We start from the raw sequence: 539,996 nt of genomic DNA, 5'->3' as shown, positions 1-539,996 counted from the left end.
TCTTGATGCTGCAGGCAACGGGCCTCTACCTTTGGAAGCCCAGGCGGAAATCTCAAAGCAACAGAAACTGCTCAACACCAATATCGCCCAGCTCCGCGGTCTACACCGGTCTGCTCATTTCAAGGCGCGTGAGACGAAAGGTCAAACAGCAGAGGTACGCCACGAGGTCGACGTGCTCCATCTTCAACTACAAAATCTCTACTACGAACAAAGACATCTGGAGGGAGAAATCGCAGCTTGCGAGTCCTTTGAGTTAGTACCCTCTGAACATTGTTGGTTGTCGTTCTGCGTAACAGTAATTCGCTAACAAAAGCTTCTTTCAGGCATACCTATCAAAAGCTTCCTCTGATTCCTGTCGAGGAGTTCCTAGCTCTACATCCCGAGCATGCTGATGATGATGAAAACGACCTCATGGTGGCGCGTATCAATCATGAGAGAACCGAGCGAGAAGCGCTTGAGCAGCAAAGGGTCGAGTTGCAGAAGCGCAAACAGAAACTGATTGCCGATAACAAAAAGCGACGCGACGATCTGGCCAATCTGGACAAGGATTTAGAGAAATTCATCGATGTGAGTAGCTTGAATCTGGTCTCGATCTGTGGATTTGTGACGTGAAAGCTTGACTAACCCAAGTCTAGGCCGCGAAACCCATCCAAAAGCTCTTCGAGAAGGTTGTGTGAGGCGGCAATCCATCATGCATTGCACCTCACTGCTGTGCACGAGTTACATGGCTGTTTCACTCAGCATCTCCTTGCCATTCGCAGGATATGCGTGACACACCGAGGTTTATACCCGCAAAGACGCCTTCAAAGCAGCTAAAACTCGCTAAAAACCGCCACACAAGACGATGGCCATCGAGTATTGCATGAGATGCAAGCTCTAGTGTTTAACGCCAGATCCGCATTGCCACAAGGTTGCCAGCCTTACTATGGTTTGTTCCTCGCCCACCGGTTTCGAGGGAGAAACATGGCTGGGTTGTTTGTTGGGACCGGGCACGCCTTGAGTCTAAGATATGACTAGGCCTGATGTTGCCATGGAGATTGCCCGTTCGGTAGGCCCTTCTATCAATGTCGAAGAAGGATGTCTTCTGAAAGATTACGTCGACATTGAAATCGTGCCTACACAGAATGATGAAGCTCATACTTGTCAATCCTGTCGTCAGGGAAAATATGGAGTAAAGCCACGACGGTCATCGCACCGGTGCTCGCTAACCTTGCGAGCTACGTGGATTATGGGAGGAATGGACAAGAAGCGCGCCCATCATTATAAGCGCGCCGGTGCAGGTATCGATAAGGTTCCAACTGCAAGGATATGGTCGGGTACAGTGGAACATAACATCTGGATGATGTCTGCACCGTGAGCTGGGTTTCAGTCTGGTATGCGGAATCAAGCGGAAGAGGACAGGAACTGGACTGAACTTTGCCTATAAACATTTCGGTTTACAACATGACGCTTGACCCATATGAGAGATTTGTTCTCGAACTCCTCATTGAATTTTATCCCCTCTAATCTTCCAGGGCTGTGATCTCTACCAGTACCTGCATATATGGTTTGACAACCGCTTTACGCGGTATAGCATGTTTTCTGCAAGCTCGCGATTTCTCCGCGATAGAGATTACTACACCTTGGGACATGTGTGGTAGCCCAGACCATCATTGTGTGCCAAGTACCTGGTTCTCAGTAAAATTCTGAAGGCGCAGAGGATTGACCCGAAATCATCCGCGGTTTCCCCCGACTAGGCGGACTGTTAAGTTGACCATGACTTACTATGCACTTTCCTCGCTCGTCAAGTCGACTTGTTGGGTTTTCTTTTGTCATTTTGCCCGTTGTGTTCGATCAGAACATCGTCAAGTCTCAAAGAGCCTGTGATTGAGGAACAACAGCCCACGTGCATCCAAAAGCCACTATCGCCAAGCAGAAGCAATCAGTACAGATGTAACCTGCCCGATTCTGTGGTTACAGCGTTACGTACCTGCATTCTCGACCGACTACCATGGCACAGTGAGAGTTGATCTCATGAAAAAGCACAATGGTATCACAATGCGTTAGACCATTATGAGTACGTAATCACAGCTGGTGAACATCTGGACCATGCTGTATCCTTTCCCATCATCTATCCTAGGTGTGTTTTCTTCCTCTATTACAATCCATCTCGATCACCAACAGCGAAATCAAAATCACAACCCAAGGCCCAGATATGCCAACAAAAGAGACCTTTAGTTGAGGACTCTTCGGCCACGTCCTTGGTACAATGAATGCTTCAGCCCGAGCAACAGTCTGCGAGGCAATGTATGGAGACTTTAACCGTCTCCAAGGCCCTACATTGTACAACACATTTGAGGAAGTCGTGTACACTGTGTAGATGTGGTGCAACAGTTGGGCACAAACCGACATGGTCTGGGCCTGGCAGAGAAAGGGACCCAGGGCATCACGGATCGCAATGTGGTCTTCAACCAAATACGAGTGACACGACAATCTAACCCTGGTTTGTTTGTTGGTTTGGTACAAGAAACGCCCATTTCCACTCTCGTACTACTGGAATGGAAAAGTATTCCGGGTTTGAGCGGACGGGTGCCGTCGGGGACTGCTGTCTTATATCTTTTCGGGGTTTGAAGACCTTGATTGGAGATGAAGAGAGGCATAAGAAGGCTTTTGTGGCGTTTTCAACCCTGGCTAGTGTGAGAGTTCCAGATTTCCCCTGTTCAACCTATGGCTGAAGAACCAAACTAACAAACAAACCAGTATCGAATTGTAGTACCGTGGCCTCAATCTCACCAGCTACCCAAGCCCTTGACGGATCTGCCCCAGGACCACAGGGAAAGACGGTCTACAGTACACAGGTACTATGGAACATGTATGGTAAAGGCATGTCGGAGGGCTCGCCGATCGGCCAAGCATCAAGAAATGATGTTCAAGCGGCAAGACATTAGACATGGGAACTCCCGACCGAGAGATACCCAATCCTTATCCATAACTTGTCTTCACGCATCCGAACCGAACTGAACCGACGGACGGCATACCGCTTCTTTCTCTCTCTCTCTCTTTCTTCGTTTTTTTTTTTTTTTTTCCCTCTTAACTTACATGATGTGGTTTCATTCACATCACGATGATAGATACCACTAAAATCTCACTCATCCCTTTGTCGGCGCAGATGTAACTTCACATCCACACATGCTGTGGCCAATCAATCATTTCAATTTCATGCAGAGTACTGCTTGGCGCCGCGGCATGATGCTACCTCTGCAGTGGCTCAAGAGCTCGAATGAAGCCGGATAAAACGAATGTGCGTGATTCCAAAGGGCCTGCCTGTGTGGATCCAAGGTCAAAGTCACCTCTACCACAGTACACTACAGTAGTGGTTAAGGTTGCAGTTAGGGTTAGTTTTTTGGGGGGCAGGGGGCCGGCGAGAGGCTCCCGCGTGTGAAACAAGAGTTCAACGCCTTCTTGAACTCGGGTCTCGTTGTCGTGCCTTAGCTGCTTAGTTCAAGATGATATAATTCTCCATTACTGTGTAGTACTTACGCTAATGAATTCCTGCGGTCGCGAAGTTGGCGCGAACTTAATAGTGTACAGACGGGTCCCCTGTTCCAACAACCCCAAAAATCTGGCTAAAGGGGTTGTTCGAACAGGGGGGTTTGCTGGAAGTGGTGTCGTGCACAGACCACTTTCCTTCCAGGCCGCCTAAAAAAATGCACCAAAACTGGCATGCCAAGCCAAATTTCCCTTATTGCGGACCCCGTTTTCCCGATTCACCATACAAATTAACAGCAAATCTGTCTCTCCGGGGTTGCTAGTTGTCCGGTTGCGCTTACCAGGCAAAATATGCCAGATTTCGCTATGGGGGTTGCTACAACAGGGGGGGTTGCTCGTACTGGGGGTTGCTTGAACAGGGGACCTGTCTGTATAAGCTTCAGTTAAGGTCTTGGCTGAGCTTGGCTCTCAGCTCGTATGGCCCCACACAGGTGGTTCCTGAGCTGTTGGATACAGCCGGCGCTTTATCCGGGTTGGCTCGAATTGTACTGTTAGCGTTGGCAACTACAGTCTTGACGAGCTCCTTACCTTAGCTGGCGAGCTAGGGCGCTGAATACCTGCTGCGTATCTATGTAGTGGGGACGCTAAAAACTTTTGCAGTGACCGTTAGGTAAACGGATAGAGGTAACGGAGATGCTCTGTCGGAAAGGAAACGGACGCTCTACACAGAAATACTACCTCTAGTATGTGAGAGGCTTGAGCTTTCTAACTTCGTATACAGTACACCTCTGCTGAGATATAGCGTAGCTTGTTGGCGTTGTTTCCTCGGGGTGCCAAAGTTGAATCTTGGTACAAGAAACAGCCAGTCTGTTGTCAGTCTCTTCCCTAGTTGTCAAGTTACTTTACTGAGATGGAAGAACTACATCCCAGCAGAAGTCACGGTGTAAATCAGTTGTGTGGAGCTCACGCAAACTGCTCACAGTAGAGGCGGCCAAAACCCAAAGCTTGCATTTTAGGCATCACTCTGGCACAGCAACCATCACCAAGTCCTCACCAAAGGACACAGTTTACACTCCGACAGTGATAGCTCAAAACTACCATTTTTCAGAACGCTGAGCTCTCGTTCGCATCACACCATGCACCCGGAACTAGCCCTATTACCAAACCTTAACCGCTAACGCTCAAACTACCTACTATGTAACCTTGGGACAAGCCCGCCAAAAAATCACACAGTTGATTTGTCAAGACAGACAATTGATTTGCCCATCTCTTATCTGTAAATGCAACATCTTGCCAGCTGGATTGGATCATTGTCCTGGCACGATCTACCTACTGCGTGAGAAGCATCTCCGTTATGAGTGAGATTTTGTGGTATCGGAGCTAAGTCTACTTATTAAAATCTGCACCGTGCAAGTCCCGCCGAGTGGAGTTCGTCGCTGCTTCTTGGATGAAGGTTTCTCCTTCCCGCCCTTGGCGAAGCTTGTTTTTCCTGGGGCAAAGCTTGATTTGTCTGATTCAAACTGTACCTGTAGGTACTTGGCGCCCTGCAACCTCCAAATGAACTATAGCGCGACAATTTCTGGCTCCGACCAGTCCACTTCTTGCAAGTTCATGCAGTTACAAGATTCATTAAAAAGGATCCAGTAACAAGAGTGGATGAGCAAGATCACATTGAGTGAAGAAAGTGGAAGCAGTGCCAGAGTGCTAGTGTAGAAGATCTAGACTGCCAAGGCTTTCCATACGCAGGGACCAAAAAGGGGGTTACTTAGTAGGGGTTGGGTGACGGCCTTTCAGCCCCCCCTCTTTAGCAAAAGAAACCGAATGTGGAAGGATCAACACCTAGGGTCAATGAGATCTCAAGGGTCCATGAGCAGAAAACATCAGGATGCTCGCAGGCTAGTAACCGTCAAGATAATTTCCCACTCATACCGCGCAGAACGCATAGGGACATGATCTGTGAAACAAGAACATCAAACACAACCGACATTCTCATCACCTGAAGAGATCTCATACCAACATAAAGCCCGGTCAAGTCTGACCATCCAAAGTATCCACAGTATTGAACAGAGGCGCAGTCGGGTGCTTGCTGTGGGCTAGGAGTACGTATGTAGACAGACGTGTTGGGATAAACCAACCATTGTGATCAATTCGGCGTTGGATGCAACGGTCGATTAAATGACTCAGCATGCTGGATCAAGATCCTTTGGTCCGGTCTTGCGAGGTGACGGAAGGATTCCTTCTGAACGTGTCCTTCAAAGAGCGACCAAATTTGACGAAATTTCAGGGGGAGGTCCTAGCTTCGAGATGAGGTTTCTGAAACTGGGGGTAAAGGCTCCATCCAAGCCATCGCTTAACCCCCATGTCTACCTACTTAGCGCCGTCAGCTTGCAGTGTATCAAGTGCGCACCGCGAGACATTTATTAACAGAGGCATCCGGTCGTCTGATCTTTCCTGTACATCGCAAGAGCGGTACAAATTCCTCACCGTCGAAATGGTTCACCGTTATGAGTCAGATCGGCCAGGTACAACGAACCGTTCAGTCGGCCGCCGCTACCATCCACCCAACCACCTTCGGCGCCGTTGCAGCCAGCAGCACAACCAACTGCACCGCCTCCCGAACCGCCACTCCCTTTCTTCTCCCCGAGGGTCTTCCCAGTCGTTAGACGTCGATTATCCTTGAAGCTCCCCATCATTCCCACAGCTTCCTATTCCCGTGCTCCTTCCACGTGTACCTTTTGACCGGGCACCAATCCCCGTTGAATGATTTGGAACGTGTCCGAGGAAATTCCGCTCAAGTCCCGCTATGTCCAGGCAGAACCGTTGTGTCCTGAGCCACAAATGAGCCGTGGTTCGTTATCGGCGGTGAGGTACCGTATAGAATCTCAGCCTCAGGGACAGCGACAGAGCACCCGGGCACTTGCCCAAGGAATTTTACCAAATCAAAAGAAGGGACGACAGAGGCCAAGAGATCCCAGCGTGGTGTGGTCCGATTCCAAGTGGAAGTCTCCCAAGAAGTATTCGACGAGGGGCAGACCGGCAATGCTCCCTTCCAGTCGTGTCCGTACGTAACGTAGAAGAAATACATGATGATACTCGTGCAAAGTAAAATTCTAGGGTTAGTCCTGTTGCAAGGGTCGCGCTTGTTTGAACATCTTCCATTTCAAAATCACTTTCCGGACCATCCACGTTTGCCTGTTGCCGCGGCTGATCCTGACTGGATTTTTGGGCTTTCCTTCGACCTTTTCCCTTTGTCTTGCTCGCCGGCCACCACAACGGCACACCCTTCAGTCCTGGTTCGACTGCACCACTTCATTTTCTTACGACACTTATTGTTTCTTTTCTTTACCTGGAAACATTTGTCGCCTCTACTCATATCCAGATGTTCCTCATTACGTGGTGTTCCCGGCGCGCCGGCGGCCTGGCTATGGCCGGTACGATATGGTTAACATACTGGGTTATCTCTGGAGAACGCGGGCATCAACTACATGGCTACAAACAACATGAATCAATCGACAGTCTTGCCTCTAATGCGCCTACCAACAACCTCGTCGGCCCCAGTAACCGGGTCCGCGTGTTCGCCTACTACTGTCTTCTCATCCACTTGCTCGTCGCCATATTCCCACTTCGTTCGAACTGGGCCCTTTTCACTATCACCAAGAGCCTTCAGAAGATGGTGCACATTGCGACCGCCAGCAGAGACCTTGATTTGGCCCATCAGCGCCGCGGTTCTTCGACCTCATTATCCAGCGCCGAAACTCTGACCTCCTCCAGGGAGTTGACCTCAAGCTCGTGCAGCGAAGCTGGAGAATCCGACATCGAGCTCAGCGTTGACTCCGAAATGACGCCCAACATGATCATCCATGCCATCGTCATTCCCAATTATAAAGAAGAAAACGACACGCTAAGGGAAACACTCGAGGTTTTGGCATCGCACCCTCAAGCACGAGCCACCTACGATGTGAGTTTCCCATCTCAGATCCGTACCTAACTCGAGTCTCTCCCGGCGATGGCATAATTCCCTGGGGCTCCGTTAGTAGGGCTTTAAGGAGCGAAGCGAAAAGAGTGAAGTTATGGACTCTGACTGACGGCTCTTTACCAGGTCTACCTAGCCATGGAACAGCGGGAAACCGATGTGGAGAACAAAGCCATGTTGCTCGTAAACGAGTTTATGAGACGATTTCGGTCCATCAGCTTTACCGTGCACCCGTCAAACATCCCGGGAGAATTGGCTGGAAAAGGCAGCAACCTTGCGTGGGCAGCGAGACAGCTCAGCCAGAGATATACACCTGCTCAACGGAAAGATGTAATTGTGACTGGAATCGATGGTAAGTGCCGCGGCGTCGCGATTGGAGGGTGGCTTCCCACACCTAAATCCCACGCCTTCCGCTCTTGGCTTCTTGCAAGCTTGATTGCGCATCATGATTCGCTAACCAGCCACGCCTACAATGCAGCCGACAGCCATCTCTTGGCCAATTATTTCACGCTAGTCACTACAATGCACGTGGCACATCCCCAAACGGCGACGACCACCTTGTATTCTGCGCCGATTATCTTCGACCGTAATGCTCACAACGTGCCTGCTATAGTCCGGGTTGCGGACATCATGTGGTCCGCCGCCGGTATGTCGGGATTACATGAAGGGTCGTATGTTGCGCCCCCTACATCAGTGTACTCTCTGCCACTCGAATTGGTCGACAGGGTTGGGGGTTGGGATTGCGATTCAGAGGCCATTGGAGAGGACCTTCACATGTATTTGAAGTGCTTCTTCGCTCTCAACGGAAACCTTACCGTCCGAACGGTCTTGAGCCCCGTCAGCCAGACCAACGTTACCGGCGGCGGGCGCGACAAGGGCCTCAGAGGAATCGGCATGGACATGAAGGCCCGGTATAAACAAGCGCTACGTCACATGTGGGGCGCTTTGGATACGGGCTACGCATTGAGGAAGATGGCTGAGGTTTGGAGGGAAAGGAAGCACACATCGCGCGCATTCCGCCCGCTTCATACTTCTCCGTGAGTACTATCTGCATCCATTCTTGTACGTGGAAAGGATACGCTAACATAAGTCCGATCTAACTAGAGACGGCTCCGATGGCTACATCCCCCAAGCCCAACTCGATATATCCAACCGTACTGGCTTCTTCTCGGATATCGTCACCGATACGTTAGAAGGGCCCGACTACACCCGTATCTTTGTTTTGTTTCATCGACTATTCGAAGCCCATTTCTTGCCGGTGCAGATGACTATCCTGGTGATCGGCTCTACGCTGTACCTGTGGCTGGTAGACGGGGCGGCTGATGCGCCTGGCATAGGATGGATATTTGGTGTTTGCAACGTCCTACGCACTCTTGGATTCATAGAGGTTGGCCTATACCTCTTCCTCTACGAAAAGTTCCACAAGATTTGCGTCGAAACTCGCGAGAAGGAGATGAGCGACGCCGGCCTCACCAAGGGCATGCATTTCTCGCACCGAGCGCCCAAGAAGAACTGGATCGATTATTTCATGGTCCCACTAGTTGCAACGGCATACGGCTCCATTCCTTGCGCTCAAGCTCTGATCTGGCACTTTTGGACGTTGGACCTGGTCTATACCGTGAGCAAAAAGGTAACCCGACAGAGAGGGAAATCAGTGTCATCAACACCAGAAAAGAAGGTTGAGACAATGGTATGACGAGAAGGGAAATGTTGTGGTGTCGTTCAATTCATCGGGGGTTTTCCTCTTCATCTCTTCCGATTCCTGGCGTTGTCACCTGACAGCCCCGTGGATGACGAAGCAGTAAGTCATACTCTTACTTTATTTACTTAATGACTGCTTGAGCCTCAGATCAGCTGCCTCTGTTCAGTGCGTTCAACAATCACGCCATGATGCTTTTTCTTATACACTTTTCCGGTGGCAGCTTTCTGCTCCAAGGGGTTATGGGGCGGCTTAATGTACATAGAGGTCACGTTTTGGTTTTGCTCTGCATGGCTGGGAGCTGGAAGTTCGCATCTAGATTCGAAATTCGGGTTTCGGTATCGATCTGGTGAGGTAATTGGGAAACGAAGCGACTTACCTTGAGGCAAGCTAAATGATAATGTTAATATTACTCTTCCAGATTTGGTCTCTTGCCATAAAGGAGGGAACATGAGGAGTACGGAAGGTCATCATCTGGCGTGAGAATCGAATTGGACCTTGCACTGAACAAAAGGGGGACCTTGACCTCAGTCACCACGATGCGGCTGGAAGCTTGGACAAATTTGCAAGTTGACAAGGGCTTATCTATTACGAGTAGCTTACACTCAAAACTGCATCTATACTCAGCATTGAGAACCACTTCTGGAACAGACCGCATCTGGTACTTCTCCCATAGTTAAAAATCGAAGCATGCGTTCATCGCTTATAGAAGACTGTTAGACAGTCGAGCCCGCGAATGTCATGATTGATGTGCATACTCGCACCAACATCGGACATGTAGTGCGACAGTAACAGGAGGAAGAGACCGGATCAAGTCGGGGCAGCGAATTGTACAACCATGACACATTCGCATCGCATGCCTGTTCGAGCCGTAACTGGGGACAAGGTACACAGACTTCAGAAATGAACAAGTTTCCTCCTGTTCCAGCATGAGAATTGTCATATTCAAGCTTACTCGACCCCATTGAATCTCAATTCTGGGCGTGCTCGGAGGTTGTAAAACCACTCAGCCATCCAGTGGCTGATACGACTCTTTGCGTCGCTAAGACCTTGGGCTGGTTGATGGAGCTGAATTGACTATCAGTGTGTCCAGCTGTGTAATAATGTCGAATGGCTCTAAGTGCCGCATTGGTTCGGAGGGGGGTAATCGAGAAGAAGATGGTTATGATCGCGTGTAGTATCGATGCTTGATCAGAGACACAGCAGTGACCGAAAGAACACCAGAAGCATACATCCGGTAGTATAGAACACACGACACAGCCGGTGTAATGTCCAGCTGTGATAATCACAATATAGAGAACTCACCTTCAACACAACCACAACTCGATTAGTCTCTTCCGGTCGATACAGCGCTGTGATAAGATGAACAACAACCCTTCAGCTGCAAGCGACTGTAAGTGGTGCGCATAGGCGTCTTCACCCCCAAAAGCGCCCAACTGGTCGACACAGCAAGTATCGACATCTTTGCCTCCATGAGCGGAGAGTACTTAGAAATGGTAGGGGAGGAGATGGTACCCCTGCCTATTTCCATGTTGGCGCGTAGTGTGGAGATCTTTTATTACATAGTTTAGTGCGATACTCAATGGTTCCATTTGATGATCCGCGGTCAACAAACCTACCGCTAGAGGCAATGATAATGATATGTAGCTCACTGCCCAAAAAAAATCGAAAAAAAAAATCAGCAGAGTCCAACTATTTATCACCCAATCCCTCTGATAGCCCCCATAAACATCCTCTTTGAAGTGGCACCAGGAAAGCTTGACATCATCTTGATTCCGGGACCGGAATCCTTAGCTTGATCTCGAAGAGGACCCAGCCGCTCTGTCGTGGCTGGCAGGGCATGCGAACAACACCAGTAATGCCCAGACGAAAATGATAGACATTCTAAGCATCTGCTCAGCCATCTACCTCTACAGTGCGGCCGGGATCCTCAAAAGCAAGAAAGCCTGTGGACCGTGAGGGTTGCAGGGAGATCTGCGGACGAGATTCGAGGACCAGGACGTTATTCGGGTGGCGGAGAAGTTGAGGTGGGTGGGGGATGGAAATCTCTGGCTTAGTGGTTTGTTTTCATCCCTTCCTGACTAGCCCCAGAAGACTGGGCTGACATTCGATGAATCCTATAGAAGGCGTAACCAACGACAATGATCTCGTTGCGGCTTACGCGAGGTAGAGCTGTCACTTCCCGGGCCCAGTGGCTAAGTCGGAATTGAAGCTCGTTAAGGTGGATGAGAGGCCGCAGAGACATGAAGATCGAGACAAGCTCTAGAGACTATTGCGTTGATGATGGGATGACTGTGGCATGCTGGGTTATCAAGGTGTGCCTGAAGGTTCAGTCAGAGTTTTACCTAATCTTGCTTTGAATCCCTTTTAATGCTTTCGTTGATGAATCCTTTCACTCAGGTGGAGTGAACCGTGAGCCTGGGGGACCGATGTGATGTCGGATGGCAACGCCGGGAGACTCCAGACAAGTACCTGTGGTGCATGGTGTTCATTCTTATACCTCGCACCTGATGCACTTTGCTCTGGCACCAATCAATCCTGCAGATGGCAAAAGATGGCAGTCCCGCGGCGACCACCTTCAAACCTCGAGTCGGTGATGACGAGTTGCAGTTTGAAATTCCCGTCGTCGCAAGGTTCCCATGCCAGCTCTAGGCACATCAAGCGTCCGCGCACGACGTTAGCGCGGAGCTTGTCGAGCTTTTCCCCGCTTTTGTTAGCAGACCGGCCTGCATTGACCGACATACCCTTGCTAGCTTGGCCTGGGGAGCGGGAGAGTGGCAGTAATCCGATAAGGAAGTCTTATCGCTAACAGACGGTACAGACGGTGGGGTGCCGAAATTTTTCTGGATTCCAAGTGCAGTTCGCCTGAACTTTTCCTGTCGACTGCCCTCGTCCTCGATCGCATTCTCTGCTTTTCCCAACTCAAACTGGTCGCATCCATCTTCAGACTTTTTCTACCCAGCCCATTCATCTTCTTTCAATCTTAGAAGTGTATACTTCCGACGACGACTTCGAGTTCCTGTCCCTTTAGTTTTCTTTAAAATCTAGACTTTTTGATACCCCGGCGCAAAGCACCACCCAATCTTCACAATGGCCCCCCTTATGCCTGTCGCCGTTTTTGGCTTGGAGGTTCCTCCTGGCGAGATCCTCATTCCCGCCGCCTCTGAGTTCCCTGCTATCGTAAGTGCACACTTTTCGGAGCCTTTGGCCTCTCGGTCGCAGGCAATGGCGCTCCACTGGACTGGGTTACACGGAGCTAACGACATGAATTCCAGATTCACATCACCATGGCTGCCCTCGATCCCACCAAGGCTCCTGAGGCTGACGGCCAAGGCAACATTCCCGCGCTTCCCCGCTCGACCCTGAAGATCATCAAGGCCACTGGCCACGACCATGACGACGATGATGAGGAGGAGGATGAGTACCTCCAGTCCCTCCTCGGCGGCGGCGACTCTGACGACGAGGCCAACGGTGGTCCCAGCGACCCTTCCAAGTCCAAGAAGGCCAAGCAGGAGGCTGCCATCAAGAAGCTTATGGCTGCTACCCAGGAGGAGTCTGATGAGGAGATGGAGGATGCCAAGCCCAACGGCAAGAAGGGCAAGGGCAAGGGCAAGGCCAGCGAGTCCGACGAGGAGGAGAGCGACGAGGAGAGCGACTGCTGCGGCGATGATGACCTCCAGCTTGAGGACTACGTTGTCTGCACCCTTGACACTGAGCGCGTAAGAAGCCCCTTCCACTCGGTGAACGCATTTTTGAGTTCTTGGAGCTAACCTGATTTTCCATATACAGAACTACCAGCAGCCCATCAACATCACCATCGGCGAGGGCGAGAAGGTCTTTTTCTGCGTCCAGGGTACCCACTCTGTCTATCTCACCGGTAACTTCGTTGTTCCCGAGGATGACGAGGAGGACAGCGAGGATGATGAGGATGAGTCCGACGACGAGGATTACGACTTTCCCCTTGGTGGCGAGGATGACGATTCCGACGATATGAGCGACGAGCTCGACGAGCTCGACGGCACCCCCCGTGTCAAGGAGATCACCTCGGAAGATGAGGAGGAGGAGGCTCCCAAGCTTGTCGACACCAGCAAGAAGGGCAAGAAGCGCCCCGCCGAGGACGATGCCGAGGGTCTCGATGCCATGATCTCCAAGGACGACAAGAAGCTCAGCAAGAAGCAACAGAAGAAGCAGAAGGTTGAGGAGGCCAAGAAGGAGGAGCCTAAGAAGGAGACCAAGTCCGACAAGAAGGTCCAGTTCGCCAAGAATCTCGAGCAGGGCCCTACTGGCCCTGCCAAGGACAAGCTTGAGAACAAGAAGCCTACCTCTACCGTCAAGGTTGTCCAGGGCGTCACCATTGATGACAGGAAGGTTGGTTCCGGCCGTGCCGCCAAGAACGGTGACCGTGTTGGCATGCGCTACATCGGAAAGCTCCAGAACGGCAAGGTCTTCGATTGTAAGTCTCACTTTTCCATATCATCACTCCCACAGTATCGACTAGAGACTAATATTCAATACAGCCAACAAGAAGGGTGCCCCGTTCTCCTTCAAGCTCGGCAAGGGTGAGGTGATCAAGGGTTGGGACATCGGTGTTGCTGGCATGGCTGTTGGTGGTGAGCGTCGTCTCACCATCCCCGCGCACCTTGCCTACGGCAGCCGTGCCCTTCCCGGCATCCCCCCCAACAGCACTTTGATCTTCGACGTCAAGCTCCTTGAGATCAAGTAGATTGTGACCTTTCGAAGCGTGGGGTAGGAAGGCTTTGGCTAGCGTCGCGATTTCTATGGCGGTTGTCATTCACAACCTTTCGTGTTCTATGGCTAGCAAGTCTTGGGATTTCTTTGGTCAGCACATATTTCCTTGCGCTCATGTTGGGTTTGGTCAAGGAAATGGGAATGTCATTTCAACAGCATAATGTCAAAAGTATTGGGTCTGGATTTTTTTTTGTACTTTGGGTTGTACATCGTTCATGGGGCACGATATACTCTATACTGCGTCTATCAATTGCAAAGGCGCAACATTTCTGCGTTACCTACACTCGACTCGGACTCAGCAAACTTGGATGTTTCAAGATGTCGAGGAAAATGTCTTTGATTGACGGACGGTAACAACTTTCAGGAAAGCGTGACAGTTGGCTACAAACACTGAGGCTTTCTTCAGAATCGTAGTCGTACCTGCCCTGTCTGTGCCTCAAGAGGTAAGTGTTGTTGACTTGGGGCAAGGGAGGCGCATCTAATGGGTAGTTCAGGTGATGCATAGGTATGGATGGAGCTGCCTTACTCCGAGTTGTCCTCTCTCTCACTGCACCTTGTCGTATTTCAACACCAAGACAAAATCCATCCACATCTTCCCACCTCCCCGCTCTGTTTCCATCTCTCCCACTAGGTATCATCATTGTATCTTTCAATATCATCATACCCGCCGCGACTCCCGACTGCCGCCAAACTAGGCCTCGTGCGTTACGATCGACCAACTTAGACGCCGTAACGGTTTCTACCATTCAATGGACGGGACCGAGCTTGAGACATGAAGAGGAGCTCTTCTCAGACATCAAGTCATTTGGGTACCACCATCCCGGTTTATCATCCAACTAGGCCTGGCGACTGCTCGCATAGGTCGTCTCTCGCTTCTTCTTCACCCAGTCAAGGTGCCCATCGCCCATCGAGATCTCACTGGCACAGGTCAAGGCTTGGTCTGGCTTTAAAAGCACTCACCCACAACGGTCAGTTGAATGAGAATGTATCATTGCTATCTGTTTGCCCCGATACAGAAGAAAATACTGATCAGTCTCTGAAACAGAAAAAGCAGTCTCCAATAACGAGATTAGGTCACTGACCTTCGACCTATCAAGACCCAGGACGACGACCCTTTCACGGCGCATAGGCAAAATGTCCGGAGCACTTTTTCGTGCAGTAGCAGAACCGACAATCATTCATCGAAAACATTCGAAGGGACGAATCCCAGTAAACCACGCATTCCAATCAGCAGACGACAACAGGACCACTTTGCTACAGTTTCCTCAGTCCCCGCCGGCATCACCAATTACAGGAGACGTGGATACTGAATCCAGCAAGAACAGTTATACGAATAGCAACAGCAACCCAAGTATGTCTCCCGAGATCTCGACCGCTCAGAGCTCCTTAGATTCCAGATTCTATTCATCACCCCCCGGCAATTCTTGCCTTAAAAGTGTTAGTACAAGGGCTTCTGAGAAGAAGCATCTACAACGTCATCAGCACCCTGTCCTGAATTGTGCGCATGCCAACCGCCGCGGCGTCAATACACTCTCTAGTCCTGAAAGCAATCTCACTACGATTCAAGAGACTGCTCTAGATCAAGCGTCTCCTAGCGTACTGACTGTCGAGCGGGCAGCCGCGGCCAAGATTTACCTTGAAACTTACTTCGATGAGCTGCTGAATCCCGGGCCCAGCCCGCGGTCTATCCGTCTTCATTTGCTTGAGACACATCTGATCAACTGCGGTGCGTTGGATGGTAAAGTGAGCCCTTCGGAGATAAAAGCTGTGCGTGCGGATTTTTTCCGTCGAGAAAGCGAGCATCTACGCAAGACTCGCGTACTGAAAGCCCGCAGTACCCTCGCACTCGCAGCGCAACGGGGTGCCCCTGAAGCCAGCCTTGAACAGGATTGGGATGTTTTGAAGATTCTGGGTAAAGGCAGCTTTGGGGTGGTACGACTCGTTCGGGAAAAATCCCAATATCGTGATGAAGGTCCCAATGGCCGCTCTGAAAGTTGGTCCGAAGCTAGCAGTAAGCAGGTATACGCCATGAAGGTTATACGAAAGTCAGACATGCTTCGGACTAGCCAAGAGGGTCATCTGAAAGCCGAAAGGGACTTTCTTGTTGCATCTGAAGGCTCAAAATGGTTTGTGCTTCAAGTAGCATCCTGAAATTTCAGCCGATACTGACTAGGCCGTAGGATTGTACCACTCATCGCAAGCTTCCAGGACGCTGCCAATCTCTATCTTGTCATGGAGTATATGCCGGGTGGTGATTTTCTCGGACTTTTGATTCGGGAGAACATCCTACACGAGTCTGTAGCACGATTCTACGTTGCCGAAATGATACTATGTGTCGAGGCGGCACATGCGCTCAAGATCATTCATCGAGATATCAAGCCGGACAATTTTCTCATCTCTGCCTCAGGTCATCTGAAGATCAGTGACTTCGGGCTGGCATTCGACGGTCACTGGTCGCATGACGCCTCATACTTCAACTGTCACCGATATAGCTTGCTCAACAAGTTGGGCATCCACATCGAGGGTGATGACCAAGACAAGGCCGAAGGTCGCAGTCTGCAGGCCACAATGAAATGGGCAAGCGGTATTATGACGGGGATCGACAAGCACGAGAAAAAAATTACAGATGATGGAGAGCCCCTTCTAAGCTGGCGTAATCGATGCGGCAACCGCACTTCTGCTATGAGTGTTGTCGGCACTAGCCAGTATATGGCGCCAGAAGTCATTGAAGGGAAGAAGTACGATGCTCGGTGTGATTAGTGGAGTATCGGCATTATTCTTTTCGAATGTCTCTACGGTCGTACGCCGTTTATTTCCGATGCCGGTAGACATATGACGAAGCAGAACATTCTCGTAAGTTATTTGGAACCCCCCATATCCTCCGTACAGGTACCCAGCGTGGCAAAGTTGCAATCACTGACTGCATTTCACCTTAAAAGAGATACAAGGAGACATTCCATTTTCCACGTCAACCTGCTGTCTCTGCTAGATGTCAGCAATTGATCACGTCGCTTATAGACAACAGAGAGAACAGGCTCTGCTCTAAACGCTATCGCTTCAAAGATCTCATCAACATGTCTATGACCGCCCAATCAGCCAATCTAGGAACCACAGGAGGACCCAGTATAGGGACGAGTTCTTATGGCCATCACCGGAAGCAGCAGCCCGAGTCGGCAGCTCCACGAGACTTCGCCGGCCGTTATGTATTTCCTTACGATGCTGAAGACATCAAGGCGCACAGGTGGTTCAGGGGAGTTCCTTGGGAAAGGCTGCATGAGATTGATCCCCCATACATACCGCATCTACGAGGCCCTGATGATACTCATTATTTCGACGACGAGGATCCTATCAGCGATTGGAGCAACAGCAGCGAGGAATCAGAGCCTGAGGATCCCTCACCGACAAATCTTAGCTCTCCGGTCATTTCAGACCCATACGGAAGCTCAAGTCCCATCAGTCCAACAACACCCTCTATGCTTGGATCTCTCAAGGACCTTAGTATAGGCAGCCGTCCCCCCAACCCCAAACATAAAACGACTTCTGTGGCTAAGCAAGCTCTTCAAGGCTTCAGACGTGATGTTGAGAAGTGGGCTCTCACGGCCATTGCAACCCCGTATGACAGAAATCGCCTACACAATCTTGACTCGCAAATTGATGAAAGGTTTGCCGATCTGGCTTCGGAAGATCGGGAGATGTTGAAACAGTATGTGCGGGTCTATGGAAAGAAAGATCGAAAGAGGCCCAGGGACAAGCTGTTGAGGGACAAGAACACCAAGGCAGTGGTCATGGATGTGAGGAAGAGGACCGCCTTTATGGGCTACACTTGGCGACGGATGAACCACGACGGTAACGGGGCCGTGAGAAAGGGCTTGGAACGGATTTGGCCCAACGTTGGTTCCTTTGCGAGCGATGGGAATCCCAGGGGCGAAGATGGCACATTCGATGCTGACGGTGTTGCATTTGGCGGTAGCGGTGGTTATACCGAAAGTGTCCATGTGAATCATGTTGGCTATGAGTGGGAAGAGGATCGCGCCGCTGCTGTGAAAGCTTTGCGCAAAGGAAGACTGAGCTGGCTCTAGCTTGGATGACGATTTGTTCAGAAGACTGAGTGATCAGCCGGGGGAGAGTGGGAGATGTAGAGTTGGTGAACGCGAGTATCAGACGCCATGGTAGGTTTTGCTTTTTTAGTAACACTGCGTAACTGAATATCCAATAGAAGTGCGAAGTCAGAGAAATAGAAATACAGAGTATTAGCATTAGTAGTTATTCTAACTTGCTTGCTGGGGAGCCGCTTGCTTTCTGCTCCCCTAGTGATTGACGTTCAATGAAGATGCTCGAACTCATCCATTGGGAGTTGTTGGTAGCCAGCATTGCCGCACCGGCTCAGAAACCGTCACCATTGCTTGCCGGCATCAATATCTTCCCCAGTGCCAGCCTGCTGTACGACAGGCGTCTTGCCCTCCGCCAGCGCCTTGGCCGTCAAAATCTCGAACTCATACTCCTTCAGCGCCCGCAACTCGCTCCTGAAAAACAAAAGCGACATCAGACCGTCTAGCGTACCGCCCACCAAGCCCAGCGTGCTGACGAGCATGAGGATGAAGGCAACAAAGTTGCGTGGGACGAACCATACCGCGATGAGACACCCGATCGAAACTCCCAGCCATGAAAAGAAGTGGTACGCTCGCCACTTGAGCTGCGACTGCTCGCGGGCTACGTACTTGTGGATTAGACTGAGAATTTGGTCGTAGCCGCTGGGCGGTAGGCGAGGTGGTGGGGAGTTGAAGGCAAGGAGCTGTTTTGTGTAGGTGGGGTTGTCGTCGGTGTCGGTGTCGGCATCGGCCTCGGCGATACTGGTACCTTGAGATGATGGTTCCTGGAGGCAGGTGCCCGTTTGAATGAGATGGTTGTCGGCGTCATTAAGGAGGGTGGTGGTTGGTTTGATGGTTTGATGACTGTTGCTAAAAGGGCTGTTGTTGTTGTTTTCATCACGCTGCTGTTTTAAAGGAACAAACTTGAGCGTCGCCTCAACAGCAAAGTGATCACTCAACGAACACCCCAGCTCTGGATGCCGCATCATCATCCCAACCGCCGCACGCTTGACCACCCATCCCCCGCCATTAGCCGCCACGTCCCCAGCCCCAGCAAAGATGTAATCTAGCCGTTTTCCGCGCAGGTCCGGCGTGCTCGGGTCGACAGTCACCACCGGCTTGCCGATACCTAGCCGCTTCTGCTGCTTGGGCAGCCAGCGCCACGTGTTGAACGGCCCGTCGGAGGTGGCGCAGTTCTCGAGGATGTTGAACTCGGCTGTGGGGACGGCCCGCCCCCGAGCCTTTTCAGCATGGTGGTAGGCTGGGCCGACGGAACTGTCAGGATGGAGAACGCGCCAGACGTCCTGCACAGGCGCATGAGAGGTGACGATTTGGTGCTCGAGGGACAGGGGAAGCATGTTAAAATCGCCCAGGCCGAGGACGAGGTGGCCCCGCTCGGCGGCGCCGCGGAGGAGTTTGGAGATCTCCCAGGACTGAGAGGTGCGGTGGCAGATGTATGAGTCTTTGGGGCCGGATTCGTAAGGGGCGTGAGTGTGTGTGTTGAAGACCTCGATAATGTGTTTTGGCCCCGGGCCGTACCGGATCTTTGCACACGCAACGCCCTTTCCAACATACCAGTCGCCGCGCCAAAAAGCTGTGGGTCGTCCGTTTAACGGGTAGCGGAACATGGTGCTCTCCTCAATCGGCCACTTGGACAAGATGGCCAGACCGCCGCCAAAGGCGCCGGCAAAGTAGAACTTGCCATATGGCAGGATGTAGCGGGTTTCGCGCCGGATGGTTAGGTAGTCCTCGTGGCAGAAACACTCCTGAAGCGCAACTATCTGGGGCTGCGGGTCAGCGATGGCGAGCTGGCGGCCGATTTCTGTAAGACGCTCGCGACGAAGCTTGGATATGTATTTCAAGCCCCAGCAGTTGAGCGTCACGATGGAGATTTCGGTGGGCAACTCGGCCATCGTGACTGAGGGTTCGTATGGTTCTTGATGAGCAAAGTCGTCGTCTGATGTGGTTGATGTGTTCTTATCAGTAGAGGAGGTGTCAGATGGCATGTCAAATGAGGAGCCGCAACTTCATCATACGCCCACACGGATGCACCACAAGGAATGAGTGAAAGTCAGCAAAGCTCTTCAATAATGATACAGAGTGTTAGTTAGACTGGACCCGGAAAACAATCAAAGTGCACTCGCCTTCCAAGTTACGGTCACGGCGGCTATCTCTCGATCCTCGAACACGCCCAACTAAACCCTTCTAGGTTTGGCGTACATATTGCCGAGTTGGTGTGGAGGCTCTCCACAATCTTTGAGAGATCAAGACCGGCCCGGGAACTTCAACGACGGCTCCAGCCGACGGATTGACCAATTATGTACACAGATGACCTTATTAGTGTACCTGTGATACGGACTCATGCGTAAAAGAACATCCAGACTTTGGTGGATCTCAGAGCAGAGGACATGAAAGAAACAGAAACTTCGAACTTGCAATCTGGGCAAAGAAACATGCTCCTCTCATCAAGTTGTACCTAGCAAATTTAATAACTTTTCATTCATGGTTATGAATGGTAACAAAGGCCCCGCCGTTGGCTTTGGTTTGCATATGGACTCTGATAACAAGTGAACTTGTGGCCCGCCCCACGCCCCTACACCTCCAAAACAGTCGGGTAAGGTACCTTGGCGTGCGCGCGCATCCACTTCCACTTTCAGCTTTCTTCCACTCTCCGACTGATGCCAACAGAACCCGACAAACGAATCTATAACCACATATTCTATCTTTTACTATTACCTTGGCGTTCCCACGAGCTCAGACTTCCATCATCTATCAATAGCTAGGTCCGCGTCCTTCGCCCTTAGACAGCACGGCATCTTTCCAAGCAAAGCTTCCCCACGACATGCCCAAAGCCCGGGCTTCCCCCGCAGGCACAGCTGCTGAGCCGCCTCACCCCAAACGCCGTAGACTTCCAGACGACGACGCCAATTCGATGCCGCGATATAGTTCACCCGCCGAAGACATGAACCGCGACGAAGACACAACAGAATACCAAGGTCGATCTCGTGCCCACAGGCCGTTGGCGCACCGCGACCGTCTCCCTACAAGCCCAAACCGGACCAGGGATGCAAGCGCAAGTCGAAGCAGAAGCAGAAGTGGGAGGAGTAGAACCAGAAGCACCAGTCCCCGTTCTGACGAAGACGAACAACAACGGCGATACCGCTCCAGGTCATCAACTAGCTCTCGCGAATCGCGGTCCAGAACCTCATCGCGCTCGAGGAGCCGCTCGTACTCGCGCTCTATAACCCGATCCCGATCTCCTCGCTCTCGATCGCGCACGCGGTCACGGTCCCGATCAAGCTCGATACGCGACCGCTCTCGTTCCGAATCGCCTTCTCGCTTCCAAGGCCGCCGTCCCTCCAAGTCACATGCCGAACAGCTTCGACCAAATTATCGACCCCGCTTAGAGCTGAGCGGCCATACTGCTGCCATCAGCCAGGTTCGAATATCCCCAGACGGAAAATGGATCGCCTCCGCCTCCGCCGACGGTAGCGTCAAGATCTGGGACGCCACCACGGGCAACAACCTCGATACCCTCATAGGTCACATGGCCGGAGTCTCATGCCTGGCATGGGCACCGGACAGCAACACTTTGGCTACCGGTTCAGATGACAAGGCCATCCGCCTCTGGGACCGGGTGACCGCCAGTCCCGCCCACGCTTGTGGGGATGAAAGCAACCGTGGCCAAGGACCACGAGAGTACATTAGAGGCGGCAGCCAGCTTGCTAGGACAGCACGCGGAGGTAGAACAGGAATGGGCCCGCTACTGGGACATCACAACTATGTTTACTGCCTCGCCTTTTCGCCAAAAGGGAATATTCTGGCCAGCGGGAGTTATGACGAGGCCGTATTTCTGTGGGATGTGCGAGCTGGTCGGTTGATGCGAAGCTTGCCCGCTCACAGTGACCCAGTGAGCGGCATCGGCTTTTGCTGTGATGGGACACTGGTTGTCAGTTGCTCTACGGATGGACTCATGTATGCTTTCCCCTACCCGAAACAAAAAACAAAAAAAAAAACAGGCTTCATGGTGTATGGTTACTAATTTTTCTGTGTTCACAGTCGCATATGGGATACCTCCACCGGCCAATGTCTCCGAACGCTCGTCCACGAGGACAATCCCGCCGTCACCAATGTTTGTTTCAGCCCGAACGGCCGCTTCGTACTCGCCTTCAACCTCGATAACAGCATTCGTCTTTGGGACTATGTATCCGGAACTGTCAAGAAGACATACCAAGGCCACAAAAACAGCGGCTTTTCGATAGGCGGAGGTTTTGGCGTGGTGATCGACAACAAGGATACACAGGATGACTACCGGCATGGTAATATGGGCAAGCCATTTGTCGTGTCAGCCAGTGAAGACGGAGATATTGTAATGTGGGATGTGGTGACCAAGCAAATCGTACAGCGTATCGAGAAGGCCCACGAGGGGGTCTGTTTCTGGGTGGATGTCAACGGCGACACCATGGTGAGTTCTGGGCAGGATTGCACCATCAAGGTTTACAAGAATGTGCGGAGGAAAAAGCATGACCGCCGATTAAAATTTGACAAGCCGAACGGCATCAGCGCGATCGATGGGACAAATGGTCATGGCAATGGCAGAGGAATTGAGATCAACGAGGCCATGGGTGACGATGACCTATAGCATCGCGCACAGGTTGACTGATACCTGACCACTGTTTCAAGGAAAGTAAGAGCACACTCAAAACCAGATACCCCATTTACCTAGCTTTATTCCATGATTCGAACGCTGCTAAGGGTTGAATGCAGGGATAGATATGTCTTTGAAACTTTTTTACGTTGTTTTGGTGACTATCTTGATTCGTATCTTTACCTGCCTGTCTATGAACAGAGGACACGCCTACTCGAAGCAGGTGCGGATTGTCATGTGATGCTCAGAGACAGCAAGTCCAAATGGCAGGTCCCGACAAACCGTCGTAGGAACACCCCATACCCGAGGAGATAGGCATACGTACAGACAGTGATCAACCACCATTGTTGCCTCTACCTGCTAACCGCTCAGTGTCCGGAGGCATGGCGCCATGTCTGTCGCGTCATCTATGGCCTCAGATGAGAGTGGGCGGAGAGTGGGCGAATTGAGTCTGCTGTAGCAGGAATAAACCCGCAAGAGTCTCGACACAAGCAGCCCTCAGATGCTGGCTTTCTCAGACTCAATGACATCCACATCCATCTCCTCCTGCACCTCCAACACCAACGACAGGCTGTCCATGAAGGAATTCACGGCAACGCGGAGCATGCGGTTTGTGGTCGCCTTGTAGTCGACTTGCAGGACCGTCTCCCCAGCGTCTTCGCTGCCAGGAGACGCAACGGTCGAGAGTTCCCGCTTCACGAGGCCGGAGAGCTCCTTGTCCACTCTCAAAGCCTGGAGGGCAACAGAAGCTAACCGAGCATCAGGGAAGGGCACTCGAAGTGTTCTTGTCGGTTGCTGTGTTAGTGTCGATTATCTTGAAAGGTATGCAGAGTTTGAGTGAAGCAAGGATGTGACGATAATGTTATGAGACGAATGGTACAAACTGAAAAATTGAAATAAAATAAAAATAAAAATAAAATGTGAATAGAAAATTAGATAAACGCTCAAAACAGATCAAGCAAGGAATGAGATAACAATCTAAAACCAATGACCTACAGCGAGCAGGGGAAGTTATCGTCGGTTGCCATGGTTGCGGTCTTTAATAACCCCGTAGTAAACACTTGCAAAAAATATGTTGTCGCGAACCAAAGGGTTTCAAACTGGCACTCGTTTAACGGTTGTCAGGGGAGTTTGTGTGGTAAGCGCTACCCGATGACGAATGTCGAATTCCAACCGCCGCGAGTGTGCCTGGGCTGTGATGACCGATAACAGGCCCTTGTAGGGAACTCTGTAGGAACCTCAAACTGTATCTCACACTGGCAATTCCGCAGTGATGTTACTATCGTCCACAGTTATCGCAAGGTCGTAGGCGGCAGGCTGGCTGAGTGAACAGGGAGCGAATTTCGATATTCGGTTGTTGCCGTGTGCTGGGCGCAAAGGCATCATGGCGGCTTTACAGAAAAAGGACAAGCTCCGGCAACACCTCCCTCTCTACCTCAGCTGGAAAGTGGAGCTCTGGGGGGGATCTCCCGTCAGAGCGAAGTGATTGGATGTTACTGGTCCAGGCGCGACTGCGGATGCCAAGAGAGAAGGTTGTCAGGACAACGGCGGGTGAGATGGAGCTTTAAACGCGCTTATTGGGCGGTGAATTGTTTTGGAAGATACCAAGCCCCCCGAATTCTTCGCTGGCCCACGCTAAACCCCGGGCGCAGGCAGAGCGGTCGGGCAAGATCAGTTGCGACTTCGAGGCGGTCTCTGCATGGAAGGTGAGGTGAAGGTCTCGCTATTCTCCAGTTCGCCAGGGTCCCTGCCAATGACAATACACACACGACATACAACCTTGCCAGCAAAAACACCGCTCTTGGTAAGTACCGGTAAAGGCCGTACCTGCTACAAAACCTGTTCTCCGCAACCAGCTCATACCCACCGGTCTTTTCTGACCTCCTCTCGCACATCATCATCGAGTTGCCCACTCCTTTGTTTCTTCAATTCTCCTGCCTCCGGTGCCTTCGTTCTTTACAAGAATTGCATTCTCGCAGCCGGTGTCCTCTTGTCCTTCTTTGGAGGCTTTAGCTCTTGCTTTTGGCCCTTTCATCCCACCCCGCACCTGCAGTGCAGTACACAGTCCCTTGCCTCGCGGTATACCTACCTAGCCCAGCTTGGCTGCTTGGTTTTCCCTTGTTGGCACACAATCGCTCGCAAACGATCTGCGATCTCGACCTCACCTTCTTCCCGTCAATCAATCCGACCATAATTTTGGCCGACCTAAAGTGCAGCCCTCAAACGACAAAACATCGAATTGGAGTTTAACATCCTTCGCTCCCGCCGCCCTATAGCTCACTGCATTGCACAGCATCACTAAGTATCCCCGTACATGCCCGCGCCTGCGCATTGTCGCAACGCCAATCGCTCTCTCGACATAAACAGTCGACTTTGAGCCTCCCAGGCCACGACGCCATGGCTCCTTCCTCCAGACACTCCAGCAATCTGGGGCAAATCATCGAGTACATTCCCGGTACGTGTAAATTATTTGTGCGCCGCTCCGGTCCTCTTAGTCGAAGTTACACTTTTTTGTCTTGCTTCTGGCTCCGTTGTCCGAAAACTCCATGTTTATGATCCACCCGCATCCCATGTTCACCGCTCCGCAACGGAGCTGCCCGTCCCAATATGTGCACCTTTGAATATCCTCTACAATATCAGCAATTGCCTTACAGTATACTAACCTTTACAGACCGATTGTACCTCGCATCTTACTCTGAACCTCCTACCGAGCATACCTTGTTTCCCTACCCAGATCCTGAACCACGGTCCCCGCGCAAGCGCTCTCAACGAACAATCGACCAGGTCGCGGAGCGTAAGAAGCCATACTACTTCACTGTCGACGATACTCTTCTATATAATGCCTTCCACCACGATTTTGGCCCGTTCCACATCGGCCACCTTTACCGCTTCGCCCTGCAGTTCCACGAAATTCTTGGGGCCAAGGAAAACAAAGACAGGCCGGTAGTGTTCTGGAGCAGGGCCGACCCACGCAGTAGGTCACCTAAGTCCGCCTCCTCGAGATTAGCAATGATCGCTGACCAATGTTACCTCAGGTCGTGCCAATGCCTCTTGTCTACTAGCTTGCTACATGGTTTTGATCCAATCGTGGCCTCCGCATCTGGCTCTGGCGCCGGTCGCCCAGGTCGACCCCCCTCTAATGCCGTTCAGAGACGCCGGCTACAGCCAGGCCGACTACGGCATCACGGTTCAGGACGTTGTGTACGGCGTTTGGAAGGCCAAGGAGGAAGGCTGCTGCGTGTTGGAGACATTCGACCTTGACGAGTACGAAAAGTTTGAGAGAGTTGAGCACGGCGACTTCAACTGGATTACACCCAACTTCCTGGCATTTGCCTCTCCTCAGCATACCCCGGTTGCTCCCACCCCCGAGGGGACCGAGCAGTGGTCACTTCTGCCAAAGACCCTAGCCGCCGTCGACGCACATCCTACGCTGCCGCAGCCCTTCAAAAATGTTCTCAGGCATTTCTCGGAGCGAGACATCGGCCTTGTCGTCAGGCTGAACTCGCAGCTCTACAATCCCTCGTACTTCGAAGCCCTAGGAATCAACCACATCGACATGATCTTTGAGGACGGAACATGTCCTACCCTTTCGACCGTACGGAAATTCATCCGCATGGCCCATGAAACCATCTCTAGGAAGAAGGGCATTGCTGTTCATTGCAAAGCTGGTCTCGGCCGAACAGGCTGCCTCATCGGCGCCTACCTGATCTACCGACATGGATTTACAGCAAACGAGGTCATTGCCTACATGCGCTTCATGCGCCCAGGCATGGTCGTAGGGCCTCAGCAGCATTGGTTACATCTGAACCAGGGCATCTTCCGGGAGTGGTGGATCGAGGAGCGGGTTGAGCGGAGGCTGCGCAAAGAAATCGCAGCCGCCGCCGCCGCCGCCGCTCAGGCTAACGGGACAGCGCATCCCAGCACCCCTATCCGTGCCGTGTCGAAGACGAGTCTTGGTCGTAGCTCTAGCAAAAATGGCGTGTCCACACCCTCTAACAGAGGATCAGTTCGGACACCGCTAGGCGAGATCGATCGGGACTCGGCGCGTGACAATCATATCGGCGTACAAGAGGATTACCTCCCCGCACCTACGCCAGGACAGCCAAGGAAGACGCAGCGGGGCGCAGTAGATCGCCAGAAAGGATATGGCCGGGGACCTATTCAGACCACTGTGGAGGAAGAACCCGTTCCCATGACAGAAGTGACAACCGAGGTGATTACAGTTCACAAGAGCTCCAGAGGGCCGAGTTCAGAGGAGGAATGGAATCTTCGAAGATCTCGGCGAAGACAGTCTGCCGCTCCAACTTCACCAGGACAACCCCCCGAACGGTCTGTCACCCACCAAACCGCTACCACGAAAACGACTGTTTATCAAGTCATGGATAATGATGCATCGAACGATATCGAGAACATTGGTACTGCCGCAGCACGAATCAAGGCCCACGACCACGCTCCACGCACTAGTTCCGCGTCTGGAGTTTTGACCAAGATACGAGGCAACACTAGTGCGAAACGCCATCCACCTGGGAGCGTCAGAGAAGCTGGTGTTCGAAAGACGAGTGGACGAGTTGGGAGTATAGGGAACTCGACAACCAGTCCGGCCGCTGTATCGGCAATGCGTAAAATAAGTGGGATGTGACCCCATTCTCATGAGTCAAGAGACTATACTTCACTTGATGAGTTACAAACGAAAGCTCCGATTCACTGGCTTCATGATTCATTTGAGATACAAAAAGAAAAGGTGCGTTCAAGAGCATAGGGTTATGCTTTTGGGAGTCTTGGGTTTCTCAGTGGCAGCAAGCAAACTTGGAGCATTCAGCGAGCGAGATGCAGCATACTGTTTTCACCATCACGTTTGCATGATCAGCACTTCATTTTTTTCACGCATGACGGCCTCTCTGGCATAGAGGTTTTGTCTTTGGAGGCGTTTTCTTCTGGTTTGCAAGGTCATACTTGGGTTGTGAAGGATACTACGATATATATCGCATGGGTATGAGCATGGAAATGAGGGCGAGGAGACAAAGGTGATTTCCTTTTTTTTTTCTAAGCCGGGTCGTATCCTGGCATGACTTCTCTGGTGCACTTGGGATTTGGACTACTTTTTCGATTCGTCGTCGATGGATGATGAAGTTTCTGTGTTCGAGTACTGCTGTACGGAGTCATGGATAAGATCAGATCGGTTAGACGCCTGGCACTCGAACAATATCACGGCTTTTCAGTTGCAATTCTGGCTTCCAGTGAAATCCGAGCCTGATGATACTTAGGTTGATGTTCACTCCCAGCCATCATTGCAGTGCAGCACCATGGTCCCGACTAAGTACTCTTCCCCCTCTCCTTACTGTGCAGAATAGCCGAGAAGCCCCATGCCGCCTCCGGAGATGTCGTCCTCAGCTGGAGATCCTTATCCAGGGTCGGAAGTCTGCGGCGAGTGACCTTCTGACCCGTGCAGTCAGGTGAGTGTACTGCATACAATATTGAGTCCAGTTCTCCACGCGCGGTCTACGGTAGCTGTCTCACGAAGGACAACTGAAGAAGGCGATGGTGATAAATGGGGTAGCGATTTTTCGGTTGCATGCCCGCAGCGTACCTCCACAATACATGTTAGCTCTACTTATGGTTGCCGGACGGTCAGGGTAAGGATAGGTAAGTACTATTGACATCATCATCTCAGCAACCCCAAATCCCCCAGGCACTGCAGCATCAAGCGACGGAATACTGAATTGGTAGGAGCTTTTCCATGACATCCATGAGTGCACACCTGCACCGGAGAATCAACAGCTAAGCCCAGCTCCTTTCGAGTCGGAGCCGAGGAGTGCATCGCGGCTCCCTTTGCCTCCTCCCACCCCAGACTACTGCACGCCAATCCCGCTAACCCAGGGCTGCAAGTCTGTATGGGTAGTAGGACTGAGACCTTGTAATCTTCAGTTTCTCTCAGAAACTGTTGTGAGCTATCAACGGTGGAGCAAACGGTTTATTCCCTGCAACGATCGTTACTTCCTAACCGTCGAGCAACCACTCGACAACTGTGAGTCCAGTTCCCACATGGTATTATCCCAGCTAGTATTAGAGTTCGTTAGGGAAGGAACGAAGGAGCAAAGATCCAGAAAACCTGAAGCAGATGTACATCTGTTAGTGAGACTCGACCTTAATTATGTAAAATTTCATCGCTCTACTACCCCTTCTAACAGATATCCCTCCGGTGCAGTGTACTTACATTGCGTGCACTCATGGTCATCGGAATGATGAAGAAGTTCCTGCCACTTTGGTATTCGGGCAAGTTCCCTCTTCTGAGTTGTCACGCTAAGAAGGACGGCGGATGACAGAGATACCGTGACCATAATGCAAGTGACATGAATCTGCGGATTCAGTTGATACATGAGGTTGCCTCTCAAAAGATTTTCTCCTGTCTTGCAAGCCTCCGACGGAGCTCGAGTGCTTGGCGATTCCGTCTCCCCCGTGAACTACGAGCTGTAACTACTAGCTCTGTTTGCCTGTATGGCTTTTCTTATGCGTGCATCTATGGTTTTTACTTTTTCTTTTTTTAAGCAAAAGAGGTAAGGCGCATTCTGCTAAAGAGCGAGAAGCATGCTACCGACCTGCGTGGCGTGTAATAGTAGTCTGTATAAGAACGAAGTATGTGTGTAGCGCGGACAACTGGGAAAGAGATTGAGTGATAACCTCTGCCTCAAGTTGCAGCATGTAGTCATCCACACAAGCATCATGTCCATGAAGCGGGCTTCATGTTGAGCGTCAGGGACCGGATCTATCTAATTTGCCACGACGTGCGTAGTAGTATTTCTACGTAAAGGTGTTTCCATGTTTGAGAGTCGCGGCATACATCGGCCCTCAGTACTCGATCCTAGAGGGCGAAAAAAGAAATAGACCTGTCCCTCTTTATTAACTGAAAGACAGACACTTGATTCACTCAACATAAAACGCATCGAGCCTCGCCATCCGCCCGCCGCAGCTGGTCTTCAGCGGGAGCTTTCTTCATCAAAGACAGGATACAGCTATGTACGCGGGAATCGACGAAGACTGCACTGTACGTAACTTGACCAAGACTGGAGACAAAAAAATAAACGGGGCAGTTTCCCACGTATGTAACCCTCGTGAGCCATGTGTGAACCGTCAACGTGTCAGAAAATCCGGCCACCGGAGAGCCGAATACTTGCATCAATGGTTAATGCACCTGAGTTGCGTTCGCCTGGAGTTCCTTGCCTAGCCGAGGTATTATTCGTTCTGCATGTAGCTGCTGTTCTCCAGATTACCCTAACCAAGTGCTGCGACATACAATGGACCACTGCAATAAGAAGCTCAGAAAATGTTGAAGTCCTTACTGTGATAATTACTACTACTATACTGCGATAGGCCCTGTGGTCTTTTGCTACTAGACTCATAAATGTACGCAGCAGGAGTACAGCTGCTGACTACCTAGGTAGGGAGGTATACACAGTAAGGGAGGCTTCCTCCTACTGTAATATCGCGGATCCGAACTGGACCGCAGAGTCTGCCAGTGGTCATAGGTCAGAGGTCGTCTCAAGTCCAGGCTGGCGGGCAATGACCCGGGAGTGCATACCCATTAGAGTACCTCTAGCCTAGGTAATTGTCATAACCACTTACAAGAATCACTTGATCATTATTTGTTACCTAACTATCAGCGCCTAGCAAAGGACGGTGTTAGAAAACATTTTATCAGGTACTCATATAGTGCATCTAATCTAATATCGATATAATGATGTCCGCGCGCATCAAAGAAGGGCTCAATGCACTCAGTGTTTAACAAGCAATGGAAGTACTAAAGTCTGTACAATGACACTCTCTACCTCACATCCAGCCATCAGACCACTTGCTTTGCTTCTTCTTGATACTACATTCTATCCTATGCCGTACAAAGCCTCTGGCAATCTTAAGCGCTTAGAATGATAGGGAAAACGTATATTTGTGTAACTATCCTTCGAAGTCGAGCTACTTGTTTGTACCTGGAGGCAAAAGAACATTAGGTTCATAAGAAATCGAACTTGCAGGAAGAATAGACTAGCATCTTTACTTCTTCCCTCCACCATCAAGCCACTTTTAGTCTCGCTGCGACAACCAGGCAATTGCACACAAAGTCATTAAGTTTGGGAGGATTCAAAGACGTACTCATTTCCCCAGACGATTGGCCTTGCAGTGCACTAGCAACTTTAGCCATGGCCCGGGGATCCATCTGTGTTGAAACATGAACTCGACACCGGCAAACAACTGAATGACTATCTCGTTGGTCCCCGACGTTACCTCATTTCCGTATAACACCGTCCAGCGTAAGAGAGATATATGAAGTGTGTAAAATGTGCGTGTCGAAACACTGTAGGATTAGCACGCCGTGGATTGCCGGACACTAAGAGAACTGTTACCCGTTCCTACTCACGCATCATCCTGGCGCTATCAAAACCGAACTTGCCTCTATGCATGCATGCTCATTGCGCTGCACTGTGTAGATGCCCTTCTGCGTGTCACTAACCCTGGAGCCCAATCCCCTGGTCATCGATCATTCTCGGTACCTCTACCGTTGCGGGTGATCGTCCCGTCCATGCCCTATCAAAGTGCTGCGTCTGATCTCGGCTTGAGATCGGATCTCTTTTGTAGTATAAATTCTAAGACACGAACTACAAAATAGCGTTATTGCCGCCAAGCGGATATCGAGCGTGGCACCATCAAATACGTTCGTGGTCGTAGTGAAGATCTGAGATGGGAAACCACGATTGCTCAACTGTTGTATTCTCTAACCATGCATATGAGCTGTATAGCAGTGGCACCTGTAATGATACCCGAACCTGCTCGTCCGAGACACCCTTTTGGCGTTCAACACTCCAAGGAATAAAGCTCGCCCAATACTATGCCGAAGGTAGCTCTAGTATCTGTAAGAGATTTGCCAAAGGCACTAGCTAAGAAGAATGAAGAATGAGGGGATCCCATTGGCCTGATTTCTCACGTACAGCTAATCCCGCCGTGCATATGTATGCTTCTTTCGCACCGAAACTGCCAGGTTCAGTGGGAAAAAGCGGTATGCTAAGGCTAGTAACACAGATCATTGCCAAGATTCCCTAATCCACAACAAAAAGAGGTACTGTAGTGTGAACAATGGTTCGTGCCTAAGAAAACCCATGGCCGATACTTGTCAGGTCCTAAAACCGACCCTCGGACTAGTGCTATGCTCCGCGCCCGTAGACCGATAAGCTTTTTTTTGTTATTTTGTTTCTTTGCAGAAATGATGAAGGAAACGCGTCCACTTGATACCGTGGAATCGTATACGCTCTCGTCAAGATCACCGTGACTCAGTTGGGCTGGCTTCGGAGGGGGAAATAGTACGCTGGCATGGGCTCCAGATGCCAGCGCTTGATGCCCTTGTTCTTGAAAGCCTCGTCCCACTCTTGAGTTAGTTCCTGAGGAATAGGCCAACCATGCTCGGTGCTTCGAAGGCGCATGCGAACCAGATGGCGCTGAGTAGATGCATCCTCTCCGTTCACGAAGCCCTCCCGACGGTGCAGAACAGCCAGATTGTTGATGAAGTGTATGTCTCCAGCCTGGGTTTGGATCTCCATCTGAGACGCCTTCGCGATGGCCTCAATTGCATCCAAAGCCTCCACTTGACGAGCAGTCAAGGATGGCAGATGCTGAGGACGGGGATGGGCCTGGTTCCCAAGAAGAGCCGCTCGGCCAAAGTTCATGATGAGCTTCGAATCTTCGTAAAATATCACCGGACGGCATTGAAAGCGGGGCCTGAGTAGGGAATGTTAGATGGAGTCTTGATAACATGAGATAAGTTTGTGTGACGGTAATCACTTACATGGAGAAGGGCCAGTCGCTGCGCGCCAAAGTCCGAATGATGTCGGGTCGAGTGGCAGCCAAGACATTGTAGATGGTGTACGCAGAAGCAATGATACACTTGCCCCCAGTTGCAGCTGTGCTCCTCGTCAACCAGCTGACAATATCGCCAGCCTCCTCATTGTGGAAAGTCTGCAACAAAGGGTTAGTCAAATTTACAATGGCCTGCCACTATTGCGTTGTCCACTCACGATGGACTTGTTTGAGTGGCGATGATGCTCAGCAGCCTGTTTGGTGCTGTCATCCACAACAATGTGCACTATTCGAGATGTCAGCCACAGAGCATGATGAATGCCACCACAACGTTTGACTAACCGAGCATGTTACCGCGCTTGTCTTGTCGACCGCGTTGCTCCGCGATGTACGATTGGAGGCCCATGTAGGCCAATGTCAGGTCCTCAACAGAGAAAGCTGCGCGATCAAGGCCCCGAATTACGCTAAAACCCTTGCCGAAATGGACATCCTGTCCAAGTGCTCTGAGCTTCAAACCGAGCGTGGGAAGCTGGAAGGTATTCGGCTCGACGAGATAACCATCCTGGTCAAGAGCTGTACGCGGTCAGTGTGATGACCAAGGAACCTAATGGGGAGCAACCTACATTTGTATTCGGCAATAGCCTGCTTGACTTCGGCCAAGTCAGTGCCGGTCAAACACAAGATGTACTTGGATTCATCGGCAAAGTCAGACCCAGTCCAAGCCAACTTGGATCTCAGTTCAGACGGAAAGCCGCTAGGAAGAGCCGGGGCCTCGGCATTGGTTGCGGCGGCAAAGGGGAAATCGTTGTTGCCAACGATTGGAGCAATAGCCGCGGCGAGAACGGGCCCAGAATTGACTGAAGACATCGTGCAGGTAGTCGTCTGATAGGTGGGGTGCTTCGTGTATAGCTGCGCGGTAAATGTTAGCTTCAGGGGTGCCCTTGCAAACATTCCCAAAGAATGCCACTCACCTCAGCGAGCCAATGTCTATTTCAATAAGGCAGGAGGAAGACTTGCGACTCACGGTTCCCAAGGCAGGAATATGGCACACACTTGGTGGTCTGGTGGACGCTGGGTTGTTGAATGTATGAACTGAAGCAAGGACTCGGATTGTCGAGACCTTGGAAAGCTGGAAAGTCACTTTTAAGTTGAGGTGAGATCGGCTGGTTGACAAGATCACGAACAAAAGATTGAGGAGATGTCTGGCCTTTTAACTAAAAGCCGGACTGGCTTTGGATATACGTAACACATACCTAGGCAGCTCCTGGTCAAGCTTGAAGTCCTCTTACCAGGTCAATGAAAAGGAAACAAGCCTCGACTCGGTCGACCGCGCTAGCACTTAGGAGCTTGACAGGAGGATTTTCTGAACTCGAATACGGAAAGAGACACGAGTCTCGTCATGGCTTCCGTCGACGATGGTGCAGGTACGGACGGTACCGTTGATCACCGCGATGCTTCTTGCCGACGACATGTTGTGAACCAGAAGGGTAAGTGCAGGCCGGTGAAGCTGTCAAGGTCGAGTTCATGCCACAAGCACAGTATATGAGTTGGTGTCGAAGTCAAATTTGCCGGAATTGGAGACAGCAGTGGATCTCTGAGCTGCCGCTAAGAAACGAAAGAGAAAGAAGTCGCTGACAGGGATGCGGGTAGGCCCTATAAGGTGTACAGTTTCCCCTGCAAGAGGGTCGTGCAAGGTACCTACCTAATGACCATGTTGATGTCAGTGAGCTGGGCATGGGTGGCCGATAGGTTAGGTAACCTGGGGGAAGTAGATAGTACACAACAACATGGAGCCTACCTAGATAGGACAGAAGCCTGAATGTAACTTCTTGTTTAGACATCAAACCCAGAGCCATGGTTGGGGACATTGCGGGACAAGGAAAGCCCTACGGGTTGATGTCGAAAGTGGCGTCCCATCCCTGGTCCGGGGCCACCACAGGACATGGTCGGTGGTGACATGGCACCTTCACGCACACTTGGGCCACCGTAACCTTCCTGGCATCCGCGGTGACGGAAGGGCTAGGCTCAGCTGGAAAGGACATGCAGCGCCAGATAGGAATTGCATGGGTTTGAGGTTAGTTGTAGCTCAGGTGTAGCAAACATTCCCAAAAAGTCGAAAAGAAGAAAAGGAGAGCAATACATGTCGGCATGAGGTGACTAGAGCACTCTAGGCTACATGGTAATGTGTAGCCCGGAACCGGGGACCGTGCAGGAACCGGCCATGGCGGCTCTCTCCCGAGGCGATACACTAGGTATAGGAGTACCCGGTAAAGACGGGGCCGGGCTTCATGTCCCCAACAAAGTAGCGTAAGTGACATGCGAGAACAGGCATTGTAAAGGTGATCATCACATCAAACATTGCTAGGAAGAGTTTGCCGGGGACCGGATGAGAGTTTCCACTTGCCAGCTGTACCTACCTTAGCATACTTAGGAAAGTAGGTAGTCAATGGTGGCGAGCCGGAAGTAGAACCTCACATCACAGGGCCGGCGCAAACCGTGATGGACCTTCGAAAAAGAGCCGAGAACGAACTCGACCAGCAGGCACGATGCACACGACCGCCGAATATCTGCGGTCGTTGCGCTAGCCCGAGCGACAAGCTGAACACACAATTATACGATGCACACTTGCTGCCGTGATTCGCAAGTCCGACTACTCAGAGTTGCCACATCGCCAAACTTGAAGCAAGAGAGACCCAGCTGGGTGCAGATTAACGTTCGGTGAGAAACAAAGACAAGGAAAGAATGAGGACGAAAACTGTGTGTCCCGACAACCAGTGGTCGAACCTGTCGGTTTGACTCGGCGTCAGTCCCGAAGGAGGGACAGAAAATGAAGGGACCATGGAGGGGACTTGATGGCCATTGCCTTCCCGCCATGTTGTGTGACTTGTGTGACCCGAAATACAGCTGAGCGAGACTGAGCCAACTTCAACTAGGGCTGTAATATGTGAGATAGTTGAAAGCAAAGGCTCAACGAAGGTGACAGGTTAAGAATGATACCCCGGACGATGCTGGTGCCTCAGCTTGGGGCTGTCCAGTGGCCAAGTGGAATTGAGGACGACGACTGAAAGACGAAATGAAAGAAATCAAATTGAGGATGATTTGTACCATATCCTCCTGCATCGTACAGAAAGAAAGGATGTGCAAGTGTTGGTGTGTGATCGTTTGTTTGAGATGAGCAGCAACCGGTCCTGGTGTTACTCACGGTGCCTGTCTGGTCAACCTGTGCCAACCGGTGACCAAAATCTGTTTCATGGCTAACAAAAAGAGGACGTCATTGCAGTTCAGAATCTGGATAATCCACGCCAATCTTCGTTGGTCTTCAGCCTCCATGGGTGTGAAAACGGCAGGACCAAGTTGTCCACACTCGCCCTTTCCGAAAACCAGCAAACACACAGTAGGCGAGAGTATGGTGTGAGTGGTTGGCCTAACAACTGACCGAGTGACGACTAGGTTTGAGCAGTTAGTACAGGGTGCGATCACAGATCAACGGGTCACTGCAGGGGCCCGTTGAAGACAGCCGATGACACGAGTTATGCCTCATTGCTCGCATCTCATAGGTTTTCGCAAAGAGTAGTCGGCAATGAACAACGGATGAGAGACGACTCGCTCGGGGGCATGTCCGAACAATCGGTGCCTGATTGATCGTGTCGTTTTGGATTCAGCACCCAATTTTACCCATGAAAGTTGGTGAGATCCATGGCGTAAGAGGCCGGGTTGTTTTTCGTTGAACATATTGAAACTTGTTGGGCTAGCAGCTCACCATGCGCAGCCAGTCTAGGAGCAGCAGGAAAGAGTGAGTGTCCAATGTAGGTGCCCGTCTTGCTACCTAGCCCAATCTGGGCCAATCTTGCGTGGAGCCGTATTGAAGCATACACAGTGGTGACAGCGGTACGGTGCTTTTGCCATGTTAAAGGAATCGGCCGACTGCGTGGCCATGCCGCGGCGGACCGGCTTCTGCTCACACCATCAAGAAACAGGAGACACTTTTCCCCCCCTAGTTCGCTTACCTAGTTCCCGAGGTAGAAAAAAAGGGGTAAGGTAACCGGCGAGATCGTACCAGCTGGTGAGTTGACTTTGTCAGTGAAAGTTGCTCTCTAGCAACTTGAAATAGTGATACTCAGGTTGCTGGGATCATGTTTTCGAGGATTTGAACTGAATTGAGAGCAGCCAGGTCTCAGGATAGTTTGAGAGATGTGGCAGGCGTACAGCAGATAAGACTGCAGACGCAGAATTGCAGCTCACAGGATGGTGTTTAAAGTCCAGCTGAGATATGTCCCTATCTACTTGAAGAGTCGGCTTCATTGGATGGGCAGGATCTCGGGGCAAGATCCGAGTGAGGTGGAATTTGGGGATGGTGTACATGTAGAAATGGTCGCTGGGATTCAGTTGGAGGCCACAAAATGATTCCTTCAATCTTACCTGGCCGGATGCTGGAGCTTGGAGAGACCAGAGGAATGTGCAAACAAGGCATGGGTAGTACCTACCATGATATGTGGTGACGGTAGGTAGGTAGGTAGGTAGGTACCTCTAGGTAGTCGTCAAAGCCTGGATGGCATCGCGCATCAAAAGGCAGGGATGGAAGTTACCTCTAGGATGGAAGGACCCACTGGAGGTCTGAGAAACGACCCGCCCCCGCCCGGCCGCTCCGCCCCGCCCCGCCCCGCCCGCCCCGTGCACCCACACCACCCCAGACCCGCCGCCTTGCTGGGGTAGAGTAAGACATGCGATGAACGTCGCCGCGAGGAGCCGCACTGAAGGTGAGACATGTAGCAAACAACCTCGACAAACATTTGCAACTTACTTACCTAGTCCTGTATCTGGCTTGATGTACGTAGAGGTGCTTTAGCTTGACAGCTTCATCGGGAGAATGCATGAGTGCTTGGTGCTTGCTTGCGCTCACTTGAGACGGTAATCCATCCTTCCTTCTTGATTGAAGCAGATGCCATCTGTTCCGTTCATCCCGGCTCCATTGTTGTTCGATCCGGAGCACATGTAGACAGCTAGCAAACTATTGGTATTGTAGAGCGGCAAAAGAGAAGACACCAGCCTATCATTTGGGTAGAACATTTTCTGTGTAGTTCTGAAAAGTGGTTCTCTTGCCGTTTTGAGCTGTGATGAAGTGACCCCAGCGAGCCGGGGTTACCACCAAGGTGGAACGTTATGGATCATGTTGACGGGGATGTTCACAGCGACAGCCGACGATCCTCGCCGCATTCCCCGTCATCCTACAGCGGGCCCACGGGCCCACCCACCTGGTTCGCCTGATGTCGGGTTGTTCAGCCGACTGACCACCTCTGCCCCCCTTTCCTATATCCAGGCACTTGGTATGTAAACTACTTGACCGGCTTCATGCATTTCTCTTCACTGTAATCGTGGGTGGCAGGCCTCGAATGGCACCCACAAAGTCTGATACATACCTCCAGAAATATATCCGCCGTCATCGCGCAATCATCCGTCTTTGGACAAGTGGTGACACACATCACAGATGCGCCTGCATTCGCTGAAGCTCACAGCGGCAAGGAAGGTGCCAGGTTGCAGACCGAGTCCTGCGAGCAACCAATAGCAAAGGACGAATCACCTTCCGTCATTACTGACTGGATTGAACATTTGTGTAGACAGAGCAAGTATTTCTTTAAACCAGGCATGTAACTTCCACTTCTGTTTTCTACAGCATGCCGACACGATTGGACGGAGAGTCTCGAGTCATGCAAAGAAACGAATCTTCCAAAGTGAATTATTAAACCACTCAACCTCATATGCTTCCATATGGACAAACACCAAATTGAACGAATCATGCGAATCCATACCTATTTACACACTCATTCATTCGCCCTATTCCCTGCTTCCACTCTCAGCAAAAGAGCCAAAATCCAGCGTTCTATCGTCCTCTTCCTGGCCAAGGTACCTAGCTTGTTGCTCTTATCCATCCCTTACACACACCAAGCAGCTTAACAGCACGCAACACGCCCCCATCCGGGTGCGTCGTTTGGCCGAGAGAGGGGGAAACTTGGCCGGGATGTGCCAGGACAGGACAATCCAAACGCTGCCCTGTCCCACCTCTTTCCTTCTTTTACTTTCGATGCGCCTCATTTTCATCCCTCTAACACACTCACACGGGGGTGTCCGCAACGACCGCCAGTCCTACTCCTGCTTCTGCGGCATGCGATTGTAATGTAGGCTGCGTGCTTTCCCTGCGTTCGTCTCTTTCTGGTATTGGCCAAGCCCCAGGCTGCAACAAATATCCAGTTATCCAGCCATGGCATCGAGACAGCCTCCTCAATTTTCTACTTCCGCTCAGTTGCAGACGACACGACCTGTAAACTTGGAACCAACTCGTCGACGGACCGTGATAGCACACGACAACATATGGACCACCACTCGTTCGTTGGGTCAGTTACCAACCAGCATAGCCAAGAGCCCCATCACCACCAGCATCCATCCAGAGTCTAGGTCATGACTCGAGGTTGCCAGTTTGGCTCATAAAGCTGACTGACATAGTAGTACTGGTCCTCGTACTCTTCTCTCGCCAACACTTGTTCCCAATCTGATTCTATTCCAGGAAAAGAGGAAAAACAAAAGTTAGCCTCCAACTCGCATCCGCCATGTGTCCTATGTTTGAGATTTGGGGCAAGGTATGTATAAATGTATCTGCAGCATTGTAAGAGTACAACTCACTGTGTTCAGCTACTAAGTTCCGTGTCTCGCGCACGAATCGCATGGCGTCTCCGTCAAGCTCCGCCATGCTTTGGAGGTCTGGATCCTTGCATTCCGCAGAGAATGGGTAGATCGCGCGGTTGCAATAGTGGAAGTAGGCGAGAAGTGTATTTGCTCCTGTTTTTGTTTCATCAGTCAATGACGTGCCTGTCAAATATGCATCACATGGTCACATGGCCCAATAACCACGAACAAGGAAACCCGGAACAGTTGGTGGGCGGCGGCGGCCGCCCAAAATAACCAAACAGCATCGTGACACTCTGCTTCTAGATTTGCCCCGCTCCGGGGGAGAGGGAAATTTGGGCAAGTCAAGTCGGTAGGCAGCCAAGTAACTCACCAATGTTGTACTCTCTGACGCTGTCTTCCCTGGCAAATCGCCTCCCCAGGTTGTGTTTTTTGGCGTAATCTGCGTCGTGTTTGGTGATGAGGGCGATGTTGTGTAACAGGATAAACGTCACCAGATACGTGGTAAGCCATGTTCTCTGCTTCTTCTCCTGAGTCATCTTCTGCAGCTCCTCCAGCGTGTCTCGGCGAAGTTGGGGCTGGACCTGATGGATCAGGATGGAATCAATCTGCGCTCCCATAACCGGAGGCAGCGGGATCTTGCCGCACAAAGGACTGTCCGGGTCATCGATAATATTTTGCGGCATGCCCAGCCTCTCCTCCCCGACGATCTCGAACGACTTGGTTGTCAGCCTTACTGACATCCAGAGATCGAGAGTGCTCTTGATCAGCCTGCGTTCGGTTTCGTGCGTGGATGAGTGCTTCATAATCTTAATGGCAAGAGAGTATGTACGTTGGAGGAGCTTTTCCTTGCGCAGCAGGTAGGTGCAGCAGTTTCCCAGGGCCCGCTTGATGTACTCGTTGAACGAGGTCTTGGCGGATTCCATGTCGACGATAGCAAAGGCCGGGACTTCGGCTCGCTTAACCTCGCCGTTCTTGGAAACCCACTTTCTGTATAGGCTGTCGCCAGGCTGCGGTTCGAACTGACGGACCTGGAGCTCGATCCATTTACCGGTATACCCTTCAGTGACTCTGATTGTCCTCACTTCCGAAGAGGCCCAGTTTCCAATGTCATCTACCACGCTGTCTTTCCAGCGCTCGGTCCATTTGTGGTCCTTGACTTGACCAGGCTTGAATAGCTTGATGTCCATGATCTTCCAACGCAGGCAGTTCAACCGGTAGATCTTGGTGGTGTTTGCCGCAATCTTCTTGCATCCCAGGCAGGGTCCTTTTTCATTTTCAGGATCGAGGTTGCACTACGTAGAGCAGAATTGCATTAATGAGGGATGGTCCAATGACCGATGCGACAAAAAGTACTACTGACCCGAATTCGCTGCATTCGGCACCTGATACAGCTTCCAATTTTCCTGGTGTGAGCTGTCTGTTCACGCTGGTCGTGGTTCTTGAAGGGGCCACGTCTGGCTGAGATGGTTCTTGACTGGGGAAACATGTCAAATGCTGAGGACCGCTGTTTCATTTCGTATCTGATCGTATCATTCTTCACGCCAAAAGCTTGCTCGGTCATGTTATAACCTTGATGTGTGCCCGGCATACTTCCCGTCCGTCCATACACTGAAGGGTCAAGTTCAGCTAGATAGCTGCTTGAGATGAGTGATGTAACTGTGGGACTCCCAAGATGCGGCTGGGGCGGCCGAACACCAGCATTTTTCACTGCTGCACGAGAGCTGTCAGGCGAACCATCGTAGTTAGCGATTGGCGAAGTGGTGGGATAAATCATCTCTTCTCTGGCTGTCAAAGGCTGCATTCCAGTTAGTGGAGTAGGCTGAAGTGGCGGGTAACTGGCCAAGAAAGGATCCCTAATTTCTGGATCACCACCATTCCCAAATAGGTTTATCGGATCTGATGGTACAGATGTCGAGCTCATGGAGACTGGGGTGGTAGGCTGAAAGGATGCCACGCCATCAACCATAGCTGGTCTGACACCGCCATACTCATGCTGTGTGGTAGGTGGGAGGGGTGAGTATTCTGCAGCCACAGTCAGAATTGCGGGTTTACCATATCTGCCAACACCTGTGAACTTACCTGAAGGGCCGATAAAGCTTGAGAATGGCGGGCACAAGTAATCTCCGAGGCAGCTTGCTAATGGCCCGCCACTCCAACCTGGCGGGAAACAGCCAGGCTCAGCAGCAAAGGCAATAGAAGGTTTGCGGAACTCGTTGTTGGGATCATGATTTGATCGCCCTCTGGGTGGCGACTTCTCCTGGCTCTTCTCATGCCCAGATGCATCGTCCGTATATGATGTTGACATGGGGAGGGGTGGATTGAGACGTGGCCTCTTTTGGGAGTACGACTGCAGCTTGGTGAGTTCCAGAAGAGTGCCAACTGGGACCTCGAGACTCGGTGCGGCTTTCTCAAGCAACAACTGTCGCTGTTCTGGACGATGCAAGTTCAACAGATCGTAAAGAGACACTGTGATAGTCACCTCGATGTCGGGGGCCTGCCTAAGTATATACTGATTGTTGAGCGGCAGGTAGTTGTTGAGCGGCAGGGGTGGGGTCTCAAAACATCCGGGCGATGATCGATGAGGGAAGTCCTGAAGTACTGGCTCGGCAGGCGATTGCTCGGGACAGTAAGCCCGGCGCTTCCTTAAATTGGGGTTCTATACAAGCAACATCAATTCACCGCACATCGGATGAACAAGAAGGGCAGATGAGAGAGTGGGCGCTCAAAGAAGTGGTGCGTCAGAACCGGTGAGGCGGGCCATGGCAAACATGGGAATCGGGGAGGAGGGCTAGTGTAGGGGTATGGGTAGGATGACCCGGAAGAAGGGAAGAGTGTGAAGGCGTATGTATGTATGTAAGTATGTATGTGTGTGCGAATGTGATGGGGGAGTGTAAGTTTGGGAAACACTCGACGGTCTAGCTAGCAGGCACAGAAGAGGATCAGATATGGAGATCTTCATTCTGGGGTCATGCAGCCTACCGCGACCGGAAAGAAAGAAATTGGGTTTCTTACCATGGCGGATGGAATAAGACTGTGGAGGTATGTCTGACAGGGCGAGAAACACGGGCAAACGGGAATGGGTGGGTGTACTTTGTCGAAAGGTACCGCCAGGTGTGCCGTATTAGGTAAGGTAGGGTAGTAGGTGGAATAGAAGCACGGTGGAAACAAATGACATCCAGCACTATAGCACCCCGGTACCGCTGTGTAGACTGCAAGTAAGCAAGGAGAGGGCCGTTTCAGTACCAAGGTGTACCTAGGGGACGTTGGGGACTGAAGTGAGGTTGTTGCGGAGACCGGGCATCCTCACAGGAGCGCCATCGCCCCGGAGAGAGCAGGTCGTAACGATGAATCAATGGAGAGCTGCAGACAGCGTGACAAAGAGGAGCGAAGAGTGCAGCTGTGGGTGTCAGGACTGTAAACCGTTGAGATAGAATGAGGGAGGGGTGAGAGGAAAGAGGAAGGCCGATGGTGAGGAGTGGAGGTGCCGGTGAGGAACCGGAAGGGTAAGGCAACCTTGAAGCGAGCTGTCTGTGGACGGTAGCACAGATTTCTCGCTCGAGTGCCGCCAACCCAACGCCTAATTTGCCCGAGTAACAAAATGCTCTTCTTCTCCGACTTGATTTGGCCTACCACCAAGAGGCCAGGTGCCGTCGCAAAGAGGCCAATGTCTGCAGAGCTCACACAGATAGATGGCGGGCGAGTGGCCAAGCCTGTGAGCCGACGATATCCAGACAATGGAGACGTCCAACAGACAAAAACAGATTTCGACAGCAAAATATGCAGCTAAAATCAAGCCGAACTGCTCTGCTGTCCAGTTCCAGAAGTGATTTGAGCGACGATGAAGGCGGAAGCAAAATCCCGGAGTGAGCAGACGGGGTAGATCAGTCACCCCGCAGGCAGGTTGATCGATCTGACGACAGTAGATGGAGACAATGTGTGCGGTGGCCGTGAGGTAAATTGGCCGGTGAAGGCGCTATGCTGTGGTGTTCAACCCAGAAACGGCTTGGCCGCAGGACGGTGAAGAACAAACGGGGACCTCAGAGGGGAGGAGTCGCCAACTGAGTTTCGGGTGTTATCTCTACTGTGTCAGGCAGTAGGTAGCAGACAGTGGTAGATGGGAGGAAAGGTACTTGGGAGGAACTTTTTTGGCGCCTAGGTCGGCTTGTCCCACGGGCGTCGGCCAAGCTGAATCCCCAAACTTGTTGCAATGTCGTCCGGTGGAGAACCAAGAGTCGACGGCGGGGGTTTTCCAGGTTGAATGGACGCCTTTGTCTCGTAGTGGCAGTGAGGGATGAAATCGGTGAAGGTTTGTAGGAGATGAGGGGGGAGAAGAGAGATTCACCGGTCGCGGGGAAGACACGAGTTGACCACGTTTTCTGGCGCTCGGCAGAACCAACCAGCTTCCCGGCACGACCTACGTATGGCACGGGATAGGCAAGATCGGTGGACAGCTTAGATGACGCTGGAGGCTGGGCTGGAGCCTATCTACAGTAAAATGAGAGAAAGTCGGTAATTGGGACGTGAAGGAAAGGGAAACCGGAGTCGAGCGGAAAAACGCCCTCCGTAGAAGGCAAGCCGGCGCCCATAATCCAGGTTGCGCAAGGCCGTTGGATGTTGCAAAGAGTAAGGTTTATATGGGGTAAGGCACCATGGGCACCGACAGTCCAACGCTACCTCTGGGTAGCAACAAGCCCAGGTAGACCGGCGTAGACCAGGGTCCTGGACTTGACGATGTGGCTCAGACACTTTGTTCCCCCATCCAGTCTAATCTCACCACTCACTCCAACAGAAGCCGGCCCATCCTCTAGCCTCCTGCACGTCTGTCGCACAAATTAGGATCGCCTCCCGGTTCCAGGACGACCATTTTCCGAAGGCCGTCTCCGATGGCTGTAGCCGTTTGAGTCTCAGTCTTGCACACTTCTCCGAACACCAAATGCCCACAAGGACTGGACGCTGAGACGCTATATGGAATCCGCCATATGCCTCATCTTTGCAACGTCCATCTGACAGATGCACAAGAAGCATGTGGTTTTGGTACCCAGTCGCGAAAGAGCCCCGAGATAACTTTTTCGCAGACGATCAACGGGTGTGGCATGGCACCCTGAGAAGCCAAGGGTGGTTGCTGGACACCTCAACACTAGCTTGATGCAGGAAGCAGGGCGTATTGCACCAGAATCTTTGGCACAGGAATGTTCCCTTCCAGGCTTTTCTAGCCAGGAGCCAGGGCATAGCGGACCCTGATTGAGGATTCAGTAACGTGTAGTCTTCAGAATGTTTTTGTACGTCCGAGCATGATGCAAAGCTATCGGTCATATATTCCAGGCGTTGTCAACGACGAGGATAAGATGATAGCGGTTGACATTGGAGGTGACATGGTAAACAATGCTTACCGGAACAGCTGACTGACCACTTGGAAATCGGTTGTGAATAGCATCCTCGATCTGTCATTCGTCACCACACAACGCGAGTCGCATCGCATCACCTGCATAACCAGTCGTCGTCACCCAAATATCTGAGCACCGGCAGGCAACTCCGTATCGCCGTGAAATAGTATGTCGTGCTTACTAGTATATAGGACAAGGTTGTCAAACGGGAGGCGGTGGGCATGGATAAATTGGGGAGCCACAAACCCGTCAATGCCGAGTCCTTGAATACACTCGCTCACATTACCATTTGTGGAAATTGTTGCCTTTGGAGTCATAGATGGGTTGCTGCTATCGTCGCCACTTCGTCGGTGGTGGGATACGGGCATACGGCATACTGGCTCGTGAGTTGGCAATGGGATGAAAGTCGAAGCCGGCCAACATGCCACAATCCCGTGCTGTTGCCACTTTGTCATCGAAGGAGACAGGTAAAAGGTATCGGATCACTGAATGCGGGGGTGTAGCCAGGTGGTATCATCGAGCCTCAGGCTGGCTTGACATATACGTCTGGCAGGAGATGAATCTGTTATCGATCACACACGAATGGCAGATGGTGTTTTCGTGATATTAATGAAATGCTTGGTAGGAACCTTGATGGCTGAGCCCAGCAAGGCGGCCGTCCGGCCTTTGCTCAATTTCTATCCACGCGTTTGGTGGAGTCGAGATAGTCAACATCGATCCACTTTTTGCCAGCTCCCTAAAACCCCCCCTGAGCCTACAAGGCAACCGTAGACAGAGTGCATACTGTACAGTAGTTGCCTGCCCAGAGCACTGTCAGCTGCGAGGTACATTGCGGGGAGAGAACAGGGGCCACCTCAGAGAACAGGCTCGAGACAGGGCAGGCAGTATCCGATGCCTCACTCACGTGGTAGGCCGGACGCCGGACCCCGACCCCCGACCCGACTACATACTCTGCTGTCCCAAGATTGGGAGGGATTATTTCCTGCTCACTTCCTTCAAGCCGCCAGAACCGCCTCCAACAACAGGAGGAGTCCATCGACCCCCTCGCACTGATTGATCAACACAAAAGTCGCGTGAATTGCGGTTGCAAGGTGAAAGTGTCCCTCCTCGTTGAACCAGCATCTCGGGTTTCCTACCGAGTTCCCGCAGTCTTCTCCTTGATTCGACATCAGACCCCCAACAACCTATCTATTTCCGATAACCGCAGCTTGCGGTCTCGCCCGGACGACATTCCCCTTTTTTTGTTTATCTTGGCCCTTCTTTTGACAAGTATTCGCAATGATCTCTATCAAACGACCACATCGCATTGTCCACGGTCAACATATCGTTCGTTGTCACGCTGTCCAGGACAGTTGGAAGTCTGAACTATTTTCGGATCAGGCAACGAAGTCATCATATATAAAACACACCGTTGGCAAATGAGTGCACGTGCAGTCCTATTCGCCAACGCATCTCATTCTGTTTTCGTCTCTTTCAAGGTCCGTCCGCTCGACGCATTGGCTCGTTGTTCCCACCCCAATACTTAGACTCGTTTCACCAGCCTCCGGTCTGTCTTGGTCGATCCTACCGTCAGACCGGTTTGGCCTTGAAGGAGAGTGGAAGCTCGTATGTGGATATGTTCCAGTGGTGTTCGTTGTGTGGGGTCCATTGACTCTGTCTCGATAAGCTGTTGGCAGCTACACATCGGGTACCTCGATATGTGACAGGTCGATTCTTACCACCAAGGGCATATGAAACGATATCACGGATCGAGTCTCGTGATACGCTCATGAGAGAGCATGCTGGATAATATTGGCCAGTTGCGATCGCGGTTTTCGTCGATGCCAGACACATCCAATGGGAGATAGCTTGAACGGTGCGGCGTAGATCATCGCAGCATTGACGCGGCGATAAACGTCTTCCAGAACCCATGTTAAAAATATATTACACTACATGGAAACGAGGTCACACATCTCACACTCACAAAGCGACTGAGCCAAGTGTTGCCAGAGCAGCAATTGAGACCGCTGCAATACCACCAAGCTCCCAAGCCCACGTGTTTGTCAGGGCGGACTAGAGCCTCCAGCTGAAAAAGCTTCCATGTATGCGGAAAACCTACTGTTTGATCAAGTTGAATGTACGTAGATATCGGATTCAGCTACATTTCGCTCGAGCTCATCGGCTGTGGGAGACCACCACCGGACAGTGACGACAGATGCGGTAGCTTCCTGCCACTTGGTGGACATTGTTCGTGAAAGGCCGGCCATAAATCATTGTCAAGACAACGCTCGACAGTAATTCGATCTTTTCCTGCAGCGTGGTCTGGTTACGAGTTTCAGAAATGTCGCTAACAGCTGGTAACATAGGCCTTTGTCCTTAGACAACACTCACGTCGTTCATTCTTCTCCAGACCAGGGGCCTGGATTTCCCATGACGACACTGAACTACTCTTGTTCTTGGAGTGTTGTGTAGAAGATCTTGAAAGGTCATTTAACTGCTTTCAAGAATCAAACAGTGGCTATGACTGAGGGAATGTCCAATAGGTAGCTCAGGAAGAAAACTTCTAACGCCTTTCACGCAGTATGGGACATGTGTCGATTCCCAAGTCAGGTCTACTCTAACATGCTTTCGAATCAACCGGATCTCAGCGAGCCGTACGGCCTCTACGGCCTCAAGGACGAAACGTAGATATCATCAACTGCAGTGATGCTATACTCATGAACCGCACTTGATCAGGATACTCCCCTCTTTCCTCGACTCAAGCGAAACTGATACTGGTCTCTAGAAGGATCTCTCAGTCACGAAGAGTTGAAGATCATGAAGACACAACGTGGGGAGTGCCAATTACTGTATGTACGCTGAAGTATGAGAGATATCATGATCTAGGCCTTGGGACATGAGCATTATCCCACATCTAGGAAGAACCGCAGCACGCGTACTAACACGGTCTGTTGCTCTCATTCAACGAGCTATGACACTGGCTCTTTGGATGGCTTCATGAAACGAACCTCAGATGAGGATAGAGGTCGAGTGTAGCAATCCCTGTGTGCCAAGCACCCATTTTGGTGTTTGTTGCTCAATTCGCCAAGTGCCATATTGCTTTGTTGGTTCAGTACGATTGCCCATTGCGCGTCATCACTAGGTGAGTTGAAAGTATGTCCATGTCAACCGCCAATGGAAACGAATGGCCGCAAGGACATTGGTATCCGAAGGCCAGCTTGATCCGCGAGCAAACTGTCAACATGAGGGCCAACAGCACAATCAGCGACAACAGTTCTGCCATTTTTGTCCATTCTGGGATACTCCTGCATGGTTTCCACTGTAGCAAACACTCGGTGAGAGTTCGGGCGGGTCGAGACCCTGCCACGATGGTCCACATCACGTACCGGCCATGCAGCAAGTGGACTATTGACGGATATGAGCCTCGCCGCGATGTTGAGATTGACAGCAACTAAGGAGACTGGCCCTTCGAATATACCGTGCTGGATTAAGTACCAAAGGAGGCATACTCACATGTTGAAGTATTTACACCTTACGACTCCAGCGTCGTTGACAGTCCTCAGTCAATCGGGCCAGCTCAATACAACTCCGACTCGACCTGCAGTGCCAAATCCCGGCCGCACCCTCCTCTGACGGCCAGATCCGAATCTGATACCCACAATTGCAAAAGAAATAGGCAAGAGCTTTCTTTTCGTTCTCCAACCCAACGTTCTTTCTTTTTTTCCCACTCTCGGGTGACGACGACGTCGGGTGTTTGGCTCTTTCCTTTTCTTTTTTTTTTTCCTTCTCCGGGAGAGGGGAAGGGGCCAGCCTTGAGACGGCCAAATGGCTCTTTCCTGCTCGGGTGCCATCATCTCTTGATCTTGACATTCTGTTGGCATGTACTGTCATGTCAAATGAAAATCGAAAACATTGAATATGGGCTAACTAGCTGAAATAAGCTCCCTTTTCCAGCATCTTCGTGTCATCCTTGTATTCTTGCAGATTGGCGTTGAGTCACTTCTGCATCGATAACTGTGGCTGTCCATTGCGATCACCTTAGCCACTTTCTCGCATTTCTTGCGTTGTCAGAGTCCAAAGTGGTCGCGATCCACTACCTGTATTTGGACAGTCAGCCCCAGTTGTTGATGAGAAGGACATCCTGAGACAACTGCTCGTTGCCAGCAAAACCCTTACTGTTAGTATCTCCATCGGGTGCTTTGTCCGCGTTTTGCTAACGCAATTCTCGAGTCATAGTGTTCACGGCCACCATACCTCAAGCAGTGTATATTCCACCCTTCGGCGAGACTTCTTCGGAAGTCAGTAAGACACAATGAAGCTCACTTCAGCCTCCATCCGTAACGTTATCCACCCGACAGCTGCCTTTGTACCGAGCGTTCCAAATTCCTCAAGCCCTCATTCCACCGAGCCAGAATCTCAGTCGTGGCTCCACTCCCAACTGAACCCCAAGAACCGAATCGATAGTCTCGAGTTACTGGAAAACCCCCTTTGGAGAATCGATGGGTGTACCGGCCAAGGAACTCAGTTTTGTGCACTGCCTCTGTTCTTAGGAAACCATATCCCGCCCCTTCGATTTGATGTGTTCCTCCCTCAGGAAGCGGGCAGCTGCCAACGGCTACGGGACCTCCTCGACCTAGATGCCGCTTTCCACACGAAGGATACCGTCCGAGTACAGAGGCTCGGCATTTCGCGTCATATCCTGCGAACACTGCAAGCGTGGACTCAATCAAGTCAACAGGGCGACAACAAACATAGCTTTGCTGAGATGTATAGCAGGAACTTGCCCTTTGGATCCCGAATCATCTTTGAGAATCTTGAGTTTGATATCCGTAACATCAAAATTACTATTGCCCAAACGTTCCACCTCGAGGGACAGCTCCTTGGACTTTCGAAGCTCGGAGCCCACCTTGGTCTGCCTCAGGATAATCTTCCGGAGCCGATAGACATCTTCAAGCTCCACATCGTGCGTCAACTTACCGAGAGTGTGTGCCTTGTTTGCATAGAAGATGATGATAGTGATCGTGGGATGGCCATGGCCACAGACGACACCGCCAACGGAACAAGGGCGAAGAAGAGGAAGCTCTGGATCTTGAAGGCCTTGACCAGCGGCACCAAATACCTCTACACCGAACTGCGTAATCTGCTGCAGATGCCACCCCACCCCCATGTCATCTCACGTCCGGTACGTCTTGTGACCAAGCAGTGTCAATTTGGAGGCAAGAACGCAGTCGTCGGGTTCATTATACCCTATCATCCAGGTGGAGGCCTCAGAGACACCCTACCGCTCCTTCGCATCCATGGGCAGCCTGCGCTCAAAGACCAACTTAAATGGGCTATCCAGCTGGCTCAGGGTCTGTTACACATTCATGACAAAGGCCAGATGTACTATCCCGATCTCCGTCTTGACAACATCCTCCTTTCCGAGGCCGGAGACATAGTCATGGTAGACTTCGAGCAGCGCGGGCTGTGGTGCGAGTTTGGCGCGCCTGAGGTGAACGCCCTGGATTACGTACGCATCCTAGCCAGTGACAGCTTGCTCGAAGACAATGATCTGGGCCTCTGCATACCCGAGGACATCATAGCGAGATACGCCGCTCTGCTCACGCGGGAGTTGCCAGACTGGGAAGCCCTAGAAACCTGTGAAAACTACAGCCAACGGCCGGAAGGTCACACCAGCTTCAACATCGCATGGCTATGCCTCTCAAAGGTGGAACAGGAGGCAGCGGTAGTATATATGTTGGGAAAACTACTCTGGTGCATCTTCGAAGGCCAGAGTGGCCCGGACAAGGCCGCTTTCTGGCAGTCCTATGCTCGCGAGCCTGATTTGCAGTTCCCAGCGATGAGACAAACCCCTACTGGGCTGCGAGACTTGGTGGATCAGTGTACCAGGGGTCGAAGGGGGGTTTTGTCGAGCCTGATCACGCGGCGGGGCAGTAAATTGGTCTTGGTGCACGAGAAAGACACTCACCAAGGGTCTTGTTTACTTGATGGTACTGTCACTGATAGGGAGGAAGACGAAGAAGAAGGAGAGGTTCTTCAAGTCGCGAAGAACTGGTGGATCACAGAGGTCAAAGCTGCAGAAGACTTTTTGCAGATGCGACATGAGATGAAAGAGCGTGGTGAGTGGAACGAGAACTACTTTGACCGACCGAGTCTCAAGGAGGTCATCAACCGTCTTGAGGATTTTCAGAAACGAAGTTCGCAATTTGGTGAGTAGTACGATGCACTCGATCAAGGGGAAATCTGGTTTCTGATTTGTTTTCGCATCTGCACAAGTTCGCCGGTTCCATTCGTAAGTATTCCATCCTTTCTGTGCTGTTATATAGTTAGTTTCATTCTTTACTTCGGGAGTCTATATAGAAAATCAAATATAAGCGTTCGCACCCTGTCGTCCCTACGAGAATAAGTCGTTGTTTATGGTAAGCGCTTCCTGTTAAGAGTCAATGTTTAGTTATCAAAGTGTTCTCTCTGTCCGACTGGCTTGTGGCAAACAACCAGCAGTATGGCACTTCCCCCTTATTCGTCCACTTTTTTTTTCATTATCTACTTTTGCTAGTACCCAAAAATTATGTATCAGAAGTTTCCAACATTTGATAACAAGATACATCCTTTCTTGATTCGATAGTGTCTCTCTTTGACTTTGCTCTTTTTCTGCTTCACGTGGATCGTGTTTTTTTTCTACACATTAGTGCCTTCCCTCCAACTTTCCCCGTTAACTTGCTTTTTGGAGTTTCCACTTCGGCCTAAGACCATTATACCATAGATTGTGCATTTGCATTCACTGTTGGTGGCGTTCAATGCGCAATTGGCTCAACTTGGCTCGTTTAGTTGCGAGTATATGGAAGAGCATTCAAATAATAGACACACACACAAACACACCAAATGGAAAGAAAAAAAAAAGCTTGTAATGGTCAGATGCCAGCTAGAATTGTGAAACAGAAGCTGCCTATACATGTAGAGAAACAACTTCGAAACCATGGGAATGTTGGGGAAGAAATCTGAATCTCGGCCTCTTTTCGTGCGTGGTGTGTGGATGGGCGAAGCGGTTTCACTTGTCAAAAGATATTCTTACTATGATTCTCTGCCACTGCTGAGAGAGTTAGGGTTCATAATGCTGTAGTGTCCCCGATATGTATTGATGCCACATGACTCTCACATTAAATTAGTGTAGTGTGATCGAAATCTTGTGAGGAGTCCGTAACACTGCTGTTGCTGCTCGTAGTGAGACTGAGAGAGACTGAGATGATGTTGGTCAGGTGAATGGCATATTCAGAGAGAGAGGGGGGAATCCATTCATCATTTGCATATCTTCACAACTCCCCAGACTGTTCCCTACAGACAAAGCCATACTCCTTTCATCTTGAGCTCACTCCCACTCCAGATTTCCTTTTTCGCGATGTGCGTAAAAGTGGCGTACGATACCCACAGAACTCCGAATTATCATCCGCTTGTTGTCTAGACCGACCATCGATCGGGATGAGTAACTGAAAGTCCCCGTGGGGTAGAGCCACGGCCGGTGGGAACAAATGATTGAAAAACGGCTGGTGGAGAAAAGGGTCCAGAAACATGCCTACATCAAGACAAAATGGTCTTCGCCAAATAAACGAGGACAACCGACTCGGCCAATCCAGTATGACTTCGTGATAGTGTGCCTAGCTATTCTTGGAGGTTTGGGAACTCTTGAAAAGACTTCACGGGGTTTTCTAAGGCACGTTCCTTTAGTTGGGCTTCTGCCTAGCGATTTCGGTCCGGTTTTCATGATGTCTTGCGATTTCCATTACAGCACTTGCCTCTTGTGTCGATTGACAAAGGAACTGAATCGGCGGGGGCCCCGTAGGTAGGTAGCCTTTCGAAAACATACAGTAAAAACTTTTGTTTTTGCAAGCCCCCTTATACTAAAATCCCCCCTTTTTCCAAGGATTTTAACTGTCCGCGAACCCTCCAAATAGCTGGGAATACAGTCCGATACTACTCTCTTTTGCAGGACCCCCACCCTTTTGCAAGAATCTTGGCTGTCGGATTCGTTTGCAAAAGCAAGAGGTTTTTACTGTATCGGCCTAATCTTCTGCCTGTTCTTTGAACTATCATCTTGACGGCATGCCACTACGCGGTACCTTGAAACTTTTTCTGGTTATTGAGGTAGCCACTCGTGTGCCTACGCTAGCCGGTGCGCCCGCCCCACCTCCCTCTTTCCCCCGTTGAGCCCGTGCCCGCCTTTCATAGAAACTACGTGTACTGCAGTCGGAGAGTACTAAGACCGGACCATGACGGGTTCGGTGATAGCGTCGTTGTATCATGCAGGAACACAATTCTTTCTACTAGGATCATGCATGCGTGCAGCACGAACACCTGCCATGTGCACTGTGTAGCGTGAGGTGTGCCCCTGAAGAGACGTGGTCAGAGCACTTGGTCGTGTGCTCAGGCATAGAGCGCACGAATAGCCAACATATGTTGATGAACTTGATGCAAATTCAGCCAGAAACAGAGATGGTGTTTTCGGTGAATAATGAGGTGTGACCTGGAAGAGATCGATCATCAGGTGAACAACCTTCCATAGTCTGATTCCTTGAATAACTTGGGGTATGATAGGTGAATAAGCTGTTCCAGTGTTGTACACCACCGAGTAACGCTCAAGAGTTGGTTCTCATTGACTTGCCATTCCCCGAATCATGGTCTTCGAAGTTGATTAATTGAGTAGCCATGTGGTAGCTTTTGGCATGCCAGTGGCGCACCGAGATTTTGCTGGACTCTTCATTTCTTCTCAACATGCTCCTCGTGTTCTAGCCGTTCGCTCGGGCCTTTCTGTTACATCGAGTCCGCTGAAACGATACTAGTCTTAGCTTGCGGGTTGCAATCTCGTGTGTCAACGATTATCTTATCCTAGCATTTATCCATGGCCACAAGCCTCGTGAGATGTGCGAAGGAAAGATCGAATACTATCTGGTATGTTTTAGTTAGTAAGTGTGTTCGGGCTATTTTTTCGCACACCTCGCCTCGCACTGCGGGCTGAATCAGTGACAAACCACCAAAACAGCTTTCCGTTGAAGGACGACAGCTGTAGATCTGGCCCAGACAAAGGGTTTCCACCATTCCGGCACCAGAAACTTCAAATCCGTCCATCATCCGGTACTAGTAGCAGTTGTCCCATCGTTATGCTGTGTACCATCATCCGCTTTTGTCCAACAAAAGCCACTTCACCGCTCTCTGAGGTCCTCCCTCCAATCCGTCCCAGCGAAACCTATACGAAGCCCTTTCTACAAGGGAAGAACCTCGAGGCGAGATGATGGATTTGAGCTGAGTTGGAAAAAAACCAACCACCAACAGTGTCCCGAAAACGGCTCCCAGTCGTCCCTTGGACATTATCAGGGTACATTTATGTTGTTGTTAGGGCTGCCCTGTCTTCGAAAATCAAGAATACACTAGATGTTCTTCAAGGTAACGGCCTCGTCAGGCCCACCGGAAGATCGCAATGGGAAGTGTTTGCCCTTTCGTATCCAGATTATTGGAGGGCCAAGCTGATTCGGGGACAACCCTCCAACAAGAATACACTCCCAGAGGGACCACCGTAGCCCAGGATATTCGAACAGTCAGAGGATAGGAAAGAGAGCCGCAAACGTCAAGGTCTTCCGAAACAGAGGAGAGGGTTCGGGGAGATAGGGGGAGAACAACAACTGAATCACATATACGTAATCAAACCCTAAGCCCATCAAGGAAAGTCGGACATGGTGCCGAAAGCCGTTGGAGAGCGTCACCCCACCCAAGGTCCAATCCATGTGGCACGGCGCCTTGTTCTAGGCCAAAAACGGCTTCGTGATGGTTTGGAGATTGTTGGGTTGGCGCCGGGACACCGGAACCAGAATTGCGCACTAACGTGTGCTGAGCGAGCATTGGCTCTTCCAAGACGCCGTTACCAACATAACAATGTGAAGCCACGCTGCCACAGCGGGTGCACACTTGAGTACGAGATCTTGGGGAGGAGGGTGCAGTAGCGAAATTGGATGGTTGTGGCTTGGGACTTGAAGCTTGGCATTGGATGGAACTTGTGGTTCCAGAAGCTCGAATGGTGCAGTGGCGTTCTCGAGCCGCTTCAAATTTCGGAATCGTGACCATTCTTCTGGGGAGGTGCCACCCAAGAGAATACTGATTAACAAAGCCAGCAAAGCGAGGGAACAGATAAGATGCCAGCGGGAAGTGACCGCGCGATGGGCCACATGGTCAGGGTGTCCCAGCTAGCCTAGAGGGAAGACTCTTCAAAAACTACAAAGCCGGGCAGTTAAAACCGAAAAGAGCAGAACAGAGCGGTTCCAAATCCCGGTGTTCGAGGTCTGTGGGTGTTCAGAGTGAAAGAACGAATATGCGGTACCGAGAAAAGGGGGTGCCTATGTAGGAGGGCGAGGAAAATTTAGTAGGGTTACATTACCTGCCGCACTGGAAGCAGCAAAAACTGTGTGATAGCCATGTTGGTTGGGTATCTCTCCCACTCAACATGTCGCTATGGTGATGACAGTGTGCGGTGGATGAGACAGACGGCCAAACTCCAAACATTTTGGAATGTCGAGCCGTCGCAGATGGAGAGACCGGGAGCGGCAGTTGTCGAGATCCGTGTCGCTTAAGGACATCTGACATCAACACCGTGACTCCGTGACTGGAGGTGATGGCGCAGTACGGACACCCACGGATATCGTACAATTGGGATTCATGTACGGGGAGTTTCAAATTCAGTGACGGATTGCATGAGAACGTCGCGTCCGTAAAATGCAACATCTAAAGCTCGAGTGGCGGGCCGATTACGGTATCTTGCTGTTGTACTGATAAGGTTGGTATGTCAGTATTTAGCAAAACTTTGTGGGAGCTGGGCGTTGTCGTTGCACTGCGTACACCGTCACAGCTGTGTGATGACCGAGCGGATCGGGCAATGCGTTTATTTGACAACCGATGAATGAGATCCTAGGTGTTCATGTGTGACAGAGGCTGCTTGGTCCAAGGAATGTGCCGCTGCCTTTGAAAGACCAATACAAATCCCGTCCTGGGTAGTCTCTCTTGGATGGAAAATGTGAGACAGAAAGCCAGTGCTGGAAACTAAAGGCAATGCTCAGGAAATATGGTGTTGGTAATCCATGTTGCTGTCGGATGGAAAAATGGACAGGGCAGGAAAAGAAGAGTGCCCCTGTTGGCCGAGTCAAAATTAACCCCGCGTCCAATTTGGGGATGAGGTCGTCGATCGACTGCACAGGCCACCTGCCGTCTACATGCTACCTATGTCATGTACTGCGTACCTTCCACCTTATTAGCACACCACCAAACTAGGTAGTAGGGATAGACGATACTGCGTAGCCCCTAGTGCCAGTAGGGCATGCACCTCTTCGCACCATGGATAGAGGTAGCGTAAAGAAGCCTGGGCTTCCAGTCCCGGTCAACAACAGTGGACTGAAATCCAATGCCATTATTCCTCCAACAGCCAGCTTCCGATGCGAAAAGCACCGAACATATGGAAGCCCAGCTATTTGGTAATTTCGGACCGTCACCTGAGCATGAGATGATTGAAGAGCCATGGGATGATGTTGGACTGTCAGCCAGTCACTACTAGGTGGTGTACGTACTGCGTTCTTGGACGTTTTCGTCGAGTGTCAGCACTTTCTTCCAACTCGGATGTCGCTATTGCAAGTTCTCCCTCCCTAGCATCCATGCCATCCATGTTGTGGTGATAATGTTGTACAGTCCTGCTTCATTCTATACCTACAGTCATGCCCCTGGCGTAGGGCAGTCGCAACCGGTATGGAGCACGGCGGGTAGGTATCTCTAGTGCAGAAAGGCAGCCGAGCAACGGAAGGATGTGCTGACTGTCAATTTCGCTTGCAGACCTTTTGACACCATCATGGCCATCCACGATCCCTTCTCAAAGCAGCTTGGGGTAGCCGTTACCTACATTTGTTGCGCGACCGATCGGTTTTTTATGTCAACAAAACGCCTGTCTGGTTTCTCTTCCAAGGCTGCCAGGCGGGAGCGGGTCTAGACCTACCCCATATACATGTGGGCCTCACGGAGCACGAACCGAACTGTCTGCCAGCTGAGACACTGTCGGCCATCATCGTCATGAGCATCATCTGATGGCGTTTTTGGAAAAGAAGAAAGAAGAGATTACCGGCGCTTCGGGAGACTAGAGGAAGCCATTCAGTGAGTCTTCTTCGCCTTTGAGATGATCTCCTTGTATACTTCCTGACTGGCTCGAATGAGATGTGACGGCACTGGTTTAGTGGTTTCATGACCAATGGATGGGCAATCTTCACAGTGTGAAAAATTGTCGTCCCAACTCGTCAATTCCCGTGGCTGCTCTGGTCACGCCCCTGAACCGTCCCTTCAGCAAACCACACAGTCAGGAACATGGATGCGATATCGTCAACACTTGGCGTTCCTCAGGGCACCCGTCGTTGCACCCCCGGTCGGTCCCCACTGTGACTGGACCCGGCCTCCTGGGGGCCTGGGCCTGGTCCCATCCATAGGAAACATTGCCTTCTTACGGGATCACAAGCGAACCAAGGGACCCCGAATCAGATGGTCCCGAATGCGCTTGGACTGCCATCAGCCCTCGCTTTCCATGCTGATACTACCTCAGGCGGCGTGCAATCTGGGACATGTCCCCGCAGCACTTAGCACTCTTGGTAACAGTGGTCCTCAATGCTTCGCCATGGTTGGTTAAGATCGCCAACGAAAGAGACTGGATGCAACCGCATGGTACAACACTGCACGCTGAATGGGCATGGCCGTACCAATTGGCTCAGTTCCCAAAGATGAAGGCCCCCCGTTTCCATGTTTTCCGCTCCACTCCGATTCTGGTCACAAAGCCCAGAAAGCTTTCTGTCTTGCCTTACTGAGCAGGGCGTGCGGGCTTGGTGGTGTTCTACAGAAGAGAGGACCACATACAACACTACCTCAGAAACCCCAAGGAGGGCCGAAAGGCAAAACAGAAAAGAAAGGGCACACCATCTCGGCCCAGTTGCCTGTACATATGGGTGCCACCACCCGCTGCCCTCCACATGGTGCTCGTTTTCCGGAAGTTCTTTTTTTGGTCCCTTTCTCCCCGTTCCCTCTTTGGCACATCATGAGTGCTTGATCGCTCATGCTGATACACTCCCTATCTTGCAGTCGAGTGATATCATCTTTTCAGTGTATTGTATTTCCTTCTATACCCACCATACCCTGTGTCAAGTATTCGATTTAGCTTTGCGGGTAGACCACGTCCCCGAACACTCCTTTCTATCAACCTATCATTTGCCATTGTCTCCACCCTATTCCATCTGGGCCTAGGGTCTTGATTTGACGACTAATACTTCTTTCCTACGCCACGACGACGACGACGACGACAACTTTAACTTCGTGCGCCTTTTGTTAGCGATTGTCTGGGTCACGCGTCGACTATTGAGACCTCAAAGCCGACGTATCTGGTCAGTACCAGAGCGCGGCCTTTTCTTGGAGGGAGCTGAAGCACATCAGCGGGTAGCGGCCGATCCCCAGAGCCAGGAGGGTTCACAAGTCGTTCTACAGTAAAGTTCAAAGACGCAGCTTCGAAAGACTACACGATGGCCAACGCGACGAACCCTTGTCCTGCGCCCTTTCTGAGCGAGGCGCTTTTTAACGATGGGGGGTGTAAGTTACCGGAACCGAAACCTCGTCATCACGAGCGTTGCTGCTAACTAACATACGACCAGTTGTGGATGGAAGGTTATGTCAGGAGGTAGGCAAAGGGCTTAGGTGCTGCCTGCCTTGCCCCATGACCGATTGGGCCTATCCCGACGAATTCAATACCCTGGGAGAGGTGGCACAATGGGTCGCAGTTGCTGGCACTGCCTGTTGTGTCTTTCTTCTATTGTCCTGGATCATTCTGCCCGTCGAAAAGACTCACAGACATTACTTGAGTCTGTGCTTGACCACGGCAGTTTTGTTTATGAATGTAAGTACTTGGCCGCTTATTCCCTGCTGCCAAGTGGAATTTCGAAGCGTTGACATGCTTTACAGCTCGGTTTCGTGATACCTCTTGCCGCTCAGCCAGATGAATGCTACGATGCGATCACGCCCAATTCGATGCAAACCAACTCACCTTGCGCAGTATCTGGCGCATTCTTGATCTTTGGAGGTTGGGGAGGAGTGATGTGGGTGTTTTTGCGCTCCCTATCATTGCATCTGCAAATCTGTTGGCAGGTTGTTGTCGGACGTAACTTTATGTGGTTCTCCCAAGCTACCGGCTGGGGAATTCCCATTATCGGCATCATCATGGCCCTTGTTTTTAGTGGCGTTTCTTTCCGCTTTGGGTCGACGTGTCATATCAACCACGAGAACAGCTTGGCTGACCTTTGGGTCCCTTTGCTGATCTTTGCCGGACTCACCATCTTCATTCAGTTTGCGACGTTTGGTTATTGCATCAAGGTCTACCTTGCATCGCTTGCCGACAACAGCGCCTCCACCGAAAACTCGAACTTGCCTTCCTACACCAACAGCATCCGAACCATGACGCCCAAACAGGCATACAGACGTGTACGCCGAGTCATCCAGCTTCAATGGAGGGGGATTGCGATTGTTCTGATTATCGTTACCGACGTCGTCCTTTTCTCAGTCGTCTTTGTTTTCCAGGACAACACGGTGGAGGCCGTTAGGAGAGACCCGAGCACTGCCCTGGAATGGGTTGCGTGCCTTGCGATGATGGCTGGTGACAAGCACAAGTGCTTGGACAAGGCCGGTCCACTGGTGGTCGACATGCCCACTGTTGGCGCAGTTCTACTGCTTCTCTCGGTAAAGCTTCCAACCACCATGTTTTATTACCAAACAATTACATAACGTTCTAACCTGATAAACTATGTGCTAGATAAACGGCTTGTGGCTTTTGCTCCTCCTCGGTCGATGGTCGATGGTGACGGGATGGCGCGACCTCCTAATGACGGTTCCTCAGCGGAACAAGCGAGAATTCGTCTCCGTCGACGCACGGATGGACGATCTCAAGAAAGACACACGTTCGTACGAGATGCTGTCCCGGGAAAACTCCGGGAAAAAAATGGACGACTCAGTAACACCCTCCGTAGTGACTCCGATTTCGCCCACGTACAGCGCGTACAACACGTACAGCATGAGGTCGCCCATCAATGGCAGCGGCGGCGACGGCGGCTACCGAAGCCCTTCGCTGTCCAGGAATAATGCCCCTGGTGAGGGCACAACTTCGCCGGGGCCTCGCAACTACCACGACTCCGGCAACCGCTCAGGTCGCCGAACCCCCGATTACTTCGGCAGCACAGCACGCTACCACGTGCCAACAAGGTCTTTTTCGAGCCCTCGCCCACCACGGTCACCGCCACCAACGGTAACATGGGACGCAAGAGATACATACGCTAGAGCTTCTCCGCTGCCGGAGGAAAGCCCGTATGGGCAGGTACAAGGAGCGTATGGTCAACAACCTATGGGAATGAACAGGATATGAGATGAATGATGACAGGTGTATAATACGCAAAGTTGAGGGAAGGAAAAAGATTAATATTTCCCTGAAATGAATTTTGACGAAAGTAAAATAACTCCACCAATCCATACCCACACGCATGTTTACGTACCTTCTATCCCCAACCACGTGAGCTTTTCATCTCATCCCTATGGACATGCATAATACTTTGGTCCTCATATCAGCTCTCAATGGCCCAAGAACCCTCGGATTTCGCCACGACGCCAGGGTCGTGCAAAGACGGCGAGGTAATCTTTCAGAGCTTACGTCCTGCATGCTTGCATGCAACAAAGTCCGGTAATGGACCAATGGCAAGCTCATTTGCGTGGATGGAACTCCCGGTACGGGTGATATAACTTCGTCACCGTCTTGATGACAGCAGACGAAGCGCATTGATCTAGTTCGACCTTTTTCTCCTGTCATACCAACGTCCTGTATTCCGAAGCTTACCAAATGCTGGTTGAGAAGCCATGCATGAATTTGAGGATATATCGATAAAAGCATTGAAAGCTAGTCCCGGTAATCAATGCTCACATTGAGACTCTCCATGGGCCAAGACAAATTTTCCCGGTAGAGCAAGATAAACTTCGGCGGAAGATGGGAAGAACGAAGACGGAACGGGACGTGCGGAGTCCCCGGAAGTGGTTGGGTCAGCGGGTCATCGGCGGGCCGGACACCGGAAGGGATTCCGGTAGAGGTATGGTTGGGATGTGTAAGGCGAGTTGACTTACACTACCTTAGTGTATGTAGTGTACTTGACAAACGGAAAACCCCAAAGTCCGAAGATGCCGTTGAGTGATGGATTCGGAAGACAGCGGTCAGATATACACCTACCAACTCGTTCATTCCCATCGTATGCATAGTTCCCAACCTGGAAGTTGGTCGCGCGAGTCACCCGCCCCTTCAGTTGCGTCCGGATGAAGAGGAGTTCCATGATGCTTTCTACATGCCGCAAACTCGATGATCTCCCTTGGCAACTTCGACAAAGGGGGAAGGAGGGCATGAGTAGAGGAAGGAATGTCCGGTCACAGACGCCCTAAGCCGGGATTGGCTTGCTTCGTCTCCGGTTCATCCGGAATCCGGAGGTTTGGATGACTGCGACGCAGAGTGAATCTGAATCTGTTCAGCTCTTCGCCCGGGCTTTCAGTTGTGTCCGAATTTAGTGGATTAATGCCGGTTTGGTGCCGTTCGTTTGTTTGGGCCAATCAAGCGTGTTGATATTCACTTGGCAGTATTCATTAACAAGTTTTCCATACCTTGTCTTGTCAGCATCGCCCATAGTCGGACACTTTTGTCAGAAAAAGAAACCGGATGAGACTGTCCTTCGCTATATCAGTTGGATGTACGATTTCCATAACTATCGGCTTAGCCCTTCGTTTGGTCTACGGATAGGAGGCAAACATGGCCAGGGACCCAACGTTTGTCGGCTCAAATCCAAATCTGCGGCAGAGATAGCAAACTGATCAGATGATGCCGAAACAACCCGAACCCGAACCCGGAAATGATGGCACCGGTATTGGTACCGATGGCTGGCACCGCGGTCGCCGCCTTGTGCTTCCACTCTCCAACCAAACCTCATCCACTTACACCGCTCTCACCAGTCCCATCTCTTGCGCCCGCCGGCGCCGACTTATATCACTTCCACCAAACACAAAAGCTGGTCGCATGATTCTCCTGATTTTAGCTCTGCTGCTGGGCTTCTTCCTCCACTACATGTGGAAAGCCGAAGCGGCCTTAAGCAAGCCCTGGAAACCTGACGACAGCTCCCTCGCCTTCAGCAAAAGACCACTCCCCCCGCCATCCAACGAGACCTTCCTGTCCTCGGCCGGATATAAGCTTCCATTACGAACCAAAGGGCGGGACATCGTGGACCAAAATGGCAAGCGCTTCAAGCTCTCGTCAGTCAACTGGTACGGCGCCAGCGACGAGCTTTTTATTCCGGGTGGGCTTGACGTGCAACACCGCGACGTCATCGCCAGCACGATCCGTTCGCTTGGCTTTAACAGCGTGCGCATGCCGTACAGCGACGAAATGGTCATTTCGAACCCGGAAGTCCCGCTGCGCCTGTTGGCGGCGAATCAGGATCTCGTGGGCAAGCGCGCCCTGGATGTGTTTGAAGCGACGGTAACCGCCTTGACGGACGCCGGGTTAGCCGTTATCGTCAACAATCACATCACCACGGCGACGTGGTGCTGCGGCGCTGACCCGTGCGATGCCGGCTGGGCAAACGATTTCCTCCCTGGCTCGCTGTGCCGGGTACGACAGACGGAGGCGGAGTGGATTGACCACTGGGTGACGGTGATGACCCGCTTCGTCGACAATCCGCTGGTGATTGGGGCCGACTTGCGCAATGAGGTGCGCGGGCTTTGGGGCACCATGCCGTGGGAGAGATGGGCTGCGGCGGCAGAACGAGCAGGCAACGCCTTGCTGAGGATAAACCCGGACTGGCTGATCATTGTGGGTGGGACCGAGTCCGGTAACGACTTGACGGGCGTGAGACGTCGGCCGGTCGAGCTTGACGTAGCAAACAGACTGGTGTATTCGGCACATGTCTATTCATGGAGCGGTTGGGGAAGCATGGGAGGGCGGTATTCGAAGCGCACATATGCATCCTTCGTGAAGGCCATGCGTCAGAATTGGGGATACCTGGTGGAAGAAAATCTGGCGCCTGTTTGGATTGGAGAGTTTGGCGCGCCCGACCGTCCTGGCATCGGTGATGCGAACTACTGGCAGAATCTCCTGAGATATCTTAAGGCGATCGACGCCGACTTTGGATACTGGGCCATTAACCCGCGCAAGCCAAAGGACAACGAGAAAGAGTCATACTCGCTCGTTGAGGATGATTGGGTTACGCCGGTGCTGGATTATCGTATGAAGGACATGACGGAGCTTATGAGACAGTGAGTGATGCTGGTGTCTTTTGGCGTGATAGCATTTCTAGGATATGGTATCTGCTCGGATGTGCGAGCCAGCTTTCCGAAGGTAGTTTGCCGGGCTCACTCGGTTAGAACTAGTTGACGGGTTTGCTGATATGATTTGGGAGTATTTATCATGGCGTTAGGGGGGAAGCGTAAAAGATGCAATATAGCCGACCGGGAAAAGCGAATATATTTGCAGTTACTTTTGGGCCATATGTTTTGTAAATTTACTGCCTCGTTCCGAAGACTACCTACTATTATGTTTTCCTGGCTGTCACGAGAGCGCCGGAGGACAGGTCCCGGGTTGTCGGTGTCTGGGCCGTGAGATGCGGCGTAAGACGGGAGCCTGGAGGATCGCAGGACTACAGGCAGGCCAACCCCGCTTTGCCCACCTACACAGGTACCTATCCAGCAAACCATACAGGGAGTGCCCGCTAGCATACAGCTCACTGAAACAGGCATGCAGGTTGCACCAGAGGTACGTCTTTGTGCCTTGTGTAGGAGCCTCCCGCTGTTAGCGCGCTTCGTACCCGACTCTCCACTGATCCCTTTGCCAAATCACGTTTTCATCTTCCGTCCCGTCCCTCACTGCACCCGACATCTTCACCCACACCGGTGACGACAATCCGCACTCATTTAGCTCAGGCTCTTGCTTTTGGGAAGGTGCGCTGTGCGCTTAGCCAGGAAGGTATAAAGACTTGGAGTCTGCACAATCAAGCTGCGATTCCAGCTTCGGACATCCAAATTGCAGCAACGAAGCTCTTGGTAGATTCCCCCCCCCCCCCTTCTCCTGCATCGAACCTCAACGGCTTGATTACCCTTTTGAGTGTGCCTCCACTATCTATCGCCCGAGTGCTTTTTATTTTGCCTTGCGGGCTACGCGATGTCCACCTCAGTCCGTGCCGGCCTCTACAACTGAAGCCCTTACAACGTGGCTGCCATGTGCTTTCCTGCCGAATATCATCGCCCTCTCAAATTCTATTTTCATTCAGTCAAAGACAGCCATTTACCACCTCTCCTATCAATTTCTTCCTCATCATCAACACGAACTGTTGATGCTTAATGGATCCGCCACACATCAGAAGCATCAGCTTTGACATTGGCCCATGATGGAGCCGTATACGCATATTGACACTCCACGGCCATATTTTAGCTCGGACATGAGCGAAGACGATAGCGAGGCCGACGACGCCTTTCGTTCTGGGATAGACTTCCTCAGCGTCAGTCGCTTTTGTCATGTCCAGACCGCAGAAAGCAGAGTAAGCTGTGAACAACCCTCCTGAGACTCTTGCGTAACGGCACGGGCGCCGGGACTTTCTTCGAGGTTTTGCCATCTCTGTGCTAATTTCAGACATTGGACAGTTCGGTGCAGACGTCGGCCCAGAGATCAAAAGCTTTGTTTACGAGCCGTGGCATAGTTTCGATATAGATGACGACGTCTCTGACGACAACACGGATGATGAATTATCTGATGAGATTGATAGTATCGAACTCAATGAACACGACTGGGCTATAGGGGTGACTCCTGATATGGTCGCTACCTGGGGGCCATTTGCAGCGGCACCACTTTCCCAGTCTGCGGCTACCATGCCTCCAACACTACTACCACAAATACCGACATGGCTGCAGGCGCCGGGGGTAGCTGATGATCTCTTGCCCCAGTTACAATTGCCGCAACAGCAAAACCAGCTCCAGCAGCTTCAGCAACAGGAGGAAATGGGGTGGGAGCAGAGGCGGCAGAGGTTTCCACGAGCTCAGAGGTTGCGGTTGAATTTGACTGCTCTGTCACAAAAATACAACGTGCGTATATCGGCTGCTTGGTGATAGTTTGAATGCGCTCGCTGACAGGAGACGCAGCTTTATTTTGCATCTTATCAGAATAAGATACACGTGTTCATCCCCCGGAAGGGCCCGAACTTTCTTCCCCGGCCCTGCTTGGTACTGAAACCTAAAAAACTGAAGACTGACTGGCCCGTCAGACCAGCTATCGATCAGTCGTTCGGCCACCAGATCAACCACCTTATGATCGGTAATTTGGGCCACCTGGAAGTTCTCTTTTTTGCCTTTGATGACGGCGATGTCGGAGCCTACTACACGCACACAATTGCCCACTACATTGTATCAGCGAGTCGACAAAGGGAAGCGAATGGCAGACCTCCTCCCCGCTCATTGATACCCAGAGAATTTTTTCATGAAAATGTGGGCGAGTCTGCTTGGGGAATTGCGATCCATCAAGAATCACGTCTACTGGCTGTCAGCTCCAACAGGGCTGAAGTCACGGTGTTTGCTTTTGCGCTCCGCCAGCATCGACATCATAAACCGAAAGATGATCTTACATCTTATTTAGATCCATCTCCCCAGATCTGGCCCGGCCAGACAGCTCTTGGCCTGGAGAGAGACGTCCGGACTCGAACTAGGACGTGGAAGATCATCCTACCTCTCGATTCCCGTGGAAGCAACATTCCGAACATATCTTTCTGTGATGACGAGCAAGGTTGTGCGGAGTACGTGGTCGCTCAAGATATAAAGCAGCGGACATGGTTCCTTGACATATGGCGACTGGGATATCCTCCAGTTGATATCATGCATGAGACGTCCAAGATGAACTACGTTACGCCGTCACAGTGAGTATGCATTTACGTTCCCATGGTTCCTTGTTCTTGTCCTCGTCAGATGAATTGTTTTGACTGACTTCAAGGATCTCAGTATCGGTTGGGGCGTCATGGTTTTGCCTGATAGATCTTTCAAGCAAACAGCATCCTTACACGAGTGCTTAGGTCTTCCGCCTTCGGAGTTTTCAGGTGGAACATTGCGTAGTGCGCAATTATGGCTGGACACAACCAATAGCCTTTCCTATGTGAGGGATCTGGCAAATCCTCTCTCATATCTCATTCCCGCGCCCCATAATTCTTCATTCATCGGCCCGGAAAGAATCGCTGGGTTCCTTATTGAGGAAGACTTGGACGAAGAAAGCGGGGCGGAGGAAGAGACGGAGATTTTGGATGCGGCTAGGCCATGGACCAACGTTGATTTTGGGCTTACCGACCGGCGGTCCATAATCTTGAGCGGTGAACATCCCAGGCCTCGTCAGGCTCCTCGGGCGTACCTGGATGATACCCACGACGGCATCCATATGGCTCAGTTCATCGTACCGAGATTTGCGCATGTTCCAGACTCATCAAGCCTAAGACGCGAACGATATTCGCGCTGGCGCACCCCTGCGGTCCCGTTCAGTAAATGCGATTTCTTTTCGCGCTATGCGACGAAGAATATGTCCATACTCTTGACCTCTTCGACAGATGTCTGCTTGATACATATGGATCCCCAGGGCACACCTGTGCTTTGCAGGCAAGTTCTTCCGTATCACAACCACCTTAACCGGCATCAGTCACCATATGACCTCCACCGAGACTATTCGCAGCGAATCGGTATGCTCCTCCACGTACCAGAGCTCAGCCTCGTAGTCCTCGGATCACTCTGTGGCCGTGTTGCCTTAGTGCGTCTGACAAAGACGGCAAAGCTTTTCTACGGTGCACCAGTACGCCGTGGATTCCGCGTGGAAATGGTTTTGCCGCGTCGGTCAGAAGAGGACAAACGGATGCGCCCGTGGTGTACTCTCCATGGCATTGCCATTTCCCCTATGCCTGACCCAAAAACGGACGGTATCTCGTTGCACAAAGAGGGCGATGAAGGCCAAGAACCGGCGTTGAAGAAATGGAGGCTGGTACTACATTATCTGGACCATACGATTTTAACATATATCATTATGAAAACAAAGGACGACGAAGACCTACTCGTTGTCTGAAGAGAAGCGGGTGTAGAAACCTTCAAAACTGATAATAAGAGCGGTTGCGCATTGCAAAGCGTCTATGAAGTTCAAGCGTGGGTGCAGGGGTGGATATGCTCACACAAAGTTGTTGCATGTCACAAAGCGACAATATATTCTATCTATAGCCTAAAAGATATTGATATTGTGAGCCTCTACAATCCAGCCCTGGCTTTGTCTGTTGGTCTGGTACAAAAAGCACCCGTTTTGACTGAAAGCGGGGAGGCTTTCGGGCTCCCAACGGATGGGTGCCATAGACTGGTATCTTGCAGTTTCAGGGATCTTGAAGAAGACGGAGAGGGGGGCATAAAGAGGCTTCTGTAGCGTATTACGCCCTGGTCACTGTCCGTTGCTTCAAACGAAGAGCGTGATTGAGGCTAATAGGACCTCACTGCTCTACCCTGTTCAACCCATCGCCAAAGAACCAGACTAACAAACGAACCGATGTTGTGTTGGATTGCTCAACTTCTTTTACTCTCTAAAAACAACGTAGCGTACAATTCCGACTGTTAGTCTATTGGATTTTTTTTTTTTTTTTTTTTTTCCAAATCATGTATGAGATCATCTCTGGGGAAAGCGCCGTCTCCTGGTGCCCCAACCTTTTTTGAGGCTCATGCGAGGCTCTTGGTCCAACCATCTTACAAACGTGGAAGCCAGTGTCCAACGGTAGGTACTATGAAGATGGCTGGCAATCCGGCGATTCGGCACTTTGCAGGACCGTGATCGTCCAGGCCCGGTGCGGGGTTGGCGTATGTGTGATACGATTGGCTCGCGACCGTAGGGTATGTAACACTACTTCCCGTTTATAGTTAGCGCTTGGCAACCGCCTGCCGGCAAGCTCAACCTTAATTCCACCTCTGCAGCTCCGTCGGCACGAATTTGTCCCCGATCGTCCCATTTCACTTCAACAGACCAACCTCCTCCACCGTCATCCCAATTGCCGTCGTATCGCCTATCATCGGACCTCACCACCTTCCCTTTGTTTACTGCAATCCTCTAGTGTACCGCTAAGCGACTAGCTGAGGTAACATGGTCACGGTGCGACTATATGCCGTCCCCTCGTGGTCGGGTACTACGTAGCCGGTCAACTTCCTGTACACGTCACCACCGTACATTTTCCGGGCATATTTTCCGTCAAACAAGCCAGGATCTTGTTTCCAGCCATGCCATTCAAAATGCTGACCCTCCTTCGCCGCGTAAACCATGATTCAACAATCCTCGGTCGTCCGCAGTTCGAACCACCAAGGGGCGCATAGACAACCGTCAAGATGCGTTCGCCCATCAATCCTCAAGCGCCAGGCTACAGTCCCGTTGGCCTAGCTGAGAAGGAAGAGCTGGTGTTACGCCCGCTTCTTGCTCATGACACGCAACCCAGTCCTGGGCAGCGTCTGAAGCGCAAACTGTCTATCCTCCTGGCTTCTGGCGCCGTCTCGCTCGCCGTCCTCTTCGCGTTCAACATACTTGCGTGCAACGGCACCCTGTTCGGTATCAAGCCGCGTCCATCTGAGCTCGCCAGCCCGACACCGCTTCAAGCCCGAGATGATCAGAGATCTTCGGGCGAGGAGGACTGCCCATGCAAGCCCACATCCACGGTACCCGATTACTTCAACACCAGCCCAGGCCCCTGGATTGGAAAGACGGCCACAGGCAAAGCGCCTTTCATGGCCCAGACCAGAACCTTTGACCATGCTGCTACCTACGTACCTAATGCGCCGCTGCAGACACAGGTGCCGATTCAGGGCTGGCACCCAGGCAATCTGAGCATTTTCGGCATGATGGGATTTCTGACGCCTTATACGCCCTCGACAGGGTTTGGCGTGGACGAGTGGCCGCTGCCTGATGGTGCCGAGATTATTTGGCTTCAGGTAGGCGCACTGAGATCTAGAGAGTAATGCGGCACTAGGAGTACCGCGATCAATGCTGACCATTTTTGTCGTGCTTTAGATGGTCTCTCGTCATGGCTCTCGCTATCCCACTGGAGGCTCTAACGTGGAGTCTTTCGGTGCCCGTCTTGCCAATGCGACTGGCAAGTTCAACGCTACGGGCGAACTCGAGTTCCTGAACAACTGGAAGTATCAGATGGGCACTGAGATTCTCGTCCCCAGAGGTCGCCAGGAACTGTTCGACTCTGGTGTCCTGCACGCTTACATGTATTCGTCGCTCTATGACCCCAACACCAAGATTATCGCTCGTACGACGGTATGCAGCTGGCTGTCCGTAAAGATCAGTTTTGGAGTTGGGTGCTAACTAGAGAAACATAGACCCAAGACCGCATGCTGAGATCTGCGGAGAACTTCTTGGCTGGTATGTTCGGCCTGGAATGGTAAGTTCTTTCCCCTCCACGCCCCACCCCCATGTGATATTACGAACGGTTGAATTTGGATATTGATCTTGTAAAGGCCCAACAACGTCACCCTCGAAGTCATCATCGAAGGCTCCAATCTCAACAACTCCTTGGCAGGCTATATGAACTGCCCCAACGAAAGGGAAGACGGCCTTGGCTCTGCGGCCCGCGATATCTGGGTCGGCCACTACTTGCAGAATGGTACGCGGATTCTGGATGATAAATGGCCTGAGTGAAATCAGTTGCACACAGCTAACTTCATCAACTCCAGCAACTGAGCGTTTCTCCAAGCTCGTTACGGGTTATAACTGGACGCTCGATGACACTTATGCCGCCCAGACCTTATGCGCCTACGACACAGTAAGTCAAGCGCCACCTCGCTCCTACCACTTGTTTCATATCAAACTCACATTTTCTGTAGGTCGCAAGCGGCTACAGCCGCTTCTGCTCCCTTTTCACCTATGAAGAATGGATCGGCTTTGGCTACTCCCACGACCTCCAATTCTACGGCAACAACGCCTTCGGCTCCGAGACCGGCCGCGCCATCGGCATCGGTTTTCAGCAGGAAGTCCTCGCCCGCCTCCAAAACCACACCATCCCCTACTCCGAGACCCAAGTCAACGTGACCCTCGACAACAATACCGTCACCTTTCCGCTCAACCAGTCTCTGTATCTCGACTTCTCACATGACACCAACATTGTCTCCATCCTTGCGGCTTTTGGATTAACCCAGTTCGAAGAGGACCTTCCCGCCGATAAATACCCGGGCGAACACAACTTCACGGTGTCGCACATGACGCCCTTTGGCGCGAGACTCGATATCGAGATTATCAAGACGCCAAAGCCGTTGAAGGCTGATCGGTCGGGCTATGAGGATGAGGGAGAGGAGACGAAGTATGTCCATTTTGTGCTAAATCAACGGACGGTCCCGTTGGGGTGGAGCCATCCGGAGTGTGATGCGGAAAGGGTGGATGGGTGGTGTGAGTTTGAGACATTTTTGAAGGTGCAGGAGAAGATGCCCGGGCTGGCGAGGTACAAGGAGGTGTGCTTTGCTGATGGTGGGAGTCCGTAGGGGAGTTTGTAGGTGGGGGGGGGGGTCCTATGAGAAATTCGTAAAAGTACGGTTTTTTGGAAGCACGCCTGTTTGGGATAGGTGGTGGACTTTCACGAGTAATGATGATGAGCGGACAGGCTGGAGGAGAAATGAGTGACGTGAAGAGAAGAAAAATCGAGATGAGGTCATTTGTATCTGGCGAAAGGGCCAAAAGCTTACTAGGTCTTTCTGCTGCCAACTCGAAGCTTTTGTTCGCAACAATATTTCGATGCCAAAGCTTGATGAATTCATGTTCAAATCTTGACGAGCTTGGTTCTGATGGTCCAAGACAGCCATATACCTCGATGCATTTGCGGAAGCATCTACATCATACGTTCCGTCTGCACCCAGAATGCGCTTCCAGTAACATGGCCGTCCCTGAAAGTGAACATAGTTTCCGATGTTTTTTTTTGTTTTCTTCTGGTGTTTTTTTTGGTTCTAAATAAAAAGAGAAAATCATTGCTTCAATCTTCACGTATCTTTGCTGACAATAACTTGTAATATAGACTCTACGTCGGTAGGTGTGTGACACATGCCGGTCTGTCTATTCTACATTCAAATAGGGGTAAGAGTGTCAATTATTGACATCGTCGTAACTGATATGTTGGAAGAGAGCCTACCTAGACTCCGGTACATTACCGACCGTCTCTAACTAACAAAGTCGTCATCAAATTGCGGTGGCATCTCGCTCCTTGTCTTTTCTTGGAACTAAGGAGTAGCGTCACGGTCCATGGTCGTGCTAGACTAGGTGCTCACTAGTGTAGATGTAAATGTGGAGGCTCACAACACCTGTCTTGTGATGTTTTCGGTGTGTGTTCTCAGGATTCCGGTATGTGCTACACAAGAACAAGGCATCACCGCCATTGTTCAACTACACTACTGATAATAAGTGGGCGCTTTCCCCGACTTCAGTTGGAGCCGTTGCATGGTCTCCTTTTGCACTTGGTGAGGCTCGTCGGTTTATTTTGTGATTGAAGCTCGGCGGCCCCCATTTCGGTGGTTTGGAACATGTCTGGTCCCTGTTGTGGTCTAGTCCTCGGAGGTAGTACTTTCACGAGGTACCTCATCCCGCCCTTCCTTATGGGAAGTTTGGAGTCTAGAGGTACCTACACCACTACATAGTAGAATTCGCATCTTCCATTGCCGGTAAATGTGTACGCTACGTACCTTACTACCTTCTGAATTTCTCAGCTGCCTTTGCAGATAAGGCTGACGTCGACTTTCATTAACGAGGGTCCTTACATCAGAGAGCCATCGAAGTGGACTTTTCACTCAATGCTTCTTGGCAACTTTGCTTTTTGGGCTGCCAAGATGACTGATGCAACTTTGACTCCCAGTCCCGGCCGCGGACGCGGGTGCGGTACTGTACACTACTTCAAGTAGCTCGGCGGGCAAGATTGGCAGCCGATGGGGTCTCGGCAGTGGTTTTGACAGTCGTTAGTCAACGTCATCGGCGGCGTTGACAATAATAGGCATCATGTGCCGTGTTTCCTCTCTTGTGCATCACCTATCTACCTGTTTGACCGATGAAATTGGGTATCCATTTTGGCGTCTCCCCACCAAGAAAAAAAATCAAAAAAAAATCGGAGCGACTAGTAGTCACTGCAGTCATTTCCCCTGAAAGTGCATCATGCAACTGAAAATCCATAACATCCCTAAAATGCCTACAGCTAGCCATCCGTAATAAGGAATTTACAGTATAGGCATTTGTATGATTACTACCTATTTGCATACTAACTCGCTGGCCAAATTGGCACATGTACATCTATTGGCGCACTTTTATAGGGACCTGCAAGCTCAACCTTGCAGGGAAATGGGGGTCTGAAAACAGACCCGGGAAAGACTGTTGACTTCGCGACCTTCGTATGGGGGTTGGAAGGTAAAAAGCCTATGACTTCAAACAGGGGTTTTTGCCTTTTTAGACAGTTTTGGATGTTCGTTATCTCAAAAACTCAACTTCTTTATCGTCAACACCAAAAGAAAATAAATCGAATTATTGGATTTTTCTTGTAATTTTAGTCAAATGATAACGGCCAATACTCAAGGTTAGAATGGTGTTGTTAACAACCATGTCTCAAAGTTGATATTTGGCTAAAATGCACTTTATTTTTGGTCTGATATAGCCTCTTTTTCCCTGTTCGAACCAAAAGTTCTAAAGCTCTCTTTAGACTTTTTATCGAAAACAGCTATTTTAGGCCTTCTACCAGTCTTTTTTGCGCCCGACCCCCATACGAAGGTCGCGTGCAGAAAAGACTGCCGCACCCTCGAAAACCTCACTGGACGCTTACTGGGACCTGTTTTCAGACCCCCATTTCCCTGCAAGGAACCTTGACGTAAACTACAGGGTAGCTGATAAGGGAATTGCTAGGTAGCACTATTCCGATTTGACAATTGGCTGAACCTTTGTTGACGCTAAAATGGGGATTTCGATCGGTCAAAAAGATGTCGAATACTCACCCGGACTCACAATGGCAATATGAGGACCGCCCCCCCCACCCTGGTGAAAAAAATTAGGTTTCGATGCCCCTGGACCTGCACCCCAGTTTCCTTTCAGTCACCACCGATCCAGGCGGCTTACAGCGGCCCGAATGCCGCGAGTCGAGACTCGGCCGCACCTTTTTGTTGATGACTGGCCTCGGCTTTCCGCTCGTAAGTGCGGGCGTCCCAGAATTGAGCCTATCGCCGACGCAGTTTTCTTTCTCTTTTGGTTTTTTTTTTCCTTCTTTAACCCAAAGAGCCTGTGGGGTTTTGCCTTCTCGAAGTGGACTAAAGATGTGGACGACGAGTGGATAGGAGGGATCGCCGCCAGGCCGTGGAGGAGGTCTCGTGCCGTGGGGACTGCAAACTGCAAAGAGGTGTAGCGGCTGCGGCTGCGGCTGGAGATGAGATGAGGGTATCAGTGTCGCGGAAGATGGAGGTATCGAAAAAAGTGTCGAGGTTCGAGATCCAAGTCAAACTGAAACCATGCAACCGAGCTGGTGAAATTGAACAGGCATCCGGCCATCGTGTAAAACCGGAAGAGGGAGGCGGGGCCTGCCGCAATGGCGGAGCCCGAAGGAGGCTGACCGTCGCCGAATCTGTCCGAACCTGGAAGCGTTGACAGAAACCTTTGTCCAACACTCGGGCTTCTCATTGGTCCCCAAGTCCTGATAACCTATCTCTTGGCGTACTTGGCTGCGGCCTGCAACCCCTGCAGTCTAGGAGCGCAGGGGCTGCCCGGTAATGGAGCTGTCGAGTTCTGGACCCAAGTACAGGGATGCAGAATGGGCGTGGCCACCCAAGAGGGGGGTGGCCTGTGAAAACCTCCCAACGTCGTGCCTTCTTTTGTTCGCAAGTTCCGTCATCTGGGGTGCAGCACGCCGCTCGTTCCCACGGAAGAAAACCAAAATCGACGCCACAGAAACCCCAGGAACACACGACGGAAGCTGGGGGAAGTCGTATTATATCCCATTGCACCCAATTGGCGTTCAAGTGAACCCAGAACTACCCCTGTTGTCTATAACGATGGATGTTCGGTTTGGCGGGGTGTTAACTTGTGCGCGTGGGGGAATGCGCCTGGTCGGAGTTTGCGTTCGGTACCAAGGCCACCCAATATTTTCCATCATACCCACCGTGTCAGACGAGTAGACGTTCGGGTCTCGGTCGATACTAAACTCGGCTTCAGGTGCTACTTGGGATCATTTACGTGAGTTGGCTTTGTCTCGATTCGGCCGCGTATGCTTTAGCCCAGAGGCACCAGCATAGAGGGCTATGAGGAGGAGAATTGTCTCCAGATACGAACCTCTTGGAGGACATCGACGCCCTTTTCTATATAACTCTACCTATCTGGGTCCGTTAGAACTCAGGGGGATCTTGGTGATATCACCAATTATAGGAGCTTCCAATAGTGCATGCACGGAATGTAACTGGAAGCAAGCGGAGCAAGCACACGTGTACGCGCAAGGTCCTACTGAAAGATCGTGAAGTTGGTTGACGAGTTCGGTGCAGCTGTGTCTAGTGTAATGTCTTGGTTCTTGGCAGCCCGGAATTGGGAGGCCCTGGAATCGACAAGATAACGCCACATTGGAACTGGAGATGCGTGAAGATCACAGGAAAGCATATGGGCCACTGCTCTGCCTGATGTTCACTCCGTTGTCGGGCGAGAGCGTCCCATCACATCGACGGGCATTGGCTGTCTACTGTAATTGACAGTGTCCCTGCATTCATCGGGCACCTTTGAGTATACTGTGTATACATCGAGTAGTTTGGGGTTTCAAGGTTATGTGAATTGCAAAATGAGTACGTACAGTACCTCTTGAAACCCAATCCCCATACGACGAACCGCACGTAAATCGCGAGACAACGCAAGTCGGCCCACAAGTCAAAGAGTCACAAAAAAAGAGACATTGAATTCACAGGCTCATGTTCCCCAATGTGCCGCCCCAGAATGGGTTCGGGACAGCGGACCTAGGTAACGGCAAAGCATGGAGGGCGGAGGCATGCTGGTAGCACAGCACCGCACATTCCCGGAGTCGGGCCCTTGTCCCCTTGTACTACATCTGCATTATCATTGGCTGAGTTGGGATGACAATTCCGTAAGCTTTTTGGAAGCAGGCTCTACCTGGCCAGGAACAAAGTTCTTTTATGATTTCAAACGAACTCCCGAGTTCCCTATCAGTGGATTGTGTATCAGATTGTCTGCAAATCACGGCCGAAAGATAAGGTAAAATCACGGGGCCACTCAATCTTTTCAACCCTCGGAGCACATGTAGCGAGCTTGAAATAAGATTGTTGATCAGCTAAAAAAATTCGTGCGTTGACGGATATGCAAATGTACATATCAAGCCATTGAAAGTGAATGCAAGGCAAGGCGGTTCGGTTCTAACATGAAGAGATAAGGTAGTGTACAATGCAAGTCCGTTAAGCACGCCACGGCTGTACACTATGCAATGTCCCAAAACTTACAGGCTGTACCCTCTCTGCCCACGCGTGCACGGAATACAAAACAACCCTGATGGTATTTGACATATTTGTTCAGGTAAGTGAATGTGGAACGCCTTGTGAATCAGCCAATCTTCTATTCGCTCCACGCCTGAAGAGAGTTTAGCCACCTCTGAAGCTGGGCTGAAGCCCTCCACATGTTCAAAACCTTGTGTGCGCATTTGCCTGTATCCATTCTTTGCCTCAAAATACCGTCCCGCCCGAAGTTAAAGTTGTTGGTACCTGTGTCGTCTGATGGTTGCTTTTGAGCCTCTCCGGGCAGCTGGCCATGACTGTATAATCGACAGCCGGCATCCCCCATTTCTGTTCTCAACCCCCTTTCTGGCGTCCATAGGCATTGGCAACCTCAAGCAAAGACATCCTAGGTTCGCGAACGGCATCTCGCCACATTTTTTTGTCCCATCCATGCAAATAGAGTGGGAGTGGGAAGAGAAGAGCAGGGATAACCCACACCACAAATTGAGGGACAGCCGCGGATTGGTAAAGCCAGCCATGGCAGCCATTATGGCTCCCACTAGCTGTTTGGGGCGGCGTGGGCATTCCCATTTGTCTGGCATGGAACCCCCATCCCACGTACTGCGTATTACCGACAGGTCGATGGGAATCGGACCAGTGTATACGGCGCGAATTGGGACGAACTGGTTTTTGAAGGCGCTCTCACGGACGGGTTAGTAGACGATAGTATACAAGTGGGCTGTAAGAGAGATGGACTTCACAGATGCGCATCAAGCTCACGCGACTCGGAGGAACCTCCTAGGTATTGATTCCAGACACCGTCTGTCTGTAATGGTTTTCACGGGCCCAATTGAGGGAATCCTCCAAAAACATCCTTGCTCCGTTCCTGATCGCGGTAGCAGAATAAGGTAACAGAGCTAAACAGACAAGAGGAGTGCTGAGTGTGCGCTAGGCAAGTCCGCCTTCGGCGTGCAGAGGCAGACTTGTGGGTGCCTGCCGTCGTTCCAAGGGCGCACTAACTTGGACAAGTTCCTGCGATCCGTACCCTGCGCGGGCTGCGTCAGATGGGACTCGATGGACCTTCGGGTCGCTCCTCCCCACTCTGCTGGTACATAGTATCGACATGCTGCGATGCTGCACCCAGATGGATCCCACTTCTTTGCCCACACGCCCATCACTTTTTATCAACCTTCCGCCTCTTGACTCTTATATAGACCATGCCTCGTCCCGCCCTCCTTCTTCGGCCATGACTCTCTGGCCCACCTAACTACCGGCTTTGCTCCTCAAGTCCTGTTCTCTCAGTAAAGGAGTCTGAGATTAAAGAAAAACAAAATCTACTCTTCAACTTGCGACGGACCTTCTTTCCACACACGGCCCGTCCCTTAATACCAATATCTATTACCGAAGCGCCGTGGTCCGAGTCTCTCTCCTATTACGCACAGTTTCCTGTAGTATAATACATCCCGGATTCACCGCCTACCGCCGTCATCTACCGTTCCGACTCCCGACTCCGACCCCGACTACGCGATCGTCGTCGTCTCCTCATCCCTTCCGCCCCCGTAGCCTCCGGCAGGCACTCCACCAGCCTGCCGCAGCCATGTCGTATTCATGGTTCGGGGCCCCTACCCCTTTCAATGGCACGACGCCCAACGGCGGTGATTCCGGTGAGTCCTTTCGGAAGCTCGACGACATCCACCCAATGCCTCCGACACTCACTGACAAGATCATCGCCAACAGCCTCCGAAAACCTCAACCAATGGTACCAATCAGGCGACCAGGCTTTTATTTTAGTTGCATCATGCATGGTCCTCATCATGATTCCCGGCATCGCCTTCCTCTACTCCGGCCTTGCCCGTAGAAAGTCAGCTCTATCACTCATTTGGGTGTGCATGATGTCTTCCAGTGTTGTCATGTTTCAATGGTACTTCTGGGGCTACTCATTGGCGCTCAGCAGCACAGCGACCAACGGCTTTATTGGCAACCTTCGACACTTTGGTCTCATGAACACACTCGGTGCACCTTCTCCCGGCTCTCAACTCATTCCTGAGCTACTCTATGCTTTCTACCAGGTAAGATGACTATCGATTTTTATCAGACCCTTCAGCCAAGGGCCTGGTCTTCCCGATTCAGGGGTATGTTTATCTAACCCCGACGTGACAGATGCAATTCGTCGGCGTCACCGCAGCCCTTGTTGTTGGGGCTACCGCTGAACGCGGTCGCGTTGTCCCAGCAATGGTCTTCATCTTTATCTGGGCAACACTGGTCTACTGCCCTCTCTGTTGCTGGGCTTGGAACGTCAACGGTTGGGCCTTCAAGTACGGAGTGATGGATTATGCTGGTGGTGGTCCCGTCGAAATTGGATCCGGTGTCTCGGCTCTGGCTTATTCTTGGGTTCTCGGCCGACGTAACGAGAAGATGATGCTCAACTTTCGTCCACACAACATCTCCCTGATCACCATTGGTACGGTTTTTCTCTGGTTCGGCTGGCTCGGCTTCAACGGCGGATCTGCTTTTGGCGCCAACCTTCGTGCCGCCATGGCGTGCTGGAACTCGTGTCTCACAGCCATGTTTGCGGCCATGACCTGGACCCTTCTCGATTACCGCCTGGCCAAGAAGTGGTCGCTCGTCGGCTGGTGTTCCGGTACCATCTCGGGTCTCGTCGCCGCTACTCCTGCTTCCGGTTATATCCCTCCTTGGGCCAGCATCATTCTCGGAGTCGTTACTGGAGTTGTTTGCAACTTCGGCACTAAGATCAAGTTCATGATCGGCATCGACGACGCTCTCGATATATTCGCTGAACACGCTCTTGGGGGCGTTGTGGGTCTGATCTTCAACGGTTTCTTTGCTGCCGATTACATCATTGGCTTGGATGGCGTCAACCAGGAAATCCCCGGCGGCTTCCTCAACCACAACTATAAGCAGTTGTACATTCAGATCGCCTATGTTTGCGCCACAATGGGATATTCTTTCGTCATGTCTGCTATCCTCGCCAAGGGCGTCGACATGATCCCAGGTCTACACCTCCGCGCTTCCGAAGAAGCCGAGCTCCTCGGCATGGATGATGACCAGCATGGCGAGTTTGCTTACGACTACGTTGAGGTACGTTTAACTCGGATCGTTTTTTATTCACCTCCATGGGCTAACAATGTTTTCAACAGGTTCGCCGCGATTACCTGGCATGGACACCAGCAGAGAAAGAGCAGAGGCAAGACGGCGACATCATCGTCCCTCAGCACGGCATCGAAGGGCATCAGGAGCTGTTGAACAGCTCTCGCCACGGACCCACCATGTCCGAACTCCCACACCATGAAGAGGAGGACCCGCGAGAGAAGGCGGGCTCGACCTCGGAATAATCTTACAAAAGATGTCGACGTCGAATTATGCGACCACGCAACGAAATTATCTTCACAAGCGACTTTTGGGTTTCTGTTTTTGTTTTTGGGAATGCATAGAACTCTGAGTTTACGGGGCCTTGGATGAGAGAATGTGGAAAACTGAGGAAATCAAGCGCGGGAGGGAAAGGGTTGCCTGCGCGCGCGCCTGGGTAGATTTGGGCTTCCAACAATACCTCCTTCTTAGGCGTTTTCACTCCTATGTTTGTTTATTTCAACGGATGTTACCGTCACACAGTGTTTGATGGACATCGAGTTTATCCCCCGGATGATGAAACCCGGGCTGGCATGTTAATTTTTTGTATAATACCCCATTTAACTGGCGATGTGAAAGCAGGCATGTTTCTGCCATATTCAGCGTTCAAAGTCCTTGGTCTTCCGACCTTTGTTCTTGGTCTTCGGATCTGCTCCGTTGTGCTTGTTTGCATTTCCCGTTGGTTGCCAGCCTAGATTGGGTGATAGTTTTGTACCACCTCTGTACACACCATGTTCGTTATCTAGTTTTCGATTTCCATATTTTATTTTTAATAGCCTCACTTGTTGATGCCCGCAATTTCCGAGCCACCAGTAACGAACCTATGAGCCCAACTCTCTTTTTCTGTTACTTGCAGTTTTGCAGCCCAACGAGTCATGTGCTGATCCAAATCAGAGAACTAACAATAAAAAAAAAATAATAAAAAAATGGCGGTCAACAATCCGAGCCTGGTCAGATCGTAAACTGCCAGGTTTCGTCCTTTCCCAACTCCCGGGTCTAGGGATTCAATTTTTCCAGTATGTGGGAGTGTTGTACTGGTCACTTACTAGAGTGTTCGCATTTTCGCGCACTTGAGCAAACCATATCATGTGGTCCGAGGCTGTAACATGGATACATTAAGCAAAAATGGGCGTATTTACAATGTTAGCCAAATGGATCGTAGGTACTTTATGTATACATGGTATTTTGTGATATATTGCTAAATAGTTTATTGAAATCAGTATCTCAATCTCTGTCTCGCAGTGCAGCTTCCAAAAGTTTCTTTGCGAGCTTACTATTCTCTCTGCGAACTGCATCAGGCTTTCGGTCAGACTTTTGTCCCCTCACTGTATGTATAAATCATCAAATTATCGACGAGATTGGAGTGAGACTTGAACACCATTACTCTCTCCTGTTCAAGTTAAATTAAGCCCCAACTTACCTGTACGGCCAAATCTGAACCAAGCAAAACATAACCTTGATGGTAAACGACTCAACAATTATTCACGCAACATGCAGTCTCGTCTATCACAGACCAGAGAGAGGCCCGGAACAAAGTGATGTTGTACGACTCTCACAAGCTTTATCTTTGGTGTTTGGTGTCATCGTCCGAATGCGAGTGCGAAGTGCGAGGTAAGTCCAAGTATGAAAGTATAACTTGTTCTCGCACTTCGTCCATGTCCAGATCAATATGTTCAGATCACGACATGACATTTTGTGTCATCATCTCAGTGTCAAACTCAGCTCAGTTTAAAAATCCTCCCCCCCCCCCCCCCCCTCCTCTCCATCTCTCCGGAATTATAGTATGTTTCAAGTTCGACACTAGCATATCACTCAATTTAGCACTGTCATGCCATTGTGTTGATGATGTGTTGGTGTGATTTGAAGGTCTTTCTCGTCAAGGCCGTCCGTCTGGACCACCGGCTGGGGGCATATCCCAATTTGATAAGATACCTCAGATAGGATAAGTAGCCTCTTTGTCACATCCCAAGTTTCGCTTTCGAAATCCATCCACGTAATACATGTACATAGGTACATACCTACACTACTTTAACTCGCTCGGTTAACTCGGCTGATGGGTGAACCATGGCTCCGCGATCGATCTTCCAATAGAATCACAAAGGTCACGCTTAGTCATTCACCACCTCGGCGACTTACACTACAAGTACACTACACGCCCCCCCGGCCACGACATCCCATGCCAGTTGTGAACTTGGGGTTTCCGATTACACTACACTACATAGGAAAGCTCAGTGCCAGGTTCACAGCGAGCCAGGGTGTTTGAGGGTTAGCCGATTGGGCAACGCCGCGCGCGCACAACGTGGTTTGATAAAGTTGGAATAAGTTGGGATAAGTTGGTCTTTTAGCAGGTTGTTGTCCGTCTTGTTGTCCGTCTTGGTATACACCTGCTGGGATGTAACTTGTTAGTAGCTCGGTACGGTGAGCTCGACAAGAAACATGGGACGGGTTGACGACGAACTGGCCATTTCTTGAGCCAAGATTTAAGATTCCTTGCCATCCCGAAAAAAACGACGCTAACAAGTTATATCCCAGCAGAGCCATGAGTTTTTTGGAGTTTTTTTTTTCTTGGCGGGTATTGGCAAACTGAACGAAGTTGAGGTCTCGGACACTCCCAAGTCTGTTTCAAGGTTACAGCGTGGGGGGAGGGGTGTGTGTTTGGTTGCGGCTGCGGTTACGATGTGGGACAAGGCTTTAGGAACAGCGAGCTGGGAAATGCTTGGCGGCTCGGTTGGACAAAGGAAGAATGGCGTGCCAGGTTATGTCTAAATATCCGAGGATGGAAAATCAAGGTGGGGTGCTTTTCCGGGTGCTTCTTCCATACGTTGCGGGGAGCCCGGCCGTCCGGCCTGTCGGGGGGTTAATGGCTAATAGTACTCGTCTGGGCTAGAAACGCCCTCCAGACCCAATGAGTAGCACTTTGAGACACACACCAACAGAACAATGTTGCAGTGTCAGTGTTGCTCCAGTCGGAGGTTTGTGCCGAGGAAAGAAGATGATGACCGCAGGTTCGGGATCGGACAGACGGGTGGTACGGCCGAAACGGAATCTGGACGGCGCCGGTAAAGTTAATCCCGCCGGACCGGGATTGGTGAGCCCCGGCATATCCAGTTGCACTATTGTTCCCTCAAAGAATTGTCCTTTTCACATCTATTTTATGCTCGACGTACCGATTCTGACAGTGAAAAAGTTAAGGCCCGGTGGCGTCAGCGTCTCGCATCAATCACAAAACGAAAATCTAGGTGCCGATAGGTATCCGAACTTGTTGGGCGAAACGCAGATTCAATCACCTCATAGTCACTTCTCCATTTGTACACGATACTGAAGAGCAAGTGGCATTGATTCTCTTCTTCCGCATCATGATTGGCAACAGGTAATTCCGGAACTTGGTGACCAAGTCGGTGTTATCCTCAGTGTCAGGGCAGAGGTAGGATTATACGGACCTATATATGACCTCATGGGTGACCCAGACACTCGCCATTTCGAAAAGGGGGAAAAGCAGATATGCAAATGATCAGAGGTATCTTAGATAAAATTACACGTTTGTCCCACAGCATGACCAGTAATATGTCGGTTGGTATTCATGCGAACTGACAGACCTTTAGTTCTGTGCATCCACAAACTCGTCATGCGAATCGTCCGTGTCGACCTTCTTGATAGGAGGCAAATCTTTAGCCATGTCTTCGTGGAAATCGATCAGAGGTCCCTCTTTAGCGACGGCACCCGTAGCGACAAGCAGCTTTTGAATCTCCGTGGTGCTTTCATGGGAAGGTTCCAACGGCGGATGCACCTTTGGTGCCGTATCTACCGGCTCTGACCCCGCAGCAGCTTCCTTGTGATCCAGCTTTTCGTGGTCTATCGTTGGGACGGGAGGATGGGCTTCTTTACTGGGACTCGCTACGGGAGTTCGAGGGGGGATGGTGTTCTTCTCAACGAACCGCTGACCTTTCAAAATGGGATAAATCGCCATGATCTGCTCAGCCTGCTTCTCTGGAGTATCCCCATCTCTGTGTTTTGTTAGCCTTCGCCAAAAGCAATTTCATGATATCGCTCACTGACATTGTTGCATTGATGATCCACTCGAGGTCCTCTTCGCCCTCTTCAGAGCCGCCAGGGCCTCCCCTGACCATCCGGAAAAGGCGCGGATGCCATTCTACGCCGTCATTGATTCGCTTGGCGGCCTCCTCGCGCTGTTGGTCTTCGATTTTGGTTTTCTCGATAGTGGCCAGTTCGTGGTTTCGTTCCTTGACCGCCTTGGCTGTCGCAGCCCAAATCTTTTGTGATTCCCGTTCTTCTTGCTCTTCAATCGGGCGTGCAATCGGAGGGCTAGATTTTGCGTGCAAAGCGTTGAAGAACATCTCTTTGTGCCCAGTCTGTTTCTTCTGTTAGCTCGCTGCCGGCATGGGCTCCGTATGTATAACCTACCTTTACATCTCGCAAGTACATCTCTTCGCTCCATAGACCCGACAGCTCGTAGAGGATTTCGCCGGTACTTTCCCTCCGAATAGTTCCACCGATGGCGTTGTAGGTACCGCTGACCCAGCCCTTTGTCTTGAACTCGACATCGGCCACAAGGTCGAGTTCGGGGCATCGCACATAACTGTGGTCTCCCAATTCATATTTCATCTTGCCAAACAATATTCCTCTTGCGTACATGTTGGGCTGAGTGAGAATGCTGAAGCGCACGCGATGAGTAAGTGAATCGGAACACTCCTGGGGTGGGTGTACTCACTATCGCTCTCCCCTCTGAGGATCCTTGCCTCGATTCAGAAGACTCAAGATTGCGATACCCTCCATCATACTCGCGGCAGAGTTGCCCAAGAATTTGCTTCGAGGCTTGAGTGTGCCATCAACTCTGATGTTATGGCCAGGAACCATGTAGAAGTAGCTCGACTTGGGAGGATGGTGTGATGTTTGCTCGGAGATGTAGTAGCCTCGCGTCTTGTCGGGGAAGTCCCAGTAGCAGGTAAAAATCTCGCCAAGGACGGGGTTCAGCGGCTTCTTGACACCCCTAGAGGAAATATCAGCAAACATGGCCACAAGCTACGGCGCAAGCTGCCGCTATGCTGGGATCAGATCTCTTACGGAGGGCGGATATGCCAGCCACTTAGGTAGAACTTAACTACCGCCACGAATCTCTGTACCGGGTCATCGATTTCGGGGATGGGTAGGAGCATCTCGGGATGGCACATGAAACTGTAGCAGTCGGTCAACAGGTATATTCCGTCCGCTGCCCATGGGAGCCAAGATTGACCAAACCCTACTTTGTTATCCGTTCCAACATGCTGCGAGGTTCGAGGATGAAGGTTGGCAAGACAACTCTGCTAAGATCGGCGCCGGGTCTGAGCTGCGAGATGATATGCGACAGGACTGGCGACAAGGTCAGCAACAGTTGACGGGATGGCGGTCGCTTGTCAGGTTAGAGGGTCGACGGACCGTTTCCCTGGTCGGGCTCAACAACGAGTGTATCGTCCTCGGCGACATCCTGGGTGGCATCACCAGAAGATTTGCTGCCTGGACGGGAAGACAAGCGCATGTTAGCAACAGACAAGGACGATTCGCGCCCGGGGGCGATGCGTTCAGCGCAGCATCTCAGCAACTCACTAGCAGTAGATGTAGCCCTACGGCGACCAGTTACAAGGCCCATCATCTTGTTGAAGCTCTACTACGGGTTCGGTGCCGTGGCAGAGTGGAGGCGACAAAGAAGAGGCGCGTTTTGCGGCGGCAGAGGTATCACGGGCGGGTAGACTAAGGTATGTTTAGATCGTAGAGGTCGACGCTGGGTCCGTAGGTCGGAAGGGAGATGCGACTGACGTGCAAGTGCAAATGCAAATGCGGGTGCTCTTGTCCAGGAACTTTTTAGGCAGGGTGGTATCGGGTATGTATCAAAACCTTAGGGGTCGGGAATTCCCACTCACGTCCCCTTCTTCCCACGAGTTGCGGCGGGACTGTTGGGACCTGGAGAAATGAGATGCCTGCGTGGATCGATGACGGCCCGGGGCTGACGGATGTGGGATTTGGGAAGCTCCAGGCGACGATGGGGGACACCGGCAGATGGCGGGATTCGTAGGGTTCCCCAAGCGCGAAGCCGGCTTGCTGAACGAGGCGGGGCAGCCTGACATGGAGGGCGGAGGACGATGGAGGGGACCTGAATAAATGACGTGGGTGACCCAACCCCAGCCCAGCCCAGCCCAGATCCTCTCTTCTCCAGGGACTGGCCATTCAGCGAATAGTAGAGGGACTCTAGAGAGATATGCTTCACGACAACCAGATTTGATGGCGGCCCATCTTTCATGATGATGAGGACCAACAATACTTCAGCCTGGCATCATTAACGACCCTCAAAGATCCAAGTCTGATAATACCATGAGCAACAATCGCCTTACCTTCCGCCGGTGTCGCTCTCCGGCAAAGGTATGGTGTAGCTTGTGTGTCTGTCACTAACTGGTCGTACGTGTGTCATATAGGCCACAACGCAATACTACTACTGACGATTCCATGTCCCTACTTCATCTTTACATAGTCACTGTCATGCATACGCGACCCATATTTGGCTGCAAATTGGAGTTCGAGTGATCAAAAAAATCCAATGACCGCGACCGCAATGGCTTCACGATGCCCCCCAGCCTCGTGAGTTTCCTAATTGGTAAATAGGTGATATTGTGGCTTAGACATTCTTGGCGATCCCGTTCCTCATCGTCTTCAATCCATCACCTTGGCAACTGACAGTAGCCAGTATCATTCATCGTTGTTGGGGCTCTCTGAAAGCCGCTGGCAGCGACCTTTGCTGTGGAGTCGCTTTTTCCTCAACAACACAAGGAAAGGCTGCCCGGTTTTGAAGACCCGGTGCATGGGGTCATTCATGCTCAGGCTGAGTCGCGTTGCAGAATCGAGGTAGGTATTTCGGGCATCTGGACGCGTCAATGTGGCTCTGGCTCCTTGAATGCGGATACAAGAGGGTTTGAGCAAAGAGTATCAACGACAGGAGACAACATCCATCCACTTGCCTTGGGTATCTGTACAGAGACGCCGGCGGCCTTCAGTTTTTGTGATATGAATAGACTTTCCAGGTTCATTCGACCCAGGCTAGAAGACCATATGGTGGCCGACACGTGCTACCTCTGAGCGGGTATGGTACCACGCAATGGAAGCACCAGCACAAGAGGCCATATAAGTTGACTACCACCCTTTTGGTCCGGCCCTTAGAAACTCTAGACGGGCTGTCATGCCGACTTGAAGGGGGGGATCACTTGTCTCCGGGCCGGGACCGCAGCCATGGACGACGTTGCACGGATCATGTTGCTGGTTCTACGGCCGAAGAGGCTGGCGATTGGAAAAGATTGCTCCAGCCTTCAAATCCCCTTCCATACCTTATTCAAGAACAACTCCAAGTGGAAGAGGGCACTTGACGGAAATCTGCAACCTCGGCCGGCGCAGATGTGATGGCCGGCTGCTTGGGAACACGAACCTGGGTCTGCCCCTGGAATAGCGAAACTGGCAGTGGCCCTCTAGGGCGGGTTGCTGCTGCCAGCGTGCCAAGCTCAGAAACCGTGACCCTTGAAGCGCAGAGTGGAGACACATTGCTCCTCACGGGCACTGGAGACCTGAGGGAGTCTCGGAGTATCGATCCGCGACCATTCGCGACCCTTCGCGAACCCTGAAACACGAAAGAAAATCGACTATCGAGAATGCTGCACCTCGAGGCCCATTGCCTGTTGAGGAAGGTGATGCGTGACGCCATCAGGGGAGATGGGACGGATCCGTGCCTGAAAATACGAGTTTAGCTAAGGAGCAGCCCGGTCCTGCTAGCACGGCACTATGATAACCAACACCGGTGCAAATGCGAGGTCGCCCGGGCGATATCCATTTCAGGTTCAATTCCTCCATGAACGGCCATTTGTCTGTCCGAAACACCTATCCGCATGTTCGCTCGGTCCAATTCTGTTCGATCCCGTCTCCCGTCCCTTGCGTTAAACTTGAGCTTTCTCTCAACTGTTCAATCCTTACAACAAACGGTTTCCGCGGCCATATCGGACTGGCTGTCTTGTGACACGTTGGCCTACAGAGACAGTGTTAACAGTCCCGTCGTTGGAACCTCTTTACAAGACGAGCTATTGTTACATTACGAGCTTACTTCGTACTTTGCAGCTGGAGGTCAGTCATCCCGGGCCGGGCCCGCCGTCTCCCTCCATTATAATTCAGGCGCAGACCTGTCCACCGAACATCTGCAACCGGCAGCGCTCCAGCCAAGGCACTGCCGCAATCCAGGACTCCAGTTTGTCCTTGCTTGATCCACGAATGTGAGACGATCACAGCTCTCTTGTCGGTCCTCCAGTCTGCTGGCAAGCAGATTGCCCTGCTTGACTCCCGATTCCCCTGACTGATCTGCCCCCGCCTCTCCTGCCTGCTGCGGGCAGCAGCGCCAGGTTGCAGGGAGGTTGCAGCACTTAGCCTGTCCGGCGACCTGTCATCTCAACGACCGCACCGGGCGTTACGACAACATCCTCGGGGCCACCGCAGTGGCTGTCTGCGTACCTACCTACCGTACCTACATAGCTGGAATTCAGTTTTGAACACCACCACCTTTACGGCCACCAACAACAATACCCATCCACCCTTCCAGCATTTACCGTCCTGCCATCTTGCTTACTTTCTACTTCCATTCAGTTACCCGGGTCTCCTCCGAACATCACCACTGCCTATCTACCTACCTTGCTGCACCCTGTCTCGGCAACCCGAACCCTCAGTTGTTCCTTCGCCATATCACGTTGTCGAGGTCCATGCCCGCCGGTTCCTTGGTCGTACTACGGCGTTGGGTGTGCATGACCACAAAGTTCCCATACTCGACCCTGAACGGGCTCGGTCCGCGCCTACTGTCGCTATAACGTCTATACTAAGGAAGCTCGGGGCCCCATGACGCGCATCGAACACACAGCTATACACGACAATCGATTCACACAATGGAGAACGAACCGCCAATTATCTCGGTACAGGAGGATGGCCGGGGTACCAAAAGGGGCCGGATAATGGGGAAGCTCTTCGGCCGGGTGAAGGAAGACCGCGAACGCGACCGGAAGCCTTCTCACGACAACACGGGAGCGTCTGGAGACCTGAATGATTTCTTCCACGGCTCATCAGACAAGTTGCAAGTGGCCCATCCAGGGCCTCCCACGCTTGCAAAGCTCGACACAAAAACTGCCGGCAGTACACGATATCCCAACTCTCTGAATGTGCAGAGTCCCACCGACCCTCGACATGATTTGGCTATCCGGGCACGCTCATACAGCCCACGGATCCGCAAAAACAAAGGCCTGAGCGTAAAGTTTACCGACGCGTACCCCGAAGTTATTGGGCATGGCGGCGACGAGTGCGATGTGCCCACGGTCGAGATCTCGAAAAGGAAGCAAGTCAGGTCACCCATGCCTCCGACCACAACTGCGCCTGCTTGGTCCCTGGATGGGGGTGGAAGACCTACTGGGTCACCGGGTGCAGCACAAAAGAACGATCCATCCTTTACACCAGGACCATTGCGACGTACACAAACTGGGTTTGCGAATATACCCGGTACTGGGGAACAAGAGCTAGCAGAAAACCACAGTCCCCAGCCCAGGCCAAGAGGCAGCCCAGCAACCAATCCAGACGAGAAGCGCCGTTCGTTCATCGAGCTGCATCAAGCTGAGATGCGGGAAGCAGAAGGACAGGCCTTTGCCAATGCAGTCCGCTCGGCAAGCATATCCTCGCAAGCTACTCGAACTTCCGAGCGGCCACCCCTTTCGGCCACTAATTCAACGAGTCGAGGACAATATACCGAGTCTCCAAGAGATGTTAACCTTCCTCAACTGTACCAGCCATCACAATCGGACTCTCTTAGTCAGCCCACAATTCCAACTTCACCCCGGTCCAGGCTCGGGCCTTCTCCCATACCCGCCCAGGCTCCTCGCTCTCCTCAGACATACACTGTTGACTCACCTCGGACTTTGCAACTGCCACGGAATGGGGCTCTAGCGTCAGAGACACAACACTCGCCGCTGCATATGCAACCGCAGCCGAGCCCGCTACCGACATCCGGTCTGACACCTGGTTTGGAACAAAGTCCACCCACCAGCTTCATCAACCAGTTTGGATCATTTAGATCGTCGGGACGGTCCCTGGAGGGGGAGAATTTTTCACCAAATGCAGCGCAGCAACCACCTACCCCAGCATGGAACCATGACCAGAGTGCATTAGACGATGCCCTGAGTACTTTTGCTACCCGGAGTACCCATCTCTTCGAGCTATTTCGTCTACACTCCGAGAGTGTGCGACCCTTGCTGTCATCGACACCCGAACAACTCGTAAGGGCAGCGTTATGGTGGTTCCTCACCGGCCGAATGGCCCTGGAAAATGCTGTTCGCGAACGGCCGGCGGGTCTCGAAGCTGAGCAGAGAAATAGCTTGGCTAAACAACAAGCTCATGCTGACCTTGCCAAAGCGTATTGGTTATCAGAAAAGATGGTTCCGGAGATATCTAACAGCACATCCGCCCTAGTAGATGCGGAGGTAGAAGAGGTGCGAAAGGTTCTTGCGTCCAACCTGCGAAAATTGGCCGGATCGATGCAGAGGAACGGTTTCATGCCACCCGAGGAAGCACTCCTGCCTCAAGCGATAGACAGGTCGATATGGATAGAATATCCTTCCTTGACTCAGGATATCATCTCCCTTCTTTGGGGGTCTTCGAGTTCAGCGCTCGCTTCAACGCAGCAGCACCAGCCTGGGATTGGGATGCTAGACGCACTTCCATTGGGTGACTCCGACAACTTCTTCTCCTTTGGGCGTTTCCGCATCGAGGCATTCTTAATGGAACAAGGGAGAGAATCGCAGAGACTTCACTTTCCATGTTTCTTATCCATATTGAGGCCACAGAAACAAGCGGATATCATGTTCGTCATCGCAAGCCAAAATGATTCTGTTCAGCTTAGAATATCTGGTGATAAAAGCCTGGGTCCCGTGTGGGAGGACGTACGGTGGCGCCCAGAAACACTCACCCTCGATGTAAGATTACCCAGAGGGTTTGCTCTGGTTCTCCAATGCTCGCAGGGTAGCTTCAAAACGCTGCGAAGCATGTACGAGTTCAGCGCAAAGGTCCATGCAAGCCTTTACGCGAAGCCAGACGAGAGGTGCCTATTCAGATCCACTCTTCGTGCTTTTCAGTACGTCGACAATGACCCACAGGCCAGACAGTTTCCGAGGGAAGCGACGCCTGGATGCGAGCTTGCCCTGTTTGAGCGCCTTAAGAAAGAAGGCGCGGCAACGGGGCCTCGAACCTATCATCGCGGATATCGAATTGCGGTTGTTACAGGACCAAAGGTCAAGACACTAAGCGGCGTCAATCAAGTGTACACTCCGCAAACACTCATCCAGCTCGGCTCCTGTCGCAATGAGGCAAACGACCCTGCCCTTTCCCTGAAATTTGAGAATGGCCGACTTAAGGGAAGCATGGTGTTGTCCTTCAAGGATGAGCAAGAAAGGTCGCAAATGCACAGCCTCCTCATTGGGTCAGCACTACAAAAGGATGAAGAGGTCTTTTGTGAGGTGCCGCTGAAGGTCGTCTGGTTCTCGGAAAGATACGGCGATTCGGCACACAACGGTCTCAAGCAGATGGCTGGGTTGAGTTGGCAAAGAGTCAAGGTGATCAATGACGACAATGATGGTGACCGGCCACCATGTGTTCTTGCTGATAAGCTTCGTGCGGTGTACGACTTCCAGGACGGCACATTTACTGACAGGATCAACGTCGCGCCCGGCGAACTGCGTCTAAGACTGGACGTACGTAACCCAAGTTGCATTATGGTGTTCCGCCAGCCCCAGGCAGACGCAACTCTGGCAGTTACGGATCCAAAGATTCCGCGTGAACTATCCGAAGGAATGGCCGAATGCCTGGAAGTCCTGCAACAATCTCCCACCATCAGAACCTACATGTTCCCTAGTGTCGGGGAACTCCATGCCTTTGAATCAGCTATCACCGGCTTCAAAATTCTCTTTGATGGGATTGCTAGCGCATTTGCAATTTCTCGTCGCCGTATGGTGGTTCCGATTCACAAGAAATGGGAGGCAGGGTCAACCCGGATCCAGATCGTGCAGCAAGACGGGGTTACGCAGATGTTGACTTTCTTCGAGAACTTCACCCATGGCCAGTGCATGGGATTCACTCTAAAAGGAACTGACATCTTTGAGGCGTTCAACAGAGGCGGCAAGGCCGGGCTCAAGATTGCCGATGCCAAGTTTCCCTTACCCAAAGTCTTGCCCCAGAATGTCACCGACGCACAGGCGGCTGCGGACACGGCATTCTTGTGTCTAGATCTACCTGAGCTCCCGGGAGAACATGATGACATTACCATATTGTTTGATAGTGAAGCGGGTAAGTTCAGACGCTATCTTTCCCTATCCCCCTCTCAGAAGCACTTTCTTCTACTTATCACAGCGTGCTAACGTGATACACAGAGCGTGACAAGCTCGGCTTGTGTCTCCCGGCACCTGTGAAGGGCTCTAGATTACCAAAGAAATAGGAGACGACGGGAGAGCTGGATAACGTTGGGAGACTGTGCGCGAAAGATCTGGAGGATAAGCTTCAAGCTGTTCTCGATCGGAGTTTGAAGCATGAGATACCCTCTATCATATCTATTTACAGTAACAGCAGTCGTTAGCGTTGAGCATTATGACGGATCCGTAGAACAGAGCACTCGGAGCATGGATTTGGATGATCGGGTTGGGACGTGGATAATCGGGGCCAAAGTTCACTATATTATGCGGTCACTATTTTCAAAGCCCATAATAAGGACTTGGTTGACAAAGTAAGGATCAGAGCAGAGCACATAAACTCATTCACTCTGCAAACATGCCCGTGATGAGGGGGGAAGGTTTTGGAGAACCTTTATTAAACTGTTAATATACATATAACACAACCAGGTATGAGGCTCGTGATGTATAGCCGAGGCCATAACTTCAACATTCCAGTAGTAATCGAGAACGCCCCTACTCCAAGACTAACTTGATGACCTTGGCCCGGCTATGCAAATTGGGACAGACCGAGCCTTTCTTGTAATTGATATCCCCATATTCTCATTCATAAACCATTTCTTCATTCCACCGCTGTCCCCGCGCGAAATGTGCAACCTGCCTCTTGACGTTGACTTCCGGTCACTGAGCCAGAACCGACCTCTGTCTCCTCTTTTCGTTTCTCTGGTTCGTGGAAAAAAAAACTACGACACCCCCATGTCTGTTTCGCATGGCCGTCCGTCCTCCACCGTCAACTCTGTCCAGCATGAAACACCGCAACTCCTAATACCGTCTCCTAGTCGGTTCCGGGCTGGGCGAGCGCGTCGGGCTGCGGCTCCGCGGTCTCATCTTGAGCCACTTCTTGGTGCTGAGCTCGAGCTCCCTCTCCAGCTCCGGGCTGGGGTTCTTGCGGTGTATAAAGTTACAAAACCCTCCACGGACACAACCCTCGCCAGAGTTCAAACGGCAGCAGGCCTCGCGGAAATCCGTCACGGGGCTGAGTTCGCAATAAATCGGCCTAGCAGCGTACCAGCGAGAGTTCAGATCGTCGCACGCTTTTTGGGCTGAGTCCTCGTACTTGAAGCGCGCGTACACGTTGCCGATCAGGTGGTCGTTGTTGTTGTCGCACACCACCAGCTCCTCCAGCTCGCCGTACTTGCACATCTCGCACCAGATGTCCTCGTAGAAGGCGTCGAAGTGGTTCTGCAGCTGCGACGCGTTCATCCGGTTCTTGGGGTCGAAGGCGGGGTTGTGGTACAGGTTCGGCATCAGGATCGTTTGCGAGTAGCTGGGTTTGACGTGTTTGCGGGAGCACCGGTCGCCGTGGCGGCAGGCGCCGATCTTGTAATAGAACGAGCAGTTGACTTTGTCTTGCTCAGTGCCGAAGATGGAGGCGAGAAAGTTGGCCATTTTGTCGACTTGTTTTTATCTCGCTGCGATGGCGAGGCTGCGTATGGGGGATGTGATGGATTGTGTGCCGGGTAGGCTTAAGAGAACTCTGAATGCAATAGTCCGTTGTCAGAAGGAGGAAGATGGCGAAAAGTCGAGTCGGTCGTTCAGTCTGCTCGGTTTGATAATGTCGAGGGTATTCTTCCGTCGTTCGTGAGCAAGACCGTTGGGTTGCGTATGCGAAAAAAAGGTTTTCGAAAAATATCGTTGATCGAATCGCAGTTTTCGAGAAGTGCTGGATAGTCCCGGTCGCCTGGTTGCTACGACGTTGGTGAATTTGGGAATTGGCGTTGTCGCACATGAAATCAATCTGTCGTGGAAAACTGAACCCAGCCGCGTCGCCTCAGTCGCGTCTAGCTTTCGCCACATGGGTGTGGCTGGCTAAAGTTTTGACCAATGGTATTGCCTTTGGCTGCGAGGCTGACAAAGTGAATGGGGCTGGTCGTCGAACACGCACATGGCATCGTCCAGAAGTTGCTACGGGTAATGTGGCCGTAAAAGTCGCCATATTGCATATGTCATCCGCGAATTTCACTGTTTAAGCTCTACAGTATTCATGGACAACTATATCGCAAGTCTTTCAACATATACTTTGACGTCGTCAGATTGCTGCGCAATCCCGTCATGCAGTAATGCCTAGGTAAAATCCCCATACATACTCGGATGTCATCCTACGTTCCTGCCCAATCAGCGGTTGCCATCGAGAAACTCATCGGCGCCGGAATATCATAGCAGACCCGGCGAACGGCAAGCTCGAGACACGACATCGGTTGTTGACATCAGCGATGCTTCCGTGGGACGGCCAGGCCGGTCGTCAGTCAAGTCACAGCGAACCGAAAGCCAGTGAACCCCGACGAAAATATATGGAGCCCGGCACTCGATCCGTTATCGTCGGGTGCGGGTAGGAGATTGTGGGTATGACACAAGATCCGGACACGAAACATTGTAACAACGACACACCTGTGCATTCGGTCAAGAACATACGTAGGTGTTAAGTCTCAAGTCTCAGTGGGAAATGAATTGCTTTCCCGTTTCGACCAGACGAGTTGCTCAATGACAGTCAGTCAAAGGGAGTTGCCATCTCCGGTTATCCTCGAGGCCTGATTGTTGATCCAGGGAGCGCAAATTGTACTGTTGAAATCTGAAAACTAAAGAGACGTGGCTCGGTTGCGGGCAACCACTGGTGAGCGTTTGTCCAACCTCACACGTGGAGTGATTGCGTTTCTGTGCATCACGGCTGAACCTTCCTGCGTTTAACTTTGTTGAATATGTGAACGTGGCCTACCAGCCATGAGGTTGTCGTCCAATTACCTTTTTCTGTGACGGGGTCCCGGTTTTGTCATGTTGTAGTTGTTTGGACTTTGGCTACCGGACAGCCAACACCGATCTTGACGGTCCCAACGATGGCTGAATGGTCTTTGTGTGGCCAGACCCTTGGTTGCAGGCCAGTCTCAAAGTCTTGATATCAAGTCGGGTGATAGGCCCGGAGATGATTTGTCAATTGTCGCGTGAGGTTCGTTGTAGTGGTGGCCTTCGTTGGGTGAGATGATGTCGCTTTATCCTTGTTCACATGTTGGCAACCCAGAAAGGGGAATTCTTCGTCTATCTCTGGCACTTTCGAGACCCCTGCGTTGGGAGATTTGCGACAGGGATCTGTTTATTAGTGAACAGCCGATTTGTCGATGCGGTGGCCTCCTGAGGCGTAAAGGTCTTAGATGGCCGTGGATTATCGCACGCTGGAATGAAGAAATCAGAATTCAAACTTTGATGAAGTGCGAGCGTGATCTGCTTGAAGAAGCAAATCGAGAGACCGCATAGCCTTGGTTGTCGGCGGTTTCATGGTCGTGGACTTGAAATTAACTTTGATGTAGATGCGATGACCGAATCAAGTCGGCATCAGATTCGGGGCGTCAGGATTCGATAGTGGTGAGATGTAATACCTACGCATGATACTCTGTGGCCGGTAAGGGGTCTCGGAAACATGACATACGCATCTTGAGGACGATGCTACAGCAGCACACACTTTTTGTGGAAATCGACAAAGCATACTTGTCCGCATTATATCTCTGTTCTCTTCCTTTTGCCCGCCGAACTTTCATCTCTGACCTGTCAGCGCTTCGCTGTTCCCTGTGATCGCTTTGGCGATCCTGTTGACTCGGAGCAAGTCACGGCCTAAAGCATGCACATTTCAGCCGGCAAGTGCAAGCGCGGCGATAAGTGGACTGGGAACTGCGGGGCACGTAGGTACCTTCATCACTGACTGGAAGCTCTTGGGTTAGCACCGCCGTTAAGCTCCCATGTTTTGGCCATTAATGCCAAGACCTCAATGTTATAACACTTTACCTAGCTGGCACAACTGCCGGTAAAATACCTCGTGGATATTGGTGATTCTAGAGGAGAAATGAGAGTATATAATATGGGCTAATTGCCACTTGGGCTACCTCTAGGCTCTAGCTAGGTGCACGACAATGAAGCCACGCAAGCGAGACAAGCTGGGAGTCTTGGAGCGCATCTCCAAATTTTGAGCGTTGCACTCTTCCCCCCAGGCACAACCCGCCGTCCAGGCCGCTTCCAAGGATCACACCTTAAGCTCACACTTCGGTACCATTGCTTGTGGACCGCCATTCATTCGATGGGAGCGGAGCTCGACCTTCTGACGTACTGTGTCCCTACTAGCGTTCGATCCGTCGTTTCCCAACTGGCTGGGTGGCTGGCTACCACATCTCCATATCGATTCGAAGCAGTGTGAATCGCGAGGCAAAGCGTGAATGGAAGCTCTCCTTAGAAGGTGGTACTGTGCTTGCGAGCCAAAGTAAAACCCCTTCATCAAGTACCGAGCACGAACCGCCATAGGGTAGCTCGGCAAGCGAAGCCCCTTCGTGGCTTTGTATAGGGCACTGTGAGGTCAGCGATCGTCAGCGACCTGGCCCACGGGTTTTACTTGGCCATCTCACCACACGTAGGTAGGTACCTCTACTATGTAGACAGAGCGCCCGGGATGTCCACGGGTGCCCCTTGAGGTTTCTAGCTGGCAGGCATCTCCAGTTCCAGAACGCCAGGACCCGGCCAATAGGAGTGTTGGGAGGCTGCGTGGAGAGGCCGTGGAGAGCAACAATAGCAGCTTGCACCAGCACGAGCAGCAAGCTGAAAGAGGCTTGGACGCCTCCACACTTGAGCTGCGTGGGACCCTTTTTAGCCATTTCCCAGCTGGGGGGCTGCGCGGCTTCCATCCTCAAAAGCATTCCGTCTCGTCACTTCGTCCGCTAGTGTTTTATTTTTTTTTTATTGTTGTTTTTATTCCCTCTCTTTCGTCTCCGGTCTCTCGTCTCCGTTCTGTTCTTTTCCCAAACATCCAGTTACGTGAACGGAAGCACAGGTCCAACTTCTGTGTACCTTTGCTGTAACACCTTCCAAGGAGACCGGTTCGGTTTCCTTGTTTCCTCCCCCCCGCTCTCTCTTCTAACCAACACCTTTCTGCGATTTCTCCCGCTCTCTACACCCTATTATAGGTTCCATTATTTGAATATTACTTTGGCTGCCCTGCCACTGCACCTGCAGCCACTCGATTACTCTAGCGCCAATCGCCCTCGACCAGTGACGCCATCTGTTCTGAATAGCACGGTTCGTTGCGCCTTTCTGACCGGACCTCCAGCTTTATATCGACAACACCTCTTCGATAGCTCAGATATATTCACGACACAAACCGACTTTCGAGCGAATACGTTGACAGCGACGCTACAAGTCCGGCTGCTGACGTGGCTTCCTCGTCAGACACAATGGCAACGCAGCAAGCAGCAGAGGAGCTGAAGCAGCAGGGCGCAATTGAAGCTGCACAGGATCCCAACAGCAGTGTCACGGCCGAAAACGCCGAGAAGAAGATCGTTGATGAGAGCCAGCAGCTTGGCATCACTGCCTTCACCTTCGACCCTAACGCTAGCGCGGCGGAGAAGGCAGCACAAGCCAGAGAGGTACGTTCCCAGCCCTCAAGCAACATCACTGCTGCTCCGACCTGACACCGTTGCAGGCAATTCCAGATGGCCTTCGGCGACCGAAAGGATTAGCTATTGCTTCCGATCTCGATGATGGAACCAAGGCCGATATCGATCTCCCCCCACCCTCAAAGGCCGGCGCCCTAGATCTCCCAACCACTGCCGATGGAAATGTCATTGAGGATGGCCGTACCCCTGAACAAATCGAGGCCGATTTGATCAAGAAGGTCGGCTGGGCCCCAAGATTCGGCTGGCCCAAAGACCCCGAAGAAGAACAGGATCTGCTGGACCACGCAACATGGGTAGAATCTAACCTCTCCGAAAACTATTTTGGCGGTACGTACGAGCTTCAAGTGGTATCCTTTCAAAAATTCTGGCTTTCTAATGTGTAATCTCACAGAATGGTACCATAACGTGGCCGTCATTGTTTTTGCCTGTCTCTCATCTTGGCTAGTAGCAGTGTTGGGAGGCGGCCTTGCCTGGGTCTTCATAATCATGGCTTGCTGTTCGACTTATTATAGAACCTCGATTCGCCGGGTGCGCCGAAACTTCCGAGACGATATCACGCGGGAGCTAGGCCTCAAGAAACTGGAAACTGATAATGAATCCGTCGAATGGATTAACTCATTCCTCGTCAAGTTCTGGCCCATCTACCAGCCCGTCCTCGCTCAGACCGTGATCAACTCTGTCGACCAGGTTCTCAGCATGTCTACCCCTGCTTTCCTCGACAGCTTGAAGTTGAAGACCTTCACTTTGGGCTCCAAACCACCTCGTATGGAGCACGTCAAGACCTATCCTAAAGCTGAAGATGAGGTTGTCATTATGGATTGGATGTTCAGCTTCACCCCCAATGATACCGCCGACATGACTGCACGCCAACTTCAGAACAAGGTTAACCCCAAGGTTGTCCTGGAGATCCGAGTTGGAAAAGCCATGATTAGCAAGGGTCTCGATGTTATCGTTGAGGACATGTCCTTTTCTGGTTTGATGCGCCTCAAAATCAAGTTCCAGATGGCGTTCCCTCACATTGAAAAGGTGGAGATGTGCTTCCTGGAGAGACCCAAAATCGATTACGTTTGCAAGCCTCTCGGAGGCGAGACCTTCGGTTTTGACATCAACTTCATCCCCGGCCTTGAGAGTTTCATTCAGGAGATGATTCACGCTACGTTGGCGCCAATGATGTATGCGCCCAATGTCTTCCCTATCGAGGTTGCAAAGATGCTCGCTGGCACACCCGTCGACAGAGCCATTGGTGTGGTTGCTATCACTTTGCATGGTGCGCAAGGCCTCAAGAACCCCGACAAGTTTTCTGGAACCCCCGATCCCTATGCTAGCCTTTCTCTCAGCAAGAGGCAGCCTCTTGCGCAAACCAAGGTCATCAAGGAGAACGACAATCCTCGCTGGAACGAAACGCATTATATCATTATCTCCTCTTTCAATGACTCCCTCGACATTGATGTTTTCGACTTCAATGAGATCAGAAAAGACAAGAAACTTGGTACCGCCTCCTTCCCTCTTGAGAATCTGGAAGAGATCAACGAATTTGAGAACGAGAGACTCGAGCTTAAGTACGATGGCAAGGCTCGTGGCGTTGTGTCCTGTGATATCCGTTTCTTCCCCGTGCTTGAGGAGACTAAGCTTTCCGATGGCACTGTGGAACCTCCCCCAGAGTCAAACACTGGTATTCTGAGCTTCACTGTTGAACAAGCCAAGGAACTGGACGCATCAAAGAGCATGGTTGGCCAGCTCAACCCCTACGGAATCCTTCTACTCAACGGCAAGGAGGTGCACAAGACGAAGACGATGAAGCGCACAAACCAACCTATCTGGCCTAACGGCTCCAAGGAGATTTTGATTACGGACCGCAAGAACGCTAAGCTTGGTGTTGCCCTGAAGGATGATCGCGATATTGCCGGAGATCAACTTCTGGGCACATACCAGATCAAGCTAGATGATATGCTCGAGCTCATGGCCAAGGGCCAGGACTGGTACAACCTCGCTGGTGCCAAGACTGGTCGGGTGAAGATGATGGCCCAGTGGAGGCCGGTTGCCATTTCTGGTGCTGCTGCAAGCACTGGAGGCTACACCACGCCGGCCGGTGTCTTGCGCTTGCACTTCATCAATGCCAGGTCCCTACGCAACGTGGAAGCGCTCGGCAAGTCTGATCCATATGTTCGAGTTCTGCTCTCTGGTATTGAACGTGGTCGCACTGTCACTCACAAGAATAATCTGAACCCCGACTTTGACGAAGTTCTCTACATTCCTGTTCATTCTGCGAAGGAGCGCCTCCAGCTCGACGTTATGGATGCCGAGAACATGGGCAGAGACAGGAGTCTAGGCCTTACCGAGATCTTCGCCGGTGATTACATGCACAAGGACCCCGAGACTGGTGAATGGTTGGTTCACGAGAAGAAGGAACTTCACCAAGATGGTCTACGCATGCACGGAAAGGGCGTTGCCAAGGGTGTTCTCTCCTACACGGTTGCCTTCTACCCTTGCCTCAACGTTGCTGACCCAGAGGATGATGAAAAGGACGAACAAAGCGACCAGTCCTCTGAGCCTAAGCAGTCCTTGGATGTTCCGAGATCCTCCGACGCTGGCCAGTTTTCCTCCACTCTGGAGAGAACCAACAGCATCAAGCCAGAGAACGGCGGAACTTCGAGGCCTATTACACCCAAGACGCCGGTCACTCCCACTTCTATCGCGCCTTCGAGGAAATCCAGGGATGAGAAGGAGCCGCCCAAGCTTCACCTCAACCCACAGGAACTGCTGCAGTATGAATCCGGTCTGGTTATTTTCAAGCTCATGGAGGCAGAACTCCCGAAGAGCCAGTGCCGCGTTGAGGTTTGCGTTGATGATTATGCTTTCCCGTCTTATGTCTCCTCGACTTCAAGGACGAAGACCCACACTTTTGATGAGATTGGCGATTGCTTTATTCGTGAGCTAGAATTCTCGAAGCTGACAATCAAGATCAACGAGCGGTCCGAAAAGCAGGAGGAAGGTGGCAAGGAGAACACGCTTGCTCGTCTGTCAGGAAACACCCTCGATACACTCAAACAATGTCTCGTAAGTCTCATCGCAAGTGGGTAAATGCAAATATTTCAGACCATGGCTAACAGTCACATCACAGAACAACCCAACCACCCTGAAACTCAAGAACGAGGATGGCAAGGTCTACTCGATCAAGGTTAGCCTTAAGTACGTTCCAGTCCGGATGCAGCTCGACCCCAGTGAGAGCATCAACAACATGGGCCATCTTCGTGTCGATGTCCTGGATGCCCAGAACCTTCCGTCCGCCGACTCCAACGGCAAGAGCGACCCCTATGTCAAGTTCGATTTCAACGGCCAGGAGGTGTTCAAGTCCAAGACCGTGAAGAAGACATTGAATCCCACCTGGAACGAGTTCTTCGAAGTGCCGGTTCCAAGTCGTACCGCAGCTTCCTTCAAGGCTACTGTGTGGGATTGGGACTTTGCCGATAAGCCCGACTTCCTCGGTGCTGCGGACATCAACCTCGGTCAGCTCGAGCCCTTTAGAGCACAAGAAGTACGGCTTACTCTCGATGGCAAGTCGGGCGTGCTCCGCCTTCGCCTCCTTTTCCGCCCCGACTATGTCACCAGAACCAGACAAGGAACGTCAACACTGGTTGGTACATTTTCTGTTCCCGGGAAAATCGTTACAGGTGTCGCAGGCGTTCCTCTAAAGGGTGGCGCCGCGGTTGCTGGTGCCGTTGGGCACGGTGTTGGCAAGGGCGCGTCCTTCATCAAGCGTGGCTTCCGCAGTCACACCAAGAGGGATGATGATTCGGATAGCATGACCAGTAGTTCGGTCGAGCTTCCTACTATCGTCACTAATGCGCCAGAGGCTGCTTCGGGCCTGAAGCGATCGGCAGTTATTACCGAAGGTGATGGCTCATCGCCCAACGAGCTCCGTCATGCGCGGACAAGGAGTGTGGGTGCATCCTCTGTTCGTAGCGCCATGTTACCTGGAGCATCATCTGGAACGGCTTCTTTTACGGTTGTGTCTGCTTCTGGATATCCTCCTTCAACAGATGTGTACGTCACGATTACACAAATGAAGGATGGGAAGTCAAAGGCGGTTGGCAAGACCAAGCATCGCAAGTCTTCGAGCGGCACTGTCAAATTTGACGAAACCTTCAATATTCAGTGCACGCCTGACTCGCAGTTCAAGATTGAGGCGAAGGAGCATCACACCTTTGGAAGCGATGATCACTTGGGGGAGAGCGTCTACTTTGTTGACGAATCAAACTCCGGACAGGAAAAGGCGCTGAAGGTTGGAAGCGGAACAGTGTACATCAAGAGCGGGTTCGCTCCGTCTGAGAGTGCCCAGGACGCATCCAGCGCACTTAGCCCCGATCAGAGCCCCAAGTCTTCTAGTATGAGGAGGAGCTTCCTGAGCAAGGGTGCTCGATCCCCTAGCCGCGATGGTCCTTGATCTGGTTTTGTACGTCTCTTGTGTCGTTTGGAAGGAGTTCACGTTGATTATACGGTGGCTTAGTTTGGCTAGGTCTGAAGGGATGATTGGGGATAATTAGGGCGTATCGAGTAACGTAGGATACTTTGGCCAGCAATGATACCTTTTTTGCAGTACAATCTCCCTTGACGATGTATAAGTGCTACGACCTCAGAATCAAGGACTTCTGACGGTCTTTGATCACATACAACACAAATCACTACTGGTTTGTTCGTTAGCTTGGTTCTTCTTTTATGGAAGAACAGGGGCAGGATAAGAGGCAACCTATTTGATAGTCCTTATTGGCCTTGGAAAGAGAGTCACTCGCCTCCATTTGTCAAGTTTCGACAATGACCAGGGCTTTCAACGTCGTAGAAGCATCTCTCCGTCCTCTTCAAAACGTCAAAATACAAATTGACAGCATCTATTCTCGAGAATCGCGGTCGCTTTACCAAGTCTACCTAAGCTCTAGCTTTTTTGTACCGAAGAACATAACAAACGGACCAGGTCGGTATTGTAGTCAGCTTCGTTGGGGAAATCTGATTGCAGTCCGGCGGTACTTACAACGCTTCGTCTGAAGAGAGATCTTAGCGGCCAGCCGGGTCTGGGAGGAAGTACCGTTTGCCGCCAAATCACACGTGGGTTTTGTGACGCTAGTTCTTGCGGAAATTGCGTCTGGAGCATATGATGCAAACGGCAGGCGTATGGACAGCATGGAGGCAGGAAGGAATTGGGAAGTAAAAAAATATGCCAAAAGTTTCTTTCATCCTACAATTCTGTTCTGTTTTTGGTTGTCTCGGTCCGGTTTATTGTCCTTTTCGACGTTTAATCAACGCTAAACAGACGAGATGTATAAGAAACCTAATGGAAATGCCAAGCGATGCCATGTCGCTGTTAGTGTTTAGTCCCGTCTTCTTCAGGGGGTGACAGGGTAGGTGACATGGTAGGTTACTTCCAACCCAAGGGAAGTTGCCGTGGTTGGTGGTCGATCCACATGCTCCCGTCCCGCAGGAGGGGTCTCCCCTAAAAGGGTGCAGTTCCTTAGCGCCCCTTGCAGAAGTGGCTCCCAGGCATTACCGATCACCCACCCGACCCACAGGGGCACTCCGCTGTAACGTCCTGAACAATCCCGAGTAGCAAAGGCCATTCCCAGCCAACATCGCAACCAGCAACCTCAAGACTCCAGTTCCAGCTGGATTGTGAAAGTGTTCAAGAAGAACTGGAGCTTCATCCCAGTCCGGTAAACATGACCTCTTCATGACCTTGCCCTCTTCTAACGTTTGGATCAGAGCCTGGCACGTCGCGCCCTGTCTATCACCTCTGTTTTCGTCCGGATCGAGAAACGGCACCACGACTCACAGCATCGGCATCGAAGCCCTCGAGTATTCCTAACGTACCAGTGTTCCACGACATCGTGAAGCCGATCGCAATCGATACAAACGCCAATCGCCTGCACTGAACCATTCGCGGTTACCGCCGATATCAAACAACTTGTATTGCCTAGGATGGATCAGGCCGATATACCGGCGCTGCTCTCGCGCCTCGCTAGTGACGAGGATGCAGCGCGCAAGATGGCAGTGTTCAAACTCCAGTCGTCCATCAACGACCCGGCTTTCGCCGATGTCTTCATCGCCTCGGGCGGCCTCGTCGTTCTACGCCGCCTCATAATGACCACTGGCGGAAACACGCTGGCATATTCGTTACAAAGCTTGAGTCGACTGCTTGAAGTCGACATGGGCTGGGATATCTTTGAGGGCCCCAATGCGGGAGAGCTTGTCGAGCGTGTGGTCGAGCTTATTGTTACCAACCCGCTCGTCAATATTCTACGGGGCGCCATGTCCATCTTGGTCGGCCTTGTCAGCCATTCGCAATCGACGGCCCGCGGGGGCACGCCACGTACGCCAGGCACCTTTGGTTTCAGGGCGCTCAAGCCTGCGGTCGCGGTGTACCCGCAATTCTTCGAACTGGTCATCATGCAGTTGCAATCGGCAGACCACGCCCTTTGCGCCAATGCCTTGATGCTAATCAACGCGCTCATACGGGATGCGGTATCCAACGACAGTGGGCCTACCTTGCTCGTGTCAAGCGCAAAGGGGACAGTGCCTCCTGGTGAGGAGTGGTCCAAATTTATCAAGAAGCTTCAGGATCTGGGACTGATCAAGGCGGTGTACAACCTCATGCAAAGTTCATCGTTGCAGGACCTCGCGCACTCGTTACTCGAATTTCAGACACTCACAAAGATCCTGCTTCAAAAATGGAGGGCGGTCCGGGTGGACTTGGAGCGGCCAGAGCACAGGAGAGCGCTGAAGGGTTTACATCTTGCGAGCGCACCGGAAAGACGGCAGACTAACGGAGGCTTGACGACCTTGTCCCCCACAGGAAGACCATCAACGGCCGCGACAGTTGTGGCCAGGGAAGAGGGAGAAAAGGAAACCGGCGGTGAGACTGCAGCAGGGAGGAAATCAAGCCGACGACATAACCCCGAGAAGTGGAGGAGATTAGGCTTCGAAACAGAATCACCCGCATCCGAGTTCGAAGTGGCCGGCTTCCTAGGCATGATGGACCTGACAGACTACGTGCGCAAAAACGAGGATGGCTTCCAGAAGCTGCTGCTCGAGCAGTCCAGCAGGCCACTCAACGAACGATGCCCCGTGGCGCGGGCTAGTTTGGCCGTGACGATGATATTGTATGAGCACTTCGAGATTGAGAAATGCGATCTGGACGATATCAGAAACGGCGGCTACTACCAGCTTATCGACGGAGGCGGCAAAGCCCATGACAAACTCTTCCGCCCACTGTTGCTTCAATGGTCACGACTACACACCGCGGGACTACATGCCTTCTTCCGGATGTGGAAGGCGACTGGGGCGACTCGATATGATTTCGACAAGGTAGCAGAGCTCGTTCGGATCTTGATCGATCAAGTGGTCGGGCAAGCCAGCAGGAGCAAGGACGTGCTGGAGGTTGAAGATGAACTGCATGAGTATGATTCCGGAAGGCTACGAGAGCTGCAGATGGATCTGCTAGAGCTCTCATTCGAGGATCAATGGGGTTCCCATCTCTTCCAGGTTCGTGAAGAACTTAAGCACGAAGCACTGCAGTTCGTCAAAGAGCAGCGTATTCGTTGTCTTTTGCAAGGTTCGTGGTTCTCCAAGCCTCAGCCACATCGATCAGAACACTCTAGGTCAGAAAGCCTCAAACCCGGCCAAGAAAAGGGTAGCCGACTGTACCAGCCTTGGCGTTTCGCAAAGCTTTCGCACAACAGGCGATATCTTCATTACGCCGACTTTGCCGAACAGACAGCACACGATCCTGGTCTAGAAGCTTTGACGGAGAAGATTGATTTGCTCTCCACCAGCTCGGTGGTATCGAACGTCTCCAACGCGGATGATGCCGCAGCAGCAGGAGAGAACGGAAACCAGGCGTCGTCAAGCTTAACGAGTCTCACCAAGGACGCCAATTCCGCGTCTGCAGCGGCTAAATCGACAACGAAGATCACCATCTACAGCCTTTCCGAGAATGTCGCACCAGAGCTGGCCAGCCTCGCCGCAGCAGGCAAGACCAAGGAGCAGCCGATCCTGACGCTCCATCCCCTCAACCACAGTTTGGCATCGGAGTGGCTCGATGGTCTGCTTATGCTCCTCAACCAGGCGCCCATTACGGCCGAGACCAACAAGCTCGTCACGCTGGTCAGCGATTACGGCCTCAAAATACGTCTTCTCAATGTTAGGGCTGAGGCGGTGGATAATGGACCGGTCCCGGGCGGTGGTCAGGTGCCTAGTCGGGAGGGGCTGGATGAGGATTATTACTATGAGATCTGAGGCTGATGGTTGGACCTTGTCGACGGTCTCCGTTTCCTACAAAGTCCCCCTTCATGTCTTTTCCAGATTCGGCCTATCTGATGTTGGACTGGAGGGATGTCATTTCCATTCTCGTCCACAGGCATCTCCGCTGGAACTCAAACGCGCTCCATTTTGTTCCACCTTCTTTCTTCACGCTTACATCACCTTTGTTACTATACCCAAGATCCCGTTATTCTATCATCTTGTTCTATCTACGTTATTCTACCTTGCGTCTCACTCTACGCGGAGCTTTCGGTTTATTTAAGGGTTGATCATACTGTATTATATCATAGAAGTATTTGCTAAAAGATAATTTCCTGGATCATAATGCCTCCCTACGCCAGTGCATTCTTGCAGATGATGATCGTGGGAGATTTGCATCAGGCATATACAGTTTACTGTCAAAGGTCTCATCTAGATCGAAGGAGAAACATAAGCTGGAAGACGGGAACGGTGGGGCTTGCCCCTGATTTCCGTCAGCTCTAACAGGCACACGTGCCCCTGCACTGTACACAGAGGTACTTTATCCTGCGGCGGGAGCTTATGAGCGCGGATAGACCTGTTAGTGCAAAGCAACCGCTAACACCAACCACTCTGCGTGAGCTACGCCTGTACCTACCTGACAGCTAACTGGCCAGAAAGCGAAGAGGTTGCTCTTTGATGCGGCTCATATGCACATGCCAGCCGATCTTTCAGTAGCGTCACCGTGACCTCAGCTCATCCCGACAACCTTTGATTGATCGTTTCAGGCTACCGGGAACGAAAGATGGGCCATCTTAGCTACATTCAAACATCGCTATATTCTGCCCTCTGAATCATTGCGACTTAACCTCTGAACATTACTCACAGCCCAGCGAGGTATTTTCGCCAGGGAGACGACCTTAAGGGGCGAGGTTCGTCGGGAGACCTGAGCACACTGAGAACAAATATCTGGGGGCATCCAGCCCCCCACCTGGGAGATATTACCTGTGTAGTGTCCCTTAACCATGGGCAGAGGTAACGGATTCTTCAAGAATCCTCATCCCGGATTCTATAATCGAGAGCAAGGAAGATGGTACTGTGAGTGTTTGAATCCCAGCCAAGTACGGCCGGTAGGTCAGGTTGACAGACGATGTTTGCTCACAACTCGCGTTGCACACAATAGGCAGCTGTATAAATGGGCCGCAGTTGGCAGTTCGACTTCAAGTCAAGAAGGAAGGGCCTAATCAGGGCAGGTTTTTCTACACGTGTCGAGAGCCCCGGGACCTTGGAGCGATTCCGGGCCAGTGTGGGTTCTTTCTTTGGGAGGAGGCAGCGCAGGAGCGGGAGAAGAAGGCGGAATCGAGGCCGGTGGTACAGCATTCGGAGTACGTGCCGGACTTTGCAAGTAGAGAGCGGATGCCGAGACTTCCTTGGTTTCCCCCTTACGGCGAAGGTTTGCATTTTGTCGATGAACCTTATTTCGGGTGCTACGAAGTGGAAGACTACGGCTGGGCTCCGGATACTACGGTTGATGACGATTTGGACAGTGTGAAGGTGAAGAAAGAAGACATGGATGACAGTGCAAGCGGGTTATCAGCGATCAAGCCTTCCAAGAGGAAGCGTCCGGCGGCGGCGGCGGCGGCGGCGACGATGCGTGAAGAGAAGGAGTACGGCGACCTTGAGTCGGACGAGGAAAGGCAGCTGGTTCAAATTTTGGAATCAAATCCTCCCCATCCGAGTCAAGAACAGCAACGCAGGGGGACCAACGTCCCAGCGCCGGTCTTATCCCAAGCCCGAACAACGAGCAACACAACGGGGACGGCGATGCCACACCCCGGCACTCGCACCCCGAACCCACAGCGGACATATGATGCCTCTGCCTCTATGCTCACCCCAACTTCACGAGGGAACACCACAACCTCAGCATCTGAACCAGGTGCAACAAAACGCGTCAAGCTCTCCTCCGATACCAGAGGGCCATCACCATCACGACCACCATCAACAACAACAACAAAACTGACAACATCTACAAACCCGAGCCAAACCCAAGGCCGCTCTTACCAAACCACCCCCACAGGCGGCGGTATCGGTAGACCCACCACGACGACGACGACGGGGCCAGGGTCATGCGACGACTATGAAATCACCACCTCAATCCTCAGCCTCCTTTCGAGCGAAAGAGGAGTTTCAGACGCAACCCGCCAAGCCATCCGCGACAAGCTTAACACGTATGCACTGCGCATGCGCGGCGTCGAGCGGGGGCGCGACATGACGAGGGCAGCGCTCAAGGCTAAGGAAGCCAAGGAGGTGGAGCTGAAGGCGAGGATCGAAGAGCTTGAGAGGGAACGGAAAGTCGCTGCTGATAGAGTCAGGGCGCTGAGGGATGGGTTGGGGGAGTTGTTTGGTGATGTTGATGGTTGTGTTGATGGTGGTGGTGAGGGTAGAGCCTAGGAAGGGTCAGGTGGGAAATTGGGAGTGGAAAGGCGGCAGGTTGCAATTTCACAGAGGATGGAATGGTTGCTTGCCGTGGCGGAGGTTTCTACTGCCGCTGGTGTTGGGACTTGGTTAGGTTTTGATCATGGGGGAGATATGAGCACGTATTGTAGGTGTCTGGGAAGTTATATGTATATTTTTTCTTTGCTGTCCTTTTTTTTCCCTTTTTTTTTCCTTTTTTTTTCTTCTCTTTTCTGTACCTGGTTGGGATACCATCTTCCGATTAGTTGAGGTTCTAGTTGGGACAAGTGACGGATGCTGGGTTTGACAAAGAGCATCACTGCTCACTGGCTTTATTGGTGTACGTGTATTGGAATTAATGCTGTGTTTGGGGTTCGCGATACTGCCAGCTACAAGGTATTCAATGCACAATGGGAATTCGAGTTTTGCACTTCAGGAACAACTTCGTCGTAAGGTCTGATGTAAAAGGGCAAAGGACATACTGAACCGGACAACGGACATTGGGGAAAGGCGCGTCGAATCAAAAAGGCCGCGTTAAAATGGTCCAGGATGGGGCAAATTTGATTTGGTATGCACTTTACACTACAGCTAGCGCCGAAGTCCCCTTGCGTGAAGCGCGAAATCGGGGGGAAAAAATAAACGGCTTAGCGACTAAGGTGCGCTTCTGGTCGAGGGATAACCCTAACCCCCATCTCACTTAATTTCCTATTTCGGATGACTACACGACATGCCGCGTTGAAGACGCGGTGCGGTTCGTTAAAGATTCCCCATAACCGTTTCCCTCTACGTCAAGTACCTACTATTGCATGTCTTTAATCACCATCCTCCAACCCCCCTACGCACCGCCATTGCCCGCCTTCTTGCGCCTTTAGCTGCATTCTACTTACCTTTGCAGTTTTCCAACTTTCTCAAACTTTTACTTTTTGGTCTATACCCTTTCTTGGGTACACGTCTTCTTGTCTTATACCCAGTAGGGGACTATTGTGTTACTCTTGACGTCGGTTCGTTGTTTTGGGAGCACATACCTATACCGACGCCATTGATCCCAACAGATACCATACGAAGTCACCGACGTGACGCAGACCGACGAACAGTTTCCCAGCAGGAGTATGCATTGATCGGTTCACCATATCCTGTTTTGGCCTGCACTCGCCAACCGAAATGGACACTCTCGCCCCAACACCCTCCACGCCCTCTCCTCAGCTTTCCTCCGCTGTGCCTGGCCTCGCTCACGAGGTGGAACATGAAGAGCTCTCCCAGAGTACCAGTCAAAACCAAGTCTTTGAATCCCCATTGCTGAGGGAATCGCAAACTCCAGCACCGCAGCTCTCGTCACAGCCGTCCGGAGAGGTGGAGAGACATCCAAAGGGGAAGAGAAAACGAACTACGTAAGTTTAGGTCCAACCGGCTTCGGGGCCGGCTGCCGAGCTCTTCCATCCCATCTTTGCGACAACACGTGGGACTAACCGGACTGCGATTCGCAGAGCAAAAGACAAAGCCATACTCGAGGCAGCATACAATGCGAACCCCAAACCCGACAAGGCAGCGCGTCAAGACATCGTGAACCGCGTCTCCTTGAATGAAAAAGAAGTTCAGGTTAGCCATAACGTCACCACCAATAGGTTCACCGCGCGCAACAGAGCTAAGCTAACGCGCATGCCAGATTTGGTTCCAAAATCGCCGACAAAACGATCGCAGGAAATCACGTCCCTTGTCCCCTCAGGAGATAGCCGCGCTTCGATACGGCGGTATGCAAATACTGTCCTCAGACAACACCCTTCCCGTGTACACCTCCGAGCCGGAGAATACCTCGCCCATTCAGGTTGTTTCAAGTTTAGAACAGGAATACTCCTCGCCTCGGGAGGTTGCCTCGCCTAGCAAACCCGACGACCACGAGACCGAGCAGAACCACGAAGACACGCTCCAGGAGGACACTCTCCCTCTACCAGAACCGCAAATCCAACCTCCAGAGGAGCAACAAAGCTTGCCTCACCCTGTATACGCGACTCCTGCCCAAAAGCAAAGACACGCCATTGACGACGACTCCCTCCTAATGTCTCAGCATTTGCCGAGCTCGGTTGGCTATCTGTCCAGCCGATGGAACTACCCAGCCCACTCCCACGTTCTGTCAACGCCTATCAGCTTTGACCGAGGAGACGATTCCTTCAACACCTTCCCTCCTTCATCATGTTCGTCTTCGACCTCTGCGCTCCGTCCGCGCCTGTCGACGGGTCTGGACGGCAAGGCAGAAGTTATCACCTCCCCGCCACAGAATCCTGCCAGCCTCCCACCATCAGAGCTGCAATCATTTGACTCGGCATGCCGGCCCAGCTATCAACGTGGCCCCAGTGAATCTCCAGTTACTCTACCACCCATCTCCACCATTACTAGTAGTCTTCCTTCATCTCAAAATGCTGCCCCATTGCTGCCTCGCCTTGCACGCGGAAGGTCTCGCGACGTTCATGCCTGGGAGTTCGCTTGTGACGCGGAAAACTGCGAAGACGCGCTGACAGTGCAAGCCAAGCACGAGAGTCGTGGCTCAGCAATTGCAGCCATCAGTCTGCTGCGGTCGACGACTTCCAGTACCGCCGGTGGCAGCCCATTGCAACTGAGCAGGAGCAACAAGCGTAACGCCAGCATTAGCCGGATGACTCCCCGAGCGGACAGTTCGGCCAAGAAGCCCCGACTGACGAAAGGGCTGGATGCCATCGGAAGGCTAGAGACGCCCAACAAGAACAACACTTGGGCGGGAAAGAGACAGTCTTTTACAGCAGACACGCCGGCGGATTTCAGTCACAACACCAAACCCAAGTCCTCATCCCTGTTCATCTCCCCACAAGGCAACGAGTCCGACAAGGAGAACTGGAGCCCAGACGAGAACGGAAACCCTCGCTTTTCCTACCACCCACCTTCATCCGCCATTCGACCAACAAACCGGCGACTCCTCCCTTCCGGTCCCTTGTCGTCATCATTTCACGATAAGGCGACGAATCCCCGCCGAACACCGGCCCGCCACGCTCTAATAGAGTCCAGCCCATCGTTTTCATTATCCGGCAACCGTACTAACACCGGCCCTCTTGACGGTGGTGGTAGGGGGCAGCACTACCGTGGAGGAGATAAACGTGGCGGAGGAGGTTCTGAGCTGAGGATTTACGAAGACTTTGCTGCGACGACGGACCATAACACTCCCACCGCTTCCCGTCGTGCTCCTCCTTTCGAGGATGATGGCTCGGACGAGGTCGAGCGGTTTATGCGTGGCGAAATTAGTCCGAGTAAGAAGGGGGATGCGGATGCTGTTGCTGGACTGCTTTCGTTGAGTCAGGGGAACTGGCGATGATTCCGGCCTGTCTGGAGATCTGCCGAACTTCATTATATCTTCCAGTCGACGCTTCAATGCGGATTTGCTTCGGGCGGCTAAACGAAGTTGCTATTGGCGGTTTTATCTGGCTCCTTTGTGCTATATTACATGTCGAGTTCGTGTCAACAACACCTTTTGCAAGTTCCCAGTCGCCCGGCGTTCAGATGCCATAACACAATAACAGGAATGGGAGTGGAGGACGCTGCTCTTTCGTCGTTGTAATCATACGCACCATATTTGAGCCGGCGCTTATCTGTATATACTCGGTCCTGTATAAGAGTAAACGGACGAGGAAGGGAAACCCTATGTGAATATTTTTGTAAACCAATCAGATATACCAGAGATATGCTTGATAATGCGACCCCTGACGATGTACACTAGTGTACGGTGAGGATCGACAGAATGAAGCAAATGGTGAATATGCGCGCGCGCGTACATCATGCCTAACCGATCGCTTCCTGACGTATGGCTTGCATGAGTAAAACGTAAAGAGGGTTTCATCGATACCAGGCGTGGCGCGCCGAAATGCGTACCTATTTAGCTACATGATCTGGCTATTAAAGCACCAGAAATTCAGAGATCACTGGAATCTTTCGTTGGGGTTCATTGTTCAGGGAATCTTGTTGTTCTGTCCACTCCTTTTGTATAGTCAAAAAAAAAAAAAAAAAAAAAAAAAAAAGAAATGATCTAGAAAACTCCGTATACGCCAGTTGTATATCCAGTGCCTTCCAAAGATTTATAATCAAAGGGCATGTACAGCTAGCTGTTGGGCGCTGTGTACTGTATAACAGCTCAAGAACTTCAACCCAATCCCTTAGTACGTGCGTTGATGTGCCTCTATCCTCTCCATGCCTTATCTCTTCTTTCCTGCTTCATTATTCTTGTTGTCTTTCCTCAGCCAGAATATCTCGGTCCCCCAATGATGAGATATGGAAAAGGGGGGAATAAAAAGAACCTGAAAAATTCCGTCGCTTATGCCTTCTCGAAACACATTGCTTCTTTCCAAAAGAATCCAACGTCCCTTTCACTCTTTTGTATACAAAGAAAAAAAATCATGTGCTTCACATGCCCAAAAGACTCATCTGCCTCCTTAACGGACTCGCACTCACGCTCCCTTCCTCGCTCGCATAACAAGCCGAATCAGTATCAATATCCCACCCTTCCTCCTCCTGTTCCCCACCTGCATCGCTTCCAGTCCCTCCTGAGGAAGCGTCAAAGGCCTTTTGCATCGCGCCGCGCGTGTTCCACCGCAATGTTCTAGAGACGCTGTCGAACCACTCGGCGTCGGTGCGGACGACTGTAGGGAAAGGGTATTGGGAGGCAGTAATGGTGACGCTATCACCCTGGCGGAGCTCGACGCGGCCCTTGCCATCGAAGGCACAGTAGGCGGTTGCACGGCTGCTGCGCGGGATGGTGACGCGGAGGAGCATGGTGTCCGAGAGGACCATGGGTCGGAAGGAGAGCGTGTGTGGGCAGATAGGCGTGAGAAGGATGGCGGGGATGTCGGGGTGGACGAGGGAGCCGCCGGCGGAGAGGGAGTATGCTGTTGAGCCTAGGTTAAAGAAGAATCACGTTAGCGCCCAGATCTGCTTTGATTGTGCTCATAGATGTGGTTGGACTTACCAGTTGGAGTGGAAAAGATGCAACCGTCCGCCTGGACGACGGTCAACAGCTCGTTGTCACCGTACAGTTCGAGGTTGGACACATAAGGCGACGGTCCTCGGTCAATGACCAACTCGTTGAGAACTTCGAACTGCTCCCCTTCCTCCATTTCTTGTCCGAGGGGCCCATCCCGGTATACCGTGCATGTGAAGCGCATGCGCAGGTTGACGCGCATACCTTCGTCACCCATGATGCGATTTAGGTGATCCTTGTATCTCTCGAATTCGAAATTGGTCAGGAAGCCCAAGCTCCCCAAGCTGAATGATAATACTGGCGGGACAATGCGCTGGAATAACCAAGATGTGAAGAGCACGGTGCCATCACCGCCCAAAGTGAGCACCAGATCGAACTTTTCGGGCTGACTCCAGCAAAGGTCTGGTGACCAATATTTGAGCATGGTTTGAAAGCGTGGATTCTCGTCGGTAATGCTCGTAGCGTTGAAGCGTTTCGAGTTTCGAAGCTTGGCGTCAACGTAGACGTTTACTCCCAGATCAGAGCCATAACGGGGGGTTCGGAGAAGCCAGAGGGCTAGTTCACGGGTGAGGACAACCAGCTGGTTGTCGCGGGCCTTGGTGACAATCATAACATTCTTGACGGCTCGTCGAATGGGCCGTCGCTGAAGCTGCTTGGACACTTCTCGTACACCAGTGGCCGTCTGAACAAGACGGGAATGCGACATCCACTCATCGTTCTTGATCTCCTCCAGCACCTTGTCGATGTCGACCGCGTCGTCGAAGCGGTTGTGGTAGAAGCATGGTGACTGTAGCGAAGTGCTGCCGGAGAGAGCGATGCCGTTGAGGGCATCGCACAGCTTCTGCGACGACGAAGTGGAGGGACGGTTGTCACCGTCCTGAGGCATGTTGTGTGCGGACAGCATGCCGGAAAGAGAGAGAGGCTCAGGTCTGTTGTTGCGGGCCACCGATGCCAATGCTTTCATAATAGTCTGCCGGGGCACAGACTCAATCGACAGGGCGTTCTTCTTATGTCCGGGAACGTGGGGTGGTGGTTGCGAGTGAGCGAAGGTGGAGGCTGACGCTGAAGCGGGAGAGAGCGCGGTTCGCACCGGGTTGTAGTCCGTCTGCACGGGGGTATCTAGCGAGATAAAGGGAGAAGCGAATGCAGGTTTGGGAGTCTGTCTGGGTGTCACAGAGTCAAGGCCTTCATGTCGGAGATTGGGGGTTCCAGCTGCGGTATCTGCGTCGGAGATGGCGCAATCCAAAGTTGATGCGCGTCCTAGAGTTGCATATGAACTCTTTGGGCGGTCAGCATCATCGGAGAAGCGTGCCTGGGGAACTCCATCGGAGGCACACTGATCCAAGGATGCGAACGACGGGCGGGTGCGTGGGAGCGGAAGGAGGAGCGGGTGTGGGTAAGATGGTGGGTGAGGAGAGTCAGAGGAATGGTTCTGGGCGTTGGGATGAGAGGTCCCAGCACTCCCACTCCCAGGCGCAGGCGAGGTGGCCGAATCGCTCAGCGCGGGGTGGATCGCTGTGGGTGACAGGATTGGGGCCGGCAGCGGCATGTTGACAGGTTCTCTGCTAGAGAACGGCATTGTGTTAGGTGGGTGGATCGATCGATATCGGTGGGAGCTGTCTCTGGTGCAGGTGCTACCGTAGTGGAAGATGCCGTTGTCTATTTTCGGCAGATCGTCCGCTTTGCTTTGCCGCAGCCCAAGTTTAGCCAGTTCTTTGTGCGGGCCAGGTACGAAATGCGCCGGCTCAGCTCACTGCTGGAAAAAAAGTCCGGTCGAGTTGGTGAGTGATTCGAGATCGCAAGTAGCCGGTGGAAGGCCGCACTGGGAAAACGCCCCCCTTCGATTGTAGGGTTGAGTATGGGGTAAAGTCACCGTTGGAGTGAGTAGTCCGTACAGTGTGTGATTAGTGCAAGGGCCGTTCCGATTGACTTATCGGATCGCACGGAACCAGGACAAAGGCGAAGGTCTGTGTGAGATGCGACCTGCTGCAACGCAATCTTATCGGTGCAACGGTGAATGCAACGCGGCGAAATCGGGCGCTGGAACGAATTGCGACGTTCCCAAGATAGTTTAGCTGCTTATGTTCCAAGCGAGATGTCTGTGCCTGGACGCAAACACGAGCAAGTACAAAGTGTCTGGGAAACAGATCAAACAACGGCGGCGGTTGTCTTGCGTCTCGAGATTCGCTGCAAGCTTGGCTTTGTAATCAATTCCAACGTGATGGCGCTGTCAATTTACACAATGGGCCAAAGAAGGGTCAAAGACAGAGGCAAATCTGGTAAGTTGTGAACGAGCAGTTAGCGGGTCCGTTGGTTTTCGGGGTATCCTGGTCGAGACTCGCCCAGACTCTCTATCATCTCCAAGTTGTAGCCAACATGGCGCTTGATGTGAGAGAAAGGCCGAGACTGCAGAGAAGGTGAAAGGGCAAACGTACCTGGGTTTGATATGCAGCTGTCAATAGTCTTAGTTGGGTGCGGGAATGCGAATAGAAGTTCCAAGATTAATCGATAGTCTTGTGCCGTGGTAGTTCTTCGACGTGATTAGGACAGTAAGTGGACCGTCAAATGACTCGAACTCGTCTGGGAATCCAACGGAGAACTGTGAACAGAAGAAATATTAAAAGAAGTGATAGAGATAGGACAGTGAGAACTACCAGAGTTCTGACAATGTAGCTGCATCCAGATGCAGAGAGAATGGAAGTCCTCGAATCAAGGGTATAGACAGCGAAAGTAGCAAATATGCACACGAATGAAGAGCAGACGATGAAGGCAGTATAACTAACATCAGCCGTGCTTGTGATTTAATACCACGAGACAAATCCGGGAGAGAAGTGGGGCGCCGGTGATAGGTACACTAGTAGTAGACGTTTCGGCGGGTCGCAATCTGTGAGATCAGGACGGAGCTGTTCGATGTATTCCGGATGCGGCACAGGGGTGGAGTTGGAGCTCCTAGGCTACCCCGGAATGTGTACACCAAACACTTATGTGTACACTATTACATATGTATAGTTGTTCTATTTTGGGACTCAAGTTTGGGGGCGTTCTTGTGCGGTTTCCTTTGGGTTACAGCATTATACAAAGAGCTGCAATGGCGGGTATCGAAACGCGGAAGCAGGTGTGTCAAGATGGGTGTATCTGCAGGAGAATATGGATACAGCACGCTGTATGTACGTACTAGTGCCTTCAGCTTCTCCAATCTCTTGGATGGTCCTAGTGCTTGTGACAGAGGCGTCCTCAGGGATTTCTGGCGTAACTCGAAGCTTCTCATCAGTCCTCCCACCCCTTTCCCCAATGTGATGCGAGGAGGGGTCCAGAGCATGGTAGACTGAAATTCAAGGTGTTAAGTTACGTCTCATGTATCCTGGTACTGCTGGGGTTTTGGAGGCGAACGTCCGGGGTACAGGCGCTAGCTCAGCCGCTCAGACAGCATCTCCCGGCACAGGTTGCCGAAGGACGCCGATAGTCCGTCTCCGGCCAGGGCGCAGGCAAGGCAGGGTACCAAAGCTCGATTCTGCATCAATCAATATGCCTTTGCGGTATTCAGCATCTGCATCACAACACAAGCGCTTTCGTTTCGCTATTCTCACTGCACAAACTTACACTGCACATCTTCATGACAGCCCCATGTGGTGTTCCGTGAAGCTCTGTTTGACCCGCTCGAATCAGACAAAGGCCGTTGTGCATTGATGCCGTCACAAGCCGCGTAGACAGCTAAAAAGATGGCGAACACGACCAATAGTCAAGGAGTCGGAATGGGACTAAGAATTGCGTGTTGCATAAGATCAAGCCTGACACATAGGGAGGCGAAGAATAGACGCTTTCGAAAAGCCCAACGCAGGGGCACCAAACCATCAGCTCGAGGCTCACAGCTGCGTGGCTCCATCATCCGGATTAGATAACTCCCACAACCCCAGTGCCTTATCGAAAGCACTCATAATATCCGTTCTAATCTTGTCGATTGGTTCTTCAGTCACACCCGGGACACCAAGACCGTAATGCCCCGTGACATCAGTGCCTGGGAAAGGCGACATGAAACAGGGGTCTGGCCCTGGCCTGGAATATTCAAACATACCCCCTATGTCGGACCCACCTCTTGTGCGTTTGAAGTGGCGATGTTTTGTCAAAGGAACCCGTGCATAGTCCACGTAAAATCTCGCTCGAGATAGTTATCCACTCCGTTGCGCTGATTGATATCCAACGCGATCACAATCTCCACTTTGCCGAGTGATGTGTGATTGTGCCGAGAGGGTAGCGGTTATCTTTGCAATGTGTCTGGTTCGTATCCGTCCAGACTGGCTTTTTGCCACGGATACAGGATTATCGAGTCGCATTGCAAGTTGCACTTGTCCCGTCAACCGGCGAAAAGGCCTATGAGTTCTCATTTCAGAAACATCATGAGCCGACTGTTCAACCCTTCGGCTTTTGAAACGCACGAGATACGAGCAGACAGTCCGGTCCGAATGTATCTTCACTTCCAGTGGAGGTCGGATGCTACTTTGGTCTCCAGCGTCGACCGAAGGAAATGGCGCATATCTGGGCTGGACGCGTCATCGTCAAGCACCATATCGATACCGTCCTGCTTTGAGGCAGTCTGACAGCAAATCTTCTGGGCATTTTCGTAAACGCCATCCCATTCCTTGACGGTGAAGTCACCTTCGCTTTCTGAAAGAAGCAGTTCATCGTGCGAGGTAAAAGCAAGGACGTGTAGCGAGGTTGCCTCTTTGATATCCTTGGGGGAGGGATCAGCCACGATCTTCTTCGAACCGTCGTCGGATACCACCGCCACCACTGTGGATGTAGCGGTTGCCTTCATTGGCACAGCAGCCGATAGAAGAGCGAGAACGGCAGTCTGGAGCAAGGCCGGTATGATGGGGAGGTTCTGTTGCCAGGATTAGTTATAGCCTACCAACAGAGGGAGAAAGGGTTCAAATTCTCTTACCAAACTGGCCTGGACCAGTTTTGTGTTGACGTAAGCATTTTCAGGCGTGCTCTCAACTTGAAGAACAATTTGGATGACAGAACGGGGAAAGTTCTTGACAAGGATGATTTGAGAAAGAGAGGACTGCAAAATTGATTCCAGATGGCGCTCTCGTGTTCCTATATAGAAAAGTAAAGTAGGTGAGATGTAGTCCTTTGCCTGGGTGGTGGTGGTGCCATTATGATGTTCTCACCTCCTACCCCGGCAGAGGGTCGTACGATTACATCAACGTGAGCCTCGTAAGCATGTTCGTCCCGACGCTGAGCCTCAATGGGTCCATTGACAGATGCCGTGACCGTGTACCCAGCATATGAGTATCTGGCCGATCCATCCGCCCGGGGAAGGGCGTTGAGAGACGCTTCAGGTGCCACGGTGGCCATGATGTGAGTAGTATTTGGGTCGGTGTGAGGGTAGGTGGGGCTTAGAATTTGGTTGACGGACGGCGGTTGAAATCAAGTGATGAGCGAGCTTGTTTCTGAGGCGCGAGTGAAGATTTGAAGGCGGGATGTTGAAGGCGGGATGTTGAAGGCGGGTCGTTCCTCCACGACGGGATCTGCAGCCCGGGCGCTAGCTTTTGAGGTGACCCCACTCCGTTCTTTCCCAGCGGCGGGCCCGCAGTGCCTGCCAAGCTTTCAGAAAGCTGCAGCCCAGCCAGCCAGTGGAACGAACTCACGAACGGCCGCGGGCCCGCCAAAGAACGCCATTACGCTTTCTGCCGTCAGCACTTTGCCTGCCCCACGATGGCTCTACGGCGGGGTAGACTAGAATGCTCACAGCGTCCAGGGGATTGCCCGTCACTACCTTGGGGTAGGTAGGTAAACTTCCCTTCCACCATCCACACTCGTACCCTTCCACCTACATCACGGAACCACTCTCCCCAGCTTGTTCCATCAGTCATCTTATCTAAAATAACGAGTACGGTCAACTGCAATACCGACCACGGAGAAGCCTACCTTCACACTGCTCAGAACATCCAGCTTTCATCCATCATGGACTCATCGGCGACAACAGGAAGGTCAGGCATAGGCACCGGCCAAGGATCGCCAGCAGCCTCAGGACAACCCATCTCCAAAGCCGGCCAGGCCATCCCGAATCTACGAGACCGTATCCCCAAGCTAGAGCCCAGGCGACGGAAGCAGGAACCATCGAACCCGACTCCGGTTCCAGAAACCCCCGCCCTACCTCCGCGCCCCGACCCATCCACTCTGGTGTTCCAGACGCCCGTCCGGCGGATTCTTCTCCGAAAAGACCACGAGCTCTTCCTGGCCTCTCCCTCTTTCAATCTCATCCTCTCTTTCGTCTTCTCCCTCTCTGAATCCGTAGCCGACACGCCCATCTCGGCTATCAAGGACTCTGACCTGAGCGAGCCCGTGAAGGCCATCCTTCGCATCCTTGACGAGACCGAAGCGTTGTGCAAAGAGTCGCCACCAAACGACCAAGGCGGCTCCCGCTTCGGCAACAAGACCTTCCGTCTCTTTCTCGACAAGGTCAAGCAGCGCGGACATCAATGGCACGCCGCCTTTCTGGGAGGCAAACTTCCCGACGCTGCCGTCACTGAGGCCTCAGCCTACCTCAACCAGTCCTTCGGCAACCGCACGCGCATCGACTACGGCTCGGGTCACGAGCTTAACTTCATCATGTGGCTGCTGTGCCTGTACCAGCTCTCGGTCCTCGAACAATCCGACTTCAAAGCCGTCGTGCTCCGCATCTTCGCCCGCTACCTAGAAGTTATGCGCCTGATTCAGATGACGTACTATCTCGAGCCAGCAGGCTCGCACGGCGTGTGGGGGCTGGACGATTACCAGTTCTTGCCATTTCTGTTTGGTGCCAGCCAGCTGTTGCATCACCACTTTATCACGCCACGGGCGATCCATCAGGAGCTGACGCTGGAGGAGTTCGGGCATGACTTTTTGTACCTGGGCCAGGTGGCGTTCGTCAATAGCACCAAGACGGTGAAAGGTTTAGGGTGGTATAGTCCGATGCTGGATGATATCAGTAACGCCAAGAATTGGGAGAAAATTGAGGGCGGGATGAGGAGGATGTTTGTGTCGGAGGTGCTGAAGAAGTTACCGGTTATGCAGCATTTCTTGTTCGGATCGCTAATTCCTGCCGCGGAGGGTATGAGCGAACAAGATCCCAATGCCTTGGGTAGCGAGGAAAATGAAGAGGAGGGTGGCGAGGTGGAGGTGTACGACGATAGTGATGGCAAGAGGCATGTTCATCAGCCGACTGGCTGGGGCGATTGCTGCGGTATCAAGGTACCGAGTAGTCTGGCGGCGGCGGAGGAAATGCGGAAGAGGGGACAGGTGGAGAGTTTGAGAAGAATACCTTTTGACTGAGGTCGATGTTATATCTTAGTGTAATGTTGATCTTGTTCCTGTCTTAGTGTATTGTTTATCGTGTTCCTGTTATATCTGCTCGACGTCACTCTATACATCAAGAGTAATAATCAAGCCGCAAAGACTACAAAGGTCATACTAACATGCTCACGAACTATCCTGTATCGCTAAAGGTCTAGCGGTGGTATAATAGCGTTATCAAAGCCAGACAAAGTTCACTAGGGTCTGACACTTTCACGTAACTGCGCCTTCACAGGCTGTCATTAGGTTGGGCCGGGTATTCGATTTCTTCGACGATGAATCGGGTAGCAGAATTGTGGAGAAATGACGGACTGCGTTATGTTGAGTAAACAGAGGCTGATGGAATAGCAAGAGTGAATGGGCGAAGTACGACATCATGTTCCTTTCAAATGCGCTGTGCCTACGATGTAAGCTTGTCTGTATCTTCGGCATGTCCAACGTACCCGTACAAGATTGCTATCGATGCGTCAAGCTGTCGAGCGTGGATGAGCAAGCATAGTACGCTAGGAAAGCCACAACAGAGCAAAGAGCACATTCCACAACAAATCACAATCCAATTTTTTGATGATATGAAGAGGGCTAGGCGAATCCTTTAGAGCGCTTATGACTAACTTATTCAAGCCGTAGGGAAATCCGATGGTAACATACAGTCCAACTCCATTCCAAGGCCCCAACCAATAGTCGCTAAACGAAACGAGCGAAGGAAAAGGAAGAAGGCCGCGAAAAAAAACGACAGATTGACCTCATTCATGATGATGGCTGAAAAACGAAACCCACACCACATTCATCGCAAAGTGCTTTGCTTTACCCAACGCACAAGAACGGCTGCTGCCATCGGCGTCCTTCGACTGTCGGACACCCATGCAGAGAGGGTATCGAAGGGAATAATTCCATCCCCACCAAACGCCGCCAATATTTCCCAATGGTTGAAAGAGTTCGATGCCGATATGCTTCGTAAAAAAAAGGAGAAAAGACTGGAAAAAAGCCGCCGCCCAGTATGCAAACAAGATAAACCTCGTCCTCGTACCCAGATCGGGAACACCGGGCGCATCTGCCTGTCTGGGTGTCGCTACTGTGACGGACGTCGTTCCTTGGTACTGTACCGGACCAAGAGAAACACACCACTGACAGGTCCGAAAGGTTTAATCCTCCCAAATAGTCTCCAAATCGAGATCCTGTCTCCTCTCCGCACCGCAGACACTCCACCGCTTCCGCTTGTCTCTGGAAACAAACCCTAACGTCCTGCCTCGCGACAAAGCATCCGCATTCGCTTTGCTTTTGGTATCACCGCCACCTTCCGCCGCCTCCGCTTCGGCCTTAAGCTGCGCGATTCTCTCGGCTTCTAGAGCGGCCTCCTCGGCATCTGGGGTGTCTGGGATGGTTTCAAGACTGGAAATACTGGGGCTCCTGGATCTCATGGAAGTAGGTGTTGAAGGCATGGAGGTTGTATAATAGTTGCTGGAAAATGAGTCGTAAGCTCGGTAGGATGGCGACGATGCGACTGAAGTAGGAGTTGATGGTACGGATGACAACGATGTGGTGCTGGCATGATGAACAAGCCGTAAAGGTGAAGAAGGTCTTCGTAGTCGGGCCGTTGAAGTTACTGTAGATGTTGACCCAAGGGTTAGGTTTGGCGAGCTGTTTCTCTCGGAAAGCTGCCTTTCAAGGTCATGGACCGAGACACGAGTTGGCGAGGAAGGGAAAACTTCGTCGACTGGTTTGCGCAAAGGACGGACCCGGCTCGGCGACTGAGCAGGGCTTTGTGGCCGGATATGTGGTGAGAAGAGAAGATGACCGGACCCGTTTACGCCGGGCATAGACTGAGTGCGCGCCATGGGTGGTGCTAAGTTTACTGCAGACCTCGACCTGACATGAAGCGTAGACAGCGGGGATGAGGCGCGAGGGCGATATGGAAGAGTGGGAGTCGACCAAGATGGCGAGGTGGGGGACGCTGGAGAGGGGTCGGTTGATCGGCGAAGGGTGGGCGGCTTGCGCAAGTAGTCGAACTCGGGTGCGTTGACTCTCAGACTGGGAAGAGGAGAGGGGCGGAACTCCTCCATTCGCTCGGTCTCTGGGACGGGTTCCATGGTGATGGGCGTGGCAGTCGATGCTCTCTTAAAACCCGACCTGTAATTACCTCGACACAGAAATCATGGACTGGCGCAGAAAAGGATGGAATACGGAAGACGCGAGCGAAATGCAACAGGTATTTCTGTGATTTCTAAATCCGGGAGGCTGTCGCAAAACACTGCACTGGGCGCAGCAAACAAGATATCCTTGTCTTTTCCCCCGAGACAACAATGCTTGGGAATCGGGTCAGGGTCAGGTCGGATTCGAGGGTGTGGTTTTCTTTCTTGGCCTGGACTGAGGTACCGGGCGGGCTAGGTGACCTGGATCTGGTCTCGGTCACTGGGATGGGGATGGGACATCCAGTCTCCAGTCTCCAGTATCCGGCGATGTATCCGGTACCCGTCGATGGAAAGCCCTGGCGGTAGGTGCCGTGCCCGCGACAATGCCTGCGAGCGAGCTTTGAGACGGTGAATCCACGCCTGCGTCGCACACAGGACGGGGGGATGATTCTGTTGACGTGATGGTAAGAAACTGTTTCTGTGCTCAGCGAGAAAAAGAAAATGGAAACCCTTTGGGGGAAAAAAAAAGGCGGTGGGCGGAGGTGGTTTATTTGCTGCGGCACGGTAACCCGCAATGACCTGGAACCTACCTCTACCTAAGTATTCAAGGGACAGGCACCTGCAGCTGCGACTGGCAGAGCGGATGGCAAATGGAGACGACAGGATGAGAACCTGAAAAAGGACAGGGCCGATTCCTGCAGCTGAGAGACCGAGAGAGCTGGGACGGTTCTGGAAGCTAGCCCGCAAAGTGGGCAAATCCAATGGCCAGGGCAATGCACTGCAAGTGACGGGCAAGACTGGACTTTAATGCTGGTCGATGCGTCGAGTGCAGTGCGCTCAGTGGGCAAGGAAACGATGGCCACTGGGGTAAACCCGTGAATGTGAATGGCCAGCTTCCACTTCCTTGGTTAAGATGAACCTAAAGGTTTGAATCGTGAAGGAGGAATGGCGCAGCGATGCCCGTGCTTGTACGGCAGCAAATCGATGGCATGAACGGGCCACAAAAACCTAGAGGCAGCCTGGTATTGTAGCTGAGTGAGTGATGGAACTACACCACTTGTCTGATCTGACAGTCTGACAATGCCCGGGCCGGTACGTACACTAGCAACTTAGCAAGAGGAGGAGTCCCCAGGCCGGCGAACCAGAGTGGAGGGGTGGAGGAGGCGGGGTCTTTTACCCGGTAGCGACACGTCGTATGCACCAATCAAATGGCCTAGCACTGGCCCATGATGGCTCAGTGGAGCGCACCATCCTCCCATCAAAGCAAAACCCATGAACATCCGGACAGTCGCACACCACCTTCCAATTCCTCCTCTGCCGCCGCCGTCGCTCTTGCGCGCCCTCGTAGTCCAAAAGCCGGAAGCCGCAACTGGACCAACTGAAAGCCGTCAATGTGAAAACCCTGGAGGACGGAGATCCCGATTGACGCTCCCTTGGGCCTAGCGCCGGTACCGGTACGGCGTAAGCGAACCAAGCCTGCCACGCCCCGGCCTAAGTGTCCCGAGGTGTTAGCGCGCTGTCGACAGAATGACTGGCAGCATGATTTCTCCGTAGGGGTCTGTTGACCCCTAGCAGGACCCAGTTGAAAACGCTCGACCTTGTTCGCACATTCCATTCGGCCTCCCGAAACCGCAGCTCTCGGGGTTTGGCTTTTCATTTGAAGGTGACGGATCTTCAACTCTCACGGTCGTCGGTTGGAGCCGTTTTCCGGTTCAAAGGACCATCGCCTCTCAATCAGGCTTGATCATCACTTTGAGAGACGGGTCTAACGGGTCAGGCGGCTTTCACGTTGAACGCAGCACTTGACCCCAGAAGGATGCCAATAACAGCCTGAAATGCAGACCGTATTTGCTACCCCAACCAGCCTTGAGTACTATGTACGTACTTACTTTGATAGTAGAGAATGAGAGGAGACACGGCTGAAAAGGCTCACATGCACATTACCTTTGAAATCTTTTAGTGTACTGACTTTTATTGATAGGAGGACACGCCGGTATCCCGAAAGTTGTGGGGCGACATGGTATCAGACAGCACTTTTTGTAGTGCACACCTTTCACCAACACCCCTTTTGGATGGCAAGTTCGATATCACATTCCAGGTGCAATCAATCAGGTCCGACGGTGCGTAAGGTGGTCCGTACGGTATTGTTCTATTGTTCCTGTCCGGGTTGCCATCAATGTCTTCGATCTGGGGCATTTTATCAATTAATTACCCAGCCACTGCTGGTCTGTTTGCTTATTGTCGTCGGTCTAACCAGTTGATGTGGAAACCACTCAACCGTCGAGGCAAGGGGAGAAAACGTGCGTCTACTTGTCCCATCAACCAATCCATCACCATTATGGATTATCGGCTTGTGACGAGTCCCTACAATATGCACGTGCAAAATCCGTACATCCACTCAATACCTGTCCTCCCCATCACGCTTTCCAAGCAAGCATATTGTCCCCTGAAGGTCGAGCGGTGAAAGCATAGTAACACATGCTGGGAATATGGAGGGACAGATGACCATGGCACCTGGCACCAGTCAAATGGACTGAATCATGCGCGCCACTACTTGTGTTGACAAACCAGGTAAGCCATTCAGGCCTTTGCCTCCCCAAACCTCCAAATCCGATAGCCTCGATGCACAATTGGTCCCCCCCTGTATCGCTGTGCTTGCTCTTTACACTGCTGGGAAGGAGGGGAAAAGGGGGGAGGGGGTTAGCATGTTACTTGCAGCCTACACGAAACTAAAATTTCTTGCTGTAGTGTATAACTGCTATTCTTCTGTAAACACCTGCTTTTTGCCACCGCTCTACACTAACGGTAAATTCACAAGATCCAAATATCCCCCTCGCCCGGGCGCCGGGCAGAGGTGTACTATGTAGTGTATACTACACACAATTGTGTACATCGTCTGCGCCGTCCAATTATATGACTGGCAAGAACCGGAAAGTCATGCACGACGGATGATGATGAACCTGCCATTATGCCAGGGCAGCGATGACCGCGCATGGAGTGCGGCACTTGTCAGTGGTTCAGATTAGTTTACTCTGTGCCTAGAGGTATGCCTCCGTGATGAAAGTATCTCGTTGGCCGGTGATCACACATGTTAAAAATGCAGAACGGGGATTCTCCTGATTGGTGCATATAGGCCCACACGCCCTCCGATTCCCCGCCCGAGTGGATGTCCGTTCCGAAAGGGACAATGCTACGGGGCCGGGCCGAGATGCGGGTGTCGAACCCGGGGCCCACTCCGAATATGCTGAGCCTGAATGACCGCGAGTACGGAGCTTCATAGTGTACATATTCAATGCCGGAATCCCCTTCCAGTGGCAAGGGTAAGGAGCGAGAAGAAAGGCAAGACTGCGCATTCCCAGATGCTTCATGATAAATGATTGCCCTATGTCAATGGCATAAAATTTGTTGACAGGCGGTTGCATGTCGATTTTGGCCATTTACATCCACTCCGTAGAAATCCAATGCCGTGTACAGTCGAGCCGCCTGACTGTATCCTAGCGTTGAGCAAGTTGCAAGGCGAAAATTGATAAGGCAGTTCTGCCTGGTTTAGACGGTACACGAACATAAAAGTGAAAGGTGGATGATTCTGGTATGATTAATCGTGACTCACAGTGGCGACAGGAGCTCCTCCCTGCTTGGCCTGCTTGGGCCGTGGAAACTGAATTTGACATTTCTCGCAGCCCTCTTTTAGTGGGGCCGGGCAGCAACGACAGGCGGAGAATGCCCGGAAACGCCACCAACTTACCCTCCTGGAGCCATTTCAGTCCCCGTTAGTAATCTTACCGTACCCGTCCACGCCTTCTCTTCAAAACTTCAAAGGCTTCACTCCAGTCCAGGCTCACCAAGTGGAGGTTCTTATTCCGGCTGCGGCTTGCTTAAAAAGCGCGACATTGCTCTCTCAAAATCGTACCTACTGAAGTATTCTTCTCACTTCGGAATCCGTTGTCTGTTTGCACTTTTGCGAGTTCATCTTGAGCTTGTACTTTGGGTGCACTTGAGCCCAGTGTTCATTTTTCTTTCTTTCACTATCTGAAGACGCTGTATTTCAAAAAGCGCATTCAACGATACGATACGGATCATATCTTGGCCAGCTCATCGCCACCTAGCAAACAGTCGCAACGAGTCTTCCAACATCGCAGTGGCGTCAAATATTCAAGGACTGACGAATTCAAACATCACCATGGCGGACGTTCAACCCGCTACCCATCAAGGCGGTTCTGACAGGGGAGGCAGGGGAGGCAGAGGCAGAGGCAGAGGCAGAGGACGTGGAGGCAGGCCACGGAGAGGTCATCATGGTTCCGAGCGACCAAACACCGGTGGCGATGCCAGTCAACCAGTGCAATCCGCCGAATCCTCAAGGAACCTCTTAGAAACGGCGAATGTAAACGTACCCCCACCATCGGTGCTTACGCCGGATGCGCCCTCAGGACATTCAAGGGAAGAAGGAGAAGGACGAAGGAGGCGAGGAGGTGGAGGAGGTGGACCTCGGCGCGGGAGAGGAGTCTCATCTGCTCAACGATCGATCGTGGTATCCCATCGAGGACGGGCACCACCTCCAGGGACAGCGGCGGCTCCGTCCACTGCTGAAGAGCACGACACTGCATCAGGCGCCGGATTAAGCGCGGATGCTCCCGCTTTTGTCCCCGGCCAACCACTTGCAGTCCCAACCCAACAACCTAGAGCTGCCGCTGCGAAACGTCAAAAGGAGCATCGTCCTGCGCCATCCAATACCTCCAAGTCTTCGGCGCCTGACTTGACCACCCGAATCCACGAGGATATTGCTTCAGGACTTTACGAATGCGTAATATGCACCAACGAGCTAACGCGCAATACTCGAATCTGGTCATGCTCCGTCTGCTGGACTGTCACTCACCTTTCGTGCGTCAAGAAATGGCATGCCAACCAAGAGAAAAATGCGGAGCAGCAGGAGCAAAGTGCTGACCAGCCATTGTCTTGGAGGTGTCCAGGCTGCAACTCGCAACTTGTCGAGAAGCCCGGACCGGATCGCTGTTGGTGCAAAAAGGAGATTGATCCGAAACCTATCCCCGGACTGCCTCCTCATACCTGTGGACAAACATGTTCTAAGCCTCGGGCTACTTGCCCCCATCCGTGTTCATCGATGTGTCATGCGGGACCCTGTCCGCCATGTACATTGATGGGGCCTTCTCAGACTTGCTATTGCGGCAAGCATACCTCGACGAGACGGTGCATTGAGACCGAGTATGGCAAAGGTTTCAGCTGCGACGCGGTTTGCGGCGATCTACTCCCATGTGGAGAGCACTTCTGCTCTCAAATTTGTCACCCTGGGCTGTGCGGAGCTTGCGAGATTCCTCTCTTGTCGACATGCTATTGCGGAAAGGAGCAGAAGGAAATAGCATGCGATCAACGCGATGAGATCATGGATTCTTTCAATTACGGACAGCTACAGAATTCCTCAGAGACAGCTGATTCGGACTCCTGGTTTGAAGGCTTATTCCGGTGCAGCAACATCTGTGGCAGAACTTACGACTGTGGACATCACACGTGCCAGAAGCCTTGCCATCCACAAGATGAAGATTCGACACACTGCCCGTTCTCTCCCGATGTGGTCACTCATTGCCCATGCGGCAAAACCCCACTAACGTCGTTGCCAGTACCTCCGCGGCAATCATGCGAGGACGCGATACCTCACTGCGATAAACCTTGCCAGAAGGTTCTTCCTTGCGGCCATTTGTGTGAGATGAAATGCCACATTGGCCCCTGTGGGATGTGTTCGAAGGTCGTCGAGATCTCGTGCCGTTGCGGCAGGACAGAGACCCAGTCAGCCTGTCACCAGGGCACGATCGAACATCCAATGTGCTTCAGGGTTTGCAGGGTTCAACTCAACTGCGGCAGGCATGAGTGCGGCGAGCGTTGTTGTCCGGGCGAGAAGAAGGCCGCAGAACGACGCAAGAAGAAGAATCGGGGTCCGAATGAGAATTATGAAGCGGAACACATCTGTCTTCAGGTTTGTGGCCGCACACTAAAGTGTGGTCAACACACATGTCAGCAACTCTGCCACAAGGGTCAATGCCCGTCATGTGTGGAAGCTGTTTTCGACGAGATTAGCTGCAGTTGCGGGCGCACTGTCCTCTACCCTCCTCAGCCCTGCGGAACGAGGCCGCCCGAGTGTCGATTCCCGTGTAGACGGCGCCAGCCATGTGGTCACCCTACTGTTCCTCATTCCTGTCATCCAGATGACACTCCTTGTCCGAAGTGTCCATCATTGATGGACAAGCTTTGCATCTGTGGAAAGGAGATCATGAAGAATCGGCCGTGCTGGAACAACGAAGTTCACTGTGGACTGCCTTGTGGAAAGAAGCTTAAGTGCGGATCACATGTGGGCAAGAAGACATGCCACAAGCCAGGCGATTGCGAAGATGCCGGTATCCCTGGCTCCCACTGCACCCAGGCTTGCGGCAAAGTACGCAAGTCTTGCGAACATACTTGCGCAGAGCAGTGCCACGCTCCGTATCCTTGCAAGGAGGACAAGCCTTGCCAGTCCAAGACCTTCATCACCTGTCCATGCCAGAATCGCAAGCAGGAAGTCCGTTGCATGGCCACGATGCTGAGCCCGTCGTCGGCGCGGGAGTCTTCGCTGAAATGTGACGACGAATGTCTCCGACTGCAGCGGAACCGCAAGCTAGCCAATGCCCTCAAGATCGACGACACCCACACGGACGACCACATCCCTTACTCCGACAAGACCCTCAAGATGTTCAAGGAGAACGTCAACTGGTCCCAAACTCAGGAGCGGGAGTTCCGCGTCTTCGCCTCCTCGCCCGACGAGAAGCGTCTCAGATTTAAGCCCATGCCCTCCTCCCAACGCGCCTTCCTGCACAGTCTAGCCGAGGACTTCGGCCTCGACTCCGAGAGTCAAGACCCCGAGCCTCACCGGCACGTCTGCATCTTCAAGACCCCGCGGTTCGTCGCTGCGCCCTCCAAGACACTTGCGCAGTGCGCCCGTATTGCCAAGGCCACCGCCAGTCTCCTCAAGCCCGCAGCAGCTGCCCCGGTCGTCGCTCCCCCCAAGCAGGAAGCCTTCAACGCACTGCTCCTCAAGGAGCCCCGGTTCGGCCTCACCATCGAGGAATTAGACCAGGCCCTTGCCGCCGATATCAAGAGCGTGGCCAAATCCGGCTTGACAGCCGTCGGTTTCACCACCAACTTCCTCCCCACGGAGGAAATCCTGATCAAAGCCGTGCCTGCTTCTACAGCAGCGGCCATCGCCAACTCCCCCATCGCGCCAACACCGCAAGCCATCGAGTCCGCTCTCATGACGCTCAAGTCCGCCGTGACTAAAACAGTGTCTCTTTCCAAGTTGGCCACCGGCGGTGTGGTGCTCTGCCACGCTGATGACTCGTTGAACGTGGTCCGGAGAGAAGCCGAGAGTGGAAGAGGAGGCGTGGGTGGCTGGAATGCGGTTGCCAGTCGCGGGTCTTGGGGACGGCTTGGAGGTGGTTCCAAGACGTCGACAGCCGAGCCCGAGAAGGCGGCAGCTCCGTTGACGAGGTCATTTGTTACGCTCAGGAAGATTATGGAGAAGAAGCCTGTGGTGGAGGTGAAGAAGAGGCCGGAAGTTGTGGAGGAGGATTGGGAGGCTGCTGCAGAGAAGGAGGAGGAACAGGAACAGGAGAAGGAGAAGAGCGGTACATCGGGATCTGATTCTGAAGGGGAAGCGGAAGGACAGTCCAAGATTGTCAGTGTAGATGGTGATGTCCAGGAAGGGAATGGGGTGACATCGGATACAGAACGGAGTGTTGACACTGCTGCGCATGAAGAAAAGGAACCCGACCAGTCGTTGGTGGATGGAAGAAGTTCGTCTGCCTCCGGAGAACAGGTGGAGATCGAAACTGAAATGGTGGCGGCTACGATGAATGCTTAGAAGTTATACACTGGAGCCACCTGCTTGTATTGTGTAGGATTATATGAATTATTTAGTGAAGGATGATTTAGCGAAGGACACGCGCAAAATAACATTTCGACCAATGTCGATAACAGGCTTGATCTTCGTTTCGAACTTCTCCGTCAGATTTACTTGTACATTGCTTTGGCTTTTGCTTTTTTTTATTTTTTTTATTTTATATTTTTTTTTTTTTTATTTCCTTCTGGTAGGTTACCCTTGCCGGAACCCGTCATGTATTTATCCAATATCAAAAAGCCAGGTGCAAAAGCAAAAGGAAGGGACATCTCCTATCAGCAAGTACCACCAGTACAAGAAACATCCACTTGGTCCTCAAGCAAAGCGCCAAAATGATATCGCACAGGTAAATGGGTACGAAGAAGATAAACATAAATCTCTACAGTATCCGACCACAGTTTTCGCGCAAGGATGGTCGGTCGTTGCACACTGATGATGAACCCAGATATAATCCACCGTTCGACAAAGGAACAGACACAGTATACTTAACACGCTAATCAACGCCAAGATCTGGTGATAGCTTCATCATCGTCGTCATCCGTTCCTTCTTTTCTCTTAGCATACATACATATAGACCAAACAAAAAACTTCGCAATTAACTCATCATCTCACACCACCACCACAAAATTAAGTGCCAAAAAAAAAAAAAAAAAAATGGGAGACAATGGTAGGAATCCAACGGCTGACGTCTTGCCTAGGTGGAAGCGAGTAAGTAGAAGAGCCCTATTGCGCGTAGCCCGAAGACGCCACCTTAGGTACAGTTGACTTCCAGGGAAGTACTCCCCCCCCGCCGCACAAAAGGCGTTTAGGCTCCCGTCCGTCGCCTACCTAGGTGCCCTACGTGCGGCGGCGGGGGTGGTACTCCTGTCCTGCCTGGCGTGTGGTAGGTAGCGCAACCCTCTGGGGAGCTGGAAGTGCAGTGCAATGAGAGCTCACTCGGCGCTCCACACCGCTCGACCACAATGCCCACTTGTCAGTTGATGAATACTTGGGTGAGTGAGTTGGGGTCATTTATGAACCACACGCATCGAGGGGGATCGTTTGGTGTTGGACATTGTACACCCGGCCGAGGGGGGGTAATGAGGAAGATGAGCTCCAAGATGCATATCTGTTGGTTGTTCCAGTATTTGCGACTTTTCGAAATGTAAACAGAATAAAGTAGTAACACATGGTATGGGTATGGTATAATTCCAACACAAGAAGAATAGACAGGTGTGCCCCTCAAACGCCGTGGCACACCATCTTCGTTCCTTCTTTTTTGTTACATTGTTGTCCGTGTTTTATATTTCTCGTGCTTTTTTCCCCACCCCAAGCATCTACTTACTTAAACACAGAACAATACAATTTCCCCCCTATCGTTCCTCCTCATCCTCAACGACCGCCACAGCTCCTTCTCTTCCGCCAGCTTGCTCACACTAGTTCCCGACGCGCTGCGCTCGCGGTGATAGCGCTTCAGTGCCTTGTTGAGGCTTACACCCTTATCGCTCTCGGGGCCCTTGTTGACGAAGCTCAGGAAGCGCTCGGCGCGAGGCTGGAAGATGACGACCTGGTTATCCTTGTCCTTTTCGACGGCGCCGTCCTTGGAACCGGGCGTGTACTCAATCATCTTTTGCTCCTTGGGTACCTCGAGCGACTTGCTGTGGCTATGCTTGTGCTTCTTGGACGACGGCGACGCAGACGATGACTTCTTCTCCTTCCCTTCCTTGGTGTCCTTCGATTCCTTCGTCTTCGAGGACTTGCTCTTCTTGAGCTTCGAACCAGCAATCATGGCCATCAGACTGTTTCCAAGACTCTCTGATTTGTGGTGCTTCGCGTGCTTGGACTTCTTGAGTGGGCTAGCCGGTGTCTCCGCGGACTCTGGCGAGGGAGGGAAGACATCGGGTCTGCTCATCATGCGGCTGATTCCTCCAGTCAATCCGGAATGCAAAACGGGGGGCGCGTCGGTCATCGGATGGTCTGTCTCGATGTGAAGTTCCCTCTTCCTCTTCTTGTCCTTCTTAACCTCCTTCTCTCCACCTTTAGACTTCTTCTTTGGCGCCGGGGTTTCGTGGTGAACAACAGCGTTCTCTGTGGTCTCTTTGGTCTTGGACTCGTAGCGTACCATTTCGTTGCTCTCCTTCTGCTCAGGCTGCTCTTCCGCAACGGAAACGCGCGAGGTCGTTGGCGTAGGGTTGACCATGTAGTCGAAAACGTTAACAGGAGCCTCAGTTGCTGAAGGAGGAGTGGGTGCCTGGGCAGGCGCATTGCCGTTATTGTCGTACTGGCGCCATGTGTCAAAGTCCTCCGCAACCTCCTCGACATACGCGGGTTGCGCCATGGCTTGGACGTTATTCTGGTTCCTGTTCTGGTTTGGATTCTGATTCTGATTTTGTGCGCCTTTTCCTTTCTTGGGTCGATACAAAGCACCCTGATATTTTTGCTCTTCCGTCATACAACTCTAAAGAACAGTCAGCGGGGATCAAGTCCAAAACGTCAACCGTTGGGCATTGCGCGACTTGAGCTAGATGGGATCCTACCGTATGGGAGCGATATTCAGTACCCGGGAAGTGGGTCATACAATCAATGCAGGTGAAGTTTGCACCCCAGCAGCGTTGGCGATGCGGGTCGAGCTTCTTTTTGGTCAAGACGTCGCCGCAAACCTGTGATAACCCAAGAAATGAGTGGTTAGATAACAATACGTGTAACTGGGAATTGAAGTTTGAGAGAGAAAGCAAGAAGATATGAGCTAAGTTTGAGTCAAGGCAGGCCAAACAAGTAGCCGACAGAAGATGTGAAGGGGTGAGAGAGCCAAGGACGGGTAGGGAGACCAGCCGGATCAGCTCTAGATAACGAGGGGCGTGCGGAAAGGTGAAGAGGGGTGGTTGTTAGTGGTGCACAGGGACACCCTTTCGTTGGTGGTTACCCGGGGAGATGGTGGGCGGGAATGTGTGTGATGTCAGTTTAGATTGCCCTTCTCGGACAGCAAGGGGATGAGAAGGGGCGAGATGTCTGACAGGGAGAAGAGAGTTGGGGCATTGGGGTGTACTATGTACTTTGTGTCAAACCTGGAGGCAGGTCAAGGATTGATGGAGGGGTGATAGACCGAGAACCATAAGTAGGTGGTATAACCACCATTATATGGGATGTTCCGAATGATGAAGGAGGGAAGCGTGCCATGGACAGATGTCATACAAATGCATCTGCGCTAATCGACGAGGACACATGATTACCACGCTAGGATTGTGATGGTTTGCGACTTACTTCACAAGAAAAGGACACCATGATTGCAGTCTGGTGTGTTGTCTCGAACGGTGAAACAAAGTTTAATTCCAATTGGCGAAGAGTGAGCAGAGGTTAGGACGACTTGCTCAGGTCAGCGAGTCACAGTGTGGTCCGGCGTCGAAGTGCTCTATTGCGGGCGGCTGAGTAGGATGATCCGCCAGGAGTTGGTCTGACGGCTGGTTGAGTGCTCAAGCGAACCTAGCGATGCGTCTTTGGTGTTGATTGTCGACGATAAGATGTTGGGCCGCAGAGTCTCAACAGGCCGATTGCGACTTCACGCAACCTTGACTATGCTTTCTGGTGCAGATCTTGCCAGAAACGAACAGCACTCAGATGGGGGCGCAAGTGAGCTGTAAGACTGCAGGAGGCTGAGTGCGTCTTTAGCAGAAGGCAAACGGGCTGAGAAGACAACAGTCAATGAGAGTGGACTGGACGGTGGCTCGGTGCGCCGAATCAGACGAACAGGTCCAAAGCTGAGATGAAGCACAGAATCTGACAGACGGAACGGACCTCTAGGGCAGGACTAACACTTTGAGAACTCCCGCCAATGCCGACATGTACGAGTGGGTGGCCTTTGCGTCTGACAACTTTTAGTTGGGATTCTGCGCTTGCTTGGCTGGTGTTGCGATTTGTCGGAATTTTTGTGTGCCGATAAGAACTGGAGAAAAAAAAAAAAGAGTTTCCCGAATGCCCCAGATAGGTGGTGGTGAGGATTGGCTGCAGTTTAGTCTAGGCGTTGATGCATTTTAGCGCGAGCGGGTCCGTTGCTGCAGGAATTTAGGCCCCACCCGCGAATCCACAGTGTAGCCCACCTGTCCCGCCCGGGCCCGTCTTTAGCTCGTGGCTCCCCTTCCACTTTCACCTTGTTGGCGTTACTAATCCCCTGCCGATTCGCGTTCCAAGCTGAGACCCAAATGCCAACTCAACCTGAATACTTCAAGGCCAGTAACCTCACCGTCAAGCCTTGCGCGTTCCTTTACAGACGGGACATTCTCTTTACCTATCAGTGCTTCTGTAAAGCGAAAGCCTGACGGATGGCCTGACCTGGGGGTCCATCTCACTTAGCCACAACATACCTCGAATCGAAAGACTTTCCGAATCATGCCAGCCGCATTGGGCAACCAAGGGAACCAGCTGACAAGGGCCAGACAGCCGCTGAGCGGAGGCGTAGAGGCTGTAGCGCCTACCAGCATCTCGACACACAATACACGGATGAGGCGCGCTACTGGTTGGTTGATGCACCCCAAGCGCGTTTCAATTCATATAAAAAAAAGAAAGTCAAAGCGGCCTTCTTAACTACAACAACGCCTGGGGTAGGGGGAAAATCAGATGTAACCTAACCCCATCGGCCAAGACGAGTGATCAGACTCTGATATTGTGAAACAGGTTTCTTCATCTTGAACTGATGGAGCTACCCAAGACGAAAGACCGAAAACACATATGTCAAGGCTTACAATGACCCTCTTGGACCAGAAGCAGGCGACGTGATCGTAGGCATGATCTCTCCTGTGTGGTCAGGCTCAGAGCCGGAGGGGTCTCGAGACTTGAAGAGAGCCGCTCACCTGACATGCCAAGAAACTGCGCAGTGTAAGTACTAACTACATAACAGTTACGGGATATATCATCTGCCACAGTAACGGAGAGTTCGAAAGTGCGGACACGGTCGCTGACCGCACACGCCTCCCCTCCGAAATCAACTGAAACGCAGATGGGTATAGTCACGTCGAACCACAGCATGATTGACGCCGGTCTTGTTCCGAAGGAATGTGGTAAGTATTTTTGGTGTGATAGAGAACCCGCCCTGCATAAAGTTGGTCCTTCAGGTAGAAGTATGTAACCATCTTCCCGTCTAAGCTGACTCCGCCGATTCAGGGGCATGAACCTGGTTGATCAGGGGTGCATCTATGTTTTGCATACCAACACCCAAGTATTGACGAGTTCAACAGCCGTTCGTCTCATGCGTAGATCATGGGTGGTTCCTTTCTCGAGTTGTACCTACGCCATCAAGTTTGCATCTGGACAGAGAGGTATGCGGATTGAAGTTGCAGTCCATGCATGGTGTTTCATCAATGGATATGAGTGGAGAAGGAGAGAAAATACATTACCAACTTATGGGATGTTTACAGTGTTGGAAGACACTGCCGCTTTAGGCCCAGCTCAAGAAATGTCGGACGGCACTTATCCTCCATGCTCATGCATCATGGTGTCAAATTGATGTCTGTTGGTCCTCGATGCGTTCTGTCCATGGGGTTCCATGTGTCCCATCTGTGTTGCGCATGGCAACCCGCCGCTTGGACTGTGTCATCTTTCAACTGTTTCAAGGCCACTATTTGGGACATTCTAGCCGGCTGGTTCTTGCCGCAGCCGATGCTCGATTGTTATACTCAGAAAGTCCCAAACTCAGCTAGTGGGTTAAGGGGTAAGCCTCTGCTTAGACGAACAGGAAATCAGACGTGGCCGTACAGGGACGAGATGGCTTATTTCTCTTCTCTCTATTTGCGCAATGTGTTTTCCCTGAGATTGGTCAGGATGAGCATTGAGGGACACACATGTAGGTTAGTACTAGTAGTCCAAAGGGGAAGCTGGTCATCGAGAATGACATTCCAAACAGCTATCCTGGGTCGACTTGATGGAGCTTGGCAATACGGATCCGCATAAGCGCCAGGTAGTCTACATAGTGTAGTATGTACGAGTGGTACCTGGGAGCCTGGTTTAGCACGTCGCCATCTGACGAGGTCCTTGTCGGCGATCCTTGTCGGCGATCCTTCTCTTACTGGATTTCAAAGGTGAAATGAGGTAAACAGGACCTAGGACCCAACATTGGATATACACTGCAAGGAAAGGATAGTTTGAAAATATCGTCAGTCTCTATGAACTGCCGGGGCATACAGAAGTACGGCATAGGTTGTCTCATTGGCCTTCGTGAAAAGTCGTGATGATAGTCCCGGAAGCTTATCCCAACTCGACCGTCGGTTACGCTGCGAGAAATGAACTAGCCTAATCTAGCATGGCTCGAGGTTTTTCACGACGGGACTTGCGCACCTTCTTCGCCGACATTGACAGCGAGTTGCCACTAATGGAGTATGTGGGCTGTAGGCGCTCATTAGCAGCACGTCAACATGAAGCTTGAACCCTGCAGCGCAATTACAATAAAGCCCGTCTTGAAGTCCCTAACCTGTGGACAGGAATTGTGAAGTCTCAACTCAATGGCGATGAGTAGAGGAACTTGGTGGTGATAGAAGTTATTCAACAAAGCAGACACCATGGATAAGGAGTCTTTATCCAAGTTGAGGTTGACATTTTTTGTCTTTTTGTAGTGTATACTTTGATAGGTACGCTGTCTTTGGCGCCCTGCCGCCGCAGGTCCCGTCTCCCTGGGACACTAGTTTTAGGAGCTTGGACTCCCCTTTGTTGGCCCCGTCACTCTCATCCACATCTCCATTCCGTACGGGTAGAAGGGGGGTGCAGCTTCTGGTCAATCAACAGATCGACACACCCGGGCGTTCAAGGCAGCTCTTACGATATAAGTCCAGTCAAATAACTGTATAGCTATAGGAAACCTTACAAAATGTAACTGAAACGTCCGAAAGCGTTCTACTGTCAACTACGAGGTTCGGAAACGTCGAAAAGTTACAACGTTGGAAAGAATGACCATTTATTGATCATGAACAGTCTAAACTCCGTTCGTAAGATAATGGACGGGTCAATAGACCGGATGTTGCACCCCCCCTCCTTTCCGTACTGTCATTTTCCCTGTCGGCGTCGTGGCGTCCATACTATACCCTGTAAAAGCAAGCATTGAGGGTTGGCGACCATCCTGGAGCTTCCCACTTCCACGAGTTCTTTTGGCTTGGGTCTCTTTTAGCCGTCCGTACCTTGCAGACCGCGTCGAGCCAAAGAGGTCCCCGAGCTGAGCTTCCCTGCAGACTTGTTTCCCTACCGCCATTTGCTCCAGGTTGCCCTGTCTCGCCTGTCTGTAGCCCCGTCACGCCGTCACTCCGTCACTCCGTTGGACGTGGTACCTAACGTCAATCAATCAATCTGCGCAGACTTGCAGCCCGGAAGCCAACAGAGCCAAAGAAGTCCACTCAAAGCCGGCACCCGATCGGTCAGGCGTCCACCCACGGCCCTCAACCCTCGCTCGCCTCGGCAAGCATGTCATCTCCAACTGTCACGCCTCCGGCTCCCGATGGCAATTCTTTCCTGGTGCAGATAGTGTCTCTGCTGAGCAGCGCCGCAAGCCACTTGCGCCTGCCGGTGATAGCCTCTACTGTATGAGCCGGCATTCCTGTTTCTCCCGCCCTGTGCCTGAATGGCTGTTGAGCCGTCCGCGTCGACTGGCCAAGGGGGCAAGTCCAATGCTTTCTCCCTCCCCGTCTCTATCAAGTGACCTCTACCGGGGAGACGTCGTGCTAATCTTCATGTTCATGCGCTGACCTTGGCTTTTGCCTATCTAGGGAGTCGCCGCCATCCTCACTGGGCTGCTCTACTTCAAGCAAAAGTATGTGGTCCCCAATCTGACATCTCCCATCCCAATTGCGTCACCTGTATTAATGCGCTACCTTATTGCAGAGCTCTAATCTATCCCTCTCACATGCCCCCCGGCTCCCGAACGGACATACCTCGACCCAGCTTCTACCGCATCAAAGACTACGAAGAACTTATTATCCCGACCAAAGATGGCGAGAAGCTTTCTGCCTTTTACATTCGGGGCCCCAAGGGCGGGTCCAACTCTAAGGTGACCGTGATCATGTTCCACGGAAACGCTGGTAATATTGGCCACCGTCTACCCATCGCACGCATGTTGCTCCAAGCTGCGGGCTGCAACATCTTTATGCTCGAATACCGTGGCTACGGAATCTCCACCGGCCACCCTGACGAATCTGGGCTCAACATTGACGCCCAAACCGCCCTCGACTATCTCCGCGATCGTGCCGAAACGCGGGACCACAAGTATATCGTCTACGGCCAGAGTCTTGGTGGGGCCGTCAGTGTTAAGCTCGTGTCCAAGAACCAAGGCAGGGGCGACATTGTCGGCTTGATTCTAGAAAATACCTTTCTCAGCATGCGCAAGCTGATACCCAGCATCATCCCTCCTGCTCGGTACCTTGCATCCCTATGCCATCAGGTCTGGGCTACCGACACCTTGATCGGCAATGTCAAGGTACCTACTTTGTTTTTGAGTGGACTCCAGGACGAGATTGTGCCGTAAGTTTTTGCCCTGGCCTTTCTCATTGTGACCCCACAACATAGTACACTGAGCCACGGTCTGTGTTTGTGACCAGTTGGGTTGCATGAGAGCTGTCCGCTAATTCCATCACCCGCATCTTAGACCCACTCATATGAAGCAGCTTTATCATCTCTCCAACGCCCCGATAAAGATCTGGAAGCCTCTTCCCAACGGCGACCACAACTCGAGTGTCCTCGAAGAGGGCTACTTTGAGGCCATTGCAGAATTCATCCAAAGGGTTTCCTCAGAAGACCCCGAAAAGAAATAGCTCGATTCGACAACGAAATCCGCGCCGTCGCTCTCTCCTCATTCCATGCGGTAGTTGGGTCTTTCTGTTGAAGGGGAGGCATATGATGTGCCAACGATCTTGATAACGCGAAAGCGTCCATGATTACGAGCTGTTGGGGGGCAGCGAAGCACAAGTACGACAACCACGACCTTCGTGGCTTGATGTTTGAAGATGGGTCGGAACTTGAGGCTTCCATTGAGGTGTCATATTTTCTCTTTCGCACCTCATGTATGTATTTCATGACCCTTTGGACATATGTCGAGGTTGCTCAGGGCTTTGATTAAGACCCAACGGGACGAGGCTCGATAATTCAAACAAGGAAGTGAAGTTTTCGTAGAATAAATACCAAATATTAATATCGGACAAGGATTAATTCAATTTCATATTTGAACATATGGGCATTAGCTTGTCAAAAGTTCCTGACCTGTTGAGAATATGTCGGATCATTCAATCATTAGGCTATGTACTAAAACAGGCTCTCTCTCCTGGCAACATGCTTGCTGCATATACAATTATCTCTAAACCGCAGTTGTTGACTGTTCGCTCCTTGTCATGGGCAAACACTACCCAAAATCTGTTCTCGAGAGGACGTGGTAAGACTGCTGCTTTTTGTCATATCTCCCGTATATTAAGTATTTTGTCCCCCCGACCGCCATACAAGGACTGCTCTAAGCAACCCTCAATGGCAGAATATGCTGTACCATCGTCTCACGTCTGCACAACGGACACTCAGGCTTCTCGCGCACCCAGTCTCCAATACACGACCAGCAGAAGACATGTCCGCACTGAGTCGCCGCCGGGTCCTTTAGCTCTTCCAAGCAAAGCGTGCACATCCTCTGCTGTCTCCCCTTGATCCAGCCCATGACCTCCTCATTCGCCGCCAAGTCGTAGTTCGCCCTCCCGCCCTTGGGCACAGGGGTGTGCGTCGTCCGTCCAATATCCGCCAAACTACGCTGGTTGCCCGACTTGCCGCCAGACGTGCCCGTCTCCACCAGCAGCTCGTTATTGCTGCTATAGGCATTCTCATCTAACGACACATCCAGTGTGCCCGCAGCGCCCGGCCCAAAAGCGCGCTCCCGAATGCTTGCCTCGGTACTGGCCTCCTCGGCACTAAGCGGCGAAGTTGACGAGAGCTGCGCCGTCACATGCAGGTATCCCCGGACGAGCATCTGCACCACCAGCAGCACGCCGAGCACTTCATAGCCCGCGGGACCGCCTTGACCCTCCTCGATGCGCCGCGTGAACACATATCGCAGCCCGAAGAGGCGCTTGGAGAAAGAGTAGTAAGCACCCGAAAAGTAGAATACAGCCAGCGTCAAGGCGTGCAGGTGCGCGCCGCTGGTGATGGAAGTCAGGTGTGTGAGCAGGTAGCGCTTCACGCGGTACTCAAGCGTTGACACTGTGGAGAAACCACCGCCCTTGTTGATGGAGGTAGATGGGGTGGCGCCCTTGGTGTCACCGCGGCCCTGGCGGGCAAGCACGGTGAGACGGTCCTGGAGGCGCTTGCGCAGCGCGGCGCGGATGGAGGGCAGCAGGCGGCTGAAGAGGTAGGGGACAAGAACGCTGCTGACGATGTAGCCGGCTCGTCGCTGGAGCGAGGGTAGACGGGGGCCGCCGGCTTCGCTGCTGGGTTCGATGGGGCTTTGGGTGTCTGGTATCCTGCCGTTGCCGCCCGTACTCGGCTCTTCGACTTGGACTAGGTCGCAGTACTCCTCGCCTAGGGTGCGGTTGCCGAGGAGGGTGGTGAGGCATAGGTAGAGCAGGTCGGCAGCCGTGCGGGTTTCGGTGGCCCAGGAGTGGGCGGAGCGGGCACCGCGAACGCGCCGGTGAAGGTCGGTCAGCTGGTTAGTGAGGACGCCCTGGAAATAGGCATCTTTTTGATGCGCGCGGATAATGTCGGGGGCTGCAGCGAATGGATATGGCGAACTCGTGAGCGGCGGAGGTGGCTTCTTGGTGGCCGTCAATGACATGGTGATTGATGTCGTCGTTTTGATTCGGGTCGGGTGGGCTCGAAATCGGGGGTCAAAAGCAGTGTTTACACGGGCGACGTATTCAGGGGGAACTATCGAATCCTAGGAGAGCTCGTATGCCCACAGTCGAATCGTCGAAGCTGTGGCAGTAGATGGACCAAATCTTTTCGGTCTGAAATTATCTGAGTTGTTGTTTGATGTTTCGAGATCGACAGGCGGCAGTTGAAGCTGAGATGAAAGTGGTAGTCGGGAACGGATGGACCTCGGTCCTTGGGGTTAATGGGGGCAGCACGCCCGGCGCCGCCCCAGGCCGCCAGGCGTGGTTCCTCTCCAAGGAGCTGGTGAGGAATTGGCAGGGGGGCGCCCAGAACGTCGTAGCCCAGGCTTTAGCGGCAGGGATGATGCAGCGGGTTGTCACAGGACGGGGCCGCGACCAGGGGGTTGACGTCGGGTCTTCTCCCAAAGCCAAAAAGAGTGCACGCGACAGGGGCTTGGCAACTCCGGCCTATTTGCGACAGCTACCGCAATACAGATGAAATTAAAATTTCCATCTTGACACTTGACAAACTCCAAACGCGTTACTGCTAGGAATTTGATTCCAAGCTTATCAACTCTTCTTCGCGTCTATCTGTTACTTCTTCCTCTCCCCATTCCATGACGGACAGCAAATTGACCGCTGCCTGGCGCAATGGACGGTGATCCCGTGGTTGAGCCGGAGCTCGACTCCTTCAGCTTGACCTTTCCCCTTCCCTACCGGGTTGCCTTCATCGTGATCATAGGTATGTATTTACAAATTTCCTGCCGTATGTTTGCTTTTTGGATTCACAGTTGTAAACTGACAATCTCTGGTTGATTAGCTGTTTGGGGCTGGGGCCTCAACCTTCAGTTCCTCCATAATCGCAAGATTGACGTCCCCTCCTTAATCCGGTACCCAGGAAGATCGAGCCCAACCCAGCTCCCTCACCACCACTCGACATACCGTCTTGCGACTCTTCTTTCGCTTAGCTCCGCTGTTTCGATCTTTACATTTTGGTCGTTTACCAGGCGCGATCCAAAACGCGTCATCGACTATGACTGGATTCCCATGACCAACTTGGCAGTGACCGCAGCCCTCTTCGTGCTACCCCTGCGAAGACTGTCTGTCTCGCACTCCGGTCGACGTCGACTACTCGCAACTCTGCGCCGCGTCAGTGTGGGAGGTTTGGCTGAGGCCAAGGATGGAAAGTTTGGGGATATCTTGCTAGCTGATGTTCTCACCAGCTACGCCAAGGTCCTTGGGGACCTGTTCATATGTCTCTGCATGTTCTTCACGCGGAATGGGTCTGCTACTGACCGACCGGATCGCAGCTGCGGCGGCACCTATCTCGTACCACTTCTCCTGACGATACCAAGCGCTATTCGGCTGCGCCAGTGTCTTATTGAATATCTGCGGGTGCGAAATTCTCCTTTCAAGGAGTCCACGGGCTGGGGTGGACAACATCTCGCCAACGCGGCCAAGTACTCGACCGCGTTTCCTGTTATCATTTTGAACGCCATGTTGCGTAACGCAAACACCAACGGCACCCCAACTACGAGCCTGTACCGTGCATGGATTGTTGCGTGTCTGCTCAACTCACTCTACAGCTTTTACTGGGACGTTGCCAAGGATTGGGATCTCACCCTCTTTGCTGGGGTACAGGAACGCAATTCTCCCGATCATCCGTTTGGCCTGCGGCGCCGCTTGCTGATCCATAAGCCCGTGGTGTACTACTTTGTCATCGCACTGGATCTGGCACTACGGTGCACATGGATGATCAAGCTGCACCCCCATCTCAATACCATCAGCGACTTCGAGAGTTCGATCTTTTTGATCGAGTTTTGCGAAGTGTTCCGGCGGTGGGTGTGGATCTTCTTCCGAGTTGAGACCGAATGGATCAGGAACACTTCAACCGGGCTCGGCGTTGACGACATTTTGATGAGCAACTTCAATACTAGGAACGAGGACGAGGAGTACGTGGACTAAGTCCCACTTGCCATACCTCTGCGGCACTAACCATCAGAACATGGATATCCGCGTGTTGCCGCTACGGACGTTTGCTTTGTTTTGAATGGAGAACGGAATGCTGGAAAATCCGAGTATTACACGCCGTCACACGGTTGGTTTACAACATCGGCGTTCGGGTCGTTTTTTGGTTCACCCACCCCAGTGATATAGATGTACTCGCCAAAGGAAGCTCACATAAATCTACGACTAATAGTGATTCGGATCCTCGAACACGTTGCTTTTTTCTTCGGTGTTCCAATCCTACCCTTGTCCCCATCGGGGTTGCTTCCGAGGCTACACAACTCTTCATACACCCGTTGGTACCGGACCTATCACGGCAATCCCGCCCTTCAAGAGGCTGCCCGAAATGCTTACTTAGTGTGTCTGTATGACAGCCCAGCATCTGGAAGAGACGTTTCCCAATAGGATGGACGGCGCGTAATTCCAGCGTATCACTTGTAATCCATTCCAATTGTCACAAGACACAGGATAACGAATACCGCAAAAAGTCCTCGTGTGGTCGTTACACCAGTATGATTCAGTCCTCCTTCTATCCGACATCTAGAAACCTTGAAGTGGTATTGCGGAGCAAAGGCCCCGTTGTCCTCTAGACAAAAGCTGCCGTCTTCCTCAAGCCATTAGATTTTGTTGAGGAGTGGCTTTTGATTCATTTCTGACGTTTCCCTTTAAATCCCTAACATGTGCTCTCTCGCCTTTGTCCCTGTCCGTTATACTATTTCAACAAAGGAAAAGCCAACCTCATGATGGTGACACGGTAAGTATAAAGTTGAAAGAAAGCTCGCTTACTTCCCATGAAAATCTTCACTCAAAAGGGACGAAATCCTTTGTCTGCTGGGACCTAACCTTCTTATCCCGGAAGAACGCGGGAGTGATATCAAAGTCGTGGAGTTGTGGAAATGCTTATAATTCAACACTCGAGGTCTCGAACATCGATTTGCTCGTGCATGATAACCACAGGCTGGGAAGGCCCTACTTTTGAGGAAAAGGTTGCTGTTTCAGGTTGGCGGAGTCGTATGTATTCCAGAAGAAAAGAAGCGGTCAGTAGATAACAAAAAGATGGACGAGACGACGACAACCCCCCAACGACCCTCCTGTCGGGCCGATACTCCACGTCCATCTTCTGCTGATGAGGCCAACATCACGTCGTCATCACCCCCAGGGTCTCGTTTCAGACCCCCAAAGCCGAAAGATGTAGCAGTCTACGAGAAGAAACCCCTGCCGCCCATTCCGCCAAAGCGGAGGCCAGCAGCCTCTACATTAAGCCAGAAGGACCCGAACAGCATAAAGAGCGTTTACACGTTGGCGAATATCACAGGAGCCGGTCCTCCTGAGAAGATCAACAATCGTCAAAACTTGGGGGACATCGACTGGGAAAAGGAGGAGGCCGAGATAAACTCCATCATCGCGAAGCAGTTGACCCCCAGGGGCGGAACACCAATATCAACGTCAGCGTTTCCGGCACCGCGAACACCCAAGCCTTTACATATCTCTCCAGCAGACTCAGAACGCACTCTGAAGTCGAATTTGTCACAAGAAATCATTTCACCGCAACCGCGATCACCAGTATCGAATATCCTCCAGCTCGGCAGTTTCGGATCCAACAAGTCGCATCCAGACTCTCCACCGCTATCACCTACCGGGCAGATTCATAATCTAAAGGTTAAACAGCTCTCGGGGCCGGTTTCTCTTCCCGAACGAGAAGATCGTTTCAGCAACAGCGAGAACAACGCCACGGAAAAACATACGACAGGTTACATATCTCCCGTCAGTAGCCGCAGTAGTTTCTACAGCCAATATCGAGACAGCACTGTATCCGAGGCGGGTTCAGCAAGCCTAGCCGGAAGCAGCCCACCTCGCAGGTACGACAGCCCCGTATTGAAAGAATACTTCCCCAGGGGAAAACCACATCCAACTATCAAGAATCGACTGATGGTAAGAAAAGCACCATCGCCTATCCCACGACCTTTACAGCCACGTAAGATCAGAGGCAGTCTCAAAGGAAGAAGCAACAAGACAGCAAGAACCATGTCGCCAGATCCCCCAACAGACAGTGATCACAGCGGCGTCAGCAATACTGAAGCCCGTGAGCTCTACCACGAGACAACCGCACAAATTGCTCGTTACACAGCAGCTAGAGGAGGAGGATCTTGGGCATATCCGAATGCCTTGAGTCATCCCCCCCACCCAGGAAGCAGTGTTGGGATCCCATCATCTCAGACTGCCGGAGGCCCGGGTCATGCCCGCTTTCTCGGCGAGGACGGCACGCCACAGACAACTGGTGATAGTAAAAGGGAAAGTCGGCAGCCACCACCCGTGCGACCGCCGAGGGAGGACGAGCTCCCACTGGCCCTGCCTCGTTGGGACTCGGCGGCTGATACATTGGTGACTCCAGATCTAGATCGTACGGAGGAAGGGGAACCAAAAGCCCGATCCAGTTCGCAACTCTCGCAGGTATCCCATCAATCTCACGCAGGCTCTTCTTCACCATCACCCTTCTTGGCAACATCTCAAAACGCCGCCCTCAAGACGCGGCCCCGAAACAGGGCGCAAACCATCAGCGTGAGCACCTTTGGCCACCACAACGAACTGCGCAGGCAATGGGACTCGGGCTCGCCGCAGCTGGAGATAGGCGCTCCGCTTCCGCTTGCACTGGAAGATAACTTGGCTTCGATTACCAAATTCGCGAAGCACGGCAGTCATCACATCCGTAACCACAGCGACGGCAATTACAGCCCCGGTGGCGGCGATGGTGAGAATCACACATCTCTATTTCGACGCTCTTTGGTTTCCAAGGTGTTTAGACGCGTCTCGGGATCAACACCAGGAGGAGGAGGAGGAGCATCACCCTCAGTTCCGACACCTACGTCCACACCCGCCACCATATCGACGGCCACGGCCACCGAACGGGGCCCCATACGATATCAAACAGCTGCAGAGAGATACCACGATCAGAGTTGCAAGACTATTGCCGCCGTCGGCACAACATCATCAGTCCATCGGCCACGCACAGCCGATGGCCGCGGCGCTGCGGGGCCATCGTCCTTCTCTTTTTCGACCGCCCCCTCCACCTCATCTGCCATCGGGTTTCTGCTCCCTCAGACTCTGAAGAAGAGCGCGTTGGCGCAGAAGACGAATGAGCTGTTTGTCGGCGGGCGGTTGGCGCGGAAAACCAAGCCGGGGAGAAAGAGGGAGGATTTGAAGAATAGCATTAGGGTGCTGGGTGATGGGGCCAGGGTGGAAGCGCCGGTTGAGTTCGTTACGGGGATGGATTTGTTGTCGCTGTCGGAGAAGCCGGCGCGGCAAGAGGGACACGATTGGTTATGAAGTGATCTTGTGTGAAGGGTGCAGTAAGGCTGACTTAAGAATATGCGAAAGTCAAAGGGTGGCTGGATCCCAAGTGATGACGCATGGAAATCGAACAATTAGGGGCCTTCTCCTGTAGAATAAATGGCGTTATTTTGCACAAATGAGCTAACTTGAGCGTCGCGGAATCTGTGATGATGCTCAACGCTAAAATAACAGAATCCCTCTGTTTGGTGGTGCAATGCAATCGGTCTCTCGTGTTCCTGTCCACAGGGTGTTTGCATCGTGATTTTGTTGTCAAGGAAGTTCGGCTGCGAGTTTGGTATAGTAGGGCACCGGGAAGCCCTGGCATAGGTAGGTAGGTTGGCGCTTCAAGCATGACACAGGGCGAGGCCGTCGGGACAAGGAAGGATGAACCGCTGTTGCAATGTGAAACTGTCATTTCAGCACACTGGAGTATGTAGTGGAACTGACTGACGCGCGTATTGGGAGCTATTATCTACACATGAAAGTGAAGAATACACCCAGTTCACATTAATTAGGTAGAGAATAGCCCGAGTATTGGAGATGGAGAGACAGAATTGCAAGTGCCCCTGCACTCGAGGAAATAGGTAACCTCAACCTCATTGACGTCAGTAGATCTCCCCAAAAAGACCCCCACTGAATTACTCCGGCTTCCATCGGTACCGCTCCTCCTTCCCCGCTATTTCCCCGCACAACATCCCCAAAGGAAGGTACCTCTAGTGTGCTTATACGTAGACTGTGTCATAGAGGTACCGTACAGTAACTTGAGGTTGTTCTGCTAGTTCCAGTCACAGTTCTGCCTACCCTCTTCTTTTGCGTCCAACCTCCGTCCAAACAGCCGCGGTTCTCGAGTCCCGTCCTATCTCTCGTATCTACCTATTTCTTTACGGCACATCCTGGTTGATATCATGAGCGCTTCGAATGAAGTGGGCGCGCACACCACCGGCGACTTCCCTCAAGACCACGAAGAGTTCCAGACCATTGCTCAGAGTATTCAGGGTGTACAGGATCCTGAGATCTTATTTCCGACGTCAACAAGAACGGGTGAATTGCCAACGGAGGGACAGGAGGAGAATAGTAAAGAAGACGGGGAAACCGCAAAGGATCAGGAGGAAGAGAAGGCTATCGACAGCGAGGCTTCCCATTATTGGGATGCTTCGACCATGAAACCGCTTAGTCCAGCCTCGGCGGTTAGTACTTATACCTCATTTTTTGACTCCGTGTCGGTTGTTTGCTCCCGTGGAAGACCGCTTGGCTCCGGCGCCGTGTGTCCGGTTTCGCACTCCGACTCCGGCCCGGGCTTGCGTGGTGCCCTGAGGTAGAAATCGGGTCAGCCCCTTGCATGACTTCCGAGTTCACATGAATCATTATTCTATCATGAAAACGTTCATGTCACTTAACATAATTCTACCTTGCAGGCTGCCATTGCCCGGTTAAGAGCCTTTAAGCCCCCTCCCTTTCCGCTATGGGACCGCCTACCAATCAGTCGCCGCGCCGCGGTGCTGTTGCTCCTTTTCGCAGATAAGCGCGGTGATCTCCGTGTCGTCATCACCATGCGCGCCGCGAGCATGCGCAGCTTCTCTGGGCATGCCGCGCTACCCGGCGGGAAGGCAGATAGTGTAGAGGAAACACCATGTATGAAGTCTCGCTATCACGTTCACATAAACTACCAGTAACGAGAGACCAAAGACCACTAACTTTGGACTGTTTCACACAGATCAAATCGCCCGCCGCGAAGCCTGGGAAGAAATCGGTCTTCCCATGGACGACAACAAGCTCCCCTCGCCCTTCCGCATCGAACACCTCTGCTATCTGCCCATGAACCTCGCGCGCACCGAGCTAGTCGTCCGTCCCTGTGTTGCCTTTTTGCACGCCGATAACAAGGTCGCGCCAGCGGCAGACGAATCCCTGATTCCGCGCCTCAATGCCAAGGAAGTCGCCGCCGTCTTCTCCGCGCCCTTCCACAACTTTTTGCGAGCCAATGATGATCTTCCGAAAAGCGACGATGACGGCTCGCAAGAAAAGCCGCCGCCAGGCAAGTGGTACGAGGGCAGCTGGACGAACTGGCACGAGGAGCGGTGGCGGTTGCACTTCTTTTACGTGCCCGTCAACAACCAGCAGGTAGCCAAGCCGGGGTCACGGAAGCAGCTAAAGGCCGCCGAAGAAAAGTCGTCCAACAAAAGCGCAATCATCAACCCGGAAGACGACGAGGACTTGCCGCCACCGACAGCAGCGCTCGCCCGTGGGGACGAGGAGGAAAGCGAACGATACAAGGTCTGGGGAATGACGGCAAGGATACTGGTGGACGCGGCGACGGTGGCATATGGGGAGGAGCCCGAGTTCGAGCATAACAGCCATTTTGGAGACGAGAGGATGATCATGGGGTTGGATAAGTTGGGCATGCTGGGGGAGAAGACGAAGAAGGAGAGTGTGTTCACGCAGGAGGATCTAAAGAAGGCGAGTGAGGCGGCGAAGAAGGCTAGCGAGGCGTCAAAGATGTAGATAGAGGAGGACCTGGAGGTAATGTGGTTCAATGTGGGTGAACAAGGTGTTGGAATAGACGTCTTGTTGTCGATTCATAGGCACTTGTCATGCAATAATTGAAATATCAACGCCACAAAGCGCCAGTGGTTTAGTGGTAAAATCCATCGTTGCCATCGATGGGCCCCGCGTTCGATTCGCGGCTGGCGCAACTGATTTTTTTTTCCCCTTCATCGTTTCAAAGCCATGCACATCCATTCGTCAGTTATTATATATAATACGGTAAAAAACTGTCAACTAGATCCTATCTCATGGGGATATACATACATACCCCATACGTCCCATCGTATTAACCGCCGATTACATCTAGGAACACTCTGATGGCACTTTTCGGACCCTTCTAGCCGCTCTTCTCACCAGCCGCTATGCAAAGTGGCCATAACACCTCGCCGCTCAAGCCATATGATTTTCTCCTCACGTTTGAGAATTGTGCACTCATGAGCACGTCAATGACACCTCCTAATGGCAAGCAGTTTCCTTGGTAGCAGTAGTACGGGACCCAAAAACGAAGTATCCCAACGCAGCTCCCAAAGAGCAAGCCAGCATGACCCAGCCGTTGTACGTCATGAAGATGAGCCTTTTGTGTGTGTGTGTGTGTGGTCAGAAATAGAAAACATTCAAGCTTTGGAAACAAAATTGGAAAGCAAAAGGTGGAAGGGGAGAAGGAAATCTCTTACATGATCATGAACGCATAAAAGTTCTGGATCCCATACAAGACCGACTTGATGGCGTGGGCCCGCTTGGTGACTGCAGCCACATTTTGCCCTAGTAACCACGGCATGGTAGTCTCAGCAAGACGTTCTTCATCTTCAAGTTGTGGTTCAACGTCATCATCATCGCGATACTGTTCTCGAGGGTCTCCAAGACAGATAGATGGTCATCTTAGCAATACGATACGACACCAAACGCATGGTAGATGTAGTAGGCATTCGGTGTGTGTGTGTGTTTAATGCCATGTAACCTTGTGACATATTGATATGAGATGCTATGGCAAAGCCAAGGCAAAGATAGCAATATGTATCGGATTAAAGAGAAGCAAAGTGGTTTCAGAGGGCCCGAGACACAAAAAGGGGAAGTGAGGATGAACAACTTACGAGGCGTAGTCTCCACCCTCTTATTAGTCCATGCCTCATACTGTCTAATGCCCTCGCGAAGTGCCTCGTATCCGGCCGCCAACGCGACAATGGCGAGAAGGGAGACTACAAGACTGAAGGTCGACTGGATGTGCCATTGGCGGAAGACGATGCAGAGGTTCTCCGTATTCCAGGTGAAGAGCATGTTCATGCTACACCTCGGCGCTCCTTCGCCCATCCCAGGATGACCCGAGTGCATGTCGCCGTGGCCGGAGTGGTCCATGTGGGTGCTGTGGTCGTGGCCGGAGTGATCCATGGTTCGTTTTGCTGCTCCTTGAGATGTTTGTTGCTTCGGTTATAGGAGAGATAAAAAAAAGGAGGGAGTTGAAGTGAGAGTGGCAGAGTCGTTGATTGGGGATCTCGACTTATAAGGTAGAGGTGGCTGTGAGTGAGCGCCTCGTGTCCCATCAGTTGAAAGAGGAACTGAAGTGTTCCGTTGGTGGAACCTCGAGGTCGGAGCTGGAGTTTCGCACGTTGTGTTCAATTCACGGCCAGAGGAGACATGAAGCACCTGAGAATACGCCTACAACGCCCTGCAGCTGAATGGTACGAATCTCGCGAGCTCGCTATCAAGCTAGTTTGAGCAAGATAAACAGGGGTCTGGCATCCGAACAACAACACTCCCTGAGGGGGAAACAGACTTGTCTAGAGTTCGTTTGGCAGGCCCTGGTATCCCCTCCGTCTGACAGCAGGCATCATCTGGCGGGGCATCAAACGGACAAGTGGGGTACTACTACTGTTGGGATACTGTACCTGCCGGAATTTAGTTCATGGTTTCCAGCGCTCCATGTTGTTCGAAACTTCCATTACCTGCGTAGTAGACATTTCTGGATTTGTACTTCTATGTATGGTCTTGTACAAGCCCATTTTACAGTCAACACTGAAAGTTCGAGTACAGTTAACTGGGTATGCGTTTTTCCCGGCCCCTGCCTATATCGTTAAAAGTGCCGGGAAAAGCTGACAAAGCAGTCAGCTGTTCGCAGTTTGAATCATCCCATCGTCAGCGTCATAACTTGAGGATCTTGGAGGTTGATTCTGGGAGAAAAGAACGGTAAAAGAAAGAAGAAGACCGAGTCATAGTGATCACAAACACAAATTCGGTCTTAAAAAATGCTTTCCTCACCAGTAAACCTGCCGAAATGGTATGCATCACCATCAGCCACATGTAACCCCTCAGCGTATCAGCTTGCGCTCACAGCTTCACAGGCTCGAAGAAAACTCTCACCTTCTGAAGCCGCCCATCAACAACTACTGCGTTTACAATGATGACTTTACCGTCATGGTAAGTAGCAACTCGACTACAGGTACTTCTGATTCCATTCGTGACTAAAAACCCGCCCACAGATCGTTGGTGGCCCCAACGCCCGCACGGATTACCACATCAACCAAACCCCCGAGTGGTTCTACCAGTACAAGGGCGCCATGATGCTCAAGGTGGTCGACGACGGAAACTTCAGAGATATCATCATCCGCGAGGGCGAGATGTTCCTCCTGCCAGGCAACACCCCGCACAACCCGGTGCGGTTCGCCGACACGGTCGGTATCGTGCTGGAACAGAAGCGTCCCGCCGACACCATCGACCGCATGAGGTGGTACTGCCAGAACTGCAAGGAGATTGTCCACGAGGCGAGCTTCCACTGCACCGATTTGGGAACGCAGATCAAGGCGGCCGTGGAAGCCTTTAAGGAGAATGAGCAGCTGAGGACTTGTAAGAAGTGTGATGAGCTGGCCGATTGGTGCCCCAAGCCTGGATCGATCCAGGATCCGAATGTGCAGTGAATGGAAGGGTCTGCATCATGGCTTGGGGGTTCTGCGCGGTGGAAATGATGGCCTTGTCAGATGTCCGCCCTGCGAGCGTATGTGAAATAGAATCTATGTACATCGAACTACACTAGGTTGTATGAGGGTGGGCTATCATCTATGTTCGTTCGGTGTTTACGTCTCAGCATACTCGTACGAGCGAGTAGACTCCTCGACCGCGATCTCGATCTTGGCCTCCTCAATCTCCTTGCCATCCACACGGATACCGGCGCGCATCACATCACCGGGGACAACTGGGCCAACGCCCTTGGGAGTGCCAGTCAGGACGATGTCACCGGCCTCGAGCGTCATAACCTTGGAGATATCGCTAAGGATGCGGGGAATCTGGAAGAGCATCAAGTTGGTGGAGTCGTTCTGACGAACCTCGTCGTTGACCTTGAGATAGAGCTCGATGTTGTGAGGGTCCTGAATACGGGACTTCTCAATGAGCTTGCTCATGGGCAGGAACGTGTCGAATCCCTTGGCAATGTCCCAGGGGAGGCCCTTCTTCTTGGCCTCATTCTGGACATTGCGTGCCGTCATGTCGATGCTGAGAGCATAGCCTGAAAAAGAAAGATCAGTATTTTGACTATGATATTGGAATATGGAAAACTCACTATTAATGGCGTCCAGAGCTCCCTGCAAGTCCGAAGCGTCATGGTCTCTGACACGCTTGCCGAGGATAAGAGCAAGCTCAACCTCGTAGTGCATATCAACACCACGGGGCCGGATGACGGGTCCTTCTCCGGGAAGGATAATGGACGAAGGAGGCTTGAGGAAGAAGAAAGGCTGCTTGGGCTTTGCGCTGTTCAGCTCCGTGATGTGGTCCCTATTGAAAATGAGTCAACTATGTTCAGATGCGTTTATGGCGTACTTATGCACACATACGCATAGTTGCGGCCAATGCAGACAACCTTGGAGGCCTTCTTGAGCGAGGCCATGGTGGTCAATCCTCTCCTGAATGTGAGACTCATGTTGCGACCAGTTTTTGGCTGGTTAGAGGTGTATAGAGCTTATGAGACTTTCTAGACTTTGCTTATCAGTATCAGGCTTTGGGGGGGTTCCATTGCGTGCTGAACTCCACGCAGGCAGTTTGCGGCCATCTTGACTGTGACGCTGGAAAAGATGTCCCGTACAAAACCGATCAACCTCCTTCTTGCCCTGCTATTGGCTGGGACTCACCTCCTTGCTCTAAATGCTGACAGCCAAGGGCCTCTCTAGATTAAAGCTCTGCGTAACGCCGAGAGGGTTTAGGACACGTACGACGGGTTTATCGAGACAAGCACAACGACCGCTGAGACGAAAGCTTAGTGCGCTGAATACTAACTCTTGCTACTTACAGTACCAGCCAAGGAATCGTCTTGGCAGCAATAGCCTGAGGATACCTAGTGGAGGCCGGGGATCGGCCGGCTCACACAAGGGTCTCGGCCCCGAGCACGGAGGACATGCATCGTTCAAATGTACCTCTCTAGTTGTTTATCATACGCTTTCCTAACCCATTATCCTTAGTGAAACTGTAAGGGCGGGAAGTGGGGAGCGCTACTGAAAGTGTGGGGAAGCCCGCTCGAATCGGTGGTTTACCGGCAATGCCAGGGATGTCTAGAACGCCCACGCGACTACCCCAAGCCGCATCCTGCCTCTACCTGGCTAGCACCGCGTTGGGATGTCTCCAGCAAAGGAAGAGACGTCCCTCCCCGTCGGGCATCCCTTTATGAAAAGACCTCCCAGTTGCAAACCGACAGTCCGTTCCTCCGCTACTTCCTTCTCCCCACCGGACACTCATTTCAAGGTCGTACCTTATATCATCCGCGCGCTCGCACCCCGCCACCACACACCATCTGCGCTCGCTGGATCCTTTCCATCCATTCGGTCAGACGGTCTGCAACCAGGCTGGTGACAAAGCGGAATCGAACAATCTGGGCGTGGGTTACCAGTATGACGTGAACTTGAAAGCGGCTTTCATATTGCAACACTCCCGCTCATCTGCGACCACTTTAGGTCACCCGGCCGCTTCCTCTTCGTCTCTTTCCTGGATCTCCCGATTTCTGCCGCCTTTACCTGCAACAAAAGAAAAGACACCTCCTGCACACCGTCCACTTGTTCCAGATTCATACATACATTCTCGACCCTGATCCATTCGTCTTGAGGGCGACTAAAACTCCCAGGTGTCCTTATTTCGGAGTCACATCCCATTCTACAACTTTAGACACGTATTCATTGGATGGTCGCAAATCGACCCGCATTCGTTAATTGAGTTCAAGGAGTGCATACGAGACAATGGAGAGCATCCAACTTGCCCAGATGTTGGCCGATCTTAGCGATCTAAATGCGGCTGTATGTCTCCTTTCCCGTCCCCACAGAACTTGACGAACAAGTCCCCCCCTATCGGCGTCGCGCGCATGGCACTGCTGTTGGGATCCGCTCATGTTGGATCATTACTCTCTGACACTCTCGCCACAGCAAGAATCACAGGCCGCACTTGCGGTCGTCAACGCAAACAAGAGCGCCAGCCAGCCCGCTCCGGAACTGTCCCATCATCTGAAACCATCAACCGAGCAGCCTCCCATCCACCCTAATCAACATCAACTCCATCACCAACGTGTCGCTTCCGCAACCTCCCTACTCTCTAGGACGGCCTCGCCCGCCAGGTATGACAAATACGGCCGTCCCCTTACGACTCCCCCCATGACCCGTACGCACTCGAACCATGGGTCCATTCCCGGCACTCCACGAAGAGAATCTGAGGTCAGGTTTCATGTCCGATGTGTGGTTCCATCGGAGGACTGGGTTACTAACAGCTTCACAGCCCGAAGATGACGTTGACCGAGCGCATTCCCTGATGGCATTATACGAGATTCGTACAAAGTTGAAGCAGCAAGACACCACAAGCATCGATAAACTCAGAGACAAGATAACCGCATTGCAATCCCGCTACCAAACGGAGAAGAAAGATGGCGCAGATGCCAAAATAAGTCGTTTCATCTATCCCAAGGCCCAATCGCCGCCACCCTCGTGAACACACCATGTAGCAAGGTTCCCTTCCGCAAACTCATCTTTCTTCTTCTTCTTCTTCTTTTTTCTTTTTTTTCTCTTTTTTTTCTTTTTTTTTTTTTTTTTCCTGTCCTAAAAGTTCAAGATCGTTGCATTTCTCATGACCCATATACAGTCACGATGGCAATCCAGGAGAACAAGCTCAGATGGTTTTGCTTGGGTATGGCTTTGGTTTTTCTCGTCTTCTCAGCCTGCTGATAGATTCACTCATTGTGGTATGTGAACGTGCCTCTCCCCATGAATCCGTCTTTGGCGTTTGGGCAGGATGAATTATTACGACGGCTCGGATGGCAAACGGCAATGTCTATTCCGCAAAATCTATTCGGCGTTCTGAAAAGCACAGGGGAATGTCGGTCCTTTGTGGAGGGTATATGAACATACACTGAGCATTGAATTATGATTTGCTTACGCCTTGACATCCACTCATTCTGGCAAAAACCTGCCACACCCTGCCGTCACTACTGCAATGTCTCCGTGAGTATCTCATATATTATGCAGGGAAAGCTTAACATCGGCTGGACGAATTGCTTAAATTCCACCAAAAAAAAATATGTGATCTCGTTGTCCCTCCGGTCTTGTGCCATCGATATCCAACAGCTGTTGATATCATAGTGAAATGTGAACATGGACAGTCTCTTTGGAACGAATGCTTGCCCACGGTTACCGAGTGTAATATCGCCCTTCTTGACTACCAATTTCCAGGACAATTCCAGTCATATGATATTATACTAGTCACAATTAGTTTCCATCCAGATCGTATAATTTAGTTGCCAGAAGGACGATATGCGTGATTGGCTTGCGGTTTCTAGAATGTGTTATGCAGCCCCAACCGTCCGTCCATCCACTTCAACCCCGACCCCCGGCCCTGGAGCGGGCCCTTGCAAGTGGACTTCCGACAGCGCGCGTGTATTTGGCTCCACAGTAAGTTAGTGGGGGATCCACCACAAAACGTCGCGCCCGACGATATCATCTTCTGTTAACTTGTTGCTCGCAGTCTGGTGCAACCAATTCAACATCCACATCCTTTCTCTCCTCCGCCGTTTCGACGTTGATCGACTCCCCATCTCACCCACGTATTGCAGCAGTATTCTCGAAACATACTGCCCACAATGGCGACCGGAGTGGACGCCAAGCTCTTGAAGAGCACCAAATTTCCTCCCGAATTCAATCAGAAGGTGGACATGCAAAAGGTCAACATTCAGGTCATGAAGAAGTAAGTGCACCCAGTCACTGTTAAGTTAACAAGCTCGCATCGCTGTGATACACTGGGGACTTGATTGCCAGGGGAGGATGACTACAAGGCAATTGCTAACACGTCGCGTCTTTGATCAGATGGATTGCCAGCAAGGTCACCGAGATCCTAGCCAACGAGGATGATGTCGTTATCGAGCTGGTTTTCAACCTACTTGAGAGTGGCCGCTATGTAAGTCGCCGACCGTCTTTAAAACTACCCCGTTCCTTGCCGCAACATGATACTGACAACACGGTGATGGCAGCCCGACATCAAGTCCATGCAGATCCAACTCACAGGCTTTCTCGACAAAGATACCCCGACATTCTGCAGGGACCTGTGGAAGCTTCTACTTAGTGCGCAGACTAGTCCTCAAGGTGTGCCAAAGGAGCTTCTGGAGGCCAAGAAGATGGAATTGATTCAGGAGAAGGTACGCACCTCCATTCCCTTTTCGACCTGGCGACCTTTGGTGAGCGTTGGTTGACAGTGCTTCCGACAGCTGGAAGCGGACAAAGCCGCAGAAGAGGCACGACAGAAACGTCGAGAATTCGAAGGTCGGCCTGAAAGGGGCCGCGGCGGCCGAGGAGGCGGTATGGGTGGTGGCCGTGGCGACTCCTGGCGTGGAGGACGCCGTGACGACCGCGACCCCCGAGGGAACATAGGCCGAGGTGGCGGTGGTCGATCTCGCTCACCACCGCGTTTCCGTGATCAAAAGGACCGTGGCCCACCAAGAGGAGGACTCAGAGATTCATATGTTCCCCGAGGAAGTCCGACATTCAGACGTGGCGGAGGACGACGGGACGACAGGAGACGGCGATCTCGAACTAGGTCGCCGTCTGTGCGGTCGAGGTCCCGCTCTCGTTCGCGGACACCCAGCGTTGACGGAAGCCGGCGATCTGTTACTCGATCCCCTAGCCCTCCTCCAAGACGGGGACGGGTAAGATCACGTACTCGTTCTCGCTCTCCGATCCCCCACAGGGGACCGCATAAGCGCGTCAGGTCACCATCACCACGGCGCGGACCCAGATACCGGGGGCGCTCCCGATCTCGGACTGGCTCGGTTTCATCCGATCGTGGCTCTCGCTCCCCCAAGCGCCGCCGTTACTCCACTTCCCCTAGTCGGAGCCGTAGCCGCACCCGGAGCCGCAGCCCAAGTCGGAGCCGGAGCATCACCCGAAGCCTCAGTAGAAGCCTGACTCGGAGTCTTAGTCGCAGTCGAACCCAGAGCCGGAGTCGGAGCCGGAGCCTGTCGAGGGCTCGAAGCAAGCGCTACAGTCGGTCCGTATCGTCTACTGGATCTTCTCGCCTTTCCCGATCGCGAAGCCGCACCCCGGTTAGGCGAACGCGTCGTAGTAGCCGCAGCATTTATCCCGATCACCGTTCTTCTAGACGTCGATCACGCAGCAGAAGCGGAAGCCGCAGTATTAGCCCTCGCCGCTCACGGAGCCCTCACAGACGCTCTCGTAGAAGGGATGAACGAGACAGCAGCGTAGATGCTACGCCCAGGCCCGGCAGTAGAAGCCGCAGGGCCTCTTCTGTGGCTGCAAAATCTTCTGCGCATGACAGATTGGCTGATGATTCAGGCGCTCAAGACAGAATCCGCTCTCCCCGAGACACTAGAGCAGCTGCCGAAGCTACCTAACGAGGTACGTCAGACCACCTAAATGAGGCTCTAAGCTTGGGGTGGCTGGCACTGACCGGCGCTCCAGAATCTCAAAGCCTCTTGCGAACAGCGCCAGAAAGAGCCAAAAGGGAAAAAAAAAAAAAAAAAATCAAGCAGATGAGGTCCTCTAGAAGCGCAGAAGGGAATCATGAAGGCTAACCAGTCGTTTTGAAGATATGAACACAGCTGCTGAGCATCGCTGTTTTGTCGGCGCAAGCACAAGCGCACTATCATTAGAGCCTTCCGCGTCCTTTTAACCTTGGTGGATTGGTCAGCCGAGGTGTTGTGAGGTCCTTCCCTTAAAATCCCCTCGTTGATGGCTCCAAGTGTCTGAAATCATATCCTCTAGTCTTCAGGTCCGCATGTAGATTAAATACCTTGTATGGCATGAGCACTGATACAACACACACATACAGATGCATAGTATTTTCATGATGTTCATCAGCAGTGAGTTTGGTCTGGTCAAATCGTTTTGGTGTTTGAGGCCATCCGAGTGAATGCTACGAAGCATCCCTACAATACTCAGATCCTACAGGCGAACTGCGTCAACTCCAGAGTTTCTGCCCTCATCGCGCTGACGATATTTTGAGAGCGATTGCCCACCTAAGTTAGGCCCTACATACACAATATAGTTTCAAGCGAACTTGTTATAACTAGAAGGTAGGCCTAGTACCACAAATGAGCCTTCACTTCAAGGCAATTCCACAGGATCTGGAGCAAACGCCACACCTGACAGTTCCTGCGGTTCCCCCTCATTGATTGCCATCTGGTTATGGTTATGGCGATGATGATAGCACTGGTAATTATGGTGGTGTGTATGTTGATTATAGATAAGCGTGTTGCTAGTGGCAGCAGCCAAAGGCCCAGGTAGCTCCGACCGTGGTGTTGACGTTGATGTCAGGGACGACGATTTTGTGTGACCATGGCCATCGCCGTAGAGCAATCCCACTCCGACTGTGTCAAATACCATTGTTGATGACAACGACTTGTGTAGGGCATTTGGCTTTGGCCTGGTGTGTGCATTGGCAGAGACAGTTTGACTTGTCGGGGCTGGAAGCTCTTGGAACCCCGCTCCCATATCCCATAGAGTCGTGCTCGAGGCATTAGTTGCTTTGAATCCTGGCGTGCCCGAATATGGCGGTGGTAGTACTAAGTAGCTCCCGCCGGATCCGGACCTGGGGTTGTTAGGATATGTTTGTTGCTGTGGCTGCCGTTGTTCTGTTGTCCGATTGCATTTTCCCCTTCCGCCTCCGCCTATAATCTCGTCCAGAAGACCCATGTTCTCCCATGCGGTCGTTTCGGAACGCCGGCCGCTACCGCCGTGATAATTCGAGTTTGACTGTCCCTCTTGTTGTGCTAGTCCTGGCCCTGGTCCTTTGACAATAGTAGGAGCGATAAGCAACATCTGCCTTATGAAATTCAACTCGGAAACCACAGCACCATGCTCTTTCGCCACGAGTGGTTGTTCGTGGTTGACCAAGTTGCGAGCATCGGCGATTAGCCATCCCCAGCGGTTTCTAAAAGAGATCTGAATCTGGCCGCATCCATGGTCATGATGCCCCCGCGCTTCGGCAAAAGACCCAGAAGACTCAGGCCGCCCGGAAGTCGTCAATCTCTCCAGCAATTGACATACTCGGGCTATCTTCCCTCTTGCGCTCTCGATGATGTTGATGGTCCGCTGAAAGATGGCCGGTTTTGTCCTCAGAAGAGGCAGGTTTTCGTTACACAGCTTGATCAAGTCCTCGAGGTCGACAACACAGGTTCGTGCCAGCTCGAGACAGGGACGGACTGCGGTTACGGTGGAGGTGTGGTCGAGGGGGATATTGAAGAGGAGAGCTTTGTGAGAGGATGTGATGCCGGGGGGTATTTCCATTGCTTCCATGCTGGTGAGGAGAGAAAATCACCTAACCTTTAGGCTGGCGGGAAGTGGTGAGAGTGACGCCGGGGGCTGATTTGGGATTGCCTAGGTACCTCTGGCAAGCAACAAAGAAAGAGGTTCGGCGCAGCAAGTTAATTAGGATTGGACCCTGGAAATGAAGCGAGAGTCAAATTAAACATGCTCGGATCTTGGACCAGCTGTGTCGTGTGAGGAAATGAGAACGAGACAGCGGGGAAACCTGGAAGAACGGTTGGCCAGGTTGGCCCGAGACAACTTCAGCTGCAAGTCCAAGCTCAAAGCTGGGTGGTTCAGAACCCGTCTTTGACTATCGACCTGAGACGGTGGTAGCCAGACTGGTAACAACGAATGCCAATGAGCTCCTTTAGCGTACTGATTGGCCCATTCTGAGGGTGTTGACCTGAGAGCCTGATCTAACCTGGCTAGGAATTTCTAGTCGAGAGCAGCTGAGAAAGGATAGTAACACAGGGGGTGACACATAGGTAATAAAGGCATTCGTGGAAGCGTCTACGCAGATAGCTACCAAAATCTTTGATAAGCCTCGGGTTGAGGAGGCGAATAGTCATAAGAATAGACCGAACATGTTGCGATCAGTACATTACACCTTGGGTAAACACTTGGGACGCTTCCAAGCGTCTTATATATACCTTGCTTTTAAGCCTGATTTTGAGGCAGTTCTTGAATGGCATTATCTCTGGATGATTTTAGCCGATATGTTTCCAAATCATTGTGATCCCTATCACAGGTTTTTAACGGTCTTTCCTAGTCAAAGCGAGCCGTGCTGAACTGTCCATGTTCGGTTTATTTTTATGACGACTTCAGGAGGGGGTGGACATCCTCAAGGCGTTCTTGGTATTGAATGAGAAAATTGTGTGACGATGTGACAAAGTCTGGAACCTATTATAAAAGCCACAGCCGGCGTCTAATGGCTGCCTTCCTCCAATTTGGAGGTCTCACACTCAAATCAATGCAAGGCCCCTGCACGTCTGCGGCCACGCAGTGTTTACTACCTATGTACATGGGAAAGGGGTACAGTGTCGATGACAGCTAGTTCGCACATGTGAGAGCCTCGCCCGTTAGATGCGATGAGGAGGATCGCAGTAACTTTAGCCGGAACAAGATAGAGGAATTTGTGATCGCCCCTTGTTGGTTTAGAGATTGCCTAACGTTCAAATATGAAGGTGGAAACCAAAGGACACAGGGACTTTGGATGCGGTCGGCAAGTTGACCATCAGATGTTGTTGTAGAGGTTGGCCAACGATAGAACCCCATTTGCCTGCTTGAAAACTGCCAGTTTCTCGATATCCGAGCAGATGTATTACGCACCCAGTGAAATGTCCCTTATCCTCGTATGTGTACTCACTGCCTTTCCAAATTCCCACAACCTAAGCCGAACTGCCTCCCATCGATGAACGCGTGACAAGCTCACTCAGTCCGCTACCCAACCACAGGCGGAACAACCAACGTCCCACTCGTCTGCGCACTTCCACCCAGCCGCCTTCCATCCTTATCCGTACGCTTGACCAGACCAGCAGCGCACACTATCCCTTCTCGATAGCTGCGAACTGTGCCGGCCACTTGCTCGTGCCCAGCAACGTGCAACATACACCAGTCACTCGGCTGTGAAAACAGCAGGTACCCAAACTTGGCGCACTCGACAATGACCTCCCGCAAATGGCTTTCCTGCTGGAACCGAGCTGTGTCCGAGTCCTCGACAAAGTACCTCAGGAAGCTATTCAGCGCTTGCGCCATGGCAGCAGCTTGGGGCGCGAGCGCCGCGTCTGTTGGAGTCAAGGCTGTCCGCTGGCTGCGTTGAGGGTGCAACAAGAAGGCGGAGAGCACACGCCACCAGTGAAGGGCTAGGGTGGAAGCTATTCGGATTTCTGTTATCAAGATGGTTTCGAAAAAAGCGGATTGTGGGCGGTGATAATGCTGGAAGCACATAGGGGAACACGAACCTTGGGAATGCACCTGTCTTCTTACTCCGTGCTCTTCATCCATGGGAACAGACTGCAGAAACGCCGCAACGGGCGGGGGAAGCATGGACAGCGGGCTTCGGGCGCTGGGATCAATGCTCGTGAATATGACCGTGGATAAGACGTGCTGGAGAGCTATCTGCCTTGTGTTCGGATCCAAGGCAAATGAGACGATCGTTTCGGCTGAGGGGCCTTCAGTACTAGCTTCGCCCAAGCCTAGTTGGGAGAGGGCCGCAACAAGGCTCTGGCGATTTACACGTGTAGCATCCAAGGGGTGGAAGTGATAGTGGTTCTCGACGTGTTGCTGGATGAGGTGGTGTCGGTCGCGAAGCTCGGCGGCGAGCTCCTGATCGGAGAGGGAATCGAGGAGAAAGTTCTTCAGTTGGGGCATAACGTCGTCGTCCTGCTTTTGCATCCCTGGCCCAACCTGTGCGTAGGACGCATCTTTGGAGGGTGTCATAGCAACTTCGGTAACATCACCATGACCTCTGTGTCTTTGCCTTCTCCTCGAGAAGAAGCAAAAGGCGGCGGCGATACCGAGAAAAATACCGGCGATGAGGCAGCCGATAGCTATGCCGCCCGCTGCACCAGATGCCACTCCGCCTCGTCTTTCAGCCGGTGCTGGTGTAGTTTGGCATTGAGAATCACGATCGGGGCTGTTTCCACTGACAGCGGGACTGCAGGTTGGCGAAGAGCTAGCGTTGGATTCGGCCTCTAATACTACTACCGGTGCCGGTGTCAATTTCGATAGGAATGTGATCCCCTGGCTCTTGTCCGTGAGAGTGGTTGTGACAATTACCGTAGTAACTAAAGGCTGTGCCATGGTGAAAGATGAACAGGACAATGTCCAGAAGAACTCCGAGGAGTGACTGATTCTTTGCAACTGGTATGACCGGGCGGAGGATGGATTCCTTTCAATAAGATAGGAAATCATCAGGAAGAAACACCAGCCCAGGACCTCGTCGACGCAGGAGAAAATCCACACACTGTGTGATACACCTGCATAGTATTGTCCAGTGCATTTCAGCTGGACAGCCACAAAGCTGACTGATAATATTCGTGCCACATCTTCCCCATGTTCAAGAAGGGAGACATGGCAATAGGTAGAGCAGACCCTCGTGAACGGTCAGTCGCATCTATTCATCCAGCGATTGGCGGCCTTGTCTCTGTCGGATACGTGCAGGACAATCCCTGCCCGGGCAACCACTCCCAACAGCCGGTCATGATGTCGGAAACGAATCTAGACCACTGTTGGCCGCCCAACCTTTCATGTTCTGTTGTCTTCAAGGAGACATACAGGGTTAAGCTCCTGCTGGTTCCGTTACGTCTGGAACTTTGCCTCCGTGATGCATGTACCCTCGGACTTTTGGGTCTCCTCCCATATCAGGTAGTGAACTACGTGCTAGCTCAGGCCGTCTTCCACGCACTTAAGTTCAAGAGCCGAACGTTAACCCAAGTTCAACGGAAAAGGTACATTTACCTCAATAATCAGTCTTCAGCATAGCTTGCCTTGACATACACCAAGCAGTCCACCATACCGATCTCAACATGTACCCAGGTAGCCCGGATATTGTTGTCTCCGTCGACCTGGGCACAACATATACGGGCGTGGCATGGATGACCCCCAAGACCCCCATCCAAGTGATCAGTGACTGGCCCGGTAGCGGTGACCGAGGCGAACGCAAGGTGCCAACGACGCTGGTCTACAACGCCAACGGCACTCTCTCGTCATGGGGTTTCATGTGTGCCGACGACGAGCTTGAAGCTGGGGTTCCTGGTGGCGCGAAACAACGCCGGGAATTCTTCAAAATCTTCATGGACGCGGATACGCTAGCAGACGCGCAGCAGCAAGGCCTCACCAGCGCACCGCAAAGTGTCTACGAAGCGCAACAGTTCGTGACCGACTTTCTCCAGCAGGTCTATGTCCACGTCAGGGAGTCCATCGAGACGCAGATTGGACGACGTGGGATAGGAAACGGCTGGACAGACCTGGCAGTCGAGTTCCTGTTTAGCGTTCCCACCACCTGGACGAGTCAAAGTATCGTCAACTCATTTAAGAAGGTGATCAGAGAGGCAGGGTTTGGGGTTGAAGGCCCGAAGCACTCTGCCCAGGTCGACCTGACCGAAGCCGAGGCGGCGGCTGTGGCCACGCTCAAAACGAGTGCCGTTAGCTTCAGCATGGGGAGTGTCTTTCTCACTGTTGATGCCGGTGGCGGAACAACGGATTTGGCTCTGATGCAGGTTACCTCCTTGAATATGGCAGTCCCGCAGATGGCTTCCTTGCATGCCGTCAACGGTGTAGGGATAGGAGCTACACTGATCGACCGGTTGTTTATGCGCTTGGTACAACGGAGGCTGGAAGCCTGTTCGGATGCTGCGGCTCATATACCTCCTGATTTGCCCTTGCGCCTGGCGAGAAGCCACCAGTTTCGGACAGTGAAGCACAAGTTTGGCGAAAGGGCATACATGCAAGAGCTGTTCAGAATTCCAATCGAAGGGTTGGCTTATAACTTTAGCCACGCCGGGCTGGGGATTGAGAACGGGAGGATGGTTTTCACGCTGTGAGTATCTCTTGTCAGGCAAAGCCGTCTCGTGATTCCAAGGATGACCGGCTAACCTCGGAACAGTCAAGAAATGCAATCATTGTTTGACCCCCAAATTGAGGGCATCGTGAACCGAATCATGGGCGAGCTAGAATGGCTCAGAACCATGGGACACTTGCACCAGGTTCAATACATGGTCCTTTCGGGCGGACTGGGCAGCTCAGCTTACGTCCGTGACCAGCTCCAGCAGCGGTTCCTCGTCCACCAACATCCCAACGCGAGCGACCAAGTGGCAGTCATCCCATGCAATGACCCTCAGTTGGTGGTGGTGAGAGGCCTTCTCCTTGACCGGCAACAGAGATGGGAATCGGGAGGAGCCACCTCGGTGTTGTCAACCCGCATTGCTCGAGCAAGTTACGGCGTCATTGTCCAGCAGATTTATGTGCCCGCCATGCATTACAACGAAGACGTCCGCCCCGACCCATTTGAGCCGGGCAAGAGATGGGCTTTGAACCAAATCCAGTGGCTCATCAAAAAGGGCGACCAAGTAAACCCCAACGCGTTCTTGGTGAAATCCTTTCAGATCCGGCTTGCCGAAACGGAGACGACCAGGGCATGGAATTCTCAAATCGTCGTCTCCCACAATGCTCCGTCACAGTTACCCAGTAGCATGAAGCAAGGTTGGTATCCGGCACCCACCACGGTCATGTAGTCAATCCCTGGCTGACAATTATTTCAGATGGAGCGTATAAGCTTTGCGAGGTGAAAAGCAATCTGAACGGAGTCCAGCAAGACCAGCTTGTCAAAGTCAACAAGAGAGGAACTTGCTGGTCACGCGGGGTCACTTTCTACATCTGTCAATTTGATGTCAGAGTGATTGTAGCGCCGGCTGATTTGAGGTTCGAACTGTGGTTTGGTGGCCAGAAGTTCTCGGGTAACCACGAACCTATATCTGTCGACTGGGATCAAGGAGGGTCCAAGGTGAAAGGGATGTGATTGAGATGGCAAGTTTTGTGGTGAATCACGGGGGTGGACGTGGTTGCTTTGTTTGCATAAGAGTGGTTGCTGTGCCAAGATGGAGAGTTGGATACAAAAAAAAACACTGCAGCTTCGTCGCGACTCGTGCAGGTGGTGCCAGTAGTGGTGGTGGTATGCACGACCTCTAGAGAGTTAATAACTTGTCTCCGCGTATCCTGTATGTGAGTCTGTTAGTGGCTGTTAGCGTATACCTCGGTATTACCTCTTCATCTGCCTTTTCGGGATGGATCTCGCCTGCCACCAATGCCACCACCAAACATGAACCTGAACCACCTCAACTTCTCCGATAGGTCATGATGTTACCAAGCAATCTTTACAGTACATATCGCCAATACAAGCACGACACTGATGTCGTGGCCTCGTGGCTAGCCCAGACCGGAAAGACGCTGGGCTGCGCCGCCGAACTCATCGCTTCCAACTCGGCCTCTCCCGCAAATCCCAACCTCAAAAGCGCTCGCCTCAAGGGCAAAGCCCGAAAATCGGCAAAGCCTCATGCTGCTGCAGAAGCGCACGGGCAGGCCAAAGGCCTCTCGGAGAGGCAGAAGTATGTGCTTGCGCTCAAAAACTTTGTGCCGCTCGCCGAATTCATCGGTACCAAGTTGAGTGAGGCAAGGGTTGTTGAGATTCCGTCCGTTGTTCCAGTTGCTATCGAGCGCGCCATCACGGTGCGCAAAGGTTTTGCCCGGCTCCTCCAGGATCATGGCCGCGCCCTGGAGCTTGAGTCCAATGAAAACCACTCCTACTTCGTCTCAGTCTTAGAGAAGGTTCGACATATCCTCGAGCCTCTGTTCAGAGACTCTTGGGTCAGGAGGGCTCTCCCCAAGCTACCCAAGACAACAGCTAGCACCAATCCGTTTGATCTTCTCGAATTTTATGATGCTCCCGATTTTGACCTCGCAGGAGACTCTACAGGTAACTCGAAGGAAGCGGCCAAGGGCAAGGAAACCGTCGATGAGGGCGTCATTGTTGATTATGAAGCTGAAGACTCTGCGTCCTCTCTCGTCGCCTTTGCTACCCTCTTCCGCGATGTCCGCGCTCTCCGGATGCAGGTCAGAAGTCTATGGGCTGCCTATGCCAAGGGCGAGCTCTCTTTGCCTTCCGTGGCCGTTGCTACAAACACGGCCATCAATATTGCCCGATTTATGGAGGAAGATGCTGCTGATAGCGTCCGCTTAAACAGAGACAAAAAGAACCCCAAGGACTGGGCACTGTTTTACTGTCAAATGGCTACCAGTAGTCAGGGCATTGATATTACCGAGCGCACTCCAGGCTGTGACATAAATCTCAGCGCCTTTCCCATGCTGGACGAGTCCATGACCATCGCCTTCATTCTTCTCGAAGCATGGATCAGCCAGGCACGGGCGTCAAGCGAGGTGGTGACTTATAACGGCAAGTTTGGCTGGTATGATCTGACGATCGACTATGATTCGGCACCGACGGACGTCAAATGGCAGCAAGATAAAGCTGCTTTCTTGGAGGTTGCGCCCCAATTCGATCTCATGGGAAGGTTTAACACCACTCCGCCAGATGCCCTCCCGGAAGGATTGTATTCCGATATGCCCGTTGAGGACGAACTCTTGCGCGGGCTTCGCCTTCTCCTTACCCGGAAAGAGAAGGTTCTACCCTTCTGGCTCGCGTTTGCCACCACCATTCATCTTGATGTACGTCGCGTCCTGGGACGGCAGTCTGAGAAGCCGTTTTGGGCCATGATGCGGTACAATATGGCTATCGATGACAGTATAACCCAAAATTTGGAGTATTACGAGAACTTGACCATCAGTATGAATTGCCTTTTCAGTCCCCAGAACTTACAAAGCCATTGCTAACTGTGTACGGCAGAGGGCTGGGAGCAAATGCACGGCGACAGACAACTTATAAAACTCCAAAATGAGGCGCGCTGGTTCACTGAAAACCCACTCTACAAAGTTATCGAGTCCACAGGACTCCTAACCTCCCGTGACAACAAAGAACACACCTTTCTTAAGATGCATCCGCTTTTCTGCGGTCTCTGGATTCACTACATCCGCACAACCTACCACCTCCTTGCAACCCAATTCGAGCGCTGCTGGGGCGGGATCCTCTATACTGGCCATCTCTACAATGCCTTATGTAACGAGGGGCTGATCGACGACGCTGCGAAATGGGACGACATGGATCTCTTCTATCGTTTGCAAGGCGGTAAAGACAAGTTTTTTGTTGGCGCGGCACCCACAGAGCGGGACAGCTACCACAAACAGCTTTGCATGATGATGGGCTTCTCAGCAACGAGCTTTATCGCAAGCACCAGAAACAAGACACGGAAGCTCGTGCCCACTAAAGCAGGCCCACGCTCTCTTGTGGCTCAAGGTAAGGTATCCTCCATGTTTCATAATCAATACAGGCCAAGCATGGAAGGAATCAAGCTTTCTGTGGATGATGTGCAAGCGATCCTCAACAAGAAAAGTCAGAATCCACAGAAAACACCTCAGGCCACCCCATCGCAACTCATCCACCAACTGGCCCTTGACATTGAAGCCGAAATTCCCGAAACTTCAGTCGATTATCTTGCAATGCACAGACAATGCTGGGACTTTTTGCGCAGTCTCGAAGGCGCCGTGGATCCGTACTTTCGCCGGGTCGCCGGGCCAGGTTGGATAGAGAGGGAGCATCAGCTTCCCTTCGTGGTGGGCTACATATTCTCTACGGTGCTCGACCCCGTGGGAGGAGAAAGCAAAATGACAGAGTTCCTGGTCCTTGCTTCCAAAGTGTACAAAGAGGCGGTTGCACCCTATCGCAAGGACGTGACTTTTCACCTCGAAACTATCCAGGACTACGACAAAATGCTTTCTCACCCCGAAGACAAATTTCTGGGACCTATGCTGAATGAGTTGTCTCTTGAAGAACCAGAAGATGAGGAATGGGTCGATTCGGAATTTGAAGAGATGATGGAAGCCGATAGAGAAATAGACGCCATGTGCCGAAAGTTCGACCCGTTATGGGACGAACCGGAAGATTGAAGCTGGGCTGACTTCCGACCCAACGATCCCCCTCTTGACCCCCGTCTCCGAGAGGGATTCGGCCCAGGGGAATCGTTCAGATATTCATACGACGAGCCTGGCGAGCCTATCACGATGAGCGTGGAAGCCATGCAGCGGTGGATGAGAGTTTCGAGGGCATTGGAACGGAAGCCCAATGTGGTCTCGCAAAAGGATGCAGAGTGGTTGCGACTTGTCCTGAGGAGCCCTGAATTCCAGAACACGAGGCAAAGAGCTGATTGAGAACGTCACGCATGAGTCCAGCAAGATGCCGGCAGGCTTTGAATTAGACCACGGCGAGCCAGCTTGTTTCATAATGAGAACATGGCAATAAACGAATTGCTCTCACACTTGATCATGAATTGGACTACAGCACCCGAACCATTACCTGCTGAATGATCCATGTCAGGACAGCATCAGCAGGCCAAACATGCCTATATTCATAACACTCTAAATTGGGAGACTACTCGGGTCGTGGGAGCGTCTTTGGATACGTCAATTCATCGTTCATACTTAACATGAATTTTTCCGCAAGGGCATGCCTAGGCAAGGTCGGGATGGTGGGAAATACACGCATTACATGGGAGAGCGTAACAAATGTAGAGGTAAGTATGTGAAGAAAACAATGGTCGGTACCATGTTCATTGAGGTTATGTATGCACTTGCTTCATGTTCTGTAGTAGTCAATCCAACAATCCGGTTCTTTTTTTCTCTTTTTTTTTTTTTTCCTTTTCCCTGGTATGTGTCCCACATCTGGTACTAAGGTAACGATCAAGTTTGCGCGCGAACGCGATGAAGGCTTTTACCATTTCGGTTCCAAGTAGCTGCGAAGCTTTGCCAATGTCCGAGAGGCCCACGTGGTCTGTCTGGATGGTTTAGAATACTGGGATGGAGCGGAGGAGACCGGTTTCCCTTGTAGCATGGAAAAGGTTTCGCTGGGTGATGGGGAAACTGGCAAGACGGAGACATCCTTTGAGATCAATGCCAGATGAGACTAGATACAGGCTGTGAACTTAAGAAAGGAGGGAGCGCGCATCAACCCTGACACTGATGCGCCGTCGGTAGCGTGGCTTCCACCAGGGTGGTTTGAGGGACAGGAGGACGGGAGTGGGATGATTACTGCGGAAATTGGTGAGCGTTTGAGAATCCGCACCACACTCCCAGGCAACGCTGTCCTGCCTGCGAACTGAACCGCGAAACCTTGAAGAACAACATCGTTGCCTTTGTCCAAGAGCGCGGGCTCGATGGAGTCGATTTCAGTTGGGAGTATCCTGGGCTGGTGCAAGTACCCTGACCACACCTTCTTTGGTAGTCAAGTTGTTGGCTGTGCCTCCATTGCTAACGTGCTCCTGTCAGAGTGTCTGATGCCATGCCTTTCTTGGACGTAGAAGAAAGGTAATCTTTGTGAAAACAAAAACCTTTGTGCCTCAACTCTCAACCTAATAAAATTCTCTATAATAGGTTCCAATGATAATATTAAGACAGGAGGAACAGCTGGAGATGCGGGGACTGAGTTCTTGGATTGAAGCAGTCGTTGTTCAGGGGCTGGTGGTCAATGTAAACAAAAAGAGTACAAGAGTACTTCCTTAAGGCTTCCAGGTTGTGTTCCGCTTGCGCCAGTGCGCCTGCTGCCAAGCCTGCATTTCATCACCTACCTGCATGAGCTAAAGAGCTATCCACCTTATCCATTATCGCAGCGTCTCGAACGCGCTGCAACACCCTCCGAACCGCGCAACACCAACGGCATTTCCCCAAAAACATCATCAGACTTCACACATAACAAGCGACCCGTGACTGGATTGGAGTTGGCGTACTTGCAATGATGGATAACTCGGGTCCCAAAATGGGCGCGGCAGACGGCGCAGCTGGTATCCCATACTACGAAAAGCAGCGACAACATCTCAAAGAGCTGCTGAACAAGAAGAAGCTTTTGGAAAAACGTCTGGTAGGACTGCCGTCGGTCACAGCCACGAATGTCGGACTCGCCCGCTGATCAAGAACAAAACAACAGCTTGCGCAAGAAGAATCCATCTACCAAAAAGAAACCGAGTATCTCGAAAACACGCCAGCGGGCAACATCATTACGGGCTTCGACAACTACACCAAAGGCACCGCCAACGTCGCAGCACAGCGCAGGAAGACGGGATTGACAGACGCGAACCGTGTCTTCTCCAGGAGTTCGATATCGTATAATCCGGCGGCTGTGCGTCGTTCTGTATTCTCTTCCCTCCTCCTCCACCCTTCCACCCAGACAGACAGACGCTTTCCCGTCCACCATCACCGTCCTCTTCCTCTCGTTCGCATCCTGCCGCAATGCAATTCACTCTGCACACTTCGAATACGTCTAATTGAGGATGGCCATCACGGGAGAACTCTACCTTGCTAACTAGTTTGGAAAATCCACAGCAACAAGAATCACAAACACCCGCCTCTTCAGCCCCGGCTTCCCACGCGCCGACGCCGGTGTCTACATCGTTCAATAACAAGGACGGCGCATCGAGTGCGCCCACGCCCACTTCGGCCACGGCCGGTAAGGCGAACTCCAAGAAGAAAAAAGCGGCGACGTCAGGTGGTGCGGGAGTTGAAGATAGCGAGACGGATTCGAGAGAGACGAAGAAGGCGAGGACGAACTTTGGGGCTGTTCGCAAGTAAATCTGTTGTGGCCACGGGTGAGAAGAGTTTGATCTGGGTTGAGGTTGGGTTTTTGTGTGCGAGGGTTTCTCGATTCTGCATAGGAGGCAGTATTGGATGGTACATGGCGTTTTTGGATTGCTTGGATGGGTTGAATGGATTAAGCAGAGCGCGGCGTTTGGGGACGGGCATTGATATCAATTTTATTCGCTATTCGAAATAAGCCATCAAGACAACGAGTTTATCATCTGTTCGTAGCTGATGACCTGTCAATTTTTTATTTATTTATTTTTTGAGAAAGCGAGCGCAAAGAACGAGAGTTGGAGTTGGGACAGCATCGCATATGGTACTGTAGCATCCCTCAATCTGCAGATTCTGTCTCCCAAGCCTAGAGTAGATGCGTTGTCCACGAACCCTCGCGATCTCAGTATTACGCCCCAGTAAAGTAGGTTTCCAGGGAAAGCTAGTGAGATCTTTTGACCAAGTTGAGATGATGACATTTGATATGGCAACATTAGTTTGCACACTTGATGTCTAGATCGTGAGGTCTTCTATGAGAGCTGAGTGCAAGTGCCAGAAGCTGTGTCGCCTGCCAACTGCCAGCATGTGAGTTGTCGGTCCTGACGGGACAGCGGGGTGCGGCGGGCTTGGGTGTTGTCGGTCTACTCTTTTCCTGATTGGTTGAACTGAAGCGACCCACAGAAAATTGCAGTCCATGAAAATTTGCAGGTGCGCACAGACCGGGTGCAGCACCTCCTAGGAGGGTATAAAGGATGGTCCTCCCTCCCTCCTTTCCATTCTTCTTTTTCTTTTTTTTCTTCATGTCGACAATACTTCAGTAAGCCCCCCCCTACCTATGAGACATAGGGAGATGCACTCTTCAACGCATGACTCTAACCACACTGCACTTTACAGGAGAATCATTTCTATAGTATTTGTCCTCTTTTGTGTTCCCTAAAGGAGCCACAGATCCCACCGCGGTTGATGATCAATATCCTCGGCGCCCAACAGTGAGGTCCTTATTTACTTTCGCACTGCCTGCAAAGGTGGCGGTCGCTTCACGGCGACTGTATAGAGAGTGGCGATGATCTGTACCCCGATTTCCAGAGGTCTGCCTTCGGGCGCTTTGGCGGGGTGGGTGTCGATGGAAGTCTGACGCGCTTCCATCAAACTTTTTTTTCATTGCGACTTCTGGGCTTCGGCTCTGGGCGTGAAGAAGAATGTACCTACCCATTTGAACATTGCGTCAAAGCGCGCTTGTTTTCCCCTTCGTCTTGCTTCGCGTCTATTTGCAATTGTGTTCCTTTCCTGCATCCTTGGTTGCCATGAACCCGCTGGCTGCCCCTGCTGCTCAATTTGGGAAGTGGTCTGCGCTGCGTCGCGTTGATCTCAATGGTCTCGTTCACTTGTGTACTTGGGGCTTCCTGGACGTCAAGCGATCGTGGTTCGTCGAGCGCGCCGGAACTCTACTTTCTTCTGCCAACCACGGCCCATGAAAGGGCCTTGAAAACACATTAACAAGCTTCCGGCCGGTGAAGTTCCCGATGAGAATCATTGCTGTATGAATAAGTGCACAACATGTGTATTACGTACATGACGAGCGAGGTAAACTAAGCGCTGTCAATTACACCATGGTGGGGTGGGGTCACAACTTCCCCTCGATGCCTTGGCAACGACGGAGGCTACCCCTCACGGCGGAAACAACACGCTTGCAACCCTCACGGCGCCTTGTCTCTGTAGAAGCTACATCGGTGTATGCCTTATAAAGTAGCAGATGCCTAGACTTGAAAGAGGGGATGTGGTCGTTATTACTTCTTCACCCTTTTTGGAACTTGGTGCTTTCTTGCATCCTTCTCATATCAGCCTTTCCTGGCGCGGATGCCTCTGATATATCAATAGCAGTATCAAACATGACTCTTACAGCAACCAAGTTCACGCCCGAGGTACTGCTGACAGCGCCACGCCGTTCACCAGCTATTCCCAACGCCAAGGGCACCAAGGCGCTCTTTACAGTAAGTTGGGTTGAGTACAAGATGGATTCGCGTAACCCATAACAAAAATGTGGATGGACTACATGTGAATCTGAGAAATGATGGGTGGGGGTTGTGTGTAAGTCCTGTCGCTGACCAGAGCCTTGACGACACAAAGGTGACCACGTACTCGTTCGAAACACACAGGAAGACTTCCCAGATCAGACTTCTGGATATTGAATCTGGCCAGTCAACGCTCCTTGTCGATGACTTGAGCGCTAGCGAACCGACATGGATTGGCGACGACGAGTTCCTCTATCTCAAGAGTGGTGAGAAGGGCAACACCACCGTCTTGGTGGACAAGATCGCGCGCCCAGGATCTCAGTAGGAGAACCCTTCGATAATGAACAAGTTCACAATTTGCTAAACATGGCATCTAGAGCATACGAGGTCACCACGATCAAGGCCCGGATCTCGAACATCAAGATCAAAGAGCTCACGAACGGCACCGTCGCTTTTGTGTGCTCCGCTTCCGCTACCCCTGATGGACAGCTCTCCAATCCCGCCACGGCGAAGAAGCCATATTCAAGCGCCAAGGTCTATACCAGTCTCTTTGTCCGCCATTGGGACGAGTGGCTAGGAGAGGACAAGAACTCGCTTTGGTATACTGCGTTGGAGAAGAAGAACGGTCGCTTTACGCTGACGGGTAACGGTCTTGTCAACGCCCTGGCAGGGTCGAAGCTTGAATCGCCAGTACCGCCCTTTGGAGGCACTGGTGACTTTGATATCAGCCCCACGGGATTGGTATTTGTCGCGAAGGACCCCGAGCTCAACCCTGCCCTCTACACCAAGACCGACCTGTACTATGTTCCCCTCAAGACCTTCACCGAGGAGCAGCCACCTTCGCCCCAGATTGTCGAGACACCTGGCCTGGAAGGCTACACCAACAGTCCGGTCTTTTCACACTGCGGTCGCAAGGTGGCGTTCACCCGGATGCGCAGCAAGCAATATGAATCCGACAAGCCCCGTCTGGTGCTTTTACCTGATATTGGCGATCTGAGCAAGACTGAAGAATTCTTCGCATCGGATGACGGCGAAGGAGCGTGGGACTATCGCCCCGAAACTATTCTCTGGAGCGCCGATGACAAGTCGCTCTATGTGACAGCCGAGAAGAACGGCCGTGTCCACCTATGGGAGGTCCCTTCCAACCCAGCTGATGCCAAGGACACTCCCTCGGTAATCAAGACCGCAGACGGCAGCGTCAACGATATTAGACTCCTCGCCGAGGCCGAATCTTCGTCAAAGCTCCTGGTGTCTAGTACCTCTCTCGTTGATAATAGCTGCTACAGCATCGTCAATCCATCCGCCAACTCCACCGATATCGTTTCGTCGAACTCTAAGCAAGGGAAGACGTTCGGTCTGTCCAGGTCGAGCATTGGCGACATCACATTCAAGGGGGCTGGTGATTACGACGTTCATGCGCTCGTGGTCCGCCCCTCGAATTTCGATGAAAAGAAAAAGTACCCCCTTTGTTTCTTGATCCACGGCGGCCCCCAGGGTGCCTGGCAAGACGGATGGAGCAACCGCTGGAATCCGGCCGTCTTTGCGGAGCAAGGCTACGTTGTCGTGAGCCCGAACCCGACAGGAAGTACGGGTTATGGCATGGCTCTCCAAAACGGAATCAAGGGCCAGTGGGGTGGCAGGCCGTATGAGGATCTGGTCAAAGCGTTTGAGCATATTGAGGAGAACATGCCGTACGTAGATACGGACAGGGCGGTCGCATTGGGTGCTAGTTATGGTGGTTATATGATCAGTGAGCTACTCCGGGGATGTCCAAATACGATGAAGGACCGTGGATGGGTACTAATATCTCGTCGCAAACAGATTGGATCCAAGGCCACCCTCTCGGACGCAAGTTCAAGGCACTCGTCTGTCACGACGGTGTCTTCAGCACCCTGAATCAGTGGAGCACCGAGGAGCTTTTCTTCCCCATCCACGACTTCGAGGGAACCATTTACGATAACCGCGCCGGATACGAGAAGTGGGATCCCGCTCAGCATGTGAACGAGTGGGCCATACCGCAATTGGTGAGTTCAACTCTTTAACAAACATCATCATTTTCTTGGGGCTGCCTGGCACTCATACTAACCACACATGCCTTTCGAATTAGATCATCCACAGCGAACTCGATTATCGTCTCCCCATAACCGAAGGCCTCGCGCCCTTCAACGTTCTCCAATCCAAGGGAATTCCCAGCAAATTAGTCATGTTTCCCGATGAGAACCACGTAAGCAACATCTCTTATAAACAAATCCTCAATCGGAATTTCCGTGTAGTGGCAGTCTAGTGGCAGTCACTGCCATAATTTAATTGCAAGATCTAGATCCTTCAAAATCCCAGCAGCGGCCATCAGTCCTCCTCCCTCACCTCCTCGTTACAACGTGCTCAAGAAGCCTGGAGTTATGAAGCAAGTGAAGCAAGCGCTTTGCCATCGCTTACCCCCAAGTACCTTTCCCTCACCTCCCACAGCCCATTTCTCAATCTCGACGGGATAACAAACTCAGCAAACGAAATCGTTAATGCTAACCAACGGCGACCGAAAACCAAAAAAAAGTGGGTTCTAAAGCCAGAGAATAGTCTTGTCTGGCATGAGCAAGTCCTGGCATGGATCAACAAGTACTCGGGCGTGGAGAAGGAGACGCAGGAAGTAAAGGAGATTGCCATTGTGGAGGATAAGAGGCAGAAGACGATGTAGGAAACGGCTTTGTTGTTTTGGTGAGCATGAATGAGTCCATAGGTAGGTATACGACTATATGAGGTTGGCTGGGTGGTGGTGGTGGTGGTGGGTGGTAATTGTGATTTGTTTGATTCCTTGGTTGAGTGGCGAGACGTTTGACACAATAATGGAAGAGCACCTCGGATGTTGGAAAATAACTCTACCTCTTAACGATGGATGAGTGGATATACATTCTCAGGAGCTCCGACAGAAATGTTTTGCTTTGCGGCTTTTTTCGAGGTTGGATGCCGTTGTTAGCTCGAAGGAAGGTGTTGCATATTCTTTTTTTTCTATCCCCTCCCCTCTAGCTAAGCGTAGTGTGCTTCGTGCTTCGGCGATTCAATTGCTAATGTCGCCGTTCTTGTTCTTTCCTTACTACTTAACTTGCTGAACGAAGCACCAAACCTGAGTTTTTTTTTCGGCCTTCTAGCCCCTGAGTGTACTGGTTGGTGCAAAGAAGAGGTGGTTTTACACCTTAGAGAACACCGAGGGTGCCGCTTGTCTGTAAGACGAAGTGGTCCCGTGTTATGTTTTTGGGCAGGGAACGACATGAGAAGAGGTAAGGAAGCAATGCTGGAGTCAGATGCCCTTGATGGAAGCAAATGGAGGGCCCGGATCATAAGAGAGGATGTGATTTTCACCCGAGGTTTCTCTTTATCTCAAACTTCACATATTTGAGCTTTTGTCCTCGATTCATAGCTACGCCTCAAGTGACTGTCCATTTCGATGATCCCGAAACCTTTCGGTTTGACTGTGGCAATTCATAGCCTACGACTGGGTAGTAGTCGTCTGCTTCGATAATATGGAAACTTTCCATAATGCCAGTGGGTGCAGTCACAACACCAACACAGCGTGACACGGGCCTTCCATCCCAAAGCGTTTTTGGCCATAATGATTTCATTCAATGTTCCCTTCCTTCTGCTTTTCATACAAGGCATGAAACTATCGTACCATCCATCGTTCGTTCCTACTTTATCCATCTGAACTGTACGCTCTCGCTCCCTTCAACTTTTCCGAACACATAACCAAAACAGCAAGGGAACCTAGCAAGACACAACGAACTAAAAGAGTATCATTTCAGACCGGTGAAGATAAAGTAATCACGATGGAATGTTTCCAGTGTGAAAGAAAATCCGGAAGCGCCACAAACGCCACTTAGTCGCTGTTGACGACAGCGACCAAACAAGAGAGATATAGAATGCCAGACGAAGAGAGACAATCGACACGATGAACCAAAAAAGTATAAAGGAAAGACATCATCAAGAGACAAAAAGTGAAATACAGAATAGCCGCCCCGCTTCTTCCTCTCCGTTCTCGTACTCTCATCCTCCTCTTCCTCTTCCCCCTCCATGACTGACCAACTAGACTTGACAAAGTGATATCGTAACCACCACATCAAGACAAATGATGTTTTTTGTACAGGGTATGTGCGTCAAAAGTTGGTCATAAACCTTTGACAAAACCGACACCGACTCTACAAAATTCCAAATTTAAGCCGAGGCCTCGATCGGCTGAGCAGCGGTTTCGATCGAAGGCTGGGGCTCGTCGGGGTTGATAGGCTGTTGTTGCTGGGACTGTTGAGCCATCTCACCACCAGCCTCGCGCTCAGCCCAGTCACCCCAGAGACCGCGCTTGCCGCGGATACGGATGTGACCGCCAAGCGCGCCCTCTTTCTGCTCGACCTTGATGGCGTCCTTGGTCGCAAGCACCAGGCACTCAAAAAACATCTTAGTGGCATCGGCCTTGGTCGTCCTGCCCTCGGGCAAAAGATCCTGGAACACAACAGCGGTCTTCTTGCGCTTATCAGCGTTGTTAGCGGCCTCAGCGCCGAAGAGATCGCGGAGAATGTGGACCGCGTGCTTGGTCCCGATCGAAACCGGACCGCTGTCGGCGGGATGCACAATGGGGGCAATGGTCTCGTCAAAATTGGGGACCGGGCTGTTGGCATTCCTTGAGCCAGGTCGCTCCTGGTCCTCATCATGGAAGACAGCGCCATCGTCGTTTGCAGCCAGTTCAATCTCCGTGCCTTCGGCCGTCTCACTCTGATTGCCGTTGATACTCTCCGCACGGCCGACGACCGTAGATTCGTCATCGGGGAGCTCGAGGCGGGGTGACTTGCGCGTGCCGTCCTCGTCATCCACCTCCATGTCAGCAATCGCACTATCCCGCTTCCTCTTCAGATCAAAGGGGCGGAAAGTGCTAAGAGACAACATGTCCGAAAGTTCGTCAGCCCAGCTATCACTCCGGTTCTCGAGGAGAACACTGCTGACAAACGCTCCGTTCTTTTGCAAGTCGAGCAAAGCCATCAGGTAGGGATCTTGGGTACCGAAAGACTGCGGCTTGAGGATGTTGTCGCGCTTCGACTGCTGCTCCTTGATTTGGGCATTTGAGAGCATGGTCTGCTCATCAGGCTGAAGAAGCTTTCTCTTCTTCGACCTCTGGGGTGCAATTATCGTGCTTGCAGTTGGGTCCTCGCCGGGTTCGTACATATCTGAGTTGTTGTGGCGGCTGTATTCCATCTCAACCTCCTTGGCAAATTCGTCATCAATGTCCGACAAGGGAGACTCGGAGATGCGAGCACGAGCCATATCCGGAGCACCTGGGGTCGAAAGGCCTTCGGGAATTTCGGAGTGGTCCGCGACGTTGAACTGGAGGTCGTCATCGCCCATTTGAATATCTCCCTCATCATCGGCGATCCGGACGCCATCGCCGTAGTCCAAATCAAGTCCTAGTGACGGCTCGCGGGTCCCGCGCTGCTTCCCGGGTCCAGCACTCAACTCGCTGAAAATGTCGTCCTCAACGGCTCTAGCATTAGGCGCGTCTCTGCCCATTTCGATCGTCGTGTCCATAAACTTGCTTGGCCTCTCGTCAATATCCATACCGAAGTCCAATTCCAAGCCGAGGTCGTCGTTGTTGGCGAGGGCAAGCTCTTCCTCGTCGATCATGGTGTTATTCAGAAACTGGCTGTTGTTGAAGTCTTCCTGGAGGTTGATATCGCGCTGACTCGCACGGACTTGCACCTTGCGAGCCATGATAGGAGCGCCAGTAACCTCTTCGATCTGTGACGCCAAATAGTCGGCGCTCGGGGGTGGTAGTAGATCGAGGTTATCGTATGGCGTGATCTGATCGGGAAGCATGAGAGATTCACTGTTTTGAACATGTAGGTTAGTGGGAATATCGTGGTTTCCGGTAGATCGGAAGGCCTGTGACGAGTTAGTAGGCGAGCGGAACCCAAGCAAGACAAGCTAGGCATACCATCTTGATCTTCATCAAGGCTTCATTACAGTCATCGAGGAGGTACCTCGCCTTGCGACTATAGATGCGAACGACACCGAGAAGCAGCTGACCGCTCAGCCGAAGGGCCAGCGGTGCATCGTTAGGGGCAATGATGGCATCGACACTGTCTTGGAGGTTGTGCTGCAAAATCTGCACTTTGGAGACTTTGCGCTCTTGGTTGGCCGAGAGCCAGGCTTTCGCCAATGGCCCGGTGGCACTGAGGAGGGTGCCCGACCAAAACATGGCGACGAGAGTTTGCTGTTAGGTGTAGCAATGGAACAGCAAGTATACGAGACAAATTGGCGACGAGGTCGGTATTGATAAGCGACCGAGCTATGGCGCAGCAGTGCGTCGTCGGTTGCTGCTCGTGGTTTTTCGCGACACCCAGATAGGCGGTGGTGTGGTGGTGTTGATGATAGTAAGTGTGGCGGTGGTGAAGTGGGTAGTGTGGACACGGCAAGCGAGAGCGCGTCGTTCCGTCAGGAACCAAAGCTCAGCAAAGCAGCAGGGAATGGCGCGTTAAAATTACAAACTGCAAGCGGAGGGCCGTGGGTGCTACTCGTACACATGTGCAGCGGCAGCAAAGAGAAAGCGCATTCGGGTCAATTGTCGAAGAATCGCACAGCAACGGTCTTAGGCACCGAACGCGAAGGACGCGATTGTGATGCGACGACCAGCAGGGTTGGATGGCGATGATGAAGCTAGTGTTGTTGTCGGGCTGAATAATGTAAGAGAAGAAGAGGGGATCTGTCACAAGAGCGGCAGCGACCTAAGCTCTAGGTTCTGACGGACGGGCCATGTTTGGACGACCTGGTTGAGACCGGGGTCCGGTTCTGGGCAGTGCACTTGCGGGCGAGCGACGGAGTGGATGCATAACAAAATTCCGACGCCGCTACCAAATTTGAGAGGCTGGGCTCAGTGGTGTCCTAGGAAACCGTTTCACCAGCCACGTTTGGAAACGGTCAGTTTTGAAGTGGCTTGATAACACCTGAATCTCACTCACTGTTCGACTTCCGGAACAGGGCAACTTACTACTGCAGTGTAGGTAATAATGTTAGGAACCACCAAGGAGCCAAGGTATGCACGCCATCGACGTCAAGAAATCTCTCCAACCGTCCACTTAAGTCGACCCATTTTATTGGTCATGCTTTGACTTTTGATCTTTCTAACCTGCTGATGGTATCCAGTTCTGAAAGATGACTGTAGTTCGTGGTGAAACGGTGTGCTTGAATGGGGGTTACGTACCTCTAGTCCTCTACATAGTAGTTGTGGCTAAAACTGGGGAAAGGCATACTGCATAATACACTGCAGGGGATCCAGCTTCGGTATGGTACACCCCGGCCTGGTATTCGTCACCTCAACTACACTACTGCGCACCAGCTCACCATGCCTGACTTTGGTGAAAGGGGGATTCGTTGTCTGCCGATCGTTCGGCTTTCGAAAATGCCCAAATTTGAGGATCAACCGTGGAGCAGCGAGGGACGGTGGGAGTACCAGCTGCGACAAGCGTCTTACATCATGAAAATATCGCCAGCTGTCGTACACTATATTGGAAGTATAGGCAAATGTAGTGTACTGATGTAAAAGCATACCCGGGTACTAGTATGCAGCAAGGAAAGGGACGAGGCTCGATGAGAGTGCATGCTGCCTCTATGGCAAGCATCATATGCATGTCTGCCCGGTGCACCGGCGGGCTCGATATCCATCCAGCAGACAGTGTCTCCTCCAAAAAGGTACCTATCTTGAGGAGAAACTCCCTCTTGTACGCAAGTGGAACAAAGAGGCGCAAGCTGCTAGTACCGCTACTCGCAACATCCAGACGGGAACTCCTTTATAAAGGCTTCCAGATCCCAATCTTGTTGTTTAATGTTGCCCCTTTCCAGCCGCGCGGGCTTCTCCGCAAACAGTTTAGCAAGCAGGAGGAAAGGTCAAAGCGCCGCTGTCGTGAGGTACCGAGACATTTGGATGACCACTTCGAACCGGCAGTGTTCGCCCACTCTTCCACGTCTCCCCTAGTGCAGTGCGTCCAGGGCGGTGCCAAAGAGTACGTACCCGCCACCTCATCGGCTTGGTCTAGATAATTGGAGAGTCTGGATCCTCGATCGAGCTCCATCCAGCAAAAGGGAACCCCATACGTGCCGATTAGTGTACAAGACCGGAGGCATACTTGCAATCAATATAATACCAGCTAGTCCATCCCGTACGTCGTTCTAAAATCTTGCGGTCTCCAACTCTCTCAGGGCCCCGCCATGATCGTCTTTTCTGTTCGCCTGTATTAGTTGTAAACCGCCCTTTCTCTTTCGCCCACCCCTTCGGACGCTCCTTATTCCTCGACCCTGACCACCGTCTGCGAGTGGGTGCTGCCGCTGCAGCCGTGCATGACGTTCGGCTTGGATTTCGTATCCCTTTCGGGCCCCTTTGCGCCCGGGCCTTGTTGACTTCCGCATTTCACCTCTTCTCTTCCGCCTTTTTCAAAGCTCTCACGGGCGACAACCGTTTCCGCCATCATGGACCGACTCGGCGCGTGGAAGGACAATGACGATGTTCTTCCCTTCTACCAAAAATCCCCCGGCCAGGGCACCTTTGCGACCCCCGAGGAAATCGAGCAGTCGCGGTCGGGCTGTAACACACCGCGACACCGCATTACCTCTGCTGAATCAAGAGTAGGCTGCAAGCCCCACGCCATCGTGAAAGTCCGGGACGCTGACAGACGAGCAAACAGGGCGTGGCTGACGACTTCTCCTACATGACCCCCGCCGAAGCCGCTACCCACCTCGACACCTCTCTGACCCATGGCTTGACTCCCGCTGAAGCCCTCTCGAGACTACACGATTACGGGCCGAACGAGATCCCACACGATCCTCCCGAGCCCCTTTGGCTGCGATTCGTCAAGCAGTTCCAAGAGCCTTTGATCCTCCTTCTCCTCGCCTCTGCCGGTGCGTCTATACTTGTTGGAAACGTCGATGATGCCGTCAGCATTTCGGTTGCGGTTACCATCGTTGTGAGCGCGGGCTTTGTTCAGGAATATCGTTCCGAAAAGTCCATTGAGGCACTCAACCATTTGGTTCCTAACCATGCGCACCTGGTACGAAAACATACGGGGGCCAAACCGGCTGATGGTGATGATTTGTCCGACATTGGTGATGTTGCTGGTTCGGTTACACCACCTGAGGATGTTCTGGATGCGAAATCGTCCAAGGTCATGGCTGCGCAACTGGTGCCTGGAGATCTGGTTTTGTTTACTACCGGTGATCGCATACCTGCCGATGTCCGAGTTACCAAGGCAACAGATTTGACAGTCGATGCTTCCAACCTTACTGGAGAAAATGAGCCTGTCAGAATTGTTGCCGAAGCCCGAACTCGTCATGGAGCCACCGGTCCTGCCGCCGACAAAGATAACTCGACCAACGTTGTATACATGGGCACACTGGTGAAGTCTGGATATGGGCAAGGGGTTGTCTTTGCTACTGGAGGAAACACACACTTTGGTACCATTGCGACTAGTGTATCTGGAACCGAAAGCCCTCGCTCGCCTCTGCAACTGTCGATGGACGATCTCGGCTCTCAGCTCAGCAAAATGTCTTTTGTCATTATCGGCCTAATCTCCCTCGTTGGGTGGCTGCAAGGAAAGAAGCTACTCGAAATATTCACCATCTCCATTTCTTTAGCGGTCGCGGCTATTCCCGAGGGCCTACCCATCATTGTCACTGTTACTTTGGCTTTGGGAGTGCACCGCATGGCAAAGCATAACGCCATCGTGCGCAAGATGCCCAAGGTTGAGACTCTAGGATCTGTCAATGTTGTTTGCTCAGACAAGACCGGTATGTCTCAAAAAGACTTCACAAAAGACGACTCAAAACTAACTGTGACTAGGAACCTTGACCACAAACCACATGACTACTGTCAAGATGTGGTTTTTCGGTACCGACGACGCTTTGGACGTGGATTCGGATGATGAAGCTACCGAGACCAAACCCGACCCCGCCATGCTTAGAATCCTCCGTATTGGTAATATCGCCAACAATGCCCGCCTTGCTATGCAGTACACCGAAAATGGTGCTGGGGCCCGCGCCGTTCTCTCCTCTACTCAAGGAAAGAATGCCCCTTCCACGTATACTCGCTGGGTCGGCCAGCCTACAGACATTGCCATGCTCGACTTGCTTGATCGCTTCAAGGAACACGATGTTCGCGATTCCATTGGACCTCGCCTGAGCGAGACTCCCTTTAGCTCCGAACGCAAGTGGATGGGTGTTACTATCGGCTCGGAAGGTGGTAAATCGGACAAGGAATTTGCCTACATCAAGGGTTCTATCGACAAGGTCCTTGACGCCTGCGATACCTATCTTTCCAAGGATGGCCGGGAGTTTGTTATGGATACCAACAGACGTCAGGAAGCAATCGACGCCGCCGAGAAGATGGCCTCGCGAGGTCTACGTGTTTTGGCCTTTGCCAGCGGTCCTGTCACCAAACCCGCCAAGAACAAGTCGCCTGCAACGAGCACTGTCGAAGAACAGTACAGGGGCCTCACCTTTGCTGGTTTGGTTGGCATGAGCGACCCGCCCCGTCCCGGCGTTTCGAGGTCTATTAGGAAGTTGATGCGTGGCTCTGTTAAGGTGATCATGATCACGGGTGATGCTGAGACTACTGCCGTTGCGATTGGAAAACAGCTTGGTATGAGTGTTACTACACCGGCTGTGGGCGCAGCCAACACATCAGGCGTCAGATCTGTTCTGCGTGGAGATGAGATCGATGCCATGACAGATGAAGAGCTGGCTGCGGCCATGGATCATACCACCATCTTCGCTCGCACGAACCCCGATCACAAGCTCAAGATTGTCAAGGCTCTTCAGTCCCGTGGCGATATTGTTGCCATGACGGGTGACGGAGTCAACGATGCACCTGCTCTCAAGAAGGCTGATATCGGCATTGCCATGGGCAAGCATGGAACCGATGTTGCCAAGGAGGCGGCTGACATGATCCTGACCGACGACTACTTTTCTACAATTCTTCATGCCATCGAAGAGGGCAAGGCCATCTTCAACAACATCCAGAACTTCTTGACGTTCCAGCTTAGCACAAGCGCTGCTGGGTTATCTCTCGTGCTACTCTGCACTTGCTTGGGTTACAAGTCACCTCTCAATGCCATGCAAATTCTTTGGATTAGTAAGATTCCCCCTCCATCTTGCATTCTATCGACCTCTGCTAACTGCCTCTTTCCAGACATCATTATGGACGGCCCTCCTGCACAGTCTCTTGGTGTCGAGTCTGTCGATAAGGACGTCATGAACCGTCCTCCTCGCCGCAGAGGCGATGCAGTTCTCACCAACCCTCTCATTGCCCGTGTGCTTACCCAAGCTTTCATCATTATGGTCGGTACAATGCTGGTTTACAAGCACGAAATGCTCGGGGACGGACAGGTCACCCGCCGCGACACTACCATGACCTTCACCTGCTTTGTCCTCTTCGACATGTTTAACGCCCTGGCCTGCCGCTCGGAGTCTAAGTCCATCCTCCGCGGCGAAATTGGTCTGTTCTCGAATACGCTTTTCAACTGGGCCGTCTCGCTCAGCTTGGCAGGGCAGTTGCTTGTTATTTACTTCCCCTGGCTGCAGGAGGTGTTCCAGACCGAGGCACTCGGACTCCTTGATTTGGTGTACCTGGTGTTGCTATGTAGCACGGTATTCTTTGCTGATGAGCTGAGAAAATGGTGGAAGTACGGGGCAAGGAGGCATATGGGTGTTAACTATAGCCAGGCTGTATAGTAAGGCCGGTCGGTGTAAGAAGGAAGGGCAGGATGTCCTAGACTAGATAGAGGTGGGATGATAAAGGTGGCCACGAACCAACACTCTTATGATGAACTCATAGATATACTACAATATGGAGTAATAACCAGTAATATACCGTCGGCCTCAAAATGGTCAGATTTGGATACGTATTGTGCTTGTTCATTGAAATTCCTGCTTTCTATATAAAGTGCCTCGTGGGCTCTCCCACTTCAGGGGCATCATCAAGTCCGGGTGGCCGGTGTTGGGGTTACGGCAGTATGTAGGTGGGTACCACAAGCAAACGCACAACTTGAGGTCGCCCTAATGCTTTGTGGGTCTATATGATTGTTTATAGTGGTGGGAAAAAAGTGTGTACAACGAGGAGTATAGTTAGTAATTCGGTTATAGTGGCCTGGTAGGGGCTGATGGTATGTAGGTGGGAAATCGAGCTCTTTTCCTAAGACCTGCCTACCTTACCGCCTGCTTCATCGTACATTTCATAAATATCTCAACCAAGATACAAAATGGAAACAATGGCTTTGAAGAGATACTAAAAAACATAGCACGTTTCATAAGTGGGATATTCAAACATAGTTCAAGGGTTGGTGAACTTGTTGTTTCGAGCTGTAAGGTACCTAGGTACGTGTTAGTGTAGGCAGAGGTATGTAGAGGTAGTGTACCCCGGTAGGCACCCCTGCGGTGGGGCTTAATCACCGCCTGTCGTTTCTGGTGGCCCCCGGACCCCCAGACTGCAGTGACATCTGTCCCTCCCGCTCTACCTAGTCTCAAACGTCCTTCACCACATCTATAGCTTCGAAACACCGAAGCCCAAACGTACACGACCACCAAGGGCATCTAGTGCAAAGCAGCGATGCGTTGCCAGCGTCGATACGGCAATACCGATGTCTGCCCTCTCCAATGGCGTCGATACCACTGCTTCGTCGTCGAAGATGCCCTCCACAGCTCCAACAAGTACAGCAGCTAAAGGCGCCATCAGCAATAATATCACCACCACCATCCCCTCCTCGTCGAATCCCTCTCTAAACAGCGCGAATGCTACGACCAAATCCCACGATAAGACAACAGCACCGCTCTCCCTTCGATTGCCACTAAGGAGCATCACCAGCCCCCAAAATGGCAGCAACCACAACAATCCGACCACAGCAGCAGCAGACCCGGTCCTCGCGGCCTTGCGCACTGCCTCGTCCTCGTCCGACATCCGCGCCGCGCTCGCCGCCCTGCACGTCCGTGAATCGTCCCTGACGAGCCGCTTATCCTCCGTCCTCGCCTCGCACCAGGACCTCGCCCGCTCGCTCTCTCGCCTTGACAATTTGCGCGCCGGCCTTGGCTCCCAGGTCATCGCCGCCCGCAGCGTCAGCAACAACATGCTGGCCGGCGCCGCCGACACGGCCAGCCACCTGTCCAGCCGCGTGCGCCAGCTCGACCTCGAGAAGCAGCGCGTCGAGGATACCCTGCGCGTGGTCGAGCTGGTGGCTGAGTTGAAGGCATGCGTGGCCGGAGTGGTCGGCAGCATGGGCGCACCGCAGGACTGGGAGGCTGCGGCGGGGTATATTGCAAGGGCCGCGAGGGTGCCAGAGGAGATTGTGAGATCAGGGTTCGCGGCTGCGGTGGTGCCGACTGTTGAGGTGCCTGATGCCCCTTGGGTGACGTTGGAGAACGCAAGGGAGAGCTTGTGCGTGTTGTTCTTGAGGGAGTTTTGGAAGGCGGCGAAGGAGGATGATCCGGCCAAGATTACGCGGTTCTTCAAGCTGTTTCCGTTAATTGGACGGGGTGATGTCGGGTTGGATGCGTATGGGCAGTATGTCTGCCAGGGCGTGGCGAATAGGGCGAGGGCGATTTTGAAGGATGGTGTTGGGGCGGTGGGAGGAGCGGCTAATGCTAATGCCCCGCCGACGCTCCGGCCGAAGAAGGACGGTATCTTCTATGCCAATGCATTGAACCTGCTGTTTGGACATATTACACAGATCGTCGATGGCCATGGCGGGCTGGTGGAGAGGCACTATGGCGGGGGCAAGATGATCAAGGTTATTGAGCGGTTGCAGGGCGAGGCAGATGTGCAGGGCGGCATCATCGTGGACTCTTGGAGTGATGAACGCGGTGTTGACCGAGCATTGACGGATGCGAAGAGTTATCCATTCTCGTTCCTTGTGCAAAGCTTCCTACCCCAGAACCGTGGGTTTGGAGCTCCACCACGTCTGAACTCGCCTGCTCCCGGCACCGATGGTCGCAACAGCGAAGATGAGGGTGTCAACATGAGGGAGGTGGATGCTCTACTCAGTGAGATTGCCATCATGTTGAGCAGGTGGTCTGCCTACTCCCATCTCCTTGCTCAGAAGTGCACGGTAAGTTTTTCCACATGCTCTTCGCTGAGAAACCGAGCTAATTTCGATGCCTTTCCAGGAGCCTGGAGTTCCAGAAGATGCACCACTAACCATGCCCGAGGTGCTCACCAAATCCAATCTGAACCGAAAGGTTTCAGGCAAACTTGTCATGCCCTATAATGTTCTAACCACTTTCTTCTTTCGGCGATCTGTTGAGAAAGCGTTCCAGTTGGACGAGTGGCCAACCGGGTTGTCCTTGAGGATGAGCAAACCTATCGACAGCAGTCCACCATTCATCATCTCGGCAGTTGAAGATGTCATGTACATCGCGAACACCGTGATCATCAGATCTATCTCCACGTCTCAAAGAGGCGTTATCGATTCTGTCCTCCCTACAATATCTAGCTTATTGGGCTCGGACTTTGTCGGTATGATTCAACGCAAGATGCGCGACGAGTGCTACCCCAAGCCTGTGATTCAAGGCGGGTTCCCACCAGAAGACAAAATCATCCAGTTCATCGTACTCATCAACAGTCTCGACATGGCCGAGGAATATCTCTCCCGCATCATCACTGGTATCCTGACTCCGGGAGAACAATCAGTCAACGGCGGCACCGGAGCTTCCTCGCAGGCCAGCTCCCTCAAGAATTCGTTCCCATTCAAGAACGACCTCAAGGAAGTGACAACCCGCCTGAACAACCTCCACCACTCATTCACAGCAAAGGCCACAGAGCTGCTCAGCGAAGGAATCAAAGTTCTCTTTAGCCAAGTCGTTCGACCACGTCTGCGGCCTATTCTCTCCGACACGTTCCGCGACGCCGACTACACCATGACGGAGGAAGAGCTCCTCGACCTGTGCGCTGCGAACGACGAAAACGAGGACGACGTGCTCGAGCAGGTGACGCGCCGCTTCGAGGAGGGCTGGGACGCCCTCATGAAGCCCATTGCGCGCCTTATGACGTCCAAGACTTTCAGTACCGTCCTGGACCACACGGCGCAGCACCTGGCGCGCTGGCTGGAGAAGCGCGTGTGGAGCTACGCGGGTTCTCAGACTAGGGGAGCGAGCCCGTATGGCGCCATTAGGATGGAGAGAGACTTTAGTGGGATTATTGGCACCATCAGCAAGGGCAACTATGCGGTGCGCGAGGTGTTTGGGAGGACGTTGCAGATATTGATGGTGGCGAATATGGAGGATGAAGAGTGGGAGGAGCTGATTGTTACAGATGGGGCCGGGGGGGAGGATGGGGAGGATGGTATGTTGTGGGTCCTTAGTGAAGATGAAAGGAGGAAGGCGAGGACAATTGTTAGGGTGGCATAGGTTCTTGTGATGTTCCAAAAGCATTCCTTCCACAGCACAGCGCCTGTTCTTTTTTTTTTTTTTTTTTCTTGTTGTTATCAACCATTATATAATATATATTGGGCGTTTCTTGTTTCGTTCGACTACCAATGGAGAAAACAGCACGCTTGCGGTAAAGGTCGCTCTGGTTTTTCGTCGTCGATTGCACAGCTCCCGCTTGGAAACAGCCGGACCAAAGGGCCACGCAACTACCCCCTCGTCTACATACCCTGGCTTCAACGAGTCCCCGCTGCCTCTTTGCCGCGTCTTGGGTACCGAGGGCCGTTGATCTCTTTTCTCAGTTGTATGGACACTATAAGTGTACAATCCAAGACTGGCTGGTTTGTTAGCTCAAGACACCTCAACCCGCTTCCCTAGGACTTTACATATCTGACTAGATTCGCTTCGTTCCATGATCAAAGCGTGACCTAACCTCAAATATGCTTCTCCTTGAAACTGAAAGTGCCATATAGAAATCGTTCTAATAGCTTTCCGAGCTGTGTGAGGGGGGAAAAACGGGGAAGACAGCCACTTTGAGCAAATATCTCGAGGCTGGATTTTGCAGAGTTTGCATCTTCGATAATCGATGACTTTGTAATAGATTTTGAGGGAAGAAAAAGGGGTCGTGAGACACACGGAAGACTTGGAAGGGGCCAAGAGGATAATGAGTTGTGTTGGTTCCTTTTGGTCTTTGCAGGTGACCGGCATTCACGTCATTCCATCCCTGAATATGGAAGTCAGCTTGGCCACTCGAGCTTTTCTATTGTTCATTTGAGATTTCGTTTTGTTCCTGGATAATTATAGGCGCACAGGATATGGTATGGTATATTCTGAATGCGTTGCGGTTGAAGGTGTGAAAGTTGAAGGAACCATAGCGCCAAAAAATTGGACTATATAGATACAGCAAAGCTTACATTAGGGTATCTAACTTTCCATTGGCGCGATGACCGAGTGGCCTAAGGTGTTTGACTCGAACTACCCATTCGAGGCCTATCAAATCTCTTCGGAGGCGCAGGTTCAAATCCTGCTCGCGTCGTTATGTTTCTTTTTTTGCATCTTCCGACTCCTTTTCACGCCAGGGAAACTGTCCGTTTTTATCTCTCTTTAATTTTCTTTTCTACTTTACTTTGCTTTTCCGTTTACTAACTCCATACGTGAGCATAACCTTTTTGCGGAGCTGGATCTTCGGAGATTAGAAGGTACCACAAGCGCTCTTGCACAATGTCCATCTAATCGTCCGACGCAGTAATAGTGTACAGCAACGAACGTCAGATACGGGAAGGTACAAGTCAGGGGTCGGAACACCGAATCCTCCTTCCAATATTCTGGAATGTCTTGAAAATCGTGTCTCGCCGCCCCTAACAGAGAGGGCTGTTCTCTCTTGCCGTCTATGCCATCAATGATGTCCCCAGATCTATGACGGACGCACGTCATTTCCTGTGACACCCAGGCGAACTGCAAGTCAGTCTGTCGCCAGCTTCAAGAAAGGTGGAACACCAGGCAGCCTGTCTGGATTACCGGTCACCCTCGGCGGTATCAGTCCATCAGAACGGCTGCTGAGGGCCTGAGACAGACCGCTCACGACCAAACGCATAAAAAGGAAATCCTTTTCCCTTTCTCCTCGGCTTGTCATGTAAGGGTGTCATTTACATCAACCTAGGCGTCGCCCTCCGCATCGAGTTTGATCGTGCTGCGAATGCGTGGAAGACAGGAGAAGTCAGGAGGACAACAGCACGGCAGCAAGCATGCGGGGTGGCATCCGACGTGGCACGTATTCAATGGTGAAGGATGCCTTCTCTCATTCCATGTCTTGACGGTGACGCTCTCGCAGGGCTGGCGACCGCAACGGCAACCAACATGCTTCCAATTTTCTGTTGAGTCCTCTGAGCCGGATGCAACCTCACCGCATCCGGGGACCCAGAATAAAAAACCTTTTTTAGAGGTCAGCAGAAAGGATTGTAGGCTCGCTTGGGAGTCTGGGCTGCTGGATGCAATGCAAGAGAGCCTGGCGAGAGCCTGGCTGGTGCATGCCAAGTAGATGGTACGACTACCATAGTCAGCAAGAAATATCCGGCATTCATTTTGCTAAATTGCGATGGTCAGGGAAGAGGCCGGATCGCCAGCAGTGGAAGGAACTGGATTGAAGGTGTCACTGTATTGGATGTTGGACACGGACCACCTCAAGATGGTGGGTGGGTGGATGATGTGCTGGATGCGGTGGGCTGTGGTGCGGGTGTCTGAGTTGCCCGCCCATGTCTGTTCCTTGCATATTTTCAGGTACGAACCAATCAGACCGCACCGGCTTCGCATGTTGCAGGGTACCTGATAGGGGTTCCTGTTCCCGCCTTTTTGCGATTCTCGCTGGTCAAGCGGCTTGCGCGTTCGCTCGGCCTTTCTTCCAACATCGTCCCGCCTTTTTCATCGTCCAGCTTCGACGCCCAACAAGGGACAAGGGTGATGGCGATTCCCGGGGCAACAGGACAGGATCCCTGCCATCTCTTTCTGATGGTTTGCCTTTGAACCAAATTTTATCGCGGTCCCCCAGTCCCGCGGCGGGTCCAGGCTTGTCAGGGCACTCAGCCCAGGCTCCTCCGACAATCGAGTGACAGGCTTCTGAGTGCCAGGCATAGCGTGACAGCGGAGTGAGCACACATCCAGCTGAGTGCCGCATGGCAAGTGGCACTGGGGTCGGCGCCGAAAAAGTCTTTTTTAACCAGCCGCAGGGGCTGGCCAATCGAATCACCTGAAGAAGTGGTGGAAGGAAGCCAATTTAGCTCATCGATTTTGCGTCCAAGCCACCCGTTGGAAAGCTGCCCTCCAAGGGACCATCGGTTTGATTTAAAAGGGCCTGTTTCCACATCCTTCCCCAGTTAATGCCGCTCTCTCGATCTTCCTGCTTTCTTTCCCCTTCAACCAGCGCTATCCCAGCACTCATCACACTCCTTTGCTTGTCGCTCCGGCTTCAGTCCCACGCTCCTTCACATCACATCACAATTATCAGCGAGTGAGAATCCCGAGGATCTACCCTCTCCACGTCCTTCGACACCTCCAAACAGCTCAGCCTTACAACACACACAACGACAGCACCTTCACAAACAAACATATTCACAATGCAGTTCAAGAGCATCCTCACCGTCTTGGCTACTGGCCTCTCTCTGGTTGCCGCTCAGGCCGACGCCGCCGACAGCACCATGACCTCCACGGCCACTATGACTTTGACTGTCACCATCACCTCCTGCAACCCCACCGTCTCCAACTGCCCCGGCAACGCTCCGGCTACCAGCACCAGCACCAGCACCAGCACCATCGAGACTCCCAGCGTCGTCCTCACCACCTCATCGGTGGCTCCGGTCGAGACTACCTCTTCTAGCTCGATTGTCGTCATCCCCAGCACCAGCTCTTCGTCTACACTATCCTGGTCCTTCCCTCAGGTCAACTCGACCACCTTCGCTGGTCCTACCGCCAGCCAGCCTCTCACCTCGGCTTTGATCACCCAGACCCAGAGCGCCATCGTCACTGCCAGCCAGCCCGCTGGTCCTTCTTCCCCCGTTACCGCTGGTGCTGCCGGCCTTGCCGCTCAGTCTGGACTTTTGATGTCCGTCCTCGCCTTGGGCGCCGCTCTCTTGGCTTAAGTGTCGTGATCTCGCTCTGTGGCTGGGTCATGTACATACGAGCCATCTGTTGCATACTTGATGATCATCATCACAACCACCATCATCTGCGTACCATTTATTGGAGCGTATTAACGACCGCATCCGAACTTCTTTCTTTTCTGGTCTTACTTTTGATTTTCGATTCTGAATACTCACGGATGATACCCGTATCTTTCAATTCTCAAACAATGGGGGATGTTGTGTGGCTTGGGGCTTTTTGACGGGGAAATAACCTCTTTGTTTGATACCACGAACCGGGCAAATGGAAAGAGACAAAGAAAAGAAATACCTTTTTGTAGTTTCCTTTATCCTCAGACATGTATTTGTTCATTGGGGCTACTGGTTGGCATATTCTTAGAAAGGTTTTAGAAATAGGGAACTCGGCACCAGGGGCTTGTTGGTTTCGAGGAATCTATTAAGCCAACGGCGTCGTGGGTGGGCAAAACATGGTATCTATAGAAAAAAGATTTTACGTCGCATACGATATGTGCCGCCGAAAATGGAATAAGATATATAAGTCACGAACTGATGGATTCTTACGGGTGACCATGTTCCTCCCAACTGACGTAACTAGTCTCAGCCTCTTGTTTCATGTCTAGTTCAGCCTTATTATCGTGGAGCAAAAACCGATCGACGATAAAATAGGCTTTTGAGACCTTGTCTCAATACAGTCCGCCTATGCTATTGTAAAGTCAGTTCGCTCGGGTACTATTCTAGTGATAATCTCACTGACGTGGTGTAGGAAGAAGGCTGATCTCCGCCCATGAAATGGAAACTAACGTCGTCGATCGCTCTTTCGTGTACCATAGTGTACACTACATACAGTCTTTACCCCCCCCCCCCCACCCTCTGCAGTTGCAAACCCCTCCCTCTTTCCATGCTAAAACCCTACGTATTGCACAACCAGTTGAGCGCCAGATATACAGGCCTGTACTGCGACAGTCAACTGCGTGTAGTTGCAACAGTGACGGCCAGATATTTGCATTACCAGGGGTCAAGTTTTAGTGGGAGTGAACACTTATACCCCTGTATCGGGGCTCATTGACCTGGTCTACTTTCCATTCTGGTCCGTCGACGGTTTTCTAAGTCTAGTGGCCTAAACGCCTCCTACTTCGAGTCGATGCGCTGGATCGATGTTTCTGCAAACACCCTCCTTAGTGCAATAGATTTTCGCTGCCAGGATTTGAAGTTCCATTAACAAGAGTAAGTAGAGACTCTATGTTCGATCAGCCTCAGTGCGAATATTACCTAGGTTCAAGATTCCGATCCACAGTGGTAACTAAAGCCATCGCCAAACCCAACAGCAACACACCCAACAGTCGTCGCCGGTATAGTGTTGTTTTGTCTAGGGTAAGGACATGTACAGTATTGAGGAAACATGATGGACTCTTTGGCGACTCTAAAACTGCCTGATAGTGCACTTTATCGATCTCCTCTGGATCCCTCCCGTCTTAGCAGTTTCCCTTGGCACAGTTTGCGCATAGGCTCTGAGTTCCTGGAACTACCGCCCTGCACCCGTGTGTCGCGTGATGATCACAGGGCTTATCGGCCATGATGGAATTGATGATCTTTTGTTATCTATCTTCACTGTTAGCATCAGTCATTGCTATCTCTCCTGCCATGACATGCGTACTTCTTCTCGGTATTTTTCCTTGTGTTTTCCTTGGTGGTTGGCTGACTTCGCACAGAGCATGCATTTACTGTTTTCGAACTGTCGAACAGTGAAGGAGGAAAGCTGTGAGACAAGAGCGAGTGACTGAAGAGAGCGAGTGTGTGGCAGAGACAGTCAATATCGATGAGAAGGCTACCGAGACCTTCCTTATACCGACCTAATTACACCCCTACGAACAAGAAGGGAAGGGGTTTTTGAAACTTCTTATATTTTCTCCTTACCTTCGATATCATTCTCTACTCCCCGTCTTTGACTCGGGTACGAGTAGGTACACCTATGACCTTGTCCAACATGGGTATGTAGCAACAAAGGGTACCGGCGCTGTGGTTCGCTGACATACGCTATCTGTTGTACCACGTTTCTTTGACTCTTGTTTTCTGTTCCTGTTGTTGCATGCTCGCAGGAACCGCATGTCTTATGATCAGTGGGAATTGGGAGGTGTGACGGGTAAACAATTCTAGACTTCCGATTCGGTGACCCAGGATGACCCAAGGTGACGCAGGGTAGTGTTAGGATAGCTTTGACGTGCAGTCAAGGGGAATACTACGACTGCAATAGTTGTGAATTAGGTGGTGGATAGGGTCGGTGTAGTCTATAACACCGCCGACATTCAGGTGAGTGTTACTCCAAAAGTATAAATCTGATTGCCTCCGTTCTCTTCTGGATTGGACCCAGAGCACATATAGTTAAGTGTGCTCTGATGATGGGATGTTACATTCATCCATTCAACAAGGTTTAAAAGCGGTGTAGAAACTGTAGATATGGCAATTGACCAATAATTTTATCCTTACCTTGTCTTCCCGACCCCCCATGGCCATATGTCTTCCCGGGGTTTTGGCGCTATACACCATCTTTTACCGAACTTCAATCAATGAGTTATTATAAATGTCACACTGATTTGGTCATATTCTGAGTACCTACTCACCGACACTAGCGACATGTCGAAACGGTGCTGCTGCGAGGTCGTATTCCGATTTCACACCTCCCGTCTATTTGAATGACTGATTCAAGTTCGGCACAACAGGTCGTTCCTTCCAAACATAGTCAACTTTAGTCGTCTTCCTACCTACCTTATCTGTCACCTATTCCACCCACTACTCGAAACTTTACTTGACTTCATCTCTCGCTATGAACTTTTGCATTCACCCTTTTCCACGAGAGGAGACAATAAGAAATGGGCTTGAAGAGTACCTAGATAAGAGCACAGGACTTGGTGCCGAGGTGTTAACGAAGGAGAGCCTTCAAACACCCATGGTGACCAACTGGAGTCACAACGACCGGTTGAATGGTCTTTGAGGGTTGATCCTCAGCACGAAGACACCAACGGTCGTCGATTACCGGTGAGATTGGAGAATGGTATGAGCCCAACATCGTATCATTTATTGGTTCCATCCCCAGAAAAAATAACATTCCACCCTACGTCACCCGCTGGGTAGTCGGTATCTCTCTTCCTGGGGACTAAAGTCCCCATTGCATGGTCCTTCCTCCATTACATTCAAGTAACCCCTACGCCCTAACTCATCATCAGAATCGTTAACCACCCAATTTAAGGCTGGCTAGTCCCCTGAAAGTTAACGCTAGTACTCTTCTGGCCGGCAGCCGCCTTGTCAAGCGCAATGTTGTTGTTAAGCTTTTTGGTCTCCTCAGCGATCTTGGCCGAGTTGTCCTTGCCTCCCTTGGCCTGCTCGATCTGCATGGCGAGAGTGAAGAGCTTAAGCTTGAGGACCTTGTTCTTGATCTTGCCGACCTGGAGCGCCGCGCCGGCCGTGGTCTTGGTGCCGCCGGCGGCCTTGATAGCCTCATTGAAACCGCCAGCCTTGGTCTCAGCATCTTCGGCCGTCTCGCGCGCGGCTTTGATAATGGCCAGGTCGGCGGCGGAGACGGAGGCCAGGTTGTTTTCGTCGACCTGTTCGTGCCGGAAACTGTTAGCTGCGTGTTGTGGGAGGGAAAAAAGCAAGACATGAGGAATGACTTGCGGGAAACTTGGCCTGGACTTCGGCCAGGGCGTTACCGCCAACGCCGCTGGAGACTTGGAACTGGGAGTAGCTTTGGGCAGAAAGAGCTCGCTTGCTTAAGCCCCGAGTGTCAACATCGCAGGGCGCAGCGAGGGCGGAGGTAAGGAGAGTGAAAACAAAGGCGAGCTTGAATTGCATCTTGACTGTTGGGAAAAAAAAAATGTGGAGCGTAGAGGTGGTATAGATAGAGGTATGAAAAGGGAATGGAACGTAGAGAATGAAAATACAACTAAAAGACAGCACAGCTGTAAGCCGAAAAGAATGTTATTTTGAGTGGAGGGATTTGAAATAGAATGGAATGGGAATGAAGGAAACAAATCGGTCACTCTCTTGCAGGATGGTCTAGCATCTTAAAAGAGCGTGTTGATGACCGCCTTGGTTGAAACACGTTCATCCGCTTGAAGCACTACCCGGCCATTATCATTTAGGTACCTTTGATTCCCAGTTTCAACTGAAAGCCTCCTCGACTTTCAAATATGCCTGCCTCTCAAACCATTTTCCGCGGAATGGCACTCATGGTTCGTAGTCGTCACATATGTCATGGTAAACCTCGTAAAGAGCCTTTCCAAGGGAGGATGTCAGGGGAGGGTTAAGGTGGAGGAAAGATCCAGTGCGATTTCCTGGGTGCTTGTTTCATTCGCAATCAGCGGCTTTCCTATGATCCCAAGTACACTTTACTGGCCTGATGATATCGGTATTGAGCGGGCGGTTAGAGTTACCATCTGGGTGACTTTGGACATGGTTGCCCAGTTGTGAAAGCCGACGATTTCCCCTTGACGATGCCAAGCAATGTCTCGACAATGTCGCATCTTTTTAGACTCCCTCTGATGCACCTGCGCGAACGACTGCCTCATACCCCTGCGTCATGGGGGTGTTGTTGACCCCTTCGGTTGCGTTCCAGATTGCCTTGTAGGGTAGGATTGAACTGCTCCAGCTTGGACGTACATCTAAATAGTGAAGGGCAAAACCAAAGCCGATTCGAATCCGTGATGGCGCTTCCTGGTCTCTGGATTTTCTCATGGGATTGTTTGTAAGTAATCCCTTGGTCCCTCGTCGTTGACGGCGGTTGCCCAATCATTGATCGATCTGACCGAGAAAACACGAATAAAGCAGGTTCCAGTCCATGACACCTGTTTTACTCGCGATCATCCCAGAAAGAGCATCATGGATTTCAGACAGACAGCTTTTTTATCGCATGGTTGATGATCATAGCGAAGCACATATATGAAGTGTAAGAGGTTAGTGGTGATGCAAGCGAGGAAAATGACAAAGTAATTAGAAGGAAGGATTGAGCCATGAGCCAAAACCTTTACGGAACGCGCTCCGATAAAAAAAGAAACCCTGATCAATTACCAGGCTGATTCATTGTGAACCACGTATCGAACAACTAGACCACGAAAAGGGAGCAGCGTTGTGATGTAAAGAAAGAAAGAAGCTTTGGGTGGAAATGCATTTCCGCCCATGCTGTCCGACGAGCCTCGGCACTCCATATCCAACCCCAACTTTACCCCAACTTCTCGGGATCGCTAAATCCATCCAATGACCTCTTACTGCCAGAGGTCTGCTGATATCCGATTCGATAACATGGCATCTTGTTTGGAGCAACCAAATGCTCTACGAAAGAGGAGGAACATTTCAAAAATGCCAGATAGCCAGCCCGTGATATCCTACATTCCTCTTTGGTTAGTCGACTGCAGCTTGGTCTCGCTATTGGTTCCCAAGCCGGGCCCGGCCACCCATCTATCTGAGTGAACCCAGCGGCAAGATCCGAATTCATTGTGCCTTTAAGATAGATCCATCCCTTCCTTTCTTGGGGAAATATCGATCGAGGTCCTTCCGTCTGATCTGAACCTTTGGACACCAAGCAGACAGCCACTTGTACTCTTCTCCCTTTGTTTGTGATAATCAAAGTGAAAACCTCATCTCGTCGTGTCGCCCCTCACTACCCACCGAGTCCCAGCCAGCCGATCACGATGCCTTTCAATTCACCCTTCAAGGATTTGGACATTCCCATTAACATTGATGTTTGGTCTCTCGTTTTTGACCAGCAGAATGTTCCGTTCCCGACCTCCAGGAGGGCGATGACATGCGCCGAAAACACCACGCTTTCGCACACATGGGACCATATAAAGGCGGCGTCTGTCGACTTTGGCAAAGGCATGAAGGATATTTGGCGTTGGAGGAAGGGTGAAGTTCTCGCCTTGTATACGCCAAATAGCATTGATGTAAGCCGTTGCCGGTCCTCCATTTTTTTTTTTCTCTCTCACCTCTAAGAAGAAGAAGAAAAAGAAAAAGAAGGGGAAAAAAGGCTTGCTAACATCAGCTCGCAACCGCCAAGACCCCAATCGTCACTCTCGGCGCCATCTGGGCCGGCGCCGTCGTCTCGCCCGCCAACCCGCTCTACAACGTCGAAGAGCTCACCTTCCAACTCAAAGACTCGGGCGCCAAAGCTATCATCACGCAAGCCCCCTTCCTCAAGACGGCCGTCGAAGCGGCGAAGAATGCCGGCATCCCCAACGACCGCATCGTTCTGGTCGGCCAGCACAGCGACCCTTCGGGAACGTTCAAGCATTTCCGCAGTATCAGATGCGTTGACTTCCCCACCCGCTTCAGGAAGGCCAAAATCAACCCGGAGAAGGACCTTGTTTTTTTGGTCTACAGCTCCGGCACGACGGGCTTGCCCAAGGGCGTGTGCTTGACGCATCTGAACGTTGTGTCCAACATCTTGCAGATGGCCGATGTTGATGGGCGGTATTGGTCTGCGACTGGCGGGCTGGATGGTGAAGGTGATAAGTTCTTGGGCGTGCTGCCGTTTTTCCACATCTATGTGAGTTCTCTCTCTCTCCGTCGAGTCTTGATCCCGAAAACCAAATTGGATCTAACCCGATGCAACCACCACTACTATTACAGGGTCTCACCTGCGCCCTGTTCATGTGTCTTTACCTTGGCTGGGAGATGTTCGTCGTCGAGCGCTTCGAGCTGGAAAAGGCCCTACAAACGATCCAAGACCAGCGCATCACCGCCTTCTACGTGTCTCCTCCGATCGTGCTGGCCTTCGGCAAGAGCCCGCTGGTGGACAAGTACGATCTCAGCACCCTCAAGGTCATGCACTCGGGCGCCGCGCCGCTGACGAGCGAGCTGACCGAGGCCGTGTGGCAGCGGCTCAAGATCCCGGTCAAGCAAGGCTACGGGCTGAGCGAGTCCAGTCCCGTGGTGACTTGCCAGACTGTGGATGAGTGGGCCAAGTTCATGGGTTCTTGCGGCAAGATGATGCCGAATATGGAGGCGAAGCTGGTGGACGAGGAGGGCAGGGAGGTTGCCGATGGTGAGGTATGTACTTTTTGTCCTGACATACCTTTACTGATGAGATGACGTGAAATTAACCTGGATAACTGACAATGTTGGATAGGTTGGCGAGCTGTGGATCAAGGGACCTAATGTGTTCAAGGGTTACTATAAGAGTCCAGACCGCACAAAGGAGGCCTTTTCAGAAGATGGCTACTTCAAGACCGGAGACATGTTCCACATCGATAAGTACGGCAACATGTACTGCGTGGATCGTCTCAAGGAACTGATCAAGTATAGTAAGTCGTTCCTTTTTCTCACCCGGTACGTGACCGAACAGACGTGGACTGATCATTGACTTTATCTTTCTTCCAGAGGGCTTCCCTGTCCCACCAGCCGAACTCGAAGGTCTCATCCTAGGCCACAGTGATGTAACGGATGTCTGCGTTATTGGTGTCGATGACCGCAGCCAGGCTACCGAAGTGCCTCGGGCGTACGTCGTCCTTAGACCAGGCATCGAAGCCAGCGATAGCAAGGCGCAGGAGATCATGGAATACGTCGCAAAGCAAGTTGCTCCTCATAAGAAGCTCCGCGGAGGTGTTCGATTTGTTGCAGAGGTGCCCAAATCGCCCAGTGGAAAGATTCTTCGGAGGATGCTGAGAGACAAAGTGAAGCAGGAGGAGCGTGCTGCGGGATCCAAGCTCTGAGTGGGTGTAGTTGAGATATGTTTGTTGAGAAGATCGATTTTTGAGTACTGTACGTTTGTAGAATCTGCCCTGTTCTGGCTTCGGGTTGATGTGATTTCGATGCCTACGCGAAAGATATGTCAGTAGGTAGTTTTTTTTTGTATACTGTACTGCCAACCCAGAGGCGGGTATCTGAAGCCTTCTATTCATACCAGGACGGGGACGCTCTTAAAATGCGCTCACCTACAATATCATACACAATGTTACCTGAACACTTACAACAAACGGCCTGTTGGTCATTTACCGCTTTACCGCCCCATCCCATCCAACCATCATCTAACCCATCCTCTCCGCCTCCTCCATAAGCTTTTCCACGCTAAACCTCTGGTCACCACTTGCGAACCAATCCAACAGATTCCTGCGCTCGTTCGCCCTCTGCTGGCCCTGCTCGCCACCAGTACCATCCCAACCGCCGTAGAACCTCTGAAGGCACATGAGCAACCACTGCGCATCCTCGGGCTTGACGCCTCTATCCTCCATGACCTGGCCCTGCATCAGCACGACGCCCTTGTCGCCGCTAAAGTCCATGTAGTGCGTGACCGTCGTGTGCGGCTGCGCGAACTCGCCGCGGTTCTTGTACTCGGCCAGCTGCGTGAACAGCACCGTCGACGTCGCCGTCGCCGCGTCCCAGGTCCATTGCAAAAAGTGAATCTCCGCGCCCTGTTCCGGGTGCGGCACAGGAAGCACGAACTGGGGGCGCGAGCGCGCCAACGTATCCATGGCTGAGTAGGTCTCTGACGGGATGACGGCGCACAGAGAGTGTGGATTGGTGGCGTAGCGCAGACGCCAGATGGCGGAGAGTTCCTTGATAGGTAAGTCGCGGGCCTTGGTCATATCGAGGATCTCGGATAGGGGTTTGATGCCGGAGCCTGAGCCGGAGCCTGAAGATACTGGTTTCTTCGGCGTTTCTGGCGTGGCATTGGAAGAAGGTTTGGCGGCTTCGGTTGTGATTGTTGTGGCAGTAGCATCCAACTCAGCGGCATCAGCAGCAGTGGGGGTAGCTGAAGCGGGAGCACCCGGTAGTTTAGTTGCAGCGTCGGTTTCCTTGCGCAGGCGCTCAATTTTGTCCTTGTATGCCTGTTTGAGAGCGTCGATATCAGGCAGGCCCTCCTCTTTGGCCTTGTTCTCCAATTTTTGGCGGTACTTCTCGATGACACTGCGCGGTTGCTGCGTCGTGGCGAGGAAGCGCACATCGTGAACTTGAGCCCATCGTCGTTGGTTGGAGGCGCGCAGCGAACGGACATGAGAGCAAGGGTGTGCGAGATGCCGAAGCATGCCCGCAGTGCGAAGGGAGGCCATGGCGGTGGTTAATTCGCAGCAAATGGCAAGCACTTTAGAGGAGTCTTGGTTCTGAGGTTCAGTTATAAGAGGAAAAGTGCAAGTTCACTTGAGGTGACAAGCCTGAAAAGTTGACGTCAAGTTAAAGCCGAAGATACTAGTATGTAACCCTAACCCTGGGATTTAGCTGCACCTTTCAGTGAAGCTGAGAGAATCACCACATAGGGCCATCACTCGCGATCAACTCAATCACGACGCCATGCTCGGGCAATATGCTGCCGCTGAGATGTTCAACTGACAGGGGCCACGAGAGAAGTCAAATGGATACGACAGCCTTCCCAAACTTGACCTCCTTAGATAACTCGCCCCCTTCATTCCCTCACTTGAAATGTACATATGTAGGCCGTATGCAGTTTCTCCCAGGGCTCCAATTGTGCAGTGCACTTTCATTAAGGATAGTTGAGTTGACGCGCCTCGTGGAATCAGAAATCCAGAGGGGCCGTGATGTAGAGCGGTGCATAATGCTGTGCTTCACTAACTATCAAACCCCACAAAATAAAACCTCTCCCCACGCGTAAATCAAGGTATGCATACATACTTGCACTACATGATGGGGTTCCGGTAGGGCTGTGAGGCTGTGGGCTGCGAGTCAGGATTGCCAGGGTCTAAGTGGAAGATGGAGAATGCGGGGGAAGCTAATATGATTGCTGGGAATTGGACGGACCTCGTGTACGGGTTGTCGCTCGCCCAGGTCACCCATTCGTCACCATGGCCCACGATTTGCCTTCCCCGCTTCCTGTAGAGCCCGGGACCACAACGGGATGGTTTCGCCGATTGACTACCGATGAACCATCGACGGGACGATGGCGACTGGATCTGACCTATCCGTCCCCAAGGATCCAACCGATCGAGCCAACCTTGACTTTCAGCCCCTCCTCCCCCTCTCCTCTCCAGCCGTATCGAAGGACACGTTGACCTCTGAACTCAAGGATGACTTGAAAAACCAATTCATTCGCCATTCGCGGCGCACCTCGACATGATTCTACTCCTCATCTCATTGAACAAAGTCACTCACAAATGCCGGATGACCGAAACGAAATCGCAAAAGAAAAAGGTATCGATATTAAGACACAAAATCTTGTCCTCGCTAACATCTAAAACACAAGACGCGCCTGTAAGTAACTCTAAAACCCCTGAGGAAAAGGAGGTGAGTATGCCGAGATATGATATACACGAGGAGGTAGCTCGAAAGTCTATGCCTTTCCTCATCTAAACCCTCAATACCTTTTTCCAGAATCCTCTTTCTGCTGCAGGCTTATCATGACTGTTTCCCCATCCATCAAACATCATGGCACGATCGTGATTGTATCGCTGACCCAATAATTCTTTCCGAGAGCCCCCCAAGACCAAGTCATGGTATGACTCGATTGCGCGTCTTCCTCTAGTCCGTCATGCTTGTGGCTAGGTGCTGGAAAAACTGACCTAAGCATTGACGGTCTTGAAGACCCAGCGCTCGGAGTTCTCGGCGAAAGGAACACCGAGCTCAAAGAGCTTGACAATGACATTGGAGAAGTCCTTGAAGAAGAGCTCGTTGTCGGCGGCGTACTTCTCCACCCACTGCTTGAACTTCTTGTCCTGGATGAGGGCCATATCGGCGGGGAGCATCATGAGGGACTTGGTCTTCTTGTCCTCATACTGCTTAGGGCCGTTCCACTTCTTCCACTGCCACTTCTCGTCGAGGAGCAGCTTGTAGTAATCGTTGGTCAAAACGGTAGGGGAGAAAGTCCAGGGACCGTCAAAGCCGGAGCGGTCAGCGTGGCAGCGGCCGAGAGCGTGAGCACCGGAAAGAGCAACGATCTCCTGATCGTTAAAGCCCATGCGGTAGAAGATGTTGCGGAGATGGTCCTGGGCCTGGGTGGCATCAGGAAGACGGCCATCGGGAGTGCAACCAGCAGCATCACGGTCCTGGCGACCGGGGCGGTAGGGGATCTGGGGGCCAAGCATCTCCTGGATGGCGCAAACACCGCCGAGGATCCAGAGATCGGAGTAGGTGATCCAAGGGAACTTGGCTGTTTGGGACGTCAGTACGTTAAAATCCCACGATTCAAGGATGGTAGCAGCTTACCCTTGACAGGCTCGAGGAAGTCACGAGCAGCCTTCAGGCCGGCGTTGGCACCATGGTCAGACTCAGGAGCGAAGCGCATGGTGGCACCGTTGGAGCCACCAGTGCCGGTCTCCTTGTCATAGGTGCCGCTGGCGTGCCATGCGAGACGGACGAGGACGGGGCCGTAGCTGCCGTCGTCGTAGTCATCCTTCTCCTCGAGGCGAGAGGCAATCTCATTGTAAACGGCCTGGTAGTCGTCGAACTTGGGAGCGAAAACCTTGGGGGTGGCGGAAGCGCCGTCCTGGTTGAGATACCACAGACCGCCGGCACCGAGAGCACCGGCACCGATAGCCCAAGCCCAAATGTTGGAGCCACCGGACTTGGCGGGCTCAGAGGAGTAAAGACGACGACCACCCTGGCGGAAAGCAGCGCGGGGCGCGGCAGTGAGCGCAGGACGAGTCGAGGTGCGCAGAGCGCGGAGAGTGCGGGTGGCAGTGCGGGAGGCGGCCATCTATGCGGAGGGAGACCTAGTTAGCATCATCATTGCTCTCGATATTTTATCGTGGCGAGTCCCATCATGTTGTTGAAGGCGGGAAGAGATCGCGCATCACTTGGCGTCACCGAAGCTCGACAGAGTCCGAACTAGAAGCGACGAGCAGACGGCTGAGAAAGGGAACCAGGAGACAAACGTCCTGTGGAGGATAGGTCACTTTGATGCGTACCTTCAAGTTGTTGATTCTCAAAAGTAGCGAGGACGATGAAGAGGAGGGAATAGAGAAGGATGAGAGCAGAGCAGCAGCGACTGACAACAACGAGGGGAAGAAAAAGAGGGAAAGGAAGGAAGCAAGGACGATATACACAGAGCACTAGTCTACATCTATCAAATCGGAGGATCAGGCAGGCGGGATCATGGTGCAATTGTATCCTTCGTCCTCTAGCTCGGCTGTTGCCCCGGAAAGACGAGGCCCGGGGCCACCCCGGTGGGGTTGTGGTCTCGACATGCCGCACGAGTTCCAGCGCAGCAAAACGACTGTGGAATCATATCGAAAAAAAATCAATCGCGTGCGCGTTGAGTGGCCAGTTCGCCCATGTCTCTTCCGGGGACCCCGTTCAGGCCGTTCCATCCCGTCTAGGCGCGGCTGTAGGCCATTTCTAAGCCCTTCCTACACCACTGTGGTTGCCATAGAATCCTAGGGGGGATTTGAGTCCCGTAGCCCCCCATTGGACCCCGAGAGGGAAACCCGCCGCAGACCCAACAATGCCGGCTATCCCGGGGTTTGTCACCAGGTCTGAGCACACTCGAGACGACCAGAGGCGCAACTGCTGACTAACTGAAGACTGCGTGGTAAAGAGTGGAGTCTCTTCCCCCTCCCCCACCTCAAATTGCAAAACTACCATGTAGTGCAAGTCAAATGGTTTGGCGGGATTACATAAACAGGGACATTACGATAGCGCGGAGCTGGGTAGTGATTCTCGAGTCCATGTTTTGACAACGGCTCGCACGGATACACGTGGCAAACCAATTCGGTGTTGTCAAGTCTCCAATTCTCCAGATCGTCTGAATCACCGCACATTGTCCGAGCATTCCCGAACCCAGATGCTTACCTAGTGCAGAAAGTGAACCTGAAGCAGGGGCATGCGGCGAGGGTCCTCATGTCTGAGAATGCCGAACGCGCGGTGGAGCGTGGAGGTACTACACTAGTGTATATCGTCCAGTCACCAGTGGCTTGCGCAGGTTCGCACGATCTTTGTTTGTGAGCCTGCAAAAGCGATCCTACCTAATCCCTTGTGAAGCAGTTAGGTCCTTTTGTAGTGTAGTTATATCCGACGCCGTCTAAATTCAACGTCAAGCGAAGATGACTTGTACAAGATGGTTGGTCTTTAAATGAGACTCCATATATGTCTTATACGCTATAGATACTTTACCCATCGCTGATCCTCCGCGATTCGTTCTCACTTTTGCTGCTGTTGTTGCGTCGATACCCGTTTGCCCGTATGGAATTGCAGTGTCACTGGAGGCTCGAACCGTGAACTCACGGGCACGGAGTGGCGGGTGGCGGCGAGTTCCTGTGGACTCCCCTGCCGATTACGGAACCTTCTCAGCCCCTCGTCCACAGCTTCGGACAGCGCTCCCCTTGTCCGTTGTGCAATAATTGTAGTGTGGTAGCCTTGTGATCCTCAACCTATTGTACAGCGTGACAGCCTACCTCTTGACTACACTACACTACTTTCGGATCATCAGACGTTTGCCACTAGCCTGTATTATGCCTGTTTGACACATGGCCGAGCAGACATAGCCCTCGTTCTGTGCACGAAATGGCCGCCGATTGTCATGTACAACGATGATCAGATTACTACGGTCCTCTATCTAACGCAAGATCCATTTTGTTCGCTATTACCATAGAAATACAAACAACCTTCCCCGTTCTTTTGTTTACTTTTCCTGGGGTCCTGATCTCCCATTGTTTGTTCACGTTTTGTTACCGGCCGCAAATTTCTTGGAATCCCATATGATTATTTCTTTCACGATACCAGATTGCCAACCTGGAACGGGTCAATATACGATGCCGGTTTGCTAGACTGGAAAATGTCGATAAAAGATGCCAGCTTGCCTTCACTGAAACGTGTCGATAGGCTGAACATTCGGAAATTAGTCCACCTTGCTGGGACCTGGATCGGCCTCTTCTGCTTCGCATTGGTTTTTGGGCAAGTCTAAAAAGTCAAAGGCTACATGACGCATAGGGGGAAGGAAGGGGGGATGCCGGTTACTCTTTTCGTTCAGTTTGTCGATATCTCAAGTTCAGCTGAGATACCGTAGGCGGCAGAACTAGCCATAATATCAAGGAGTAGTGCCGTGTGCTTAATTAAAGCTAGCCGGTCCTTGAGCATTCGGATCGGGGTCCATATGGAGCTGGTAAAAGCTGTAAAATCTGGCCTCGGCCTTCTGGCGAGTGGGTTCGTCGAGTTCGCCCATGGCAACACCGTTCTCCTTACCACCGAGCTTGGCTTTAGTAATGACCGAGATCGACTGAGGTCTAGAATTCAAAGTTAGCATAAGTCTACTGGTGTCAAGCTCACTTTTGGGAGGAAAACCAGGACGTACCCATACAGTTCCCGGTCGAGGGCCAGAAATTCTTTCATGGCCTTCTTACCGCCACGGTCCTGCAAATAGTTCAGGTACACCTGACACAACTCTTGCTTGACAGCTGGGGACAGGCGACTTTTGCTGCGTATCATTTGGATGATGTCCTTGATCCTCGCGCCATGCTGTTCTTCAAGCTCAGCATTGGTGGGCTGGCCCAGCTCAAACTCCAGCCACTTTTGCCAGAAGTGGCGGCTGTCCGAATACCACTGGACGTTCTTGGAGAAACAAGCGCGGGCTTCCTCACTCGATCCCTTGACCTTCCACAAAAGATAAGCCCACTCGGTGACTAAAGCGGCCTTGGTAAAGATGTCCACTGTCGGGGAGTCAATCTGCGCCTTGTATATATCAATGGCGGCGTCCAGACCACTCTGGCGGCGCTGCAGGTTGGCCCACGAGACAATGGCCTCGACGCAATCGGGTAGCTTGTCAAGGATGGCCGCGTGGATGTCGCGGGCAACATCGATACGTCCGGACATCTCCTCGAAGTAGGCATACTGGAGCCGAATTCCCGGCCGACTAACCGGGACATACAGAGTCGTTGCGCGGAGGTAGATGTTGCGTACTTCCTCCTCCTTGCCTTCTTGTGCCGACATCCACCGAGCGTAGCGGAACCAAAACTCGTCGTAAAGAGCACAAGTGACCAAGCATCTCTCGTATAAGAACACAATTCTGCCGAAATTGCCCTCAGATTCCTCGAAGTCAAGATACTTGCGCCAGTTGGCTAGCTGCGCATGCTCAAGCTCTGTAATGTGGAAATAAGGTCGTTTGATCTCTGATTCAAAGGTCCAGCGCTTTGTGGTTTCGGCCTGTGTCTGCTGGAAAACCGTGTACAGCTGCGCATCGATCTTGGCCCGAATGTCACGCTCGATCTCGGGCTCACTCTTTTGGATCCCGTAGGGGGCATTCTCGGCTTCGACTTCCGCCCGGTAGCGGGCCAACGCATCGGCAGAAACTAACTCCAAAAGTGGACGTGTCTGAGCGAGGGTCCTGAGCCGCTCGAAGTAGCGCGCATATTGGTGCATCGGAATCCGAATGACCCGGTTCAGTATCGCGACGATCTTATCTTGTGCCTCTTGTCTCTCTTCGTACTCGAGGTACTTATCCCAGAAGGGGTGGGCGAGGAAGTCTAGGCCGACATGGGTAGCGCCGCGCTCGAAAAGCCTAAAGAAATGTCAATAGGTGCTACATGACTGAGGATGGGAGTGAGGGGCGGGAAGGGAAGGGAAGTACAAGAGGGGAAACTCGGTGTAAACGAAGCATCCATCCAAGGTGACCAAACTGTATCTCAGTGGCATACGCGAGCGGGGAACGGGTAATGAGGCAAGACGCGAACGAAGAATATCTGCCATGAAGAGCAGAGCCTGGTATGAATTGTGAGAGAACTGTTCCAGCATAGAATGGCTGCCTTGTGGTTGCTCTCACCGTGTTCGTACGGTCACGAATTCGTACTTGTCCCTCTCGAGTCGGCAAAGAGCCGCGCACGGCTTTGCAGTTTGCTGCGGGTAAGGTGGTCTTGAGGGGGGTGGGGACGGAAAGGATTTAAAAACTTACTCTCTCACGAGATGGGGTGTATGAGTAGTTTCCATCTTAAAGGAGCAATACTCTGTCCACAGGTCGACCGAATTGGTGATGCTAGCGCATCCTCGCTCATACACCTAGACATACCCATTAGAACCAGACCCATCAGCGAGAAGAGGGGCGGCTTAGGTTCGTACCATTTCGGCCGACTCGGGACCCGAGATGTTGAATTCGAGATCCGCATATTTTTTCCAGTAGCCAAACAGCAAGGGGAACTTTAGGAGGAATCGATCGTATGTGGCGCGGAGGGTAGCCAGAGCCTGCGGGCTCGAGTTCCTGTTGAGACCGCCTTCAAGCCCTTCGCAGGCGCGTACCAGTTTCTCCCAGTTCTCGAAGTTGTCGGTATCGGCATCCTGGATACGATTGAGATGGGCTCTGGTTAGCGAGTGAATATGATGCCCACAGCAGCGCCTATCTGCATCGACTTACCACCTCGGCGTTAAGCCTCTTGATTTCGGCGTTCTCCTCATCAGAGCCACCATAGTTGCTGAAGTCGCCCATTGTGGTCGATGATGCACGGCTGACGAGCGAGGCTGCTTCGTATGTTCCCAGATGTAAAGGTTACTGTTGGCTGAGGGTTACGACTATACTGGATATCGGTTGCGTTGCAGGTAGTGCAATTGCGATGGCGTATGAGTTTGTGACGATGGAGATGACGAGTGTTCGGGTTCCCTTCTGTGATAGAATACTAGTACAGTCCTGTGCATCCAAAAACTGGTTGCGAAATAGTGATGTTGACCGACGGTGAGCAAAAAAACGTGGAGACAACTGAAGAGACAGGGAAGTGGGCATGGAAGGCAGGAGCGGCGCGCGGGTCGACCTCCAAAGGAAGGCAAACCTCAAGCGACGGCAGGGGCATGCAACTGACGGAAAGCTGAGTGAGCTCGGCTGGGCGAGCTGGCAGGCTGGCAGGCCAGTGAAGCTGTCCACACCGCCCGCAACCCTGTCGGCCCGCAAGGCACTGACCCACTCGAAATGCAGCGAGCCTCCACCGTGGCCTTTGTCTAGCCAATCATACCTACCTATGATGCGGAACGATGGGGAGCTGGGTGCGATAAGATAAGATCCTGAGACCGCCGACCGAAGAATAAAATTGGCAAAGTTTTGCAAACGTCTGAATTTCTTCTTCTCTTCTTTTCTTCTATATGGCTAGTGATGATGACAAAACATAAAATTATGATAGGAAGAGGATGAATTCTCCCATAGAGGAGAGCATGATCTCACCATACGTTAATCTGAAGCCATCAACTGCACAAGCTTTCTTTTGGCCTTGCATGCTACTATTTTTTGTTATCTTCTCGTACTCCTCGTTTCAAAGTTGCTTATTCACCTCCAGCATCTTGCTAGCTGGCAACCATATCTTCTTTCCGTGTATCAGAGTGGTTTGTGGCCGCATTTTGTGAATCTACACCTCTCCGAGACCTTCAGAGACTTCCCAACTATTTTCAAGAACCACATGAAGTCGTCACTTGCTGCAAACTCAAAACTTGCTACGTACAGGAAAACTGTCAGCAAGCATACTCATTGGGAAGAGTTGAACACGTTGATGGTATCCGAGTATACCTGATGTCGTTGAGACGCATTGTATTGACCTCGGCCTTCAGGTTCGCAATAGTGGAATTTCTGTTGTCTTTCCATGCTCCCCTCCGTCAGTATAGTATGCATTGCCAAACCTAAAGTCGGGACCAAGGGTGCTTTTCCGCTCCTCGTAACATTGGGCTTTTACGCCTGTGGGTGTATGCGTCTGATTGTTCGACTGCATTCAACGATAAAGGCGCGCACCACAAACTCCCGTGCCTTGAGGTTCTTAGAGGTAGCTTCCTTGGTTGGGCCCCGCTCCAGGTATGTAGCAGGTATGTCCATATGTAGGTAGTGATGTGATTGCGGCTCCTTGCCTGTGGCAGGGCTGACAGCCTGGTGACGGGCCAGGGCATCGAGGTAGCGTAGTGGGAAGTGGAAGCTTTTTCGGCCCAGCAGTAGCGGAAAGTGGAGGCAGCTGAAAAGCAATGCTCGGGGGGCAAGGGGTGCCCCCAGACCGACACCTTGCCGCCGTCATCTGGCTGCTCTCCATCGTGTAGTTCATCCCGGAAGTCCCATCTGAGCGGCGGCGGTACCTTTCCACACCCGTTCTTGAAGACCACTCTTGCTGTCGTGCATACTTACGTCGATATCCAAGTTTCAAACCTAATCCAATACCTCTATCGCCTCTGTACGCCTCGGCACTCAGTAACACTGGCGGTTTCAAGTCGATAGCCACTTGCCTACACTACATCCTACCCACGAAAGCTATCGTCCTGCGACAATCTATCGCCAAAGCTGCTTGAGCTTTTCAGGCCGCACGTCTTGCCGGTATCTCATGCTGCTCCATTACTCGCTCTCAACATAGCAAGGTCGCTTGGGCCTACCGTTTTGCTTTCCGCTTACTCGCTCGAGCCTGATCAGAGTCGTCGACGTTGACCTCTACTATTCGAGAACAGCCCCCAGGAGCGTCGTACCAACTCGAAACTTCGCTGCCAGGTAGCCTCCACCGCGGAAGCGTCCACGAACCACGAAACCCATTTTGTGAAGGGTCTCGACATGGGAGCTCTAGCATACGCCAAACCTCCGCCATAATCAATTTGCATTCGAAGCAACTGCTACCGAAAATGGACTACAACAGTTCTACATCGTCTGCTCTTTGGGCGGGCCAATCGCCGTCTCTCGACAAGTCGAGCCAAATCCTCATCCGCGAATACCCTCACCGCGCGATCGCAATCGCCTCGGAATCCCACGCTCTCATTCTTCGACATAGTCAGAGCACAAGCGAAGCCATTGCCAATGGCTCTCTCGCCTCCGTTGCCTCCGCTCGTCCACGATCCGGCAGTTTCGACAACATGCCTTCCAAGTGTATGGTGGAATTCACACCGCGGACGGACAAGCTATTACTCGACTACCGTCCCTTGACATCACGGCCAATCTATGGGACACTGGGAATGATCTCAATCGGGCCGGACGTGTTCATCTGTGTCATCACCCAAGCCTCAAGGGTCGCTACTCTTCGTCCAGGAGAGACGGTGGAAAAGATAGAGAGTGTGCAGTTCTTCTGTCTGAACTCAGCAGCTTACGATGATGTTTTCATGCTAGATGTTCACGACGAATTGGATGCTGCGTCAGTATACGGCCAACCGCTGGGCCGGAGGGACCCAATGGAGCATCCATGTGTCGAGTTGCAGAAGCTTCTCAGTAACGGGACATTCTACTACAGCACAGACTTCGACATTACCAACCGCATGCAGGACAGACCAGCCGATGCCGTAACGTTTGATATCGACAATTTCGACGAGTCGTTTCTGTGGAACTCATACATGATCCGTCCGCTTGTGGAATTCCGCTCCAAGCTGCAGGAACAGGAACGAGATGCGTTGGATGCCTCGCGGATCCTGACGTCCGCGATTCGAGGCTTTTGTAGAACATGGGCCATTCCTCAGGCCTCAGCTCCTTTGAGGGCTGCCAAGACCGGTCTCCCTTCATACCTGACCATCATCTCGCGTCTGTCCTGTAAAAGGGCAGGCACAAGATTTAACTCACGGGGCATTGATGACGATGGAAATGTTGCAAATTTTGTGGAAACTGAGACGACGTACTGGAGCCCTTCAGGCGTTGTGTTCTCATATGCTCAAGTACGCGGCTCGGTTCCAGTCTTTTGGGAACAGCAAGCAGGGCTGCTCCCAAACCAGCAGAAGATAACCATCACACGATCACCGGACGGAACGCAACCGGCATTCAACAAACACTTCTCTGATCTGGAGCAGGCATATGGTGCTGTCCATGTGATAAACCTACTCAGCGTGTCGAAGCCAGGAGAGTATGAATTGACGTCGTTGTACCGTGCTGGTATTCGGAACTGCCCCCTTAGCCGGCCAGAGGAGGGACAGTCACGCGATCATGCTCTCCTTAGAGCTACCGAGTACGACTTCCATGCTGAGACAAAGGGACCCCAAGGTTATGAGGCAGCAAATGAGATCAGGCGTTATCTGGAGGGCTCGGCCGACGGCTTCGCATATTACCTGGCCCACGAGGCGGATGACGGCGAAGAGAGGGCGGGGTCCGATAGTACATCTCCGCCTGGCCAAAGCCGCTATGTGGTCGTGCTACAACAAGAAGGTGTTTTCAGAACAAACTGTCTGGATTGTCTCGACAGAACGAACCTTATTCAGACGATAGTATCACAAATGGCGGTAGAGACTTTCTTAGGCCATCAAGGCGAGGGTGCTGCGTCGGACTTTTGGTCACGACATGCCAATCTGTGGGCTGATAACGGTGATGCTCTGTCCCGTATATATGCCGGCACCGGTGCTTTGAAGAGTTCCTTCACTCGGTCAGGCAAAATGTCTCTTGCCGGAGCTATCGCCGACGTCCGCAAGTCGGCTACCCGACTATATGTGAATAACTTCACGGACAAACAACGACAGATGACCATTGATACACTTCTTGGCAGAATGATTGGTCAGGGGCCAGTTCATCTATATGACCCTATCAGTGATTACGTGTCTATGGAACTACAACGGCGAAGCAACGAGTTCTCCACAAATGAAAAGATTCGGATGTAAGTTTGACCTATGTCGATTTGGTGTCGCACGATGCTGATGTAAACAGTTTAATCGGAACTTTCAACCTGAACGGCAAGACCGACGGTATCGACGAAGACTTGTCGTCTTGGCTTTGTCCCTCCGAACTGGGCAATGCTCAACCCGAAATTGTTGCGATCGGGTTCCAAGAAATCGTCGAACTTAATCCGCAGCAGATTATGAACAGTGATCCAACGAGAAAGCAGTTGTGGGAACGTGCGATAAAGGCTACTCTGGATCGACACTACAACAGAGCTGATGATGAGAAATACGTGTTGTTGAGAAGTGGCCAGCTCGTGGGTGCCGCATTGTGCATTTTCGTCAAGGCCTCTGCTCTCCAAAACATCAAAAATGTCGAAGGCAGTGTCAAAAAGACAGGTCTTTCGGGCATGGCCGGAAACAAAGGAGCTGTTGCGATCAGGCTTGATTATGCAAACACACCGATATGCTTCGTGACAGCCCATCTTGCTGCCGGTTTTACCAACTACGAGGAGCGCAATAGAGATTATACCACCATCAATCACGGCCTCCGATTCCAAAGAAATAGAGGGATTGACGATCATGGTAAGCTGACCACCCACACAAACTGGCGGACATGACTGATATCTGTAGAATCTGTCATATGGTTTGGGGACTTCAACTATCGCATTGGACTGAACCTCGAAACCGCCAAGGACCTGGTCAGGAAAGGAGCTCTTGAGGAACTATATGCGAACGACCAGGTGGGTCACCCAATCGCTGCGCCTTTGAGAAGTTGAGCTGACCCCTTGCAGTTAAATCTACAAATGGTGGCCGGGCTTGCGTTCCACTACTATTCTGAGGCACGTATCACGTTTAACCCTACGTATAAATATGACATTGGTACCGACACCTTTGATACATCGTAAGTCCAACTGTTTGAGATTCGCAACGACCATGGCTTCTAAGAATCTACACAGGGAGAAAGCACGTATACCGGCGTGGACGGACCGCATTCTAAGGAAAGGTCACAACCTCCGCCAGTTGTGTTACAACTCAGCGCCATTGCGATTTTCAGACCACCGGCCAGTATATGCCGTCTTCGAATGCACCGTCAACATTGTGAACGAGAGAATTCGCAACAAGATCAGTCGTGAGATATATGAACGCAGGAAAGCAGATATTGGCGGCGACATGACCAACTTGGCTGGGGATCAGTCCGACGACGAGGATTTAATTGGATACGATGCCATCGAGCCTGGCCTCCCCCCAGCCAGCTCCGATCGACAGAAATGGTGGTTAGAGAATGGCAAGATGCCCCGATCAGCCATCCAACCACCAAAACCCGAGAGCCCCGCCTTCCAGACTATTCTAAATCCCAAAAGGCCAGCCAACCCTTACATGCCCACTGACGAACCTGACTGGGTCAATATTCCGAGATCTGAGTCAAGACTTTCCTCCTTCTCGAGTCTCTCAACATCACCGTTTGAACATGTCAACCATTCGATGCTGCTCTCTACTTCGGCGTCAAATTCGGCACCGAGAAGACCTCTCCCTCCTCCATTTGATCCATCGAACCTTCCTGCAAAGGTTGGGCGGTTGCAACTCAACGAAGATGGGAAGAACGGCAAGTCCGATACTCCTCCACCACCCCCTCCTCCACGAAGGCAGACCGGTATGGGTGCTCTAGGATCCACATCGGGACCTGGCATGACCACTTCACCAGTGACTAGGAAGCTTGCAAATACGGCAGCGACAGCAGGAGCAGGACCAACACAAGCAACAGCCACACCACCACTCCCGATGCGCTCGATGTCTGTATCGTCTGAACACACCATTAAGCAGAAAGCTGCGCCACCGGTAGCCAAGAAACCTGCCCACTTGGCAGCACTATCATCACCTGAGTCCAACACCTCGGCACCTGTGCCTATCGAGGACATGATGACACTCAGTAAATGGAAGCCTCTCCAGCCAGAGTGTTCTCCGAACCCGCCTCTCTCAGGATTACGAGGATCCTTGGCCAACGGAAGTTCCACGTCTCTATCTTCACTCAAAGATAGAACTGGGGATAGCAGCGTACCGCTGCAGCCATCTCGGGGCGTCAATACAAGCACGGGAGTTGCGCCTCAGGCACGGTACACGCCACCTGGAGGTGTAGGTCTCGTCGGGATGGCCGATCTTCGGCAAAAGACACAGGTTCCAGGACGAAAGCCTGTGCCTATGTCTGCGCTTGCGCCAGGGCCAGCACTTGTTCAGAAGGCGACGAAGCCTGAGGCGCCGCAGCCGCCTCCGCCTAGGAAATCACATACTGTCAATCTTCTGGATGATGATGACAGTAATGGCATTCAGATGGGAGGGTGGCAGGCACTGAAACCTTCATGAAGGAAGGACCGCACGGGTCCACAGGACTTGAACCGAGGTAATAGGTTTTTGAATAAGGATTATGTCAGTAGTTTTGAACAGCTTTTGGCTATAGACAAAGAAGCATGAGGCGCGCATACATTATATACGTCAAACACTTCCTATTGCTAGGCTTTGTTTCTTCGGATGAGGCGGGAAAAACAATCGGACATGAAGTGCATGCTGAGATGGAATCATAACAGCCTCCTGAATACGCCTAGAGGGACATGGCAGCAAAGTAAGCCAACTTGTGCAGCGGGATCGGGTCGATCAGGACATGTAATCCGATGTCCTCTCAAGAGCGTAGATGGACATATCCTCACTTCCGCTGGCGTCCTTCAATGCACGTACGATGATGCTGATATCAATTCTCGTTAGATGAGCTCGCGAGGGCAATCAAGATAATCGATGGAGCCGATGGAGTGGCTGTACACTACACTGCAGCATATGTCAAACGCTTCGGAGGATACCTACGCGGGTGATCAGGTGAGTGGACGTGATGGCTGATGACCGACCGGGGTCGAAGACTTCAATGCTCTGCTTCAACACAACAAGGGGGTGCCAAGACAGAGCCACACAGTACCGGCAAATCTGCCGCGGTGATCACGACGAAAACACCGTGAGATCCAGGCAGAGTCGCCAAATTGACAGTGTGATGATGTCTGGGTGGACACTGTATTTGTGCCAACACTGCAAGGACGCACGAGTGAACGTTTAGCGAAGGGTACACTGACATGTACGTCATAGCACATGCCATGTTCCTGTGTCTTGCATCGCTCTTCCAGGGCTTCTGCAATTCGATGGGCGGAGTGGACGAGTGACCGACCAGAGTGAGTGAGTGACCACCGAGCGCCTGCTTTTTTTTTTTTTTCTGTTTTAGTGCACATAATGTCTTGGTTGTCAACAGCACTCGCCCGCCCAAGCACACACACCGTCTCGTACACGATGACCCTCTTAGTGCCTTGCCCCTATCCCGGATGATCCCACCCTTCATGTGGAAAAATAGGAAGCGACGGCGGCTGCTATGGAAAAGGATACAAATAAGCGACAGTCCATCATCCAACCTTGGTACCCACCCAAGCCCGAAACCAACCTGGAAAAGCGTCTGAACGCCGAAGCGGCAGAGCTTGTCGAGGAATGCCAAACCGAGACTAAAAACTAACGACCCAACCACTTAGACAGTAGATTAAACTCCTCTTTCAAATCCCGGACATTTTAGGTCCAAAGACAGGGGGTCTGGGAGGGTTCATCCGAGTCAGGTTATCCGGTCGTGTCAAGTCACAAATCGCGGTTCCTTTCTCCGTCCAATCGGAATTCCCTTTTGGTGCCTTCCCAGTTAACGTACTCGTCTGGGCTAGAAACGCCTCACAGACCCATTGCGTAGTAATAGGTCTGGCAGATGGATTCGCGAATGTAGATGGATTTGCGAAAAAATCCAGGTATATAGTAACTCTACAAATTTATTAGCAAATCAAAGTACAACTGCTTTTTTGTATACCCACCATAAGCGATTCAACTTACACGACCGCCTGAAGCTATTATAAACTACTAAATCTCGATTTAGGAGTTCTAATATTTAGTATAAAATAATACAATTAATATAACTAATATAAATTTGACTGGCTAGTTTACTACCTTCTAACGTATTGAATAGCGTACGGGGTATAATTAGTGGCCAGTCTAGTTGTTCGTAGCCGTTTAGTAACTTCGCCTATCGCTTTCTGATATTTAGATCTTAATATATATACCCCCGTTAATCCGGTTACTTTATCGTAAAATTATATATAATAGAGCCCGTTAGTAACCTTCTCGCCAGTCTTTTAAATAAATAGCATATCGATTTCGCTATCGGCGTATTAAGGGATAGAAAGTTTAAGACGGTCGTAGCTATAGTACGAATTTATAGCGCTAGCTACTATACTACCGTAAGTCGGTTGAAGGGCGCTAAACTATAGTTATAAAATAGCAGAATAAAGAAGTTAATTAAAGAGGAGGAGCTCGTATTATTTATTTAAATAAATATATAAATATTTATCAGTTTGTAATAATTTATAATAATTATCTACAATTAACGTTACTTATTAGTTAATTATTTTAATATTTAAATAGGGTGTAAAATTATAAATTAGGAGATTATATACGTAATGAAATAGTTTACTCGATCTAACGGCCGTAAGATCGATATTAATTAGTAATAGGTTTATATATTTATAATCTAATTAAAGTTCAAATCCGTACATACAAAGTCGCTAGCGTAGGTATATAAAATTATACAATCTCGAATTAGTATAGAGGAGGTGTTTAAACTATAGTAAGAGACGGTTAATAAGAATAGTATTATACTAAATAATATATAGAATAGAGATAAATCTAGATCTAGAATTAGAGTATAATTTAAATTTTATACTATTTAGTTGTATATTGAAATACTAACGATATATACCCTAAATCCAGACGTTTGTAAGTTAGTAACAATAATTGAGTATATTTTTGCTTCTAACTATATAGTCCCTACGTTTATTATTTTCCTTAGTATAAATATTAGTAAGAATTATATTAATAACTAATTAAATAGTTATTCTATTATTATTACATCCCTAAGTAATTATATTAATAATTAATTTGCCTTCGATTAGTTTAATTATTGGGAGGAGTATTCTTATTCTATTAATAAGGAGGAGAAACGTTTCTTATTATTAGATAATTACAATAGTTATTATACAATTAAATTCTATTAGCGATACTAACGAAATAAGGTTATTCTCTTTTTATTACCCTTTTATTCGATTTATATCTTTTAACTATTTAATATTAGAGTATTTTAAGTATATAAGTATTACTATCAAAAAGATATATTTAATATAATAACGTATAGTAATATAGAATATATTAAATTTACTTTTTTAGATAGATTATTTTATATTAGAAGCGAATCTTTCGAATAATTGACTATTAGATTTATATAGGTAAAGATTAATTTTTACCTATATAAGCCGTTTATTATATTTAATAAACTATAAAACCCCCTTATATTAGTAACTAACCCGGATATTTTAAAAAGAAAGAAGGGGTATATTACAACTAAAAACGACAAGGGTTGGCTTAAATCAAAGGAGATTATAGATAATCGAACTCTATTAAAGGTATAAGAGAAGGAAAAGGAACCTATAGACTTAGTATTATACTAATAATTCGAAAGCTATAGTACTAAAGATCCTTATAAGAGTTATAGTATTACAATACCCCTACAAGTACTAAAGTCTAAAAAGGATTAGATAGCGGTAATAATTCCTTCTCTTAATATAGTTATAATATTAAAGTACAATATATACGTTTAATAAGGGTTACTTAAATTTATTATAGTAAAGACGCCCCTCAATCTAGTTACTAAGTATATTATATTTAAGAGAGATAAATCTATTAAAGTAATTGTATTAATAGGGGTTACTAATATAGAAGTATAGTAGTATAAAAAGTAGCGGTAATTAGAGGAGGTAATTTAGAGAGAGAATTATATAATTAACTATCTCGTTACTCGCGTTAGTCCTATTAAGGTTAGTAATACTCGTCTTTATATAATAGTAAACGAGTATTATAGAGTTAAGCTACGTAATAGAGAGAAGTAATACTAATATAAGAAAGATTTTGATATTGAACGTATTGCCCTTAGAAGGTAGTTAAGTGTGTATAAAACTAAGTAATAGAATAAAACCTAGAATAAGAGGGTAGAGTTACGGCTTGTAGGCAAATTACGTATAGATTAGAATATAGTAATTAACTTTATTTTAGATAAAATTAAAGATTAGACTCAATTGTTAGATTAGTACTAATCTATACAGCGAGTACGATGGGAATACTTCTTAGAAGTAAAATGAAAGGCTATTTAAATAGAGGCTACGCGGTTGGGTAAATCGGAGAAGGATATAGTCCTTCCCTTCTATTAGGCGCCGCTGGGTAATTATCCGAAACTAATAATACTATAAATTTATAACGAACCTATTTAAACTATCGTTGAGGAGGTTATTACTACCTTTATTATAGGTAAGGAATTAACTATTAAGGTTAAAGATAATAAGCTCCCTCTACTTAAAGAAGAGGAGGATAAGGATTAGTCTTATAGACCAATATAGGAAGAATATATTAAGGCGCTGCGCAAGGTTGATACTGGTATATATTACTATAGACCGGGCTATAGTTGGGAGTTACCTAGTTCTAATCCAGTTGAAGAATAGGACTTTAGTATACAGTTAGATTTTACGATGGAGGATTTAGTAGTAGAGGTTCAAGGTAGTAATAGCGGGGATAATAATATCAACCTTACTTTGTTGAATTGCTAGTCGAATATAAGGATATTTGATAGGTTAAGCGATATTATATGCGTGAATGCAGGAATTTTTACGATAATGGTAAAATATGGTCGTACTGCTAATTTGTATGGGTGGGGAAGTACTAAAATTTTCGCGAATCCATCTGCATTCGCGAATCTATCTGCCTGACCCCGTGCTTGCACGGGGTCAAACTGGGCGCTTCTAGCCCTGACGAGTACCTCTACTTTCCTTTCCAACCTTGTCGGCCTCCCGCCTTCTGGCACTTTTCAAACTTCAACGAGGCTCGATCTTTTGCAACTCCTACCGGGTCGCACCGAGACGCGGTTCCGCTTTTCACTCAGACCCTCACTCATCCCGCCATTCTATACACTACTTGCTTGCGTCGAATGACGGGAATATCGAGTCGATTGATTCCACCCATCATTCCAATTTCCGTAGGTGCAGGGCAGTGCATCGCAGCATACCTAACGCAGCGCCAGCGGTTGCAGGGTCGTGTGCGATCTCAACCCCATCTTTGCATCTTCCCAGTCCCAGTCATATCAGTTCTCCCCCCCCAGCGGGCGGGCTCCAGCTTGCTAGAGGTCCGGCAGCCAGGCACCCTCTCAGCTGCTCTCCATCCATTAGATCGTGACCCAACAGACCCCATCTCTCATCAAACCGGAAGGGGGCATTCCACACCGCCGTCACGGGCCACGGTCGACCAAGGACGACCAAGAACGAGAAAGCGGGCTCCTCTAGCTCCGCAAAACCAATCCCAACTTGAAGACTGACTGGCGACTCCCTCGAGCGATTTACCATGATGATAGCGACTTTCAGCTGATCACCTAGTTCGCCCTGTCCGCTTTCGCTCTCGTTCAAGTCATCAATGCCCTAGAGCCCCATTCTTCATACCTTCTTTTTGCCGACTCCGAAGTCCCAAAAAGTCGGGGATACACCCACGTTTAAATCTTGAAAACCTCAAATTCTCTTATTGCGCACAAGATGGCAGCTACCAGGAAGTAAACGTCGTCTGCCTCTCTATCTTTCGTCCGGCCAACCTGGAACCCGAGCATTTGGGTCATGCCGAGGGAGGAAAACAACCGATTCTTCACTCTCTATTCGCTTTGGCCTGTTTGATCAACGTCGCAGCACCTCAGCCACGATTGCTCACTTGGGCCGTTGTCGAATTGACGATACAATCTGTGAGCTTTGTACTGGCGATTCAGATTGCTGCTTGCGTCACAAGCAGTCGCAACTCCCTCACCATCATCGTTCGGTTTTGACGACATAAACGCAAGCACCGCGGAGTGGCCGTACAGGTTTATACATTGCATATCACGGCACGAGTGCAGATCAACGACATCGAGGGGCAGAGAGATTGGTTGGGTTTGTTTGTTTGCTCTCATCACAAGCATAATCTTCCATCATCATATCGACCTGGACGACTTTCCCTGCCGACAGTCACATCAAACTGTGCATCTACTGTTATTGCGCCATCTCCATCAATCTCTGAATTCCGCCTATACCGAATTTGCCACGTACTTATTCGTCGATCCAGTCGAGCCCTCTTGCGACCTCATCTATCATACGATCAAGCACCATACGATTGCCCCAAAGAACTACATCACAGTTCATTTGCGAGATCTAGTGTTTATTCGGACCAACCCTAACCCACTCTCTTCCCGGTTGGCAGATCATACATCCCTGATCTTGAATGCCCATCTCCCTATCGGTAGCCGACCATCGCAGATCGACCAACGACGAAAAGCGACAATGAACCACTCTTACAGAGCCGTGTCCTCACCGGGAAGGCTTTCGATGCCCAGCCCCGCTGCTCCCCTCGCCCTTTCAGATTTCATTCTCCAAAGACCACTCTCGCCATATTCCTTTGCTTACGATGGACAAGCGGCTGCAAGCCCAGACGCTACCTTGGCCGAAGGCGACCACCAATCGTCGCAGCCCCAGCTACTAGGCGAAACAAGCAGAACGAGATCAGCAGCAACAGTACCGATGGCCAAGCTAGGAGGTGATAGTCCGGCCAAGTATCCGGGACTTTCAACCGTCTCGATTGGTGCCCCAAGTCCAAGTCAGGAAGCTGTACGGAAGGAAGAAGGAACATCGGAATCTCTGTCAACAACGACACCCTTGGAGTCTCCACCGCCCGTAACGGCTCAGAACTGGTTGGCGACACGTCAACAAATCATACCCGGGCGCAATGTCAAGAAGGCTGACTGGATCCGGGGATGGAGCGAGTCTGTCGTTAACCTTGGGAATACGACATATTGTTGCTGCTCAGAAAGCTTCACGGCCAGGGGCCGCGGATGGAAGGGCAAAGGGGGTGATCTCACGAGCGGGGTGCGAGCCATTCTGCCGGTTACTAGATCCTCCTCTGGCGGCCTTGACACCGCAGTGAGTATGTGTCGCAATTGTCATCGCCCAGCTTCGCCGACCCCCGCAACAGGAGATTTCGGCCCGCTCAATGTTGACGAGCCAGAAGAGAAGGTTGGACGGAGCACGCGAACAGAGTTCACTCGGAGACTCGGTGGACTTCTTCGCCGGGTCATGCCCAGTCGAAGTGACAGCGACCGCCAGGTATCACAGAAGCATTTGGACCGAAATCTCACCGCCAGGTCGACGCCCGTGAGCGGCGCCTACGGTAACAGACAGCAGAAGGCCACGGCGCCCCCAGTCAGACCATCGCGTCTGTCCGGTTTCAGTGCTATAATATCGAAGGAAGCCCCTGATAATCAACCGAAGATGACAAAGAATTCGTGGTCAACAACTCCAAGACAGCCAGCCGTGTTGAATGGCACTCGCGGAGGCCATAACCAGCTGCAGTCAGAATCAGACGACGAGTCGAGCGATTCCGATGACCCTCGGGCAAAGATCGGATTGAAAGTCAGCTATGCACGTCTGCAGCGGGCAGCGAAACTGTTGGAGCGCAACAAGTCATGACGGACATATCATGACGGATTGGAGAGATAAACATCGGCCGGGTCTGATGTCAGATGCAGCGGGCCCGGTGGTGGTGTTTATCTTGAATCAGGAAGGAGTTTCGGGCCTGAAGAACAATGCAGCATAGCTTCATCCATACATCTACCGGGCGAGAGCGAACTAGAAGCGGAGAAATATAGACAGCACACAGCATACATGGGGTTAATACGGCGCAAATTGGGGTAATGCTCTTTTCTGGGGTGTTTGTTGGTCCACCAAGCTAAGATGGATGTGCTTTGTGTGCAGGAAGACGTGGAAGGTAGCATCAGGAGGTCGGCATTTTGGAGAGGGGTGGAATGCGTGAAGGAATTCATGGGTGGCCGATGAAGGAGCTTGGGATATATAACGGCGTATGCACACTCGGGATGAACAATCCACGAGTGTCGTCTCTTAATTTGTCTTTTGAGTATTGGTAAGGAAGAAGGGAAATTGTTTAGTTGTTCGGCTGGCTGGTTCGGGCTGGTTTTGATACCCCTGTTCATTCAATGCATACATATGGCATAGGTATATGGGAAAGGGAATGTTGCATTGTTGTTAGCATGTCAGATGGAGGAAGGACAATGTACTGTACTGACTGACTGCATTACACAAACCCTGTACTAACATCACGGTTACATGGAGATAATTACGTTTACGCTTTTAACTTGCCCCCGAGAACGCTTGGCTCATTGTTTGGGACGCTTATATCTGTGTACAGAGCGTGGTGGTCTGTGATGACGTCTAACATGGATTATCTCAAGTGAAGTATGTACGGATTGCTGAGCAGCTATAATGATGATCTAAGAAGTAGCAAGTAAATACCTCTTTAAAAACATGAAAGAGCAAGACGATTTGACACTTCTGGAAATGCTCCTTCTCTTCTGTGATTCTCCGTGTTTGCTGTCGAAGTAGAGGACTCGTAACAGGTTATAGCGAGATGACTGAGCAGAGATTGAAGGACTATGACTTGTGTGTGTACATAATATGAGAACGAGAGTGTAAGTAGACAGTGGACGTTGAATTAACTGGATGCAGACTCGTTCCTTTTTTCACTACAGTAAAAGACCTTATCAAGGAGCCTAAGTCAAGGTGAGAGTATTGGTAAAGAGGTTATAACTAGGTGCTAATCCACTCAGATATGTCTCTTCTTCTCCCTTTCTTAAATGTCCACTTGTCAGGTCTGAAAATGCCTTCTTCCCTTTCCCAACTGAATAGATTCAGGCGGATTGATCCCCACAGTGTATATTGCATAAATATGTAGTTGATTCCTCAGACTTCTAGGCTCATAGTTGTCTGAAGAAAAGAAGTGCAACTGAAAAGGATGTGAAAGAATTTATTTATCAAAAAAAAAAAAATACTAACTCTGTTTCCAATGCGAGTTAGAGATTGCGGATCCAGTCAGTATCGATGCAATGACTACCTAGGTACCTTGAAACCCAATCGTGAAAACACTTGCGAAGTTTAAATAAAAGAGGACTGACTTGCTATGCGTTATAGGGGATTGAAGTCTGATAACCCTACCTACCTTTAACTCCTTTTGGGGATATCCAACTATACTGTAAAGATCAATCTGCCTGACCGTATAGCAAGTCATAGGGAAGATTGTGATTTCATACCTGACAGGTAGTTTAGCTATCTCCTGCCTTTTCCCTCTTCTATCCTGTCCTGCCCTTCCACCATCGATCGATCGTACCACAATTGCAAAGATAGAAGTTAGGAGTCAAGTGAGTAAAACTATGCACTGACGGCGATTCAGTCGCTGTCTCAAGTCCACAATCAGTTGAAGAGCTTTTGACAAAGTGAAACGAATGACCATGTAACCAAAAGAAAACTATTAGATACCGTGCCACGAGCCTCCAAGCTGGTACATAAACCAGAGCAAGATTACCTAGTTGACTACCACTGTTCAACTTATCTAGCCCAGACGGCATATAGACCAAGACCAGAAGGAAGAGACAATGAGCGACGAGTGAGCTGTGCTGATTGTCCCTATGTAATTAATTACCTGGTAAAGATTCCCGAGTTATGTCTGAGCTTCTTGATCCGCCGCGCAATACCGATGTTTAACCATCCTTCTAAAATTGCGGTAAATCACGTCGTTCATGCGTTACCCTCTCTTGGATGTGAAAAGGCATTGTACAACATCGACATTGACCATGGAGATCCTATTATTATATTTCATATCTGCCTCATCTGTAAGTGCGGGTTGGGACAAATATCAGCGTATCGTTTTTCTCCATGGCCGTCTTAGGGACAGGAAAGATATGCAGCAACCAGCTCACATCTCACATCTTGAACTTCGGCCCGTGGACTTGGGATTGACTGAACTGGAAGAGCCGTTGGTAGTGTCACGAGGACGGTTGCAATCGATGGGCGGGCTCTATCTCAAAGTGAGTGACTGAAGATAAACGCCCTGCGTTCAAGAAAACCTCTTTAAACAAATCGAAGGGCGAAAACCGGTTGAAAACCACCCATTTCTACTTGGTGTTCTGACGACGTTCTCCGTAGCATCCGTTCGTCGACGTCCCTGAGCCATGATGGCACATGGCGATAAAGTCGAATGTAGGATCCGCAATCACAGAACCATGATACGTATTGTACCACAATTGAAACAACGACAAGACGCCTAGACTCGTCAAAAGAACAAGATAGGGCCATCCGATGTTCGCTTTTCGTCACGAATTGTATCAACCCTCACGTTAGATAGAAGTAGTTTTTCTTTGGACTGGAGCGTATCGTGACATGGCTGCCTGTGCCTTATGTCACCATCACCACAACCTCGCGCTAGATTCAGCTCCCTTGAAGCTTTGGTTGTCGCTCGCAATCTCATTGTTGGAGTCGCGTGACGACTGACCTAAAACAGGGGAGGGGGTTAAACATGGTTCCCAGTCTGTCCAACGAATTAACAGCCAAGCCGTGGCAGTTGGCGTAGTGTATGTAGAGCCATGGAGGGGTTTATAGCCAGGCCATCAGCAAGAGGATGGTCTTTTTAAGGGGGGGCAGGTGGGCGGGTGTACAATACACTACAAGACTGTTGTGTTGTTAGTTTGGTTCTTCTGACGGGGCAGAACAAGGGTAGAATAAGGCTAATCTGAGGACCTCATTGGCCTTAGGAAGATACCTAATAACTCGTCCCCGTTTGTAGAGGTTCAACAATGATCAGGATTCTCAACGCTACAAAAGTATTTTTCAGCCCCCTCCAAAGCTTCCGGAGTTAACTTACAGCATCTACATAGTATCCGCGAGACTCTCGACAGCTTTCCCAAGTTTAGTAGGCTTTTGGCTCTTCTGTACCAAACTAACAAACAAACCAGGGCTGGATTACATGCTGCCAAGTAGTATGTATGGTAGGGATCATTAGGGGTTGTTTAGGGGTCCCTGATGATCTTGTGAGGGACAAGGCCAGGGTGATGAGCGAGGGAGATCCGAACTGGGTACAGTGGCCGCCGTAAAAAAACGCCCCGTTCAAAATCCATGCATTTCCCTGGCCACCACCCCCCTTCTTTCTAAGTACACCACAACCACAATTCTTAGTAAAAATGGCCAAAAGCTGGTTATCAGGTACTTAAGACGATAAGGAATAAAATGGTATAATTCAATATTTAGTGTACCACCCTTTGGCAGCTATAACCGCCTGCACCCGGTTTGGTACCGAATCTATCAACTTATCTACTACCCCTATTTCTAAGTCTAACCAAACCTTCGTTGCTGCATCAATAAGTAAATCCAATATCTTATCATTTCAAGACATAGTTAATAATTCTGGAAACCCCTTTGCTATCCCTTCCTTTAGTAAACTCTATAGATTTTCGATAGGGTTAAAGTTAGGTAAATAAGGTAGCTATATTAGAACTTCAAACCTCATCTCCTCGAACCATTCCATTACCAATTTTAACTTATGAATAGGAGTATTATCTTGTATAAAGATAAGCCCCGGTTCTATTAGCTTAGGAAGCTCTTCCTCAAGAATTTTCTTATAAACTCGAGCAATTACTCCATTCCTTTTAGCGTCGGGGTCTCCAGGGCAAACCACCAGCTCACTCTTCACCCTATACTAAATTGCACCCCAAAACATTTAAAATAGACGGCTATTCTTATACCTGGCTTAGATATAAGGGGCATCCACAGCTAAAGAGTCTAAAAAGAATGAAAAGTATTAATATTTGGAAGAGAAAAAGAGAAATAAAAGAAATGTATTATTTACCTTTAGGGCAGAAAACCCAAAGCCTTTTTCCACCTCTTCCTTTCTCTATAGTAAACTCATTAGAAAAAACCACAATCCTCTAAAAGGATATATCTTTATCCTCGTACTCAAAGGCCCAAGTATATTGAATACTAGCTACATCAGCGGAAAGATATAGGCGAATAACAGCGAAGTGGTGTTTGATGCCCTCTTTCTTTAGGTAGGTGGAAAGATAGGTCTTTCTAATATAAGGGGCTGCGATTTTTCTCAAACTTTCGAACTAAATAAAAGGATCTTTGGCAACTTCTTATAGAATCGCTCTCCTATCTCTCTCATTTATCTTCGGTGGTCGTCCACGGCCTAGTCTTGAGACCCCCTAATCTTAGAGTCGGAAGCGCTTTACTACACCTTTTACGTACTCGGGCGTCACTCCTTCATGTACAGCGATAGTTCGAAGCGAGAGCCCATTAGAATACCTTACTACAATCCGGTTCCTCCGACGAGGAGTTGAATGCTTAAATTTTGCCTTTTTGATAGGGGATGACGGAATGACGGCCATTTGAATTATTGGTGTTGAAAAAGGGAAGTTGGGAAATCGGGCTCAAATGCGGGGTTTTGAGGGTGCGGGGCGTTTATTTGTGGCACCAATTGTACCAACAACTGCTCGACCACAGAGGATGTAGATCCGGTCTGATAGATTGGTCCCTGACCAACATAAAAGATAACGACTAAGTAACCATCAGCCGTTCGGTCTCGCCAAACACAACATCCAAGGATGTCTGCTGCGAAGGGGGGTTGTAACACAGGGCTATGTTGTGTACACTGGCTGTGACTGGATGACTGGATGTATTGCATGATCTCGAGGTTTGTCCATGCCAGAGCTTGGGAAGTATATACACCAACAGGACTGCCTCATATATCTCCATAGCCGTGGGGGGGGAGGAGGAGGAGGGGGAAGCAGCAAATGGAGGGGGCAGGAAGCAGAGCTTTGAGATCGAGATGTCCAGTAGTGAAGAGTAGGTGCACTACCAACCTCAAGGTATACGTAGCGGGGCGCAACGGGAGCGGGAGGTTAGCGTTTGGTGAGCAACCCGCCCGGAGAAGGCTCGCAGTCTTCTAGCCGTTTCCATGTTCCCTCCTTTTGCACCCAGTTTCTGCCCAGGAAATGATCGCTGGCCTAACAAAGTTGGAAACGGCCAGAGGACACTGGCCAGGTGCCGCGAAGACCCCACTCTGTCGCTCGCTTCCGAACAATGATACGTACATGCCCGATGGAACGACTGGGACTTGTAGATAGCCTCAGAACCAGAATTGTTGGCCCATTGTCGTGACAGGTCCATTAGATGGAGCGTATTTGGGCAACGATTCTGGACTCATATTATCATTCCTTTTCCTGCCAGGTGATATGAAGACGATAACATGGAAGCCTGAGAAGGAGGAGGATGAGCAGCCGGAGCGAGAGGATCGATTGCCGCCGATGAGACAGGCGCATGAGAGCAAGCGCACAGGCCAAAGGGTACTTGATAGGGGGTTACTTATTGGTTGAGGTAAATTGGAAAATTGGCCTGCATTCTAGCATTGGCACGAGACAACGTGTGCCATGCGGTGACAAAGAGGCAGCGAATTGGGAACTCCCTGGTGGTGCTAGTTCCGGGAAGATGAGGGAGGGGCTGCCGATGGCGGGGCTCTGAGTCAAGGTTCCAAAGACTCCAAACAGAGCACGCCGTCCTTATCCCGATATCCTGCTGGGCCGCTATCCGGATGTGTGCAAGACATGGCAAGATGCAACTGCTGCACATGGAAACGCCGGGCTTGACTAGCGAAGACGTCGACGACGCCGTCGACCGCAATTCTCTGGTCGTGTCAGCCTGGCCAACATGGGGAATAGGGATAAATGGCCAAGACAACCAACCCATGGTGACAGGAATCCGCCGCGGTGGATGGCAAGTGGACTCTTGAGACATTCCTGCCAATGTAGTGTATAGGTAAGGTAATAAGGTAATATTAGAAATGTGACATTTTGAGCCGCCGCCTGGCTCCCGGTGGACAACACACCAATGGTCAAGAAGGATAAATGAGGCTTCAGAGAACTTCACCTCGGGGTGGGGGCGACATTCCAGAGCGTGATACATATCATGGACTCCAAGTATGCAAAGAGGTTGCAAATGCAAACAGCTCGCGAGCCTACCGAGGTACAAGCTGAGGCCCATCTGTAAACGTGAGAAAGGGTGAAAGGGTAGCACATAACAAACTCCAGCTTGCGGGTTGTTGTGTAGTCGAACGAAGCATGCCACGCCATGGATCGGGGTCATGGATGCTATGCCTTGCGGACGAGACTGAGAGAAAGTGGCAGGGCAGTTGAAGAATCACCTCTCATGATCCAATCCCCTCAACGTCGGCCACGGCCACCAGTACCTCTACTCGCGACACCACTGCGCTGCAAAGAGGGCAAGTGTGAGCCTGATGAGACGATGCGGCCTTGTTCCCTGGTTTGGTTGCCAAATTTGGGAGCCACGGGAGCTTTTTGGTTTGGGCCCAACCCCAACTCACCTCCCCCCTCCGACCTCCGAGAACGTGGCTGGACTCGGGGAAGACGAGAGAACAAGGCGGACCTGTGGATGTCGGAGTGCGTGAGTGATCCCAAGATGCCCCGTGCGGTACTTAGGGTGGGCACACGCAAATGTCAAGCAATCGCGTGGAGGCCACTCTGATTCTCGTCCCAATTGCCCATCCACCTGTTAGCGAGAGACTCCAGGCCCCTTGCCCGTTTGGCCTGGTCACCGCCAGAGCCGTTCGGGCGGCTAGGTCTCTCGCTAGCAGCCAATCGTCGTTTGATTCCACCTTGGCCGAAAAAAAAAGCAGGCCCCCCCCAGCACGGCTGGCTCGCACTAGACTGAGCGGGGATCGGGGGAATCTCAGGCCTTCTCCCTAAAGCCAAAGTCCCTTTACCTTCAACCCAGCGACACTCCTTCGAACCTGCCCTGCCCGCCTCCCAATCTTATCACGTCACAGCCAGCAAAGCAAAACCACCGTAGTCTTCCGGTTAACCTATTTTTTTTCTCCCTCTCTTTCCGCTTTCTCCTCTTCCATTCCCAATTTGCAACAGTAGCGATCTTTTCCGCGCCCTATACCCAACCCAATCAACATCATGGCCAACGAAGTAAGTCAGCTCCAGCCCGCCGTCAACGCCGGCCTTCGGGCGCAGACGGCCTATTCCCCCATTTCTCGACACCGCCTTCCCCTTGGCGCCGGTCATGGCCAGCAGGATCGCTATGCTTCCGGCAAGGTGCAACACATATGCTAACGTTTGCCTTGTTCTTGCTGTAGCGCGAGAGGTGTGTGTGATTCCGCTGCCTGCTGCCCGCTGTTCGCGCGGGCTTCGGCATCGGTGTATCTGACCCCACTGGCGGCCTGCGTACTGACGACACGGTGAAATCAACAGCAAGACTTTCCTCGCCCGCCTCTGCGAGCAGGCTGAGCGTTACGATGAGATGGTCACCTTCATGAAGGAGGTTGCCAAGCTCGGTGGTGAGCTCACCGTTGATGAGCGCAACCTCCTCTCCGTTGCCTACAAGAACGTCGTCGGCACCCGCCGCGCCAGCTGGCGCATCATCTCCTCCATTGAGCAGAAGGAGGAGTCCAAGGGCTCCGACAAGCACGTCGCCATCATCAAGGAGTACAGGCAAAAGATTGAGACCGAGCTCGAGACCGTCTGCAAGGATGTCCTCGAGGTCCTCGACGAGGCCCTCATCCCCCACGCCGCCACTGGCGAGTCCAAGGTCTTCTACCACAAGATGTACGTATTTCAGGCCAAACCCCCGGCCTTGGCGATAGCTGACCGGCATCCAATCACAGGAAGGGTGACTACCACCGTTATCTTGCCGAGTTTGCTTCCGGCGAGAAGCGCAAGAACGCTGCGACCGCGGCTCACGAGGCTTACAAGGTACGAGCTTCTGAAAATTCGCGCGATTTGCTACTGATGCGCTTTTGCTAATTGGGGGTTTCACTGCCATGCAGAACGCTACCGATGTTGCTCAGACCGAGCTCACTCCCACCCACCCTATCCGCCTGGGTCTCGCCCTCAACTTCTCCGTTTTCTACTACGAGATTCTTAACTCCCCTGACCGCGCCTGCCACCTCGCTAAGCAGGCTTTCGATGATGCCATTGCCGAGCTCGACTCGCTGTCCGAGGAGTCTTACCGCGACAGCACCCTTATCATGCAGCTCCTCAGGGATAACCTCACTCTCTGGACCTCGTCCGATAATGGCGAGCCTGAGGCCGCCGCTGAGGCCCCCAAGGCCGAGGAGAAGGCTGAAGAGAAGGCTGAGGCTGCTGAGGAGAAGGCTCCCGAGGAGCAGTAAGCGCATTTTTCCAGACCGTGGTTTCTTTCACCATGACGGGTGCATGCCCTCACTGGTCGCCTGAGGTGTACCGGAGTGGCACAGGAACGCCCGTCCTTTGCGCAACTGGTCTCGTGTTGCTTCTTGACTAAGATAGCTAGGATTTTTGTAAACTTGAGCTGGGCTTTGTTCTCTCTGGACTTGACCGGCTGGCGGATGGAGCGTGAAATATGCGGCACATTGGCCATTGGCAGGACGGGGGCTTCGATAAAGGAAGTTGGTTGATGTCGGGGGCCACTGAAATGCAGGGCATGATAGTCGTTTCCTATTCTCTTATTATTATCCTTTCCCTGTTGTCTTTGTCGCCACGCACCTCTCCCTTCCACCTGCTTTTTCTCGGGTGGGAAGAGGGTAAGAGAAGGAAACAAGAAGGTCTCTGTTTAACAACTCCCCCCCTTCCCAACAAAAAGCCAAAGGAACTATACCATTCCACTTGGCGAGGAAAGCAAATGATACTCCAATCAGAGATATATCCCTGTCCTCTTATGAGGACGTTCACGTACCACGATTGTTTTGCGGTGCTTCTAAATGCCCTTACACTACCTGCCCTCGCTGAAGAAGCTCGTTTTGTAAACTTAATGTAGACTTGGGAGGATCAGGCCTTGATATCTTTACCATTGGTGCGGAAAAGAACATAATCATCGTTCCATTCTCGGGGACATGAAGCTGGTGTGCCATGTAGAGTGTCACGTCTAAAAGCGTAATGGATCAAGACAGACACAGCATATCTAATAACCGCACAAGGATCTAGTCAAATTTCCAGTTCATGGACCACAAGGATCTTGCTGGATGATAGTAGCCGTCCCACGATAACCGTCCTCGACAGGTAAGAACTTCCAGGTGACGGACCTCCTTCCCGAACCCAGCTCCCGGGAAGATATGCGATTCAAGCGGTTCTTTCCATGATCATCTAATAGCGCAGACGATGTTTCTTTGGCAGTATATCTTGACCAAGGCAACGACGATGAGCATGCTTTTGCTTTTTTGATTAAATTTTCTGCTCCTCATATTCTGTCCGAAAAGTGACTATCCTGCGGATCGTTGTCACAGGACCCCTTGGCGTACTATGGTTGCCTACTTAGATAAGTTCACACATAGGCCATCTATCTGGGATCTAAGATCATATGATCAAGTTCACTCATAGAGACATTGTGTTGAGCACAAGAAACCTTTTACTACCTAACGCTTAATGTATGCCATCAACTCATTAGTGCCTTTGTCATGATTGTAATGCAATACCCTATAGGAGTCCTAACACGTTTGTGTTTTTTTCTTTTCAAGGAGTTTCCCAAAGCCCAGTTAACGCCCGAACACCAGCTCATAACGTTCCGTAGCCCTAGAAACAAATGTGTGTATCATCCATATTTTGTGACGCGCGCCTTCGGAAAAAATTAAAAAAAAAATTAGAAAGATAAAAGAGAAAAAAGGCAGGTGTATGTACCTACTGTAACGTTCACAACTCGCCGTCACCAAAAACAAAAGAGTCTTTCGTCTGCGTCAAGTTATACTTCTCCCTTCCCCAATCCGCCGGGTCACCGCCGGGGACGCACAAACCCAGTCTCCAAAAGTAATCTCGGTGTGCGAAGAAGAGCTGCCAAAGCTTGAGTCTGGTGGGGAACAGCCTGTTTGTCTTGGACGTGAGTGCTGTTGCAGTTGACTCGCCGCCGATACCAACACCGTCATTCCCAGCACCAGCATCGCTACCGGTGTCGCCGTCATCACCATCAACAGCAACAAGATCCCGATGTTGAAAATAGGGATCAGTCCCCTTGGCTGCCGCCAGCGCTAGCAAGTCAGTCACCTCACGCAAACTACCATCAAACCATCCGCCGCCATCCGAGCTCTCAGCCCCAGCCATACACTCCGGATCGTTATCGCCCTGACACAACCGCAAGTCCTCGGGAGCAGGCGGCAGGTTCAGCTTGGAAATATACACTTCGCCTGCGTGCGAGCGGCATCCCCATTCTGTCAAGGGCAGGAGGGGGACAGGATCGTTGACGTGGGTTACGCGGCGGTAGGCTCTGGTTTCGTGCGCGTCATTGTCCTCTTCAATATCAAGACCAAAGGCCTTATCCAGATAATCCACTAAGGCTTGGTTACCGATGCGCGGTTCGCCAAAGGTCGTCACCTGGACGTCTTGCCAGCCTAGCGATAGCCGAATCTCCAACGCGGCGAGAGCGGCGACGGCCCCGCCGAGGCTGTGTCCGACCAGGTGGACGGGATAGTCGGGGTGTTTGGCGCGGGCGGCTTTGAGGGTGGGAAGGACGTAGTCGCGCGCGTTACGCCAGGAGGCGAGGAAGCCCATGTGGACTGTGCAGTTGGTGCATTTTTCATCGTTGTTATCGCTTCTTCCTTTTCCAACATTCCTATTCCTGCCCCCAATGTTATCCTCCTCCTCCTCATCATCATCCGGTGCAGGATAAGGCACATACTCCTGCGGCACCGTGCTCAAATCAACAATCGTGTTAGTGATGCTATACGTCCCGCGAAACGCCACAATAATGGCCGGCTCGCTGATGACCACGGTCCCGCCCCCATTTCGCCCGCCCGTCTTCCTCTCGCCGTGGTCGACCGCGATGTATCCGCAGCTATCGCTGAGCAGCAGGCCCGTGTTCCAGGTCCGCTCGAGCTGCATCGAAGGGAAATCTTTGCAACGGGATACGCACGAGAAGGGCTTGGAAACGCCGGTCGTGCCGACGCAGTAGGTGATGTCCACTAGGCGAGCCATGCGCTCGAGGGAGGCGAAGAATGAGAGAGAGACGCCGCCGCCTTGTTGATGGGGCGGACTTGGGATGTCGTGAGCGTAAGGTCCTCCATCAGTCTCTCGGGCATGGCCGTGGAGTGTAGTTAGGGGGTGTTGTTGACTTGGGTCTCCTGGGACGGCTAACGGGTTTGCGAAGACTCTCTCAACGAAGTGAGATGTGAACGGAAGGAGGAAGAGACCGAGCTGGTGTATTAGATGCATTCTTGTAGATGAACAATTGCATGTTCTAAATGATTGTAAAGCTGTCGGACCCTTTCCAACTAAGACTCACTGATATCGGAAGGCTGGCATAGGATAAGCATCAAAGGAAGATCGAGAGGTCGGCTTTTCATTAGAAGAACTTCTCTTGCACAAGATGTCGGTCAAACATGGTCTCCGGGCGGCGAGAACGTACCGCGTGACCAACACTGGACTAGTGACTGATGAGCGAACCGAGAAGAATGACCAGGACGTACGTAGATGATCGATCGGGCGGGAGTTCAGCTGTTGTTTTCCTTGGAATGATATTCTAGGATTTATGAGTTCAATGGTCAGGGCTCGAAGAAGAAAGCGGACTCGCGATGTAGAATTGTGTGAGATTTTGAAATACGTTGCAGCACGACGGGAGTTCTAAAACGCAGAAGTGGAGGTGATGATTGATTTGGGCAGAGCAAGCAGAACGGAAGAGGAATACAAAGCGGAAGTGGTGACGTCGAATTGACTTGTTCCAGGCTCCCCACGCTTCAGGGACGCCCCTACACTGCAGTTTCAGAGGTCAGATGAACGGGACGGGAGTTTGCCCGTTGTGGAGGGGGAGCATAGGTAAACAGGGGGTCGAGAGGGGGGTAAGCGAGTGCCACCGCTGCAACACCCCGCAAGAGCTCGGAACTTTTAACAACTTTAACTCGACTTTGCACCTCTTCCTGTCATGTCATGCAAGGGGAACCTGGAACCACTCCCTCACTGACGACCACCACCTTGGACCTGGTTTGATATTCATGTGCTTTCATTCCTCATTAACTATCGTTACCCGTATCCCATCAATGCGTTGCTCACCGATTAGCACCTATACTTTATCCCATTCTTCACAGGCACCCGTGATTGCCCTTGTCTCACGAATCCGTTTCTCTCCTCGGGATCTAATTTCCTCCTGGGGGTGCGATGGGATCGAGAGCAGTGAAATTTCTGATGATGGCAAAATCTAGAGAAAAGCATTGCGACCCTTCTCCGAACGCGGTAGTGTTGCTTGTATCGACGCAGCTGAGCCTGGGGGTGAACTGGTCCACGGCCATGAAGCCCCTACTTTCTTTGTTAGAGTCGGATCTGATGGTGATGATAAGTACCGCGTGTCCCCGATGGGAAACTTACGACTCTGCTGTATTGGGGCATGCCAGCTCGATGATAGAAAGCATGCTCGTCTTTTGGATCCACTGGAATTGCACGGTTGGGTTTTCGCAAGCATATCTGGGGGCCAAACCCTCTGGTCCTGCGTTTGGCTGGGTTCCATTGTAGTAACAAGACGTTTCGATATTTGTCTCGTTGTCTGCGTATTGAAAGTCGACGACAATTGGATGGGTATTGTTATTCTTTGGTGTCCAGACCTGGAGCGACGTGATCTTGTAGGATTCTGGGAACGGGCATTGGTCATCGTGTGAGGAGAGAGACTTGATCCTATTCCCAAACGAGGGCATCGAGGGCAGAGAAGCCACAAGAGGAATAAGAGCCATGAGGGCATGCAGGTTCATCATAAGCATGTTGGCGGTGTGAAGTCGAATATTGGAGTAATCCTGCTGTGTAACGGGATGTCTACGTCGTGTGGATGGATGCAGGTGTGGTTTATATCTGCTTGAAGTCGTGTAGATGGGCAGACACGGAAGGAGCAATGTCAAAAACTAAAATAGTTTGGGAATGAATAAATGAGCTCATGCCTCCATTGCTGTTTTGCCCTGCCCCGTTACTCAGGCATACGCAGTAGGGAACGGTACAGGGAACGGAATGCTGTGAGGTAGATCGTCTGCACACCGGTACACCTACCTTGAAGATCCAATCCACACAGCATTCGGCAATGAGAATACCTGTAAGGTCACACGAACCGGTGACAGTCAAAGAGCACTTACGGCGTACCACGAAGTGGCTATCCGATCTGCAAATCTGGCAGGACATAAAGTACTGAGGTGGGCAATGATTGGAAGTATCCGGCGCAGATCTGGCTGCCGTGATCCGGACAAGACGGATCAAGTCTCAATACGTGTACATGCCCGCACATCAGCTTCAGTCAAGCTAGTTGATACACAGCATGCCGAGATATTCGGTATTATGCTCGGTTGAGATCGGTCTTCCGTTTCTCTCCTTTGCATCGCATTCTTTAGCTGGCTAGTATGAAAAGCGTGCATGGCTAGTATACCCACTTTTACAACGCTGAGTAAGCGCAGCCGCCCAGCCCAGCCCAGCCCAGCCACCACACACACACCGTGCAGCACGCGCAGCATCGCTGCCCAACCCTCGTCGGCGTCGCGTAGTCTGTTAGCGACCGTTAATCTCATGCGCAATTGAATGAGGCTATCGCGAGACTCTACCTTATCGTTGAGCAACTTTTTACTGCGATTATCTATTGTCTTTGTTGTTGTTTAGTGCAGTGTCTTCGACTGTGTGGTGCTTGTTGACATACCGCCGCCCGCCCGCCCACCGCACGTCGCGTGTTCGCCCAGTCAGTAAGTCAGACTTTCCCCCCAGCCGACGAAGACGACCACATCTGACCGCGATTCAACAGATTTGCCCGCTAAAATGACCCCCAGTCCGTCTCGAGCAGTTACTCCTGACCGGAGCACAACCCCCCTTGCCGAAATCCAGTCGTTGTTAATCCGCCGCCGGCGCGAGCCATCGAGATCAAGAACGCGGTTACCGTCCCCTAGCGAGCGCGCTACCCGCCAGCCACCAGCGAGGCCACTATTCACTTCCCCTGGCTACGATAATAAGGTCGCTGCCTTTGACGTACTGTAAGATTACTGCGTATAGTAAGGTTTTATAATTGTATCTCGTAGCAACGTAAAGAGTAAATCGAGGGAGGATGTGGGCGCTATTATACGGATTGACTACCGCTATATACACGGTCGCGTTCATTAAGTAACTGGGCGAGATATTAGAAATACTGCCTCAAGGCGCTTCGATTACCTATATTAAGTAAAAGTCGTATTGAAGAAGAAGTAAGGTAATTAGTAGTTCGTTAAAGAGATTAAGAACTATTATAACTATCCCCTTGATGTTACTAACCTCGTTGGTAACGTTGTTTATTAGTAATGGATTCGTTATAATTATAAAGAGGGGATTAAGATAGCCGTCGAGAGGTTGTTTGGTATTGCTAGAATGAGCGTTCGTTAAATTGCCTATTATTTAAGTAGTACTTTAGACCTCGAGGAGGAAGATACTATTGCTGTTATTTAATGTATTGACTGTAATAGTTTGGTATTAGAGCTGCGTAGTCTTCGAATCCCTATTACGGCCTAGGAAGTTTATAATATTTAATACTATATTCGCTATGTAAAGTATGGTCCTTATACTTCGACTAAGATACTTATTAATTTATTGGAGTACAATAAGAACCTCTACGGTATCGAGTACTTTGTTGACTATAATCCACTCTTTTCTAATTAGTAGAGGGTATTACGGGTGTTCTGGACTTTCGACTGGTATATTGAAATGTGGAAGAAAAATTCCTATGTGTTATTGGTAGATAATATGTATAAGGTATGTAAATTGATTTTATGAAAAAAAGTTAGTTTGCCGTGGATTGCACTTAACTAACTATGGCTTTATACAGGTTAACCGCTTTAACCTCCCCCTCCTCAACGTTACTGGCATCGATACGCTTGGTTATAACTTTAATGTAGTATACGGTCTCTTAAACGGGGAGAGGCAAGAAGACTTCTACTGGTAGCTTAATTGCTTAAAGAAGCTTTAAGAAGATTACAAGATTCCTAACCCCGCAATACTTATTACTGACTTTAATAGAGGATTTAAGAAGGCCGCTATTGCCACTTACCTAAACGTGCTACACTAGCTCTGTATATAGTACGTTATAAAGAACGTAAACTACTATATTAAAAAGAAGTGGGTTTAGCTAGGTGGTACCGAGCTAGCTCCGACCGCTAATATACTAAATCCCCTACCAATTGCCCGGGATTTAGATAGCCGTAGCCCGGACCCCCTATCTTATATTACTCCAGTCGATAATAATAGTAATAATATTAATATTAATAAGTATATCAATAATAACCCCGAGGAGGAGGATCCGGAAGAAGCTGATAATACTACCGCCGCTAATCGCTTTACCTAATAATATAATAATAACTAAGGAGTTCGTAAAGCGGTTAATAAATTATTAGTTGAAGTTATCGCTCTACGGCGTTGTAACGTACTAGTCTTTAACCCTATTCGTTGATTTTATTAAAATATATATAAGGGATTTTAAGCTGGGTGGAAGTAGGTAGTATATACTAATAATAAGGATTACTTTAAGCGGGTATAGCACTTACTATACTATAAATTTAAAAGATAGACTTGTAAGTTAATGTATTCTATTACCCCTATTGTCTCTACAATAAATTATATACTTTTTTCGCCCGCCGTCTTTATTTATTTGACTAACAACCTCTCGTTGCAGCTCTACTAGCTTACCTCTATAAATATTACTTACTATGGATTAACGAATATAGTAACTACGTAGTATTGAAGTTTAGAAATTATAGTATCCGGGTAAGTAGTAGAATTGAGTCTTTACACAGAGTTATTAAGCGCTTATTTAAGAATCAATTCTCCTCTCTTAACCAGTTATATAAGTATATACGAGCTTCGTGCCGCTCTCAACGAGAGAGATTCAAGTCGAGATCTGTAGAAGCGAGGTAGTCTTATTTTTATAAATACAAAAGAGTAGGGATATTTGACGATTTGGTATTGAAAGTACGTTAACTGTACTCTTTTTATTATTACTCTTATATATATGGAGGTCTATGTAATTAACCTCCTTTTTTTTACTTACAAGTGGCGCCGTATGCCCTCAAACTTCTATAGTACTAATATTGTTACGTATATAACGACTAGCTTAAAGACCCAACCTAAGACCTGAATGCTAGTTGTAAGAAGGTATTTACAGCTTAGTACGGCTTACCCTGCAAGTACTTTATATTGAGGTTATTGCAAATGGATCCCCTATTAGCACTAGTAATGGAGGATATAGATATACACTAGTAGTTGAGGTTAGATGGGCGCACTGGGTTAATTAAGGCTGAGCAACGCACTTACGCAATCTAAGACCCCGTTGCCTTGCTCAGCCGCCAACGTCAAGCGGCAGTCCCCGACCCGGACCTTACTGATTATATACGTAGAGTATTGGGACGTGACCTTATAAACCCGGAAGCTTTCGAACTACGCAATTTTGAAGGTAATTAAGGATTGCCCGCCCAGCCTGCTAAACCTACGGCGCCTATCGACCGTAACCGGTATAATAACTGCCGTCTACTTTCTTACAATGAGCCGCCCCGCTGAGCAATATAGCGAGATACTTAGAGAGGGGGGAGAGCGCTAGCCCGCCAGCGCTAATCTCGTGCCAGAGGGATTTAATAACCTAATTAACCGAGTTTTACTTAAGATAATGTAAATCGTATTGCCCAGAGTATTATGGCTCAGATGCCAGTACCAGCCGTACTAGCCGTACCAGCCGTGCCAGCCGTGCTAGCACCCCCTCCTCTAGTACCACCGCAGGCGACTTCAGCTCCCTCACCCTCGCTTTTTTACCCCCCAACTCCCTTATAGCGAGCTTTAGCACCCTCCTCCTCTCCCCAACCCCAAGTCTGGCAACAATTGCCAATTTAGTAGTAGCCGTTATACGGCCAGATGCCAGCTCCTGCCAGCTCTAGTCAGTTTGGTTATGGACTGCTAGCTTCTATCAGACAGTTACCTCAACACTAGGACGGTCCACCGCCTTCTAACCAACAGTAAGGGGAGGGATAGGTTATACCAGCAACGCAGTATAAGCGAGCTCCAACCCCCATAGCACCGCCTCCAGTGCCTCCAGTATATTCACAGGGATATATAAGGGGAGCTCTCCAGCCGCCTCCCCAGCACTTACACGGCGGTGGGTATCAGAATCAGGGTGGGCACGTGCACTCTGGGCACCAGCACTCTGGGGAGCGTGTGCAGCAACAAGGCCAGCAAGAGAGACAGCAGTATCACTGGCAACCACTGTATCAACCGCCTCAGCAGTAGATAATTAACTTGATTAACGACTCTGAATACCCTCACGTAAAAAAGAACATATAAAAAGGTAGATCTGGTGATGCGCGGGCATCGATTACGTAGCCTCAGTTGTGTGTGTGTGTGGTGGCTGGGCTGGGCTGGGCTGGGCGGCTGCGCTTACTCAGCGTTGTAAAAGTGGGTATACTAGCCATGCACGCTTTTCATACTAGCCAGCTAAAGAAATCGCCTTTGCATGGCCTCGGAAAATCTTGGCAGATTCTTAGTCTGGCGTGTTTGAAGTATGCGTATGCCACGATATCCCCGGGACATCAAGGGAGTTCGAGCTCGTTGAGCATGTTGCCTACTGACCCTGCCAACGGGAGGTCATCGGCTAAAACGCTTCTCGACAGCACTGAAAGTACCATGCTTGGCGCAAGACCTCAGTATTCGAAGTTCGTCGTGGTGGAAGTCCAAGAAATACCGAGAACGAAGGAATGCCGCGAGAAGAACATAGTTTCGGCTATTGGTGCTCCCAAATCGTTTGCGGCTCCATAGCCTACCCGTACTACGAGTCTACAACTGCTCCATCTATCACAGCTGGCAGGCTTGCGTGCGTTATCCAACATCTACTCCACAACCCGAGAGTTGGTCCGGGGTGACAGAGCATCTGCGCTACCGCTTCAATACGACCTGTCCTTGTGATCTATGTATGGTGCGCACACCACGCAGTGAATACAAGGTCAGAACCGCCCATAGGAAACTGAGCTTGGGTAGCTAACCCGAACCGTTTTCGGACTTCACCAAGGTCATGCTCTTTGAAAGAGCCTTGTCCGGTTGGCCGTGGACCCAAACAACCTCCGGGCGTGAATGATGGAAGAATACGGACCGCACAAACACTGTCCCAACGAGGCTGGGCGGCTCCGGGTAATAATCTGGCACAGAGCTCTCCATGTTTCTAGTTGAGGAGCCCTGTCCGACGATATCTCGTATACATCCGTTGTGCCGACATCGTGACACCGAAAGTGAAACTTGCGAAGGGTTTTTGAGTCCGGGCAGGTGTTTGCCTTTGCCGAGTGTAATGGTCTTGGGGTGGTACTTCGGAAATGACAAAAAGAACTAGTATGTCAAGTTCTGTCTGTCTCGAAGTAACAAGATGGCGAGGCAACGGGTCTTCGTCTTCTTCGTATGAACAAGCTGGCTGTCGAAGAGTCCTCTCGACATAGAAAAGGGCAGTGCAGAGGGATAAGGCGAGTGTCACGCTGGAGGCCACAAAGGTTGCCCTTGCGGTTGAGAGTAGTTATTGATGCATTGTGGTGTTGATACTGAGTCGTGATCAGGAAGAGATCGATGGTGTCACTGAGAGAAGGGTAAGAGTTGGAAAGTTGAGTAGCGCTGTGTTGGCACGGAAGAATGGTGTTTTCGCTTCGACTTACATAAGCCACAAGCGACAATTACACCAGCCACAAAACGCGACCATTTCCCCCCCGCACACCAGCCACACCCACAGAACATTTCCCACTTTTCGGGCGGGTACTTCAAAAATCAGTCGCGAACTTTTATTCTCCCAAGTCCCTTTGACGTTCAGCCGACGATTTCGAGCATCCGACAACCACCCTTTTCGGAATCACCTCTCCAACCAACCATCAAAATGGCTGCTGAATCCAAGACCGGCCTCGCCGTTGGCCTCAAGAAGGGTCACGTACGTCTCACCTCGTGGAGGATCTCTGCGTTGCCTTCCTGAAAACAAAAAGGGAAATCAGGGCTATCGCAGACGATGGACACTGCATTTACCCTCTTGTTTTCAACAACCCCCAACACCACCTTATTACGCCGAACGATTGTTCGAGAAACGGAGAAAGGAACCGTGATTGCTAACCGGGACTCTACTTTTTTTACCCAAATACAGAAGACCACTGCTCGTGTCTCCAAGCCCCGTGTTTCCCGCACCAAGGGTCACCTGAGCAAGCGCACTGCTTTCGTTCGCAGCATCGTCCAGGAGGTTGCTGGGTACGTTTTACCAATTTCAATTTTGTCAATTCGAATCATTCGCGCCAAGCAGCAGTTATCTCGACAAACCCGATCAAGCATACATACAGCAGTTCGACTGATGGAAGATGATGGTTCATTGGGTGGATTACGGACATACAAATGTTTACCCGTTTCTGCAAGACATCGCGATTTCCATTGGAAGTATTGGACCGTACGGCTTGATCGGGTTTGAGAAGGGACCTGTTGGGGCGCAAATGTGCAGATATCCGCTTGAACGAACTCACGCTAACTTTGCGCTTCCACACTACAGCCTTGCTCCCTACGAGCGCCGCGTCATTGAGTTGCTCCGCAACTCCAAGGACAAGCGTGCCCGTAAGCTCGCCAAGAAGAGGCTCGGTACCTTCGGCCGTGCTAAGGCGAAGGTTGAGGACCTCCAGCGCGTCATCGCTGAGGCTCGCCGTGCCGGTCACTAAATTGGTTAATCCCAATCGATGGACTGCTTGGAGAGTGTGATTAAAAATACCAAAAAGGATTTCTGCCTCTTGTCTTTTCTCTGGCATTGTTTGGCGTGACGTTGGTTCGTTATGTTATGGATCGTATCTAAGCGCGCTTCCCCCCTATGGAATGGCTACGAAATAGCTGTCTCGGGGAATAGAACGAAATGACAACAGCTCGAATGGCAAGATGCTGGATCACGAACAAACTACTTCCCACTTTCGGACTGCGTGACTTCACACTCAACAACGTCAACGCTGCTGGGTGCCATGATTTGTAGGATATTGGATGTCCATTGCACTTTATCAGGTTTTTGCTGCCAAATTCGACGGTGCATAGAGAAGCTCTGGCATCATTATCTAGTGTACCCTCTTATCATTTCTTGCACATTCACCTTTCAGCCAACGCCCAACGATACCGATGATGGCCACTAAAAAGCTCGTATAAATCGGAAGCATACAATGAAGGCGTGATCCAACTCAAGGTCGTCGGGAGCTGCTCACTTCCTACCAGGCAGCTTGAACAATTTTCCCAACTTTTTCTTGACAGCATCGGAATCCAGACCATGATCACCCTTTCGCTTCACCTCTTGGCCGCTCGATGACGACTGTCCAGCTTGGACATCCTTCTCCTCTTCGCCCTCCTCCTGTGAGACATCCGGTACCACTACCTCCTGCGCTCGGCTAGCCACACTGCCCTTCAAAAAGGGCGCCTCGCGCGCCTCCTGCGACGCCGCATCATCCCATACAAGGTTCAACAGTGCCCTACCCCGAAGCTTATAGTCCGACACTAGCCTCTTGTTACCATCTTGAACCGCAACAATTGGATGCGTGCCGGGGAGGATGAGGCGGAAAGGCTGGTCAGGATGAGTCATGACTCCCTTGACGGCCTGGTATAGGAAAGCGCCTGTGTGCTCCGGGGCAACTGTCCACTGCGCCGATGTCTGGTCCGGGAAACGGATCTTGATATCGACCTGCGTGACCTTGGCGAGCCGAGCTGCTTCCTCGGCCGCATCAGCCGCAAGTTCGGCATCGGACTTGAGCCGTTGGTTTTGCGCCCGTTGCAATAGCTGTTGTTGCCGTAGCTGAGCATGGGCGATGGTGGGCTCGTACACAGAATCGTGTACCTCAATCCGGGCAGCGATGGGAGTGGTAGAGGACGGGGCATTGAAGACGCCCGTAGGCATAAGGGGGTCGCTGGGTTCGCTGACAGTGGTGGTGGTCTCTCTAGGAGGCACGGCAGGAGGAGCGACTACCTCATCGACGATGTCCATCGGATCGGTCTTCGGGACTGGCTCCGGGGCAGGGGCGACCGGGGCCGCGGCTTTGGTTCCCTCTACGGAGCCCGTCTGTAGTTCTGGCTCTGCTAACGTACTCTCCTTGATGGGCTTCGGCCCAGCAGCTAGAGTCAGATCTTCTGTAGGTTCCTCTATCGCCGGCGCTGACCCAGTTACTGGAGCTGAAGGCTCATCTGCCTGTGTCTTCGGTTGATCTGATTCCACCTCCTTGAGATATTGGCCGATATCCTGCATCGCCTCATACAGGGTCTTCTCGGTTTCGCGAAAGGACACCCGCAGAACGATGCTGCCAGAATTAATACCACATTGGGACAGCGTCTTCTGTAGATCCTCCATCGAAGTGTACTCCCTGCCCATGATGCTCACTACTGGCGCCTCGAAGTATAACTGACCGCTGGTTCCCTGAGGGCCAGTACTACTCTTAGGCGTGCCTCTGCCGGTCAGGTTTAACCCTTTCTCCGCAACCTCGAACTGCCGCATAACCTGCCACAGCGTCATGTCACTGGATAGCTTCTTCGTGTACCGCTGACCATTAACATCGAGGGCTATCGACACAACTGCTGCGCTCTTAGACTTTTGCACAAGTTCGAGCTTGGCGCCAGACACGAGACCTGACGTCCGGAAGGGACCAGACAGATCGATCAGCTTCTGTTTATGTCTATATGCAAGTGTCAGTTCAGCATGTTTTGGCAACCATGGATCATGGGGCGTTCGTTCTCACTTAAGTTGGTATTTGTCACTGTTCAGGTTGAACTTTTGACAAGCTTCCCCCAGAACATCGACCATGTAGGTTCCGGGCGTGACTTTGATTTTCGTCCTTCTCAAGTCCGTAGACAGCACTTCAACGTGCGCCGACATACTGGCGGTTTGACTATGATTGTGGGGGATAGTGAGAGCAGACGGGAACGATGTTGCTCCTAGCGTTGAGCCGGCGTAACGAAATTGGTATGATGAAGGTCGGTCTGGCTGTGAAGCTTTATCGTTTAAGTGGTACGAGAAGGCCGAGACTTTGTTTTGTGTTGACGCTGTCCTTGTGAAGCTGAGACGATTGAGTTCTTACAAGGAGTAGTTACGTAGTATAGTTGCTTGTGGATGTTATGTTTGGCGGCTGTTCTTCAGGCAACCCCGCGTAACGTAATTGGCAAATATCAGTCCACAGCAAGGAGGGGTTAAAAGGGTTCAGGTTGAGACGAAATTGGATGATGGAAAGCCTGATATGTGCGTTATCAGATGGTAATATGAACACTGAAAGTATCGATGGAAGTGATATGAGGCGGCGAGTGAGTGTCGTGTCTCCAAGTCACCGTCGTTTCGTGGAGTACACAAGATGTATAGTGAGCTTTCCGAGAGCTTCCACGGCTGACGGGCATCTTGTAAGGTCAGGAGGGGCAATTACGCAGTACGTTTGATGGCAACACCGGGCATCCACCCAGCAACGGGGAAGGGGAGAAACAGCCGAATGGGCAGCTCCTGCCACCTAGACTAGGTAGTGTACAGACTGCTACAAACCAAATCCTAGCATCGCATGCCCTGTGCAGTGGCAGCTACATACCTTGGTAGAGTACCTTGAGGTTACCTACTTGTACAGAGGCACCCAGCACCCAGCAGAACCTGCCCTGCCAGGCACCCTTGTTAGTGGACACCACCTTCCATCTAGTCCTCCGCCCAGCCAGCCGCGCCAGCTGCGTGTTGCCTTGCCCGGGCCTGTCCGTCTCGTCAACTGGAGCTTCCCTTGCCCGTTCGAAGGTGAGCTTGACAACGGAAACGGCAAGCTTTCCAACTACTCTCACCAAACATCACCATCACATCGCGAATACCCCTCACGGCGAAGACGAACAGTCCATCCTACTTGGACCATACTGCAGCAAACGTGCCAGCCCCATCGCCGAACATCACTCCGTCATCCGAGCAAGCAACTATCACCACTTGCATCACATCCCAGGCACAAGATGGTAAGCCTGCCTGACCACTACGACACTTCAACTAAACCTATTTGTGAGGAAGACCAACAAGATCTCAAGCTAACGATGATGCCATCAAACAGTCGTCCCCCTTCTCGATAAGTACGATATCCCGATACCCGATTCTCTCTATCTTGACCCCTCCACCTTGAAAGCCATATCATCATCGCACCTTAACTAACCGCCGCTCTTCCTCACCCTCCACAGACGGCGGCGCTGCTGTCGCCATGGTCGGAAAAGACTGTGTGGCTATTGCGTGCGACCTGCGCCTCGGCCTTCAGGCGTTGACAGTCTCCAACAACTTTCCCAAGATCTTCCAGTACGGCGACGTCTTCCTTGGGCTTACCGGTCTGGCGACGGACGTGTCGACCGTATCGGACCTGTTTCGGTACAAGGTGAACATGTACCGACTGAGGGAGGAGCGCAACATTGCACCCCGGACGTTCGCCAACCTCGTGTCCAGCAGCCTGTACGAGCGCCGCTTTGGGCCCTATTTTGTCAGTCCCGTTGTTGCTGGCTTGGATCCCAAGACGGGCGAGCCGTTCATCTGCGGCTTTGACAGCATTGGATGCATCGATTTCGCGAAGGACTTCATTGTGAGCGGAACGGCAACGGAGCAGTTGTTTGGCATGTGCGAGAACTTGTGGGAGCCGAATTTGGTATGTAATCTTTGCGAACCCCCAACCCGACCCTCTCCATTGAAAGCACTCGTTTTGGCTGTTTTTGTGTTTGGTTGTCATGGTGAGAGCGTGGTACTGACGACAATTACGCAACAGGGACCCGAGGACCTCTTCGAGACCATATCACAGGCTCTTCTTAACGCCGTCGACAGAGACGCCTTGTCAGGCTGGGGCGCCCATGTTTACATTATCGAGAAGGACAAGGTCACCAAGAGGCTATTGAAGGGACGACAGGATTAAGCGGGACGTTCGGGCATAATGATGATGATGAATCTGGGCCAAGAGTATTCAAGTCGCATACGCGCTAGTGGATTATCGGTACCCTTGGGCTCTATAGAACAAATACATTTGCAACATGACAAACTGGCACGCGGACGGGCCAGCTGTGCTTGTCAAGGCGGGTAGAACTCATATGTCAAGACGAAAATGCCGTCACAGATTAGGCATGGTCTAATCCGCTATGTATATGTTCTATCTATATAGACAAGAGGAGTTGTTTACGTCTAGATCTAAAACTATCAGACCAGGTCAAGTCTACCTACCACCAAAAACCTAGAGATCCTTCTTCTTATCTAAGGACGTCGAGCTGGGGGTGCTCTGTACAAAGTACTTGCGTTCCACGGCCTTGAGAAGTTCGTCAAGAAGCCTAGACAAAGTATTAGCGTACTGTTCAAAAAGTATCACATGGAAGGCGGATCTAGGGACTTACACAACTGGTGCGCTGATGACGATCACGGCTTTCCACTCTGCCCAGTTCAAGGGAAGAATTGAAAAGAGGGTCTGAAGGATGGGAGTGTAGAGAAGGGCGAAGTGCAAGGCCATGGACAGACCGATAGCATAGACGAGCATCATGTTCTTCCAAACAGGGAGCGTCAAGAGAGACTCGCTGGAAGAGAGGGCGTTCATGGCATTGAACATCTCAATGACGACCAAGACGGAGAGCGAGACGGTCGAACCGGCCTTGGCCATATCGTTCGAGAACATGGCGCAGCCAATCTCAGGGAACTCGGTAGAGCAGCGATGGAAGTGAGATAGCTGGTAGAAGCTGATCTGAGGACCCTCCGAGTAGAACATGAACCACCAAGCGTAACCGGCGACCGTGGCGAGACCGACATAGGTACCAATGACCAGATAGCGGAAGAAGAGCCATCCGCCGATGAGAGCCTCGTCACGCTTTCTGGGGTTGCGACGCATGATATCGTGGTCAGGGGGGTTGAAGGACAAGGCGGTAGCGGGAAGACCGTCGGTGACCAAGTTCACCCATAGAAGCTGAACCGGGATGAGAGCCTCAGGCATACCGAGAGCGGCCGTCAAAAAGATAGAGACGACCTCACCAATGTTCGAAGAGATGAGGTAGCGGATGAACTGCTGGGTGTTGTTGTAGATGGCGCGGCCTTCCTCGATGGCGACTTCGATAGTGGCAAAGTTATCATCAGCAAGCACCATGTCAGCAGCGAGCTTCGACACGTCGGTACCGGAACCCATAGCAACACCAATATCAGCCTTCTTCAGAGCAGGAGCATCGTTGACACCGTCGCCAGTCATAGCAACGACCTCACCGAGAGACTGGAGGAGGTCAACCAGCTTAGACTTGTGAGTAGGCTCCACGCGAGAGAACAGAGAAGCAGTCTTGGCGGCCTCGAGCTGTTCACTAGGGGTAAGGTTATCGAATTCGCGACCAGTGTAGCTCTTGCCAGTTAAATCCTCGTTAGATCCAAAGACACCGATCTGACGGCAGATGCTCTCGGCGGTGTTGCGGTTATCACCGGTAATCACGACAACGCGAATACCTGCATCCTTGCACTTCTTGATCGAAGCAGCAACTTCAGGACGCGGAGGGTCAAGCATGCCGACGAGACCGATGAGAGTAAGGTTCTGTTCGAGAGAGGCATATTCGGCGGTAGACTTGGCGGTGTGAAGAAGAGGGTTACCAGCAACGTTATCCAGACTAGCCAGTGCGATGACACGCAAACCGCGGTTGCCATACTCAACAACCTCCTTCATGAGGAGTTCGGACATGTTACGGTCCAAAGCTACCTTCTTGCCATCGGAACCGAGAAGAGCGTGAGTACAGCGTTCGATGAGCGATTCAGGGGCTCCCTTGACGAGAAGCTTCTGCTGTCCATCATGCTCAACCAAGACGGACATGCTCTTGCGGTCACGCGAAAACTCGTAGGTGGCAAGACGCTGGTACTTCTTCTCGTACCAGGAGCTAGCGTAGTGAACGCGATCCTTGGGAGGACAATCAGAGGGGGCGCAGGGGCCGATCTTCTCGGTCAAAACACGGAGGGCGCCTTCGGTAGCTTCACCCACGTTCGAGAAAGTGCCGGTAGAGGGATGGTAGTCAAGGCGGGCATCGTTGCAGAGAGCGGCAACTTCGGTCAACTGAAGAATGGTAGCGGAGTTTTGAGCAAGGTCGGTAACCTTCTTGCCCTGCGAAATGATAGCACCCTTGGGTTCAAAGGTAGTTCCCTCAACATCCAGCTCCTCCAGATCAGTACCATCTTGGTTGAAATGGACGATTTTGTTGACGCTCATTTGGTTGGTGGTCAAAGTGCCGGTCTTGTCAGAGCAAATGACGCTGCAACTGCCCAGGGTCTCAACAGACGGAAGACTTCTCACCACGGCGTTCTTAGCTGCCATCTTGCGAGTTCCAAGGGCAAGGCAGGTGGTGATGACGACCGCAAGACCCTCGGGGATGGCCGCAACGCCAAGGGAAACAGCGATCTTGAGGTAGTAGATGGCACCCTTGGTCCAGTTTCCATGGCTAGGGTCGGCGAAATTGGGGATGTTGATGAGCCAGACGAGAACGCAGATGACAGTGATAACCTTGGCGAGCTGGTCTCCGAAGTCATTGAGCTTTTGCTTCAAGGGGGTAGGCTCGGAGATCTGGGCGGTGATGCTCTCGTGAATGTCGCCGATAGCTGTATTGGAGCCAGTCAAGACAACGACGGCTTTGGCGTGACCAGTGACAACAGTTGTGCCCGAAAACAGCATATTGACCTGATCCTGCAAGACAGCCTTGTCGTCGCTAACAACGGCCTGGAAGTCTTTCCCGACGCTCTCGCTTTCTCCGGTCAAGATGGCCTGGTCCACAGCAAAGCTGTTACTCTCAATTGAGATCAATCTGCAGTCAGCAGGGACGCGAGCACCAACAGCAATGTCAACGACATCGCCTGGCACAAGATCCTCAGCCTTAATACGGGTAATCTGCCCATTGCGCACCACGTTGGCCTCGTTGGCCGAATACTCTTGCAAAGCAGCAATCGCCTTCTCGGCACTGCTTTCCTGGGACACTCCGACAACAGCGTTGAGAACTAGGATCGTTATGATGACGGCGGGGTCGACGAAGGCGCTCCAGCCGCCCTCGTCTTCGAAGAGCGCGAGTACGAACGAGATGGCGGCAGAGCCCAGAAGGATGAGGACGAGCTGGTCTTTGAATTGTTCCAAGATAAGCTCCCAGATGGGTGTCGGAGGTTCCTCTGGAATGGCTGAGGCAGGCAGAACGGTTAGCAAAAGCCATTGATAGAATAACGAAGCTGAATTCAAAGAATTCTGTAGAGAAAGCGCATACCATTTCTGCCGTGCTTAGCCCTGGACTGAGCTACTTGCTCGTCACTTAGACCGGTGGCAGGGTCAACACCAAAGGTGCTGAGGACCTCATCGACGGGTTTTGCAAACGCCGCCTCCATATTTACAAATGTTGTTGAAGTTGCGAAAAGTAAAGCGTAACGGCGCTTTTCGGCGGAAATCGAAAAGTGAAGGCTCCAGAGAGCTTCAACGCGAGATTGCAAAGTCCCTAGCAGTCTTGGAGCTAAAGTTCACGGTCTTCAAAAACAAGGCCTTCAATAGGAAACGGTGAAAAAACACGCTTCCAAAAGTATCATGGAATCAGAGCAAGAGAAGAAGATTCTAGCTAGCCTCGACGAAGAGGTTGCCTTTTGGTGATCGGGATCTAAAATGATGGTCTGGAATTATTCAGCCTTGATATGGGGTACCATTAACCGGGGTACATGTTTGTGCTGCGACGTGTCCAGTTCTACAAAAGTCGCCTCTCTTCCCTTCTGCACGACACGTTTCTCACTCGACTATGGTTGAACCGCCCGGAATGCCCCTGCGGCGGCTTAGATGCTGTACAACGGCGTAGGTAGCTGGGAGGGGCAGGTCACTCACAGGTCCAGTCCCCCACTGGCCACTGGTGCTGTTCGCTGTCCACACCAGAGACGAAACGGGGGCATTGACAGGGCAAGTCCGATCCTCCCCCAGCGAAATGGATCCAGCACCTTCCTCCTCCGGGCCCGGGCCCCGCTCTCAGGTGGATCATGGTGGACCAACCTCCAGCCGGAGCCTCCCTAGTCGAAATCGCCAAGCGATGCGGAACTGCCCCACATTCCCTCTCCCGTTGCTCCCAGCCTCGACCAGCCCAGTCCCGGCAAGTGGCACCAACCGCCCTGCATCTCATGCCGTCACAGGATCTCAAGATCATAATTACAGGGGAACAAGACGAGAGTTTCGACAATCGACCGGTAATCGCCTGAAGACGGGCCAATGTTAGAGATATTGGCGGAGGGCAGTGTTGACAGTTGACAGTGTCCAAGGTGAACTTGGCTCCGCCGCGCTAGCCGAGACATTGACTCTGGAGACAAGACAAGAGTTACAGCTCTTTGTTCACCATGCTTTCTTTGTCATCGTTTGGACTTTGGAGATGCAGCTGAGAGCAGGGTGCCCATACCTCTAGCAACGAACGTATGGGGCGAAGAGGAGCGAGAGGTTCGGGGCGGGTAGGTTTTTGTTTAACCTTCTAGTTCAAACTGTCATTATCAGCCTCTTTCCTTCCATATCTGGAAATACGTTTCGATGGTCAAGTTTGACTACAGGGGCGAGAACGACATCAGTCTAGTCGCGAAGAACAACTGCCTATTAAGAAACAGTGCAGTACTTGAGCACATGAAGATCATCATCAGTATCGGGATGATACGTGTACATTATATGTATGTAGACGACTTCTACGACTTTTCACTATGGCCTTTCCGATCTGGTTTTGTTTGACAGCCCACTGAGCCGTTGGAAGAAGAGATTAAGTTTGGCGATTGTGATACGATACCCATATTGACTCGCGAAAAGCTTCGTAACAAAATTACTGGAGAATCATGCAAACGGACATTATGAAGGCTGTGCAAAGGAAACAATTATGGCTGACAAACAGTTTGCGGTCTAGATGTTGAATGAGCATAATCTCCGAAAAGATAGCCAAAAAGTCGGTTTCGTCCCCGATGAGATTCGTGAAATTTACCCCGCCAACCCCACCTCCCATACGAAGCTCGCCAAAGTCAACAAACCGCCGACGCGAACGACAAGGCAATAACAAGCAAAGCATGGAACCTGAACCAAGCAGGTAGTGGAACGGCAAGATCGCAACCATCTGACAGACTTTACGGAAATAATTTCCGAACGATAACCCTGCAAATCTCCTGCAAAGACACTACAACCACACCTCCATCAAACAAAAACACCATGGCCCCCCCTTCAGCTCTCAACATCGCGACCCAATCGGTCAACCGTCTCGTCAGGGAGGAATCCTACTACCACAAAGAGCAGACCTCCCAAGAGGCCCGCATCAAGAAGCTCCAAGACGAAATCGCCGCCAACAGCCCTGAGCTGGACAGCAACGCTCCCTACGTTCTCAAGCAGGAGGTGCGTCCCCCCAAAGACCATGCATGAAACATGCAACAAAACCTAGAAGCTGGACACGGTAAACCCTAACCCTTCGTCGCCCATGATCATTAGCAAACGGCACTTGAAGAGACCAAGGCAGTGTTTGGCCCCCTCCTCACTAGGATTGCTGGGGCGGTTCAGAAGCTTGAGGAGCAGATTGCCATTTCCGAGAGTGAGGGCTCGGCTTCCGAGGAGGATTTGAAGAAGGCTAAGGAGGCGTTGGAGAATGGCAAGAAGCTGACGGAGAGCGTTTGAGAGGTGAGGGGTCCACATGAAGAAATGATAGAGGAATGGTGCAAATTTACCAAGTATTGAGATTCGGTGAAGGCTGCGAAGTGATTGGGCCTTCGACGTCTGTGAAGAGGTAACCATTGGGATTTCGGCATGAACCACAGGTACAATCAAGCTTGATTTTGGGCCCATGATAATATTAACAAGAGAGCTTAGCCGGATTTAACGTACATAGCTACACCATTCATTCCACTGCTCGTTAACACCATTCTCTATACCTAATATCCTTACGTGGTGTCCATGGTGTCCTCATCTACATTAGGACCGTCAACCGTGATCCGCGGCCGCGGCGGGGTCTGGTCCGGCAGAGGCGAAAGAGGACTATCCGGCTCCTCGACTTCCTCCTCATCTTCCTTGACCTCAGTCATCTCTACATCGGTTCCCTGTGTCGCTTCGTTGCCATCACCTCTGCTAATGGAACCTTCGCGGCTCGCTTCCTGGCTTGTCGTTTGCGAGTAACCTCCCGAGACGTCATGAGGCGGCTTGAGGAATGACTGGTTCTCATCACCCGGGGCAGGAGTATCGCGCGCTGGTGTTCTGGCGCCAAGTGTCGAGACGGGATGGGGTGTGCCAGCGGCGTCGCCGCTCTCGACTCCGCTCTTCGTGGGTAGTCCGCTATCCGGCCTCGGGGTTGCATTGCCGCTAGAAATCCCGGGCCGTGGGGTCTGTCCGGCGTCCGCCTCGGTGTCGCCGGCACCGCCTTCGTCATCGCCCATGCCTTCGCGGCGCTCCACCTCCTCCTTCTCATCACGGATCAACCGCCTCAACCGCATGCTCTCATCCATAATTTTGGCAAACTGGTCGCGCCGCTCATGCCACGTAATGCCGTAGGTCTCGCTTTCCGTCTTTAACTCGGCAATCTCCTCCTCCAGTTTCCTCAGGTTCGCCGCCTGCTCTGCCCTGGTACGCAAAGCAGGGTTGTTGGTGATCTTATCAGCTAGCTCATCGAACTTCTTGCGCTCCTCGAGCGTGGCACGGGCCTGCTCTAGCTGTACACGTAGCTGGACAGTGTTGTTGCGTACCGCCTGTGCCGTGTTAAGAATGCGCTCACGCTCGGCGACATATCGTTCGCGCTCACGCTCGTTGGCAGTCAGAAGAAACTGAAGCCGCGCGATGCTGCTATCAAAGGCGGCAAAGTCCAGAATGATGTCCTCCTTGAGCTGAGCGAGGTCTGATGTGGCCGAATCGCCGGTCACGGTGGGCGTTTGGACTTCCTGCTCGGTAGTTCCAGCAGCCGCGCCATTGCCCTCCGGAGGCGGGGTGGGTGCTTGACGAGCTCTCGAGAGGGTTAAGGAGTGAAGAGTGCTAAGGCGCTTAGTCACGCGCTTGAAGGGCTTCTCTTCCACGTTGAGAAGTCGTGACTTGTGAAGCTCATTCTCCTCCTTGTCGTCAAGTAGACCCCAGGAAGCCATCCTGTGGTTGTGATGTTGGTATCGAGATGCTCAGCGTCAATGTTTGATTGTTTTGACGGACGTAAATATGATTAAAAAGGAGTCCAATGATACGAGAAAAGTGAAAATAAGAAGAAGACAACAGAGTGTAGAAGGTGCAGTCTTCGATTTCGCCGTGTAACTTTGTGCAGTCTTGTTGATTTCTTTCTTTATCGAGTGTATGAAGGTGAAAGGAATCAAGAGGCTGATGATGTATGGGTGGAAGACTGATGGTTACACCAATCGTACGGACTGCTGGAAACTGAAGCATGGACCTCTTGGCGGAGAAGGGAGTATTTTCGTTGGTGGATGCACTGCAAGCAGGTGGGGGCCACATATCAGCCGTCAAGGTTCCGCTTACCTGTTCAGGAGGATCGAATAGACTACTCTCAGCTGAACGCCAGGTGTATCTCGCATGTACCCCGCGGACGTTACAGGTTGCAGCTCTGCTTCGCGCCAGTGATACGTGTACTTCGGAGTACTTCGGCCAACAGCTGAGACCTACAAATACATGGACATGGACAACTCTCTGACAGCCAGTCGGTCAACCTCGAACCTCAGCCTTCACTCCAGATTCGTCTCGCTTGCTTGTACACCGATAACCTGACGGTTGGCTCTAAATACCATAATCACTGGGCCGCTGCGAAGACATCCTGAAGGACATTCTTGATTCAATCACAATCAGAATTCTACGACCGAACACATCATCGTTCTACATCTGTCGTCATCCAGCCACACCTCGTCAACCATCAAAGAGAAGAAGGCTGTGGCACGCTGGGTTAACACGCCCTTGTACTTCGCCCAACAACCATTGTCCTCGATATATTCCGATACTAACTATCTCTAGACAAACCCCAAAGTCGTACTAGTTACTCGAGCATAACAGCAAGGAGCCCCATAATAAGTCACCATGGCTGGGCCACGCTCACTTCTCGACATGGCTCTCAAGCTCGCCATCGACAATGCTCAGGATATCACCTGCCTGGACGACGTGCCACCAAAAATCGCTAGCCAGATCCTCAAAGCCGTCAGAACGCCAGAGCACCTCCGCACAATTGAACTTCATAGCGGCGACGAAATCTACGAGCTGACCGCCGAATCCTGGCGTCGTTTCATCGAACGCAAGTACGGACTTCTCCACAACAAGCACCGATGGGAACCAAGCAACCCCAAATCATGGCACAAGGTGTATGAGAAGTACGGCAAACTCCAGAAGGAGTCAGACGAACTCGCCACAGAGGCTCTCAGAGCGAAAATGGCCGCCGTCAACGATCAAAAATCCTCGCGCACAACCACCATTGTGTCTGCCCAGGTCGCTCGCAAGCTGCCAGCCCCCAAGGCCCGTACTTTCGGACCCGGCTTCCGTGGGTTCAGCACCTCCTCAGATCCGCCCATGAAAAGAGCGACGTTCCTGCAAAAGGCCACTAGGGAGGCGAAACTGGATGCTCACCGCCGCAAGCTCGCCAAGCCCTCCGTCATGCTCATGGCTAGGAAGACGGAACTCACCCGGGCTCCTGACAGGTTGATCGAAGAGAAGCGTATTCAGAACCAGTTCGACATCGATTCTGCCCCGATCATCGAGGGCCCTCGCATCAGACCCGCAACAAGCTCGCGACAACAGAAAGACCAAGAAGCTCGCCTTCTGCAGATCAAGAACGGAGGAAAAAGCGGCAGCTCCGGCCATGCTCCTAACGTGTTGAGCTTCGACGATGATGATAACGACCACCATTACGACAACAGCCGCCACAACGACAAAGGTGCCTCAGGCGACGACAAAGGTGCCTCAGGCGACGACATGGATGATCTCTTTGGCGACTTAGATGACGAAGACGCTCGCAGCCCCCCTTTGAAGTCGAAACGTGGTCTTCTTTCCGCCAGTCCTGGTGCCAACTCCCAACCACGAGCCGCTGCTGCCAGTGCCAAGCCCGCCACTACCAGTCGGCCGCCTCCAGCTTCAACAACAAATGCTGGCCGTTCATCAAATATCGGACGTTCCCAACCTGCGACATCATCATCTTCCGGTAGGCGCCCCGAAAGCTCGCCTGGGGCTAAGCGCAAGCAAGTCGACATTTTCATGAAGCCTGCCAAGAAAGTTCGTCGTGTTTGAGGGGAGGATCTCAAAGGATAGGGTTGTAGTCGGGACTTGAGGATCCTCGTGTGGTCCTAGAGGAGGATTTTGAACGAGCGGGGTTATGATTGGGGATAAAGGATCTATGGGAGTTATGGAGTTGGAAATGCTTATTGGAACTGAGATGGGAAGTTACCTGCTTACACCGAAAGATAAGGGACGGGCATATAATGTGAAGGAAGTTTCTGGTGTCATGTCTAGGGATCAACATATATGGCGTTTTCAGCGGTTTGAGATCTTTATAGGAACAGGGGCGTTGTTTTCGGGGAATCTGACTACGGAGCGCAATGGCTTGAGCCAAATTTAGGGTGGGAAATGGACCAAAAGCGAGGTACTTGCTCTTCCGCGCGACAATAAAACACGTTTTGGTGGACTCATATCCTCTGACCCAATTTGAATAAATGTTGTATTGCCTGATTACCTGCCTTGAAATTCCGATGATGAGAAGAAATCATTCCCTTTCCTGGGCCATCCAAGCTTTCCAACGGCAAGTGTTAACCTCTTCCTCAGCATCTCACCTTTGATCGATGGAGTGTACAAATCCCATCCTTTTAATCCGCCAAGAGCGCCCTATCCTTAACCTTCCGGGATTTCGTCGTCTAAGTAGTCCTTCAAACACCAGAACGTCCACTTGGGTTTGTCAAAGGACCAACATATAGCACCCAGTCTATATTGGGTAAACGTCGTTATCTCATTAATTTGTGTGTATTTTTGTTTCTCTTCAGGCAAACCAAAGCTTCCCCAAAAGCCTACCACCCTCCACCTCTAAGAGCCAAAACGAGATGGAGAGTCGCACCGCCTTCGAGTTGGTAATCGGTTGCCGTCTTGTCATCGACCCTGTTTTGTTTCGCTCTCATGTCAGACACCACACCAACGCCAAGAGGATGGATCTAATGTAGCTAGGTCAGAACTGACATTTGCTTTCCGCCAAAGATCAAACGTTGCTGTACGGGAGGGATACCCTCCTTTTCTTCGACCTTCTCCTTGATGTGGGCAACCTGTGTGTATTGCCTGAATTAGTCGGATGTTCGAATGAGCTCGTAGCCATCGTGATCATCGAGAGCGCAAATCGTTGAGGCATCGTGGAGGTGACAATCGATCGATCGACCCGGTTTTTTTTGTTATTGTTTTTTTTTGTTTCTTTTCTTCCTGTTTCCACGGCTAAGCCGGTCGCGGATTCTACCCGCGCGGGCGCAAAACCCGATCCCTCTGACAAGAAGGGAGGGACGTACCTTGGTATCGGGCTCAATGTCGAGCTCAATCTCCTTGCCTGTAAGAGTCCGGACCCTGTGCGAACAAAGTAAAAGGAATGGTTAGCTGTGGTACTGGCTTGGCCTGGTGATAGAGTCCAAAATGCATAGGGAGCATGGATAGCAAGCTATGCAGCCGCGATATGCATACTGCGACTATCGGGCGAGGAAAGGCGAAAGTTCGAAAGCTCACTTGATCTGCATCTTGAATAGTTTGCGACTGGGTTGATGGGAAATAGTTCGCTTCGCTAGGGCGATGGATGAGTGGGGTTGAATGCTTAAGTTGGGACGGGATCCTGTTGTCTCTTTATGCGCGTGGATGCGAAGCTTCTGTTGACTTAAGAAGTTGACTGCATCGGGATGGTTGATGTTGGTAATGGAGCGGTTCAAGGAGTTGAGTTGGTCATCGGGGAAAACGGTCACTGTTGACGGGCTGGGGAGGGGTGGTGGGGCAGGCACTACCGGCGCGGTTAGCGTCGTGGCGGTAGGACGAGACGGCCTGAGGTCGCACTAGGTGGTACCGCTGTGGACTGGGCTGCCCCGGCTTTTGTTGTTTGGATACCCCTTCGGGTTGCCGGGGCAGCTTCGGTAGCTTTGACAGTGCAGGTGCTCCGACGTATAGCGGCCTTGGTAAACCGGCTCACATCAGGGAGATGAATCCATGACCGTACCTCTAGCTGACTGAGATATTGGAGTCTTTTTATGAGCTGAAGCTACCTACGGTAGAGGTGGTCATACCTGTTCACTTTCGTCCGAGGGGAACGCCGTTGAACTAAAAATGTTCCGAACTGCAACTCAAGTGATTTTGTATCAACATCTTTCATTGATCCACCACGAGGCGTCCTTCGCGCTAGGTTGAATAACCGCTTTGTATCACTAATAGAGAGGATGCCTCGCACCTAAACAGGGCCATTTGCAGACGAGCTTTTCGATGGATATCTTTTTTGCGAAAGCTTCCTTTTCTGAAGATCATCGCTAAATCCGGCCTTTCCGATAGTTCATTAAAGTCTGTTGTACACTTGGGGTTTCCGTCACATCCGTAAGATACATATACAGCGGAGATTTTTATCCGTCATCTCATGCTCCTCCTCTAACTTCCAAAGGCCTCGGCTTAGTTGTCTTTGGACCTCCGATCTTCGAAAACGTTGAGGCCCAGGCCCTCAGAATCAAGGAGCAGCCTGTTCTTGCCGCCGGCCTCCTGGATGATGTTCGCAATTGCACGCGCATTCTCCAGCTTCTTCAATTCCACATACGACTTGCTCTTCTTGATGGCCTCACCGATGAGCTCCGCAGAACGGGCCTCACCCTGAGCCTTGACCACCATAGCCTGCTTCTCTTGACGCGCCTTGTCAACAATGAAAGCTGCGCGCTGCGCCTCTTGCTGTGCGACCTGCTTGGCCTCTACTGCCGCAGTGAATTCGGGGGAGAACGCGAGGTGCTAGGGTATGGTTAGCCGAAGATATCTACGACGCAAAAGAACGGGGGTAGAAATCGTACTGTAAGCGACACATCGTCCAGAAGGATGTTGAACCGGGCCGCACGCTTTGCCAGGTTCTCGCGCACAAGCTTGGCAACCATCTCTCTTTGGGTGATCAATTGACTGGCGTTGAATTGCGCGACAACGCTCTTGAGAACCTCGTTGACAATTGAAGGAAGGACCCGCTCGTCGTAATCGGTACCGAGGGTACGGTAAATCTGAGGCAAGGCCGTGACTTCGGGTCTTGAAAGGACACGGCAGGTAATGTTGACCATTTGCAAATCCTTGGTACCGGTCAAGGAGGACACGTTTCTGGGTTTTGCGCGGACATCGTAGGTAATGGGGGTCTCGAACCAGGGGATCATGAGATGGGTTCCTATTCAACTTGTCAGAAAAACGATTAAGGCTAGCGAGATCGAGACCGAGCGGCGAAAGCAGCAGACGAACCTTCGCCATAGATCTCCTTGCTAACACCATTAACTCTCCTGTACTTGATCGCTCTGTGACCACCATCAACGTTGAACAAGGAGTTTGAAAGAACCCAAGCACCACCACCAAGAAGGGCGAAACCGGTCAAGGCAGGGCCCAAACCGCGGGGAGGAATGGGGGGCCTGCCACCTGGGAAACCGCCGCCGCCGCGAGACCGGGCAGTCTGCTGAATCTTGTTCAGGAGATCCTGATATGGGTTGTTCGACATGCTGGGCTGCTGTGAAGTAATGGGCGGCCCAAAGATGATTTGGAGTAGGAGCCCTAGGTTGGTTGACGGATGTGGTGGGGAAATGGGGATTGAAGTCGTCACGATAGCTTACCCGAGCTTTTCCAGCGTCGGAGCTAAGACCACCCACAGGCAGGACCACAAGCGAGGCGTATCACTAAAGTCCACTTGCCATCTGCCTACCACCCTACTGGCGCAACTGGACTTCTAGGTACCGCCTGTCTCATTTTGGTCAAGCACAGACCATACGCTCACGTGGGTCGCTACAGCTTGTCGCGACGGGAGCAGGACCTTGATGGATCGGAGCTCGGAGACAAGTAGAGGTATCCACCCCCGCGACGTACATAGCCCCTGCATTCCATCGTCGAAGCGACACAGCGACAGAGTCCAATTTTTGACGTTTGCAAATCCAGAACTCCAAACTTCCATTTGCAACCACCAAAAGGTTGACTGACTCCATTCCCAGAACATCTTCCCGTTGACAGAGTATTCCCACCTCGACCAACCCCCATCTTACAAATCGACGGTATCTGGCAGCAGGCTTGGGCTTTGAAATTGAAGAGAAAAGGCTAAAGAGGACCCAATTGCCACCAGGTAGTCTAACTACGACTGTGTTAACTTCCATCTCATCCATCTGCCAAAGTTCGCTGTTCCTGCGCGGTCCCTATTGTTCGCATCGATTCATACCAATTCTTGGTTGCCCATTCCACCTGTCCAACATTTGGTTCGCTTGGTGATTCCCATTCGATCAGCCCACACAGCTCGCAGTCAAACTCACGCAGGATTGTGCCTCTCCACTCTCAGCAGCGCTACTGCTAGACACTTTGCGCTTCGTACAACAATATTTGCTCGACAGTGAACGCGCGCATCGCCATGTCGACACGCCAACCTTCACGTGTGGTCTTCGTGGGAAACATTCCTTATGGTACGCAGACAACCCGCTTCTGTCCAGGTCAGACGACGACCATCTATAAAAGCCCACCCACTGACAGGGACAATGCAGGCCTTACCGAAGAGCAGATAACCGAAATCTTTAGCGGCGCTGGACGGGTCCTCAACTTCCGCCTTGTCTATGACCGTGAAACTGGAAGGCCAAAGGGTTTTGGGTTCGCAGAATTCCCCGACTACGGTGCGTATCCATCTCTGTATCAAGTGTCCCTCTCCCGCGCACACGCTAATTAGCCTTCCCCGATCTCCAGATTCCGCTGCATCAGCCGTACGAAACCTGAACGACCACGAGATTATGGGTCGCAAGCTGCGTGTCGATTTCAGCAACGAGACTGTCAGCGACGAAGACGGTGGCAGAGATCGTGATGGCGGGGTATGGCACAAACCAACTCAACTCACCTTGCTTTCACACACAATCCACTGACCATGACGGCCTACCTAGTCGAATCAGAACGCCCCTGGTAGCTACAACGCTCAACCTCCCAATGGGGGAGGCTACAATACCGCTCCCCCCGCCAGCGCCGCCCCTCCTGCTCTCGGACCCTTGCCCCAGGGTAAAGACCTTCCCCCCGATGTCACCTGCACCGACGCGATCTCCCGCACCCTCAACACCCTTCCCCCGGCTCAGCTTCTCGACATCCTCCAACAGATGAAGACGCTGGCGACGAACGATCCTGCTAGGGCCACGGAACTTCTCAACCAAGCACCCCAGCTGAGCTACGCGATATTCCAAGCGCTCCTTATCATGGGCCTGGTCTCGCCGGACGCTATCAACTCGGTTCTCGACAACCCGGCCGCTGCTGCTGCTCCTTCTATGGGTACTCCCGTTGTCCCCAACCCTATGGGCGGTGCTCCCTACGGAGCTTATCCCGGCGCCATAGCCACCCCCCCTGTTGCCCCTGGTCCTGTTGGAGGCTACGCAGCACCACCTGTCGCCGCGGCTCCTATTCCAGCTCCGACTGCTGCTGCTGCCCCAGGGCAGGATGCAGAGGCGCTGATGCGTGCCGTTATGGAGTTGCCGCAGGAGACGATTGACAAGCTGCAGGAAGCGGAGAGGCAGCAGATTTTGGCGCTTCGCGCTCAGTTTTCTGCTCAGGGCCTACGCTGATGACAGACGGATGATTCAATTAGTCAACTTCTCGTGAACATGGGCAACAAAATATGTATTGGGGCCTCATGTTCCTGTTTTTCTGTCGTTATGCATTCTTTTCTAGGCTGGTCAGGCGTTATGGTGGTGGCGGTCGGTTTCACACTCTAAATGGGAGCATTGCAAAGGTTCAATAGAAAAGGGTAAATATCGGTGAATTTAACAGCCACAGTCTGGAAGCTTAAACCGCTGAACAAAGTCAAAGTTTCGTGACAATGTATACGGGCATAGTTTTGATCAAGTAGACGACATATATCATCAAAGGTATGAAGACAGAGTTGTGGACTACATGACTTTGCTTTCCGCTTTATTCTTTTAGATTCATCTGTCTATCGAATCGCGAAAATGACAGACATTCAATCTCACTCCACAAAACGCCATCACCACCACCCAACAACGCCTGTATTTCGTTCTGTTTCTTTTGCCCATCCTTATTAACCAAAACGCTGTCATGTAAACTAGGTACCAAAACCCCTCATGTAGACATGTGCTCTCTCAGTACATGATAGGATCTTGACCTTATCGTCCAAAAATAGTCGTTAAACCCGTATGGTACATCAAAAGCCCTCCTCCTCACTTGCCTCCACTCACTCGCTTGCGTGCCTGTCTGTATCTTTACACAATCTTATACACACGCATCGCAATCAGATAACAGCCAAACCCAAAGAGCAACAGTCCCGCTGTGATGGCCGTGAACCACTTGAGGTCGCCCTCGTTCCCCTGTCCAGGGACCCAGACGTTCATACCCCAGAGACCGGTAACGATGTTCATGGGGAGTACAATGGTACCCAAGACGGTGAGTCTCCCGAGCACGTCAGCCGTCTGCTCCTGTCGCTCGTTCATGCGTATGTTGATTTGCGCTAGGTAGTTGGCATGAGATCGTGCTAGGATTCTAAGTTGAATGATTGTTAGGATTTTGGGTTTAAAATTTGCGAGAAATAGTGACGAGTGGAGAAGCAATTGGATTACTAGAGAGACAACTTACTTCTCATAGTGACTCAAGTTCGAAGTCATGGTCACAATATGATCCTGAATGTCACCCAAGTACAGACCGATCTCCGACCGAGGCGCCACCTCCCAATGCTCATTGCAACGCTTTGCGAAGCTCTTGATGACGTCGGCCTTGTTGCCGAGCAGTCTGTAAAGCGACATCACCTTTTTGCGGCAGTCGCCCACGCGTCTGAGCATGTCGCGTCCAGATTCGGCTGATGTCGCGTCGCCGGCCTCAGACTTTTCTTTGAGATTATCCGATGGGAAATTCGGATCGTCTTCGGAGTGCAGAAGCAAAATGGCTTCGTCGATATCGTCGACTTCATCCTCGATGTTGTGAATCAGCGGACCAAAAACATCGGTAATGTCGTCGATAATGGCGTACGATATCCAATCCGATGATAGAATGAGATAGTCACGCAGCTGACGAATTCGTCGACGCACGTTGGCCGGGTGCGGTGTTTGCGAAAAGTGGAAGCTTAGGACGCCCTCGCGGAACACGACCACGTACATGTTGACGGGCTCCAGAAAATTCTCGCTTGTTGAATCCTGGTCGAATGAACGATAATTGACGAAGTAATAGTGCCGGAAAAGTTCAACTTTTTCGCGGGCTTCTTGCATCATGATATCTTCAGCTGTGAGTGGGTGGATACCAAATGCCTTGGAGATAACCTTCATCTCTTGCTCGGTCGGGCTATAGATATCCAGCCACCACACTGGTCGGTCTCCGTATTTTGGTGGCTTGCTTGTCTTTTCCGTCGGTGGCGACTTGGAACGTTCCGGAGATTTGGTATCTGTTGGTGTATGCTCTCCCGAGGTACGTTTCGAATCCGTGACTGTTGTTCCGGCGTTCGAGCCACGATCTCTCCGAGCGTCGAAGTAACCTTGGGTAGTGGTAGTGAGCGATGGCTGCCGGCTTGGAATCCTTGGGTCACCGTTCTGGCCCCCCAGAACTTCATCTAGACCGACATGGCGCTGATCCTCTTCGTCATCTTCGTCATCAGAGGAATCTGAAAGGAGTGGTGGATCGGGGATGAACAGCTGTCTAAAGGAGCCTCCTGGTGGAACCAGTTCTGAAATGGTCTGGCTGTGAATAGTACTCTGGAATTCTTCATTGAAGTATGTGAAGCGATAAGGAGCATCTTCCTGAGCCCGGTACCAGCCACGATGGACTGGCCTTAGTCGCCCGTTGATCAACTGAGGTTCCGTGATCTTTTTTGCATGGCGCTCCTCACTTCTGCCTTCCTTCTCATACCTGCTCCATTCCTCCAAGATAGCAAGATCCGGCCATTTGCCGCGCCGTCTTCTCTTCATGCGATACGCAGTGGGATCACGAGTGCGAAGATCCTCATCAGCGATTTCAGAGAGACCATCCTGGGGAAAGCACACGTCCTCCTCAGCCTGTAATGCGATTGTGTGTCGTCGTTCCAAAGATCCTACCAAGTCGCTCTCTTCATTTAAAGTTCGCCTGCCAGGGGAATTCGGCATGGAGTCGACATCATCCCGCAGCATGATATCGCCGAAGCTCATGCTTAGATCGCGATCGGTTGCGCCCATGGGAGGAGTTCCAGGCACTGATGGAGGATAGTTGACATTATAGCCTTCTGTGCCGGTTGCGCCAAGTGATGTGGCCCGTCTCCTTTTGCTGCTGTCCCTGCTTGATTCAAGACGACTGGCGACTGAATCCCTTCGCGCGGTGTCGTTTGAACCATAACCTGCAAAGCCTTCGCTTCTCTGGAATACGGAACTAGAGAGAAGGGGTGCTCCTTCGTGCTCGTCTTCGCTGTTGTTGCTGCTGGCCACCACTGTTTTAAGCCTGCTCGCGACCTGTGGTGTTGTCAAATGCGAACTTTGCGACACCAACATCGATGGCCGTCTAGGTCGTAGGAATGGTTGTTGTTCTCTATAATTATGATATGTGTAAGCTCCTGCTAAACCCCCGCTTGAAGATGCCAGAAACTCACCTATGATCCAAAAGCGCCTCGCTATCAATGCTTGTATTGCTGAAGTTGTTTCCGGGCTGCGAATAAAAACCGTTTCTGGCTTCCGCAAGCGCCTTATCATTCATTCTCTCCTGGGCCATATCCTCGGAGGTGACGCCGAAAGAAGTTCTTCTATTCTTCTTCTTCTTCTTGCCCGCTCGATGGTTCTTTCTCCTTCGAGATGGTTGGTTTTGGGGAGGTTGGCCTGCGGATGGCCCCGAGTTCGACATCGAGGCATCGTGCCGTGGGGGATTATTTAGATCCATGACATTGGTCAGCGATTCGCGACTTGGTAGGTGGAGTTGTACGTCCTGGATTTCGTCTTCGATGAACCTGTAGATGACTAGGTGGGTGGCTGGTGGATGATTGTTGGTTGGACTGAATGATTGGGTCCCCTCTGTCCAGGGAAGCTAACAAGACGGACAACCACGTTCCTAATCAATTAGTGGGACAGGCGATTTTAGCTCCGCGCAAGCTGAAATAACATTCAGGTAAAAACTGTGGTATGGGTTTGAAAGAATGCCAGTTTGTGCCCGGCGGAAAAAGTGTGGTGACCTTGGGACGAAAGAGATGACGTGAGAGAGCAAAGAGCCAGCAGGCAGGCGAGCGCGGGCGCTATGGCAACTCAGTTGCGATGCAGTAGGCAGACGGCCTAGCTTGGAAATGTATGGCAGCCGGAGCAACAGATGTTTACTGGTAGATCCACGTCAAACAAAAAGAAGAGGAAAAAAAAAAAAAGGCTGTGGCGCCTCTTGAATCAGGGTAACCAGTGTCTTATCGAAGGCAGTGCGACTTGGTGTGATGATCAATGAAGCCTTACAATCGCACGTTGATGTCGACGTCGAGACCTCTCGCACAACGTACCAGTGCTGCTTTGAATGTTGTATGAATGAAATTATGTAATAGAGTACCTCTAGGAAGTACCCACCTTGCCTGTATCAGCAACAGCAGATGTGTGGACGCGGCTCTGCGTGAGAAACAGATACGACAGCAGACGAGGACGAAAGTTCTTGAAACATCGGGCTTCGACGGAATTGAAACAGTCAATTTTCGGGAGCTAAGTATGGCCGGGCTTCTGTCCTGGTGTCTTCCTTTCCACTTTCGACTGACCGTGGGGTGACAGGACAAAAAAACTACAACTTCCAATCCGGCCCGGTGATGTCAACCCAAGCAGGGATCCACTGTATCACTGCTGGTCAGCGCTGTGTAGCCACAACGTCCAATTCCCAAGATAGTAGCCCAGGTAACGATGGTCAAGTATATGTGGAACGAGGCACGCAGTAAAATGCACCTGTAAGCTTTTCACAGGGTAATTCGCTGTTAGTCATGTCGGGTAGGTCAACCGCTAGCGTACGGCTGTACACTACTGGGTGGTGACCCACAGACACACAACTTCTCCGCTGTGGAGGGTGAAGAACCCTCAAAAAAGCTTGATTTTGGCATCGGGTTCCCTTCTTTGCAATCCATGGTTTTTCAACTGTGTCCTTAGAGGTATGGACGGGGCGCCTGTAACTGACTTAGAGCCCATCTCTTCACGCTGAGTTACCAGCTTGTTCGGTGTACACTAACAAGTACTCTAGACTACCAGTGGATTTAAGGCTACCTATAGGTGGGTGTGAGTGCGGATGCGCCTCCATGTCACCACAACCTTGTGGATTCACGACCCTTGAGAATCCATTGCCGAGGTATGTATCTACAGTAATGTGCCCTGTTAATGCAACTAATGCAGGCAGCCAGATTTCTTTGCAAAAGGGGGGCATTTGCAAAGGATGGTACTAGTGCACAGACCAATATATACTGTGGGGCTACTGGATTACGGGTCGGCTACCCTAAAGGTGGGTCACTTCGACCCTTTTGCACCGCCGCTATTCGTCCTGCCCACCAAAATCAGATCCCTGTTAATGCAAATCCGCCCCGTTAGTATTGCAATTAGCAGTTAGCAGTCTTTACCACCAGAGGGAATGCGGGCAGCCGAAATCTTTAGCAAAAGGGGGGCTTTTTGCATTAAGGGGGCCTAGCATTAACAGGGCACATTACTGTACCACAGTATGTAGGTATACACTCAGCCCGGTACCGTTGAGAAGCTGTCACACCGACAATCCGTGGAGTTCAAACAACGAACATGATACATATTCCGCCAAGTATCCATGGATCGCAGTCAACTATACTATCCGTGTGTTTGGATTTATGGTCATAAGCAACACATTTCGCACCATTACCGTTGCCGCCATCGTCTTGACTTAATGGAGTCGAAAAGCCTGTGCTTGACCGCCGAAAGTACAACATCGGAATCGGAGTGAAATACAAATTCAATGACATCATATGCTGTAGTTCACGCACCGATACCTACGCCCGCGAATAGAATGTCTTCCCTACGAACTCGACTTGTTTCCGGTTGCGCGGTCGGATGAAGACACCACAAGGCTTAGAGTCTATCAAGTGTTACTGTGTACACCGCGGAATCATCGACCTAGTGTATATTGTGTAGCTCGGATGCGAGGTTGGATCTTGAAAGTCACCTCAATTGCGGTAACTTATCAAGGCTCCAGCACCGACTAACATTTAGCTTACCAGCTATGTATGACATTGATTTGCAGCTTTCGCCTTGCTTGACCACCCCAGCTAGAGAATCCTACAAGAAACAAATGTATCGGTAATATGAAGGACCACCCCGATTATCTACGCTCAGCAGCACCTACATGTAGATGGAAATGGGGTGATGTTCTTTAAGTCATACCAAAGCCTAATGCGAATAGGTTCATCACCGGTAGGGTCGATATAGGTATGCTCATCTTGCCTCTTTTAGTATGACAGACTTGTGCCATATCCCCGCTCCCCTGACAAAGTGGATGCGAGGCACGGGTAACCCCTCCTTCAGCTACCTGCGGAGAAGAGGAGGAATCGGCGTGGGGTAGAGGTCAAATAAGGTCAAGACAGGTAGGTATTGTATAGCTCTGGATGGTGTTATAGTACCTTCGGCTTCCCTCCTTCGAACTACAAGAAGGAACGTTTAAAAGATTCAATACTTGAATCAGTCTGTCTTCGTTACCAAGTATTCAGACCCGTCATAATGTCCTTCCCGAAGCTTATCCCGGCCTTCACGGCTCAGGTATGTTTACACCCCTTCTCTTCTAGTTGCGTTGTTGTAGATGATTCAATGGGTATTCTTCGGGCTGTAGTCTAGTATCCAGGATACCTATCGACATCGCTCAACCTCAGAACAAGAATAGTATCATGCTCCCTGAAAGATGTCTCCCACTTCTTGGCCGATTACACTATTCCAGTTCGATACATACCTAACCACTCCATCTCTTTCTACTTCCAGATCGTGATTGAACCCCCCGCCAACATCGGCACCACTGCTCGCGGCGGCACTATGCTCTTCGTTCCCTTTGTGCCCAACAGCGGGTCTGTCAAGTCGGAAGCCTCGTACCCGATCCAACTGGACGCCGAGTTCGTGCACGGCGCCGACTACGTGCGGATGGACCCGAACGGCGAGAACGTGCGGCTGGAAATCCACAGCGTCGGCAAGGACAAGACGACGGGTGCGCTGTTCCGGTTCAATTACACAGGCACTGTCTCGCTGGCGGGTGCCGCCGGCAAGGTGTTCCGTGGCGAGCCGGACATGGCGACGACGGGGTTTGGTGATGCTTGTGAGTGTGACCTTTTTTTTGCTTGCAATGTATTTGTGTCGGGGCTGAACTACGATGTGGATGTTGGATGGTTTGGGTGAAGGACTGGAGAAATGGTTTGATTTGTCACTCTTCGAGAGAGAACGCTGGAGCTTCTTGGTTTGCTGACGAGAGATGAAATGGCTTATAGTCACCCACCACGTTTTCGAGACCGGCAATGAGAAGCTCTATCCTCTGCAAAACAAGGTCTTCGTTGGATCTGGCAGGTTCATCATTGAGCCTGGTAAGCCGATTGTTGTCGAGTACAAGATTAGCGAGGTGACTGCCTCCTAAGGAGTGTGGTACAATGTAATGAAACATGAGTGATGGCTATCATGCTAGCCTCGTCAAACAAAGTGCTATGATGTTTTATGCGCGATCTTATGGATGCGTAAAATGAAGGGTAGAAACTCATATGTTGTGTATGGTCGAAGTTTGATACCAGGCATCAATATCCACCCCCCTTTCTACATGACTCAGATCCAGTGGTCTCAAGGTATCTTCGCTATTCGCTATTTATAATTACGAGCCATATGACATCTCATGCACACCTATGTATACCAAATTTTTGGACATGTATAATAGCCGAGTAGCACTCCATCTCGAAGCAGACAACCAGGCCGGCAAAACCAGCTGGTTACAACTAGCTCGAGGGTGGACCGCCCGCCTTCTGGATAAGAAGATGTCCAACCGAGATATTGGCGATTTCATATGCCTTGCAGCCCTGGGGGAAAGTGCCCAAAGCAGCCCAAAGATCGATAAGCGGCTGCATCGGCTCCAGATCTGTCTTCTTCAACAGGCCGAGCGTGGTGGCCGTCAAGATGAAATGGCTGAAGCAGCTGTTCATGGATTTTTCCAGGTTGAGGCAGAACATGTCGTCAAAGTGTGACCAGTACAGGTGCGCGTAGACGCGGAACATTTGCCGGAAGATGGTCTGACACGTCTCCATGAAATTCTGCGGGAAGCCGCTTCGCTTGCCAATCCAGTCCGGGCCCGACTCGGGCAAGGGGGTGCAGAACGCCGGGTTGTCAGCGAAGGAGACGCCCGCAGGATCGGTGGGGAACAGGTTGCTGTCGTCAATCTTGCCGCTGATGTAGCGCTGAACGAGGCTGAGGTATTCGTATGCTGGGATTTCCACGGGTTGAAGCCGCGAGTTCAGCCAGGTGAAGGAGTGGGAGCTGTATTGGATGGTCAGTTTACAAAGGGGTCATTGGATGACTGGGATGTAGCTGAGTTGCTAGAAAACTTACGCTCCCGCAGACATCTTGGGACATTTTCGAGAGTTGCAGATCGAGCTGCCATCCTCTTCCCGGTCATGGACGAGTTTGATGAAGGTAATGAGCATCCGCCAGTGGTCCACGACTATAACACGAAGTTAGCAGAGCTACGAATTTCCCGATGATGTTCGACAACTGTACGTACCTTGATGTGCTATCCACTCTCCCATTTCCACCGTCTTAGGCTTAGCACTAAGGGTCAGGAAATTGCCCTTAACGATATGTTTGCCATAATTGCAGTTTAGCCATTGCGGCTTCACTTGGGGTAGATGATATGAAGCAAGGACCTCCTCCGCTGAGGGGATCGAACCATTATTGGGATCCATGCCGATACTTTCAGCGAGAGAAAGCGAGTTCTGGATGGGTGGAAGTTTCACTGAAAGAGTTGGAGATGTATAACCAGGAGATGTCTCGAGTGAGTGTATGGAAGGCAAAGAGTTCTGAGGGTTTTGCTGAGTCGGACTGGTTGGGCTTTTGTGTCCTCTAAACCGAGCGTTTCTAGAATGATGCTGTTAGTTCCTCATTCCGTTGCTTGGTAGAAGAGTGCATTTGTTAATAATGAGTCGACAATCCGCCGTCAGTGATACAAGGCGGATTATTCTCATAGCCGCAGACATATCTGTCAGCTAAGCTGAGTATCCAACCTCCAATTTGCGGGATAGCATGATATGTGGTTAATATGGTAAAGATTCGTATCGTGGAAGGGAGAGTGAAGGCTCAACCGTTGTATGACCTCCTCTTCAAATTCACCATATAGTGAACATCAAAGTCACCCGCTCAATGGTTGTCGGTTATTTGTTCAGAGAACTTGAAAGTTGTGTTGGGCCGTGACGGGCTTGGCATGAAAGGGGTAACGTTGCCCATATACATGGTAAGTGATGTGATAGTCTCATATAGAGAGCTCACTTCGACCTTCAGCACAAAGCACTTGCGGGTGTTGATGAGCAAGGAGCGAGACGATCCTAACCAGGAGGACCTGACATGGGAAATGGATGGGGGGGGGATAAGGTAGAGAAGCAAAGGGGTTCGTACCTCTAGGCAGTATACGTACAGAGATGCTTGAAGATGCAGAGACGGCGTGGTAGGCAGCTCCGGAGATGCAGGGCCCCAGGTAGATTTGGGAACAAAGATGAAGATATCGAAACCACTCACATTCCAGAAAAGAGGTTGGACATGGTCTCAAATAGCGGACGAGGAGATGTACGGCATCAGCAATTAAGGGACGGGAAGAGGCGAGCAGGAGACAGGCGTGACAGGGCACCTAGACTAGAGTCTTACTAGGGGACGGGACTAGGGAGAGCTAGGGCGGCCAGGAGACTGCTTCTAAGGAGGACCGCACCCCACCGCCATCCACGATGATAGGTGCTAGGGGACCGTCTGACTGGGCAGCCGCTCCGAGAGGGGACCTTAAGGTGAACAGCTTAGGTTGACAACGTCCTCCTGAGTGGTAGTAACGTCCATTGGAGTATTCGGGGAGACTCGCTGCTCCCAACTTGTTTCTGAATGCCTGCTAGGCTTGCCCCTTCTCACACGTCAACCATCAACTCCATCTCGCAAATGCAACAGGACGGAGCAAGCCGCCACAAATAGGAGGCTCCATGGTGTGAGGGTCTAGAGGGGTCGAAGGGGTATCCTGTCAGGTCGCTAGGGGCATCCGCTGGATTCATGAAGGAGGATTGGATCAATGCTACGGTATATGATTGGGAGAGAGCAACCTCCAAGGGATTGATCCCCGCTATTTCTGGCGCCACAGGAGACCTTCAAGGTTCGCGGCCTCACCCCGCCTTATCGTTATCGTAGCCTCAGCTCGGCCCACTATCAGTGACGCTTAAGCCACACTTGGGGTATTGACTGGACGCTGGTCCGAGTCAGGTCCTGCTCGCTGCATTCATTCGCGGGACTCGCTGTAGGCCATTGGACCACTCACTGCAACCCGCTAGGTAGCAGGAAGGAGGTGTGCGACTGTGGACTCCCGTCGACGCGACCTTCAAGCTTCCCCGAACTTCTGTAAGCCGCATCGCGTAAAACTATCAACTACCATCCAACTTCAACCGAAACCAATCAGCATTTGAACATCAACCTTTCTTGCGCATCACCGCCGGCGCATAAGAATATTCCTCGAGCTCGAAGCGCACCCATCACACAACCAAATCGACCAATTCTCACATAGCATCAACCCAACCGTCACTCAGAATGTCCGATTCAGAGGATCATATCGACAACGTCCCAGACGATGCTGGCGACGATTTGTTTGGAGACGAAGACGTTAACGACGACCAGCCGCTATCGGAGATTGGCGAGGACAAGCTCAGTGACCGTGACTTGAATTCGGGCAGAGAAGACGACGTCGCCGACAGACATCATGACGAAGCTGACGGTATGGAGGATGAGGAACCGGAATTCCGCAGCAAGACCGTTGCAGACACACCGCTTTACCGCCATCGTATCCCCAAGTCCGAAGACGGCAGTGTATGTGCAGTCACTTTGAGATCACATGTGTGACAACAGAGTTGCTAACGGGATCGCAGCTTTACTCCTTCAAAGTCCCCGACTTCATCAAACTGAACCCGCTCGAGTACAACGCCGACACTTGGGAGCCGAGCAAATGGGATCTCCGAAACGCGCGGGCCGAAACACCAATCCCTAGTGTCATGCGCCGCCGTGACCCGAAGACCGGCAAGATGCAGAGCAATACCAACATTTATCGCTGGAGTGATGGATCCGTTACGATGGCGGTTGGCGACGAGCATTACGAGATTCAATCCAAGCCTCTGGCGCCTCCGTCCAACAAGCCCTACCAGGAAGTCCAAGACGCGCACTATTATGCCGCTGCGGCCCACTTGACAACGAACTCGCTTGTAATCATCGGACATTTTACGGAACAGTACATGCTGAGGCCGAACAAGAACATCCAGGATCACGCTCTTGAACGTCTCAAGGCGGAGCTAGCAACCGCTAAAAAGGAACGCGGCCCCGACATGATTATTCTCGCCAAGGAGGACCCAGAGCTGCAGAAGAAGCAGGCAGAGATGGCTGAGAGGGAACGTGCTAAGGCGCAGCGTCGTCGCGAGACCGCTGCCGCCCGCGTGGATGGCGCTGGAGGACGATTCAAGGGCGGTGCACTCTCAATCGGTGATCTGGAAGGCGGAAGACGCGGCCGGAAGCGTGGTGTGCCTGGTGGCGGTAAGAAGAAGAACCGTCGGCCCGAATATGATTCAGATGACGAGCTTCCCGGCGGCGTGCGCAACACCGACAAATACGACCTGGATGACGGCTTCCTTGTCGACAGTGACGAGGAAAGCGAGGAAGTAGTGGATGATGAGGAGGAAGAGGAGCTTCTTGATGACGATGACGAGGAGGAGGAGGCTCCCCGCCGTAAGCGTCAGAGGACGGCGGAGGCAGATGATGAGGACGGTGCCGGCACCACCTCGCATCGCCGCAGACGGGCCATCGTTGACGATGACGACGAGTAGTTAATGAGAACTTCTTACTTTTAGAGTTTGGGTTCTGAGCATGTTTAATTAGGCGCATCTGGTCATCAGGAAAGTAAAACATTGGGCGTCTTGGTTGGCATATTAACTTGGGACATAAGTAGGTCCCTGAGTGTACAGGCGGGCGAGAACATGGGTATACGGTATGCTTGCATGTCCACATCTCAGCATTAGCTACCGATGTACATATTCTCCATGCCTCGACAGCGCTGGATGAATTCACAAGTAGTCATAGAAACTACATGTAGTAATTAAGTAGCTGAGATTATATTGTTCTCGCATGGTGTCTTCAGATTGCGTCTTCAAATGCGACGCTCAGCTTGCGCATCAAGTAGGTATCCTTGTAGTTGTATTCCTGTGAACCAAAACAAGCGTCCGCCAGACTTTTTTCCTCCTCATAAAAGCCATCGCTAGATGAAAATGCTGCATTAAAAGTAGTTGGGGGTGCCTGTCCTATAATGCTCCTGCGTACCTGGAAATGCCCCTATTGTGGCGCCTATCGTCGTATCGTCCTCGTCCGAGCTAGGATAAAGAGCAGCATCGTCTGACCTCTCTGGCGGTGCGCGCATAGCCTCCAGTGTTGGAGCATCTAGTTGTGGCGGCTGAAAGGGCTTGAGAGTGTGAATCTCTCTACCCATGGGCATCTGTTGGAGTAATGGCCCCGATGGAGGGACGACCTGGGTCATTATCTGCGACAAGAGGCCACATTGTTAGTCCATACGACAAGTCAAACGTGGGACATTTGGGGAATAGCCTGAAATGTAATCTCACCGTGTCATTTTGCTTTGACCATTTCTCCCACAGCATTTCATATACTCTTGTCTCCTCAAGTCGTCCAGCATCTGCTCCCCAGTCTAGCCCTCTTTCCACCTTTTTGTCCTCCCTCTTCTCTGTCCACTTTTCTTTCAACCTGCCAAAACCTCCGCTCTTCTTACTGCCACCTTCCGAGGGGTTCCTCTCAACTCCTAGCTCCTGAAGTCCCGCATTCAACCAAGCAATCGCCGTCCCAGTTTGCCCACCCAGCTCCGAGTCAATGCCAAAGAACCGACACACCTTCGCTCTACTTGTACGTCGCAAGTTATCTAGATACTTCAGAAAGCTCTCGGTTACCTTGGCTCCGCCCTCCGCTCGCGCCAGCCCCGCACACAGCGAGTACGCCTGCGCAGCGTGTTCGCTAGCCGCCAGACACAGCCTTGCAAACAGATGGGCCCTGACCTTGGGGATATCTGGCGCCTTGTACATCCACTCGGTATCATTCTTGTTCCGATCTTGCGCCACCACAGCCGGGTACGGATCATCCTTGAGTACGGCCAGGAGGGTGGCCTCAGCCATAGCGAGCGAGCACTGCGCTCGCAACGCTGCGGGCGAGATGTCGGCACAGGGCGGAGCCATCCCATAGCCGCTACTGAGCCCTTCGGCCCGGAGCGCGAGGTAGTCGTAGATGGAAGCCGCATCGAGCAGGTTCTTGGTCGCGGCGCTGACGGCCACTTGACGCTGCTGGGTGCCGACGGGCGCCGTGGAGAGCACGTAGAGCGGATGCAGCGCGGTGCGGGCCTGCAGTGTGTGCGCGTTGGCGAGGCAGGAGAGCACAAAGAAGACTTCGTATTCGAGCGAGTGCACTTTGACGCGGGCGGGGTCTTTGCCAGGGACGGCGACGGCGGCGTTGTCAGATAAGGTGGGCCGCCATTCGATTACGGGCGCGGTCTTGAGGATCACGGCGATCTCCTCGCCGTTAATCGCCTGCTGGCTGAGGCCGGCATCGACGGCGAAGAGGTAGGGTAGGTAGGCTATGAGGCTGGAGACGACGGTCGGGAGCTTTGCGACTTGGTGTTCGCGGGGAGTGCGCTTGAAGGCCTTGAGGTCTTCGCGAACAACGCCGCGGCGGGTGCTAGCATTGAGGGGCAGCGAGGGATGGGACTCGCAGCTAAAACAGGACGTAAAGGAAAATGACGAGGTCGTAGGCAACACGAATGGGTAAGGCATGGCGACTCTATTCACAATTGGATTGTTATATCAGCAGATGGTCAGTCTTCTCAATTCATTGCCGTGTTCCAAACTTCCAATGTGTACGTGTGGTTGTGACGAAGCCCCTCCACAGTCGTTGGCTGGCCAGGAAGGTTCTCAATATCGGATGGGACCCGTTGGAGAAAGCCAGCTGCGTCACTTGTCAGCCCGCTGATTGACGAGGGGCTCTAACCGACATCCCCCGCCGCTTGACTACCTATCCTAGAAGCCAGCTGCTGACAGCCCGAGAAAGGTAGCTCCCAGTTGTGAGCTTAGACTACACAGCCCGTGTACATACCTAGGTTTCCCCATATCGGCCCCACCCAAGAACCTTGTCGGCCGCCGCGACGCCAGATTGCTTGAAACGTTGGATGGCATTTGCGAATCCAGCGCCCACAATTTCCCCAAGCATCATCTCCTTACGGACACCTTCAATGCCGCCCTCCTTTCGACACAGTTCTGTTCGGTCTCGATTCCGGTAACCATGGTCGGGCCCTCTCCTCATAAGCCCAGACGGAAAGCGAAGCGGGCTGGCGGCAATGGCCCAAGCAACCTTCCTGTCATTATGGAGCGCGAAGCTCTCGTCCGCATCCCTTCCTTTCCCCTGGCCGCCTTCCTCTGGCCTGCCAGGAGTTCTGTGTCGCAATGGGAGTTGTTACCGTTGATACTCATGGTAGTTGGCCTGTTCCGCTGGGCTGCAGGTCTTTGGGGCTATTCTGGTATGTGATCAACCAGCCCCGTCTGGCGCGACCGTGATTAGGTGTATACTCTACAAGGCTAATATATTCCGTAAACACAGGCTTTGAAAAACCTCCTCTGTTTGGCGACTACGAGGCCCAGCGCCATTGGATGGAAATCACAACACATCTTCCCATTTCGCAATGGTACTTTCACGATCTTGAGTGGTGGGGTCTCGACTATCCTCCTCTTACTGCATATCACAGCTGGATTTGTGGCAAGATTGGGTCCCTAATCGACCCGGCGTGGTTTGCGCTTCACGACTCGAGAGGCTCCCATGATCCGACGCTCAAGATATTCATGAGGGCCACCGTGCTGGTCTCCGAATATCTAATCTATATCCCCGCCGCTGTCATCTTCGTGCGGCGCTTCAGTAGGCTCAGCGGCGTTCCTGCCTGGACCTCCTCCGTTGCTCTTGTGGCGATCCTGATGCAGCCGGCCACCATCCTTATCGATCACGTCCATTTCCAGTATAATACGGTCATGTTGGGCTTTGTGCTTGCTAGCATGTCAAGCATGCTTGCCGGACGCGACTTCTGGGCCTGTTTTTTCTTTGTTATGGCGCTGGGTTTCAAGCAGATGGCTCTCTACTATGCCTTCTCGGTTTTCGCATATCTCTTGGGAGTCTGCGTGTTCCACCGTACCAACATTCCCAAATTCAATATCCCGAAATTCATTGGGATTGCTTTGGCCACCGTGGTGTCTTTCGCAATCCTGCTCCTCCCGATTGTTGCTGGCACTTTGTCCGAGGCCAGCCGCGGTATCACTGCCCATCCTGGCGGTGCTCATCCCCCTCTCCCGTTGTTTGCAGATCTGGCAAAGCACTTGAACACCGAGGCCTTCTACTACCCGGTCATCGAGCAGCTCGTCCAAATGATCCATCGCATATTTCCCTTTGCCCGAGGTCTCTTCGAGGACAAGGTCGCGAATTTCTGGTGCGCCATGAACGTGGTGATCAAGCTTAAAAAGTATCCGGCTGAGCTGCTGCAGAAGGGTGCGTTAGTTGCGACACTAGCAGCAATCGTTCCGCCAAACCTCATCTTGTTCCTGCGACCCAACAAGCATCCAGGTCTCTTGCCCCTTGCCTTTGCTACAACCGCCTGGGGTTTCTTCTTGTTTAGTTACCAAGTCCATGAGAAGAGTGTCCTTCTCCCCCTGATGCCTATGACCTTGTTGCTTGCAGGGAGACAAGGATTGGCCAAGGATACTCGTGCCTGGGTAGGATTTGCCAATATCTTGGGCTGTTGGACCATGTACCCGTTGCTGCAACGAGTCGACCTCCGAGTCCCGTATACCGTTTTGACTCTTCTTTGGGCTTACCTTCTCGGTCTGCCTCCGACGTCGCTGAATGCGTACTTTCAGGACGGCTCAAGCATCTGGAGCCAATGGGCCACCGCATTCATCCATGGCTTCTTTTACCTGACGATGGTGTTCTGGCATGTGCTGGACATGTTCGTTGTGGCCCCGAAGGACAAGCCAGATCTTTGGGTGGTTGCCAACGTTGGCGTTGGTGTTGCTGGGTTTTCGCTGTGCTATCTTTGGTGTCTCGGGAGCCTTGTCATCGAGAGTGAGATTCTACCCCCGTCTTGGACCGGCAAGGAAGCAAAAACGAAAAGTGAATAGAATAGGTAGGGGGGTAAATCCGACACAGAAATTCGGCCGCCTCACACTCTACGCCATGGACTGTATAAGCCGTTCCTATGGGTCAGCCTCTCTGCTATGACATATACACCGTGAGATATTGTTCGAATTAAATCTTCTCATCATATGCTTATTGATCGACATCTAAATTTACCTTGAGAAGTCTGGAACCAAAGGCCATGAGTTCGTTCTCTTCAGGCAACCAGAAGGCTTTGCACGGCGCGCACGAATACACTCCATGCTGTGTTATATGAATTGTGAACAAGGCGTGCATGTCTGGGAGAGGAGACCCATTCTACCACCCCAGCCCGATCCTTGAACTCAAGCAAGCCGACAGACACTGACATGTGTACGTGCCTACAAGCGCACACTTGTGGCGAGTTTGAGGATCAGTACTGCAGCGGGAAGGCGAAGTAGTGTACACGGCAGCAGCGGGGAGTGTCACAAGCATGCCAGAAGACTGACACGACTGGTCATTGATCATGGTGCGCCAGCCGCCATGTTAGCTTCGTCCATTTCACACTGGTATCGTGGGGGCCACGTTGGGCCGGATGCGGGAACGTCAGCAGCGTTTCTCCGGGTGGCTTTTGTGGAGGCTTGTCGAGCAGGGGCTGGATTCTTTTTCGGGATGTTGGAATTTGCAATCGATATTCTCAGCCAGACTCCCTGACGCAATAACCAAGAAGGCCATCGGGAGAAGGACCGTTGTTTTTTTTTCATCAGAGGCAGGCAGGCCGGCCTGGCATGTTCGCGATTCATTGAAGAAGTCGGGCTGACAGAGTGTCGCTTGCCGCGGAACAGATCAGAGAGAAACTGCATGGGCTGGACATTGGCTACGGTCGGCCTGTAAACGCTCACCTCGTCCCCGATTGAAGAATTCCGGCATCGTGTCGGTGCAGGGTGTTCCCCGATGAGAGATGTAAGGCTGAAGCTCGTTTAGACACCCCCCTCCCCCAGGAATAGCCATGCTAGACAAATCTGACAGATGCCCAGGTCGAGGAAGTCCAGGGTTTCAGCTTCATTTTCAGCCCTCTAGGGAATGGTCAATTTCCCCCACATCCTTTGAATATTCAGCCCAGACACGGTGTCGACACCCAATCAGGAACAGGACACGCGAAGGTTAGACTTACCCCATGGGTGAGACGCAAGATAAGCCAACCTTCCACACTGGACGACACTTGTCTGTCGTTGGTGTTGTTATGCAGAGCTAGGTCGAGTTTGTTGTCACAACATCTCTCTCATTCGCCCTCTTGTAACCTTTCGTGCAGTCATGTCCGTACGGAAACTTCGTGGCGTCAATTTCCACCTCCTGTCGTCGCTCTACAATTCTACCCTCAAAGCCTTTCAACCTTCCGTCGTGTATACTGTGAATGGATGTTAACGACCCAAAAGACAGGCTGGACGCCGTGGACGGCATGAACGGCCTGGAGGGGCAGACTTGGTGGCAACAGTGAAATATCGTGTTGAACGTCCCCATGACCAGGAAAGATCCGACGAGGCCTCGTGGGACGGGTTGTTCCTGTCTGGCCTTCCCTCGGAGGCGTTCCCAAATTTGAACTCAATCCTTTGACCTAGGTCGATAATGGTGCGTCTAGCTTGGCCACTCGTCCATGTCCTTTGTCTCTTCATTCTCGGATACCGGTCTCACGAACGGCAGACAGTTTCCTTTGTAGGACCACCCTCCACAAGCACGCAATACTGGTTTCACGTTTTTTGTAACGAAGGTTGTGCTTCATAAGACTTGGGACATGCCCATCTCAAGATCTATCATGTTGATGATTTTGCTGCTGCCGGACAGTGATCAGTAAAGTACCTACTCGATATCAGCAATCAATCACTCGTCCAGTCACCCCTCCACGGACATCACAGTTCGCTCGACCGACCATCTCGCCCTCGGTCTATAGATACCGGAATCCTGTGAGCTGCATCTCCCCGCTCGATTCTCACGGCCCAGCCCACCCAAGTCAATAGCAGAAGTTGCACTGTATCCGTTGCAAGCTTGTTCATACCGGTTTGTGGCTGTGGACACACCCCATTCAAGAGGCTGCCCTATCTCGCGTTCTTTATCTGAGGGTCTGTACCATCCCCCCATACTTTAGAACCTTTTTTTTTCTTTCCCCTTCCGCCTTCCTTCATACGAAATACTCTCGTCTGGAAACCCTATCGCCAGGAAGGACTTGCCTGGCGGAGATCGACAACAACAACAACAACATGTACGGATCACGTCTGTTCGTCGGGGTGGCCACTGCCGCCCTCTCGATAACTGCGGCGGCACAGACTTTCGTCAGCAGCCGAGCGTCGTCTACTAGTTCCTCGACATCCATCTCCGCAACACCCACGAGGGCAGCCGGTCCAAACGTCATTGTTATCGAGGTGGGAAAAGTAAGTCATTGTTGACGAGCGTCCAAGATCCAAGCAGCAGTGTGGCTTACCATATTTATAGCATGGGCATATCTTCGAGCCACACGAAGTGACTGGTGCCAAGAAAGGCGATGTCATTCGTACGTTACCCTTCGTGAAATCCAACTTAAGAAGTGTGCGATTTGATCAACCGACTAACGCTAAAGCTGGGTAGGCTTCAATTTTTATCCCACGGGTCACTCTGTTGCACGAGCTGAATTCGAATTTCCATGTTTCCCTTGGGAACTCTACCACCCTAATGAGGCCGGGATGTGGTCCAGCGGCGAGAATTACACTGACCCCGAGAGCTTCGATAAAGTAAGTTGATAGATTTTCAAGCAGTATGAGGGCTACTTGATCATGGCGTTGACAAAGTCACAAAATAGCCCCTTGAATGGCAGTTCACACTTGACACTGAAGAGCCCATGTTCTTCTACTGCTCCGCTCGTACTTCCTGTTCAACTCATAAGATGATCGGTGTCATCAACCCTAACGCTACGCATTCATGGGATGCCCAACGGAAGTACGCAGAACAAGTGACATACGATCTAAAGCCGGGAGAGACATGGAAGGCTGAAGATCCAAATTATGGAAAAGAAGATGGAAGCAAAAAGTCGGGCCTTAGTGCCGGAGCCATCGCGGGAATCGCCATTGGCGCGGCCGCCGTGGTAGCCATTGCCGCTGCCTTGGTCTTTTTCTGCGGCCGAAGGGGAGGGTTTCAAAAGGCCTATCGCAAGAGCGCCATTCAGCCGCCGGCACCCGCTACCGATGCCGCTGGTGCTCCGGCCATGGTAGAGGCACAGTACCACAACCAACACAATCCAGCCAGCCCTGTCCCGACACCGGCAGGCCTGAAGAGTCCCGGCCAAGCCAGCTTCACGACCTTCTCGACTTATCCGCACATGGACCCCAATGACCCATATCGAAGCATGACGGCGAGCCCTCAGCAACCTCCATACCCATATGGAACTCCCCCACCACAGCAAAACCCTGTCTCGCCGGGATCTCCTTATGGTTACAACACTTATAATGGACACGCAATGTCCGCGCCTGGGAGCGCGCCTGTTCCCGGGCCCAACTCGCCTCTCATGATTGGAGAACTCAGCTCGTAAGTTTTATGTTTCCACAGATGAGAACCGAAAGGCAATTAACCAGAATTCATTCATACTTCAAGGGTTCCTCACTCTCGTGATGTTAATTATCAAGCTCCGGTTGAGCTTCCGAGCGGAGACGGCACCTCAGTCAGGCCTCCATCGACGATGCCGGGATCGCCTCCTCCGCAATATGAGAGCGGGAGCAATGAAGGTGCCAAACAGGGTTGGACAGTTGGCGAGGAGAATCAGTTTCAGAAGCGATGAGTGGTAATTTGCTTTTGGGGCTGTCAACCGGCAGTTGCTTAATGAATGAAGGACTATAAATGGCACAGAGGGAATCAATGGGAACGACGATAGGCAAACCTATGCCATGTGTCTCTCGAACTCAAATTACGTGATGGTAGCGTTCTGAAAACATATCTGGCTTCTGTTAAGTGGAAATCTGTCAATGTTTTATATTACCTGGTTTTTGGTATCCCAAGCTGTGAATCAAGGACACTTGCTCGATATTGTCGTTTTGATCACTATTAGAGCCTTCGCGACCATACACCACGGCGGTTGAGTGTCCTCCTCGAGACTTACATCCTCACATACCTACGCACAGATGACTTACCCAACTTCCAAACCCAAGTCAACGCCTCACTTAATTCAACGCCTCAGTTAATTCAAGCTCATTTCTCTTAAACAAAAACCGTACCGTACCCCTCCGACCCTGCGCACCACCATCTAGACCAGCAAAGGTTTAGCCACACCAAACTCAGAAACGGTTCACCAAATCCAGGGAATCGGTCCGTCAGGGAAGCTACCACACAAAGAAACGGGCCCTGTCCCGTCCTCATCCTTGTCCCGTTTGTTCCCCATCCCTTTGTTCCCTCGCGTTCCATGGGGCCTAGTAACCGGTCAGTAGGAGGCAAACTTATGAACAGGTTTTCTTCTGCAGGGCCCATGGCTATAGGGAGAGAGGGGAGCGGGGGCGTGAGGATGTCTTTGTTTGATTTCCATGCTTCCGCGTCTTCTTTTGACCCGCTCCCTTGTGGTTAGGCAGCTAGTAGGCCTTTTGGCCGAGGGGTTTGAGGAGAGTTTAAGCTTAATTGAGACATTATCAAACCAACATTTCTTGACCTTCTTGACACGCTTAAAAAAGGGTGAATGTGGTAAGGTATCGTTGATGAGAGATGCTACGCGCACTCCAAGGTTTGCCTACGCGCACTCCAAGGTTTGCCTACGCGCACCCCAAGTTGGAGAAGTATACTCGATGACTTTCAGCCACAACGGTCAGATTGCTATGGAATGTGGCGATAAGCACGCAAGTGGTGCTCAATATCTAGCAGTACCTTTTTCTTGTTTTCTTCTTCTTGTTTTTTTCGCGCCTATTTTCCCTTGAACTGACCGTTGAATCTCGTAATCACATCCATCGCGCTGGTCCTTGCGACCAAAATCACGCACAGCCACGTTACGACCTTCAAATACGCTTAACAACTTTAATTGACAGGACTCAACCTACTAGACTAGTTTATTTGATACCAGTTCTAAAACACATGATGAAGGTGTGGTTGAAACAAGCCCGTACCGATCTGGTGCTTGGGGTGTGTGTAGGTTTTTCCTGGAGTACGAGTGGGACTTTTCCTGATGAGTGTGGTTTCTGAGTAGTGATAGACTCTGGTTCGGCAGGGGATAGGGATTCGAGGATACGCGACTGGCGATGCTAGAGGGTTTACCTTTTGAAAATGTTGATGGGCTGTAAGTCTGTCAGAACTTCGCTATAAGTAATTTAGCTTGAGCGCTTCAGAACACCGAAGGCCATCGAAATGAAAGTCTGGCTTGAAGTCTTTCAATTCTTCAAGATGTCTTCGTCTATAAGTACCATGAACTGAGCCCGATAAAGGGAGTATGTATTCCGATGAAATGGTAAATCAAAGTGAGAAGGAATCCAACCGGACCTCTCGCCATCGCCGTAAATAGTCAAATCCTGGCCCCTCAACTCGATGCCGACGTCGCCGTCATGCCGGATTGCGGCAATGGGACAAATTAAGGTTGTGCCATTGGAGTTGAGCATGCTTCCCATGCGTTGGACACGACAAGACAAACTACCGAGTCCCGTTCCTCACTGAACCGGGCCTAGCGGACGCATGTGTGGATCGGAGGACGACCTTGCCGGCCCGTAATGGAAGCTGAGAAGGCATTGACCCCTGCACTCGTCTGTTATACTCAACCTTGTCAGCGACGTCGCTCGGCTGGGAAAAAAAGAGCCTGAAGAGCTTCCTAATTCGTAGTGTAGTCTGATCGGGCTGTTGCATTGAGGAGGGCCATTGCGCAATTTTGACTTTTTTCAGCGGGGTTGCGGTAGCGTGTTTACTGCATGTTAAGATCGAGGTGAATAGGAGTTAGGAGAAGTGTCAGACACGACGATGAGGCTCCTTTTTTCTCGATCTTGAAGCTATTCCTCGTCGCCAAAAGGGGGAAATTCGGATCAGATCGCACTATCCAAACAGTCGAGATTCGAGAAAGCTAAACCCAGTCGCAGCGTGGGGTCTTTGGCGATCCATCGCTTCCGAGGCTCCATTCTTCCCGTGCCAAAAACAACGGTTGGTTCGTGCGCTCGCTCGCAACAAGCCAGTCCAGCTGGGTGACCTTGGATGCTTGGGCACTCCAGCAGGCAGGGCAACTCGAAACACCGGAAGGTTGACCCGTCGGCCAAGAGTAAGGGACCCACAGTTGCCCGCTGTGTGTATTTCCGTTTGAGGATACTTTATTTTCAGGAGTAGCTGCTACTGCAAGCTATGTACTTTGTAACATAAGCCCCATTCGCCTTGGCAGCTTCTCGATGAGGCACTTGCAGGAAATCACGGAAAGACATTTGGTTAAGGACACAGTTGTATGTTAATAACCTAGGTACCTGACTGACCTCACCACCGGGACACTTCCATCTTCAAATCCACCTTGCCTTCGTTGCATCTTCCACCTCTTCAGCTGTCAGTCGGACCTTGACCCTTCACCACCAGGTCTCAATCCGAAAGCTGCTGCGCCTGAATCGAAACGAGGGCCCATCTTCCACTCTCAACCTGAACTTGTACAAGCTCGGTCCCGCATTTATTATTACTCTCTGGAGTCACCCTGAGCTGGAACCCTCCGTCATCACTCCTACTTCTCGGCGCTCATCCCTCCACAAAACAACACCAACCTGGTTTCGCGATCCAGGAGCAACACCTGCGCTTGACCACGTCTCGATATCCGACGCCATACTCAGTTGATCAACCAGACCAGACGCGATCGAACCTCACGCAATGGCGCAAATGCGGGGACCCAGCAGCTATGGCATTGGTGCCTCGAGCCCTTTCGGAGGACCCGTCAACGAAGACTCGACGGAGTCCAGCCCTCTCGACGCAATTCGGAAGCAGACGAGCAAGATTGAGGACGTCCTGGATTCTTTTAGCGAGCCCATCAAGCCGTATGTCAGACCTGGTCGAGGGACGTCTTCTACTACACGTTGGGGTGTTGCTGCTGACCGAATGGTGGTGTACACAGATACCTCCCCGCCATTGGCCGCTTTTTGATTGTCGTAACCTTCATCGAGGATGCGCTCAGAATCATGACACAGTGGAACGACCAGCTGCTGTATCTTCACGACTACCGCCATAGTATGTGCCCTTCGAGGGTCCATTAGTCTGCACCTTGCGCACAGCTAGCCAAGCATTTACTGATCATGGATATCCTACAGTTCCCAATGGCGTCACCCACCTCTTCCTTCTCGTCAACGTTATTGCTATGGCCTCCTGCTCCACCCTCGTCATCATCCGCAAGTACTCTGAGTATGCCGTCGGCGGTCTCATCGGCGTTGTCATCACCCAGGCGCTCGGTTACGGACTCATCTTCGACCTCAACTTCTTCCTCCGCAATCTCTCTGTTATGGGCGGTCTACTTATGGTGCTCTCGGATTCATGGGTGCGCAAGACCAAGGCCTTTGCCGGTCTCCCCACGCTTGAGGAGAAGGACCGCAAGATGTACTTCCAGCTTGCTGGCCGTGTCCTCCTCATCTTCCTCTTCATCGGCTTCGTTTTCAGCGGAGAGTGGACCATCTGGCGTATCATTGTCTCACTCGTAGGCCTTGTTGCTTGCGTTATGGTTGTTGTCGGCTTCAAGACCAAGTTCAGCTCCACTCTTTTGGTTGTCATTCTGAGCATTTTCAACCTTCTGGTGAACAACTTCTGGACTGTAAGTGATTTCTCCTCCAACGGACACAGTTGTGTTTTGGTCTTAATAAATCGAACCGCTGCTAACTGTGTGCCATTCTAGCTTCACGAGCATCATCCTCACAAGGACTTTGCCAAGTATGACTTCTTCCAGATTCTCTCCATCGTTGGAGGTCTCTTGCTCCTCACCAACACTGGCCCGGGCCAGTTCAGCATTGACGAGAAGAAGAAGGTTTACTAAGGGGTCCGAAAGAGGAGGTGAAGGGGAGAAGGATCTGCGTAGGGGTACATGAGAATCCCTTGCTGATTCGAGCTCGGCAATCAGAGCCAAGCAAGGGTGTTGTCTACATGGGTTTGGAAGCGAAACGAGCAAATGGAGACATGATGGGTATGTCCCGCCACGCCGGTCAATGCTATGTGGAGGGTGATTCGAATCTCATTTGGGAGTTGAAAATACGTCACGGGTACCTAGGAGAAAGTCAGGAGTAGGTTATGTGATATGGTATAATTTTGATCAGTAGCGGCGTATAATCCTTTTGGCTGTCTCTATCTGTATGACGGTTCTCATAGTGTGGAAATTTTGGAAACAAGGCGTTTGTTGCAATGCTCGAAATAGTCCTGAGATGAAAAGAAATGTTCTTCGTAGCTGTTGAGGTTTTCCATCGAACCGATGGTGGACCAAAATTTCGCTTCAGATCTCACTCAAATCAGGACTACGTTTCTTCGATGCATTCATGTACGATACTTCCGAGGGTAGTACAATTCGTGTCACTCGAGTGGCCATACATATCGAACACGTCGGATTCGCTGCACTTCTGGAATGGCCTTCACGTATCACGCAATTCGTCTTAAAGTAGTCTTCCCAGAATTGCGAGTGTATCATACCAAAACCGTTCGAACCATCAGATTCACGTTAGTAAGTGAACCATCAGAAATTTTCATTGTTAGAAGCCAGACTCACCTCTCTTCCCAATCGCAACCAAACGTGACAACAAAATACAAAGGGTCATTCATACCATCGCTATGTCCATACACCCAAATAATACCTAGTAGTAAACCCGGAAACCTCAGAACTCCACGCTTGGAACGTAACAGAACTGTCATGCCATACCAAAGCCACAGAGAACAATGAAGCTTCCGCTTATGTGGGGGTTCAACTCCGTATCCTCCCTCCTAAGCCCTTATCACCGCCCAGAAGGTGAAAAAAAAATTGGAAAAAACAGAAAGAAATCAGGAAATCAACAACCTATCCATCGCACTCTTCGCAGATGCAATGATCCTCATACCCGGTGACCTCGTCTTCTTCCCGTCCGCCTTTCCTTCCATCTTTTCATCCGCCTCGCCCGCCGCCGCCAGCGTCGTGGTTATTCCCGTCGACGCAGTCGGCGATATCGACTTCTCACTAGCACTCCCGACATCCAGACCCCCGGAAATCAACGGAATCACCCCCTCCAACTCCCCACTCGCCACCAATGCCTCCAACCTCTCCTGTCGTCTCCTCGACCTCTCCTCCAACCTCGCAAAGATATCTTTGAGTCCAATATGCTCTACCTTCTCGCACGGCTCTTGTTGAAGGCCATTGCCATTACTCTTGTCCCGGCTGCCAATCATACAACCACCATCATCATCACCCAAGCTAATCACCGGCCTCTGACTCGCCGTCCCTGCCGCCCCGCCCTGTCCGTACACATCCAGCTTGAGCATGGCGCGGGCTATCAGGCGCCAGGTTGCGGGGGGCAGCGACTGGGCGAGAAGGGCGACCATGTCCTCGCATCGCTTCCAGGAAGTTGCAATGGGACCCCAGAGTCCGCCGTAGCCTTCTAAATCGAAGAAGATGTGGCGGCCTGAAGAGGTGGCGGAGAGAGTCTCCTTTTCGACGAGGTCGAGGAGAAGGGTATAGGACGAGGAGAGGGAGGGGAGGATGGCGGCGAGGAGGACCATGTTTTGGATGGCCGAGTCAGGGGGTTCGTTCTCGTCGGAGTTGTTGTTGCTTTTGTTGTCGGTCTTGGTGTCGGTGTCGGTGTCGGTGTTGGCGGCAGAGGAGGAACTGCCACCGAGAGGGTCGCCGCAGATGCTGCAGAGGATGGTCTCGTGTGCTATCTTGGTCACGGTACGGACGGTGTAGAGCGCTTGGGTGATGTTGTCAGTGGGCACGATGCGGAGAGACTCCATGGCCTCGCGGAGATTGCCTGAGCAAGCACATTGAGCGGCGGGCTGGCCACCGACGGCGCGGTCGTTGGTGTTGGTGCTGTCGCTGGGACTGGTGGTGGAGGAGCCGCCGGGAGTCAGATGGGGGACGGTTGATTCGGATACCTCTGATCGTGATGCCGGGCGGGAGCCGTGGTGATTGTGAGATGTGTTTGGGTATATTCCCTCTGGTTGTTCTCGCTTCGGGAAGGGCGAGGAGTATTGCTGTATTGAAGAGGAGCAAGCTGATGTGGACGCTTGTACGTCAATGCTGTCAAAGTTGACATCGAGGTATCCCCCAAGTACCGGCTGCCATTGTGCGTTGACGGCAGCCGTGGAATCCATCCAGGCTTGGTTGGCATGTCTTGTCTCCTCCTTGGGCATGGTCTCTATTTGCCCGGGTGCCGGTCCCGGTTGGGGGATGTCATAATCCAAGGACAAGGGGAAGCCATACGATCCGAACTGGAAATTTGGGTCGAATATGTCACTGAAATTTATGTCTGTGTTGGTGACGTCGAGAAAGCACATGTCCAGGTCCAGGTTGAGGGTCCCGTCAAAGGGCATGGAAACAGGATAGGTCAAGGCCGCCGTCTCGCTGGGGGGAACATCATCAGTCTTTGCCTCCTTTCGCGATGCCTCGGCCACGTCGACGTGAGGACGTTTCCTTGGCCGACCCATGGGTTTCTGGGCCGAGTAGTTACAGTGAACGCCTTCGCGCTTACACCGCGCACAGCCATCTGGTTCTTTTGAGCAAGCAAGTTTCCGTGCCCCTGTATTTGTTAATTTAGATACATCAGTGCGGTTGGGCAGTCATGATTGCTGGCTAGAGGGTAGAGGTAGATAGATATATGGATCGAAACGGGGAGCGGGACGAAACATACGGCACTCGTCACAGGCACGGCGTTTCACCGGCTCTTTCTCCTTAGTGACCTCGCTGTTTGAGATCATGGCTGTTTTTCGCAACCGGCCTTTCCTTTAATTTTCCTTTTTTTCACCCCTTCTTTTCCGCGGGCGTAGATGTGTGGTGGATAAAAAGGGTTGAGTGGTAAGGTAAACGTCCAAGGCTCTCCGCAAGCCCCGCTTAGAAGACACAGATATCGCCCCGGTGGTACTTCAAGACACTATCTAGACGCTAGTGTGGTGTACACAGTAGATGGGCAAAGAGCATGGATATGTACGTTGTAACAAGGGACCTAGGATGGTGGGATCGACTCATTTTCAAAGGAGGGCAAAGAAAGCAGAATTCAGACAAGATGCTCCAGGCCCGCAATGCTAACGGGCCAACGCAAGCAATCAAAGATCACTTAGTCGCGCCAGACCTGATGCCACTATTAATAAGCCGCAATTAACACAGATAATGCAGAGACTGACTGTCTGTTGCCGCATTGCCTCAAATGGCACTGGTAGTGTATCACTCATCTGCCGAACAACAACATCCAAGCCTTTGGAAGTATATGTGGCTCACTGGCCAAAGGCATGTCCTTTACTGTAGCCTGGTTTTATGGCAGTATTGTAGTGTAGTGTGAAGGTGTCGAGTCACCCTAGCCCATCAAGGTTCCCTATTAGGCGTCGTGCTACATATTGTCAACTGCCATGCTTAGAAAGCGCAAAAAGACGGCGATGGTGACAAAAAACGTAGGAGGCAATGGGGTAAAATTCGAATAAAAGTCTATAATTACAAGCGATCCATGGAGACTCAATCTGATCATGCCGGGTATTTGATTGATGCTGGTTTGCCAGTTTTGACTGCCAATACCCACAGAACGGGCAGGACGAGCTACAGAAGTGGAATCGTACGTGGTTGAAGCCAGGTGTAGGGGTGCAGAGGGATGCTGCATCGAGGTTGGAGTTCGGTATTCATCTACACGTGTGTAACAAACAAAGCTAAAAATTTGAAGTCGGTATCAGGGGACGGAGTGCATCCCTCCTGGCTTCATTTGTCTCCATTCAAGTCTCCTCTTTGACACGCTAAGCCGATAGGGTAATATGTTTGGTTCTTTAGCTGCCAGGAATGCCAAGGGCGGTGAGACCAACTCGTCCCCGCCATGAGCTGTAGAACCGGCAGAAAAAAAAGTCCCAGGCCAATTCGTATGCTAGGAATTTTCGACGCCTATCGCTGCGACGCTATCTGGGTGTTTTACCAGCAGAAGACACGCCAAAAATCAACACATATTCACAATGGGGCCAAAAGCCACCGAGAAGAAGCGAAAGGTCCAGGACGCCGAGCCTGAGTCCGACGACGAGATTGCACCCGATTTTGACGGCGCCCTGTCGCAGAGCGAAGACGAGTTCGATTCTGACTTCGACGACAACGAGCACGAACAGGACGGCGAGCAGGAAAGCGGAAGCGAGGCCAGCGACGACGAAGATGAGGAGGGCTCCCTACTAAGCGACGACATTTCCTCCGATGCTGAGGGCGACAAGGCAATGGGCAAACTTGTTCTCGAGGACGAAGAAGAGGAACTTGAGATTGAGATACCCGGAGTCGACCCCAAGCGGCCGGAGAAGGATGATGGAGACAAGAACTATCGGATCGAAAAGGATGCGAACGGCAACGAGCGCTACGTCTACGAGTATGTTTTTGCTCTGCAAATGGACTAGAAACCGTTCCATGCCAGCATAACTAACTCGAGAATGCAACAGTGAGATCGACCCCGTCTACGATTCGGACGATTCCGATGCCCAAGAAGCGCCAAACACCATCGGCAACATCCCCATGAGCTTCTACGACAGCTATCCCCATATCGGCTATGATATCAACGGCAAGAAGATTATGCGCCCGGCCACTGGCGACGCTCTTGATGCTCTCCTCGACAGCATCGAAGTGCCCAAGGGCTGGACTGGCCTTACGGATATTCACACCGGCAACCCTCTCAACCTCAAGTATGCACCCAATCCATCATCCTTTGTGTTGCTCGGTTTCTTCGGGTCACGCTTACTGACTGTCATAACGTAGTGATGATGAATTGGAGCTTGTTCGCCGTGTCCAGATGGGTATGATTCCCAACGAGCTGGAAGACCCCTACCCTGAAACCGTGGAATACTTTACTGGTATCGAGGAGAAGATGCGTAAGTCTAAATCTATCCACATTTATCACTGTTGGAATGGTGCAGCTAACGAGTCAATAGCCCTGAGCGCTGCCCCTGAGCCCAAGCGTCGCTTCCTCCCCTCCAAGAACGAGGCCAAGAAGATTATGAAGCTTGTTCGCGCCATTAGGGAAGGCAGGATCCTGCCCTACAAGCCCCCTGAGGAGCGCGAGAAGGAGGAGGAAGAGGAGGAGCAGTACTTCGATATCTGGCAGGATGAGGTGCCACAAGAAGTCAACCCCTTGCACATCCCGGCACCCAAGCTGCCTCCTCCTGGTTTCGACATGAGTTACAACCCGCCCGCAGAATACCTACCGACCAAGGAGGAGAGAGAGGAGTGGGAGAAGCTCGACCCCGAGGAGCGCGAGAAGGAGTATCTCCCTCAGAAATACGACTCTTTGAGGAAAGTTCCCGGTTATGGCGAGATCGTCAAGGAGAGATTCGAGAGGTGCATGGACCTTTACCTTGCTCCTCGTGTGCGGAAGAACAGGCTCAACATCGATCCCAACTCGCTCCTGCCCAAGCTTCCTTCGCCTTCTGAGCTCAAGCCTTTCCCTACCGTTGCCCAAACAGTTTTCCGCGGCCATGACGGCCGTGTAAGAAGCGTTGCCATCGACCCTACTGGTGTTGCTGTCGCTAGCGGTGGCGATGACGGTACGGTACGTGTGTGGGAGCTGTTGACGGGTCGCCAAGTCTGGTCTGTCAAGCTCAGCAGTGAGGAGGCTGTCAACACCGTTAGGTGGAGGCCCGCGAAGGACTCTTTCATTCTCTCCGCTGCTGTGGGTGAGGATGTCTACCTCATGGTTCCTACACACGCCAGCGTTACTCCTGCTTTGGACCAGGCTAGCAGAGATATCCTGTCGGCTGGCTTCGGTTATGCTACAAACGGCCAGCAACACGGCGCTGCTCCCGGCAAGGAGCCTCCTGCCAAGTGGGCCCGCCCCGGTGCTAAGCTCGAGGATGAGGGTGTTTTGATCAGGATCACAGTCAGGTCGACCGTGAAGGTCATCAACTGGCACAGGAAAGGAGACCATTTTGCGACAGTATCGCCTTCCGGACAGAGGAGCTCCGTCGCCATCCATACGCTCTCCAAGCACCTCACCCAGATTCCCTTCCGCAAGCTTTCTGGCTTGGCTCAGACAGCTTCTTTCCATCCCCTCCGTCCTCTCTTCTTCGTCGCCACTCAACGAACAATTCGCTGCTACGACTTGCAGAAGCTCGAGCTGGTCAAGGTTGTCCAGCCTGGCGCCAAGTGGTACGTATCCCCATTATCACCCGGATAATGTGACTGGAATTGATTTGCTAACTCTGTTGACTTGTAGGATTTCTTCGTTTGATATCCACCCCGGCGGTGATAACTTGATTGTTGGCAGTTACGACAAGCGTCTCTTGTGGCACGATCTGGATCTTTCCATTCGTCCGTACAAGACGATGAGGTTCCACAGCGAGGCGGTTCGTCAGGTCAAGTACCACAGGGGCGGTCTGCCGCTCTTCGCTGATGCCAGTGACGACGGCACTCTCCAAATCTTCCACGGCAAAGTCCCGAACGATCAGCTGGAGAACCCCACCATTGTCCCTGTCAAGGTGCTCAAGGGACACAAGGTCGTCAACAAGCTTGGTGTTTTGGACATGGACTGGCACCCGCGTGAGCCGTGGTGTGTGTCTGCCGGTGCTGACGGTACCATCCGTCTCTGGATGTAAAAGAACAGCGTTTAATGGGACGAGGCAAAAGATGAACAAAACACAAGGAAGGAAAACGGAAGCGAGAGGACAGGTTAATCAGTCTGCTTGTCTTGATTGGCGTGCTCGGATGTGCAATTATTATGATTAGAAAGATACACAGGCCAGTTGGAGTGTATACAAGTCGACTGCATGTATGTTCGGCGGAGTTCTCGGAATGCTAAGGAAATATACCACATTTTCGTCTTTACGCTACTTTGCCATTGGGCAGCAGGGGGGTGATCTAGGCCGATGAGGTCTCGCCATGGCTGTTAGGCGGGATTATTTGTCTGCCCTACGACCCCTGTCTATTCAATCTGGGTCTCATGTCCGAGATGATGCCTTTCTGAAACCGCAGAGAGTCGAGCAGGTGTGCTACACAAATGCCGGATCCTGCTTGCGTGGTTGTTCGTCGGAAAGGCCCGGGAAATGGATCAAACTCCACGCCCGAGCTGCCTTCATGTTTGCCTCTGCCGTTATTATGTAACCACACGTTCTTTCCCAACCGTTTTTTTTTTTGTTCTGATTTCATTAATCGTTTCCTTTTTATCCGCTTGAACTCGTGCCACGAAAACCTGCATATTCTCATTCATCGTGCATCAAAAGTGTCGCAGAGATAGGGGTTACGGTAGTGCCCGAGAGCCCAGATCTCCCCACAAATCAGTCAGCCCTATAAAGACAAAACTTTCCACTTGTTTTCTCTTCCTTACCCCTTTCTTACCCCTTTCGGTTTGAGCTTTTTTTGATCTCTGAACTCTGGTTTAGACCACTCCTCGAGGTGCTTTGGACCATCCAAAAGGCACACAACATCGGCAGCGTTCACACTTAACCTTGACGATCACACTCCAACAAAAAGAAAGGAAAATTGAAACTCCGGCAGGAAGAAGCCTGATAGACATCAAGGACACCCATTTCACACGAATGAACTCTATAGGCTGGCCTAGACCGGATACTCCAGTCCAAGCGACCGGTGCAATGATGACGAAAGCATGAACATATTCTGATCACCAATGAACCTCTCCAACTGCTACCTACCGACCCACCACTCGCCAACAACTCTACAAATACCTATTCACCCCATCAGCAAACCTCTCAAAAATCTCCAAATCCACCGCCTCTGCCATTACCCGATACCCCTCCGGATTCAAATGCAAATGATCTCCACTATCCCACCTCTCATCCAGCATCGTCTTATTCCCCCGATCCCTCACAGCCCTATCAAAGTCCACCACCGCATCAAACCTCCCACTCCTCCGAATCCACTCATTGACCCTTAGTCTCGTCTTCTCCCTCTCCGGCTCACCATACGCCTGTCCCGGCCCGCTCATAGGCGTAATGGTTGCCCCGAACGCCGCGATCCCGTGGGAGTGTAGGCGAGTGATCATCTGCTCGTAGGCAGAGATCAGTCGGTCGCCGACGGATTGTTGGGAGACCTGATCGAGGGGTGCGGTACCGATGTCGTTTACCCCCTCCAAGATGAGCGCGTAGCGAACCCCGGAACCAGGGCGGGCGAGGACGTCGCGCTCGATGCGGCCGAGGGCGTTGGGGCCGAGACCGTCGGCTAGGACGCGGTTCCCGCCGGCGGCTTGGTTGATGACGGAGATCAATGACAGCGAACGACGACCGGCTTTTTGAAGGCGAGCGAGAAGCTGGTCCGGCCAGCGGTTGTTGGCGTTGGTGGTGGATCCGCGGCCGTCGGTGATGGAGTCGCCCACAAGGTAGAGGGCGGAGGCACGCTCGGGCTGGTAGGCCTCGATGGAGGAGAGGAAGTACCAGTGGTCGGTGCTTGCTACTCCAGCGGTGGAGGACAAGTTGGCAGCAGAGACGAGGTTGCCCGGCGCAAGCCAGCTGGTCGTCCGGCTGCCGGGGTGTCCAGTGATGGACTGGCCGGCCTGGCCGGAGGCGAGGTAGAGCGTGACGGTCAGGACGGACTGGGCCTTGACTTGAAACTTGATGGGGTCCGAGACGACCACGGCGCCGTTGGGAACGAGGAAGTCTGGTTGGCCTCCTGAGAAGGTGACGGTCTTGATGGTACCGGGCTTGATGGCGCCGGAGCCGGCCCCTGCTCTAGATGCGGGCAGGGCGACGGTGACTGCGGTGATAGGCAGCTCAGAGCCGCCAAAGGCGTTGCTGAAGCTCAACCGGATGGTCGAGGCATCTTGAGTGATGTAGACTGTCTGGCGCAGGGTGGCGTTTTTGAAGACCGTGTCTCCGCCGTTCTGAGAGTTTATGTTAGTGTACGGGTTGTCGGCTTCCTCATTGGTAAGCCAAAATACTGAATTCGGACACTACTTACATATGGAGCTGGAGGAAGGTTTTCAGACTCAACAAGCTGCGGCATGGAGCCCCAGATATCGATCCATTGATTTGAGCTCTTCGCGGAAACCGACGAAGATGGGCACAAGAGCAACACTCCAGTAATCAGGATATTCTTCAGGCCGAAGCCTGTGAACGATGAACCGAACAGGGCGGCGAGGACGGATCTTGAACGGTGCTATTGTTCCAGAAATCACGAAGCCCAACTTCGTCAAGGGATTGGCCTACGCTTTCCATATTGACTGTCATCCACTCAGGGCGATGGATAGGTTATATACCGATATTAATCCATGCAGGAACATGCCGATGTGTAACTGTCTATGGTAGGTAACAGAGTCCATTCTGGGGATCTGGGATGGGATATCCAAAGGTAGCACGGTCAGAAATTAGGCTAAATGGTACATTCCCAGTTCAACCATCGCTAGGCGATGGCTAGTCTCGTTGACTGGAAAGAAAACACAGAAAGATTTCGGAGCATGGACTTGGTCTTCTCCAAACGCTCTAGTGGAACGTGGAGAACGGCATTTAGAATTCTCCGGCAATCTCTATCCCCGCATCGGCTGCTGTATTTCCTCTTCCCTTGTTCCTTCAACCTTGCTGTACTTGAACCCCGCACGAACATGTTCCAAGATAGCGAAGTCGCTTTGCATTTATATCACCGTCACGTTCGGTCAAGCGGTATCTATTTCTCCGTCGATCCGGTAATCGGGCTCGGTCCAGGATGGTTCACAAGAACATCGTGATCATATTACTATCGTGGACGTCCTAGACTCTATACAATGAAAGCAACCATTATCCCAAACTTACAATTATCTCCGTTCGTCAACCAACATACAGTCATTGGTTTTTCCATCTCTATTCTGCCATGAGGTGTAAGCCGTTGTCCAAGCTTGAGCCCAACGTCCCATCCTTTTGCTTGCGATAACAAAATGCCACTCGACTACGCTTTCCCGCGATGTTACCTGAACATGGAACGCAAACAAAGTCCAAGTAAAGGGGAAAACCATTGAATGAGAACAGACAGGTGGAGGTAACACAAGGCTGGGTAAATGGGAGGGTAGTGAAACAATCAGGGCAAGACTGTCCCATTCGGAAAGCAACAGGACAAAGGAAGGATTGACTGTCCAGGGAAAGTACAGACGAAGGACAGAACATTATCAACATCACATACATGACGCCGATGTGAGCCAGAGCACAAAAGCAATGTGCTTTTCAAGCAGGAAGAGGCATAGGGTCCTCAAACAGGTCGAGGGTCGAGACTCGAGGGAGATGTCTGCCATCTGGCTCCCCGCACCATCCGCCTGAACCCGCAATCAGGCTCGCCTGCTCCGGGGACGAGGGAACATACGCCCAGTCAGATCCGACGCTGCTCGAAATGCTTTGCTTGGACTTGGGAGGCTTTGTGGTCGGAGGATTTTCGGACACCACAGGTCTGGCAAGCCGACCAACGAAGCCGGCGCCCTCAATCCAGCTGGGTATGTTGCCAACGTAGGGCTGGGCCGTTACCTCACTGTATTGCCCTAGGACCGATGCAGTGAGAGAAGGGCCTTTGGGAAGGGACTGGCTAGTTGCCAGAGGTGGAGTTGTAGCTACGGTTTCCTGGCGATCCATGACCTCGTCGGCAAAGAAGGTCTGGTCCGAGCTTGCGGTCTCCGTTGAGCATCCGTGAGATCTAGCGCGATAGGGCATCTCACGAGCGCCAGTGACGAGGTCACATTGTGCAATATCGGACGCCAAGTCGCCGCTGTAACTGGAGGAGGGTATACTGGCAACTTGGGCTGATGATTCGTTGTCATCGTTGTATTCAAGTGATCTGTCCTTGGTGTGGTAGCTTGTATACAGTTTGATCGACGTCCAGCTATCGCTGGCAGCGGACTGGGAGCCCAATGAAGAGCGCATTGTGCTGGTGTTGCGTCGAGAAGGTGTTGACGAGGTGATGCTCAATGGGAGCAGTGGTTAGAACGGGGTGTTATTCCGTTCGGTAAACGGTGTTGTATGTGAGGGTGGTGTACAGTTGTATGGCCATGAAGGTGGTATGGAGCTGGATGATGGGGTAGTGATCCTGGATAGACGACGATGCGGGCAACAATGTGGGAGTGCTCAAGCGTTTGGAAGGTTCATAAGAACAGTGATCTGTCTTAGTTGGAAATTCGGGTCTACAACAGTCAGCAACGAAACTCTGCCGGGCAACTGCCATCCGTGGTAAATTGGGGGGGCTAATTGAACGAGAAAGTAGAGTGTCCAGGTTGCTAGAGTTTGAAGGGAACGGGGAAAGTTTAACCATGCCTTGTCAACAAGCGGGGCAGTCCGAGAGCATCAACGACAGGTAACAGGTACGGTTTCGAAGGTTGGGAGCGTAGATGTCGTCGGCAACGAAGTGAGCCTACCGCTGAAGTAAAGAAAAGATCAAGACGGAAAGAATATATGATGTCAAAAAGTAATGGCGGGGGATGAAGAGGAGGTATGGGGTCTTTATGGACTTTTGATAAGGGGAGTAGAGAGGCGCATCTATATAGGTACCTCGAGGCAGGGGAGGCAGTGGAGGCAGGGGTACCTTCTGTGTGACTAACCTTGTGTTTATTGCTACGTCCAGGTCCAGCACCCCCGACCCGAGCAGCTTGCGTAAACAGGAACAAGACTCGAGATGAGCGTTCGGCGCGCTCGCAAACGTAGTCAGCGGGAAGTGAAGAAGGGGAAGAGGGAAAAAAAGGAGAGAAGGGGGGTGATCGAGTAGGGAGATCGAGTAGGGAGATCAAGAAGGTCGGGGCAGTGCATCAAGCGTGTTATTTGCAATAGAAGGTGTTTGCCGGAAAGCGTGGTCGCCAGGGTCTTTGGAGCGAAACCATTTCCTGTGAGTTTCCCGGGGATGTCTGGGCGATGTCAACAGAAGAGTGCCCAAGTACCGATTTGTGAGGTATGGACGCACTCGCCGTATTTCTCAAGCTGTTATTGCTGCCATTACATGAGTACCACACCTACCGCCCTGTTGATTCAGCTGTTGAAGACAAACTGCGCTGCTATGGTGACTTAGCTCAGCTTGGCTTTGCCAATTTGCATTTCCGTGGCTTTGTCAAATGTTCAGTTGATGGTCCTTCACATGCTTCGACATGCGTTGGTCGATCGAATGTGACGCTTTGTAGATCGAAAGGACTTTGCATGGTCCAGTCATAGATAGCGAATCGACCTTCAACTAGAAACTGTCGAAGATTTGGGCGTCATTATGTGAAAGAATTGAGATTAGCTATTATATGCGTATGGGCCCTTGTGAATGAACGCGTTGAACATTCGAATTTCGATTTTGAGCGGGTTAAAGTGTAATTGTCAAGCATAACGTTGCCCGGGGCGGAAATGGCGTTGCGGGGAGAGGTACGTGATAGAAGTGTGTGTGGGACTGGGAGTTTAGGAGGGGGACGATCAAGAGAATGGCCTCCCAGTTAGCCCATTCATCATAATATCTTGTCTCCAATGGATTTGGTTCCAGTCTCCTAAACAGTCAAGCTAATGTAATCATCACGAAAAGAAAAAGAACCCATTGGCCGCGGCGAACATTCATTGAACTGAACCCAGATTTCGGATAGCTGAGATAAATATGAGTATAGCAGCCGTTCACAACCAACTAATCACCCTTCCTTGTCAGGTAGGCTACTACACTACGGTATTGCGATCTTGGACCTGATGAACCGGGGACGATCTTCGGGCACAGGTACAATGTCGCAACGACAATAGTTGCTTTTTGCAAACCCAACCCCCCTTCCCCCGCGGGCGCCCCAGACAGTCTCGACAGTTATGAAGCTTCAACTGAAAGCAGGCCGGAAGTGGTAAGCCAAGAACTTTTCACGCCATCCTGGATCTCCTGCAGAGACCTTAGCTCCCAGGACTTACCAGGGACCCTCGCGCAGCATGCCATCACTTGTGGTAATGGTGTTGTAGTATCCTGTCGGCTGTGTTGACAACAAAGCTTTTGTGATTTGACACAGTCCGTCATAACCTAACACCCTTGCCATCAAATTCCCCGAGGAGTAGGGGTACCAGCAGGCTTGAGGGAGGCGAACACTACAGAATGTTCAACCGGCAGGAGGAACCCAGAAGGTGTACCTAGCTGGTGTTTCACTCACTGGCACCATCAAGATGCAAATTCGCATGAGAATCAAAAGAATTTTAACATGAGGCTTCCATGATTCGCTCGCTCCTGATCCTGATGTTTATCAGGCTGAATTGGGGACAGCCGGTTGGCTCGATGTTGTCGGGATGTGTCGATATCTTGACGAGCTTGAAAACCACAAAACCAAAATATACATACCTCTACTGCTATCCACATGTAAAATAAATAAAAGACACTTACGCACTGCGAGCTACCGCTGACTCTTTTCCCACTTGAGCAGCTCGTATTATCTACAGCCTGGTGAAAGAGGTCCCACGACCAAATTTGAGCCCTTTCATAGTTGGTTCATACCTCTTATGTTTTTAGAGATCAGGTCAAGGACAGAAGTAAGGTTCAGATATTGAAATGTCGGCATCATCCGAACGTCGTTGGTGCTTGAACCCGGAGGGTGCCAACTCCAGCTGCCAACTCCGCTAACTCCACCAACTCCACAAGTTTGAGCTCAGGGTGCATCGCGCTCTGCAGTTAGGCTACTGTTTGGTGTTGTACCCCCCCTGCTAGACGCTGTGCCCTTGCTGTAGCGTACATCAAACAGCATCTGGCGCCCGTAATGGGGTCATTCACTTCCAGGCGCCGGCCCAGCAGGTTCTTTGTACGTACAAGAAATAAAAGCTTGCAGGTTGTTCAATGTCTGGAGAATACCGGCAACTTCTTCGCGAGAAGACTGACTAAATCAGCCTTGGCCATGGTTGTTCAAACTCTTCCATATCGATTTTTGCTGAAAAATTTGCCGATCCTGGAGGTGGCAGCTGAAAAGTGGATGCATCCAGGTACGGTTCTTTTAGTGCAAGGATATCCTTGCGGAGGATCTGCCATGGTTTGTCATATGAGTTGACCTTACTAAAGACGACGGAACGTAGGAAGTGAAAAATAAGGATGATATGAATATAGGTACTTTTGTGTGATATCTCCGGCCAACTGGAAAGGGGATCCAGTACACAGCGACTTTGTCATTGTATCGACTGAGAATCAAAGAAGTGAGGTGGAACCTTTTCCAAGTTCTCTGAACGTTAACAACAAACACCGTTCATTCCCCAGTCCAACCACGGCAGGCTCGTCGATCTCGGTCAAGCTCGCTTTGGCTCCTGCCATCACTGGCTGGATGAACATGAACATTAATGCTGTGATCGGCTCAAACTTTTCATAGAAAAGTTGTGAGATTTTGGTACTTGGGTGACAGGGGGGTGACAGGGGGGGCAGAAATTGTACCTCAAACTCGCAAACTCTCGACAACTTTTCTGCCAGAAGTAGGTCCCCCCCTACTTCTGAGATTCAGTGAGTTTTGAGTAGAAAAGTTGTGAAAGGACCAATTAAATTTGAGGATTCCAAAGCTTGGCTAAGCTGGTCCAAGCTCTCGAAAAAGGTACTTGAGTAAAAAAGTTAGAAAACCTGCAAACCAGGCTAGCCAAGGCGCTATCGCTCTGAATGGGAAAGCCAATGCAAATCGGCGTCCGTGCCCGCTCGAAGAAGGAAAGCGCCTTTGGTAAAGGATTAGGCACAGCCCTGCTAGTGTAGAATATCCTTGAACACCCTCACAACTTTTCTATGAAAAGTTTGAGCCGATCACAGCATAAGGCAAATTGGGCAAGTACATAGAAATGAACTTACCGAACCAGTACCCCAGGTATTCAACATCATCATCTTGCGCTAGTCCCGCGAGGCTCCGCACCCAATCAACCCCGTCTTCCATTTCCACTACATACAGAGAAGAGAAGGCTCAAACTTCAACCATGCACATGCATGCAGGCACCGTAATTCCGTGATCACATGAGTGAAATTTATTTTTATTTCTTCATTCGATTCAAGTTACGTGTATTTGTCTTTCTCTTCATCTTGATATGACATGCCCGCGCTGCCTTGTCCAGTCGAGGAGGTAGTGTATGCCCTGCACCAACTTTTCAGTTTGGTGACGAGTAAACGAACTCGCCATCGATCTCTTGCCAGCTGAAGGGGGGAAGTGTCTTTCCGTTCCGGCAATGGACTTGGCGTAAGTGGCAGGTTGCCATCTGGCTCGGGAGCTGGGAAAGGCACTAAGAACTATAACTAACCTTAACAAATATGCCGAGGTGGTGTTTCCTTTTCTCACGAAGATTCGTAGTCCTTTGTATATACAGGGTCATACCGATCCGTTCGACAATCAGAAACCAACCAGTCTTTGTAATCCATCACGATCACTGCATCTATCAAACGGATACTTGCGTTGACAAAGTCGATATCCCCGCTGTCTCCGCTGTCTTCTCTTTTCGGACTGGCTCCCGTGCCTGGGATCAAGTCAAGTGAATGAATCCTGATCCTTGTCAAATTCATCCGATAAAAAGAGAACGACATTTTAATAGCTAAGATGAGCCTTCTGATGCTTTGAATGGGCATGGCCGATCATTTCTATGTAAGGATTCCCCCCCCTTCCTTCGGTTTGGTGCAGGTACATACAGCTCAATCGAGAATCATGAACCCCGCTCCTCCCCCTTGACGATGCAACAACAGCCTGGCTCCCCTTTCAGACTCTCTGAGTCAAGCCTTTCAAGCACTCACTCATCCATTCTTTTCGGATTCGTTCATTGACAGAAAAGGCAGGTATCAATCAGAAAGTTACACACTACACTAGAGGTATGTATTCAGCAGAGGAGTGAGTGTGTCCATCCAAAATGCCAGCCTGCCACATTCAACTATCCCATCACCCAACAAGATGGTGGAGCGCGCCCTTGAGCGCTTCAACCTCTTTACAAGCTTCCACCCGCTGATAGCAAGATAAAAGACTGGCCAGGAGGTACAAGCACTCAACAAGGCTTTCTTGCTCGGGAGCTCGCCGGTCATGTCGCCAAGTCCGCCAAGACCTTTTCGGCCTCAGGTGTTGCGTTTTGAAACAGCATCATGATATCTGTGAGAGTAGCAAAAAGGCCGAGATTTGTTTGTTGGAAATAACGGCTTGGACTGCGTGCCGGTCAATTTGAAGAAGAGCGGCGGGAGTGACAGTGTTAAAGGTCGGCCGAGGCTGATGTACTACACGCTTGTTTTTTTTTTTTTGTTTTTTTTTTGTTTTTTTTTGAGGAGAAAAAAAAGAGTTGCTGGCTGCTGGGCACATGGCACTATAGTGGAGGCTATGCCATACTGATATAGATCGGACACGGAATTTCCTGGCAATTACTGGGTCTTTGCATTTATTGAGTCTGGTATTTACAGGGCACATCACTATATGTAGTAAACTTGAAGTATCAGACCCGGAAGGGCCACACACACAAGTCCTGACTTAGCTTTCAAGTTGTCTTCCCACCAACACAAACGAAAACAGCGACACGTATTGCACTGCACTACTAGTTAACACCAGTAGTCTTTGCTCTGCCCGTTCCCGACCTCCTCTCCCTCTCCCTCTCCCACCGCTCCCGATCGCTTCCATTCGGCGACGGTGCCGACTGCGCCGACATCATCGGGCCCCTGCTACTAGCCTTGCGCCTCAGCCCGCCAGCCTTGAGCCTACGCGCCTGCTGATACGCGCGATCAAGTTCCGTCTCCACGGCGCAGCGGATCTTAAGCGCCGCCACGGCCGGCCACACGCTGCGCTCGCCACGAAGGATCCAGTACTTGAGCGTTTCTTTCGTGGGTGTCTCGAGCAGCCGGATAAAGTCGCCGGCCGTCACCTCGGGCACGAGTGTCACGCTCGCTCCTGGGACGCGCTCATCCACAAGGAAACGACGGATGCCGGCAGGGAGCAGGCGGAGGGCATCGAGCTGGCTGAGCCGGTGGCGGATTTCGAGGCCCATCATGCGGACAAGGAAGGCGGTTGCCGACATAGTCTTGTTGCGGGTTTCGAAGAGGGAAGGACCGTGCATGTCGCTTTGCAGGAAGGGGATCAAATAGGGCCGCGCTTGGCTGACGATGAAATGGTTGACGTTGAAGAGTTCGGCGATGCGCTGGAGGGGCGATTCGCGCTCCGAGTATGAGGCGTGTGTCCAGTGGCGGAAGTCAACTGTGTTGGCGGGCTTCCAGGGGACGATGTTGCCCTGAGAGTCCTTGCAGAGAATCTTGGTTTCTCGGTCACCGTAAAGCGAGGAGGATGAGGCGTTGGATGCTAGCGCTGCTGTCCAGATTAGCTGTAAGGAGTTGTGTCAGTAACTGAACCGCCGATGATTTCTTCCTTGAAGGGCAATGCCGACATACCACATTGGGAGCTGTGAGATAGTTCAGGAGGGTTGGAACACCCCCCTGTCCAGCCGTGGCGACCGTGATGTTCAGTACTCTCTTGCTACGGTTATACGCTTCCTCAAACGTGAGGTCGCCCAAGTTGGACCTGATGCAGTGCTCCAACACCTTGACATCCAGGAAGTAGCCTTCTTTCCAGAACCTAGTCAGTCTACGTACTAGAGTCGACCAGGGATTAGTCCACCATGAATTCCTCTTATCCTTCCCTTCCCCGTTGGCGGGAGTGCCAAGCTTGCTCGAAAAGGCAGAGAGGTCAATGGCTTCACCACTCAAGACATGCAGCAGTTCCTCCTCCGTATGAACAGCTACAAGGGCAGCGATCAAAGCTCCAGTTGCCGTCCCGGTGATAATTCGCGGGAGCAAGCCACGCAGGAACAGTGCCTTGGCGACACCGAGATGACAGAGACCAAAGATAGCGCCGCCTTGAAAAACGAGGGTGCTCCGTCCGAATGCTTGTCTGGTATCGTGGATAAAATCGAGCTTCATTTGTGTCGACATGTAACCCATAGTGTTGCTGCCACTTCCACCACCTGCCGTACTGTTTCCGCTGTCTTTGCCATCATCAGAACTCGCCAGTCCGGGACTCACAGGCCTTGCTCCTCTGAAACCGGGTGTGAGACTGTTGTTGGGATAGTTCGTTCCGGTCCTCCTAACTGTCGGTAACATGCCAATCTCCTCGATCACTTCTGCAACCGCAGTGATATATTCCTCGATCAGAATCTTGGTTCCCGCAAAGCTCTTGTTGTATAGCTTAGGTGCCGTGATATTACCAAGGTTTCGAACGAGACCGCTGCGCAAAAGGTTGACAAGCGCATTGACATCGCCGTTATCGCGCGCAACCTCAATGCTCTCCAACCGCTCGTTGATCAATTTGTAATCATAATGCCGGCTGATTGGGCTATTACGCCACAAATCGAGGCCGAGGAGTGTGTCGAGCCGGATGGCAGCTTCCTCCCACTCGTCGAACTCGGAAGCATTGCGGAGGACGTCGAGCCAGACCTCGACCGGGTTGCGGCGCCGGTACCATTCACGGAATTTCTAGGCGGACGGGATTAGCCTGGGTCATGTCTACATGCGTTGACATCATCAGCCCTTTGGGTAACAAGTCTTGGGACATAATGTCGAGTCAAGACAAGGGAACTGAGGTAGAAGGTCTGTAGGACGTAACGGGATCCAAAGCACTCACACCTGCCCAGAAGAGTACAATGTCTAGAAATATCCTCCAGAATGATATGAATATTGTGGGTATTAGTGACCCCATTGTCAAGAGATGAATAATAGAAAAAGAAAGAAAAAAGAAGAACAAAAAAAAAAAAAAAACTGCCGTAGTGTTCAGGACAAGCAGTGATGCGTGACGTGTTGCATAAACGGCTGCGTCAATAACATATCCTGATCTCGCTCATTTATACTTGTCGGTGGCAGATGAAGCGATAGGAGAAAACGATAACATGCGCAACTTGAGTCAGTTGCGGCGAAAGAGGTTGAACGAGCGTGGAAGAAGAATGATGTGGCGGCAGTGGGTATGCCTACGTAGGTAGGTACGGTTAGGTACGTCGTTGTTGTTCGGTAGATAAAAATGAGCGAGTGTCGTGTCTCGGTGTGTGTGTGTGTGTCTTAGAGGTCAATCAGCTGACAACGGGACGTTGGATGTTTTCCTCGCCTGTCGCCTGCGGTCAAAAATTGGATGGCACGAAACGAAGTAAACGAAAGGCTCGGATGAAGATGTCCGGGATGTGTTGCGGGAAAAAAAAAAGGAAAAAGAAGCTTAAAACCAGACTGGGTCAGGTCCGTGTCATTCCATGTTTTGGGTCGGGTTTGGTGTTCTTCACAGGCGCGTCGAACGGTGGGAGAAGATGCAAACGGAAGTCTGGCCGGAAGTTAAGGGGATGGGTGTGTGGACTGGGTGGACACTGGACTGTGTGCCCGACGTCAGTTGCTGGATCCTCCTCAGGCAGGGCCTCCCCACTCAGGTCAGTTAATGCAGGCTTTCCGTGGCATGTGAAAGAAAGGTATCAAATTTTCAAGCAAGCCCTACCGTCGCATCGCTGAAATCCCATTCGTTCCCCCACATTTGGGCCTAACAGGGCCCGACGGCCCTTGCTGCCGTTGGGAATATTGTTCATGACGGGGATTATGGAGCATGGGAAATGAGATCCATGGATATTAAAATATTGAGGAAGATGAGATGTCCAGCTGTTGCTGTTCACGGAAATTATTGGCACGATGAGGAGCGGAATAATCGAGAAAAGCACAACTAGGCTTGATTCGCGATGGGGTGTTGAGATTTACACTACATAGGCACCTCACTGACCCTTGGCGCTATAGTGCGGAATGGCCTCGGCAGTGACACGTGTGACGGGGGTGACGGATATCGTCATCGCATGACATCCACGGATTTAGACTATGTAAACCTCGAACGACAAGGGGGCCATCAGAGTCTTGCGTTCGACATTACTTCTCCACGAGACATGTGAAAGCGAGCCAAAGACTAAGCATTGTATGACGAGGTGTTACCACCCTTGATGTTCACAGAGAAGTTGTCAGCCACTTCTGCAAGATTTCAACAGGCCCAATATAACTCCCATTTATCATCTTGATGCTACTACCATATGGGATCACCAAAAGTTGTGGTCTGGCCCGTTGAACCTGTTCTCCTTAACTGTGTAGCAAAGAGAAAAGGCTAAAGCAAGAACAGGTTGCCTCTATACAAACCATGAAGGCGATCCTAAATCATCTAAAATATGCTAGACCAAGTACACAGCAGCGCACGACTTCTATAGCGCCTGATGCTATGCATATGAACACTGGGTATCATCTATGCCCGATATCCTCCATATCGTCAACACTTTGTATCTTGAACAAAACACGTTCCCCAATACTCAAAACTTCGTGATCTTCCTCAAACTCCCCGAGATCTAGTCGGATGGAGGAGTTGCGATCGAGCCGCCATTCATGATAGCAGCGCGGACTTGGGCCTCCATCTCAGACTGGGACATCTCCACCGTGGACCAGCCGACCACCTTGTTGGCGAGCTCCAGCTTCTTCTGGCACGCCTTGTAAACCAGCTCTTCGACGGTATCTTTGCTGATGAGCCGGACAATCTCCACAGGGCGAGTCTGGCCGAGACGATGAGCGCGGTTCTCGGCCTGAATATCGTCTTGCGGATTGTCGGACTGGTCGAATATGATGACTTTGTTGGCTGCAGTCAGGTTGATTCCTGTGCCGCCCGAACCTGTCGTGAGCAAAAAGACGGGGATGGTCGCGTCGGCGTTAAAATCGTTGATGAGTTCCTGACGTTCACTAACATCCGTGTTTCCTTGCAGGGAGAGATATTCGATCTTCTCCGACGCAAGGCATTCTCCCAAGATCTCAATGACTTTGGCGAATCGTGTGAACACCAGAGCGCGGTCACCGTTCTTCTGGTACTGTCTTATCAGCTTCAATAGTGCCTGGACCTTGGCACTCTCCATCCATGACCCATCCGGAAGATCGAATTGTCTGATGCACTTGTAATCTCTGCACCAAAGATGAAGTTCGAAGTCCGAAAGGGCCTTGAGCTCATTGATCAGATGTTCGATCTTCGGCTGCCGAAGCTCCGATTGGTCGACCTTTTTCATCAAAATGTTGGCCATCTTTTCCACCGTCGAATCATTGAAATAACGCCGGAACAACTGCGGGTGGATTGCGGATTTCCGGAGCTGAATCCAGACGTTGTTGTTGTCGTTGTCACGACCGACACCGCTGGCGCCTGTGGCGTCAGTCTTCCGAAATCGGCGTTCGTAGTCTTTATATATTGCCGCCTGTACGTCGTCCATTTCACAGTAGACGACTTTGGCTGTTTTGGGAGGCATGTCCTTGAGGACCTGCTCTTTGCGACGTTGTAAGATGAAGGGCTCCAGGATTGTGCGCGCCCGCGCCACTCGTTCACTATGAAGCAATGCGCCTTGCGAGACTGCCGTCAAAGAAAACTTCTGATTGAAAAGTGCTTCGAGATCATCGAAGTGGTCCTTGAAGAGCTCCGGCTCGACGAACTGAAGCAATGAAATCATCTCCATGAGATTGTTCTGAACGGGCGTGCCTGACAGAATGAGCCGCCACGTTGCTGTGATCTTGAGCAAATCCTTATAGAGCTTTGTCTTTGGATTTTTCATCTTGTGACCCTCGTCGAACACCGCTACCATCGGCTTCAGCCGTCTCAGGTTCGAGATGTCGTCCTGACGCGACACCTGGGAGTAGGATGTCAAGACGACGTGGTGGCTGGCGGGATCATCCAAGATGTTGTCGGCAATCTCATCGCGGACAGATTGCGATCCCTGGTACAAGGTAACATTCAAGCCCGGGGCGAACCTCTTGAACTCGGCGGCCCAATTCGCGAGAGTGGACGGAGGGACAAAGATGATGTTTGGCCATGGTTGGTTGCTATCGTCATCCTGGCTATGTTTCTCATGTTCCTCGACAATTGCTGAGATTAAGCTGATAACCTGGCAAGTCTTGCCCAGACCCTAGAATAGTAGACAGTCAGCAACCTCATGGAGAGGCAAATATTGGAGAGACGAGCAAGCTACATACCATATCGTCAGCTAGAATGCTGGCATACTGGTTTTCATACAATAGGTATAACCAGTTAAGCCCATACAGCTGGAAAGGCTTCATCGTGCAGCCGCTCATGAGCTCCGGCTGGCTTAAGGGAAGATCGATCAGCGTAGTCGTACCGTCAATGCTGAGAGGCGTAATGGTTCCATCTTTGTTCTTCACTGTTCGAGGCTGACCGGTTTGATCGACCTTCCACCTCGAGGTGGCGTCCTTGATCGCGGCTGCTTGCGACTCGCAGACAGCAATAACATGGTCAATGCCATCCAGCGCTTTGGTGTACTCCTTGATAGAGCCCACGATATCTTCGCCAACGGGTGCCCTAGTCGACTTCTTGCGCTTGACCTTCGTAGCCTTTGCTGCCATGGTCACACTTTCAGCATCAGCCACACTATTGAAAGGTTGGTAAGAGAGCATGTGCTTTGCAACGTCTTCTTTGACGTTGGCAATGGCCATCAATTGTATAGGATCGCAGGTATTGAGGTAGTGCAGGACACGCTCTTCGAAGGCATCTTCTTCCGGATCCCGTTGCGAGTGTTCCGGCTGCGGTTCAGGCGAGCGAGCCGACTTCTTCTGGACGTAGTCATCGTCATCTTCGTCGTCGCTAACGAGCGTGATGATTTTTGTCTGTTTGAGTTTGGAAACGGGCTTCTCGATCGGTTTCGCTGGCGAGCTGGCTGGCGACGGGCTGCGTCGCCGACGACCCTGAATTAGGCGGCGGCGAGCCGGTGCGGACGGTGCTGGGGCAGGCTTTAAAGGAGAGTCTTTCGGACGTATGAATTGCAAGGATTCTGGCGAAGAAGATCGGAGCGTGACCCAGTCCTCTTGAAGGACGTAGGGCTTTGCTGGGCTGGTAACGGGACTTCCGACATCATTGAACAACTTTGGTTTCTGTTAAATATGCCAAGTGTTAGTATGACGCTGTATGTGATGTCTATCATGAAATGTGCAGGTCAAGTACCTTTGATGGTTTGAGGTACACTGCAGGCGCAGCCTTTGCAGACGTGGGGTTGGGCTTTTTGAAAGCAGATGGCTGAATGTCGCCGCGCGCGGGCCCTTCATCGTCTGAAGAATCGCCCGCATAGAGAGGCTTGTCAAATTCATCGTCGTCGATCATTATATAGTCTCTCTTTGCCCCTGCTTTGGCTGTGGGTGATTGTGCGGCAGGAGCCTTGAAAGAGGTACCTCTTGGGGCCATCGCGCTCGCAAATCGACCTCCGATATTCGACGATTGTTGACGGAAAGGTGACGATGCAGGTACTTCGACGACCGTGGGGGAAGACGGGATGGCGGCTTCTCGTGGCTTCACTGTCGGTTGCGAGGCGATCTGGGTAGGCTGAGTAAAGTAGGGCGATTGGGAGACAATACTGAGTTCATCCTCGTCGTCTTCGTCTATAAAATCAAGATCGGGCTTGGTCCGCCGTTGGGGAACTGGGCTATCGACGACAACGCTTGATGAGCGTAAAGAGTCGTCCTCTGGCAAGGACGAGAAGGCCATTGTCGATCGTCCAGAGCAGGATCGACCAAGTAAAAGAGCACAAGGTAGTCTCCCAAGGAAGAGGTGGTGAAGGAGAAATGGTTGTTGTGGAGGTAAGTATCAAAGGAGTATGTGGAAGGTACCGGTCGTTTGTCGGACGCGGTCAAAGGCGCAAAGCTGAAATTTTAGCGGCGCATAGAGCAAAGCAAAACCTGATAAAGACGAACTAAGAGAAACGTTCGCTGCAAGGAAGAATTCCAGTTGACCCAAAAATCCAGGTCCAAAGTACCCTGTTTCCTTGACGCTTTGCCCTTGGGAATCCTGTGATGTAAAAAGACGGGATGACAACCGAGAGGAGTTGTACTGGAGTTTGTTGTCGGTCCGTCCTAGAACAGAAATGGCTGGGTACACGGCATCCAGTCGTGCAACCGGCTCCAGATTGCCGTCCAGCAATCAGCGACGGGATCAGCCCTATCTTTCTCATTTGGAGCCCCACACCGCCGCCATCCCGCCGCGACGCGCATTTGCTCGTTGCGAGAAATAATGTGGGACAACGCGACCGGACGCCTTCACGTCTCCACGTGCTAGCTCGCAACTGGTCAGGCACAGTAACGAACCACTTAAACACCGATGAGGACAGGGTAGGCCCACCCAGCCAACCAGCGAGCTACGCAATTGCCCAATGTCGAGCTTGTCCTCATCTTGCCATCGAGGACTTCACCTAGAGAAATACCCTCGATTTTACTCAACATCTCGCTGTTACCATACAATTGAGTAAGCTACCATACCTTAACGTTTTCCGTTTGCTTGCCAGTCTAATTCATCTCAAGAGATTTACCAACACAGCAAACAGTTTCGGCTCATCCCACTTCAGCTCATCCATTCAATTCATCCCGTGAAGCCGATATACGACGACAAACGTCACGACCAGCCTACACTGAATAGAAAAACTAGACCCAAAATCACCAGCAAGATGGCCACCCGCAGAATCATATCCCAAGAGAAGACTCTACTCGAAAAGGATGACCGTATCGGTTCCAGCCCAGCGGCAAGCGAGAAGTCCAACATCACGCCAGCCGTCCCCGCGTACGCTTCGCCCCAACCCCCGTGCTCATTCTCATCCATCACATCACCACTTACTCTTCCTTCCATTCTCATCACTATCATACACCCACACATTCCGCCCATATCCTGCCTGATGATCCCACTTTCACACAATACATATATGTATCCAAGATATGATCACCAAGCTAACCCCCAACCCCTCCACAGTTCCGTAATTATCAAACTTCTAGCCTTCACCTTCGCAATGATCGTCATCCCCATTTCTTCATACTTCCTCACAGTGGACCGTTTGTTCAAAGGTACGCCCAGTCGTCTTTCCCCCTCCCCCCCCTGCTGCTCCTGTCCCTGCTCCCCAATTCCCTATTCCCTATCCCCCATATGTCACATGGTCCTTCATTCCTTCGTACGCATCGCACGAACCGGACTGACTCAGCAAACTAACATTCACTGATCGAACCACCAGGAAACTCAACATACGCCGGCGCCACAGCAGCTATCATGGCCAACGTGGTGTTAATTGGGTATATCATTGTTGCCATGGCGGAGGATCAGTCGGACCAGGAGAATGAGAAGAAAGGAGGTGGTGGGAAAGTAGAAGGGAAGAAGGATCTGTGATCTTACTGAGATGTGACATGAATGTTGTGACATTGCTCGCTCTAATGAACGGAAAGGGTGTGGGGAAAAAACAAAGGTATTCATTTGTGTACCCAAACATCTCCTTAGTCGTTTGAAACGACGAGTGAAATGTTCTTCGCGTGATCAAGTGCATCGGAGCTTGTCGGATTCGTATAACAAGTCTAACTTCTTATCTGAGAGCGGAAAGATGGGTGCGTAAACTTCCATGGAAAACCACAATCACAATATATAGTAAAACGATCCCTAAAGGTGCAACAATCCAGCTGACAAAATCCCTTGCACTTTCTGGATGTTTGCACCTAGGGAAGCTAGTACACAGATCAAAAAGCGCCCTCCGGTCCCGTAAAAAGAGGGTGACTAAAAGTGGGTCGTATGAGCCCCGGTAACTGGGTATAAGTGTTCTCTTTACCAAAATAGGACTCTTGTAGGTGCAAATCCAGAGTCTGCACTTTGTACACTACACTACTGCTTCTACACACTTATCCATAAGGCAATTTACACTACTAAACCTGGCAGTTTTGGAGAAAGGAGCATATGCACGGCGAGATTAGCTACATATGAGGAATCAGTCTAATGGGATTTTTTCCTACTTACCTACCTATCTCTTCAAGGGCGCTGGAGGGTGGAGACATCGAAAATCACTGTCTTGCATACGATTTCTAGGAGGCATGAATGTGTTGCAGTATGCTTCCAGATTATGCCTGATATCCAGGGAACCTAAAACGCAGTACTCCAAGTCAAGACGGTACATGTGGTAGTTTGCAGGGTTTGTGTAAGGAATCAAGTTTAGTTGGCACATAGTTGGCACTCTGAAGGGGTTCTTGCACTTGGGGGTGGTTGCACTTTTAGGGATCTTTACTGTATTTAACAATTTCACAGTGATGGGCAATGACATATCAAGCCATTCATCCAATCAAACAAGCATAAATCTATTCGCTTATACCTGGCCCACGTATATACTCCATCTCGTGAAGATATCGTCGCAGAGACAGTAAAGAGCAGGTGCAGATCTCCTGCAAGGGTGTGTCTGAATGACGAGTCTTCCATCCGCTCTCCAGATCAATGCGTTTTCCCTTCACCCTCATTCGGGTGATTTCTAGCCGCTGTAATCCTGTTTCACGTCGAACACAAAAGAGATCCTTTGACTCATCCCTCATCACACACATTGCGCCCATCATCCCTAACAATACCTTGTTCCTTGCGTAGTTATAGCCTTCCATCTCGATTGCAATCCATTCCCACATTATCATTACAACATTATCTGAATCCTTCATGGAACACCGGCGTTTCATGACCACTTCATGTCCGAAGATAACTTCCCGCAAACCTCAGTCTTAAACAAGAAATTCTGTCATAATGATACCTCCATTACACCTATCAATGATTGGGAATGTTCGGCCGACTGCCTCAGAACGCTCATCAGACGTTCCCTGGATGGCATGTAGGCGAAGGCGTGGGTATCCATCGTAAAAGAAAGCGAGGAAAAAAGTGGCAAGGCCCAACAAGCAAGTCTTGATCAATATCATATCATAGTCGGATAAATGACAAAATCGTGATCCGAACATCCAGTCTCAGTAGACCAGCCTACCTCTTCAGCTTGCGCGAAAACCAACTCTTGCGCTTCTCTGGGACGCCCGGCCTTTCTGGTTGAATGGTATCGTTCGACTTTTTCTGTAGTGTCCGGGTGTCTTTCTGGGGCGGAGCAGGCGCTGTGACTGGTGCAACGCTGGGGCTTCCCTGACTGAAGTTGTTGAGGTTGTTGTTGGCGAAGCCAGGCGTACCGTTCGCTTGGTAGTTGTTTACTCCACCGCTGTTCATGCCCGTAGCAGGTTTCCCGTTGTAGCCAACTGTGAAAGCTGATGGTGAATATTCGGTGTTCTGGCTGAATCCTATTCCATAATCATTTGCTGGTTCCGACGGTCGCTTGGAAACTGGCCCCGCTTGAGCTCGTTCAATCGAGCTGTTGTCACTACTTGTCGGATCAGTCTGATACCCCAATGGATCACTTCCAGATGCCGAGGCAACGGTCTCGTACGAGCGATGGTTACTCGGGATCGGGTAGTCGTTCGCGCTCGGCGATTGATACGGCGAAGAGAATTGCGGGTTAGGCATGATCCTGGGATCACGACGTCTGCCTTGACTCTGAGGCGGGGAGGAATACCCGCTGTTGTATCCTGACTGGTAATCGTAGTAAGTGTCTCGTGGTGCTTGCCTCAGGTCATGTTGGCTGCCGTCCTGACGGTTTGGATACATTGCCGAAGCTGGTCGGCTGTTGTAGTAACCGGGGCCATCTAATTCGGTTAGCATTCCCGTCTTCCATGTCTTAATGAGGGGGTATAAAGTTGGTCGTACTTGTGCCATAATAACTGTTTCGTCTGCCGCTATTGCCCCAGGTTGACTCCGAGTCTATAAACGAAGTTAGTTTCATGTTGAATCGCAACAACCCGTGAAAAGCTGGTGCATACCTGAGCGGTAAATGGACCTACGATTGCTGTAAGCTCCATCAATGGCGGCCTCGAAGCTCCGAATGGTATCTAGAGGGCGCTCCCAACGACTGCGGGTGGGATTTGAGCGATCGGGGTCGGCTACACGAGAAGTCAGCATCGAGCCTAAGTGATGAGACTTGTCTCTTAGCGCGTCCACAAGAGAACTTACCGATTGGATTTCCAAAGACATCCTTGTGCTGCACATTCCGCAAAGAAGCGAGCGATGACTTAACGTGCGCGGCCACCTCGGCTGGTAGAGGTCAATATGAAGTTCACCGCACGCAGGACACAATAAAGGTGGCGGATCATGCATATTAATGCATGACACATGGTTGAACTTACATGGCTCTGCCTCGTTCATGGCCAAGGTAGGGTCGGCTTTTGTATGTAACCGTTTGGCGTCCTTCTCGGCACTGGTCTCGTGCAAGTCAAGCTTTTGCTCCTTGGTGTCGTGAGACTTGTCCGATCGGAAGCTGAAGGCTCTCGACTTGCGTTGGGAACTCGGTGGGCGGCCCTTTGTCTGAGTGGTAGGAGCGACGGGCGCTTGTGACTGCTGGTACTGTTGTCCCTGCAGTTGTGCCTGCTGGACTTGATGCGGATTTGAGTTCGGGGGGTATCTGTTGGAAGTCGCCATCTTGGCTGACCGGGAAACGCGAGGGTTTTGATCTGTATTCTAGGCAAAGCCCGGGGGTGCAACGAGAGCGGTGGGGGGAGGGTCCGTGATGAGCCTGGGGTATCGAGACCCTGTCGATGGTGCAGATGGAGACAAGACCGTGATGGTTTCTGATCGCGCGCAGGTTCGGACGGATCAGATACCTGCTTATCGCAAGGGTCTTTTTCAAAAACAGATGCTTTTCGGCAACAATAGCCGGGCCAAGAGCTGTAGGTATCCAAAGTGGTATTCGCGCGGGCAAATATGGGAGAAGCAACGACGAAATGTTCAGATAGCGTCCAAAGAGCGGTTGATGTGGACTAGAGAGTGGGCCGGCGTGGGTATTTACCCCTGGTGGTTGCCCTGAGTGTTTTGTCTTGGGTTGGCGGGCTGCGTTCCGCGATCTTATTGTCGCAGACTCTAGAAAATCAGGGAAAGTGTGTCCTTGCACCCCGGGTGGCTGGGGTGAAAGCGGCTGTCGTTCGTGGTTCGCTGGAAAATCGGACAAATCGTCGGCCACGACGCAGAAGGTACCAGCAAAGCAAGCCCGCTAACCAAGACTCAGCGCTTGCGTTTCTTTTATGGGTTTTCTGCGACGGTCGGCTCCGCTGTAACTGCGTCGGTGGCGCGCGGCGTGTCAGATGCCAAACCTTTTAACTGTCAAGATGCTAAAGCGACGGTAATCGCCAATGTCCAAATGGCCAGATAATATCGTGTGTTCTGGCTTCAGCTCCCTGGTTTGATTAGCCGATTTAGTATCTGAAGGCGCGGCGATCCAGGACGATCCGTAGGGAATTCTCTCCACTCCGAGACGCAGAGAAACAACCGAGAGGCTCAGTTGTGGGGGAGCGACGGACAAGCCTGGGACTGGGGGTTCAGGTTTTTGGTGAGGTGGTGTTCGGAATAGCAGGGCTGCGACGTTCGATGGTGGAGTTTGGCGCTGACGTCAGGACCAAATGATCCACAACTGAACAGGCTATTGACGCTGATTGGCAGCAATGATTGACAAGAAATCTTCCCCAGCTACTAACTCTGCGGCTGTAGTCTCAAAATTTTGTTTCGTCTGATACTGTTTTAAGATCCGATCTGATGCCTGGGGCGTGCCGATATCAATTGTTGGTGCGAGAATTCTTCTTATATGGGTTGATGAAGAACTGACGTCGACCAGATGCGAAGTTGGTGTTAGCGGAAGGGATTCCCCCAGAGCTCGATAGTTATCGAAGGAGCGGGAGCGGCAGATAATAAGGCGAATTGACCTCGCTCGACGCATGAGGAAGTAAAGAAATCGGGTCTTGCACAAGGGAGGGGGGGGGGGGGGGAGGGGCGCTGCTTAATACGACAACAAGGGGTGACTAACCCTCTTTCAGCGATCCCGGTCAGCGCGGGTCCCATGCAGCAGAAAAGTTGCGTGGACCGGACCAGGGAAAAGTTCGATACTTGCAAATGGGAATGTGAAAACGCCGGAGAACCCGCAGCATCGACAAAGAGGAATGCCACTTAAAAGAAACCAAACAAGCCAGAAACGAAAGACAATATGGGAATGCTTAAATCGGGGTTTATTGTTCAGAAACCGCAGATACAAACCGCTGCATCCAAAAGTTTCTGAAGTTAGGGAAGAAGTGGGTCGAAGATCGCGAGGGTTTCACGGCTGGATGAATGATTCGACCCCGGATGTGATGAGGAGATGGACAGGGAGCGACAAGGGCCGACAAGGAGGCCGCGTGGTGTGCGAGGTGCTTCGTGGAGCCACCATTGATTCGCAAGTGGAACTCGAACTTATACCAACTCGTCGGATTCCCGTCGCGCCGCTCGACGCCAATGGAATGAAGCACAACGGGATACAGTCTTTTTTTTTAATGCATTCGGTGTTTCCTACCTGGAGGTTGGGTACATGCTGGCAACTAAGTCTTTGACACTCGACAAGCGACAACGGCAAGCACGGAGCCGGCAAAAGGCATCAATCTCAACTCGGACAGTTCATCGCGGCCCACGATAATATCTCTGGAACTGACACACGCGACCGTTGCACAGGCCTTGCTGCTACCCATTACATCGCGATGATTTGTCTGGATCTCGATAGTATTGTATTTAGTGACTTCGCGTTGCGCGAGTAATACTTGAAACCTCGAGACCCAAATCGGCAGTTTGCCCGCAAATGGTCCCCGCTACTTGCTGCGCCCACTGATGAACACGAGATGGCGAAAGATGCCGCGTCACCTCTAGATGATCCATCGGAGCTTGTTGGCTTATATCCTTAACCATCAAGTTTTTTTTTTCTACCAAGCACACAGCCCACGACCACACGCTTCTCCACACATGTTATACATACGTCTTTGAATTTTGAGTGTATGGCAGGATAACGACCGATCCCGAACCGTGTCCCATTAGAAATCTGCTGTTTCGTTGATGACCACCATCCCAACATCTACCCTTTGGATTGCCCAGTTACAGCTGTACATAGTACCGTAAAGACTCGTGCCATTGGGTTTTAGGTTCCCAGGAAATCAGACATAATCTATAAGCATACTGCAACATTCATGCCCACCAAAAATTCTATGCAAGACGGTGATTTGAATGTCTCCACCCTCCAGCGCCCTTGGAAAGATAGGTGTGAAAAGGCAGGATTTGGAAGAATCGAATTTACAGTGCTCCGGGGTAGCAACACGACTCCCCCATTTATTTTGGTGGGCATAAAATGTACAGAATCGGGCATATGTATGTGGGTTTATGTCTGATTTCCTGGGAACCTAAAACCCAATGGCACGAGTCTTTACGGTATGCTCACCGTGTTGCCCGCAATTTGTGCATATCGATTTGGTAAGAGTTCTATTACATGCGCCTGTACCTGAATTAGGAACCAGACGTACCCACAGAATGTCGCTACCCACACCTTGGTGAATACGAGCTTGTTGACCTGCAGCGTAGTAGATCAGAATGCCGGTATCAAAAGGCACCACTACTCCCGGAGAACTCTTCCTGGTTAGACACAGAAAGATAGGCGTTGTGGTCATTGAGGTAATTGATAAAATCACCGTGACGATTGTGTCCATCAAGTCTGGTTCCTATCATACTTCTCATCGCGCAATTTTGCATACTGGAGAATCTCCTTGTTTTGCACTGCCCCAATTTTCGAAACAACGCCTCAAGTTTCGAACTGGTTTGTCCCTTGTCCCACGCAAGCCATGATCACCACTCGCCTTTACGTTGTACGAAGAGCCCGTTGTGGATGATTTTTGGCTTATTGACTGAAGCCGCGACGCGTCACGCCAACAACCTACCCTGAGTTCAGTTACAAATCCATGGTTTCGGTAGTCTCATTTTACTCAGCCACCTACGATGGCCCTTGCGTTTCTGTTTCTACGGGTCCAGATCAGTGCGACATCGATCATGATCAATCCCACCATACTTACCCCCGCACCTACCAATCGTGATGTCGAAACCATTTAAGCCCACCGTGACAGCTGAGCGTCTGTTGTCATGACAGACTACTAGGTTTCGGTCTTGTCCTGTCGCCGGCTTTTGTACATCTCAAGTATCCTGCGTGTCTGTACTGTATTACAACCGCTCGTCACAATCTCGAAGAAACCCTGGAACTTGGTCAGTCATATACTTTGTTTTATCTCCAATCCCCATACATTCAGCAGGACAAGCATCGAACTAGCATCGTTCAAACGATAAGACAGACCACAGTTGGGTCCCAACCGGCCGGCTCCTGCCCCCGGCCGTTCGAAGCTCTCACCCCACTTTCTCTGAATTGGATTGGTCAGCTCTCATTGGGTGAGTCGGCAACAGCGACTTTGGACGGGGAGACCTTAGCGCGTTCACGATAATCGATAAGGCTGACTAAGTAGTGTATTTTTAGCTTGCGGGAGGTACCTAGGTATTCGCTGGATAAGGGGCGATTGTTTACTTTCTTATCTGGCGAATATCTATCGTCTTTGAAGTGACGTTCGAATAGTCCCTTGTCCCTGTTTGGTTGTTGCGATACCCGATACTATACTTACTTAAGATTGGGGTTTCTACTTCTCCTTATTAAAAACAGAAAACAGAAAACAGAAAAAGAACATATCCTCCAAGCTTCCTTGGGTCATTTATTTAACGCCGACAACGGGCATGGTAGCTTAGTGTATAATTCGGGGTTATCATCTCAACCTGGGCTATGGCATTTCAAATTGGTACGGCACATGTCCTGACCCTAATAAACCTCTTCTGAACATATCTCTTGCGTAATTCCGTTCTCACCAAAAGCTATAAACCGTTCCTACAGTTAAGTTGCAATCTCAAGCGCCCGAACGGAGACGAGGGTGAGTGGTAATGAAAGTAAGCGCAGCGGGTGTTGAAACATGGCGCGGCTCAAAGATCCACTGCCTTGACGGATGATCCCTAAAAGGAACCCTACCCAGGCCCAAGTGTCCAACCTCCGTTCCCCGCTGTCCGATTTGACAGTTTAACGCTTTAACCAAGTCCGAGCAACGTGAATATCACAAGTGCTGCTTCCCAAGCAGCAAGACAACACATCTCAGACTGAAACACCATCCGGTCTTTCCGAATCGCATCGGCCAATCATGGACTACACCTCGCCGGCCGAACCGAATGCACGTCACAAATAGGTCATCCCCAACACGGATATTTTGGTCGGGACAGGTATCGATGCAGCCGCTCCCTAGGTCTATGGAAGTAAATTCGCTGTTGTTCGTTGGGCTGACCCAGCATCGTTCCTACACCCTCCCCCGCGTGACTGAAAGGGTCGTTGCCTTCAACGGCCGAGTTGGTGCCATCGTATGCCATTCCCCGGGCCATTTCCATGCTCGCCAAGCGCGCGCCCCCCCTACCCCCCTCCCCATGCGGCTTGTTTACAGTTTATCTTGGGATATCTTTTGAAAGAGGCATGACGTTCGTGTGGACATGTGCCATGCCGAATGTCGAATCTCGTGGTCCCGTCTCGAGAGCAGGGCGCTTGTAAGCCGGCGTGACCTGTGTATCTTGTCAACTCCTTTATTCCAATCTTTCTCTGATTTGATGATGTGGTCCTGAGTACTGGATCCGACTTGAATGGGATGGATCGTGGAATACGGCGAGTTGCCTGTGGCCATACAATATCATACCCAAAATCTCCCCTGGGATAATAGAGATCAACCAGGCCAGTAGTCAATGCATCTGACATCTGCTGCACTCTTCCCTGAATCCCTAACCGTCTGTCTTGACTCAGGCTTGTCAAGCTCGGCTCTTGTCTGAGAAGGCGGATAGTAATGTTGCCTAAACCATGTTCACGAAAGCCATGCCCAACACATTTCTGAACCCGTGGGACATCTCGAATTCCAAAGGCCTGGCCGAACAAGGGGGCCGAGTCAATATCCAAAGACAGACGGTAAAGCCACCGTCCAGAGTCTTAAAGGTCAAGACCTAAGAGATCACCCTTAGTATGACATATCTCCTCTGGACTGGGAGTGATGGCCTTGCTGGTATATGGGCATGCGGTTGCCGATCTGAAATGAGATACTTCATTTCGAAACCGACTGGCACGGACACACAAACATGGAGGAGTTGAACCAAGAGCCATCAAGGTTCTCACGAAACGGGGTATGATGTCGTGGGCCGCACACTTGTCATAAATCCTAGGAAGAGTGTTAACCAAAGCTACAGCATTCAAGGATCGGTCGATGGTCTTGGGTAGCAAAGCGTGGCTATTGTGATTGAGAGGACCTGTTAAATTTTAGCCCAGGCTGGCTGTGATTGATTTGTGACATAGGATGACTCGTCTCCTCCCCATTGCGCCGTTTCATGAACCACTCCCGTTGATGAAGCATTCGTCTCCCACCCAGCACTTAACTGCGGGATCCTCAATCGCAATTGTTTGGCATGTCTTTTTTTTGGTAATGCCTTTGATTTTGAATGCTAGAAGCAAGGCCCGTTTGCCGACCCTTGCTAATCCCTGATGCACCGAAATCATAAACCACCTTTACCACTCAACTCCGGCCTGACCCATCCCCTTTAGATAGACGAGGGGTAGAGCATGATGCGGACGGAGGCACCGAAGGACCTGGAGGGGAGGGGAGCGGCGAACTTGGCGCGGACAACGCCGGAGTTGCCTGTAAAGTCCAAGGTCAACATTCAACGTTCTACCCAGAATCTCGGGGAATGGGGATAGTTACCGTGAGGCCTGGTGACCTTGCCCCAGATCACGCGGATCTTGGTGCCACGAACCTCCTTCTGGCCGCGGTAGACATAGGCGACGCGCTTGCCGAGGTAGAAGCTGTATCCCCGGTCAATATCCATCACCGTGTGGTTCGGAATGAATTTACCACATACTTGGCAGCAGCAGTGTCATCAACACCCTCGATCTTGATCAAGCTGGTCTTGGGGTGGGTGGTGTGACGGCCACGCTGATAGCTCAGGTGGCGACCCCTAATGCGATTCCTCTCGTCAGTCCTTGCTCGGTACGTCGTATTCTCTGGTCTCGTTTCCGAAATGACCACGTTCTTAGCAACTGTCGTCTTCGGGGTATCGTTTCGTAGCGGCGCAACAATCGCAGACTCGTTCGCATCGTCGATTCATTCCGAGGGTGACTACTCACTTGACATATACTGCAAAAAACAGGGTCAGCAATGTACAGACTTGCAAGAGAGGCACATGATTCCATATACACGGGTTTCGCGACGCCGATAATCTCAAGGCGACGACGACAACACCGGCAATGTTCTTTGCGCAAGTGGTTTGGGAGTCTCACATCTGTGGCCGGCTTCGGTAGGCATCTTGACTGGCGATATGTTCCGCTTGATCAAAATTTCCCTGCCACGATAAAAGGGAACTCAGCAAGGAGTCTTGTATGAAGACAATTGCTGATCCGGAGTCCTGCGTTGGGCGACGTGGTTGTGGCTCTGCACTTCGACGGCTCCTGGTAATTCGAAAATTGCCTGGTGGGAATTTGGTAGGGTTTGTGGTACTTTGGACGGTTCGGAGTTTCTCACCTTCCGAAAAATGTGCGCCGCGCGAATGAGAGCCCAGGAGCGCGTCATCCCAGCAGGGTAAGATGTGGCTGAGGTCCGTGTCAAGCCACATTATCTGACCCCTGAGGTAGACCTTCACTTGTGCATGTTCCGATAACGCATGGACACCCATCGGTCCTTATCTGTATTGTTATCTTAGTAGCTCCTCCGCAATCCATGATGCAATCGATGTTTTTTTTGTCTTTTGGTTTGCCCATCTTTGTCATCGTGGGCTCCCAAGACCTGAACTCGCAAGCTCCCGAACCTCAATTGACTGTGTCCCCCACAACCATACCCGACTCCAACCTCCAAGACCTCGATATCAGATCAGGAATGCTGCCGGCATCAGTCTGCAACACAGAAAAAGTAGTACAGTGATTATCGATTCTCCGATGGCCTCCGTCTTTGATACCAATACTCGTAGAGTTTTCGCTTTCTCTTGATGCCGGGGAGAGCAGGCTTCGCCTGCCTGCAAGATATATGTATATAGTAAGCTCAAACACATGGTGTTTTCGCAGCTTAGTAAACCGGGGCGTGTACACTCCACTCGGCGTGTGCCATTGTTTAAGCCCGAAGCTGCAGATGACTTTCTGCTCTGACACGGCGCCTTTCAAGAGCGCGCGTGGCGTAAGACCGGTGGTTGGCCTCTTGGAAGTCAAAGCAAATTATCCTGTACTTTGGCAATTTTGTCTCGGCGAACCGCAACCTACCTAAAGTGCTGGCAGATTTCTCTTCTTCACACCGGTAAAGAGAACCTTTCACTGTAGTTGCCTCGTCCATGCTTCCCGGGCAGACTCTGGATGGTTTGTTGGACGTACCTGTTCTAGTTGAGCCGGCGGTATTTCAGTTTCCAGGACGGAAAAATCAATTCCAAGTTGGCTTCTCCAACGATGCCATCTAACTCTGAACGGATATCGGAACAATAATCTGCAGGAGCAAAGCGAAAAATTTAGCCCATGCAACATAATAATCCGGTGGTTGCGGTATATTTACCCCCGACCGACCCTGAGAACGCATGGGTTGTCCAAAGTCGGTATACAGGATCACGGTTGACAAATACACTTGGTTGAGCTATGGAGCCATCCGTACCTCTACGGTCCTGAACACGGATTCAATTCAACCTTCCGCACACCCCCACCATTCCCAACAGAATCCATTCATGCAATTTGAACTGCTTGGAGCTCCAAACACAACAGGCACTCGTCTAGTCAACATGAACTGCGCTTTTGAGACTCGAAACCGTTTACTCGCTGTATCCAGACTTTGAGGTCTGAAACCATCACCTACCGAGGACCATATTAGCTCAGGTAGCTTATTATGACCGTACCCACTCGTTCTACTGCGCATACTGTCAAAAATTGTCCAGGGGCAACCCTGTTACGGCGCAAGATCGGAGTGTAGTGTAAGCTGTCACTGTCTGGACTTCTTTCTACACTACCGGCGGGAGTCATCTGGTCGAAGTCGAGGAACCATTTGACGGCACGCGCTTCGGATCCATACCCTGGCTTTCGGTTCCATTGCGAGAGGCTACGGAGACGACGGCTTCCATCACCGGGGTTCGAATGATGTTAAGACATCTATCAGCCGGAGATCGGTGGAACCATGACATCTATAAGGCCAGCACGGGACGGGACCGATGTCCAGCTTCGCGAGACCAACACCCAACATCTCATGTCTCGAACCCAGCCAAACCGACAATGAGCCAACCTCCACAGCTCCCGTCCTGGAAAACGGAGTGGATGTAAGCATGCAGGGTATCACTGAATCTGACAGGGGGGAAGCCAATCTGGCAGCCCTTTTGTTTGATGCGATGAATTCGGAGGAGGAATATGGCGTCTATCATGCATTAGGTAACATGAACGGGAGACAAGTTCCGTCCGGAAAGGCCGGCGGGGTTGGGGGTTGTTCAAAAGAAGCAAAAGCTCTCTTGTTAGAGCAGTTATCAGATGGGGCCTAAGCTTTGGAGGCGGCTTGGCACCGTTCACTCGGTCGTTCCCCTTCATGAGGTAAGTACCTCTAAGTGGTGCCAGGGTATGCACTTACCTCTAGCGCGCGGTGCGGGGCCGTGAGTAAGCTTGCCCCTCGTGGGCCATGGCCCATCAACTGGACTGACTGCGGCAACATCAGCTTCAGTTTGAGGGTTGCAGGCAGTCTGCGCATCATTCGCTCCCAGGTGCCCTGGACCGGCCAGGTTCTAGGTTGAGGGAGGTTCACCCAAATACCCGCACGCCGTAGAATTCCATTCACTTTTAACCCCGAAACCTTGACCAAGCCTGCCCACTCTGTGCCAATACTTTCTTCAACCCCCATCAGCCAAAAACGCAATCCTCTTCTTCCACTTTTCTCGTCGTCCTCACAGTCTCCTTCTCCCTCGCTCAACCACCAACGCGACGAACTTGGAATATCGATTCACACTAGACGACCGCTACAATGGCATCTGATCACCATGGAGCGTGAGTGCCTCTCACTCCGCCAATATCAGACATTGCGTGGTGGAGCTCAACAGCTTTTGGGGTTCGTTCGCATGACTCTGTGCGGATCAACCCTTTGGGCATATTTGCCCGCCTGCGATTTCTATCTAAACGAGCCCCGCGAAGAGCTTTCATCAGGAGGACCTTCCCTCTATGTTTGGTGGTTGGTGATTAGGAAGTGCTTGCTAACAAAAATGGCGTTGCAGTGCGGTAGAGCTCAAGGACAACACCGTCATCGTTGTCCTTGGCGCCTCTGGCGATCTCGCTAAGAAGAAGACCGTGAGTCCCCGCTTACCATTGGGCTACTTCATATGGCAATTGGCTGACGTGCAATTAGTATCCCGCGCTCTTCGGACTGGTGTGTATGCCCTCTTCTCGGTCGCCTCCGATTGAGGAGCTAATGTTATTGCTGCAGTACCGCAACCAATTTTTGCCCAAGGACATCCGGATTGTGGGCTATGCCAGAACTAAGATGGACCACGACGAGTACATCCGCCGCATCAAGTCGTATATCAAGACTCCGACGAAGGAAAGCGAGCAGCAGCTTGAGGAGTTCTGCTCCATCTGTACATACGTTTCCGGCCAGTATGATCGCGACGACTCCTTTCTGCAGCTCAACAAGCATTTGGAGGAACTGGAGCAAGGAAGGAAAGAGAACAACCGACTCTTCTACATGGCTCTGCCTCCCAGCGTTTTCACCATTGTTTCACAGCATCTCAAGAAGTGCTGCTACCCCTCCAGGGGCGTTGCCCGTGTTATTGTAAGTCACCAATCGTATCCGCTGTACCTCAGCCCTTGTCTAACACTGCAATAATAGGTCGAGAAACCCTTTGGCAAGGACTTGGCAAGCTCCCGAGAACTGCAGAAGTCTCTTGAGCCCGACTGGAAGGAAGAGGAGATCTTCCGTATCGACCATTATCTAGGCAAGGAGATGGTGAAGAACATTCTCATTCTGCGTTTCGGCAACTCCTTCCTTGGCGCTACCTGGAACAGGCATCACATCGACAACGTCCAGATTACATTCAAGGAACCCTTCGGCACTGAGGGCCGCGGTGGCTACTTCGACGAGTTCGGCATCATCCGCGATGTGATGCAGAACCATCTGTTGCAGGTTCTTACGTTGCTTGCCATGGAACGCCCCATCTCTTTCTCCGCTGAAGATATCCGTGATGAGAAGGTGCGGGTCCTCCGCGCCATTCCGGCAATCGAGCCCAAGAATGTCATCATTGGTCAGTACGGCAAGTCGCTTGACGGAAGCAAGCCTGCCTACAAGGAAGACGACACGGTCCCCAAGGATTCCCGCTGCCCCACTTTCTGTGCGCTAGTTGCGTACATCAAGAACGAGCGTTGGGATGGTGTGCCTTTCATCATGAAGGCAGGCAAGGCGTTGAACGAGCAGAAGACCGAGATCCGCGTGCAATTCAAGGACGTCACATCGGGCATTTTCAAGGACATTCCTCGCAACGAACTCGTTATGCGCATTCAGCCCAACGAAAGTGTCTACATCAAGATGAACTCTAAGCTTCCCGGCCTGAGCATGCAGACTGTTGTCACCGAGCTCGACCTCACCTACAGGAGACGCTTCTCCGACCTCAAGATTCCCGAAGCCTACGAGTCCCTTATTCTCGACTGCTTGAAGGGTGACCATTCCAACTTTGTCCGTGACGATGAGCTCGATGCCAGCTGGAGAATCTTTACCCCTTTGCTCCACTATCTCGATGATAATAAGGAAATCATCCCGATGGAGTATCCTTATGGTATGTGATCACCGAGATGTTCTATGGAATGATACTTAATACTAACATCGTCTAGGTTCTCGCGGCCCGGCTGTTTTGGATGACTTTACGGCCTCGTACGGGTACAAATTCAGCGATGCTGCGGGCTACCAGTGGCCCACAACCTCCGCCATGGGGTCGGGCATGAAGTTGTAGATTCGCAACGTTCTCACTATCCTCCCGTCGCTCCGGATGATGGATATGCTTTAGTACACGCGGTCTAATCTACGTCATGAGTTGACAAAGGAAGGAGCTGTATCACGTCATGAGCAGACACGTTGGGACTAGATCTTGCTTCCATTTCCCCTGGGGTTTTTGTGCGTTTTCTTGTTATGTGATGCTAGGAAAAGCATCAAAGGTAGATTCATGAGATTCAAAAGAGGCATGTATGGGTTTATAGGTAACAGCGGGCATGGCTGTTGTTATGTCCTTCACGATCCGGAAAGAATAATTTCATGATGAGGTTTCTTTCGTATGGGTGTTGGGGATACAGGTAGTGACTTGGCACTCTTGTGCCTGGGGAAGGCCGAAGACGTAAAGGTATATCTTGATCATACTGGGGCCAAATCTGAGCAGCCAACTAGTTAGAGAAAGCTTCATACCTTAACAGCAAGTTCTTTCAGACTGAGCATTGACGCACAGTGCACTTTACGGTAATCATTGCTCTCTACCCTAAGTACGAGTATCAGTCCTACCTACATGTACCATACCATAGGTAAGCTGATGTATCGAATTGCCAGGCAGGCAAAGTCTTGGGCTCTTGTACCGTGTAACGCCACTGGCGGATACAACATGTACCAGTCTGAAGCGTAATTACAAGCCGCCATATTCACCGTACAATACACAGAGTATATCGCAACATACATTGTAAGGTAACTATGTTTCTTGCAGAGGTACGACAAGTCTTTTCCAGTTATGCCGCGAAGTACGAGTTGAAATATCGAGTATATGTAGTTCAAGATGGAAAACTATATGAAAATAGTAAATTACGAATATCCAAACAACTGAGCGTCTGCGTGCGAAGTTGGATACAACAAATTTTCGAAATTTCAATGGGCGCGGTCAGCCTTTGGGGCTGTCTTCTCTTTTGTTGGTTGAAAGACCCACAGCGGTACGTACCTACCTACCTAGACACTTGGTAGGTACCTAATTGCTGGCTGGCTGCGCATTGGGTACTCCACCGGGCGAGAAGTGACGCCAGCCTCACTGGAGAAGGGCATTTCACCTACCACCATAAGGTGGATGGCCTGGGTCTTCCTCCTGGGGGCGCCCACCCGTCACGGACTGCCCGACAGGGAGGACATTTGTCACTGGTAACCTGCCTCGCCTGCCAAACAGCCCGAGGCGGCACATCCACGACGAACCTTTCAAAGGCACCAGAGAAGTGATCCACGCGCACGCGCATTTCGACTTCCACTTGATCACCTGTCGCTTTTTCCTTGACCTTCGTTTCTAGCGTAAAATTCGACTTCTTTGACCGACTGGGGCAGGCGTCCCATTCTAGGCTCTCACCTACCGCCTTCTTCACTCTACAAACCAGCGCGTGTTGTGTTTTCGATCGACTTCCACTTTTGCGCACCTCCACTGCCGGGCAAATCTGAAACCCGCTGGCGACTCTTACTTTGGCATCAACCACGATCCGAACACAGCGCCCTACTTTCGCCCACCAATGCAACTTTTTCAATCCGCTCGCCACACGAAGTGATGGGAAACTGTGCTGTCTGCGCCAATCTCAACGTTTGAGCTGCCGTTTGATGCGCGCTCCCCGGGGTCTCCTTGACGAAATTCCCCAGTTGATATTCTTACCTTTCGCCTTCTTTCGCCTTCGCTACAACTTCGAAATCATCAACACTTACATGGGAACGACTGTCACACGATCGACGATTAACCTGACATTCCACGAAAAGCTTCCGGGTTCCTGTTGCATTTGCCGAAGCTGTTTCGTTAACGACCGATTCCCGTCTTTACGTCCACAGTTCTAGGGATTATTTCACCAACGCACGACATTGGGGACGCTCCTTGGGCGAGGGTTGTTCGCGCGGCAGTAGGGCACGCGCAGGATGGAAAACGGACATATGAACGGAGTGCGCACACATCACGACAGAAACTCGTGGACGAACGGCGTCAATGGAGGCGTGGCTAAGCGGGAGGGCTCGCCAGATAAGGGCAAAGCTCACGCAAACATGTCGGGCTCCTCAGTCATGATGAACGGCGGAGGTGCCTCCTTCATGGATGTGGACAGCCAACCGCCTGGCGGCTCCAAATTCAACGATCTGCCTGACGAGATCCAACACATCACCGCGGATATTATGCCTCTGAGCCTACTCCTTACCAGATTGTCGCAGTGGACTCACACGAAGTTGCAAGACGAGATCGCATATCTTGCGTCCAAACCACTGCCACAAGGCGTCCTGAATGGCACGACCAATCACCAATCCGCGGACAATCACGACACATCGCAGGAAAGCCTCGAAAAGAAGGTTCACTTACTCAACTTCCTTCAGGATATGCATTCAAAATGGGTCAAGACCCTTGTTATCACCGAATGGAGCAAAAAGGCAGCTCAGGTTGGAGCCCTGATCGACATCAGGGTACATTTGTTGACCAAACAGGCCCACTACCAGGAACTCTTCTGGGAGTTGATCAGGATGAAGCAGGATCTTCACTGGGCGAAAGTGCCGGGCCCAGATTTGAAGACGGCCCTGGAAGTCCTGACAACTGGTCAAGCGTCCTGGATGCCCGAGGTAAGTCGATGGCCCAGATCATGCTCTGTGGTTTGACGTTCTGACAACGTTAGTTGGGATACATCGAGCCCCCTCCTATAACGTGGGAGGAGAAAGAGGCGTTTATCGACAACATCAATACCATGCTCAGCGTACGACTCACCTTCGACGAACACGAAAAGCTACCGGCCGCTTTTCGAGACTACAACATCGCGAACGGAAGGGTCACGTTCAAAGTGAAGGGAGAGTTTGAAGTCGACCTGACGATTGGAGATGAGGACTTTGAGCAGCAATTTTGGTTCATCGACTTCCGTTTTCTTTTCACCCCTGCTCCGGCAGAGCTGCCGCATGGTGTGCGCACATTCCTCGAGAACAAAGTCAATACAATCCTGGGCGATCAGGGCTTGGCTGGGTGCTATAATTATCTTCATGAATTCGTGTTAACTCAGAAGATCATCGAGTTCCGTCGCCAGGCAACGGAACTCGCCATGGGCAGGTGGGTCGATACCCTGAAGGTCGAGAAACTCAACCGTGCCATGTCTATCCAGTACTGGCTCAAGCCTCCGCACGGTCTGGAGGGTCCTTCTTCGCAAACTGCCAAGAGCTGGGTTTTGCTAGGGGTATGGAGCGGAAAGGGCGTTGAAGGAGACCTTGATTCGAAGCCTTCAAGTTACATCAGCCTACGTTGGTTTCGCGACAACAAGGAAGTCAAAGATTTCGACATACCGCTAAATGTTGAGACTATTTCTGCGGAAAAGCTTCTGACGGCGGTTATTGCAAGTCACGTCGAACACATACTCACATCCATATCTAGCAAGCTCCTCAGCAAACCTCGGTTTGCACAGAAGCATGCAAGACTTGACTTGGAGATTTCAAAGGAGGAGCCGCAGAATTCTTCTTTGGCCGTACAATTATTCGACAATGACAAGGCTATCATCAAGATCGAACCATTGACTGGCTTCTTTACAATGTTCCCGCGGTCCCCGGTCTTCTTGAAGGGACAAATGAAGCTGAATACCAGTTCCAATGTGGCGGAAGAAGGCGCAAACCTTATCGAACAACTAAGATTTGACCATACAGTCAAAGATCTCAACAGCCGTGTAAGGAGCATAGGCTGGTTTGTTTGCCGTCCGCCAATTACTCAGGAGGAGACGAAGGCTATCGTCTACTCGGATGCTTCAGGATCTCGGGAAGCTTTCAAGGCAGTTTGGCTCCGGAAGGCAAACTGGATGACACGACAATGGTTTGTCATGATAAGCATGAGTCTTGGTGGTGACCAGTGGTGGCTAGTTGACCTGTGAGTCTAACCCTCGTCAGATAAGCTCAATGATTGATGATGGACTAACCCTGAATAGTTCACCCCCAAAACCTAACTTCCCCGCCGGCCGCCTGAGGCTATTCACCAAAATGCCCATGACCTCCAACCAACTAACGTTGTCCGACACCTTCTTCCGAAATCTGTCCGTCTACGCTGCTGGCATGATTTCACACATCACCGATCTTCGCAAGCTACACACTCTCAAAAAATCACACACCGCACTCGAGCTGCCGAACCACAGCCTACCGCCGCAGGTTAGGCTGCCCACGATTTATGTGCGGCTGTCGGAAATGCTTCAACAACGTCCTGGATCCAGTAGCCGTACCTTGACATGGGCAAAGGACTTCGTACCTATCATCTTCAAGGGAGTCCGAAGTCACATAGGTGACGAAGAGGGCCCAGCAGATGCCCCGGCCTCTCAGATCCGGCGTGATACGCCAGCTAGAATCCGAGCAGAGGCTAGATTAACCGTGATTGACAGGAACAAGTTCAAGTCTCTCCGCGGAAATGTAGACCACGATGTGGTGTACAACCATCGTACCGGCCAGTTCTCGCTTAAGTTGCGGGCGGATATGGGTACCCCCGTCGTCGATTTACTCGCCGATCGCGTACAGGCCCTGGAACGCTTGATGGAGTTTGTTGAGGCCATAAGACTGGCTGGTAGCAACGCCATTCCTCAGAGTGTTGCGCTCCGCGAGGTTGTTTTTACCTACAGCAATGACCCAGCAGAACCTGTTGTTGGTCCCCCACAAGGTCCTCGTGCATGGAACGTACACCTAGACCTTCCTAAAGATGCCAAGGTTGTCCTTACTCTCGAGAAGGGAAACCCTCATATCCGCGCGTTAGATATGTTGCAAGATATGGCACAGTCCACCAAGACCGAGCTCCTCCCGTCTTACCTACCGTTTTCTCTGCCGCTGTACAGAGTGTTGGACAGAATTGAGGACGAGTGGGAAAGCATTGCGGCGAAGAACGCAGGCAATGTGGCGATCGTGGTCAAAGCGGCGGAGTGGGTAACGGTTAGGTTTACACTCCCTGCTCCGACTGCTCGGCGACTGCTGTGTCTTGATATCAGGACCATGGGTCGCAAAGGTAGATTGTTGTGGCACGTCAAGCGCACTGATGAAAAGGGGCACGAACGATCTCTTAACGCTCCGCAGGACGAGTTTGACACACTCCTCCAGCGGTCGGTATGGCACGCCCATGGCGACGGAAGGAAGACCTTCGGTACCAGCGCCGCTGCTGACCCAAAGGTTGGCATTGAAACACTGTTATGGTCTATCAGCGAATCGGTGAAGTCGCTGGTCGGTACACTTCCCCCACCGCCCGGCACCAGCCCGCATCCAGGAGGTGGAACACAGGATCTTCAACAAGGACCTCAGAAAACACCCCAGGAGGTGGTAGCTGCACAGGCTGCACAGGCTGCACATGGAATGCCCCCGCAACGGCCGAAGCAGCAACCACCTACGCCATCTCAACCACAACAGCAGCATCGGAACGTAAACCAACCGCAAGCTCAACCTCAGCCTCAGCTCCATACCCAGGTCCAACTCCAGCAAGCTCAGGTTGCCCAGCTCCAAGCTCAGCGCCAGGCACAAGCCCGCGCAAACAACAGCAGTAATAACAACAACACATTCGTCAACCGCGCACATCCCGGCCAGCCACCACAACAGCGGCAGTCAGGCCCTCAAAACCAGGCACAGCAGCAGCAACAACAGCGATATCAGATCCAGCAACAGGCACAAGCGATGCAGCGAATGCAACAACAGCAACAGCAGCAGGCCGCTCAACAACACGCCCAACAGCAAGGTCAGGGCCCGCAAGGCCAGAGACCCGTTCACGGCCAAGCAGGTCCTCAGGGCGTGCCGCAGGGACAGCCGGGTCACGGTGGTGGTGGTGCTGGTGGCGGGATGGGCGGGAAGAATGCCCCTGTAGTAGTTATTGATTAGATGTAGGGAAACCTTATATAGCCATTCAGCGGTCAAGCGAACAACAAAAAGGAATTCCGGATGGTGACAGTGAATGTACATAAGTCGTAGTTGTATTAGTTGTTATGGGGTATTCATGGAGCGAGGACACGTTTAATAAAAAAAAAATTGAAATAAAAACAACGAAAAAAAATACACAGGGAAGGAAAAAACACAAAAGGAAAGCGAAGTCTAACTGAACCCGTATCGACTGATCCTTTCTTTTAAATACGCATCTGGGTTGAAGGGGGGGGGAGGGGGAAAAGGGAATACGGAGGGGGTTGAGAATTGATAGGAAAGATGTCCCTTCTATATACATACTTGCTCTGAGCGATGGGAGGTGACACTGGTTGGAGAAGGGTGGAGAGAGACTGAGAAGGAGGTTTAAAGAAAGAAAGCAAGTATGGCGCGTTTAGTGGAAGAGCGTTAGCCAGCCAGCCAGCCAGCCAGCGTGAAACTCATACACATCATCCAGTTTTTGTTGATGGTTTTCACTCAAGAAACACAATGGAGCTGATCGTACATACATACGTACTACGATCAGAATTGCGTCGAGGTGGGCCAATTCTTAACTAAAGGTCAATTACGGAACAAGCGAGTGTTGGAGGTGTAGTAGCATCGCCTGGGTAGTCAACTTCAACAGAAAACCCAAAATAAACACGGCTCGTAGAGGAAATCGAAAGACAACAGAAAAGTTTAAAAAGTGGTTATCGTGAACTTTCGCGAGTCTGCACATTTCTTGCTGGGACCGATCCGTGGGGTTTGTTCACAAATGTTCTTTCTATATGCTTTATGAGTGACCACCAAGTCAAGTAGAATGAGATGACCACCGAAAACCAACGGGAAAATAGGTTATATAACCTTCACAGGTTCTTTAGGTAACTAATACAGAACGTTTAACCGTTTACTAAAAGAAATTCAATAGACAGCATGGGAGTTAAGAATGGGTATGAAACCAAGACACTGGACCTTTTTCATTGCACACAAATCTTTTCTAGCCCCAGTTTCAGGTCTATCCCCATTCCTCACAGGTAAGTAGAGTAGGTAGGGTAGCTTAACCCCATTACACTATCTGGACTATACACTGAATATTCTGACTCTTTTCACAAATTTTCTCACCTACTTCTATTGCGTTGCCGGTGCGGTCATGTCCTTACTACTACAGCAGTAAACCTAATCGTCCCTTCCCTCTTCATACCATTCTGGAAGGGGCGGGTGCCCAAACTTCAACGGGAACGCTCGCTTGTCCCCCTTCTCCGCCTGTCTCCAAGAATCTGACATCGGCCTAACGAACCGCTGCAGACCCGTCTTCCCGACCGTCTCCCCGGCATAATTGCCCCAGAACCCACCCGACATCTGGAAAGCAATGTCCGCAGCACCGCGCAGCGCGCTGTTGATCCCGGGCGTCTGATACGACCCGCCCACTACGGCGAGGTTGCCTTTGAAGGCCCGCAGAAGCTCGTGGTGCGCGTTCACCATGCGCTCGCGGTGGCCGACCGTGTGTTGGGGGATGCAGTTGTGGCAGAGCTTGGTGATGGCCACGGCGCCGGCGGCGTCGGACTCGGAGATCATCAGGTGCCGCTCCACCGCGGCCTTGGCCATAGCGATGCACTTGTTCTCATCGTACATGTAGGAGGGCTCGGTGTCCCAGTAGTGGCCGCCCATCATGACGGTGAACTTGGTGCCGGGAACGGTGTCGCCGCCGTAGTTGCGGCCGCGGTGCTCGCGATCCGAGTCGAAGAGCACGCCGAGGACACCCTCCTCGTTGTGGGGCGTGGTTGAGGGGATAAGATAGCCGATACCATTGAATGGTGCGTTGAGGTTGGGGGTTGGGTACCAGATGTTGACAACTCGAATAGTGACGGCGGTCGAGCGGGCTAGGGAGGGAAGCTTGTTGACGGTGAGCCCGGCTAGTGTCTTTGCGTAGATTGTTGACACAACCTTGTCGTATAGGGCGTTTTGAACAGTTTTGGTGGATTTTATCTGGCGTCAAGAGTTAGTAGATTGTATGGCATAATACTGGCTCATGATCAGCCTGATCGAAGCAGCAGAAGCTTTTCCCCCCTTCCCCAAGACAGAGAAGGGGAATAAAAATAACAAAAGAGAAGACGTACCGCTATCCTTTCGGATGGGTGAAGAGAGATAGATTGCACAGGATCGTTGAGTTTGAAAGTGACCCCCAACTGCTTCAAGACCCGTATGAGCGCGTCCGTCAGGGTGCTAAAGCCCTTCTTGAACCAAATATATTCCGAGTTCTCTCCCTTGGCCATCAAATTGCGTAGCATTTCGTTGGCGTGGGAGTGGAGCCTGAACATTCTTTCCCTCAATTCTTCATCTTCCCTTGGATACCAGATTTTACCCTTTTCGGGGCTCGGTAAAGTCGTCTTGGAGAATAGGCCGCTCTGCATACTGAGATTCCATAGATCGCCGCCCCATACGCCGTGCATCAAAGCGCCGAGGGTGTTGTCAATCAGCTCACGATTTCCCGTAGCGCGCCCGAAGAACTCGCCGACCGATTGATCTTCTCCGTCTTTGAGTGTCAATTTGCACCCGCCCCTGAAAAAGTACTTCATAGCGGCCGGAACTGCACCCTTGAAAATAGGCTCGTCTAAGAGCGTTTTCACCGTTTTGAAGATCGAATCTGCCGAATCGAGGGGTCGATTCTGGTCAAAGATGGGCTGCGGCATGGCAACTAGATGATCGGGGTAATAGATATAGTTGCCCAAAGGCTCGTCTTTGCTCCTAACTTGGAGTTCGTTCTCCAGCTCGAGTGCGCTCACCTATTGGCAGACAAAATCAAAGCAGATTAGCCAGGACAATCCAGCCCAGGGAGCTACCGAGTACATACCGGCGTCCAGCAGAGGCTGTACATACTAACTTCCAGAAGACCAGATCATCGTACTTGGGCTTGTCGTTCATCGTCTTGAGCATGCGGCCACCGCGCTGGAATAGGACCTTGCCCTTTTCGCCTGATGGGGTTGTGACCTCGACTTCCTCCGTATCAATCCATCCGCCGAGTCTATTGGACGCCTCATAGACGGTGATACGTGCATGGGGGTTGTAGATGCGAGTGAAGAAGGCGGTGGCCAAGCCGGTCAGACCACCTCCCAGGATCGCGATATCCCTCGGGGTCTCTGGTTTTGGTGGCGTTACCGACGTCAAGTAGGATCGAGTCTTGCCGGTGGCGGAGAGGGCGTAGGAGGTTGCATTGCGCCTCTTTTTGGTGGTTACGGGGGAGCCAAAAGCACAAGTGCTTGCGAGCCGTGAAGTCGATAGGCTTGCTGGTTGCGCCCACTTGCTGCTGACGCATCGTCGCGTGTTGCGCGCCAGACAGCGCTGACTGGTATTGTACATCATGAGAAATTTGAGGACTTCGTGATCCGCATGCCGCGCCCTTCGATGGCGCGCCGTGTTGGCTTCGGGTTAGATATGTAGGAGGCTGTTATCGCCGACAAGCGTTGATGATGTCGCCGGACCGAAGAGTTGAAATTAGGTTTTTGTTAACGGGAAGAACAAGGGGCCACCATGCATGTGAAGCACAGCATGCAAGGGACCTTGTACTGCTATCCGATCTTGATGGACTAATCTGCGTATGTGTTTGTCCGCCCAAGTTCTTGGAACGCACAACTAAATCCCCAGCCGCGAAGAGATTTTGACAAGCAGTTTGGAGAAGATAAAAAAACTAGAAAAAAAAGAAGGAAAAAAGAAAAAAAAAACGATAATGTTGGACGAGGAACCAACGGTGCGGGGTGGACAGGTCCAGTTTCAAAAATCTACAAGAATTGGCTTCCGGCAAGGCTACCCCTCTTCGGCACGCTAATGTGCTTCGAGTGGCCTGACAGGTCGAGCCACGGCAGACCAAGCCGGGGTTGAGCCGTTCCCGCCGGTCATGGTGATGCCACGACCACCGTTCCAACTGCCGGGCAAGCCGGTCGTGGCCGGGTCATCACAGGATATCACACGTAAAATCGACAGACTCGCCCCAGCAGGAAAGGCTGTAATAAATCAGAGTATAATGTTTGTAGCTATTGGCCAAAATTTTGCAAATGCCGCTACGCTACGGGGACCAATTCCTTTGTTCCCTTCCAGTGCCATAGGTATACCCTCCTCCAATATAGAACACCCTACTCAGTATAGAAAACATGTAGACGAAGTCGACGCCTTCCTTGGATTCCAATTGTATGCTAACCCCTTCCTGCCGGAACGCCACTTGGACAGCAATCATGAATAAATCTAAGCATCCAGTCTTTGACCCACACATCCCAGTGATATAATACAGGACCAAAACACCTTCCTGAATCCCAGCCAAGTCCTTCTGGTCCATTTCCCTGCCTGCACAAGTGCCACATATCTCCTGAAAGGCACATGCCTTAAACAATCCCACCTTTTCCCTTGCTTTACCCCCTCACTCACACGACAACCTCGGGCATGTTGGCGTCCGCTTGTTGATCCTCAGACCCGGGCAAGACCACGTCTTCGGGGGCGTTCTCATCCACAAATTTCCTTTCGCTTACGTGCTGTTGCTCGCCTCCTTCACCGGCTACCCAAACCTTATCCTGGAATGTACCGCGTTGACCCTCTTCATGAGAGAATGGGCAGAATCGATTGGTGCACGGGTGGAATTTGCAAGGCGTCTTGACGTGGGTGAACTTGCATCCGGGCACCTTGCATTCGCCGCCGTTTCGGCAGGGAGGCATGCTGGGGTGCTTGAATGGGCAGTGAGGATTGGTACAGTTGGGGAAGAACTTGCAGTCCATTTCCCTCTGATGCGCCGCCTTGATCGCCGGCGATGGGTGGCGGCCGACACACTTATGATTCTTGCAAGCCGCTCCGAAGCTGCAGACATCCTTCACGTCGATTGTGATATTAGGCGGCGCCGCCGGAGACTGGTGGGCAAACTTGCAATCGCGGTTAGAACAGCGAAGGTTGAACTTGCAGACCGTCTCTTCGGGATTCGGGGGCTCGCGCTTTGCTTGCACCATATCGACATCTTCACCGGCCTGCTGACCTTGTTGAGCAGCGTCGCCTTGACTAGCATCCGAGCTCTGTGGGTGTTGGTGGCCGCCAGCTTGAAAGCCCCCACCACGGCGGAAGTTTGGCCGGCTCGTGCGTTCATATAGCGGACGTCCGTGACCGCGACCATGTCCATGGGGACCGTGACCATTGGGAGCAACACCACTTTGTTGCATCATCATCTGCATCTGTTGCAGCATGTGCCTTTGTTGTTCCATGATCGCCATAATGTCCGGCTGGCCAAATCCGCCCATACCATTCATGCCGTTCATCGGGTTCATCGGGCCCATAGCACCAGGGCCGGCAGGGCCGCCCATGTTCGCCAATCCTTGCGCGATGCTGGCAACACGTGTGTTCGTCGTACGTGGCTGTCTTCCGACGCCCATTCTCGGGCCTGTAGGAGGGCCTCGCGCTATCCTCTCGTTTCCAGACTGGCCGCGAATGCGATGCAGAGCAGCGTTGGGGTCGTGGGTCCTGTCCATGGCACGGTTGATCTGGCCCATGATACGCTTTTCCCGTCCACCGCGCATGCCGTTGCCGCTTCCGTTCCGCATAGCCTTGGGTCCAGTGGGACTTTGCAATGTTAGCAGGGTACCAGGTCTGGAGAGGGTTGATGGAGAAGTGACATACGCGTTAAGCTCATTGCCAGAACCGTCTGTTGTGACGTCCATGTTAAAGTCGCCCATTGAATTGTCTGCTGCCGTATCCATCACGCCCTGCTCGTCGGCTACGGGCTCAGGCGCGGAGCTGAACTGTGGAATGAGTGCATTTTGTTGCTCAAAAAGCCACTGAGCGAAGTGCAATGCGGTCGGGTCGTCAGGTCCCAGACTGAGAAGGTCGCCAGAAATCTCGGCGGCGACTTCATCCTGTGTTTTGCCGTTGGCCAGCATGAGGACGAGGTATTCGGCCATAGGGGCCGCTTCGGTGGTGTTGCCAGCCCATCCCACTTCCACGATTTTCTCCTGGATGGCGTTATTAAGGGCATCCGCTAGAGGGGTGCCCGTGGTGAGTTCGGTGGCCATGGTTCACGATCGGCGGGGTGGCGTTATTGGGACGATGGTGAACGAAGGCGCGAGGTCGGGAGTGAAAGGGTCGTTTTGGAGTTTGAACGTTCACGACGGAGAGCCGATGACTATAGAAAGCTGACGAATTCGTGTCGAGATGGCGGCGGCGAAATCGATCAGCGCAAGGTCGCAGGCGGTGCAGACCTTACTTAGTCTTGCTCGGTCAAGAACGCGAACGTTGAAAGCGACAGTCGGGGCTCGTGCAGCGGTTCTGTGCAAAGGAAACCAGCGCTATCAAAATTATCGTGAGTTGGCACGGGTGCTAATGATACGAACGCTGTCGGGTCGTAAGATGTAGGTTGAGAGATCGTGTAGGTTGATTTGAAGATAAAGCTTTCAAAATTGGAGCTTGAAGCCTGGTTCCAAGCCGAGCAGAACTGAACGTGTGTTCGAGACTTGCTCTGACAGCTGTGGCTGGTGTGTAATCAGTAAGGTGGCGCTTGTGGCTTGTCGGTGGCTAGAATGACCATAGTGGTGATACCCGCTGATTGGTTCAGGTCTCTTCACTTCCATTGAAGGGACGGAACACCTCTGTCAAAGAAGGAACTGGGTAAATCCAGTCCGGTCCACTTGGTTCCGTCACTTTTGACTCGCTTTTATAAGCAAAGGTCTTTTCAATTCCGGAAAATGGCTGAACCGGCTATTGCTATTAAATTACACATAACACATACCTGCTGTGTTCGGATTCAATGATACAGCGGCTACCAGTGTACTAGTTCCAGCGAAGGACCTTAACATCGACTGCTATCGGCCTATCCTGCATAATAATACCGATACGCTTGGTAGTATCAGTGTACAAGAAAAGTTTGTTTCTTGGCATTTATCTAATTTCTTACCATTATCACTCAATTTCTAGGGCTTCTTGTTTGTATGGACGTAAATTTCGCATACAAACTGCGTAACAAAGCCGTTGTTTATGAAGTCATTGACCAGTTTCGGACAATTTGATTGATTTTGCCTTGCATGTCCGAACCCCGAACGCGCACCATCAACGTTATTCTAGAGCACTGCACGATCCACATACGACCTAGCTTATAAAGCCTTGGCAGGGCAGCGGGGAAGAACGTTTTCCGTGGGTGCACATAGCACAACGGTGCTTGATCAGACTATGTATCCCACCTTCCACTTCCGCACCATGTTTGCCCGAGGACGACATCTGTAGATCTACAGCGTGTGCCGTCTATATCACTTCTGCCATACCGACATCATATAGTATACATGGGAACAAATTCCACATTTGACTGGGCACGAAAGATTGACGATACGAACTCGAGCCTCGAGCTACCTTTGCTCCGATCCCCCTCATAATTCCAACTTTTGACGCCGTCTACCGCCAGATCAGCTGAAGCCCAGGCAGTCACCCAGTTCACAACACTGATAGCCGTTCTTCCGTGGTCTGCTCTCTCTCGGTGGGCCCTTGACGGGATATCGATGTTGTGGTATTCTGCTAGGTCAAGACGCATGGGCCTTGTTGCGCTGAAGCGTGGTACACTACAAAAAGCACACCGAAACCTGACGTGTTACGAGCGGATCGGGATGCCCTTTTGAGTTCCACTCGGTCCGTCGTCGAAACTGCTTGGAAGGATTCGGGCAGCTGAGCAGCAACCGATGCCTTCTCTACTACCTCTTCCTCGAATACAGCAAGCGTGTTCATCCTTTCAGGTCCCAGATCAGCAGGAGGAAAAGAAAAGGATTGCATCGTGGCTCATCACAGACGAGCAGCGCTACAGATCAAGTAGGGCAGCTGAGTGGCGCCCGACAACAGGATCCCTCTAACTGCGGTGCAACCACTAAGAATTATTTATAAACCACCCCTCCCTCCTCGTTGGACAAGACATCCTCGTTCCAGACGCATGCCCCTTGCGGCTTTGCTAACATGTAAACACTAGAGAAGGACAGTAGCGAACCAACGACCCGGGCCGACCTCAAGATCTGTCACTACGAGGCAGAGTATGCCGGAATGCCAGAACACCGCCTTCGCCCTACATTGAGGCTCGAGTTGCCAGAAGCAGGACACGCAGGAAGTATCGTGAACGTGGGAGGTGTGGTGAACAATCAGAAATCAACTACAATCGTGTCACTCTTTTCGGAAGCACCACCGCCCAAAGCCTTTTCCATGTACGATCCAAGTAATAAATAACCATCTTTCGCCCCTCTTTAACTCCGTTCCGGGGCGCAATTCATTGTGGCATGGCATCACAAGATTTCCATTCAGCTCACAGCCAAGCCCAAGAGCACAGGGAGAGAGCATATGCATAGTGTAGTGTAGTAACGTGTGGCTTACCGACCAGAAAAAGCTGTGGTGTAACTTACCGTACTTGGGGCCCACCGTCCGCGAACCTCAACCCATATAGTGTAGTCCTCCGCACGGGAGTGACTTTATCGGTATACATACATTACCGGCTACGTACCTCTACCTGTGATGTAGGTACTGCCACCACTCCACCACCACTGGCACCGAACACACTTGCACTAAAACATACCAGATATTGTTCGATCTTTTTCTTCTTCGCACACTTCGCCATCGACCAAAAAGACGTCTCCATGTCTCCCATGAAGCTGTTATTCCAAAACTTAGGTCCACTAAGCTTAAATTCCTCTGACGTAGCGTTTCGCAATTGTACACCTCTGCCGGCATTGGCCCTGTTAGCGCGGTGATTTGCAAGTGTGAGGGATTCTGGTCTTCGTACAAAAGATGGCTGGTTTGACCACATCTGAACCCCTGAATACTGTATGGTGGCGGCTTTGCGCTAACAAGTTTGATGCTGGCAGAGTTGTACACAGTACACTGTATTGCAACGAACAGCAGTGAGCTGCTTTCTGAAAGAGGCGAACCAAGCACATTACATCATTACATCGATCCCCCAAAGCGATTGCACCCACAACCAACAAGTATAATGTTGGGACATCACCTCTACCATCTTACTTCCGACACATGACGCGGCAAAAAATCAGAAACACCAAGAAATCGAACATCCAAAGCGACAAACAAAGAACTTTCTATGGGTCAATGGTCTAATTGAACAAAAGAGTCTCATCAACGGCGCAAATACGCGGAGTGCCATGGGCTGGATGGGGGTTAGGTACTAGTGAGTGTATGTACGAGCTTCCTGTTCCCACGTACTGCTTACTGCGTACGGAGGGTTACATCCCTTTCATCTTTCGAGTTGATTTTTTCTTGAGTGGCCCAATTGATAGCGTACAGGCCTTCTTTTCCAACAGCTTCGTTGTCTATTGTCTCTTGACTCTTTTTTTGACTTGATCTATGGAGGTTTTCTAGGGGTTAGCATACCCTGTTGTACTGCCCTGACCTGACCCTGAGCGGCGGCTGTGATCTGTGATCCACCACCGAGTCTCGTCTGGCCATCCAACCTAACTGATCTATTTGACAGTCGCTTATTCGTTGCGTCCCATCTTTCTCGCGTGTTGCTTTTTCAGCATACCATGTTGGTAGTTAGTCACTGCAGATACTTACCTGCCAACTATTTAGTTTTGCCAACGAACCCTGCGAATCAACAACAGGAAGCCCAGGGCAGTCAGGCTGAGGTAACACTTGTAACTGCATGTAGAGGGACGGCGTATGCAGGTTTTCCGACAGAAAAGGCAAGACAATACAAGACAGGACAAGACAGCAATATGATGGAGGATGGTCGGATGGTCATCCATGATCCGTCTGTCTTTACTACCTGCTGTGTTGCAACACAACAACAAGGGGCAGGCCACCAGGGTAGATACCCCTGTCCGATTGGTCACCGGCCCTTCTTACGTTTAAAGGTTCAACCGCTTTTCGGATGATCACTCTCTCATCCAATATAAAAAACCAAGCCACTCCTTCTAAGCCCTCACATTTCTGTTTACCAAGTTCCAGCCCTTGTATAACGTTCTTAAAAGAGAACCTCTTCCCTTGTTCTCAGGGCCTTGTCCTCCAATTCGTCAACCTCGTACCTTTGGCTCAAATCGTTCACGCCCGATATCTGCATCACCTCGTATATCGTGTCGAATCACCCTCGTTCAATTACTGGAATTGACAATCTGAACGAGATTTCACAACACTCCGAACTGATTGTCAAGAAATGGTCTTTGTGCCCTCGCTGAGGCTGCTTGCAGTCTCACTCGTTGCCCTCCTCGAACCAGTATCCGCGATATGGCCGGCACCGCAGAGCTTCACCAAGGGCAACTCAAGTCTGTACCTGCATCCGAAGATCAACGTTACCTATAATGGAGAACCTGTAAGGCGCCCAAATTCCTCCTCCTCTTCCTCCTCTTTCTTTCTCTCTTCATCCAACAACGTGGGCGGATCTGCTGGTCCGGGCTATGAGGGCCTGTTCACTAAAACACCAGCGCAACAACAGCTCATCTACAAAGAAGACTATTCCACCTCAAGCTTGAGTAGCAAAGAGATCGTCCATGCCGGCGTATCGCGCGCGCTGGGCTCCATCTTTTCCAGGAACATCGTCCCCTGGATGCTTCAGCCCCGCGGAAAGCTGTCTGAATTCGAGCCCGACCTGTACAAGGGTCAGAACTGGATCAAGTCGCTCGAGATCGATCAGACGGCCAAAGATGCCAAAACCAGCTTCAAACCCGCACTGGCCGGCGAGGTCAGCGAAGCGTACAGCCTCACCCTCAGCGTCGAGGGCGACGTCAAGCTGACGGCCGACTCTTATATCGGTGTGCTGCACGGTCTCGAGACGTTCACGCAGCTCTTCTACCAGCACTCGACCGGCACCTCGTGGTACACGCCGTACGCGCCCGTTGAGATCAAGGATGAGCCCAAGTACCCGCACCGCGGCATCTTGCTCGACGTTGCGCGCACATTCATGCCCGTCAAGAACATCCTCCGGACCATTGATGGTATGGCCACCAGCAAGCTCAACCGGCTGCACGTGCACGTCACCGATTCGCAATCATGGCCGCTTCAGATCATCTCCATGCCTGAGGTGGCCGAGAAGGGCGCCTACCATTCGAGCCAGACGTACTCGCCCGCCGACATCGACCTCATTCAGAAGTACGGTGCCCTCCGGGGCGTGCAGGTGTACTTTGAGATCGACATGCCGGGCCACATCGGGTCCTTGTCGCTCTCGCACCCGGACCTCATTGTCGCATATGACCTGTGGCCGTATCAGTGGTACTGCGTCGAGCCTCCTTGCGGCGCCTTCAAGCTCAACGACACCAAGGTCGACGACTTTCTCGGAAAGCTGTGGGACGATCTGCTGCCCCGCGTTGCGCCGTACTCGGCCTACTTCCACACTGGCGGGGACGAGCTGAACAGGAACGACTCGATGCTGGACGAGGGCATCAAGTCGAACGATACTGAGGTGTTGCGCCCGCTGCTCCAGAGGTTCGTCGATAAGCAGCACGAGCGCATCAGGAAGGAGGGCCTGACGCCCCTCACTTGGGAGGAGATTCCGATCGAGTGGAATATCAACCTTGGCAAGGATGTCGTGGTGCAGACGTGGCTTGGTCAGTCTTCGGTCAAGAACTTGACCAGCAGAGGCCACAAGGTGATTGACAGCAATTACAACTTTTGGGTAAGTTGACTCTCATCTCGATGTTTGTTTGGAGCCTGGAAGACAAGAATTAAAACGCAAGGGACGCGGGGGGGAAGCAATGATATTTGAAGGGCAAGTAGAAAAGCGAAGAAAAGAAGCTGACAAATAACCAAAATTCAGTACCTCGACTGCGGCCGCGGCCAATGGCTCAACTTTGACAATGCCGACTACGCCGCCTTTTCGCCCTTCCTCGACTGGTGCAACCCCTACAAGAGCTGGCGCCACGTCTATTCGTACGACCCAGCCGCCAACCTGACCGAGGAAGAGGCCAAGCTCATCCTCGGCGGCGAGGTGGCCGTGTGGGCCGAGTCCATTGACCCCATCGCCCTCGACACCATCATCTGGCCGCGGGCCAGCGCTGCTGGCGAGGTTCTCTGGTCCGGACGCATCGACCCGGCCACAGGCCAGAACCGGACGCAGCTCGATGCGGCGCCGAGGCTGTCGGAGCTCAGGGAGCGCTTGGTTGCCAGGGGCGTGCAGTCGTCGTCCGTGTACATGACGTGGTGTACGCAGGATCCGACGGGCAAGTCGTGCGAGTATCCGCGGGTTTGAGAATGGAACGGAGGGCCGCGTGGTGACTCGACCGTGCCGTTGCTGGATACGGATGATACAATCGAATTGGGGATGCGGCGTTCTTTGGTTTAAGAACGCAGTAAGGGATTAGGCGGGCCTTGCGCTGCTTGTGTTTTGTTCTTGCGGCTGTGAACATAGCTTAGTCGTAATCAACATCGGAACGTTTCGAAAATTGCTCTACATATCATGGCTTTTCTGTGACACTTGTCCAACAGGTTCTACTACAGCCCGACCACTGCTCAAGTTTTCCTAGCAGAGAGATAAGGGTCGCATACCTTGCTATGTCTGAGAGGTTTTAGAATGCCATCCAGGGCAGCCTTGTTCTCGCTGGTCGTATTTGTCTTTGGCTCACGGCCGTCGATGACAGAAAACCGGGATCTTCTTGCTGATCGACCATGCCCAGGATGCCCCCAGCTTTATCTGTCATAAGTGAGTGCTGTTCACCAGGGTCGGGATGATCCCCAAGCGGCTAACCTATGTGATCAAAACGAGAAAGCTATGGCTGACGAAAGAGCCGGGTTTCGCAGTGCCCAGTTCCAAAGAAGCGATCATCTGAAGTTCTGGATCTGGAGGTTTGCGGGATGTAACAGCCAAGCAATCATCCATCTATGACAATGGTTTCTGGTTTCTTGTCCGCCTACCCATTGTGTGATGTGTCGATGATGTCGAATGGTGGTGTCATGGGGGTGAAAGATAAAAGACCTAAGCCAGACAGATGACCTGGAGGCACGAGTAGGGCAATCACTGCAGTGAGCCATCTCGGCCGAGGCGGTTTGTTGAAGGAGCACCGAATATCGAAGGAGACATCGATATGATGGCTGGAACTTCGCCGAGCTATTTCTTTGCAGTCACTCCATACGGCGACTCTTTTGTTGTGCTATCCAGTTAGCTGTTCTTGTGCCAAAGAGTGTAGGTTCGATGGAGAAGCAAACAAACCATAATCGCCAAGTGTGTAAAGCAGAAGGAAGTATGAAGTGACCTGGTGTGTCTCAGAAGTGTACTGTGGTATCGGGTTCGGCCGCCCGCCAATCCGCTTCCATTGTGGAGCAGCAAATCACGTTCTGCGGTGCCTCGAGGGGCTTCTTGCCTCGTGGAGAAGTAAGGACGGTACCTGAAAATGTATTTACTTTGCAAATTTCTATTAGTGTAGTGCACTTCAGCTTACCCGTACACTGGACCTCCCATCCATTTTTTCGGTTGAGAAACATTCCCGGAATCATGGGACGCCATCAATCTCGTAGAAGAAAGACAAAAGTGCCGCAAACACAGACTCCCTTGGGGTTCGGGTAGTACGATGTCGTGCAGACCGGTATCTATAGTAGCACTAGAGACGTACTACCAGATGGGTAGTACACTCAAGAGGCTATTGTAGGTTTTTTTCAGAGCGTGTCCAATGACCTGGAAACTTGGGCTCGGGGATGCCGTATTGGCCATTGATTGGTGCATTCCTTGTCGTCAAAAAGCATCCAAAAAGTATTGACAACTATTCTGAAACTCACATCTACTGCGTATATACCTTACCTAGGTAAGGATTCTGGGAATCGAACCTGGAATAACTGGGGACTATGAATCAGCCCGTTTTACCCCCAAGTGGAAGTACCTAATACGGACCACCATTCCTATTTCCAGACCATCGGACACGCCCTTGGGCGAAAAATCAAAGTTCTTACCTCGAAGGGTTGAACGATGCTGATGCAGAGGCCGCTGCCGTGATGGGGCTCGCACCTTCATGCTCCTTGGCGGTGGAACCTTCGACACGTTAGTTGGCACTGTGCAACGGTCCGACGGGTAGATAGACACGCCGAACGTATAACCGCGAACCGGTGTTTGATGCCGGGCATGGTGTTGGACGTCAAGATGGATGACTGATGGGAGAGAGACCCGCGGAATCCGCTCGGCACAGCCGCTATCATTCGGCGCCGGATCTACAAACTTCCCATTGTGTTCCGACAGAAAACAGCACTAAAGAGAAAGAGCCCAGTCGTCCGCGATGCTACACAGTTTTGTAAGTTGTACCTTCCTACCCTGTGCGGCAGTCGCACATGTCGCTTCAAGTTGTACGTGAATCATTACCATGTGCGGCTCAACCATTGTGCCGTTTCCTATTAGTTCGTCCGGCCTGATCACTTCCCCTCTTTCAGATCTTTCTCGGCGACAAGAAAGCCTCCCTGCTGCCTGCCGCCCCAGTCAAAGTTTAGAAAACTGCAGGCGCAATTGGACGGATCGATGTCCATCACTGGGACCGTGCGGGCTGGCCAAGATCAACCTTCCCGTCATTCATTCTTGCTCGACAGCTCCTGTTACTGACTTGACAGCATGGCTATGAGGAGATTCTACCAGGATGAGGGAGGCGGACTTTGGTATCATTCCGTCGGAATGGTTCCAGTACGCTTTCGTCCACAATACGCAGAAAATTGTCTCGGACTCAACGGGAACATCACGTTGGCGGGTTTGGATAATATCCGAACCTGGGGTACTACTCGTCGGCCCGCCACTAGTCAGACGGTCAGTTTTGCTTTGTAGACCTGACGAGTGGACAGGTCCTATGTTTCAAAGACTTGCTTCCTCTCGTGTCCCGTATTCACTATTGTTGTCCCGTTCAACCCCGGCCTGCCACCTTTGTACCTAGAACTAGTGTCCGGCTAGGGTGGTAGGTGGTGGGCTTCCGCATGGCTGCAGAGGATGTATCCCCGCCTACGACAGATCACTACATTCTGATGCCCCTCCTCTTTTTTTCGTACTCTTCTCTTTCTATATTATCTGTCCTACTCCCCAATCAACATGGGGGAAACCCATGATCATGTCCATTTCTACTCATCCTTTGGCAATATACTTTCCACCTTCCTATCATACCTTTGACTTCACCTCACTGAAGCTGTGAGCCAAGTCTTTCCAAAACTTCCAAGGCCGAGGGAGGCTTTTGAGACTTGCTCTCATACCATTATCACCGTCACAATGGGCCTAGTCGAAGACGTCGCTGGGAACCTCTCCTTGAAGAATACCCCGATCATATTTGGCGGGGTGCTTCTCGGCTTGATAGTCTTTAGATACTTGCAGGTAGTATGGCAGAGTTTCAGAATCGCCAGAATGGGTTTGCGGCCTCCCAAGATCCGCGACAGTGGACTGTTTGGTGAGCTACCCGTTTGGCATCCTCCAACAAAGATCAGACCATACTAACCATTATAAAGGCATCAAGTTCATCAGGACCACCATTAAGATGGCAGCTGAGCACAAAACCCTCCAGTTTTGGCAGCAGATGTTCAGAAGTATTGGTGGGTACACTGGCGAGGTTAGGCTTGCTGGTCATCGAATTATCTTTACCTCGGAGCCGGAAAACATCAAGGCTATTCTAGCCACCCAGTTTGAAGACTACGGCAAGGGCGAAGGCTTCCATCAGGAGTGGAAGGATTTCTTGGGTGACAGCATCTTCACGACCGATGGCGATCTTTGGCATGCCAGCCGTCAACTAATCCGTCCCCAATTCATCAAGAACCGTGTCAGTGACTTGCAATGTTTTGAAAATCATATGCAAATGCTTTTCCGCACAATCGCCAATGGAGGAGCCCTAAATGGTGAGGATCAGATGGTCGACATGGAAGCTGGTAATGGAAAGCCGGTCGATATCAGCGATCTCTTCTTTCGTTACACTTTGGATGCCGCCACCGATTTCCTGCTTGGCAAAGATATCAAGTCGTTGAGGTTTGTCCTACCCGATGCCTCTTTCCCTATATGTTAGGCTGCTGACAGAAAACAGTACCCCGGTACAACCTTTTGCCGACGCGTTCCAGGAGGTACAACGGGTGCAGATCCTCATCGCCAGGGCCGGACCTCTCAACCGTTTTGTACCGAGAAAGACCTTTTGGGAAGGATTGAAAGTCATCGACGAGACTATCAACTTCTACATTGATCGCGCCCTTCGACTTGACGAGGAGGAGCTCGCGAGCAAGTCCAAGGGAGACGAGGGCTACACTTTTCTCCATGCCCTTGCTGGTTTCACCAAAAACCGCCAAGTGTTGCACGACCAGCTGATGGCCGTTCTCCTTGCCGGACGTGACACAACAGCTTGCACCCTCTCATGGACAATATACGAGCTCGCCCGCCATCCCGAAGCTGTGGCGAAGCTACGCGCCGAGATCCTCTCCGTTGTCGGACCTGACCGCGCTCCCACATATGACGATCTCAAGAGCATGAAGTACCTTCAAAATGTCATGAACGAGACTCTGCGGCTGTACCCCGTAGTTCCTTTCAAGCAAGTCTCCCCGAAACCTCTTTCTTAACAAGATGATTGTTTCCTAACTCTTTTCTTCGTGTACAGTGTACGGATGGCCCTCAAGGACACTACTCTCCCCCGTGGCGGTGGTCCTGATGGCTCTCAGCCAATTGCTATTCTCAAGAATACACCCATCGGTTATAGCCCTCTTACCATGCAGCGCCGACCCGATCTGTACCCTCCCGTCAGCGAGAAATTCCCAGATGTTGAGATGTTCTCTCCAGACCGCTGGTTCCACTGGCAGCCTAAGCCGTGGCAGTATATCCCGTTCAACGGAGGCCCCCGTATCTGCATCGGCCAGCAATTCGCCCTTACCGAGATGGGATATGTGCTGACGCGACTGTTCCAGCGATACGACCGGGTGGTGAGCTACATGGATGAAATTGATGGAGGCAAGCCGAGGATGAAGACTGATATTGTCTTGATGCCTGCCGATGGAGTCAAGGTCGCGTTCTTTGAGGCGAAGCGGGAATGATTTGTTTGAACCAGTAGCATTGTATATACCTACCTACGACGGAAGACTTTGGCATCCCCGGTTTAGGCGGTTCATCTCTTTGCTCATAATACCACTGGTACTTCTCATCAAGTACAACGTTTCGCTACTCCATTTATGTTGGCTACCAGTTCTTGTAAACTTGCTCTATGCCAATGTCGTACCCATATCCAAAAGGAACGCTTTACACCAAAAATCATGTTCCATCAATAGCCAACCATGACACTGATCACAACTTGAAGCTCTCTCTGATGGCCTCTCCAAACCTTCTAATTGCCTCTGTCATGTTCTCGGCCGTTGCTGCCGCAAACGTCGCGCGGAAGAAGAGCTCGTTCGGCTCTGTATCTTGTTCAGCGCGGAACCAAGATCCTCGAGCGACCAAAACGCCCCTGGCAATGCAAGAATTGAAGATCTCCTCTTCAACTTCCAAAATGCCTTTCCCAGCCTGGATACCGGGGTGCTGGGAGTGGTCGATCTTGAGCCAGTACTACAGAACGTCATGTTAGTATCGTCCATACTGGTATCCAAGTTCACCACCATAGGTAGGGGTCGAAAACCAAGCCAAAAAAACTTACAAACATGCCAGCAACAGGCACAGTCCAGCTCACCACCTCCTTGGGCAAGAACTTCTCAGCCGCCGTCACCATGGTATCCCTCCGCTTGGTATACTCCTGCCTCAGATTCATCAACCACTTGAAGTACCCCTCATGTCCCCATTGCTCGTCCAGCAGCTTGTACAGGATCACCTGTGAGATGCCGTTGGCGCCTTGGTTGCACACCTCGGCGTGCCGGAGGTACTGCTCGATGATATTCTCCGAGGCCGTCACCCACCCGACACGCGACCCCGGAACGACCACCTTGGAGAAGGAATCCATGCGCAGGACGCGGCCATCGACATCCAGGGACAAGAGGGAGGGGATGAGTGAGGACATGAAGGATTCCACTGTCTCCTCCTCCTTGCCCTCGCCCTCTTTCGCAGCCGTGGTCCCCGATTCCGTCTCCTTGGACTCCTCCAACGGCATCTGAAGGTAATAATACGGCTCATCCTCAATCACAAACAAATCATGCTTCCTCGCCACCTCATACACCTGCTTCCTCCTCTCCAACCCCTGCGTGGTGCCCGTGGGATTCTGTCCGCTCGGCACCGTGTACAGCACATGCGGCTTCCTCCTGCCCTCTCTCTCTTCCGGATTCCAGTTCGACAAAAGCTCATCCATGGCTTCCGGCAACAACCCTTGCCCATCCATCTTGACACCCACCACCTTCAAATCCAACGGCCCCGCCGTCTCCAGAGCCGTGGAGAACGAATACTCCTCCGTCAAGATAGAATCACGCCTCCCCGGCCCGTCACAGAGCATGCGAAGAGTCTGCTCCAGAGCACCCGTGCTGCCGATCGTCAGGCAGGACCGCCAGTCACTGTAAGGCGGGTTGTGGACCAATTCAGTGTGCTCAGTGACGAACCTCAACAGCTGGGCGGAGCCGCCGGCTTGTGCGTAGTTGAGCGCAACGGCCAGGTCGTAGGTGCCCTGGATGGAAGGGTGGGTGGAGTCGTACTTGCCGATGCGGACTTCGGCCCCGGACTGGGACGTGGCGGCTTCGGAGAAGTGAGGCGGTGTGGGTACCTTGAGGGTGATGGATTCGATGGGGAAGTACTCGGCGCAGGGAAGGCCGCCGCCGAGGGAGATGATGCCGGGGTTTTTGAGGTGGCGGGCGGCTTGTTTAAGGGCACAGGGGTGGCGAGAAAGGGATTCGGCGGAGAGGTGATCTAAGGGGTTGTAAGAATTTTATAGTGACTTGACCAGATGTACTGGGCTTAAGAAGGGGGAAACTTACGGTTCATAGACTTGGATTTGGGTTTTCCTACTTGCTACGGTGGATGAGAATACGATAAGATAGGTAGGAGCAGGGTTGAGGGTAGGGTCCATTGACTCAAAGACATACCGGTCCCTTGAACATGTCGCTATCCGAGTACGAAGCGGTCGGTGCAATGAGTCTGCCGGCTTTGGCACGCCTCTCGAGGATGTCGCTGATGGTGACTGCATTCTCCCGGCCGGGGCCTGATGCAGGTGGGATCTCAGAAGGGTCGGCGTCCGTTAGCTTGGCTGCGGGACCAAGCGTTTCCAAAGCACTGACGTTGGAGACGGCGCCGGAGCCGTTGATGAGTGCTTCCCCCATTGTGGCCGGGTGTAGTGTTGATGAATTTCGGGGAACGGATGGGTTGAACTCCGCAATGTCGGCCGGGATCCGTGTACTTGCTCCGCAAAGTCTATGTAATTGATGTTCAGTGTAGTATACAATTCAAAATGTGAGGGGGCTGATAGTTAAATACTCCGGTTTCATATGAATGTGGTAGATGGAGTCACAGAAAAGATGACTCGATCTTTGAAGTGGATTGAAAATATTTGAAGATAACCATGAGCCGATAGCGGGGAGGATGACATCTCCGCTGTTAGCCGCTGTTACCCAAAGGCAAACAGGGGCTTGAAGTGGAGTGGCTCTGAGAAACTTTGAGGGGTCTATCGAAGTTGCGATCTCGCCGGGATCGCAAAGAATGTCGACATCAAGTGACCTCGAAGCATTCAAGTTGAGGAATGAACTTCGGTGGCTGTACGTAACAGAAAATCGACTCGACCCTGTGTGCACATGCGGTGTGGCCAACTCGTAGTAGGTACACGTGTATGTACATGCCGCTATTAGATACCGCCCAGACTCGTCGCCCGTACATAGACTACCTCTCATCTTAAGTGCAGCTTAAGTCTGTTGTCAACCGTACATTCCACCAGTATCTGTATCACCACACCGACACCAGATATCTCAATCGTGACCACAACATGTCGATAATAGAGACCTTTTCTACATGCTTTCACCTTCCTACTCCTGTATCAAACGCCACAGCAGAGAAATGCTCCCCTTTTGTGCACTGCAGTCATATGCTTGTGTGAGAGCCCTTGCGAGACAACACCAGCCCACCGCACCTCCGTCCGAATATCTTGTTGCGAAGCTTCGGACATGCTATTAAGCGATTGGCAATAGTTTCTTCGACCAAGCAAAAAAATGACTCGATGGCAGGACGTGACCTGAAGTTGTTGCAGGATGATAAGCTGAGGATGCAACCTTTTTGGCTTCGTCCGAATTCCAAGGTTATTCGAAGAGAATCTCCGCGTTGACTCGGGATGTAAGGATAGTCCTTCTTGGATCTTCGGAGGCCATCCACGCGCAGAATCCAGTGTTTCGGCATAGTTTGTGGTTGACGGAAAAGAGATTTTCTGGTTGGGTGTCAGTCGTCCTAGAAGCACTCAGTGCTGCTCGGACGAGCAAGCGACGCGGCTTCAACGGTTACTCCTTTGGCCAGCAACAAAGAAAGAGGACATTTTGATCACGTCGACTTGACTTTTTTCTGGAAAATACAGCTGTCAGAATCGAAGTTCAGACATGGACGAGAGAAAACATCGGGCAAATGATCAAGAAGGGGCCATGTATTTACCATCCGCATGTTGATGAAAGACAGCAGAGTAAAGACGAGAAACCAAGTCCTCGGAAGGCCCTGATCGGCATTTCAAAGACTGGAGTGAAGAAGTCACTAGCGAAGAACGAGACTAAAGCATCTGTGATTTGAAGAGTCGAAAGAAAGATGAACAGAGTTCAACAAATCGATGGCTGAGAACAACTGAAGACCGCGCTCTGGTCAATTCGATCATTGTTAAGAAGGAGCCACCTCAATGCATGCAGGTGCCCATGTAAGGAGTGCTTGACATTGTTCAGGGGAAATGTAAGCAGTGTCTTCATCACTTGCGATGACTTGCCCCCTTTTTTTGCACTTTCCCCATCACGACAGTAGTCAACAATGCGGTGTCGAGGCAACGTGGGACTCCGTCCGAAGTGGAGCGCAACGGGAGTAACCCGCCCAGCGGAAAACCAGACAACCTACGGAAAAGTGGAGCATTAACGGAGAAGCGGCGCCGAGGATTCTGAGCCACAATGGAGCCAGAACCACCGAATACTTTTCACGCGGGATTGGAGTTGGCGGGCCCGTCACACTTCAGCAAAACCCACTCCCAACCACCCGATTCACTGGTCAATGATGGCAGCGGTGGCAGTGTGGAATACCTATCCAATCTCAGTGCAACAGCACAAGCAGCAGCGTTTGCCTGTACCTCCCTAACCACCCCCCATCCTCTTCCCCCCTTCCAAAAAGAAGAAGTAAAAAAGAAGAAGAAAGGAATGATTCCAACCTAATTCTGACATACGCAAAGATCGACAAACATTGCTATATTGTTTCTTGAAGGAAATTTTGACCATGCGAAACGTGACTAAACTTGTGCAAACAGCCAGAAAGTTGTTATCTGATGGCGCTCTCAGTTCAAAGTCCCAGCGGTCCCTTGAAAGAACAGGCTCCGTCGCTTCAAGCCCAGGCACTCAAAGAGAGCTGATGGTGGGGAGTCCACGATGCCGATTCTGGCAGGTTGGTGACTTGTGAGAGGCTGGGACAAGACCTAGGCCGTTTCGTTCAGCCAGTCTAACCAGGCCTCCTCCCACAAGGATCGATGTGATCGGAGAGTGTGATTTTAGGATTCTGGATTCCCGGCCTTCCTTTTCTGTTTCCACCACGCGCGTTTACGCATTATAGTAGCATTCGATGATACCCTGATTTGATCCCTTCGAAAGTCCGGGAACAGGGCAAGCGAGTGTCATGCAAGATCCCGCGACCCTTCTTTCCTGTTTATACACATAACGAAACTACTGCCACTTCTGGGACCGTTGACCATCATCACTCGTTAAACTGTCGTCCCATCTGTCGTCATACACCAACAAGTCTGTCAATTTATACTCAGACTTGCTGTCGTTACCCATCAACCCCGAATATCGTTCGGACTTGCGACCGCTGCTTCGGCTTTGAGTTCTCCACCATCTCATCACCGCTCACACAAGTCCGTCCTACTAACTCACCCCGCGATCGAGAACACCGACGAAACTTCGAAGACCAGGAAAGAAGAAGAAAAAAAGAAGAAAAAACCCAAACATTGGTTGCCTCTTCAACCCAAAGCTCTCGAATAATTCTTTCTAGTTCCCCTGTGTCACCACAAGACCTGGGATCGCGAAACAACAACCATGGTGTCCCTAAGTTGGCGAACAGCGGTGACAACAGCGACAGCTGCTTTCGCAAGTGTAGCTTCCGCACAAACATGGACAGCATGTAACCCAACACAGCGAAGTATGTCCCTCAAGCCATTTTTCATCTCAGACTCACATAGCCAAAAAGAAAGACATGTCTAACACTAACCGCCCCTTAGCCGATTGTCCTCCAAACACCGCCCTCGGCATGGCCATCGATGTCGACTTCACCCAAGGCGCTGTCAACTCCTTTAACCCCTCCGGCGGCACCCCCTCCTACTCAAGAAACGACGGAGTCTCCTTCACCGTCGCCAAATCCGGCGACTCCCCGCAGCTAACCTCCATCTTTTACATAATGTTCGGGCGGGTTGAAATAACCATGAAGGCGGCCCCCGGCGCCGGCATCGTCTCTTCCGTGGTCCTCCAATCCGATGACCTTGACGAGATCGACTTTGAGTGGCTGGGCGCGGACAACACATACGTGCAAACCAACTTCTTCTTCCAAGGAAAAACCGCCAGCTACGACCGGGGACAGTTCAACCCGGCCCCCAACAGCCAGGGTCAGTTCATCAAGTACACGATCGACTGGACTTCGGAGAAGATCTCGTGGTACGTGGGCGGCACTCTTGTGCGGGTCCTGACCGTCAATGATGCGGGGGGCCAGTACCCGCAGAGTCCCATGCAGGTGAAATTCGGCGCCTGGTCCGGGGGCGATAGCGCCAACTCACCGGGGACCATCCAGTGGGCCCACGGCCCGACGGATTATAGCCAGGGGCCCTTCAGCATGACGGTCAAGAGCGTCATGGTCAGCGATTACTCGACGGGCAAGTCGTACCGGTACGGCGACACGAGCGGCACGTGGCAGAGCATCATTGCCGAGGGCGGCAAGGTGAACGGGAACTTGGGTAAAGCCGGCACGGTTACGGTGACGGCTAGCGCGGTGGCGGCGACGGGCACGGGGTCGGCGGGGGGCTCGGTGCCCGTGGGCGGCATCGGGTCGGCCAGTGGGGACGCGTCGGGTTCTAATGGTGGCAGCGGCAGCAGCACCCATGGGTCGATTCCTGAGGGCTGGGTCATGAAACCAGATGGGAAGATAGTGCCTGTTGGCGCGGCGAGCGCAATGGCGAGGCCGCCGCAGGGCTTGCTGGTTGCTACGTCGCTTGTGACGGTGGCTCTTGCTGCCTTTGTTGGGTGTTTGGCTTGAGAGTAAATCTTGAGTGGCATGACAACATACTAAGTCTTTGCGTTGCTCGATAATCGTCTGGGTCTTCTTCTCTATCGGAGATCAGAGGCGAGGAGTCAGCAGCACGATGCATTTGCAGGCGTCAAGATGAATTTGGTTTTGGGCGTTTTACCTCATACGGCGTTTACTTAGAGAATTCTGGCTTGATGGAGATCTGATATGTACCGGCGACGTCAGTATTAAATGTATATGATTGATGGGGGGAAATGATGATGAACCTATATGGTATGGGTAATTTTGTACTTACAGCACGATAGACACCTCACACACGCAAGTTGGACAATTTCGCGAGCATTCAAACGGTAGATTTCTTTTGCTTGGGCACGTACGCAATCGCTTTCTGGCATCTTTGTCTCATCTTGTGTTTGCACATACCATTATCTCCCTACCTCTAGTGATTTCTATCCTCGCCAACAGGCGTGCGCGTGATAACTAACGATGACGGTGGTCGATCTTATTCACTGTTAACGATGGTTCATTTTTGGTTTCAGAAGACACCGGCCTCCGTAACTCCATCTTCAGAGAGCAAACTATGCGCAATGCGGTTGGGAACCCCATATAACTCATCAAAAGGCAAGCAAATTGCCTCCCTCATTTCTACAACCATTGAGAGACAGCGTACAACCTTCGCTTCGCTTGCTTTTGTAATTCTGGCATCTGCGTCCAGCAAGCTTTCTAACGAAATCCACGATGTCCCAAGTGAAAATAGTATGACGATCACCAAAGGGTCTAGCAAGGCTATTCCGTGTATGATTGAGTGAAAGGCGCATAATAACAACGTGAACATTCATGTTGTTGTCTATAGAAACGGCTTGTTTGAATGACTTTTCAGAATTCGAACGACGATGCTTGGCCAACCTCAGAACTCCCACGTCGAGTCGTTTCCGACAGACTCGATAGCCCACTTGAACTTTTCGCGCAACGTCTTGGAGAAGAACTTCTCGATAGGCACATTAAACTTGGCCGAGAAGACGACCGTAAGACGGGGATCAATGTAGTTCTGTGATAGAGAGTTAGCATCCTACTATGCATGTTGATGGGAAGCCCATCCAACTTACAATTTTGGAGGTGCCAAGAGCAACCTCTTTGTTTCCTTCACGATCCGCGGACTGGAGCTCCAGGGTCTGGATACGTTGATCAAGCTTCAAAAGAGCTGCCTCCAGCTTCTCGACAGAAGGACCCTTGCCTTCAGCCTCGACCTTCTTGGTCTTGTTCTCCTTCTTGAACTTGGCTTCTAGCTCGGATGCCGCCTTGAGTCGCTCCTTGAGCTCGCTGGCAGGCAGAGGCTTCTCGCCATCGGCTATCCGCTTCTCATTGTCCTTTTCGAACTTCTTGTTGATCTTGGCCTTCTGGTCCTCAACGAGGAACTCCTGATGAGACTTGACCCACTCCTCTGTCAAGTCCTCATCCAGCTCAAAGTAGGCAGCACCCTTCTTCTTCTTGAGCTTGGGGTCAAGGTCGAGCATCATCATCTTTGTCCGCCATTTCTGGTATCGCAAACCCTTGATCTGCTCGACAAGTTTCTTCATTTGCTGCTCATGGCTAGCACCGACAGTACGCTTGTGGTTGCAAAGAATAGCAACTTGGCGGTTGCAGTCATTGTAGAGCTTAACCTTTTCATGTACAGTGGCATTCGTCACCTTGAGCTCCTGCAGCAGCTTGGACATGGTGTACGATGCGTTGTAAGTACGGAAAACCTTTGCCGTGAGCCCAGGCATGTAGCTCGACAAGTGCTTATTGAGTTGGGTTGTCTGCACAGCGCGTTAGCAAACCTCCAATCTTGTAAAGTGGGTTAGATTAAACATACCGTCAGTCTGTCAAAGATGTCATCTCCGTCCTCCTTGGGAGGCTTCTTGAACATTTTGAGGTTCTTGAAGACCTGGCGATCGACCGTGAACTCGTTGTAGAAACGAATACTGTCCTTGCCCAAGAAGTCGAAAATGACAGTGTTGGGCTCCCTGAGGGTGACGTGCTCGTACTTGAGAGAGCAGCAACCGACAGTCTCGGCTTCGTTCTCGGTATCCTTTTCGTTACCGGCTCTGAGAGCGAACTTGTCAATGAGGTACATGGCCGTTGCGCGTTGCCTGTCAGCCATGACCTCGCTCTTGAGATCCTTGGTATAATCGGCACGGATGCGATCAATGTACTTCTTGAGCTCACGGGCCTTTTCGAACTTCTTGAAATCGGCCTTGCCCTTCACAGTACTGTTTGCTGCCAACATCACATACTTGTAGTGTCCGTTGATGTTCTCTTGCCACATCGCGAGCCAAGTTGCCTTGTTGTCATGTTGAACGGCCTTCCACTTGTGGCCAGCTGGCGGCTCTGGGACCTTGGCCTCTTTGCCGATGTTGATGGTAATTTGCTCTGGCAAAACACGCTTCTTGATACACCCGGTCTTGGGGTGATCACCGCGACCGCGGAAAAGTCCTGGAATTTCCACTCTGGGGTTACCAACCTTTTCTTTTCGCCCATCCCACTTGCAATATAGATAGGGGGCGTCCCTCTTGTCCCTTTCGGCTTTCTCGGCCTTCTTCTCTGCTGACGACCGGGCGTTCTTAGCCTTCGTTTGAGCATCTTTGTAAGCCCACAACTGGGAGAAGTCGAGTTTTTCGAATTCCTTGATGTCAACCTTTTTGCCATTCTTGTCCTTGGCGCCACCTGTCCGATCTAGGATCTCCTTGAAGTCCCTGAAGAAGTTCTTCTGGAAAGTTGGGTTCTCAACATTCACCGTCGAGTTAAGCATGAAGCCGAAAAAGGTCGCAGCTTCCTCGGCCTCGATATCGAGTTCGACCGGCGTTCCATCGTAGAGCAGTTTAACGTCCTTGGGCAAACGCTGGTAATCCTCGGGGAAGATGACGCCGTTGTGCTCCAAGGTGGTCCACTTGATACTGTCATCTTCCTTCTTTGCCGACTCCTCCCACCACTTATACTCCTCTTCCTCATCGTCCTCATCGGTGATGTCCTTCGATTCCTCCTTGACGGACTTCTTGACAGCGGCAACCTTGCCCTTCGGGGCAGCCTTCGTGGCAGCCTTTGCAGCCGGCTTTGCAGCAGGCTTTGCGGCAGGTGCCTTCTTCGCCCGCTTAGCGATGGGCACATCCGAGTCAGACTCTTCCTTCTTCACACCATTCGTCTTCTTCGCAGCTGTGCCGTTGACCTGTCGCTTGGTGGGTTTCGCAAGGGGTTCGTCATCGGAGGATTCATCCTTGACGGCCTTCTTAGCAGCAGGCTTCTTGGCCTTGGTACCAGCACGAATACTCTTGGCTTCCTTAGCGGCTTCCTTCTCGATATTGGCCTTCTTTGCGGCGATCTTTCCGAGAGGTTCGTCGTCATCAGAATCTACGTCCATATCCGTATTCTTGGCGGAGGGAGGCAATCTCGCGCCATTTTTTTTCGCGATCGGCTCGTCGTCGCTATCGGAGTCTGGTTGCTTATGTTGTGTTTTTGAACGTTTCGCCTGTCCTGGTCAGCCACAGACCAAGCATGGATACCAAGCTGGAAAGACAGGGAAACTTACCAAGGGTGCTTCGTCATCACTGGAGTCATCCTTATAGTTGATGGACTGATCAATGGATGCCCGCGATTTGCGCTTAGCCTGACCGCTTACTGAGGAGTCGATGTCCATCCTGTCCTGGTCGACGGGGCCATTACGGATGGAGACACCAACGGGAGCCATATGAACCTTGGAATCAGCAGCGTCCATGGCACGATCATCGGCCTTGGAGATGGTCGGCGCCGAGGCTATAGTCGAAGAGAAAAGATTAGTCTCATGGGCGTGGTACAATGACAGGTTGCATCTAGGCGAGGCCATGGAAGGCATGACACGTTGACTCAAATCGGTTGGCAAACAGTGTGACGGGGCAGAGGATAGAGTGAAATGAGCGAGGGTTGATGGGGAAAGGTGTGACTGATCACAGAAGCATTGACGTACCGTGGCCGTTGACCTTGGCGAGCGGCTTGTCGTCTTCAGAGCCCGAAGACATGGTTGCTAAAGCGTGTTGCGGTGTCGGCACTAGTAGGTACGTACGAATGTGTAAGGGCGCAAAATCCGACCCGTAGAGGTAGCGGCCGCTAAACAGTGGCGAAGGTTGCTAGCAAGATGTCTGCAGGGCAACCGAGTCGAAAATGTTGTCGTCGGTCGTCGCTAGGAAGGGAGACGTGGAGAGAAAGAGATTCGCCGCTGGAGGTGACCGCTTACACCTTTGACCGTGGACAGAGTCTTGGTGCAAGTCACTTGGTGACCAAAGGCTGGAAAGCGAGGGTCTCGGGAACTCGTCAAGGTCTTGGGTGCGCGAGATATCGAGATGGCCGGTCGATGGAACGAGTGTGTGAAAAAAAAAAAAAGAGAGGATTTGGAGAGCCTGGAGGGTGGAGAGAACCAGAATGGCGCAAGGTGAGGGAGAAGAAGTGAAGGGAAAAAAGCGAAGGCGGAGGGCAGCATGAACGAATTCGGGAAGCAAGGGCAGTCGGGAGGCTGTTAAAGATAAATCCTGGGGCTCCACCCTGCAACTCTTTCTGGGCAGTCGTTGCCAGGACCGCCAGAAAGGCTGTGGAAGTATCGATGGGTGCTGTGGGTGTGGGTGTGTGGGTGTGTGAGTGAGAACTGAGTCTCCAGTCGGGACTCCAGCCAAGGGAAGGTTTCGATGCGTCGTCGCGGTCGCAGGGGGGTGTTCGCCAGGTCCAGTCTGTACCGCAATTCTCCCTGGTTCGCCTGGGTCGGTGCACCTCACCTGCCCCAAAATCCCTGAGGTGGTCGATTTTGAGAGGCCGGTACCTTTTTAGCGCGTCCCCGCTCTCGGTACCTTGAGTCTGAGCGTTCAGTTTCTAGCGTAGCGTGCGCCCGTCAGTGTCGTGAGTGTGGTACGTAGACGTACCTATGGAATGGAAGTTCTCAGCTGCGTGTGGCAAGACGCTCCAACAACACTACGCTAGGCACCACTGGGATCGTGATCACCTAGCCTCACAATGATTGCTCCAGAAAGCTGAAGGCATACTTAACCACCTTATTCATTCAAACAAAAAAAACACCGCGTCGTCTGATCTCCACCCTAGTGAAGCTTCCGTGTGCTTGCTTATCTGTGGGTGACTTGGGTTCAAGTTGTTTACTGTTATGGACACTGAGACGTGGACGCTTTTGATACAACCGTTTGCAAGGCACTTCCTCGTTCAAGTGAGCACCAAATTCACATCCGGATCGATGCTAAGTAGGCAGGTTTCAGTGAGGTGGATGGCACGGTGGCCAACAGGAACGGAACAAAAAGAGCTTTTCAAGACAGCCTTCAATTTCACAATTGAAAAGCCGCCGGTGTAGTGAGTTGTACCGCTTGTCCATCTGCAAGTGAAGACTGGTGCCGCGGTGCAGGATCGCAGGTGCGGGCCAGACCGGGTGCCCCACCCACATGGTAGCTCTGGCAGCTGTCATGGCTGGCAAGAAAGCTTGGCAGAACTCGGCAGCAAGATGGCCTTCCACCTACACCTACATTACATAGGTACACTAGATAAGTGAGGTGCTGCGTGGGGAGCACACCGCAGCTGGCAGGCAGCCAGTAACCAAGCCAATAGCCGGGCAGCACTCCTCAGCCATTGCCAGGCTCTAGCCGGGAAAAAGGCGAAGGCGCCCGACTGGGACTGGACAGCGGCACGATGGCGAGCCACACCTCACGAAGAAAGCACGGCCGGAAAGTGAGCAGAGAGCGGAAAGTGTGGAACCGACCTCAGCAAACCTCTCACGCCAATTGCGTCCTATTCCTATTGATCACTCCCCCACGATCAATTGCCGCCTGAATATCAAGTGGTCAACCCCGGGCCACTCCTCTCCAGCAGGTCTCTCCCTCGTCAAATATCCATCTCAACATGCTGTCCAGAGCTGCCCGCCCGGCCCTGAGAGCTGGAGCCGCCGTCTCGTCCCGGTAGGTGCTCTCCCAAGAAAAAAAAAATACATGTCCTTCTTCCGTAAGAGTGCTCCGTCCGTCTCCGTTCAACATCTCGCCATCTCGCCTCCGTCTGTTCGTCAACCACCGTGCACCAACCGACTACAGCTCCTCCGGGTCTTCGTCTGGCTCTCAGCTCTCTGTGCGACTGGGAAAAGAATGCGATGCGCCGCCAGGTCCCCGATACATGACGTCCGATATATGGAGGGGCAGCACAAGCAAGCAAGCAAGCAGGGAACGGGTTGGGTGGGGAGAGAGAGGAGAGGAGTTGGACACACACACACACCCATACACACACGAGAACGAGAACGGACACGCGATAGCCCCGACACATCGAACCTTGAGACAGAACATGCAGACTGATTGAAGGTCATGACAACAGAGCGGCTGCTCCCGGCGCGGCCACCTTCGCGACTCTCCGTGAAATCGAGACCCGCCTCAAGTCGATCCGCAACATCGAGAAGATCACCAACACCATGAAGATTGTTGCCTCGACCAAGCTCAACCGCGCCCAGCGTGCCATGACCGAGTCCCGCGGCTACGGTGCCACCAGCAACGAGGTCTTCACCTCGGCCGAGACTAAGCCTCTCGAGGCTGAGGGCAAGAAGAAGCTCGTCGTCGTCTGCTCCTCCGACAAGGGTCTCTGCGGTGGTGTCCACTCCGGTCTTGCGCGCTTCATCCGTCGCCGCGCCGCCACCGAGCCTGAGTTCGACATCGTCATCATCGGCGAGAAGGCCAAGGCCCAGCTCTCCCGTACCAACGCCAAGGACATCGTCCTCAACTTCTCCGGTGTTGGCAAGGACATCCCCACCTTCGTCGAGGCCTCTGCCATCGCCGACCAGATCACCCAGCTCAAGGGCGACTACTCTTCCGTTGAGATTGTCTACAACAAGTTCATCAACGCCACCAGCTACGAGCCCACCGTCATTGAGGCATTTTCCGAGGATGCCATCCTCGCTTCCCGTACGTCCTGTCGGCCACCATGATGCCCGTCGAGGTTCAGCCAGCTAACCAAGTTATATCCAGCCAACTTCTCCGCTTTCGAGGTTGATGAAGAGGTCCTTGGCAACCTCCGCGAGTACGCCCTCGCCAACTCCCTCTACTGGGCTCTCTGCGAGGGTCACGCCTGCGAGATTTCTGCCCGTCGCAACGCCATGGACGTGAGTTCTCCTCCCGTCCCATGCCACCTCTTTGAAGTCGACAGCGGACAGGCTGCTGACGTGAATTCTCTTATCCCTTATCCAGAACGCTTCCAAGAACGCCGGCGAGATGATCAGCAAGTACCAGATTCTCTTCAACCGTACCCGCCAGGCCGTCATTACCGGCGAGTTGGTCGAAATTATCACTGGTGCCACCGCTTCGGCCGATATGTAAACAGCAGCCTAAACAACCGCAGTCTATTAATAGAAGACGAAGATGTATTGAGGGAAAAGGAGAGGAGACCTGAGCAAAAGAAAAGGGTCCAAAGCCGAAATCCATCATCCCTGTCTGCACTCTCACTTGACATTCAACCATGCCGTTCGAAAGTGTACGGGTGTGCGTGGTGTGTGGTATGTCTAGTTCCAGTCCAAAACGCTGCGTGCCAAATGCCTTTGTATCAAACGAATGAGCTAGCTTTCTCATTACTGTACCAACGCCTTCAGTCCAAAAATTGTACAACTTCTTTTACACACCTGCCTACTCCGTAGTTAGTAAGCCTCGAGGAAATAGCCGTTGTAGTTTCAGTCCACTCAACAAATCTCAGCTGGGATGAGCGCTTGTCAGAGGCATGACAATGTCGCTCAGTACACATTCGTTGGTAAATTCTCAGTAAGCAACCTGACTACGCCGCCGGCCGACTTTTATTCGAAATAAAAGCCGCAGCAGATGGGTGATAAGGGCTGGGGCTTCCATCTCGACGGGTTCGTATATTTGTGAGGTTGCTTGTGTTTCCAATATCATCCTGTCTTATCCCGCCTCCATTTCCGCGCCGCCGTCGCTTGTTTGTAGGCGCTTGATGGGATTGAATGTGTGAAGAGCATGGGAGATGGGATGGAAGTTCCTAATCCTTTTCCGATGTTCAACGGTCAAAAGGACTGGCTGCTTCATTTACTGTAGAGTTTTGTACATACTCACTTCCCCGCCTGGTTTTAGTATAGGCGACATTTGCATCTATGCCCTTGGGACAATGATAAAGAGTGGAACAAAGAGTTACTGTGTGTGTGTGTGTAAGTGGAGGTGGAAATAAAGATATGAAGAACGTACTCTCTTTGATCTATTCTAGCGCCTAGGCTTGGTTCAAGCTATCACCATACTAACGACCCCCCATTTCCTTCTTTCATGCGTTGCCAAATGCCTGATAAGGTCACTCTTTAAAAGAGACAACCGAAAAACCCACAGCACCGGGCGATCGTCTTGCGTATTCCTTCCCGCTCAATCCAGTTTTTCCAGTTTCAACTTCCTTGACTTTTTGACCCGGTCACTCACTCACTTGCTTGAAGCGTCTTGACCTCACCCAGTCATCCCAACATCAACATCACTCCCCCCATCCTCCGCATAACTCCCCACCTTCTCACCCGCCCACCTTGCCCTCCTCCCATTCCTCCCATTACTGCCACTAGAAACGCTAGCAGCAGTAGCAGCAACCCCCTCCTCACTCTTAACAACCAGCGCACTCAATGGCACATACGGATTCTCCCTCTCGTAAACCTCCTTCAACTCCGTCGCTTTGCGATCCCACTCCTGTACTTTCTCAGTCCACTCCTTCATCGCCACCGCATATGCACGCTTGCTTTCCTCCGCCAGTTCCTCAAACGGTCTCTTTTCTTCCGGTGAAGCATCCTTCCACATCTTGGCACTCATCATCCTGACCTCGTTGCCGCTTGCTTTGCCCTTCCCCGGTCTGCGACCGGCTTCGCACCGCTTGCGCGCGTCGTCGTAGTGCGCTTTGCTGAAGAAGATGTAACCTGATACGACGGGTTTGGAGGGTTTCGGGGGGCGCAAGCCAATTTGCGAGGTGATGGAGTCCCAGAGGGAGATGTCGTAGGCTTCGAGGCGGGCTTGTTCGGGGTTACGGGTAGAGGACATGGTGCCGTAGCTGTTCGTGACGGTAGTAGTGGTGAATTCGGATGAAAGAGCTGCGGCTTTGCGCTTCAGGGATAGGGAGGATGATTCCTTGGGGGTGATGAGTAGCGTGGGTATCTCGATGGGGCCGAGCATCGCCTCGAGGACCTCGGAGGCGGCACGGAGACCGGAGAGGTAGGCGCCGTGGACGGTGGCTGGGTGGGTGCCGCATGTATGCTCGCCCGCGAAAAAGAGGTTGCCGACGGGCTTGGCCATGGTGTCGTAGTCATCCGCTTTCATGTCGGGACCCGCGGAGGAGTAGCTTCCGCGCGCGAACTTGTCCGATGCCCATCTGGTTACGATGGCTTCAATCGGCTGTTGGACCTTTGACCCATAGACGCGGCGAAGGACGTCGGTTGCTTCTTTGACGAGATCGTCGTTGCAGGTTTGTTCGGTGTCGTAGCCGGCGTCGCCAGCCATAAGAGCTAGCAGGACTGGTAAGCCGCTGGTTTGGGTTACATTAAACCACTGGAAGAAACGACCTCTTTGTGAGGCGTAATCCTTCTGATCCAGGCTGTGCCGGTTAGATGGGTTTCTTAGGACACCAAAGATGTCGCGATCCTCATCCCAGAATGCCTCCTTGTACACGAGGATGACTTTGTTGAGAACACCAAAGCCTATACGTTCGATGGCACTGGACTTCCATTCCGGCAGCGGTGGTTCAAACTTGATATTACCATGCTTGAGCACGCCCAGAGGTATCGTGTTGACCACGAAGTCAGCTTCCACCTTGAATCCATCTTCGCACTCGATTACTGCTGGCCCTGCCGTGCTTTCTGTCGTATATGTGATTTTGTTGACGGGTGACCTTCGTCGGACGTCGAGCGGCGTGGGTAGGAGCATAAGGCCCTTCGGTACGCTCTGATAGCCGCCGATGACCATGGTGTGACTTCCTTCCCATTCGTTACCGGCATCAATGTCCCATCCCTGGAGACTTAATTTATTGTAGTTAATGGCATTGCTATACTCCAGGTTGGCAACGTGCCAGTTCAGGAGCCGGTAGTCTTGTGCAGTCAAGTCCACAATATCTCTGTACTGAGCGAACATGTTGTCGACAACGCTCCCGAGGTTGGCACCGGGCTCTTTGGCCGGTGTCTCGAGGTCGAGGTCGGCATCTTCTGAGACACCCTGCTTCAAGGCCCACCCCAAAAGTTTCGCCTTGTATGCTGCTTTGAGTGCGCCTGGCGTGCCAGGCTCGGTGTGAACGCGACCTGTAGCACGGTCCGACGAGATCGGCACAAGATTCACCTGTGGTGCTATGCTCTGCTCCGACACAGGCGGCGCATGCGGCTGAGCGGCAGTTGATTCTTCAACCTGCCTTATAGTTTTGTAGGCCTCTGCGGAGCTATCCTTGCCCTCGTCAATCAACTCCCTATTACCCTCAATCAGCTTCGAGGTGGGCTGCTTGAACTTGTATTCGCTGACCCGATCAAGGCAGTCATTGTACAGATTCTCAACCAGCTGATCTCGGTGTAAATCTACGGGCTTGCCGTTCGAGTCGTATAGAGTGGTGTCTGGTCGCAACGGCCTGTATGGAATTCCGAGCTGTGCCCTGAGCAGGATATTGATGGGATTGCCGCGTTCAAATCCCGTGATAATCATACCTCCCATCTCTGCGGTAAATCGCTTCCCGTGGAAATTATCCGGGGTTTGTGCAGGTTTAGACGCAAAAGGGCGAGAGTAAACCCTGCCGCCTATTCGGTTCCGGCCTTCGATTACAATCACTCGCGGAGGCTCTTCACCCATGTCTCTGAACTTCTTTGCATATTGCGCAAATAGTCCCTCAAGCTGTCTCGCGCAGCCCAATCCAGCCATACCTGCCCCTAGAACAGCGACCGTTCTTCGCTTGAAGGTTATAGCCGGTGGGTCTTTGGAAGTATGCCTCTTTGAATGGCGATAATCTACGCACCCAAAGTTGATATACCCCCGACGAACAAGCCAATCGAAACATAGGCTAGCGGCATCAAACCAGCGAGTGTCTTTGGCACACCCAACAGCTTCCTCTCGAGTAACAGCTATTTGGGGATTCCTTACCCATAACCTTAGAATACCGTTCCTGATATTCAGGTACGTTGTTACTTGGGCGTGGCTGATATGGTCTCTAAGCATGAGATATTCCTCCTGGTGCAAAGCATATGGGTTGAGTCTCGAAGCCTCCGCGGCCGTAATACATTGCATAGCATAATCCGGTAGCGGAAGATCGGGGGGTATGGTGACTTTGGGGCGGACGTTGTATCGCCGCCTCGGGGTGTCCGTGGACACCGTATTTGTCCCTGCGTTTTGAGGCAAGAATCCTTGTACTGGTGTTGGCTGGGCTGGGACTTCGTGTACTGGCGTCGCGTAGATCGAAGCTTCTTGTGCTGTTTTTTCTTGTGCTGGAGCATCTAGCGTCGAAAGACTTTGTGCTGCAGGGTTTTCTGCCGGTGCTTCATGAGTTAGAGACTCGTAAGCCGGAGGTTCATCCATGACTATATCCAGTGGTGGTGCTTCTCGGTCCGGTGTATCTTGAGGTGGTGCTTCCAGCATCGAGACATCTTGCGTTGGTGCTTCTCGCACCACAGCATCCGTCCCTGGAGCTTCTTCCATCAATACATCAAGGGTTCCGGCATCTTGAGGCAGCGAAGCTTGCCTTGCTGATTCCAGCACTACCTCCTCCGGCGACTCTTGCTTGATCTTCCGCTCGTTCATCGGTGACTTTGGGCCCTGAGGTGGAGCTGCACTTTCAACTGCTGCCGAAAGGGGCTCGTCAATCATTGGCAAAGGCGAAAGGCGAGCTACCCGTTCCGGTTGAGCTGTTGGCTCTTCTTGTAGCTCAGTTTGTGGTTGTTCATCCGGTTGAGGAGGTTCCTCCACAGTGGGTTTCGGTTGCTGCTCTTCCACAGGCGGCTCCGGAGAGGGAGATACTAGCGGAGAAGGCTGTGGCTCAGATAACTCTTGTCTTGTTGGAGGCTCCTTCGGTCTATCCGCATCCACAGGAGTCGTGGCCTTGCTCGTCACGGATGGCGCATGGGATGATGAGTTCGAATGCTGGTCTGATAAGCTACTTGCGGATTGAGGGATCGGGTTTTCCTGCTCCACCGCGATATCATCTTGAGGTGATATAATTGGTGACGACTCTGGAGGCTCCGACAAGGGCGATGAAAACTGGCTCGAAGCGTCTCCATCTAGGACACTTGGTCCTTCTGGGGCTCGCGATAGTGATGGTAACTGTGAGGAGCTACATGGAAGTCAGCGATGAGGAACAGCGAAGAAATCCAGGGCAAGTGGGAGTTGAACATGGGTTGCCATGAAGTTGATGAGGAAAAACAAACATGGTAACATACTCGTCTGTCGGCAGTGGGCTTTCTGGAAAGGGCGACTCCTCTGAATCCATCAGATCCATGTCCCCAGTCCAGACCACAATTTCCGGTGCAATATCTTCTGAACTCGTCGACGAGCTAGTATCTGCGGAGTGGCCGCCCACGGGCGTCCTTGCTCTCTTCATAGGCGGGTGCCTGGCGGAGTTCGAAGGCTTGGATCGGTTTGAGCGTGATAAGTTGACTTCCTTGACGTCTTTTGTCTGACCCTTTGCGATACCGCTACTACTAGTCTGCCCTGGACGAGTCCGCGAACTGTTGCCCATAGCTTTGAAAGAGCGGCAGTTGGGTGACTAGAAAAGAACCGCTGGACTGGAATATGGGGTTGATAGATCGGCACCGTCGTCTTCGCTCACGTCGAAGTGGGCCTGCTTCCATATATACAGGCCACACCGGATTCAGCGGAGGGCAAAGGATAAGATGGAGCCGGTTCGGGTGATGATGATGATAGTGTGAAACCCGGCCATTCGACTGGACTGCCTGTTGCTATGATACAAGAAATGCTCCGGCTTCTGAGTCTTCTGGTCAGCCCAAGTTGAATATTGAAGTAAGGCCTGAGGACCTTGTACAGTGAAGGATGCGTGATAGTATGGAGGAAAGTGGTTATGGCTGGACCATGTACGGTATTGTGTGCAAATGGGTGAAGGAAATGGACGTCGAAAATGGTATATGTACCTCGCAATATCATATCGCAGCCCATGGAGCAATGTTGAAGTTTCGTCTCATAGACGTCGTACGATTGGTACGTCGCCGTCTCGGTTTGAAAGGTCGTCGATTGCTGAGGGGAAATACTTGGTGATATTGGCTACGACGCCCTTGGCAGCTAGTGCATCGATATTTCTCAGTTCCTCAATCGTCGCAGATTGACTAGAGAAAATATATAAATTGTAGACTTTGCTGTTGCTGTTGTTGTTGCTTCAGCCTTCGAGGTTGTTGTCTGGCTGCCGTTGTCTCCAGTCTGTGTGCTGATACAGTCGCACTGACGGATCTGCTGCCCGAGACCTGGAACGGAACCCACTCCCACTGGTAACAGCGCCCTTAGAAAGTGCGGAAGGTCGGTAAGGTTTAGCGCATGCTCAGAATTTCAGTGACAAGAAATTAACGCTGGTCGTTTTACTTAATTGATGCAAAAGCGTTCTTTTCAGCCATTGCGCGTTATTACGAGTAATTAAGGTCCGTGTTCCAATCACGTGAGGCGCAGAGAGAGGATAACAATCCCTGTGAATGGGAGAGGGCTCATGTTCTCCTCCAAGCCAGAATGCTTTCTGGTTCGCAGCAAATATCGTCAATGGCTCCCTTCACTCCATCTACGTCTTATGAGCACAGCCTAGACTTTCCCAACTGTGGTCATGGTATGCTTCTGTATTCCGCGTCTGTTGTGGACGTTTCCCCGACCAGAATCAAGTATCAATCAACCCTCCGTCTCTACCAATCAAGCAATATCAACTATCCGACTCCTGTTGCAGGCTCTCGGTACCAAATGTCCCATTCTCGATCGCGGCCTCCATCATCTTGTTTCCGCTAATAATGGACGTCGCGCAGATGACAATTTTTCTCCGACCTATTGTTCGTGACACCCCAGTTAGTGATCGATTGGCTTCTTGTGCTTCTGCGGCCAGCTTGAGCACACCGAGACATAGAATAGCGACATACCTTCTTCTTTCTTCGCAATGAACCGAAGAGCCGCAATCTCACTAAAGCTGATACCGCCGACGAACACGACAAACACTGTCTTCTGGCCGTCGTTACCGGACAACAGCGCTCGAGCCTTGACAGCCTTGTCCTCGCCCTTTTGCACCTCATCAAATGTCGGACCTCGGGCATGCTTGACAGCGTCGTCGAACCCACGCCATCCCTGTGCGCCTCCTGCAGCTGGTCCGGCTGTGTTGGTGGAAGCTGCTCCTTTTGTGATTGAGAGCAAATACTGCTTCTGAAGGATGCACTGAACAAGGCGTATTGAAAGAGGCGCATAGCCGCTGTAGACGTAGGCAATATCGTTGGGATCCTGTTCGTTGACCTCGTCGACAATGAGTCGCAGCTGCTTCCGTAAATATGTGTAGTTGGTCTTCGTTCCCGTCGCCCCAACAGATCCAGTCATGGGGATCATGGATGCCAGAGGGGACGACCTCGAGAGGAACACCTGAAGCTTCTCTAGGTTATGGAGTGTGAGTATGTGTTGATAGCCATATCCTTGCAGTATAAGGCGCCGAAAGTGATCGAACTCCTTGGTCTTGATTCCGCCCGAGGTACATGAATACACGCATAGTAATCGCAATACTTGCGGCAGTGGGACGTCGCGTGCTATTAGTTCTTCGATCGCTTCAAACTGGGATGATGGATCTGCTCCGGCTGCGAGATTCTGCTGAACCTCTAGCATTTTGCTGAAATGTTCCGTGCGAGTATACTTCATAATCTCCTCCGCCAAGCCGGTATGAATCTTGAGGCTCTTCTGTTCGGCCTGGTATCCCGGAAGTTTCGAGACAAAATCTTTGAGCTCCGCTGTTGTCTTGGAGCTATGTCTACTCTCATAGTCACTCTTTAAGCGACGAGCAATCTTGTTCAAAAGACTTCCGACAATTGCAAAATTTGCATCGCGCAATTGCTCAAACAACTTGTCGGAGGAATCAAGTTGGACTTTGCGCTTGCGCGAAGGCCCGTTGTTCACGACGGCAGCGGCGGCAGTGGTTGAGCCTTGTGGTTCCGGCTGTGCGCCGATGATCGTCGAGTCTACATCGGCCTGGTTATTTTGGACACCGAATACCTCGTCGATCAAGCCCTCGTAGGTCAGCTGTGTCAGAAGGGGTGTGACAAAGTCAACTTCACGGTCAATGATGATAACACTTTCGTTAGTGGTGCTAGGCGACAGGCCGATCTTGTCCCCTTCGGCTGCTTCTTCGCCAGCGAGAATTTCCTGTCGCATACGAGACAATAATTCAGCGACTCTCTTAGCGTTTTCGCCTTTGCCAACGATCCTGGGAAAGAGGCCATGCTTTTGTTGAATACCCATCAAGGCCTTGGAAAGCAGAAAGACTGGTGTGGGGTCCTTCGCGAGGTACAGGTCTCTGAACGAGTCGTCTAGCTCGAGGGACAAGACATCGGTGTCAAGCGGGAAGAAGTATAGTGGTAGCTCGGCGACATTGGTATCGCCCAAGACACCGGCCTCCTCCAGTACCTTGTCTGAAACCAGCGTTCGGCGGGGTACCCAAAAAACGTGGAACTCGTGGGGAGACTGGCTCTCTTGCTGTAGACGTTTTATTTGATCTGAAAACCTGTCAGCACCTTCATGGACCTGCGGGCGGTTTCTCTTGTCCGTGAGAATATGGTTGGCGTTCGTACCTGCTATCGCGTGAGCATGATGGGCCAGTTCGCCCCGGGCAATGAAGACCACATTGCGCTGACTCGAGTCGGTGTTGTTGTTCTCAAGAAAGAAGAAGTTATCGGCACCATAGTCGCGCAAAGTGGACGCTCCGACAAAGGCGTTAAGTGGACCAGCCAAGCTCTTCTCAATCACAATGTTCTTCTTTCCGCGGACCTGCACAGGATCTCACAAGCTGCCGTCAGTTCAGCACTTGCACCAAGCGTTGCGAAGGTCGTTCCGTCTGGCCGATGTTGCCTGGCTTGGGTGGTTTTGGGGGGTATTACGGTTGTACATACTGATTCTAAGAGATACAAGATGTCCTTGCGGCCCTTTTCTCTGATCTGCTCGATGTCGAACTCCGCATGGGGAGCCATGGTGGTCGAGTTCTCCTCATGCGGCTGTTGGTGTTGTGGTGTGGATCCTAGGATGGCGGGCGGTTAATGACGAAGGAGGGTGAAGCTCGAGCTCCCGACCTGGTCGGCTGGTCCGCCCCGACTCCGCCCTGCTGGCTGGGTTCATGTTGTGCTTCACTGCACCGCCTGGGCGCAAACCCCAAAGCGCAGGGAGGCAGGCTCGCAGGGTACCTTATCTCAGGGCAGTGGGCTGAAGTGGGTCGATCAGTTAGGCTGGAATGTCGTTCATCCTCAGTACATATAACACTCTCCCGTACCCATACTTGTACCCCTATAATGTTAGGAGACAGAATGGAATCTTGGGTCATCAGCAATGCTGAGGTGATACGTGGAATCATCTACTCGATTACCCAGCATTGGTGCCCTCAAGATTCAAGGCTGGGTGTGTTCGAAAGGCTCGGACAGACCTAATGGGCGGTGCTGGCAACTGATAAGATTTATCGTCTTCTTATCGGGATGACATTCAATCTTACGTCATCTGGACTGATTGACTGTTTCTCATGTCTGATCTCCCAAGTGACGAACAACAACAACCATAGGTTCATCGCGTAGAAAATCAATCAATGTCTTTCGCTGCCTAATAGTTATGCTGAGTATTTGGTGAGATTTAAGTTCCTGGTGCTGAGTATAACTAATCACCAATCTTGCGAAAATTGCATATCAAACAGGCTCGCTGTTCCAGTGCCGAGTCGAGCAATTCCGAATGCTCATCAACTTCAACTCACCTTCCCTGACCCTTTATGCGCCAGTTTTAAATCCCAGCCAACTTGCAAGTATGTGAACTCCTCATAATGCAAACAATACGAACTACACCCCATTCAGTGTGGATGACTAGACCATCCAGATTGGACGCTGGAAGCGCTGTGTACCGAAGAAGTAACGCCTTCCCATTTCCCAGCGCAATTTTCGCAAGATGTTCTGCCGCCGACCCCCGTTCTTCCTCTAGACGGTATTGTCGTGATAATAGAACTCGATATCCTTGGGGCGCTGCTTGTTGGCGCGAACAAATTCCTCATCGCCGGGAGGTCGTTCGTTCTTGGTGTTCCCGGTCAACATGCTTTGTAGGCTCATGCACACACTTTCCACGCTTTGCACGGGACTCCAACCCTGTTGACCGAGTAGGTCGAGACAGATGATTCCGTTGGAATAGATGTGCGGGTGGATCGGAATCGGCCGGTCGGCTTGCTTGACGAATACCACTTCGGGAGGCTCTAGAAGTTGATTAGCTGCTGCTCCAACCGCAGTCAATCACATATTAATCATGCGTACCGATGGGGTATGACTGGCCGAATCGGAACTTTAGTCGATATGTATCGTTGAGGTAAAGCGGGTTGTTGTCGAGGACTCGTATATCCAGGAGCCACTCTTCCAAGTTGTCCGCGGAGATGAGCTCAATACCAGGTGGGAGGCCATTTTGGATCTGATGGACAGGACGTAATCGCGTCAGTCGTTGCAATCAGTCTCCGAATTCAGTCCAACCTATATGGGGTGTGAGGGCTGTCCGGAAATCCAACTAACCTTATTCAATTCCTTCCCCAGCCTCTTCGCAGCAAATTGTACCGGCATAATTGCTGAGTGACTACGGGACAGTGTTGCAGCAGCGACAGTCTCCGATGGCGAATGGGAGAGCCTTACAAGACAACAGTGAAAGGCGGACTAATAATCTTCAGCAGGTGATGTAGCTGAGGTTGGTGGGGTTATGTTTGACCAATCCCAATCCTGGAGAAGCAGCAGAGGTATTGAATGACGAGTCTGAAAGGATTCCTGGATGATAGCCTAAGCTTGCGGTCCCTGTCCGAGCGATTTCGAGCTGAAGTTTTGTTGATGCCAGACTGCTAAATTCAAATGAGGTGGTGAATTGCGCAGCGCTTGCTCCGAGTTGCAGGGAATTGTTGGTAGGGCTGAGGCTGGGAGGGGTCGCGACAATCAGTTCAAGAGGGACGGAAATCAACGTCCACGAGTGGTAAGACCAGGAGCGACGCAAGAGAAAGGAAGAGAAACCGCATTTCACGCTTGAAAGATGATAATTCCACGCGCGGGGGACTACTCGTCGATTGGTCAATACAACTGCAGGGCTGTAGCTTCCGTTTGAGGTGGAAAACCCAAACGCGATTTTGGAACAGCCTCCAGTCTTCTCGGTGACCTTTCCAACACTTTCACTTCGCCCGATAGGTTGTCTTCCGGCTATTTGGAATCTGATAGGAAAGATCGCCAGCGCTCGGGCCATGGAGGTACCATTGAATGTTACACGTGAAAGATGCCTATCGGAGGCCATAGGGAATCTCGATATCTGCCAGTTAGGTACACTAGAACATGGGAATGGCCAAAAGGGAAATGCATAGTTTTGCCCCGTTTGACTTTATCTCCATTCTCTACAAAGCATCAGTCTAGTAAAGTCTGAGGATGAGGTCGTCCAGATCCAAATACTTACCAGAATTAAACAAATGAAGCCGAGCCACGACACAGCGGGAATGATATCCAACTTTACTGCAGCTAGTTCACGATGGTGACTACTCGCCTAATGACCGATAATTTTCGGATTTTTTATAGAGGTAGTACAGTGAGTAGGAACTGAAGGTTTCATCATAAAAGCCAGTGTTGATGAGGAAGTCAACCAGCCGAAGACGTTGAGAATGTGGAGGGAGTTATAGAATCGATGAAAGATGTTGCACCTGGACTTTGCGGGCAGAGAAGTGGATCGCCAATCTGATATTGGTTGTCCCTGGAAGAATTTCACCATCGCCAGACAGGCTGTGAAGGACTCGACACTGATCATCATTGATCTATTCAGTCTCCAGTCATCTCAAATGAGCCCTATCCATAGTCCAGTATGCACGATTCAAATGCTATCATTCACGCGCACTTCCTCGGTGAACATCCCAATTCATAGGTAGGATCTGATTTTGGAAGTGCGCCTAACCGGTGATAGTGATGGGATGAGTCGAGGTGCTCAAAGTTCGATGCTGTCTACCTACCTAGATACTATGCAGTGCTCACGCAGGGCTGCATTTCAGCACCATTTGCCCAAGGCTCAAACGAGGGCCCAAAGACCCGACATGACCCTTGTTGCGTAAAGCTCCCACTGCCCTGACCCCTCCCCAATCACAGACCCGCCCAGACCAGATGGTGCCCCAGTGCCCCTCTTTGCGCACCCTACGCAGTGGACTCGCTACTTGAGGTTGTTTGGGACATGGCGGTTCGTGGGCTGAGCACTCCACGGCCTCCTTCACAGCCCCTTGTTGAATGGAATCTCAGTTCGAATGTTGTTGTAGCGGTAGCTCAACCTACCACTCTAAGAACCGAAAGCTCCCAGAAATAAGTATCCATACGCAGTAGAATCACCAACAACTGGCTGCCTATATTTTGGGAAGATGCCAAGAGTCGGGCCCAAAACACCTTCCAGGCGCCCGTCAAGGTGACCCGCCCCGTCTGGTGCCGTGGAGCGGATGTGGGTGTAGCGTAGAAGTGGAATAAGGGACAATGACGGGAGGCCAGTGGCAGTGACAGTGGAAATAGACAAGCAAGCGGAGGCATCCCGCCCTTCATCCCACGGGGTTTGGGTTTGATCTCTCTTCTCTCATTACCTCTCCCCGGCCTTCACAAGTTTCCATTGTGAACGTCGTTTCACAGATTTCCCCCTCCATCCTTATTTCTGAAAGCGAGGGACACTCCAATAACCCCATACGGTCAGTCGCACTTGCACAGGGCTTACACCCCATCACCGTTTGCAGGCCAAGTACGTACTCCCACCTATCGTGGAGTTGGTGGGACCTGCCCTCAGCCTGCATTACACTCAGCGGATACCCCCCAGGTCCCCTATCGTCTTACCTGACATGTGTACATCTGGAGCGAGAGCTTGAACTCTGACAGCCGCCTTTCTTGTCCAGCCCAATCTACTGCTGCCAAGCATCCTCTCGTCTTGCTCTGCCACTCCTTCGCAGCCCATTCCCGAATCTCAGCTCCTCAGCCCCTCGTCCTGGTCAATCGCAAGCCAGCCCACAAGTTTCGTCCAAGTTCACAGCTCGACCGGTTCGGTTATCAGTGTTGATAGCCTCCTGCCACTTGCACATTCGAGAGCGGAAGGAAGAGAACCAAGCAGCTCTTCCCCCTCCCACAATCCGTCTACCGCGCCTTCTTGCTTCGTTTCTCCAGACATTGACACCATGAGCTGTAAGTTCCCTCTACTTCCGCGCGGTCTCGTCAGTCTTGGTCTGTTCTTTTCAGGTCTCCTCTCAAGTCTTCTCCCCCTCGGATAGACAAAGAAGAACTGGCCCCCATCGTACACCCCTATACCTCTTCCTTTCCAACTATATGCCATTTGGTTGTAGAGCGAACCTCAGCTAACAATGGATCCCTCATCCACAGTCGCCAACATGCTTAATCGCCTTCACGGGCAGCCCGAAAGCTACGACAAGAAGTACGCCTCCGAGTCCCGTTCTCGACTGTTTGCTTGCCCCGCCTATGGCACTAACAACACCCTACATTAGGTCCAAGTACTCCTTTGGTCGAACGCTAGGTGCTGGTACCTATGGTATCGTCAGAGAGGCCAGCGGCCCTACCGGCAGGGTTGCTATCAAGATTATATTGAAGAAAAATGTCAAGGGCAACGAACAGATGGTTCTTGACGAGCTAGAGATGCTTCAGCGCCTCAAGCACCCTCACATTGTGAAGTTCGTCGACTGGTTCGAGTCTAGGGTGTGTATGATTGCTACGGGCTTAGGGTGGCTACGCCGAGACTAACTTGACTTCCTCTAGGACAAATACTATATCGTTACTCAGCTTGCGACGGGAGGCGAGCTCTTCGACAGGATCTGCGAGCAAGGAAAGTTCACAGAAAAAGATGCTTCCCAAACCATCAAGCAAGTCTTGGGTGCCGTCAACTACCTCCACGAGAACAACGTCGTCCATCGGGGTTAGTGGCGTCCTTACTTGTCCATTTCCTAGACACCTGATCTAACCCTCACTTCGCAGATCTCAAGCCTGAGAACCTCCTATACCTTACCCGGGATGCCGATTCGGATCTAGTTCTGGCTGACTTTGGTATTGCCAAAATGCTGGATAATAAGGACGAAGTTCTCACCACTATGGCCGGCTCGTTCGGTTATGCGGCGCCCGAAGTTATGCTCAAGCAGGGTCACGGCAAGCCTGTCGACATGTGGTCAATGGGCGTCATAACGTATACCCTCCTCTGCGGCTACTCGCCATTCCGCTCCGAAAACCTTCAGGACCTCATCGACGAATGCAGCAGCGGCAGCGTTGTCTTCCATGAGCGCTACTGGAAGGACGTTAGCAACGACGCCAAGGACTTCATTCTGAGGCTTTTGCAGCCCAAGCCAGAGAACCGGTGGACAAGCCAGGTAAGACTTAGTCATGTTATGGTGTGCTGATCTGGCGTTCTCGGATACGGCTACTGACACGCCCCGATCAATTAGCAAGCTCTGGCTCACCCCTGGCTGCGCGGCGATTCCGCAACCAACCACAACTTGTTGCCCGAGATCAAAGCGTACCTTACCAAGGCCCGCCTTAGACGCGGCATCGAGATGGTCAAGCTTGCGAACCGCATCGAGGCGCTCAAGATGCAGGAGGACGACCCCGAGAACACTGATATGCCCGGCGACGCGACACTTGCCGCCGACCAGGCCCAGTCCCGCCACCATGCTCTATCTGTGGCGAGCACCAAGGGCGGATCCTCAGACGCCGAGAACGCCACCGCGCCCGCCGAAAAGCGGACACTCTCCAAGACTATCAAGACGGCCATCTTCCGCGAGGTTGTTTTGGCTAAGGTTCGCGAGATGAAAGAGGCGGAAGAGGCCAACAAGCTAAAGGAAGAGGCGGAGACGAAGGCGAAGAGCTTCCAAGCCTAGAGGAGCTCGTGTAACAATATAGGCATATGAGGGTGGGTTCTTGCTGATGTTGTCGTTGATGTTGTTTTATACCAAAGCATGCACATCTCTGGATGCATGCGGATATGGAGTGAGCGTACGGGGGCACATTGCGCGTCTTTGGTTGGGTTCTGCGTGGCGAGCTCTGGTACAATACTAGGCTCTATGTTTGATATTGGGCTTGAGCGCTTTCATTTCTCAGGATATCCGGGAGGAAGCGGAAGTCACGACTCCTGTGTTCTTGGGGACCAATTTTACTCGACGAGAATTCCTGCAGCGGTTCGCCAGCGTTGAATATAATATTAGCAAATCTTTCTCGTGAACGTCCTACGTCCAATTGTTGCTGTTCACCTACGGTGTCAGGGTTGCTTAGCTCCTTCGTAGAGGCACTTGGCAGGTTATACGAATATAGTCATGTTAGTAAACCTGTGCTGAGCAGGTCGGGATACATATCAGAACCGTCTTCGATCACACGATGAAATTTCGCCAGCACCTGCCAGACCCTTGGGTCTCCTCCATCCGATCTTTAGCCTCTCAACCCATCTGTTCGTCTGTCATCGCATGCAAAAACCGCTACCCATCTGATCCACATCCACACTGCAAGTTCCTTCTTCGTTCTTCATCTCCAATATCTCTTTACGTCCGTCGGATCCCTTGCTTCACCAGCCCCGATCGTACTGTGACACTACACTATATATGGCTTCGTGAAGACTTGGTCAAAGTTCAAGCTACATTAGATCACGACAGACGGTAGTTGATCTCTCTCTATAGTCTCTCTGCTCCTGTTTGTAGCACGAAGATATGCCTTGAAGATACGCGAACAGGTACCTCGGCGGTATGTGAAGGAAATATAATATCTACTAAACGTAGCTAAAACACGACGGATTCCAACCTGACCTGTAGTTTCTACCGGTAATGGTCCGGAACTCTAGGTAAATAGCAAGCTGTCAGAAGCGGTTCAAGTTGGTAGCGGTTGGTAGCTAGGTATATGGGGTTGAGTAGGTAGCCAGAGTACCTCTACATAGGTAGGTATGCAATAAGCCCATTGCATAGTTAGGTAGCTACTGTCGCCAATCCTACGTACCATGCATGGTACCTACTTAGGTCAACAGTGTCACAAAATCCGATGATAATAATAATAGAAAAAGAGAAAAAAGAAAAATTCGTACCTCACGCCGTGAAGATTCATTTTCGCTTAATTCCAGTCGTAAGGAGCGCCACCGAAGTAAAATTGAAGTGAGGGATCATTTGGTGGAATTGGCCCAAAGCTAGTGTCTGCCTCTTCATTTTCTTTTCTTTTCTCCCGCCCTGGACTTGAAGTTGTTTTCAGACGCGACTTGTGCATGCGTGCGCGTTTTGGATGTCTCCTATAACTTCTTCACGACACTGGTATTTGAAGGCTGATATGTGCTACATGCTATGTGTGCGACAACGTGATATCAATGAATTGGAATGCCAAGGTGATAGCAATGATCAAATTGATCTTGTTATTTGATCCCTAAATGTGCAAAAGCACAAAGGGATATTGTATATATGTCAAGCCAAAAAACTGCAACAAGTGCATTCCCTCCCCCACATCGTCACCTCGCCCGTTTATATCCTTTCCCAACCAAGCCAAGTCCCATTGCCCGCCCGCCCAATGATTAGAAAAAGGATGGATAAACACTGATAGATACAGAGAATATGAAATTCCAAAAAACGTTGAGTGAACTCCGCCGCCATGTGTTATAATGTAAAACCAAGATTGACTCCGCCGATCCCCCAGATATAATGACAAAGATGATGATGAAATATAATCCCGGTCTAACTTTCTTTGCAATCAAATTGCACAAATTTGGTACAATATAGAACAAGGTGACTTGTGTCTAAGTGGGATGATCGCCAGTTTGTGGGGGGTTTTCTGATCCCCGTCATGATCCCTGGTGATGATGAGATGTTGGGTGAATAGAGGAAATAATGTTCATTTAAACTGTCATGCATGAAGTCTTTTCGTGCCCTGGCCATTTTGATGATGTGTGAGACGATGAAATGGACTTTGAATGAAATGCCGGACGGCGATCATCAAATTTCATTTTAGGCGGGGGTTAGCTCCGCCAAGACAGTTTCGCAGAGCTCCTCGTACCGTTGGGTATCGAATCGCTTGCGTTGCCAACCATCCCTGCGCAGCCGCTCAATGCGAGCCTGCCTGTCGAGAGCGCGAAGCTCCTCTTTTCCTACACCATTCACCCCTGTGGGCGATTTGGGGGGCTCTGTCGCCATGGCTTCGAGCTGGTAGTCTAGATTGGCCGAATGCCTCTCAAGCTGTTCGCGGAGCTCATGCAGCTGATCGCGGAAACGATCGATGGATTTTGTGATGTTGAGAGTGTCATCATCTTCCTCGCAGTTCTCGAACTGTTGGCTGTCCATGTTGATCGGGAGGGGAAGCTCGACCTCCTGGTACTGCGACGCTGGTACTTTGGGAACTGTAGCCGGGAAAAAGCCAATATCCATACCCAAAGTCGGTGAATCGGGGCGGACCATTGGCTCAGAGAAACCAAAGGCAAATTCCTCATGGGGAACGGAGAATGATACCTTCTTGACACGCTTCATGGGGTTGGCCGACTCTGTTGTGTTGTTTGCCAGATCTTCCTGAGAGAAAACGGAACTCGTTGGTGATGACATGCGGGTTTCTGGGGTCCATGACCGCGAATCGATGGATGAGCTGATGGAGCTGGTGGGAGAGTGGCAGCTAGATCCAGAAGATGAGAAGGTGCCGGAACTGCGCCATGCTTGCTTGAGAACGGAGTTCTCAGCAGCACCAATGAGTGAAGCAGCTTGTTCGAAATGTGTGCGAGCCTGCTGGAGGAGGGTAGTGCGGAACATGGAGGCCGTGGGTAGAGGTCGGGCGCAAATTTCCATACAGGTAGCCGCGTAGAAGTGGAGGTAGATCAAGTAAAGCGGCTCGACGCGCACATCTTCCTTGTCCTTGATTTTGTCTAGGAGTTCAATACAGCGCGCCGAACATGCCCTGTACCTCTTGCCGATGTGTAGTTTCTTGATCTCAACGACTGCTCGCTTCCATTCGCTGCGGTTTTGTGGTAGTGCAGGAGTGACTGGAAGAGCTGGAGATGCAGGAGCGGGTGTAGAAGAAGAGGCAGAGGGGCGGGCGGGTACAGGGAGTGACTGTCGCTTGGGTACGCTTTGCTTTGCGAAAGCAAATGTAGGGTCTGTGTTAGTCCTGAATGTTCGTTCCGAAGTATGTCGGCGATGTTGTTGTGGTTGTTGCTGTTGCTGTTGTGTTGGCGCAAGACTTGTCCGCTTGCTCGACCCAAGCATAAGAGGAATTAATCCAGCCATTTTTTGCGTTGCCGACCGGCCTTTGATCACTTGAGACACTATTCCTTCCAAATGACAGCCGAGTGTCGTCGATAATTGTCCTCCGATGCGGAAAAACTTGCAGATAACGGAACCTTCAAGATTTCACTCCAGCCAGCTGCGGAGAGCGAAGAATCCTATCTCCGATGGCGGCGGAACAAGTGTTGATAGAGACAAGAGCTTGACTGCGGGGGGCAAGGAAGATGCCTGAGATAATGCGGAGGGACAATGGAAGATCCGTAGTCTTATCTGTGGGAAAGCACAGCCAATTCCTGTGGCAAGCCGGGAGAGGCCTGTTGAGTCCCGTTCGGTAACAGTGGGAGAGATGGTCGGTGCTTGTTTGGTTGTTTGGCCCTTATCACTGCACGTTGATATGCTGCTGAGACCGATGGAGAGTTTGAAATCGACGTGTCGTTCACCAAGAATCCCGAGCAACAGCTATGTAAGTCGAGCAAAAGTGCGAGGCGATGTTTTTTTGGTGTTCGACGATGACCAATGAGTGTAGTCTTGTTGTTTGTAAGTTGGTGATAGCTCTAATTTCGACGGTAAGGTGTCTGTTGATTGGGCAACCGCTTGTTCTGTGGTTGCTGTGTGGGTTGAAAACGAATGGACGGCACACGGTCTGTCGAAAGGAAGGAGACAAGAGGGTGATGCCAGGACGAGATGTCTGTTTTTTGAGACTGAAGAGCAAGGAGAGAGGTGACGGAGGTGGGATGAAAGACGGAATGGATGGGACCCCAGGGACGGTATATTGGATTTGGGAAAGGTTATGGAAGCATGGGAGCGTAACCTGGGCCGGGCTCACATCGGTTGCACTGGTGGTGGGGCGTACCCGGGCCGGGTGACGAGAGATTTTCTGGTGGTTTGCCAGGGGTCCCGTTTGGGAAGTCGGGTGGGGACGCAGTGAGACGCTATCCCTTGATCGCGCTGGCGGCATTCTTACGCGACACTAGTAGACGACCAGGGCGTACCGTCCCTCTGGCATGGATTTCCGCCCAGGTTGCTTTTGTTTTCTTTCCACTGCCGCTCACAATTGGGTTGCCGGCTTGTCGGACTGCAGCTGCTGCAGCTCGCCAAACAATGGGCGTGGTTTTCGGCGTGTTTGTGTTCCTGCCACTTTATTATCACTTCACTGACACCCGGCAGCACCCATTGAGGTGGAAAGGGGATCCACACCTTGGGCCCAAAGTGGATGCTCTCGCTCGAACATGAGGTGTGGAACCTTGCTTGCCCGTCAGGGTTCCCAAGGTAGGAGCTACCTCTAGCGTTGAACAGGCGAGTGCGTGCGTGGATGGGGGCTCCGGGCGATGCCCCTGGAAGCCCTCAGGCCCCCGTCGTACTGGCGTCCTGCACGGAACAATCACGGAACCGTCCAAAATAGCAGCCAGAAAAATCATATGCGAAGCACCCGGAAGTTCGCCTGGACTCCCAGGACACCCAGCGGTGCGGGCGGTCATTTGGGTGATTTTGGGGACCCCAGAATTTCGATGAGAGACACGCATCTGGGCTCTCCAACGGTGGAACCAGAGACACCACACAGTGTCGGCAACGGCGCACGAGATTGGATGATTTGATCTAGAAGTGGAAGCTGGAAAACACGAGGACGGCGGACGGAGGAACAGGTCGGGTTCGTGCGTGTTAACTGAGGTGATCACCGCATCTCTCTCACCCACACACTCACCCTCCCGGCTCACTGCACACGCAAAGCACACAGGCACAGGCACAGCAGCAGGGCACATGCACGCTGCAGGTCCGAGGCTATCATGATTCGAGGCCACTGAGCGGCGCTGCGAGCTCTAGACATGATGGCGGAGACGGCTATCTCGGTGGAGGTTGGACGGACGAGGGTTGCACTTTTTACCCCTGAGCATCCCGCACATCTTGCACCTGTTGTGCAGCTTCAGGCCCCCAGCTAGTCACCAACACGGAATAGCGTCGAGATTCGCGATGCTTTTTTGGCTAGCACCACTCCACCGCTTGGGAAGCTGACCTTGCAGCCGGCAGCCGGGCTCAGGGACCCGACGCAAACGATTTGTCCTCTTGTGTGCCCTTGATCCTCTTTCGGCCACTATCGACGCTGTCCCCTGGCTCGAGTAACAGAGAAGCATCGAGCTTCGTGAGACTAGGTCAGAAGTCAGAAGGATGGATGATGGCCGAAAGCCGGGAACCAGAGTTAGGTTCCCGTGCCTTGCTAGATGATCCTGTGCTGTCCTGGCCAGATGCCCGTGTTCTACCGCTGACGGCTGTGTCGAGTATTGGGAGACCATCACGGTTACACCAGACATTCTTCAACAGCGTCACCCGAGAGCCCCCAGTGGACATGCCTCTGGCAGTCGTGTATCGGTGATTCCGCTCATGCATTGACATTTGTTTTCCTCTCCAGGCCCTCTTCAGCTTTTGTTTGGCCTTCATAGCTCACCTAAACCTCCCTCTAGCGCCCAAGGAATCCACAGTCCCAAGAAGGTTAGGGCAAGAGTTCAATTGTCAGAGCGATCATGGATCCATTGTGCGGTGTGCTAGTTCCACTCGGCCCGCACTACGATTCAGTATGTACTCCGGTCGGGTTGTCGTTATCTGAAACTCCGGAAGAAAAGCCACGGTCCCATGCCCTCTCCGCTTCAATGTTACCTGGTGAGCTTGAAAACCAAAAATTGCTAGACGACGGGATAGAAAGCTCGAACTGTTCGATAAGCTAGGCATCATCAGGTTTGGTCGCGATTGGTGCACAAAAGCAGATGCAATGGAGGCTTCATCGATATTGAAGGGTTCGCTTTATCAGACGCGATATATGAACAACAGCCAGCCACCTACCGGCAAATGTGGTTCTCAAGGTCTTTAGAACACAAATGGATGAGACCTGACTCAGGAGCAAGGTGTGAGGCCACCTCGTTGTGGCCGAGCTGTGCTATAGATGTCGACCATCCTATTTATCTTGACTCAACTTCAGCCGGCATATGTAACCATACGCATACGCTCAACCAGCTATCACCATTTCCCCTCACGAGCACGCCGATGGTGTCTCATGCCAAAGCTTCGATTTGCGGGTTGAGCAGGGAGTCCGGAGCGACACTGGATCGTCCCTGACAAAATTGTTGAAACCTTTACCGAATGGTCATAAGAATAAACCAAACACGTTACAGTCAGTACATCAGACCTTGGGTATACACTTACTACGCATCCAAGCGTCTTCATCACACCTTTGAAACTTAACTTCTAGGCAACTCCTTGATAAACATATCCCTAAGGGACCTACTTTTTCAAATGTGTTTTTGAGACATCGTGATCTTCATCAAGGTTCTAAACCGCCTTTCTTGATCACAACGAGTGACATTGGACTGTTTCACTTGCCCCGTTGGTTGATCGCCCCCCAAGGTTACGGCTAGAGGTCTCATCAATTTTGTTATGGACGAGCCTGGGTTTCCATCTCTCCGCACTCTTAAATTAAGTCTGGACTAGAGAACAATGATTGGAGCATAATGGAAAGACAAGCGGCGTGTTATCAAAACTATCTCCCTTGGTTTCCAGAAGATGAGGCTTTCATATGAGAAGTAATAGGCCGATGTACCTTGAAGGAGAAGAAGAAAAGGGTTTAGAGATCTGGCATCTGTTTTGGACGTGCCTCAAGTGTTGTTGATAGTCAACTTGAAGTGCTGGAGGCACACGGGTACACAGTAAGTGCACGAGCAGCTGACCGTCAGTAATAACTGAAATTTACCGCGTATTAGAATGGCATAATGGGATACTGGCTGAAATAATGAATTACCAGAATCAACACACCAGCTCTTCTTCAAGAGCAAGAATGATGAAGTATCATGCCAGGCGAAACGGAAAAAAAAAAGCACATTGTACGGGCTTTTCCTTCTAGCATTGTTGATGATGCTTAAGATGCCGAGCTGAGCATTGAACTGGTAAATACGACTCCAGAGCTATTGCTGTTTTTCGGCTCACAGGAACCAACCAGATCCTATAACAACTTCCATTTGCCGCATCCTCAATCATTCCATCTGCTAACTTTGACTGTTACATCAAGAACGCTTGGCCATCTAGAGATCGAGACTGTTGGGAAGGAAAAAGAGAATTTTTCCTCACAGCCTTCCATGCATTGCAACTGACAAACGCCACAAGATCATCTTGTTTTCATTCCGCACCTCGACTATGACCATCAAACGTCCTCGACAGACGAATCACACACTCTCCTCGACAAACCCCTATTCTATGTTTTACCGTCTGTTCGTAACCTTAATTTCATGTTTCGTCTGCATCGTCGTCGAGTAGTCCAGCCTAGGCTGCGGTGGCTTTTGTTTGTTGTTTGTCTTGGTTCTTCTTACTGCACGGTGTTCCGCATATTGCCATTATACGACATCACTGAACAGTGAACACACAAAGATATCGCCATAGCTCGAATTGTTCGCTCGGTCTTCTCCGTTCAATTTGCCTCTCACGCGAGGTTTCAGAGGTACTTCTATCAAACTATAGATGGATTGGCTACAACTGGCATGTCACACCCAACGTTTACGCCTCAAGCAAACCAGAAGTTACACTGTCTTGTCTTGTCCTGGATACCTCTAGGGACAAGACATCACTGCCATGGGTTCGGACCTCCCATCAGAACCCGGGAAAACGACGCGATTGACGCACCGATGCCGTCGAAACGGTCTCCTCGTGCTCATCAAACACGCCCAAGGTGGTGGCTGCGGCTCAGAAGTAGCAACAGCCCGAGAGAGAAGCCACACTCAAGGACTAGGTATCTGCGTGTTTTCACCTACGCCACCAGGTGGGATTATCCCCTAGTCTAATTATCGACGTCACCATGGCGCTGATGAACGTCGTTTTCGACCAGCTGATCGGGAGCTTCAACGGCGACACCGGGACTCAGGTGACCTTCAACCACTTACACTACTCAACCGTTATCGCTCGCTCTTTGCGCAGACGTGCTCGACTTGATGCCGTCCCGGGGCCGCCGCGAGCACCATCACATCTCGACCGCCAACACTGCAGATCGGTGTCTCGGAGAAGATGGACACGTTTTTTTTTGGAGTACACGGCTATGATCATAGCCGCTGTCATTGTGGCTTCTACGTACAGCTGGTCCTTGTTGTCGATCACGTCTTCGATGTTCTTTATCGTGCTGGTCATCGCTATCACGCTGCCGTTTATTATTAAGGAAGGGCATAAAAGAAAAGATGAAAAAGGAGAAAAAAGCTGAGGGGAGGGCTGGATTCGTTGCGACCAAAGCCTTTGCTTTCGTTCGTATGGTGACATCTTGCTGTGCTGAGGCTTGAGTTGCTGAAAAGTATTCCAATGTTTCGAGTCCACCTTGGGCCAGAAGACGTCCTTCTTCGACAAAGATGGCAACTCGGTCAACCAACTGACCGCCCGCCTCCAAAGCAACATCAAGTCCCCCATGGAGCTATTGGAACTGAACCTGATAGTGGTCATCATCGGCATGTTCACGCTCATCGGCGCTTTGATCAACTATCTCCTTCATCTACGACTGGAAGCTCGCGCTCGTTGCCTTGTGCATGACCGTCCAATTCAACATGTTCGCGGGCTCTCCTACCGCGTGCGCTACGAGCTACAGTTCAACGCCATGAACGAAACCGTGTTTTGCGAGTCCACAAAGTTCGGCGCCGAGTCCATCAGCGCTTATAGGACTGTCACGGCGCTGGTTATGGCGGAGAACATCCGCTCCCGCTACGAATCCTTGCTCCAATAACAACGTCGTGTCATATCTCTGTTTAAGGGGACTGGACTCTCTGTTGAATCAGACTTGTTATTAATTGTTGCAAGATGATGCAGTGACTATCTTTACATGAGACCCAGAGTATGGTTTGTAAAGCTTAGAGGTAAGCATAAAGGCCAATCTGTCTCCAAATTCTTCCACACCCTCGCACCTAATAACTTTCTGTAACCCGCACGTTCCTCAAAGCACCACCATCGTGCTCCCACTCCTGGTTTCTTGGTGAACCAAATTTCATCTCCGCTTGTGATGTTGGTGTTGGAGCTCAATGTCAATGCTAAGCTTGACGTTTGGCACATCTTACCATCCTCCACCTGCTTTGCCTTGCTGCGTCCATTGTCCCTGTCCGGAAGCTTCATAGCCTGGAACAATCCTTGGGCGCTCATTAGCTCTCTTGACAGCAGTTCCAGGCTTCCCTTCCTGGTGATTGTTCTCCATTCCCCCAACTTGATCCATATACTTCAACATCTCGAGGGCAGGGCAACAGAGGCTTTCCAAGATACCATTTTGCCTTAGGTCAGATTGAGACCATTCTGCTCTTTCTCCTGTCTTCAATGACTTGTTCTTCGCTAGGAGCTTTTCAAGGTTCAGAGACGAGACAGATGCTTCGTACCAACGTTGTTTTGCCCCCTTGTGTACTCTTCCATGAGTCTGAGGCTCCCACGAGTGCGCTTCTCCTGTGGAAGTTGGCATTCCGGGAGGGGCGTAGTTGAGCTCTAGTTGTTCAACCTCGGTGATGTCAAGAGCACTTCCTCCATCCTGGCTCAGATGGCGCCACTTGGAAAGTACGCGGACAGATGTGATTGCTGTCTTGAAGTGAGAATCGACATTAAAACTCAAATTGATGCTGCCCTTGTCGTCTGGCTTGCGTTCCCTGGAAACTAAGTTAGTAAGTTGTCAAGTTTGTGACGGATGAACTCATGACTTACAGGATTTTCAGTGACTCTAGTAGCGCTTTGGCAAACTTCCCATGTCGATTTTCCAGCAACGGCGAATGAACGGTCCGCGTGATACGCAAATCCTAGTTGCGTAACACTGCGTTGACATAAATCAACTTCTGGGAACATCCAGGCTCAGTCAGCCCTCGAATCGTGTATGAGAAGGAGTCGCTGCCACAGTCCGTAATCTCCACAAGAAACTGGTCAGGGGTTTTGCCAGCCAACCGACAGGAAAAGGAATACACCGTCCAGCACCTTGAAGGAGCTTTTAGCCACAGGCGCTTGGATGTTCTCTCGTCCTTGGTATTGATCAACCCCTCCAAGTCTAAGCCGTGTGTGCTCAGAATCTTCGTGAAGCAAATATTGCCGGCAACTAGAGACTCCTGACCTGCGGTTCCAGGCTTGATTTGATGCAGTGTCAACATCAGATCCCTCCTCTTCCACCCATTACTCCTGGTGTTCCTGCCGTTGAAGGCTGTAGCATTTGCTGCGAGCTCGGGAATGAGTATACGCCCAAAGTCTGCCGAAACGGTGACTTCCCCCCTCAGATATGGGCCGTTTTCAAGAAATCTGGGCACAGCTTGAAGGACTTGTTGAATACTCTTCTGCTTCTTTTCTTGGTCAAAACTCAGAGATTCACCCTTGAGGGTGCTCCTCTCTATGTCTGCTTTAGATGATTCAACTTTGTCTGATAACTTGGTGCCTTGTGTCGGGATAAGGGCGGGCATATCCCAAGAGATAGTTGGCACCAGAACCGCTAAGCCAGGCGTGGCAGGCCTCGACGCAAGGGTATCCTGTGTCGGTACTGAATTTAAGCCTTCGGGAATATCATTCAACCAGTCATTGACGTTCAGTCTTTGGTCAATCGCATTTTCGTTGAGAATAGGGCCAGCTAGTCCATCGATGGGGGCAGTAGATATGTCAATCAAGGTCCTTTCCGACTTAGTTGTGAGAACAGGACGCGGCACCAACATATCATTCTTCGTCCGCTCTCTGGTCAAAATCACAGGGCCGAATAGAGACGAGTGTGCGCGTAGTACGGAGTTGTATGGACAAAGTCGAATAGAACTTCCAACGTGGTACATGCGAGCATACTCTTGGGGTAAATCTGGAAATAAGATCGGATCCAAAAGAGTTGTAGACGGGAGCTTGGGGTCGATGTTGGCGAGATATCGGATGTCGAACTTGGAGTCGTTGAGCACCGGGTCCTTGTAGCCTTCGGTGTAGAGAAGAAATTGGACATCAGGTACGGGGGCGGTCTATGGAAACGTTAATACTGGAAACATAGTGGACTGATTGAGTATCTGAAGGACTTACTATAGACTCCAGCAGGATATCTAGTTTCTCCTTGGCCTTCTTGATTTTGTCTTGGCTTTCTGCACCAAGGTATACAACCTTTCCCAGATCGTACGAAATCTCAACCCCGGTATCTTGCTGAAGCTGGAGTCGGTCATCTTCGTTGAAGACGCGTTGAATCGTGAGAGACGGGTCCTCTCCCTCGAGCTTGGTCCAGGTCCCAAGGCTAGGGAACCGGTTACTGAACTGTGGAGGAAAGGTGTTGCGCGTTGCGATATCCTCGGAGTCATTGATGCTAGGGTTACGGGCATCGCCATCGCTGGATTCGGAAAGACCATCTGGGTACTCGATCATCTCGTCCTTGAACCCGTGCTATGAAAAATATTCAGCCTGTGGCACTTTGTGCCTCCTGGGGACTTGGAAATTGGCTTACCTTGAGCGTGAAGTTGTACTGAATGATGTTGTCCTCGGCACGTTCATAAGCGTCTTGTTCAACCTCTGTCACAAGCTCTTGCCAAAACTTTCGTATCTCGGTTTCCTTGCTGGCTGGAGAGATTGTCTTGATCCATCCGTACTTGGACTCCCAACTGAAATCAGCATCTTGCTAAATATCAAGAATCTCGATGTCAGCTTGGTGAAGTTTGGGGTACATCTGGGTTTGGGAAGTAGTAACTCACGACTTGCTCGTCTCTCAGTTTGGCAATCAGATAATCAACTGCGCGGTCCGTGAACTTCCACGCGGAACATAAGTAGTATTGCTTCAGCTCATTAGGTACCGGCTTGCTGGGACTGCCATTTCTGAATGGAGGGGGAGAAGGTGCAGCCATGATGTTTGGGGCTGGCTTGACGGTCACCTAGCGTCTGAAGACTGGAGAGAAGTCAGGCGTGGAAGTAACTTGGCCTCGTACTCGATGAGTGAAAGTGTGTTCGCGGTTGAGAAATGTTGGGATTCCGGCTTTATGAGGGGTGGGTGATAGATCAATGATTCGGTATGGCGGGGAAAGCGGTGCAGAAGTTATAACAAACGGACAGAAATCAAAAGAGCATTGGATGGAAGGTGGGAGAAAGATTGTCTAGTGGACATGACTTGTTTGCTATGGCAAGAGCGATACAGCTGTTGAGGGCAGGTACCGTGGGCGTGACGGGAAAATCAGGGGTACTCGACAACAACATTTCGACCTATTATTGAATCCATGGGTGATGCGAACCTTCCAGCGCAGGAATCAGACAATTTGAAGATGGGGAAAAAGGTATCGCATTCGGGCCAAAGGTAGGCACCCATCCCCTCAGCTTCCAGAATCAAATTGGCCCCTTCCGGTGTATCATTGATTCATGTACCTAATCAGAAGGATGGCTCCAAAAGTTGAAACGAAGACCAAAGGGAAACCAGGAAGGCAAATTCAATGCGTCCATCCTGGGAGGGAAATGACCTCAAGTAGGTAGCAAGAAAACAGAACTAAAAGTAAAGAAGTAGATGACGGGTTTCCACACCTCCCTTGTAATGATACAATCTTTCCTTAAGTGCCAGTATATGCGCCATTCCATCGGCCCCAAAAGAGATCCTGCTGAGTTCCTAAGCTCCTTTAACTCCGTAATCCCAATAATTATAATGTTTGAAAAGGGAGGTGGAAAGTAGACGGAAGACATGTAGTGTCGACAACCGGAATAGGGTACAGTATCCAGACAAAGATCTTTCCATGGCTGCCTGTCTCATCTGATATCTTGAGTTCGTGTTAATATTGTAAGTACTGCAGCGGGACACCTGTCTCACTCTCATGGATTAAGACCACTGGGGGCTCCTAGGTGTGCTGTGACCATAAGGAGCAAGGGATGATCGCTCGTCAGGTTCCCAGCTTGATAGCAAGCAACAAGACAGCTTCAAAGGCTGATTTCAGCCATGGGATTAGGGGACGTCAATTTGACCGTCGTCTTCAGGGAAGCTCAAGCTTTGCGTGTGAAAACATAGAAGCCGACCGCGCTGTAGACTACCCTGTGGCTACTGAGCCCACTCAATTTTCTCCTTGACACTGAGTGCCCACTTCAGTTTATCCAACACCTCCTTGGTTTCCTGAAGTGTCCTTTCCTGTTCAAGTTCCCTTTGTCTTGCCTTGGCTTTGATGTCCTTTAGCGACTCGTCCTGCGCAATCTTGTACCGTTCAAACTGCGCAGCTATGTCCTCCTTCTGTTTCCTCAACTCGCGTATGTTTCCATCCTGTTGGTCACATAAATCGCGTAGCGTATTTATCCGGTCGTCATCCCGCCTCCTCTCCTCTAGGAGACTGGCGATCTCAGTTCGCATCTTGGCCACTGTTCGCTTGACTTCCTCCCCTTGTTCCTTCCAATGGCTGCTGATGGCGTTATAACGGCCCTCCATAAGAGCTGCGAGGTTGGTTGCTTCGTCGACTTGTTTCTTGGCATCGGCCTTCACACGTTCCATCTCATCCTTCCACGTCCGCTCACGCTCGCCTGCGTCCATGGCCCGCTTCCGCTCCAGGTCGACAGTCTCTTGTAGGCTCGCTACCTGTCGTTCCTTACGCGCCAGGAGTGTCTTTGTTACGTTAGCCTCTAGTAACCGGCTTTCATAATCTGCGACCATGCGCTCGAGTTTGTCTTCCAACAGTTTCGCTGCGTTTTTCGACTCTTCGGCCCGTAACCTTTCGATTTGAATGTCGCGCTTCAGCGTCTCGTTGTCGGACACCAGTTTGTTGATGACGCGCCCTGTCTTGCCTAACCCGGCTTTCCCGATTGTCGAGTCCCATCCCCCGGCAAGGTTGGCCTCGGTGGCGCTTATTGTTTCCTGCATGCTGGATCCCCCGTTGTCTGACATGGGACTCTGTGGTGGTGCTGTCGCGTTCAAGCTTCCGTCTCGATTTGGGAGCTCGAAGCTTGATTTTGTGCCTAGCCTCCTTGGTACATCCAAGCTAGATACCGACTTTTCTGATAGATTGTTGAACGACGGACTGGGTCTCAGCTTTACAGTAGGTGCAGGCGTCTTGCTCTCTCCTTTCTGTACCTTCAATTGGTCTTGGGAGGCGGAACCCATGCTGACAGAGCTGTTTACTGAGCTGGAAAGAGTCGAGTTTTGCGAAGCTGTATTGGAAGTAGGAACCGTATCGGTACTCGAGTCCTCTGATATCCTGTCGTCGAAGCTGGAGACGGCGCGTATCGTGGAATTCATTCGCGAAAGAGCTCCCGTGGATGATCGGGGTGACGCTGGTGCGGAAAGTAGTGATTTGTCGTTGGCTCCATTGACAGACGACCGGGACATAACGGCGTTGATTGTGCCTTCGGAAGCGTGCGCAAGGGTCGAACAGGGCGAACCGGCAGCCCGGTCAATCACCGAGCGTGCAAACGAAAGTCTTTGTATAGGTGGAATCGACTGTATTTGGGACGGAAATTACGCGGCTTCTATCGTGACGGCGGGTTCGACAGGAATAGTCTTGGTCAATGTCAATGTTAGCCTCAAATTGCTTGAAACCTGTTGAGTCGATGACGGAGAGAAGATCAACAGAGACAACGCAATGGAGAACCTCACGCACTGCAGACAGGTTCTAGGAGAAGGTAAAGCACCGTAGCAGATAACTTCAGTTGGACATGCACTCCCGTCCCCGCGGGTGCGGCTAAGGTAGCACTGTCTTATTCTTCCCGTCCATTGTGGTGAGGTACCTCTACATGTATGAATGTGCTCATTCGGGTACGGATATCCCGTCCGGGTATCAGCTAGAAAAGAGGGACATACATACATACCAGCCTCGTCTTGATGAAACGGAGAAGGCGAGTTTGTTGTTGGAAGGATGTGGAAGACGCTTGACAAGACGATTGCGTGCGCATTTCTTGTTCGGATGTCAGGTACAAGCAGAGAGGCAAGGTAGCGGTTGACACTTGGACCCGTTGACAGCCAGGCACGCCAGGTTCGCCAGGGGGGATGCCCAGTCAGTGGCCGCCAGTGCCCGAGGTTGGTGGAAACGTGCGGTGGATCTATCATGCGGACCTGACGGCGCACATGGGGAGGCGGGTCGACAGGGCACTTTTCGGCGTTGTGCCCTGAAATGCAGGAGTGACACAACGGGCCGGGGGTGGTTGCTGCTAATGCACTGCTTCTGCAGGGCCGTTTGTCCGACTTGGACGGGAAGTTTTGCTTCGATGTGACCACCTCAAGATACTTCGATACGATCAGATATATTCCCCAGATTCATAGACTTCTCCGTTTACTTGAGCCTGCGTTGGATTGAGCGTAGACATCTCAAGGCGTTGCGAATTAGACGTCCAGCTCAACTGAGATTGCAGGCTGTGCCTTCAAGGGTGAATGTCAAACGAAGAAAATGGGTTCCACTGCAGCTTCTGGGTTTACTGCAATGCAGAGAGGGTAGTAAGATGAGTGAGCAGGACCCGCTGATCAGAGCCACCAACAGACAGCAGGGATAGAATATTTGAATGAGGTTGGATGCTTTCTCCAGCGACTGCTTTCTGTGTTGAACAGGCGATGAACACACAAACAGGTGGATTTGGTGGGATGGCACTGCCTAGCCCCATTGTTACGGCACCTGGACCGCAAGGGCTACAAAATAAAGGCGGGGATATCCTGGTCCCATCATTCCGTCTCCCCGGACTGGTATGTATCAACACATACTTGGTATGTACACTCTGGGGCCAAAGCCAACAAGTTCGCAGTACGCTATGATGATTTTGTACAGCGGGTTGTTTAATGGACAATTTCTTCGACTCTGTGAACCTACACTAGTGAAATGAGCCGTCATCAATTGCTCTGGTGATATACGCGTGCTTCAGTTTGAGGTCAGTTCTGGAACCTCGATTCAACCATAGTATTGCACGAAGGGAGTTACGCCCGCCGTACCTGCCTTAACTCGGCCATTAGTGACGGGAACTGCCGCCTCATCACACCCTCTTTTGATCAGAACCTCAGTAGGTATATATGTATATAATATAACATCATATGATTCTCACCGAATCTCTGATCGGGCCCAATTCCGACTGCTGTTCGTTCCGGATCGGGCCCGAGGGAAAGCTGGCCCGTGACCCGTGACGTAGTTGCTTTCGGTCTAAGGAAGTAATGTCGACATATTTGACAATTCGTTTACTTCACATATCTCGCGCGTTAGGGTCACATACGTAAGCCACCTTCTCGTCACCTCATCCGACATCATCCTCGCGTTCCGGGTGCCAACGAATGAGCTGCCGCCGCAAGAACAGCGGCAATGCCTGGACGAATCTATCTACTCTAAATGGTATCACAGCTGTTCTCAAGGACATGTTTAGCCCACCGTTTGTAGAGTTCTTCTCGCTCCTTCTCCTTTGATAACAGCAATAGCCACCTCTTGAATAGCCGCTGCTCGTGGGCCTTGTAACCTGATGCACAAGCAGCGATATCATACTCACTTTCCCCCACCGAGGTTTCTATGTCCATTAAATAGCATCGCGAGCAATATCAGTGCCATACAGGATGTTCTGAAGGCAATAAATACCGCCCGTCTTGATAATAACACATTATGTGACACAGATATCAGGTTCATGCAGTCATTGCCTGAGTACCATTGCCAGCAGGGGCGCCGTCGGCGGCAGCATGAGTCTCGGCGAATCCGGGCCGCCACCTGTGAAGGTATTTCTCTGCCAGAGGGCGCGCGTCCTCGTCTAATATACCAAGCATGTCAGCAAGCAAATCATTTAATATTCGTTGAGAAAGGCAAAACTTACATTCAACCCAAATCTCATACACCGTGTCCAGAGCTAGCTCCCTCGCTGGTGGCTTCATCATCACCAGATAAAGCAGACTGGTCATAGCGAGCTGCACCGTAGTCGGATCGCTACAAAGACCCTTTAGGCGACCGAGAAGCTCTTTGCTGAGTTGGGGAATCTCCGACAGGAACCGGGTGAGAACCTTGTCTTGAGCCGTGATATAACTGAGGAAGCCGTCCATTAGACGCAACGCGCACCGCTCGTAATTCAGCGGTCCATCGAGTTTATTAAGAATTGTTAGTCGGTCGTTGTACCACTCCTCGCAACACCATGCCACGGCAACCTCGATACGGCGCCGCCAGTCTTCGAGAATGTAGTTGAAAAGCATTTCGCGAATGAGGTTGCCCAGGCTCATCTGTGGGCGACCAAGAGCGCTACTGGTAGTGTCAGCCTCGCTCTTGATACCGTCCCCTAGGCCTATGGTGCTGCGGGTTGCAAGGCGCGTTATCAGTGTAAGCCATGAGTCGCGATCATGGGAGTTGGCGGCCAATCGGTTGAGGCCGGCCTTGGGTTTGCGAACAAGCGGGTCCTCGAGACCTGAGAGAGGCCCAAATATGCGCATAGCAGTGATCTGGCTGACCTTGACAGCAGTATCCGGATTGAGAACAGGCGGCGGCGGGAGCCTGAACGGGCCGAGAGCTAAGGCAGAATCAGGCTTGGCGTTCTGCTCAGGTGATTCCTCCGGAGGCGCGTTATCGAGCTTGTTCAGTATTTGTTCAGTATCCTCCGCAGCGTAGAAGTCGGGTTCGTAGGCGTCGTCATCTTCCTCAACCCCCAAGGCAACCGTCTCGGCATTAACCGAAGCTTGTTGCGCTGTCGCTGTTCCTAAGACCGGTACCGGGACTGGTGCTGCGGCAGGTGCTGCAGCATACAAAGCAATCAATCGGTCACGAACTCCCTATGGCAGTGTTAGCATAGTTGCCCCTATCAAGAAACTGCTGGAGCCTTACATTGATGGCCATATCAAGTTGCCCTTGGTCTAGTGACGCCAGCGTCCTGACATTGATTCTAGCAGTTAACGAGGTAGGTACTACGGTCACGTCAAAGCCCTGCAAGCCTGTATTGTTAGTGAGACTGAACACTTCAGCCAGAGTGTGTGGCCCTGGTGCAAGTGGTTGAATGCGAAGTGGAGGCTGCGGTGCGACTCCTTCAGTCTTCTGCCTCTTCACATCACCATAACCTGCAGCAGCCTGCTCAGGAAGAGCCCGCTTGCGGTTCGCCTCATCAAAAATCTCCAAACGGGAACGCTGAAGTCTTTCGTATTGCTGATTGAGGCGCGGTGCTATCGGGTTATGAGAATCCCTTGCCCTAGTTAGCAAGAGAAGCATGAGCGGTAACTGGACATTTCTTACCTCACAAACAGATGCTTCAAGAGCATCTGGGTTGTCTTTGTCATTGACTTGACGAGAACTTTATTCTTGGGGGTCATGGGAGAGTTGGCCAGTTTCAGAGGGTTGAAGTTGAGGACGGCATTTGTGATACGGCTGGAGGTGGCAGGACGAGTGCGGATGAGAATGGACAAAGTGTTGAGAGTGGCATCTACAATCAGAGCATCACTGTACACGAGAAGGGCACCAGCGGTTAGCTAGTGATAGACGTGGAAAAGCAGCCCTTACGCACCTGCTGTTATCCTGGAGACCACCGAGCATTCTGTCAAGGAGGCCAATGGCTTCCGCCTCGAGAAGCCGGGGGTCTAGGAACTTGTGATTAGGAGGAATCATAGCCAGGTTGACATCCAGGCCAGAATGCTGACATTAGCTGTTAGTAAATTACCCAAAAAGGCGAGGAAGACTATATCAACCTTCGGTTCTGTGCCGTTTGATGCCGTCTGAGCAAGGATAACTCGTTGAACAAACTTGATACAGCATAGCTTGACCGGCGTGGGAGCATTCTCCCATATTGACAATATCTTCGACTTTATCGCTGACATGGCCTCCCAAGCAGGGGGGTGGTAGGTGTTGAGAATACTATGCGTCAAAATGGTTAGTACCCAGGGGGACATGAAAAGATATGTTGAACCGTCCCGGACAAAGCCATGCCAGTGCCCGGAGGACATGTGTGTCTGATGGAGTGCAGGAAAAAGAGACAAGTGGGAACCATAACACGGGGTAGCATGGACATCAGACACACAACATACGAGACCACACAGCGCAGAAGGCAAGGCCATCGACCCTAGTAGGTGCATTACTTACATCCATCTCACAATAACTGGATACGCACTCGCCGCCGCCATGATACCAGCCTTGAGTACTAGAGGGTCCTGATCAGGAGCTTCCACCAGTGACCGTAGCGCATCTACTATCGCCAGAGTCAAGTTCTCCTTGTCTTGCGTCCTCAAAGCTGGACAAGCGAGCGCTTCTGCGATGAAATCGGCGGCCCATCTGCGCAGCTCGACGGGAGCAGACGGGGCCGTGAGGGGCAGAATACCCTGGATGATCTGTTTGAAAAAGCCAGGGTTTTCGAGAGCCATTTTGCGGGCAGCGTTAAGCTGTTGTATTTGCTCGCTCATCGGGGGCGTCTTTACAGGGGAAGCCATGGTGATCAATGGGCAAATATATACACCGCGCTACCCGGGTGTAGCGAGGGGAGTGTAATATATGGACAGAGATCGTTGCTGGTGTGATCGCAACCTCAGGACGTAACAACGAAGTAGGTGCAAGTATGTGATTGTGATGTAGGTCAAAAGAGTCTACGAAGGGGCTGCTTGCTGGATGGGTGCGCAGGTGCGAAACGCAATAGATCAAGCCCAGGCGACACAGCTTCTCTAGCTGCGCCCGTTGTCGTCGACCAAAGACTTAATCCAGAGACAGCCCTTCAACCCTGCTGATTGTTGATTCCAATGGGCTTAGGACAATATCACTCATCCTCCGCAACGTGGGAACCGCTGCGTATTGTCTCGTTCTTGTCTTGTGCTGAGTCGGCGTTCGTCCAGAATTGCAATTGTTGCAGGTATCCTAGCCGGTGTCGCTCAATGAATACCAGAAGCGGTTAGAATTGGTAATCAGTTCGAGAGCCGTCGTCGAATTTCTTGAGCAATAATCGGTGTCGCGAATTTCCAAGGCGAGCCTCTTCGTGTTGGTTCCGGTTGTGTTGTAGTTGTGTGGTGAATGGTGAATGGTGAATGGTGCAGTGGCAGTTTATATTGTATCCATGTAGATTTGACCAATGGAGCTTCCTAGAAACCTTCCTGACGCGCCGTCATGGTCTTGAACTGACAGGGGCAGGGTGTTGGCGCACGGATCAAATTTGGTTCATTATGTAGGTACATCAAGCCCAATGCAGTGATAATGCCTGCCGCGGCTTCGGTTGCCTGCCGCTTGCTACGGGCAGCTTCGCCTCTGGCGGGCTGTCTGTCGGCACAGCACTCGTTGATGAGAGTTGATAAGCTTTGGTTCTAATGCACCGTACACTAGATGGAAGCACACCCCACGGCAACATCCGACCCACCCATCTTTTTCCTGGATCCGTCTGCTGCAGTGCAGTGTCTTGAAGACGACATCATCCGGTGCTAGAGCTGCTCACCATTGCTTTGCTTCGGAAATCGGTCAATTTCATAGCAACATGTCCGGGTGAGTCCGGTTCTACAGTGCCAATTTTCTGCCAACAACAGCACTAATCGCAAAGTTGAACAGCCGTCCCAACTCCGGTTACTATGAGCGCAACCACCGCCAGTCGGCGGCGCTGATTCGCGCGCGTCGCCCGTACCTCTTCAAGAACGTTGTTCTCGGTACCAGCATTACCGCGTTTACTCTCGCCGTCTGTACGTTGCCTCACCTTTTGTACACCCCTACCTGAACGACAACAGCATGCGATCTATACCTACCGCTTCCGTCCTGCCCACCGAGTAAATAACGAGCTGACGAATCGTCCCTCCTTTCCAGACGCCTACACCCTGACCGTTGTCGGCCAGGACGAGTTCGAGGACGTCAAGGTTCCTGAGAAGAAATAGGCAGATGTAATATGAGCTCTGTGGCGTTGGTTGCTATAGATCGGTACGGGCATCCACCAAGGCAGCCCCGGCCGTGTACATTATGATGGCGTTCAGGGAATGGAGCGGGGCGGAACACAGCTCTTTGGATGGTATAAGGAGTCAGAGACTCTCGCGCAGGAGTTCACCCTCCAGCCGTGTTGTATTTGTGATTTGGGTGTATCCAAATGGGTACCTTCTTCGTTAAAAGGTATATATATATATACATATCCCGACCATAGCTCATATGTAAAAGCGGGCAAGGAGTGAGTAGCTCCAAAAACCCAACGCTCAGTAAAACAACTTGCCCAGCTACCCTGCAATGGCATATACGCATTGGTTGACTTGGTTAGCCAACTGACATCCCACCCGTACTCCGAACTATGAACCTGCCGAACATGCCACTGTGAAATAAATCATCTATAACTCCATAAACTCCTACCCACCGTCGCTCAATGCCGTAACAAGTACAAAGCGGAGTAAAACACCATTCATGCCCGACTTAGGTGTTTGGAATGCCCTGAAGAAAATAAACAAATCTGTCTGCTTGCAGTGCTTTTGGCCCGACTTCCTGGTAGTCCTCCTAAGCGTTTCATGAAGCCTGAGGAACACCCTCCCGCTTCATCTGCTCTGGCCCAAGTTTGGCGCTTTTCACTGGCTCGTGAGCACCCGAAGCATGCCCCTTGTGCAGATGAACTGGGGGCCCATCCCCGTTGACTGCCACGAACCCGTTTGTGGTATATGGCGCCATAGGTTGTTGTGTGTGGTGTCGTGGTCCAGAGGGAGGCTCTGCAAAAGGCGCCTCATGATGTAATTGTTGCCGCTGCATCTGATGGGCTGGGTGATTCGGGTTTGCCCAAGGTGTTTGCTCGATAAACTGTTCACCGGCGGGGCCAAGGGGGGTTCGCCCAAACGGAAGTCCGGCGGACGCATAGTCTGGGTGGAAAGCGGGGGGGTAGTTCGGTATAGGCCGGGGGACAGGCTCGCGAGATCGCTACAGCCGCGGTCAATATGAATAGGCAGTATGCATCGAGATACCTTGAACACTCACAGCTATAGCTTCGAGATCGTTTTCCACCTGATCCTCAGATGCGCCGTGTATTGGAGGCGCAGCAGGAAATCCAACGTGTTTGGCAAAGCCCGACAGAATCGACACTTCCTTGTTGTAGGCAACAGCGTTACGAATACTCTGTGATTTGGCAGCGGGGTAATGGATTCCATAGTCGGGTATAGCGTTGGCAAACCGTCTGCGCTCTTGTTGTATATCGTACCATTCCTGACCAAGCTCTTCGAGCACCTTCTCGCGTGACTCGCGCACGGCTTGGTGGTATTGCGACAGGATCTGTGCCCGTTCTGCCACCGCGCGCCTTTGAAGCATCGCCATTCTGAATTGTAGCTCGAGTGTGCTAGTCTTGATCCTCTCCTCTCTTCGAGCATTCAGACACTGTAGCATCGCAAGATATTCGGGATGGGTGGGGTTTTCGCAGGTAAGCATTGCTTCTTCCTGATTGAGTTGCTCTAGACGTTCCTGATATAGGCTGTGAAGCTGTTAGCTTTAGTCCGGATGTAAACAGGATGACTGGTAGACTCACCGCTCCCGGAAACTGCTGAATTGTTTCTCAATTGCTGCAAGCTCTTCCCAGGCAGACTTCTTACGCTCAACTGTAGTGATCCGTCAGTATGTGCAGAGAGAAGGGGACGGAAGAACATGGTTTCACATACGCTCTTCTTCGTTTCTGTGGGCTGCTTCAGCCTCCTCGTCGACATCGTCGATTTGGTCCTCTTCAGCTTGCACTGCGGAGTCTTCGACGGCAACCGCGTCTCCTTCAGCAGCAGCGTCGGCATTTGTCTCTTCAACCTCATCACCATCTGGTTCGTCAGGGGTTGGGCTCTTCCTTTTCTTCGCGACACCGCGTTTCCCTTTTTTGATTCGGCTGTCTGTCGCGTCTTCTTCGAGCGCATCCGTGGGCTCCGTTTCATCCTTCGTTGCGCTATCGGCGCCAGCCGTAATGGTCGGCTCATTAATATTATCTTCCTCGGCAGACTGGTTGCCGCTTTCGGGGTTCGTCGAAATGACCTCAATGTCGACGACAGGCACGTCATCGGCTGAGAGCTTTTCGGGAAAGGTATTTGACTCAGTCCGCCTTTTGAACGGTTGGCTGAGATCTTGTTGCTCGGTGACTGAGGAGCGTTTCCGCTTTAGGATATCATGTCGGGGTGATAGTGTGAGGATCTTTTCAGGCGAGGCGGAAACTATTTGTACTTTCTTCGCCAGCACGGGAGATCGCGCAGGTGGTAGTTCGGCAGCAAATTCAGGCTCTTCGTCACTCAGGTCTTCCGAGGCCTCTTCGTCACCCACTTCTGCTTCTTCTGAGGGAGTGTTTCGCCCGCTGGCAGTGTGTTCCGGTTCGTAATCAGATTTGATTTGCTGCTGAAGCTTGCTAGGGCTGCGCTCGAACGTCCGATCGCGGCGGTCGGTGAATTGTCGAGTGCCAGGCTCACCCGCGGTGTCCACGATGTCGCGCGATACTCGATCTTTCGGTGGTGTGTCGTAGAGCCTCTCTGTCTCTGCCTCAGAGTCATTAATATCCACGTCCGACAGCTTGCTCTCATCGTCAGTCTCAGCGCCAAGGTCCGAGTCGACGCCATCGCGATTGTCAGTTCGGACCGATGTCTCGCGATGTTGAGAGTGGTTACTGTTCATGTCCAAATCCATGTCGTCAGGATCTCCATGCTTGTCTTCCACGTCACTAAGTGGGCTTGACACATCGCTAGGGCTGTGTTGGAGCAGAGGCGGAGGGGGGCTCGAGAGAGCCAAGGACAGCGCGGTGTCACCGGTAGCCATCGCGGATCATAGAATCCGACGAGATTGAAACTAAGCAACGACGCGCCGATGTTGGGTTGAGCAGCTGAGCAGTAGAAAGTTGCAGTGGACGGCCACGTAGAATTTAGTCGTGGGCGGCGGACTGGACGTCCGAACTGTACGGGCAGCTCAAGAGCAGCACCTGAAGTTGTGGCGCCACGATCAGGGTAAAGTGTGTTTATGCTGGAAGGTTGAAAAATGTGTGTTCGCACACAATGAAATGTCTCGGAGATATGGCTTTGTTGTCGGTACGAGGGCGCGATTGTCGAGAGATAACGTGCGGTCGGGGTAGGTAAAGTAGTAGGAAGACAGATCGGGAGAGTGAGGAGCGGGCAGTAGGTATCTGGTTGACGACCTAGACTGGAAGCTGGACAAGCGCCCACAGCACCGCACCAGCACAACACAAATGGGCAACCGGCAGGTTTCTGGGGGGCTCCATTGCCTGCCCACTTGCCTGCCGCCGCCGCCCGTCTCCAACAGCCCAGCGCACCACACAAAGGCGATGGCAGGCGGTGAGTCTTGGCAGTTTCGATAACAACTGATAAGCGAGTTTTTTTTATGGGAGGATGCAAGATCCGATGTTCCACGGTCGACTCGTCCTTACGATGCGCAGTGGGGAAGGTAGAAACGACGACCCTTGAGACCCTGGACCATTGAACCTGCCTGCATAGAAACTGGTCTTGCCTTGTACAACATCCTGCTAGAAATCAGAAGTGGAAGCTTTGCAATTCGATTTTGACAGCATTTACAGCCAATCACATCTTTCGCCTCGTCGTCGAACTTCAGTTGTTTTTCCGTGCTCTTAGAACTGTCAATCACAAGTACTTGATTGGCGAATCGTGCCACTTTCCCATCCATTTGCGCTTACACACGACGGAAAACTCACAATGGGTAAAACGTGCGAACAACCCTACGCTACAGTTAACGCCATTCTTCCAGTATTCTGACACCACTATTATAGTAAAGGACTCGTTGCGCCGGTGAAGAAGGTTGATCCTAGCTTGGATGCTTTGTTTGCTACCAGTGTAAGTCATCTCGCTCTGACCAGACAGGCAATTGGAAGTTTTCATGGCTAATTTTGTGTAGGTTGGTCCAGCGAAGCCCCGCCCAGCTGCGAAATACTCCGAGCCCCTACCGACAAAGTCCAAGAAGGCGCCAGTACCTTCCAAGAAAGAGGAGGAAGTTCAGGACGAGGGCGATGACGAGGAACTGAGCGAGCTTGACGAAGAATACGATTCCGAGGTCGGCATTGGAGAGGATGACGAAGACGACGAGGCTGTAGACGACAGTGACAGCGAAGACGAAGCCCTCGAGACCCTCGAAGCTGTTGTGAAACAAGGAAAGGTCCCGGAAGAAGATGGACGGAAACGGAAGCGCAAGCAACCCGACCAGCACGACAATCTCGAACACAAATACCTGTCGAAGTTGGCGGAGGACGATGAAGAGCCGGCTGGCAAGCGTCTTAAGGCCGACGAGCAATCCGGAGAAAAGAAGGATACCGCCAAGGCCGAGAAGAAGGACGACGACGACAGCGAGTCTGCGGATGAGGTCCCCGTTCACGAATCGCTAGCGCCCGATGCTGCCCAGAACGAGATTGAGAAGGCCAACCGCACCGTCTTCCTCAGCAATGTCGCCGTTGAAGCCGTCACCTCTCGTTCGGCCAAAAAGACCTTGATGAAGCACCTGGCTTCAGTGCTGGACAAGGAGGCGAAGCCTGCGCAAAAGGTTGAGTCGATACGGTTCCGCTCGACTGCCTTCGCTACCGCTGCTATTCCCAAGCGCGCCGCTTATATCAAGAAGTCCGTGATGGAGGCCACTACGAAATCGACAAACGCCTATGTTGTTTACAGCACCCCTGCGGCCGCTCGTCTTGCCTGCTCGAAACTCAACGGCACAATTGTGTTGGATCGCCACATCCGTGTCGACAGCGTTGCCCATCCTGCCCCGGTAGACCACAAGCGCTGCGTCTTCGTCGGCAACCTTGGTTTTGTGGATGACGAGACAGTATTGCAGGTGAAGGTAGACGAAGACGGTAAGGAGGTGACCGAGAAGAAGAAGCGGACAAAGCAGCCTATGGACGTCGAGGAAGGTCTCTGGCGGGTATTCGGTAAAGAGGGCGGCAAAGTTGAGAGCGTTCGTGTGGTCCGCGACCCTGTCACCCGTGTCGGCAAGGGCTTCGCCTATGTTCAGTTCTGCGTGAGTTATCACCTCCTCTCTCTATCTCTTACTTGGCCACTATCAACTAACAACTCTGTTCCCCCCTCCGTAGGATGAAAACGCCGTCGAGTCAGCCATCCTCCTCAACGGCAAGAAATTCCCGCCCATGCTCCCCCGCGAGCTACGCGTCAGCCGCTGCAAGGCCCCTCACAAGACCCTGCGTGCCATCGAAGCCAAGAAGCTCAAGGCGCAGGGTGCCGTTCCGGAAACTATGAAGAAAGGCAACAACGGAAAGAAGGGTCCTGGCTCCAAGAAATCCGACTACGCCCCCAAGATCTCCGCCGAAGCCAAGACCATCGCCGGCCGCGCCGAGAAGCTCCTCGGCAAGTTCACTGCCAGACAGGTCATCGGCTCCGACAAGAAGAAGACTTTCAACAAGCAGGACAGATACCAGGCCAACCAAAGGAGGAATCACGCCTCGGGCGCCAACACGGAGGCGACCGGCCCCAGAGTCCCGGGCGCCTACAAGTCCCCCGAGAGTTTCATTCTCGAGGGTAAGCGTGCTAGTGCGGCAGATGGAAAACCTAAGGATCTCAAGTTCAAGGGCGCCAAGAAGAATAAGGCGCCGAATGCGGGTGGTGGTAAGAAGAAGACTGGTCGTGCTGCTGCGAGGGCTTCGAAGTGGAAGGTTCAAGGGAAGGGGAAGAAATAAGTGCTAGGCCATTTGCCTGATGTTAAGAGTTGTTTGCTGGTATAGAGCCAACGGGCAGCAGCCGGCGTGGTGCGGGTGCGCGCGTTTCAGCCCGGTGCGGCCCGTGGATTTTGAAGCTTTAAGAAAAGGAGTAGAATTCGAAAGTGAATAGAAGCCTTCGATTCATGACGCACGCATGTATGGGTAGGATAGGATAGGCTGTAATGCAGTCATCGCACATGAAGGTATCTCAACGGACTGTCCCGAACCGCGTGATACTTCACAATGACGGGAATGTGGAGGAAGAGCCTTGGCGCCCAGAACTAGGTATGTAGTTGTCTGAAATTGCGGTATAATCGTGGAACGACTGTTAGCGTGGCTCCGTGGTTCTTGCGAAAGGGGTTCGCAAGCAACACAAAAATCAACAACACAACCACATTGCAAGGAAATAAAAAAGAAATAACGTGTAAAGCTTTTAAGTGCACCATACCAACTTTCTACATGATGTCTCGTAGAATTGTGGGTGAGCTGTCTAGGGTGCATAGGCAAGTCCCGCGCTATCGAATATTCCAGGGCAAGAGCGTATCATTCTGTTCTTCATTTTCTCGGCCCCATGTATTACTCCAGCTCTGCAACCTCTTTTGAGTAGCGCAGCTATCATTTCCTTTTATTCCAGTGAACAAAGTAGCTTCGTGTTGTTGATCTACAATCAAGTCAAGATTAAAGGGGTGGGTATGTATATGTGCTTTCGAAGGGGGGAATTACATAAAGTCGTCATGTTCTCGTCTAGTCCTTCCTAACTCCGCGCTTCTTTCGTGTGAGACTATGGGACCAAGGTGCTGGTTGTCAAGGGCCTGCCTGGGCTGCGCGCTTATTTCCGGCTTGAATATGCACAGGATGACACCCGTGACACCCAGCTCCGAGAATCAACCGACCCAGCCGCCCTGGATCTAACAATGGCTCCTCTGTATGACCATAGTGAAAGCAACCGCTTAGTACTCAGCATCGACATCGACATCGTTGTAGTCGCCAGCGACCTCCTCGTAATCCTTCTCAAGCGAAGCAAGATCCTCACGGGCCTCGCTGAACTCGCCTTCCTCCATACCCTCACCGACGTACCAGTGGACGAAGGCGCGCTTGCTGTACATAAGGTCGAACTTGTGGTCAAGACGCGACCAAGCCTCGGCAATGGCGGTGGTGTTGGACAACATGGAGACGGAGCGGTCGACGGAAGCAAGACCACCATCAGCGGGGGAGGCAGTGGGGACGGACATGGGCTTCTGGTGGTTGATGCCGATCTTGAAACCAGTGGGGCACCACTCAACGAGGTTGAAGGAGGACTTGGCTTTGAGCGCAGCAACCGCAGCGGAAGTGTCACGAGGAACAACATCACCACGGTAGAGAAGAGCGACAGCCATGTACTTGCCGTTACGGGGGTCGCAGACGACCATCTGGTTGTTGGGCTCGAAGCCTATTCACAAAATATGTCAGTGTCTGGGATCGCAATGTTACGGCTGATCAAAACGCTCAAGTTCCACTTACACTGGAGGGTAAGCTCAGAGGTCTTGAAGCTCTCGTGAGCACTCTTGGTAGCCGAAATAACAGGAGCGTAAGAGATAAGAGGATAGTGGACACGAGGGAAAGGAACCAAGTTGGTCTGGAACTCGTTGAGATCGACGTTAAGAGCACCATCGAAACGGAGGGACGAGGTGATGGAAGAAACAACCTGGGCGATCAGGCGGTTCAAGTGCTCGTAGCTGGGACGAGGAATATCGAGGTTTCTTCGGCAAATGTCATACACAGCCTCGTTGTCGACAAGGAAGGTAACGTCACTGTGTTCGAGGGTGCTGTGGGTAGCGAGGACGGCGTTGTAGGGCTCAACGACGGCCGTGGCGACACGAGGGGCAGGGTAAACGGAGAACCTGACCGAAGATACTGTGAGTAAAAATGACCTCCACGAAAGCGCTGGGGTAAATCGGTCTTGTTCCAAACGCGGCTCTGAGTTTCCCAACAGGTCTTTTTTCGCCTGGATGGCCGAACTTTAAGAGAGTTCAGGCACCATCTTCGAAAGACCCAACAAGGCTTGAGAGTCCAGATCCCAACATTTTGAACAAGACCCAATCATCCGTCAAGATGGCCTATTGACACCATTGGGGGAAAATGAGGAAGGACTAACTCTAGCTTGCACTTCTTGGCGTAGTCCTGGGCGAGGCGCTCGAGGACGAGAGCACCAAAACCGGAACCGGTACCACCACCGAAGGAGTGGAAGACGAGGAAACCCTGAAGAGAGTGGCAGTTGTCTGTCCATACCCGGTTAGAAACATATTACCCGCCCTAGACGTACAGAAGATAACCTACCGGTGATCTTGCGGATGCGATCAAGGACGTTCTCGGCCATCTCCTTGCCGACAGTGTAGTGACCACGGGCGTAGTTGTTGGCAGCATCCTCCTTGCCGCTGATCAAGAGCTCGGGATGGAAAAGCTGACGGTAAGGGCCGGTGCGGATCTCGTCGATCGGGGAAGGGTCAAGATCGACGAAGAGGGATCGAGGAACATATTTGCCGTTGCTGGACTCAGTGAAGAAGGTATCATAGGAACCGCCCTCACCGGCAACGGTAGAGTCGGGGTCCTTACGACCATCTTGAGTAAGACCGTGCTCAAGGAGATAGCTAGAAGAGCAGATGTGTTAGAGAAGGTCACGCCAAAAAAAAGCATAGCGGTGTGTTAAGCACTTACAGCTCCCAGGCGCTGTTACCAAGCTGGGTACCGGCCTGGCCCAAGTGAATGTGAACAACCTGTATGAAGCTGTATCAGCTACTTGTGCTTGCGGTAACGTAGTTCCATGATGCGCTATATGGGCGTGTGAGGTGGTATATCAGGATATCGACGTGGGACCTGGGTGTTGGACAGCGAGCGTGGGATTCTGGATGTCGTGATCCAGTCTATGTATAATGAAGCGGCAATTCGTGTTGTCGAGCTTAATATTACTAGATTGCTGTGTTTATCGGCGGGTGTCGTTGTCACGAGCGTTCCCAACTCTGGAGGGGCGTGTCGTTGATTTCGTTGCTTGGGTACCATGGGATTGCTGTCCAACGGCGGCGGAATAGGGGTCGTGTCCCAGGGCCAAGCTGTCTGTGCTAAGGATTGCGAGGTGTGGGCAACGGGCGCATGTCTTACCTCGCCTCTCATCTTTGCTTCGGGATGTGAATTATCTGGTGATGTCTAAAGGAAAAGCGGAGTCAAGAGCGCGCAGCGCGGGCAGCAAGGAAATAGAGAAATAAAACAGAAAACGGAGAGAGAAGAGGTCGGGTACTAGAGCGAGGTCTGTAGTGTACGGGGCTTGCGATTTCGTTGGCTGGCTGATGGGATTTCGAGGTTGGCGGCTAGTCCTTGTCAACAGTGGAGGGCTCGTGGAGGGTTTTGGCGGGCCAGACTCCAGACGAACAAGAGGTTCAGTTGATGGCAGCTGTGTTGTCTGCGGGAACTGTTCCTTCCTGATGGGTCCGTCGAGAAGAGGGTACAGCTGGCGTCGTACTGACGACTTCACAATTCAGCAATTCCACGAGCAGCTGAGCGGTCACTGCGACTTTCGAGCCTCTTTTTCTTTGCCCCGCATCTTTCTACATGTGGCACTCTCTCAAGTCTCACCGCTTGGCTTGGCATCTTCAAGCTTTGGTGGTCTGTGCTTACATATTTGGAGATCACCCGTGCAGCGTGCTTTTCGGAGGAAGTTCAGTCGGGAGGAGGATGCACAACATGGAATAAATGCAAGGAACCACGCACCATTTTGACCCTCTGTATGAGAGGACTTCTTTCATAAACCTAACTGGAGATGCCGGGCCTTGGTACATTGCGCTAGCCCACCGTGATTGTGGATATAATTTAAGCAGTCGGCTTGTTGCTTTCAATGTTTAAACATGCACTCCATGGTATCTTGGGATTTCCCACGTGAGACTGATCGCCGGCGATTCAATATTTGACTTTGCGAAACGTCCCTGGCGAGAACGATCATATCCTCAGTCGATATGTGATCACTGGTTGAAGTCATGCATCGTTCATTGGCGATACCAGCATACAAAGAAAGGCTAACAACGTGTAGAGAGCACCATTACTGATACGCCAATGAAGGGCGACGCCCGAATACAACTCATCCAATCGAAATTCAACATACGCGCATATCACACCGAACAAATCCAAGCCAACGAAAAGACCAGGAGCATACGTCGTTATCTCGGTTTCTTTTGTATGAAGCAGATTCCGCTCGATTAATGACCTCAAGGTCTCGGTGATCATTTACAAGAACGTCCGGGATATCTTCAAGTACAATCCATACTTTTCTTTTCCCTCCCCGGGTCTAAATTATGCCCTTCTTCTTCTTCAATCAAACAGCTGGTATTCATCGTAATACCGAGCGTATGCAAAATCAAACAAGACAAAAACAACCTCCTTTCCAACTTTGGGTATCAGAGCCCAAAACGTCCTCTTTTAGAGAGCGAAGAGGGCCATGGCGACACCGCCGAAGAGAGCACCGGTGCTGGCGCCAAAGGCAGCAGCACCGCCAGTGGCAACAGCGCCAGTGGAAGAAGCAGAAGCGGTAGCGACGACGTCAGAAGAGGTGGCAGAAGCCTCGACGGAAGCAGAGGAGCTACCGACGACGGTGCTGAAGGAGGAAACGGCGCCGGAGGCGGAGGAGTCGCCGGCAGAGCCGGAGGCGGCACCAGCAGCGGCGTTGGCGGTGGTCTGGGCGGCATCAGCGGCATCGGAGGCCTTGGTGGTAGTGATGGCAGCCTTGGTGGTGGCAGGAGCGGCGACGGTCAGAGGCTTAGCGGTGCCAGCGGCAGCGGTAGTGGGAACAGTGACGGTGGTGGCATCACCAGAGTCGGCAAGGCCGCCAATGATGTGGAAGGGGAATGAGTACTGGAAGACCTTCTCATTGGACTCCAAGGTGATCTGAATACCGTAGGTGTTGGCCTTGCCTAGGTGAGCGTCGACCATCCACTTGTAAGAACCCTTGCTGCTGTCAACGCCCGCTGAGAGATCTCGATTAGTACTCTTCCTCTGGTTTCGTGGACAAGACCATGGCTACTCACAGGCAACAGTTCCAACCTTGTCCAGCGTCTGAGGGGTGGTGCCTCCAAGGACATCGATACGGACGGTACCCTGGAATTTCGGGTCGGACGAAGGCGCCCATTTGATCTCACAGGGCAGACCAGCAAGCACCTTTTCACCGGCATATGGGTTGGAGATGACATCAAAGCCATCGGTCTGGGCAAAGACGGCGGTCGCAATAGCGAGGACGGCGGCGACGGAGAAACGCATTTTGAATGGTAATATCGAGCTGGTGGCTTGGTTGGTGGATGTGTTGACTTTTGCCGGGACTTGGCCACTAATTGGTTCGATGACAGAAATGTGAAAAGGACCGGAAGGCTATAGAGGCAGTGAAGAGCAAGACTGATCAAATGAGTGACTGTTGTATATGTTTCGTAAACGAATGGCGACGGCGACGATGACCACGAGCTGAAGCAGAAACACAAACGTGGAATGAAGAGACGAAGCCGAAAAGAATGGAAGGACGAAGGGAGAGCGAAGGTGAGAGGGGAAAGGCGGAAATATGAGAAAATACTGAAATGGGACAAGTGAAGGTTTTCCTCGGTGCAACGCTGCACTAACGACATACAAAATGAACAAGCTTACAGGCGCTGCATATTATGCCAATGAAACCCTTCACACGCCCCTTTGCCGCTTTTTGATTCCCAGGCTTCCTCTGCAGCCACGGAAATTCAGGAATCTGGATATCCATGGGGTCCCTTCATTTCGGCCAGGCAGTCCGGGGTCCCAAGAAATCCGTTGGGAAAGGGATCCAAGTGGACGGGCTGAGCGGGTAACCTTAGAAGCGCTCCAGTTTCACCATTTCACGCTGTGGGGTTGACACCTTTCCGGCGCGGGAAAAGCATCATTTTGGTAATTTAGACGAAATACGTCCGTTGTCCTTGAAGATACTCGGCATGACATTGGAATGGACATGACGCGAGATGCTGTGCGTTTGGGATCTCTGTGTAGCCTACCGACTGCCCGTTCCAGGGTCGATCTGTATCCCAGAAGGATGGGTGGAAGATGTGCACATGATCCCAGCGGAGAATGTCTAAGAGGCAACCCACAAGCCAAACAAACGAAGGCCGGGCAGCTGTAGAGTTGCCTTCGCCGGCAATTGAGTGGCTAGAGTCGTCTCGATCACATCACCAGGCTATACAAGCACTCGAGCGCCGAAACTTTATGGTCGCGTAAAATCTTGGACAACAGGCAGTCTTGTCCAGAAGTCCCCTTTCATAATGAGTAGGCATTTGCGAGCCTGGCGAGTTGCGAGGGCGAGTCAGCAGAACCTTCAAATTTAGTGTAGTGTAAAAAAGGGGAGATGAGCCGGGACCCGATTGGTTACTGTCAGGGGCAGACCAATCAAACGCGTAGAAGCCTGAGTATATGCAAGGGTTGCAAGCAGCCTAACTCCTGCAGAGTGGAACCTGCTAACCGCACCTCTCGCTCAGGGTATCTGATCGCAAGTTCTCAACCCAGCAACCGTTCTTCTCAACCTGCCAGGCGTTTCTCTCCTTCCGTGATTGGCGGCCAAGACGGCACGTCTTATCCTTAGGTTTGCCCGCAAGCCGGAGCATGATTTCATATTAGATTCCATCCATGATCGAGGCACGTATGAATGGAATGCAATGGCGTGACACTTCCTCAAGGGACTCGGCAAAGTTGGAGGTATTATAATCCTTCGGGCATGCGACATATATCATCATCAGCATCAGAGCTATGACGCAGCATGAAGGAAGTGGCCTCATCCATTCCTAACTCTCAATCTCCCAGCTCAGGCGCCTCATCAAGCGCTTTACCCCATCCCCATGCAGGGCACTTCGAAGTCATTGTTTTCGAGATCCAGTCCGTTGGTATCTCGCACGACCTCCCAAGCCGTCTTACCGCTGACAAAAAGCTTCCACTTAGTATGGAACCTTATCCAAGCATCCCTTGTTGGTAAAAGTTGAATTCTGCAGACATTCAAAATTCCAGCGACTCATGACACTTTCTCTTCTTCATCGCCAAGGCCGTGTCACCGAAAGTCGAGACCATAATTTAATTGTCTCTGGCAAACGCCCCCAATCAAACCTGCGATTCCCCGATGTCGTCCCACATGTCACCATGCAGCCCTACAGTCCAGGTACGGCGATACCAACAACGGCAACAAGCATGGAAATAAAACATTGAATGTAAATAACCGCAGTAATACCTATCTCTAGGTTTTACCTACCCCTCAACAATATCACCTCGAGGGTGACGTCTCGGTTGGTGAGGCTGTTGACCTATTATACCAGATGCATTGTTTCCAAATTACCTCCATCCCACACTTGTCAAGCAAAGAACATCCTGATTTTGCGCCGTCTTTCGACTCTCACCTTTCCGATCGTGAAACCGACCATTGAATTCCATGTGGCGAAGACGAGCGTCCGGATCCAGATCTGCGTTCTTGATGCCCCTCACATGACATTTGCCCTTCGTACTTCCCACCCATGTTAAGGAGCCAGATCAAGCTGTTGAACTCGACATCGAGGCTCTTGATCTGCGCATACCCTTCACGCTTGGTCGTGCCGATGATTGTGATGCCCTTGCTGGGGAGGTTGGCGGCGCCAAACGTGGCGTGCCAACGGAGCGCGACGGCTTCGCAGTCGATGGCGTCGATGCTGTCGACGACGACCGGGAAGGGCGGGTTCGCGTTTTGCGCCGACATGAAGATCTCCTTGGTTGCAAAGGTCGGTTCCCCGAGAGGCATGAAGATGAAGGTGTTGATGCTGTCGGATCGGTCGACAAAGTCCGAGGCGCAGTACTTGGCGCATACATCGTCCGTGTAGTTGGCGATCAGTTGGACGTAGATGTCCACGATGTCTTTGGCTTCGGCCCTGGTCAGGCAAGCACTCTCTTGACGGGGAGCAATGGCCGAGGCGAGTGAGGGGACTGGCAACGCCGAGCTGGCAAAGGCGGCATTGGCAAGAACTGAAAAGTGCATTTCTTTGTTTAAGGAGCTTGAAGTGTTTGTAGTGTTGCGGGTGCAAGGTTGGCGATGCTCAGCTTCGATGGCCGACACGATCACTTCCTTCACGACAACTCCCCATCTCTTTGTATTCCTCAATATCTTTTCGTGGTTAGATGTTCGCAGTTCTCGAACTCTTGGGTTAAGGCAAGGCGTGAAGTGAGATCGGCATAAACAGCCCGGCTATTGTGCGGTTGTCGTGCCAGCTTGCGGTCTCTATATTGCTCTGCATTTATCCAGGCGACCTCGGGCCTTGGGTTTATAACCATCTTGCGGACGTCCGATATCAAGGCTGTTACCTCTTTATTGGAGTGATTGTCTTGTCGATACCGATCGTGTCTAGACGTTTGGATATCTGGTGACCATTATATGGCGTACATTATTATAAGCATCGATTCCAGCTTGGGGAAACACCGTGCCTTGTCTATAACATAGCTGAAATAATTTGGATCTAGAAGGCTCCCCTATGTAAATCTGCAATCGTCTCTGCATGTTAGATGGAATCCGGTCCTTAAAGTAACAGTACCCGCCTAGGGATCGAGCAAGGGCGCGGCTGGACTTCCCGCTGCTTACTTGCGTTATTGAGGCTTCACACGGAATTCTCACAAGACCTCACAGATCCGCCGAACCAAAGCGGTGATCACGAAGCTTGGCGACGACGGAAGTTCTCCCCTTTTTTCTCCGGACGACATTCTGGATACCATTATTGCATTCAGTGAATCTGTAATGCTTTGGGAAATTGAAGTCAGCAGGTTTCGTCATTGTCTGGTCTTCCATCTTTGTGTTTCAATATGTCGAGCAGCATTTGTAGTTCATATGCGCCTGAAAATTGGGATAAGTTGCTCCTCTCCCTTTCTCGATTTTTTTTGCTCCCCATGGCAACTTTGAGAGAACCTCGCGAGATTCGTGACAAGCCCTCTTCGCATTTGTTCGAAGTGGGGCCCCCATTGGCCTTGGAAGTAAACGCATCATCACCGGCTTAAGAGATCAGCAAGTATATCTTCAGCCCTAAATGAGGAGCTTAACAAGATTTCAGCTGATTGTTCTTTTTTATCATATTTTTTCTATGAAATACAATTGGCCACCTTCATTGATTTTAGTAGATATACCAAACTGTGCTGGGTTGACTTTTATGGTTTGAGTTGTTACGTCATTGCGTATTATTGCCTTCACAAATGTGGACGGAAAGCCGAACCTCATTTCAGTACTTTCTGGGGCATGCGGTGTAGCTCAGGAGTTCTGTTTCAGCTCTTTCCATTCAATTTGGTTTGAGCTCTTTCCATTTAATCGAAGATCCTTAGTAACGAAGCCAACTTTGTGAATCCATTGGTTATTTTCTCATTTCCCCCCCTCCCCACACCCCAAGACATTGTTCGACTGTTCCGTACTCTATCTAGCCACGAGAGTAACCTCAACCGCATCCATCTCAAACAATTTCAGTTATACAACTTGAAAAGTTTCCAGAAGCTCAAGTCGGACGAACAAACATTCCGTATGTAAGACATCATGGATTGAGTAGACGTGTTTCTTTCTCCGATGAAAAACGTAGTCACATCATCGCATCCATGCGCGCTCGAAATTTTCATATGCACCTCTCTGACGAGTTCATCCCAGTTGTACAACGTCACGCAAGTTCACTAAGGAGTAGGTGAGACCAGGCAAGCGGAGAACCGCTTTTCTCCTGAGACCGTCTGATACTTGCAGCCAGCTCGTCTTGGAAAAAAACGAAAAAGGGGATTTCAATGTCCAGCTACCTTGAGACGAGAGCATATGCTTTACCGCATAAAGCTGCTACCGTACCCATATTACCATCATCAAGCGGGCGGAACCGCCGGATCGACACGATCAAGAGAGTCAAGATGAAGAATCTCACCATTCGCAACCTGACCATCACGCCGCTCGAGCTGAAGGAAGTAGAGCGCTATGAGGACCCTACCAAGGCTCGCAAGCCGAACGGGTTGGCGAAGATTACGGCGCGCATCACCGGCAAATCCTCTAAATCATCTCTCGCATCACCAACCGCTGCTGCAACAACGGATCTCGACGGGGCGGCCCAGGAGCCAGGGACAGCCGGCAAGCAAGACATAACAGACGTTCACATCCAGCCCTTCTCCGAACATAAGACCTCCATCCCATTACCCGATGCCTCCAAAGGCGAATCCCTCCGCCTCACCTTCTCCGAGCCCAACAAGCCATACACCTACTCCGTCTCCATCCCCGGCCCCTCACCGCGGAGCATCGTCATGAAAGCCAACCTACCTCCGGGCTTGCAAGACCAGCAACAAGTCCCTCCCCCCGATCGCGACTTCACCCTCATCTATATGCCCCACCACTCCTTCCTTGCCATCTTCAGCAGCACTCATCTCAACCGGTGGATGGCCGAGCTCGACCCATCCTACCCCTTATCAGCCCTCAGCATCCCAGGGACGCACAACAGCCCGACTTGCTACGTCGCTTTGCCCTCTGTGCGATGCCAGGCCGTTTCCATCCGCGAGCAGCTCGACAACGGAGTGCGCTTCCTGGACGTGCGTGTATCCTGTCCATCTCCCTCCTCGCGCTCCCCATCGCCTATCAAAACCGCTTCTCCCCGGCTCGATACACCCGACTCTTTACCAGGCGCCTTCCCCATCTCGCCCACCTCAACTCGGACAGAGACACCGACAGACACCAACTCGCCCGCCCCCCAGCCTGAGCTGTCGCCGCAGGCTCCGGAACCGACATGCAAAGACAAAGAGAAAGCCAAAGCGCCCAACCTCAGCCTAGTCCACTCCGCCTTCCCCGTCGCTTTATCTGGAACCAGGTACTTCCACGACTTGCTGTCGGAGTGCTACGCTTTCCTGGACGCCAACCCTTCCGAGACGGTGTTGATGTCGATCAAGCGCGAAGGCACGGGGCGTGGGACGGACCAGAACTTATCTACTTACCTGGCTGCTCACTATCTGACGCCGGATAGGTGGTATTTTAAACCTGAGATCCCGACGCTGGAGCAGGCGCGGGGGCGCATCGTGTTGGTGAGGCGGTTTCACTTGGATCCGAGTTTGCAGGCTGAGGGGATGGGAATTGATGGGTCGGTGTGGCCGGATAACTGCGCGGATGGGATGTGTGGGAGCGGAAGGATTCGGATTCAGGATTATTACGAGGTTGGGCAGACGCAACACATAAAGAAGAAAATCGGGTTCGCAAAGGAGGGGTTGATGAGGGCGGCACAGCAGGTATATGGGCCGTCTGGAATACCGGATTCGGAAGCCGCTGGAGGTCCGATGCCTCTATTTATCAACTTTCTGAGTGGCAGCAACTTCTTCAATGCGAGTTGCTGGCCCGAGAAAATCGCTGCCAAGATCAACCCACACATGATAGAGTATCTGTGTATGGATCACGGAGCTCCTCAGAAGCAACCGGGTGAGCTTACCGTCGGCGATGCTGGGACAGGTATCGTAGTAACGGATTGGGTTGGGAACAATGGTGATTGGGATCTGATACGCTGCATCGTCGGCTGGAACGCAAGGTTGCAGTTGACGCGATAAATAAACGTACAGCGGCAGTCTCGAGACGTTTTCATCACATGGGAAAAAGCGTAAACAGCAACAGATTAGAATCAAATCGAAGTAATAAGAGCTTCAATTCAGATGTCGCTACCCAAACACTTAAACACCCAAGCGCCACCAACCCCAATGCTAATCGCTTGAAGGGATGCCTAAAACTGAGAAACTGTTAGCGTCCGCCAACAAATCTGTACGCCGAACGAAGCAAATTTCTGAATGTATTATTTTCAGTCTGGTGAAACAGTTAGCAAAATGTCATCATGAACGAGAATGTGACCAAAAAACATACCTCATTAAATCAGATTTTGTTTAGTGTTCATTCCAACCCGAAGGAGGGTCAAACAGTGTGAATATCGTCTCATCACATAATAAAAGAGAAAGTACGAATGCGCAAGAGTTATTACCTGCGGATCGGCATGTTAGTCCATAGATCCCAAGACACTCTGATGTGTTGACAAGAGATGGTGCAAGGGCACGAAATCAGCTGACGAATTCTCAACAAGAATTTCTCCCTGCACCTCGCCCACAGGATGTACAGTCCTGCTTTGATAGACGAGGGCAAAGAGGCTTCATTTATGTCCGCCCGTTCGTTCAAATCTTCGTCATAGTGCCAGAATGGAGTAAGCGATCCATGAGCATACCTGAAAAGTCGCGAGTTAGCAAGATGTCAGAACAAAATCATGAAACAAGCAACAAATAGTTATGAATCCAATCAGACAAGGCTGAAACTAGTAAAGTATTCCACATGATGTATTAAGCTTGAGGAATTCCCTATTTTGTACGTTGATCATCAAGGAGGAGGGGATGCGATGATAAAGAAAAGGTGAAACAAACCTTTTGATGTGTGAAGAAATGACACCATGAAGAGCAACCAGACAGGTCGCCTTGAGCCATTCTAGACAAATACCAGCACTGAAGAAAGTTAGCGTCATGTTCGTGACCAAGCGATTACCAACAAGCCTTGCTGCCAATCTTGCTCTCAGGGTAATTCTAGAGTAAATTGGAGTCCCCATGGGCTAGGTAAGAATTGGATTGTTCGTGTAAGGTCATCACAGGAGCAAATGGCTGCGCAGCAGGCAGTGAGGGGTAATAAAAAGTTGCAATGCTTACCTCGCTGTGGATTGAAGTCTGAAGCATCGGTACCGGCGACGAAATACCGATGTCGCGCAGGCGACCGACGCTCCAGACTTCCTGGTTGGGAAGAAGAAAGGAAGTCGAAGCTTGGAGCTCAGAAGAAATTTTTGGTTTAAAACCGCAATCCAATCTGTGTGGGGCGGCTGAGAAGATGGGCCGGGTTGGGGACGAGGGAAAGGCTTAACCCCACCTGGATTTGCACTAGGTTTCGGCTCCGCCGCAGCACTGCCAGCTGCCCGCTCGCCCATGCATCAATCGAAGCATTGAATCTTCTCGCTCAACTTCTTTTAGTTGCATGTTAGTCGTTCAGCTGCCTCATCTGTGCACGAGAGGTAAACAGTCCGCGGCTGGCGGTGGCGAATCCTTATCGATAAGGCCTCCCATTCATTGACATCCCCCCGTCCCGACCACACCCGCCTCAATCGTCATCACCTCCCTCCTCTCAGAACATCGCAACATCGACATAATTATCATCGGATTTTTCGTCATCTTGAAGACTTGAAGTGAGAGAACAAAAACCTCACTCAATCTCGATACAACCACGCAAAATGTCTCCCGCCGTGGGAGGCATGTGGGCTACCGCCGCCCTGCGTGTTCTCGGCAAGAATCTGGCTCGCACGTCCAAGATGCTTCGCTCGAAGCTCGCCGCCGCCGCGACACGTTCATCGAATCCAGCCCAACAACTCCAGCCAATTGCCGTACGTAGTGGTGTCAACAGCAGCCGCCAACCCATTCATCCCAGCGCATGGCTTCGCCAGCAGAAGAGCGGCCGAGGTGGTGCAAAGTGGCACTCAACCTACACCAACATCAATGCCACTGTCCGTCGCTACATCAGCAATACCGCCGGGAGACAATCCTCTTCTTCCGGTGGTCAATCTCGCTTTGACCGGTCCAAGCTCCCGGTCTCAAACATTTCCCGGGCTGTAGCTGCGTCGCCCGGCCGGGCTCCTTTCGCCTCCACCCTCCGACCGAACCTCACCGGAGGCGCCCTCCCCCGTACCGCAGGCGGCTACTCCTTCTCCGGGGCCGGCCGTGCCGGTGGCAAGCGGTACTTCAGCCACACACCCGCCGCCCCGGCTCAAGTAGTCCAGAATGTGAGCCAAGCTGTCCGCGCCTTCTGGCTCTCTGGTCAGAGGGCTCACTTCGACGGATACTCGGCCGACGGCCGGAAGCTGTACCGGGCCGTTGGCGTGGACGAGGAGAAGGCACGTAATAAGCTCGCCGTTGCGCCGCACGCTCCGGGCTCGTTCATCGACTTCCACATCAGCCCCGCCATTACGGCCCTTAGCCCCTTGGGCGCCATGATTCCCTCTTCCCAGAGCGTCAAGGCCGAGATCCAGACCGCCGGCGCCACCCTTCTTGCCGACAATTTCCTCGATGTCCTTTCAGTGGACTTCGCCCGCACGCTGAAGGATCTCGCAGCCGTCATGGCAGATTTGAAGGCTCTCGCTCGGCTGGGTGACTTGCCCATCTCTCTGGAGCGGGCCGACCTGCTGAGGGTCCGGTTCCCGGGCGTAGATGCCGAAACGGTTGAGCGGCTGTGCGATGACGTTGGCGTTCAGCGCGGAATCATCAGAGAGGATCCTGATTTCGACGCGGACGCCGGTGTCCAGGTCGCGCTACGGTTTCCGTACGCCCCTGACAACGGCTGCTCCAAGGCACTCACGTCACCAAACGTGACCGTGCGGACGAGGGTCACATCAGCGAGCTCGGAACTCGATGAGGCGTTCGCGGAGGAGATCGAGGAGAATCCGTGGCTGTTGGCATCGGAACACTCTGCTGTTTCGGAAGAGTCAGAAGGTTACGAGAGCATGTCGCCGTCTCTGAAGAGTGCTTCTAGTGAGCACTGCACGGAGGACCGATATGAAGGGTTAGAGGGCATTTATAAGTTTCTGGAGGAATGTGATCGTGCGAGGGCGATGAGGTTTTAAGGTGTTTTCCTTGCTTGTCGAGCGGTGATTGGTGGAGGATCTCTTTCGTAATGTTATCAGGTTATCGGTGGGCTGATGGTTGATTCCCATCAGCAGCCCACGGCAAGTGGGATCAAGGGATATGAATACGGGCCGGTCTCTTTTTTTTCCTGGATGTTTTTGGTACATATGGCGTGTTATTAGGATACCTCACTCTCTTTGTCACTTACAATCATCAATGTTTCTTTGCTCCCCCACGCTCGGGGGATTCACTACCTACTTCCATGTACTCATCATATGGCTGGCCCCGTTTGAGCGGCTGTCATGGATTCCATTTTATTCCCATTCAACAAGCCAACATGAATTTTCCTGCAGCATTTGATATGTGTTGCCTATAGCACACTTTCTCCGTCCAGCAACAACTCCCTTGTCTCGCCGCTGACATATGAGCGACGATACTAATTTGGGTATCTATTCCGACAAATGACTATATGGCATGCAATGATGAGGCATTAAATCTTGGAACATGAAAAGGAAAGGCAAAAGAAGCTCTAGTATGATTCTTGCCAAACCGGCCTTCCGAAGGTTTCAAATGCGATTACGCCACGCCACACACCAGTCCGCCGTGTATTGTGCCCATCTAGCCCCCTCTTTGCTTTCTTGCCGTCCATCTAGGAATATGCCTTTGTTTTAACCACCGCTGCGCCAAATGACAAAATAAAAGCAAATATGCAAATAATAACCTCCGCTCGCCACTATAAATGCTACCATGCGCTTTGGAGCAACAGTCGTAGAAAAGAACAACCACCCGTATTCTTCCTCTGGGGGTGACCCGTCTATGAGGACCGGTCTGATTCTTCCCGCCCTGGCCATGTATATGGAATTGTGGGCAAAGATGGCGAGAGGCAGAGAAGGTAAGTTTCCTGTCCTCAGACGTGGAAATTATCTTTCTCCCGTCAGACTTGAATGAAGCAGCCTCTGGACCTCATGTCTTCGCCTGTCGTCAGTGATCCATTTTGGACTTTGCTGATCTTCTCCCGCTCGTCACTTTTCTGCAACATTCCAGTTACTTGTGCTTCCTGAACTTAGCCGCCAAGCTTCCCGACTGATTTGGCTTGTGCTTCCAGTTCTTCCCGCCCTGCTGATCCCGATGGCCGTACTTATTCTTCTTGAACTCTTTCTCCCTCTTCTCGCCGAAACTCGACCCCGACTCCGCCGTCGCCGAGGACTTCTTGAGCGAAGCAACCTCCTCCGCAACCCGCTTGTTGTGACCCTTCTTAAGCACCTGCTTCGACAGACTGTCATCACCGTCCGACCGGTTCTTCTTGTTGGCATCACCCTTGCCCAACTTGTGGGAAGGAGAAGAGAGATCGGCAGGACCGATACCACCGGACATCATCATATCGTTGTGACCTGTGTTGCGGCCAGTCTTCCTCCACTTCGGACGCTTGCTCCTGGGTCTGTTGTCATCGTAGACGAGATCATCATAGCCGAGCGGGTTAAAGAGCATTTCTTCGGCCTTGATGACGAAGAGCTCCTTCCTGATTTCTGGGGGCACGTTCGGGTAGGGTTTATATGACTTGTCGATAGAGGCAGGACTCATGGCGGCACCGGAGCATGTGGGGGGCTCTGCTGAGGTCTTGGACTTTTTCGCCTTGGGCTGCTGCTCGCTGGCACCTTCCTCCTTGTCGATTTCTTCATCCCGCTTGTGCTTCTTAGACTTCTTCTCCTTCGGAATTTCTTGACCGTCCGCCTTGTCGCTGCTCGATTTCTGCTTCTTCTCGCCCTTTTGGTCAACTGACTTCTTTGGCGTCAGAGAGCCGTGGGTGGTTGTTGGCACCGCATCCTCTTTGCCTTTTTGGGCTGACGACTTGGACTCCTTCGATGAAGCTACGGGTTCGACGTTGATTGTGATTTTGAACTTTTCCGCTTTCAGATTGGGTTGTTCTGTGACGAGATCGGGTTGAGTTTGTGAAGGGGGAATCACAGCTGATGATGATGTCGTCTTCTGCTTGGTCAGCTTCGTTGCAGATTTGACCAAACTGTCACAATCGGACAAATCGGGTGTCGTGATATTTGTGGAAAGTGAGTCAACCGTCCTAGTGTCTGACTTGACAGTCTCGTCGGAGCTGCTGGTGACACTGGGGGCTTTGCTGCAGTCATCATCAGGATGGTCCCCTATACTGAAACTGTTCTGAACAAGGGCCGGGGGTTTGGCAGACGATGGCTCTGGTGAGACTTTGGGTGACGTCTTTCGTAGAGGCTTAGAAGCAGACGCGCTGGGTCTTGAGTTGTTCAAAGTATGAGCATTGCTGAAGGTGCCCATGGTGTTCTCTAAGAAAGCGCCGGCTTTTTGCAATCGCCTCCTAGATTCCGCCCACTGTGACCTCCTTTGGGTATAACGTTTGACAGCACGTTTGGCAAATGGGCGAGTTTGGTACAATCTCCTGAGCTCAGCGTCTGCTCTGGCACGGCTGGCCAAATACCGCCTCTCGGCTTGCGCAAGGTAGTCTTCTTTCGAAAGAGGCTTGTGGGTTTTTATTTCGGTGGTGGTGGTGATGGTAGTTGTGATGCTAGGGTTTGGGCCCGTTGAGGGCGCAGCTGATGGCAAGACGAAAGGGTTTCTGGGAGTGCTGGCAGGTGCGGTCTTTGCAGTTGTTGCTGTTGCCGTTTTAAAGAGAAAGCGGCTCGTTTCGGTGGTGGTCGAAGCGCTCTGCACACCGGAGGTCCGTTTTTCTGACCCCTTTGGCCGCATACCGTCCGCCTTGCTCTTATTGCCAGCCATATTCCTCATTATGAGGCCGACCTTGTCGTTTGCTGGTGCTGTGACTAGACCCAGATTCCGAAGGGCAAAGTGATGCGGTCGGGGAGTGGGTGTTGACTTTGAAATGAATGACGAGAGAATCATTCACTGCGTGCGAGTGGCTGGTAGGTGAACAATAGCGGCGCAAACGATTCCCGAAAGAAATCTTGAAAGGGTATCACGCGCCCGGAAAACAGCTGGAGATGACGAAGGCAATGATGCTATTCAATGAAGGGAACCCTGGATGAGGGCTCACGACCCCTTCACTTGGAGAGGCGGTGGTCTGGAAATTTTTGGTGTTATTGCTTATCTTATCAAGGTTTGTGTCCCCTGTTTTTGGGGGACATCCACTTCTCGCTCTCCATCAAAACCCAGCGTGGACAGCAACGCTAGCCTTCGAGACCTGCGCAGACAAGAAACATTTAAAACCTCTTTTAGGGCCGGCTGCCAATCGTCTCCATACCGTTGGGGTCTTGGTGAGCTTCAGTCGACAACATTTTACGTAGACACGACATCGCCTCCTTGGATATGACTTCATTCACCGGCCAAGAGTTCAATGAGCTCTTTTCACGTTTTTCTTCGATCAGGAACAGGACTCCCGAGTGCCGCAAAAGGGCGCCATATTGCGGTCTAAGACGGGAAACCTAGAAGCCGTCGCGAATGCGGACACGGGCACAACCCCACACAGTGAACCTCTCTAGTTAGAGGTAGCTCAGGCCTGCCGAGGTACACTACTATCGGCCTGCCTTATCCCCCGCATCACTCATCCCTTCACCGGCATCGCAGTCGAACCCGGGTTTCCGTCCAGTGCCACCTCCGCAACCAGGGGATTCTCTTGTCCGAGAAGCGACAGGGAGACTGTTGATACATAAAAGCCCGTGACAGTTTGTGAATCTGTGTTTTGTAATTCCAATCTCGGACGAACCTCTGTCCCACGATTCGCATTCTTGTGTCTCTCCTTGCCACACAAAACGAGCAATTTCAACGATCTTCACAATGCCCGGCCCCGGAGTTGGTTTCGAATACCCGCCCAAGAGTGTCTCTTGGTGCAAGAGGGATCTTTTGCTCTTTGCCCAGTCCATCGGATGCAAGGCTGAGGAGCTTCACTTCCTTTACGAGCTTCATCCCAACTTTGTTCCTTTTCCCACCTATCCTTTGGCTCTGTGTAGGTATTTCATATACTCGCTAGGCTTTCCAATGTATTATGACTGACGGCCTTGCAGCCTTCAAGCTCGACTCCTCAGATGTAGTCGACTTCTACGCCGCCCAGAAGTCCATTGCCATCCCCGGCGTGCCTGTCTTCGACCCCGCTCGTGTCGTTGACGGACAGCGCCGGATCGAATTCTTCAAGCAGCTTCCCACCTCCTCTGAGGGCAAAAGGTTTGAGTCGCGGACCAAGGTTGTCGGCGTCTACGACAAGGGTCGCCCGGGCTCTGTCGTCGAGACCCAGACCGATATCGTAGATGCTGCCAACAACGAAGTTTACTCGCGCATCCACACCTCTTCCTTCTACGTCAACCAGGGCAACTGGGGCGGCCCTAAGGGTCCCGCCACCCAGAACTTCCCCCCTCCCAAGGACAAGAAGCCTGATGCTGTGTTTGAGAACCAGACGACGCCCGAGACTCCTCTTCTGTACCGTCTAAACGGCGATTACAACCCCCTCCATGCGGATCCCGAGCCCGGCAAGAAGATGGGCTTCGGAGGCGTCATCATTCACGGTCTGTACTCGTGGAACTGGGCTTGCCACGGCCTGCTCCAACACCTTGGCGGTAGCGACCCCGCCAACATCAAGGAGTACCAGGCCCGCTTCACCAGCCCTGTCCGTGGTGGTGATAAGCTTGTTGCGTCGGCGTGGAAGACTGGTGAGATCAAGGATGGCTGGGAGGAGATACGTTTCCAGGTCCAGATCGAGGGTGGTAAGGTCGTGCTCAGCAATGGACGCGCCCTGATGAAGTGCGTCGGACCTGCTCCTCAGAGCAAGTTGTAAGAGAAACTGTGGTCATTGTTGTATATATAAGCATGAGCAAGCGGCTGCTGTTTGTATGATTGGAAATGGCAGAGAGATTTCATGATACCATAACGATGCCAGCAGTAACAACAACTGGGCGGATTTTTTTTAAACTTATCTCTAGTGTCAGCGACATCTTAAACTTAATCGTTTTGGCGCCAATCGATGTTTGCATTTGTCAGGAGGTTTCGTGATGCGGTGTTATGGTGTTGCGGTGCCCGCTGATGTTGTCCAGTTCTTGGCACCAAAATTCGTAGGTCTTACGGCGGCTTGCACCTACAGTGGGGCGCCAAAAATAAAACACGTTCCAAATTTTCCGAATTTCATGACAACGACCACCTTTCTTCCATTGTACCTTACAACTGCAGACCCTTATAAAAAGCTTAGAAAATAGTTAGACAGGTACTTTAGAACTAGGCGGATAAAACGTATTATTTAGTATTTCGTATACTAGCCTTTTGCTTCTACTATAGCCTATACTCTTCGAAGTATGTTGTTAACTAGGTTATTGACTATATTAATTTTAAAGTTTAACTATTCCTTTTTAGCCACCTCTGATAGTAATTTTAATGCTTAGGAATTCTTTGGTATTTCAGAGAGCTTAGGATGTCTTTCGACAATCCTAGTTTTGAATAAATGCCATAGATTTTCAATAGGGTTAAGATCGGGAGAGTATAGCAGTTACGCTAATACCTTGAAGTATATTTCTTCGAACTAATCTTTTATAATCCTCGCTGTATAAATAGGCGTATTATTTTATATAAAGGTAATATGAGGCTCTATAAATTTAGGAAGCTCTTCTTTAAGAATCTCCTTATAAATTCGAGCCGTAATACTTCCTCTTTTTGCATTAGAGTCTCCGGGGCAAGGAACGAAGTTACTTTTAACGCTATAGCGAATTGTACCTTAAAATATCTATAAAAGACGAGATCTTTTGTGTCGGGCCTGAATATACTTAGGATTAATAGCTAATAAATTTGAAATGAGACAATTTAGTTAATTTTTAAATAAAGGAGAAGAGAAAGGCTACTGGAGTCTTTTCTTACCTTTAAGGCGGAAAACCCAATATTTCCTTCTATTAGTTCCTTTCTCTACTGTTGATTTATTTATAAATAAAACCGTCCTTTAAAAGGATAAAGGTTTATTACTATACTCGAGAGATTAAGTATATCTAGTACTAGCCGTTTCTTGGGAAAAATATAGTTGAGTAACGGTTAAGGAGTATAAAATGCTTTCTTTCCGGAGGTAGCGCTTTAGAGTGGGCGTTGAGATATGAGGATAGGCCGTAACTCTTAAATCCCTGATAGAAACGAAGGGCTCGAGAGTAGTTTTTCGTAAGATAGCTCTTTTATTTCGCTTAGAAAGGAGTAGTGGTTGTCTACGGTTAGGTTTAGAGATACTATAGTCCTAAGCGGTAAAGCGCTTTGCAATGCCCCGGACCAAGGCTGGTGTTACGCCTTTATATACGGCTATAGTGGTAGATGTGACGCCCGCTTGATACCTTGCTGCAATTCGGTTCCTCTTCCGAGGAGTTAGATGCTTAAATTTTAGCTTTTTAATAGGGCTGGAGGTAATGGCTGGCATTTGAAAAGAAGGTGTTGAAAAGTAAAGAAAATGAAAAAGGGGGAAATGCGGGTTTGCGGGGTAAGCGTGTTTTATTTTTGGTCCGGGACTGTAGGATAGTTAGGTGCATTCAAATAGTGGTTTGATGCCTCAAATGGGACGCTCTACCATTCCTCCACAGTGACACTGCCTTCCATTTCAAAGTATTGTACAGCACGCTCAACTTGAACGAACAGAAATCGGTAGCAACCATTGCAAAATTACATCCTTTTCGACAATCAACATTCGTCTAGCGGTACAGCTCGAAGTGCATCAAGCGGCGGAGGGGGAAAAAGAAAAACTACAAATCAGACAATTGCATTTTGTGACCGTTGGTCTATCGAAATATTGTCAAAAGATGTCTTCCGTTACCCCTCACATCGGCCAAAGAAGGTCCTACGACGGCGCCCTGTGCACCGTCCGGTTTATTGGTGAGCTCGAGGGCACCACTGGCTCATGGCTTGGAGTTGAATGGGATGATCCGACACGCGGCAAACACGCTGGCCAGCACAAGGGCATCCGATATTTTACATGTAAGGTTCACCCATCCTACCGTGTATACGCAGGCTGTACGGCCATTTAACGCTATCTCAGGCAAATCCAAGTCAGCGACAGCAGCGTCTTTCATCCGTCCAACTAGACCGGCAGATGCACCCCAGACCTTTCTCTCTGCACTCCAGCTCAAGTATGCATCTGACGTGCCTTCTGAGAATGGGCCCATGCTGCCTGAGAAGCAAATCGTTGTCGGTGGCAAGGTTGCCGAGGAGGTCGGCTTTGACAAGATTCGCCGCAAGCAGGCCCAGTTGAGCGAACTGAAGATTGTCATCCTTGATGGGTCATGCATCACCTCTGCATATTCACACGACACAGACCGGGAAGACCATCAGACCATCCGCCAGACTTGTCCCAAGGTCGTCGAGCTGGATATCAGCCGTAACTTGTTCACCGACTTCGGTACTGTGGTGGATATCTGCTCCGAGTTGGATTCTTTGCACAGTTTAAGAGCCAAGTATGTCCTTTTTCTTTGTGTGAACTTCTTCGGAGCCAAGTCCGCCTGCTACGAACCATTCGAAGATGTGACGAAGACTGACACTGAACAGCGGAAATCGTTTCCAAAACGTCATCGAAGACGACAAGCTCAATGGACCGCATAAAGCCTTCAAGGGCGTCAAGGAGCTCGAACTCGGAGAAACCCTCTTGAGTTGGTCTGAAATATGTCATGTTGCCTCCAAGTTACCTTCCTTGACTCTTCTCGAAATCGGCACAAACCAGCTGTCTAGTCTCGCACCCATCCCGCCAGCAGTATCCTTCACATCAACACTAGTGTCTCTGAACCTGGAGTTCAACGAGTTTACATCACTGGAAGACATTGCTGCTCTTACGAGTATACGTACCCTTCGAAATCTGCATCTGAAGGGTAACTTGATATCCACCATCATGTCCTCTCCTTCCAAGGAGGTACCGGTTTTTGGCAAAAGCCTTCAATATCTTGATATGTCGTACAACAAGGTCAGCGATTGGTCATTCGTTGACGCTCTTCTCGACGTGTTCCCCGGATTGACTTCCTTGCGATTCTCCCACAATCCAATTTACGAGAATCCGGGACTCGAGGATGGAGCTGTTTTGGAAACAGACAGCTCGAAGAAGGGCACCGCCGCCAGTGATGAAGCATTCATGCTGATGGTCGCGCGCCTCCCGTCTATCAGGACGCTCAACTTCAGCAATATCACTGCCGCGGACCGTACCAACGCTGAAATGTACTACCTTTCTCGCATAGCTCGACAGTTGTCAACCACCGCGGAGGCAGAAGAAGCCCAAGTGCTGGCACGTCATCGACGCTGGGCTGAGCTATGTGACCTCTACGGCGAGCCAGCAGTATCCCGTCAACAGGACATCAACCCGAATTACCTTGAAGCAAGGCTGATTACTGTCCACTTTTACCTAGCCGAGCTGGCGTCCAGTGAGTCAGGCGTCAATACATCAACGGAAGAGAGGATCGTGCAGATACCCAAATCTTTTGACATTTATGCAGTCAAGGGAATTGCGGGGAGAATGTTTGGTTTGCCGCCTCTGAAGCTACGACTGGTGTGGGAGACTGGCGAATGGGACCCAGTTGGTGGGTTCGACGATCACGATGGTGACAGTAGTGAAGACGAGGAGATAGAGGCAGAGAGAGAGCGCAGACAGGATGATGCCGCCTCTCTCGCAGGCACATCTATAGCCGGAAAGAAAGGTGGAAGATTTGTGAGGCGCGAAGTTGAGCTGAAGGATGGTCCTCGCCAATTTGGTTACTGCGTGGATGGCCTTGAGGCTAAACTCAGGGTCGAACTGCGCTGAAGATAACGCGAAAGCAATGCCCTCATGTTAGACAATCGGCATTTGTGTAATCCCAGTCACCAACCGATCATGTTCGACACACCACAGCGATCCAAATACGATTGTTAGAAGCGCTTGTTCCGGCCCTTCCAGCCCATCTCTCTCGTGTGTTTGAAGGGTCGTCTATCTGTTTGTTCACTCAAAGCTTTAGCGCTTGACAAGTTCTCTGAGGATTGTCAGGTAAAATAGCTGCAGCAAACCTGTATTGACAAAGTGATAGCCAGCACGTCACGGCACGCCAGACATGACCCTATAAAGTTGGATCTTTTGCCCTCAGTTCGAGCTAACGTCTATAGTCAGAACAAGCCAATTCGAACAAGTCTTATTGCTCCTCCCGCGGCCATACGCACAGCCCGAGTGATTTAGGATCTCTTTACCTCCCATTAATTGTCTCGCCAGATACCAAGACGTCAGTCAACCTCACTCACTCACCATGGTACCGCAACCTCAGTTCTTTGTTGCCCGACCTGACACTGAGGTATTGCGTAATGACACCGGAGCAATTCATAGAAAACAAGGTCCGATGGTCCCCTTGATTGCTGTGGACGAGCTTCCCGACTGGATTGACATTGGCCTACCTCGAGAGCTGACGGTCGAGCAGACCACGGGGCTCTATAACCTCGGTATTGTCCCGCACAACGAAGGCACATATCGGGTACGGATCATCGAGCCTAATTCCCATGAGGAATTTGGGTGGAGAGACTTGTCGAAAGCCACATTGGTCTCAAGGGGTGCTTGCGCTCCTGGACAGCGGACCATGGCTCATCCTGAGCACTCAGAGCGAGTTCCGTATAACACACCAGCAGGTCCCACCGGAAGTGATTCCAGTATAATCCATTCCTCTTCTTGTCAGGAAAAATCTCCGCATATTCCTCACCCTAGCATGGCATCGACAAGCACAAACCCGCCCAGGATGACCCGCGCCGAAGATGAGGCAATGCATACAATGCGATGGGCCGATCTGGTCGAAAGGAGCATCGCCCGAGAGACCGAAGCACAGGATGCCAGCCGTCATTCTGCCTTACTCGCCCCACCTCCTTCTCCCCAGTTCGCATCTCGTAGTCATTCGACTGTCCACCGAGACGACATGTCCCCTATTGGCACTACAAGCACTGCGGATCAAAGGGCAAGCGTTCCCCACAACACAATGGCTACACCACCCAAGCCCGCTGCTGCCAAAACCGATGTCGCAACACCTGCTGCCAGCCCTCCTACGGTAGTTCCCAGTTCTACCGGTCCTGGTGTCAACAGCTCTAATACTACACCCGCTGCCGCTTCTTCTGCTTCGGTTTTCCAGGAATACTGCCGCCACTGGTGTCAACACGGCACCTGCAAATGGGGCACCTTTTGCCGTCACAGGCACGCCATGCCCACCACGCTTGAAGGTCTTCTCGAGGTTGGCCTCTGTGAGATTCCTGCGTGGTGGATTGCTGCTACTGGTATCGGGATGTCTAGCAAGGCAAAGCAGACTGCTGTTGCTGTTGCTGCCGGTGTTGGTGGTGGTGGTGGTGGTGGTGGTGGTGGTTCTGTTCCTCCTCCACCCGTCCCTTGCACTCCCATGGCCCATAACCCCCATCACATGCTCCCAAATTTGTCTGGAATGACACTACCAGCAACGGCAAAAAAACTAAGCAACAGAAAACTCAAAGCCCAACAGCGGGAATTCAACCAACGCCTCCGCCTCCTCAGTTCCATGCTGATTCCCCCGGGATATGGTAGTCCTCACCACCCGCTTCGTCATCCGGCTGATGCGTTGTTGGTGCATGGATATGGACATGGTGGTGTCTCTGGCCAACAACAACAATCGCAACAACAGCAGCAGCAGCAGCAGCAGCAGTCCCAACAGCGATTTGAGCGTAAGGGAGAAAAGACGCCACTGGATAGAAACCGCAAGAATGTCAAGGTGACGTTCAACGAGGATGGGACGGTAAGTCTTGTTACTGCTGATGACGGGGGTAAGAAGGGGGGTGCTGCTGCTGATCAGAGACGTGCTGGTTCTGGAGGGGAAACGGTTGGGGGTGGTTCTACTCCTGCCGTTGTCGATGCCGGTGCCGGGGCTTCATCGGGGGCGGCATTGAATGCTGCGACGGGGAAGCCCGTTGCAGGCGATGGTGGAGCGGGTGGTGAAACGGATGAGAGAAAGGAGAAGGAGGGACTCAGTGAGAGGAAGCCGGTCAAGGGCCTTGCGGCGTCTATGCATGCTCCAAAGCAGGATCAGGGGCAGGTGGTAGTCACGATCCCGGGTAACATGAAGGCGACTTGTGAGGATGAGAATGAGGGCGGGAGTATGGTACGGTTGCCGGATGTTCCGCGGCTGGTCGAGATCTAGAGGCTGGTAGATTTTGGATGAGGGTGTAAGCAGATATTGATGGAGGCCTATGGATTAGAAATATGTACTCGTTGTAATAGAGTGTGCGTTTCGTATATGGGCGATATGTGCCTGTGGAGGACTATGAGACAGTGGAGGTCACTGACATAAACATGAACAGCAAGTTCTTGAAGAGTGAACCCAATAACATTTGATACTCGTGATCAACCGATCAGCTCTGCACCATAGACCACCAGAGATTGGCCTACAGCTTCCATTCTCTCCCAGTTCAGCCTCATTACCAACCAACCCGACATCCGAGAAGGTGCAAAACAAAGCATCAGATTGGGGCCCCGTCAGCTTACATATTAGCCATCACCCTTATACCCGGCTCCATTACTGACTGGTAGTAACTACCTAACACTGGACAGCGAGACACTGTCATCGGTACCGCAATTCTCATTCAACTGAATCTTATCGCTAGGCTCTATGGCCAATCGATTTACTGAGAAGACACGCACGTCGTTCGACGCCTGAGCTTCCCTAGCCCACAAAGTAAAACCACCCAATTGGCCGGTAGAATACAACGTGGGATCAAAACCCAGTTCAACGAGGAAAAGCGATGACACTGAATAGCGGAAAGCCGCGGGCCCCGGTTACAAGCCACTCGGATTTTACACCGCGCTCCGGAGATAAGCAACTAACGACGTCTCGAATCTCGATGTTCTTTTGCGGTCTAGATCTCTATTTCCCAAAACAGCAAGGTTCCTTGTGTAAAGTCCGGGTGGCGGGACGCGGCGAGCCGAACCACCCGCCACGAAGGGAGCCCGCGGGGTTCAGACGTCATGGATCTCCCGGCCGCGGGGTCAGATAATTCGGGGAACTGTGATTCTGAGGCGATGTGATGGAGAACGGGCGGGGTCTGAATTGGGATCGGTACCAAAGAAGAGATTCCGAGAATGAGCGACAGGTTTATTAAAGACCCTTGAAGTCTGACTAAGATATCGTATGGGGGGTAATGTATAAGAACTGAAGCTGCCACCCTCATCTGAAGCCAAGATCACACGTTCACTACGATCACAACATAACCATCTACATCAAGCAAAAGAAATCCTTCATTTTCAGTCAACACAACCCGGCAACATGCCTCAACTCGTCGGAAAAGAAGTCGGGCCAACAGGCTTCGGCCTCATGGGTGAGTCTTCGTCGTCTCCCTCTCCCTCACACATCTTCCAAACGCCAATCCGAAACTAACAACCACACAGGCTTCACCTGGCGCCCCAACCCCGTTCCCCAGGAGCAAGCCTTCGCTACTATGCGCGCCGCCCTCTCGCACGGCCTCAACTTCTGGAACGGCGGCGAATTCTACGGGCAACCCCCGTACAACTCGCCCATCCTTCTCGAGCGCTACTTTTCCCTCTACCCAGAAGACGCCGACAAAGTCGTCCTCTCCATTAAAGGCTGTGGCGGCGTCGACGGGATGCACCCCGACGGATCCGCGACCGAAGTCCGCCGATCTTTGGATACCGTAATCAAGCAGTTGAACGGACGCAAAAAGTTGGATATCTTTGAGGCTGCCAGACGTGATCCCAAGGTGGACATGGAGGAGACGTTTGGGGTTATGCAGGAGTATATCGACAAGGGACTGTTGGGGGGAATCAGTTTGAGTGAGGTTAGCGCGGAGACGATTCACAAGGCGGTCAAGATTACGAAGGTGGTGGCCGTGGAGGTAGAGCTGAGTTTGTTTGCGACGGAGGTCTTGGACAATGGGGTGGCGGCGGCTTGCAAGGAGTATGGGATTCCGTTGATTGCTTATAGTCCTTTGGGAAGAGGGGTAAGTTTTTCTTTCCTTATCACTTTCATGTCTTCACTTGATCCGGGGGCAGTGCCAGCTAACCACCTACGGCAACAACAGATTCTTACCGGCCAGATCAAATCGCGTGACGATCTTTCCACCTTCCCAATGTTGCTTCACTTCCCCCGCTTCTCCGAGGAGAACTTCGACATCAATCTCCAGCTTGTCCGCCAGGTTGAGGAGATGGCCAAGAAGAAGGGTTGCACGCCCGCGCAGTTGGCCATTTCTTGGACACGGTGCCTGTCGCGCCGGCCGGGCATGCCAGAGATCATCCCCATCCCCGGCGCCACGACGGTGGAGCGAGTCAACGAGAACGCTGTGTTCGTGGAGCTGACGGATCAGGAGATGGATGAGATTGATGCGACGCTGGCAAAGTTCGACGTCAAGGGTGCGAGGTATCCTGACTGGATTCCTACCGATACGTAAGAGGAGACGGACGCTAAGCTACCTCCCATGTTTGTGGACAAATGTCTCAGGATGAGGAGAGAGAACGAAGAAATACCATGAAGTGATGAGCAAAACAGTCACAGAATAAATGGAGATTTCAGGTGCTGCGAATAATAATGAAATCATAGTTTGTTGCTTCTATTTTGCCAATATTGGTGTGCTATCACAAATGCTCTAAATCTGTTGAACTTGTTCATGTCAGCAGGCCAATCCTTCAAACACTCTAGTGTCTATGAATAGTAATTTGGTGACATGGCGGGTCAGGGAAATAGTAATGTGTTGATAGTCCACAGTGAGCCTCGGTTGCCCGAGGGAACTTGAGAATTGCAGAATTCTTGGAAGAATCATTCATCATAATGCCGGGAAGGGAAATCCAGACGGGTGGATGAGCAACTTACAATGAGAATCAAAGAAAAAAAAAAAAGAAAAAGGATCAACAAGTCAAAGGCTAGCAAAGGCGAAGAAAGGCCGGCTTGGATACTAATGAACTGCCGACACGGAATGTGGCAGGAGCTGGTGGTCCAAGACTGTGCTGCCTTTAAAGAACGAAATCGCTGGAGGAGAACGAGGTGAAGATTCCGTCATCTCTTCGATGTGCGTGCCTTTTTGTTGCGCCATATATGGGGGAACCTAGCCTAGTTACGTAAGCACACTGTGCTCCGATTGTCATCGAAGGGTTAGGGTTATAAACCTATTGTTGACATTCAGGGGTGAAGAGCCAAACAGCTGAGCCAGCAAACTTCAGAAGACGCTCTGTTCACAAAAGGTTCATTCCGTCACCAAGCACTTTTAACGCCGTACTCGTAGCACTCAAAAAGACAGTCACTGCACCGAGCTTGGTGATCAACGGAGCATGCCATTCGAATGTCTTCCACCCGCACACTAATAAATCAGGCGTCTGACATCTCCTCCATCCTACTTCTCCTGCGCTTCTTTCAGTGAAATCATATGCTCGGCCTTTTGCACCAGCTTCTTCACACTCTGCCATTCCTCATTCTTCAAATCCTCCTTTCCACCCAGATCCGGACCAACTTCGAACATGGTGACCGTGCCGTCGATACCGCCAGTGGCCAATCGCTTGCCCTCAGTACGCTCCCACTTGACCTTGTTCAAGCTCTTGCTCAGCATTGGTCGTCCATCTTTGCGTGGGCTAGGAGAAATGCGTGCAACGGGCTCCTCAGTCTCGACGGTGATATCCCACAGCTCAAGCCAGCCTGCGCCGTCAACCAAGCTGAACACACCAGGCTTTACTGGTGACCAGGCCACATCATAAACGACATCCTCGCGCACAAAGTCTATCAGTGGTTGGACGCCGTTATGCTCTTGACCGGGTACGTTGATACCGCCACCCGTTGTCACAACCGTAGACGTTGCCGCAGGAGCGCGCGCCTTCCAGAGTTTGACGCTCCAGTCCAAGCTAGCAGACAGTACGAGATCCCCCAAGTCGACAACACCCCGTGCAGGATGGAAGTCGACTGCCATAACGGGAGCAGCATGGCCCCTATAACTGACGCGAGCATCTACGCCGGCCTTGGCACCGGCGCGATCGTACCGATGGCACGGGTAGATGGATCCCTCTTCCGTACCAACCAGGAAGAAAGTCGGATCGGCCTGCGGGAACGCCATACACGTGGGACTCATGTCTTCAGTCCTGGACGGATGGGGGGCAATAAGTGTAAGGTTCTCTTGAGGCTGGGCAAGCATGTCAATACTCCAGCCGCACATGTGGCCATCTGTTGAGCATGATATGATGTTGTTGGCGTTCTGCGTGCCAATGATATCGATACAGTAAACAGGATGTGTGTGTCCGGAACCTGTGAGGGGCGTCTTTTGTACAGGCGCTGACCTAGCGCGCGTGTCCCAGAGCAGAACTTGTCCACTGTAGGCTCCGCCGATAATCAGGTTAGGGTGAAAAGGAGAAAACTTGGCCGTTAAGATGTCGGATTGCGCATGGAACACAAACTCGGGCCTATCGTGCAAATGCATATTCCAGACCTGCACGATTCCATCTGGGTCATGGGGTGCCGAGGGGTTCTTGGTGTATGATGCCAGGAGTAGTTCACTGAACTTGGGCGAGAAGTCAATGGAGCTGATCATGCGCTTCTTGGACCACCGCTCGTCATAGAACTGGGCCAATTCCTTCACCTTCCGCCGACCCTTCCCGCCCGTGTTCCCGTTCTGTTCGTCTTCTTCATCGACATCGTTTACGCCGAGGGTATAGTCCGTCAAAATATCGTATTCCTGGTCGAGTGCCTTTTCGATAACCTTAGTCGACTTATCGATGAAGTCCATAAAGTCGTCGGATTGCGTAACGGCGTTCAGCTCTTCGTCGGTAAAATTCCTCGTGGGGAAGTTGGCCGCAGCAGACGGCTTGTACACTCCATCTATGACGAGTTCCTTGGCCGCTTTCAACTCCTGCTCGATCTCCTTTCTTATGTTCTCGCGTAACTCTTCTTCGCGATCCCGTAACCTCCTGCTGACCCTAGTCTTAGTGGGCGATGCAGGCGGTTCGTCGATTTCCGAGTCCGAATATCTACGGGGCTTTGGCTGGGGCACCCAATCGTCCGTAGTTTGTACTCCTTTGCTGTACGTAAACACTTCCTTTACTGGCGACGGTGGGCATTCGTAAACAGTCGTGAGAGTCGTGGAAAGGACCTGCGTGGTCTGATTTGAAGAAGCAAGTATGGGGCCGAGAGCTGGCGTAGCATATTCCGAGGGCGAGATACTAGTTTCCCCGGCGCTTATTACGCTGTTGGGTCGGCTTCCATGGAGGCGGGGAGAATTTGCGCCGGTTGAGACTGATACGGGTCTGCTTTCGCCAACCAGGCTCTGGATCAGAGTTTCGATCTCACGACGGCTTTCTGCCCTACCGGGCGTTGGGCTGACTATCTGGACAAAAAGAGATCAGCTTTAAAAGCGAAAGAGCAGATATCAAGCAAGGACCATCCACTCACATCGCTTGCGCTTCCTATGCTCAAGCGGGCATTAACCTGAGTAGCACGGAGCTCTCGCTGGCGCTTCAGCTCGGCGAGCTTCGCCTTCTTGGCTATGATCTCATCCCGACGTTGCTGCATCTTTGCAAATCCTACTATTCAGTCCCTGAACAGACTGGTCCCTGAAGTGCCAACTTCTGCTGCCGGCGCAAGCCCTTGAGGGGGCGCAACGCGGGTATCCAGCACCTGGCAAAATGCGGTCGGCTATTTGAAGGGATGCGACCCGTGTGAGGTAGAGCGAGCTTAGAAAGCTTCGTGGGAGGTTGAGGCGGATGTCGCGTTGTCTGATGTGCAGGTGGAGTGGAACAATGGAAAGTGAAGAGGGGCAAAGCTGCTGAGTTGCGACGTGGTGTTATGGCAATGATAAGGCAATGCAGCTAGGTACCTTCAAGAAAAGAGGTTTCAAGTCTAAGAGCGGTGCTGTGTTCCAGACTCTCACGTCCAAGCGCGACGTCCTTTCGTTCCTCTTCGCGGTTGATTGCCGCAAGGAAGGAAAGGGAGGTTGACCAAACAAAAGACAATGGATGGATGTTTCCATTTGGGGGACTGGACTGGCCTCCCGCGCAACGGGATTCAGCACACCTGAGCACTCCCTCCAGCTGCCCGCTGCAGTGGGCGGGCATCCTCTCTTCCACTCACTCCATTCGAGGGTCCAACCTAACTTTGCTTCTGCCAACCGGGGCCCGCCTGCTGCAAAGACACGGGCGGTGGGGTGTTCACCCAGCTTCAATGCACGTGATCGCCACTGCTCCTCGCCGTCGGGCTGCCGTCCCAGGCTCTCCGGCCGTCAGTCGGCAGGCAGAGAGGTCAAGAAGGGCATGTCGTTGATAAAGGTAAGGAAGGTACCTCTAGTCAGTGAGTGCCCGCCCCCCCGGGCTGAATGCCGCACGTGTGGTGAGCCGCGCTGGCGTCCATCCCATATCGCTACGGTCCAGTGGGTGTTCCCGCTAGCGGGTAATGCTGTCAGGGCCAGTCAACCGCTGTGCAGGGAAGCCCGCGTTGGCCGCCAACCCGCCGGAGCAGAGGCGTTCTTGCCGTAAAAACCGGTAAAGAAACAGCTTTTCGCCGGGCAGCCAGTCGGCTGTTAGTAAGATACACTGGTACTGTGGGTAAGGAAGAACGGTGGACGGTCACGGCTGCGAAAATTCCCGAAGCTCCAAAACTTCATTTCGCATCCTGAGCACCGACGTAAACGTCCTACCTTGGAACTTTCCACCCCCTCAACGCTAAACGCTCGCAACTTTTCCCTCGTTCGACCCGACGACGCACCACCCAGGACCCGATTGACCTCCTCAATTGCCGTCCGCCGCATCCCGACCGTCTTCGAGTCCACCTTTTAATTCCCCTTTCCTCCGAACCCCCGAGCGCACCCGGCCTCGCCAAACACCAACTCGTCCAAAAATGTCGTCAAACGCTTCTAAGGCTGGATCCAACGTGAGTTGCACCATCGTTGCCGCCGCCGCCGCCGCCGCCTCCACCAGCACCACAACTACCGCAGTCATGCACTACCCGTCGACTCTGTGACGAGAGGAGGGGGGGAAGGGGCATCTTGTGCGCCTACTGGCTGCCCTTCTTCAAGACACTACGCGGTCACCGTCGCGCATTTCTCGAAAGCTATAGTGGGAAAATCAGAAAATGTTCGGAAGCTAAAAATGGGATATCCCGCAGGTCCTCCGGTACTCGGCCCTCGCCGCCGGTATCTTCTACGGCTTCACCCACCAGAGGTCCATCAGCGCCGCTGAGAAGGCCGCTGCTGCCCAGCGCGAGTACGAGCACAAGCAGGAGCTAATAAACAAGGCCAAGGAGGCCTACGCCAAGTCCAAGCAGCCCGTTTCCGCCGTCTCTACTCCTAGTGGACGTGAGTTCATGCCCGATTTTTTTTTAACGTGATGTGCAGTCCTCCTCCTCCGGATCCGGCGGCCCGCATTATTTACTCGTAACCAAAGCCGGGGGAGGGGGTTCTAGGGGAAGAATGGACTTGCTAACCAGGTGCCTGACTCTGCCCCAAAGAAACAGTCAACCAGGATCCCATGAGCCCCAACTTCGACATCGAGGCCTACTTCAGCGCGCTTCTTGCGAAGGCCTAGATGGGGAAGCCGAGATGAAGTTGTGCACGAAGGACGCATGGAACGAGTTCAAGATAGACGCGCTTCGCATCGCAGGGAGGCAATTATCAAAGGGTTTATTGGGTTTGAACGTCAAAGAAAGGAGCAGGGAAATGGGAACTGCCGAACGAGGATTGTTTAGGAAAAAAATAGAGGAGGGCGTTTACTGATCACCAACTCTCTCTTCCTCCGCCGGTCTGAGGAGGGATGCCAACTGCTGCCTTGGGAAAACGGGAAACGGCCAAGAACGACGACAAACACTGGACACACAAGACAACCACTTCATCAACGATATCCATGAACCCATTCCCTTCCCCCACCAATTCTCACCCCGCAGAATACATGTGGATCACGTATTGCCTTGTACACAAGACAAAGGGATCCCGTGTGAGATTTCACCTGCTGCTGTTTCAAAGACATCTAATGATGTTTAAGCATGGTGTGTATTATTTGCCCAACCTACCACATACATCTAAAAACAAGGATAATTCACTCCAAGACATAGTGACGGTATAAATGTCCTTTTCTTTTCGTTCCTTTCTATTAGACAGACAGACAGACAGGCCTGCATGTTTGGTCAGCCTGTACTTAGTGTACATCACTACTGCAATTAGAGGGCGGACAACAGGCTAAGAGAAATGTATCAGGGTGCTAATGACCGAGAGTTGCTGACGACATTCTCGTCCTTTCTGGGTTTCTTGGTCAAGTGCCTTAGTGGGATTGTCCACGAGCAAGACGGATTGATGTGTCTATGGCGGTGACCCCATGGCCACCCCCTTTCCCCCCTCCCCTTTTTTTTTTGTTTTGTCCCCCTCCCCCCCTGCTCTTCATGGCTGCTCTCATAACGGTTCTATGGCCCCCTCCTCTCTTAACTAGTATTAGTACTGTTCACTTTGCTCTTCATCATGTTCAAAAGCGCACCCGTCTTCTCCCCCTCAAGTTACGGGACTGACCGGGAAAAAGGGGAAGCCATCATTTACATATTCGTATCCTACCTACCTGGACTTTTCCTGCCAAAAATCCTGACGGACATCCCACTGCCGTCTTTTCGACAGCCGAGGCTTGAAAGACATTCAAAGCAACCTCTTCTTGAGTGCTTCTCAGTCTCATATTCAGGGTAAACAAACTGCAATGCAAATTCTCCACAGTTGTCCATGTTGGTGTTGCTGACAAGTATACGATGTTAAATCTGACATGCCACTCAACTCACCATGACCTCCAACCAAGTTTGTCACCCCGCACTCCATTCTTCGGAGTTATAAAGTCTCCTGATATTGCGCCACCAATCTTATAATAGGATGAAAAGAGTAAATAAACACCAAAACCAAAGACCCACTTGACGCCATGCTAGCAAGACAACCCAACAATAAAAAACCAAAGCGACGGACGCCGAGTATTTCCACCTCGTTACCAGACTGAATGGACTAAAATCACGTAGTACCCCCTCATAGATGAAGTTACACCCTTGCCGTTTGCGAGTTGTGACTGGGCAATCAGGCACCGGGTCGCGCAACTCGCTGAGAAAAGTTGCTTGCAGTAGCCAGACGAAGCTCTGAGGTCGTGCGCCTGGCTGGCTCCGCTGTTGTACCATACTGAAAGTGCCTTGTCCGTAGCTGAGGGTTGCCGAAAAGAGGCCCGAAATGTGTCCCCAACCGTGACTGTAGGACATCTCGATAAATAGTCGGAACCTCGTGCCATCGACCTTCACGAGCAGCGGCGAGAATACGGGGCGCAGAAAGCTCGCTATTTGTGGTATCGGAGTGGCGTGGTAGTTGACCAGTTTCGATAGCAATCTTCAGCCACTCCTCGTCCGATGGTGCAGCAAGAACGTTATTCGAGACGTTGCTTTGGTGCCCTGGAAATGCCGGGGGTACGGTCAGCGCTGAGTCAATCCCGCCCTCGTCGCTCATGGCCTCGTCCCCGTCCTCGTTCATGATCTCGTCTTCGTCTTCCTTCACAGCCTCCGGCGCAGCTTCCCTACAGAGCTCAGAGCTAGACTCAGGCTCAATCCTGACCCTGTCCCGAGGATAGGTCAAGTCAGGAAAGCCGTCGGCCGTAGTGTCCCGGATGATAATCCCCTGCTCCTCTTCGTACTTTTCCTTGGCCCATCTTGTGCCCTCCCACTTTGTCAGATTGGCAATCTCCCATTCGGTCAAACGGAGGGCATCGAAGGCGCGGAAGAGCCGACGGTGCCATGTCCAGCGGCTTAGGCGAATGCGGTGAATCGGGTGGTTGTAATCAAGGCCGGGATACTTCGCTTCTTGGGTGTCGATATGACCGTAATACGAGTGTACTTCTTGTCGAACCTCATAAATCAGATGCCTCTGGAGAAAGACGGAAAAGTTCGGGGGGTCCGATGGTCGGGCCTTTGGGAACATGTACCCATAGACAAGTTCCTCGATCGGGGGCTGTTTCATCTTGGGCTGACGTCGAAGAACCTTTCTGACACTGCCGCGTAACGTATTCGTGCGTTGTGCGTGATTATGGGAGTTGATGCTTGAGTTACTGATGCTGTCGCGGTTTAGTAAACTTGAGTTTGATGTGGTACTGGTGGTGAGATGTCAGTAAGGTAGTTGAGGGAGGAAGACAAAGCGGACTGGAGTCTGAGGGAAGAAGTTGGCAAGTGACAGTAGTGAAGGCGGATATGGTGTGACGGACCGGAGAAGGCAGGGGTGAAGATTAGGGAGGCTCTGAGGACGTAGGATGGAATGTGGTTGCTAAGCTGAACTGCCACATGTTGCTTGATGTAAGTAACGTACGTACATTGGCTGATGACACTGGGCAGGTGCTGGCAGGGTCTCTCGGCTTGTGACTTCTGTCCGACTTCCCAAGTGAATCTCCAGGTTCTCCGGATGGACAGGATCGCTTGTGTTGCGAAACGGTCATATGGAGAGGGAAAGTGCAAAAGGAAAGGAAGGGAGCGTTAAGTGAACTGGTATGAGAGGGAGTACAGGGCAAATATTAATAACAGTCGAGGGCCGGCACCCAAAGAAAGAAGACCGGAATGGCGACCCCGGATCCATGCCGTGTCTATATCCATAATGAACAATACAGTATGGGCGACCGGCGAATGCGGCCTCGAAGGAGTGAGGTGGTGGAAGGGAGAAGGTGGGAGTGGCCCAAGAAAAAGGCCTAGTCTTGTGCTTGCCCATCAGTCGAGAAACCCGAGAGAAAGAGAAGGTGTGATGGGATGTCTACACCCAAAGAGGTACATAGAGATTCCGGCCCATGGCCCAAAGGATCACCAAAAGGAAAGCCACACGGGACAAAGGGGACAGGCGTCAATCTTTATGTTTCCACGGCATTCATGAATGTCTGGTCAGGCAGAAGCTCCTTGTTATTATATGATGCCGCCAACCGTCAGCATATTGGACCGAAGTGTACCTGCCTCTGGAGGAATACTTTGTCGAAGCGACGAACTCGAGGCTCTTGCCGTGGGTGATTGTGGATCTCTGTGTATCATCCGATAGTACATGACCAGCGGTCGGGAGTTGCATTCAGGGAGTTGCATAATGGAGCGGGATGGCAAGGGGCAGTTGGCCGGAGGAAAAAAAAGTGGAGACCCGCACTGTTCGACTAGCGTATGTATGTACAATGGCGCACGACGGACTGCCTGATCAACTGTTTGGACAAACCCGATCGTGGAGGGAGTCGGTCTCGGGTTTACAAACCTCAACCCACACAGTCACTGGCATCAAAACCTCATGGAAACCGCCAGCACTCACAACATCAAGCATAACCTGCACAGAGATGGGAAAAACATCAGATCCCACGCTGTCAAGCTAGCCACTATAACTGCTATCCGTCACACTGCCTGCACATGCCCTGGCCATCCATGATGTTCAGACTGGAAGATAATGAATGATGGATGCGGCACGATGGCTTTCAACCCTTGACGAGTGCCGGAATTTCCACGGAAGCAACGCGGCAACAATAACGGCAGACCGACCGTGATCTGAACTACTCCTTCAGTCAGTCCCAGGCTGCCACGATACCGAAGCAATTGGCTGGTTTGCCGGTCAGCGGTTGATTTGGTGGTTGGCTTCCGATCTTGAGGGAATCTTATCCGCATCCTAACAACTCATCGTCTCATCGTCGTCAACTGTCCTATCGATCTCTTCTTTGGACACCGAACGCGCCGGACAATTTCCAGCAAAGAAAGAAGGCGCAGGGAACGAGCGCCTCATGACCATCATATACCTACCTGGGCACTGTTGGGGCATGGTCGACATCACCAACCCAGGCAACCGAAAGCGGAAGTGGCAAGTCTTGGTTGAGATGGTTGTTGGTACCATTCGTCGAAATAATGTGAAGAAGGTCGCACAGTTCCCCGTATGTTGGGTTTGTTCAACATTGCTCTTGTGCATTACGGGCGCAACATGTTGCACTGTCTCTACACCAGTTGGCGCTATCCACCCATAGATCGTCGGCGGTTGCGATACAAGTGGTACATGAATAAAGAGCCTGGACAACCCAATTCATCCAAAACATGGTACCTCTGGGCAAACAAGACATCTTGGTCTGTCCTGGCCAGAGCATTGACGAGAACACACACTTGTTGGCTTTGTGGCTTTGCCGATTCTACTCGGTTTGCTGTTCCACAGACCATAAAGAAACATATGTCGGGATCACATCCAAACCATGGTGATAGGATCACACTATTTGCTCTGCGAACCAACAGACCGTTCCTTCCCGGGCAATCGGAGGATTCTAGGACAACGCCGCACAAACCAGCCCCAAGGCACCGGATGTTGGGACGTGAAGATGGATCCTACTAGGCGCCTTCACCACTAACTCCGCCACCACTCCCACAACCACCAACACGGCGCTTTCCTGGTCTAAACACCCACATATTCGGATATACATGGACGGTGCACTCCTAGTTGAGACCTCTTTCACGGAGCGATAAGCATGCAGTACGTAGGTATGTACGCCAGGGAGCTCTTCAGCTATCCTGTCAAGTGAGAACCACCAATGACGGTTATTAGAACCCTCTTTTTCGTTTTAACGGCTTGTCACCCCGCGTAATTCCGTGGTAACGAATCAGTCTCGCTAAATTCGAAGAAAGTATTTATTGATGTCTGGAGCCAAACCTCCAGTTCTCTCGTCGTAGTACCATTCGTGATGATCTGGCATCTCGCCATCGCCCTAGCTTGACCTTGTTTGTCCCTTCCCGAAGCGAATAGGTACCTCTAGGCATCAATTCACTGTTCATGCATTACATATACGGCCCAGGCGGCCATGTCTTGCGACCCTCCCCCGTGGCAGCCTCCTCTCCTCACATCTTCGTCTTTACCACTACTTAAAGCATCAATCAGACGGTTAGTCAAGTTACACATCTTGCAGCTGCCCGGCGGCCACAATCCAACGAGACCTGCTGGCGAGGGCAAGTCGTGCCGCCGTCCACTGGCTGCGATTGATTCTTGTTCTAAGCAGCTCGGTACCCGACCGGTAGGTTGTGAATACATAACTGCCAATCATCCCACTTTTTGCGGCGGTCCCGGTTATGGGCCGCATCCCTTTCTCCCCTCTTTTCTCTGGTAATACCCCCCACTTCCTCCGGCCACGCCGACGGTTAGGCCGGCCGGCCGGCCATCGCGACCGTTACCGTGACCGTAACTGCGACCGCTTCCTTTTCCCCTCCTCTCCTTCCTGATGATTCTCTTAATTTGGGCCTTCTTTTTCCAAGCCCAACGGCGGCGACAACACATCTAGCTGACGCCCAATATCGTCTAAACATCATTATCTATCTGATGTATAACCACAATCGCGTTTGCACATATTTAAATCATCTTTTCGCCTGCTCGTTCCCCGACAGTGGAACTACTCTAGCATCCTTTTCGTGATGACTAGAGATAGAAGACCTTCATAATGCTTTCCCTCTCGTTTACGTTGTTTCGCTCCAGTCCAGTTACTCAAATTTTCACACGGACGAGAAGGCGCCAGAGTTGGCGGTCGCATCCCCTTCGACCCCCGCCCACATGCCCGGAGGTTCTCATCTATTCCGATCAGGTTGGGTCGGGTCAGACTAGGCCGGGACGAAAACGACCGGCATTGTTCGTATGCACACGTGACTCATTGTTTTGCAATCAATTCCAGATTGTCTGTCTATCTGCCTGTCTGTGTTGTCCCTTCTTTTCCCGCAAGAGACTGTTGCTGCCCGATGAGGTGAGTGTGATCTTTGATTTGTTCCTTGCGCCGACCGAAAGCAACTGAACCGAGCTCGAGGGCTCCGTCGTTGTCAGCAACAAGAAAAAAAAAGACAACCAGACACGAATGACAAAGTGACTGGACGGAGCCCTGGGAGCCTCAAAGGATCAATATCGGGAATTCAGGATCAGATGCAACCGACTGGCATAGCGGTCACTGCCACTACCGAAAAAAAACCGATATAACCAATACAGCCACCAACACAACCATTACTGTCAGTACTAATTAGACAGGTGTTGATCATTGCCTGTTCGTTGTTCTTCTGTTGGCACATTTCGACTGTTGCCTGTTCTCGTCTACATAAAAGTATCATATCTTTCGCATTAATAACATCATCGAGGTATACATTTTGTTGACTCGCTTAACTGAACAGAAGAAAACACATGAATCTTCCAAACACCCCAGCAATCAGAGTAGGTAGGCAGTAAACGCTCCGTCAGCCATGTAGGCATTTCCCATTCACACATCATCGATACCTATCCTTCCAGCTGAGGACCCCGTTTATCCCATTATTACATCTCCAAGACATCCACGTATCCTAAAATCCCACACCATGTATCCAAAAATCCACCACATTTTGTATACCGGGAAAACCAACGACCCAATCCCCTCCCACTTATAGGCCAGAGTTGATATGAAGCTTCACTCCTAGGTCTCGCCCATCACCTATAAGACGGGCTAGACAGCCTCTCCCTATGCAACGGCCGTTCCCTCGAGCGCATCTCATCTCTCGACCCCCACCTTCCCTCCCTATCCCTATCGCGTTCCCTATCTCTAGAATCTCTATACCGATCCTGGGTGTCTACTCTACCACCGAGCATCGACCCGCCGCTACCACCCGTCCAATCCCGCCTATCAATATCCGCCCGACTACCTGTCCGCCTGTCGAGGTCGGCCTGTGCTAGATATGGACCGTTGGCTGTTCGTGCCCCTGGGGCCCGGCCGCCGCTACGGCTGCTGTGCGGTGAGTGTGACAGGTCGAGGCCGTCGTCTTCGTCGTCGCGGTCCGTGTGCCGTTCGCGGTGCTCGCGGTCTCGGCGGAGGGTGCCGGTGGAGATGCCACGGCTTCTTTCTCGGTCCCGGTCCCTGCGTGAAGTAGGTTCAAGCTCGTCGCTGTCTAGGTCGCGGTAGCGATCTCTGTCTCTGTCTCTGTCTCTGGTGCTTCGGTCTCGAACCCGATCTCGGTCGTGGTCACGGTCCCTGTCCCTGTCTCTTTCTCGGTCGCGGTCGCGAGACTTGATCCGGATATCTCTCTCCCTCTCTCTGTCGATGTCCCTTTGGTCCAAAATCCTGCTCTCCTTGCTCCTCTTTGCCCTACGCCGCCGGTCGACATCGGTCTCTGACTCGGTGAGATCCGATTCATCGTCGGAATAAGATTTACGTCTGGAGTCGCGGTATAGCTCCCTCACGGCTCTGTCAGGTCCAGTAACTCGGTCATCTTTCTGGCCCCTAGATCGGCTTCGTCGATCGTCACCGACAATGGAAACGCCTGGGAAAAGGTTGGAAATCTTGTCTTTGATACCGGAGCCTATGCCCTTCCGCTTGGAGTCGTCCGCCCTTAGTGAAGAGGTAGTCGCCGGGACTACCGCGATCGGGGGTTCCCTGCGCGAGTAGCTGTGGGATCGTGGTGAGATGCTGCGCCCGCCCATGGCCGCCGCTCGAGAAGAGGGTACGCCGTCGGAGTTGAAGACGCGACGGGTTGATACGGGAGGCGGCTCTCGAGAATCTCGACTGCTTCGGCTGTGGTGGCGTCTTCCTGATCTCGACGTTGCTGGTTCGACTTCTGCATCTGACGAGGAAGGGCTGGTGTAGTGACGGGGTTGGCTGAGGCGGCGAGGAACCGAAATTCGATCGGTGCGAAGTGGGATCTGCATTGATTGAGTCTCCTGGGGGATGATGTGCGGGTAGTCAGTGAAGCTGGGGCGTCGGCTCGTACGCTCTTCCTCAGACGGGAAGACCTTCCGTGGCGGGGCATAGCGGCCTCGGCCAACATGATCGAGAGGATCTGGGTCGATATCACTGGTCCTTTCACGCTCTGGTTCCCTAGGCCGTTCAGGAGATCTTCGAGGATCGTATCGATCTGTTCGTTCAGGAGGACGGACGTAAGAGACGGGAACAGGGCCGGAGCGTTTGTTGAAGTAATCATAATCCTGCGATCCGGACGCCTTGGGCCGGACGTGTGAAAATGGAACCTTTGCATCGGAGAAGTCATCCGCTTTAGGGTCTACCCCAGGCGCTTCTCTCTCTTCCTTCGGTTCCTCTCTGGTGGTCGCCTCGGCGCGAAGTTTCGTCGCACAACTTTGGTGCCACAGGTCGGTGTCTTGATCGGTATCAACGGGAAAAACTGTGGCCGGCAAGTCATCCGGAAACACCGTTCCAAATTCAGGATGCTTCAGAGACCAATTCTTGACCGCAAATTGAACGATCGGCACATGAGTTTGTGGCTCTAGCAGAATCTGAATGGCCTGCCACCGCGCAAAGCCTTTAACCGTAAGTGCCGGAATCGAAGGGGCCGCAAAGTCGTCCTCGGTGGGCAAAAGTAAATGTTGGCATCCTTGAACTTGGTAGATGAACGAGATAGACTGAGGTGGCATGTTTACAAAAAGTCCTGCGTTGTCTGCGATTAGCACGAATGGGGTACTGCTAATATGCCATGTCGTAACTTACTATCGTAGTCATGACCTGCCAGCTTGTAAAAAGCCGCCATCTTAGCAGGAGCTAAATGCTTCTCATCTTTATCTCCAATGTCATTAATCTATTCTAAGGTTAGCGGTGAGGGACAGGGCCGGTTTGGAGGCGGAATAACATACAATGTGCAGAGCAAGAGCTCTCAGAAGGGCGTCAAGCAACGGTTTTGGTTTTGGTATCGGGATCTCGTCTGGTTTCGGATCATCATACATGTAGCCGTAGAAGATCTCCTTGATCTTCCCATTTGTCTCGGGTGTTGGAGAAGCCATGGTGATAATGCCTGCCTCATGCCAGCTTCGAGTGCAGAAACGAAAGCCAAGGTTGGTCGTTGTTACGGCGAACGAGCCGGCTTCAGTACTCTTGTCGTTGTTGATGCACACGCCCTGGAGGTGAGTGGGCTAATGGAAGGCTGAGATTTATGACAGTAGAGAGCCGAGGGGAATGTGAATGTAACAGAATCAGAAGTTCTTGGGCCCCAGTTTATGGCCAAGCTAATGCGGACGCGCAGATATAAGGCCTTGGCTCATATAGTATGACGGAGAGCCTGAGTAACGTGAGCTTGGGTGTTTTCTTGGGAAGCTGCATAAAATGACTGAGGCAGAGTGGCTCGACAACTGGTTCGTGACTCCCGAAACGCAGACACTTTAGGTAGAAATAATGTATGGCCTAACTCCTATAGGCGAGATAGATCAGGTGGGTCGGGTAACGACTACAACAGCCCTTGTGGTGGATTGTAACAAGAAGTTGAACGTCAAGTGAAGAAGATACTGCCTGTCGGGTTAGGTATCACTCAAACCGACAACCTGGGGGAGCTCAACCACTGACAGGTACAGCGACTTGTTTCTCGTTTGAGGTGGATAAAGTAACGCCGCGAGACACAGGTCAGCACAGAATCCAGCCAACGAAAAAATTTGGGAGCAAAAAGCCTTTAGACACGATGCTTCGAGGAAAGGGGGAGTGACGGTCGGAGAGACGTCCACTCGGTTCAACTTGATGAGAGGGTGTGGTTGCTTATGACTGAAACGGCGAGAGAGCACCAAGTGAGGACGCAGGAAAATGAGGGTAGCAAGAAGGGTAGCGAGCCAAGAAGCTGGTGATAGGCAGGTCTTGACAGGCTGACGGGTTAACGCTGGACACGTGCACCCCCGCCGTTCATATCAACTGCGCTCGCAGTGGTGCTTGTCTGGATACAAGCCTCCAATGGCAGCTCCCAGGGACCAGGCAGAATCCGGTTCTCGAATTTCCAAGATTCTCGAAGTGAGAAGGACACCTTAGAACCCTCTTGGTTCCACCACGCCCCGGGACCTGCATTTGGTGGTGCGAATTTTGTCAACCCGACGACCTGACAAATGGAAAAATACCTCCATAGCTTGCCAGCCACCCTGAAGATCCTGCCCGCCCAACTGTGGCCAAGGCATCACGGTGCTGAACAAGGCGAAGCGATCAGCTCACCCACCGGACAATCGACAATTCCCTCGGAGAAGAGCCAAGCCAAGCGCAACAGGAACCCGACGTGACTCTGTTGCATCATCGATGGTGGGGCACAATTCGAGCAGTGGAGGCAGCCTGAGAGCTCGAGGTGGTTGGCGAGAACATAGAATTAAGGGTTAGGGTAATAGATGCACTTGACCTTCCCACAGTTGGACCTCATGCATTGAGTTCATCCCATCTCAATTTCTTGTCCCACCCACCGCCATGAACAGACATGCGATCCAACTTTTCACATGAACCCAGCATTGGGTAACCAAATGATAGTGGAGCTGTGAGCGTCCACACTAAACTGGCAAGCTTGCCCCAAAGTGCATTACGTATCTTCAAATATTATTTTGATGCGAGCAAACAGTTCGGAACTGGGTAATTCTGATACCGGCTCCGGCCTCCGATTGCCGATCCGGGGTGCACGAACCCTGACGCGGGGCGGACGCCGTAAAGTGGAGCCGGGATCGGATGTCAAAATGGACGTCTCTTCGACAAGTTTTCGGAGCGGCATCAGTCATCCATCTTTATTCTCTCTCTTCAGGCTAAACCCATCATCCCCTCCCAGGAAAGTACCTGAAAGAAGGCATATCAACCAGAACCATTTCCGTTCCATCCTCAGTAGGCCTCGGTTCCCTCGCCTTCCAAGTGAGGACGTGTTCGAACCCACATTTCTTCAGGATATTCTGGCTCTTCCCATTTGCATCCGTCGTCAACGCCATCAGTCGTTCTTCTACCATCTCTTCTGAATTCTCATAAACCCCATTCCCGCCCCTCAACGTCCTCTCGTCACACTTCACCTCCGTCACCTCCCTGGGCAAGGCCTTCCATAGCGGCAACCAAGCCTTCAAGAACTCAGTCGCGATGCCCTGCCCCCACACCTCTTTCCTGAACATGTAGCCTAGCTCGGGCCATCCCAGGCTTGAGCTCCAGCTGTGACAGCCGCCGATGCCGATCAGCTTGCTTGGGTCCTCCTTGAAGCAGATGGCGAAGTTGAATGATTTGTTGTTTCCTTCTGGTGAGAGGAAGTAGTCTAGCTTGGCCTTGGCCTCGTCTAGACTGCTGTCAGGCTTGCCGGCGGAGGTCCAAAACATGACTTCCGGTTGGGTGCGCAGCTCGTGCAGGGCCTCTAGATCGGACGCAGCCAGGGGCCGGATGAGTAGCCTCTCTGTCTTGACCAACGGACGCTCCGAGATGAGCGGGAGAGGGAGGCGAGGGAGTGTCGACCTGACGGTTATGAAGGAGTCAGGAACCGGTGCTGTCTCTGCCATGGTGTTTGATGAAGGGTGTACGATGTGATATGATTTGGCGGTAACAGATGGTACATGAATAGGTAAGTAGGTACGTATGATCAACACACAGAACGAGTCCGGAGTAAGAAAAAGATCTGGGAAGTGAAGTTCAAATTTCTCATGGGAAGAGAGTTAAGTCTGGTATTATATATCCACCCACACATCCACTGCCTTATAGCTTTAGCCTTTGGCGAGTGAGTCACACCGCCTGACAGATATAAATCTTCCAGTGAGCTCTTGGTCACGTTCAAAGTAGCTGCAGCGGTCCCCGATGCCAAGGGCTGAACCGCGCTAGCGAGATGGCCAGCTCCTGGAAGTGAAGTGTTGGATCGCTCAAGACATGGAGAAGAGCCGCCTTCCATAATGGATCTTACCCAGCGTTCGCGTAGCAGCTGAGGCATTCATCTGCTTTCCCCCATCACAGAGACGAGCAATGGCATTGCTGGAGCACGCAGTCTAGGGTGGATGCAGGATCGACTTGCAGAACGAAAACCAACCACATGCTTGACCATTTATTCATTCATGCTCGTTCTAGGGAGCAATGCAGGATATCCCATTTCCCGTGATGAAAACCTGAACCTCCCAATCCCAGCCACGATAATAAACGCTTAAGCAAAGGTAGCGGGGCGCTTGGCGCTGAAGATCTTCTTGTTGGAGATCTTGGGGACGCGGTGGGGAAGAGGGAAGGAGAGCTTCTTGGTAACAAGCTGCTTGATGTAGGGGCGCTTGATGTCCTCGGTCTTCTCGAGCTCAACGACCTTGAGGATCTGTAATGGGGGGTTAGCATACTAGGGGCCTGGAAATAGGTGTGATAGGTGCAACGTACGTGGATGGACCTGAAGCGGGCACGGTGGCGAGCAGCCATGTCGGAGTAGAGAGCCTCGACAGCGGCGGTGCGGGAGAGCTCACGGTACTCCTTGTACATGTTGTGGGTGCCAGAGCGGGAGTCGTAGCGGATCCAAACACCGAAGTTCTTGACCTTCAGGGGGTGCTTCTCGGTGATCTGATAACGGGTTCGTTAGTTTGTTGTCCCAAAGATATCCATGCCGATTAGACGCTGCTACATACCACGTTGCAGGTGACGATCTCGCCAGTAGCCTTCTTGACCTTGCGAAGACCGCGAAGGAAGTACCAGAAGCGGGACTTAGCAACGACCGCATTGGGCGCGAAGATGCGCATGCGGTAGAGGGCAGGAGTCGGGTTGGACTCGGTGGGCAAGTGGCGCCCAATGACCTGGTACTCCTGGAGACGACCTGAAGCATGACGTTAGCTGCTGCTTCAATATCACCATCGTCACGATCCCCACGCAGTCCCAGAAATGACGGTTGATATCGGCTTGGCTCTGTTGAAGATCGGTTTCGCTCGGTTGTTATCGTGGTGTAGAAATCGCCCAGTTGCACTCGAACTCAGTCGTCCAGCCTTTGTCGGTCAAAACAGCCAATTCCCCACGAAGATCCGTTTCCTGTCGTCATTGAACGTGTCTGCGCAGTCCCAGAAGGAGTCCCAAGCGACAAATCCACCATTCTATCGTTATTCATTGAAAGTCGCATCTCGTCGGGCAGCCGGTTTCGCGATCGGATTGTTGTTCGATGTTATCACGTTGCTGTCGCAATATTCACACCTCTGCGCGGGTCGGGACGACCAAAGAAAAAGAAGCAATCGCTTACCCATCTTTTCAAAAATTAGCGATGCTTCGATAGCCGTGAGAATGCCAGGGAGCAAAGACTTACTGTGATTATTCGTCGCTAGGTACCGCGAGAATTTCGTTCTGTTGAGCTGAAGGATGTCTCGAATTAGCGGGCACGCGAGGAAAAAAATCCGGGTGTGCTTGTTAGGGCTCATCGTGCTCGGGCCAAAAATTTCTGGGCCACATAGCCTTTAGCCACAACGTGGCGGTGCGCCAAGCGATTCCCTCCTTGCAGCATTCACTCAGCTCCTTGTGAAGGTGCACATGTGGAGCGGCAGGTACGCCTGGCCAGGCAACTGAACAGTGAACCGCGACTGCCAGGGAGCCAAGGAGCATCCGTCGAATGCTCGGCGGGAACGACCAGCGACAAAAGTGCAACGATGCAGTGAGCTCAAAGACCAATCACATTCCAGACTCCCATCTTTTTTAAGCTGCAAGCTTCCATCGACATTCACCTTCCAAGTGGTCACTCTCGTTTCAAGCAACGGCTGATTTCAGAATTACATACCTACCTAATCACCATATTTTCAGTTACATTGCTCTCATCTCAGTTGGACACCCAAATCAACCTTCAGTTTGGTCTTTCTGTCCATCAAGGAGGCACGGTCCTGTCCTCAGCAAATTAGGGCGCCAGAAGCTCCAAAGCTACATACGTAGCCCGTCTAGGCTACAACCGCCTTGCGCCCGGATCCCACACCACAACAACGACAGCTTGCTACCAGTGTGTGGCTCAGGGTGATATCAAGATACCAAAATGGATTCACTCATTCGAACTTTCTCAAATGCGCAGACAAGCCGTGACGGATATCAGCTTGCGCAGACACTATCGCCTGATCTCCCACAGCAGCAACTTCAGGCCATCTGGAAAAGTTGCGGTCACCATGATGCCCAAAATGTCATAAAGCGCGGTATTCAGAATAGCACGTCAGGCTTCGAGAAACTGCCCAAGGACGAGGTGCAAGGCTGGAGTGATGTATACCTTGCCTACTGGAAGGCCATCGGCGAGCTTCTCCCTGCTTTAAACCAGGCGCCGCAGTCATCATGGACAAAAGTATACGATGCGTGGAAGGAACTACTCTCTGCGTTATACAGAGGCTACATCGGCCAGGGGTTCGAAGCATGGTCAATTCCGTGTCTCTATGTCGTGGCCAAGAATCTGCGCTTCTTTGCCTTGAAGGCTGATGAGGAACGCAACAACAACGTAGCCGCCGGGGACACATCGGGCCAGATCTTCCAGGATGACTTTGACCCCGAATCTGAGCAAAATCAGAAACTGGAGGATTGCGCGCGCCAGCTTAACAGGATCTTTACGCTTTGTCTCAATGACAGGTAACACTTCTCTCATCATATGCATGCTCCAGGATGAACATCATTAACCATGTTGCAGGGCACCCTTGGAGGAGTCACGAAAATGGGGTATTTATTACATCATCAACCTTCTGTTCAAGACATACTTCAAGCTGAATTCGGCCAGTTTATCCAAAAACATCCTCAAGACATTGTCGGCTTATCGAGGTGACATGCCGCCCCTTTCCGCCTTCCCCAAGTCACAGCAAGTGACGTTCAAATATTACGAGGGAGTTCTATGCTTCTTGGAGGAGAACTATTTTCAGGCTGAGGAGCACTTGACACAGGCGTGGTCTCTCTGCCACAAGGATGCCACGAAGAACAAAGAGTGCGTCATCAGTCGGTCTCTTCCGTTGCAAACCTGAACAAGTAAACTGACTCCCGGCGTTACTAGGCTTATCCTCACATACCTTGTTCCCTGCCACCTCCTCACAACACACACTCTCCCAAGCCAAAAGCTCCTTGAGCCGTACCCTCGACTCCAGAAGCTTTTCCTGCCGCTGTCCAACTGCATCAAGAAGGGCGAGCTGCACGCATTTGACCTGGCTCTTCAGCAAGGCGAAGACGAATTCGTCAAGCGACGCATCTACCTGACGTTGGAGCGAGGACGCGACATCGCACTGCGCAACCTCTTGCGTAAGGTCTTCATTGCTGGCGGGTTCGAGGAGTCCAAAGTGGAGGGCGGTCCGCGGGTGCGGCGCACGCGCATCCCCGTCGCCGAATTTGCTGCTGCTATAAGTCTGGGGAGCAAGCAGATGCTTGAGACGGATGAGATTGAGTGTTTGATGGCGAACATGATCTACAAGGTAAGTGGACAACCCCTGGGAAACTGCATGAAGTACCCAAGAAGGAATACGGTATCCCCCTCGTTTCAGTCAGTCATTAACCAATCCGAAATTTAGAACCTCATGAAGGGCTACATAGCACGCGAGCGAGGCTTTGTGGTGCTTAGCAAGAGCGGTGCCTTCCCCGGAACTGGGGTATAGTGTTCCAAACTGTGACCGGGCGATGATTGCTGGCTTGCCGCAGTTCACCAATGGCAGCAGTAGCGGTACATCGAGTGGACGGAAATTGACTGGGAGCTTAATTTGAAGTCCAATACTGGAAATCGGGTTCAATCCAACCAAAATTCTTGCCGGGAGAGAGGTAACCGTGTTGTACCCATCTTCCAAGGCTACGCTACTACCATGTGAGTATCGCTCTGCTCTGTTGGTGGCTTGGCGGCTAAGAAAGTCTTTCGCACAGACGCCGTCAGACGTCTACACATACTTCATTTGAGTTCAAAGGGTGACGGTTTCACAATAAAACATAGCCGACCGCCTGCTTTTGGCGTGCTGTTTACGGTCATGTTCGTGAAGAACTTCACGGTAACGCAGAAACAAAGGAATGGCTTTGATCTAATCAGGCACAGCCAGGAGGTCTAGGACTAGCTTGCATTACAACAATGACTACAGTATGCGATATTTGTGAAGTGTTCGCAAATTGCAACTTTCTTCGATCAATCAATCCAAATATCAAATAATCCAGACGGCACTGTTCACATTGCAACCAGTTTATCGGAGGGTATCAAAGAAGTGAATCTCTCAACTCTGTTCAATTTTAGTGTTGAAATTCTCGCTGCCCTGACGCCCATTTTCTATTCTGCCCATATCCGACTATAAGGGCCCGACCCGTTGAAAGTGCTGGTAGTATATATAGCCTTGGCTCAACGAGCGTACAGAACTCAAGTCCCGCAATCACAGTATACACGTTCTGGCCCCATTCTTGTTCAGTCTTCAGGATTTCTTGCGTTCAGATGCCATAAATACCACAAAGACCAAGTCATGCTTTGTTCACATATTTCACTCTTGTTCATTCTGCCGTAGTAGTTTTCGTCATGGCTCCCAACCGAGAAAATCGGAACTTCAAGTTTAGTGATATCGCCGTAAACAAACCTCCCCCCAACACCATGTGATAGAAAGCACCAAGTGATATCATGTACGAGTAGATAACTGGCCAAATGTATCTTGGAGAGAAAGAACCATCCGTCCTAGAATCACACACCTTCACAAGATGTGTGGAAACAGGAACTTGGAAAAAAAAAAAAAAAAGGGTAAAGAACTACGGCTGGGAGCCGTTCTCGTTGCAGTAGCTTTGCTGGGTGTTTTGTTGGGTGCTTCTGCTGAAAATTAGAAACTACTTCCTGTACACATGATGAACCTGGCTGCGAAGACAGAGGGGAGTAAAAAAGAAACTAGACTTACGAACCAACCGAAATATCATCAACATGATTACACAGTGCCACAAACAAGTCAAAGAAGAGATCACTGCCGCCGTGAAACATCTCCAGCTGCATAGTTCCGCTGCGCTTGAACGTGTTGCGGCCGCGGATAATCAGCGCAAGATAGTGAGCTCGAAGCTTGGAGTCAGTGTCGGGGGTGTTGGCGTAGGCGTATCTGGCGGAGGTCAAGATTGTGCTGGCCACTCTTCCGCATTCTGCATGTATGCATGATTGGGTCAGTTTAGTTCAGATGGTGAACATGATGACACGAAGAGGAGGAAGACATTAGTTAGCTGATGAAATAAATGGCTTGACTTACGAAGACCGTGCTTCCTTAGAGCAATTCTCTTTAACTCTTCCAGTCCATATTTCTCGCCCACGCAGTAAATCACTGTGTCCTTGAGCACTTCACCATCAACTGAATGATGATAAATGGTTGGAGCCTCCCGACCACCGTTCCCGTTTCTCCCTGCTGCCGCTGACTCCTCCAGTTCCCACGTGTCCCGTCTCTTATCGTGAACGAGGCGGGAGTGGTAGTCGCCTTTGTAGAGATATTCGAGAACTGAGGAGAAGATCTCGGGTTCCTCATTAGGGAGCAATATTCGCTTGGTTTCACCTTCAGAGAATTGAGTGTCGAGGACGTTCTTGAAGAAGGGCGAAGCGGATAGCACGTTTTCGTGGGCGGCGAAGATGCGGGACTCTTGGCCGATTATGAGGGTGACGATGGGTGAGATGGGATTCAGATTGCCACTAGAATCAGATTGATTAGAAGTAGGTTTGAAGTGAGTTTGGTTCGGTTTGAAAACGTACTCTGCACGAGCCACTGTTCCGGGAACGGTCGCCACATTAGGACGACGATGACGGAGGTCATGGCGACGCTTGGAAATTCCGGCTTCTTTAGCGAAGGACAAGGATGAATTCGACCTGACTAGCTTCGGTGGTCTGGAACCACTCTTGCTGTGGGGGATATCGAGGCACCGAGATGACATTTGTGGGACGATCGTGATTGACCACTTTGTCTGCTTCCTATGATGCACTTGGAGGCAGAAGATGACAATCAAGCAATCGCTTGCATCGATACAAAGATATCAGGTGGTATGTGTCGGCGAGGAACACACGAATGGGGGCTTGGGTGGTCGATGGCGATAGAGAATCGGCAACAACTTTCTTATCAGTCTGGTGGTGATATCTGGCGAATACCACGCGTCTAACTACCGAAAGTGCCGAGTGCTTTGAAGCCCAGAAATCTGCGCGCAAAACGGATGAAGAGCCAGGTCAATATTCGATGGGCGATGCATTCTTATATGGACGCGCTGTGCATAAATGGAGGCCTAGTCGTTTCCAATTGTGCACTAGGCTCCAGCCAGTCCTGAGGGGTACGTTGAACCTTGATGGGTAGGTATACAGAGTGGTAACCTTGGCTGGCACAACCTGCAGTATCTTTCACACCATCAAACGTGATTTGGCGCGTTAAGTGTTCGAGGTGGGAAACGGGATATTCGCACGAGGTCACCTGATGGCGCGCTAGTCCATTTCGAGGCCACTGACATGGGGGTCGACATCGGCCGGCCTCCCTTCTCTTGCCTTTTCATGGTGTAAGATGGCCCGGAATAGGATCGACGGATCATGGAGGAAATGCAAGGGCGAGGAGAGCCGGCCGGGGGTGGTGGCGGGTGGGGGTGTGGAATGAGTGGGATAGTGGCATTCACATCATCATGATGATACAAACGGCGATTAAGCGGAACGAACATTGGAATGGATCGTTGATTGGCGTGGAGCGAGTTTTACGCCCGACACAATGTGGCCCGTAGCTTCCCTTCCAAGATTGTGGTGTTTCCTCCACTCCAGTCTTTCGGTGAGCCTGGGGCCCGGCCATATGACGATTCAGCAGCTCACAAGGCTGGCTGCTATTGCCATTTTGCCGCATCATTGGGCTTGGCATGAGCTGGTGCCTGGTGGTGAACCAAGATCATTACTAGTTACCACTTGAAACTCGCCGTCAGCGTCAGCTACGCATCGACTTGTTTGAGCACATGTTTCCACGTGGGAAGCCCAATACGCATCTCTCTCGCTGACAATCCGAGTCGTCAAAAGATTTCGCCCATTCGAAAGCCCCGAGATGAGAGCCTCAATTCCTATTGCGATTACCCCGCCATGTCCTAGGGTACGCAATAGCTTTGTACCACGCCAGCATCAGAGTCTCTGCGCCTCCGTGATGTGATGCAAAGGACGACATTGGTCCCAAGTTGCTTCGCCTGCACGGCACCTCACAGTGAAAACGGCCGGCGTCTGCGTTTGCCATCTTCCCTCGCAGTGCTCACTCTCTCCCATCTGGCCCCGCCGTTACCACACTTGTCCATGGTCAGCTCCGCAGCTATGGACGAGCAATTGTGCGGTCCATGTTCGCCAGACCGGTGTTTGGATGTCTGCCGCTACGCGGTTGATGCCTGCAGTCTCAGCCGACATCCAATGTTTTCTGGGTCAGTCGCACAATGCCAAGGGCAGCTAGTCTCTTGCCTTCGACTCTCATGATGGCATCGCTGTGAAACGCCGCCGGGGACTTGACCCGTTCAACCGGCAAGCCTAGGTCCTGGCATTTTTCGAGCAGACGCTCGGCATGTTCTGGGGGAACTAGCTCGTCTCTTTCGGCCTCAAGGATGTACATACTTGGCGGCGGACTTCCCTTTTCCCTCGCCGCCTTGGCAATGGTTTCCATGTTTGTCCAACTATCCAAATGATTGCGTAAGAACGGCCAAAGGTGTTTGTATGGAAGCCACTTTTGAGGGTAGAGCGTCTCCAACATGGTCCTGACCGACAAGAACGGGGTCTCGAGGAGCAAGCCTCGGACTGGCAAATTCTGTGGAATCTTGCCTGTCGCAGCAAGGTTGGTGGCCACACCGCAACCGATGCTTTGTCCCCAGAGCAGAAGAATGGGTAGAGGAGCATCCCTGTCTGGTCCGTACAGTTGTTTCTGGTATTCGGAAATCCAGCGCGCACCGGCTTCAGCATCTCGCCTGAGACCAGCTTCCGAGGGCCGGCCCCGGGATGTCCAATAACCTCTGTAACTCAAGCAAACAAAAGTCATCTGTAGAGGTGCCAGGTCCGGGTTGTGGCTGTCACTGACGTTTCGAAGCACCCATGACAGATCCGGCAATCGTGGCGGTATCGAAGCGGCGTTTCCTAGGTGCCCATATCAGCTGCGAGTCCCGGAACGACACGTTGATATGAGGATACAAACCTTGAAAGTAGAGAACATATACATGGGCCCTCGCATCCTTCTTATCTGTAGGGAACTTTCCCTTTTGCATCGGGACGGTTGTAACGGCCATTGCCAGGTCTGTCCCGTCCGCCGCTTGAATCCTCTCATTCGTCCACTTAATTCCACCGCAGTGGTCCGCGTAGTTGTCGATGAGCTCCCATCGTGAGTTGGGAGGGAACCCGGGCATATATATGATCTTGTTCTGGAACACAACTAGCATCATGCACTTCCACACGTATAAAGCAACCAGAAGCCCCACGAACACGACTGGCGGCATCAGCACCGTCGGGATGTGAATGCATTTCGCAGTGCGGCCGCTGCCACTAACGACGGAAAATGTGCATGGCTTGAATGTCAGGGGAACGATCAGAGACCTTGCAGCAGTGACCCCAAATCGTGAACCTCTGATGTAGGTGCTACCGTGACGACAGCTCGAAAGTGAAGATATTGCACGAAGTTGTTCCAACCGGGCCCTTGAGGCGGACACGAGACAGCGAGAAACCATTGGGGGAAACTTATGAGACAATGGCACTTGTCTCACCCGAGCAAACTGCAGGATTTTCCGCAGCTCGTTTCCATTGCATAATCTCGTGTTCAGCTGCCACTTGTCGATTACTCTTCAGTCTCCTGCAAGGTGTTCTGCACATACACCTCCACAACCTCCTTTCGAATCGGAGATTGTTGGCCAGGTTGGGTGGCGCACTCGAGTCGACAGAAGTTCCAGACAATCCGACGTTGGCGCTCTGTGATTCACCCGAAATGCCTCGATAACGTACTGTATGAACCGGTGAGGCAGCAAAGAATGTAATTTGTTCCAAAGAGCGGTTCCAGGCCTTCCGAGGCTTTTTGAAGCCTTCACTCTTCGAGATGATGGGGCTCAGTAGTGGAGAATCTCTCTTGAAGATTGACCGATGTGATCCACAGACATGGAATCGAAGCGGTAATGACGGTGAGCGCCGTCGATATCGAGGATAATAAACGTCGGTTGAGGTCGGTCGGATCTTAATCGATGATGATGCGGGTGATGGTGGACGGCCTCGGGATGATGCCCTTCCCGTTAAGAGTCTAACAGGACCCCTGTACGACCAACCCTTCCCAGTCCGCCCCCTCCAACGAGGCAGGCCCTGGCGTTGCACGGTGCACCCACTGATGTGATCCCCGCATTTGTCCGCTTCAGGGGACCAACCAAGGGGACTAGCGCATGACGGGACATCCCAGCGGGTGGTTGGAATTGGTCCATGACCATGACGATATTCCAAGAGAACCTACCTAAGCGACCCCTCCTTTTCTGTAGTAGACGTGACTTCCTTCCGTTTGATAATCAGGAAGTGATAAAAAAAAAAGTTGGGAGATTCTCCTTCTCATCACATAAATGATAAGTCACTGTATCTGTCCAATAAATACTACCAACCACTGATTACCACCGCGCCACCGCTTCCGAGTGCGCCATTAACTGATCAACACTGCCTTGAGTATTGTGATAGTATCGATCCCTGTGCTCGTCGGTACTTTTTTTTCTTTTTTTTTTCCTGGTTTTTTTTAACCCTTTGGACGCTTTCAGCACGACCACGACCATTCCACGACCTTGCGCAACGCTCGAGAGCAGGCACCGACTACATACCCGCCCGAATACTACCACAACTATGCCGGCTCCTATCGAAGAAAGCAACAACACACCGGGTCACCAATCGCCCGGCCACCACATTGAGCTGGTGGACGATCATCCTTCACCACGACACGAGGGCGAAGCAGGAAGCCCTGCTCTCAGAGACAGCAAAGGCTGGGACGGGAAGCTGCGGGTACCAAAGAGTGCTGTGCTCACAAATCCCGAAGCCTTATCGGATCCGGAATACTCGGACGATGACAACGTTGTTCCCGGCGAGGAGGTTGCAGCGGATGAAGGCAAGCAATTCGAGTGCGCTCAAACACGGACACTAGGCTATTTACATGTCTGAACGATAGTGATAACAAATCGGTGGTAACGAACCTCTGGCTAACCATGTCCGGCTCGTTTGGTTTACAGATCTCCTCGACAACGAGCCCCTCGATACCGATGAGATCATTTGCACCCACTCCCGCATTCAGTCCATCTCAGCATTGCGTCTTGAGCGCTTCAAACAAGTTGCCCGCATTTGCCTTCGCCAAAACCTGATCCAAGATATCGAAGGCCTCGCCGCCGTCGCCGAGACCCTCCAAGATCTTGATCTTTATGACAACCTGATTTCGCACATCGGCCGCGGGCTGACTGACCTGACGAATCTGACCAGTCTGGACCTAAGCTTCAACAAGATAAAGCACATCAAGCACATCAATCACCTGACCAACCTGACGGATCTCTTCTTTGTTTCCAACAAGATCAGCCGCATCGAAGGGTTAGAAGGACTCGACAAGCTGCGCAACCTCGAGCTTGGGTCGAATCGCATTCGCAAATTGCAGAACCTGGACTCGCTCAAGAACCTCGAAGAGCTATGGGTGGCCAAGAACAAAATCACCGAACTCACCGGCCTCGGCGGCCTTCCCAAGCTGCGTCTGCTCAGCATCCAGTCCAATCGGATTCGCGACCTGTCCCCCTTGCGCGAAGTGCCCCAGCTCGAGGAACTGTACATCTCGCACAACGCGCTCGAATCGCTCGAAGGGTTGGAGAACAACACCAAGCTGCGGGTGTTGGACATCTCCAACAACAAGATCGCCAGCCTGAAGGGCATCGGTCCCCTCGCGGAGTTGGAGGAGTTGTGGGCGAGCTATAACATGGTCGGCGACTTCGCCGAGGTGGAGCGAGAACTGAAGGACAAGAAGAATCTGACGACGGTGTATTTTGAGGGGAACCCGTTACAGCTCCGAGCGCCGGCATTGTATAGGAACAAGGTCCGGTTGGCGCTGCCGCAGGTGCAGCAGATTGATGCTAGTAAGTCAACATGCATTACTTATAGAAACTCCAGAAAATTTGCTAACTCTCAAATCACGCAGCTTTCGTCCGCGTATGATGTATATGAATGGCGATTTTGGCGGTTTGCAAAGCATAATAATTGTGTAGTCAAAGTTCATGCAGCATGGCACTGGCGTTCATGGTACTACGGCGTTAGATGGGTTGTTGAAGCAAGACAATCGACAACTTGATGTATTCCCAGTAGATCTCGTTACTACTCTCCTTTGAACCCGTTGCCCTTTGCTTTCCATTCTCACCCTCATATTTGCGTCCATACCATTTTCATCCGACTTCCCCGACGACAGGGCCGACCAACATCTTAGTCCAAACCACCGGGCGATGAAAGGACGGTCGCGTGCGCCTCCGTGTTGAGGTTGATACATGGAGTGGCTAGTATGAATTGTTTTTGTACGATGATGATCAGGTTCACATAGACGATTTCGACAATCACGACAAACAATACAGAGTCAGCACATGTCACGAGCAGGGATCAACGAAAAATAATTTCGAAACAGAAAGATTTGTCAAATCTTGGTTTCTATCGCATTCTACCCCATCTATTTCATAGCTGACAGGATATCAAGCAAACAGGAATTGGCCTAGAGCCGGGAGAGTTGATCTGCCAACAGCCCTTCCCCGGGCCTCGGCAGTAACGACAGTATGCCCCATTATATGTACACATCCCGTCGTTAGGGTACGGTGACCAGCCTTCTCTCCTTCGCGGTGTCTCTAATGGTCGGGGTATGGTTATGTTGATGTTTCCATGAGCGTGTGGTGTGCATTGTGTGTACGGGTCGTGAGAGGTCGTAGCAATTTAGGCGACCATACCCCAATCACGCGCCCGCGTATACAAAAATGCGTTGTGGGTATAATACACATTCAAGGGGTGAAATCAAAAGCTTTTGGAGGGGGGGAGGCGAAAGCCAGCTTTTCCCTAAGCTGCGGAAAAGGTTGACCTAACCGAAAATCCAGAGGTTCTCAGCGGAGAAGTACTGTGAGTTGCCATGTTAGTATATACCTTTCATGCCATGACATATATCTTCTGAGGCCACATTTGGGTGCCGATGAGTGAATGGCAAAAGGAAGTATCAAACTTACGTTGGTGGGCTGGTTGAAGCGGATGCCGCGGTCGAAACCAGACATGGTCTTGATGTCCTCCTCGGAGAGATCGAAATCAAGAGAGTTGAGGTTGGACTTCATGGTGGCCTCGCGGCTAGACTTTGGGATGATGGCCAGGCCACGCTGGGTGGCCCAACGGAGGAGGACCTGGGCAGGATCCTTGTTGTACTTGTCACCAATAGCCTTGATGGTGGGGTCCTCGAGGAGAGGCTGGAGCTTCTGGGCGTGCTCCATGTTGAACTCGCGGAAAGAAGCAGGGCCGAAGGAGGAGTAGGCGGTCACGGCGATGCCCTCAGCCTTGGCAAGATTGAGGAGGTTCTGCTGGACGAGGTAGGGGTGGTGCTCGATCTGGAGAGTGGCGGGGCGGACCTTGGCGTAGCGGAGGAGGTCGTACAAGAGCTGGGCCTGGAAGTTGGAGACGCCAATGCTCTTGGAAAGACCCTTCTCGACGAGCGACTCCATGGCCGTCCAGGTCTCTTGGATGGTGGCCTTGGAGGGGCGAATCTCGCTCTTGCCATCAAAGTGCCAGCCGGGAGGGTAGCGAACCGAGGGGTCGACGTACTCGAGGGCGACGGGGAAGTGAATCAGGTAGAGATCGAAGTACTCGAGACCCCAGTCGGCAAGCTGCTTGCGGACGATGGGCTCGACGCGGTCGCCGTCGTGGAAGGTGTTCCAGAGCTTGGAGACGATGAAGAGCTCCTCGCGCTTGACGATGCCCTCCTTGATGGCGCGGGCTACACCCTGGCCGCACTCAACCTCGTTGCCGTAGTCTGTAACCAAGCCATTTCCAGTCAGTCAACAAGAACCATGCCATCGTGCCTATTGTGTCTTTGATGGCGGTACTATTGTTTTGGGTGAATTCGACGGATAATGTCTCATCCTCCTGCAAGCAGGGTGAGCTGAAGTGACAGGGGTCGATGTGGGGTAGTTGTGTAAATAAGTGTCCATGCCTGCGATGGTATCGCTGCTCCTCATGTCCTTATAAAACAAAAATGGACACCACGAGAGATTGACCATGCGAGGGGAGACGTTGTGTTGACACAATAGGTATTATGTGATGTACAATCGGAAGCGGGAAGTCTTAAACATACCACAGGCACCATCGAAGAGGCGGTAGCCTGCCTTGATAGCGTTGTAGACGACATCGGAAGCGATGGAGCCGTCGACCTTCCAGAGGCCGAAGCCGACCTGGGGCATGTCGAAGCCGGAGTTGAGCTTGATAGCAGGAACCATTTTGTCTGTTGGTGGGATGTAGAGGAGTGTGTGAGACGGAAAGAGATCAAACAAGCCAGGCAAGAGGGTAGAGCGGCTATAATGGTATTTATAACTGCTGCTGTCCGTGTTAAGTGGGTGGAGGCTAGAACTTTCCCGGTCACTCGTAAAGAAACGGCGTGTATGTACAATACCCGGGTGGCCTACTCCAACCTTACCCGGCCCATCCACGGACGAATACTATGCCGGTTGGGGAGCAGAGCTATGACGGTGATGGACTTCGGCTCATGCTGTCCCCTCACTGCCTCCCTCCACCTCCTTCCACATTCATCACCCCCGCGCCTCCGTCTACTCCTCACAGACCCGCTATCAGGTCCCGAGCGTGGCAGACAGGAGCTTGGTTTTCCAGGGACCCTCATCTGGCCTGACAGGATGTCAAGGTAACGTGTTGAGGTGTGCTTCTTCAGGTGCTGTGCGGAATCCTATAAGCTGACTGGTCGCCGGCGATACTCGAAATGCCCAGGGACGGTTGCCTTTCTGGAACCCGGCCATGATTGGCATGGGTAATGGCCCCAAGCCTTGTCAGCTGGCGCAGGGGCCAGGGTATTGGGTACTGGTCATCTTGAACGCCTATTTGCGCGGTTTAAAAGAAATTGGAGAAGGGGTGGGTTCGTCCGACTGCATTGCATCGACATCATGTTGTATACATATGGCGCCAAAGCGGCCTGCCTAAGCGTTTGCTTGTACCTTGATGGTACCTAGCTTTGACCTCGGAGTGGGCTGGTCACCACTAGCAAAGGACGTTTTCCCTCTTAGTCTCTCCAAGTTCTCGGTCTATCTGCGGAGTGACTAGAGAGGGCAGAACGCCTTTACCCAAGGCCTGTCTCACTTGACCTTGAAAATCTTCAATACTGTCAATATCAAGAAATCGTGTTTGGAGCAATTGTTGGAGTCGCTGGAGCCCTCAAGCTGCGGGAGGTGGGGCTGGATATGACCCGATAGCCCGGCTCCAAGTTCCCGTTTAACCTATTTAACCGGAGCCAACCAGAGGCCGTGGCTAATGTGGAAGCGCGAAACGTGATGGATAGAGGCTGGAGTGGGTTTGACAGATGTCTCCACCTCTGTTGTCCTTCACCATGGGGTTGTGCGGGGCAGCGCTAGGATATTTGGCAAAAAGGCACAAACGCCCCCATTGATGCATACCATGATGAAGGGTGGGTCACCGAGGAATCAACGTCAGTTCAACATCCAACCCTCAACTTGATCACGACAAGCAAAAATGGGTGACAGTTCTTGCAGCTTAACTTTTCCTTCACGTCTCCAATGACCCTTTTTCTGTGTCATGTGTGACAACAAAGAAAGCCTGAAACTGCAAGCAGGTTCATATATCATGGAGTGTCCGTTGTCAACTTGCTGTCCACTGTCGAATCAACAAATGCTGGGGATAGGAAACGGATCAGATCAGGGCCGTAAGGCTTTGCGCTGGTTCACGTTCATGCTGAGAACCTCAATTTCGAACCTTCCATGTGACCTTCAGCAATCGTCGCCCAAGTCATTTTCTGGGGGAGAAGAAAAGCCAACGACATGCACACCCACCGCAAAAGTACCTTCCGCTTGATTTTCCTTCTTGTTTCCGACACGACATTTCCCGTGACGAGCTGCTGCAATCATCTGTATGAAAACCCAAGCAACTTCAATAACCAACATATTCCTACCGTGTATCAAAAGACAACCTGTCCGGAAGCAATACGCAGTATGAGGACGCGCTGACCGGACATGCTCCGGATCAAGGTCTTCTCAGGAAGTTGTTGGCATTCCCGTCCAATGACAACCAGATTCGTGTGACAATGGTGGATTATAGCCAGAGGCCCCGTAAGGACCAGCCGGGACTTTCTTGAACAGCCTTATCCTTATATATTGTTTCTTGTGATTGATAATAAGTTGAACCGACCTAGGCACATATGAGGCACATTCTGACATCCAAGCTCTATTCTGATTAGACACTTCGAACATCCTTCGCGTTGGGTGCACAGACGCTGATGTACATGATCCGTCTCACAACAAACCATGAACCACTGCTACCCCAAACGGTGGCGCCACCAAGCAATCGACCCTGAACCGCGATGCAGCTAGCCTGTGGGTTCGTTAACTTTCTTGCGGATCCTTGCGGTCTTCCAGCAATCCTCTTCCGCGTCAGTGGAGGTAGCCGGCGGTATCGAATCAGACAGGAAAGCTTCTTTCTCGCTTCTTTACCTCTCAAAGGGTTTAGATCGAGACCAAGTTCCTGGCTACCGATGCAGTAAGTACCTCGGGCCAGTAACAACACGACATCCTGCTTGTTGACCGGCTGTCAGCGGTCATCGATGCCCCTGCCAAGCTGTCTCTTATGCCGTATAAGCATGAGAGTACCAAGGTTGGTGCTCTTAAAAGGGGGGACGGCAATGTCTGGCTCACCTAACCGCAGCTTTCAGCCCTACGGATTACTGGAACTCCTATCAGGCCCCACTCTGGCATTATGCTGGATCCAAAGCACTAACTCGCCAGTACTGCTTAAATCCTATTTTCGTGATTCTAGTCCAGACCCTGACTCTGACTGTGCCCTTGTAGTTTACCAGACTTAATACTAGTGATAGTGTCGAGCCCATAGTTCGCATACGAACACCTGCAGATATCTGCTTCATCCACGATGCTTATACCTCTCTCCCCCACCGCCTTCACATTATCATTATTTCCAAACACCACAGGCTTCCCCTGAGCATCCCTACAATCCGGCGCCTTTTTCCCTTTGTCACTCTCATCCTCCTCATATGTCTGTTCAAACGTTAACTCAACCGCAAACGGCCACAGCGCAAACACGTTCGTTGCGTTTATCAGTGGTGTAGACACATCGCTGATCTTAGCCGGGTAACTCGCCCTCATGCGCGTCCAGATCGTGCCACGGACGGCCGTCTGATTATACCAGCATATCGCGGGCGCTGGTGTTGGTATTTCTCGCGAAATCGTGTTATCATTGGCCCTCTTTGCTGTTCTTAACCATCTGCGTTTAGAAGGCGTCCCATTACCTTCCTCCCTTCCGTTAGAAGCAGCCTGCGAAGCCGAAGCCGAGGATGATAATACATCAACTGTTATCGATGTCGTTGAGATCATCGAAGAGACTGTCGAAGACAGACTGCTGCTGCTGCCGCTCGTAGTGCTAACATCTGGCACCACCGCCTTCGCCATGGTAAATCCAAACGTGAACCGCTCGCTCGGCTGATTCGCGTCGATCATGGTCAAACTGACGTCTCGGAAGATGCCGGTTGGCGAAAATGGGTCGTCAGAAGAGGAGATGACGTAGGAGAAGGTGGTGGTAGGACGGATGATCCAGCGGAAGGAGGCAGCAGAGATGCTTTCATTTGCGGAAGGAGAGTAAATAGAATAAGGGTAGCATCGCCAGAGGGCAGGATTCCGCTTGGGTGCGCAGGAAGTTGAGAGGTTGGTCAGGGCAGCCGTGAAGGTGTATGAGCCGGCTGGGAAGAGGTCGGTGGGTAATGGGGGACCGGGCTCGGAGGAATGGTGTCTGGCGGAAAGTTTCCGTATTAGCGTTTCTGCGAAACATGGATAATCTTTGTTTCTTTTTTTTTTCAGTAGGGATGAACTATCGCATCACCCATACCCAGTCCACGTAAAGAAGGGAAGCAAGACATATATAGGTACCTTTTCCTCAACCCAACCGTCAAACCAACCGCCAATCCCACAATCAGACCAATTACCAAAATCCCCCAAACCACCACCTTATACCACCCACCCCGTCTTCTGACCCATTCTCCCAGTGCCGTATCCTCCTTCTTCCCTCCCTGTTCTCTCTTAATTCTATCCTCGGTCTTCCCCTTGACTGGTTGCGCCGGGCTGCCATCAGACGTCCACCCCTCCCGATCCCTGTCCCTCATCGGGACTACCCACTCCACAGTCCCATTACTATTAAGCGATATAGACCTTACACTGCCCACTTCTCCTCCTACCGCTCTTATTCCGGGTACTCGTTTCGGTACATATTGTGGTACACTGGTTGATCTATACATTGCCGGTCGCGTGCTGGGTGCGTATAAGCTGCTGTTCGTGCTCAGAACCCCATTACTCCGCGTGAATGACATGGACCGTCGTTGCGGCGATCGAGGTGGTATTGTTGGTTCTGTTGTTGCTTCATGTCGTGGATTCGCTGCGTTCTCGTCCTCCACGATGACGGGCATGGGAATGGGTGTGGAGGAGTGGACTGAGCGGCGGCTCTTGGGGGCCATTCTGTTTTATGGGCTGGACCTTTCCTTTCTCTTCTTATGCTGCTTCAGTTGTTCCTGTTTGAGTCGATCTGATTCGCGGTGTTCCCTGTCCTCAAGCTCGCAATATATATATGTACCCTCCTGCGAGGGTAGAGGTGTATGAGGCAGAAATACCTTATGTGTTACTTCCGCTGGTCGCCGAAATGCTGTCCCAGAGAGTTTTTCAATAGCATGCCGGTTAAATTGGTGTGTAAGAAGGCACCAGGGTAGCTCTAGAATGCTAGAGGAAGAATTTAAGAGAGCTATGAAGAAGAGAAACTCTACTCGCACGTTGAGAAAACTCTATTCGCACGTGGATGTAATTTTGCTTTCTTAAGTATAACTTGATCAAATTTTGATATCAAAAGCCGAGTGTAGTACCAAATTACTCGTCGATTTTTAGCGGATTTTTCAAGGTATAAACCAGGCTCATAGCCTTAAGCGTCATCTAAATCCTTCTTTTCCTAACTTTTGGATATAAAATCCTCTTAATTATTTACTCAATATCTTTTTCTTTCCGTTATGTTTTCTAAGGCTACTAGGAACGAGTGTTCTTCGAAGTAGGGGTGTTAGGTAGAGGAAAAAATGAGGAAAAATCCAATATATTTTTCGTATTCTACTTATACTATTTTAGGTAGGAAAAACGATGTTGAAAATCCTATTTTTTTCCACGTGCGAATAGAGTTTTCTCAACGTGCGAGTAGAGTTTCTCATGAAGAAACCTCCTTTGGAAATATGGTACAGCGAAAAGTGAGATGCGAGTTGCTAGCTCCTCTTCACCATCGCCATTCTTTTCTTCTTATGTATCCGAGAAGGGTGCCGTAAATGTACCTAGAGGTGTAACTATCGTATTGATAAGTAAGAGGGCTGAACCTTGTATTTGCTCATTCTCGTGAGGGCGTCAAAAATCGGAATTGGTATAGAAAGTGCAGGGTGATTTTAAGATTGGTTGTAGGGGTTCATAATGATGGTGATTCCGGGCACGTCTTTCATCACGTCGGGTCTGGCCGCCAGCTAATGATGTAGAAGTACTGATCTTACCGTTCGCTCGTCCTCAGCGATCTCGTTTTCCCCTTTTCCTTCTTTCTTTCCTTTTGTAAACTTATTCACATCTGATCTGACTGCCCAGCCTAGCTTTAGCTATGGTCTGGCTTTCCAAAAGGCACAAACATTATTGTTGATCATTGATGCATGAACGGTTTTAAATCCTATTATGTGCTACTGCCGAGAACCAGGAGTTGCTGAATGGTTGGGAGGAGAAAAGAGGGGAGAGGGGGGTTGGTCCTGGGAATCCTGGATCAATGGAAAAGGCTGGCCGGTTTGCTGGTCTATTTAACCTAGTCCTTTGGCCAGGGATCAAAAGGGGCCGGAGAGGAAGTATCTGACATATAAATTGACGATGTGATGAGCGGTACTTGGAGGTTGACAGAAAGCCACGTGGCGCATAGTTTAAGATGAGCTGTGACATCCTTCTTCCCGGACGGGACTCGTGTCGGTTGATGCGGACGCCATCAGTTTCTGGTAAAGAATAGAGGTCCTCGTTACGTCACCGGGTCTACCCACCGATCTCATATCTGGACAAGGGGAGTAGGGTTGGGAATCATAAGTTACCTTAATTCTTTCTCTGTTTACATTGTACCCGCCATTGACAGGACTCCTGAGGTTGCATCGCAAGACTTTCGATGTCCTTTCCCCCTTTCAATCTTCTTCGACCCTCGCCAATTTGCAGCCAGCACACATAAAAAGCCTGGCTACCCTCCAGTGAAACACTCACCGAAACCTTATGTATCGAATATTCCATACTGTCCGCTGTTCTGTTGGCACAGACACCACGGGGTACATGAAATGCTCAACCCGGTTTGCTGGTCCTATGAATCATGGGCGTTGCTGGTCCGGCTGATGCGCGGCTAGCCCCTGAAGTCGAGCTTCAACCTCTGGGAGAAGCTACAGGTTGTATGGTAGAACCAAGATAAGTAGCCAAAGCTGAACTGAGAATCGCGGGGAGGCGCTCTGCTTAAAGCGGCATAGGCCGGCAGTGGCTTGCATTCTAGATGCCGGAGAGTGGGCTACAATCGGCCTTAGGCTAGCGATACAGGAGTCAGGGCGCTGATGACATCCCCCCCAAATTGTGAGGGCATGGGATCCGGACCAGAAATATCTTCAGGCAGAATGTCGAGGAGATTAGCGAAGTTGATAAGGGACCATGTTACCTGGCACATCGAGTCCATTGATGTGCGATGCCATAAGGTGAGAACGGAGGAAGGAAGAGATTGCGTAGAGGCAGATATATGTAGCCGTATGGGAGAATGAGAATTTCAAGATCATACAACGGGAATGTATGTATGGTAAAAAAAAAAAAAAAATGATGATGGGGTAGGTAGATATATACGTCAATTCTTGATGATATCTATTCCAAAGCAGGTCTCCTATAAGGGCCAAAAATCCAACAATCCAACGGGTCATCGAGTTGGTGTTTCGGGAACGAAAACAGCATCGTCATAGTTCATACACGAAGTTGGTCCTCACCTCATCCAGTACCCGCCATCTCGCTCAGTTCTCCGTCTCAGTCGCATCCTCATACTCCGCCTCCGTCTCCGTGTGCTCGCCCTGTGTAGCCTCCTCATACTCAGTTTGATCGGTTTCTTCCTCGGGGCGAACAATCTCGACTGTGGAATCGCCAATGGAACGTTGCTCAAGACTGTGTTCGGACTCTCTCTGTGTGGCCTGTCCCTCCTGCTCGGCATAAGGGGGCGGGGCAAGATTCTCGCCACCCTCAACCCATACCTTGTTGAGCTCCTTCTCGATCTCCTCACGGCGTGCCTTCCACTTCTCAACCTGCGCAAGACGTTCGCGAAGATCGTGCAGTTCGCGCTCAACATGCATCTTCTCGCTCTCGGTACCAATGCGCTGCAGCTCCCACTCATCGCCTCGCTCACCCATGCCGAGAACGAGATTGTACATGTGGTACTTCTTGAGAGAAGCTCGAGTAGAAATAGTGATCAAAGCTGCGCATGGAGATTAGCATCGACTACTGCTAAAAATACCGGACTTGATACGTACTGATTCCCTTTTCCTTGCAAGTCTCGTAGAGCAGTCCCTCGACATCGCTGGAAACTGCGCTCGTGCCTTCATCGATGAAGGCATACTGTGGCTCGTGGTACAGCAAGCGCGCAATAGCAAGCCTCTGCTTTTCACCACCACTCAGAACGTCCTTCCACTCCTTGCGGGTGTCCCAGCCACCTTCACGTTCAGGCAAATATCCAAGACGGGCTTGGTCCAGGGCGCGCTTCAAGTCGTACTCGTTCTTGCGCTTCTCACGCATGTCGGCCTCGCCGTCGGGATAGATGACCTGATCACGGAGCGTACCGATGCTAAGATATGGCCGTTGTGGGAGGAACATAATGCCATCTTCGCCGTTGTTCTTGGGTCGACTCACAAGACCCCTATACACTGGCCAAAGCCCAGCGATGACTCGCGCAATAGCACTCTTACCCACGCCGTTAGGCCCGGATATCTGTGATGCACGATATGTTAGCTAAAGCAATATTGGGATCTGACCGCGGGATGAAAGCGTACCAGGAGATGCTCGCCACGACGAACAACCATGGAAAGAGATTCGAGAAGCTCCTCGCCTCCCTGTGGCCACAGCGCAGGAGCAACAATGGGCACGTTCTCCAGGCGGACACCGTCAAAGCCCTTCTGAATGGTACCCTGTACGTCTGACAACGAGTAGAGCTCGTTTTCGCGACCTCTGACGTAGTATGCGTTCGCGTGGGCTCTGTGAAGAGTGGAAATCAGTGTATACACGCGACTGGTGTAACCGGCCAACTCTGAAAGATCTTTGATGGAGTACATCATGCGACCACCAGCATCGGCAAGCGAGAGCATGAGACGTTTGTTGGTAATGAAGTCTTTCATGCGGGTGCGTTCGCGGCCGCCCTTCTCGGCGTGCTCTGCCTGTTGCTCGCTTGCCCCTCCAAGACCTCCCCAGGCTGGCAGGAAGACAGGAAGGGAAGAGAGGAGATAGCCGTAAGCGCTCCAGCTGTATTTGAGGATGAAGTCTTCAAGAATGTTGTATCTGATCTTGAGCATGTAGATACCCTCCATCCAGTTCTTGAGAGACTTAAATTCCCTGTTCAGGAATGTCTTCTCCATCTCGGCGCCGCCATAGAAAGCGATTTCCTCCGCGTTTGCGATTAGGCGTGCATGAAGTCCTCTAAAGTCACCTTCCTTCCGTCCTTCCACTGCCTTGAGTTTGCCGAAAGGTGGCGAGAGTCGACGCAGGATACTGGCCGTCAAGAAGTAGTTGCTCAGGAGACCAGTGAGAGCCAGTGGGCCGAGCGAGCGGTAAAGTTGGTAGTTGAACACGCAGATATCAACAAATGGCTTTCCGAGAGAGGAGTAAAGGTTAGCGGCAGCAGCACAGAACAGAGTCAGATCCTGAGTGATGAACTGATCCGCTCCCTGTCCGACCCCACCATCCAGGTTCGACAGTTTGTAATAGTTGAGGTTATCGTTCAAATACAAGTCGTGGATGTACCGGGTAAGACGTGTTCGGAAAGCAATCGACACCTTAGACTCGAGGTATTTGATGGTAGCGTTGACATAGGAAGCAAACCCGCCCAGTCCACACCACTTGACAATGCCCAGGAGGAACTGTTTGCCATTCCCAGCCACCAGATCACGCACAATCTCACCATCTAGGCGGGCAACGACCAGAGAAAGGTAAGTACGAAGCATGAGGAAGATTCCATGGCTAACAAGCAAGCCGGCCTCTTTGCTCTTCCATCGAGGAACCATAATGCTCATTAGACTGAGGAATTGATGGAGGAAGGCAAGATTAAGACCGGGTTTCGTCTGAGCCGAAGGGACGTGACCGTCGCCGAGGCCTGAGACCCGTGGGGGATTCAGGAACAGACGTCTATGGGCCTCAAAGGTGAGCGGCTTCGTACTATGGATAACGACCTTGGAAGTGCCGTCCTTGTAGGGTACGTAAATAGTCCTCGATCCGTCCTTGTTGTGCAACCATGAGTTGGTGCGCACCAACTTCCGGCCTTGCTCCCTATCCTCACGTCGGCGCCTCCACCATCTCCGCGTACCCTCGCCAGATAATATGATGGATGTCGCAAGTGCGAGGGTCGCGAGAAGACGTGTCGTCCTGGTCGTCGTCTTCAATTTGGAGCGAATAAGCTCAGTGTATTTGTTGATGAAGGACGCGATGGCCTCCTCGGCCGCGGAGCCTCGTAGGGTTGATTGCGCCGCCATGATGCCGATGGGCGTCGCTACCGTCGCTGGCTTCCACTTCAGGTAGTATCGAGTCCCGATAGATCCTCGGGGATCAACAGCCAACGCTTGCCCTTAGCATCCGGCTGAACACAAATTACGCGCGGCTGGGCGCAAGATGATACGGCGATGCGATGATTGTGCGTCGTGTGGTCTCGAAGGAAGTTCGCTTCAGCGATATGCGGACAGCGGGGATCGCGAGTTGTTGAGGTTGGGCTTGAATGTAGAAGGAAGAATAACCGATGGGAACTTGAGGGAACACTCGCTTGTCTACACTACTATAAAGGCTAAAACGATGTCGCCAGGATGATGACGGATCGAAAACTGGCCAAATGCCGTGTCCAGGCAAAGGATGGTTAGCATGGCGGCCAACAGTAGCATAGCCGTGACATGTGATCGATACACCGAATTGACCCCCGGTCCGGTGTCTGGACTGCGAACATTCCGAGGTGCACGGCCAGAAGTTCAATATGAACCAATGGGAGGCGGCCAGTTCACCAGCAAAGAGGAACGTCATCAGCTGCATCGCTTTCAAAGGCCCACTCTTGTCCTGGGGAAAGCTGGGGAAGCCGCTCTCTGGACTCCTGGAGCACAGACCACCTCCCCCAGGTTCCCCATTGTCCAGGCAGAGTTGTCCAAGGTTCGTCGGCTCATGTTTGCCATGTGCTGAGGAGTATCTCCAAATCTGGCTCTCCTGTTCTGTCGCACCTTGTGTCACTTGAGTGGACTTCTTTGCCAGAGAGATGGCCGCGACAAAACAGTCAGCTTACACTCACGGTTAGGTAGCCCTGACCTACCAGGGAGTCCATCTTAACAAGATCGCTTTAGTATCAGATCTGGAGTGTTTCAGTGTTACTTTGGCGAAGACAGGGCAACCCTCGCAAGAGCCAAAGAACTCGAGATCGAAGCTCGAGAGAAGAGGTGGAGGAGCTTCCAACCCCACGGTTATAGGACATCACCGTCGGTTCCAAGGACTTGGGTTTTGGCCTCTTTTTCTGGCCTGGCTTGCTTGCCGTCACTGCTTGCTTGGGTCGGGAGCACGCAGCTTGCTTGGGTACGAGCGTCCTATCTGCAGACCATATGGCCCTGCGTCTTGTCTTGTGCTCACGTTGTTGCGGCTCTTATTTGAAATGCTGGACGGGGGCGATATCAATTCCCGCAGACGGATCTCACAAGAGCTTATAGTCTCAACCCGCGTTCTCCGCGTCAGGTACGAAGGTCAGGTATGCATGCAGAAAGGAGGTGAAGATGCGCACACGGCTTCGCGGCTCCTTGGCTGCTTTGACTTTTCAAAAACTTGATAGGACCACGGAACGAGTGGCGAGCAAGAAGACAGACCTCAAAGCAAGCGCTTTGGATAAGTATCCCTTTGTATGAATTCGGCCATCCGACAATCCGCACTCGTCAATCCACCAAGAGCTCGAGTTCATCAAAAAGCTCCCTGCGCTCTTCAGCGTCGACTACTGTGCAAAGAAACTCTGGTTAAAGTGGACGAAACTGTGATGAGCACACAGTATACGGCGGCCGATGTGAATGGTCACGGATCACCACAGCGCATAGTCCCGAATCCAACCCATCACTGTAACGGGCGCCAACGTGGCCAATCATGAGGCCCAGTTGCAGCTCCCAGGCTCTTTTGGCTCTGGAACGGTCGCTGTCAACTGGGGCTGCTCAGGGCTGGACGAGGTCTAGCATCCCCGGGCCGAGGAATGCGGATGACAGAAGGGGCACCCAGCATTCCACTTCTGCAGGGCGAGTGTGGATTGATTTGTCTGTTGATGGAGCCGTAGAGGCCATTGTGGACTCTGACAGCTGGGTTGCCCTGGAGAGTGCCGTTAATGAAGCCAGCGAGTTGGCTGTCGACATCGACGGACATCGAAGGGAGTTATTCGATGATGAGCTACTTGAAACATGCTGACAGGGGCCGTGGAGATTTGGTCATCTATGCGACGTCTAAATGGCAAAATATGAGCAGGAATTCTCTCATTCATTGAAGCATTTCCGGTACCTTGTTAGACTTGTGTCTCTCGTGGGGACGCACTCATAAACCGGTGCCCTGGCATTGGACCCATGAGAAAAAGAATGGAGCCTACCTCTTTGCCTATGGGAACAGCCGTGGCTGCTTCATTTTACCCCTACCATCCTTATTAAGGAGCCTCACTGGCTAGTTCAGTGCGCAACTGTAGAGAGATTTGAGACCAGAACCAGGTCAATCTTGTTATTGCTTGTTGGAAGGCTTGAACGTGCGACAACCTGGGTCAAGTTTCTTCTCTTCTCACCGATTGAAGGGATTACATCCTCTACCACAACGTCTTTGAAGTTCCAGGGTGTAAAGACACGAGGGACAAACGCTCAGCGTATACAGACGCAACAGTTCTCGATGAACTGCTCAATGTCACCAACAGGTCCAAGCACACGAGACATTCAGAGCGGTCAATAACAAAAGCTGACCTTTGCTGCAGGTTGCCAGTAACGTTGCGAGGTGGTAGCTCGGAGCCAGGCAAGGGGAGCAGAGGACACAGTCGCACGGCCATGGAGGTGAACAGGGTATCTATGTAGCGGAAATTTGACGGGACTGCTTGACTGACAACCTAGCTATGCCTAGCATTGATGGGAGATAAGGCGCCCATGGGTGAGATGGGCCTTTTGGGGAAACATTTGACAGCCTCAAGGAACGGGACGGGAGTCCATTGGGTTCCACCGATGTCTGACAGTCAGCGCGTTCCGCCGGGCATTATATAGGTATGTAAGATAGCTATTATCGACTGCAATTGCACCGTTGATAGGTGAGCTCGGAGCCTTTGGTTTGTGAGAAAAGTCAGCGTGAAGACGCAAGGTGTTGTCCAATACAGAGGTTAGCGTATGCGCGGTAGCTCTGCCGGACGGGGCCATGCTGGATTCTTTTGAACATGATCCGACGGAAATTGTTCTCGGAGTGCTGTGGTGCTGGGCACTTCCACTTTCACTAGGTACCTTCTTCAGATACCGTATCGATACTAGGTCTGTGGAGATACCACCATGTTGAGAGTTGACCCCCCCACGGCCCAGCTTGGGAGGAATAAAACCCCCTCTTCAGCCCAAAGGCTTCTAGACCCCAAGAAAGAACGTGTCGGGAGAGAAAGACGAAACCGAGAAACCAAAATCAAGTGTAACAGAAAAAAAAAAAGGAGAGTGGGTGAGGTGGGCAGCAGCAAACATCACGACCGGGACCCTCCATCCTTACGACGTGCAGCAGCGGGACCGGACTGCACGAATTTAGCGGCTGCAGGTGGTTGTGGGTACTTTGTGGGTGCAAAGAGCCGATGGACTGTGTTAGCGCATTTCTTGTTCCATGCCGATGCCCACCACTAAAATTGCATGGCCAGCTATCCCATCTTATCCTGCTGCACTGCGCAGGGCCGTACTGGCGTCGCCTGATGGTCATTCGGTCGCTGGCTAATCTCTTCGGGGCAATCCACTAATCCTCTCTCGTCGCATCCGCTTCCCAATCGTCCTCTCTGCACCGTGAACAATCCTAGAAGCGACCCCATAACCTTTTAAAGTCAATCATTTCGCTTGCGCTCTCACGACCTCCAGCTTTTGATACGCCCTTCTTTCCCTCTTTTCTGCTTCTGCCCAACCTCCGGCCCGTCCACCACGTCGTCGCCGTTTCTCCTTCTTTGGCCCGCCCTTTTGGTCCTCGATACCCCTTCTTGATCTTTTTTTTTGTGCCCTTCTAGGTTCTGGGTCCTTTCTGGCTAATCAAGCACGCAAGGCGTGCCCGTGTGTGACTGTGTTTCTGGTCGACCTCCTGCCGACATACCCCCCGACGCTCTCGGCCTCCGCGCGCCAATTTTCCCACCTGCAACGGCAACCGCGGCCGGAATCAGCGTTGTCGCGATCATTATTTCTCTTTACTTTTTGCGGAACTCGAAGCCTGTCGCCTACCTATCGACCAGACGGCCGAAACCCGTTAAGGAGTCCAGGGCCTCCAAGGGCTAATACCTACTCTCCCGAACGAAGGGTAGTATAGGGGCTAGGCTTTATTAGATTGGCGAAAGCTGGATTCGGTTGGGACCAAGAGGTTGGTGACTTTTTCTCTTCTTTACAATTTCAATGCAGTCCAACGTTCCAAACAGTCCGTTTCACCTTCGTTGTTCCTGTCTCGCTGGCTGCCTCTGTCGCTGCCTGCCATCCACGTTGCCACTGATCGCATCGCGCTGCCCCCAATCCCCAATTGATTGGTGCTGCAAGGCTGTCAACGGGTCTCGTACGCCTCACTATTCAAACCCAACCGCCGCAAACTTCAGCTCCTACTACGACGCAATCCCTAAGACCACGCGCTGATAGCTCTCTGCGTTGAGGGGTCCAGACATTCATTTTCTATCCGTAATCAAAGACACCATCTCAAATGGCATTGAGCGCGGACGACACAACCCTGTCAGCCCCTGGCAGTTCGAAGGAGATGCAGACCCACGACGAAGCAATGGCAACTAAAAGAGGTAGCGACCGCCTACGTGTGACCTTCCGAATCACAGTCATGATTTATGAGCCTTTCAATTCTCATGCAGTGCAAATGGGCTAATTGGCGGTATCACAGGCGACCGCGACAGCATCGGTGGAAACTCGAGAAACTCAAGAAGCAGTACGTTATATTGAAATTTGGATGGCAACCCATTTAGTAACCAGTTGTGTACAGGAACTAGAGCAACCGCCGCCATGAGCAACTCGAACCCGGTAGCACCCAAGAAGAAGAAGGGCGGCTTCCTCGCCATCTTTGGCTGCTGCGGCGTCCCTGATGATGCGAACGGCCTCGACACCCCGGTACCAAGCCACAAGCTCGACAGGATCCCCCCTAGACCGGCGACCGCGAGCAGGCGAACAGCAACCCCGTCCGAGCAGCCCTCCGCGAGCAAGACCCAACTTTCTGAGAAGGAGCCAGCTCAGCAATCTCAGCCGACCCAGGAACAGTCGAAGAACGGGAAGCGGGTATCAGGAACGAGTACTCAGGATCAGTCGACAGTTGGCGAAAAGGATGGAGAGTCAAAGCAGACCACGATCGTTGGCCCCGGCTCAAGTAGCCCACTGGCATCGGTAGAGCCGCCACAGCAGACCAACAAGGAAGTGGAGGTGGTTGAGGAGGTGGTCAATGAGAAGGACGAGGAAGGGGACGTGCAGATGCCCGATGCCGCCGAGGAATCACAACAAGCTTCACATGCGGCCGATGCCACGACTGAGGAATCGTACACAAACCTTCCCCCGCCACCTCCGGGCCCGGTTCCCGCAGCTACAACTCCGCCAACAAGCGGCGCGCTAATTGAGAGCCCTCCTGTCTTTCCTCCCGACCAACCTCAGAAGTTCCTACTCCCTCCTCAAGCACCTGAGTTCAAGGGTAAGAAGTGCCTTGTTCTAGATTTGGATGAAACCCTCGTACACAGCTCCTTCAAGGTTAGTTCTGCACCCATCTTCCTATTTTCTAGTTCGCTTGCTGACGGTTCGAATTATAGATCCTTCACCAGGCCGATTTCACGATACCTGTTGAAATCGAAGGCAACTACCATAATGTCTATGTCATCAAGCGGCCAGGTGTAGATCAGTTTATGAAGAGAGTTGGCGAGCTTTACGAAGTTGTTGTCTTCACTGCATCGGTTTCCAAGGTACGTGAAATGCAACCATTCGAAAGCTTTTGGCAACTCAAATACTAACGATGCTCAGTACGGTGATCCGCTGCTGGACCAATTGGACATCCACAATGTTGTCCACCATCGTCTTTTCCGCGAAAGTTGCTACAACCATCAAGGAAACTACGTCAAAGACCTGTCACAGGTTGGCCGTGACCTTAAAGACACCATTATCATCGACAACTCACCAACCTCGTACATTTTCCACCCTCAGCACGCCGTACCCATCAGCAGTTGGTTCTCAGATGCGCATGACAACGAGCTATTGGATCTCATTCCCGTCCTAGAAGACCTTGCTGGTGCCAACGTGCAAGACGTTAGCCTGGTACTGGACGTCACTCTTTGAAGCGTTCAGCTTGAAAGCTTTCCGTGTTGATCATACACCTCGCGTATGTATGGCCCAAAGGCCCGTTCATTGCGGGGTGTTTTGGTTCATATTTGTCTCAAGCGAAGAGGCGTAAATGCGTCATACTGTCTAATCATCTAAATCTGGCCTGGCGGGTTTCGCAGACATGACTATATGGTTACGACCCCACCTTCACAGATCCGAGAGGTTACGGCCACCCAAATGGCGGTCCGTTGCATATGAAGGGATATGCGCAGGATTACCGCTCTTGTGCCTGGTCATTCCGAGCTCCGTCAAATGAAAACGGCGAGAGAAAGTTCTGATGGGTCCGGCATAATTCGAGAATGGATCTGAAAGGAACCGGGGGATTGCGGCGTGGTGCAACCCAGTGTGAAGCGTAAAAGCCATCCGTACACAGCGACGTCCTTGTCATAACGCCGGGCTTCAATTATCGAACGGCAGGGGGAATGGGGGAGGGAAGAGATGGATGCAGCATTACCCAGTGCCATTATTTATTGTTCCGAGCTGCCAGCGGAGGAACGGTGTTGTACTGTGGTTGGTTTGTCTTGCGTGTCAGCGGGCGCAAAGTTCTTGCTTAGCGCGCACATACACCCGAGTGCTTGTAGGGTGTCTATAGTGTTGTTTTCTTTTGTCAGCTTTTTGTCTTTTTTATCATGTGTCCTCCCGGTTTCTCATCTACTTCTTCTCCCATCGGGCTTCTCTTCTAATTCCCCCTTACTCACAGGCACACTGTTCTTTGTCATAACATGTATACAATGGATGTTTTGAATGCTCGCTCCTTGCTGGCTCGGAGGGATAAAAAAAAGACAACAGCATCTGGCATCCCGTTATACCCCAGAAATACCCACGCTACTCAATTGATCGAAGCAATTACCGACTCCCTCCAAAAGTTTCGCTCAGTGGATAGACCGACGTGTATCAATTGGCCGCCAGGATTCATTTGGCAGTGGTTTGGATCAAAGGTGCAGAAAAGAGCATGGCGATCTGGGCGACGCCTTTTTTCAGCAGGAAGCATCAGGCCCACTGCGGGTGAATGGTCTCGTTCCCCGCCGCTCACCTCAACTGTTCGTCTAGAACTTACACAACTCCAAGTTACCATCAAAGAAGTACCAGTATCAAACAAACTATCTTGAAGAATAGATCGACATTGGCATTCCCGTGTACACTAGAATCCTTTTACCAAACTCCTGGGAGAGACAGGGCAATCGAAAGCCAAAACGGAAGGTTGGCGTGACCACAGTACTATGCAGTAGCCTACAGCCCCCATTATTCAGTCGCAAAGCCTCCTCGTATGGGACATTCCAAATCGCAATGGTGACTTGCCCAGTTAAAGCTGCTTTTGGTATATCCCTCTGGGTTCGGTCTCTCACGTAGCAATAAGAAATCTTCGTTCACAGAAGCATCAAGCTCATCGAGTTAACGTAGAGCCTTATTATATATACCGCTTCATCGTTCATTATGCACTTCGTTGCAACAAGAACCTCATGTTGAGCTGATGGCGATGGTGACCACGATCACTGCAGCAATGCAAGGGGCAGGGGACCCTGCAACGTCGCTTGGCATCCGTCCGATTTGCACCTGAAATCCGGGGATTTGAAGAATGCCCCCACAGTTCCTCCTTGACCAGATCCGTTCGTCTCAACCCTGCAGGAGTGACAAGGAGCCGCTCAGGTACCGTGTCAGCGTGTGCCTTGCGAACTTCCAGCCCCAAGTGGAAAGCGCAGCTTTCACCCAGGACCCACCGAATTATGCGTGCTCGGCGAATGGCGGAATGAGAGGGACGGACTTGCGGCCCAAGCTTTCACCTTGCCAGCCCTGGCGAGCGGCAAACCCAGCTTTGGCTCGCTTGGTCCGGCCGGCAAGCAATCTTTCCAAACCGTGGCCTCAATTGGAAGCACAGACCAAGCCCGCGATTATTAGGGGGACCCGTGGAACTAAACAAGGTAGGCATCCTCGCATCTCCCAAAAGCTTCCACCATTGAATCACGGCCACGATCATCACCACACCACCATCCACGCGACGACAATTTAAAGCAGGAGCGATACTTTAAAATACCCTCCTCTTCTCGCTTCATTCCTTTTTCTTCCTTTCGCAGCTTAATCTCCTCTTAATATTCTTTGTCACAATGGTACGTTCTGCAAGTCTACAGCAGCTAGCTTCTCTCTGCTTTGCTGTTCATATGATCACAATGCCTCGTGAACCATGTTCTGCTACTTTCTGATCGCGTTGTGAAATACGTGATACTGTAACATAGCTAACGGTGCAACCCCAACCAGTCTTCTCCTCGTGCCTCCTCGCCCAGCTCCCCGCCCGCTGGCGGCGCTACCGGTGTTAGCTCTGCGCGCCCCTCCTCGCCTCCTCCCCCGGGCGGTGCTCGTACCGCCATCCGTCGCCGTGCTGCTGCCGACCAGAAGGAGAAGATTGCCAATGCTCGCCCCAACAGCACGCGCGCCGCTGGTGCCGGTGGCTCCAGCAGCACCATGCTCCGTCTTTACACCGACGAGAGCCCCGGCCTCAAGGTCGACCCCGTTGTTGTCCTGGTTCTGTCGCTGGTCTTCATCTTCAGCGTCGTCGCTCTTCACAGTACGTTTAGTCCGTCTTGTCTTTTGGGCAACGCCTTGTAGTTTCCTTGAAACAACGGGTTTCTTTTAAGGCAGATAAACAGCAGCGAGCATATGGCTGACATAACTTTTCTCTTCAGTCATTGCCAAGATCACCCGCAAATTCTCCAGCTAAACGGGCTGGGCATCAGCAAACAACAATGCTATCCGGAGCGATTTGGTTTCTCTTTTGCCGCGGCGGCTCACCACAAGGTAGTGGTTGAGACGAAACCCGAAACGATGAATGACAGCGACATACAACAACTATGCCATATTCACACGAAACACACAATGGCACAGATGCGACCTCCTTGCTGCTGCGGTCTTGGCAGGAAACGATAAACCATTAAATGATCTGTCTCATTTGCCCAAAGACACAACAATATTTCGGGAGAGGTAGTGGGTAGTACCGGTAGTAGGCGCCCCTGAGCTCGGCTGGGGTGCTTGTTTCGCTTCGTACATAATAACAGAAGGAAGGATATCAAGGGACGAACAGAGTGGGCGCGTTTGGGAATCTGGGGACTGGTGGAAAATTCATGGCCAACCAAAAGGAATTTGCTCATGAAAGGGTTAAAGAAAACGATGGAACCCATGCAAACCTTTTTAGGTCTCCCAGAGCGCATAGATATCCCCCATCGGCTTTCAGAGCTTTGAGGGGATGATAAATATGGAGGGAAATGATTATTGTTTTTTTTTTTTTTTTATCTGTTCGTTTTTACCATGTAACCTAGCTTGTACGATGACAATTTGATTTCCTCTTTTTGTGGAAGGTAGACGGGATTGAAAATGAGTCTTCCCACTTCAAACCATACTCGTGTCTTCTACCCGTTCTTTGTGAGTGTCTCTTCTCCCTTGTAGTTGGATGACGTTAGAAGTCCGTGCCCTGGGCCGCCTTCACTCGGCCTTGCCCATTCACTGGCACACCCTTTCGGGTACTTATATCTATGCTACCTGCTGTGGTTTCGTTTCTCCTCTTTCGTTGAACAACTTCTCCAGAATCGAGCCCTTTTCGTTGTCGCCTTCTAGCCTCCTCCGACAAATAGTTTCCATCTCAATCTGGATCATAGTCCCAAAGGGATATGACAGAGACTCCTCCTAGTCTCTATACCCACATACCTACTGGGTTTCCCACAATTTCACGATGACGCTACTTAGCCGAGTTATATGATAACTCTCGCGTATCTCTTGTCGCACTGACTTCTTGAAAACGAGAATGTGACGCCTTATCCGCGTCCATCTCAGGCTACGCCTCCGAGGTCTTCTTGTGGCGTTCGTTTTCCAAGGTGAGACCCGTGCTAGTTAGTGTATGTAATCCAGACTTAAGTTTGGTCTTCTTTCTAAGGGGCAAATTGGGTCGTTCAGGAAGTGTACACGTGTAGAAGAACATGTGTTTTTGTGGCTTTCTGTTCAAACAAGTCTCTCATTATGGGGGAAGGGCTGCCGGAAGTGATGTCGCTTTGGGAGGTGTGTGTGCGTGTGTGTGCGTGTGTGTGTTGAAAGTTGAATGCTCGACTCTTGATGATATTTGGGAGATGTACTACCGTAGGTACTCTCATCATTGACGGCTGTGTATGTCACTATGTCACTATATTGGTAGTCTGAAAGGCAATTGGGGCTACAAGACGGTATCAGATGCAGCCTTGTTGTTGGAGTGCTGTTGCTGTGTCACGTCGAGGGTTTTTTTTTTTTTTTTTTTTTTTTTTTTTTTTTTTTTTTCACTCATATACGTGCCTCGTCTAACGCAGTCGTGTATGCTGAGGAATTGAACGGCACAAGTACCGTATAGATTAGACTCAGGGCATAGGGCTTGAGGTTTCCTGAAAATCAGGCATAATCTGTAAGCATATTGCAACATTCATACCCTCCAGAAATTGTACTCAAGACGGTGATGTTCAATGTCTCCACCCTCCAGCGCCTTTGAAGAGATAGATAGTATAGGGGGGGGACGTAGAAGAATCTGATTTTCATTCCTCCAGGGTTCGGTTAGTTGGTGGTTTGTATGCAGACGATGCGTACGTATATGGGTACGTAAATGCTTCCACCACCAGCAATGCCGGTGCGTTGCATATAACCTCAGAAGCTAGAACGCGTAAACATGTTTGCACTGAGGTACTACGATTTGAAGAGGGAATTCCCTTGGTATAATATATGTGGGATTGTTGCCCTGGGACTGCATCCGGCAGGATATGTCCTAGGGGTAAGGCTTCTTCTACCTACCTAGGCTTTCCCCTTGTCGAGCTTTGAGTCGAACTGTGGTTATTATTAGGGTTGGTCAGGGAATGTAATGTCTTGGATCCTCATGTTGTCCCATGGTACTGTAGAACATTCCACGCAAAAAGCTCCGGCAGCGCTAATGCGAGGAAGCCATGCGCATCACATCCACTTGGGTTCCACGAACGATCAACTTGCGGACTTCAAAGTGATGTAAAACCGCCCAGCGGGTAAGACTCGAGTTGGGTGCAGATATGTACTGCGCGCAGCGAGCTACGCTCGCTATGAGAACGGCTTATCCCTTCCCCCTGGCTGGTGCCGGCCAAGAACCCCTCCCCACCTGTGCCTTGCTTTTGGCTCGTACATATCGTTCCCGCGATGGCGGCCCTGCATCGCGGGCGATCTGACTGTTGCATGTATCTGAGTGGTGGCTGATCCCAAGCTATGTGTATGCACTTCGTCATCCTCTTCTCCCTCTTGAACGAGGAAAAGAATAGGTAGGCGGTGGGCAAGTACCTGTGTCGTGACATGTTCCTAAGGACTGCAACAAGCTGTATGGGTATCTGAAGAGTGTGGACGGACGTCCTGTGTTCACTTATCGAACAACCAAATTGGCAAAGGACTCAGCTCAAGTTTAACACGTGCGAGCGTTAGTTCCAGGAGTCATCTTACGCTGGAATGGTAGGGTCAAATGTATGAGGATTTGTCGGAGATGCCTACACATGTATGCTAACGTTGTAGGGTAACCGATTAGCAGCGTAGTTGCCGTGGGGAACATGACGACCCTGAAATACTTTACCATCAAGCATTCTGAGCCATCCCCAACGTGCCGCATGAGTTTATATTAATGCTCCCTCGGCTGCTTGGTAGCGGGGTTGTCCGCCAGCCATTCGAGTTCTGATCACCAACAAGGTGGTCCCATGGGAACACTGGTGCCTCTCTTTGCATGCAATTAAATGGACGCCTAGAACCGAGAAGCCCATCCGGCCGGTTCTGCCGTTTTGGTGTGGTTGCTATGACCGACCCTATTGCAACCACAGCTTCTCCAGAGGTAACGTCTGCTGCTATGGGAAAAGTGGTCTGAGAAGTCTCCTACTTAACTATGTTTGCCTGTTATGGTGTAAAGAGTGGAATAGTCGCCGGCCGCCACGAAGCTCAGACGATAGACCATAGCTTGTAAAGTCGGTACATGCGCAGCTCTGCGATTTCTCGCTATACACTAGTATTGTGGCCATCACCAGCCGTCCTCGTTGGGAGATTCACTCACTTGATGAAGGAGGATCCCGGCTGACATGATGACGAGCGTTGTTCGGTTGAGGTCGGCAAGTGGAGAACATCATGATCGATGTGGTAAGGTCCGGGGATAGTCGAATCTTCCACTGCTTCTCCCATTGGTGCCGTTTCGCCGTTGTGTTAAGTTAGCGATTCCAACCTCGTGGCCCCCAGGCACACTTTACTCAGCTGGGCAGGTAAGATTGCACATCAAGTCCGAATGCCCAACATTTGAGAAACAAGAGCGAGAAGACGAATACGTAGACATACATACACTACCTCTAGGCACGCGCCCTCGTAACCTGCCCCATCACGCGAGACTTGCTGTCGTGTTCGCCGAGTTCACGGCCAGAAAAAAACCGAGCAAATGACAGGTTCTGTCTGTGAAAGCTCCTGTACTCGGTGTTTACAGTCATCATGAAACCAAGCTGATCGCAAAGTTAAGTACTGTAGGTTATGCTCAACCCGGATCCAACTGAATCGGCCCTGTTGGAGAAAGGGGCCGGGAGATAATTGAGTGCCAAGATCAACGGGCGGTACCTGATCATTGATGTTCAACGTCATTTCGCCGGGCTGTTGCAACTTGCAAGACGGGCAATGACAACCCAGGCTGTGTGAGTGGTGAGAGGAGGCAGTGAGCGGGCAGTGACTGTGGTGAAGTGGACTCTGAAGTGCCCGCCAGAGCGCCTGTCCGCTGTGTGAGAAGCCACCTGCAGCCCATCCGCGTGGATACCTACTAGACTGTTAGTTCCCTGTAGTGCAATTCATCTGGGCGCCCCCGCCGGCTTTTCACTTCCACTTTCACTCCGGAAATCCACCTCTCAACCTCAACGTCGGGTCCTAGAGGTAGTGCTCAGTCTCGCCAGTCTCACACCACTAGAAGGGAAAACAGACGGGAATGCCCCCATTCCTCGCCAATTCACACGACTCGCGCACTGTTCACTCGGTCCCCATTCATACCAGAATCAGGCAAGCAGGAGACAGAACCGACGCGAGAATGCTGGAAGTTGCAACGGCCACTGCGAGCCGACCACAGCAGGATTAGTGAAGAAACGCTGAGATTACCAAGAAGTACCACTCGGCACTGCCTCGGGGAGTCAGGGCAAACCAGTCAACCCATCACCATCCCGCAGACTCTCTTCCCATCTCCCGTCCCCAGATCCGGGTCTGGTTGAGATCTCTCCACTATACAGTACACGCTACAAATCGCGGCAAGCCAATTCCTATCCTACAGTCCTCAACTCTACTCTTATTCCTTGGCAACAGACCATAGGTTTATAGAGGCTCTATCCAGGCTTCTATGCACCTTCCATCGTTCGTCGGACAAGGACCACTAAGTGTACTACGGTGTGTTGTCGATATAGCTCGGCTCCCAAGCTCTCTACCTAAGGAAGGCTACTCAACCTGCTTGCTTGGCTTACAGCGTGCATGCCAGCTCCTGAACTCCTGATTCAACTTCCGCCGCATGTCTAAAAGTATCCCCCGTACCGCCGCCCGTCATCCGTCCAACCTGGAGGCCATCCGCTCCACTCCCATTCTCCGTCTTTGCCCGCTCGTCTCTCCAGTCGTCGCTTCCACAGCTTCGACGGATATTGGTCTCAATTCTGCGATCTAAAGTCGTAAACCGATCTTGCGACAGGCCCAGCGAGTTGTTAGACAGGATCCTAATCGGAGGAGCATTCACCAACTCCTTTGCCTGACTGGCCACTGCCAGCTGGTAGCTGCATGCGCATCGCAGCATCGCATTGAGCCACAACGAGCCGGCCCCCCAAGACGATTCTCACTTTGCGCACCGGTCGCGCGTGCCTCCGCACTCTCTTCAATCTCGAAGCGACCTTCGTTACTCTCTTCCTCGGACTCGGACATACCACTGCAGTTCGTTTTTTTTGCGAATGGTTACAGATACAACGCTGCTCGCTGCCGTCGCCCGTCCGAGCTTATGCTGCGCAGCTGTAGCCAACACTGTGACTTGGCCCCAAACTACCTACGCGCTCCTCCAGTTTACCTTCCACCCATAGCATTATGGCAGGATTCTTCAACAAACTCAAAGGCGCAGGTGCAGTATGTTGAATAACTCCTTTTGACTTCTGTCCTGTGTCGCTAACAAGCTCATGCAGGGAAGCTCCAAAACCGACAGCAATGCCTCGTCTAAGAACAAAAAGGACGAGCCGGCGGTGGAATTGACTCCCCTTGAGAGAATACTGCAAAATGCTGGGCCTCTTCGGGAAGATGGAAGCGACAAGTACTTTGGCTTGGAAAATGTAGGACCGCATTTTGGAACCTTGCTGTGTGGATGATGTCGCTAACACAAATGAGTTTTGTAGTTTGGCAACACATGGTATGCACCACCCGGCCGATGACAGTAAAGTTTTATGCTAATCCCAGGGAAACAGCTACTGCAATTCGATCCTTCAAGCGTTATACTACTCGGAATCTTTCCGAGAGAATGTCGTGAACTACCCGCCTTCGAATAACACGTCAGAAGGCAATACGAGCAAGGTCAAAGTCTCGATACGGCCACCGGTACAAGTCAACGGAAATGCGGCGACGCCCGGCAAGCAAATGCCCAAACCGCGGCAAGGGTTCACTCCTGGACCAATACCGATGCCAATAACGCAACCGATACGACCCGAAGACAGGCCTGATGCCCCAGAATACAAGAAAAAGCAGGCCATGATCAAAGGACCCGTGTTGGAGTTGGCCCAGGAAAATCCAGATGCGTACGGCATGGAGGAATGCACGTTCACCGGGCTCAAGGATATTTTTACTGCTCTGATTCAAAGCAACTCCAGGACCGGTGTCATCAGCCCACAGCGCTTTCTGGATATCTTCAAGCGCGACAATGAAATGTTTCGCAATTCTATGCACCAAGACGCACACGAATTTTACGGCCTTGTATTGAACGATGTTATCTCGAATGTGGAGGCGTACGCTAGGCGTATGCAGGAGAGCAGGAAGGAGATTGGAACGACATCGTCTCCATTGAACCAACAATCGTCATCTCCAAGCCTTACGAGGAGCGTGATGGCATCCAACCTCAGGACGCCGGAGACAAGCTGGGTGCACGACATTTTTGAAGGCGTCCTAGTTTCCGAAACCAGATGCTTGACTTGCGAGACGGTGTCACAACGAGACGAAACGTTTTTGGATCTCTCAATCGATCTGGAAGAGCATTCTTCGGTAACGTCATGCCTACGGAAATTCTCCGCAGAGGAGATGCTTTGCGAGAGGAACAAGTTTCACTGCGATCGTTGTGGCGGCTTGCAAGAGGCTGAGAAGAGGATGAAGATTAAGAAGCTACCAAAGGTTTTGGCGTTGCATCTGAAGAGGTTCAAGTATACCGAGGACTACAGCCGACTACAAAAGCTGTTTCATCGTGTCGTCTACCCATATTATCTTCGCATGTTCAATACGACGGATGATGCTGAAGACCCGGACAGGATTTACGAGTTATACGCAGTCATTGTCCATATTGGAGGTAATGCCTACCACGGACACTACGTGTCAATTATCAAAACCAAGGATCGGGGCTGGGTTTTGTTCGATGACGAAATGGTCGAGCCCGTTGACAAGAATTTCGTGGCGAACTTCTTTGGTGACAAGCCAGGCATGGCTTGCGCCTACGTACTATTCTACCAGGAAGTCACCTTTGAGAAGATGAGGGAAGAGTTGGATGCCGAAGGACTAGAAGAGATGAGGCTAGCCACCCAAGCAGCCGACCTAGCAGCCGGTGCGGAACAAACGAACGGGACCGGAAATGACTCCTTAACAAAGGTCAACAGTCAGCCGACAGTACCAGTGGAAGATCTTGACCCATCGGTAAGCCTTGCTCACGCCCAAACAGCTCCAGGCGGAATTGCCAGTATCTTACAATCTTCAACGCCGACCCAGACCCCCGGACCCGAGCCTTTCTCCCATCCTCTAGCTGCGGCACCACCTCCGGCCCCTGCCGTCATAACGAAGGCGGACGAGGCAGCCACGGTCCCGCCCAAATCCAAGGATGAACTTGCCAAGGAGAAAAAGGAACAGAAAGCCCAAGAGAAAGCACAGGAAAAGGCCCGAAAAGCCGCCGAGAAAGAGGCAGCAAGGCTCGCAGAAAAGGAGCGTCTTGAGAAGGTTGCAAAGAAGCGCGGAGTACAGCAAAAAGAGCAGGAGCAGCTGGCAAAGGTCATGCGCGAGAGCAAACAGCTGGCAGCCGAGGAAGAAAAGAGGCGCAAGAAGGAGGCGGCAGCCGCTGAAGCAGGCACTAAGAGTGGCCCCAGCAGTCCCAGGCTGTTCAATCGCGCCGGCCTGGGTGGCAAGTCTCTCTCACGCAAGAGCTTTGCTTTTCTGGGAAAGACCGGCGGTGGTGGTGGTGGTGGTGGTGGTGGCGGTGGCAGCGACAAGTCCGAGAAAAGCAGCGACAAAGACAAGAGTGACAGGGCGGAAAGCAGCAGTACAGAGCAGAGGAGCAACGAAAGTATGACCAGCAACGGCGTGGCTGAAAGCAACGCGAGTAGCCGCGCGACTACTGGTGATGTTCATGGTGGCAACGGCTTTGGCGGATTCTCGTCGTCGTCGTCGTCGTCGCCGTTATCGCCCACGTCACGAGGACCGAACGGCATTTATTCCCATAATCACCACCTGTCGAGCTCGCCAATGAGAACCATGACGACGCCAGAGGGTATCAAGAGGGACGTGCGAGCGTCTAGGTCGGCCTCGACGTCCTCCATACTCGGCCCGCCCCCTACGGCTCCGGAGAGGTTCGAGAAGCCGCCGCTGCGAGACCGGTTCAGCTTCAGCATGGGGAGGAAGAAGAGTTCACGGTTCCTATCGTAGTGCGATAGGCCTTTTGGATGTTTATCTGGTAGTGGGGTTGGTGGTCTGGAGGCGGTAGAGGAGTGCTCCAATTGTAGTACGAAAAGTCGAGAAAGCATAGGGAGTAGATGTAGTGTAGAGGGGTGAACTAAGGGGAAAGGGGAGAGGGGGGAGTATTGGCGTCTAGGAGCGCTACTTCTGGAAGTTGTTGGTGCAAAACCTGCATTGCATGGTCGAGGTGTGCGAGGAGTTGTTGAAACCCGCCGCGCCCTTATTGATTCTTTTCTGGCCGGCGGTGGTGGGTGGTGTGAACTTGCAAGTTTAGGGGAGCGGAAATAAACAAAAGTAGACCAAGCAAAGTTGTTGAAAATGAAACGAACAAAGGTTCGCTGAACCTGTGAACACTTCCGGGTCAGTCAACTGTACTGTGGTACAGTACAACTAACCGCAGCTGGGGAATCATGTTACCGGACGGTTAGAAGCAAGAACCCTTTTTATGGCACTCAGGTACACTGGCGGGAAATCTGTTAGAGGCGGTAGTAGATCGTTGTACAAACTGAAGAATGTGCTTCACTAACAGAGGTACATCCGGTCCTGCTGCGAACCTTCACTCCTTCCTCGTAGAGAGTGAGTGATGGACTGGACTGAACTGAATTGTCCAGTCTTTCAAGCCCTCGCTCCGTCCAGTTAGTTCGTTCAGGAAAGAACATAGGGTACCTACGTACCTCTATGGAGGTGTAGTCCACTGCCGTGCCGACTGCAGTGAGCCATCAACAGTTCAGTTAGTTGCCGCCGTCTCAAAGCAGAAGGTACTACCTTAGCCATCTGAATGTGTAGACCAACTAAATAGGTAAGTAGAGTTCGGCAGGTACAGAACCATACAGTCTTCAGTTGGTATTCTGCTTCTTGAGTTGCGACTGCAGTCGGTTTGTATTCTGTAACCCACAAAGCCAGACTGAACCAGGGTAAGTACTGAGATGAAATGTCTACCTTATTTGTACTCCTACTACACCCACATTCACCGAAAAGCCAAGTAATTATCACAGGCACTGACTTTGATTCTACACTACTTCGCAATTCTCATCAAGGGATTTCACACAACCGCCTCTTCCCTGTCTGAAAGTTTGCAGCCATTAGTCGCCCATCAGACCCAAGCGGTGATGTCAACTTTACATTAATTCTTAATCATTCCGATGCGTTATCACCCTTCTTTCTTTCTTTCTCTTCTTGTCAGCCCACAACTGAGGCCGTGTAGTCCGAACCATGTGACTAAACCCGTCTTCCAAATGTATTTTTCGTATGCTTTGCTTTGCTTCCTGTTCCAGTCCTTTCTTGATGCCTGATTCGCTCGATGACCATCCTCAACCTTCCTATTCCCCTGCACCATCCTGTTATGCATCTCTCTCTATTTTTCTGTCTTCAATTCGACACCCAGCTTCCTTCTCTTCGTTGGTGCGATGTTCGACTGAAGGATCCTTGCTTAGCCAAGCACCAGCTCGTATATTATTATCAATGTGTTGACCAAAATCAGGAGGGCTACATGGCAGAGAAGAAGTTAGCAAGGGGTTTCAGGTGTACAAATAAAAAATATCCCGGGTGCATATGTAGGTATATACGTACGCCTCATCAACGTCCGTACGCTCGCAATCAGGTTCATGATCTTGGCTTGGACGGAGGCATCTGCGCTTTGGCCGAAGGCTGGGTCGTAGGAGGAGGGAGAGAAGTTGACTGTTCAGAGAGAGAGAGAATAGGTTAGCTGTGATCGGTTTTGCTTGTGCGCTTATGCGCTTGCTTGACTGCTGTTCTGCTGTTGAGTGTGGTTTGTGATAGATGGATAGGGGTCGTGGTGGATGTGGTGGTTCCTCCTCCTCCTTCTCTGCCAGTCCCGGTGTGCGCTGGGACAACATGAACCGAGCAGTCGATGTATTCCTACTCGCTGGCTCATCTGTCCTTCCTTCCATCCGTATCTCTGCTAGCTGGCTGATGACCCAGTCCATCGAATCCAGCGCAGTTAAATCCAGACAAACCGAACAAGGACAGCTGAAAACCGCCCTCCCCTCCCCATCCAATTACCCATCCCATCCCCATCACCCACACCACAGCAAACATCACCATAAACCGCCCACCTCCCACGAATTCCACACACCGTCCATCTCCCAGAGAAGGAGGTCCATCGGATATTCCAAGCAGCACGAGAACAGCGCAACAAAGCCAAGCGACGAGGCAAGGGGACACAGGACATCACCTACTCCTGGCAAGAAACCTATCCTCAGAGAGGATGGCAATAGCGTTGATCAATAGGCAGGAGACATAGATAAGATTTCCGAAGATCAACATCTTGACGAATGGCGCTGGGGCGCGGCGTCGTCGTCGTCGTTTGGTCGCTGATCGGTCGGTTTGGGAATAGGGTGCGGGAGGAGTTTCTCGTTGTGTCGCGCGCGCGCGCAGTCGGTCAGTCGCCCGGCTTTGGGCTATTTCGAAGCGACGGAAAGGTGGCCGGGTATTTCGATCGAGAATGGAATCAACGGAAGTCCAATCCGCTGGACCTTGAAACCGTCGATTGGCGAGCACTACAAGCGAAGAGGTATGATCTTCAACCTCTCTCTCTCTCTCGCGTTCGTGGTCTCAGTGTCGCTCGTTTGTTGGTTTGTTGGTCGGTCGGTAGTGGTGTAGCTGTGTGTAGTGAGGTGCAAGTCGGGTGTGGGCAGACGTGCCGTGGCGCCTATACCGCGACAAGGAGTGACGGACAGGGTGCTTCCAGTTCGACGACGGTGCTTCAGTTGGTTGCAGGCGGGCAACGGAACACTAAAGCTGTCATGTCATTGTGGAGATTCCAAGTACCATCAACACGAAGCTTAGGTTCCCGGCAGGCAAGCGGAGATACGTAGGTACCTACCTCTACCTTCCCTTGATTCTGTGGCCAATCAGAGGAGGGTCTAGGCTGGTGTAAGCCCCTATTCGTGACATCGGATGGGAGCAATGAGCATGGCTACGAGACAAGGCTCACTCGAGTACCTACAGCAAGAACATTGCCATCACGGCACAACCATCATCAAGCCTCGCTTTTTCAAATCAGCCCAGGCAATGTTCACGACCCTACATCATTATTCGACGTGAAAATATCTCTTCCCATTCTTCCTCTCACTAACACAATCTCTTAATCTCTCTCCCATACACTACTTTAACAATAACCTAACAGTAGCCTTCCTCTTCCATTCCCAGTTTCCTTCCTCAACATTTAACCCTTTCTTGACCAATGTGATTAGAGTAAAGAGAAAAGAACAGATCCTCCCAAGTCCAATCCCACCAACTGACTGCGACTGGACCGATAGGAAAAACATATTGTACAAATTCAGTTTGGAACACGCAGAACGCCTGCAACATATGTGCAAGGTTCTTGTCCATTTACTCAAACTGACAGAAAAGAGGAACAAAACAAATTAAGCCAGTGAGAATGGGAGGACAGCCAAGCAACTTGCACGTAACACCGTCGTCCCTCCCCATCCGACCTTCCTCCTTTTCCAATTTCAACTTGACACTTCACATCACCTCATCACAACCCTTGACAACGATAGCAATAACAGGAGGCAAAGGCAAATAATCACACACTGAAGGCGATGGAATCGTACACAAACAATGTATGAAGAGGATGACTGGGTATTTACGCTAGTAACAGTAGAGACGAATAACAAGAAAGATAGGTCGAACTGAGCGTTGGGAACGTTAACAAACCCTATCCGATCCTAACCTAGCCCATCCTAATCCAAGCCTTTATGAGTACAGTTTGAAAGAAAAGGAACACTGATGATAACAGAGTTCAACACCAAGTGCACGTTGCCTGCCTATTGTTTGTCTCCCGTCCCAGCGAGAGTCATAAGAGATGCAGCCTGATCAGATCCAACTAGCCGTGCTTGATGATAATAGGGTCGCCAAATTTGGATGATGAAAAACAGGTGGCTGTGACCAGGGCTGTGTTGTGATTATGCTATGTAGGTAGGTTGTAAGATGTAGTCGAGGAGCGTTTTTATTTTTATTTTGCCTTCTTCGTATCCAAGTACCGGGCGGATGATGCGATTGATTATTCTTGCTCTGTATCACTTCCATCCAGCGTGTCAACGTCACCGCTTGAGTTGTTGTCTGTGGCATCATCGATGTCAGCTTGGTCCAAAGACCCGTATTTGGCCTTGTACCGCGCGAGCTCGTCCATTTGTTCCTTCAGAGTGCTGAGAACATCGTTCATCGGCGCCCGAAGATCATTCAGCTTGGTAATTGGTCCGCTGCCGATTGCTATGTGGCGAACAGCGAGCGAAGTGATGCATGTCTGTAAATGGAAACTTTAGTCTCTTGATTCGTCGCACAAAGGGTTTTGCTTGGGCTCAACATACCTCGATTCGGCTGATTTGATGTTCCATGAAGTTTAAAAGAAAGTGGTCCGTAACCTCTCCAGCCCTTTGCTTCATACGCTCCAATAGCTCGGTCTCCGGTGCCTGAAGTCCGCGGGCGTTAGGCTCCTCGAGCGTGCTGCACAACATTTCAAGGCGCAGCGCAACACGCCACAACGCCCAGATCGTCTCCGGCTCGAACTGTATCTCGCTGTCGGGATCCATAGTCGCCGGCTTAGGCGTTGTAAGAGCGCCATAGGGCTGCAATGCGGCCGGGTTCTGCGTGCTTTCTGTATGGGCATGGTGTTGTTCCGTTCTGCCCACAAGCGCGTGAGGGTATACCGAGTATACGAGTTCAGGGTTCTCAAGGCCCTTGAGCTTCTTCTCGCCCATGTCCTTGACTTCGAACCCTTGACTGCTCAATGCCCGTAGCTCAGCTCGGATGGCCCTTGCAGTAGCATCGTCCTCCAAAGAGTCCTCGTCAACATCAACCGACTCCTTGTAGGTCTCAAGGCATCGATGAATCTCCGTAATGAAATCTGACGATGCGGTAATCTGCCCTCCGTCAGCGACAGCGGAGATACGACTAGCCTTGTTGACCATGGGTCCATAATAGTCCATTCGTCTTGTGACCGGATCTCGCTCAGCTAGGGGCTCACCCCAATGAGCACCCATCCGAACTGAGAGACCTCTGGTGATGAGATTATTGTTTCGGTCATAAATGGGCTGGCAGCTGCTGTTACTCAGTACTTCAGGGGGCCAATCCACTGTTAGCAGTTTCATTTGCACGGCAAAGCACCACAACAAGGCAGACGTGGCCGTGGGGAAAGAAACCATAAATGCGTCTCCTTCCGTCTTGACTTCGAAACCACCAATCATCCTGAGCTGTCGCCGCATCACCTCATTGTGAAGCTTGATCGCCAACCTCATGGCTTCGGGATAGTTTTCCCATAATTGCGTGGAGTTTTTGATGTCGGTGAACACGATGGACAGCTGTCCTGTTGGAGGCGGGACTTCCGCGTTAAGGCGCGCGAGATTAGAGTCCAGGGGTCCTTCAGCCCTCACCTTCCTCCTCTTGATCCCGCTCGGCGGCACATGACCAGGATCATCTTGCGGCATCGAGAAAGTAGCATTGAGCTGTCCCTTGAATTGCTGCGCTTGTCGTTGCTTTAGGTTTGCAACGCCAATCATCATGATCAAGAGCTTGTTGGTTGACCCATAGGCTATCGCGAGGTCGCGAAGCTTCTGAGATGCCTTCATCAAATCGCTGCGACACTCACGCGCCACATCCACGATGAGCTCTGGCCGAAGATGCTCCCATAACTCTTTGCTGGCAATGAGCACTGTCTCATCTTTGTCGTCAATGGTGTGCTCGGTGATGTCGGGCGCTGCCTGCACTGCTGGTAATAGCTCAGTATAACCAAACGCACGAGACACATTGAGGACATCGTTTAATCGTCCGTTGCGCGAAACCCAGCCTCCAGCATTTCGAATGCGACTGCGCTCAACGGGGTCCGCCGGGTCATGCTTTTTGGTTAGCATCTTGAAGGAACCGTTGGCTTGGATGAGCATGCCTTGAACATCGCCAACGTTGGCGACGTAGAGCTTCAGCTCGCTCAAATAAGCAACGGTAGCTACGCAGCCCGAATTAAGGTCTTCCTTGGTCAGGACCGTATGGGCGTAATTCCTGCTAGGGTGCGAGTCAAGCCCCCTTTCGTCTGCGCTGTTAGAGAGGCTCATGAGAAGCTTGTTGACCGACAAGAAAGTACGCCTCAGGGCATCCGCCGGATTCTCGTTCAGCTTCCCCTTGACCTTCTCAAGCTCCAGTATGAACAGTCTGCTAAACTCTTCATAGAGAAATTTGGCAATCTTCGAACCACCAGTGCTGAGCTCCTTGCCATCAAACAAGGCCACGAGCGTATCGGTTTCCACAGAACCCAAGCGAGGTACGACAAGGTCGAAAAGAGACAAGTGCTCGTTTTTGCCCAGCGTGTCCGCCATACCGTACGGTAGATACGCACCGGCCTTCATTTCGGAGGTTCTGACACGGCGGTCTTCCGTTTGGTCAGGGATGTTGGGTAAAGTATGAGTTACTTCCATCAACCCAAGCACACGAAGATTCGTCAGCTTCGAAAAGTCGGTGTCAGCAAAATCATCGTCTCTACAGCTTTGTGGCTGACGATAATTGTTCTTGATCTCCAATCGCTTGTTGCCAGAAAGGTTCAAGTACCGCAAATCGCGGTTGAAATTCCAATTCCAATCGTAGGGCACGTTGGTGACGTTGTACTTCAGATTATTGCTACTACAATCCAGAACCTGAAGTTTCTTGGCCCTCGATATTTCTGCGGGTAGGTTGATAAACTTGTTGCCGTTGATGTGAAGAGTCTGTAAGAGGCAGTGCTCCTCTAGGAAGTCCTCTGCAGGTAAACTAGTAAGTTCGTTGCCAGAAAGGTACAGCTCCACGAGCTGAGGCCAGGACCTGATCGTTCCTTGGGGCATGTCGCTCAAATCGTTGCAGGAAAGGTTGAGTACTCGAAGTTCAGGGAGGTGCTTGAGCTCCTCGAAGACGTCGTCATCTAGCTGGTTGTCCGCAAGATAGAGGTTCTTCAGAGATCCCGAAAACGTGTGGGTGAATCGGTAAGACAGACTGGAGTCTTTCCTAGGGCCGTTACTCGGGGTTATTACTCCAGTGCTGCTCTGTGTCGTACTTCGTGATACGACGGACGTCTTGCGCCCTCCTTTCCCATACAGCGACACCATGGAGCTCTTCCTATTGTCTGGTCCTGATGGCACGGGTGACACAGCAACGCCGAGGAGTGTACTAGAAGCCTGGCTAGGGCGTCGCGACGCATCCCCATTAAGGTCGTCCATACTAGGTGTCCGCGAAAGGAGTCCGTTCTTGTTGCCGTTCGGGAAGGGATATGCACCTGGAGATGGGCTAGCTTCTCCTGGCGCTTGTGGCGCACGCGAGGCAGGCTTGGGGAACTCTGTCAAGATGTTGGAAGATGCATTGAGATGTTCGAGCTTGTTCGCCCACCAAATCTCGTTCGGAAGTTTGCGCATGTTGTTTCCGTGGACGTCTAACGTTCGGAGCTCCGTCAGGCAGCCGATTTCGGGAGGAAGCTCTCCAAGGTGGTTGTTTGCCATGCTGAGGTGGTCAAGTTTCTTGAGGTTACCAATTTGGTTTGGCAGGGAGACGAAGTAATTAGAGTCGAGTATCAACCTCTCAAGGTTCATTAGGTTGTCGATTGATTCGTCGATGCTCGCTAACTGCGCATTGGACAGGTTGAGGATCTTGAGGGTAGGAACAGGTGCTTTGACTTCAAACTTGACAATCGGATTCGAGTTGAGTTTCAAGCTTCGAAGTCTTTCAAAGGACCCACTGAATTTGGATATCTGGTTGTGATCGGCGGATAAGATCTCCAACCGAGGTAGGTCAGAAAGGACGTCAATAGTACTGATCTGGTTGTATCTGATGTCCAACTCCCGAAGGCTGACTAGGTCCCTCACGCTCTCGGATATAGGCCCAGACAGTCGGTTGTTAGTGATCACGAACTTCTCAAGGTTTCTCAACTTCATCAAGTTATCGGGAAGGTTGTTGATTGAATTGAAGCTGAGGTCGAGGTCGACGATGGTTTCCAGCTCGCAGATGAAGGACGGGAACACGTCGAGGAAGTTGGAGGATATATTAAGTGTCCGCAGCGACTTGTAGGCTCCAAGCGTCGGGGGGAGACTGCGCAAACAGTTGTTGGCGAGGTTCAGCTTGAGCAGGCCTGTTAGCTTGCTCAGTTCGCTATGATCCAGATCCTGGAGGCGATTGTTTGACACATCTAAATAGGTAAGCTTGCTGGCCGTGGCGAAGCTCTTGGGTAAGGCCTGCGCCTCGTTGTTGTTGAACTTGATGTCCCGAAGAGCAGTGCAAGCTTGGATGAAGTCTCTAGGGACATCTAAGGATAGATTTCTGGACAGATTGAGGGATACAATCTCTGCTGCCTTGCGATATAATGGTACCGGTATGGTTATTAGGTTGCGCCCAGACAGGTCAACATGATTGAGCTTCTGGTTCCTGAAGTTGATGTCAGGTGAGAGCAAATGCATGTCGGCTTCCTTCTCCTTGAGGAAGACCCATCGACAAATGTAACTGTTGTCTTCGCGACCGATTTCGTCAATGCCATCCTTTTCTTGATAACCTATCTGCTGAAAGAGTCGCTTCTGTATTCTCAAGGGTTGTTCGGCGCTATTCAAGACCCTGAACAAATCGTGCTTCTTGATAAGGAGAGAGTAGCTGTCCTGAGCACCCGGAGGGAGATAAGTCTTTTTCGCCACACCCATGATAACATCCTCAGCTGTCGCAGTCAAGGGCAGGGTAAGCGTAGTCCAGGTGCTATCTGACCTAAAGACACGAATGTAATAATTGCTTTTCTTCTCCTTTTCCTCGGAAGGTTGACGTGAGCACAAGTCTTCATTTACCTGAGGGGCGAGAGACTTTTTGTTGTCGCGCACTGCCCAACTGTCCGGGGCAGCCCATGCGCCCTCCGGATCTGTCGTGATCGGGACAATCATCTTTTCGGATTCGCGTCGCATTGATATGCTGTTGTCCAGGGGGGTCATGGGTTGAGGCTTGGTCAAAATTCCCTCCATATCATTAAGGTTCGTATCGAGATGATAGACGGTTCCACCTCCCATGTGCATGTCAGTGGGCCCAATGTCCTCGTCCATGTCATCTTGGGGCTGTTTGGCCGAGCTCGATTTCTTGGAGGTGAAGAGTTTCGTGGTGAACCCCGGCGCCGTCGTCTGGCGCACATAGCCAGGGCGGACAGGGACCTCTCGTTGCTCGCTAGGGTCCAATACGTAGACGGATGCTGGGTAGGTGGACTCGGCGGCGCGGGTAAGGTCCTGTCTCGACGGGCGGTGTACTAGAGTGTGGTTCGAGCCACTCCGAAGGCTGGAGCCATCTTCCTTGTCTTTGTTGTGCCGGCGGAAGCGACCCAAGATGCCCTTTTTGTGCGATGGAGCTGGAGATGATGTTCCGTCGGAAATACTGTTGGCTTTGAGTCCCCGCGACGTCCCTGTCCAACTGGGCGCTGGACTCTGTGCGCGAGATCGGGTGCCCATCATAGAGCTGGAACCGTTGCGGAAATCCCTAGCGAAACTGGCTGCCGAATCCTCCCTGCTAAGCGATGGCTTCAAGGCCCTTGGATCCTCGTTACTCTTGTTGTGTTTATGATGACCCGGTAGGTGCACGATGGAGTGACCTGACCGGGCGGAAGACGAGGTCTTTGGTGGGTTCTGGGAGCTGTCGATGTAACGATCGCGATCGGGGCCAGTGAGACTTGTTCGAACGGGTGCTTCGCCATAGCGAGCGATGTCCTGTGATTTGTGCAATGGTCAGTTACGGCGAAAGAGATTACTCGTGTAATTTTTATTGTACGGATTGGTAGGCACGGCAGGCAGGAGGAGTCCAGACTGGAGAATAGCAGGAAAGAGCGGATTTCTCGGGATTGGAGCAGGGCAACAACGACACCTCACTGGCAGGCTGTCGTTGTCATTGTTGTGTAAAAGATTCCGCAGCCATTGCCTTGGGCTTATTGTTAATGTGGTTGTTGTGAACTTGAAGACGGAAGATGGCAGGAGGGATCATCTCACCGCCGACATGTTGCAGGAAGCGTCAAACGAGGGTTGCGTTTGGAGCAAAGAATGAGACGGCCGGCGGCCATTGCCAATGTTGATCCCACTGCTACTCATCCAATTCGCGATTCCCAAACGGGATAGCTCGGGGTGGAGATAGGAAAGAGAAGGCCAGAGATAAGATTTGGCGAGGTGTGGAAATGGGGTCAAGCGAGGGTAGTAGCTAGTAGGTATAGGTAGCGTAGGGTACCTTTAGGGATACTACTGCTCCTGTATCTCTTACCAAGCTACCACCACAACACATTACGAGAGAGGGGAGGGAAGAGGGGGGGGAGGGGGAGAGCGAAGAGGGGGAAGGGAAGATCGAAAACAGTAAATTCCAAAAGACAACAAAAATAGAGAAAGAGAGAAACAGAGAACGAGGCTATACGTACGTCGGCTTCCTGGTACAGAAACGGCACAACTTCGGGCGCAGGCACTGGGGTTCGCGGCCTCGAGGGCACGGGCGAGGCATCCCTATCTCGCCCGCCGACAGTCGAGACGGAGCCAAAGGTGGAGGGATGGTGATCGGTGGCATTGGAGTAGTTGCGGTCCCGGTGCGAGCGACCGCTGCCTGGTAGGCTGTAAGAGTGTGATCGGTGTTCCTTCCCTGTGGACATGGGGCCCGAGTGACTCGGCTGGGGCAGGCTAATTTCCGACGAATCTCGGCCAGGCCAATCGTCCCGATCGCCAAAAAACTGCTGGAGCTTCTGTAGCCCGCCCCGGGTCTTGGAAGTCCGCGACCCTTGGCTGCTCGCCGTCGTCGTGATCGAAGCAATCGACGGCCGCCGCTCATCGTCGTAGTATGCCGAATCCGGAAACTCCATGCTGCCTGCCGACGCCTGCGAAGGCCGTGCCGTCATCGGCCGGATGCCCGGCGATAGCTGCGATATTACCGACAGATTATCCGTAGAGTCATTGAGGAAGCTGCCCATGGACATCCCGCCGCCGTTGTTTCCCCCCAGATACGGTGCGTACTGGCCGAGATTGCTGAAGGTACCCGAAACTGATCCTGCAGCGTGACCCTGCTGCTGCTGCTGCTGTTGTTGTTGTTGCTGCGGCTGCTGCGGCTGCTGCTGACTGTGCGATGACGTTCGGCTCAATGCGCCGCCTGTGGTGTCCAACATTGCCGCCATTTCACGACGATATCCCCCCAGCTCGCTCATTCTGTGTTCGCGGATAGACGCATTGGACGGTGTAGTGGGCGACTGGGTCAGGCGCGAGCCCCCCGTGGGCGATACTTGTTGCTGTGGTTGTTGCTGTGTCGGCGTCTGCTGCGAGTGGTACTGAGAAGGGGATTGAGACTGCTGGGAATTCAATGACAACTGCGGCTGCGAACATGATTGAAGCGTGGCCTGTGACAGTGAGTGCGACCGCGTCTGCGTATGCGGCGACTGCGACTGGGACTGCGACGACTCGAAATCTCTCGATGACCTGCTGTAGATGGGCGGCCGACGCATGCACCCGTTAGTTTGAACTGCAGGAAAATAGGGCAAGAACAGGCTTGACATGTAACAGAAGGGACGGCATTGAAGAACGGGGTTTCCGGATAGTTGCGGTGACAGGACAGGACTGTGCAAGCAAGACTGGGTAGGTATCCGTATCACAGAATCGCTCGAGGACCACGAAGCCCCCAGGAAACAACTAACAGACTGCGTCGCTCGCTTCAACTCACCTCGCAAATTGGGTGCCGTCATCCGTCTTCAAACGCGTCGGCGCGGGCCTGCGCGAACCCTGTGAGGCGGACCGAGATACATTGTGGCCGCCATTGCTGCTACTGCTGCCCGCTTGCAGCGACGGGGACAGCGGCCGTGTCATCGAGCTGCCCAGGCTGCTGGTCGGCGTCAAGGGAAATGGCTTCGCCGTGATGCTGGATTGTGCGCTGTCGATGGAGCTGTAGCGGGAGCCGCCGTCATTTCTCGTCATTGTCACCGGCGGGAGGCGAGCGGAACAAAGATGCCAACTACTAGGAGACCACAGCCATTCCACGTGAGGATGGGGATGGCCAGTGTTTTCAGGTCATGGCCTTGTCCGATGCTAAGATGGCGGGCGTGTCTTGTGGTGACGAAGAATGGGGACGTTGAATTCCGACAACCCAAGACGTTGCTGGCGATGTGCTGGTGTGTTGTTGAGGTGTTCAGCTGCTATCTCGTGGGTGGCTAGTCCAGGTCCGCGTTTGCCCTCTTTGCTGGGCCGGCAAAGTGATTCTAATCGTCACAGTTGGGTATTTGCAGCGAATCGGAAATGGATCAGATGTCGATGTTCACCAGCAAGTGAGTGGGCGTGGAGGTAGGGCGGTAGGTCACTGGCGTCCGGGTACCAACATGGGTGGGTGGACGGCGGACCAGGGTGGTGGGTGAGATGTGCGCCAAAGATGGTCCACCATCAGAAACTCGACAATTATGTCGACAATTATGTGTCCAGTCCTCATCACTATCTCTAGGTACCCTAGTGGTCGGCATTTGGGGCTCTCCGACAGTAGTGTACTGTGGCAGCGATTGGCCCCATAGCAAAATCTGGACAGGGCCTCAAAAAGAGCCAGAGCACTCGGGTTTCTTGACCGAGTCGCTAGAGTACCTCTACAGCTGTGTGACAGTCCGAGCCTGTGTCCGGCTGTGAGCTGCCCAAGATAAACAAGCCGGGCTGAATCCGAAAGGTCCCCGGGCGGTGATATTGCCCATTCCAGACATGAGAAGGAAACGGGGGCTGACGAGCAAGTGTGAGCATCAGGATAGTTTACACTGTCCCTCTGGTTGTCGGCCACTGCAACTTCAAGTTGGGTTCCAGGACCCCAAGCCTTTCAGGACTGCGAGTTGAGGCTCGGCTGGAGTCCATGCAACCTGACTGTCAGGGCCTCTTCAAAGAAGCGTTCAATTGTTATGATGAGGTATCACCTGAAGCCGACATCTGTACATACATCAGCGACCGAAAGCAGACACATGAGGCACGGCATAACCTGCTGCCGGTTCGGGCCTGTATTACCTACAGTCCCATCTGCCATCTCAGCGCACGAGCGGGACCGCCCGAATTATCTCGGTGACAAAACATAAGAACTTTTTGGGCTTCCCATCCGTGGCCACAGTGTGTGCATCAGAGAGGTTCCTGTGCGCCAAAGCACCCCGAAATTACAGGTACCCATGTCAAGTCGGTGTCTGGTGTCAATGTCAGGGCACCCGACGGATGGTGCGCACATCGGTGAGCCGTACGTAGAGGTAGGGTACATCGATTCGGAACGGCAGATTTGCAGGGGTGGCCGCAGCCAGCATCAATTCGCTCCGCGTGGGGGTATGCCCGCTCCCTCAGGCTCCGCAACCCTGTCGGTATTTTGTGAAGCTCACGATGTTTCTGTTTTGAGGTGTCTTACTTGGCGCCCAGAACCCCCCAAGTAGTCTACCATGTAAAATCGGTGAATGTCGCAGTATGAACGACTGAAAGCGCCTATTTTCTGAACTGCATCTGTAAACACAACCTAACATCTCAACAGCTGCAAGGAACCATGCAATGTGTCGAGGGCCTGGATATGAGAATTGGACGCCAGCCAGGCACGGTACGTACTGTGTAGAGGTACCTTATGGTCGGTCCCCGGACCCCATTAACGTGGGAGGTGCGAGCGTTCGCCGTCGCTTGGTGCAGTGTCTCTACCCCGTAAAATAAGAGACCTTGCCTTAACATTAGCCCGCGGTTCAAAATACCGGGCTACTAGCTACCCGAACACGTGTGGTGACGGGGTGTCGTTAACCTCTATTTTCCACTCACCTAACCTACACCTGTAACCAACAGAGCTTGCCCCGGCGAGGGATAAAGCACGCTAAAAGTCCAATATCATAGCTAGGTAGGCTTTTCGTCGTTGGGTACCTAGCGGGACTGCATCTCCAATTCCACAATCTGCCCCCATCCTATCTTTTCGTCGAGTTTCCATGTCATTCATCTCATCAACAAACTAGAAGGTTGCTTACATGAAGCCAAGAAACAGAGCCGATCTAGAGCTTTACGCCTCGTTCACGGACATCTATACACACGCTTCTACAAAGAGAGGAGGAGCTTCAGTTTTCGCTCGAGTTGGCATCCCGTGATTCGGTCTAAGGATAAAACCCGATAAATGGGTTCCCTCCCTGGGTCCCGCCACAGAGAGCCTCGTTCGTCGGAATGGGTCTACTTGAGCAGAGGGTAGCCCGCTAGTCCCTCGCTTTTTTGTTCCTTCTAGAGGAAGACAGCTGTGAGGGGTAGGGGTAAGTATGAAGCTGGAGAGATGACATGGATGTCCAGTTGGGTGCCGCTTGGACAAAGAGCAGCTCATATCGATGTATGCCCGCCAATACAACTCGGCGTAAAACAAGTTGGCAATGACTCGGAACAGCTACCGAGCTTGGAAGAAACAAAGCCGGACCACCTGGAGTTGGCATGGGGCTGAATATTCGCGACAGCTAACGTTCACAGGGCATGTTTTGAAGAGTTGTAGCTCCCTCTAGTTTCATAACTGGTAGTGCCGCAATTGCGGAGCAGTGAATCTGATATGTGACTTCGCACGTTTCTATCCTGAAACAAATGGAAACCTCTACAAACAGAGGTGGTTTCTTCTAAATCCTTTCCAACCACCAACTTACATGGCAACCCGGAACAAACCAAGAATGTTTTGTGAAGGAAAAGGGGGCTTTGGGAGAAGTACATTGACGTGCGCCCAAGACGAGGAGAAACGCCCAAGATGTTGCACGATCAAGGATATAAGAAACGAGAGAAGCTTGCCCAGCTCACAGGTTGTTCTATTTGCTCCTCCCAGTACATGCCATGTGAATATTGGCACGCTTGAGCCCCATCGACAGTGCTCCCGACGACTAACTAAATCCTTCAGGTTGACGACTTTGTGAACTCTTAAGATATAGTTCTTACGCGTGCTTTCGGGGAAATGGGCGTGTAAATTGATTAAAGATCGCCGAGATCCGAGAGAGTGGATATTGAAGATATTGTTGAATGACCGTCGTCATCCTTCTCAACCTCGATGTGAATGACATCCTTGCCATTGAACCTGATCTCTTCATCCTGTCCTTTTTCACCATCTCTATCCTCGCGCTTGGGCTTCTCCTCGTCCTCATCTTTCAACCTGCTTTCATACTCGTATCTGAGATGAGCCTCGTCTTCGTCTCTGAGGCCCATCTCATCATTTTGGCTTTCCTCGTCTTCTTCGTCCTCATACAAGACGTGATCTGCATCTTCTTCGTTCAAAAGCTCTCCTACCCATGTGCTGTCTTTCATGATAGTCCTTGCCTGTTCCTCTGTCACTTTCTCTGTCCCTTCCTGAGACATATCCTCCATGATCAGCCGCACAGCCAACTCTGGGACCAAGACGGATTGTACGTATACCATATAGCCACGCTTCGAAACCAGGCGATCTTGCACCGCTCTCTTCCGTAGCTCTGAAGAGAACTCATTGACCAAGTATTCCGACATAAGCCGTAGACCGCGCATGCCGTAGTACCCAGGAGTCAGATTCCCCTCCGATTTCAGTAGAGTCTTGTTCTGGCCCGACTTGATCTTGTCATTGAGGGCATTGGCGTAGTAGGATTTACCGCCGTTGAGAATGGCGCGAAGAAAGTTGTGGTGCTTCTTTATCCGTTCGTCCAGCACAGTCCAATCGATGTCGGGATATCCCTTGTTCTGCCATTCTTCCTTGGCTGATTTCCTCTTGTGGGACAGGCAGAACTGTTGTTCTTGGTGAAGAGTCATTCTAGTTTGCCTCGCTCTAAGGGTTTCGAAGAAGGACTCGTCGACATCCTCGTCACACATCGGGCAGACGAGCTTCCGGTTTGACTCAAGAGCGGAGTCGAGATTTTTGAGGGGTGAGCTTAGCAGTATAGGTAGCGTAATGTCTGCTTCGTCGAATCCTGATTCCAGCTCTTTGTCCAAATCGAAGGGAGATGAAAAGTCCTTTGGAATTCGTAGAATAGTCGGCTGTCGCTTCTTGGCTTCTTCCTCAGCTTTCCTCTTTTCCTTGTCAGATCTCGACTTTGCAGGCCGTACACGAGGTCGTCCAGAGCCTGTCTTGGTAAGTTTCGTTACCGAGGAAACATTGGTTGGAGAGGAGCCAGATATCGCATCGGGGATTCGAAAGTTCGTCCTGGGAGCGTCCGCCTTTCCATTCTCGGCGGCTGCTGGTGGTATTTTGAGTACCCTTGGGGTTTTGAACCCTGGCTGTTTCGTATCTCTGGGTATGTGGAAGCCGTTCTTTTTGCCAAATGTTTTCGATATCTCTTTCCTGGATTTGAAGATGCTAGACTGGTGCTGGCTGCCCAACTGTTGCTGACCCGTCTTCTTTTCCGTAGATACCCTTTTTGGAGGAGGCTGTACGATTGAGCTTCCTTCATGGTCAGTCTGATCATCCTCAATTTCATCCCACAACCGCTTCTGTTGCCGCGTCGCCGGCCTTGTAGATGAGCTGGTGGTGATGTCGGTTCCTGGAGAGCTGCCGTGTTCTCTGGAGGGAGAAGTTGACCTTTGTTCTCCCTGTCTGCCACGGTGCAATAAGTTCGTCAAATCGCCTCTCATGGATTCCGCAGATCCTTCGTCGTCGCTGCTCTGAGGAGGTGCATCTGGATCAACATCGTCCATTTTTGAAGGAATGGTTAAAAGCGGTGGAACTCCTCGTTGATTTTTGCTTAATCCAAGGAATCGCTTGCCCTGTGGCATGCTGGGTCTCATCTCCTTGACAGCTCAGGTAGAGAACAGGCCTTGAGGATACTGGTGAGGCGGTATCGCGCCTGGGAGCTCAGACTGGAACTTGCTGCAGTCGTGCGAAAGCCGAGTGTTTTTGTGGTTGCAGTTCCAGGACGAGGAAGCCAAAGTGTTTAAGTATTGCTTGGGAAGATGCTAAACAGCCCAGGTACCATTAAAACTCATAACCTGCCCGCACACGTTGTCTTATGAGGACCATATGGTCAGGGCAACGCACACCTTCAGAAAGATGGAGATATTGAGATGTAATCCTCCTGCACCTTAGTTCATCTCACTGCATTTCTTGGGCCGTCGTGAAGCGTGATGTCCTGCAGAGCCAACAAGGTTCCCGCATCCAAGTGGAAACTCGCACACAATAAATAGGACACTTCAGACGACCGACGCGTCGTGTCGGTAAATGCGGGGCCGCGGGGCGCTCTTTCCCCTTGACATGCTACCTCTAGGTACCCTGCGTTGTGAACGCCACACAAAGAACGAGCACAGCATTACCTAGAGGTACCTACACCTCAGCACGTTACACCACATTTGTACTGCGTACACTAGCTCCAGCACGGCGGAAGCCTCAAGGTTACCACCACCACTTCACGCTTGAACAGAAACTACTTACCTTACTACTCCGAGCTCACTCTGCATCAACTTCGTCAGATCGCAAGCCCAACACCTGAGTGCTTCAGTGATTATTTCGTGTGAAAAGAGTGTTCCAGATGGCATCAAATCGAAAGTATGCTGCCCTGCCGGACCTGGTAAGCCTGTCTGCTCTGGAAGCTCGCAAACGAACTGGTTGCTAACCACACCGCAATCCAGGATTCCGCGCCAGACATATACGAGACACCAGAACTAACTGACGACAATTCCACAGTTCCGGTGAGCTGACTCTCAGCTGTTCCGTTCGGCGCAAAACTAACCATCTTCTAAGCCTACAACTGTGAGGTCACCCTCTGATAACGAGTTCGATGAGGAAGAAGATGATTCTGCCGCCATTTCCCGGTCGCGTCTCCGGATCGATGAGGCCCGTTCGAGGTTCATGCCTGCTGCGGTAGACGCCAGCGATGTCGACTTCTCAGACCGGCTCAGCAGCAAGAGGAAGTCTTACAAGACTGCAAGTCGGCGGCAACGGATTCTTGAGGATGGCACTGAGGAGCTGGGCGACCTAAGTGACGAGGATGGCGCAGAAAACTTGGCCAGAAAGCTTGCACGGCTAAAGCGCGAAATCGAGGAGGCCAAGGAGGAGTATGAGAAGCAGAAGGCAGCGGCAGAGCAGCCCAAAGCAGAGACAGCGGGCCAGGACGAGGAGGAAATCGAATCCCTGAGCAGGACCTTGGATGAGATGTCAAAGCTCGATGACCTGCTTGCGCCTAGAACGGCTCCAGCCGCGCCAGCCAAGTCTGTTCGCATTGATGAGGGGCCGTTGGAAGCCACAGAAGGCTTCGCGAGCTACACTGTTACCTATGCACCAACCTACGAGGAAACACATGCGCTAGCAAAGGCAGCCGACTTCGATCACCGGCTCGTCATTCTGGAGAAGGCCCTAGGGGTTGGATCTCCAGAGATGCCCGAATTCGACTCGAACGGCCTACCGAGAGCGATACTGCCTATCTTGGAGACTCTCCACAATCAGGTCAAGACCTTATCAGAGGCCTCGACGTCCTCTTTGGACAGCATTACTCGCAGAGTCCGGACCTTGGCACAGGAGGCCGAAAACCTAGAGAAAGCGCGCAAGAATGCAAAGGCAGCTCACGAGGCGCTTGCATCGACAGGCGCAACGCCAGTGATGGATCCAACTGCGGCCGAAGACTCGGAGCTGACGGCCAAGATCAACGCCCTCTACGGAACCATCCCAACGATCGAGAACCTGACGCCTCTACTGCCTCCTCTACTGGACCGTCTAAGGTCTCTCAGGGTGATTCATTCCGATGCCGCTACAGCATCTGAGACACTGGCACGTCTAGAAGCAAAGCAGGCCGATATGGCGGGTGATATTCAACAATGGAAGGAAGGCCTAGAAAAGGTCGAAGCAGCCATGAAGGATGGAGACGCTGCCATGGTCAAAAACATGGACGTAATGTCGGGATGGATCAAGGAGTTGGAGGCAAAGATGACGAAGCTGAATTGAACGCCATGCCTGTCGTGGTGTCCAAGTAAGATATCCAACATTGAGGCGAAATGATTATCACGAATGCCTTGTCTGCGAGAGCCCAACCGAACCTGGGCGCATCACTGTGCAATCTTCTGCAAGACATGTAAATAGATGAAGACATGAGGTCGAGATTCCCTGCTTCAAACACCGTTGGTATGTCCGACTTGTATCTACTACTGCAACTGCAAAAAGTCGAGGGCTTGTTGTACCAACTGGTACTTTAGGACGAGAACCCTGACGACCCAGAGCTCAAGGGTTTCTTGGAAGCTTCCATCGATGCAATTGCAGGTCCACTCAGCGACCAATCAGGTGAGCGCTTGGCACCAGAAGCTTGGATCCACTCCCGTTCATCGATAAAAAGTTGAGTCCTGAAAACCAGCAGAAATTTTCCTCTTGCACACTCTTTCCTCGGGTTCTCCGGCAGTGACTTGTCATTTCCCAACGCCTGGCTTCACTGCCTCCAAGTGGAACATCACAATGGCTTCGTGAAGACTATTACTGTCGAGACCCAATGGGATCTTGCAAAGCTGCTGTTAGTTATCATGCTTTGAGCAGCTGCTTTTGTCACTAGTGCGATCAGCACGTGACGGAGACAATTCGACGACGATGCGTCGGTCTTGAAGCCCAGAATTCCTGAGCGAGATGATGCATTTCTCACGAAACAACCACCAGAAAATATCCGATTGGTAAGTCTACCCCTCAAACCACCCAATTGGGCTCCCTACACTGCGGCTCGGATGATGCATTAAATTATTTGCTACTCTGAAGTACATTGATGTCTCAATAATCACCAAGATCTCTGACTATCCAGCCACCAATCACTTCGTCTTACATCTTCATGATCCCTTTGCGTTCAAGAAGGCTAACAAGGCACAGTCTGACAGGATCTGATTCACGATCACAATGAGCGCGCCGAAACCCCCAAAGGGTCATTTTAACATCCTGTACTTCGCAACTGCTAGCTCCCACACAGGCAAGGATATGGAAGCATTACCGGCGCCGCTACCCTTGCGGAAACTCTTCGACACACTCGAAGAGCGGTACCAGGGTATTCGAGAAACGGTGCTTGATCACAGCCTGGTCACGATAAACTTGGGCTACGTGGATATGCCGAGCAGTGAGGATGAAGACGGCGAGGATAACGCTGTTGTTATCCAAGAAGGGGACGAGGTGGCTATCATACCTCCGGTCAGCTCCGGCTGAAAGCGTGGGATACAAACGGACATTGTCTACCTATCACAAACAAATAGAACGTCAGTGTTTGAAATGCCAGAATATGTCCATTGTGTGAAGCTTGCTGTCTTCGAATTGGGTCGCGGTACGTGCTCTGTTGGTGTATCTTTGTCCGAAATTCAGGCTTTCAACAATCAGAGAAAGCCATCCTGTTTTAGCCCTCTCCGCGCATTCCATACTATGACCCCCACCCACACTTGAATACGGAGTGTCTCAAGAGGCAATCGTGGTGAACAGCACCTTGCAGGATCATCATCATTCTTTTGACATACACTGGAATGATCTCATTCCTCACCAAGATCCATATGGGTTGCGATCGGCCAGCTGCCCCTTCTTTCCACTGTTCCCGTCGCTAATATAGTGTAGATAGCTACCCCGCTATCCCCAAGATCGTACGCGAACTGGAAAGAGCTGTACATAACGCTGCCGTGTCACCAGTGGAGTAAGCCGTTAGCAGGCCAACCCTCGTCTCACCTCCTTAATTGCCTGTCCACCGGGCGCCCCGTACGCTTCTCATTACACCGGACCTAGCGCCGCAAAGGGGCATTACCGCCTGTATTCCATCCCCTCGTTGTTACACCTTTACTCTCACTTCAGTTATAAACAACAGCACAAGAGCTCAGAAACATCACGCATCCAACGCCATCGGTACCCCCAAGTCGAACACTCCATCGAAGCACACCAGCACCGTCTCGAAACCGAAACCATGGCGTCATCGCTGAGAGAGCTCGAGGCCGATCCGGCCCTCTACATCTACACCTCCTTGACAGCCGGGTCGTCGCACATCGTGACAGCCACCTCCCGACTTGAGACCATCCTTCGAGCCAACCGCATCCCCTTCAAGGCCGTCGACATGGCCACAAACGACAAGGCGCGCATGCTCTGGGGCCGTCGTGGCGGCAAGGACCCTAACGGCCGTGTGCGAAAGCTGCCGGCTTTGGTGCAAGAGGGTTTCGTTGTGGGTGTAAGTTTGTCACACCACCACGACCACCACGACCACCACCACCACCACCATCACCCTTTTCTACCCCCCGCTACGTTCCTTTCTTCTCATGTGAATTCGAAACTAACTTGAAGACATGCAGGACATTGTCGAAATCGAAGAATGGAACGAGTACGGCGAGCTCAAGCAACACGTCACCATCTTCCAAGACGAATTCACACAGCCGCCCATCGGCTCCGTTCCGCCCAAGCCCAAGTACGGCAAGAAGAAGAAGCCTGCAGCCGAACCTTCCGCCGCCGGCGCCGGCGCTAGCCCAGCAGCAGCAGCAAGCGGCATGGAATCACAGGCGTTGCCGATCCGCACCCTAGCCGAAGAAGCCGCCGCGAAGGCTAAGAAGAAGAAGGTACAGGCCGCGACAAAGGCTACTGGTAGTGCTGCGGAGCCAAAACGGGAGAAGAAGGAGGAGGAACAGAAGGAACATGGCAACAAGGAGGTGGAGGAGGCAAAGGAGAAGGAGGCCGAAAAGCCGGCACACGAAGCAGCAGTAGCACCATCCGCGAGCAGCGAGCCCGCTGCCGCGGCAAGCAAGACTCCCAAAGCGGCGACCGTGGAAGACGGAGAGGACGCAGAAGCTGGAAAGAAGACGGCGACAACAGCGACACCTGCACCAACAGCGTCCACCCCAGCGCAGTCAGCAACGAAAGAGGCGGCAACAATGAAATCAACTACAGAACCAACAAGTACAACCAACCCCCTACCGATTCCAACCCACAATTCCTCAGCTCAATCTCCCTCACCTTCAGCGGCGGAGGTAGCGGGCTTCGGTCTCCAGTCGCCCACCTCAAGCGGGTGGAAGGACGACAGTGGGGCGTCGCGAACGGTGCAGTCGCCGACGTCGACGACGTGGCAGCCGACGGACGTGGACGCGCCCATTACGTCGTTGCAGGGGGCGTTGATAGAGAGTGCGACGGACGAGGAGATCAAGGAGATTGAGAGGGCGGAGACTATAAAGGAGGTTCCTGATCAAGAGGTTGAGGAGTAGGAGTACTAAAAAAGGGAATAATGAGGGAAAGGGGAAGAATCCTCAGGTGGTAATTGAAGGCAATCTGATATTCTCCTGATCTCGACAGGATACCTCAGACACATCAATAAAACCATACTCGTCTATTACGTGCTCCAGATCTGACTAGTTGCCACGCCAACTTCATGTTCTCCATGATCGTCGATGTTGCTTGATTATTTACCTATCCCTCTCCTTTAACGGCAACCTCTCGTTTTGTCTAGACATTTCTAAAAAGGCAGTGTAGTCCCATCCCATCTCTCAACCACGTACATGCGGCGCAGCATGACAACCGCATTATCACACCCCTTTCCCTCCCATGCTATCCAAAATTACATCACCAACCTGCTAATCATATAACCCCTCATCCTCATCTCCTCCTGATTCCTGGAAAGGCGAAACGCCTTCCTTGCCCTTCCCTTTACCAGCACCATTGACCTCGTTATCAGCCGCCTTTCCCTTTCCCTTGCCGTCATCACCCATTGTAATAGCCAGCATCCCATTCCCATTACCGCTCTCAAGTCCATCCACTCCGTTGCCATGACCATCAGCACCCTCCTTCTTCTTGTCCTTATCCTTAGCCCCCTCAAACATAGCCCTAACCTGCTCGTAGTGCTCCAACTCGCCCGCACTAACCGAGGGCACCAGTTCCCTGTGGGCATCCAAAAAGTCTTGTTCGGTTACCATGACGCTGATGTCCTCCTTGGTGGCATAATGATCAAAGAAGTAAGCAGTCGAGATCTGTTTTCCCTCAGGACCGGCGGCGGCGTTGAGCTCGCGGATCTTGGTGTCGACCAAGGTGGCCTGGCGGGTAACAGCCTTGAGCATGGCGTCGGAGCAGAGGGCGTAGAAGTCGGCGCCGGTGTAGGTGAAAGGGAGACGCTCGGCCACAGAGCGAAGGGAGACGGTTGGGTGGAGAGTGAATCTGTTGGAAGGGGTATGTGGGTTAGCATCGGAGTTTGAAGAAGAAGAAGAGGAAGGGAAAAAGAAAAATATACGCACTTTCTAGTCAAAGCCTCCATGATAGTCACCTGCTTGTCGTGCGTGTCCGAGACACCCAGGTACAACATCTTATCGAAGCGACCGGGTCTCAGCAGTGCAGGATCCAACAAATCAGGTCTATTGGTCGCACCGATGACGAACACACCACCGCCTCCGCCTTCGCCGCCCGACATGCCGTCGAGCTCCGCCAACAGCTGCGACACGATACGATCCATGACACCGCCGCTGTCGCCCTGATTACCTCTCTTGGGAGCGACGGAGTCCAGCTCGTCGAAGAAGACGACGCAAGGCCGGGCGTCGCGGGCACGCTGGAACACCCTCCGCACGTTGGCTTCGGACTCACCAATGTACATGTTCAACAGCTCGGGACCCTTGACGCTGAAGAAGTTGAGGCTGTACTCGGTGGCGATGGCCTTGGCCAGGAGCGTCTTGCCGGTACCGGGCGGTCCGTAAAACAGGATACCGGAGCGCTTCTTCATGCCCTTGGCGAACAGCTCGGGGCGCTCAAGCGGAAGCTGGATGGTCTCGGTGATGGCGTCTTTGACGTTGCCTAGGCCACCGACGTCGTCCCATGTGACGTTGGGGATCTTCGGCGCGCCGATGGAATCAGCAAAGTTCTTGCGGGCGGCATCGACGGCTAATTCGAAATCCTGCTTGGTCAGGCCAGAGGCGGCTGGACCACCAGCGAGCTGAACGTCACGGAAGGTGATGCTGCCAGTCGCTTTGGCGGTGAGCCTCTCCAGGCGGGATCGCTGCGCAACCAAGGCACGGTCAACAACGTCGACGAGATCGCCTGCTACGAGCGCGGCAGTCTTGAGGGCGATGCCGCTGAGATCTACCCCATGGTCAAGACCGATGCCGCGGTCGGCGAGGATGGAGCTGAGGATACCCTCTCTCTCCTGCTCGTCGGGGGCACTCATCTCCAACTCGTGTGTGAAGAGGGCACGGATGCCGTCGGGGACCTTCTCAACCTCGGTGGTGGTGGCGATCAAAACCCTAGCGTCGGCCAAGATTTCCTTGATGGAAGAAACCATGCGGTCGGCAGTAAGGGCTTCAATGTGGCGGACCAGGAGGACGCATGATTCGGGACCACAGCTCATAGCACGCTCAGCGCGCGATGTCAAGAACCCAGCTGTCTTGACATCGCTACCACCTCCACCACCGCCATCATTCACAATGTCATAAGCGTCTATGGCAAATGTGTGCAGACCAATATCTGAACAGGCTTGCATGGCGGTGGCTGCCTTGCCGATATGCCTTTGCGTCGACACAAGGAGAATGGCCAGTGGTGGCAGGTTGAGATGAAGCGCGGGTTTACTGGTGGCGGCAGCCATGAGCTCGCGAAGTTTCCTTCGGAGCGATGAGACATACTGCTTCTCGGGCTCTAGTATTTGCAGTTGAGCAGGTAGCCCTGGGTTTTGCTGGTGCTTGGGAAGCTTCCTGATACCCAGGTAATACTGCCAGCTGTTGGATATCGTGCCCGGAATGCGGCCTGTGACAGATCCTGTCTGTTCTAAATGTGTGAGCGAAATATCTACACAGGCGATTCCGCCCCATAGATCCTCTGCCTCCTCGCCATCGACTGCTTCTGTGGTGTCTTGCTTCATGGCCTGGACGTGACCAACCCTGAACCAGGCAACATCGTCATAATGTAGGCTCTGTCCGGGACGTGTTGCAGCAATCAGACCCAAGACCTCATCGATGGCAGAATCCTCACCAGGGATTGTACTCTCCTGGAGAGCCTTGCCCAACTGGGTGTCAATGGGTACAGCAATGAGATCTCCAGTCTTGAGAACCCGCAATCTCCTCTCAAAATAGTGTTTCAGGCCAGCCATGACCGCAGACTGTACGTCTCTCTCGACCGCTGTGGGTGTTCTCACATGTTGTAGGATCACCTCGCGAGCAAATGGTGGCTTCAAGGATGAGCTGGTCTTTGACTGAGCAGCGACGCCCTTGATGATGGAGCTCGAAGGGCGCTTGATCGGTGATAGACGAAGATAGGGAGGGTTGTCTAAGTTTGCGAGAAGAATAGGCGAAGTATAAGCCGGTGGATTCGACTTTTGGGACTGTGCCTCAAAGAAGGACGAGTTCCGGCTATCATGTCTAGAGTGGTGTGACCTGGTCGCCGAACGGCTCGAATACCCTTCAGGCAGGCCGAAAACCCTCGCAGGTCTCCAGTTAATCTCGTCTGCTTCCTGTTCCACGAAGCTTCCCAAACCAAACGCGCCGAGCCCGTTGGAGGGCGGTTCAGAGGCCGCCTCGACTCGTACCCAGTCTCCAGAGAAACAGCCCACCCTAGTGAGATCCCTCATATCCACGTAGATGCACGCTTCTTCATCGTCTTCGGATGTAGGTTTAGGGTGGAGCAGATCAGGTGGGATAGGTTTCATTAATCCTTGCGCCTTGAAGAGCCGGCCACGAGGTCGGTCTGGTCTGGCGGTGGTGGCAGTATAACTAGAGATAACCGACCCAGGACCGTTAGTCTTCCTGCCCCTGAGCATCGTCGGGGTGCCCGTTCCTATTGTAGATTGGCCGGTGACCGTAGTGGGTAGAGTAGGAACTTGAAGGGATATTATTTCGTCTAATGAATCATCCGACAAGTTGTCCTCATCTTCTCCAGCCTGTGGCTCGAATTCGGTATCGTCTGCATCTGTTTCAGCCGTTTGGGCATCGGTCTTGCTGTCGCGGTCTTCCTCGGCAGCCGAGAAGTAGGCATCTTCGTCGTCTTCGGCCACTCCGTTCAGTTTGCGCCCCTGTTGCTGGCCAGATGCAGAGCTACGTTTGGTCTTGCTGGTGCGCACTCTCGACACGATGATCTTTGTAGTAGGGGCGAGGATACCCTGAGCCACAGGTTCGCAAAGCGTTATCCGTCCTGGGTTTGGAGGTTGGTGGGTAACTGGGTGAGGTGGTAGTGGCAATGGGAAGAGATCGCCAGAATGCACAATCTTCAAGGTACCGAGGGCAGTGCGCAAAGCAGCTGTCAAGTGTTCCTCAGGGGTAGCATCGGCACGAGCCTTGCCCTTGCCGTTGACTGGGTGTTCGCGGAAGAAGGTTCCCTCCCCATCTTCCAGTCTCTTAGCCAATTCTCCGTCAAGGCTTACAAAGACGGTATCGAGCTCGATGGGCGAAACATCCAAGATCAGGATCTCAATGCCACCTTTGTTATGGCCGGAAAGCTTTGAGGGCGCAGCCTGCTGGAGGTGCGTCGCGAAAGACTGGAGGGCCAGCGATGAGGGCGAGAACTGTACAGTGGACGGCGCAACGGTGGAAGATCGAATGACGGGTACAATGGACCAGTTGTTGGCCTCGGGGGTTTGGCTTGGTGCCCAAGGAGCGATTGCAACATGAACGGTGTCCTGGCTGTCGCCATCTGTCAAGCCAGAGTGACCAGTTAGTCAGAACCCATGATACAAGGCAGGATAAAACCCACAATAGGGGCAGATATTTTACATACTAGCCCAGAGATGAGGGAAGAGGTCGGCGAAGAGGTCGGTAGCAATGACACCAACATCGCCCTTGACATGGGCATCGAGGACCAATTTGGCCGACAAGGCGGGCTTGTCTTGTCTGCGTCTTCGGACCCTTTTCCTGCTCGAGGCAGGGGCGGAGTTGGGGGCGGTCATTGCAGAGGTGCGTCGGCGTTGGTGTAAGACAGAGGTACGGCAGCAAATCGGAGCCGCTGCCCAAGGCTTGAGATTCGACGATGGAGTGATTCGGTCGGTCGGCGCAAAGGGATCAGATCCTGAAAGTTTGGTCCGGTAAAGTAGCAGGCACGATTATTATTTACGGCCCATGCCGGTCGAGGTCCCCCACACCTGTCTAGGTAGTAGCGACAATGTAGACTGCCGTGTACACCGCGGAAGTGATTTGGGGTTCAGCTGCAACGAAACACGACAAAGCCGATGCCGAACAGTACAGCCAGGGGCGCGTGGCAACCCGGAAGCAAGTGCCTTGGAAGGGAATTGCGATAGAGTACAGTTGATTAAATTAGAGAAGAGAAGGCGTCGCAACCACCACAGAAATTATCCGAACCAGCAGCGCGTCGTTTGGAGAGAGAGAGGACGGGAGACTATGCTGTCCCGTTGCTGCATGTTCGGTTCGGCTGATCCCCAAATGGTCAGGGCGGTCATTCGCTGGGCGCTGTCTCCCACTCCCCGGCCATTCCCCGTCTTTAGCTTGGGGGGGCGGCTCCTCCCTCCTCTTAGGCCGAGGCACATGGCCGGCGGTCCGCACAGCGGTAAGGAGCTGTTTTACGTAAACCCAGGGTTAGGGCTGGGTAGGTGCTGGAAAATGATGACAGGTCATTTCGTACTTACTTCCTACTGTTAAGCTTACATCCTCTACCAGCGATCAACCACATGCCTTTGAGGATGAACACAACTACGATATCACCACTTCATGTTCAAGGGGAATGGCTCTGGACTCTGTGAAGCTTGAGTATTTATTAGATCTCAGCTGAAGGCAATGGATGAAAGCGGCCGCCCCAACTCCCGATTCCAGTGCCTGGGGATCCACTTGAACTTTAAGCCCAACCTCATGCGGGTTTCATTCTGCTTGGATGATTCACCCACAGTGGTTCTTACAATCCGATGGGCCGTTACAGTAGAGACATCTGAAACCAAGACGCTCGACACCACATGCTAAGCTTTTTTTCAGAAGACAAAAGCGTTGATGATGCTCCTCTTCTGGTGTCTTGACTAGTCAGGGATCACTTGGCGTCGGGAAATGACATGGCGCTCCCAGCAAGACGAACGGATCTCCATATTTCTCACATGCCTCCCCCATCCATGTCATCCCCACATGGGCTCCCCCAGCTGCAGTGTGACGCACTTTTCAACATTTGGGCACTTTCCAGACTTGCCCGACTTTGAGTTGTGAATCCGGGGATCAATTGAATGTCTTGTTTCAGGAAACGAAAACACAACAGCACTCTTCAGGTCTTCCATCTCTGCCTGCCGTTGGTCCTATCGACGGCTGACACTGCGTCGTAAGGACGACAGATTGGTTCAAGGTTCTCATCACTCGATTATTCGCTTCGCGTTTCCTATGTGACCGAATTGCGGTGATGGGCCATCTTCAGTCGCTTTGTGTCAACTTTCCCAGAACGATGGACACTCCTTCCAAACAAAACCGGCTTTGTGTCACAGCTCTGCAGCGGTTGGCAAGTTACGTCCGCCGGGTATAGCACATTTTCCCTCCCTGAACCCCAACCCTTTCCAGACTTACACTGTGCATTGCCTCAAAGCCTCCCCCTACCAGGCGAACGCAGGTTTCCATCATGACGTTGATGGCGCAACACTCGGACGGCGCGACACGGAGGAAGTACTCCTTTTGCGGTTACCCCAGAAATATCCAAGTTGTCTATTTACTTTTTCAATAATCCTTTCCTTGCTTTTTCTTCTTCTCTTTCTACTGGTCCCTTCAAAGTATTGCGTCTTTATCTTGTTGGCCACCCAGCACTTGTTGAGTTGCATGACCATGTCCTTATGCCTTTCTCTTATATTCAAAGAACTTTTGGACAAGTGACCAAGCTTAACAGTATTTGGTCGAATATCGAAACGGAATCCCCAGCCGCCATGTCCGTTGAGGTAGATAGGCTTCCCTGTGAGGGCTCAGCTGAAGAAGCAGTGGTCGAGTTTACCCATCAATCAGAGAAGCTGTCCTTCCAGCCGCCAGATAGCCCGGACCACAAAGGTGTCGCCGTCGAAGCCATCTTTGTCGCGCCCCAAGATGCCGTTATCGTTACATCGGATGGAAACCGTCTACCTGCCGTTCCGGTAACCGAAGCCTACAAGCTTAACGTGTTGAGAGACGAAGCCGAAAGACACGATGGAGTCAAGGTACACGTTAGGGAAGCCAGTGGCTCGCGCGATAGGGTCAAGGAAACAGAAGATTCGGAAGGAGACAGAGTACTCAGTTTTCCCAGCGAAGAGGAGGAGAAGAAGCGCAACGCCTCAGAATCGACCGACGGCAACCTCAAGAGGTCGATGCCTCCTTCTTACACGCACCCTCTGTTCCCGCCCTTACCACTTTACGGTCCGCCATCGCGCTGGCGAGACATCCAATGTCTGCTGTTTCGCTTCAGCTCATTCTTCCTCAGTCTGGCATTCCTAGGCGTCATTGTCCTGGGCTCCCTTTTCACCAGTATACCACCTGCATTTCAACACATCTGGAAGCGGCTGCGTTCCAAAGATCCAGATGCCGACCGGCCATTTTACCAGGAGGAGAGGCGACGGAAGCAATTGCGAGAGAAACAGCTCCGCCTGTGGAGGCGCAGGAAGTCGGCGCGCCACCTTGACCACGAAGACAGTGAAGACAACGACGAAAGCGATAGTGACGTCAAGGCCGTGGGCCCCGACCCCATCGTGTGCGACATAGGCTTCTATGCCCGCCGTGTTGGGCTCGACGTTGAGACCCATCTTGTCGAAACCGAAGATGGTTTTGTCATCGAGCTTTGGCATGTGTACGATCCCGAAGAATACACACCACTACCAGAAGAGGAGCGGCGACACAAGGGCCCCGACCTGTTCACAGGCAAATTCAGGAGGGAACCAGGCCAGACCGAGAACAACAAGAAACCGAAATTTCCCGTTCTTCTTATGCATGGCCTTCTCCAAAGCTCAGGCGCTTACTGCGTCAACGACGAAGACTCGCTTGCCTTCTTCCTCTGCAAATCGGGCTACGACGTCTGGCTCGGCAACAACCGATGCGGCTTCAAGCCTCGCCACGTCCTGCTTGAGTACTCGGATCCGCGCATGTGGTGCTGGAATATCCGTCAGATGGGCGTCTTTGACCTGGCTGCTTTGACCTCGCGTGTCTTATACGAGACTGGCTTCGAGAAGATCGGGCTGATTGCCCACTCTCAGGGCACCACCCAGACATTTGTCGCCTTAGCCAAAGAACAGCGACCGGACCTGGGTGAAAAGCTCACCGTGTTTTGCGCCCTCGCCCCGGCGGCGTATGCTGGTCCCTTGATCGGCAAAATGTATTTCAAGTTCATGCGCGTCATCACCCCCGCCATGTTTCGCATGCTGTTCGGCATTCACGCCTTCATCCCCTTCATGATGACGATGCACTCGCTTCTCCACCCGCGCGTCTACGGCTGGCTCGGGTACAAAGTCTTCTCGTTCTTGTTCAATTGGACCGACCGTCGCTGGGACAGAGACCTCAAGAACAGAATGTTCCAGTTCGCGCCCGTCTACGTCAGTGCCGAGTCGATGCGCTGGTGGTTAGGTAGGGAGTGCTTTGCAAAGCACAAGTGTATCCTGGCTACCAAGGAGGAGTGGAGGGCAGAGGAGAAGGAGGATCGAGAGTTGGACAAGCTTGACAAGCAAGAGAGGAGCAGGAACGAGAAGAAAGCTGACAAGATCCTTAAGGCGGCAGAGCGTGATATGGAGGGCAATCATAAGTCAGAGAAGTCGAAGCATGCGGCTCGCAGGATGAGGCCCAAGGGTTCAAGGGCTTGGTACAACCACCAAGCACCGCCCTTCGCCCTCTGGGTATGCGGAAACGACGCCTTGGTGGACGGAACTAAACTTCTGAGGAGGTTTGACGGCGGACGTGAGCCGCACGTTAAGGTAATCCACAAGAAGGTCATCGAGGAGTATGAGCATCTGGACGTCATCTGGGCCATGGATGCTGTGGACCAGGTCTTCATGGAGATCAGGGAGGTGTTGTGGAAGACCTGTAACGCCAGAGATTTGTGCCGAGTTCCTGAGGGTTGCGAAGACGTGCCCGCTTGGAGTCCGGATGGACATGAAGATACTCAAAAGGAGGTGGATGACGGGATGGAGTCGGATTCCAGCAGTAGCGATGAAGATGAGTCTTCATAGACTGGGGACCTGTTCAACCTACTGTCGGGTATTTATATGATATCTCGGAGGTTTGGTTATATACTGTCGGTGGGCAGTGATGCAAAACCAATGGGATGTTGTGGACCGACTTTGGATTCGGGAAAGGGATAGGAGTTATTGGCTACGTACGGCTTTTTTATAGTGTACGCGGGGCCAGGATAGATAAGATCTGCTTAATCAGTATACATTACTTAATCAAATACCAAGTTATCGTTCTTGTAGACGATCTCCCCCTTCGACAGATGGTTGACTTGGTAGGCCTGGCCGGTGACTAAGGGATTCTGGCCACTTGGTTGCGGGGCATCAGACGGCAAGATCTGAACGGGACGAGCCTAGCGCAGGAACATTTCGAGATCTCGCAAATAATGCATGTGAAGGTGACTCGTGGCTGACCAGGTGGGTGTTCCTAGCCAACACCTTAGAACAAAATGCCTATCTCTCAAGAAGACGGTTTTACAAAGTACGATGTAGAAGACCGAAATACTAAGGTAGCCAGTCCGCACCGAGACATCAGACACACGAGAAGCCTGCCACGAAAACGGATGCCAAGAACAATACACTATCCGAGAGCCTTCTTGGTAACACAAGAGTCGTAGTGTAACTGTAACCTCATCTTTTAAACAGCAAGGAACCAGCGGACGCCGAAACACCGATAGCTTATTTGGGTTAATCCAATCATAACCGTCAACCAATGCGAAGCTTGAATAATGGGAATACAGTATGCATAGTAGAGATCGCTGAAAGTGCAAAGTGCAAATACTTTGGCCCGAATTTGCACCTACAAGGATCAGGTTTTGTGGTTTTGTTGGTGGGAAAGACCACTATATACCCGGTTACGGGGGCTCAAACGGCAACCTATCTTTGGTTGCTTTCCACACTTCCAGGGGGCTTTACTGTACTTCACCCTAGTCTTGTATAGGAAGTACAGATGATTGCCAAGAAGGCCACATGGGGAACTTCGACCCATCCATATTCCGCGACCCTGGACTCCCTCCGCTCTCTCCTGGGAAGGAAGGAGGGGAAGGAAAGAGGGATGGAGAGATACTTTCGAGACGGAAAGGGAGCTGCGCATAACAGCGAGACACTCCATCTGCTTTCCTCTGCTCTGCTGGTTGAAGTTGAGAAGGGATGGACTCAGCCACACAAAAGCCTCCTTTTCTTTGATAGTTTGTTCGACAACAACACTGGGTTGGGTATGTTGTGCAACTTCCACTGCTTGACAACGAGCTCGATATGCGGTTATTCTATCCTCCCTTCGAGTTCAGGATTTCCAGATGGTACTTCTGAACCAGGTCTTTCGTCCTAATCATCTTCGGCGGTCAACAACCGGTTAATGTGATCAAAGAAGCGTCGGATACTGACCACTTGAGGATCATTCTTCGAATATTCATCACGGCCGCAACTTGGCATTATCTGACTGCCCGTCAGGGCGCCAGAGCAACAAAAGACTCAAAATCGAAAACATGGCGTTATTACAGGCTTTTAGCTCACGGCGTGTGGGCCTTTTCGCCCTCTCGGCCTTCTTGGCTCTCTGCATACTTCTCGTGGGCTATCAGACGCGATCGCCATTATCCATTTACCGGCAAAACCCGATCGTTCTTAAACAACCCGAAAGTGACCAGAACATCAGTCACGGACACCAGACAATGGGAGAAGCGGGTGATAATATGACACCACCGCCGCGGGAAACATGGAACCATCACGAAGGAAACACCGGCATCCCCGCCAACCACGAGGATGTCTTTCCTCCAACGACTCCTTCTGGAGAAGAAGATATCGATGAGGACGTGGGAATAGGGACGATCCAAGCGGGTGAGGAGTGTGTAAGCTTCGAAAAGCTCCAGCGCATGAAACCCGGTCCGCTATCCGCCGGCAAGCGCCAGTTCCCCTACGTGCGCCCGCCACCACACTGTCGGACCTTCCAGCTTCCAGCTCTCGAACAGCTCATCGAGCGCATGAGGACCGTGATCAAAGACCCGGATCTCTTCCGCCTCTTCGAGAACAGCTACCCCAACACTCTCGATACCATGATCAAGTGGCACGGCTACGCCAGGAACAACTCCCCCTGGGACACGAACAATGGTGGCACACCCAAGTCCGTTGCCTCCTTCTCAGCTACCCCGGACGAAGCTCAGGGCCCAAAAGAACAAGAAGAAGAAGAATCCAACCCTGAAACTGACGAAGAACTAACCTACATTATCACCGGCGACATCGACGCCATGTGGCTTCGCGACTCCGCCTCGCAACTCTACTCCTACCTCCCCTTCCTCACCCCGTCCCCCGAAAAGAACTCCCTCGCCAGCCTGTGGCGCGGCCTCATCAACTCGCACGCCCGCTACATCGTCATCTCACCCTACTGCCACTCTTTCCAACCGCCCCCCGAATCCGGTATCCCGCCCACGCGCAACGGCGCCTACAGCCAGAACAACCCACAACCCCCCTACGACCCGCAAAAAGTGTTCGACTGCAAGTGGGAGCTCGACAGCCTGGCTTCTTTCCTGCAGATCAGCAGCGCGTACCACGCCCGCGTTCCCGAGGATTTGGCCTTCTTTGGGAAGTACAGGTGGATCGAAGCCGTTCAGGCCGCCGTAGATGCCGCGGCCGCGATGAGACTCGGGACGTACGATGAGGAAGGAAAGGTCTTACCCTCGGCGTGGACATTTACGGGCTGGACGAATAGGGGCAGCGAGACGCTGACGAATGATGGGCTGGGAAACCCAGTCAAAGAAAACGGCATGGTCAGGAGTGGGTTCAGGCCGAGTGATGATGCGTGTATTTTCCAGCTGTTGACACCGAGTAACATGATGTTTGCGGCGTATTTGGAGCAGGCGTCAGTGATTATGGAGGGTTTGGCTGGATTGAATGGGCTGGAGGTGGGGAAGAGGGAGATGGCGAAGAATGTGACGGTGCAGATGCGTGAGTTGGCTAGGGGGATTCGACATGGGATTGCTAAGGACGCGGTGGTCACCCACCGCGAGTTCGGTGAGATGTTTGCGTATGAGGTGGATGGGTACGGAAGCGCGAATTTGATGGATGACGCTAATGTGCCATCGCTGTTGGCGTTTCCGTTGTGGAATTATACCCATCCGCTCGTCGACCCAAAGACCATTATCGCCAAGTCAACCCACGCCGACAGCCGTGACCACCAAGTCCCCAAACGCTCAGCATCAGACCAACCATCCCTCGATGACGAACTCTCGCCTCCCTCACCTCCCTCCTCCTCCTCACCTCCCTCCTCCTCCTCACCTCCCTCCTCCTCCTCTCCTCTGCCTCCCAAGTCCAAACCCTACATCCCCACCCCTCCCCCTTCCCACAACTACTCCTTAATCTACCAAAACACCCGGCGCTTCATCCTCTCCCTCTCCAACCCTTACTTCGCCGCCGGTCCCGCCCTCTCCGCCGTCGGCGGCCCCCATCTCGGTCCCGGAAAAGGCTGGCCGATGGCGGCCACGGTAGCCGCTTTGACTGCTTACAACTCGGAGCTGTCGGGCTTGTCTTCGGGCACGACGGAACAAGAAAAGGTGGTGAGCGAGCAGCTGCGGATGATATTGGACTCGACGGGCGGGACGGGGGTAGTGCATGAGACGGTGAACGCGTGGAATGAGAAGGATTGGACGAGAAGCTGGTTCGGGTGGGCTAATGGGTTGTTTGGGGAGTTGATCGTGAAGATTGCGGAGGAGGAGGCGGGGAGGGGGGTCAAATGGGAGAGCGGGGAGGGGTTGTTGGGACGGTTGTGGCAGTGATGTGCATGTGTGTGTGTGTGCATGTTTTATTTCTCGGGGTTTTCTGAATTTTACTGGGTGTTTGAGCAGGATATATCATTGTCCGCTTGTATGGATGGCGTATGCCTGTCCTGACTGGAATAGGAGTGTTATCTCGGATTAGGTGAAAGCATGCTGGGCGTTGACGGCGTTAACAGTGAGTATCTGATAGTTGATGGGAATGATGGGAATGTTACTTGCGAAGTCTCGGGAATTGTGATTATAACGACTTCGTCTTCCTGCAAGCACCTTTTTTTTCTTTTTATTACTGTTTACCCTCCCTACCAAACCCTAACCGTACACATACAAAGAGGTCTCGTACTCATCTTCATACTTTGGACGCTCAGATCCCAGACCATGTCAGGTTTATAGCGGTTTGGATCCTGATCTCAGTTAAAACGAAGCCCATCAATAACCAGAATGCAAGAATAACTCAGTTCATGAAAAGCAACGCCATCGCTATGTAAACCATCATACTAGAAGGAAGCTTCAATCTGTTTTCCTCCCTTCCCTCCTTCGTAAATCATGTTTAGAGAACGGTCGTCTCTGCCTCGTTGACCAGCTCACAATCCTTTGAACGTCGTGCCCACGATCTCTGCGCCGCAAATCGACTTTTTCTCCTGCTCGTTCATAGCCGCGCTCCACAGCCTCAGGTCATCCAAGGTAAGGTTTGCATTCGCCAATTTTGATTCCAGACTCCGAAGATCGATCCGGCTGTGAGCAGTCAACAAATTACCGCCACCGATCACATTTGCGGGGCTATTTGCGCCATCCTTGGCTTTCTCGTTGGACAGAATGGCAAACCGCAGTAATACTTCCGTGACAGTGACCATGATACTGATCACGATAAGGATAATGATAATCCAAGTGATGTAGCTCATCTTTGCGTCAGCCACGTGGTCAGAAAGAATGCTTGCCAGATCAAGGAAGACCTGGCAACGCTCGTTGAGAACCCTGGTACGTGTTTCAATCTCGAGATAGTCTCTGATGGCTTCGTATAACGGGCCAAGTGTAGGTTCCGAGTCCCAGAAGAAGTTGGGTTTTTCAAGAATGTTCGATGCTACAAGTGCGCCTGTTAGTAACCTTGACTAGACCGTACTCAATGCAAAAGGTGGACTTACAAAGATTGATATCTACACGACTCTTGAAGAGCTGCCCTAGGATTTTCAGAACTTCGGTCCTATCCATGTCCAGTTTACCCGTAAGTGCAAGTCTCTTCGGCACGTGCTGAGCACCTTCCATCGTCTCTGACATGCGCTCCTCGAAAAAGCAGAGTTTGGTGCTCTGGGCAATGGCATGGCTAATGGTTAGCTTGACCATGTGGTCAGACCGAGGAAGAAGTGTGATCATATCGTTGAAGACGCGAGGGCGGTCCACGTCGGCGCTGTACTCGAAATGGAACTCTTCAGTCTCAAAATCGTTCTGATCAAGGGGCCGAGTAGCGAGCGAAACACCGGTCTCGTTCTCGGCAAAGGTCAAGTCTGCAAGGATATCTTTCTCCTGGTGCTCTGTAAAGTTCCAAAACACTACTACGCCATACGAGAAGACGAACATCTCGCCAAACCTTTTAGCATCAGGTGCCAGGCGGTTAATGGGGCTGATAGGAGGATGGTCCAGTGTCTTCTGATCATGGTCTGATGAGTGAGCACCTGTCTCGTCATCCCCACTGTGAGCATGCTGTAGCAATGTAGTCCCATTGCTCGGGCTATCTGCTGAGCCGTGCATATTGAATGGGTATTCGTCCCAGTAGCCCTCGTGCTCGTCTCTTCGCTCGCTGCGCTCGATTTCAAGATCCAACACTGTCTTTCCCGTGCCTGGAGTCTTCAAGATGGGTCGACTCCGTAGCCGGTAGCCATCTACACCAGGTAGCAGAGGCAGGTGATATACCGTGTAAAGACAGTCGTCGTAGAGTTTCGTCTTGGCTTCGTGCTTCTTCTTCAGGAACTCGGCTGTCGCTTGCATCTTGTAGGCTTGTGCTGTGCAATAGGCAGTAAGTCGAGAAACCTTTTCGCCTCGCTGTACCTTGGGTAGACGCTCAGCATAGCTTTTGCCACGGAGTCCTCCTCTCTTCCTCAGCACATCCAACTCTTCGTCTTTTAATGGCCGATTATCATCTTCGGATGCGCGCAAAATGGAGGCGCGGCGCTCCAGTTCTTCATCGCCTAGTGCATCTTCGTTGTCGGGAGTTTCGGGGAGAAGAACGAGCTTCTCGCTAACCTTAGTAGTCCTAGAAGGCACGATCTGTTGACCAGTTCGGGCAGAAGCATTCGGGAGTCCTGTTCCGTGGCTACTCCTGCGGATGGCAGCTCGTGTTGGCCGCTGGCCGGGCGGCAGCCGGGGTAAGCCGGATGGGATATCTGATGAGTACTGCAAGACATTGTCGACGGTAAAGGAACGTCCATTCAAGAGGCGGCCGGGGCCACCTGTAGGGCCCATGCGCCGGGGTGCGCTGGGAGGTGAAGGTCGTTGGCGAGCATCTGTCACCTGTGTGTCGATGGATGTCAGCCAATTGTCCAGTAAAAATCAAGGAGTCAACATACCAAAACAGACGGGCCACGCTTTGCAGACGCCATGGTTGGTGATGGCTCAAGGTTCGAGATAGTACCGCGCTCGAGGCTGAAGATTGTATATTAGAGACTGTGTCTCAGTCCGTCCCGGTTGTTGGCAAGTGTCTTGGACCGTCTCTCTTGGTGTGCGGATTCGGGCTTGTGGGACGACAGGTCAACGGTGACCGGGCAGTTTCTGTTCGACGGCGGACTGGCGGTGTCTGCTGGCTTTAAAAATGCGATGGGCCGAGAAAGAGAGACACGGCGCCGAACTGGTCGTCGGAAGATATCTAGATATCGTGTCAAAGGACTGGAAGCCGGGTCGGGGTCCGTCCCGTATCACCTGAATCCGACTTTCAGATGTGTCTGTCGTTGTGGACTGGTGATGGATTTGACACACTGTTTCGTAAGTCGAAAACAAATGGTGGTGGAATCTTTCCCCATCCAAGCGCAGTGGATGTTCTGAAGACGGGAGCCAAAGTGGAAACAATGGGGCCAGAGCCGCCCGACGTCATCGCCGCTGTCCGCAGTAACCCCACAACCCGTAGGGTAGGTTGTACCTACCTACTCAACCCCGCAAACTACAGCACTTCTGCAGCCCAAGTTCATCCAGTCTGTCCGTCCGCGTACAAGATGCCGTTGATGGAATGGAATACACTAGGTAGGTTCAAGTGGAATTGTTCATTCTTCTGAATCTCTTTGATGGCTTTGTACGGAACGTTTCCTACTCGATCTTTCAAATACCTGTTTGTACAAGTGGCATATCTGGGTATCTCTACTTAGGTTACTTCCATGGGCTGCTCTCGCCTGGAAACTGCTTGTGGTGCCGGATGTTACTGTCGTCGCCTCACTCAGTAACACACAATCACTCAGTGACACACAAGGGAATACTCCAATGCTTCGAAGTCGTCTATTTCACAACCTCTTGAAAGATCATCATTTTTTTCCGACTCAGTGCGCAGACCTTGGATTCTTCGTTGGATGTCAATGAAATGTCATTGCAAGGCCGTTAAGAAACACCACCATCGTCTCTGGAAAACACGCCTATGGCTTGTGCACCTCTATGGCCCAGTTTAGGTTGCCGCATGCGAGATAAACGTAACGTCCGACAAGTTCACGGAAAGCTGTTTGACTTGACGGTGCGCCACAGGCAAAGGCATGTCTGGCAGCGACTTGAAGGCGCAAAAATGTCAAACGCACCGGCTGCGTTTCATCCGAACCCAGTATTTCCATCTGATCAAGTTGCAGACAAATGAGTGTACTTGTAAGTGCATGTAATTCCAGACATGCAAGAGGACCGCCGTACGCCTCCTTCATCGATCATGCTCTCTGGCAATATGTGTTTAGAATAATCATTATAATAATAAAAAAGAAAAGAAAAAGCGTAAATTGCAAATGGGGATATCAAACTCAGGCTCCAACCGACGCCTGCCATGTATGTAGCTTCCTCTGGGCCTGTCCACATAAAGCCACCATCCAGGTCATAACTCCATCTTCTTGACTTCAAAATGTCATATTATGATCGTAAGTCAACCTCGCTGTCCTCGCGCCGTGCCATTTCCTCAGTCTCGAATCGTACTCTTAGCGATATTGCATTGGCTGGTTCGGTTCAGGTGCCTTCTGGCCCCAACCTTGAGGCAGTCCTTGAGCAGGTGCGCCAGGTGGTTGGTGTTGTAACGGCACTCCTGGGTTACCGTCTGCACCCCGGCGCATTGCTTGAACGTCCTGTCTATGTTCGAGTGGTTGTTGGAAGTTGCAAATGCGGCACGAGATGTCTTCGTACCCCTTGATCGAGAGAGGAATGACGGGCTGTAAATGTTGTTCAACATTAGCTTCAGCTCGGCATAGAGATACGCACACACAACTTCGCCGCCAGAAACGCAACACCACGTACAATGAAGCAGAAAGTGAACCATGGATGGCTCTTTATAACACTGCCCGAATAGTTACCGCAGTTGTAGCACCGGCACACGAGTCCTTCATATCCCTCCACTTCCTTGCGAAAGGTGTGCTCGCCGCACGTGAAGATCAAACACATGATGTCGATGATCTTGATTGAGTTCTCGACAGTGTTGTGGAGCTAACGAACGGAAATCGATCAAAGTTTGACGATGTTTGAGTAACAATGGGAACCAAGATCCGTGGGTATCAAACAAGCAGGGGCAGCGGGGAATAAGTGATTGATGAATGAAATGGGTAGTTAATAGCAAGATAATTCTCAACGCGCTATCGATAACCGATCTCGGTTACAAAGTGGGTGTCGCTACTTGGCTCGTTTGGTCTCTAGTTGTTGAAAAGAGGACGCCTAAGATTGTGTCCAAAGAAGAGAAGTTGAAAGTTCCCGTCTGGTCTTCCTTTCGGCGATGACAAAAGAAGTACATTAAATCTAAATCTTGCGCGTTCAGTTGCTGGCCGAAGGACACAGTGCAACCAGACATGACATTCTTCCGGAGGTACTACCTACACCAACCTCTAGGCAGCAGCCTATGTACCTTACCTGCTGAAGATGAGCGGGAATGCGAATGCGATGCCCCTCCGGCTGTGCGTGGAATTGATCAAACACTTCCTTCCCTTCGATTTGCTGCCCGAAGATGGATGGGGCGCACTTTCCCCCGCGACGCGCTGAGCTCCCCCGGGCCCAGCGGAGATTGCCCCAGAACTGCCCTGAACTACAATGCATACAGGTGGTCAAAGCGCACAATGGCCCCACTAAAAGCGTCCACACGGCGGGACCTGAGCTGCTGTGGGGTTACATTCCAGGCTGGATGGACCCATCGAACTTTCGTTGACATGCATTGTAGTCGAGACATGTGGATGCGGAGCTTCAAACCAACGGGGAAAAAAAAGAAGAGAAAAAAAAGAGAAATGTTTTCGATCGCCCGACATTTGATACGTAACAGCTTCTGCAGTCCAACTCAATCGACATTACGGCCACAGAACGGATAAGAACCATTCGCGAATCTTTGAGGCTACATACGGCCGCATTACCCAAATCTACACGACACAACAGTCTCAATCGCGAAATCCCACAAACCGAAACGAGACGCGACAGCACGAGCTTTTGCCTATCGCGAAATTCCAACGTCCAAGAGAAGAAGAGCAGACAACAACGCAGCCATGCTCTACGACCTCAACATTGCCTGGTCACCGACGACCTCAGCCTCAGAGCTGGAACGTACGCTCAAGTTCGCCAAAAACTTAGGTTACGATGTCGTCGCTCTGAACCAGACCATAACGGGCAACATCCCAACACAACCGCACCCGATCAGCAACCCTATCCCGCAACTCACACATCCACACCCATCATTCCCCGGTGGCGGCAGTTCAACAAGTGTCACATCCGTAGCGACCGCACGAACAAAGACGACAAACCTCTCAACAACCGCCTCATCAGCCGTCCCTCCCTCCTCCTCCTCCCCCCTCCCCACCGTCCTCCGCCGCGTAACCCTAACCGTCACCGACCCCTCGACAACCAACTACCGCCTCGTCGACTTCGCCCGTTCCTATGACCTGCTGGCCCTTCGCCCGACAAACGACAAGGCCTTCAGCTGGGCATGCCTGAGCACCACGGAGCCGCCAGCCATCATCAGCCTTGACCTGACCCAGTTCCTGGGCTTCCACATCCACCACCGCACCGCCATGGCGGCCGTGCACCGCGGCACGCGCTTCGAGATCTGCTACAGCCAGGCGTTTTTGTCAGGTAACACTGTGGACGCCCAGCGGGCGAGGAGCAATTTCATCGGCAATGTTCTGGGCTTGCTTCGGGCGACCAAGGGTCGCGGGATAATTGTTTCGAGCGAGGCCAAGAGCGCATTGGGGCTCAGGGGCCCCGCAGACGTGGTCAACCTGTTGGCTGTGTGGGGGTTGGGACCGGAGAAGGGGACGGAGGCGCTGGGGACGGGACCGAGGGCGGTGGTGGTCAATGAGGGTGTTAAGAGGAGGGGTTTCAGAGGCGTGGTGGATATCGTGCAGACTGCTCCTGGGGGTAAAGTGAGGAGCGAGGAGGAGGAAGGGGGAGCGGAGGGGGATGCGAAGTTGAGCAAGAAGCAGAGAAAGTTGCAGCAGAAACAACAGCAAGGGCAGAAACAAAAGCAGCAGCAACAGGGGCAGAAGCAGGGAGGGCAGCAAGGCCAAGGCCAAAAGCGCAAGAATGGAGAGAGTGGTGGTGGGCAGCAAAAGAAACAGGCGAAGTAGTCGAAGAACGAGTGTTATTGGAGGCCTGCCTCGTCAGTAGTCTGGCTATGACTTGACTCTTGCATATCGGGAGGGGCGCTTAGGTGACAGGGCGTTAGGCTTTTTTTTCTTTTCTATTTTCTTCACGCAGCATGTCATCACGTCTGACGAGCATTCCACGATACCCACCTATTTAGAGCGAAAAATGGGAACTATAAAAAGGGTGTGTGGGCTGTGATGGGTTTCAGGAGTTTTGGTTTGTCAACATTATCACGTCATTGAGCATGTCAGTTTGGTTACAGGAGTAACAACTTCAACGGGGCACTCTGGTAAACATCAACATCAAGCGTCTCTAAACTTGATCGGTTTAACGTGCCTATCTAGCGCCGAGTACAATGGCGGTCTTTGACGGGAGAAACGAATATTTACATATAATATTATATCAGTTGTTACCGGCAACAACACTCGCTGCACGGGTATAAACAACTTTCAACTCTCAACTGTCAACACAACCGGATGAATATCGAACTGAAAGAGCCACCGAAAGAAAAAGTCAACACGCAGATTTTTCACAGCCTAATAAGACACCTCCCCCTTCCTCTCCTATCAAAACTGACTTCCTTCTACCATTCCATCAACATCTTCACTCCCCCGCTCACGGCCGCGCAGCAGCCGTAGGCGGCACCAAATTCCCCAAATTCAACACGTTCGTCAGACTCAGCCCCGACACATCAAGACTCAACTGAATCCCTCCATTCGCAACACCCGGCGTCGGCATTACCGCGGTGGTTGTCGGCTTGGCTGCTGAAACGACCGGGAGAACAAGGACTGAGGTCGGCTCAGCTCCTGCTCCTACGGCGACGGTGGTGCTCGAGGTTGAGGTCGAGGTCGAGGTCGAGGTCGAAGTCGAGGAAGGGGCTTTCACAGAGACCGTTGAAGTTATGGCTACGGCGGGGGCGCTGGTTGATGTGCTGGTGGCGAGGTCGGTTGTGGATGTGGTGATAGCCTCCACGGTGGTCGAAGTGGTAGAGAGCCCCAAGGCAGAGGAGGATGATGTGCTGCTAGTTGTTACTGCCGCGCTCGTCGTGGAGGTTGTGTCAGCTGAGGGCACCGAGATTGAGGTCGAAGGAGCAGTAGCAGCCGGGGGCACCTCCAAAGTCGAAGTGCGTAAAGAAGCTGGGATCGAAACCGTCGTCACTCCCACTCCACCGCTGGCGCGCGGTAGTCCGTCATTGGCAGGTGCTCCCGCAACCACTCCTGGTACTTGACTGGAAGAACTTGCTGCTGGTACCGACTGGATCTGGGTGACGGTTGAGGCGATGACCTGCATTTGGGTGATGGTTTGGACTACCGTCTGGGTGACGGTCTGGGGCAAAGCTGTGATGGTGACGGTTGAAGGCGAGCCGGTGCCGAAAACTGTTGTTGTCACGAAAGAGAGCTGCAAGTTCCCAGTGCTTTTCGTCTGGTTAGCGGGTTTGTTGGACGTACTTCACTTTTCCGGGATGATGTTTCTTACCCAGGTAGTGCCCCAGCAGCTCCATTTTGGGTCACGGTGACCGTCTCCGTCACGGTCCCGGCCGCGATCGTTCCGTTGACGCCAGCGCCTCTGCCCGCCGTCACCGTCTCTTTGACAGTCTCTGTAACTATCAAAACCGATCCCTGCGAGTTAATGCCAGCACCACTGCCCGCACCACTGCCCGCCGTCACCGTCTCTCTAACAGTCTCTGTGACAATCAGAACCGATCCTTGCAATTGCCCCCCGGCCTTTCCTTTCCGCCCTCTCTGTCCTTTATGTTTGTGCCCGGTCTTCGCTAGCCTTCGTCCAGCAATCCCTTCTCTGTCGTATTCGGCAGCCTAAACATTGCTGAGTCAGTCATTCCGTGGATTTGGTCCGTGTCTTCAACCGTTGGTTCCTACCTGTACCAGTGACAGGTAGCTCAAGATCAGTACCAATAGTCGCACATAATTTTTACTCATTGTGGTGTTTGTGTGTACCCCAACGGGCGCACAAGTCCTGCTTTGGCGGTCGATCCCCTTTTAGAAGTAGCGCGAAGTTCAACGTCGAGAACCTTCGAAAATTAAAGCAACAGACCAGCCGTTGGATATGAGTGTCGATGTGGGATCAACCCGACATGGATCGTGGTAGTAGGTACCTGTGTATGTGTAGGTAACGACCGGACTTGCCAAAGATGATCTTCTTGAGGTGATGAAGCTAGCGCGGTCCAACAATATGGGTGGCGATAAGCCTTGGATGGCAATCCCACTACTTTTCGAGTCGATGACCTGCAGATAAACAACACAGCACGTTCCTTTGCCTCAAAGCCAGATGGCGTAAATTGACAGGGAGTGAAAACAACCCAAAAGAAGGACAAAGTGAAAAGAAACGGGGAATGAGACAAGAAAGGATCAGCCTGTACCAAAGGCGGGAATGAACGAAGTGAAGACTCTTGAGGGGGGAAAGAGATGGACGTCAGGTGCGGAAGGTCATTGCATCGCGGAAGGCAAATTTAGACGGCGAACATGGGATGCCCCAGGAACAGAGAGGACAACGGAAGGGCAAGCATTTCTATCATCTTTCACGATGCTACTATACCATTGTCAAGGTATAGAGATTATGAGGCAAGGGGTTTTGGGTCGGAAGAACTGCTTCAAGAAGCGCTAGGGTGGGAAGCATGGCCCTCGGCAAGAAAAAACAGGTCGAGATATGGGAAGGGGTGCAAACTGTAGGTATGAAGGATCAAGAAGATTTTTGGCCAAGACCATTACAGGGCTTTTCTGTATGAAATCTGGTCGCAAAAGATTCCGACAGCCGTGAACTTTAGTGTGCTTGAGGCTCATGTGGTGGGGTGACGAAGGGGTGGATGAGACCGACTCCTGACGGCTGGTGTTTGAGATCGGTCTAAGCGAGACCGAAGCAAAAGAGAGCAAAATACAGCCAAGGTCGACAGGGCACTGTTATTGATAACGACGGTACGTGACCTTCAAATTTCCCATTCGTAAAAATCGTGCCATATCGAATTGTATAAGAAACATGATGCTTATTGTATCGTTTTCTCCTGTTTGTGGTCGTCGCAGCGATAAAGGGACGCCGTGATGAGAGGCGGACGGCGGGCATGCGGCCAAGGAGGATGCAATTCAGGTGGCTGCTGCGGATTGTCTGATACAATATATACCGAAAAGAATATGCGATTACGAATGAACCGGGAACCTCGACACTACCGAGAGACGCAAAACATTGGCATATGTTCAGGGTGCACGGTTGTTGGGATGAGAAGAGCCGGCGCGAGGGTGCCAAAACTGTCCAGCCGAATCGGAAACGCCACCACTCATCTCTTGTCGTCGGGGTTCTGCCATTGTGAGTAAGAAATATTGAGCAAGGAGTTGAGTGTAGCCCGTAAGCGGTTGTTCAAGCAAAGAAGGCTGTCGATACGTCGTTCGTCGCATTGTGTACCGAGGTTTGAATTGTCCATGCAAGTCGAGAGTGCGGGGAGGATAAAAAAGAAAGAGTGTGGGCTAAGACCACATGCTTGGAGTTATAGGCTAAAGCTTTGACACTATAAAGTAACTAGGAATTGGACCGGTAGCTCAGGGGTAGAGCGTTCGGCTGCAGTCCGAACGGTCACGCGTTCAAATCGCGTTCAGTCCTCATCCTCCTAGTTGCATTTTTTTTTTCTCATTCTTTTGCTAATCTCATCATGTGGTGCTTTTCCTTTCCTTCTTTTGCTCTTCTTTTCTTTTGGCTTTTTTTTTTCCCATCCTCGCAGCTTCTCGACCTTAGGGCTTTCAGATAACTCACTGGATCGCTGTATCAGTACTCGTTAAACGCTCATTGCTAACTTCTGAATTCCATTCTATCACATGGTGCTTCCTAGTATTGATATTTCCTCCAAATGATATCTCGAGTCTCAACCCTTCATTCAAACTACCTCAAACTTTACCATCACACTATCCCAAGATGCCCTGCTACCAATTGTGTTTGCTTGAGACCCTTTCTCCTGTGGCCCCCCGCACAGTATGTGGCTGATCCAGCGATTCCTGCGACGAACAGAACGCTTCGAACACCGAGCATTCCTCTTCCGAGCGTGTTGCGTCTTCCGGTATGGGCACCATGGCGCTCTTCGTCCAGATGTGAATTGCTTTCGACCAGTCCAATCCCTCGAGACATCCGCCCTTGACGGAAACGAAGTTCTTACCCTTCATTTCATCAAGGAGACGGTGTTAGTGTTTGGTCCAACAAGTCTGCGATCTATCCTTGGGGATGACACCTACAGCCGTGGAATGGATCAGGCGAGTCCCGCATTGCTTGCAGAAGTAACTTTACCTAAGTTAGTGACAATCGCTTTACGTATGCTTGACGGTGCACGCTGAAATCGGAGAGGAACGTAAACACACCATTCTAAGAATTCACCATTGGGGTTTGGCCTCCTTTAATAAACAAATAGAGAGTTAGTAGAACGGCACCCTTGGGTCTTGGCATCGAAAGACTCATCAAAAAATCTGGCAACAGTGTGACTACCACGTACTTGTAACAACTCAGAAGCGCCTCACTGGGCAAAGGAAACCGAGGAAAGATGGCCGATACCCCAAAGGCCGAGCTCGTTTGCCGCCGACATTCGGCGCAGTGGCAGATATAAAGGGCGAGAGGGTGCCGAAGAGGTGTTTTGAAGGTCACGGCGCCACACTGACAGCTTGCATCCATGGCAGATGACTTTAAGGCGACCTCGGTCTCGGATTTGTCGTACGGTTGGCGTAAGGTGTAGGAATATGGACAACTTCACTGCCGACCAAAGTCACATTACAATAAAGTAGTGGATAAAGTTTGTGAGATGAAATAACATCTTATAAGAACAAGGAAAAAGGGATGTGGTACCCGTAAGGCTTGGCGTGGTTGAGATATGTAATGCACTAGGGGGAGCCAATCAACTATACAACTCTTGCAGGACGCTGGATAGGAAATCGTTGTTCACGTTACCTTGTACTTCAAGCCAATTCTTACGCAGTTCGCTACTAATCATTGAAAGAGTCAGACTTGTAGACCGCCTCTGGTTAGCTGGAAAGCTGACTCATCGCAATCAACGTGTATTTTGGCTCCAGCTGAACTTTTTCTTCTTTTCAACCATACCGCAACAGGCAGGTAAACAATGATTGTCCCAAGGAGCAAAATATAGGCGAAAATAATCATATTCGTATTAGTGATAAGTATCCCATATCAATGCTCTAAGGGTAGATATTGGACCCTGCCAGAACCCCTGATGTCGAATATCACCGGAACGCCATCTACATCATCACGACGCTTTCCAAAAGACCGCCCTGACCGACGTAAAACAAACTCAAATCACGAACAAAACGTCCACCACTTTATGCAGCCTGCGAATATCCCGGCTCCAGTCGTCTCCCACCGGGTCGCTGATCCGGCTGAGCTTCCCTGTCCAAACAAACGTTTTCCATCTTCCTTGCTATCCGGACAATAGGCTCGTCAATCGCCCTCATGAAGATATCAGCCGCCCATACAACAACGGGCCCAAGCACGCACAATCCCAAAAACCAGCCCATTGTCTTTTGCGTCGTGTTCTCCATGCCCATCATTCCCTTGATCCCGTGCGCCTCAACAGCTACCTTATAGTCATCCGTGCCAGGTTCGCCCTGAGCCGGCACAAACGGGCTGCCAAAGACATAAGCCTGGAAGAGTCCTAGAACCGGCCCATGGCAAATGTAGATCGCATAGCTGATGCGCCCGCAATACTGCGCTAGCGAACCCTCGAAGAAGCGTTTGAGGAGCGGAAGCTCTCCGACAGCCCAGACCGTTCCTATCGCACAAAGACCGAACCAAAACTTTTGCGGGGCGAGATGGTCCATCTTTGCGAATGGCATGGGCGTCTTTGCCAAAAACCACCGGATCCCCGGCGTCTTGTCCGCATAGTGATTAGGCCAACCGCCGACAAACAATCCCAAGATGACCAGCGAGATGCAAGATATGGTCTTCAGCGTCGACAGACTAACAAGCCCGCCGCCCTGCCTGACCTCCCGATGGCCATACTTGTCTAAATCATCATCATCCTCCTCCTGCGCCACCGACTCCCATTCCTTGTTCTGCTGCTCCCTTGCGCTCTTCAGCACATGCACCTCCGCAAGGAACAGGCCCGCCAGGAACTCAAACCCGGCCCACTTGCCGCAGCTGAGGCAGTACCCCATCAACCCCAAAACCATCATCTGCCTGATGCGCAGCTTGGTGCGCGCCAGCATGAGGATTACCATAAAGAGCAGCATGGAGTGCGCGAACTCGATCGGGATCGTCCACAGATGGATGTCGTAGCCGGGCATCATGTCCTTGTCCCAGGCCCACGGCCAGGTGATCTGCGTGAAGACGACGCGCTTCCAGACCATCAGCTGCTCGGTCCACGATGCGCGCGGGTTCCGCCCAGGGTAAAGGTCCATCTGCTGCAAACACATGATCATGAAGGTCGAGGCCACGCAGGGGCCAAAGAGGCGGAACGCGCGGCGGAAGGTCGACGAGCTGAGAGTGACATAGCATTTGTCAAAGTCGCGGGCGTGGATGGCCTTGATGGGTTTGTACGAGAGCACAAAGCCGGAGATGACAAAGAAGATGTGCACCATGGGCCGCCCGGAGAAGATGATGCGTAGGAACGGGAGCTGAATCCACCCTGTCGTGGCCGTTTCTGGGCGGTCATTGTCGGCGACGCCGTAGGAGCGTGTCAGAGAGTTGTAGTTGTCCTCGGTATAGTGGCAGAAGAAGACGATCACGGAGGCTATGCCGCGTAGGCCGTCGAGGTACGAAGTTGGGTGTAGTCGGGTCGCTTTCCTATGATCAGAGAAAATGGCGTCGGCTATGAAGCTCGGGATGAGAGCCCGGAGGACTGTGTCGGCCCATGATACTGGGTTTAGTTGATGGCGGAGCATCTTGCTGTTATGTCTTTATGCTTGCAGTGTCGGTAAGAGTGTTACACCGGGCACTTTACATCAGCTCTCCAGTCAGATCTTTGTTGTTGACACAGCAGGAAGGAGCATTGATAATGAAAGTCAGAGGAAAATGTGTCTGTAGTATCCAGGTTAGCGATGGGTTCGTTTTTCTTATCGTTTGAGGATGGCAACAAAAGTGTAGAGGTGCGTCGTGGAAAGACCACCGAACAGGATAAGCTTCGGTATAGCTCAACTGCGTGATGACCCTAGATTGGATGAACTGTATATCAAACACAAGAAAGCGGTGGAACCGCCACCAGTCGACTGGATTGTAACCAGATGGTTTCAAGAGGTTCAGGATATTCATGCTCGAATTATGAAACACGGGACTTACCAACCATTCTAACCCACCGCCAAAGAATACTGATAGTTTGATACTTGAGCCGGCCTCGTCCACGACAACAAAGAGGGTTAACAACAACAACAACTAGACAAGATGCAAAGCCGATGCACAACCCGCAAAGCACTGAAAGTGGAATCAAAAGAAAGATGAATGAATGAGAGACTTCGAGAAAGGGACTAGAGCCAGAGAAAAACGGTCCCAAGGTCAAGGAGTCGTAAGAGGCCCCACCGATCGTCCAGGAACAGCAGAACGTCCCTATTTCAAGCCCACCATCACAGTTCCAATGCTGCCACTCAACCTGAACAGGACATCCCCTGAATGGAAGACGCCTTGCTTTTCGTGGATGATCTGCGTGTTGGTGAGCTCATCATCTCTCCTCTTCGACCCCTTTTGAAACGGGTTGTATGCGAACGGTGTTTCCTATCTCGCTCGTCCCCAGGGCGTCAGGGCGTCTCCTTCTCCCTCCACCGGGTTCAACTTCCAACAGGCAATCTGCACCTTGATCTTTTGATAGGCTGCCAGGTGTTGCACTCTCCCTGACAGCTTGTGAGCTGAAAAAAGAAACTGATCATACCTCCACATCATCAGTGTGGCGTAATGTGAGCTATCGGTCCAATTTTGAATATCAGCAGCGGTCCCCTTTCTTTGCGAGGCGAGGAAACCTCAGTATCGACTCTAACATGGTAACCCTCGGGTCTCGAGCTGAATCTATGGTACATCTGGGCTGTAGCTGATGCCAAGAAGCTGTCTCCGACATTCATTGGTGTCCTGAAGCCCACTTCCTTTCCGAGCTTTCCCTCTTGGAAACTTAATATTGAAAAGGAGGACCCATTAGCCATTCGGGACTATCGAAAGCAATGGCCGAGCGCGAGAAGGATAGGAGAGCAGGTGAAAGGAAGCTCTTCTGTGGAGCAGAGTTGGGGAACAGACAGGAAACCTGACCCCCTCCCCAACAGGTAGGTTTCGGGAGTTGTAGAGGCTGGCTGGGGAAGGTCAGGTCCCAAATTATCATTCAGGGGTTGCCGATCGGTAAAGGTGTCGCTTGGGTTTGTGCGGGTGATACACTACCTACTACATGTTGGAGAGGGGTCCAGGTAGTCTCAGTCGCTCAGCCACCTCCGATGGCCTATGCGTCTCTTCGAACCCACAGGGCCAGATGGTTGTAACATCCGGGCCCCACCACCCTCACCCACCCACCAATCCGGACATCACACCATTTGGCCCTGTGGGTCCAAAACGACTGCGCCACGGGGTGGCGGGGAAGTGGATGGGGGCTGACTAAGGTTGAACGTCTGTCATGAGAGACTAGGTCCAGGTTCCTGTCGGGTCTCCAACTCTACTCTACAGAGTTAGCGATAAAACTACCGGATACGATAAAACCCGACCGGACAGCAAAAATGCAGCCCAAAAAGGGCAAAACCCTACCCTCCAACTTTGCAACGCTGTAAATCTACTATTCCTAAGCCAAAAAATTTCTTTTAACCTATATTCTCTTTATCTTTGCTTTCTCTATCTTAATAACATTATTGTATTTGTATAGCTATAAAAGCCGAATTACTACGGGCTGTAGAGTTTTAATCTCTATTGCTAAACTTTACTATTATTTACTAATTTTAAAACCCTATAATTTCCCTATTGTAAGTCCGATTACTACTGTTATACCTTAATTTTATACTTCTTTATAAGGCTAATCTACTTTTATACTTAATCAAATACTAACTACGTACATTGCGAGCTAATATACTTTTACATTCTTACAAATATATATTAATATTTTAATATTTATACTTATGTTTATACCGAATATATACCAATATTATATTTACTATATATATAATTAAAGCCTTTAGTTCTATAGAATTAGTAAGATATTTGCTCGTTCCTTTTCTATAAAAGAAATTAATTTTCTAATTTTTCTTCTTCTTTTTTCCCTCAATTCGCCTAACCTTTCTTTTCTCTCAACTAACCTAACTCTACTTCTACTTATTTACCCCCTAGTTTTACTCAAATGCTTTACTTTAATAATTCCAACCTTAGAGAGAATTCTAATAAAGAGGATTCAATTATTTCTGAGCTAAATCCTAGCCTTTCCCAACCTTTCTCCAACTCTCTTTCCATTAACTCTAATACTACTAATACTAATACTAACGATAGTAAAAGCGAAGATAATAATGAGCCTTAAACTAAGAAAGCTACCCGGTAGCTTCATCGCTAATAATATTACTATAATTAATAATAATAGTAATAATAGTAATAATAATAATAATAGTAATAATAACCTTCTTAGCTAATTAATATCCTAGTTTCTAACTAATAAGTTATACGGAGCTAAGCTCGTATCTCCTAGGCTACTACCAATGCTAGAACCAATTATAATAATAGTAACAACCCTCTAAAAGTATTTAAGAAAAAGCTTACAATTCGAAATATTGCCTATAAATTTAGCGTATTAAAGTCTTAAGCTAGCTACTATAGTTAATAATTGTAATATAGGCTTTAGTACCTTCGGTATTTAACTAGGCTTAATAGAGGAAAGTCTAAGGGCCGCTTAATAAGTCTTATAGAAGTAGAAAACTAATTATTAGAAAAATACGCTCTTTAACTTATTAATTCCTATAATTTAGTAATTAAAGATTTACTTATTACTTTTACCAATAATTTACGAGCAAGTAAAAACCTTCCTTAACTACTAATTAGTAAATACTTCTATAAGAGATAGAAAAGGGACTATCCTTAATTTAAACCTTCTAAATTCAAACTAATAGAATTAAATAGAATTTCTATAGAGTATTAAATATAATTTGTATAATAATTTTTCAATATATTATAAAAAACGATAAAAAAGTATTATATTAATTCTTTTAACTTTTAGAATACTAATAAGATAGGCTACTATATTGCTATACTTAGTAGTAATATTAAAGTTCTAATAATTAAATTAATAAAGAAAAGAAGAATAAGTAGCCCTTTAGTTTTTTTTTTTTTTTTTTTTAATTATATTAATTTCTTTTTAGCTTTAAATTACTAATCCTACTAACTGTAAATTAGTAACCTTAATTAGCGCTAAAAGTATTACTAGTAACTTTATTCTAATTTATTATATTTTTAAAACCAACCTAGTAGCTAATTAGGGTTTTTTCTAGGACTTTAATCTAAATATAAAATTTAACGTCTCTAAAATAGTATTTAATAATATTCAAATTACGTTGGATAAAGTTAAATATTTTAATAAATATTCTTAGAAGTACCTTACTAATACCTAGCATTATAATTTGGACTTTAGTGAGTAGTTTAGTATAACCCCTAAAGAAGAATAAACTATAATTCAAAATAATAAAATTATAATTCGAAAAAATAAGAATTTTTATATATAATTAGGTAGTAAAGAATATTGCCTTCTTTTACTTAATTCTTTTTTAAACTACTACGACCAAAAGGTATATAATTACTATAAAGAATTTAATATTATTATTATCTTTTTTCCTCTATATTCTTTATATTTTTTATAACCTATAAATATAAATATTTTTCGATATTTTAAACACTTATACTAGAAAGTATTGCGAAACTACCTTCGAGGTGGAAATTTGTAGTTTGATTGGCATAATTTTATACGAAATTTTAGTATAAATCTCTTTTTTTTTTTTTTTTTAGTTTTTTTTTTTTAATATTTTATACTAATTAGACTCTTATTATATATTTAATAGTATATTCACTAGCCTATATATTTTAAATAATTTTTGAAAATTTAGAATATAGCTTTACAACCTTAAACTAATTATTAACTAACTTTAAAAAGATTTGGTAAGTAAATTTACTCCTTAGTAGCTTCAAATAATAGAGTTTAATCTAGAATGTTAAATTAAAACTATAGAAATTATTAGGCTATTAAAGAATATTACTCCCTAAATTAAAAAGATTCTTAAAAAATCTAATTAGCTAATTAAAAGTTTAACAACGAAATTAATTAATATAGAAACTCATTTTTATAAAACTACTTTTTATAAGACCTTTATTAATAAATTTGTAAATAATAAGAATAATTATCTTAACGACCGGACTAAAAGAATATTTATTCGAAGAATAATTAAATTATTAAATATATAGATCGATAGTACGTCTTTTATAGATATATAGCGTACAAACGAAAGAGAGGAGGAAAAGTAAGTAGTAAAAGACTATAAAAAGCAATTCCGAATTTAAAAGTAGGGAATTATAAATAAATTAAAAGAGAAGATTGTAGAGTATAATATCTATTGAGTAAAAAAGGAAAATAGGGTTAATAGAACCCTTTAAGCGGTTATAGTAATTAACGTTCTAATAATTTTGTAAAGCGACGAATTATAATTTGAGTTGGATACCCCTAAATTTTAGATATAAGGTTCTTAGTCTTGAGAGTAGTAATAAAG

General features: G+C 51.6%; 159 protein-coding genes across 159 annotated transcripts in view; 80 read left to right on the top strand and 79 right to left on the bottom strand.

Annotated features, from left to right (window-relative positions):
• NEUTE1DRAFT_91019 (uncharacterized protein) overlaps window positions 1-677 on the top strand; it is a gene marked incomplete at both ends in the record, with an annotated part of 1,081 nt that extends 404 nt beyond the window's left edge. The window contains 3 exons of the mRNA XM_009857914.1: window positions 1-252; window positions 324-567; window positions 636-677. The exon at window positions 1-252 is cut by the window's left edge and continues 217 nt beyond it. Of these exons, the coding sequence (XP_009856216.1) occupies window positions 1-252; window positions 324-567; window positions 636-677 (538 nt within the window). The remainder of the gene's footprint in view (window positions 253-323; window positions 568-635) is intronic.
• Window positions 678-720: 43 nt separating this feature from the next.
• On the top strand, window positions 721-1,489 carry NEUTE1DRAFT_118842 (uncharacterized protein; the record flags this gene model as incomplete). The annotated part of the gene is made up of 1 exon (XM_009857913.1): window positions 721-1,489. The coding sequence occupies one exon, from the start codon at window positions 1,010-1,012 to the stop codon at window positions 1,355-1,357; it is 348 nt and encodes a 115-aa protein (XP_009856215.1).
• A 5,649-nt stretch (window positions 1,490-7,138) lies between these two features.
• On the top strand, window positions 7,139-9,137 carry NEUTE1DRAFT_105554 (uncharacterized protein; the record flags this gene model as incomplete). Its single annotated transcript, XM_009857911.1, has 4 exons — window positions 7,139-7,426; window positions 7,568-7,793; window positions 7,920-8,478; window positions 8,546-9,137. The coding sequence occupies 4 exons, from the start codon at window positions 7,139-7,141 to the stop codon at window positions 9,135-9,137; spliced, it is 1,665 nt and encodes a 554-aa protein (XP_009856213.1).
• Window positions 9,138-12,214: 3,077 nt separating this feature from the next.
• On the top strand, window positions 12,215-14,172 carry NEUTE1DRAFT_126050 (uncharacterized protein; the record flags this gene model as incomplete). The annotated part of the gene is made up of 4 exons (XM_009857909.1): window positions 12,215-12,320; window positions 12,416-12,859; window positions 12,930-13,593; window positions 13,658-14,172. The coding sequence occupies 4 exons, from the start codon at window positions 12,231-12,233 to the stop codon at window positions 13,861-13,863; spliced, it is 1,404 nt and encodes a 467-aa protein (XP_009856211.1).
• Window positions 14,173-16,130: 1,958 nt separating this feature from the next.
• NEUTE1DRAFT_126049 (uncharacterized protein) lies at window positions 16,131-18,008 on the top strand (the record flags this gene model as incomplete). Its single annotated transcript, XM_009857908.1, has 2 exons — window positions 16,131-16,639; window positions 16,915-18,008. 2 exons carry the CDS (start codon window positions 16,131-16,133, stop codon window positions 17,966-17,968), a joined length of 1,563 nt encoding a protein of 520 aa, XP_009856210.1.
• A 118-nt stretch (window positions 18,009-18,126) lies between these two features.
• NEUTE1DRAFT_72320 (uncharacterized protein) lies at window positions 18,127-19,893 on the bottom strand (the record flags this gene model as incomplete). The annotated part of the gene is made up of 1 exon (XM_009857907.1): window positions 18,127-19,893. One exon carries the CDS (start codon window positions 19,888-19,890, stop codon window positions 18,283-18,285), a length of 1,608 nt encoding a protein of 535 aa, XP_009856209.1.
• Window positions 19,894-20,939: 1,046 nt separating this feature from the next.
• On the top strand, window positions 20,940-22,641 carry NEUTE1DRAFT_72317 (uncharacterized protein; the record flags this gene model as incomplete). Its single annotated transcript, XM_009857906.1, has 2 exons — window positions 20,940-21,952; window positions 22,037-22,641. 2 exons carry the CDS (start codon window positions 20,940-20,942, stop codon window positions 22,617-22,619), a joined length of 1,596 nt encoding a protein of 531 aa, XP_009856208.1.
• A 482-nt stretch (window positions 22,642-23,123) lies between these two features.
• Window positions 23,124-23,653, bottom strand: NEUTE1DRAFT_105548 (uncharacterized protein; the record flags this gene model as incomplete). The annotated part of the gene is made up of 2 exons (XM_009857905.1): window positions 23,124-23,409; window positions 23,622-23,653. 2 exons carry the CDS (start codon window positions 23,651-23,653, stop codon window positions 23,124-23,126), a joined length of 318 nt encoding a protein of 105 aa, XP_009856207.1.
• An 891-nt stretch (window positions 23,654-24,544) lies between these two features.
• NEUTE1DRAFT_118840 (uncharacterized protein) lies at window positions 24,545-24,882 on the bottom strand (the record flags this gene model as incomplete). Its single annotated transcript, XM_009857904.1, has 1 exon — window positions 24,545-24,882. The coding sequence occupies one exon, from the start codon at window positions 24,815-24,817 to the stop codon at window positions 24,635-24,637; it is 183 nt and encodes a 60-aa protein (XP_009856206.1).
• A 140-nt stretch (window positions 24,883-25,022) lies between these two features.
• On the top strand, window positions 25,023-27,847 carry NEUTE1DRAFT_133197 (tyrosine-protein phosphatase CDC14; the record flags this gene model as incomplete). The annotated part of the gene is made up of 3 exons (XM_009857903.1): window positions 25,023-25,080; window positions 25,297-25,599; window positions 25,661-27,847. 3 exons carry the CDS (start codon window positions 25,023-25,025, stop codon window positions 27,262-27,264), a joined length of 1,965 nt encoding a protein of 654 aa, XP_009856205.1.
• Window positions 27,848-31,866: 4,019 nt separating this feature from the next.
• On the bottom strand, window positions 31,867-33,329 carry NEUTE1DRAFT_91003 (uncharacterized protein; the record flags this gene model as incomplete). Its single annotated transcript, XM_009857902.1, has 5 exons — window positions 31,867-32,384; window positions 32,452-32,621; window positions 32,681-32,748; window positions 32,805-33,035; window positions 33,086-33,329. 5 exons carry the CDS (start codon window positions 33,327-33,329, stop codon window positions 31,940-31,942), a joined length of 1,158 nt encoding a protein of 385 aa, XP_009856204.1.
• A 5,579-nt stretch (window positions 33,330-38,908) lies between these two features.
• NEUTE1DRAFT_126043 (uncharacterized protein) lies at window positions 38,909-41,455 on the bottom strand (the record flags this gene model as incomplete). Its single annotated transcript, XM_009857901.1, has 5 exons — window positions 38,909-39,012; window positions 39,138-39,293; window positions 39,514-40,435; window positions 40,504-41,165; window positions 41,223-41,455. The coding sequence occupies 5 exons, from the start codon at window positions 41,446-41,448 to the stop codon at window positions 38,909-38,911; spliced, it is 2,070 nt and encodes a 689-aa protein (XP_009856203.1).
• Window positions 41,456-44,948: 3,493 nt separating this feature from the next.
• Window positions 44,949-45,584, top strand: NEUTE1DRAFT_55267 (uncharacterized protein; the record flags this gene model as incomplete). Its single annotated transcript, XM_009857900.1, has 2 exons — window positions 44,949-45,001; window positions 45,413-45,584. The coding sequence occupies 2 exons, from the start codon at window positions 44,949-44,951 to the stop codon at window positions 45,582-45,584; spliced, it is 225 nt and encodes a 74-aa protein (XP_009856202.1).
• A 231-nt stretch (window positions 45,585-45,815) lies between these two features.
• Window positions 45,816-46,752, bottom strand: NEUTE1DRAFT_114511 (uncharacterized protein; the record flags this gene model as incomplete). Its single annotated transcript, XM_009857899.1, has 5 exons — window positions 45,816-45,892; window positions 45,937-45,963; window positions 46,246-46,424; window positions 46,491-46,579; window positions 46,648-46,752. 5 exons carry the CDS (start codon window positions 46,750-46,752, stop codon window positions 45,816-45,818), a joined length of 477 nt encoding a protein of 158 aa, XP_009856201.1.
• A 2,066-nt stretch (window positions 46,753-48,818) lies between these two features.
• NEUTE1DRAFT_114510 (uncharacterized protein) lies at window positions 48,819-50,723 on the top strand (the record flags this gene model as incomplete). Its single annotated transcript, XM_009857898.1, has 1 exon — window positions 48,819-50,723. The coding sequence occupies one exon, from the start codon at window positions 48,819-48,821 to the stop codon at window positions 50,721-50,723; it is 1,905 nt and encodes a 634-aa protein (XP_009856200.1).
• A 3,754-nt stretch (window positions 50,724-54,477) lies between these two features.
• NEUTE1DRAFT_28700 (uncharacterized protein) lies at window positions 54,478-54,949 on the bottom strand (the record flags this gene model as incomplete). Its single annotated transcript, XM_009856626.1, has 2 exons — window positions 54,478-54,646; window positions 54,927-54,949. Coding segments are annotated over 2 exons (192 nt in total), but the record flags the coding sequence as incomplete, so codon positions are not given.
• A 3,134-nt stretch (window positions 54,950-58,083) lies between these two features.
• Window positions 58,084-59,969, top strand: NEUTE1DRAFT_142442 (uncharacterized protein; the record flags this gene model as incomplete). The annotated part of the gene is made up of 4 exons (XM_009857897.1): window positions 58,084-58,150; window positions 58,213-58,454; window positions 58,520-59,290; window positions 59,364-59,969. 4 exons carry the CDS (start codon window positions 58,084-58,086, stop codon window positions 59,967-59,969), a joined length of 1,686 nt encoding a protein of 561 aa, XP_009856199.1.
• A 1,683-nt stretch (window positions 59,970-61,652) lies between these two features.
• On the top strand, window positions 61,653-63,110 carry NEUTE1DRAFT_72302 (uncharacterized protein; the record flags this gene model as incomplete). Its single annotated transcript, XM_009857896.1, has 1 exon — window positions 61,653-63,110. One exon carries the CDS (start codon window positions 61,698-61,700, stop codon window positions 62,886-62,888), a length of 1,191 nt encoding a protein of 396 aa, XP_009856198.1.
• A 901-nt stretch (window positions 63,111-64,011) lies between these two features.
• On the top strand, window positions 64,012-66,856 carry NEUTE1DRAFT_133193 (uncharacterized protein; the record flags this gene model as incomplete). The annotated part of the gene is made up of 4 exons (XM_009857895.1): window positions 64,012-64,161; window positions 64,265-64,702; window positions 64,781-65,526; window positions 65,609-66,856. 4 exons carry the CDS (start codon window positions 64,012-64,014, stop codon window positions 66,705-66,707), a joined length of 2,433 nt encoding a protein of 810 aa, XP_009856197.1.
• A 1,045-nt stretch (window positions 66,857-67,901) lies between these two features.
• Window positions 67,902-70,164, top strand: NEUTE1DRAFT_72299 (uncharacterized protein; the record flags this gene model as incomplete). Its single annotated transcript, XM_009857894.1, has 6 exons — window positions 67,902-68,593; window positions 68,673-68,927; window positions 68,990-69,051; window positions 69,128-69,273; window positions 69,344-69,432; window positions 69,494-70,164. 6 exons carry the CDS (start codon window positions 67,997-67,999, stop codon window positions 70,142-70,144), a joined length of 1,800 nt encoding a protein of 599 aa, XP_009856196.1.
• Window positions 70,165-76,567: 6,403 nt separating this feature from the next.
• Window positions 76,568-79,005, top strand: NEUTE1DRAFT_90987 (ammonium transporter MEP1; the record flags this gene model as incomplete). The annotated part of the gene is made up of 4 exons (XM_009857893.1): window positions 76,568-76,764; window positions 76,838-77,169; window positions 77,261-78,199; window positions 78,259-79,005. 4 exons carry the CDS (start codon window positions 76,698-76,700, stop codon window positions 78,451-78,453), a joined length of 1,533 nt encoding a protein of 510 aa, XP_009856195.1.
• A 2,393-nt stretch (window positions 79,006-81,398) lies between these two features.
• Window positions 81,399-83,894, bottom strand: NEUTE1DRAFT_150077 (uncharacterized protein; the record flags this gene model as incomplete). Its single annotated transcript, XM_009857892.1, has 8 exons — window positions 81,399-82,251; window positions 82,304-82,617; window positions 82,670-82,919; window positions 82,977-83,255; window positions 83,330-83,440; window positions 83,509-83,614; window positions 83,681-83,758; window positions 83,849-83,894. The coding sequence occupies 8 exons, from the start codon at window positions 83,892-83,894 to the stop codon at window positions 81,846-81,848; spliced, it is 1,590 nt and encodes a 529-aa protein (XP_009856194.1).
• A 3,310-nt stretch (window positions 83,895-87,204) lies between these two features.
• NEUTE1DRAFT_90981 (uncharacterized protein) lies at window positions 87,205-91,148 on the top strand (the record flags this gene model as incomplete). The annotated part of the gene is made up of 3 exons (XM_009857891.1): window positions 87,205-88,203; window positions 88,258-90,640; window positions 90,724-91,148. The coding sequence occupies 3 exons, from the start codon at window positions 87,205-87,207 to the stop codon at window positions 90,786-90,788; spliced, it is 3,447 nt and encodes a 1,148-aa protein (XP_009856193.1).
• Window positions 91,131-92,187, bottom strand: NEUTE1DRAFT_133187 (splicing factor U2AF 23 kDa subunit; the record flags this gene model as incomplete). The annotated part of the gene is made up of 1 exon (XM_009857890.1): window positions 91,131-92,187. The coding sequence occupies one exon, from the start codon at window positions 92,185-92,187 to the stop codon at window positions 91,561-91,563; it is 627 nt and encodes a 208-aa protein (XP_009856192.1).
• Window positions 92,188-95,538: 3,351 nt separating this feature from the next.
• On the top strand, window positions 95,539-100,824 carry NEUTE1DRAFT_72283 (uncharacterized protein; the record flags this gene model as incomplete). The annotated part of the gene is made up of 4 exons (XM_009857889.1): window positions 95,539-96,194; window positions 96,251-96,551; window positions 96,616-99,281; window positions 99,346-100,824. The coding sequence occupies 4 exons, from the start codon at window positions 96,003-96,005 to the stop codon at window positions 100,666-100,668; spliced, it is 4,482 nt and encodes a 1,493-aa protein (XP_009856191.1).
• Window positions 100,825-102,191: 1,367 nt separating this feature from the next.
• On the top strand, window positions 102,192-104,850 carry NEUTE1DRAFT_72282 (uncharacterized protein; the record flags this gene model as incomplete). The annotated part of the gene is made up of 1 exon (XM_009857888.1): window positions 102,192-104,850. One exon carries the CDS (start codon window positions 102,192-102,194, stop codon window positions 104,505-104,507), a length of 2,316 nt encoding a protein of 771 aa, XP_009856190.1.
• Window positions 104,851-105,514: 664 nt separating this feature from the next.
• NEUTE1DRAFT_150072 (uncharacterized protein) lies at window positions 105,515-107,104 on the top strand (the record flags this gene model as incomplete). Its single annotated transcript, XM_009857887.1, has 2 exons — window positions 105,515-105,587; window positions 105,673-107,104. 2 exons carry the CDS (start codon window positions 105,515-105,517, stop codon window positions 106,938-106,940), a joined length of 1,341 nt encoding a protein of 446 aa, XP_009856189.1.
• A 1,000-nt stretch (window positions 107,105-108,104) lies between these two features.
• Window positions 108,105-110,546, top strand: NEUTE1DRAFT_133183 (uncharacterized protein; the record flags this gene model as incomplete). The annotated part of the gene is made up of 3 exons (XM_009857886.1): window positions 108,105-108,331; window positions 108,428-108,539; window positions 108,607-110,546. The coding sequence occupies 3 exons, from the start codon at window positions 108,105-108,107 to the stop codon at window positions 110,278-110,280; spliced, it is 2,013 nt and encodes a 670-aa protein (XP_009856188.1).
• Window positions 110,547-111,047: 501 nt separating this feature from the next.
• NEUTE1DRAFT_90967 (uncharacterized protein) lies at window positions 111,048-113,485 on the bottom strand (the record flags this gene model as incomplete). Its single annotated transcript, XM_009857885.1, has 2 exons — window positions 111,048-111,853; window positions 111,925-113,485. 2 exons carry the CDS (start codon window positions 113,483-113,485, stop codon window positions 111,363-111,365), a joined length of 2,052 nt encoding a protein of 683 aa, XP_009856187.1.
• A 2,172-nt stretch (window positions 113,486-115,657) lies between these two features.
• Window positions 115,658-116,366, bottom strand: NEUTE1DRAFT_118828 (uncharacterized protein; the record flags this gene model as incomplete). The annotated part of the gene is made up of 1 exon (XM_009857884.1): window positions 115,658-116,366. One exon carries the CDS (start codon window positions 116,316-116,318, stop codon window positions 116,103-116,105), a length of 216 nt encoding a protein of 71 aa, XP_009856186.1.
• Window positions 116,367-116,368: 2 nt separating this feature from the next.
• Window positions 116,369-117,422, bottom strand: NEUTE1DRAFT_72274 (uncharacterized protein; the record flags this gene model as incomplete). The annotated part of the gene is made up of 3 exons (XM_009857883.1): window positions 116,369-116,815; window positions 116,876-117,033; window positions 117,108-117,422. The coding sequence occupies 3 exons, from the start codon at window positions 117,292-117,294 to the stop codon at window positions 116,405-116,407; spliced, it is 756 nt and encodes a 251-aa protein (XP_009856185.1).
• Window positions 117,423-117,903: 481 nt separating this feature from the next.
• NEUTE1DRAFT_90962 (Rotamase PTPA-2) lies at window positions 117,904-119,298 on the top strand (the record flags this gene model as incomplete). The annotated part of the gene is made up of 1 exon (XM_009857882.1): window positions 117,904-119,298. One exon carries the CDS (start codon window positions 117,904-117,906, stop codon window positions 119,251-119,253), a length of 1,350 nt encoding a protein of 449 aa, XP_009856184.1.
• Window positions 119,299-120,192: 894 nt separating this feature from the next.
• Window positions 120,193-121,555, bottom strand: NEUTE1DRAFT_126029 (uncharacterized protein; the record flags this gene model as incomplete). The annotated part of the gene is made up of 2 exons (XM_009857881.1): window positions 120,193-120,877; window positions 121,070-121,555. The coding sequence occupies 2 exons, from the start codon at window positions 121,359-121,361 to the stop codon at window positions 120,417-120,419; spliced, it is 753 nt and encodes a 250-aa protein (XP_009856183.1).
• Window positions 121,556-125,583: 4,028 nt separating this feature from the next.
• NEUTE1DRAFT_90955 (uncharacterized protein) lies at window positions 125,584-129,379 on the top strand (the record flags this gene model as incomplete). Its single annotated transcript, XM_009857879.1, has 3 exons — window positions 125,584-126,281; window positions 127,278-127,389; window positions 127,639-129,379. 3 exons carry the CDS (start codon window positions 125,584-125,586, stop codon window positions 129,304-129,306), a joined length of 2,478 nt encoding a protein of 825 aa, XP_009856181.1.
• A 1,135-nt stretch (window positions 129,380-130,514) lies between these two features.
• NEUTE1DRAFT_72262 (uncharacterized protein) lies at window positions 130,515-132,725 on the bottom strand (the record flags this gene model as incomplete). The annotated part of the gene is made up of 3 exons (XM_009857878.1): window positions 130,515-131,779; window positions 131,859-131,981; window positions 132,583-132,725. 3 exons carry the CDS (start codon window positions 132,601-132,603, stop codon window positions 130,667-130,669), a joined length of 1,257 nt encoding a protein of 418 aa, XP_009856180.1.
• Window positions 132,726-136,687: 3,962 nt separating this feature from the next.
• Window positions 136,688-137,081, bottom strand: NEUTE1DRAFT_96745 (uncharacterized protein; the record flags this gene model as incomplete). Its single annotated transcript, XM_009857877.1, has 2 exons — window positions 136,688-136,875; window positions 137,061-137,081. The coding sequence occupies 2 exons, from the start codon at window positions 137,072-137,074 to the stop codon at window positions 136,734-136,736; spliced, it is 156 nt and encodes a 51-aa protein (XP_009856179.1).
• A 116-nt stretch (window positions 137,082-137,197) lies between these two features.
• NEUTE1DRAFT_90950 (uncharacterized protein) lies at window positions 137,198-138,227 on the top strand (the record flags this gene model as incomplete). Its single annotated transcript, XM_009857876.1, has 2 exons — window positions 137,198-137,811; window positions 137,936-138,227. 2 exons carry the CDS (start codon window positions 137,198-137,200, stop codon window positions 138,099-138,101), a joined length of 780 nt encoding a protein of 259 aa, XP_009856178.1.
• Window positions 138,228-138,556: 329 nt separating this feature from the next.
• On the bottom strand, window positions 138,557-140,092 carry NEUTE1DRAFT_72255 (uncharacterized protein; the record flags this gene model as incomplete). Its single annotated transcript, XM_009857875.1, has 1 exon — window positions 138,557-140,092. One exon carries the CDS (start codon window positions 140,090-140,092, stop codon window positions 138,791-138,793), a length of 1,302 nt encoding a protein of 433 aa, XP_009856177.1.
• Window positions 140,093-140,325: 233 nt separating this feature from the next.
• NEUTE1DRAFT_142420 (uncharacterized protein) lies at window positions 140,326-140,628 on the top strand (the record flags this gene model as incomplete). Its single annotated transcript, XM_009857874.1, has 1 exon — window positions 140,326-140,628. The coding sequence occupies one exon, from the start codon at window positions 140,326-140,328 to the stop codon at window positions 140,626-140,628; it is 303 nt and encodes a 100-aa protein (XP_009856176.1).
• Window positions 140,629-140,780: 152 nt separating this feature from the next.
• NEUTE1DRAFT_126024 (uncharacterized protein) lies at window positions 140,781-142,341 on the top strand (the record flags this gene model as incomplete). The annotated part of the gene is made up of 2 exons (XM_009857873.1): window positions 140,781-140,871; window positions 140,950-142,341. 2 exons carry the CDS (start codon window positions 140,781-140,783, stop codon window positions 142,092-142,094), a joined length of 1,236 nt encoding a protein of 411 aa, XP_009856175.1.
• An 851-nt stretch (window positions 142,342-143,192) lies between these two features.
• Window positions 143,193-145,605, top strand: NEUTE1DRAFT_150060 (uncharacterized protein; the record flags this gene model as incomplete). The annotated part of the gene is made up of 1 exon (XM_009857872.1): window positions 143,193-145,605. The coding sequence occupies one exon, from the start codon at window positions 143,193-143,195 to the stop codon at window positions 145,458-145,460; it is 2,268 nt and encodes a 755-aa protein (XP_009856174.1).
• Window positions 145,606-146,371: 766 nt separating this feature from the next.
• On the top strand, window positions 146,372-148,041 carry NEUTE1DRAFT_150059 (uncharacterized protein; the record flags this gene model as incomplete). Its single annotated transcript, XM_009857871.1, has 3 exons — window positions 146,372-146,653; window positions 146,882-147,098; window positions 147,181-148,041. The coding sequence occupies 3 exons, from the start codon at window positions 146,372-146,374 to the stop codon at window positions 147,963-147,965; spliced, it is 1,284 nt and encodes a 427-aa protein (XP_009856173.1).
• A 164-nt stretch (window positions 148,042-148,205) lies between these two features.
• Window positions 148,206-149,448, bottom strand: NEUTE1DRAFT_133171 (uncharacterized protein; the record flags this gene model as incomplete). The annotated part of the gene is made up of 3 exons (XM_009857870.1): window positions 148,206-148,581; window positions 148,682-148,862; window positions 149,099-149,448. 3 exons carry the CDS (start codon window positions 149,391-149,393, stop codon window positions 148,464-148,466), a joined length of 594 nt encoding a protein of 197 aa, XP_009856172.1.
• A 1,032-nt stretch (window positions 149,449-150,480) lies between these two features.
• NEUTE1DRAFT_118822 (uncharacterized protein) lies at window positions 150,481-151,892 on the bottom strand (the record flags this gene model as incomplete). Its single annotated transcript, XM_009857869.1, has 3 exons — window positions 150,481-151,500; window positions 151,555-151,766; window positions 151,826-151,892. 3 exons carry the CDS (start codon window positions 151,876-151,878, stop codon window positions 151,073-151,075), a joined length of 693 nt encoding a protein of 230 aa, XP_009856171.1.
• A 1,196-nt stretch (window positions 151,893-153,088) lies between these two features.
• On the top strand, window positions 153,089-154,005 carry NEUTE1DRAFT_133168 (uncharacterized protein; the record flags this gene model as incomplete). The annotated part of the gene is made up of 3 exons (XM_009857868.1): window positions 153,089-153,271; window positions 153,398-153,682; window positions 153,744-154,005. 3 exons carry the CDS (start codon window positions 153,215-153,217, stop codon window positions 153,951-153,953), a joined length of 552 nt encoding a protein of 183 aa, XP_009856170.1.
• Window positions 154,006-155,097: 1,092 nt separating this feature from the next.
• On the top strand, window positions 155,098-156,751 carry NEUTE1DRAFT_90927 (uncharacterized protein; the record flags this gene model as incomplete). Its single annotated transcript, XM_009857867.1, has 5 exons — window positions 155,098-155,201; window positions 155,321-155,411; window positions 155,485-155,649; window positions 155,882-156,156; window positions 156,445-156,751. 5 exons carry the CDS (start codon window positions 155,098-155,100, stop codon window positions 156,710-156,712), a joined length of 903 nt encoding a protein of 300 aa, XP_009856169.1.
• A 1,686-nt stretch (window positions 156,752-158,437) lies between these two features.
• Window positions 158,438-159,086, top strand: NEUTE1DRAFT_51664 (uncharacterized protein; the record flags this gene model as incomplete). Its single annotated transcript, XM_009857005.1, has 2 exons — window positions 158,438-158,722; window positions 158,973-159,086. The coding sequence occupies 2 exons, from the start codon at window positions 158,438-158,440 to the stop codon at window positions 159,084-159,086; spliced, it is 399 nt and encodes a 132-aa protein (XP_009855307.1).
• Window positions 159,087-160,216: 1,130 nt separating this feature from the next.
• Window positions 160,217-161,578, bottom strand: NEUTE1DRAFT_72234 (uncharacterized protein; the record flags this gene model as incomplete). The annotated part of the gene is made up of 2 exons (XM_009857866.2): window positions 160,217-160,650; window positions 160,738-161,578. 2 exons carry the CDS (start codon window positions 161,576-161,578, stop codon window positions 160,217-160,219), a joined length of 1,275 nt encoding a protein of 424 aa, XP_009856168.1.
• A 725-nt stretch (window positions 161,579-162,303) lies between these two features.
• On the top strand, window positions 162,304-164,294 carry NEUTE1DRAFT_90925 (uncharacterized protein; the record flags this gene model as incomplete). Its single annotated transcript, XM_009857865.1, has 3 exons — window positions 162,304-163,316; window positions 163,383-163,978; window positions 164,038-164,294. 3 exons carry the CDS (start codon window positions 162,304-162,306, stop codon window positions 164,292-164,294), a joined length of 1,866 nt encoding a protein of 621 aa, XP_009856167.1.
• A 338-nt stretch (window positions 164,295-164,632) lies between these two features.
• On the top strand, window positions 164,633-167,332 carry NEUTE1DRAFT_150050 (uncharacterized protein; the record flags this gene model as incomplete). Its single annotated transcript, XM_009857864.1, has 2 exons — window positions 164,633-166,115; window positions 166,176-167,332. The coding sequence occupies 2 exons, from the start codon at window positions 164,633-164,635 to the stop codon at window positions 167,330-167,332; spliced, it is 2,640 nt and encodes an 879-aa protein (XP_009856166.1).
• A 1,861-nt stretch (window positions 167,333-169,193) lies between these two features.
• On the top strand, window positions 169,194-170,228 carry NEUTE1DRAFT_133163 (uncharacterized protein; the record flags this gene model as incomplete). Its single annotated transcript, XM_009857863.1, has 3 exons — window positions 169,194-169,295; window positions 169,362-169,553; window positions 169,757-170,228. The coding sequence occupies 3 exons, from the start codon at window positions 169,194-169,196 to the stop codon at window positions 170,000-170,002; spliced, it is 540 nt and encodes a 179-aa protein (XP_009856165.1).
• Window positions 170,229-170,766: 538 nt separating this feature from the next.
• NEUTE1DRAFT_72229 (uncharacterized protein) lies at window positions 170,767-171,153 on the bottom strand (the record flags this gene model as incomplete). The annotated part of the gene is made up of 2 exons (XM_009857862.1): window positions 170,767-170,835; window positions 170,895-171,153. A coding segment is annotated over one exon (184 nt), but the record flags the coding sequence as incomplete, so codon positions are not given.
• Window positions 171,154-171,752: 599 nt separating this feature from the next.
• Window positions 171,753-174,876, top strand: NEUTE1DRAFT_72228 (uncharacterized protein; the record flags this gene model as incomplete). Its single annotated transcript, XM_009857861.1, has 6 exons — window positions 171,753-171,993; window positions 172,130-172,335; window positions 172,392-173,764; window positions 173,836-174,038; window positions 174,122-174,238; window positions 174,566-174,876. The coding sequence occupies 6 exons, from the start codon at window positions 171,778-171,780 to the stop codon at window positions 174,704-174,706; spliced, it is 2,256 nt and encodes a 751-aa protein (XP_009856163.1).
• A 738-nt stretch (window positions 174,877-175,614) lies between these two features.
• NEUTE1DRAFT_72223 (uncharacterized protein) lies at window positions 175,615-178,255 on the bottom strand (the record flags this gene model as incomplete). Its single annotated transcript, XM_009857860.1, has 2 exons — window positions 175,615-177,930; window positions 177,983-178,255. The coding sequence occupies 2 exons, from the start codon at window positions 178,244-178,246 to the stop codon at window positions 176,218-176,220; spliced, it is 1,977 nt and encodes a 658-aa protein (XP_009856162.1).
• Window positions 178,256-180,375: 2,120 nt separating this feature from the next.
• Window positions 180,376-183,937, top strand: NEUTE1DRAFT_72221 (uncharacterized protein; the record flags this gene model as incomplete). The annotated part of the gene is made up of 4 exons (XM_009857859.1): window positions 180,376-180,666; window positions 180,726-181,824; window positions 181,877-183,166; window positions 183,224-183,937. The coding sequence occupies 4 exons, from the start codon at window positions 180,511-180,513 to the stop codon at window positions 183,763-183,765; spliced, it is 3,087 nt and encodes a 1,028-aa protein (XP_009856161.1).
• A 733-nt stretch (window positions 183,938-184,670) lies between these two features.
• Window positions 184,671-187,495, top strand: NEUTE1DRAFT_126009 (uncharacterized protein; the record flags this gene model as incomplete). The annotated part of the gene is made up of 2 exons (XM_009857858.1): window positions 184,671-186,131; window positions 186,328-187,495. 2 exons carry the CDS (start codon window positions 184,671-184,673, stop codon window positions 187,426-187,428), a joined length of 2,562 nt encoding a protein of 853 aa, XP_009856160.1.
• A 2,834-nt stretch (window positions 187,496-190,329) lies between these two features.
• On the top strand, window positions 190,330-191,622 carry NEUTE1DRAFT_118817 (uncharacterized protein; the record flags this gene model as incomplete). The annotated part of the gene is made up of 1 exon (XM_009857857.1): window positions 190,330-191,622. The coding sequence occupies one exon, from the start codon at window positions 190,557-190,559 to the stop codon at window positions 191,076-191,078; it is 522 nt and encodes a 173-aa protein (XP_009856159.1).
• A 2,695-nt stretch (window positions 191,623-194,317) lies between these two features.
• On the bottom strand, window positions 194,318-194,924 carry NEUTE1DRAFT_54329 (uncharacterized protein; the record flags this gene model as incomplete). The annotated part of the gene is made up of 2 exons (XM_009857856.1): window positions 194,318-194,677; window positions 194,766-194,924. The coding sequence occupies 2 exons, from the start codon at window positions 194,922-194,924 to the stop codon at window positions 194,318-194,320; spliced, it is 519 nt and encodes a 172-aa protein (XP_009856158.1).
• A 1,835-nt stretch (window positions 194,925-196,759) lies between these two features.
• On the top strand, window positions 196,760-198,933 carry NEUTE1DRAFT_126007 (uncharacterized protein; the record flags this gene model as incomplete). The annotated part of the gene is made up of 5 exons (XM_009857855.1): window positions 196,760-197,011; window positions 197,110-197,613; window positions 197,697-198,116; window positions 198,196-198,370; window positions 198,447-198,933. 5 exons carry the CDS (start codon window positions 196,760-196,762, stop codon window positions 198,776-198,778), a joined length of 1,683 nt encoding a protein of 560 aa, XP_009856157.1.
• Window positions 198,934-199,093: 160 nt separating this feature from the next.
• Window positions 199,094-200,116, bottom strand: NEUTE1DRAFT_52321 (uncharacterized protein; the record flags this gene model as incomplete). The annotated part of the gene is made up of 1 exon (XM_009857661.1): window positions 199,094-200,116. The coding sequence occupies one exon, from the start codon at window positions 200,114-200,116 to the stop codon at window positions 199,094-199,096; it is 1,023 nt and encodes a 340-aa protein (XP_009855963.1).
• Window positions 200,117-201,195: 1,079 nt separating this feature from the next.
• On the bottom strand, window positions 201,196-203,069 carry NEUTE1DRAFT_72212 (mitochondrial Cytochrome c peroxidase; the record flags this gene model as incomplete). Its single annotated transcript, XM_009857854.1, has 3 exons — window positions 201,196-202,164; window positions 202,221-202,710; window positions 202,922-203,069. The coding sequence occupies 2 exons, from the start codon at window positions 202,708-202,710 to the stop codon at window positions 201,578-201,580; spliced, it is 1,077 nt and encodes a 358-aa protein (XP_009856156.1).
• A 1,815-nt stretch (window positions 203,070-204,884) lies between these two features.
• NEUTE1DRAFT_72208 (uncharacterized protein) lies at window positions 204,885-207,666 on the bottom strand (the record flags this gene model as incomplete). The annotated part of the gene is made up of 5 exons (XM_009857853.1): window positions 204,885-205,234; window positions 205,303-206,505; window positions 206,896-206,999; window positions 207,060-207,275; window positions 207,352-207,666. The coding sequence occupies 5 exons, from the start codon at window positions 207,421-207,423 to the stop codon at window positions 205,060-205,062; spliced, it is 1,770 nt and encodes a 589-aa protein (XP_009856155.1).
• A 1,901-nt stretch (window positions 207,667-209,567) lies between these two features.
• NEUTE1DRAFT_90897 (uncharacterized protein) lies at window positions 209,568-214,018 on the top strand (the record flags this gene model as incomplete). Its single annotated transcript, XM_009857852.1, has 4 exons — window positions 209,568-209,808; window positions 210,046-211,507; window positions 211,558-212,093; window positions 212,566-214,018. The coding sequence occupies 4 exons, from the start codon at window positions 209,568-209,570 to the stop codon at window positions 213,867-213,869; spliced, it is 3,543 nt and encodes a 1,180-aa protein (XP_009856154.1).
• A 277-nt stretch (window positions 214,019-214,295) lies between these two features.
• On the top strand, window positions 214,296-216,492 carry NEUTE1DRAFT_114466 (uncharacterized protein; the record flags this gene model as incomplete). Its single annotated transcript, XM_009857851.1, has 12 exons — window positions 214,296-214,373; window positions 214,539-214,623; window positions 214,673-214,721; window positions 214,795-214,955; window positions 215,107-215,300; window positions 215,355-215,363; window positions 215,720-215,812; window positions 216,041-216,059; window positions 216,113-216,141; window positions 216,245-216,274; window positions 216,342-216,347; window positions 216,463-216,492. 12 exons carry the CDS (start codon window positions 214,296-214,298, stop codon window positions 216,490-216,492), a joined length of 783 nt encoding a protein of 260 aa, XP_009856153.1.
• Window positions 216,493-219,945: 3,453 nt separating this feature from the next.
• On the top strand, window positions 219,946-221,829 carry NEUTE1DRAFT_72204 (uncharacterized protein; the record flags this gene model as incomplete). Its single annotated transcript, XM_009857850.1, has 2 exons — window positions 219,946-220,603; window positions 220,787-221,829. 2 exons carry the CDS (start codon window positions 219,968-219,970, stop codon window positions 221,147-221,149), a joined length of 999 nt encoding a protein of 332 aa, XP_009856152.1.
• A 6,527-nt stretch (window positions 221,830-228,356) lies between these two features.
• Window positions 228,357-230,297, top strand: NEUTE1DRAFT_72201 (uncharacterized protein; the record flags this gene model as incomplete). The annotated part of the gene is made up of 5 exons (XM_009857849.1): window positions 228,357-228,510; window positions 228,678-228,685; window positions 228,793-229,146; window positions 229,206-229,293; window positions 229,368-230,297. The coding sequence occupies 5 exons, from the start codon at window positions 228,499-228,501 to the stop codon at window positions 229,710-229,712; spliced, it is 807 nt and encodes a 268-aa protein (XP_009856151.1).
• An 849-nt stretch (window positions 230,298-231,146) lies between these two features.
• NEUTE1DRAFT_72200 (uncharacterized protein) lies at window positions 231,147-232,580 on the bottom strand (the record flags this gene model as incomplete). Its single annotated transcript, XM_009857848.1, has 1 exon — window positions 231,147-232,580. The coding sequence occupies one exon, from the start codon at window positions 232,477-232,479 to the stop codon at window positions 231,205-231,207; it is 1,275 nt and encodes a 424-aa protein (XP_009856150.1).
• A 903-nt stretch (window positions 232,581-233,483) lies between these two features.
• Window positions 233,484-234,267, bottom strand: NEUTE1DRAFT_150037 (uncharacterized protein; the record flags this gene model as incomplete). Its single annotated transcript, XM_009857847.1, has 2 exons — window positions 233,484-233,793; window positions 233,863-234,267. 2 exons carry the CDS (start codon window positions 234,246-234,248, stop codon window positions 233,634-233,636), a joined length of 546 nt encoding a protein of 181 aa, XP_009856149.1.
• A 2,691-nt stretch (window positions 234,268-236,958) lies between these two features.
• On the bottom strand, window positions 236,959-239,676 carry NEUTE1DRAFT_114461 (uncharacterized protein; the record flags this gene model as incomplete). The annotated part of the gene is made up of 12 exons (XM_009857846.1): window positions 236,959-236,963; window positions 237,027-237,030; window positions 237,076-237,086; window positions 237,188-237,209; window positions 237,455-237,459; window positions 237,530-237,563; window positions 237,793-237,915; window positions 237,969-237,973; window positions 238,018-238,114; window positions 238,205-238,402; window positions 238,619-238,731; window positions 239,505-239,676. The coding sequence occupies 12 exons, from the start codon at window positions 239,674-239,676 to the stop codon at window positions 236,959-236,961; spliced, it is 789 nt and encodes a 262-aa protein (XP_009856148.1).
• A 621-nt stretch (window positions 239,677-240,297) lies between these two features.
• On the top strand, window positions 240,298-241,433 carry NEUTE1DRAFT_118811 (uncharacterized protein; the record flags this gene model as incomplete). Its single annotated transcript, XM_009857845.1, has 3 exons — window positions 240,298-240,424; window positions 240,632-240,732; window positions 241,025-241,433. 3 exons carry the CDS (start codon window positions 240,374-240,376, stop codon window positions 241,185-241,187), a joined length of 315 nt encoding a protein of 104 aa, XP_009856147.1.
• Window positions 241,434-241,545: 112 nt separating this feature from the next.
• Window positions 241,546-243,365, bottom strand: NEUTE1DRAFT_72191 (uncharacterized protein; the record flags this gene model as incomplete). Its single annotated transcript, XM_009857844.1, has 2 exons — window positions 241,546-243,164; window positions 243,228-243,365. Coding segments are annotated over 2 exons (1,594 nt in total), but the record flags the coding sequence as incomplete, so codon positions are not given.
• Window positions 243,366-244,681: 1,316 nt separating this feature from the next.
• NEUTE1DRAFT_72184 (uncharacterized protein) lies at window positions 244,682-248,995 on the bottom strand (the record flags this gene model as incomplete). Its single annotated transcript, XM_009857843.1, has 4 exons — window positions 244,682-245,127; window positions 245,247-245,793; window positions 245,857-248,638; window positions 248,722-248,995. 3 exons carry the CDS (start codon window positions 248,837-248,839, stop codon window positions 245,700-245,702), a joined length of 2,994 nt encoding a protein of 997 aa, XP_009856145.1.
• Window positions 248,996-250,939: 1,944 nt separating this feature from the next.
• NEUTE1DRAFT_72178 (uncharacterized protein) lies at window positions 250,940-252,568 on the bottom strand (the record flags this gene model as incomplete). Its single annotated transcript, XM_009857842.1, has 1 exon — window positions 250,940-252,568. One exon carries the CDS (start codon window positions 252,563-252,565, stop codon window positions 251,381-251,383), a length of 1,185 nt encoding a protein of 394 aa, XP_009856144.1.
• A 925-nt stretch (window positions 252,569-253,493) lies between these two features.
• On the top strand, window positions 253,494-255,087 carry NEUTE1DRAFT_125994 (uncharacterized protein; the record flags this gene model as incomplete). Its single annotated transcript, XM_009857841.1, has 1 exon — window positions 253,494-255,087. One exon carries the CDS (start codon window positions 253,494-253,496, stop codon window positions 254,688-254,690), a length of 1,197 nt encoding a protein of 398 aa, XP_009856143.1.
• A 67-nt stretch (window positions 255,088-255,154) lies between these two features.
• Window positions 255,155-256,336, bottom strand: NEUTE1DRAFT_118809 (uncharacterized protein; the record flags this gene model as incomplete). The annotated part of the gene is made up of 4 exons (XM_009857840.1): window positions 255,155-255,548; window positions 255,627-255,709; window positions 255,944-255,998; window positions 256,155-256,336. 4 exons carry the CDS (start codon window positions 256,163-256,165, stop codon window positions 255,461-255,463), a joined length of 237 nt encoding a protein of 78 aa, XP_009856142.1.
• A 548-nt stretch (window positions 256,337-256,884) lies between these two features.
• Window positions 256,885-258,197, bottom strand: NEUTE1DRAFT_118808 (prohibitin-2; the record flags this gene model as incomplete). The annotated part of the gene is made up of 3 exons (XM_009857839.1): window positions 256,885-257,399; window positions 257,459-257,814; window positions 257,886-258,197. The coding sequence occupies 3 exons, from the start codon at window positions 258,133-258,135 to the stop codon at window positions 257,073-257,075; spliced, it is 933 nt and encodes a 310-aa protein (XP_009856141.1).
• An 829-nt stretch (window positions 258,198-259,026) lies between these two features.
• NEUTE1DRAFT_72168 (uncharacterized protein) lies at window positions 259,027-260,441 on the top strand (the record flags this gene model as incomplete). Its single annotated transcript, XM_009857838.1, has 4 exons — window positions 259,027-259,078; window positions 259,157-259,282; window positions 259,353-259,474; window positions 259,544-260,441. 4 exons carry the CDS (start codon window positions 259,027-259,029, stop codon window positions 260,207-260,209), a joined length of 966 nt encoding a protein of 321 aa, XP_009856140.1.
• A 112-nt stretch (window positions 260,442-260,553) lies between these two features.
• Window positions 260,554-263,660, bottom strand: NEUTE1DRAFT_90856 (uncharacterized protein; the record flags this gene model as incomplete). Its single annotated transcript, XM_009857837.1, has 3 exons — window positions 260,554-261,140; window positions 261,234-263,141; window positions 263,203-263,660. The coding sequence occupies 3 exons, from the start codon at window positions 263,484-263,486 to the stop codon at window positions 260,864-260,866; spliced, it is 2,469 nt and encodes an 822-aa protein (XP_009856139.1).
• A 3,391-nt stretch (window positions 263,661-267,051) lies between these two features.
• NEUTE1DRAFT_125988 (uncharacterized protein) lies at window positions 267,052-269,343 on the bottom strand (the record flags this gene model as incomplete). The annotated part of the gene is made up of 4 exons (XM_009857836.1): window positions 267,052-268,069; window positions 268,142-268,253; window positions 268,314-268,666; window positions 269,321-269,343. 4 exons carry the CDS (start codon window positions 269,341-269,343, stop codon window positions 267,535-267,537), a joined length of 1,023 nt encoding a protein of 340 aa, XP_009856138.1.
• A 1,018-nt stretch (window positions 269,344-270,361) lies between these two features.
• NEUTE1DRAFT_90849 (uncharacterized protein) lies at window positions 270,362-271,927 on the top strand (the record flags this gene model as incomplete). The annotated part of the gene is made up of 2 exons (XM_009857835.1): window positions 270,362-270,637; window positions 270,697-271,927. The coding sequence occupies 2 exons, from the start codon at window positions 270,362-270,364 to the stop codon at window positions 271,639-271,641; spliced, it is 1,221 nt and encodes a 406-aa protein (XP_009856137.1).
• A 160-nt stretch (window positions 271,928-272,087) lies between these two features.
• NEUTE1DRAFT_150022 (pH-response regulator protein palC) lies at window positions 272,088-273,718 on the bottom strand (the record flags this gene model as incomplete). The annotated part of the gene is made up of 2 exons (XM_009857833.1): window positions 272,088-272,348; window positions 272,431-273,718. 2 exons carry the CDS (start codon window positions 273,640-273,642, stop codon window positions 272,088-272,090), a joined length of 1,473 nt encoding a protein of 490 aa, XP_009856135.1.
• A 510-nt stretch (window positions 273,719-274,228) lies between these two features.
• NEUTE1DRAFT_114446 (uncharacterized protein) lies at window positions 274,229-276,024 on the top strand (the record flags this gene model as incomplete). Its single annotated transcript, XM_009857832.1, has 2 exons — window positions 274,229-274,382; window positions 274,463-276,024. 2 exons carry the CDS (start codon window positions 274,229-274,231, stop codon window positions 276,022-276,024), a joined length of 1,716 nt encoding a protein of 571 aa, XP_009856134.1.
• A 2,229-nt stretch (window positions 276,025-278,253) lies between these two features.
• NEUTE1DRAFT_125984 (uncharacterized protein) lies at window positions 278,254-279,931 on the top strand (the record flags this gene model as incomplete). The annotated part of the gene is made up of 4 exons (XM_009857831.1): window positions 278,254-278,424; window positions 278,707-278,760; window positions 278,829-279,550; window positions 279,617-279,931. 4 exons carry the CDS (start codon window positions 278,254-278,256, stop codon window positions 279,798-279,800), a joined length of 1,131 nt encoding a protein of 376 aa, XP_009856133.1.
• Window positions 279,932-282,494: 2,563 nt separating this feature from the next.
• On the top strand, window positions 282,495-284,452 carry NEUTE1DRAFT_118802 (uncharacterized protein; the record flags this gene model as incomplete). Its single annotated transcript, XM_009857830.1, has 4 exons — window positions 282,495-282,984; window positions 283,062-283,174; window positions 283,255-283,748; window positions 283,830-284,452. The coding sequence occupies 4 exons, from the start codon at window positions 282,821-282,823 to the stop codon at window positions 283,965-283,967; spliced, it is 909 nt and encodes a 302-aa protein (XP_009856132.1).
• Window positions 284,453-284,613: 161 nt separating this feature from the next.
• On the bottom strand, window positions 284,614-286,861 carry NEUTE1DRAFT_133133 (uncharacterized protein; the record flags this gene model as incomplete). Its single annotated transcript, XM_009857829.1, has 2 exons — window positions 284,614-286,683; window positions 286,795-286,861. The coding sequence occupies 2 exons, from the start codon at window positions 286,859-286,861 to the stop codon at window positions 284,957-284,959; spliced, it is 1,794 nt and encodes a 597-aa protein (XP_009856131.1).
• A 1,230-nt stretch (window positions 286,862-288,091) lies between these two features.
• Window positions 288,092-290,930, top strand: NEUTE1DRAFT_90834 (eukaryotic ribosome biogenesis protein 1; the record flags this gene model as incomplete). The annotated part of the gene is made up of 5 exons (XM_009857828.1): window positions 288,092-288,486; window positions 288,557-288,796; window positions 288,870-288,982; window positions 289,043-290,255; window positions 290,323-290,930. 5 exons carry the CDS (start codon window positions 288,092-288,094, stop codon window positions 290,699-290,701), a joined length of 2,340 nt encoding a protein of 779 aa, XP_009856130.1.
• An 847-nt stretch (window positions 290,931-291,777) lies between these two features.
• NEUTE1DRAFT_133131 (uncharacterized protein) lies at window positions 291,778-293,272 on the bottom strand (the record flags this gene model as incomplete). Its single annotated transcript, XM_009857827.1, has 3 exons — window positions 291,778-292,938; window positions 293,016-293,213; window positions 293,264-293,272. The coding sequence occupies 3 exons, from the start codon at window positions 293,270-293,272 to the stop codon at window positions 291,778-291,780; spliced, it is 1,368 nt and encodes a 455-aa protein (XP_009856129.1).
• Window positions 293,273-293,761: 489 nt separating this feature from the next.
• On the bottom strand, window positions 293,762-295,166 carry NEUTE1DRAFT_118801 (uncharacterized protein; the record flags this gene model as incomplete). Its single annotated transcript, XM_009857826.1, has 1 exon — window positions 293,762-295,166. The coding sequence occupies one exon, from the start codon at window positions 294,932-294,934 to the stop codon at window positions 294,248-294,250; it is 687 nt and encodes a 228-aa protein (XP_009856128.1).
• A 2,581-nt stretch (window positions 295,167-297,747) lies between these two features.
• NEUTE1DRAFT_105473 (uncharacterized protein) lies at window positions 297,748-298,102 on the top strand (the record flags this gene model as incomplete). The annotated part of the gene is made up of 2 exons (XM_009857825.1): window positions 297,748-297,967; window positions 298,089-298,102. The coding sequence occupies 2 exons, from the start codon at window positions 297,748-297,750 to the stop codon at window positions 298,100-298,102; spliced, it is 234 nt and encodes a 77-aa protein (XP_009856127.1).
• A 2,140-nt stretch (window positions 298,103-300,242) lies between these two features.
• On the bottom strand, window positions 300,243-302,698 carry NEUTE1DRAFT_72136 (uncharacterized protein; the record flags this gene model as incomplete). Its single annotated transcript, XM_009857824.1, has 3 exons — window positions 300,243-301,285; window positions 301,353-302,432; window positions 302,581-302,698. 3 exons carry the CDS (start codon window positions 302,653-302,655, stop codon window positions 300,509-300,511), a joined length of 1,932 nt encoding a protein of 643 aa, XP_009856126.1.
• A 1,611-nt stretch (window positions 302,699-304,309) lies between these two features.
• NEUTE1DRAFT_125976 (uncharacterized protein) lies at window positions 304,310-307,482 on the bottom strand (the record flags this gene model as incomplete). Its single annotated transcript, XM_009857823.1, has 3 exons — window positions 304,310-305,896; window positions 305,964-306,875; window positions 307,246-307,482. The coding sequence occupies 3 exons, from the start codon at window positions 307,480-307,482 to the stop codon at window positions 304,310-304,312; spliced, it is 2,736 nt and encodes a 911-aa protein (XP_009856125.1).
• A 723-nt stretch (window positions 307,483-308,205) lies between these two features.
• Window positions 308,206-309,333, top strand: NEUTE1DRAFT_118799 (uncharacterized protein; the record flags this gene model as incomplete). Its single annotated transcript, XM_009857822.1, has 4 exons — window positions 308,206-308,235; window positions 308,315-308,547; window positions 308,734-308,825; window positions 308,990-309,333. The coding sequence occupies 3 exons, from the start codon at window positions 308,435-308,437 to the stop codon at window positions 309,139-309,141; spliced, it is 357 nt and encodes a 118-aa protein (XP_009856124.1).
• A 1,413-nt stretch (window positions 309,334-310,746) lies between these two features.
• On the bottom strand, window positions 310,747-312,282 carry NEUTE1DRAFT_55635 (uncharacterized protein; the record flags this gene model as incomplete). The annotated part of the gene is made up of 4 exons (XM_009857821.1): window positions 310,747-311,568; window positions 311,628-311,644; window positions 311,818-311,898; window positions 311,991-312,282. The coding sequence occupies 4 exons, from the start codon at window positions 312,280-312,282 to the stop codon at window positions 310,747-310,749; spliced, it is 1,212 nt and encodes a 403-aa protein (XP_009856123.1).
• A 5,620-nt stretch (window positions 312,283-317,902) lies between these two features.
• NEUTE1DRAFT_118797 (60S ribosomal protein L33) lies at window positions 317,903-319,228 on the bottom strand (the record flags this gene model as incomplete). Its single annotated transcript, XM_009857820.1, has 5 exons — window positions 317,903-318,389; window positions 318,453-318,553; window positions 318,610-318,705; window positions 318,875-318,884; window positions 319,028-319,228. 5 exons carry the CDS (start codon window positions 319,050-319,052, stop codon window positions 318,292-318,294), a joined length of 330 nt encoding a protein of 109 aa, XP_009856122.1.
• Window positions 319,229-321,564: 2,336 nt separating this feature from the next.
• On the top strand, window positions 321,565-324,155 carry NEUTE1DRAFT_118796 (glucose-6-phosphate 1-dehydrogenase; the record flags this gene model as incomplete). Its single annotated transcript, XM_009857819.1, has 6 exons — window positions 321,565-321,739; window positions 321,964-322,036; window positions 322,095-322,115; window positions 322,173-322,517; window positions 322,575-323,514; window positions 323,570-324,155. 6 exons carry the CDS (start codon window positions 321,717-321,719, stop codon window positions 323,686-323,688), a joined length of 1,521 nt encoding a protein of 506 aa, XP_009856121.1.
• Window positions 324,156-325,715: 1,560 nt separating this feature from the next.
• Window positions 325,716-329,632, top strand: NEUTE1DRAFT_72118 (uncharacterized protein; the record flags this gene model as incomplete). The annotated part of the gene is made up of 4 exons (XM_009857818.1): window positions 325,716-326,123; window positions 326,190-326,276; window positions 326,330-327,552; window positions 327,611-329,632. 4 exons carry the CDS (start codon window positions 325,716-325,718, stop codon window positions 329,520-329,522), a joined length of 3,630 nt encoding a protein of 1,209 aa, XP_009856120.1.
• Window positions 329,633-330,431: 799 nt separating this feature from the next.
• NEUTE1DRAFT_90806 (uncharacterized protein) lies at window positions 330,432-335,584 on the bottom strand (the record flags this gene model as incomplete). The annotated part of the gene is made up of 6 exons (XM_009857817.1): window positions 330,432-331,523; window positions 331,655-332,320; window positions 332,415-332,934; window positions 333,503-333,535; window positions 333,954-335,126; window positions 335,184-335,584. The coding sequence occupies 6 exons, from the start codon at window positions 335,573-335,575 to the stop codon at window positions 330,714-330,716; spliced, it is 3,594 nt and encodes a 1,197-aa protein (XP_009856119.1).
• Window positions 335,585-339,690: 4,106 nt separating this feature from the next.
• On the top strand, window positions 339,691-341,718 carry NEUTE1DRAFT_114431 (uncharacterized protein; the record flags this gene model as incomplete). Its single annotated transcript, XM_009857816.1, has 2 exons — window positions 339,691-341,145; window positions 341,287-341,718. 2 exons carry the CDS (start codon window positions 339,691-339,693, stop codon window positions 341,716-341,718), a joined length of 1,887 nt encoding a protein of 628 aa, XP_009856118.1.
• Window positions 341,719-344,694: 2,976 nt separating this feature from the next.
• On the top strand, window positions 344,695-347,892 carry NEUTE1DRAFT_150004 (uncharacterized protein; the record flags this gene model as incomplete). Its single annotated transcript, XM_009857815.1, has 5 exons — window positions 344,695-344,869; window positions 344,928-345,438; window positions 345,494-345,988; window positions 346,055-346,989; window positions 347,078-347,892. 4 exons carry the CDS (start codon window positions 344,695-344,697, stop codon window positions 346,482-346,484), a joined length of 1,611 nt encoding a protein of 536 aa, XP_009856117.1.
• A 3,719-nt stretch (window positions 347,893-351,611) lies between these two features.
• Window positions 351,612-353,149, top strand: NEUTE1DRAFT_90798 (uncharacterized protein; the record flags this gene model as incomplete). Its single annotated transcript, XM_009857814.1, has 2 exons — window positions 351,612-351,714; window positions 351,794-353,149. 2 exons carry the CDS (start codon window positions 351,612-351,614, stop codon window positions 352,816-352,818), a joined length of 1,128 nt encoding a protein of 375 aa, XP_009856116.1.
• Window positions 353,150-353,593: 444 nt separating this feature from the next.
• Window positions 353,594-356,840, bottom strand: NEUTE1DRAFT_72102 (DNA topoisomerase I; the record flags this gene model as incomplete). Its single annotated transcript, XM_009857813.1, has 5 exons — window positions 353,594-353,857; window positions 353,916-354,608; window positions 354,665-356,167; window positions 356,375-356,598; window positions 356,789-356,840. The coding sequence occupies 5 exons, from the start codon at window positions 356,838-356,840 to the stop codon at window positions 353,717-353,719; spliced, it is 2,613 nt and encodes an 870-aa protein (XP_009856115.1).
• A 1,746-nt stretch (window positions 356,841-358,586) lies between these two features.
• On the top strand, window positions 358,587-360,462 carry NEUTE1DRAFT_118790 (ATP synthase gamma chain mitochondrial precursor; the record flags this gene model as incomplete). The annotated part of the gene is made up of 4 exons (XM_009857812.1): window positions 358,587-358,766; window positions 359,170-359,750; window positions 359,814-359,947; window positions 360,033-360,462. The coding sequence occupies 4 exons, from the start codon at window positions 358,711-358,713 to the stop codon at window positions 360,159-360,161; spliced, it is 900 nt and encodes a 299-aa protein (XP_009856114.1).
• A 557-nt stretch (window positions 360,463-361,019) lies between these two features.
• NEUTE1DRAFT_90788 (uncharacterized protein) lies at window positions 361,020-365,511 on the bottom strand (the record flags this gene model as incomplete). Its single annotated transcript, XM_009857811.1, has 2 exons — window positions 361,020-365,106; window positions 365,213-365,511. The coding sequence occupies 2 exons, from the start codon at window positions 365,509-365,511 to the stop codon at window positions 361,278-361,280; spliced, it is 4,128 nt and encodes a 1,375-aa protein (XP_009856113.1).
• Window positions 365,512-366,461: 950 nt separating this feature from the next.
• Window positions 366,462-368,987, bottom strand: NEUTE1DRAFT_125962 (uncharacterized protein; the record flags this gene model as incomplete). The annotated part of the gene is made up of 4 exons (XM_009857810.1): window positions 366,462-366,854; window positions 366,899-368,506; window positions 368,582-368,777; window positions 368,900-368,987. 4 exons carry the CDS (start codon window positions 368,975-368,977, stop codon window positions 366,688-366,690), a joined length of 2,049 nt encoding a protein of 682 aa, XP_009856112.1.
• A 956-nt stretch (window positions 368,988-369,943) lies between these two features.
• NEUTE1DRAFT_90783 (uncharacterized protein) lies at window positions 369,944-370,959 on the bottom strand (the record flags this gene model as incomplete). Its single annotated transcript, XM_009857809.1, has 3 exons — window positions 369,944-370,227; window positions 370,286-370,436; window positions 370,535-370,959. The coding sequence occupies 3 exons, from the start codon at window positions 370,580-370,582 to the stop codon at window positions 369,959-369,961; spliced, it is 468 nt and encodes a 155-aa protein (XP_009856111.1).
• Window positions 370,960-373,128: 2,169 nt separating this feature from the next.
• NEUTE1DRAFT_96707 (calcium/calmodulin-dependent protein kinase) lies at window positions 373,129-375,219 on the top strand (the record flags this gene model as incomplete). The annotated part of the gene is made up of 6 exons (XM_009857808.1): window positions 373,129-373,225; window positions 373,382-373,433; window positions 373,504-373,711; window positions 373,772-373,928; window positions 373,988-374,373; window positions 374,449-375,219. The coding sequence occupies 5 exons, from the start codon at window positions 373,390-373,392 to the stop codon at window positions 374,878-374,880; spliced, it is 1,227 nt and encodes a 408-aa protein (XP_009856110.1).
• A 1,650-nt stretch (window positions 375,220-376,869) lies between these two features.
• On the bottom strand, window positions 376,870-378,287 carry NEUTE1DRAFT_125959 (uncharacterized protein; the record flags this gene model as incomplete). Its single annotated transcript, XM_009857807.1, has 1 exon — window positions 376,870-378,287. One exon carries the CDS (start codon window positions 378,232-378,234, stop codon window positions 376,972-376,974), a length of 1,263 nt encoding a protein of 420 aa, XP_009856109.1.
• Window positions 378,288-379,543: 1,256 nt separating this feature from the next.
• Window positions 379,544-381,091, top strand: NEUTE1DRAFT_105452 (uncharacterized protein; the record flags this gene model as incomplete). The annotated part of the gene is made up of 6 exons (XM_009857806.1): window positions 379,544-379,588; window positions 379,668-379,791; window positions 379,832-379,883; window positions 380,353-380,548; window positions 380,721-380,883; window positions 380,949-381,091. 6 exons carry the CDS (start codon window positions 379,544-379,546, stop codon window positions 381,089-381,091), a joined length of 723 nt encoding a protein of 240 aa, XP_009856108.1.
• A 1,971-nt stretch (window positions 381,092-383,062) lies between these two features.
• On the top strand, window positions 383,063-383,968 carry NEUTE1DRAFT_142350 (uncharacterized protein; the record flags this gene model as incomplete). The annotated part of the gene is made up of 2 exons (XM_009857805.1): window positions 383,063-383,128; window positions 383,564-383,968. 2 exons carry the CDS (start codon window positions 383,063-383,065, stop codon window positions 383,966-383,968), a joined length of 471 nt encoding a protein of 156 aa, XP_009856107.1.
• Window positions 383,969-385,013: 1,045 nt separating this feature from the next.
• Window positions 385,014-387,053, bottom strand: NEUTE1DRAFT_55298 (uncharacterized protein; the record flags this gene model as incomplete). The annotated part of the gene is made up of 4 exons (XM_009857804.1): window positions 385,014-386,189; window positions 386,248-386,598; window positions 386,660-386,830; window positions 386,904-387,053. The coding sequence occupies 4 exons, from the start codon at window positions 387,051-387,053 to the stop codon at window positions 385,014-385,016; spliced, it is 1,848 nt and encodes a 615-aa protein (XP_009856106.1).
• A 1,105-nt stretch (window positions 387,054-388,158) lies between these two features.
• Window positions 388,159-389,656, bottom strand: NEUTE1DRAFT_149994 (uncharacterized protein; the record flags this gene model as incomplete). Its single annotated transcript, XM_009857803.1, has 1 exon — window positions 388,159-389,656. One exon carries the CDS (start codon window positions 389,492-389,494, stop codon window positions 388,223-388,225), a length of 1,272 nt encoding a protein of 423 aa, XP_009856105.1.
• A 2,097-nt stretch (window positions 389,657-391,753) lies between these two features.
• Window positions 391,754-394,497, bottom strand: NEUTE1DRAFT_125957 (uncharacterized protein; the record flags this gene model as incomplete). Its single annotated transcript, XM_009857802.1, has 7 exons — window positions 391,754-391,875; window positions 391,939-392,878; window positions 392,931-393,282; window positions 393,333-393,536; window positions 393,601-393,728; window positions 393,782-393,947; window positions 394,173-394,497. 7 exons carry the CDS (start codon window positions 394,487-394,489, stop codon window positions 391,754-391,756), a joined length of 2,229 nt encoding a protein of 742 aa, XP_009856104.1.
• Window positions 394,498-395,390: 893 nt separating this feature from the next.
• Window positions 395,391-396,542, top strand: NEUTE1DRAFT_72075 (uncharacterized protein; the record flags this gene model as incomplete). The annotated part of the gene is made up of 3 exons (XM_009857801.1): window positions 395,391-395,549; window positions 395,613-395,740; window positions 395,862-396,542. 3 exons carry the CDS (start codon window positions 395,542-395,544, stop codon window positions 395,927-395,929), a joined length of 204 nt encoding a protein of 67 aa, XP_009856103.1.
• On the bottom strand, window positions 396,538-398,792 carry NEUTE1DRAFT_90766 (uncharacterized protein; the record flags this gene model as incomplete). The annotated part of the gene is made up of 4 exons (XM_009857800.1): window positions 396,538-396,941; window positions 396,999-397,485; window positions 397,540-397,609; window positions 397,670-398,792. The coding sequence occupies 4 exons, from the start codon at window positions 398,790-398,792 to the stop codon at window positions 396,540-396,542; spliced, it is 2,082 nt and encodes a 693-aa protein (XP_009856102.1).
• An 869-nt stretch (window positions 398,793-399,661) lies between these two features.
• On the top strand, window positions 399,662-401,894 carry NEUTE1DRAFT_90763 (nucleolar protein 12; the record flags this gene model as incomplete). The annotated part of the gene is made up of 4 exons (XM_009857799.1): window positions 399,662-399,708; window positions 399,772-399,835; window positions 399,897-401,006; window positions 401,080-401,894. The coding sequence occupies 4 exons, from the start codon at window positions 399,698-399,700 to the stop codon at window positions 401,677-401,679; spliced, it is 1,785 nt and encodes a 594-aa protein (XP_009856101.1).
• A 225-nt stretch (window positions 401,895-402,119) lies between these two features.
• On the bottom strand, window positions 402,120-404,914 carry NEUTE1DRAFT_90760 (tubulin alpha chain; the record flags this gene model as incomplete). The annotated part of the gene is made up of 6 exons (XM_009857798.1): window positions 402,120-403,129; window positions 403,201-403,580; window positions 403,835-403,958; window positions 404,017-404,327; window positions 404,395-404,453; window positions 404,836-404,914. The coding sequence occupies 6 exons, from the start codon at window positions 404,845-404,847 to the stop codon at window positions 402,651-402,653; spliced, it is 1,365 nt and encodes a 454-aa protein (XP_009856100.1).
• A 966-nt stretch (window positions 404,915-405,880) lies between these two features.
• On the bottom strand, window positions 405,881-407,308 carry NEUTE1DRAFT_133106 (uncharacterized protein; the record flags this gene model as incomplete). The annotated part of the gene is made up of 2 exons (XM_009857797.1): window positions 405,881-406,688; window positions 406,749-407,308. The coding sequence occupies 2 exons, from the start codon at window positions 406,975-406,977 to the stop codon at window positions 406,144-406,146; spliced, it is 774 nt and encodes a 257-aa protein (XP_009856099.1).
• Window positions 407,309-408,973: 1,665 nt separating this feature from the next.
• NEUTE1DRAFT_125952 (uncharacterized protein) lies at window positions 408,974-409,714 on the bottom strand (the record flags this gene model as incomplete). The annotated part of the gene is made up of 2 exons (XM_009857796.1): window positions 408,974-409,013; window positions 409,212-409,714. The coding sequence occupies 2 exons, from the start codon at window positions 409,712-409,714 to the stop codon at window positions 408,974-408,976; spliced, it is 543 nt and encodes a 180-aa protein (XP_009856098.1).
• Window positions 409,715-411,597: 1,883 nt separating this feature from the next.
• On the top strand, window positions 411,598-413,262 carry NEUTE1DRAFT_149986 (uncharacterized protein; the record flags this gene model as incomplete). Its single annotated transcript, XM_009857795.1, has 1 exon — window positions 411,598-413,262. The coding sequence occupies one exon, from the start codon at window positions 411,598-411,600 to the stop codon at window positions 413,260-413,262; it is 1,665 nt and encodes a 554-aa protein (XP_009856097.1).
• A 1,407-nt stretch (window positions 413,263-414,669) lies between these two features.
• Window positions 414,670-416,693, top strand: NEUTE1DRAFT_90752 (uncharacterized protein; the record flags this gene model as incomplete). Its single annotated transcript, XM_009857794.1, has 1 exon — window positions 414,670-416,693. One exon carries the CDS (start codon window positions 414,963-414,965, stop codon window positions 416,343-416,345), a length of 1,383 nt encoding a protein of 460 aa, XP_009856096.1.
• Window positions 416,694-417,390: 697 nt separating this feature from the next.
• On the bottom strand, window positions 417,391-419,109 carry NEUTE1DRAFT_125949 (uncharacterized protein; the record flags this gene model as incomplete). Its single annotated transcript, XM_009857793.1, has 1 exon — window positions 417,391-419,109. The coding sequence occupies one exon, from the start codon at window positions 419,107-419,109 to the stop codon at window positions 417,391-417,393; it is 1,719 nt and encodes a 572-aa protein (XP_009856095.1).
• A 956-nt stretch (window positions 419,110-420,065) lies between these two features.
• On the top strand, window positions 420,066-421,266 carry NEUTE1DRAFT_72054 (uncharacterized protein; the record flags this gene model as incomplete). Its single annotated transcript, XM_009857792.1, has 2 exons — window positions 420,066-420,292; window positions 420,351-421,266. The coding sequence occupies 2 exons, from the start codon at window positions 420,124-420,126 to the stop codon at window positions 421,112-421,114; spliced, it is 933 nt and encodes a 310-aa protein (XP_009856094.1).
• A 1,632-nt stretch (window positions 421,267-422,898) lies between these two features.
• On the top strand, window positions 422,899-425,140 carry NEUTE1DRAFT_149982 (uncharacterized protein; the record flags this gene model as incomplete). The annotated part of the gene is made up of 3 exons (XM_009857791.1): window positions 422,899-423,270; window positions 423,332-423,746; window positions 423,838-425,140. The coding sequence occupies 3 exons, from the start codon at window positions 423,096-423,098 to the stop codon at window positions 425,072-425,074; spliced, it is 1,827 nt and encodes a 608-aa protein (XP_009856093.1).
• A 406-nt stretch (window positions 425,141-425,546) lies between these two features.
• NEUTE1DRAFT_133099 (uncharacterized protein) lies at window positions 425,547-427,636 on the top strand (the record flags this gene model as incomplete). The annotated part of the gene is made up of 2 exons (XM_009857790.1): window positions 425,547-427,403; window positions 427,523-427,636. 2 exons carry the CDS (start codon window positions 425,547-425,549, stop codon window positions 427,634-427,636), a joined length of 1,971 nt encoding a protein of 656 aa, XP_009856092.1.
• A 741-nt stretch (window positions 427,637-428,377) lies between these two features.
• Window positions 428,378-429,860, top strand: NEUTE1DRAFT_72049 (uncharacterized protein; the record flags this gene model as incomplete). Its single annotated transcript, XM_009857789.1, has 3 exons — window positions 428,378-428,616; window positions 428,687-429,255; window positions 429,337-429,860. The coding sequence occupies 3 exons, from the start codon at window positions 428,565-428,567 to the stop codon at window positions 429,700-429,702; spliced, it is 987 nt and encodes a 328-aa protein (XP_009856091.1).
• A 703-nt stretch (window positions 429,861-430,563) lies between these two features.
• On the bottom strand, window positions 430,564-432,797 carry NEUTE1DRAFT_90737 (uncharacterized protein; the record flags this gene model as incomplete). Its single annotated transcript, XM_009857788.1, has 2 exons — window positions 430,564-432,612; window positions 432,678-432,797. 2 exons carry the CDS (start codon window positions 432,795-432,797, stop codon window positions 430,639-430,641), a joined length of 2,094 nt encoding a protein of 697 aa, XP_009856090.1.
• Window positions 432,798-434,117: 1,320 nt separating this feature from the next.
• NEUTE1DRAFT_105435 (uncharacterized protein) lies at window positions 434,118-434,803 on the top strand (the record flags this gene model as incomplete). Its single annotated transcript, XM_009857787.1, has 3 exons — window positions 434,118-434,150; window positions 434,385-434,574; window positions 434,727-434,803. The coding sequence occupies 3 exons, from the start codon at window positions 434,118-434,120 to the stop codon at window positions 434,801-434,803; spliced, it is 300 nt and encodes a 99-aa protein (XP_009856089.1).
• Window positions 434,804-436,292: 1,489 nt separating this feature from the next.
• NEUTE1DRAFT_72040 (uncharacterized protein) lies at window positions 436,293-437,238 on the bottom strand (the record flags this gene model as incomplete). The annotated part of the gene is made up of 1 exon (XM_009857786.1): window positions 436,293-437,238. The coding sequence occupies one exon, from the start codon at window positions 437,236-437,238 to the stop codon at window positions 436,315-436,317; it is 924 nt and encodes a 307-aa protein (XP_009856088.1).
• An 82-nt stretch (window positions 437,239-437,320) lies between these two features.
• On the bottom strand, window positions 437,321-437,723 carry NEUTE1DRAFT_125941 (uncharacterized protein; the record flags this gene model as incomplete). The annotated part of the gene is made up of 2 exons (XM_009857785.1): window positions 437,321-437,368; window positions 437,585-437,723. 2 exons carry the CDS (start codon window positions 437,705-437,707, stop codon window positions 437,324-437,326), a joined length of 168 nt encoding a protein of 55 aa, XP_009856087.1.
• A 3,612-nt stretch (window positions 437,724-441,335) lies between these two features.
• NEUTE1DRAFT_72037 (uncharacterized protein) lies at window positions 441,336-444,068 on the bottom strand (the record flags this gene model as incomplete). Its single annotated transcript, XM_009857784.1, has 3 exons — window positions 441,336-443,639; window positions 443,699-443,786; window positions 443,842-444,068. 3 exons carry the CDS (start codon window positions 443,986-443,988, stop codon window positions 441,694-441,696), a joined length of 2,181 nt encoding a protein of 726 aa, XP_009856086.1.
• Window positions 444,069-445,699: 1,631 nt separating this feature from the next.
• NEUTE1DRAFT_90726 (uncharacterized protein) lies at window positions 445,700-446,484 on the bottom strand (the record flags this gene model as incomplete). Its single annotated transcript, XM_009857782.1, has 1 exon — window positions 445,700-446,484. The coding sequence occupies one exon, from the start codon at window positions 446,464-446,466 to the stop codon at window positions 445,750-445,752; it is 717 nt and encodes a 238-aa protein (XP_009856084.1).
• A 72-nt stretch (window positions 446,485-446,556) lies between these two features.
• On the bottom strand, window positions 446,557-448,300 carry NEUTE1DRAFT_118776 (60S ribosomal protein L20; the record flags this gene model as incomplete). Its single annotated transcript, XM_009857781.1, has 5 exons — window positions 446,557-447,254; window positions 447,314-447,490; window positions 447,556-447,740; window positions 448,155-448,158; window positions 448,218-448,300. 4 exons carry the CDS (start codon window positions 448,156-448,158, stop codon window positions 447,096-447,098), a joined length of 525 nt encoding a protein of 174 aa, XP_009856083.1.
• A 628-nt stretch (window positions 448,301-448,928) lies between these two features.
• NEUTE1DRAFT_114400 (uncharacterized protein) lies at window positions 448,929-450,507 on the top strand (the record flags this gene model as incomplete). Its single annotated transcript, XM_009857780.1, has 4 exons — window positions 448,929-449,503; window positions 449,562-449,849; window positions 449,916-450,327; window positions 450,424-450,507. 4 exons carry the CDS (start codon window positions 448,929-448,931, stop codon window positions 450,505-450,507), a joined length of 1,359 nt encoding a protein of 452 aa, XP_009856082.1.
• A 1,114-nt stretch (window positions 450,508-451,621) lies between these two features.
• NEUTE1DRAFT_149972 (uncharacterized protein) lies at window positions 451,622-452,844 on the bottom strand (the record flags this gene model as incomplete). Its single annotated transcript, XM_009857779.1, has 4 exons — window positions 451,622-451,679; window positions 451,765-451,996; window positions 452,101-452,531; window positions 452,592-452,844. The coding sequence occupies 4 exons, from the start codon at window positions 452,768-452,770 to the stop codon at window positions 451,622-451,624; spliced, it is 900 nt and encodes a 299-aa protein (XP_009856081.1).
• Window positions 452,845-453,535: 691 nt separating this feature from the next.
• Window positions 453,536-453,800, top strand: NEUTE1DRAFT_118775 (uncharacterized protein; the record flags this gene model as incomplete). The annotated part of the gene is made up of 1 exon (XM_009857778.1): window positions 453,536-453,800. One exon carries the CDS (start codon window positions 453,580-453,582, stop codon window positions 453,769-453,771), a length of 192 nt encoding a protein of 63 aa, XP_009856080.1.
• Window positions 453,801-454,173: 373 nt separating this feature from the next.
• NEUTE1DRAFT_72023 (uncharacterized protein) lies at window positions 454,174-455,401 on the bottom strand (the record flags this gene model as incomplete). Its single annotated transcript, XM_009857777.1, has 2 exons — window positions 454,174-454,961; window positions 455,020-455,401. 2 exons carry the CDS (start codon window positions 455,315-455,317, stop codon window positions 454,237-454,239), a joined length of 1,023 nt encoding a protein of 340 aa, XP_009856079.1.
• A 1,282-nt stretch (window positions 455,402-456,683) lies between these two features.
• On the top strand, window positions 456,684-458,186 carry NEUTE1DRAFT_133089 (protein phosphatases PP1 regulatory subunit sds22; the record flags this gene model as incomplete). The annotated part of the gene is made up of 4 exons (XM_009857776.1): window positions 456,684-456,955; window positions 457,003-457,018; window positions 457,126-457,945; window positions 458,008-458,186. The coding sequence occupies 4 exons, from the start codon at window positions 456,684-456,686 to the stop codon at window positions 458,022-458,024; spliced, it is 1,125 nt and encodes a 374-aa protein (XP_009856078.1).
• A 286-nt stretch (window positions 458,187-458,472) lies between these two features.
• Window positions 458,473-460,332, bottom strand: NEUTE1DRAFT_133088 (xylose reductase; the record flags this gene model as incomplete). Its single annotated transcript, XM_009857775.1, has 3 exons — window positions 458,473-458,958; window positions 459,065-459,855; window positions 460,177-460,332. The coding sequence occupies 3 exons, from the start codon at window positions 460,316-460,318 to the stop codon at window positions 458,923-458,925; spliced, it is 969 nt and encodes a 322-aa protein (XP_009856077.1).
• A 2,419-nt stretch (window positions 460,333-462,751) lies between these two features.
• Window positions 462,752-464,663, bottom strand: NEUTE1DRAFT_125930 (uncharacterized protein; the record flags this gene model as incomplete). The annotated part of the gene is made up of 3 exons (XM_009857774.1): window positions 462,752-462,789; window positions 462,994-463,884; window positions 464,085-464,663. 3 exons carry the CDS (start codon window positions 464,572-464,574, stop codon window positions 462,752-462,754), a joined length of 1,419 nt encoding a protein of 472 aa, XP_009856076.1.
• Window positions 464,664-466,962: 2,299 nt separating this feature from the next.
• On the bottom strand, window positions 466,963-469,929 carry NEUTE1DRAFT_72016 (uncharacterized protein; the record flags this gene model as incomplete). Its single annotated transcript, XM_009857773.1, has 3 exons — window positions 466,963-467,597; window positions 467,653-468,106; window positions 468,169-469,929. 3 exons carry the CDS (start codon window positions 469,855-469,857, stop codon window positions 467,143-467,145), a joined length of 2,598 nt encoding a protein of 865 aa, XP_009856075.1.
• Window positions 469,930-470,236: 307 nt separating this feature from the next.
• Window positions 470,237-471,236, top strand: NEUTE1DRAFT_114393 (uncharacterized protein; the record flags this gene model as incomplete). The annotated part of the gene is made up of 3 exons (XM_009857772.1): window positions 470,237-470,515; window positions 470,658-471,098; window positions 471,180-471,236. The coding sequence occupies 3 exons, from the start codon at window positions 470,237-470,239 to the stop codon at window positions 471,234-471,236; spliced, it is 777 nt and encodes a 258-aa protein (XP_009856074.1).
• Window positions 471,237-473,712: 2,476 nt separating this feature from the next.
• Window positions 473,713-476,325, top strand: NEUTE1DRAFT_72012 (uncharacterized protein; the record flags this gene model as incomplete). The annotated part of the gene is made up of 6 exons (XM_009857771.1): window positions 473,713-473,938; window positions 474,227-474,356; window positions 474,455-474,499; window positions 474,554-475,302; window positions 475,362-475,511; window positions 475,570-476,325. 5 exons carry the CDS (start codon window positions 474,266-474,268, stop codon window positions 475,879-475,881), a joined length of 1,347 nt encoding a protein of 448 aa, XP_009856073.1.
• Window positions 476,326-477,865: 1,540 nt separating this feature from the next.
• On the top strand, window positions 477,866-479,199 carry NEUTE1DRAFT_90703 (uncharacterized protein; the record flags this gene model as incomplete). The annotated part of the gene is made up of 3 exons (XM_009857770.1): window positions 477,866-478,031; window positions 478,180-478,486; window positions 478,605-479,199. 3 exons carry the CDS (start codon window positions 478,029-478,031, stop codon window positions 478,637-478,639), a joined length of 345 nt encoding a protein of 114 aa, XP_009856072.1.
• Window positions 479,200-483,312: 4,113 nt separating this feature from the next.
• On the bottom strand, window positions 483,313-484,027 carry NEUTE1DRAFT_149965 (uncharacterized protein; the record flags this gene model as incomplete). Its single annotated transcript, XM_009857769.1, has 2 exons — window positions 483,313-483,693; window positions 483,771-484,027. The coding sequence occupies 2 exons, from the start codon at window positions 483,850-483,852 to the stop codon at window positions 483,404-483,406; spliced, it is 372 nt and encodes a 123-aa protein (XP_009856071.1).
• Window positions 484,028-484,097: 70 nt separating this feature from the next.
• Window positions 484,098-487,326, top strand: NEUTE1DRAFT_125926 (uncharacterized protein; the record flags this gene model as incomplete). Its single annotated transcript, XM_009857768.1, has 3 exons — window positions 484,098-484,228; window positions 484,380-485,805; window positions 485,878-487,326. The coding sequence occupies 3 exons, from the start codon at window positions 484,098-484,100 to the stop codon at window positions 486,802-486,804; spliced, it is 2,484 nt and encodes an 827-aa protein (XP_009856070.1).
• A 497-nt stretch (window positions 487,327-487,823) lies between these two features.
• On the bottom strand, window positions 487,824-489,178 carry NEUTE1DRAFT_90697 (uncharacterized protein; the record flags this gene model as incomplete). The annotated part of the gene is made up of 3 exons (XM_009857767.1): window positions 487,824-488,319; window positions 488,404-488,511; window positions 489,033-489,178. 3 exons carry the CDS (start codon window positions 489,118-489,120, stop codon window positions 488,264-488,266), a joined length of 252 nt encoding a protein of 83 aa, XP_009856069.1.
• Window positions 489,179-490,408: 1,230 nt separating this feature from the next.
• NEUTE1DRAFT_149962 (Adenylate cyclase) lies at window positions 490,409-498,758 on the bottom strand (the record flags this gene model as incomplete). The annotated part of the gene is made up of 4 exons (XM_009857766.1): window positions 490,409-491,104; window positions 491,169-496,535; window positions 497,228-498,269; window positions 498,508-498,758. The coding sequence occupies 4 exons, from the start codon at window positions 498,756-498,758 to the stop codon at window positions 490,862-490,864; spliced, it is 6,903 nt and encodes a 2,300-aa protein (XP_009856068.1).
• Window positions 498,759-501,749: 2,991 nt separating this feature from the next.
• On the bottom strand, window positions 501,750-503,435 carry NEUTE1DRAFT_90692 (uncharacterized protein; the record flags this gene model as incomplete). Its single annotated transcript, XM_009857765.1, has 1 exon — window positions 501,750-503,435. One exon carries the CDS (start codon window positions 503,433-503,435, stop codon window positions 501,753-501,755), a length of 1,683 nt encoding a protein of 560 aa, XP_009856067.1.
• Window positions 503,436-504,262: 827 nt separating this feature from the next.
• On the top strand, window positions 504,263-506,985 carry NEUTE1DRAFT_90687 (uncharacterized protein; the record flags this gene model as incomplete). Its single annotated transcript, XM_009857764.1, has 5 exons — window positions 504,263-504,301; window positions 504,363-504,422; window positions 504,475-505,602; window positions 506,464-506,546; window positions 506,604-506,985. 5 exons carry the CDS (start codon window positions 504,263-504,265, stop codon window positions 506,896-506,898), a joined length of 1,605 nt encoding a protein of 534 aa, XP_009856066.1.
• A 519-nt stretch (window positions 506,986-507,504) lies between these two features.
• Window positions 507,505-509,040, top strand: NEUTE1DRAFT_125920 (uncharacterized protein; the record flags this gene model as incomplete). The annotated part of the gene is made up of 2 exons (XM_009857763.1): window positions 507,505-507,892; window positions 508,014-509,040. The coding sequence occupies 2 exons, from the start codon at window positions 507,635-507,637 to the stop codon at window positions 508,911-508,913; spliced, it is 1,158 nt and encodes a 385-aa protein (XP_009856065.1).
• On the bottom strand, window positions 509,022-513,556 carry NEUTE1DRAFT_71990 (peroxisomal biogenesis factor 6; the record flags this gene model as incomplete). The annotated part of the gene is made up of 4 exons (XM_009857762.1): window positions 509,022-509,856; window positions 509,934-511,859; window positions 511,992-513,303; window positions 513,388-513,556. 4 exons carry the CDS (start codon window positions 513,554-513,556, stop codon window positions 509,280-509,282), a joined length of 3,984 nt encoding a protein of 1,327 aa, XP_009856064.1.
• A 1,953-nt stretch (window positions 513,557-515,509) lies between these two features.
• On the top strand, window positions 515,510-517,765 carry NEUTE1DRAFT_142310 (uncharacterized protein; the record flags this gene model as incomplete). Its single annotated transcript, XM_009857761.1, has 1 exon — window positions 515,510-517,765. The coding sequence occupies one exon, from the start codon at window positions 515,510-515,512 to the stop codon at window positions 517,763-517,765; it is 2,256 nt and encodes a 751-aa protein (XP_009856063.1).
• Window positions 517,766-521,398: 3,633 nt separating this feature from the next.
• NEUTE1DRAFT_133076 (uncharacterized protein) lies at window positions 521,399-524,150 on the bottom strand (the record flags this gene model as incomplete). The annotated part of the gene is made up of 3 exons (XM_009857760.1): window positions 521,399-522,607; window positions 522,669-524,031; window positions 524,088-524,150. 3 exons carry the CDS (start codon window positions 524,118-524,120, stop codon window positions 522,111-522,113), a joined length of 1,893 nt encoding a protein of 630 aa, XP_009856062.1.
• A 1,227-nt stretch (window positions 524,151-525,377) lies between these two features.
• Window positions 525,378-526,370, bottom strand: NEUTE1DRAFT_71980 (uncharacterized protein; the record flags this gene model as incomplete). Its single annotated transcript, XM_009857759.1, has 2 exons — window positions 525,378-525,902; window positions 525,988-526,370. 2 exons carry the CDS (start codon window positions 526,129-526,131, stop codon window positions 525,675-525,677), a joined length of 372 nt encoding a protein of 123 aa, XP_009856061.1.
• Window positions 526,371-527,210: 840 nt separating this feature from the next.
• On the top strand, window positions 527,211-528,287 carry NEUTE1DRAFT_90667 (uncharacterized protein; the record flags this gene model as incomplete). Its single annotated transcript, XM_009857758.1, has 2 exons — window positions 527,211-527,406; window positions 527,488-528,287. 2 exons carry the CDS (start codon window positions 527,211-527,213, stop codon window positions 528,285-528,287), a joined length of 996 nt encoding a protein of 331 aa, XP_009856060.1.
• A 634-nt stretch (window positions 528,288-528,921) lies between these two features.
• NEUTE1DRAFT_125912 (uncharacterized protein) lies at window positions 528,922-529,807 on the bottom strand (the record flags this gene model as incomplete). Its single annotated transcript, XM_009857757.1, has 2 exons — window positions 528,922-529,682; window positions 529,783-529,807. 2 exons carry the CDS (start codon window positions 529,805-529,807, stop codon window positions 528,922-528,924), a joined length of 786 nt encoding a protein of 261 aa, XP_009856059.1.
• A 2,285-nt stretch (window positions 529,808-532,092) lies between these two features.
• NEUTE1DRAFT_90664 (uncharacterized protein) lies at window positions 532,093-532,965 on the bottom strand (the record flags this gene model as incomplete). The annotated part of the gene is made up of 4 exons (XM_009857756.1): window positions 532,093-532,460; window positions 532,536-532,581; window positions 532,659-532,691; window positions 532,790-532,965. 4 exons carry the CDS (start codon window positions 532,963-532,965, stop codon window positions 532,230-532,232), a joined length of 486 nt encoding a protein of 161 aa, XP_009856058.1.
• A 659-nt stretch (window positions 532,966-533,624) lies between these two features.
• On the bottom strand, window positions 533,625-535,258 carry NEUTE1DRAFT_133072 (uncharacterized protein; the record flags this gene model as incomplete). The annotated part of the gene is made up of 1 exon (XM_009857755.1): window positions 533,625-535,258. One exon carries the CDS (start codon window positions 535,182-535,184, stop codon window positions 533,625-533,627), a length of 1,560 nt encoding a protein of 519 aa, XP_009856057.1.
• Window positions 535,259-536,159: 901 nt separating this feature from the next.
• NEUTE1DRAFT_118765 (uncharacterized protein) lies at window positions 536,160-536,417 on the bottom strand (the record flags this gene model as incomplete). The annotated part of the gene is made up of 1 exon (XM_009857754.1): window positions 536,160-536,417. The coding sequence occupies one exon, from the start codon at window positions 536,346-536,348 to the stop codon at window positions 536,172-536,174; it is 177 nt and encodes a 58-aa protein (XP_009856056.1).
• Between the last annotated feature and the right edge of the window lie 3,579 nt (window positions 536,418-539,996).

This window comes from Neurospora tetrasperma (genome assembly GCF_000213175.1).
Source record: "Neurospora tetrasperma FGSC 2508 unplaced genomic scaffold NEUTE1scaffold_81, whole genome shotgun sequence".
NCBI classification, from domain to species: domain Eukaryota; kingdom Fungi; phylum Ascomycota; class Sordariomycetes; order Sordariales; family Sordariaceae; genus Neurospora; species Neurospora tetrasperma.
This window is presented reverse-complemented; position numbering and strand designations above follow the sequence as displayed.